Genomic DNA, 576,716 nt, shown 5'->3' on the forward strand with positions numbered 1-576,716 from the left:
TCCCCATTTTACAGGTAATAAACTGAAGTAAAGGAAAGTGAATGACAGTTTATGCTAATGCTGGTTGCCTAAATTGAGACACCTAGGACCTAAGTTACCTTTTTTCAACTGCTATGTGGTACACACACTCTACGATCAAGGAACAGCTTCCATTGCAGCTCATTGGTATTTAGAAATGTTGTACCCAAGGATCTCCACGCAGAAGCTCTGAAACTGTGGAACAAGTTTGATTCAAACGATTTTCCAACTATGAGAAAGTAAAGCAGAGATGGGGATGAAATCCCATTCCACTACGCAATATTCGAGTGTCCTAACATGAGACTGTCTTCTTTTTGCTTGCCTTTCTCTTCCCACTGCCTGCCATTTTGTTTCAGATGTGCTTGTGAACTTCAGCAAAAACATTGGAGCCTTTTTCTCTAAACAAACCAAGCCCAGCATGTATCCATCCTGAGCAATAGGGAGTGTGGAAAAGAATAATATGGAATTACGTAATCTAGGGCCATATGATACTACATAATGTATGGGATGTTTCCCCAAATACTAGTTCTGCTGCCACCTTGCGTACCATCTCCCAAGTTCTTTCCTTTCCCTTCCGCCTGCAACGTCTTATCCTGCCAAATATGTTTTAGTTCTCTTCCCTATTTATCTGCTGTTCTCGTCCATCTAGACAGACTACTGGCATGAATGTTTAAAGTCTGGGAGACATTGTCAACTGAAAGCAGAGTTGCTATGCTAGGCTTTACCTTGGTGGGGCTGCAAGGCCAGGAGGATTTCTGTAGCATAGCAATAGCTTACTGAGCTGCTGCCATGCAATACCCAAGCATGTTTTTGTGAGAGAGGCTTTGTTAGGCTTCATGTGTAATGATTTGTTGACTTTAAGTATAAAGCAAATAATCAGGCTGAGTACCATTCCTAAATGGCATCAGAGTAACCTTGTGTAACCTCTTACTATTTTTTGTGATAAAACCTCTTTAATAGACAGGCTTGCTCTGTGAGATCATACCTTGTTCAAGTGGCTGGCCCTGGAACAAGAACATTTAACTGCTTAAACAGAGGTGCTCTTAGCTTGGAGTGTGGAAGACAAGTTTGATTTTTGTTTCAAGATGTGAAAAATCCAGTCTTCACTGCCAAGTCTGTGTAGTTATATGTTGTTGTACATAGTCTCATACATAAAACACGCTACCATGTTGACCCTGCATATGTGTATAAAATAGGACAGTTTAGCTTAAGCTTTGACTGTACTTACATCCCTCTGTTCAGTGCATAAGAATAACCAGGCATCCTATCATTTCATTATTTAGCAGCAAATTCTCTACCCATTCAGAGGTTTTACTGTAGGTTGTGACTGTCAAAAAAAATATAGTGTATCTGTGGCCACTGTAGAGCATTGATGGAAGAGTTTTAATGAAGCCTTACTCAGTGACACAGAAGAGAGGATTTTTCTATACAAACGTCCTTTGGCAATTATTGTTGACAGATGTAACAACAGAAAATAATGATACTTTAATGGAAGTTAATATTTCAAATGTATTGAGTATATTGTGACACTAGTGACTTTCTGCAGTTGTCCATAGAGCATCCCAAAGGCATATTTAAGGTGCATTAAGCAAGAACTACTTAGTGTCTATTTTAAAACACTTAGGGACGGTAGAGCACAATAGAAAAGAACCTTGTCCATGATCTGTGGTTTTGTTTGCAGTATATTCAATTCAAATCCTGCAATTTGTGGACATTTCTGCTTATGTATATCAGCTGCAAACTAAAACTCAGAGATCCATGCACCCATTTTTGAAGATATATATGCAGTTTTGATGGTATGAACACCTGTACCTTTTAAAGGTAACAGAGTAGAGAGGGATGATTTGAAGTTATTGAAATATGTTATTGGAAATGTTGTAGTGTGTTAATAGCTTTACTTTCCTTCCCCCCATGTGAATTACGTATGTTGTACTAAAAGACCAAGTGTATGTTGGGATGAATGAGTAATTGAATGAACTGTCATATCTCTCTCCCACTCACCAGCTTGTGGAATCCACACTTGGGGACTGTTAGCAGTGATCTCAGCTGCAGGGCAGTAGATGTGAAGTTCACAGCTAATCTAGCACACTCACAGTTAAAAATGTTTGCTTATTGCTTCAAAAGCATCACTGTGAACTCTCACACTGGGGTTCCAGTAGACCTCATAAAAAGTTACTGTTCATGAATGTGCAAACACAAAAGGGAAAAGGTTCAGTAAATAAAATGGCACTTCAGTCTTGCAAGTAACTCTAGAGATATTCAGTGTTTGGTTTATGCAGTCGATATTTTCAGGTGTATTCTTCTCAAGTGTAACTTCCCTCATAGGTCATACCAAAAAAACCTGAAGCTCTTCAGTTCAAGAGTTAAAATAGCTTGATGCAGCAAGGAAGCAAAGTTTTGAGATTTAGAATGACAGTCTAGATGGAGTAAGTAATTTCTTCTAAAAGTAACCTTCCCCGGGTGTGATGTATTTTAAAGTGTGTTTGGTAATGAATGCTATAGTTAAATTTAGACTTGCACAGTAAGCCTGTTTTATAAACTCATTTCTTTTCAGCAGATTTTTTTTCTCATCTTAGAAGATGATTTTGTATGATTTTAGATTTTGAGAAAAACTGCAAAATCCTTATTTTTCTTTCTTCGGCCCAAGGTTCTTATCTACATTCAGACCATATCATAATTTCTGAGTGTTTTCAATATACATCAGGGTCACAAGCCAAAACACATTACTGATCTCTTTGGACATTTTGTTCCCCAAAACTTCACCCCTTTCATTCTTGTGGCCTCCCTCCTTGTCCCTGCTTTCATTGCTTTTTCCCCAAGGAGGCCTCTCTCTGTTTTGGATACATTTCTTCTAAACTGGGAACTGTTTTTACCCTTCTGCAAAAGAAAAAAAACTTTAGAGAGCTTAGAAATTCCTTAGCTATGTAAAAATGCAAGCCAAAATCTAGAATGCCTTCAATGATGTAACTGATGTCATTTGATTCTCCGAAGTTTCCCGACAAGGACAGGGAAATGGGGACTTGATGTGCCTAAAATAAAATAAAATAAAATAAAATGTTTTAGGAAATCTCTGCTTCCCCATATGCTTTTTTTTTCTCCTTAATTTAGAGGCACATCAAATATTGTTGAGAAATGCTAAAGAGCAAAACGAAACATTCTGTATGATTCAACCTAAAAAATTATATGATATTTTAAATTCATAATCCCTGAGAGTAGAAATTGCACTCATTTTTAGTGTTCATGGAATCACCACTAATAATAAGAAAATATGTAGCTTTTGTATATCTCAAATGAACACACAGTTGATATGTTTAGGATAATGTTTTCAGTGTACATGTGTATATATGTTGAAAACACAAAAAGACATTTATCCATTAACATTACCAATATTTCATGAGCAGAAGTTTGATTAATTTAATACTAATATTTTCTGATTTCCTGCTCTTCTGAGAATCACTTTTAAACAGGATATTGATTCTGTTTACAAAAAGAAGAGCCAGTTTATTAATATAAAATTGGAGTTGTGCCCAGATGGAAATATGTACTCCCCTGCAGCTATCTGCCTTATATTGGAGCTCAACGCTGAGGTTCACCCACCATCCACAAATAGTATCTGACTACACAGTAAAGGACTTTTGGGACTTCTTTTTAATTTTTCTTTCTGTATATCTTTGGTAGATTTCCTGCAGAGATTACACTACAGATATCTGCTGAGGGTCTGGGCCAGTGGAAGTGAAAATGTCTATGTTCTCAGTAGAAGGTCCAAGGCTCTAATCCTGACCCATGGAAATTAGCCCATGTTTTGTCACTGGTCTCAGTCCATATACAGTTATGCCCTTTCCAAAGAGAGATTTGTTGACACCAGTCATGCAATATGTATTATTTATTTACACATAGTCTAATATGTGTAATTTCTTAGTCACTTTGTTTTGCATTTACTTAAAGTCAAATTTCCAGCTCCACAGTTATCTCATGTGGATGAATGGTTAGTCTATGTGATACTCTTTATTTTTCAGAGGAACCTTAATATCTCACAAGAGGACGCTTAACACAAGTGTAGAGTGGTGTACTTGTATAGAACAAAAATATGTCTCCATTCCCCTCTGGTATCTGGGCTTTTAAAAAAGCTTATGTTTTTATTGTCTCTCTTTTGACTTGATCAGTTGAGCACAGTTTTGGAGTTTAGCATGATAATTAAGTTGGAAGGGGGAACTGATGGTGGAATAAGGTGCTTCATTGATACAATCTTGTTTGGGGGATTTCAGTGAAAAGTACATAAATATCTTTGCAGATTGAGACTGAAAGCAGTTTGTATGTCACACCATGTGTTTTGCTGGAGCAGAGAATTGAACCTGGATTTTGTATAGCTAAATGTACCACCTTAACCTACCTACTTGTTTTCTCTCTATAAAATGGGTGATTCATTTGAATTCATTTGAACTTCATTTGAAGTACGAACTAATTCATTTGAATGATTTGAATGTACTGATTCATTTAGAAATGCACATATGACCACGAGAAAAGTAAATAGAGGACTGCAACAAACTTATATTGCAAAGAAGGGAGTGCAAATTTGATCTGCTGTGATGTCTCTGAGTTCAGCTGTATTGGCTGGAGCTTAATTTGGGGAAAAAATAAATTTTGCATAAATATGATTAAACAATGCAATAAAGCAACTGATACTTTTCTGGTAAATGACTGGTCACATACGAAAACCTCTCAGTCTTCCACCGTCACAAATCATTTAAATTCTGTAATTCCTTGGGGTTTTAAAATTACTTTCAGTATTTTTAAAAGGGGCCGTTGAGTAGAGATGAGTAAGCAACCCTTTTCTTGAGATAAAATAGACTTTTTGGCTTGCAGTCCCTAATTCATTTGTCTTGCTATTGGTCACAGTGGAAGTATCTTTATATTTTTTGAATCAAATGTTGTTCATAACGATGAACTCTAAAATCAATCATGTGATACCCACTAACTGCTTGTTTGCTTGTTAATGTCATTGTGCACTGAGAACACTCCATTCTCAGTATCCTTACATTTCTGTAGTTATTTTAACAATTGTTGTTTATGGACTTCAAAATATTATTTAAATTAATCAGTGCATTACTGTGTCACTCATGTTTAGACTAGTTCCTACTTCCCTTCAAATCACTAAAAGCTCTCTTATCTATTACCTTTAATTATGTGGGCTGACAACAAATCCATAGATGCATTGAGTAATTCCAAGTTTCAGTTTTGAGAGAAACATTTCATTTCTTCTGATTACCTTTATTAAAAAAATGCATTTGGCCACCCTCTTTTCTTGTAGTAAAGCCCTATTTTCTACTTCTTAATTTTGTTGCTTACCCTGTTAGTTTCTAAGCCCTGTGTTCATGAAGCTGTTTCACAGTTCTCTTGGAGTTGTAAAAATTCGTATCAGCTGCTAACCTGTGCTGCTTTTTATTTGTGTAGTCTCTCGATCCCCAGCCTCAAACCCCATTTTTAAATCTCATACAAACTTATTTTCTTTCTGCTTCATATTGATCCTGAAGACCTCCCTCTAATGTGATGATTGTAATAAATGAGACTGTGCAAAGGCTAGGTAGAGTCTGATGAGCAAAACTGGCATATCTCCCATATCTGGGCTTGATCCTATTTCCATTCAAGTTGGTGAAATATCTCTCATTGATTTTAGTACAGCAAGGTCAATATTAAATTTCCATGTATCTGTATTTATAACTCTGTATTTCTGACGGTGAATTTTCCTCCTTCTGGGACAGGAGCTATGTCTTTGTGTTACCACAGCATCTTGGCAGCTAAGCCAAATCTGGGTTTGGGATCTCATCTCTATTGTAATACCAACAACAAAGACTGGGAAAGAAAAAGAAAAGGGAAAAGGATTTGGGTGTTACTGATCACCTTACTGACACATTGGAACCAGTGAATTTGCTCACTCTGTGTTCAGTTTTACAAATTCTTAAGTGAGAGAAGATAGCTCGGCTGTATTTTATATATATGAGCACTGTGTCTCATCTCAGACTGTGTGTATACATATTATCACCATCCTTTTGCCAGTTTGTAGGGACAATGCAGTATCATAATGCTCCCACTGTTTTGGTTTTGTTTTAATTACATGACTTAGTGTTATTTACTAATCAGTCTGGGAAGGTTCCTTGAATTTAACTGCTGCATGACATGTAACATCCTGCGTTGTAGCTAAGCAGCGGATATATAATGCCACATGAAATAAAGACCTAATTCTCTTAAAATAATAACACAGAATTCTGCAGAAAATTAACTTCTGGATTCTAGGGACCTGTCTTGCAACAATCTCTCAAATCAAAGCTTCCTTCTGTAAAACTTGAAGAACTAAGTCTGTGGACTAATTCTATACGTAGGTGATTTATATATATAACCAAGCAGGAAAATGCAAGAAAAATGTAAGAAGGCCAATGAATAGATACTATCTACTTCTATCCAGTATCATAGCTTTTTTCCAGAATATGGAATGTAAGAGGTGTAGCTGTAATGCCCTCATCTACTTCATGGATTTGAATCTACTTCCTGCAACATCCAAAACTCTATGCCAAATGATGAACAGGATACTTAGAAGTGAAGGAGGGCTTCGCAGTGCCTCCCATTGAGACTGTTCTACTTTGCAAGGAGCAGTTAAATGTTCAGTAGGCCAGTGAGAAAGAGCAATCGTACTGCTGTGATTTACTGGTCAGGACACTTGTCTGGGAGGGTGGGAATGAGGTTCTTGTTCTGTTTCAGCAGTGTGGCTTTGTGGATCAGCACAACATCTGGAAAACAAGCTGCTGTGTATATTGTACAAGCGGAGTCCTGAACAGAGTGTGGTGACTAAGTACAAATGGGTATGAGCAAAAGCAAGGTGCAGAACTGAGCAGCAGCAGATGCAATCTAATCTTCATTTCTTGGCTGGTGCTGCTGCTCAGCGGTCTCCTTGATGACTCAGTTACATGGTGAAATCAGCTTTCTGAATCCAAAGAAAAAAAAGTGGCTTTTATGACAAGGGAAGGTTCTTTCTTGGTAATCTGTTCACAAAGTAGAACATTAACCTGCTGCATATCATGCTCCTATAATATAAATGTCATCTTCCTTAATGTTCAAAGCACAGGTTTTACACAGTGAAAATTGGGAGGTCTTGCAGAATAGAAATGAGAACATTTTAGAGCATTAATTGACTTACAGGGTGAGAACCTCACCCCAAGCATGTGGGTTTGGCTTTTTGTTCGTGGTTGGTTTATAATTCTTTCTGTATCAGTTGAAGATGACCTGTTTTTCTAGTGGTATGATGTGGATCTCTATAAAATGTACTGTTCTTGTCAAATGAACAAGACCTTCCTCCTGTTTTAAAAAGATAGTTATTTTTATGCGTATAACCTGTGGTCAGCTGCTTTAATTAAAAAACCAAAACTGTGATTTAGTGTTTTTGTAGATCACATGCAAGTAATATACAGGCAAAAATAATTCAAGCCTCCGCAAATTCAGCATCTCAGCCCACCTCTGTTTTGTAAGGTGATATGAAGACATATTTTCAAGAAAGAATGTTTTTAAACATATGGCATTTACACATGTTAAGAATATGACTGCCTGAAAGCTTGTTATTGAGCACATGCTCAAAATGCTACCTCAGTGGACATACTGGAGTCAGCCAGTGCTCACAAAAGCAGGCATTTCTGTATTTGAAAGGGATTATTGGCACAATTAAGTGCACAAAGACTTTGCCTAAACACTGAGAGAAAGTTTGCCAGTGAAGACACAAAAGACAGGTTCTCAAAAGCAGCTATGTAAATTTGGTACCTAATTTCCATTGATGCAAATTCCAAAAAAATCCCATGAGGAATTGCCCTGTTTTCTTTGACTTGGAAGGAGTCCCGTTGCTGCCATGGTGCGTAGTACAGTCATTCCACAAGTAGTCTTAATACCAAGTGGAACTATGGCCTTAGGAAATCTGAGGCTTTTAATGGTACAGAGATGTACCGTGTTAGTTTACAAATCATAAAATAATTTTAGATTGGAAGGCCTGCCAGGGTTTAGTTTAACATAGAGTAAAAATAAAATTAAGTTTTAAAATTATTATGTATGTTTATAAATGAATTGTCATCATATTAATTATGTGAATGTTACCTAGATTTAAGAACAAACTGTACCTTTTCTGGAACTGGGGCCCATATTCGCAGTAGCCTATCATTAATTAGTCTAAAAGACACCAACGGCTATTTCTGAGGAATATAAAGATTTATAAAGAATATAAAGATTCTTTGAGCAACTTTGGGACATATTAGACTATCAGCTACTTACTGCATTTATACCACAAGTAGAGAACTACTGTCATCAGTAAGAGGAGCTGTTAGAAAATGAAAATTTCTCTGTACTTGGTGTTACTGGTTGTTATCTTCTAAAGATAATAATATAAATTATATCTAAGTTATAAACATTTTTTCTCCAGTACATTTTATTTAATTTCTGCTATGATGGCAGTTTGTTGGGACTGCATTTCAACTTTATCCTTAAGCCTTTTTCCCCTGAGCCTTTATCTGCATTGAAACATTTTTTTCAGTTTTAAATATTTGCATTTTCTTTTGGTTGAAATTCATCCTGGCTCTACTGAGTTTCTTTTGCCTACTGCACTTTTTGCTTACACACACAGAATTATACTTACCTCACCATACCTAGCCGCAGCAAAACATTTTGGTGCCTCTTCCACCAAGTTCACTTTTGAATTGAATGCCTAACCCTTTGCTATGTAGTGTTGGGGACAGGTTTCTGCTGTGTCACCCGTGGTGTGTTCAGGTTATATTGTGTGCTTCCTGACAGGCTCTTCCTTGGTTTTGTGGTGGCTTTTCATTATGACTGTGCAGAAGAGCTGCTGGCCTTGCTGCTGCTATGTGTTTACTTGTTCCTGTATGTGTGAAGAATATGAATATTAATTTTTTTTCATTTATGATGTAATTTCAGTCCATTTTTGGTGGCATGTCTTTTTGCTTGTGGTGGTCTTTTTCAGTGCTTTGGATATTTCAAATTTTTTTAATTTTTTTTCTTTTAAGTTCTGTAGCTCCTGTTAGAGAAATTTAAAGTGTACTTTTAAATAAAAGCCCCTCCTCTTGACTTAGAGCATAAGTTTCATAGCTTGCCTGTACACTGGCCACTGTACAGTGGACATTGGAATCCTTTCTGTTTTTAAATGAATTTGCACAGCACATGAAAACTGAACGCAGTCTGTTGCAGAATGGTTTTTGCGCTCTTTTTTAGTAATTACATATGATTACAGTGCTATTTAAATGCAACCTGATTAAACATTTTATTAGTACTTTACTACTTAATTAACAACTATTGCTGAAAACAGTCCCCATACTGAGACTTATTTCCACTTAAGCATCCATCCTGGTGAAATTTAACTCCCCATTTGAAGGAGTATATGACATTCTGTGGAATGTTTTTTCTTGGTTGTTTCTTGAAAATGAGCCACTTATTTAGTGCTGAGTATCTGAAATTATTTAAAACATTCTCCGCTTATGCTTTCTGCATAAAAATTGCAGAGACTATATAAATAAAATTCTCAACAATAATTCACAGCCTTATCTGGGTGAAGAGTCTTCATCCAACAAGCCGCTGACTTGCAAAGCATTAAGATTTTTCTGCTGTTAAATCAACAATTGTGTCAGTCTTGTGGTGCCACTGCATGTGGCATTTCATTTGGTCTCTTACTCGCCTGATTTGTTCAATATGTTGCAAGCAGTGTAAACTGGTATAACCTGTAGATGCTAGTATTTCCCTGGTATGTACACATAAAAGACCAAAAAGGCGTTTGGGTATGGGAGTGCAAGAATGGGCAAGTAATTTTGTATTTCTAACTGGATTTTTTTGTTTTAAAAGACAGCTTTTGATGGAGGAGTGTTGGGTATATGAAATAGTGCTCTAGATAGTTCTAGAGCTCTGCAAGATTTCTGGGAATTAGTACTAGGATGGTGGTGGAAGATTACTTAGAGCTTTCCACATATAGGAAAGACATGTCATGATTTCCTTTCATAAACTGCAAGCGTAATACTGCAAGCTGACAATCTTTTACATTCCTCTTTATGAATTTCAGATGGAGGAATTTAGCATCATACATGGGGAATTTGCTTTCAAAACTAAAGTTCTGCAGGACCTGAGTCTGTTCTCACTGTGTAAGCCAAGTGCGAGCCATGACAGGATCATTCACAGTGAGTGACATTGGTTTTTCATCGAAGTTATTCTTTTGTCATATTTCTAATCTGTAAGATCAGGGTGAAGCGGAGTGTGATGTTTGAAGAGTTAACCTCCTTCTTGCTGCTGTGTTCCTCTGTGGGAGGTTGCCATCTTTCAAGTGGCCTAGATTTTTGTCAACCATTTGAGCTCATAGCTCAAATTATCTTCTTTGGTGCAGGTGCGGCTGTCTACTCTGGAGCCTCTGCTACAGTTGCTAATGTCTGGCAGAAGGACAGGGCTGAAGGTTGGGGTGAAAGGCTTTTCAACCGCTCCAGCAGGGTTTGGCAGGGCTTGTCTCTTAATGCCATATATGATGGTTTTGCCTAAACTTTGGGCTCAGGCTTTATGAGGGCTGTTAAATGAGAGAAAAATTCTTTCATAGATCTGTGCAGGGAAACTAACTATGAGTATTTCCACCCTGGTCATATATTAGATGTCTGTACAAACTAATTCTTATCTCTGTAGTTTCACAGCTCAGGCTTAACCCAGGGCAGAACAAACAATACCATTAAGTGGACGTTTCTGGCTGTGAGTTGAGTTCCTGTAGAAGTCAGCTCAGGCTGTGGTGTTCAGTGGGGCAATATGGGAAAAAAATTACTGGTTTGCATAGGCGTTCATAGGATTGAGCAGCGTGAGGTATGGCAGAGGTAGCTGTTCTCAGCCTTTAACTGGACGCTGTATCTATTCGTTAATGGGGGTAAGCTGTAAATTCACAGCTGGTCTGTAATTACCCTTAACTAACACTGTGAAGGTAATAACTGAAGGGGTTTTTTCCCTCTTTCCCCTCCTCCACAGGTGTCCAATGTGGTTATTTACACCTGTGAAGAGCAAGTAAGAAAGTAGGTATAAAATGCTGCCGTTCTGGTTTGGCAGTGTTTAACGACCTTGCAAATGAGCGTTCAAATTTTCAGGTGGAAGATTGGGTCCTCTTTCAAATATTTCTATTTTTTATTCCTCAATCTTTTTATGCTTTTCTGATATCCGGAATAGAATATGTAGGGTGATCATGCAAAGTGATTCTTCAGTGGGGAATTTCTTAGGAGGGATTAATTTAAAAATGATTTAGGAAATCTCATGATTTCATCAAACTCTGCAAGAACACTGTGAAGCAAGGTAGCATGCACAGATACTCCTTTGGGAATATGACAGATCATTTGAACTGTATTTACATTAGGAAAATGTACTCCTTTTTATATCTGTGCAAGTATTTAGCATTATAGATTCTAATGATCTCGTGAAACCCTTCTGCACTCAGCCTTGCCAGGTTTATCAGTGGGATTTTTGTCAGAGTAAGGATCATAGGACTGGACCGATACGTGTTCATGAACCTGTTTCTCATCAGTTTGCTGACTGCTGTTTTCTTAAGCATTTCTCCTAATTTAAAATTTGAGAGCTTCTGTAAGTTCGAAGAGAATTGAGATAGTTGCCTGTACTAATGGAGAAAAAATTCCAGTAATTTTTTTCTTTTTATGGTGTGTTTTCATTCTGTTCATAAGAAAAGTGTTCTCTGGAGTGAGGGTTAAATGCATTCTTGACACTTGATTCCCTACCCTGCCTGCTGACTCACCATTTTGTTGGCACCTAGCCATGGTACAGTTGTGGAGTGTGTTTACCAAGTGCTTGAATCGCAAATGGAGTGCTGTTGGATTTTCTCATACTTGAAACTGTTGGGAAAAGTTTTAGCCTTTCAAATCAGCTATATTGCAGCCTACTTCTTTAAAGCTCAGTTTAATCTTTCAATAGATTTTTAGAGAAAGCGGATTTATTTAAGAAACATCATTTAGAGAGGGACAGTGTCTTTGTATTCTAACTAGTTACAACCATGTATGAAAGATGAATCCTACCAGGTCTAGTGCAGTTTGGGACATTTCTTTCCAACTGGCATCATATTAGCATCCAGGAAAATAAGTCTGTTTTAGCCTGTTACGTGTAAATCCATGAAAAATATAATGTCCTGTTTTTCTGGTCTGATTAGGGTAGGCACAGCGTGGTGCTGGGGATGGTATAGGTATTATGATCCCCTCATCTGTTATTTTTTTTCGGATGGGCCTGGTCACTGGTGCGAGAAGCTTGCAGGTTGCTTTTATAGTTAATAACTTACATCGCTTCAGATGTCATTCCAGGGAGCAGCCCTGTGCAAAGGAGTGATGAAGGGTTATTATGGCAGGAAGACCCACAGAGGGCTGGACCACTGATATTATTAAGGCTTGCTTTCAGACATAAAGGGAGGATCAGGGTCAAGCAATTGTCAACTCCAAACCCCACACTCCAACCAGTGGCCATTGCTGCTGATGATCAGCAAAGCCATGCTCATCTGACCTTTACCCTTGAAACAGCAGGGAATCCCTTGGCAGCTCAGCTGGCAGGAGTTTTGAGTTGTTGCTCATTATGAGCCTAATGGGCAAAAAGTGGACTTGGAGGGAATTGTTTGCCAGAGTCTGAGTCCCTGACAAACAACTCGCTGCAGCTGCATATAAAATAAACAAATGAGAAGCTAAGATAAAGCAGATCTTGAATAATTAGGCATGGGAAGAATTGTATGTGAATGCCTTTATCCATTTAATGAACCTCTTGTAGAAAGTGAATACCCTAGAGCCTGGTAGGCAGCATATGTAATCACTAACCAGAAGGCTGGAAGGACAGCAGTATGAAATCGCTCATCTTTTTGGAGTAATAGAAATTGTAGCACTTATTTACAGAGACATCAGAAACATATTTCTGGATGACTGTGAATAACTTACTTCTAGATGATAGTAATTAATCCTAACAAGATTGCTGCTTAGTGTTTAAATCATTTTGCGTTATAGAAACTCTGATCTTAGATACCGCTTTTTATCTAACTCCTTAGGAGGCAGTGGCAGTTCAATGGCCCCTGTTTCAAACATGACTCTTAGTTGCAAAGAGCATTCTCACTTTTCTCTTTATAGTTGTTCACTAGCATATTTCTGCCTATGACCAATGTATAAAATAAGTTTCACAGGTGTTAGATAGTCATACAGAACCCAAGTTGATAAATGTGACTGAAGAGTTGAGGAAGGTTAAAACACAGCAGAGCATGTCTTTCTACTAACAAGTCAGTGATAAAGTTGAAAATGTTGAATTTTATTCAAAATTTCTTAGATACTGCTGTTAAATTTTGAACTAAAGATATGGAACCCTGCCTCCCATGATAATTATGCCTTTCTGATCAGTGCCACATTATTTTTCAAAGAAGATAACTACAAGACATTCCTTGTACTATTACGGTTTCCTTGTAGAAACTTGGTTCTTAGAGAGACTTACTTACTACTTACTTAGTAGAGACTTTGTATAAAACTCTTCATTGATTCTTGTGCATTTCACGTCTTTGCTTCATCCTCTGTGGAAATTAATTTATTCCCTATTAAATGATAAATTGTTTCCTTTTCCTGAAATGAAAATTCCCTTCTTTCTCCTATAGTACTTTTGACAGTTCCAGGTGAAAATGATTGTGTCAAGCCAGGTGGACTTAATAATTGGAATTCAACAAAGTTCTAAATGGCTCTATTTTTATTATACATCTGTAATGAGCATATTTTGTAAAACCAAGGAAAATGTATAAATTAAAGCAAAGTGGTGCTAGCACAATTCAAATAGTTTGAATTCTAGCGCGGGTTATAATTCAGCCTTTGTTAGTAATTTGAAACCCTTTTCATGCTATGCCTGTAGATTGGTTTTGAGGATAAAAGTCAGACATCAGAGTCATGAACAGATGCATTACATTTTACTAAATTTTATAATCTTCTGAGGGGGTTTCATGAAAAATAAGGCACCAGGGGGAGGTGAATACCTTAATAGGCCCAGAATTTCACCCTCTGACTTTTTCCTCCTCAACCAAACTGCCCTCTAGTCTAACTTTGCTTTGAACTCCCTCACGTGTTTCATTTGTTTTTCTCACGTGCTTTCATTTGCTTTTCATTTGTTTCAAAACCTCTCCTTGTTCTTTCCATATACAATATTGTTTCTGCCTGTTATTAAAAACTCAAAATGAGAAAAGGCATGTCTTAGTTTAAGTAGAGCTTTGACCTGTTTGAGTACTTTTTATATCTTAAGTGGGATTAATACCTGCCAGTTTCTACATGCAATTCATAGACTAGTCTTTTGACTGCTTAAATTTGTAGACCTTCTTTATATATACTTAGTGGGTTCCTCTGCCATATAGTTTGTTGGTATATTAATTTACAGCAGAAGGACTAACATTTATCTTGCTTAAAAAACTTTGACTTATCATATTTGGATGGAATTTTAAATTTTAAATAATTTTTGCTTTCCTTTAAAATTCAAATGCTGGCAATTTATGTTAAGACCGAAATGTATCAATAAAACTGTTAGACAAGAAAGGTGTCATACTCTGTTCATCATGTGCACGTTGCTTAGTCCAGTGCAAGCTATGATAAGTTAATTCCTGACAAGAGTCACCATAATAAATAATTGGATTTGTCGATTGTGAAGCAAGACTAAATTGCTCAATCCTCTGCTCTAAATAGCTGACCACGGTTTTTACTAAGTGTCCATCAGGTTAAAGCTAACCAATATAATTGCTAGAACATAATTGTTGTCCTTTGAATCAAGTGTAGGTATTTTTTTTTCAGACCTTGTTGTATAGGTGGTTTGGGTAACAGTGGCTCCCTGTAAAAATATCCTTCCTTTTCTGCCCCAGGCAGTAGTAATTTACAGTTACTCTTCTAATCATGGGAGATACATGATTATAAACGGCCCTTGTGGATGCTACAGCCAAATGATCACCTTGTTTACAAGAGGCCCCATGGAAGGACTGCAGGCTGTAACCATGTAGGAGGACCACAGGGTGATACAGCTTCACACTGCACCAAGGGGGTTCTTGCTGAATCTTGGCATTCCTGGCAAATACCACTTCAAAATCAAATTCGCTCATGTGGAGCTGAAATACTGTGTGCAGTAGTTGGTTCTGGACATACATGCGTTGTTAGGTGACGTGCACATGTCAAATAGTGGAAGTGATAATGGTGGAGAAGGTGGCCTAGAAGTGTATTTATAAGATGGTTCTTGGTGGTTTTCTTGGGTTCAATCATGAAATTATAAATGAGGTGGATCATGATGAATGATTTCACAGGGTTCTTTTAGTGCTTGGTTTTTGTCATTGGGAAAAAAAAAAAATTTAAGTTTAATTTCTCTTTTAAAAAGCTCGCCGTGTGCCTGCTTTCTTTTAAAAGGCAGGAGTCCATGAATAGCTTTATCATATATAATGCAAAGGTCTAGGACTACTATTTATCACATTCATTCTGATTATGTAAAACTGAAAATCACTGCATTGAAATGAAGTTTCAATGTTTTTATTCAAAGCAGCTTCTCACAATGTATAAATACTGCATATTAACACACATGAAAAATACAACTTCTAAGGCACCCAGAAATGTGTCCATACACTAGTTACAAGACCATCAACAAATAAATTGTGTACAATTTGATCTAGACAGTCAATATTTGATATATCAGAAGATACAAGTCCCTCAGTACTGTACCAGTTTCAGAAAATATTTACAACACTGTGATATAGGGGTGCCTGTACCCTTATAATATTATAATATGTACTCATCATTACAAATATTAGAAACTGTTTTAGTCTGTTCCATGGCGTTCCGACAAAATAACTTAGGGGCCTAATTTGCAAAGTTCTACAATTAATTATTTGTGCAAGTTCTGAAAATAAATTTACATTGACATAATTTGTGAATTTTTGGTTCTTTGCTTCATCTCAGAGGTTTGGTAATAAGCCTTACCAATAGACATACCATCCTAGCTGAATGTCACTCCTTTCCCAATAGGTCAGTGGATACATCTTTTCCCCTTATACTTGACATGGATGAGAATGCAGTGTTTGTAGCAGAAAGAGACTATTTGATCTTCAGTACAAATGTCAAACTAGTTCACTGGCGAAGGAACTAATGCTTTGTTAGAATAATGCAATTCTTTGGTCCTTTGTTTTTATGGAAGGCATAATACTTTTATTCACTAAAAATTGAAATCCTGTCTGTGAGTAAGCAAGCTAGTGAATGACTTTCAGTGTAGTATTTAAAGTAGCAGTAAAGAGATTTAATATGGCTTAAAACATACGGTTAATTGGGCAGACACAGATAACACATCTAGGATACCAAGTACCCAAATGTACTATGATTAAGATTGTCTATAAGTCTCTTATGTAAACTTCTTTAGTGTCTCCTAAAGAGCGCTGGCTTTAGCCAGATTTGACTTTTATAGACCCAGCCACACAAAGCCTGAGATTAAACTACTGTGGTTGGGAGCACAAATGCACAGTTTATATATAACAAAGCCCATGCTGACAAGTCTACCTATGTTGTTCAAAAGAAACAACCCGTATTATCCTTTTCACAAGAAAAACTTAAGGCCCTGTACTCTGATTTGCTAACTTTCTTACAGCAATTATTTGGGGAAGTCCTTAGTACTACATAAGCAATTATGTAGCTTTAAAGATTTCTTGTACCTAATGGTAAGGCTTATTCACAAATGCAATACATTTATAAATTACATTTAAAACTGTAAAGGCTGGCAAAATAATAAAAAAAATTTAACAAAATAAAACAAACCCCAACCAAAATTGTCTGTTTATCCCTAACATTAAAAGAGCATTTTATTCTAATGAAAAACTATTGGCACAAAACCATTATATTATAGATTAAAAGAACAGTTAATAGTAGTGAAAAAGATTGCCTAAAACGCATACCCTAACCTACCACAGAAATATAAAAGTTTATATTCTGAAAATATATACTGTATTAAAGTTTGTAAGCTTATTCATTTTAACAGAAATGTACTGAAATAGTAAACTAAGCAACACTTATCTACAGCAAAAATATACATGCAGGACAACACAAAATAAATTGCTTACCTTTAATATCTACAAATGCAAAACTGTAGATTTTTAAAGATTGTACAAAACAATTTACACAAGAATAAAATAACATACTTAACAACAAATTGCATTTATAATCTTAAATACTGTGAATATTAGTAAAGGTACCCAGACTAATATGTACAGTACATCTAGATATCTGAATACCTAGTAAGGACAGAAACACAAGAGAAAATTGATTCTGATCTTTAAATACTGGAAAAGAAGCTTTTGACATTTTATTACTCTTTTTTTGAAGGGAAAATAGATTCCATGAAAACTAGATTGTATAGATATGAATAATTAAAAATGTTAACTATGGTTAGCGCTTGCTTTAATGGAAAAATAATTCTAGAAAATGTATTTCAACCATTCCTTTGTCATAAAAAATGCTAAGATACAGATATCTGAAAATTCAGATGAAATGATGCAGTTTAAAGGTCTAACAACTTATGATTCTTCTCTGTTTGAAAATCTCATATGGAAAGCATACCTTCACATTGCTGAGCAATTTTTCTATATTTATCTACAAAAAACAAGCATAGTATCGAAATAAACTTCCTAATATCTTATTAACACATGACTAGGGGTTATGGCTCTCTGGACAGTAATAAAGGAAATAAAGGAAATTGAGGAATCATGGTACTTTCCATTGCTTGCTTTTTTTTTTTATTTTATTTTTCTGAAGTCATATGCTGGAGGCCTGATTGTGCAAACACGTATGCATGTGAGTGGTTTTCACTTGAGTAATCCCTCCCATTTGATGGGACTGCCATACAGGGACGCACATGCGCACACTGGTGTAGTAGGGGGTCCTGCGGCCTCGATCCAACCCAGTCTTTGCCCACGTGCTCTGTGGCATTGCTGGCAGGTTGTGGAAATCGGCAAGTATTAGTATAAAACTAGTGGTGCATCTATCACTTCCAATAGTTATTGAAAGAGTTCTGTTTCAGACATTTAAAAATAAGTTGCTTCTTTTGATAACTTTTTTTGAAAGCATTTAAAACAGGCTAAATAGAAGCCAGATTTTGTCTTTTTAATGAAGAATTTCCATGAGAATTTCTGCCTTTAGGGTAATGATTTCCTTAAAATTCAGTGGTACAATTAGGCCATAGAAACAGCACTTTAATTATTTGTGGAAAAAGAAATGTTATATTAATGTATCGAAGGCTACTGTTTACGATAATCACGTTTGTTAACTTTACAAAGGCTTTGTTGAAATTCTTCACGGAAATGCTTGGATGGAGAAAACCTAGCAGCCTCCTTTGTAGAGGTTTAAATCATAAATCAAGTCACTGAGCTGAAGGATGGAGAGCAAGTGCACAAATTACAAAGCAAACAAATGTGCAAAGCTTCTGCTTCAAAAGGTTTTAATTTGGGCATACTAAAATGGCAGGTGAAGTCACAGAGCATGCTTGTGTTATTTTCATATTAATTGCCTTACTAGCAAGAAAGAAACGAGAGAGATCCAGTGTTCACAAGTCAGTCAGTGTCACTGAAAATTACTAGGATCACATTCTAAAATAGCAGATCAGATTTTTGTCGTTTATTGTGGACTGCTTTTATGGATAGCCATAAGTTCTTGTAACAGATGGTGGGGTGGCCAGATGTGGAGAGCTGGGAAAAGCAAAACAAAACCTCTCCCTCCACTTAGTTCAATACCTAGCACCTTGTATAAACTGTTGGCCCACACCCAAAGGCCTCCAGAGCAGAAATTATCTCACACCTGAGGAATCAGGCAACTAGACTAAGGCTCATAAGGATTTGCTTTTAGACTTCAGACCAAAAGAGGATGTTTAGACCTGAAAAACAGTACGATGCCACATAACGGCACCACTCACCCTGTTACTGACATCCGGCTAACAGGAATATAGTAAACTTAAATAAAGCATCTTGTTGGCAAGCCCTTCAATGCTCCTCAAGAAGGCAGAAAGTGAAGAGAGACTTAGGGGGGACTCGCTGTTTCAGAATCCACTCTTTTTTCCCTTAACCCTGGCAAATTAATCTATTATTTCATACATTTTTTGTACAATTTTGCACATAGAAGAGCATGCACGTGGCTGTTTCTTTTACTGCCCACAGCATTCTGTCTGTTTTCTATATATTCTTTATTTTTCTTCACAATTTGCTGCTAAAAATGTGTTTGCATTCTCATGTGATGCCATTAATTCAGTCAAGGGAAGTATGAAAATACGATCTGTGATCAATAAACAGCTGAATATGAACACAAAATAAATAAGTTAAATAAATTCAACAAAGAAAAAAAATCCTAGTAGTTTTTGTATAACTAACTTTACATATTATACATATAAATTATCAGATTTTTCCATTATACTGTTAGAACTTATTAAAAATAATTAAAATATTTCTAAAGTATGGTGTTTGGGTCTACAAAGTATTGTGCTGACCCAGTTTTTAGATTGAGCCCTCTGTGTCAGCCCAGATGTGTTACAAGAATAAGTTAAGAAGGACAGACAAAATAAATCAGTACAGATGGTGTGCCATCCTGGGCCTCAGTGGTGCTTCTCAGCACATGGAATGTATACTTTTATCGGGATGAGCATGTGAAAGATGCAGCCCTCTGTAGAGATTATGTGCACTGAACAAGCCTGCCTACCTCTCGGTTACACAAAATCAAACCAGCTACAAGCAGCTGTGTAGCTCACAAGGAAATCGACACAACCATATGTATTAGGATACACTGTCACAAATTCCTCAAGGATGCATTGCCTCTGCTTTTCAAACACAGGTAATGTTTGACTCTGTTCACAAGTGGAGCATTTTCTCTTTGCGTTAGGCCAAGACATCAGACTTCATAAATTTTGTCTTGCAAGTAGCTGAATAATGAATCCAGTCCTTTGGAAGAACTCCACAGCTGTTTTAACATCTGACACTCTTTCTCATTCACATCTTCAAGTCCGGATTTCAGGAAACTCCGCACAAGACATTTGGACTCTTCCAATACCTAAAGCCAAAATATCGCTGAGTATTTTTTTTTGAATCTGAAAAGATTATTATGGATAATGGCACAGACAGCATTTTTACACTACTGACTCTGTTTTACAATCTAAATAACTCCTTTGGGCACAGAAATTAGATCTGATTTACAGCCATAACTCCACTTGCTGATAGTCAGCATCTTTAAGAATTGAGGACTTCTGAGGTTTATGCCTTAGTGCCAACATTTTTGAAAGGAATGAGGGATTCTGAAGTACCTTAGTTTATTGAAGGTCTGCCATGAAGCACTAGAAGGAGCTGAACTCCCTCCTGTTGAAAATGTGATCCCTCGAAATGAAAATGTGTGAGGCATGATATACTGGCTACCTGTTTTCTGGAAGGTAGTCCTTAAGATTATAGAGGTTGGAAACCCAAATGTGGATGTCCACCATCTTTAACAATTTTCCCTCATGCATCATTTCCTCATCAAAACAAATGAATAGGAAAGGGCCTTTTTTGCAAATACCTTTTTATTTCCTTACATTTTTATAAAATGAATATTTTATAAAAGGAGGCTGTTAAGCAAAGCAAGCACCCTCTGACTGTGTTGTGGAGTTAGATTTCTTAGCATATACAAGCAGTCATAACAAATCGCCTAATGTTTTTACAATGGAAAGCCCAATCTCAAGCCCTTAGTAATCGCTCTAAGTTCTTAAAGGCATGAGCAGCAGGTCCATGGTTGCTCACATAGTTCAGCTCATTTTTCCCAGACCCATTTTTAGACATTTTTAGATTGCCTCCTTTAAAATTCTTTTTGAAATATATAACACCGGTATGTATCCCAACCAAATCCATTAATAATTCATACATTATTGATTTAATGTAAACTAATACAGTGTTTATGGTAAGGGAGACACATACTATCATCTCATCTTTGTCAACACCTACATGTTAAGCCCAGTTCCTATCTGTTTTAGGTTACAACGCTGCTATTCCAAAATAGTACTTCTCTTTAATTCAAGAAAATAGTGTTAATTGCGAATCTCGGGGCCTGTGTATTTCTTTGGTCTGTTTGTGAACAAGTATCCACAGTGAACTTTGATGAGCTCATCATATTAATTGTTTTTGTGATGTCAGCCTGATTTGCATTTAGGATCTCAGACAGTAAATCTAGTCTTTGACAGTTTTAACTCTCATCTTTGTCCACAAGTTAGCACCAGTCTTTCTAACAGGGCTCAAGCGAAAACTTCATTGGCAGCCAATAACAGTGAAGGAAGAATTCACAGTAAGGCCCAGAGTTTTTCCCAACTCATATAATACATGTTATATCAGCACCATCAAATAAGCTTATGCTACATTTCCAGAGACTTTCATTCTGAATGTCTTTTGTGAGATCTAATCTACACTTCATTTAATTAAAAACCTCCTGCGTGTCTACCTTCTCTTTTACAACAGATCTTTTAAATGAAACTGAGGGATGCTAAGACAGTTTCAGGCATAGGAAGTACAGTAAAAAACTGCAACAATTTGCACTTTACTTAGTGGAGTTTTAGTGCAGCCAGTGCCACCTTCTTCACTGCATTTTGTTTTAAGCAGGGATGTGCCCAGAATAGGACTATATCTGCCTGAAGGGAAAAAACCTTAGGAAGTAAAAATAGGAGAGGATTTTCCTTCAACTTCTATGTAAACAAAAGGAAAGTTATAATACGCTTTGACCAGTCTGTGTTCAAATCCCTCTGTGTCTGGATCTCACCCCTCCTTCACAGCAGAGGTTAGCTGGCACTACCCTACCCTTCTGGTGCCCTGTGTAGAACATTTTGCAGCATCAGGAACTATGCAGGTGCAGAAAAGAAGGCAGATTCGGCTGAAACATAGTAGGCCAGGACAAGGTGAAAGGCAAGTATATTTTCTTACTGGCCCTACAGAGATTTCCCAGTACAGTTGTATAGTTTCAGACTGTTCCACCTTCATGAAGGAAACTTATGCTAAAATCCCCTTTCAAAATCTGGGGCAAGGAGGTTCCACTCATACTGAATAATGTGAAAATGGGGAAAGGAAGTAACCCTCCCTGACCCTGAAAAATGAGAAACTCCACGAGCTCACTGATCCCTATCCAAATTTTCTGTTGTTAGCCCTCTTCCACAGGTATGGTTGTGGAAACTGAGGATCCACCTTTCTGATGTGATGAGCCTTGGGAGCACACCTTACCTCTGTGAAATGGAATTTAGTCACAAAGCAGTTTGATTCCTTACCACTGCACTGCAGGATGCCATTTCTTTCACTCGTAGCATCACTTCTTGGCTAAATGTTGTTGGCCAAAATACTTGTGACACTAGTCCTCTGCTGCAGGCTTCCTGTGCTGTCAGCTTTCTCCCACAGAACAACATTTCATTTGCCTGTGAAACCAAAAGATGACTTGTGATCTTGGGTTATAATTCCTTTAAAAATTTTCCATACTTGCCTGCTATTTTCCAGATTAAATTTACAAATGGTCTCCTGTATCTTTCCATGCTGCAAAATACTTTAAAAGGAGTTTCGGTAGCTATTTAAGGATCGTGCAGGTGGCCAGAGCACAGCATGGGTTTCATTTAAGAGAAATGTGCTGGCACGCATGATGAATCTGCATTGCTGATTTTACAGGAGTAACTGTCAGTGATACAGTGATACTGTGCCAAGAGTCATGGAACCTAGCATGAAATACTTTGTGGGGCAAATTCTGCTTTGTTATACTGGCAACAATGTAGCAACCTTACTGGAATTAGTATAGATGGTCTTTAGAGAGCAGAGAGCAGTATCTTCTCTGTTACTGCATAATCCTAACACTACACAGACAAGTACTCTGCAAAATTATTCTGCTAATGCATTTCTTCCCTTTTCTACCATGATCTTGACAACCTTTGCTTTCTCAACCTGTGTTCAATCTTTCTTGCGTACAGCATGTATAATATATTGAATTCTGAGGTCATTTTGTGATAAGAAATTGGTAGGGATTAGAAGAACTTTCCACAGATTTCATTACGATTCATGACAACTAAGAGAAACAGTTGTTTCTGTTTTACTTTTTAAAGAGAGCAAGAAAAACATGAATTTAAGAAAGGTTCTTCAGCAATTTGAGGTAGAAAACCTTACCAGTGCAACACCCAGAATTTGTGGGAATGTGTATGATGAGCAGCCAGCTGGAGTGAGTCGGATTGTTGCATACGGTGTCTGAAACCATGCCTTCTCACTTGCCCAAACGATATCACACAGTGGTAAAATAGAAGCTCCTAACCCAAGAGCAGGGCCGTTGATAGCAACCACAATTGGCTTCTTAAATTGAATAAAAGCTTTTACAAAATCCCTAAAATAAAAAAATAAAAGAAAGATCTTGAATAAAGAAGTAACACTTAGATAAATACCCAAGCTTAATGTACTTAATCTGAAAACAAATTAAAACCACGGATGAACACAATAAATGCCATGGCCCAGTTTTATGAGGTCAGAATTGCAAGACACTTTCTAGTTTGGATATGGAAAATTTTGCTCGCATTTAGTTATTTAATCTTTCTGACTACCTGGGATATTAAATAGTTTTGTATATGTTGAATATGAACTGATTAATTGGAATGCACTGACGCTTGTACTTTTTGCAGAATGGTTTGGTTAGGTTTAGTTTTACTTCTGGACCAGTAACTCATGAGTTTGTACACATAGCGCTTCTCAGTTTGCTCCACAATGGGTAGTATGGATTCTGATGATCTGGTTTGGCTAACTTAATGAACATATTGTAGCGTGAAAGACAGGAAACTCACCAGTGGATTGCTGAATACTTATTTTTTTCAAAAAGTTCTCTTAAGATCGTATGTCAAAGGTTACTGGAAGTCCCATCAATGGATTGGGAAATAGTACACATTTATGACATGCACAGTGGAAAGAACAAGACCCACAAAGAGGAGTCAGAGAGAGAGAGAGAAATGTTTGAACAGGAAAAGAATTAGGCGAGTGAGCTGTTTGGTCTTCATTGCTAACGTCTTCTGCAAAGACATAGCAAAGTAGATGCCCTTGCCTGTCTGCACCAGTAAATGTGAAGCAATGGGAAATAAAGGGGAAGTAAGTGTGATCGGATTCATCTGGATGAATGAACTAGAACATGTTGAATTCTGTGCAATGAGATTATTTTAAATAAGTTACCCACCAGCAACTGTGGAAAGACATCTGTTGAATGGAACAGCCTAGACACCAATTAGGAAAAAGCATGAGTGTAATTGTGGGCAAATTATGGGCTCCAACAGCTCAGTGCACAGCAGGTATATGGAGGCAAACGAGATGCTCAATTACTTTAGAAAAGAGACATGTATAAATCAAATTCAAAATAAAAAAGGAGATTCTGTTCCTGCACTGGGTATTTATTAGATCCAGAGTGCATCTTTGCTGACAGGTTTTAGGAAAGAACATTTTGTCAAATGTGTTCTTTGATGAGTTGCAGCTCTCTCACTGAGGTCAAAAAGACCTAGACTTCTGTATCTGAGAACAGGAGGCATGCCTTGCAGGTTGGAGTGCCAATTTGGCAAAAAATGGAAAACGTACCGAAGATAAATATTTTATTGGACTGAAGTGCAAGGGCATTGGCTGTATTTTAAACAAAAACGAAGAGTCTGAGGTGACCCAGCATTAAATGTTCAATGAATGGCTCTGTTTTTCAGGCTGTCTAGTAAGGAGTTTATTTTTGACCATGGGAAAATAGAGACTTGTGGGAATTGATGCAGCTCTGTTCACACGGTGAGTAATAAAACGGAAGATAAGCAGCAAGACAAAGAGAGTGAAATAAGGAACATCCAATTGTCTGTTCAAGACCATTTCTTTCCAGAGGATAGCAGGTTTAAAGAGAGTTGTGATTCATTTTTGTTTGCAGAAGCAATGCTGTTTCCTTATCTCATTATTTCTTCAGTCGTCTATGGTTGAGTAATGACTGTGGATCACTGCATCTGATTAATTCCAGAATTTTGAGAACCTTAGTAGTTAAGCAAGTAAGCCTTCCAAGCAGGACTACAGATGGGAATAGGGATGTGATGAATGATAGATAAAAAGAACAAACTGTGGATAAATGGTGGCAGCAGATCTGAGGACCATGTGCAGGCAGAAGAAAACAGTGTTGTGGAGAAAAGCAGGAAGCATGTGGCGATAAATGGGACTGGAAGTGAATATGGAAAAGCAATTAGGAATGTGGAGAGGAAATGGTTAGATGGTGGGGAGGAAGAACAAAGCAGAACACATTAATGGAGGGGAAGGGTTGAAGGAAATGTGAAATCTTCACATGCGTGAGCAAGGAAGGGAGGACCTGGAGATGGGGAGAGAGTGGAACAGAACACTGAGAAGACACAATGAGCCTTTGTCATGAGGGAAGGATGGGGAGCACAGAGGATGGTACAATGGATGGGTATGGAACATACCACCTATAGGATGGAGTGCAAGCCTACAATATTGGGAGTTTACAGGGGGAACAAATGCATGCATTTGGTCTACAGAAGCTGCAGTGTCCAGCACTCCACTTATCTGTGTTCCCTGTTTGGTATGTTACTTGTTTCAGTGAGTCGTCTTTGTAGAACCTGGCATGTTTCTAGGTCTCTGAACCGTAAGTTCACACATGGTTTCTGGGCTAGAAGATCCTTGTTTCAATTCAAGGCAGTCTTTGAAAAGGACTTAAAATAGTAACTGTTGTTGCACAGTAAAGCCAGAAGCTCAAAGACAGGAAAAAGTGACACATGCAGAAGGCTTTTGGTTTTGCTAGAGGGTATCTGGGAAGTTGACCATTGAATACACTTTGGGATGCTCAAGATACCTCTGCATTGTTTCAGAGTTCTTGCTGCAGGTTAGGGCTCATAAGTACATCAAAGGCTATAAAGAAATTGAGCAAGTAAAGTTGTCTGTCTTTGTTTTCTTCTGAGCACACCCAGAATTTTATGTATCAGGTCACATAACGATGCCCGACAATGTGACAAGGAGAGATGATGTGACAAGGGAGACTGATGTTGGGAATGCCTTCCCATGAGCCTTTCGATCGCAGGGCTCTGTACGTCACATATGCACAGCTGCAGTACAGTCTGTCTGTCAGCCTTTTCCGTGCTCCAGGAGTGCAATGCCGGACACACGCCTGGGTGATAGCAGCTCAGGCTGATGGATCTGTGCTCTGTGCCTGGAGAGAAGCTACAGTGCCACAAGTCTGTGAGCTGCAAGCCCCAAAGGCAGTGGATGAGGACCAAATGCATAAATCATTCATGTGAGATGAGAGTTGATGGGTATTTAAACTTAAGTTTTAACTTGTGATCTGTATACAAGATCCATAATGTAGAAAGTGGAAACACACGGTAAACAAGATTTTAATTTCATTTTGATACAAGTCTAAATTGATGTAAAGCAAAGGAGGCAGAGATCCGTTAATGGGTTTTAGGACATCCTAACCACTGAAAAAGCGAAGCGTACATTTTTTTCTACTCTTATTACAGTATATTTTCCATGAGTTGAGTCCTTTGTTCACAGAAGGCACAGAGAGTGCTAAATGGAAAGCATAGTGTATTGTTTCCAGAAGTACAATAAAAATCTATTTCCAGTGGGCCTGAAGCCGATGTTCTTGACAAGGAGCAGTACATTGTACCAGTGTTTCAAGAGTGTTCTGTGAATCCAAGGATGGAAAAACTGAGTATCATAGTCTGGCTTATACTCATTTAAATGGTGAATTGATAAGTATACCTGTATATTAAATGTGTGTAGATAAATGTCTACATGTATAACAATACCTATCTACACAACATTTACATGAATAATATTAAATTTGTATCTTCTAATGGAGTGTGAGTGTGCCTGTGTTTTCAAACAAGAATAGTGATTTTCTTTCCTCATGGTTTTTTTTTGGTTTCACATTATTAAAAATCCCTCACATTAAAAACCAAATAAATTAGGATGTGTCCTTCAATGGGTTTTTCTTTTTTTAAATATCACTACATGATATTCAAGCATAGCTAGGGTCTTAAAAACATAACTTATTATATTTAAGAGTGCATTTCGAATTCTTTCAAAATAATTACTACTTTCAGAATTTCAAAAGTATTATACTGAGAATACAAACTGATCTGCAGTAGTTGTAACCAAGATAATTGATGGTTAATACATGTCATGTAATAACTAAACCTGATCTTATGTTATACTAATACATCCAAAATATAGATCTGTCATAAAACAAATTCCTTAATATTCCATTACAGAATTGTTGCATAAAGCTTTAAAGCTCTTAGAAGAATAATATTTATTTGTAGGAAGTCAGGGGGAAAAAAGGGACGAAACCCTCTTCTGGTACAGACTGGTGAAATACCATTGGCTTTAGTAGAGATATGTTGATTTATACTGGAAGATCTGCCAAATATGTATAAAGTATACCTTGTGGATAATGGAAATATTTGGTGATGTACTGTGCAGATTGATTTGTAGACTGCATGTCATAAACCCTGGATTTCTATTAAGGTAATGCAATATATATAAGGAAAGTCACATTTTAGTTATGAAAATAAAACTACATTTACATATATATTAAGTAATTTCAGTTTAAGAAAAAGAGTGGAGACCCTTCTAATAAGGTTCTGAAATACTGTGGCAGACTGCTATTTCAACACAATATGAGTAAGCCATGGATTCCCATTTGTACTGAAATTCATTAAAATGATGAACATTAAAACAAGTAAAATATCTGCCTTTCAGAAACCACTTTAGAACATGAAGCAGTAGCTAATTTGGAAAAAACAACAACAAAGTTGTATTTGAATTTGGAGGAATTATTTGAAATATTAAATACAGAGAATTGGAATAAAATAAATCCCTATGGATATTAGCACTGGAATAAATGTGCTTTCTTTTCTAATAAGGAAAGGTCCAAGATTCTTCTTACTAAACAAATTTGTAGGACTATAATTAGAATGCAATCAACACTTCAATATACAACATTTTTGGACCTGATAAATATCTTTATAATCACACACTGCATTTCATAATTTAGAGATCATAGGTAAGCTTGGGTCACCTTATAGCTTCTGCAATCCTAGTGCTTTCCTTTCTTCTGTCATTGGATAACCTGCCAATTAAATATGAGTAATCTAGGCCACTACAGAATACACTTCCCACTGCGCTGAGAAGTAAGAGTTTACTGTCATCAGCTGATGCATTGCACAATGCTCTCCGAACTTCCTTCATGATCTGTGGATAAAGAAAAGTAAACAATTCGACATGCATGCCGTTGCAATATCATTTCCCTAGTTTTACAAACCTTATTGATTTTGAGAGACTTAAATTTTGGGCACTATTAATAATTACATCCATTATATATATTTCTATAATTTTAATATACTTAGAATGGTAACACTGAGAGTTTACAAAATATTTTATATTTGGAAATGCTTTGTTGATGCTTACTAATTCAAAGAGCTTTTAGGACTTGGCTGTATTTGCTTGTTCTATGGGAAATTCTAGCCAGCTTATGCTTTTTGATTGCGATTTAATGATTTCAAATATCACTTTTTTATCTTCATCATGTATATTCAGTGTACATCACTGTATCCTCAGTAACACAGTTATCACAACAGTAGCCTATTAACCTCAACAGGTTGTAAGCAAAATTTATAAACCCCAGTTTTCAGTTCTTTAACTACTTTTTATATGACTTCAACCAGAGCAAAGCAGGACAAAAGGACATCATATACATCAACATGACAAATATATTATTCATTTTTCTGTGGTTAGCAATATTGTTAAAGTCTACAAAGTGAGAGCAAAAAAGCCACTTGAAAGAGAGACATTTTGACTCTGATTTACAACTGGATCAAGCTATTAATTACACCATAAATCAAACCTAATCAAAATCTGTATAGAATTGAGCTGCTGGTATTGTAAGGAAACGACCTTTCATCTGAGCAGAATTGGTTTTCTAATGATTTTAAAAGGAAATATTAGTTCATAAACTTCTGATGGGTAACTTCTTGTTTAGTCACAGTTCAGCGTAGTTTGTAAGCTGTAATTGATTTCAGCCATTTCAGAGTTCCCTCTTCTCTTTAGTGATTGGCTCCTACTGAAGTAGGGTCATGATTTCATCTAGTGAGATGCTTCCTATGCTTAACCATACCCAGTACATACGTAAGTACTTCTTATACACGGGGTCCTGTTGAGTCAAATTTTTCTCTTCTGCACTCAAAGATTTGCTGTTAGTGTGAGTTTAGGTAAAAAATAGCAAAATGTGGTTGGGGGGATTAAATATGATTTCCATGTGAGAGAAAACCAAGATTTTTAGCTTGTGATTATTTTATTCACTGTTTCCAAAAATTCTTTAGATCTCTGAAGTGCCTTATTTAAGAAATGTCCCTAACCACAGAAGTTTTGTTTATACCATTCTAGGTAGTCTTTTATTAGAAATCCTGTGGCTTGTGAGACCAAGTTTGAACTTGCATATTCAAAACACGCAGCGCCATGCTACCTGCCTACTTTCCATGTATATTTGCATAAAAATGACTGTTACTGTCTGCTGAGACTGGGACATGAGAAAGCAGGTGGTGAACTTTTAGCTGCTTCACTTTTACAAGTGCACTTCAGACCGCCTGTAATACTGAGTATGTGACAGTGGGTGGAAGTGAAGTAATTAAAAGCAGCAGAATTTGAAAGTGTATTTGAAATTCTTGTGCAGGTACAAAAATGTCATCAGCGATTTTACAAGTACTGTTTATTCTCAGCGGCTGTCTCAGCCCTCAGTTCATAAAAACATAGCAAAACCACACATTTTGTGCAGGGGAAGCAAAGGGAAAAAAAAACCCTAAAACTTCTGTTCAAAGTTAAAAAAGAAACTTTAGAAGGTGGTAGATGTTAGAATAAAAAGATACTTATTTTGATTTTCCCAGTTCCATGTGAATGTAAGATTGTCCCCTTAGTTTATTTAAAATGTTCTCAAAATCTGCTCTTTCTTAGGGAAGATGTAGAAATAATATCAGAGAATACCAGTCAAACATTTTTATATACAATGAGGAATGTTGCTTTAAATATAATGCCATGATAGGATACTCCATTCAGCAAGTTTCTTTCTGGGTCCCCTTCCTCCAGTGGTATTTGCCTATGTACCATCTCTTTGATGTTACCACTGCTATCCTTCAAACACATCATTACCACTACAAACCTGTCTCTTTTTTTATCTTACCCCTCAGTGATTTGGATGGCTAAAACCATCTAAAAGTATACCAAACCTCTGAGCAGAGGTTATACTACTTGTAGGAAAAAACGATATTCTGCTATCACTGTTTTTCCAATGTTTTGGAGAGGGTGATATTAAGAGTTTGGTTTTAGGAACTGATTTCTCGGATATGGTTGAAAATGGGAAGGCTTTGGCAGTATTTTGGACAGTATTTCTGAGCAGGAGTGGAAATTTAGTTCCACTGCTCCACTAGTTTCTAGCAAAAGAAACAGTACCAGAAACCAGGAAACTATAATGTATCGGTGTTTTTAGTCTCCAGAAAGTAATTTTACAAAAAAAATATCTGTAGGTTTGTCATTAACTTTATCATCTAAATGTGCTCAGATGCTCATTGGAATTCACCAATGCCAGCAAAGTCAATGCTCACTCCCTTCTTCTATGCCATGATTCCTTTGCTGGTGCACTCCAGAATTCACCTGGCCACCTTGTCACTCAGGCTAGTGACAGCCAGTCTACTGTTGCTTCCAAATGCCTGGGCATCGTGGCTCTTCTCATTGACGACTTGGGTATGGGTATGTCTCTCCAGATGTTTGTATGATTATAGGAAAGCTACTAACAATGAAATAAAGATAAAATGATGGTTTGTCTGTAGGGTTACAGAACTGTCTATTAAACTGCAGGACTGTACAGTAAGTGTAATTTTAGTTCAGAACTGCTGTCTGGTTTTAAGTACAAATTTCCATTTACTGTAGTAGTGGATTCGGTTTGCCAATATAGAGATACTGTGTCTCTTTAGCTACATTTCTTTGTCAGATTCCATATTCTTTTTCTCTCTTCCATGGTCCTTAAACCTTCCCTCATTTTGGTGTAACTATGACATTTGTCCAATTAAATTTTACCTTCTCTAGTGGACCAGTAGGGCTCCATAGCAATATTCTCCCATTCCATGTTTTTTTAATTACTTTTTTTTATGGTCTTTTAGTTAATTTTTGAGCTGTGGAAAATATTTTTACTTGCATTTGACTAAAATTTCTGAGGAAGTATTTATAGTATGGGCCAGTTCTTTTGCTCATGAAAATCTATCAAATTATAAATTTAGACCAGGCCTAATGCTTCATTTACTGTTTTATTGAAACCAAATATATAGTAAAATTATCTCTTTCTCAAAGTTGCTTATTTTTTTTAATCCTGTCAAGAAAATAAGTTGGTTAGTTCTTTAATAGGACACCTTATATTGCAAAATAAACGTGAAATATTTAAAAACTTCATTACACTTCTAAGAACTTATTTTAATTCATTTTACTGGATGTAGGAAATTTTAAAAGGCATTTGGTGTCCTTTGCTTTCAATATTGCTTACATTCTGGGGAAATCAGGAAGCTGGGAATTTATCACTGTAATTATACAAAGTGTCTCAAACAGAAGTCTCTTGTTCATATAAACAGAAATACTAGTTTAAAAGGTTAACTTCTCTGAACCACTAAGGATTCACTGTTGATATTCTTAAAGGTAAATATTCTGAAAATATTACAGTAAACCACAGTTTTAAAGCCATTCAGTTGTTCTTAGAACCTCTTCCACAATCGTACCTTTTTACATAAATACACTTTTTGTTACTAACTCTTTGTGCAAACAGATTCTGAGTCCCTTCTGTTTGATAAATAAAGGACTTCTTAGGAACCTATAAGTCTGGCTTCAGGTAGAGGTACTGGCCAGAAAAACAATTTGTCTTTGTATGAGAGCAAAAATTACAGATAACAGTAAACTGGTACCTGCCTTTTTTTTTTTTTAAGTCAGGAAAAGTTATAATAAGGAAAAGTGAAGGGAAACCAGTACTCCAAAATGCACCTGGTAGAACTTCAAACCTTGTAATTCTCATGGCTAGAAATTTGAAACCTGATTCTTTTGTATGAGAAGTGTATTTGAGGTAGTTATATCAGTCCTCAATGAAAACATTAGCTGTTTAGGGTATGCTTTGCTTTTAATTCAGGGGACTATTAATTCCTAGCTCTATTAATAGTGTAAAATAAATCAGTGGATGAATCAATTTAATCTTCAGTTTGAAACAGAATTTGGATCCTTGAAATGTGCTGAGTTAAAACAGCAACATCATCTTTGGAGAAAGAATTTCAGAAGCAGCAAAAGACTCGTGAGAGAAAATGCCCTAATGGAATTTATAATGATGAAATATTTTACGTATCTATTTTCAAAATGGATTTTAAAAGTAGCAATCCTAAGCCACTAAAATAAAAACAAGCTGTGCTGTTTCATGACACTGGCTTGGAAGTTTTACAAGGTTCTTGTAAAACATAAGAAAGAATTTCTATAGTGCCCTGAACATTTTGTAGAAAAAACTCAATTACTAGAGTGGCGCTGAGCCAACTTCAATCAGTGCAAATGCTGCTGGAAGGAGCATCGGCACATTTCATGCTAAAATCACCTCCACAAACCCACAGGTGTGACGTGGATACCAAAAACATAGGCTGAAGATTCAGGTAGACTTCTCTAAGCTTTTCTTTTTCTTTTTTTTTTTTTTTTGGTATAAATAAGTTCTTCATTATTTTAATTAAATTGGCATAAATAGCAGAGGCCAATGGTTGAACAAAACTATTAAATTTCATCTGAAGATTAAGATAAAGCACAAAGGGAAGCAAGGTTGTTTAGGGGTGAGACTGATTTTGTAGAAGCTTAATTTTATGACGACTGTGGGCAATGCACACCTTTTCTTTTTTTCCTAACATAGATGGCCTAGAATAACCAGAGCACTATTTTAACCACACCATGTAGACCTGCTCTGAGTAAATTAATCATTTACTATTTGGCAAACATAATTTACCGAATGTCTAATAAAGCTTGAAGTTAGCATTTCTTTTGACAAAATGAAACACACTTTCTTCATTTTGTAGGAATTTTGTGTTTGTACTTTCTATTTACTGGTGATAAAAGAGGTCAAAACTGAAAATGTTGTAAACGTCCCTAAAATACTCTGTCAGTTTGTCTCACCTATGGCTACGGGTGACAAACTGCAGGGACAAGGCATTCAACATATTCCTCCTCTCCGCTCCTTGGATTTTTGCAGTAATTGCCAGCAAGGATGTGGAATTGCCAATATTGGAGGTGCTGGATTTTGTGGTGTGAATGATCATGGGCTGCAGCCTGGACTGAGGCCAAAGAAGTCGTTTCATGTTTGCCAGCAAGCAGCCTTCAGAGGGCAAGGCTTTCAATTGCTCTCCGCCTGGATGAGTTTTAAACAGACAATCTCAATGTGGAGAACTCATTACCTTGATTAATTCCTGACCATCCAGATCCTGGTCAGTAATGTAGTTTTCTAAAATGTATTTCCTGGTTTTCAAGTGAGCTTCAATAAAGGTTCTAGAAATAGTCTATGCCGGTGATGCAAGAAGAGGACTATTATATGCTTATCATTTATTCTTCCACAGAGGTGGGCTCCCGGCAGATGATTGAAAATTTTCAAAGAATGAAATGAATTGGTTTGGCAGACCTGAAGAGCCTGAATTAATTTAATGGTTAGAGCATTTGAACCCTGCTGATGTGGAACAGCACAGCCAACAACGTAAAGGTATGTCTGCTCAGCCTGAACATAGTAAGTCCTTGATTTCATACTTTTTCAGGCCCTTGAGCTCTTCGTTTAAATTACCTGCAGTGTCAATTAGTGGTAATTAATACACGGATGGAATGATGGATTTGATGCAATCTAATGCGTCTTAAGGAATTAGTATGAAAAGCAGGTGTTTGGTGTTCTGTGTTAATTACCAAGACAGTCCTTTTAAATATTATATAGTTTAAAAACTCAGAGTGATAAATGTATGTACCAACAGTTTTAACTATTTAGTCTCATTCTGTGTATTAATGTCTATGTGTAGGTGTGCATTTGGGCAGGGGAGTCAAATTTAGGGCCCATCATACCTGCCAGTGGTTTTATCTGAAGCTCATTATAAATAATTAATTTCAAACTTATTCAGTTTCTTATTGAATACAAAAATTCCTCAAAGCTACAATCTACTTTTCCCTCAAATGGTGCTCAAACTGGTATTTGGTATACTCGTATCTTGAAGTGACTCTAAGACAGAGCTGCACTGGCATGTCTGGAGGCAGCAGAGGTAGAGATCTGCCACACCACGGGCAGCTTGAGGAGGAACTCTGCCTGCAGAATGCTCACACAGGCAAAACTGGTGCAGGGAGGCAGCTCCTGTAGTTTCCTCTCTGATCTATGGTAACTCCTTTCCATCAGGCCACTACTGCCCACGTGGAACAGGGCTCAGGCATGTTCTCTGCTCTCCAGGACATACATCCTGATGCAGGCCTTTATTGACACTCCTTTTGTCCTGACATGGGAAAGGTATACCAGGGCATCGTCACCCACTATGCTGGGATCGCAGGGAATGGAAGGAAAAGCTTCTCAGCCCTTCCAGTGACCAATATATGAACTGGAGTACTACAATCTACAAATCCAAGTCTGACTCTAAATGTTTGAAATAAGGGAAATAATTAATATCATTTACATGTTGTATGACTTTATGCAATTCAGCTGAGAATAGAGGCCCTAACTGGTTAACATTTCATACACAGGGACTCATAAAGTGATTTAGAGAAGAAGCAGTTAGGGATCAAGATAATCTTTTAGAATTACTGTCTCAGGATATAGCCTGAAATTCCTCCGTATGCAACAACTGGAGCACTATTTAAATTAATACAATGAGACAGACCAGATTCCTCCTAAGGATAGTAAATATCAGTAACTTCAACATGTGAGCAACTGCTTCTTACAACCCCATGCTGGAAATACTGATTCTGCCATTCCTTTCTTTACTTCTCATTTTTGGTTTCAGACATGTAAATCAAAAAATATTTTCCATTGCATTCTTTTTTTATAGGAATCCCAAGCATGAAAAAGTTAGATATATCTGAACTCCATATTTCTTTTTTTTAAGATAATCAATTAGGATAAAAATACATAAAATCCACTTCAAGTGCAGTTTTTCCAAGATAACCCACACATTAGAATGGCTTTCTTTGGCTTTTATGGCTACATGCTTACCTCTGGGGTCAGTGCATTGTTATCTGAAGTCTGACTCGACAGCAAAATATGTGTGAAACCATCTTCTTTCCGGACTACAATGTCCCTGAATCTGCAGTTACTTTCATTTTGACGTACGCTGTATCTTAGTCTCTTATCGAAGACATAATCTTTCTCCCCATCTAGTTTCCTTTTCACAGTGCTGTGTAGATTCAAGCTTCCATTGGCCAGAGAAGAACCTTTCAGATGGAAAGAATCAAAGCATAATTATGTCTATAGCTTCAAAGAAATGGAGCGATACTTTCTATTAGCTTAAACAGAGCTCTGTATTTACAATAGCCTCTATGTGATAAATCTGATAAATCAAAAATATGCCTGGCTGGTCAAATGTGGCCTCAAGCCATTCTTACTATTCTGTATTCCAGCATGCAGTACTTGTTGTTCTCTGATCAGACAACCTCTAGATCCAAGAACTATGTAGCATGTAGGGCTGGTACTCTTAAAGGGATTCAGTTCTGCTTCGAAGATGAAAGCAATTGTATCATAGTCTTTCATATGAATTTGGGGTGATCCCTGAATTCACAGGAAAATTCTACTTCAGCTTTGGAAGAACTTGACATGACAGGTTTAGTCTAAATCTCATCTTTCAAAGTTATGTTTACTTCCTGTTATGGTGACCAAAAAGTCATTATCAGTTTCAAACGACAACCTGAATACACACTTGTTGCACATCTCTATGTGACAGTAAGTTAAGGAAGTTCTTACTAAGCTGACACAACCAGCATTCTCTTCCGTGAATCCTTCTGGTTAGCATTAGAAGTAACCATTAGCCATCCTCTTTGCTCTCATCCCAAGCTTCTGCTCATTGCATTTTACAGTAACAAATTACTAATAATTACTGCCTTTTGACTAATATTAATATATGCTTTGACTGATATTAATATTGGAATTTGTACATGGCTGATGCCATTTTGGAGGCTATCCAGCAGTAGGGAAAAAAGGAATTATGACAAGAAAGATATAGTTCCTCCTTAAAAACAAATGAGAGTAATAATACGTCAGTTTTAAAAGGCAGATTAATCTGACTTACACTGTGTATGAACGGTATACTATTACTTTGATTATGTTTACCGTTCCTGTGTAATAGGCAATATATTATGATTGGTAACAATGCTGAGTTGCAATGTTGAAAATATCTTTACAAGATTTTTTTGCAAGATTCCTTTTCTAATTACAGATGTTTCACACTATTGCCATTAAAAGTAAAGCAGAGACAGGTTGTTGAGGAAGGGAGATTAAAGTTACCCTGTTCATTAAAATAGTTTCCAAATCTGTTTTTTGTTTAAATAGACATGAGTCCACACTACGCCATATTTTAGAAAGGCCAAGAAAGAGCTGAATGAAAACACCTTTGTTTGTTCTGTTCTTTACTCCTGCCAAAGCTGACCTGTTCCAGCTTCTGGTATCAAATAGCCAGGAATCTTTAAAGGGCAGGTGACATGAATATTAGGACATAGATTTAAATTGTATAGTTTAAATGACCACTATCCAATTAAAAATGCTCTGTTGGAACAGAATTGAATTTTGGATTAGCTATGTTTCAATTTGATGTTTATGTAGGTAATTGAACTGTCTGATACCTCTCAGTTGGCAATGGCCAGTGGAATTGTTCACAGCGTATGAAATGCCTGTACACACACTGCAGTTATGGTATGTGATGTTAAAATATGTTGAGAGTGCTCAATAGTGTTTAACTGGTGCATCATTTGGCCTCACCATGTGATGTGTGCATGTGAGTACACACGTATCTATGCACAGAAATGCATGTTTGTTAAAAAGTCTGCTATTTCAGTTGATCATAAAACTTTCTCATCATTAAATTAAGAGATACCATCTAAAGCATCACCTATATTATATTGACTAGAGGATTTAACTGGTGCAATGCAAACATTTACAAATTACATTAGATCACCAATTTGAAAATAAATCCTTTGAAGCCAGCAGAATTTAAAATTTGTTTTCTTGACAAGAATTCTCTACAAGTGTAGAAACCACCATGTGCTTGAATTTTAAAAATTATGAATAATTTCTTATGGCATGTTTCTTTTTTCTTAAAGTTTTGCTACTGCATATATTTTGATGTGTATTCTTACAAACAAAAATCAACTTGTGAAATTAGTAATGGAAAACTAATCACATTGGGAATAATATACTGAAATAAATTAATTATTTGACTGAGGCAGACTTTTAAATATTGCATTTTTATCTATTCAATCCTTACTATATTGCTTGACCCAGCAATAAGCTGTTAAGATGTGAAGAGTTAAATCTCCCAAAAAATCATAAAGAACTTACAAAATCAGAGGCACAAATGACCATTGAATGGAAGATGCATCAGACTAACCGTACTGATTGTCTACCTAGTGTTGAAGACTATGCCACATATATTTTAAATACGGATGGTAAGAGAATGGTAGAAGATTAATTCACAGAGATAATCCAGATCAACAAGAAGCCTCATGCTAATAATTTTATTTTAATTTTTTGTTGTATTCTTTTTTGAGTAATGCATTCAGTTTGTAAATTATATATATGTGATGTAAGAAACTATAGATCTTATAAAAATATTTTAACTGTCTGCATGCCAGCTGACAGAAATTTAACCAGAGGAAAGAAAGACCTAACTTAAATATGAGAGAAACATAAATGGAAAGCTGTCATTTCCAAGAATGGATGATTAACAGAACAACTAGTGAGTAACTTGTTGTTTCAGTGTATACTGTGCATCCCCGTAATCTTGTTTAATCTGATAAACTGGAGAAAATTATTGGCAAAATCCAAAGACAAGACTCAAGTGAAACCAGGCCAATTTAGCATGTCTGTTGCATGGATGTGATGGAGCTACTGAAGGTTTGCTCTGGAGCCACTAAGGCATCCGGATTGTCTCTGTGTGAGGCTTAATAGTTAGCACCTGCTCAATGCACACAAAGGTAATGGCACCTTAAAATGTCAAGATGAAAAATGACCGTGACAAAGGAAAAAAGAGGCATTCTCAAAGCAATCTATACTGCATGTGAAACAAATTAAAGATGTCACATATTAACTAAGGAAGCTTTAGGTACCTCTAAATGTGGTAGTAGTGAGTATTTCATGCTCAGTCTAAGTACAAAAAGAAACCAGAACAGGATAAAATATTCCTTCCTTTAGTGGGAGTTTAATCCAATTATTACCTTGTTTTTAATCAGCAGTAGAACGTGTCGAATACCTAAAACCTGATATTTAGAAGAAGTTTCAATATTTTTTAAGGGAACTTAAGATATTCCCAGACCACTGGTGTATCTAGTAATCCTCCAAGAATGGCAGTAAAGGATGCTATTTAAGGAGAAAATGCAAGCTTGGCCACTTTCTGCAGTCCTTTCCCCTAGTATCACCCCTAAGTGTTGTATAGAAATATGAGAGGATTCATCCTTCCTGTTTCCTTCAGTATTTGCTCGTGGACCTTTTAATGGATTTCTGTAATCCCCTTTTGAGCCTGTTGATGATGTCTGTCTCCACAGCCTCCTGTGGTATGAGTTGGAGAAGTTGTGTAGCCACTACACAGAGAAGAATTTTGTTTCATCTGTGCTTTTATCTGATGTTCTACCAGTTGCAGTGAGTGGTCCCTAGTTCTGCTATTGAGGGATTTAGTGAACAACAGTTTGGCATTTTCTTTATCTGAGGCCTTGATGATTTTGTAAACTTTGATCATATTCCCCTTCAGCCTCCCCTTCTCCTAACTGAAGCCTCTTCTATTCTTGTAATCCTCTTCATCGTTTTAGTTGCCTGTCCCTGTATCTTCTCTAGTACTCCACTACTGTCAAAGGGAACAACATGTAACGGTGTTACTGCCGCTGCTGTTGGTACTAGAAAGTGCCTAAAGTTTCCAGATTGAGCCTGAGAGTGGGCTTCCATTATACCAGGCATTGAAGAAAACGCATTAGAAATTTATAGTCTAAAAAGATGAGGCAGACAAAGAGTAGGAGAGGAAAGAGAAGAAAGATCACAATGAGCCTCAGATCACTCAACGCTTTAGAGAACTGAGTTCTCCCCATTTCCTTCCACTGCTTCCACCCACTAGAAGAGGACGCCTCAAGCTACTGTTATTTTCAGATATATGTTTTCTTAGAGTTTCATCCCAGTCAGTTTAATGGAGCAGTCTCTGTGCCATCACCCTAGGTAGTGATCCTGGTGCTGGTACTAGTGTGCAGGTAGGCAGTGATACTGTGAACTGACCTGATGAACTGTTCTGGCTGGAAACTCACCCTGCAAAACTGTGGTTAATTTTCAAACAGATCAGGTTCACCTTGTAGCCTCAAGAGTGCTAAACCAGAATTGGTGCAGGAGAAGGGATGGGAATAACGATCAGGATATCACGGGAAGGAGGGCTGGACTTTCCTTTTGTTAGCAGCATGCATTTATGCTGAATGAAAAGGATCATGGAGCTAGGGCTTTAATTTTTCTAGGTGAAATAAACCATGCTCCCTCACTCTCCCTGGTGACAAACAGCTTGGCATTCCTCAGTCTTCCTAACAGCCTTTCTCTTTCTCCTTTCTGTCTTTCTTGTGGGTCATGGTTAATGCTGTACATACTTAAAAGCAGTGTTCTGTTGATAATTTACTAATAATTTCAGACTTCTCCAGCTACGGGAGCATCTGTAAGATATCTAAAAGCAATGAGTTTTTATCCAAACTGGGAAAGCAAGCATATTTGGTTGTCTTTTACTACCAGTATTGCTCCAGAATAAATAAAACAGAACAAGCTAAAAAAACCAAGAGGAAGCAGTGACTAAAAGTTCATAGAGAGTATTTAAATTAAGGGAACCATGAGACTACAAAGATTTTCGTAATGGAGAAAAACAGTGGTTAGTGATACATGACAAGCAAAAATTCTTCAGCAGATGGTACAGAAATAGAGTGATGTAGAAAAGGAAAAGAAAAAATTAAAAGGGGATGTTTTTTGATGCTGTCAAGAAACTTGACAAAACAATCACTCTCAATTACAGTATCTGGAGAGAAACAGAAATGTGGTAACAGAAGACAACAAATATCACGAGAAACAACAGTACTGTTAGCTCCTGGGAGCATCAGTGGATGTTATCCTGCAGACTTTTTCAATATTTTCCAATTTGCAGACCCTTAAATAACTTTCAGTAAAGATGACTCTACTCTCCTTATGACAGGATGTGTAGAATGTTTGGGTAAGAAAGGTCTGTCCCAAGTTCAGCAAGGTTCCAGGCCTACACTAGGGTGCATATATGATTTTGTGCATACATCTGTAGCTATACAGTCATCTCTCTGGGGTAAATAGTGTACTGGTGAGAGTTTTATCTATAGGTTGAGCAGGAAACACTTGTACCCAAGTGGATGTATACACAAAACCAAAGACGGACTGGTGGAAGTCCATTCAAGGAGTCATCAAAAACTAGTTTTCAAATAGCTATTATTTCTTTCAACAGAACTGGCATACCACAGATAAACAAAATAGCTATTTTTTGATTGGTTATAGTTTATAAATTACTAATTATATTGCTTGGTTCAATATACTGGTAGTTAAGCATTATTATAATATGAAAGAATACTGGTTCAAGTTGATGGGCTTTGGACACCTTCAACCATAGGCCAACACTGGTAGCAGAGCTGGGCCTACAGCTGGGTTTTCAAATTGTGGGGAATTTTTGAGTTTGCCAATTCTAGGCTTCATCTCAAGACCAACTTAAAATTTCTATATACATTTTCTGTGCACTCTTACACTTAGCTGTAAAATGAGTCTGACATTCATTTGGGCTTCATATAGGCAATCTCAAAACTGACACAGATGTCTGCTTCATCCGATTCTGCATGGGGCTGCCCGGGAGGCACAGCTTCTGGGAGCCAAACCCAGGTCCTCCAGGCTCCCTCTTTGTTCTCCATATAGTGCCTGGGAGCCCTGCGAGCGTTGGTGGGGCATGCCGGACTTTCAACTGCCAGACTCTGTGGCAGACTGCCTGAAACCTCTGGCATAGCTGGCTGCCTCAAAGCTAAACGTGGGAGTCCTGCCAAGCAGACTGCCACATTGCTCCTGGTCTCAAGGGACAAAGCCTTGAGACCTTGGCTCAGATTTGGAGAAAGTTTTGAAACCCAAGATGTTTGGAACAAAACTTCTGTTATTCAACAAATTGGCATTTTTCTCTGAAACTTTATTCATTTGTAATTTGTAAAATTTCAGACCAGTTTTAGTGGACACCTATCCTGTTTAAAATGAGTTTGTGATACTAACGGGACATGTGGCAGAGTCTCACTGGCATCTTCTGTGCTATTTCCCTGTGAGTGAATACTGAGGGAATTCAGTAAATTGCTGGACTTGTTGAAGAGTAGTGCAAGCTTCTTCCACTTGACATTTCAAATGATGCAAAATGCTGTATCAGAAAATGTGACTTCTCTCAAGCTTGTAGGGCAATGTTAGAAAAAAAGCCAGTATTTTTATTTTGACCCTTTTTCACCAGTTTCTGTCTGCTCTTACTTTGGTAGTCTCATCTCTTCTCTTTGTAGTTTTCTCCACTATGCATGTGCTGGGTATCACAAAGCAAGACTGGAGGGATTTCTGACCTTGGGAGTGCTGCTGAGTATGGGTTTTTCAGACAAGGACCAGGTAGAGATTTAAAGATCTCTTGCTTTTGCCTATAGGGAGGTCAGAATGCAAAGGAGAAAGGAGAGCAAAGTACAGAATAGATTTGGAGAATGCAAAAACCATCATAAAGAAATGTTTTAAAGGAGCTGCATACATCAGCTGTTAGGCCAGGAGCCCTCTGTACATGGCAGAAGACCTGGATGCTTAGGCAAAGCAGCTTTCTACTGAAATAGAGCTCTCTTACAGGGATTATTCAAACAGGGGGTGGTGGATGCCATTTATTAGCTCCTGTGGGGACAAATGGAAGGCTCATTTGACCTTGCAGTTCTTTGTAGCCCTTCAGTTCTTCATTAAAAGAAAAAAAAACACCAACAACAAAACCAAACTCTAAAATATGGGAATTACTGCATTTTAAAGATGCATTTTGTATCAGAACTTCCCCAATGAATAACATAAACCAAATGATTAAAAAAAACTTCATTACGATCAGTAAGAAAGCAAAGAAAAATAACTTTATATACATCTGGAATTTGATATGCAAGTCTTTATAAAGAAGCAGCCTGCACTCTCAATTCTAAGTGTCATTGACATCATCAGGGCTACTTATGCATTTAAAGCTGACCATATATTTTGCTCGTTGGGAGTCTTTAATGAGATATTGGATGCCTGGGTTGAAAGATCCCAGCAGCTATAGGATGTAACAAGTAAGACTAGGCAAGGTCAGTTCCACTTCCCAAATCAAGCAGCATTTGCTACGTTGCCAGTAGGGTGGAAAATGGAAAGTGGGGTGATATAATTTAGGTTGACTTTCGAAAAGTTTTTGGCAGGGCAATTCACAAGAAGCTGTTAAGGAAATGAGTGCTATCATGGGCTACAGAAAGCGGCTAATAAAAATAAATAATTGGAACAAATGGTTACTTTTCATCATGTCAAATGATTAGTAGTTGGCTGCCCCAAGGACCTGCAGAAGGATTTGTTTATTTAATGTACGTATTAATGAACTGGGACGAGAAGTATGAGAGGAAAATTTGAAAGGAATACAAAATAAGTAGAGTAAAAATTAGGAAAGATTTTGAAGAGCTTCACTGAGTCATAAGAAAAAGGTGAACTGGCAACAGTAAAGCAGATTAAATGCATAATGAAAAGAATCATACATATAGCTGTGTTTTAAATTAACTGTAACCAGTAAGGAAAAAAAAATACTAAGAGCAACTCTGTATCACTCAATGAAAACCTTTATGCAGTGTGTAACAGCAGAAAAAATAATTCTCAAAAGGTTGTATCGCCACTATATCAGTAAGCAGTAGGAAATCATTTGGAACAACTCCTGCTGGTTTTAAAAGGTATTAAAAAACCCACCCCACACACCAAAGGCACAAGAGGATACTGAAAACTACCAGGAATCTGGAAAGACTTCCATGTGGTAGGAAGGATTAAAAGGCTGAGGCTGCCTACAGTCTGACAGGACGTCTTCCTCTTTATCCTTTCATGTAAGGACAAGAGCTTATTTAATGAAAGCAAAGGTCAAAAAAAACCCAAACAAGCCCCCAAACCCAAAAACTTGATCAAATAAAATGTGCATCTCATTGTTAGCTCCTGGACATTACTGCCACAAAGCATCATCGTGGCTTTAAGTTCGGTAGGATTAAAAAAAAAAATTGGACACATACATACTTAGTTGCATTAAACTGAATAGTATTTTACAGAGAACATAAACTTCTATGCTTTGAGAACTCAGTTGCTAACTATGGGGATTAGAAAGAAATTTCTCCTGTTTCTTCTTGTTCGCTTCAAGGCAGTTTGTACCTTCCCATAAAGTATGTCTTGCGACTTCTGAGGTACCCAGACAAGGACCTGGCAGTGCTGAGTACTCCTGAATACAACTGGCATCAATACTGAGGAACTCAAATGTTACTCAGACATACCAGGATACTTTAGCAGGAGTGGTATTAATTCTGTTTCTAAAATAATCCTGATTTTTCTAGGCCATTGGGTCTGTGCACACAGAGAACTGAGAAGTGATTTGTTATTTGGTGATACACAAACTCAAAGTTGCAGTACTATACACACCTCCGCTGTCATTCCTACCCCATGCCTTGCCATCATTTCCCCACAAACACTTTATACTGCAAAGGCATGTAACAAAGCCCACACTGCGTCATGGTACTCCATGGGAAATGGAAGGAGAGAAGCCAAACGATAAGAAAATCATATAATATATGGGGAAAGACCGTGAAACTTATGTGCTCCTCACCATATCACTTGTGTAGCATGACAATGATTTTTCCACGAGCGGACTCTCTGCTTGCAGTTGCTGCAATTAACCCCCCCATCCCCAAGACTGTAGATGTTTAAATCACATACCAATTCCATTCACAACAGGTGAATCGTTATTAACTTCCAATACACTGGGCAAATTTTGTTCTCCTTCATGATCGTTTAAATCCATGTTTTGCTGTTGTGAGCCATTCCCAAAATGTCTAGAATCTTTCTCATGACTGCCATCTCCATTCTGCAGACCATTATGTGGCTTTTTCAGTGGCATGATCTGTAAACCGCTGGGAGTAGTTCGGTAAGTCACAGTTTTAGCAGCCCTGTCATTAGCAGATGCTGGCTTTGCTGCGTATCCTCGTTTCTGTTTTTGAAGAGATGGATTAATTCTCTTCCTTTTGTGTGTTGACCCTTTAGACTTCCCAGATTCAGAAGGTCTATGTGATATTTTCTCAACAGATGACCCTCGGCTTTCCCGTAAAAATTTTGGAGCACTGGCCTGTTTCCCATGTCTTGATCGCTTTTCTCTAGTAACATGTAGTCCATTGAACTCATCAATAAATTCCTCACAATGTAGTAGATGATGTTCAGGTTCCCAGGTGTCTTCATTGCTTCCGTAGCCTTTCCACCTGATGAGATATTCCCATTTGCCCTTCTTGTTCTTCCTTTTGTCTACAATCCTCTCTACCTAAAAGAAAAACCAAAAATATCATATTAGAAAGAAAAATAGTTTGGTCATGAAAACAATGTTCTTCATTCACAGCTATGAAGGCCTTCCTGACACTGTAAAGACACCTCAGTATTCATGAAATTCTCCTAAAATATAGTGCCTAACATATGAACTGACTCTGACACTGAAAGCCTACCCAGGCTAGCCAAAATGTAGCAACCTATTTTATAGCTTTAAATGTACCTCAGTTGCATAGGATGCAGTCCAACACTGTGTTCCCATTGGATCCTGTGTAGACCATGCTGACTGGTGATGAGAACCTACTTGGGGTGTGTATAAACTGCTTGACATGACGTTGAGGAGTCAGTGTTATGTGTCTGTTCAACAAAGAATTCCCGTGAACAGACCTGGCAGTACAGGAGAGGAACACAGTAGCCCCAGCAGTATTTTGACAGCAAACCTATTTCCCCTTCTGGAAACATTAAGAAGAGACATAAACACCTGATCAGATCTGGGAACCTGCAGTAGCCACAATGTGAAGAACTGATCATTGCCCTGAATCCACATGTGCATTGTATCCCTATAAACATCCGTATACTTCTTCATGTCTTCAAACTATCTTGAACACAGAACTGATTATAATAAATTACAGTATTTTACACCAAAGAGTATTTGCAGTAGTGTACATCCACTTTGCTACTTCCAACTTATAAAAATTTGTATTTTTTTATGAATGCAATATTTGAGTAAATACACAAAATTTGTGAGTGCACCAATTAAAGAAAAAAAAAAGCAAATGAAAGGCATAAAGGCAGGACTCTTATGCAGAAGTAATGAATTTAATGAACCTATGCTAGAGAATGACAATTTAAGGAATGTTTCTGCACCAAGGCATAAGAGACTACATTGGGACTGCAAGCTGAATGTGAATTAACAGTATCATGCTGTTGTCGAAAATGGACTGTACAACCGAAGAGATCTTTGTGCTATCTCAGCGCTGGCAAGATCTCAGCTAGAGGGAGAGTGCATATGAAAACCCAAGCACAATCAGTGGACAGCAAGTCACCAGTTTAAATTGCATCAAGTGAAATTTAGATCAAGTCATTAAGAAGAATGTAGGAAGAATTAAGCATTAGAATAGGTAACGTGGGAACGGTATGGAAGGTTTTTAGAAGAAATAGTTTTTGTTAGACAAACATCTGCCATGAAAAATCACTGCTGGAAAATCAGATTATGATGAGAAAACGTTTTGAAGTCTCTCCTAAGTTTTATTTTCTGATTCTTTAATCTTTTAATTTTTTTAAAATGTGGCTTATGAGGGATAAAGATGCCACTAATGAAAAAAACAACATTATTGTTAACCGGAAGCACTATTGTTAATGTAGAAAAATAAATAAGTGGCTAGCTAATATAATAGTTCACATTGCTCTTCAAAGAAAAATCATCTCATGTGAGGAACTACAGTGGAGTCTGTATGGAGAATTTAACCTTGAGGAAGGGCAATCACAATGGTGTAAGTAATTGTTCTTTTTAGGTCCCTGGTTAGAGCAAACCAATGGATTAATTCTGTCTGTTCACTGGCTGGAACTGTACATTCATAGAAATCTTGGTGGGTTCCCCAAAGGAGTCTAAATGTAATTAGCAACTAAACATTACACCTCTATCTCAATTCATTGACACGAGGACTCTGCTAAGATATCTGTGTCTGAGTCATAGTGGACAGCTTTCCTCCATCTCCAGGGCACTCAACTGCAGCATCCCAAACAGCTCGTTCTTGTGCTCTGTCTTATCAAATATCTGCATAGAACCACCGCAGAAGCAAAGCAAGGCATCATCTTTACTCTGAATTTAGCACAGTCCCCTTCAGGATTGCTCAATGTGGCAAAATAATTAACTGAAGCTCAGTCTAGGCAAGTTTGAGATCATTTGTCTGAAAAGAGGAAGAGTCCTCATACAAAAAAAATGAACTAGCATTTTTTTTGGTCCTCATTTGGGATGTGTGGCTTTCAATTGTCAAACTAATAGACTTATTATGATCTTGTTGACATTATAGAGAGCAGCTGTCCAAATTATCCCTGGCTTTAAAATACTTCTCATCCTCCTATCTGGGACAGAAGGACTGTACATTGAACCCTGGAACTCTGTAGTGGCCTGTGGTTGTCTGTGGATTTGTTACTTTAATTACTGCAGCTCACTAAAACAAGGAGCAAAAAAAATATATATATATATATGTATGTCCTGGGGAAAAAATTAAATTGCTGCTAAACTCAGTAGACCACAGCTATCATTACTGTAGAGAATTTGGTTTAGAGCTGTTGTGTCTGTACTAACTAATAAACAATACATGCATTCCCCTCCATTTGTAATTCAGGAGTTTGGACCTGGAACACAAATGTGTCAGGCTGATGCTACCTCGGAGTAACTTCTTTCTTTGGAGGGATTACACCAGTTGCATTCCCCCCACTTGATCACTGAAGTAAGCACCTCAGAAAGGAGAGACACATACCTTGCCATTTTCAGAATCACAAACAAGAACCGTCTCTTCAACCTCACCCTTTTTTCACTCATGCACATATCTTTACATTTAACTGTACCGATTTCTCGCTTTCACATTGTTACTCTACTACAAGGAGGAAAAGTGAAGGGAAGAGAAAAAGGAGGAAGAGTGAAGAGAAGGGTTTTGTGGAGAGCATTTTTTTAGTATGGAAAACACTCAAGTATTTTGGTGATGAGGCATTATGCATTTCAATTAAGAGGATAAATGGAGAAAACACGAGTGGTCTTTGTTTCTGAGAAACAAAATACTGGCAATGGAGAATGTGATTAACCAGCTCAACACATCATGAAGAGAGAATAAAAGTATTTATGAAATTGGGTCAAATTTAATAAATGGTTTCAGAAAAAAACATTCAGAAAGCAAATATATTTGGGACAGATTAAGCATGTCATTACTGCATTTTCAGAACAAAACTATCAATGCTTCACTTCCAATTTGACTAACAAAACTAAAATAAAGAGGGACTAAATAAACTAAGGACAAAATGTTTTGTTTCTGGTTAACCCCCTTCTCAGTTTATTGTTCTGCTGGGGAGAAAATGAAAAAAAAGTGAGTCGATCCAAAATTAGTTGTTTTCCTTGAGTTTTTGGTTCAGCCATCATACCCACTGGCTTGACTAATGATGCATAAAAAGACTGAGTAGATATTTGCCTCGTCCTCATTACTGCCTCATTGTTCATTACTGAATGCATTTGAGGGGAGCATCGAACATACTTGACCTCTCAACATGGTCCCTTTTCTTTGTCAGGGCTTTAACTTCTTCATTGATATTTATCCCCTTCAGAGTGGCACTGTGTTCCTTTGCTGCACACAGCGAAGTGTGCTTCAGTGCAGGCATAAATCTCAGGTTTTTACCCACACCTGGTACTGTCTGCCCCATTTTCCTTCTATTCGCAGTCCACAGTAATAACAAACATCACTATTTTGTTTTTTTAATGATGTATATTTGTTTTAACAGGTAGTATATAAAGTAATATATAAAGTATATATATAGTGTATATATATAAAATATATATAAAGTAATAATCTTGCTGCATTTACTTTAGGTTTCACAAATTCATACGAGTTTTCTTAATGAGAAATAATTCTGTGACAGCTAGTGATTAATAGAAATAATACTTTCATTCCTTCCCTAGAATAAGCAATGCACAGTTCTGAGAACATGCAGAAAATATCTATGGCTTCAATGTCTGGTCTTCCATTTCCTCCCTCAGTTCTGTCTTTAATGAAAACTGAGTAACATCTTCCCAAAAGTGACCTTGGTAGTTACAGTTTGCCAAACCCTTGAATTCAATATACTTGGTTTGAAAAACTAAGTAGTTAAATCTAATAAAACTGAAATGACTGCAAACAAAGTTTGCATGGGTATCACAGTTAAGAGAGTGCTAGAATTGACATATACCATTACTTGCCTGGACTCTCTCTCTCTCTCCCTGCCCCAGCTAATTCTGGATAAATTGAGGTACTGATATGTTAGCACAGAAATATGTTTAAAGAGAACAAATAGAATGAGGCCAGGGCATCTGTGCAAATGCATTTGCAACACACTTTTTAGCTTCCAACTAGCCTTAAACCTAGCATTATACACAGCTGTGCAAACTGGGATGAAAGTCATAAATAAAAGCCTTTTAAAAAAATTTTGCATTTTAAGCTTTATGTGAAATAAAAAAATGCTATTCAATTATAGTACAAATACATAGAGCTTCGTAAGCTTAAGTGCCATGACGTGGCGATCAACTGCTTATAGATGCAGAGTACAACACATACATCTTCCGTCACAGAAGATTCGGGGTCAAAATCACTCATTTAACAGTGCAGTTATTGTCCACTTATCAAAATAAATCTAGGCTAAGTTAAAAAAGGGTAATTCCTATTGAATTATTTCTACAGATATAACTGTAAAGTCAGAGCACAGTATACCCATCTCACAGTTCACAGGAGCTCTACAGAGCATAAATAAAATCTTTATGCTCCCAGAAAACACCTTCCAGGAGATAATAAACTTCCAGAAAGGTTTGGAATATTGTGTGTCTACTTAGTGATTTCCAAAATAAGCATGTGTTATCTCCTCTTCTTTGACCATGCATGTCTATGCAAACTATTGAAACTGTAATCTGTGATGCTCAGATGGTCTCTGTTAGTGTACAGTATAGAGCAGCAGAGTGACTTCATGACATACACTAGAAAAACTGTTTTTCATTACTATAAATTATAGGACTTGTACTGTTTTATGTGTTTTTTTCATTGGAGGTCTTTGTCCCATGTTGTGCCTCAGGGTGTTGGAAGGGTATTTGAAGAAAGTGCCAAGGAAAAAAAGGCAGTAAGATTTCTGAGGGAGATAAAGGCCATCTGATTCAACATGTCTGTCTCTTAAAAATTCATTATTGGCCTAAATTCCTCCTTTTTGTTACCATCACTTTAAGAAATAATGTATTTCACTAGTTGTAAATATCTTGCTTGCTTGCATTTCTAACTTATTTGTGTTCCTCTTGTATTTGTATTGGATTTCTCAAAATCTGGTAATTGGAGCATTTGTTCCAGATGTATGAAAAACACGGCACTGTATCTTCTGAAGCAGTCAGTATTCATGTTAGAAAATTATAGTGGAATGGATGCTGGGTCTCTCTTCAGAATCTGACCCACAGTTTAAAACCAGAGTAGATCCAATCAATGTGCCAACTATGACCCCCCTCCAGCAGTAAATTTGTGCAGTTACCTGAAGGTCAAAATGAAAGCGAAAGGGCTAGACAGTCATAAAAATGAAAGGGAAGACATTCCTCATCTGAATTATTCACAGGCAAAACATCAAATGACATCTTCCTGGGAAGTTCAGTGAACACCCTGTTAATGTCAAGAAGACACTGCTTTTTATTCAGTTCCTTTTTCTCTTTTTAAGTATATGGATTTTTAATTGTCTACAGTCTTCTTGGAATCAGAAGAGGGGTTAAGCTTGCTCGGGGAATCCTGAAAGTTCTGCATTTTCACTGGAAAAAACCTATCATCAGCCTCATATTATACATGGTTGCAAACCACTGTGTTAGGTGTATGTGTCCTCCAACACATATACATGAAGATTTATGACAGAACCAATAAATGCTGCAAAACTCCTGCTGCTCTCTGTATGTCAGCCTGCATCTTTGATCCTCCTGTCCTAACAGAAGGTACCACTGTAGAGGCTTCCAGCTATGTGATTTGATGGTCCAGGTTTATATAGAAAACCACAAGTGCACTGCAAGTTACTTTATTTTAAAGTAGTGGTGAGGCAATTGGAAATTACTGCTAAAAGACTTTTCTAGACCCAGCATTTTGCTTGCATCGGTACGCTGGTAGTTACCTGGCATCCAGGTATTTTAAAGAAACTGAAACAAAAGCCTTGCTCTGTGCTTTCCTCTTTGTGTAAGGGTCTTCTGGCAGAAGGAGCTTGCCTTTATTACCAGTTTAGATCAAATGAAGCCCTGGCTGATAGCCAGTGAATCACAGCTTCCATGTAGATTCGTATGTCTAGCAGCCTCATGCCATTTTTCTTGGAAGTCCCAACTTTCTCTGAAATTCAGTCTCACCAGAACTGAAACTCTGGTCTGGTCTCTCAGTTGTTCATTTCATTTGCTTTTGAAAACTGCCCTGATGCCACATCTCCAGCTCCACACCAGGGCTGTGTTCGCCCCCTCGATGCCATCTGTCCCTGTTCCTGACTCTACTAACAGAACCCGTCTTCATGCCCTTGTCTTTTCTCATTTTGGTTATGGCAGGTTTCTCCTGGTCAGAACTTACAGTGCTCAAATCTCCCAGTCTGTTAAAGCCATTTCCCTCTCCCACTCTAAATTTAAGGATGTAATCTAAATCACTTTCTTTTATTAGGATATTTAAGTGTATGTGTGTAAGCAATACCCATGGTGGAAGCGCCAGAAACACTGTGTTTTTTGGACCAAAGAGGAATAATAACATACACAAGAATCTTGCCCTGGAAGAAGGGCAATTTTGTATAGACCGATACTATCCCTTTGGGAAGGACTGGAAAAGGAAAATTGACAGCTGACACAGGGACCAGGATGGGACTTCCTGGTCAACATGTGTAGTCCACGTCATCATAGGCAATTACATCCTGTAAGCCCTTTCATATTGGATATGTTCATGGTACATAACATATTTCTGCCTGAGTTTATGGTTGACAGGTTGCACAGCAAAGACCTCTTCATTCTTAAATGTAACCATTTTGTAAAAAATATTTCAGGTTTTCATTTGGAAAGCAAGACAGTTTTCAAAGCTACAAGAAAAGTGCACTAAGAACTAAAGATATTTTTAGTGGTAGGTTAAGGTAATCTTGACAATGTTCTTTATATGGAGGAAGAGCAGGATTTTTTCCCTTGCAGTCCAAGTGTGCACCTGTGTCATCACAAGAACTGTTAGGCAGTGTGGGGGAGACCTCTTTAGGTCTGTTCCTCCATAAAGGTTTAAATCCCTTTCACTGACAAACATTAATCAACATATACAACATATGTGAAAATCGAAAGAACACGGGGCTTTCTGTTTATTTTAAAGCATAACAATGCATTTAATTTATCAAATACCCATTTTCTTTTGTACAATGAATCAGTTCATTATTGTATTTCAGTGGTCATATTTCTTAAGGAAAGGAAAGCAAGAAGCAGGGCGTACCAAATTCTTGATGTCCTTTATGTTAAATTGTGGTCAGTTCTGAGCACGCTCTCTACAAACCTGCTTGCACAATTTCTTTCAGAATGAATCTGTTAGAATGCTATCTAGAGCATTCGAATTTGATGATAAATGCATACTTTTATTTCAGTACTAAAGTACAGCTGGTAATTTTTACTATACTGCTAAATGTGTTTTGTACATTACAGTACACACTTTACATTTAGAAACAACAGATATTTTCCTGGTTTGTACACCAGCAAAGTAAAGAATAAATGCTGTTTCTATTTACTATCATAAGAGAGATTTAAAAACACAGCGTACGCTGCTAATCTAAGAGAATTGAGACATGGATGAAGTTTGCTTTAAGCAGAACTGTTCTTGTACAGTCTATTCCTGTGACAATCACAGAGGACTAAAAGATGAATGAGAAATCTAAATTCAAGGAGACAAAACATTTTGCTAAGCTCTACAAAGAGCTGGCTGTTTTGGACACATGTACGGCGCTCAGCTTTCTAATACTGTGGATTACTTCCTCAAATGTTTCTCTGTTGAATTCAACGGGATTCTCCAGTTGTACATCATCTGAGAGTACAAGTATGGGAAAGAAGAGTTCAGCACAACCTAGGAAGGGCCTGATTCTGCCTATGCTTCCTTTACAGTACTGCAAGTCAGCAGAGTTATTCCCAATTTACTTAGATGCAAGTAAAATCAAAGTAGGAAGCCCTTGGATCTAAACCATTAGGGCTTTTACTTTTATTTTAAAAGCAGTTTATAGGAACAGGAGCAGGATTTTAAGAGACTTCTAAGCAAACCCGTGTTTATGCGACCGTATTGCAGTTGTTTCAGTAAAACTGCCTGGAATTTTTAAAAAATACTCATGTTTCCAAACAGATGTGGAAATGTATAAGCATTAGGTTAAAAAAAAAAAAAAAAAATTACTCTCACTAAATGTGCTTTTCACCATCATTAAAGAAAGTCCAGAACTGCAGGAAGCAATTATTAATTTACATAAAAGCTGTGCCTGAAATTATTGGAAAAAAATAATGCTATTTTCTTTTATGTTCATTTGCAGTTTGTTCTCCTTTACCTTGTTCAGTTCTAGCTTATTTTAGTGTTCTGTTGTACATTCACTCAGTCTTTTTCTCCACCATATGGACTCCATTCAGATTAGACTCAGGGCCAGGACTTCAGTTCAACACCTTTACATCCACCCCAAAGCTTAACCAGAAGTGAAGATTCCACATAAAAAAATACAAAGGTTCAGCTATATTACAGTAGAAATAAATATGTGAACTACTCTGCTGTCCTACCACTCCGTGACTCATTTCTTTACAACTGCTACTGGTACAACTGTCATAAAATAAACCACATGTTCTTGTGTGGTAGGTAGAAAAATATTTTCTTAGCCCTTTTACAGCTAAGTGGTAAAGTTGAGCAGAAAGAAGTGAAAGCCTTGGTTTTGGGGAGCTGTTCAGCGCTCGGTGGTTTCCATAGGTGCTGAGGACTTGGGATTTCAAGATGAGCATGAGCTTCAGCTGTTCACGGAGGTTTTACCAACTTTGTGTGACAACTGAGGAGACCTGTCTGAGAGCAGCTAGCTGGCTTTGCAAAGTTTATGTGCCAGGGAGAAGACGAGAGACAGCAGGAGGGTACAGCATTTTGGGGGGGTACAACGGGATACCAGTCACTCTAAGCGGCCATTGTACAATATACGATCCTTACCAAAGTTTTTGAAGTTAATTTTACATTAATCTTTGAAAGAGGACAATGAAATAGCTTTGCAAATATTTTCAAGGAACACGTCCTGTATTGAAATGATAGTTTAATAAAAAATTAAGGCTCTGTGTTGGAAAACAGGACAAACGGACAATTAGATCGTGTATTAGGTAGTTACTCCAAGGTAATAGCAATTTTTGGGTATGGTGTGTAAAGAATCTCCAGTGACAGCACGTGTTTTCTAGCTACTGTACACAGGAAGCTGCAAGTATTTTTGCAATGATCAATACATATTTGACAGAGCAGCAAGTCAAAAGAATTCCCAGCTTACAGACCTGAACATGAAGGAGGATGGTAATCCCTCCTCCATCACTGAGACAGGAAGGAGAGGAAAATGAAGAACTCTGTCCATGTTACATGAATGGCTGGACAGAGATAAGGAGATGTCAGAAGGATAAATCAGATATCCATTTTACGCTTTCTATTCAAACTAGAATAAGAGGCAACTGGTTTGGAGCATCCATATAGCAAAGGTAGTAACAATCAAATTTGTGAATAATGCCATGCAGGGATAGGTTTTAGAAGGAAAGGGCTAAAAATAGATAACTTTGTACAATATAGAAGAAGGTTGAGGGGCGATGCTTTGAGTGAAAAGCTGAAGTAGCAGTTTGTAAAGTAATGGGATAAGAGAAGAAAAGTCATTCAACACAAAGGTTTCTTTCAGAATTCAGTAGAATTCTTCATTTTCTTGGTTACACAAATGAAGCTGATGTGATGGCAGAATACAGAAATGAGCCGAAAAGAAAAGTAAAGCCGAAAAAAGGAATAAAGAAACATGCTTTAGGCAACTATAATGGCATGATAGAGCACAGAATTTTACAAGTAAGTATCCAGGATACCACTGCAACATCACAGAAAAATGGCACATAAAATTTCAAAAATTATCTGTGAAAGAGTAATTGTCAAAAAAGGAAGAATAATACATCATTATCCCCTCAGCAATAGCATTCAGATCAGCAGGGTCAGCAGGTCAAATTCTGGACTCAATTAATTGCATGGGTTTTCACTGCAGATTTAACTTGTGTTCGAGACCTGAATTCTGTCCAGTGTAAAACCAGCTTACTACTGGTGCCTGGAAGGAACAAACTATCTTACGGACAGTAGTAAAGGCAGTTATAAAAGCTGTCAGTGCTCATCAGATCGATGCATTTTAAATCGGCTGAGAGTGCAGCTAGTTAGAAATCTGCATGCAAAACTGGGGACAGTGCTCTAAACATGGAGATGCAAAGGCATAGAAGCATATTCATTGATTGAATGTAAGGGTGTGTTTTGGAGCAATTGGATGGAGTCTGTGTGAGGAGGACGTTTGCTTACAGTGTGGATGAAAGGCACGAAAACATCTGTGCTTGTGCAAATGTCTGCAATGAGTCAGACTGACTTCACCACCCTGCGTGGCAGGCTCCAGCCGTGTGCTACCATGCAACTCCTCTGGCAATGGCAGAGCCCCCCGGGAGCTGCTACCAGAGAGCCATGCTGCGGAAGGGACAATCACAGGTTACCCTTCTGCTGTCCTCAGGCCCTAGATCCTCTTGAAAGCTGTTGTTGACAACAGATGGTCACCATTCCTTGACCTCGGAGAGTCCCGTTTCAGCCTCGGTAATTCACACCAGCTAAGGAAGTGTTAATTGATGAGTTCTGACCATCATTATTCCTGATGATAGGGTTTCAGCCAAGTGTTGGCAGAACTTCCAGCTGTAGGGGTTGCTACAGACTGGAACCCATTACTCCTTTCAGGGACGTCCCCAGGAACAACACTGGGGTTTCTCTCGTGGAGAGGTAGAGATCTTGCTGTCCTGCTCAAAATGCCTGCCAGATCACTCCAAGGGTTACTGTGGAGGTGTGTGCCACATCTCCATGCTGACGGCTATCTTCTCCTTCTGTTGACAGATCAAGTGCCAGGGTGAGACTAGAACTCTGATGAAGCTGAGGAACCATTTAGAAATGTCTGTGCTTGAAGCAGTATTGAATATGTAAGTAGTGAATATATTACTGAGGAAATTTTCCATGTATTTGTTAGTCAGATTCCAAACTTGGCGGTTGTGTTAATACCTCAGCTGCTCCTGGATGCATCTACAGCAATGATGTGGCAAAGGGCTTTGTTCCATGTACCGCCGTAGAATGGGGCACTATATTTTTATAAATGTAGGGTTTCTGAGATTGATTCCCTACATTTGTCTCACTGGGATTAGACTAGTGTATGTTCTCTCCATGGCACTATGCCAGTCACAAACTGAAGCTGTGGAAGGCTGCAGCTGTCTGCTTGTTATTAAATGAGGGTTAGTGCAGAGACCAACATACACGGGTGCTCCAACACCCATACTGTTTTCCAGATACTTTATGAACGGAAGCTTAAATTCACGCTTTAGTATAAGAAACCTCTGAGTCACATTTAATACTAAGATCCCACTTGCAAATGGTTTATGAAATTACAAAAAGGAGTTTTAACAAATGGCTAATAAGATATTAGAGACTCTTATGAATATCGCACCTAATTAGTCTTCTGATTCTAATGAGTCCATGATAATCTTCTGATGTCCTTGCCATCTTCCCTAGCAGAAACTATACATGTAGTCAAATGCTGGAACAGATGTCCAGAGAGGCTGTGGAATATCCATCCTTGGAGATACTCAGAACTTGACTGAACAAGACCCTGAGTAACCTAATTAAGTCGGTGCTGCTTTAAGCAAGGGATTGGATCAGATGATCTCCAAAAGCCCCTTCCAACCCACATTATTCTATGATTCTACAATACATAAATTTTGCCTAAAATATTTACTAACAATTTGCTATTCTTTATCAATTCTTTTCCACTTGGAAAAGCAGCTCCATTTAGAAAACTGAGTTCTATGCAATCTGCAGAAGTGGGTGTATGAACTAACTCAGTTAAGCTGAGTTTAGATTTACCAGGCAGCTGGCAGGGAGTTTCCCACAAGCAGCTCTGAACTTCCTTCTTTCCTTGACCTGATACCATCAGGGTTTGTTGACTTTCAGGTCACACAGCAAGAGCAGTCTACTCTCTGAGATGTACAAGGGAGAGATGGGTTGGAGGACCAAGGTCAACTGATCACAAGGTTAAAAAGATTTTATTGGTCATTAAATGGATATTTTTAAATACTGAGGTACATTATGAAGTAATTTTTCACTGTATTTTCAGTGTTTGTATGAACATTCAGTATTTACAGTGTAAGCAGAACAAGGAATGTGCTAAACTGGGGTGTGAACATACAACATGCTCCATGACAGCAGCTATGTATTTGCTCTTCATCCAATGTGAAGGAATTAAAGACAGCCTGAATTCAGGAGGGATAAGTTACCATACATTTACCACAAAGATAACAGGAAACGTGCTAATAAAAATACCTTTCTAGTTGTTTGTACCTATCCTGGAGGTTTGTGCAGAGATAGTAACAGAATGTTCCACAGGACAGGGTGCTTAGATGCACATTAAAAGTCTGAGTTTCTGTTTATAGTCCTCCTCACCACCTCAGCTTTCTCTTCATTTTTATGTGCCTTATCTGAAAAGAACATCCTCTCTGTAAAGTGATTTCAGACCTGGTGTTGAAAATAGGAAAGGTGCATTGAAATAATTTTGATGTACAGCAGTCTACAAAATGAAAATTCTGATGAAGCAAATCTGTTTTGAAGCCTAGTGAGCAATATCAAAATAGGAAAAAAACCCTAGGATGAACCTGTGCTGAATATCTGCATTTACTATTTGTGCTAGCTGCTGCTTCTGTTTAGCAGTTTTGTAGGAGATTATGCGGTATAATGTCCTGACAAGACTAAGAGGTTCCTAGCATACTTGGGAGGAGTAAGAGACTCATAAGATGAATACACATTTCCTTTGGCTGGGAAAAAGAATACACCTGGATTAGATGACTCTGGAATGATGTAAGGAATTTCTGATCACACGTCAACCTTTCTTTTCCTCCAAAGAGCAGTTGTGTACAAAGGCATACATAGAAAAAACAACGTAGAAATAAACAATTTGTGATGGAGAAGTGTTATATTCTTACTACTTCAACAGAAATACTGATAAATATTGGGGAAATAATAACTTTTATTGTGCTTGCCAGCTGTACCCTAATGAAGGAACACAGACCTCATCTTTTTGAATATTTTTAGGGATATTAACTAAACTTGTTAAGGTATCTAGAATGCAACTAAACTTGCCTTCTAGATAAGAAAGAGGAGGTATTTTATATTTTGATGTTTTGAACATTTCAAGATGATATGCACATGGTTAGAGTTTTTAGTTTCTTTCCAAGGAAGCAAGAAACTTCAGGTGGTCATGGAAGAAGGATTTAAACAAACTGATGGTTTGTCTTTAAATAATCAGATAATTTCCCTACAGAGTACGTATTTCCCCAATTACCACTCTGAAATGTTATTTCATAGTTACAAAGCACCATGCGAATCTATCCTACTAAATGGATACTAATGATCATTACTATTAATTAACAGCATAACAGGTGGAGCTTGGAGCAGTGAGCACTCTCCTTTAATATGTAGTATGCCATAATGTTTTACTTGTCCTTAAAATTAAATGGTCAGAATACGTTAATCACAAAATCTAGTATAGAGTGTCTGTCAGAGCAGTGCTAACGATTGCTTAGTGTGCCCCAAAGACATAGATGTTAGTTTTCCAGTATAAAAATTCGGTATTATTCTGGAAAAGACCTTGCCCTTGGCTGTTGAATGTCACATGCAGTATTCAGAATACGCACTGTACAGTACAGGGCAAATACAACACATGCAGTACCGTATGCTACATTCTCTTTGCAATTTCTGCCTTGTTGGCTCCGTTAATGCACACAATTACAAATAGGCAGTGCAGATTTTAAAAGGCAAGTTCGCACCCGTGAATTACTTTTAAAGGGAATCTGAGGTATTTTACAACACGCGTAAGGGTATATGCTGGTTAGATGACAGCCACTGAGGAAAAATGCATGGGGAACGTTCTTCAGTTTCTTTCTAAATGGCTAGAGTCTTCTGAAGGTGACAATAAGGGAGAGCAAAACATATGAATCACCTATACATCTCCTACATTTTGTTGGAAATTTTTCTTACTCAGATGAGCACTCCAAGGTGGTTAGTAACTTCCTCTTATGGCCATATAATAAGTAATTTTTATTCAAGGTAATCAAAATGTTAGAAATCTTTCACTTTCAATTGTTTGGTGATGTACCTTCTTATTTTTTTAAACCCTTCATAATACTATACGAATTAACAATGGAGAGTCCTGTCCAAGTTAATCAATAAGCCACTTCGGTTTTGTGTAAGGAACATAATTGCATTTTTTCTTCAACATAAAAATCTATTTGGCTTCAGGTTTTTTATGGTAGATATTTAGAGAGCAAAGAGATTTTTCAAGCTGTCTTCTACCCCAGAGTTTGTATTTGAGGATGTAGGTTCTTTCCCCTGTTTAATGCCCACCTAGTTACAGGACTTGTAAGTCAGTAATATGAAATCTAATTATGGAAGTAATTGTAGGCATTGTTCAATGAATGGCATCCTGTGATAATCTAAATATGCTGCATGTGCAGTGAGAAAATTTATAATTCTAAAGAATTACATTCTGAAATAGTTTGTTATTTGTAACAGCATAAAGTACTGAAAATTTCTGCTACATGAGAGCGATATGCACTTCCTAGTTTATTCACAGACTAGAACTCATTCTTGAACAGTTGGTCACCATGCCTTTCTTAAAAGCACAGGTTTTTAACCACTGTTTCAAATAAAAGGCTAATAATATCCTGTTCATCAGATGTTCTAATAATAATGGTGAAAGAGACTCTGCATGGATGACCTTGAGCTTTCTAGCATTTTAGGTGTTTATTGTGTAGTATAGTCTAAAAATGAAAAAGACAAAATATTAAAATAATAGTGACCTTCCAGAGTGAATGCCATATGACACTACCACATTTTTTTTTCAGTGTGACCATTCTTTTTTTTTTTTTTTTTTTAACAGATGATTAGTCTATGGTTATAAAATTTTAGGGGATGTAGTATCTTAAACATTTTGAAAAAAAAGCCTAGAATACAGATCTAGAATAAGTTTTATGTACCATGCCACCAAAGAAATACCAATGCCACTTCCATTCAAGAGGAACCTATGTTCCTTTTCAGTATGATGGTCCAGATTTAGTTAATTGTCATGGCATTACTTACAGGCCCTCAGAGTCACAGATTTGATGGCCAGAAGGGACAATTATATCCATCTAGTCTGTCTTGGGTTGCACAGGAATGTTTTTCATTCAGCAGTTCCACTTCAGGTCCCAAATTCTGATTTAGTTAAACAACATCTATTAGAAAATCATCGCATCTTAATTTGAAGTGATTCACAGAAAGTGCACCGTTGCTGTTAGTGAATCTTTCTAAGTGCTATAAATAAAATGCTATAACCTTAATGTTAAAAAGTGCGTCTCATTTCTAATTTACGAAGGGTACACTACCAGCCACTGGCACCTTTTATATCTCTGTTAGCTAATTTCATTTTCCAAACCTTAAATCCTGCAAAGTGGTTTGCAGCTAACTGAACAGATGGTCTTCATATTTCTTTAAGTTTTGTAAAATTTGGGTGCTAATGTGATGGCTCTGTCTAAAATTTTGTAGCTGTTTCAGAAGCCATATTCTAAAGTTTCATCATAAGTGTTAGGGTTCATCACTTGTGTTTAAAGTTCAAATTCATGTTACTTCATATAATTTTGAGGGAGAACATTTTTATGAAGTGCAGGACAATAATAATATAGGCCACTTATTTTCTTTGTTTTATTGCTTTAAAAATTGTGCATCTCTTGAAGAAGGCACAATTTTGACAAAAGAAAAAGGAAAAATTAAACATAAGGAAGATGTGCAGTGTTAGTTCTGTGCCCGTTTTATTCCTGCTATGCAAAAAGTTTACTACTTATTGTCTTAAATCTCTACCCATGTGTTCAGTCATATGGACAAAGAGAACAGTTTTCCCCTGTGCTATACTGGATCACTGCATACAACTATATAATTACCCACATCTGCCTACAAACTGCTTTATATCCGCATAAATCGGTACCCTTGCTGAAACAGGACAGCAATATCCTCATTCGTTTGTGAAAAATTCAAGTGCTAAATATTTATTCAAATTTATTTAGAGTCATAATACTACGTAAGTGCAAAACCTTAAAAAGAAATCACATATGAAAGTTGCACATGCTGTAAAAATTTAATAATCTACTTTTAAAAAAATTAATTTTTTAGTGTTTGGGTTTTTTAAAAACACATGCTATGAATTCAAAAATACTAATAAAACAAATTAAAACAGAACACTAAGAATATTCTGAAAGCAGGCATATAAAGCACTAATCAACGTAAGGAAAGAGTTTAAATACTTTAGAGTTTACTGGTTTGTATATTTTTTTTACCATAGTAAAGTACATTCTAGTCTTTTTATCCCAAGGATTAGTATCCTCTCGATACATGTGCCTGAAAATAAGGAAGGAGTTAGTTTTGCTGACCTGAGAAACTATTTACTAGGCACAAGTGATTCACCATGAAATGTGTGGTGGGAAACGAAGAAGTAACAGCATTTTCTTCTCAACCTCAAACTTATTAAATAGTTTGTTGAGACTGTCGGGGTATGTAGAAAACTGCTGTCACCTTAGAGCAGACAGTGAATCAAAAATTACATGATTTTCTCAAATGAAATTCATGACTAGTGAATCAATTTCTACCGAAATAGCTCAGTTCTGCATTTCAGACATGAGGGAACTCCATGGGGTAAATTCAGTCAGTAGTTTGCATTAGTGGTACATGAGCTCACCAGTCCAGGGCAGCCGAGTATGAACGAGATTTTCATTCACTGATGAAAGTACCTAAGTGACACTTCCCTGTCCTTATAATACTTTTGCAGCCTACATGAAAACTGTAGATATTGAGCTTAACTTTGAAGCCAAGTTTTCTGTGGACTCAGCTGTGGACGACCCGTCTCACCTTCCAGGTTCCCAATGTGTGGAGGCAGCAGAGAGAGGCAGTGGGGCCCTGAGAGCCAGAGATGGGCAGCAGGGGTCACGGAGCTGTCAAATGACTTCCCAAAGACAAGGTCAGCAACATCGTGGGAAACTCCACTAAGCAGCACAAAGGGATGGGATGGGATGGGAAGAGCACAGAGCAAGGCTGAGCACAGAGCAAGTGCCTTAGAGCCTTCAGAGCAGAACAAGTGGTTTGGGATTAGGGATGATCTGGAAATCACTGCACATATCGCCTAAATTAGATGTCCCTGCTGGTGAAGAAAGTGACTGCCGTATCCATATGTCACATGGGAGATTTACTACTTTCTTGAGCTACACACACAAAAATGAGCAGCACAGATCTATCATAAGGAAAGGTACAGCAATCCCGTTGTGTTCTAGGATGCCTTCATTTACCTGAAAGAGAGCCACAATCTTTTGCACCATGAGCATTCTGGAAAGTTGTGAATATCTTCACTTAAGGGCCAGACCCTCAGGTATGTTTTGGTTTTAGATAGCCTTTTCAAAAGGCTTCATAAAAAAGGGAAAGATAGCTTTACCAAATAGTAGGATAGCATTAATTTTTTTAATATACATAAATCATGCTTCTGTAAGTGACAGTAGAACCCAGCATATCAGACATTTCCCTAATCATCTCAGTCAAAAGCTATAGATTATGCCTTAGAAGAAATCACAAAGCATTAAACCACTGGTAGATTCTGATATGTTATTTATACAGTGCTATATTCCTGGCTACGCACAACCAAATCTCTCCAGCATTGTAACAAGCAAGGTCAACTTGGTTAGTTGAAGTTTTGTTTTTTAAATGACTTTTATAAAAATATTTAGCCCTAGGGCTTTTAATTTGCTTGGTATGTCTACCATATTTCTGAGCTTTTGGTATTAAAGCACACTGGAATAATTTTATAAAAGCAATTTTTTAGTTTTTGAGTGTTACAAAGTGGACTGCCCAAGAATATATAATTTACAATACATGTCCATTACTAAAACTGTACTGTAGCCAGAAAATAGGTGTGATAGTACTTTTCTTTTAAAATTATACCAGTTCATCACCCTGAGTCATTTTTAGGTTTCTATGGTGAATGTTTTTTCTGCAGAGGAGGCCTGAGAGTTTGCTGGCTGGCTGACTCTTTCCTCCAGTCCTAACCACTATGGGAGACGGGTGCTAGAAATCCTTTCCAGAAGCAACCTTTAAGTCTTTAGGAGGAGAGGGTGAGAACCCTGCTCATTGTAAGACAGATTCTGATCCAACTATCCATTTCTTTTGATGAGAGTGATTATATGACATGGCCAACTGTGATGTGGAGTTGATAGCCATGACTGTAGAATTAATAACTTAGGAGATCTCCTTCCACCCTGCTTTGCTAAAAGTGAGATAAATGGTGCTGCAATGAATTTTGCCCTTTGAAGGTCAGTGTGAAATGAATCCTTGCCATTCATGTTTTACAAGAACAATATTAACATTCAGGAATGTTTTAGCTTTAACCATGTGATGAGTTTGGTTAACAAAAATGCCGACTCCTGCAGGTACTTATTTCAGAAAGCAAATCAGTTTGTTTCTACATGAGTATGGACCTTCTGGACTTGTGTGAATGTCTGTGAACACAGTGACCTGGGGCAGCGGAAGCCGTATGCAGTACAATGGCATTTAAGCTCCGTTCAGAGAAGCCTGATCAACTTGATGCTGAAAGCAGCTGCTAAAGCAGGTGAGCTGCTTACACTAAGGTTGCTGATGTTGCTGCAATTGGTGCAGCATAGAACTGGTGCAGTTTTTTAGAGCTCTATAGTGTACAAGGCTCAAAGGTCAGACTGAGAGTGCTGCTCTGCAGGGCTGAGAACTCCAAAGAAACTCTCAGTCCTATATAGGATTGATTAAGCTCACTAAAACAACACCCAGTCCTAAATGAGCCACAGCTTTACTTCCTCTCTGTTGTGGCTCTTGAAACTCCGAGAGTGTGATTCCCTCACACAATAGCAGCGAGAAGCCACAGATCGAAAGCAGCTGCCACCATGTTTGCAAAGGGGAACGTGCTCCTAACAGTCTGCAGTTTCTGTCCACTGCACAGAAGTGCTGCAGCTACTGGTTCACTCCATTCAGAGATGTCTCTGTTTGAGTCAGAGCTTCAAGTAACCTTCTCCGAAATGGAGCTAAAGGCTAGTCACCGCAGAAGAAAAAAACCCAAACCCAAAGCTGACTGTAAACCAGCCTTGGTTCATCCTCAGTCTCCCTCAGTTACACCGTATCTGTCACTGCAAAGCCCTATTATGCTACTGAATAATCAGAGGGGGAATGAAAAGGTAGGTCTTGCTATCAGTTATTCCGTGAGATCTAAGGCTTATCACGCAGTTTCTCTGCTAACCCTGAGGCTTACTACTCAAGCACTTTCCAAATCTTGAATACACGATATATCAAATACTAAATATCTGTAGGCAATCCCCAGATATCCCTTCGGTGCCTGTAAAAGTGTATGCATTTAAATACGCATCCAAAACATACCTTTGTTATTCTTAGTGTGTAACCCTGCACTTTGAAAGATCAACTGCCATTAGACTGCAACTTTTGATTACTGGAGATGCTTGTGATCTTGGAATGGCTGCCTTTTGGTGATAATCAGAGCAACAGCAGCTGGACGTGAAGAAAGATGTTTAGGGAAAGTTCTGTTAGAATTGTTCTGAGCTGCACAAAACCCTAGTATTAATAAGAGAATCTAGAAAATTTACAGAAGTGTTATGTTAAGGCAGAAATTATTTCAGTTACCTAAGGAATTCTGCCTTGTGGCTTGGGGATAAAACAGCATTAAAGAATGTTGTCCTTGGTTTGTGAACTGTACTTTGGACACATATCTTGAAATGGACTGTAGGAAATCAAGGAGTGTATGCTCTAAGATATAACAGCAATGCAGATTGCATATCCAAAATAAAAGTTTACACATCTTAATTGATTAGCAAGCAAGACTTTTTTCCCTATACACTAAATAGGCTACAGGAGCAGCAGTTAATATCAGGGGAGGAAAACTGCATCATTCATGGTACACGTAGACAGTCCAGTTCACGTTAAAAGGAGACCTGCCTTTGTCTTCCAAACACAGCAGGTTGTCAGTGGTATTTGATATGAGTAGATGAAGCACAAAAAAAATAACAGCAGCACAGTTGCAGAACAATTCAAATCACAGCCCACAGCAGCCTGTCAATAAGTGGTAACCATGCACACACTGCAATATTTGATACCACTTCTAAGAGTGAGAAATATGGTATCGCTGGCACTCACTAGAAATACTATAAGTAATGTCATGTCAGAAACTCAAAGCGTAGGATGGTCAAACAATGCAGGAAAAGGAGCCGGCATCCTTTGTGGTGCTCATGACACAGCTAAGGGACGTATTATTCAATTGGGAGAAACAGCAGTCTTCATCAATTCTTCTAGCAATTCCTTGAAGCTTTCTGAGGCAGCAAGAACAACAGTCCATACAAGCTTATGAACTACGACAGGCAGTCCGCATGTCAAGCCATGCTGTTCTTCGATGAAAGCGCGTTCTATCAATCAGTGTAACGAAAGATTGATGAGAATAATAATCCAAAGCTTGCGATATGTACAATGGGAAAAAAAATAACGTTGTCTTCCTTGGAGCTTGGAATTTTTGTTATCTTGATCCACTTGATAAATGCCATACAACATAGTGCTTGCATTGGCCTTAGTCAGCAGGGAGAGATGACAAGGCCACCTTGGCACTCCTGCGTTAATCTGTCATCTGATGCAAGTGCATGCCAGTGCATGGGCAAGGCACTGGAAGTCATTTGCTGGTGGTGAGAAGGAGCAGGGAAGACAACGGGAGGGTGGTGGATGAGTCTCCTCCCCATGACCTCCGTACGGTCTTTGCTGACTGTGGACGCGGGAGGGGCAGAGCACTCCGATACTCCTTGGCTGTGTTAGGTCACATAGGCAGCCTGCCTGCCGGGTAGTCTGAGGGTGTATTTATACTTCAGCTTCCATAAAGGTACTAAGACATCGGTATTATGTACAAAACAGCAGGTTCTAAACCAAGGGAAAGTCAGAGGAAGGAGTTGATCCAAATCACCTGGGCTCTGAAGGCATTTGCAATTTTGCTCTGAGACCCATGATTCCTACAGTTAATTGATGATCACTGTTCTTGAACACCAAGAGGCAAATAAAATGAGGCAGTGAGGTTGCCATAAAAGCTGTCCAAGGACTTCACCCTTTTTATTTTATTAAGAAACATGAGTGTTTCTGTGGGTGTAATGTAAAAGAGATGCTATTTCCCTGGTATATGTAAAAATACATTATCAAACGCAGCTTTCTCCAGAGTTTCTGTTGTGTCTTTTGTGGATCATCAGTGCACAGATGATTAGGGCTTCTATTGTACAGAAGACATTATCAGGCCATAAGGGTGAGTAACAGAAACGTTTGGTGTTACTAAGTTTTGCAGCCCAAATTGTCTTTATTTAATTGCCTGTCTCATACTTTGTTTTTATATATAAAGACAGAAAAGCAGTCATTTTGCATTTCCACTGTAAAAACTAAAAAAAAAAAAAAAAAAAAAAAAAGAAGATCCACCCCTGCTGCTGCCAGAGAGCTGAAACTGATGATTATTGCTTCTTTCATTTTCCTGGTTTTATCACTGTTTCCATACTATTGTGTATTTTGCTGACTATACAAATACTGATACTGTTATGTATTAATCTGCATATTAGGTATACAATAGTGACTACTTGGATAAAACATTGTCAAGTTCCTCGTCACCTCTATCGTCTCCTTTTCTGACTGTTACAGTACATCAGTTCTGACATTCCAGCACAGAAGAAAATTATGAACCAGTGGTAATGTTTAATTACACAAGAGCAGAAGCTGCTTTTCAACGTTTCACATTTTGGGATTGTGAAAAGCTTGTGCACCGAGACTCTATTAGAGTCTCACTTCCAGTTACTGCAGTCAAATTGCAAAGTTTTAATTGCCCCATACCAGCCAGTATTTATTCCTTCAAGAACTTCCAGGTTATTTCCCCTGGAGTCATGTGAAGGCACTTTAGTACATAAATGTTGTTTCGCCTATAATTCCTAGCACTTAATTTGGGATCCAGAAAGTTTCCATCCTCCTCCCCATGTGGATTTTGATACTTGAGTCATATTGCTATTTAATTTGAAGCTATACTGTTATGTCGTACTATTGCTGAACCTAAAAGGTTGCTACTTCCTCTGCCGAGGTAGAGATAAGTTCAACCACTTCTCATCAAAGAAGGTCTTCTCATGCTGCATCATCCTAAATTCATGCATTCATTGGAGTCTGCTATTCCTCCCTTACATTAATCACCAAAAAACTTTGTCATCAACATCTTTGCAGTCTAAGAGCCTCAGAATCCATTTATGAGTCCAGTAAATATTACTGTGTGTTTTCTTTCCATCTGAACTGTGTTTAGCAGGGATTCCCCAGCACCTTTCCTGTGCTAAAACATCTGAAACCTATTGCAAAAAGATTTCTGAAAGACGAATTCATCAGGTGTATTAATGTGATAATGTGATTTTATATTTTGCAAAACAGTCCCTTCTCCAAAACGGGAAATGATTTAACGGTTTTAAAAATAATATTAGAGCAAATTTCAACTGCTGAACATTTAAAGGAAAGTCCATTAGCATAGTCAAACAAATTTTACAAAGCAGTCTTTTAAAAAGCTATGTAATGTCACATGTTATTTCCATTTAGCTCACGGTATTACACGTAATACCTCTCTTATTACTGAGACTAGTAAGATACATAAGCAAAGCTCTCTCCTTCACAGTTAGCCTAACAACTGAGAAGAATTTACACCACCACTGCTCATTGCAGTGACTGTGAAGTGGTGTCAAAAAAAAGTTAATTCTTGTAGGTGTGAAAGAATTTGACAATTTGAGCTGGTCAGTTAGAAATGAGACTGTTTATATTTCAGTATATTAGTAATTACCATTTCTGGAAAAAAACCCAACACAATAGCAACTTGATGGGTTTGTTGTAAGTTAGTGGCTTTTCAATGTATGTTCAGGTAAGGCCCTTAAAGATTGATAAACGTGTATTAACAACCCTGTACAGCATTAAGGAAGCCTGCAAAGACCATCCAAAAATGTAAATACAGAAAAACTATGGATAAACCCTTTTAGATGCAGAAATGCTTCTCTCATAGAAGTAGGAGAATCACAGAATCATGGAAAGTAGAGGTTGGAAGGGGCCTCTAGAGATCATATAGTCCAACCCCCCCTGCTAAAGCAGGATCACCTAGAGCAGGTTGCACAGGATCACATCCAGGTGGGTTTTGAATGTCTCCAGAGGAGGAGATCGCTGTTTTTATTTTATTAATATAACTTTCTAATAATACTGACTCGATCATTTGCCTCATTCCATGCATTTACTCAAATGTTGTCTAGTTTGTCTTTATCCCTTTTACCCCTGTTATTAGCCAGAGCTATGGCAATGAGCTAAAACTTCATTTTTATTATGCATGTTTGATTCAATGTTAGTTCATCACCTCCTCCCTTCTACTCTTCCCTTTGCTTCTACCACCTGTTGCATCTTGCTGGAAGTCTAGACGGTGAAGTCTCTCAAACAGAAACTGTCTTTTTCTGCATCGGAAACTGAACCCAATATTCTGACTTGTTGTTTAGTTTGCAAGGATACTAACTGACAATGATTAGCACTTAGAATACCAGAATACAACTTGTAAGGCAAGTATGTTTGTGATCTCTGCAGACCATATGAACATCTTAGTCCATACTTAGGTTTGTTTAATGACTGTAGTAAGTACAAAACTAAGAACTGCCATACAAGGTCAGACTAAAGGTCCATTTAGCTCAACACGCTGTATATTCTAATAGAAATTAGGACTAGGTGCTTAGGAAACTGCATCTGTAAAGTAAGTGCTGCTGCTGCCCTTGCTCTACCCTCCTAGCTTCTGGTGATTAGCAGTTTCAAGACTCTCGTGCTGAAAGGTATAAAGGGATCTACCCTCCAAGAAGCTGTTTTACCATTCTTTGAAACCATTTACAGTTCTGACTTCCACAACATCCATGGCAATGAGTTCCAAGATTTAAATACTGTGAAGAAATATGTCCTTTGCCTCAGTCGTTTGCCCAATCATTTCATTTGCTGCATGCCTTTTTTTGTGCAATGAGAAATAGCACTCATCACTGAATTAACTAATCATCTCCCATTTGTCTTTTCCATACCATTCACATCTTCCTCGATCACTTCATCTACCAGCCAGAAAGTTGTTGTAAGGTGTCTTTTCACTGACAGCCATTTCATATCGTGCAACACCCTGTTGGCCCTTCTCTGTATCATTTCTAGTTCTGTGTTCTTCTTGAAGTGGGTGCAGTACTACAGATGTGGAAGCACAATAGTATTCCCCAGTGACACGATGATGAACATCTGTTTCATTCTCAATTGCTTTTTTTCTTACACTCAAAATTCTGTCTGCCTGAGGTTTGCCTCTGATAAGCAGTAGTCTGGTCCCACGGGCCAGACACCCATTAGGAGCTGGAACACATTTTCTGGTTTAGTTTCATCTGAAAGGAGTGTGGTCGCTGCTCTCCAGGACAGTTCTGTGATGCAAACGGAGGTGTGGTGCATGGGGATCACAGGGAGAGTCACTTCAAAAGCACGCACCTGATCCAAATTAAAATACTAATGTGGACACACCCAAAACCTTTCCACAATCATTCCAAGATCTCTCCTGAACAGTAACGGCTTCTTCAGGGCTCACTGTTATGCATGTATAGTCAGTATATATTTTTCCTTTGATCATTAGCTTGCATTTATAAACACTGAATTTCAGCTGCTGTCATCCAGCTCTTCCCTGTCAACCTTTCTCTTGACAATGCTAAGAATAATCTATAAGTTATCACCAATAAATGTGATTATTTTCAAATAATTGATGGTTCTGTAGTACGACACAGGTGCCAGTACTGATGTTTGGAATGTCTATCACAACCACCCTTCATTGCTTCCTCGCTGTGAGCCAGGTAGTCCAAGAGATGACCAATCCTTCTGGGCCACAGTTTTGTCTCATTAGCAGCTGCTCCTGTGGGATCTTACAAGAAGGTTTTCTGAAAATCCACTTACACCAGGCAGAGCCATTCTTATCCACGTATTGACTAAGAGTTCTGTGAGATGTGCCCTTCCTCTAAAAATTCACGTTAACTCTTCTCCAAACTAAGATGTGCTCACATATATCTGCTGATTCTATTTCTTTTTATAGGTGCTACTAATTTGCATGCAATGGAGCTCAGACTTAGCGGTGCGCAGTCCCTTGTATCCCTTCTTAATCCACTGGTTGCTGAGCACATGTAAGTGATTACATTATTAAAGATGATTTCAAATAAACCCCACAAAACCTAAATAAATGCAGTGAAGTGACTTATAGAAGAAAATATCCTCATTGTTCCTGGTTTGCCCCTCTGAAGGAATGGGCTGCGAGTTTTGTGGGTGGTCTGTGAGAAATCTAGCAAAGCCCAAGTGGGGCAACTGCTATTTTCAAAGAAAAGTGTCTTTCTGACAGATGTTTTCAATGCTGGTTTTGGTTTAGTGTTTTGTTGTAGTCTACTGATCATGCTGCTACCGTTTACAGTTTTGCAAGAGTCAGCCTATTTCCCCTTCTTTGGTAAGCCACAACAAGAATAATTTTTTCCTACACAGGTCAATCATATCAACTTATTGTGAAAATTTTCAGAGACCTAATAGATTTGCAACAATATTTTTATATTATGACTCATAATGAGATAGTATTGAAATAGTATTGGAATCTACATTTTCTCTGTGTAATAGAAAAAAACAGATTGAAGTGTATTTGCCTTCAGCTTTGCAATATTCCCAGTCTAAAGTTTTAATAATAAACACAGAGTGTGACATTGTTATTCAACAGGCCAAAAGGATGATTTTGCTTTTGTCAAAACCAGAATATTCTTATTCGTAAATGTAAAGCAAGCCAGCATTCACATACCCCACTACTAGTTGCCCTACACTGCAAATATTTCACTTTAAATTGTGTGATATATTATATTGTTCTAATAGTTAAAACACAAGGAATAGTTAACTATTTAATTAATCTTTTTTTGCCAGTGTCAGGACACCAGTGTCATAAAACGCACTACAGAAGTTGTCTGAAAAATATATGGGTAAGGAGGAACAACAAAAAGGGATTGCACTGATGAAAATGTACAGAGCCAAGAAACTGTAACACTGCTAAAAGTCAAATGAATGGACAAAGAAATGCTATTTACAGCATAGCTGGCCATCACAATTACTCCATTGATTTTTAAAAAATAATTAGCCAATTTCCTTCAATATTAGACTACATTTAAATTTTGCCATTATTTGGACTGCCTCTCTCTAAATATTTAAACTTTCAGAAGCAATTACTAAACAATGAGTTTGATTCAAAATTAAAATCAAGCAATAAAGAGCAGCCCAACGTAAAGCACTGTATTTGTCATTCAGAAAGCCTTACAAAAATTTATGTCATTTTAATCTTCAGATAGGTATGAACAATGAACCTGGACAACAAAGGGAATCATGTTCAGTTCAGTATCTTTGGTGGTGGGAAAGTCTACACTACGAATGTTTAGGCTTTCGAGAGTGATACAGAGCAGATTTTCACTAGCCCTTCCAAGCAAGAGTATGCTTATGACATGTACCTTGAGATAAACTACACTGGATCCAGATAAAACACTTCATCAAGATTGTAACAAAACTGAAACGTGCATAAGAAATCAATTGGTTTTCAGTATCCCAAAATATGCCAAGCAGTTTACAATGTAATGAGGAAGTTGCAATCGTGGTAACAGAGTGACGTTGTAGGTAAACAAGACAGTCATTATGTGCATTGTAATGTTCCATATGCGGCTCAACACTGGAATTTCTTAGTAAGATAATGAATATTGCCAGAGTTATCCAGTTACGCTTTTGAAACTCACTTGGTATCTTTAGTTTAGAGAACTACAAGAGCGGGGCAGAAGGGACCTCAGGTTAACTCTTTGTTATTGGCTTTATACGTCAGTTTCATCTATTGTCCGGAGGATTGCCCAGTTTAGGATTGAAGAATACTGTCTGCACTGCAAATCACACCTAGTTTGGAATAGAGTCTTTAAAACTTTCATCAGGTAACAAGATTTCTAGATTTCTACTGACTGAGGGTAATATTGCTCACAGGTTACCTTATTTTGAAGACAGTTGTCTTCTAAATACTGACTTTGATGATAGATCAACAACAATGTACAGATACATAACTGATCCTTCAAAACAGTTGTTAGCAAAGCTTTTCCGCTAAAAAAACCAACCAAGTAATCAGGTGTTACTTACAGATGACCAGAGGTTTAGCTGGTGGGAAAAATCCCTGTTACTGAAATGAGCATTGCATCCACAGCTTGCCATTCTACAGAAGGAGTAGGCGCTTAACTCTGTTCTATATTCCCCAAACCCTACCTCAAGTCACTGTTCACTGCTTGTGAAATCAGTCTTGTTCTTTCACCATGGAACTGTTATATCAATAAATAGGTTGATTTAAGTTCAGAAATAATAACATTTACTTAATTATACCATCTTCTTGCAATTCACCTCTGTCTTAGAAGATACATATGTGAAATACTTTAAAAACAGGTTTCTACTTTCCAGGTCAATAAGCAGGTTTAAGTATGCGTCTCTCCCAAAAAGTGACTCCATTGAAAGATATGGAAGATGGAAAGCCACAATGTTCAAAACCTTGTATTTCCTCACTTTGTAAAACAAAGATTATTTTCTAAACTCTGCATCTGCAAACCAAACCTAGCATCCAAAAGTTCAGCCGTGTTCTCTCCTATTTGCATGTCTCCACATGCAGTAAGGATTCAGCAGGCCAAGCAGTGCCATTATTATCTTCAAGTTTTGACTTTGCTGGTACCTGAGTGCAGGTATAAATGGGAGATGTTGTAACTCATCAGGAAATATATTATCTTTCTGGTGGATCACATGAGCTAAAATAAACTGCAGCTCATTCTCACACAGCTGCACAAACAGGCTAAGATTTAAGTGAAACCTTTCACTTTGGTGGACAAGCCTCCTATCCATGGGCATTCTATCATTTCAGTGAGAAGATGCCACTTTTTAAAATGTCACTTTTCCACAAAGAGCAACACTTTAATGCAAAAACTGCTGAATTTTAAAGACTGATTATTATGATCCAGAAATATATGCATGTGAGAGTCCCCTTCAGAGATTTAGCTATAATCTTTAGGTCATTTACCTAAGGTGCTATAATATAATCTGACACAATGTTAAAATAAGACTTTAGATTTCAACATCGTTGTCCCTAATTGTGTTCATTGTATATAAATCCCCAAAATATTAAACTAAAAAAAAAGCCAGCTTCATGAACATCTCTATGAAACTGATAACTGATTCACGTAATCATCAAAAAAGTTGAATTTTATTGCAGTAAACAGAATGCTCTGTGCTAGGAAAAATAAATTAGGTGTGCTGTTCATATTCAATTGTCTTGCCCTCTAAAGCCATCTCATATACTTTTAATACCAGAGCCTTTGTGAGAGAAGTATTTGGGTTCAGATAACGGCAGAACTAAACTGTATGTGGAAAATACAAGACATTACTTCAAATTACTGACAACAACTTTAATGTGAATCAACAAACTTGGTATTTAAGAGTAAATACATTACCCTCTGTTACCAAAATGAATGAGGATTTCCTATCACCACATACAACAGTGTATTTGAACCATAAAGCAAAATGGGGCTGCCTTACTGAAGGACACTGTGAATACCTTTTTGCCAGTCCTTTATTTTCGGTTTGGTATTTCTAAGGAATATGCACCGTATTTCTTTAATATTTAACAGGTCACCTCTTATAAGAAAAAAAAAGAATATTCCATGACACTTTCACCCACTCAGAAAAGCCTGAAGTCATAAGCACATGAAAGTCAAGCAAAGCCAAACTAGTATTTCATATAGCCTGAGAATTACACTAAAATATATACAGCATTCCTTACCGTTAAAGGCAAAATATTTACTTAAAAATAAGACTTCAAACCTAACACCTACCTTCTATCATATAACGGAAATAACTCTCTTTTCATGTAGTGTCTTGGTTCTAATACAGAAATCTAGAACTGACTACCAGTAAACACAGAATTCCCAATGGGTGTTCTTTTGCTTCTAGAACAAATTGGTATCTGTTTCACAGTCCTAAAAGAAACATAACAGGAGGTATTTCAGATGATTGGAAACCATTTCTAACTAGAAAAAGGTACCTGGTTAACCAAACACTGAGGTTATTTTGTCTGTGATCTTATTTTGCTTCATTATAAAGATATTAATTGAATTTATCTTCCAGTTTAAAAGGTTGAAAAGTCTTTTAAAATAACATGACAGTAGAAAATGAGTAAACTGACAGGATAAATACGCACACCTATTTCCAAAACTTAAAATTTTATGCTTCACTTTCTTGAGTGCCACCAAAATATGAGAAGTTAGTATAGGTAATACACACTGTACTTTCTAATGTGCTTTATCACCACTCCTAGATCATGGTTGGCTTTAACAAAAATAATTTTGCAGCCAGTATTAAACACTCCAAATTGCAGAGGTAATTAATGTCTTATTTGCTGAAGTTCAGTAAGAATCCTTGAAGGACTCAGATATTACTAATGGAGTCAAAGGGGAATCAGGAGCATAGTATACCTTCCGAACGTCATCAATAGCTTGCAATTATTTCAAGCTAAAATCCTGGAACTGTTTAATGGTCATCCTGCCATCTACATAATGTTTTATTTATTCAGGAGGACAGAAAAGAATGATGTATCCAAGCAAGAACAGAGGTGTCAGCTCTGAAGGCACAAAGGACTTCATCTCACGTGCTAACTGGTGTGGGACATCACAGCTTTTTTCTAATAAGTCCCTTTGATGCGGTTGGTTTTCTGGGACAGGAAGGAGCAGGGAGGCAAAGCTGAGTTATTTTTTAAATGACGCTACTACCATCTACACACTTGCTAACTGTTAGACATACAAAGTCTTCAGCTTTCTAGACATTTCTTCTGACCTCTGTCATGGAGAGCTTCACAGTGTAGATGCAAAATGTGGATGGATTGATAACCAAAACCCTGCACATACTTTTTCCCACATGTCCAACATGTGGATGAAGATTTTACACCATGACCAGCTGAGAAGGGCATATTCCAAACACCTCACACAAGAAATGAATAGCCATACTTCTTCCACTTACCTGTTCTGGTGGATACAATTCTTCCCTATTATACAATGATAACCAGAAGTAGTTCACATGGAGTAACAAAGAAAGGAAGTGATTCAGAGGCTTTGAACCACAGTACTAACAATTCACATTCATCCATGCAAATGCAACTGGGCCTAAAATTGACTGTGAACTGGGTTATAAGTCTGCTCTCTCACAGAACACCTACATGCCAGGTCACTACTCGAACAATGTCACTCGTATGCGACGCAGTAGTACCCAACACACAGCCCTCATCCAACTGCCAAACACTGTCATCTTATAATAACACAAAGATCACAAAAAAGCAGAATTTTTTAATGATGCGTAAGAGCTAAACTAGCATGGCTACCATTAGCCTAAGAGGTATTAGTTTTATTTCTTTCTAGAACTAGTCCAAACATCTGAGGAAAACTTAGACAAGACCAGGCAAAGATCCTCTACGCGTCCCAGAAATTACTAATACAAAATTGTATCACTAACTTTTTTGGGTCAAAGTTGTTCTTCACAGAACTCCCACTGGCTATTCTGGAGTCACAACAGCAGCACAGCTGACATGCAATAACCTTAAAATTGCACAGTAATATGACAGATATCACAAAATGGTGGGGGAAAGGTCAACAATACTATTCAAATCATCATGTACTTCCGACAATTTAACACCACGTAGGAGAATGTAAGTGCTGTTCACTTCAAAGAAGGTCTGTGTCCCACACAGCAAAATACAGTTCTACAGCAATGTCATCCCTTAACTAGGACCTTTGCTAAACACTTCGAGAAACCACGACAAAGTAAAAACTGTCTATGTGAAACCTGCCAGATCCTCCACTTCTTGCACTTAAGACCCTACAGCTGATCATCACGATCATCAAATGGAGAGTAAGTCCAACCACGTCTAAGCAACCGCAGCAGAAGTTCCACACCCAAGCACACCCTGATGGCTGAGCAGCGCCTAATCGCGGGCACACAGTTCCAACTCGAAGGTGATCATTTCTGTCCTAGCCTAACTGTGCGCTCCAGACAACCGCCACAGAAACAGCCATTTCACCAGGAAACTCAGAGCCTGAGGAGGTGCTCCAGACCAAGAAGCGTAGGACATCCAGTCACATTTGTTTTTTTCAGATGGTAGACTTCCACCCTGGTTCCACTTAGTGGAGCTGGATATTTAAAACACTCGGGTCCGGCCTTTCTTATTTTTAATTTCTGCTTTCTCCTTCTTCTCTGGCAGGGTAAGAGTGGCTAGACTTGTTCTCAGTTTGGGCATTAGAACTGGGTGCCTGAGGTCAAAATTTGGCTGGGTCGTGCCGACTGCCTGCCAGCTCCTTTTTCTCTCCCTCCACCCGACCTGGAAACGGGGCGGCCGTCGCCCGATGCATCGCCGTTCTCCCCGCCGCTGCGGCCGGAGATATGTGTGTGTGTGTGGGGGGGGGGGGGGCGGACACGACACCCCGCATGCCGGGCTGCGGGGGGCCGGGGACTGGCGCGGCGACGCCGCCCGCCCCACCTCGCACCCCGGGCCGCCCGGCCCCGCCGGAGCGGGGCCCCCGCCAAACTTTGCAGCCCGCCATGGTGCCGGGGGCGCAGCGCGGCCCCCCCCGGCCCGGCCGCCGCCCCCGCAGCACCCCGGGCGCGAGGTGAAGCAACCTGGCGCCGGCTCCTGCACTTTGCACAGCGGGCGCAGAGCCGCCTCCATCCCTGCGCCTCCCGGCAGCGCTAAGGCGCATTTTTTCGCACTAATCTGCACATTCAGCACGTCCAGAGCGCCTATGACTTTACCTGGACTTTCTCCACTCTCCGGGCTCATCACACTGCGATCGCCTCCCCATCCTACCGCTAACTCTCGCTCTCCTTCACTCCTTCCTCCTTCTCTCTTGCAAGGCCTGCTAAGATCAAGCCCGATGGAAAGTAGAGAGAGAAAGAGAAAGAGAGAGGCAGAGGGAAGGGAGGGGAGCCGCTCCATCCCTCCCTCCCCCCCCGGCACACACGCCAGCCCTTTTCCCCCCACCCCAGCCCTTCCCTCGGCGATTTCCTCCGCTCTTCGGCAACTAAGAGGGCTCCGCGGAGCGGCTCCCAAACGTGCCACCGCTGCCCTCCACGGCGCCCCGGCCGGCGCCCCCCCCGCCCGCCACCCTCCCACCCCGCGGCCCCCCGCTACCTCGTAAAGGTCCCCTGAAGCCATGCTGGGTTGCGGGACTGGGCTCCTCCGCGCCGTCTCCCTCTCTCCACCTCTCCCGCTCCCCCACTCGCTCTCTCTGTTGAGTAAACTGTGTTTTGCAGAATGACAGGCTTTGGGGCTGGCTGTGCGCAGAATCAGAGGCGAGGAGAGGCAGAGAGGCAGGCGGCGGGGCTGGCGTAACCAGCAGCAGCTCGGGCGCACAGCGCCGGGAGCCGCGTCTCCCCCGCGGCGGCGGGGCCGGCGGCCCCCTCCCCCGACAACCCGCCCGCCCGCCGCCACCCTCCCCGCCCCGGGGGTGGCACAGCGACCGGGACGGGTCCCCCTGCGCCCTCCGGCAGGGAAAGTCCCAGGGCCGCTCGGAGGGCGGCCTCTTCTTCCCCCCCCCGCTCCGGGCCGGGAGCGCTTCAAACTCTTTCCGCGTCCAAAATAAATAAATAAATAAAATTTAAAAAAAATAAAAATAAAGGGGGGGAAGGAGCGGCCGCGCGGCGGGGAGGGCCGCGCCGCCCGCCCAAGGTCACCGCGGGGAGAGGCGGGCGCGGGGCTGGCTCCCCGCCGCCGGCCTCGGGCGGCCCTGCCGGCCACCTTCCCGCCCCCTCGGCGCCGCATGGCCGCCCCACCCACCCCATGGCCATCGCCGAGGAAATAGAGGTGGCGGGATCCCTTCCGCCAGCCCCCCGAGGAGCGGCTGCCTGGGGAGGGCGGCGGGTTTCGGGGCCACCTCTCGCCCACACTGGCACCCACCCTCCGCCAGGCAAGGAGAGGCCTCTCCCACTCCCTTGCAGCCATTTTGCAAATTAGCCAGCCCTCTCCAGGAAATGGAAGCCACCAACCTCCCACCACCTGGTCTTCACATGGAGACGCTCTGCAGCCAGCATTTTGAAGCGGCTGTGGGACATGGGGCGGCACGGAGCCATCGGCCGTTGTCACGTTAGAGCCTTCTGGGCCTTTTCTCTGAAGAAAAAGGCTGCCCTATGCCACTGGCGCCCTTGTGGCCCAGCATGGCAGCTTACCTGAGCGAGGGACCCACATGAAAATGGCGCGAAGCAAGCTGGGCAGTATCTTGACCTCACGCCTGCCTTTATCCGCCATTACTGCTGACCGCCTCTTCCGCAGGGATTCCCAGGTTGAGGAGGTTTTCTCATGCCAACTCAGCCATGAGTGAAGGTGAACTACCTCATCACAAGAGGACGCCCAGCTTGCTACCAGGCGCGATGGAGTCTTGAGGAGGCAGGATCTGGTATGCGGCAGAGGACTGCGAAGCAAAGGGCTGTGCTTCTGTGGAGGCTGCTTGAGCATCAGGTTGTGTTCCTGCAGCTTCACGCTGTGAAGGATTTGTTTCTCCAGGTAAAGTGTTGAGTGTCCTTGCGATATTTTCTTTCTTGATGTGAAAGAGTGCAGTTAGCGTTTGCCCTTCACGCCTTGGCTTCGCAGCCAGCCTGCTGCAGTTGTTACTACCTTTTAGACTCCATGTTCTCACCTCATAGCTGACCTGTGGTAGTCATTCCCCCGCAGCATGGGAGTGATGCTGGGTGCTGCACAGTCTGGCTTTGCCGTGGTCGTGGCTTTTGTTCGTCTTCATTGTGTTGGCATTTTTCATCTCTTGACTTCAGTCCTTTGTGTAACGCTGCACTCCACGTTAATGTGGGACTTGGCACTGCCCAGACTATTATCTGAGCAGCAGATTGGAGCCAGTTATTGAGTATAGTACAGTAAGTCTGGGCATGGTTAATAAATGTCGCTGGTATCGAGCGCTGAATTATTTCTGAAATTTCATTTATGACTGAAAAACATGGCGTGATCCAAGTGGGGTGAAGCTGAAGACTCTTCTGACTGAGAGGATTCCTGTTTGAAATATCGATAGTGGGTATTTTGAACATTGTCACTTTTTATCATAAAAGTAGGAAATAACACATGCACATCCAACTCTTGATTGACCCCATCTCCTGAACTGTGAATATTACCTCTGGTGATTATGAACTTGCCAGCTAACCAGCTTAGTATTGACTTACAGTTCAATAAAAACTATCTTATGGTATTTTGGAGCTCAAAGATGTTTATGCTTTGTGTGGTCTGCTGGGTGGTGTGATAATGTTGAATTCCTAAGGACAAGCTACTCTGCTTATGTAAAACGTAACTGTTTTTTTAATCTTAACTGAAGCAACTGGAGGGTTGTTCTCTGCTTTCCAGTTTGCCAGCGATATTTGGATTGTTGGGATTTGATATTTGAAGAGTAAAATGTTGAAAGGATTAAGAAATACTGTAAACTACCTGTGCCTTTAGCAATTTCAGTAATTAGTGCAGCAAAAACTTAATTCCCAAGAAATGCATTACTTAATAATCACACCCCATGGTTTCTTTTTGATAAATCAATTATTTTGTCTTATTGTAAAGTGACTTTTATTGTTGACAGTAGCGAATCAGCTCTTCGGAGTGCTCATTGAGCAGAATATTCCATTGAGAAGTAGACATCTTAATACATTTCTCTTCAAAGTCTGCTTTATTACACCTACTATTTTGCTGCTTTCCACAGCAGTAAACAAAATGGCAGTCTGATCCAGTGAGTCATTTTTCAGATGCGTTCTAAAATATTCCTTCTCTGAAGCTGTTGGCTTTCTTCATAGTATCAATTCTCTCCAAAGGTGTCTCTAATTAATTAAAAAATGCCCTTTCCCAAGCTATGGAAGAATAGACTTACTTTCTTTTGAGACAGGTCATATAATCTCACTGTTCTTTCTGGTCTTCACTGTTACTCTGCTCTCAGACAGCTTAAATTAGAACAACCCACCCTGCACCGTATTGGAAGAAATCTCTGTGACCTGGTCTGTATCTTAGAAAGTTTCATTTACATTGTACAGTGTTTAGATGACATTAACACTGTCAATATTGTTGCTGTAAGATTTACAACCCAAACAAATATTGGTTTGGAAGTTTTGAAAGGATGAATGCTTTAGTGAATACTTTGAAGAGGGGAAACATCTTTTTCCTGATTACTCATTCCTTGGTTTAGAGTACCCAGTCCCTTGGGATGCAGTGGTGTGTGAGTCAATAGTGAGGAGCAGAAAGAGGACTTCTGCGATTGTCAAACCCAGGAAAAGTTGATTGTGGTTTCAGTGTATTTCCCTGTCATTTAGCAGAAAACAAGGTTTTAAGGTTTAAAAAATCCAAGTGACCTTCATTTGCCCAGCAGGTCTCTATTGTAACTTGTCAAGTCATTCAATATACCTCTGAGTCTTTTGGAAAAAATAGAAATATTTAAACTTATTACCATTTTTTTAAAGTTTCTGATAACAAATTTTCTGGAAATACGTATTTTCCAATTTTAATTGCCTTTAAATGGAAATATCTTTACTCTGAAATGAAATTGCTGCAAAATCCAGATTTTTCTACAAATTACAAACTCAAAACTGAATGTTTTTGCTAAATCTGTGATTATTCATTACTCTTATTGTTTCGTCGCCTTCTCCTATTTCCCATCCCAAGAGAGCAATGCAAGCAAGGGAGGCATTCCAAGTGTGATACGTCACATTTGAACACTTCTTTTGGTTTGGTGGATGCTCTGCTTTCCACTACTTTAATTACAGGAATTATCTCTCAGCCTGAATAAATTTAAACCTGAATCTATTATATTTCAGAAAGCTAAAATACTGTTGTCATAGCTGTGCCATTGATTTGTTATTGATTGTTTAGTCAGTCTGTCCAGTGCTATGGAAATACTGTAGATACTGTACAGTCAATAATACGGTTCCCCCAAGGAGTGTACAACATTTTGGCAGCGAGCTCTATGAAAAGTCACTGTAAAGGGCTGCATTGTCTCTTGAAGAGGAAGCTGAATGATGGGCGAGCATAATTTGGTAAATGGAGAAATGGAGAGAATTCCTGTACTAAGGTATGAAAATTAAATGAGAAAAAGGGTGAAAACAAGGCATGAGTGAGAGGAAGGAGAGGTGGACAAGGAACCAAAGGTGAATGCAAGGAGAAAGCTGTGCAAAGCCTTGGCTGTGTGGACAAAATGGGAGGCAAAAGGGAATATTTTAGCAGCAGCAGCAACTGGAAGGGGAAGCAGGGAACAAGGTAACAAGATGTCTAACTTGAACCCAGGAAGGGAGGAGGACCAGAACATGTAAAAAGTCAGTGAGGGTGAAAATGAAAGAAAGTGTTTTAGTGAGTTCATAAAGGAAGAGTTGACAGGAAATGGTGAGTAGCTACAGCAGGAAGAGGAGAGTCACTTATGACGCCACTGTTCTGGCTGGGTGATAGGCAGGATAATGGATTTCCATTTTGGTACTGTGATGGCTGTAAACTCAGCTATTAGGTTTGAGAGAGAGCTAGAATACTTCAGGAAGCTTGTCAGAAAAAATTATCTAAGATATGAAGTTGAATAGGAGTTACAAAACAAGATGAAGATGTCCTCAGCATACACATAGCATCTAAATATTAGAGAATAGATGAACATGAAAGGAATATAGGAAGGTGCAAATTTTTTTTTTTTTTTTAATAATTGATTTACATTATTTTGTAACAAGAGAAAGTAGACTTGGGAAAAGCCTAATATACTTTACCCTATGCCATGCTGTCTTTGAAAGCAAACAAGTAGTTGTGATCGTTTGATTCTGATGCTAAATTACTGTCTTCCTCCAAACCCTTCTTTAGTTCTTATAACATGCAATTACTTATCATCAAGAGGAAGCATTTGAAATAGATTCTGAAATACCACAGTATAATGAAATAAACAATAACCTATAGAAAACAAAGTAACGTTTATTTGTTGGCGTATAGCATATGCCATGGAATAGAACTTTTCTGGGGTTGAAAGTATATTTTAATGGCAGCTGTTCTGCAAGCTGTCTTTACTTACAACTTTATGGTTCTGTTCTGTTTGTTAAGTATGGCAATATAGTTTTGTCTTATTTTGGGAAGGGGAAAAATGAAACTTTGGCCAAGGATACATGAAAAATGGATGTCAACTAAGATATATGGAAAAGACGTTAATACATTAATATTTCATATGGGAATCCATATGATGCAGTTGTATATACTTGTCACTATTCATCTAGACTTAGAAAATAAGGAAGTCCCATTGCTTAGCAGATATTTGCTTGTCAGTTACTTTCAATGGGAAGTATTTCATATTAAGTATAATGTGTGTGATGGTTCTGTGAGCTGACTCGTGATCTATTGATTTTAACAGATCTCCATGCAAGTATGAGGATCAACTCATTGCAGTCATTTTAACAGACTGAGATCACGTGAGAAAGAGAGATGGAGAAAAAACTGCCTTAAAAATTAAAGCATGGAATGGTGTGTCACAGGAGAAGGGAACAGAGATAGTGTACACCATTGTGAGAAAAAAGGCAAGTACAGAAATTACCGTGCTAGAGGAAACTTCACTGTCAAAACAATGTTTCCCTAAACCAGTACAAGCAGTGTTCCATAACAGCTGTCACTGAAGAAAACCTGGTACTGAGTAAGACTTCGCGTCAGATAGAAGTGGCTCAGAGTTGGTTTCTGGTGTGAGTCAGCAAAGGTATGTTTTCCATGGATTATTATCACAGCCACATAACAGCCGTTGTAGAAGATGCTTTACTAGAACACATACTTGTTCTGGAACATAAATGATTATGTAGAGCCTCATTCAAAAACCATGGGAATGAGTGGAAGTATTCTTTTAACCTCTGTGAATTTAGGTGCCTTCCACGCCCGTTCATCTCTCTTTTTTCTGGTTCCTCTTGCTATACAGTTGTATCATTCAACATCTTATTTTACGAAACTAGAGCCATATCTGGCAACAAGGATTGAAGCTGATCGTTGTTATGTATTTTCTTATGTTGAAAATTGAAATAGCTTTGTCTTTGTCTGAACACATTGATTCTTTTGCTGGTATCTCCCAATGACACCAAAAATAACATCTTTCCATATTTTACTCCCTCTTGTTTGCAAATGCTGTTTTTCCACCTGTCATGTTGTCATAGATAATAGAAAGGTGCCAAAACATTCCTGTTGAAAGATTTGCTAACTTTCCAACTAAGGCAAAAAAAATAATGGGATAGTGTAGATCATGTAGAAGTCAATTTCATATGGGAACTTGTGTGTATACAGAGCTTTCAAAATTGATGACTGAACAGTTGAATTTTCAACAAATTTATTAAATCATTATATACATCAAGCAGGAGCAAATGGCACACATTATTTTCTTATATTCCTGCGTATCCTGAACATCAGGTAAGAGTCCAGTGTTGGAGGCTTTAGTTTATGGCCTCATTTTTACATGGGTAGAATTAGAAGTGTGAAGTGGATAGCTCAAGTGGTTTCTTCTGTTAAGCAACAAATGACGGTGTGTAAACACCTAAGAATGTTATAAGTTGTAATGCAACATGGGGTTTGAAATTTGCACAGTGCCAATTGAAGGAAGTTGGGATAAGTTTTATTAGCACTATCTGGACAAAATGTATTAGAATCATTATAAAGAATCCATAAATTGCAAAATGATAGAAAACACTGTTAGATGTAGCTGACTGAAAGATTCTCTTACGGTAAGACATCTGAGAAATTCAGTATGGTTTACACATAGAGTGTATGTCATATCCAGAGTGATCACAGTGTATTACAGCACATTAGTAAGCTAATGGATTTTTTCCCTGAAACTTTGCTCTATAAAAATTGCACTGAACTAGCGATATTTACTAATATACAAATATGCAGGGTTTTAGAATCTACGTGAATGATTTTATATGTTAAGCGATACTGTGTTTTGTGATTTTTAATCATGGAGTCAGCTTGTATCTCCATATTTGCCACTCACAAAACACCCTCTGTATAGCTAGGCTACTCATGAGGCTTACACGATGAAAAGGAGTATCACTGCATGATTATAACAATAACTCTGAAACTATGCACGGTCATACAACATTTCAGAAAACTGAAAGAATCATTCCTTACTAATGAGAGACAGTATGGAGCCTGATCCATTTATGAAAAGGATTACAATACTTGTGAGGATGGAGAGCCTGAAGCAGAAGATGCCTCCAAGTCCATTTTTCTGGGCTTACAAGCAAAAACCCCATAATACACTGAAAGTGTTTAAAAATACATACAATTATTAGAAAAGCACAGAACAGTGGTGGTTGGAGAAAACCTCTGTAGCTCATCTAGTCCAACTCTTCAGTTCAAAACAGAGTCATCTAGAGCACATTTGCTCATGACCATCTCCAACTGGGTTTTGAGTATCTCCAAAGACGGAGATTCTACAATCTCTCTGAGCAACTTGTTCCCGTGTTCAACCACCCTCACAGTAAACAAGGTTTTTCTTATGTTTAAATGGCTATTTAAATTAGATTTCATAAAGCTAAATTTAATCAGTTTATTTTTGATGAGATTTTCAAAATACTTACTGGAAATGTATTAGTATCTTGAACACAATGATCTGAAAACTGAAATGTATCACGACTTGATGATTCTCATGGTCATGGCAAGTTGCGCAGTCAGGGATGAAATCCACATCCCAACTTTCAGGCTCTTGCTCCACCAGTTGATTGGATTATCTGTGGCATTGTTTCTGATTACATCCTTTAAGGAGAGACTTCTTTTTGCAGTTATGAGGTTCTCAGGCCCTGGGAAATTATGTTAGATTTCACTCAAGAAAATACATATATATTATATTTGAGTACCATAACACAGCTTAAAATATTATTATGAGCTGGTAAAGGATTAGCTACTCTCTGCCTGGAAATTTAAAACAAAGAGCTTTTAGATCTTGACAAAATGGGAAAAGCCTATTGTAGTCCAGGGAGAAGTAGCATTAATTTTGTCTGATGGGCATTCAGAAATTCTTTCTATGCCTAGTTAGCTAGAGTTACTAATGACACACTTTTTTTAAAGATGTGTGTATTTACAGGAGGTTTGTTTAGGAGCATGGAAGCGAAATTTTAAAGGAATAGTTTTTTATTTTGCCAAGATGTTTTATGTTTTGAAATAATATATGCTATATGGTGCCTTATTGTACAGTCTGCACTTTAAAAATATGTAAATATATCATGCATGTTAATTATTTGTTATTATAGATGCCTTTAAATACAAGCTAGTGGAACTCCCTATTTACATACAAGGTCTGTTGCTGGGTTTGGTAATGTCTCTAAGAAGAGAATTATACCCACTGTGAATGAATATACAACAGGCTCTACGTTACAGTACATACTTAACTATGCTAATCCTTAGGACTACTTTTTAGGGTAAGGGCTATAAACTAGGCCTTATGGGACCTCATATTTGCATTGCATTTATTTGTGGGAAAAGTATGCTGCAAAAACATGCTTATGCAGTTTTTGACAAAGAACTTGCAAAAACGGTAATATCTTGTTCATAGGCATTTTCTAATTTTTTTATACCCTCATTTTTATTTTTAGACATTAAACATTCTTAGCTTTAGAATTGTCAAGAATTTAACTCTATTTAGTTTTTGCACCAAAGTTATTTTTAAAAATTTTATATCCATTTGCAATACTGATTTACAAATAACGAACCATTTAACTTTTCTTTAGTGTCTCTAACAGAGTGTATCAGTATAGATGAGATGGCAGACAGCCCACTTGTGGTGGGCATGGACTGGTCTAGAGTCTCCACAGGGCTTGCTTAAACCAAAATGGTCTCACTTAGAGTGAGAGTTAAAAGAAGTAAATGAAAAAGCCTAGTTTTAATTTGAAAGACTAATTCATTTATCATCAGTGTGAATCAAGAGTAATTCTTGAAAAATCAGGGAATGTAAAACGTGAGTAGAGATGAGAATCAGGTCTGTACTTCTATACTCAAACCCAAATTTCCTACACAATCTGGTTGGAACAAAGCAGGTTGGAGCATATTAAAAGCCACAACCTGAAAGCTGGACTTTCAGTGAATTTAAAGTTATGACTTCAGTATAACAACAGCAATTTGCATTCCCTGAAATTCTGGCCTGGAGTCTTTAACTGGAGGTAAGTCACATATTGGTAGGAACCAAAGGACTTGCTCCTAGCTCATCTCTCACCACTGAGTCTTTCTCCATGTTATTTTAGTTCTGTAATAGTGCATTAATTTTACTTCTTCATCTGCTCTCTTGGCAATGTGTTACTTTTGGTTCAGAGTTTCCTGAAAGCAGAAGTTGTGTTTTTGTTTCAGCTTGGCATTCTGGTCAGTTGAACTTGTAATTCTCATTGACTTGTATTACTGTGCTTTCCCTCGATTGTTAAACAGTTAGGCCAAACTAAATAAGCCTAACTAAACTTACTGTATGGAACTAAGAGCTGAGTTTTGTTTATTTGTGAGCTCATGCAACATATTGTTTGTAAGGATATGATACAGATAGTTTTTCATACAAGACATAGTGCAGAATATTGGTGCTGATATCATCGGATAACAATCTTGGTTTGTTTTTTGTTATCTTGGACAGCCTCTCAGTTATACATTTTATTGTGCAAAAGCAGCTCATTCTCATTCTAATTCTGGGTAATGAAACATACAATTTTCTGTTCTAGTTTTAACAACGCAATTTCAGAGCATGTGTCGACTAAGTATCCCTGTGAAAATGGCTACCCAATTCCTTATCACTGTTTTTGTTCATATTTCCTCTCTAATGCAGAAATCTTTGACATGTGTTCTCTACCCTGTTAATCCCTGAACTGAATTTTAATTCTGTTCTGGCAGCAAGGGCAGATGTGTTAGGTGAGCACCTGGCCTCACTGAGGCTACTGCAAATTTTAAATTGACTTTACTTAGAGACTGGGACCTTGCACCTGATGTCACTATGCTATGTAGGGATAATTTTCAACCCTTTCAACCTTGTTGACGCAAAGCAGTATAGTGTGCCTACATGCTAAGGGATATGGTGTGATAGCAGTTGGGCCATTAAGATGGTTGGGGGGACTGAGAACCCCCTGAAAGAAGGGGCTGAGGGACAAAGGTTTGTTCAGTGCAGAGAAGAGAAGCCTAAGGTGGATCTAGTAGTGGTCCTTAGAAGTGGTAATAGGGAGGATGTGCCAGACGTTTCTGAGGTGCGCATGACAAAAGGATGAGGGCCAATGGTCACAAGTTGCAAGAAGGGAAACTTTGACTGGACAGAAGGAAAAAAAAATCACAGTGAGAGAGGTTGAACACTGGAATAGTTGCCCAGAGAGGTTGTGGAATCTCCATCTTCGGAGATTTTCAAGGCTCAACTGGACAAGGCCATGGGCTACCTTATCTAACTTTGAAATTAGCCCTTTGAGAAAGAGGTTGGACTGGATGACCTCTGGAGGTCCTTTTCATGCTCAGCTACTCTGTGATTCTGAGAAACCAGAGAGAAAGATCTAAGGTTTTTCTGCTTGATCTGTAACTGCCGTTCTAAGGATTTTACTCCTTGAAATTGCAACTGTTAACATCATGTCAGTACATAGTTATACGAAATAAAAGTGTTCAAATTACCTTGTGTGGGTGGAGGTAATCTGTGCAGCCTTGAACTGCAAATAGTAATTAAAAAGGGTGGTAGCAGAATGTATCCTGTGCTGGAGCTCCTGTTATCTGCATGGCTGTATGCTCTTTCTTCACTGCCTTGTGTACAAGTACCAGTCCAGCTTCAGCTGAAGGAAGGCAGGAAGCAAGTAAACTTGATAATCATGAACTGCTTGTGGTTGTTGTGATACTGATGTACTACTCAAATGGGATTTTCAGCTAGTAAAACACACCTGCAGTTGGGCATTTGTCATTTCTAAGAGGACAGAGTCTGTTTCCTACATCTTTGTGTTCATTCATATGCCTTTATATTTAGGTTTCAGGCTATTTCAAAGTCTAACCCTTGAACTTTTCCAGAATGTTAGCAATACAAGTCTGTTACAGGGCAGTGTAACCCAAGGACATGATCGTTTGATGGCTACTTGATGATTCTTGTGTGCACCTGCCACCATTTGACATTCAGAAAGTGGTAGAGTTGGCTAATGTGTGTGGACAGTCTTTCTGCCTTAGCAATCTTGGTGCTGTTTGGTTGGCAGCAGCTGCAATCTGAATGAGAGTTTCTTGGAGGGTTCAATACTCGGTAGGCCTGTTACAACGGGTGGTTTCCTTGGTTCATCAAAGCAGCACAGCCAGTGCTTGAACTGAGAGCTGTACTTAGTATCCCACACAACCTGTACCATACTGTGTGCCACCTTCCCATGCATCTGCACAAGGGTTGAGTTGTAGTCAGATGCCAAGAGCCAAGACTGATTCAGCCATACCGATGGCAAAGATGCCATGCTTTGCTTCTGGCTCAGGGCCATAGCTGTGCACAGTGTCCGGCAGCACTGGCCAGAACATGGTTTTCTCTTCATGCACATACCCAAAGCCACCTCCTTCCCCGTCCACAGGTATCATCCTCTTGCTGCCCTGTCTGTAAATCCAGCACTGTCCCACCCATTATATCTCACCATGGCCAGCGTGCATGCCGGGTGTGGTGCTGGCTGTGTGGTGTTACTTCTCAGAGGTCATAGACAAGCTGGGCTGAGGGCTCTGCTTAACTCATGTGACTGCTTTAGTGGTTCTGGTGTCACGTGGTGGTGACAGCAGCAGGCAGCACTGCCCTTGCCTCCTCCTGCTGCAGCCAGTCGTGCTCAGTAGCTGCCTCCTTGCTGACTCTATCCATGCAATCAATCGAAAGACTGAAAAAGCGGTTAACGTGGAGGAAGGCTCATAAAAAAAGTAATCTGCTCTCAACTAGAAAAGGAAAATATGCCTGTGAAATATGTTTGAAGTCTTGGGTTTCAGGTCTAAACGAACTGTTATACGTGTCACAAAACCAGCCACTTTTTCTGGCAGTCTCAAAAGACTAATACTAGTGGATATAAAACCAGAACTTCCCTGTCATCTTAAGTGGTGGTCTGCTTAGCCTGAAGGTTGTGTGTGTCAGCCGTCTACTCTTGAGAAATCCATGAATATGCCTCAGTCCTTATGATTGTTAGCTGTCACCTTTCTTGAATCATAAAATTCCTAACAGGGCGAATCTTGCCCCTTCTTTCGCAGGATTATTAGGATAGAAGTAACTCAGTTCATGAGCTGGCTGTAACAGAACACTGAGAACAAGCTACTGATCTTAACTGTGTTGGAAGGTGACACTCTTATTTCCACTTGCCAATTAGAAAACTTATTTGTGCAAAAATGTCGTGAGGAAGATAAATTTCAGGTGTAGCAGTTATATTGAGCTATGCCACTTCAGGAAGTCCAGGTCAAAGACTATTCTTTTCGCTCAGTAGTGTCTCCTGAGTGAAGGCAGACATGGACATGGAAATTTCATATGGACAGAGAACATGTAAAGTTACAAAAAGAAACTGTGTGTCTTGTCAGAGGACAGAGACTACAGATAGCAGGAGCCACTGAGAAGTTACTGTTGGGACCTAGAGCAAAACTGAGCAATAACAGATAAAACTTGTAACTCAGGAGGACTTCTAGATCAAATGGCTAATCCGCTACATTAGCAATTTCTCCTTTGACCTGTGATTGGTCTCGAAACTATGTAAGATCTGGTGGCTTTAAAGGCTCTTGTTACATACTCTCAGCTCTCTTTTCAGTAGAAATTACTCTTTTTCTATTTTTTTCTTAAGAGGTAGTTCATTGCTGCAGATTTCAGAACTATACCCAAGGAGGGAAGAAAAGCGGGTATATGTTGAAGAGATGTACCAACCTTATCCTTCACATAGGTTAGTCTTTGGCATGTAATATTTAAGCAACAAGTCTCTTGCTAGGTAAAATGTATTGCTGTTGTCCTACTGTGGTGTCTTCAGAATGTATTTTGTAAAGTTAGGCTGAAAGACAGCAGTGACACATTGTACTTGATAAAGCTAGATATAAAGGATTAATTTTCTAGTTTATGTGTCTTTCTTTGTGTGTGTCCATGATAGATGACATGACAAGAGAGTCCCAAGTGCACTCTGAATACTAAATCATTCATAAATGCTGATGATGAGTATTCACCTTTCAGGTTGGCAAATGTACCGATTCCCTTGATCTCACTGTCTTTCTCCAATGCTTCTCAGCAATGGAGTTAGATGAGAAATGGTGGAAAAGCGCTGAGGCTCCTCTCCCTGCTCCAGGGCATCAGATGTGTTCACTATATGAGAAAGAGATGTGGTGCTTTTCTGATCTATCATCTTGAAATTCTTTTACAGAGAGACAATCAGGGTAGAATTTATAAGGAAATTTATTGGGTAGAATACAAAAAAACCACCTGAAACCCTGAGAAATAAAAGATAGAAGAGATATAGAATTAAAATTCCTTCTCTCAGATCAACGCTAGTTTATTCATCCAGTGCTTTGTGCTACTAACTTTCAGGCTGTTTCACTGTTTTGCACTTTCCAGGCTTTAGCAAATAAGGAGCTTTTTATAATACTCAAGCTAATGTTCCTTGTGTGTTTATTTTGCATCAAAATCAACATTGACTCACCAAATGTGATTATATACTCTGTTTTTTTCTTTCCCATCATTGATGCTGTTTTTTCCCCACTTCTTTTTGCAGAAGTATGTTTATTGTATCCATCATGAAATCCATGGGCGATATAATTACACCGATCTTTGTGTAATATGTTGTGTAGACATATGTCCCATTACTTCTGTTGTATAGGCTGTCACTAAACTTTTAAAACCTACTCCCCCATTGGACTTGGTTAAAAAAGCCTTTTTAGAGCTTCTGGAAAATTCAAATTGATTTCAGTGACTTTTTGTTGGAGATTTAAGAACCCTTCTTGATGTTTTCTGGTTTTGTTCTTAGACCAAATACTTCAAGAGTTATCAATTCCAAAAGTACCTGAGAAATCCAAAATCTAAGCTTGCACCAGTGCTGTCCTCCTGCTGTTCCTTGGTGGTGGTGAGCTCCAAAACCAGGTGCATCTGCAGGACTTTTGCTTTGCTCTTTTCTTATCTGAAATTATCAATGAACACGTGACGATTTGGGTTAGGGAAGAGTGATGTGGCAGCTCTAGGTTAGTCATGGATACCCAGGAGATTTCAGGAGTTCCCAGTGTGTCATGTGCCTTTACTTTTGCAGCAATGTAGACCTGGCCCGTCAGGATGCCCATGGACAGTTAATTTTTGCTGTGCTCCTGAAGCTCATTAGGGGAGTGGAGGACCTATTTTAGAATAAGGAACTAAAAATTACTTGGCTTGTTTAGCATATGAGGAGGAAAACTGAGAGACAATATGAATACATCAGGGAATAAATACAAGACATGGAAAAGAGCTATTTAAGCGAAAGAGCAGTATTTGCTTATATAAAAATGGGTCTAAACTGGCCATGAATATATTCTGTCTGGAAATCAGAAGAAGGTTTTTTAATTATATGAGGTTCTGGAACAGCCTACAAATGAGGTAGTAGGTTCAGAAAAAACTCAGCTGCTTTTAAGGTGGAGCTCAATACTTTTATGAAAAGGATTATATAACGTGGTGACTACAGACTGCAGCTGATGACTCAGGAGATCCCTTCCAGTACTATGTTCCTAAATTTTCCTGAGCAATTCAAGTAAAAGAAGAAAATGTCAATTTTCAACAATTTGTAACTTGGCTCAGCCTGAGTACAATTCAGTGGGATAAAGAAAAGGCACTTTTTTAGCTTAAGGGCATTCTGCCTTCTGCATTTCAAAGACGTGTGGCAACCATGGCAGCTTGTCAAAATAGTCGTAAGAATCTTTTAAAATACAAGGTTTTAGACATTACGAACCTGGGACCTGCCAATAACAATAATGTTTAATGTCTTTTTAAAAATTTCTAAAATTTTCTAATCTAGGGGAGGAAGAAGAACAAGCTCCATTTTCATTGTGTGTAGAGGGAAGGACTGTATAATCCATTTAAGGGAAAATTTTTGTGCTAATGTGAATTATCTGTGGCCGAAGACTGGTCTGTAGCAATTACATGTGCAGTACACAAGCATTGTAGAGACACATAACTGCACAAGAAGTTGTAAGAAATGTTCTTCTTCATTAATTTGTTGGTAAAATGCTTCATATGTTTTACAGAGCAATGTTATGTTTACTAGGTCTGGACCATTGGTTCAGTAACAAAATTCTCCATGGCCATTATGCAAACTTCCTTTGTTGACACATACAGCTTGTTACTGATTGGAAATGCTGTAGAACTCTATAGTAAGGCTGCAAAAACTGGGAGATGATAAGATATCTATTAAACCATGTTCTTGTTTGCAAGCTTTTCTTTCAGTATTTGGGATTTTCTCATGCACTAGGCTCACTAGAAACTCTTACTTTGGCCTAGATTAATCCCTACAAGCAGAATACAAATTACCTTATACTTGTGGATTAAGAGTCAGTTAATGAGGACAGTTGGTATTGCCTCTTTGGTTTGGCTGAGTTTCTTATGAGCTAAAAGCCTCTCCAAGATTGCAGTTCTCACCTGCAATCTTAGCAGCAAAACCTATCTGAGAAATAACTAATCAGTGCATTTTCTTCTTGGCCTAATTGCATTTCTCATGAATCAGCTAAACCCACTCTGGGACTTCAGCAGCTATTTCTGTGTCCCTGAAGGGAGGTGGGGATTGCAGGAAGCTTGCAGCATTGCTCTGCTACTGCTAACAAATTTATCAGTGTCAAAGACTTCCAGACTCTTAGTCTGAACATTAAAACTAGTAGTTGCAAGTAGGACATTTTTCATCAAAACTTTTTTTTTGCTGGAAAGAAAATGGCTTTTCAATTAAATAGCACTTTTGGGATGGAAGAAGAACTTTTGTTGGTACATTTATTTCTTAAAATCTGAAAACATACAAATGTTCTCAATTTTGATAATCAAAAACATGTTTTATAGAGACCCCCTTCCTGACTTTAATAAAATATTTTTGTCTTTGATTAAAACTTCCCATGAAAGTAAAAATATGGCTTCCAAAACCCTGTTTGGGTTTTCACAGGTGGAGTTTGTCTGGGATCCCTTACAGCTGCAATAAATAGGGTAAAAAGTGCTTGTGATAATTGGTGAGTGTCTATCCTTGGTCAGTGTTAGCCAACACTTACAAAGTCTCATTTCAAAAAAAGCAATAGAAATTTAATGTTTCTGTTGTTCTGTAGCATAGCACTGGCATTTTCTATAGTGAAAAGGTTACCCTTTTTGTATGTTATGTTTCTATATGAAGAATATTCCAATTTTCAGCTAAAATGTGCTGAAAGAACTCTGGCTTGTCTTTTAACATCCATTACTAAATATTCGAATTCTCCAAAGTGCAGGAGGATACTTTATACTACTAATGACTGACTGACCTTTATATTAACACCACTTCGAAGAGAGTTTAGTGGCTTACCTCTTTAGTGAAATTAATGAATTCAAGGATTCCATTAATAAGTATTTTGATTCATAGTTCTGCTTTAAAACATAATTATATGTTACACATAATGTTGCTTATACTCCACTGTATTCTGTCTCTTCATTCAAAAGCTGGCTTGTGATGTAGTTGCATTTCCATTCTTCCTTTTATCCCTAAAGCCACATCTTGAAATCAGTGGGGCCACATCATTGCAACAGAAAAGTATTTGGCACTGCATTGTCTGAGAGTCTCGTCCCTCCGCACATTGTTCTTATTGTAACTGGAAAACATATGTCCTATTACTTCTGTTGTGGAAATATCAAGTAAGATGTAGAACATCGACTACAGTTGGGGGAGAGTGTAATGGCTGAGGAGGCCTCTGGAATAAATGCTGGAACCTGAAGAACAGCTCTCTACATCACTTGCTCCAGCTTTCCAAATGATGGTAAAATTCTGAGACCAAATACATGGTAGACATTGGCTGTTTTGTGATACAAAACTTAACACTTTCCTTTCTAAAATTGTGAAATTTATCTCACCATTTCTGTTTTAAAAGACTGTTCTTTGGAAAATGCTGATTACCTTTCATTTTTTCTCCCTGTTAGCAAGTGTCATGGTTTAACCCAGCAGGCAGCTAAACCAGCCACACAGCTGTTCACTCACTCCCCTCGCACCCCTCAGTGGGATGGGGGAGAGAATTGAAAAGAAAAAAAAAAAAAGGTAAAACTCATGGGTTGAGATAAAGACAGTTTAATAGGACCAAAAAGGAAGATGATGATGATAACAGTAGTAATAATAATGATGATGATGATTAAAGAATATACAAAACAAGTGATGCACAGCACAATTGCTCACCACCTGGAACTGATGCTCAGCTAGTTCCTGAGCCACACTGCCTCCCAGCCAACTACCCCTGTTATATACTGAGCATGATGTCATGTGGTATGGAATATCCCTTTGGCCAGTTTGGGTCAGCTGTCCTGGCTGTGTCCTATCCCAGCTTCTTGGGCGCCCCCCACCTTCTTGTTGGCAGGTCAGTATGAGAAGCTGAAAAGTCCTTGGCTGCTTGGCAACAACTAAAAACATCAGTGTGTTATCAACATTATTCTCATACTAAATCCAAAACAGCACTAGCCAGCTGCTAGGTAGAAAATTCACTCTAGCCCAGCTAAAACCAGGACAGCAAGTAAATCTCTTATTGAGCGTTCAGGCAGGCAAGAAGGTAGTTATGCACTTAAATATTATCATTATTTTTAAGTGAGTACTACGGGGATAGAAAATTTTAATTCAGCTGCAGGTACTTAACCAAAACAATTTCTATCAGGGCTTTCTTTCATATAACTAAACTGAAACAGTCATGAGTCAGCAGTGCATCCTGAATGACTCAGCAGTTTATCTGATTGGGGTATTTGAGCCTATCTGGTGCAATTAAAGAGAAAAGGCAGCAGAAATGAAAGCATATGACTTCATTATTAGCACCCATTTCCTCAGTGCAGGCAAAATGTCATCCATAAGTTGTTACATCCTCTGCATTCACAAAAGTACTGAGAGGAAACAGTTATTTGGATGTTTCCAGCTCCCATCTCACCACACTGAATCTTTGATTGCAATCTGCAATGTTGTATCTCTAGTGACGCTTCCTGCAGCACAGATTTCTGCCAAACAGCCCAACCTGGTTCACACACAATTTCTCACACACGAATATCAGTCATGTATTTGTGAGCATCATCGTTCGTTTGTCTGCACGGGATGGGAAGATTTGTGCGCCAAATGGATTTCATGCCTGTCAGTTTAATCACTCGTGTGTGGAGGTTCCTGCACTCGTAGCATGAAGTGATTTGGCTATGGGATGTGTGTATATATTTGTATGGAATATATTTGTATGTAGCATATACAGTCTGGGTATGGCCTAGTTGGAAGTTGAAAACTAATTTCATGACTGATACCTGTATTTTAATCATTGGTTCCAACAAAGACATCATTTCTTTTAGATGTATCCTAGTATTTTCTATTTAGGGTTACTTCTCATTACACAGGCTAAACTAATGATTCTGATCCATGGTGCCTCTCTTTCCTTTTGCGCTTTCTGCGGTTATAATACTTGGCATCCAACATCACAGACACTTACTTAAAGCCATAACACTGTCATAAGAAAAGCCAACTGCATGAATCTGTTATGGAATGGAGTTTTTGTTAAAGTCCACACCTTTTCATTTTAAAGGTCACGTGATGACATCAAAAATCAAGAAATGGTTAATGTGTTATATTTCTGTGGTGAGGAAAGGGCAGATTAAGAACTGCTGTAAAAAGCAATTGTACTTTTTAAATGGTTACAGCTTTGCATTTTGACTTTGGTTGTTATTTATGCAATTGCCATATTCCCATGACTCCATCATAAATGAGTTGTGAAATTCAATTGTATATCCTGGCCAGGTAAATAAACGGGGACGAAATATTATAATGGCCTTCACATTTCGTATCCATGTGTTTTATCTCAGATAAATAGACTCAATAAATGTTACGCTATATGCACTTGTGCCACAAATATTACATTTGATTCCTAATGGGTCATAAAGTGCCTTTTGCAAACCTTCAAAGAAATGTCAGTCTGTTCTATCAAAAATGTATTTTAGTACTAAATTTACTTTATACTATTTTACCCTACTGAACTTATTCCTGTCTTACATTTCAAGCTACATAGATAGTAAAATTTATGTCCTGGGTTTGAGCTGCCTCTTGGTTCTTAATTCCATTGAAGTGGTACAAGCTGGATTCTTTGCATCCTGTTGCATTTTAATGTGTTCAATATTATATTAACATAAGAATAATAATATCAAACCCTATTATAAGCTGCATGAATTTTATTATTTGAACATATAACCCAGAAGTAATTTACAATATTGCATCAGAGTAAGTCTAAATTATGTTACAGAGGTCTGTGGATCCTCCATCGTGTTCAACACAGTTTGACCTTAAGTGATGTGACTGATGGTATATACTGAAATGATGATGCTAAAATAGAGGATAGATGCAGCATCAGCTATAGTCTTGTGACTTTTGATCACTTGAATGAGAACTCAATTAAAATTTTGTGTTAATATGAGAGTAATCTTTAGCAAAAGTAGGATTAGATCAATTATCTGACCATAGTCACAGTTGAATGCATTAATACTTAAGTCAACTTGGGAAGATATAGAAAAGCTGAAAATCTAACTTTGTAAAGTAATATTCTGTAACTGATAACTTTGAAATAAGCTTGTTTCATCTAAGACCAGAATTTTATAGATGTGACTCAAGGAAAGAGAAGAGCTATTTATCCTAAGTAGAACAGGGCACATATTGGTATAGCCAAATGTAGAGTTACATCTAGATGATAGTGTTAGTTCCACATTTATTTTAGTATTTAGGATGATGCAGTCGGGGATAATTCCATTTATGTATAATGGGAAGTTCTTGTACGTTGCAGAGACAGGGCCAATATATCATTTCTCTTAGTTGTTCCATACAGGCTAGTACAAGAATAACTAGTTAATGGTTGAAAGATGTCAGTAAATCTTGGCCACAGAATATTAAAATTGTAGGGTCTAAGTTAATTAAGATTAATCTTATTTATATTATTAGATATATGCTACTGAGGATTACATGTGCATTATAGCTATGGTCTTTGAATCATTTCTGATCACCATAAATCTTTGAGCTAAAGAAAATGGATGGCTAAAATGGCAGTGGAAGCTGGAGCTGAAATCTTCGGCTGCACTCCATCCAGACCGCCAGGAAACTGCAAGGAAGTTTTCGTTAACTTGTATTAGTTTGTAGAAAGTTATTTAATGGTCAGGGTTTGTTGACACTGAGGAAGAACATAAAACATGTAGTGGTACTTGGCTAAATATTTGCGAAAAAAGGTGAAATGACAGCCAGTCAGCATTACCGTGGCTGCCCCTTAGACCTGGTGTTAGTTCAGGGAACTGTTAGGAACCCGTCCACCTCCAGCAAGGTCTTTGAAAGACTTCTGAGCAAGTGAGATGGGAGCAAGCCAGATCCTTTGGCTGAAATATTTAAATATATTCTTCAAGCTGTAAATTTCAGTAAGTGACAGGACAATTACATGGAAAAAAGGCATGGGAATGTACTTGGGCAGATAAATGTATTCACCTTCAAATTAAAAAATTTGATCAGAAAACTAGTCTAAATGAGTTAATTATCCTGTTAAAGCAGCTCAGGTATCCAAAAGACTCTCAAACAAAATCTGTTGAGCAATAAAATTAAAACAGTAAAAAAGATCCATAAGCAAACACTGACAACTGAGCCTACCTGGAATCTTTTCTCCCATTTTCTATCCCCTGCGAGCTCTTAAAAGAAGGTTTACAAGGTAGGTGCCATCGCTATTGCTCCTTAGGCAGAATGGTGATTTACTGGACTGGCTGTTGCTAGATGTGATCCGTTCCACCACACAAGAGTAATTTGTTTAAAGCCTGTCAGAAGTTCACCATTTTAATAAGAGGGAGATTCCTGTAATCTGCAGTAATAGTAATTAAAGATTTAAGTGTTACACACTTTTATATGCCTTACACACATATTCTAGCAATAATTTATGTACAAAAAAGTGTCTCAAACTGAGTCCCCTGAGGCCAGTGATGTATTTCCCATTCCCTTAGTGAGGTTAAAACTTGGTAAAAGAGAGTGATTAAAATCAGAATTAAAATGTGAATTGTAGGGAGACCTGTGTGCTCTCCAGAGATAATGTAGTAACCATTGCTCTGTGAAAGGAAGAGTAAAATGATTCTCAGACACATGGATATTTTTCTAAAAAGTGGAAGTAACAATTTTTTTTTCCTTTTTAAAAGTAAAGAACTTTTTTCAGTTGTGAAGTGTTGGAAAGGCTCTGTTGCTTTTTCTTCAGAAAAAACCCCAAGTCTGTCACCTTAGTCTACATGCCTCTGCATGTGATGCTCCACAAACCATCACATACGTATATGTCGAAATGGACACTGTGCCTGGGAAGAAGAGGAGATCTAACAGAGAGCTATTTATGAATAGGCATAAGCCATCTGAATGGAGTGCAGACCTTTCATCACAGCAGCAATCCACTGGGAATGCTTTTATGTTCTTAACGAGTCCTCAAATACTCAGTGACTCAAAATCTTTTGTCTTAATCTCTGACTAAAAGAGTTTATGAGGTGTATAATGTCCCGTGCTCTATACTTCCTAACTACCAGATTGACTTTTGCAGCTCAAATAAAATCTGACATGCTGGGTCTTCTGATACATCAGCAGCTAAACATCTCTCAAGGGCTGAGACCAATAGGTTTCCAAACTCTGCCCCACCTTTGTATTGCTTAAATGCATAATGAACAGGAAGGTCAGGGAACACGAAGTTTTAAAAAGCAAGTTTAGAAGCCTGTTCAGTTTGGTTAATTTGATCGTACTTTCTTCTTCTGTTTTAATAAGCAAAATACAAGCTGTTGCCTTGAATTTTCTGACCTGATAGACAAGCAATTTGTTGGTATTTCCAGGCATTAATAGGAGCTTTATGTGAGGTAATAGAACAATCGCTGCTTTAGTGCTATAAGCATTTGTCACATCTCCCTAGAAAGATTTAGCAACTGTAATTTCTAAGTTGTTAATCACTTTTTCCAAGAGCTGTATTTCTGTGGGTTTGCCTTTCTTTTTCAGTGTAGAGACCTGATCGTTTTGAAGTTTTTCCACATTAAATTGTTCAGAGTTTTATCCAGAGTTGGTGGAAAGCCTATCTCTTACTTGTTGCTATAGCTAATAGTTTCAAACTGCATATATTGTATTTGAGATAGACGTGGATGGAGAAACTTCAAAAGTGTCGTATTCCATTACAGTATGAAATTCCATGAAAGCTAAAGCACATTGAAAAATTGCATTGTCTTCCCCATCATTTAGTTTCAAGAAAGAAAGAGCACAGAAAAATGTCAAAACTCAGTAAACTCCATATTAAATATAATAAGCTTTTGGCTTTAGTACTGACAGATGGAAATGTTGTTTAAAACCTTCATAGAACCTTTCTCCTATTTTCTAGCTTGAATTTTTTCAAGAATGGTTAATACACCTGCACAGTTTGTTGTTAATTCAATGCTGTCATATAGCTTAAATAGACATTCACCGTATTTAGCTCTCTAATGTACTTCAGACATCAATCATAAACCTTTTCAGGCTTCAGTCTGCTAAGCTGAACCTAAGTTCATTTAGTTTTCTTGTGGAAGATAAGCTCTGCCTTTCCCATTCATCTTAGTAATGATTTTCTGTGCTTGATCTAGGTTGTGTTCATTTTTCTTGAATGGGGGTTGCTGAGGCTGTGCATAACACCAGGACAGGAGTGATTCCAGTATCTGGTACAGTGGCAAAATAGAAATATTTCACCTGCTGTCCCCTAAGCTTGAATCACAAATTCACTGAATTGTTGGAATGGGAGGAGATGTCTAGAGAAATTATACTTTAACCCCCCTACTCAAAGCAGGGTCAGAATATCAGTCAGTTGAGTATCAGTCAGCTTGGTATGTCAGCTTAATACTCAGTAGTGGTCCAAAGAGAAAAGAGAATTAGATATTGAGAAAAATCAGGAAAACTATAAACAAAACAGAAAGCATTATAATGTCACTGCATGTTGTGCACTTTAATCCATAACACTGTATATAAAGTTTTTGTTCTATACCCCAAAGGAAATGCAGTAGAACTCCAGAAGTTGGAAAATCATGGAAACAGTACAGCAAATCAAAGGAATGAAACTGCTTCCCCTTGGAGAATGAGTGAGAGTAGGACTTTTTAGCCTGTAAATGAAGGATACGATAGAAATCCATAAAATCAGAACTGGCATGGAAAAAGTGAGGAGAGGGTGGCTCACTCTCTCTTCCAACAAGATCTGGGGCATGAAATGAAAGTAGCAGCAGGCTGGTTCAGAAAAGCAAAATAAGATGCTCCTTTAAACCCATGGGATTCAGGTGTGGAACTCTTTGGCACAGGGTGCTGTGGATAACGGCAGTTTTCCTGAGTTCAAAAGGCAACGGGACAAATTTACGAAAGAAAAATCAATCAACAGCTATTTAAGAAGAGACACAACCCCTGATTTAGGAGTTTGAAAGTGTATTCTGGGGAAATAAAATTCCCTACTAGCCTTGTTCTTTGCACTCTTTGTATAGACATCTGCTGCCAGGCACAGGGAGAGTGCTGGGATACTGGGGTGGGCAGGCACTTAGGGCCTCTGAGCTGATACGGATGATTGTATTTATATTAAAGACTTTTCCCTCACAGGTTTGCTCCTTGCACGGCTTTTAAAAGCTTTTGGGTTTAATTTAGAATGAAGTTAAATTTCAAAATTTTGAAATCCTGTGTAAATATTAGTTCGCCTTAGAGCTCTGATTTCTAGACCAGTCACAGTGAAAAATTCTATTGGAGAATACCATTTTTATGTAATGCAAGAGTATAGTGGGCCTACTACTTGTTTGCTTTTGCCATTATTACTTTATTGCGTTAATAAGGGTACTTCTAATTTACATCAAGGGAGAAGAAAGAGACCACTATTATCTCTTCAGAGAGTGAAATTATAAAGACATCAGTAGGCACAAGAAATGTGTATTTTCACCAAAAGATACATGTTTTCTGAGATGTTTCAATTTGTTCAGATCTGTGTCATCCATAAGAAATGGGAAAAGTGTATGTGCCAGTAGTGTTCTGAGTTGGCCTGAAAAAACAGAATAAAAGCTAATTAAGTTAATGGCTGAGGGCTAAATTCTCCTTCACTTGAGTATGTCTTCATGGGTGTTACAAAGGCTGAATATTGTAACATTTAATGACCACCCAGAATTCAGACTTGCCAAGAGTGAGGACCAAATACTTTTATTAATTGCACAACTGGTCAGACGTACCTTTGGTCACTCAGTCTGTTCAAAGAGAGAGTTCACTTGGCGCATGCTCTGAGACTGGACAGGAGCGCTGGCTTGCTCATTCACATTGCAATAGCTCCTCATCATAGTCCTTCTCCTACCAGTAACTTGATATTTCACCTCACAGAAACGATCTTTTCAGCAAATGTTTGTTGCCTTATATTTCTGTGAATATAGTGGAGTAATGTCTTCGGCTTTAACCTCTTGATAATTTTGTGGGAGAGAATAGCATTTTTTTTTACTAAAACCAGTATAATACAGTTTGATCCTCCTGCTCTTTCTCAAAGAAATGTCCTGCTCAACTGTAATTATCAAGCTAAGTAAATATCTAGTTCTGTTTAAAGACAGCTATTCTAAAAGTTTTCCTTTAAAGCTAATGGGAATACTTTTTGATTTTATTTTGTAAAAAAAACCAACAAACAACCAAACAGTGAAAACCCCAAAATGTTCAGTAAAAAGTTTTTGTTTCAAAACCTCAAGGTTTGCCTTCGGAAATGCTTCCAGGCTACCTTATTTCTGCTATTGCCTTCTTAGAGTTATGCTTCAGTTTTTCTCTCATGGAGGTACAAGACTGTCAAACTACAGCTCTGATCAAGAACAGTAATAAAACTTAAAGCCCTCTGTGTATTTCTCAGTGATAAGTTTGGGGTTGTTTTGTTTTGTTTTTAAATGAATCAGCATTTTTCCAAGGAAAGCCAACACTTTGTGGAAAACTTTTTTTTTTTAAGTAGAAAAAAAAGTACTCCTTTTAAAACCAGATGTTGCCATCTACTCTGTGGAAAGACAGAGGAAAAAAATCTTTTGCTTCCGTTCTAGATATTTTAATGTCACCCTTTGACTTAGGCAGATTCATTCTTACCAAGTTAATTTGTGATTCTTTGGGTGCAGTGTTTCCTGTAGCTTATCGGATCAGACCATTGTAGTATTACATCTCACAATGAACAGAGGTCTGTTCTTTAATTCCTGTTTTCACTGTTTTCTGTTAACCTGCATCATCAATGGAAATTGTCCGGAGCCAGTCCAGCAGCTTCTCCCAAGTCATCTTGCTTGTTTCCTGCTGAGGGTCTTATAATGGCTTTTCACTGTTTGCCTTTTCCAGGAATTATTTCCTGGTTTCTAGCCAAACAGTGATTCACACAGCATATAAAGGTTTTATTCCACTTCTGTTTTCAGTTTCCAACTTTCTGGTGTTTTCCTGCGATTTCACTTCCAGAAGATATACTACCTTTTTTCTTCCCTTATAACCTCCTACTTAATCCAATTTGCCATCATTTGTCTATTTCTCCACCTCTTCCTTTCATTTAATTCTTCTTTGCATTTAATTCTTTTTTTGCTCTTGAACATTTTTCACATTTATCATGGAGTTTTAAGTTTCCCATATTCTCTTCTTTATGAAAAAGAGTTTTTTCTTCCAGCAGAACACATTCAGACATGGGACTGTCTTTTGATGCGTCTTAACTGTGCAGAAGAACATAAAGAATAGCTCAGCTTTGCAAATTCTCTTTTGTGAGGCCTCGTACCCAGCAGTGAAGGTTGGAACTGGTGTTCACAAGTAACAATACTATATACTTTTTTACTTCTTTCCTTTGTTTAAGAAGTAGGACTCACTCATATGCAAATAGCAGCAAGGTGTTTTCAAGTAAAAAGCGATGAATAATGATGCTGTTCTGTTCAGAAAACAAAATTGTTTCTAGAATGGATAATGAATCACAGAAGGTATCTTAATAAACACATCTGCTTTAGTGTAAGGCCAGAGCTTTTAAATGCTATGACCTTGCATTCAGAAGTAACACTTGATTGTTAAACATAATTTGTACCATGAGCTAATTTTGTCACACTTCCTTGATGACTCAAAATGCAATATCAATCTCCCTTCCACAACTTGTGAGAAATACAATATAAGTAAACTGATTAGAAGTGCTTATTTATACCAAACCATCTGACATTAAAATGCACAGTCTATGGTGGAATGGCTGAACTTGACTCATTCTGAGTGTAAAATATTGAAAGAGGTAGGTAGGGAAACAGCATGAAAACTTTAATCTACATTTTATAGCCAGTGCTGGGGAGAAAATACGTTTAAATAAATTAGTAAATGATGGAGAAGCAGTAGATTATATTGCTGTATTAATAGGAAAAAGGGTCTTATTATTCATGATACATGTTGCAATTTTTTGTTTCACCAAACACAATATTTTTGTATTTTGTATTTTTTTTTTACTGTTGAAGGTTTAAATTCCACATACAAATGAAAATGGAAGAGGAAGGAGAGAGGGAAAACTAGAATTTATTTATGAAAAGATTTTTATATTTGTGTATCTGCTGTCCAAATGTGCACTGATCTGTAGACCTAGCACAAGAGCTCAGTTGTAATTGATGTTCTAGACTTCTAGTTGGATTTCCACACTTCCATAAGCATAAGATAATTTTAAGAAGCCAGCTATCTTCCTAGAGACATATATAAAGGAGAATTTATTTACTTTCTAAAAGTTTTTGGGTTACAGTTTTTCAAGTCCTCTTCAAAGGATTTTTATGTAGAATCCCATATCCGTCTGCATGAATGATTGTGCGTAGTTGTTGCATGCATATTAAACTGGAGTCTCTTTGAGTAGTACCCTTAAAGGCTGCATTCCTTTAGCTTTTTTCACCTCCAGCGTAGTTGTAATATACAATAATTTTTCACCCCCTTGTCTAATAAATATACAATATGCATATACAATTATATATCCAGTTGTATATATTATAGTTCATGACTCTTCTTTCCAGTCTTAGAGAGACAGAATTCGTAGCAAAATCCAGATCCCCAGGACCCAGCGGTTAGCCATTGTGTGACTGGACTTCCCTGCTGGTTTGTGTCACTGGGAGAAAGGAAATAACAGAATGTTGCTTTGCCCATCACCATTTCTTGAAAACAGGAATTCTTAAAACCAGAATCCTGTTCTGGAGAAGTACTACATCTCTGTGATTTCACAGACATCTGGAGTGATTTCTTTCCCTCATTTCAGATATTTTGGTAGTGGCACTGGCTTTCGGTGCACCCCACTTCATTGCTGCCCAAGGAACTTTTGAGGGGGGGAAACAGCATCACTAAAAAGTGGGTCCAGATGAACACTGCCTCTTCCGAGTGAGAAGGTCACAACTTTGAGTCTTATCTACCAAAGCTCACAGTATCGAAGCCTTTTCTGGTACTACAGCATAAATTAAAAAAATGACAATCTGCTATTGTCTCAGTGCCCTCGTATGTCCCATCTCACTGTAACGACTCACCTCAGTTCTTATCCTTCTAGTAAGACTGCATCACTGGATGTGCTAGAGTCAGATGTTGCAACACGTGGGCAGATTGATAACAGAAATTAGCCCTATTTTTACTACAGTAGCTAGACAGTCAATAACAAAACTTGTTAGTACCTTTGGTGCTTTTGCAATTACTTATTTCTTTGCAGTAAATATTTTTATTTTCAGCTGAGTTAGAACCTAATAAAACAACTGATGTTGCTGGAAGACACTTTTTAGGCCTTGGTACGCAGTAGCAGTTCATCAGACAAAGCAAGTGATAGTGTGAATTCAGTCCTTCACAGAATGACAGCAAACCAACCACAGGCACGGATCCTTTTGACGCAGGAGTTCTCCTTCCCTCACTGTTAATTCCCTTTATTTTGTGTACAGGAGTCTGGACTGAAAATAATAGTATTTAATGAATTTTTAAACAATGCTTTTCTTTTTGGATTGAAAAGAGTCGTAGTAAAACAACTGACTTGCATATGATGAAAACCATTGGAATTATTTCCTTCCAAGGGGGATAAAAGCAATGCACAAGTACAGCCTGTGAGTTTACAGGCATTAATTATATGGTAGTGATATTTTGTGTGTGACAGAAGAATGAAGTCATGCTTTTATTAGTGGCATTTATATTAGTATTCTTTTTCATGGGAGATACATGGGTGACAAAATGTTGATGTTCCTTAAGCTGTTTTATTATGCCATTGATGTTATTAATATACTGTTGTTATGCTAATGAGTTACTAGGGTTTGTGTCTCAGAGGTTTGTCCACAAAATATACACTGAATGGAGAAAATGTATGAATTACAAAATTGTTATATTCACTTCTGCATCATGTATGTAAGAAGTTGCTTTTATTTTATATTGATATATGTACATACGTAAAAAATGCAGAAAAGTATTTTGAAGTGCCTAGTCAACAGTGAACTGTTTTCGTGATATGGAAAGAAGAATCCATGTGGGATTTTTCAGTAACAGAATTTCCTCGAGGTCACCATTGCTTATTATTTTGCAGTAAATGTGTTTATCTTCAGCTGAGTTAGAAGTTAATGAAAGAAACTCGGAGTCACTAAAAGACTTTCTGTTGATTTCAATGAGAAGTTTCTTGAGGCCCTTTCTCATTTTGTATTGTAAAGGGCCAGTCTTTGCAGGCAAGTTTCCACTGAAATATCTCCTACAAAACACTGCCAGTCCATATTCTGGTAGACTTCTGCAGATGGTCTTATTTGTAGATGGAGATATGGGATATGGCCTGCCTTGAGTGTAGTAACTTCAGTAAAACATTTACTTTGCAGGCCGCTTCTTGTTTTGATTTCTTACCACCTTTAGAAACTGTGATCCTGATATCTGAAGAAGAGTACCGTAAATCAGCAGTCACTTTCATCATATTTTCATTTAAATGCTTATTGGAAATGTTGAATATATATGTTCAGCATCAAAAACCTGTCATTTATACTACATGTGGTGGCATACCTGGGTTATTTTGCTGAAGGTGGCTGCCCTCTGATCACTGCAATGCAGATTACGTATAATGCCTGTAAGTTGGGCACTATCTAGTTCCTTTATTGTTAATATCAGTAATGAATGAATTTTTCCTTCACTTTTCTTGAAGTAGTGAGTTAGTTCAAAATGTGAATCCTGAGCTCACTTTCATAAGCTCTTGCTGCTTGTCACAGTATTTTCACAGTATCTTCCCACCTGCCATTTGCAACTCTTTGGGTCAGTCTTCTTATGATGGTCATATGCCAGGGGACAGAATCCTATAAATGCTCTTGAGACAGAGATGGAGCTGATTAAACAACGATTAACAACCTGATCAAAGAGCTTGGAAAAGATTTTAAATATTCTCATCAAATATACAGCCATCTGCATCAAGGGAAGCAAGCACAAAGGGAATATGACTTTTCTCACCTGCTATCTATTTTTCAAAAGGGTCATTCACAGTCCAACATGGTGAATTGCAATCAGCAGGTACAAGTTTTTCAGTCTTTGAGAAGACGTTCATTGTGAAGTTGCCTGAAATGCAATGCAATGGTGATAGAATAATGCTGTAACGGAAGATCAAACTCCTTTCTGCTACATTAGTCTAATTTTTGTAATGCCCTCCCATGAGCATATAGGATCCTTGATGCATGGAGCAATGCTGGCATAAGTTATTAGCTCACTGCCCCAATTTGTTTGTTCATCCTGGATAGTCATGAAATGTGTTTCTTTCAGACTAAAGTCTCTGCTGCCCAATTAGATAAGAGCAAAGTATTTTCTGTTTGCTTGGTTTTTTCTATAAGAATATTTGAAGGAAGAAGCTAAATTATTTGGACTTTTAAAATTATCTTTTCGAGAATATGGTTTTAGGATCCATTGCAAATATCTAGTTGTCAACATCAGCACAAAATTGTTGAGATTGCTTGTTCGTGATAGCAAAGCAGTTAGTAAAAGACTTGGAGCATAAGCTTTGTGATAGATATTTCCAAAACTATGGTGATCAGTATTTACTGTTAAGTCTGGCAATGTGTTATAAATTAATGATGACTCAATTTTTCCCTTTAAATTCATTCATCAGAATGTCCAAATTAGATTATACCGACTCCAGGCTTTTGCTTTAACAGACTGTGCAAACCCCTGTGGAAAAATGCTGTGAAATTTAATGGGAACAAGAATAGTAGGATTCTACAAGAATTTAATAAAGTCCCATGGAAACTTTTATAATTACCCCTAGAACTGAACAGTAAGTGATACCTTAGATAGACTTTTGAAATAGCTCATAAAATTGTATAGCAGTGATATAACTTTCTAGAAAATTATGTAGGATTTTGGCAGAAAAAACTCTCAAAACATCAAAAGACTATCATTTTTTAATTTCCAAAAGAATGTTTCCATACAGGAATAGTCGAGCCTAACCTATCATTAAGATGTCAGATCTATAATGGAAAAAACCCAGGTAGAATACAGCGTCTTTTAGTCTACGTCAGTTATTTTTACATTCCAAGCATTGCCATCTAGTTTAAAATGGGTGCCACACCTTGTGGCCAGCTTGAAATGTTGAACTAACTTCTGGCTTCAGCTGAGCCCGCAGAAAAAAATGTTGATGCTTATCACTTCTGTTTGAGATATTTCCCTGTATGCAGGAAGATTCCATTACCCAGTACATCTTTTACATACAAGTGGGACAATTAATTTAGAAGCTGTTCATGGACTAAGATTTCAATAGGAAAAGAAAGAAAGAGCCGCATTGTGAGAACATTACTTACCTAGAAAGGGTCAGCTCCAAAGAAAGATGGAAAAATGTTTGTACCTTCCTTTGCTGGGGTAGTTTATAGTGCAGACTACACCAGTAAAATGATGTTTAGTCGTCAGCGTTCCACTCCTCAGCTGAAATCTAGTATAATAAAGAATCACTTCTCTCTAGCTGAGCATATATTGCACATTGTGATACAAGAAGCACTGAAGACATGAATAAGAAAGCAAAACAAAAACCTTTCTATTGCCTGGTGGAGCTGGGATGAATCACACAGCTGGGTGTGGAAAACTGCCTCTGACCTTACACCCAAGCACAATTGCTGATGAACTGAGAAGTTCTGTGAAATTGTTTCTATAAGGGAATTACAGAGTTTGATCATGGAAAACACTTTCAAAACATAAAGAGTCATTTTGAACTTGACTTCTAAAATCTTGCTTTCATTGTTTGATGGGAATGATTGTTAATGTTTTGGGGTTTGATTTAAGGTGTCTTTTTGGCCTTACAGGAATCATAAATGCACTGATTTTTTTTTTAAGCTTCATCTCCTGAGTTTTGCATGCAAACATCGCTCATATGAGATGAACTTTGCCATCATGTTTTTTAGCTTGCAAGATGATTATGCTGTGTTCTAGAACATGAACTTTATTTCCCATTTCGTTCCATATCCCTGCTTTGAAAGGTGTTTGAACAACTGTTGCTGAACTCCTTTTTGTATAACCCTAATCACCTTTTCCTTTCCCTTGGTATGATTTTTGGATTTTTCCACTCTTTCTGTGACTGGTTTGAATTCTGAGGAGGTGTTAGTGCATTTTAATTTGACCATGTTATTTTTATATTGGAGTACTTCAATAGGGCTGTGGTTTTTTGGTATTTAAATAACAGCTACTTCTATTGTTAATATTTGGAGAAGATGGTTTGACCTATAAGCTTGAATTTTGTGATCGTTTCTGGAAACTTGTGAGCCATCTGCCACGTATTTTAAAGAAAAGTAGATGTCCGTAAAACTTAGGGAGGCATCACTGATGCATGCAAATCTGTTCCTTAACTTTTCTACCTTAAAGAACAAATGATTCAATAATTTGTATTTCCTAAAAGAGAAGCTATACCTGCATTTAAAATTTAACTTAAAGCAAATTCACCAAAAATTCATGAGGTTCATTATGAAAACAGAAGGTGTTTTGATAAAATCACTGTGTTGCCAACTGGAATGAGATTGAGTTACTTTAAGAAAGGTCAGCCTTTGGTACAGTTGGTTTTAAAGGGTAGCTCTTACTTTGCAGATTCTGGTAGCAATAAAAGCTATTCTCATCTGTTTTGCCTAATGCTTTTATACTTTGGAGAACATTACACCGTAACCACGGTTTATGCAGTAATTGCCTTCCTTGGGATACTCCCAGTATATGAAGCACATTGCTCACAAATAAGGGTTTTCACATGCTGAGAGGAAATTGGCAAATACTTTGAATACATAATAGGAACTATACTAAGGTTTCCATTAACTACTCCAGTAGAAAAATGTTGCAGTGGTCAAATATTTTGCTATTAACGAACCGGCTAACAACAAGGAATGTGATTCTGGTAGATATGACATCTATTTATAACCGATAAAAAAATGAGATGCCTGCTCAAAACCAAGTGTAGGGGTTGGCATTTGCCAAAAATACTGGTTTTGGTTTAATTTTCCCCATCTAAGTCAATGGTAGAATACACAGTGACTTCAGTATTAGCAGAATGCATCCAAACACGGAATTCCTTTAAAAAAGTTACCAAGATAAAATGTTAACTACCCGAAAATATGCAGTCAGTCTGAAATTACTTTTAATATTAGACTAACTTTATGAGGAAAATTATTCAGCTTAAGAAAAATCACATGCAGATAATCTATTAATTACAAAAGGTGAAAAGAACTTTCAATTATTCAAAATATGACTAACAGGTTAGTGTAAGTAAAACACTCAAGAGAAAAGTGGTGAAATAGTCAAGTTCTCACATACACTGAGAATAATATTATTGGCATTTCTAAAAACTTGGTAGAAATTAATATTTAATTATGCATGACCTACTCTTTTATCTTGACTCTGCTGCAGTCCTGCTGCTTGGAACTAGAAAAGCAACCTCAGTGGAGGAAGTAAAGTAGGCTCTTTCATACTTATTCTCCAGCAAAGCCCAAAGCCTTCATATAAATGCCATCAGCATTTATAAAACATGTAAAAATGAGTCTCCTTGTTAACTGATATCTGGCACAATTCTTGGAATGGATTCTGACATTCTGGTCTGTATGTTCCATTATACAAAGGGCATGGGGTTTGGCCACAGCTGGCTAGCAGAGAAATCCTTCGCTGTAGGAGGATTCCCTGCTGGGGCTTCAAAGCTGGACCTCAGCCCAGGAGCTCTGTCCTTACGAATATCTGCTCTGTCTTCTGCACCAAGTACAGCTCTAATGAAGGAGAGGATGTGTTTCTGTCGAATAGTTTCCTTACTGTGTTTCAAGGTCTCCAATACGATTGCAAATCTATAAAAAGGGAAAAGCAGAGTTCAGAACAGTATGTCTCTTATGACCTCATTTCTTTGTCCAGTTGTGAGTATTAAATATCTTATCCAGAATTCTAATGGCAAGGTTAAAATAATTTCTTCTTGAACTAGTTTGCTGTGATGAAGTAGAATTGTTCAGGAGACAGATTGCTCTGAGAGCGGAAGATTATTAAGTGCAATTCACTTTGTTAAACTGAGCAATATGCATTGCTAAATTGAGCTTTTCTCAGTGCTGGGTGGTCATTCTTCTAGTTGCATGGTGAACTGAGGGGATTGGAACCAAATTCCCTGCTTGGATCTGATCATCATACCAATTCCCGACATCTGAGCTCCTAATTATGATTTATTAAGAACTTGGCATAAAGCCCAGATCTGTTAAGGAACCAGTATTCAGTGTCCCCACTGGAATCATGACAATTCACATGTCAGACCATGTAGCAGTTGTGGATCCCAGGGTGTCAGCACACCGGGTTATGTGACAGCAACGCTTAATCACATCATGACCAACTCTGGCTATGCCAGGCGGGGTGGCAGGGAAGGCCTATACTGACAGCCTGTTGCTGGGACATATGGTACCCTGCTTGGGTGCACTGCCATGGCCACCCTCCGGCTCCAGAATCCCATACACCAGATGCGGCTGATAACTAAAAAAAGATCTAGCCATTGGGGGCTGAATTATGGGATCCCAGAGCAGGGAAGGGGCAGGGACATTGACCTCAAAGTGTATGAAATAGTGAAGTTGCAGCAAAGAAGCATGAGACAAAGCCCCAAAGGTGAACTTTATATTCAGTGCATGTAAACTGATGTCTAGAAATATTGTAACAAGAGTAGTTTCTGCTCTTTGTACTACTGATGGAAATGTTTGTCTAAATATTTCATTTTAGCAGCCTTCTGGGTAAATGAGAGAGATTGCTAAATTGTATTGCATTATCTGGTAATAATATTGATCTCCAGTCAACTTGTCATTCTTCCTCCCAGGAAGCTGAAGCAACACAGTATTTTTTGGAGAAATTTTTGGATTGTAGTTAATTGTAAACAGCAAGGTAGGATGGTTTTCATACTATTCCTCTGATAGATACCTAGCAGCTCATAGAACTAAAGACTGATTGTCTCCATTAGTTATTAAATACTCAGTTACTAAATCTTAAAAAGCAGGTAAAATTTCCTTTCTTCACTGGTATAATGCTGTTCACCTTAGTTTTCTGGAACTCATTTTTGTGGACAGCACCATTAATGTGAATCTTCCAACCTGTATTAAGATATCAGTTTCTCCAGTTAAACATGCTTTAAAATTTCTGATGGCACTATTACCATGTATTTGGAGAGAGAAAGATGCAAAACATACTTTAATATCCTTTATTAGAAAGAAATATCAGAATTCATTTAGGCCTAGTGTTGACAGAATGAGTTGACTGCATTTGAAGGGTGACTCCTTTGGAGTCAGTCTCATCATTTATACCAGCAGAAGATGTATCCCTTTGCATGGCTATTTGCTGTTGTAAATATTATCCTGCAAGAATTTGGCAACACAATGAGACCATTCAGCTGACTGATGCAAGACTGATATCCTGCATTGAACACATGGAGAATCATCATCTATTTGAGGTTTTTGCCGTCACTTAACTTCATCAACCTTTAAAATAATGAAATAATTTTACTTGCCAGAAAATGTCTGTTTGGACAAAGCTTGCTAACATTTCTAAATGCCTGCCTTCTTTTATGTTTATATATTCTTCTGGAAAACTGTCTATTCAAGGACCGGGCCCTTCAGATTTATAAACTTATGGAATAACGTCAGTATAATCATGTACTAAGTATCTAGAAGCTGAGAAAAAATCAGATTAAATGTTAGAGGTATTTTCTTTTCCTACCACAGGGCCAGTTCTGCCCTTTATGTGAAATGCAGGTGACCTCTATGCAGCTGCAGAGGAATTTGACCTTCAAACAGTATTTTCTCAGCAATGGCTAGGCATGTTCTTTTGTTTTTAATACAGTCATATAAAATTATCGCCTTAATTAAAAGGAAAACTGTAAGCACTTGCCCTTCTGCTTAAATTTCAAGACCCTCTTGTTCCATGGTTTGTTGAACAGAGATACTGTGTTTCATATTGCAATATATTCCCTTTAGTAACCCTTCCCGTTCCTTTGGACTGGAATTATTCATCACAGTCAGAATTAGGGCTCACTCATGAGTAAACATGGATTTTATAAATTCATTACACTTCCTTCCTCTAGATATGATTGCATACTTCTTTCTTAAGGAAGAATTGGCTTCACATTCCATTTATAGAAGTTGTTTCAATTGTAATCTGTAACTGACAGCTATACAAAAAGCAACATTTAACATGATTGTAAAAGTCCCGGGGTTGAAATGCCATAAGTCAGGAACAAATAGTCTTGGGAAAGGTTAGTGGTAATGCCTACAGAAAAGATACCAAAACTGCAGGGTACTTTTGCTATCAATAATTACCAGCCTTTTTGTAGAAAATTCATTTAACCAGACCTTTCTCTCTGTTGCCCTTGTGAGAATAAAATGTGGTAAATGGACTGAAGTTAAAAGACTAGCTAAGAGGAGTAGACTAAATTTTTGAAGCTTAGCAAATAAAAACTAGAGGGTGAGTTGTATCGACAGTATTAACAATGACATTTTGGGCATTGGCTGCTAAGAAGCTATAATTTAATATTTCAGTTTCTGCACAAGAAACTTAAGGATTTTCCTGCATTCTTAAATGAAGGTTTCTGTATTAATTTTCAGAGCCATCCCTCCTCTTTTACAAAATGCTCTCCTTCTCCTACACAATTTAGTCGTTTCACAATTGTATTGCACAGCAGACAAATTTTCTGTAAATTGACAAATAATTCAGGTCTTTGGTGTAATTTAGAAAGCACTCTTGAAGTCCGAACTTTTAGCTCCTGTGAAGATTTGACTTTTTGTAGATAAAAATTCTTTGTGGACTTTTCCCTCACTTGGCAATGAGATGATCAAGTAGATGGTGTTAAAAACCCAGCAACCCTAGAAATTGTTTGTTTATTTATTTCACCCATTTAATTGCATTTCTTTAAACATATTTGTGGGGGAAGTCTGCATTTGGGGCTTTGAATAGATAAAGATTAAAATCATGCAGAATGATCATATACTTCCCATACTTTTTTCTTTTTATCTTTTTTCCTTCTCTTCTCTTCTCTTCTCTTCTCTTCTCTTCTCTTCTCTTCTCTTCTCTTCTCTTCTCTTCTCTTCTCTTCTCTCTCCTCTCCTCCTCTTTTCCTTTTCTTTCCTTTTTTTTTTTTTTTTTTTTTTTTGAGCAGAGGTGTATCAGAGATGTCAACACTTGAAATCAGACATGAACGTAGCTCCTTTTCCAACCAGGAGTGGAGTCACGGCCTCTGCCAGGTGGAGAGCCTGTATCAGCGTAGACTTTCCTCCCTCCTCACCGCACTGACTCAGCTGTGCGGGCTGGTGTGCCGGAGGAAGCAGGCAGAGCCAGCGGCATGACCCAGCCTTCTATAATTAGATCCTGATGTAAATGACAGAGTTAAGCCGTAACTACTCAACTTTCATAAAACTGCTTTTGTCATTGCTTGATGTGTGCTGGTCTACTCAGCAAGCAGGTATCAGAGCTAATCCTAAAAAATCATCGTTATTTTTACAGTGACCTTTCTAAAGAACCTGAAAGTGGTGTCATTTGGCTCAAACCAGAGCTGTTGGTAGTTCATTAGGCTCATGTCACTGTGCATTTGCCTCCAAAACATTTAATCAAATATCCCCAGTGCTCATTTAATGCACTTAATCTAACAGGAGACTATCTTCTTTCCCATTTAAAATAAAATCATAATGTGTTTTGGCTTTGGCACGAAAAAAAAGAAAGGAAATGTTTAGCTATTTTGATTTTTTAAGGGTTGAAATGACAAGCTCTGTCTTCATCAGAATGGAAAAATCACTGTTTAGTTGTCACTTAAAGTTTATCCTTTAAACTTTAAATATCCCAGTATTACTTTTTCTGATGCTGTAGTTATTTTCAAATTACTTTTGTGGGAGTTGAAAAGCATGTAGTAAAAAAATGTATTAGTTACAGAAATAACTTAAAACTAATAGTACTCTGAAAAAAACCCAAGCTACTCTGTACTTGAAAGCAGTTTGATAATTAAACTGAACAATTTAAAAAGTAAAAAAAAAAGCAAAGCAACTTGGAAGGGAAGTAATTTGTATAACTAGCAAATATTTAAATAGAACAGGACTATTTCCTGCAGTGTAGGATTCTTTGCAGAGTGTTTCAAACAGTTGAACTCACAACAAGAAGTAATTTGCTGTTGAAAATAAGATCACATGAAAGTCACTGCCTATAGTGATAAAAGGGAAGTACTTCACTTGGTAAAACTGCTAGTTAATGTGAAGGCATCAGAGCGGTTTGATGACACTGTGTTTTTTAAATGAGTTTGGAATGTTAGGAACAGGAGTAGAGAAGACACGACAATCACATGTAACAAGCGTTAAATGAACATAGGTCCCACCAGACATCAGGTTACATGAAACGGCTGTTTGAAAACATCAAAATCTTTATCATAGGTGCCTGGAAGTGTGAAACCAATTAAAAAAGGATGTTTTAGACCTCTGCACTGTCACACACAGAGAAATAATTGATGACAGTGAATAAAATTCTTTCTAAATTCCTATGCAGGCCAAGGTGTAAGTATGGACCTGCAACTCGAAAATTAAGCGCCTTGAAAATGAACATGCATATTTCCTCTAAAGTGACCATGGGAAGGATGACGTTCGATGATACCTGATTATGTACTTGGCAACAGTAAACCATGATACTTTTCATTCTTTCAGGTGGCAATGGGGCAATGTTTTTCAGAGGTTGAGGGAAAAAATCAATTCTTAGTATTAAACAATGCAGAAGGATTAAAAAAATGTCTGGAGTTGATGCACAGAGTCACTCCTGTCAGCTGTATCAGCTACTACCTGTGTCCAATTTACTAATGACTTTGATAAGACAGAGTATTTTTATAGATGTCTTTATATTTGATTTTGTGCCTGTTTTATATTTTTTTTTACTATGTTGTCACCCTTGAAGGACCTCAGAGACTTTGAAGACTGAAGCTGCTGCTTCACCCATCTCTTTTCTTAGGCCCTAATGCCGAAGTTAATAGGAATTGTTCAGTTGACTTCGGTAGCCCTTGCACCTAGTTTTAGAAACATTAGATCTGTTGAGTACATCTTTGTAAGGAATCCTTCTTAGAAAATATTTACCCTTACTCACTCCTTCTCTGATACTGCCAGGCAGCACTCACTATATTTGGATGGTAGCTTGGCCATTCAATAGCAATATGGTCATCTGCTCTATTGTGTACTTAATTCTCAAATGTGATGGTGTGGCATATTTCTGACACATGCTTCTGTGCTAACGTACCCTTTTTAATTTATAACAAAAGACATTTAGTTTTATGCTTCAGTGTTAAATTATTATTATTATAATCTGAATTTTAATTAAATCTTTGCTATATAAACATGGCATTTTAATGCTCTCAGTAATAAAATAGTATTTTATTTTAAGTAAGTCACTAGAAAGATGTTATAATAGTTGAAATCAAATATATTTGCACTTATTCCAGGGGGAAGAAATGATCTTGTTTCTAGGTGTAACACAGTGGCATGGTTTGTCAGTTTTTCTGTACTATGTTCAACTATGTCCATACATATGAAAAAATAATTTGCATTTCTAAATTAGTCACAAGTGCTTTCTCAGTGGAAGTGTTGTTGCTTAGTGTCATGTGTTTCATTTTGCCAGGAGTCACACAGTGTCTTCCTTCTTCTCACCGAGATCAGTTGGACTTTGGTAATGAAGTCAGTTGGAATTACTTGACCCTTGATTAGTTGCTCCCTGTATTTGTGCAGGGTGTTATGACTGGAGGCAGATTCATCTGCTTTCTTGGGATATTGCAGTGTAAATGTCCCGTATAGCCGGTGCAGGGCAGGATTGCACTGCTAGGAACTGTGGCTGCTCTAAAAGACAAGTAGTCTGCAATGTAAGTGGGCTGCAGGTCAGACGTGAATAGTTTGTGCACTTTAAGAAGTTTGGCTCTTTTTCTTGCTTTGCCCCAGAATCACAAAGCAACAGGCTTGGATTCTGCTACTGAAATCAGCTCAAAATAGGCATGATGTAATTATTTTGTTACCAAGTTCCTGTTCAGTTGAGCCTCTCATTAAGGTGAAGACTACCAGTAGAGTGAAACTCCTTGAAGTTTTATATCCCACAACACTTCTTAATTTTGCAGTTTCTACTCAAAATCATAGTTTTCCAAATACTCTCCTTTAATCACAACATCTCATATTGACACAAGTTATTTACTTAATAGGCCTGTTGTATCTCAACATTTATACATATTCATGGAAACACAGAAAAAATTATAGTATAAAGTTGCTTCAGACCCTACGCAATCACATACACACTGATAATGTACATACGTATTACACAACTATTTATTCAGCCTTTAAAAGGGGAAAAATCAGTTACCAAAGCAACTATTATATTGTGTGTTACTAATGCTATTTTTAAGATAAAGAATGTTGGTAAGGCACACATATCAGTATCTCTTAGGAACAAGTACACACTTTGCAAAGGGGGAAGACACAAGAACTGTTATAATCACAGAATTTGTGAAAAAAGTTCAGACCTGTTTGCTAAGTATTTCCTTATAATTGAGTTTATCACCCTTTTTACAGCATTGTAAAGTAATCTTACAAGACTTTTAGGCAATATTCATGAAAAAAACAAAGGAAAATGATAATATGTGACAGCAAGGACCAAGTGAAATACGTTTCAGGATAAGTCTAGTAGATCAAGCATCATTTGCAATCCGGAGTGTGCAGCTGAACATGCAACATTTATATCATTACAGAGGAAGACTATATAAATACAAGCTACTGATGATAGTTTTCTTCCTTTCTTTTCTGCCCAGCCAACAGAATACTACCCTATTGTTGCTCTGAGAATTGAGAACATGATGTGCTCTGTATTCCTTGCCACACAGCAAGTGCTTGGGACAGAAGATGTTTGCATATCACTGTTATGGGCCAAACAACTATGATTCCGTGTCATAGTGGAAAATAATAGCACATGACGTAATCTTCAGTAAATCATTTTTGTCCTAAAAGTGCACTCATAACCAAGTTACAGAGGTTTAAAATGCCTGTTTCTACTCTTTTTTCTGGCAGTCCAAAAGACACAAAAGAATATGGTCAGTTTAGGAAAAGTTGGGTTTTATTAATCATATTTTAACTTTTTCTATTGACAGCCTGTGCACGAATAGAGTGACATTTTCTTGATTCCAGTTGCACTTCAGAATTGTTTACAAGATAGTAGTTTCCAAAAAAATCCTGGTTCATGGCTCTCTATAGTTAATGCATTGTGAGTGCCTAATGTTGATCAAAGTCCTTCAGATAGGATAAGTCAAGCGATACTATTCTGAATATTATGGTATGTTTCAAATGCTTTTTGTAAACCTGTAGAATTAGAATGTAAATATAGCTTTGTGTCAGTATTAGACAAAGATCTGTTTTTAGAAACCCTGGAAAACTTAATTTGAAGAATGCCCGCAACATCACTTGTTCCCTGAAAAACCTTACACCTCTGACCAGCAAAGATAAATCAATAGCCAAACTGCAACTAGTGGAGCTACTCTGATGGTCTAAATGAAAATTAAGATGTTCTGGAACAAGTATTTTGCTTACAGGGAGAAAAGGAGTTATGTATGATTTGCCCAAAGTCAGTCCTACTTCCTACTTGCAGAAAGTGCTGATGCAACCTCTTTGAAAGACCAGACCATTCAGACCCACGATTACTCACTTAAATAAAGTTACCAGTGTGATTTTGTAGCTGAAAAGCAGGGCCTAAAATGAGCAGCCAAGAAATGTTGAAGTGATGCAATGTAAGGAATCTCCCCTCCCCACCCCCCCAAAAAAAAAAAGTTTTCTGGATTTTGTTGTAAAAAGAAGCATTTGCCCAGCACTGGGTCAGGTTTTCAAAGAGGTGTAAATAAGACAACTTGCAGTGAAAGAAGTGCTGGGTTTTCCTACAACTCATCGTGATCTAGTTTGTTCACTTAGAAAAAGAGCTGATTATGTGGTATTATTAATCTATCCAGTAACTTCTTCAGTCACTTATGTTGCTGGCTGAATAAGGCTTCAAATTGTTTGCTGTCCTATTTGATAACTAACAGCAATGTCTGAGTCCATTGCTAATCCAGTATTAGGCATTTCTCTGCTCCGATGCAGTATCAGTGTCTTGGTTACTTGATTCAGGGGTAATCATCTATGGATAGGTATTTTGGGAGAAGCACGAGCCATGGATCAGCATCCTCTTTGTGGCTCAGCCCTGCAGAATACTGCAGGAGAACTTTTGTCTCTGATATCAGGATTGAAGTGCACAGCAGGCAAGTCATCCAAGTCCATGCAGAGCTCTCCATTTTCTCTATGAATTGTATAAATTCTGTTGGCCTCTGATGGGAAGTAAGTCTGAAACATTTAAAGATACTTCATTGCATTTAGAATGCCTCTGCAGTAGTGGAAATGGATAATATATATTGAGAACCCAAGAGTGTGTCACTTTCAACAGAGAGATGAAGATGTGAGAAAAGATGTGAAAGAAGATGCATCTGTTTTAATTTGTCTTTATTCTCTAACTCTGGATACTAAGGGCTTTTCCTGGCTCCCTCTGCTGGCTATGAAGCTGGCTTAGCATTTTTTTTTCCCCACTATGGCACTATTTTTGCTGATTAAAATAGCTGTGGCAGCTTTGTGTCTATCTCAGCCTCCCACCCCCCACTGTCCTGCTCTACACATTCTTCTGTACTTAAATACACAATTGTTTTTATGACTAATTCTTCTCCTTCCTTGTAAGATTACTGTGTGATTCATATTTAAAAATGAATCCATCCTTTTAAAAAGCAATCGTTTACTCCAAGTGCATAAACAAGGGAGCAAAAAAAAAGGAAAAAAATGTAAAGCTCCTAAAATATAAAGCAGTAATTTCCAGTAAGAACTAACTTTTTATCAACACTGAATTTAAATAATGAAAGAAAATAATAACAACAGCGTAGCAGCAGAAGCCCCAACCATGAAATGTTTGTATTATGCTTTTCTAGTCACCTGAGATTTGAAATGCTGCACCTGCTTTATAGTACTTAAGCAATAGTAGTACTTTGGCCTGACATAGAATTTCCATCTCTGGAACATTTAAGTATAAACTGATTAAATCTGACAGTTCTCCTGTAGAGCAGGTAATAACTACCATCGCAGATGTATCCTAGAACATCCCTAGTTCACAGAAGGGGACGTTAATCTGTTAAGATTAAGCAAAATATCAAGTCAAAGCAAAAAACAACCCTTGTTCAGATATTCACTTTTAACTGTGAATTCTACCATCTAGATCTAGTTTTCTACTGCATCTGTGATTGAACACAGTTATTGGTATCTGGCTGGTCATTAGCACACCTAGAGTCATTATATGTATGCATGCTTTTCGTATTTGCACGAACGAAATAACAGACTCATTTTAAAAGGCTGTTGAAAGAGCAGCTACCTTGGCTGATCTTGCCTCCAGGTGTTGAAAAACAATGAGCACTGTGGCCACTGCAGCAAGAACTGCACTAGCCAAGCAGGGCAACACAGCTGAATAGGCCAACTGCCTCTCTGGACCGTTCTTGAGTTGGGCAATAGTATCTATCAGCTAATCTAAGCCCTTCTCTTCTGGGAGTCACCACTTCCTTCCCAAAAGACCTACTCCTGTCTGGGCTGGAACCCAGCTGAAGTCCTTTGTGGGGGAAAAAAGCTCCTGGGCTAAATTTTTTGGTATGCAATTTTTAACACTCCTTTCTGACTCAGCCCAGATCCTATGGGAATTCCTAAACTACTTTGAGGGTTTTGAAAATGTTGCCCTGTACCTGTGGGACTCACTGCATTCCCAGAGTTAATGGGTAAATCTGTTGGTGGTAGGCAGAAAATTCTATTAAGATTCTTGTATTACTCTTGCTGCTGTAATATATGGATGCTGCAGGATCTTGAATGTTTCTATCCTCCCAGCTTCCTGCTGAGATGATATTATTGCTTGGGTTAAAAGCTAAGTGGCTTTGTGTATGTACACACTCCAGTCAAATATATGATTGCTAATAATCTGCGTAGCATGAATGGAAAAGCATTTCAGATGTGGTAACGCAGAACTTCACTTAAGCTAGTAACTCGCATTTGGTTTGAGGCGAGCTGCTGCAATCTGGGTTGAAGATTGCACTTTCTTCTTAAATTTAGGCTGTTGTTCTCCTAGGACTTTTTCAGTTGTTTTTATCCTCATTAACAAGTGAATATAAACTTAACTTTGGAAGTGCTTCCTGAAAATTTTCTATGAAAAACTTTTCTAGATATAAAATTGAATTTTTTACTAAGTGAAAATTTCAAGTTTTTAATACGTAAAATAATTGCAGTCAAAATGATCAAAATACATAAAATTAAGGAAATAACTTGAGAGTTTTGATTTTTTTTGTACAAAAAGTCTATATTTTTAGTGATCAGGGTAGAGAGAGAGAAAATAGCAATTCTGACATGTTCTAACTTACTTCTCTTTTCTTCACACTTAATATTCTGAGCCATAAGTTCTCACGGCATTATCATCAGTCATGTAAACTGATAGATGCAGTTTTGGACCAGTCATAAGATCTGAGATACTGACCTGATCCTGCAGCCCTTGTTTAGAGAGCTGGGATGCAGTCAGTGATGGCCTGGTGGCCAGATTCACCCAGAAGAGTTTTGGAAAAATGCATGGTGATGTTGAGACCTTTACAGATTTTGCTTTCTGAAGAACAACTTGATTTCTAGATTTTCTACCAAGAGGACAGTGCCATCGGAACTTAATAATCACTATCCTCACTAATTGACTGTAAACTTCTCTTATCTGTCCTTTCACAAGAACAGATCACACAGTAGAGGAGGTGAGTTTATACAGTAAGGATTCCTAGGTGTAGAATAAATGTCCCAAATTCAATGTTACCTGCGCACAAGGAATGACTTTAACACCTCATTTGGAATTTAATAATAATCCATATATATCACGCCACAAATCAGTTTTAAAATATGACGTGGTTCAGCCCCAGCCGGTAGCTGGGTGGCACGCACCACTCACTCACCCCTCCCCCGGCGGGCTGGGGAGGAGAACGGAAAAACAACGGCAAAGCCTCGAGGGTTGGGATAAGGGCAGTTTACTGGGACAGCAAGGGAGAGGGAAACAATCAGCAACAGTGCTGATAACAGATATTCACAATGGGTGATAACAAAGAACAATTTACCGATCCGACGACCGACCAGAGCTCAGCCTGTCCCAGAGCCACCCCGAACCCGCCCCTGCCCGACTGGCCCCCTGTAATGGTGAGCGTGACCTCACATGGTATGGAATAGCCCCCGGCCAGCTTGGCTCACCTGTCCTGGCAACTTGTGAAATTAACTCTATCCTTGCCAGAACCAGGACAAATATCAAAACAAACTCAGTGAATAGGTGAGTTACTGCTGTAGAAATACTTCGTAAGATGCCCATCACCCTACCTGGTTGCCTTTGCCTGTTTATTTCAGGCATTTGCTGCAATGACTTTTGCTGGAAGAGCTCCTGTGTTTCTAGAGTCTAGGGTAATAGGATCCTGACTATTTAGGTAATGAAAAGCTGCAACTTGATGACAATTTACATATAGGCCATTCACATCAGTCTGTTTGGAGAAAATATCATAAATGGTGTGACCTTCGTACGATTTCTTTCCTGCAAAGGTGAATAGAGACTTAACATGAAGGCTGTTCATATTTCAAAGAGTGTTTCTAATGCATCTTTCCTCTGACTCTGCTTACAGAATTTCAAACCCTTATCATTCCATTTTCTGTTAAAACCGGTGTAAGGAGAACGGCCTGTCATTTGGTTGAAGATTTGCATCTAATTCCTTGCATTTTTTCGAACTTCTTATCATAGTAGAGTGTTTCTGATGGAAACAAGATGGCTGATAGACATCGAGGGAAAGAACGGGCTGTCTCTTAGTAAACTGACTTTGTCTATATGCATGTGTGTGATTTTGCCTTGTAATTAATTTTCATTTAGAAAGGATTTCTTTTAAATATTAAAATACAGTTCCTCCAGCTGCTGGGCTTTTTCTGCTCTTCATGGTTTTTGTGTGTGATAGAGCTGTCTTTTCACCAAGGCTTCTCATGTGACAGATGATATCTATGTATTGCCCTGCTGTTTAATGTGAAGCAAATGGGATAGCTTATCTAATGTGACAGGTACAGTCGTCTGTTGTCAAAGCTGTGACAGTACTGACCAGGATTATCTGGATGAGCGGTCATCTTGATGTTGCAGCATGGAAGGTGTGGGTCTCATGGATAAACTGCAGCAGTACAATGAGATATACGGCCAATGAAGTGGAAAAGATGAGGCAGACTAGATGCTAATGTGATGTATAAAGACATCAGAAGCCAACGAGTGAAATTAGGATAAAGGTTTTGGGGGTGTAGGTAAGTGTAGTGGAGGATGTATGAAATACATACCTCTTGAAAAATCTGGTAGACATTATTTGCAATAAAACAGAATGTAAGTTCATTTTTATGCAGTTAGGCAGATGTCTACACAGACTGCTATCCAGCATTATTTGTGAATCAGTGGAGGATTCTCCCAGTGCTAAGACTAATAGGCTGTAGAGGCAAGTGACTGAGCAGTCAACAGTATGAGATATTTTCCTAAATATAATTGTGAGCAAATGAACCAAGCATGTAGATAGCTTGAAAGTTGATTTATTATGTGGCTGTAGTGAGTGCAGCGCTGTCCAACTTGAAATGAGAGTGGCATTGCAGTAGCTTTGATAGAACATAAAATTTTGCTGTTACAGCTGTGATTTTCCAAGGGGCCTACAAGTGCCACATTTATGGACATTCACTGGGGAATTAGCTGTCTTAGGAAAGGCAGGGCCTACTGCAGAGAATGAGTAAATAATATCAGAACTTTTAAAATGTCCATATAATGAACCTCAATGTGTAATTTGTAAAAAATGTCTATGTGGGTGGAAGCCAATGGAATTTTTAATACATATGGTGAATGAGCTTTTTAATCACAGAAAAGGCAACTGGTGGTTGCTTAAAAAGACAAGAATGACTTCCTTCCAGGAAGAAGGTCAGAGAGAAACAGAAAAACATGTGATCTATGTTTCAACAAAAGAAATCAGCAGAAAGGAGCTGAACATGCTGATAGATGTACTGCTGCACAGCAGAATACACTCAAGAGCATGCAAGTACGACAACCCAGCAGGCTGCAAAGTTTTATCATGTGTTTTACAGTGTTTTCTTAAATCCTCATTTTCAAAATCATACAGATATTCAAAAAAACAAAGCCTTTGTCTACAGGAAAGTTAGCTAACTTGTTCTATAGAAAAACTTCCAGTGTTCAACCCATCAGATATCTGTCCATGAGACTTAAGCCAGTCCAATGATCTGTCTCATACTTTTTCCAGTGGGTGGGATTGGCAGCACTGCTATAATGATGTGGTTGGAAGAGTACTTTTTAGTTTCTTTCCAAAAACCATCACTATATAACAATGTAGAGACTTTTGTGGTTTGTGAGAATGAAAAGCATGTGTGGCCTATTCAGAGAAATGGTATTTCTGCCTGCCTTTACTGACCTGATAAGAATTTACCTACATCGCATGCCACTCAGCTTTTCTTGGGAAATGAAGACCTAAAGAGTATCACCAGTGGTTCCATCCTAGTGCTTCTCTCCCAGTCTGAATCATTAAGCCTTGTCTTTTGTAGCTGCTATTTCAGTGTAGGCAAGGTCCTGGGCAGTAGGAAGCCACCGGTTGCAGTCAATGCCAGCTTGCTGTTCTGCTAGTTAGCTAATTTTCCAATAAAAACAATGTGATCATAAAATACAACTTCCTTATACCTTAGTGACTAGAGCAACGTCAACGCACTGTGATTATAATATACAGGAGCATCTGTGGGGTCTGAGAAAGAGAGATGAGATGTCTCTCTACTATTTTTGGCACTGATTCTTGGTATTCCTTCCATTTGCAGACCCTCTGTGCCATTTTCTGATGACAAAACTGATCCCTGAGGGCATAATTGATATTAATGAGATGTAAATGACAGATGAGGTGACAGATGACAGTGTCATCAACCAGAGAAATAAAGAACAGTATCATGAATAAGCACAAAACATTCACAGGACAGAAATGAACTGTATATACTATTGTTGAACAGGTTACTTTTTTTTAAAAGGTAATGCATTGGAAAAAAAAGATAATCAGAGCATGAAATATTAGCATGAAATGGCTCTGACTGTTGTAGCTCTTAGCAAACATTTTTTCAGGGTATATATTGTAGGGGATTGAGGAAGAGAAAGATGATTCATTTATTTATTTAAGAGTGACAGTGAAAAAAGACATGCATGGCAATGGAAAGCAGGTATTATGCACTTGCTGTTTACGAAAGAAAGGTTTGATGTTTTCATGGGTCACCACATGAATAAAGGAAGAGAACGAAAGATGATATTTAGCAAAGGTCATGAAAGCTTTAATCTGGAGGCCTATGACATATGTCTTGGTATGTTAAATACTCTTGAAGCCTGGTAGAATATGAGATTTTCACCAGGATTTTTCTTGATGTTTATGGACTGATTCATACATGTCCAGCCACTGACAATCCATCTAATTTTTTAATCACTAAAAGATGTAAAAGCTGCTGTCCAACTTACTAGCGCCTGTAGGAGCCTAGGCTTGAAGAATGGGCTGAGCTTATGAGGATTGGCACATGGGTAATTAATTTTGCCCCTCATTCTGGCCTAGATTTTCCACATATTTCGTCACAGTGTAGTCTTTTTTGTGGCTGATATCCCTTTGGGTTTCTACAGATTACTGGCTTCAACTCTGTCTGGCCGGAGTTGCTGTTAACCCTCCCTCCTCCCCTTGCTGTGGTACTGTTGTCTGCAGAGAGTGTTATTTTGGAAGCACAGCTGCAAAAAGCTAACAGAAATTTAACTTGGCCCCACGCTTTATTTAAAATGTGCTGTTCTGCCTCACTGGGGCACAAGAATCACTTCTCTAGAGTGATGTGGAGTTGGGCTTAGCAGCTCAGCATAACCTCGGCAAGAACTTTGGCTTTGTCATGAAAGCGGGCTTATGTCTGAGCTGTTTAGAGCATAGGTGGTGGTTGCTCATACGTGTCTGTTTGCATCAGCGTAAGCTGCCCTTAACTACAGCTGCCACCAATGATATCAGTGTGTGATGGGACTGTGATTCATCTGACATCATCGGTAAGTTCCCAGTGGCTGTAATGAGATTCCTGTTCCCTTCGTGTTACATGGAAATCTACTCAGTAGCTAAAACTAGAGAGCAAAAATATATTAATAAAAATAAAAACAACCAAAAAAGGAGTTTCCTTTTCCCTTCTCTGTCTTCTCCTCCTCTTGTTCTTTTTCCTCTCATCTTGACTTTGGATGAGAGCACTTTCCATGAGCTATACAGTAGCTTAATGGTCTTGGTTGTACATGATAAAATAGTAAGGCATTATTATTAACAGGAATGATATCAAGCTTAAAATATGTTCTTGTATCCATTGCACAATGTATGGAAATATTACTATGTTTTGCACACATGCTCTCTTAATTATTTTCTTAATTAGTAATGACTGTCTTCAGTGCCTCATTGATGCTTTTATAATAGCTCCTTGGTTTTAGATGCTTAGCATTCTTTAATAAATAATTCTTCAGCTGAAACTTCTCAGTGGTATAACCTAAAATGTGAATTATTTGGGAAGTACTAAGCAACATCTGGTTAATAAGTATTTTTTGTAATGTGTGATACACAATAGTTTTCTGTTGCAAAAATAACTTGTAAAGTTCAAAATGGGGAAAAATTGATACACTTGCTATCATGTAAGTTTATGACTCAGTAGGATTTATTAAGGCCTAGTGAAGTTTGGACATCATTTGTGGCTTGGTAGAATGAGAAGAATCCCTGTTACTGGATTTAGCTGAGGAGTTGTCGTTCTGTTAGTTCTCCAAGAATGCTATCAGCTGGATCCCCCTCCGCTTCAGTCAGCTGGCTTGAATCAGCTGGATCAACTGCTCTTGGTGTAAGTAGGAGTTAGAGTGGGCTGGAGTTGCATAAATTGCTACATGTGTATGACAGTGGAGGATAGAATTTTAATTCTCTTTGTATTTTTTTGTTATGAAAACTAAATAAAAAGATTAAAAAATACTATGCTGTTAAAATTATAATTCAAATATTTTAGTTTCAGGAAAAATGCAAGCCATGTCTCATTAATTCTTGGTCTGATGCTTGTCAGGATTCATTGTTCTTCTTTGGCAATTGAAATTAGAACTGTATTACTTGCACTCATAGGTCACACCAACTGTCTATCTGATTGGAAGACTGAAAACTTTTAGAGACTTGTTTCTGATGTGAATACTTAAATTAAAATTTCATAGTTCACTTTCCTCAGATACTGTGCAACATTCTTTTAAAATTCAGTGTTCCAGTGAGCAATCTTCATTTGATACAATATTCATGGAAAGTAATCACAGAAGGTTGCAATGCAGTCAGAGCAGATTTGTTTGAAAGTTCAGTGGCATTTGTTTGGGAGTCTTTGCTGAGCGTTTGTTCCTCACTCAGCGATGCACTGTGGTGAATTCCCCCATTCTGCTATTCTTTGGCATGTTGAGTTACTCTTAGACTGCTTGTTCTGGTGTTAACATGTGTTACTCAGCATCCTGAAAATCAGTCCTTTAAAACTTGTTAGCTGAAGTAGTTTGGCTTTTCTTATAGTGTGTGTAATAAAACCTGTTTGCTTTCATTTGATAGCACGATGTTTCAGTGGGTAATCTGGTTCCTGATTCAGTCCTTGCATCTGTCACTGCGTGGATAGCAAAATGACTTGATTTAGTTGTTATGGGTTGGATTAATTCAGTGGGCTTTGGTGTTAGTAAGCAATTCAGGTGCAACTATTTATCTAACTTGCAATCTCTTGAAATCTTTTTTGGCACAAGAGAAGAATACAACAAAATACTCTGCTTTTTCAAAACATCCCTTGATCTTATGATTTGACAAAATTAGTTTTGAGAGAGTTTTGTTGCGAGCCTACAGAGTGAAATTGGCAACTCATCCTCAGTTCCCTCAGGGTGATATCTTCAGTGATTTATGTAAAAGTCTGTGTAGCTGAGTATGTGGGGAGATTATTTTTGACATTCCTGGGTTGGAGAAATGACGCATTTTGAATGGCTGGATACACTAGTTTTCAGGTGGCACTGATTTTTCCCATGTAAAAGTAATGATAGTTAATACATGTTTTCACATTTAATTATTTTAATTATATTTCAATTTAGTTTTCTAATCAGAAGTATCATTTTCTTGCTACTTGAATTTAAGTGATTGTGAGGAGTTTCAATCACAGGTGTTTAAAGAACTGAATAAGGCTGAAATAAATGAATAAAATTGAAAGATTTAGTCTGTTTTCCCTTCTGTTCTGTAGGAACTCACCTGCCTCAAGTGCTGGAGTCACAGAGAGATTCAGATGGGAGAGCCTGGCAGGATGTTCAGGTACAGACCTGATAACTGTCTAGAAATCACAGTGTGGTTGCCTAAAACTTCCTAAACCCAGGCTGAACTTGAGGGCATTTTTATCTCTAGATATGCTTTCCTCTCTACAATCAATAGACTTATTTATTTGAAGCCAATGTTTACCCATGGTCTCATTGTAATTTTTAAATTAGTTGTTCCTTTTCTATTTCCTTTTGAAATGAGTAGCATTGGACTCTCACCTTGACCATCACAGGTGATTCAGCATTTCAAAGCACTCGGTGTTTTCATTGATACCACTACATGTGGTACACACACACTCAGCTAGAAACTCTTACCACTCTGCCTGTTCTCTTTTGAATTTGTCCTGGAGCCTTTTTTTACTGGCTTGGAGCTACAGTGCCCTAATGGGGTTGATTTCATGATCCCATTCGCTTAGTGGAATTTCCAATAATGTCATTTAATTTTGGGTCCCAGCACCATGTTCCTTTCTTTCTCACACTCTCATTTAATTTCCTTGTCACCCCTGTGTCATGAACAGGGTCTCATAGCTGAGGAACAGCCAACTCCATTTCCTGTCCTCAGTGTGCGTTCAAGATAGCTCTTTGGTTTTCTTTGACACCCACCTACTACTCCCACTCCTTCACTATGGTTCCCTCATCATGGAAATGTCTGCTCGGATTGAATACGCAACTGTGCTCCAGGAGCTCTGCTCTCACAGAGGAAAATAGCTGTAGCAGGGCCATGAATAAAACAGGCTCTGAGTTGAATGGAGTGGCTGCTTTTAGGAAAAAGCAGCATAGCAGTGCATTGCAGAGCAGCCCAATTTGGATGAGGTATAAATGAGTCATTTAAAGCCATTCCTTGTTTTTTTTCTCTGAACCAAATGTGTTTCTGAGCTGAGAGAATAAATGTGACATAAACCTGGAAAGGAGACTCCAGATCATTGTGGCATTGCATGGTTTCGTTACTGTGGCAGACTGCTTATGATATGGTTGCTTGACAGTTAGGAATAGTTTTTTGGTTTGCCTACACACTTGAAACTGAACCAAGTGACTTTCCTGTTTTCTTAACACATGATCAGCAAACATAACTCTTGTTACACTACATACGTAATACCCATAATATTGTCAGTTGTGCCCTGACATAATGTGTAAAGACACAGAGGATCATTTCTTCAGTAGATGTAAGCTGGTGAGGATGAGAGGTATTCTGACAGCCAGGCACTGGCATACCAGATCTCTCCTCCCCACCCTTGAAACAGAAGAAGCTGAGCTTGTACAAGTGTTCTGGATGGATAGTTTTTAGGTGGAACAGAATACCAGAGGAGCTGCTGTTCTCCAGCTCAAAACAGAGCAAATATGTATGGAGGCAACAGAGAGACTTCCAAGGAAGTGCTTCAGCAGGAGTTGCATAATACCTATTACTGGGGAAAAAAAATTGAGTCATAACATGAGTTTCTTGCTCTTTCTCTTCAGTTGGGATAGTTTTAGCTTTCCAATATCAACTGCACTGACCAGATAGTTATGGATCAGCATTAGCATACCTATCGGAGGAATGCAGGATACCAGCAGTATTTGCTAGAGGGACTGTCACAGTTTGTACAGTTAATAAGATAAGAACGGTTACCAGACTCTCCAGCCATAATTGTGCTAGGCACTGCAGAAATGACCAAGTTGAGGGAAACCGCACCATTTCACACAACATGACAGAGGCAGAACTGAAAAGAGAAGGCAGGCTTTTTGGCTCATCTCTCCCTTGAACCAAGCTATCTTTGCATGTAAACAGTGACTGCGGAAATGAACATCTAAAAAATGCATGGTTCCCATCCTTACATCTTTAAAACTGTTTGCAAAATAAGTATTTTTGCATGTACACACTCAATCTTAAAAAAGAAACAGTTAAGGCTCATTTTGTTGGTAGATTATGTGAGGGGATTATTTTGCTGTGAGTATCGCGGTTAGCAGTGAGGGCTGCAGCAATGCCTCTGAGCTGTGTCGGGATGTGTGTATGTGCTGGCCGGACAGCTTGGTTGGAATTTGTTGGGGTTTTGTGAGTGTGTATAAAGTCCTAAACCACTTACCATGATTGATTTTTTTGTTTGTTTTCTTTTGGTAGGGTCTAAAATAAACAAATCTATTACACCACAGTGATTATTTGCTGATTTTTTTTTTTTAATATTGAGGTCCTGGTATTCCCTTGCTTAGAAAGCTTGAGAAGTCATGATGTGGACTTCTGTCATTGCTTTCTAATTTTTAGAAAAGAGGCTAATGAGAAGGAGTGGTATCTGGTGAGAATAGAAGTATTAGCGTGTTGTTCAAGACAAGTTAAAACAGGGAAAGGCAAATAATAGCAATGAGTCAGCCTTTCAGAGCAAATAACTAGTACAGACCTTTACTCTGGGTGACACTATCACAACGCACTGAACTAGAAAAGTGTTGTACCAGAGACCTTTTCTGAAGATGTTGCAGAGATAAAAATACTAAATGTAGTAGCCTTATGTACTGAGAAGGATCAAGGAAAGATTTAGGAAAAACTAGAGAGCTGAAAATCTAATTTCAGATGTGAGGAAAATGTTGGACCCATAAATAAATTATAGCTATGGAACATTTAGAACTGCAGAATTAATTATAGCCTTAATAGAAGGCTGAGAGCAAGATCCTGCTGTGAAGGCATTACAGGGCTGATTAAGACCAGTCTTGGAAACAGAACACTTAACAAAAAAATGAGGTTTTTGTCTATGACACATGAAAATGCTGGTGCAGAAACCTAGCATGGAGTTATGCAACCACATATAAAAAAGGAAAAGTGTGTGCCGGAGACCAGGTAGATTGCTGACTTGCAGTTGATACTTGAATTTTACTATCTTTTTTAAGATCAATTAATCACACCAGTTTTATACACAACTATCTTAAAAATTTGGCCTATTTCTATGGAAATGTTAAGTTCAGTTTTGTTTTTTCTGATGTTTTCATATTTTTACTATCATCTCCTTTATCAAAATTGTTCTTCAGATTGGTCATTATGAAATTAGTGTGGATTTATGGTATATATGAACAAACTGCATTTTGAATATAACACCAGATAGTTGGGAGATAATTTAAAAGCTGATCTGTTTCAACTCATCTGAAGAAAGGAGTCATAATTTTTTGAGTTAATTATTTTCTATTAGCAGGAGAAGAACTATTAAAATAGAAATTACACTAGGTTTTGTGAACCGGGTAACAAGGAGAGTTTTTCCAAAGTGTGAATTCAATTATGGGCTGTAGTAGCAAGTGTGATGTTACAAATCTAATTGATAGGCAATTTGTTGAGGATATAGTATTCATAGATTTGTTGAATGCTTCTTTCATCCTGCAAGTACAATATGTTCTTGTGTAATTTTACTCAGGTCTTCAATTTAAATTATAAGATTAGGAACAAATAGCCAGTGGATGATATTGGTGTGTCATACTCCCAAACTTGACATCAAGGATGGGATGGTGGTATTGATGGTTAGTATAATTATGATTCAGTTCTTCTTGTTTATTTGTGAGGAGGTTAAATGATCACAGACTGGCTGGAGTCCAGCGAAATGGATGAAGCAAGGATAGGTGTGAGACAGATTAATTGGTAAATTTAAAAATAAATTTAGGATTTAGGTTAGCTTTCTAAAGAAGGCATTAAGGCTGATGTAACTCAGTTGCCCTCTTCCAATCTTCATAAACATCCTGTGTTCATCTGAAACCATTGTTGTGGTGCTATGACTAACTGACGTGCAGCAAATGCTGTAGATTTTCTCTCTGCAGATAACTGGAACTGTGCCATAGTGCTTTTTCCTTTCTTTTTGTCGAAGAGTTTAGAATCTCCATGCCAGGAATACTAGAATATTTGGACAGCAATTGCTGAGATTAGGTGCTGTTGCTCACAGCAAAACCTAAAAATTATTAGAAAACATTTCCAGTTCTTATTACAGGAGAACACCTACTCTGAGATAGAGAGTTGTGTATGCTATCTGGCTCTGTCCGTTTCCCATTTTCTCAGCTAACATCTGTAAATAACTTTCAGCTTGTCCCTATTGATTCCCCAGATGCTCTGTCTCCCTTGTTGCTAATGTCAGAGACAGATGAGTCTCGAGGGGAGTGCGAGAAGGCTGGAGCAGAACTACTGCAAACGCCCACAGAGCAGTCGGGATGTTCCAGTTGGTCACCAGCATCCTTCTGGCACCCAGAGAGTCTAGAAATTCATTGAGGTCATACAGGTTTTCTGAATATCCATCCTGAACATTTACACACAAACAAAGGGAAAACTAAGGGTTTCCTCTGTATTCAATGGTAAATCGTTTTCGTCTTCCTTCTTTTATTCTAGTTTTTATCTTCCACTCATTGAATAGCAAAACTCAAATTGGCTTAAGTGGCACAAGATCAGTTTCCATGCCAGGAGGAATTACTATAATAGGGTAATGATAATCTGACACTTGGTGTTTTATGTAATGATAATATGGTATTTTCAGGATTGTATTTACCTGTGAGTTCTGTCTGAGGTTATGAAGCTACTGTCTGATAATATTTTCCCCTGAGGATGTGTAATCATCAACAGGCTACGCATTTTACAGGCTGGTGATGTTGGAGGGTCAGTAAACATTAGAACCTGTTCCAGTCTGAGCAATGGACAGTGCAATAGCTGATTGTTAAATAAACACAACTGTAAGGTTTGTCCTCAGCTATTTAGAAGGTGGTAATTTCCCTGGAAACTGGATTACAAGGCTGTGTGTTAAGACTTTCGGTCTTCAGTACCACAGATGCCTTCTAGGTAGGAATACAAATAATCTCTGAGAAAGGGAGCAGACATGAGGGCTTTACCTTGTTGATAGGAGGGGTATTTTTAGCTGTAGGACCAGCTGAAAAAGAGGGAAAATGCTTGCCTGGAAAGGACAGCAAAAGAAAGGGATGATTTGTGAATGACATGAAAGTATACAGGGGAGAGGAGAGTCATGTGCTACAGAAAGGCCAAGGTAAAAGCAATGCCAGAGCCCCCTTGGGCCAAGCAAAGCTTAGATATACCTACCAACACTGGCAGGTCCAAAAGCATTAGGTTCAGTGATGGTTGCTGCACAGCTGATGTATCTATGCAGAGTAAATCTGACACATCCCAGCTGGGTCAGACATACTGCACATTTGCACACAGACTCTAACGTATGGGCACTGAAGTTGATGCAGCGGTCTCTCTGCATATGTGATTCAGCATTCTTGTGAAATGGCCATTTGTTCAGGATATCCAGACATGCAGCATTTGGACAAATCTATTCAGTCACTGCTCAAAGCAGCAGAGAGAGAGATTTCCTGCTGTAAGCAACAGACTAGTATCCACACTGGGAGAGCTGGCAGGTCTGCTGAACGTGCCTGGATCCAATGCAGTTGGGACCCAAACACAGCTGTGTGTGAGCTGTACCAGGAAGACAGAACAATTGAACTCCTCCCAAAGTTTTCAACCTGCATAGAATAACAAGATTGGGTTCACAAAGCCCAGCCCTATTAGAGGGGTGTGTGGAGGCGGAAGAAAAAGATGTTTGGATGAAGGTCAAATTGAGTAATAGGCCACTTACTCTTACAGGTGCCTTTTAATCATTCACATTCAATCCCTACCTTCACTCTCAAATTTGTCTATTCATCACTTCCAGTCCACCTACTCCAGCTTGGCTCTTTCTTACTCCTTTCTGGTTTCCCCTTCCTCTGTGTATATGTAGACTCCAGCTTCTCCTTTATACTCCTGTCCCGTAAGGCATCATTTCTGCAAGCTGTATTCCTTACTTAACAGAATTATTTTTTTTTACCACCATACTAGGAAGGTGAGTCCCAGTGCAATTAGAGATACACATGTCAACAACTGGTTCTCATGAAAACTGCAGAGCTGGAAGTTTGCTGCATCTGTGGTTTATTTTATTTTAAGGAGTTTACTATCTTGTACAAGTTCCTGTGAAAAGTCAGGGTGTCAGTTCTTGTCTTTGAGTTTCATAGACACCTGGAGTTGTTTGTGAGACTGAATTCTGACGTTAAAGTTCCTGGGTGAATGAATAATATTGCAGTTCAGTAAAAGGTGAAGCAACACGGATAGTAAACAAAAATAACAGCACAGAGCAGTTTCCTGGCCTTCATGCAGTAGAGTCAATGGGAATTTCTTCATTGGCTTCAGTAGGATTTTCATCAAGCCTATTGAGAATACTGTACAAAACCCCCACTTCATGCAGCAAGCTTTGTAATATGCAGCATGTAACGTGAAGTAATAATCATCAGAAAAGAATATTGAGTTGAAACCAAGGGCCAACGGAAATCACTGTTATGGAAAGTTCAAAGGTTATTTACGTACCATGTAACTGTTTGGTGTGTCTGGTAAAGGTACCTAGTGGTACAATTTACACACAAGACACTACCTGTGTAGCTGGGATGGGTGCATTTCACAGAGTACTCATGGGATTGCAGTATTTCCTCAAGAATGTCTGGATGTGATGAGTTCTCCAAACATGAACTCAAATGGAAGGTACTTTAGGTGACGTAGCACCGCCAGAGGCATTGAAAAGATGCCCTTCTATTCTAGTTTCAATGTTCCTGTTCATTAATGGAGACAAACCAAAAAATCTGCCTGAGTCATTAGCAACAAATTATTTTCCAAAGCATCTGCAAGATGCTAAATATCTTGAGATGTTTGTAGAAGCAGAAGGAAATACTGAAAGCAAAATAATGAAAATTAAACATTTCCTTGCTCATTCAAGATTAATGATGTCAGGGTTAATCACTGCCGTATAAATACCCAAATAAATAAAATAGATTAGGCAAGTATTATCTGAGTATTTGCCTGGCTATCTGGCTTTCTCAGGATCATTAATTATTGACTTTTCAGAACTTGTTTCTAATTGACTTTAAATTCACCGTATCATAAACTAATTTAAGTTGCAAGGAATGTCTAGATTTTTTTGAATCACTTATCAAATTTCTTTCCACCAAATGCATATGTAACACAGAATAATCGCCCTCAGATAAGACATGCAAGAAATATGATGTAAAAATTGAGAAGTTTTGATTAGATCAATTAGTTTAGAAACACTGTCTCTAAATTATTCCCATCTCTTTTCTTGAGAAAAGGTAAGAGTTTAAGGCAGCCAATGAATAAAACATTTAGCCTGAAAAAAAGGGTTAATTACTTTTTGAAAAAAAGAAATAGTGAGTGGTAACCATAATTCTCCTACTGAATATTTTGCATAAAGTTTCTATTTATATGAAGCTGAAAGACTAAATGTGGTACTCTGTCTTCAGAGTGCCTGGAGATGCATACATAACATGATGTTATATTTAACAAAAATGTTACATATATGATTAGTTCTGAATATACCCCATATCCTAGTCACTTCTGTATTTAAACTAATGTTTAAATAACCTTTCTTTTAGCTTAGAATCTGATGATGCTTTTGAAAGGTCAGACTGCTGCTACTGGACAACTTTTCAGTGTATGGAAAAGTGTGCCAAGAAGTTTAAAATATTGCATTCATTGTAAAATGCTGATGCTAGGATCTCAACATGCAAGACATGGTAAAAAACCCTCTTAAGGTGGTAAAAGTGTGCGCATGTGTTTGTGTATACACATGTATATAAAGGAGTTTATTGCTGGTTTGTAATTGCAAAAACTGAAGTAGAGACAAAACTAAATTAATTTTCTATGGTCAGACAGTGAGTCAGTGACAGAACTGATAAAAGAAACCACCAGTCCTGACGAGAGGACTGAGCAAAAGCTGTGGCTCAGGACTTTTACAGGCGTAACACCAAACACAACACAGATGCAGAGTACTGAAATGTGCTAGTCTGGTCACCCCTTCTCCAGCTAACTTCAGCTGGGACTCCTTCATGTAGCAGAAGCTCTTGCTAGCCAAATCATAGAATCATAGAATCACAGAATCATAGAATGGTTTGGGTTGGAAGGGATCTTAAAGATCACCTAGTTCCAACCCCCGTGCCATGGACAGGGACACCCTCCACCAGACCAGGTTGCCCAAAGCCCCATCCAACCTGGTCTTAAACACTTCCAGGGATGGGGCCTCCACAACCTCTCTGGGCAACCTGTTCCAGCGCCTCACCACTCTAACAGTAAAGAATTTCTTTCTAACATCTAATCTAAATTGACCCTCCTTCAGCTTAAACCCCTTGTCCTGTCACTGCACTCCCTGATAAACAGTCCCTCACCATCTTTCCTGTAGGCCCCTTCAGGTACTGGTAAGCCCCAGTTAGATCTCCCTGGAGCCGCCTTTTCTCCAGGCTGAACAATCCCAACTCTCTCAGCCTGTCCTCATAGGAGAGGTGCTCCATCCCTCTGATCAGCTTCATGGCCTCCTCTGGACTCGCTCCAACAGCTCCATGTCTCTCCTGTACTGGGGCCCCCAGAGCTGGACGCAGTACTCCAGGTGGGGTCTCACAAGAGCGGAGTAGAGGGGCAGGATCACCTCCCTCGACCTGCTGGTCACGCCTCTTTTGATGCAGCCCAGGACACGGTTGGCTTTCTGGGCTGCAAGCGCACACTGCCGGCTCATGTTGAGCTTCTCATCAATCAATACCCCCAAGTCCTTCTCCTCGGGGGTGCCTTCAATCCTTTCCTTGCCCAGCCTATAGTCGTGCTTGGGATTGCGCCGACCCACATGCAGGACCTTGCACTTGGCCTTGTTGAACTTCATGCGGTTTGCACGGGCCCACCTCTCCAGCCTGTCAAGGTCCCTCTGGATGGCATCCCTTCCCTCCAGCGTGTCGACTCCACCACACAGCTCGGTGTCGTCGGCAAACTTGCTGAGGGTGCACTCGATCCCATTGTCCATGTTGCTGACAAAGATGTTGAACAGTGCCGGTCCCAGTACTGACCCCTGAGGAACACCACTCGTCACTGTTCTCCACTTGGACATTGAGCCATTGACCACAACTCTTTGAGTGCAACCATCCAGCCAATTCCTTATCCACCGAGTGGTCCATCCATCAAATCCACGTCTCCAATTTAGAGACAAGGATGTCATGTCAAAATCTGATTGCTGCTCCTAGCTGTCAGCCTGTGCGGTGGGTTAGAATTGGTCTCCCCGAGTCAATGAGTCACCTCTCCGCATATTATCTGTCCTGTACTACCCTTTCTGTCTGTGTGTGTAACTGGGTGATGGGAGGAGGGAAGAGATGGTGGAGGGAATGAATGTCAAGGACAAGCCTGTTGCTCTCTGAAGGCGGTTAGAGCCATTTGCAACATACTTAAAAAATATTAAGCTACTATATAATTTCTTTTGTTCTTTTAATTATATAACACTGCAGCGTTCACTGGTCATTACTCATATTTACATTAAAACAGGAAATCTTATTTCAAACTAAAGTGCAGATGTACTTGGCTTTTAGATGACACACTGACAGGTACAATTTTGTAAACAGAGCAGTTCAGATTTTTGCAATGATGAGAAGTAATTCACACAGCACATCTTCTTGTCTTGCAGAGATTTTGCTATAATTTATTTCACAAAATCTGTAAAAAGTCAGTAATAAAGCACTGGGATGGTGAATTAAAATTGGAATTTTGAAGAATGAACTCTGCAACAATTACTACTACCACTGAATTAATTCATATTAATATTTTATTAAAAGAAATTCTTTGCCTCTCTTCTAGCTCCAGGTAACTTGCGTCATGAGGTGCTAAGTGGAACAGCAGATTTTAATCAGCAGATGGAAGTGTTTCTTGTGGCATAATATTAAACTGTTCAGATAACATAGTTAGTGGTAACTTACTAAATTTTATTGTTCTGACAAGTGGACCGTATTTAATAAGAAGCTAAAAAAATTGAACAAGTATCTCTTTTTTTTTCATGAAAAATCAATTTCATTTGCCACTGGGTAGGACCAGGCTATAACTTTACAGTCTGTCCCAGTGTAAGTGCTGCTCCAGGCACAGGCTTGAATCCTGATTCCCTCCCTTCTCCCAGAGAGAAGTAAAATACTTCACCCCTTCTTTATGAAGCAGTGCGTTTTCTTCTGGGCAGCTAGCTTAGATAACGAGTGGAAATTTTGTTTTCCATATTGCAGAGTAAGTTGCAGCGGGACGCTTTTGGGTGCATACCCTGTACTCTTCGTCCACAGCCGTGGTTACCAGCCAAGTAGAGCTAACCAAAACTGGTGACCAGTTTTGTGCTTCTTCTTTGGGGTTGTGTGGCAGCCATGTGAAAACCAGTGTGGATACTCCTGCAGTAAGATAGGCCGAGTCAGGACAGCTGAGTGTTTTTGAAAGATCTATCAAATTACCTCTCCATGGACTTTGTTGTCTGATTGATATAATGCAAAATTATTTGTTAAAAACCTATTTTCTTTCTCTCCCAAACCAAACAAACATACTGAAAATTAGTACATAGTAATAAAGTGGTAGGCTTGCTGCCTCCTTTCATATGCCACTAACCCCTGCGGCAAATTATGCTGTCACCCTCTCGGATGTCTTGTCATGCCTTTCACTCATCTCTTTTGCTTTATCTGCTCGATAACATCTCACCTGTCTTAAGCACTTAGGCTGCAGCCTTTCCTGCCAATTGTGCCTCCTGCTTTTTGTAATTTCCCTCTGCATATAACTTCAGTCTGAATCTCTTCTGTCCTCCAGTAGAGCTGATGTTTTATACATACTATAACTCCTTAAAAAAACCCCACCAATCCCTGATTGTCTTTCACACTTCTTCACCCACTTCCATTGCCCCTTTAATGTTTTATTCTTGCCATATTTTTTAGAAGATGGCATACAGAAGCTCTGGTCCTGCATATATTATTCTGCCCATTCTATTGCTTCTTTATTCCACTGGATTTAATCAAGTATTGCTCCATTATTCATTCATAGTTTTCTCTGGTAAAATATAACTTCCTTTCTAAAAGAAATTATCTCGTTTTTTAAGATGTGTTGTATTATCCTGCTGAAAAACCACCTCTTAATTGGTGGAGAGTTTTCTTGTTTTGTGAACTTTCTGCAGTTTCTTTAACGTTTCACAAAAACAAATCCAGTACATTTCAGTAAAAAGAAACTTCCTTTGTGGAAAACAGCGTGCCTAATTCAGTAACATTATTTTATGGCATCTTGTATAGAATGGTTTCATGTCAATTCAGTAAATAGATGTTGATTAATTGCACATTGTGAAACCATCTCTTTTCCCACAAAGTTTAAATTAAGAGTGGCTGCTTGGATCAGCAAGTTTAATCTCCTACATAACACAGGTCATACAACTGCCTTCTATTTTGCTTCATATCCACTAACTTTGCTTATTGTTGGAATGAGACCATATGCTTTAGAAAAACAGTGCATGTTGGTTTTTAAGTTATCCAATGCTGGGAAATCCACCACAACATGGGTAAGTTTCTCCCATGATTAATTAACCTCACTGTTAATAGCATGTGCCTCATTTCTAATCTGAATTCGTATAGCTTCAAGCTTTAACAATTAGTTCTTTCTTTTCCTCCTCTTTTTAACATAAAGCCCTTGACAAAAGTCTTCCTTGGACAGCTGGAAATGTCTTTGTGACTGTCTGGTGTTCTGCAAGGCAGCCTGAGCAGCCATCCCCAAGAACATTTTGGCATTTTCCTTTTTGTTACTGGATAGCTGGATCTTCCGAGCTGTTGCCTCTCATTGTGCTGAGAGCTGATGTTTCTGGCAGGACGGAACCGCAGCTCCTCCTCTCTGAGCACTCAAACCTGTGCGCTTTTGGTGCCATCCGTCATCTGAGTGCCACCAGGTCCCTTGGCTTGGGTGTCTGCTGCCCACCCACCCTGCTCCCCCCGTCCCTTCTCTGCGGCTCTGGGATACGGCATATTTCTTTCTGTGTTGAATCTGGACTGGCCAAGCTAAAAGAATTACGTTTCAAAAATGCTTTTCAGTGCTTCAAATACAGGTCAGCTCAGAATGGTGGAGAACATTAACAGATCAATCAATGTCTTCTGATGTGGTTTGGGGCCAGCGTCACACCAAAAGCAGTCCTCAGAGAGAGCAAACAATGGACGGTACAGGCAATCCACAAGCCTACCTGTACCTCAGTCTTTGAGCTTCCTTAGAGCTGCTGTGATACATACGTATACATATGCGTGTGGGTTGTATGACTCATTTAAGTGTTCGAGGCCAGGTTGGATGGGGCTTTGGGCAACATGGTCTAGTTGGAGGGTGTCCCTGCCCATGGCAGGGGGGTTGGAACTAGATGGGCTTTGAGGTCTCTTCCAACCCAAAGCAGTCCATGATTCTATGAAATATGGGTTTTATATATATGTATATATTATATACACATGCAAGTATATATGTATGTTAGATATGTACACATTTGCAGGCATATATATGGCAAAATAGCCATTTATGGTAGAAGCAAATGAAAAACCAGTTTGATTTCTTGGAACAGATCATACCTAAAATCTTTGAGGATTCATTATTCAGGGAAAGCAGGTGTGGCGTGTACTACAGGATCATCATGGGCGAAGCTATGAAGGCCTCATTCCTGTAAACTCTGAAGAGTGGAGAGGTGGCTGGTTGGGAAAGCTGTGGATGCTTCTTTGACTTGCCTTTGATATCATGAACATATAGTAATCACAGTTAAAATGGAGAAACAAACCTACAACAAACGTTGTCAAAAGGAAACATACGCAGATACACGTTCCTTATTACTGAATGTAATTTTTTACATTTATTTTTATACTTAACTACATGGCACAATTGGGAGAGTGTGTGTAAAACAGTCGTTTAAGTAGTAGTAATATGTAAACATGCTACTACAAATAGTGTCTTTCTAAATATAAGACAATAAACTCCTGAAAACCACTTTTTCATTAAAAAATACCTCTAGAAATAGAGCTCTAAATTAACAAAAACCCTCATGAAAAGTCTCTTAGGCAAAAAAGGATAAAATAATTTGAAGGCAAGCACAGTGAAAATGGCAGTTTTAAAATGAAGAGTTGTGTAGAGCTGCTGGAGAATTTTAACCAATGTTTCCTATTGAAAAAGTCTCAACTTCATACCTAAGATAATTGAAGGAAAATTAAATTTACCCTTAGGACTGTTTGTAGGAAACTATTCTAATAAGGTTTATATTTAGCAGATAATAGTGCATTTATGGTGGTCACAGCCTGCCTAATAGAGCTGTAATAGATACATTTTGTATTTAGTCAATATCAATGAATAAGAACTTCTCTTTATTAACTGTAATGGTTAATTTTAGCTTGTGCTGTAGGGTTATCTGTATCTTGTTTGACAAAGACTATGATTTTTTTTGAAATAACCTGATATAACTGGTTTTATCAAGGCCCTTTAAAGGTTTCGTGACGTCCTATTATATACCAAGTGTTTACTCTGATTTTGCTTTCAGTGTAAAGCATATTTTCACATGTTGATAGATATTAAAAGATGCTCAACTAAGTAAAATCCATGGGCAGGTAAAATTTGGCAAATACCTCTGTTCTATGGACATTATAAATGATAGCTGTTCTTAAATGTTTTCTAAGTGAAACTGAGTTTGTTTTCTACTGAAAATTTTATTACTGTGAAATATTTTAGATAATCAAATTATTGCATTACCCTCCTTGGTTCTTTTTGCTGACTTCAGCCGCTTCCGCTTTCTTGAAGACAAGCTTGAATCATCACCAGATCTTGTTACTTTTTGTGTGTCAGATTCCATCTTCTCGGTTCTGGCTTCTTGGATGCTGGCTGCTGCTGTCAATGAGAGGCATTCACCTGCTTTGGAGACGCTGGAGTGGCTGAGAAGGAGTAGCCCCAGAAATCCACTTGCCGTACTGCTGCGTGGCTGAGCACGTAGACGGGCAGCAGGCCGGACAGAATTCAAAACCTCCTTCGCTGTCATCAGAGCTGTGTTGAATTTATGGGTCTGAAACATTTCAAGGTGGATGACTTGGCACAGTCCAACCAGACAGTTTTAGAGCAGGTCTGAGCAAACTTGAAAACTGCAGAAAAACTCAGTAAAATTTTAAATAGGGAGAGCCTTACTCTAAAAAATCAGAACAAGACTTCGCACATGCACTCAAGCACACTCTAAAATACTGGCATATTTTTAATACTTTTAAATATACCAATTTATTTTAGCCTGCCAGTGAGATTTTTATCCAAAAGAGTTGGTTTTTTTTCAAACAGTCCTTATTTACACTGACAGCACTGTCTCCAAGAAGTAGTACTTTCTTGCATAAGTACTCACCTGTGGGTATGAGGCATTTGCAGGCTGGCCAGCAGTAGCTGCCTTAGCCTATTGTTCTTGGATTTTATTCCCACAGTTAAATGGGAGGCAAACTTTTGTATTTGTTGCTTTACCATTCCCTCTTTCTAGAGTAGTGAGATATCCCTGTATGATCCCTGTCCCAAGAGCGCTTGCACTGGAGATGGAGTCAGTTGGCAGATCCAGAGATATTAGAGAATATGAGGCTGCTGGAAATCTGCCAGCGTTAGTGTCAGACCCATCCCTCTGTCTGTGTCTCAGCTGATTCTTTGCTGATGGTACAAGAATCAGGACAGCCAAATTTATATTCACAGTCATAAATTACTGCAGTTCCTATGATCTAGCCCTTTGTCTCCAACTTAGCTATAATAATTCATATACATTCTTCTTACAAGAAATTATGCTTAATTTAGTGGAGGATAAAAGAGGCCTTTAAAACAAACTGAGAAAGTCTTTGAGATTTTAGTTTCACAATCAATTTAAGTGATTTTTGCTGGCCTTCTAGTCTGGCCTTACCCAGCTTATGGAAGTCAAGCCTGTGATGTGCTGCTTTTGTGCTTCTTAGATTCATGTTCAAGGCAGTCCTTTGTACGACTGAAATGACAGTTATCTGACTCACCTCTTGAGCTGATATTATGTACCTTTCCTTGCCATCACTGTTAGAAGCTACCACATCAATGGAGGGAGCAGTATTATCTGGATGAAATGTGAATGTCGCAAGAATGGGCTGTATCAGACCATCTTCTAGTTCTGCATTTTTAGTATTCAGACAACATCATCGGCAACAGAAGGCAGGCATCTTCCATAACAGAGCTGTTGCAGTCGAAGCAGAAATGCTGACATGTGTTAGTGACGTTCCAAGGATGTTTAAACTCACATCTCTGTTACATTTGAACTTGGTTTTGCTCTTTGGTTCAAAGGCAAATCAAAGTTGAAGTTTTTTATTATGATATTGCTGAAACTCCACATCATTTCCAGTGCTCAGTTTACTCTATAAATGACATAAACCTCATGGCATCAGTAACTAATAAAATTCCTCTTATTAGATTATTAGAAAACCAGGTAAGTCTGATGTCATTTTATTTAGAACCTGTAGGAAATAACTTTGCTAAACCACTTTTCTTTGAAGACCTGAGATAGTGTAAGTCAATGTGCTATTAACCCATTTGTGTTTAGCTCTGTACTGTACAAGAATGCAGTCTGAGATGAAGTAAGATTGAAGAGCTTTGGGTTTAATTCTTTGTTTCTCAGAGATTTCCCATGTGACTTTGAGCAAATCACTCTTTTGATTCTGTCTGGAAAGTGGAGAGAGCAGGATTTTCACTGTGTAAAGTGAACGTATTTTCTGCCTCCTCGTTACGTTCATTTAAAAAAAATACTTTTTTTTTTTTAATGAACAGTAGCTGTACTGTATCTGTATCTTTATTGGTATGCATTTGGAAAGTGGCTGCAGCTTGAAGGGTAAAGCTATGTGAGGATGTATGAGAGCAAGATTTTGTTTAATTTGAATTCTGACAAAAGTGGACACACCTCACATTCTCCTTCACCTCACTCCCAGTTGTCTCCTGTGGTGGCCTCCTAGCATTGAAATCTATTGATGAGAAACACTGATATAGAGACATATCAAGAGATAAATCAGCAGTCCCAGGGCATCCAAATTGCGCACAGCAGGGAACATAATAACCAAAAATAAAGTCTATTGCTAAGGAAAATAATTCAATGATAGCTAACTCTTAACAGTCAATTTTAACAATCAAGAAAGGGGATAATTTTACACAAAAAATGGGTGGCTTCCACTCTGTGCTGTAGGATATGTAACTAGTTGTTTTACCCAAGCAGCTCACACGACGATTCTGCCTCCCAATCAGGAGATTTCTCACACCATTGCACTCTTAATTTTACAGAGCAGTGGATCACTGCCTCTGTCTCCTTGGGCTACCTTGCACCACTGCTTTGCTGTGATGTGTGAAGCACCATAGTAGAAGTGTTAGTTTTGCAGCATAAGCCACTTGACATTAAGACCATTCTCAGTGAGTGAAAACTGTAATAAAGAGGTGGAACTGTGCATTTATTTGGGATTTAGATGGACATTGTTACAACAAGAAATATGTGGGGAAGGAAAAAATAAGAAAGCGTTCTAAGTCTTGCTAATACCAGCTTAAACTGTTGGTAATGCAATGACCTAAAAAATGTGTGTAGCTTTCCACTTTTTATTCAGTGGCTTGTCAAAAGCATGGCCTTGTGTTCAGCCAAGGTTGTCCTGAAAGGTGTCCTTGTATAGGTCTGGTTCCTACACAATCTTAACACATATGGTGGGAATTTCTTGTATATGCATTTCATGGAGGGAGAACTGAAGCTTGGAGAGATTTAGTGAGTGGTTCAAAAGTGCTGGAAGTCCATGGAAGGATGGCTTTCGATTTGGATTGTGCCCCTAGTGACTTGCCTGCTGCTGTACAGGAAGTTTGAACACGGGATTGACCTTATCTCACCCAGCAGCCTGCTCTTTGAACAAGAACATCCATCCCCTCTCTTTGAAGCCACTCTGAACACAAATTTGGCTATCACATTAATTAGGTGGGGTATTTCATGTTCTTGAAGGGAGTTTTTTGAGCATCTGAAAAAGCCGATATGGTTTAAATGAAATTTGGGCAGACGGTGCTTAACGCGAGTTTTGGTAGCTTGCTTGTATGGATTGCATTAGTATATATACTTGACCTTAGTTTTGATATCTATAGTATCAGTAGAAAATAATAGTATCTATTTTCCATGGTTTGGGTCATATTTTATATAGAAGGAGGTCTTATCAGAAGACTTGTGATTATCTGTTAAACCAACTGATACAGCTGTAAAAAGATCTCAAAATAAGAGTCCTAGCAATTAGAAAAGAAAAAGTACCATGAAAATCTTAATTACTTTTTTCTTCTGAAAATTCCTCAGGCCAAGAAAATGTCTCTCTCTTACATCATGTAAATCATACTTTTCTCACGTAGCCATGGATCATTCCATCTACTCTGTTAACATGTTCATACTTGTTTCATCTCAAGGCTTTTTTTAGTAATCACTATACACATGTGGGATTGCACGGGTTGAGATATGATCAAAACGGTATGTTAAACTGTGGCATCAAAACAAACATGAGTCATAGAAACAAACCTATACAGCAGCTAACAAATGTATATACAGCAATTTTACTTCAAAAAAATCTTCTAGCTATGGAATTTAATTTATGTTGCTTGCTTAATAATGAGCATATTATCCATATATGTTCTGCCAAACATTACAGATCAGTAACTTGTAGATAGCTGAGAAGGTCTTCTTGAGAAGGTAATAGTTTCTTGGTTTGAGGTGTGTGTGCACAATAGTGGTATTTCCAATGAAGTTGCCAGTGCATTAGTCACGTGTGGGACTTCTGTGGTTGAAAAAGGAAAAGGGAAGTGGGAAAAGGTTATTCTTTCCTTATTTTCAAGTTTGAGGGACCTTAAAATGTTTATTTCTTTATTGAGGAAATTGAATCCTAGATCATCCAACCTACAGCTTTTCACATTTTTTTACATTGCAGACCATCTCTTAACAAGATGTCCTGTGAGCTAACTCCTTTTTGTGCTTGCTGTGTAGATTCCTGCTTCTGACACTCCCAGGTGCAGAGATGTTCCCCTGTGCTCTCTGACTGCAGAGGAAAATTCTGGTGCCTTCATCCACCAAGCATCTTTACTTGGCCTTGCTGATGTGGAGAAGATACAGCCATATGCTGTGAGCAGTGAGCTCCTGTAACGGCAGCTAGTGTGAGTTGGGTAGTGGTTAAGGGTACCTAAAAGTTGAATAAAAGGGGCTCAAGAATATGGAGGCAATCACTCAACAATCTGAGCATCTGCTGCAAAGCTTGCTGCCATCTCGTTAAACCTCATCTTACTGCTGTTAAAGCCCAACACTCACCTTCTGTACTGCCTGGGATACTCCCATGTGTGTTGCACTGTGTACCTAAAGGAATGCCAAATATCTCACGAACACTTTCTCGCAGGTACTAGACCTTTCTTCTAGAAGGCTGCCTTGTCTTTTCATCCTTAATATTGGTGTTAAGTTTAGTAATCAGGCTATAGCCTAATGACTAAGCATTCTCTCTCTGCTGTTCTTTTTTCCTCTGATGTTATTAGTAAACATTTATAATCATATTAATGTTTGTACCTATATAAATCCTGGCTTAGCAAACCAGAGGCACGCTGGTGCGTGCTAGACCACACAGACCCAAAGTATGTTGTCTGCATGCGACAGCAGTGAATGCGGTGTCAAGAGTCGCAGATTTCATTTTGGTGAAGTAATGCTAACTTACATTATTTTGTGTGAGATTACAAAGACAGATTGGGATATTTTATTACACTGTCAATCAGCTGGTAGCCTAGCTCTCATCTGAGTACCGAGCCCTCTCCCCTCTTCCTCCTCAAACAAAGCAAACAGAAAGCCACACAGTTTTTGAAGGTGTTTATCATGAAATGTGTGGAGCATGGTGACACCTTCAAATAGAACAGAAAACACATGCCAAATCAGTTCTATTGTGAAGTAAAGAGAGCAGGTGGATTTCATGAATATATATGTGTATTTACTGGGCATGGCAGATTTTCTAAAAATGAAGATGAGAGTAAATCAGTACAAAATAGGTGGCAATTGAATGAATTTCTTTAGAACAGACGTTTTTATTGGAGAAACATAATAATTAGTTTCTGCAACCCATAGCTGCAGACACTGACAGTTCTGCTAATGAAAGATACTGCAGATATTGGCTGGAAAAGAATACAGAAAAATTACAGACCCTGACAAAAGGGTGTATTTTTCATTTACTAACTTTTCTTTCCTGAATATTCCCTTGAGTTACCTTGTTTTGTTTACAAGAGATTCTGGGGGCGGGGGAGGGTGGCGCATGGCATGCATGGGCAATTACTTTACATACTCATTTCAATCATAATCCATTCAGAATGATAAAAATGAAATCAAATGTAATTTATAATCTAGAACATTGCAGCTAGAGCTTTTTAAATATTACAGCTGCAATGTGATTTGACATAATCCCTTACAATCATTCAGGCTCTTTTAAAACCAAAACACATTTATCCATAAGTGACAATTACATCTCCATTTTTTCTTCTGAAAATTTGGTATGTTATTATGGTTTGGGGGGTAATCTTATGTAAGTAATGATTGCTGGTTGCACATAAAACTGTTTATTTTCAGACCCACACCTATCCTGAAACTTTTCCATGGACTGTCATCTGCTTAATGCATCTAATTAATATGAAATAATGTGCCACTGTTAGACGGTTAAAAAGAAAAAACTTCAAATGGAGCTTAGCCAGTTGTAATGCCTGTCTTGTTAATACCATCATGATCATGTGCTCCAAAATGACACTAAACAGTAATTCCACTATGTAAGTATTATGATATGAGTGGCATTTCATTCTCTGTTTAGAAATCCCAAACCAGCATGAGATGATTGTATATCCTTCCTCCACACAGGGAGAGGAAATCCCCTAAACCAGATGTGGAGTGTAATTTCTTAGTTATTGATTTGTTTTATTTCCAAAAAGACAATTGTGACAGAATCCCAGTAGCCCGATGCTGAAGTACATCTGTAGCACGTTTCTGAGCAAGCTACTGCCAATACAGTTTCTGTTTTGTCTACAGAAGCTGATCTCTTCTGTGTGGTTAATTGCCATTATCTTTTCTTTATCTCTTACAATCAGCAATGCCTAGTTGTTTTTTCATGATTTTGTAAACCACTGCAGCATTATTCACTTTGGCAAAGAATGTCTGGGTGTGCTGCGTCCAAAGCTGACGGTTGTTGGAAAGACTGATTTCAGCAGGCTCTGGATCACGCGGGAGTGTCTTTCTTTTCGTGTTTTACATCACGAGCTGAAGGGCCTGTTTGCTTCTGGTTGCAGCTTCCTGTGTCTCCTCTTTAAAGCAGCCTCCCTTCTGGTCTGGTGTGCTTCTTAGAGTTGTGTGATAATGGGAAATTCCCTATTTGAGGTTTTAAATTTGACTTAGTTGCATATTGAGGCAAAATCTCTCTTCCTCCTTCCCCTTTGACTGTGGCTTCTTCAGGAAGAAAAATATTTTGCATTTTCTTTGGGGGGAAGAAAAAAAGGCTTGACCTTCTTCACAGAGTGATCGCTTTCAGGGACATAGCAGAGGATCAGAACTCCTCAGCTGGGCTTGAAAATGCCAATATTGATGCAACGAGGAAAGTCCAGTAGAGAAGAAGGAAAGCAGAAACTACAAAGCTGGGAAACTACCTGGCAGTGGGTGCTTGATACTAGGTAAAAAGGCTATATTCTTGGTATTGCCAGCCTCAAGAGATTAAAAATCTTGAGTTGGATGTTCCAAAACAATCATCTGTTTTTCCAAAAAGAAGCTGAGTTCTTGTTCTTTTCTTTGAAGTTTTGGATTTCTGCTGCTCCTTCTAGTGTATCAGAGACATACCATTAATATTTTCAGATACTTTGAGAGGTGGTCCTGGGGTGCTGCAGCTGGTCTCATCTCTTACATCTGCTGATCTGAAGGATGCTGCTTTCCAGAGCCCAAATCAGATCTGTTCCTGTGGGCTTTATATTACATGTGCACAGGCCCAAGATGCTGGGACAGTTTTCCCCTATTAAGTCTGACCCAGTCCTTCCTCAGCTCGGCCTTTCGGCCTGTTCTAGTGTCATTTTGCTAACCCCCACCTCCTCAAACCGCACTCCACTTTCTCTCTGCAGGTCAGGAAGGCTTTTCCCTAAACCCTTCCTCCCCAGAGCCTACAACCATCCACCAGTTCTGTCCTTCATACTTGTCTCTGCCTGTCTTTGGATTTTGTCTCCAGACTTAGCAAGGTCAGCTACAGAAGGGGTCCTTTTTTCCTGCCTTTTTCTGGCCTGTTCTTAAAAGAGACCTTAGGAATAAAGAGCTTTAGCTACTGCTTTTGGTTGTTGACAAAGAGTGGAGTAGAGCTGATGCACTGCTTGTCCCAGGAGGCATGGAGAAGTGGGGCAGGCAGACAAAAGGAAGGCTTAAGATGACATGAATAGAGCTGCAGAGTAGCTAACCATACAAAGAAAGAATGGGAAAAATCTGGTATGTCTTTTGGATTCAAGTTCACACTGGCCAGCAGAACTCTGTTTACAGGGGCGAAAAATAAGAAAGCCTGACAGGAGATAGTCAAGACAAGAGCCAGGATTTCTATACGTATAAGCCCAACATGGGCCCTGAGTTAGTATTGCTGTGTTGAGCAAGAAAGAAATAAAAAGGCGAAAAGTGTACAGAATTGTGTTACTGTATTCTATAACACGAGACCATTCAAAATGTAGTTGTTACAAAACAAAACATTTGGATAAAATAATAATAAAATCAGTCTAACTTTGCAAGCTGCTTAACTGATGGAACTATATGTTCTGATTAGATCCCTCTGTCTTACTCTATACTCGATTAATTTGATAATATCAACACTGATTTTCTTTCTTTCTTTTATTCAGTTGACCTAATTGCCGCTTCATGCTTCATGTTTGTTGGTTAGTAAGTGTATCTTTTGCAGAATGTAGCTCAGTAGAAAACGGTAAGAATGACTGAGTAGGAAAGGAGACAGAAATAAACTTCACCTGGTAATGTAACCCATGTTTTCTGGCTTCCCACATGGTGTGCTTAACTTTCTAATTTGATCATATTTTTATGTTTTGAATATTGTATGAAGTGGTTTATCTAAAAATAGAAGGAGAGCTAAATTAAGTGGAAGTATCATATCATTTGAACTAGTTCGGTCTGAAGACTCAGTTTTAGCTGATGGCATAGCTGCGTTTTGTTATTTTTAAATTCCTTCTGCATGAGAGAAGGCCAAGAGAGTTGGGCTTAAATGATTTGGTAAAAATCCTAAGGAAGTTAAAAGCAGCAGGTCTCTGTGACTGGATGTAGCTGGTAGAACCACGTCCCTGTAAGTTGTCACTATAAATTTAAGATGTTTGTTCAAATGACCTAGGTCATTTGTGTGAATGATCTGTAGAACTGTTATTGTTTGTACAAATGTGTAGTTTGACTGTTTGTGTCCAGAAAACATTGAAAATGGACTATTTTAAGTGCAAATGTAATAATTTAATGCATTTCTTTATGTGTATACCAATGGATGTCACCTTGAGGACTGTATGCTATATGCCAAGCGTAAGAGGTTAGATGCTGAAACACACAGCCATTGTGAAACCCTTCTGAATGGGATATTGGGAAGTTTAAATGAATCTATACAAATGAACTTTTGCTCTCTTCCGTTAGAAGGTGTAGAGATATGTGTGCCTTTTCTTTCTTGCATTTTTTCTTGTTTCTTCCTATGTTTCAAAATCGATATTTTCTCCACAGTTTCAGTTTTCTTATCTGCTGTATCTTATCTGCTGTCTTTGTGGAGCTGGATAACAAATTCAGTCCTGACCAGTATTTACAATGCAGAATTTTTTAACAGTACAGTTTTGGATGAGTATTCCAAAAAGCCTGTATGTCATTTTAATGAGTGAGTTTCAGGGTTGTGAATTTAGTTCAAGAAAACCTAAAGCATTGTCTTGCTCTATATTTTTTCATAATACCATAGTGACAAATACCTACAAAAAGCCATTTGGAAGGATTTTATTTGTGTTTTGTGTTGCTGGTATCCACTGTAGAGAAGCCCTAACTACTGTACCTGAGACCTGTTACAATACGTGCTATATAGTCTCTCCAAAAAAGGCAACACAGAGAAGACAAAGGAATGTTATTTTCATTTTTTTTATGGATGGAAAGACAAGCACAAAGAGATTGTGGATTCTTCTGGGTCATGCAAGAAGTACGTTGCAGAGTTTGGAAGTAGTCTAAGATGTCCTGAAATATAGCGCAGTGTCTCAAACCAACAATCTTTGGTCATTTGTAACAAAAATAGCAATGTTAATATCAAGTTGAATTCATGTCATCATTTTGCCAAAAATATTTAAGAGGAGAAAATTCAGACAGAGAAGGTATTTTAAAGCAAGAACAGAAGCAGAAAGCAGCAGGGAATAATATTCTCTGTCTTAAAATATGGAGGCCTAATTTTTAGGAAATACTTCTCATTCATCACAGGCACAGAATTCTGCTCTTTGTATATGCAGTATTTGTGTATTAAACAATGAACATAAGGGCCTTTTTTATATGTCTTCAAAAGCAGCATTCTATTGCTTTTCTACCAGTTCCTGTGTTGTATCATCTGGGATGCGAGACACACGTGTGAAGCAGGGTGCATTGGAAGAGGTGCCCACAACAGAGGAGCTCATGCAGACACCACGTATGGAAGTACTTTAGTTGAGTCAGCACAGGACTAACACTAAGCTGATGAGCTCTACTCACAGGCTTATTTATTAGCTTGGGCACAGCATCAAACTGATACGGCTTTTGGGCTTGAATCTCCACAAGACTGTTCAGCAGAGGCTCCTGCCAGTGAGGACATCTCTGCTCTGTGCTTCATTGCGCAGAACGGACACAGTTATTGTTTCTTCTCAGCCCATGCCTCAGGTGGGTGATGGAGAGACCTGTATCTTCTGAGAGGCTAGGTCTAGTTTGGCAGTAAGCTTCTTGGTCTCGAATTATTGTATGTCTCCTAGTTTTGAAGAGGTGCTTCGTACTTACATCTTCAACTGAAGACTATAATGATGCAGGTGCTCAGAGCACCTCAAAACAGTTTATTCATTTAATCAGTTCTTGCCAATTTTTAGCACTCAGCTTCCCAGGACTGCCTCCCTAGCATGTCTAGACTTATTCACAATCCACGCCTTTGAAGATCATTAACACTACTGACTAGACGTGTGGGATTAGAGGTGGGTATTTAATGAGAGTGCTGTTGTTTCTCCATGCCTTTTGGGAGCTGGGATGAAACATGATTTAGAAACTTGTATTTTGGAAGATGATATATGTGAAACCGGTCTCTCTGCATACATCAGGGGGTTTTTTGAAGAACATATGACTTCTGTCTCTATGCCCAAGTATATAACAAATTAAACAGAAAGTGCCACCTTGCTTTAATATGTTTTGGCTCACTAACAGCTGACTAAATGTAGATAAGCAAATACCTTGGGACCTCACTATTTATGTTTTTTTAGAACCAGTTTAAGTCAGTATGCATTAAACTGTTTCTATCTAACAGTTTTCTGTCTGGTTTTGGGATTAAGCCAGCTAAATCTGCCTTAAGACTTATTAAAATTGGTTGGACTAACTCAAAAATGCTAATTTTGAAATGATCTAGAGTTGATAGTTCAGATGTGGCTGAATCATGATTAGAGTGATTTCGTCAAGGACAATGGGGTCTCATGTACCTTATGCTTATGTAAACGCACAAGGAGCAAGAACCAAGCAGTAGGGACAGAGATGCTGAAAGATGGCTCTATCAGAAGACTTCATTTAATGTGTGCCATTCAGGGGAGAAGGCTGAAAACTTTCAGTCCTTCCAGACTGATTTTGTTGTACCTTGCTTTTCAAAAATAGAGATGTTTTTTAAAAAGAGAGTTGTTAGTGAAAAATTCTCTTGAACATTTTCTAGATCGATTTCTTTGAAACTTATTTTCAGAATGTATGTCCTGTCTTACTTGTCATTGGGAGAGTCCATATTGGTGAAATACTACCTTTGCTACTTCAATACAGAAAGACAGAGCTGGCAGCAGTCAGATAAATTTAAAGACTTTTTTCTTCTTTCATAAATGGGACAAATTTTATGGCCTAACTCTCCACCATTTTCGAATACCTGTTCTGGAGGTTCCAGACTGACTGTGTTTGGGTCTCATTTGAGCTTCTACATAGTGAATAAGATATGGAGCAACCTATGATAAAATTTTAATGAGCAGTAGTCATACTATCCACAGGCATAGATCACACGGCCCACGTTAGTGGTTAGAACTACACACATCTAAAACAGATGCCTTTTTCATCATTGTCTCTGCGTTACTCTTCTCCAGGGATATAAAATAGCATTTAAGAATCCTCCCAAGGGTGCATTCGTGGAGCAGATAAGACAATTTCTTCAGCTAGATTGCAGCTGTAATTCTTTTCAATTGTAATTGCCGGCTGGAGAGGTGCCTGCAGGCCAGAGGGATGCTGTTCTTTACATTAGTTTCTTTGAAAAGAAAAGGAAATATAAAACTGGTGATTCTTTCTAAGATTTTTTTTTTTCCAGGTGTCGCCATGTGAACTCAAAAAGACCAAAGCATCTTAGTAAAATAGAAAATAAATAATAATAACACCACCCCGGCTTACTCCTGTGACAGTCTCTTTAGGGTTACATATTTGTGTTGGGCAAGCTGTCCCACATTTGGAAGCCTCTGTTGCAGTCAACTGCTCCACATCACAGTGTGCTCTAGGTGAGAATAGCAGTCTTTCTCCCTTAACTGCTCCTTTATTTCTGTGTTGCTTTGTTTTTATGGCAAAGAATGAAATGTTCTCTCTCCAAACATTCTGACATTTGGCAGGGACTGGGGAAGGAAGTGCCGTGCCAAAGCAAATCCCTGTGCAAAAACTGCAGAGGACGTATTATTTTTACTTTTTTGTCCTGAGAAAATCTGTGAGATGATGGAGTCATGCTGCAAGTGCTGTTCCAAAAGGTGGCCATTTGTGTAATGACAAATGGAATGAAATAAATTAATGTTGTGTAATTTAACAATACTTGACTTAGCAAAACTGCGTTGTGCCAGATCTGCACTGCTGTAAGTTGACTTGATGCAGGTGCAAACACCCATGCCTAAGGCAGAACTGAGACCACTGAGAGTTTAGTAAAAATCTTGCCAAGCATAATATTTATTAATTTTGCACTTGCTAAGGGATGGCTCTGTAGCTTATTGCTGCGTCACGCTGTTTTCAGGCAATCTATACTGGAAGATAATCAGTTGCAAGCTGTAGGACTTGGATTGAAGAGCACTTGGTAATGTTCAGTATTGAAAGGGGAAGGGCAGGATTGGTGTGCAGCCACAGAACAGCTCGTGAGGACCATGTCCTGAAGTGAGGGATTGAAAATCTCCATGGCTTTTCATGTTGTAAATCCGTGTCTGGTTTCTGGGCTGTACTTGAGCAGTTCCATAGACCACTGACACGTTTTTAGGTTAGATGTAGGACTCACTGGGTGAATTTATGTTGACTGAGTTAGGAGCTGATCAAAATTTTCCCCTCTGGTCTTGGAGTCTGAAAGGATATAAGACACTTTCAGAAGTCCAAAGAGAAGCCCAGAATTAGGCTACTTAATACATGGCACATTTTCAAGAAAACCAAGTCTTTCCCATTGCAGTCAGTGAGTACTTCTGGCAATTTGCCCAATTTAAATTCGGTTTTAGAAATATTTATACAGGTTTCTATTTTTAATAATCTTCATCTTTGTTCTTGTAACAACTTTTATATTAACTGCGAAAACCCCAAAGCTTTTGAGATCAGTTTAAAACTGCTGATTTGACAAAAACCGTTTTCCCCATAAAGCTGCATGATGTGAGTGTGGTTAAATCCAGTGGCCTCATCCTGGAATGAGAAACAGTAGATTGCACATGGCATATCCATTTCACTCAAAGCCGGATGCAGCCAGCCTTGGGCTCATTAATCCACAAATACATTTTCCCTGAAAAATGACTCTATGTAAATTTTAGAACTCAAAAGTACAATTCAGCTCTGAAAACAGACTGAGCAGTTTGAGAAATTCACATGAGTAGTTTGAAGAATGAGGTGAGTCGTCATTCCTCAGAGAAGAGGGCTTTTCTATACTAATAAATTGCAGTGGTGTTTTGATTTTTCATGAAAATTAGCAGTCACGTTGTTTCATATACAAGAAACTGCATCAGCAAAGTTGGTGCTGCTAAATGAGTGTGAATTTAGTTTGCATAATGGTTCTTGATATTCCAGAATGAAGATTTTTTACGCCCGACAATATGGAATTGGTTCAGTTGCCTGTTGACTGTAAAAGATGTTTATTTGCAAGACTCACAAGCAGTCGGCTGGTTTGCTGAGTTTAGTCTGGATTCTGAAAGACTTCTGGGTTAAAAAGACTGATGAGAGGAAGGCCTAGAGAATTAAGAACTTTACAATGACCATGAAACTTGCCGCTTTTTCATTGACTTTCCTCTCAAGTAATTTTACGTAATTCAGAATTGGATTGCCTTTAGCTGTCAATATCTTTCACCAAGCCCCCCTGAGAAATGATGCTGTTGTACCCCCTCTTAACTGGTGTTCAGCTGGCTCAACAGTTGTATGGGTGATACTTCTATAAGTGCGGAAAATGTTGGTGATATACACTGAGAAGACTAGATCCAGTCTTATAATGTAGTGGGTGGGACATGGGTTTCTAGAACCGTCTTTAAATATGACATGAAATTGAGGTCCTAATCTCAATTGTATCAATCTGCTGTTGTAAGAAATGTCAAAAAGTTCGAGATGAGGTAGTTGCTTTCTTTAGTTTACACTCTGCATGTATTGCAAAACTGATGAGGAGAGAAGGAAATAAAAAAGGATAACGAATAAAAACATGAAACCACATAAAAACAACTTAACGTGAAATTTGTACACTCTAAATTTTCACAGAAAAGCGTAGCTATAGTCACCAGTCCCTGTTGCTTTCATTGTGGGCTAAAGCAAATGGAACGGATAAATTCCATACTGCTCTTTGGAGAATGTTAAGATTTTTATGTCAGTTGGATGTGAGGGGAAAGCAAAAAACTCTCTACCCGTTTATACCAGCAGACAATGAAAAATGATTCTCCTTCAAATAGATAACAACCTTACCTCATCCCAGCAATACCTAAAATGGTCTGGAATGGCTTTTCATTATCTAGCTTACACATCTGAAAAATGAAAGCCAAGAAGAATAGAAACAGGAAACCAGTTCCTTTTGATGGATGCAGTTTCACTTCTAACGGCACTCTTGAAATTCACATTCTCAGACACATTTGCCCAATAATTTTCAGAGCAAAGTCCTTGGGGGGATTTCCCAAATGACTGCTACATGCATTAAGAGGAACTAGTGCTTTTTTCCCTCTTCTCTTTCCTGAGGTATATATTTGTGTGCAGAATGCTTTGCCCAGATCTTTAGATGCTAGATAGGCAAATACATACCATAGCTGAAATTTGCCCTGCAGTGATGCTCATCTCTGTGCAAACTGCCAGCACAGCACCCTATGTTGTGTAAGGCCAATTTTAGGTCCTTAATGTGGTTCTTCTGTTATACATAAGAATTTATGTAGATCGTTCCGCTGGGGTAGATTTTCTTTATTTGCCAAACAGAAAAGCTTCTAATTCCATTCCCAACGCAATTGCAAGCCATGCTTAAGAAATGCTACATCACATACTCCTTTTATAGCTCATAAAATACTTATGTCATCTTATCTTCACTTTCATTATTTTTGCCTTGAATTGAACGTATGGCTGTGGCTTGGCACTGCCAGTCTCCCAGGTTTTGATGACAGGCAGTCTGATGAAATGGAGATATGAGGTTCTTGGGAGAGGCTTCTTTCTACAATACAGACTCCAGACTAATGCATTATTACTCGGAAAATGTCTAAATAGCCCTGCGGCTTCTCTGACACTGGTCAAAGTCCAGTTGAAGTACATGTCCACTCTGTGGGGGGAGAAAAGGGATATTCTTCAGCTCTGGGTACATCCCAGCAACGTGCTCTCTATTGGATCACAGAGGAGAATGGGAACATAACAAAAGAAAATCTTGCTAATAAATTATGTAAATCTTTTGGTCTACAAGAACGGCGAATGCGTAAGCTTTTAGTTTGTTTTCCCCCATACTTCTCTTCTGCCCATTGCAGAACTGAAAAGTGTAAAGGGCAGAGACCCTGCTGGGCTGTGCCTGCAGATCATTTAGCATAAGTGGACCTTGATCTTGTTTAGGAGCTGGGAGTTCCTTTGAGCATTTAAACTTAGAATTATTGTTAGTTTTATTGACTTAAGACACAAGCCTTTAACATATTCTCTGTTCCTCCATTCAGACTTAATTATTTAAATGCTTAACTTGTTTATAGCTTACAAAACCATTGTTTTGGGAACATTTTATTGAATAATAGGGCAAAACAGAGAAGAAGTTTATTTAAAACTGGAAAGATTTGGACTGCATCCAACTTCTGAGCTTAGCTTGCTTGGAGAGAGGATCAGCAATAATATGCTTCAGGGTAAAATACTGTGACTTAACTGCATCTGTTGTGTGACTGATGATGCTATAAGGTTTGACAAACATTGGCTGATTGTCCTTTATTTCTTTTAATGCCTCATGTATTTTTTAAATAATATTAACAAATGATAATAACTGGAAGTTCATGGACCACTTTTGTGAAGTCTGTAAGATACCAGTGACATATGTGCATATGTTTAAGGAATGGTGTGGAAATCTTGAAACGATCTGAAATGGCGAGGAAAATGCTCTTATCAGGAGTTTGGATTTGATATGTGAAAGATAGAAATACTGACTCAGTGTCCCCACTGTAATTGCAATAACAGAGTTTGTTAGATGTTGCTATGCTAAATATACTTACAAATGATGCATACATAAAAACAAAACCCAAAGCAGAATACATTTGCACTAACCATTCATGCCCAAATTATTGTTCAAACAAATAAAACTGTTGCAGTTAATGTCACTTTTAGTCGGTTTATTTAATCTTAACATTGTATATGTGGATCTGAGGCAACTTCTAGCTTTTGAATCAGTGGTACTATTAGGCATTTTACAGGCATCTAAGGTCTTCTGCATTCTTTTACCAAGCTGTTTTGTGTGCCTGTGCTTCCTGCTTTGCTGCCTGTGTTTGATGTGAGTGATACCATGAGAGAAAAGCATGAGCTGCATACACTGAATACTGGGCTTAATGTTATAGCGGGTGTTATAATAGAGAGCAGGCTGTTAAGAGAGTCTGGACTAGGTATACTGAAGCAGCAGAACAATGAGAAAACGTACAAGAAACAAATGGTGATGTTTCCATGGAATCAGCTGGATTGAAAATTACAGATTTGATCTGCAGAGGTAAAAGGATTCAAATACTTACAAATGTTAAATGTCTCCAATCCTGCAGATACATCTGCCTCCCAAGCCTTCCAGGTCATGGGAAAGTCCTAAAACTTTCAATGACAGCTGGCACCTGCTAACACCTGGAGCAGTTCTGTGGTATTTTGTGGATGCTGTGGAAGATGGCAAGAACATTTCTTTACTCCTACTGGTATGTTGCAAAGCGTTTTATTTTGCTGTCTTTCTGTGCTGGCAGAGAGAGATCATTAGGGACAAATGACATATTTCATTTATCTCAGACAAGCTATTTACAAGCTTCTCCAGGGTTTCCTGTGAATCTGACCCTTCCCCACAAATAAATAACAGTGGAGTTCTGGCACTGATTTCAATTTGAGGAGAATTGGGCTCCAACAGAGGGTGCAATCCATGGGCAGTAGTTAATATAGCAATTTCTATAGGAACATTCAGCTTCTATTACTCTCCATGGGTGCACAAAGTCTCTAATGGCAGAAGCCTAGGGAGACCTGGCTTTGAAGTGTATCTGGAAAGTGACCATAAAAAAGATATATTCCTCAATTTCACCACTTGCAAAACTTCCATTCTTAGACTCCACAAGCACAGTTATTGCCAACATGACAGACATTAGGAGGCAAAACCACAGGCATACTGATCTATAGGAGAGTAATGTAAGGCCCACAAAGAATACTGACCTTGTTTGCAAGTAATGGAAAGGGTCAGTGCCAAAAGAAGCTGGAGTTAGAGTTACAGCTAGAAAAAACAGGCAGAGAATATGCTGACTGTTGTTTTACAATGCTTAGCTAAGAAGCTGGGAATGATTGAGGATCACTTCCCAAAACAATTGCAAGAATAAATGCTGTGGCCACAGGTGATAATATAAATTCCACATCAGTGACAGTAAATTAAGTCTTCTGCCCTGATTGTATACCTGAAAATCATGAGGATCAAGGAGTCAAGGCTCTACAATTCAAAAATAAATGAGCACTGCCATGTTTCCACCTTACGCAGGTTGAAAATCCATCCATTACTGAAAGTCACTGTCAGAAGATTGTTCTGGGTTCACTACAGCAACAGACTTCCCTTTCAGATGGTTGTCCAGCAGTCAACTGACTGAAATTTGGTCACAGTGTTTTTACCTAAAATGGCCTTGTTACATACAGGTGTGATGTGAATGTTCAGTGTTTTTTAAATCTGTAAAAAGCTACGGACCATCACTCCAGTACAGAAGTGTCTTCTAATAGTAGTGACGGAATGTCACATCTCCCATATCGTGTCATCTTCATTGCCAGCATACAGTGAGTAGAAAAGTGTCACAACCGAGTTTCCTCTTGGCAGAATTTATGTCGCCTAATTTTGAATATCTACAGCATAGATGTCAATGTAAGAGCTCATTATCCAAACTCCCCCTGCAATCAGTGGAGAGAAATGGCCACTTTTAAGGCTGAGCTAATCAATAATTCACCAAAGAAGGTGAGGGAAGGTACCTTTTTTCATTTGCAGTCTCAGGGAATCAATATGCTGGGTTGTGAGAGAGTTTCCATTCTTTGTGATATATGCCTCTAGACTCTAATTCTCTTGTTAGGTAGTTGCAAGTGTTTCAATGTCAACATTAAAACCCCTCCCCAAAATTAATAACAATGGTATTTTTCTAGTGTAAGCAATAGTATACATTGTTTATACTTCCATTGCATTTAAAAACAGTGTTTCAAAGTAATGTATATATAACTGTATTATAGAATGAGTTGGTAGTACTGCTTGTAAATATTTCTTAGGGCTGTTATGCTATTTTAGAGGCTTTGAGTAAATATGTACTACTTTCAGAAAGGAGCAGCATGGTTAAACAGTAGAGCAAAAGGAGTCTTTTACAAATAAAAAAGCATCTGGCTCAAAATGGGAGGTGGAAAAAGAGCATAACCTGGGCTGGTTAAATATAAAACCAGACCATATATAAATATAAAACCATGAGGCAAACCTAGGAAGATTTTGAGGAACAACTTGCTGAAGGCATAAAACCGTTGAAGAAAAAACCCTTTTTCTCCAGAGAAGAGATTCTGCCAGAGAAACTGCATAGCCAATAGATGTGTAAAATACATACGCAAGAAGAATGACATGGCAGAAAAGCTGAATGAATTATTTGCATTGGTGTTCACTCTGGAGGAAAGTTTGATTTTTCCTTTATGGTGCCAGGGGTGAAGACCTGTCTTGTGTTCAGGTGCTGGTCGGAGAGATATTAGAATAAATAGAACTGAGAAGCAGATACAACAGAGCTGAAATAAATTTTCTCATTTTTCATTAGAAAGAGAACTAGTGCTGTCCTCCAGACATCTGGGTTGGGAATCTCTGCTGTTTAATATATTCATAGCTGAACTAAAGAAGTGACCAGGAGTAGTGAGTTGATCAGGTTTTCTGGTGATAAATTATTTTTGAAGTTGGTAGTCAAAATTAAAGCTGAGAAAAGTGTTTTGAGAATCGCTTATGAATAGTTCCCTGAAAATGTCACCTCGACACTTTGACCCAGTGAATAGACTAATAAAATATTGGGAATTATTAGGAAGAAAATGGAAAAAGAAATAAAAAATTGCTGTAGGCCAGTGTACTCAGTGGCACATCTACATTTTGAATATGATGTGCAGTTCTCTCAGCCTACTCCTAAAAAGGCAATATGGGATTAGGAAAAGCAGAGAGGCTATCAGGAATGGTCAAGTATGAATGGCCACAAAAGAGACGCTAACAGTCTGAGACTCTTCAGTGGGGAAGGAGGGTGCCCAGAACTCATGGGACAGAGGTTTTGAACGGCAAGGCAAAGGTGGAAATATTCTTCATTTCTCTGAACACAGCACCTACGAGGCGTCAGAATAACGTGGCTGTGCTGCAGATTGAGAGCAAACAAAAGGAAGTACTCACTTTGCACAACACACAATTAAGTCATGGGATCCATTGCTACAGGATGTTTCGTATGCCAAAATATATATAGGTTTAAAAAATGATTAGACAATTCATGAAAGAAAGGTCCATTGAGGGCTACTAAACAGGAAGATGCTGATGTAACCTCCAGCTCAGGAAGTCCCCAGACTACAGATTGCCAGGAACTGTGAAAGTTACTGGGGGAATGCTCTTGGAGTCTTTCTTTTTGCATCTGTTACTGGTCACTACCCTCTGGGGAACAGGGAGCAAGCAGCGGTTATTTTTTGCTTGGTTGTTGCATGCAGCTGGTGACATACCATATTTTGGAATCTGTGTCTTAGGATATTAAAACTGAAAGCAGAACAGAATTTAATTTTCTTTGTTTCTGCAGTTTGTCTATTTCTTGTATTTCACTCAGTTTTGGTGATGAAACTAGACCACTTAATTCCTTTTCAATTACAGTGTGTTCAGTTTTCTAGTTCTCCAGTGCTACCAAAATTATACTCAGTGTGAATGTCTGACATTCCTAGACAGTATTGCCAAATAAGAGCAAAAAACCTACCAAAAATATATGGAACAAAACAAAATAATGAGTATATTTTTATTCATGCTGAGTTCTGGATTGGTCTTCCATGGATGGTTGTATTTGAAATGTCCATAGTAAATTTCAGTTCATTGTTAAAATTTTAACCCAGTGTGTATTTTAAAACAATGTGGATGCCCATTCCCTGGGAATTCAGCACCTTTATGGGAGTTTGGTGCCTATGTCCCTTTCTAGTAGGGATTTTGAATTCTTCAACTGCGGTTCCTCATAACAGGTATGATGGGTATGCCTCCTCCCATGTTGGGAACTGTTCCTTAAAGGCAGACTTAGAACAGGAAAGAGCAATTATAAAAATTCTATTTTAGGGAAAATCAATCTAAATATGAGTTACCCAGAATAAAAAAAGTTCTCTGTGGTGGCAATAGCCAAGTGTAATCTTTCTATCAGATGGAAATGTAATGGGAAATCAATGACTGGACCACTCTTTGTTCTTTATATTTTGCTGCCACACTAACGGAATCCCTGAATTTACTCAGCCTCTCTGCCAACTGCCGTGTCTGTGGAGGAGCAACACAGCCGAGGAAATCTAACCCCAGAAGAGAAATATCAGACAGAGCACACTGATATTTAGACACTCCATAGCATATGACAGAGATCTTAAGAATAAATATGAATAACAAGCAAAATAGCAGAGATATTTAGCAACGATATAGTAAAGACAGACTCTTAATTGATGCAGGAGGTTGATAATTTCTTATTAAATTAAGACTTTACAGATTTCTGTTGATAGAATTGTAGGTTGATATCTTGACAATATTTCATTTTCCTGAAGATGTTCACTTTAAGCCAATATTTAGAATGATAAATAGCAAGTACCGTACTTTCCATGGTAATATATTACTTTTAACATTTGTAAGCCATACAGTGTGCTGTTAAGGAATGATGTGATTATTTGAAAAGATCCCACCAGCTCGGGTTAGCCAGCAAACTGTTCTTTTTAGCAGACACTTCTATACTTAGATAGTTGGGAAAAAAAAAAAAAAAAAGGATGTTATTTGTTAGTACCATTTCAGTTCAAATGTACGTGATGCTGATATTTCAAGCTGAGAGCTTTTGTATTTGAAAGAAATGGAACTGGATAAACATTCACTGTAGGAGTAACTTTTACCCATTTGAGAAAAATAACTATGAAGCTCAAGGGAGGTTGTGTCTTTTGGTAGTGTTCTTTTTTAATTTTCAAATTGCTGCAATTTTTTTACATTTTTCCTGTGTTAAAGTTAACAATACGTCGATGTTCATTTTGACAAATTAGCAACTATTCTTATTTATAAGAATAGTATTTTATTTGTCCACCTCTTCACTGCTAAAGCTGCATTTAAAAGCTATCTAGGTTTTCCTCTTTCCATTACTCCTAGTAGACATTTGTTTCAGAACTTCACTGATTAGTAGAAATGTCCTTCAGATTTCCGCAACATATTTATGATGAATGCTAAAGCTGTCTTTTTGCTTAAGCAGCTCTTCTTACTGTTTCTCATATGTGTATCTGGAAACAGTAGCTGCATCTGCTCAGCCTTTGTTTTGCTTGGGTCAAAGAAATCCTAGTCTTTAAAAATACTTTTAAAAATTCTTAAGACAGATCATTTCCCGCACCATCCATCTGAGCAGTTTTCCATTTTACCAATGTGAAATAATTCTTTTTCTTAAAAACAGATAATAGAATTGTACCATTGCCTAGATAAATTCTATTCTGTACTGTGCATCTACAGATCTGGTGTGCTCATCGGAGTTCTGCGTAATGTTTTTCTTTGCATAGTACTTCATTAGGTTTGCAGAAGGGGATTGAAGTGCCTTCTTTGCATTATTTTCAAAGATGTAGTTGTTTGAGTGCCCAGATAGTTCCTAGTTAACATGTTTCAGCCTTGTAGCAATTATGTAGTGACAATTAGCATTTCAGATATTTTGTATATTCCATTGACAGTCTCTGAAGTTTCTATGGAAAATGATGATTATGAGGCCATCGAAATAGCTTATAATTGCTTTCCTGCGTTTCTTTTTTTATTTTTGAAAGAAAAAATATTATAAGAAGCATGATGATACATTATTCAACTGTACTTTTTCATATTCTAAATACACATTTATGTCTATCCTCTGAACTTACGTTCTTATCATTGCACAGAAAACTGGTTTCTCTCCAGAGAGTATCCAGAGGTTCTTCTTGGTCTGCGTAGTCAAACACTTCACCAATAATCTCCATATTAGCAGCAATGGGATCCTGAGGCCTTTCTGCCACTTCTAGGTCATGCTCAGCCCTTGGCTGCACCACCTCATGTTGCTGTGTGTGGATCAGCCTTTTTTAGAGCAGGGTGTCTGGCAGGGAGCACAGAATTGTGGGGCTTTGCTGCAGCCATGAAAACTTAGAATACTTCTTTGGAAACCAGAGAATATATCAGTGTCAGGCTAGTCTGCAATGGCCTTATTCAGATCTGGGCCCTACGCCAAATTTCATGTCGTTTCATTGCTTCTTACTTGTAATGGATAATAGCACTGCTGTGACCAATTCTGGAGGGTTTTTTATTTTTAAAGTACGGGCTGAAATTCTGCCACAGGATCAGAGACACTTTAGATGGTCAAACTCTATTCTGTTGCGTGAAGCAAGTTACTGATTTATTAACCTCACCATGAATTTTCCTTTACTTGTTATTAGTATGAGACCAGTAATAAGTAATAATGAATTAATTTAATAGGCGATAGATATGTTGTCATATTACTGATTTGCACTGTTACTTAGACAAGGATAGGGTATTTCTTCTTTCTTCAGTGTTTTTATTGTATTTGTCATGCACATAAAAATTTAAAAAAACCCCATGCTTGGATAGATCATAGGTATTTATACACAGATATTTGGAGGTTTCCTAGATCAGAGCACAAACATTTCTTAGAAATAAGGTGGGAATATTCTGTGAGAGGTTCTGCATCAATGGGGATGTAGCCTGGCAAAATTTCCATCAGTTTTGGAGAAACCAAGACGTACAAGATTAATAAATATAGTCAATATTTTGATTTCAGAAGAGCTATAAATATTTATTGATAGATATAATTTAAGGAGAAGAATTATGGATTTTTAAAGAAAAATTGTTGTCTTTATTTAGTATTTATTTATCTTTCTGCTGGAATTTTACCAAACATCTCTCCCAGTTACATTTACTATAAGGTGTTAAAAAACCCAGTAACCCATGAAAAGGAGACAATTTTCTATTAAGTTACCGGATTTTTGGAGTGCTTTCTCTAAGGTGCCTCTGGTAGCCTCTTAGTGTCCCGCCTGTTCATTTCTGTGGGACTTTCTCCATGTGGGAACTGGCTTTTATCTGAGCAATTTGCTTTTTTCTTTGTGCAGCATTCCTTTGCAGTGCTTGTTTCTTGGGTAGTTGTCTCAAACTCAGAGCTCTGGAGGAATGTGTGAACCTTCCCTTCAGCGAGCCCTCATGCTCACTGCATGTGGAAGCTTTCTAGCCCCGAATTAGCAAAGTCTCCTTTCCGTAGCACCATACGAGGTTTCCTGAGCGGGTGAGGGCCCAGCAATCATGTCCCCAGCCAGGTTTCGCAGGTTTATTCTGCGTGCCACCTGAGCCAGCAGCCGGGTGTCATGCCAGGGGCTGCTTTGCTGAATGTAAGGTAATCCCGGCGCAGCCTGGCAGAGGCACAGAGATATTAAGTGAAGTGGTAGGTGGGGTGTTGCTTCACACAACCGAGGAGTTATTCATTGTTAGCATTTGCGGGCAGAGTTTTAGAAAGGTGTGATCTAGGGTGCCTGGACTATGAAATGTGAGTAGCAGAGCTCTGCAGTAAGGGTTAATAGAGCCGTACCAAAATCCTTCCTGACCTCAGGACAGCCGAATAGGGAGAGTCTCCTTGTGCAGTCTGGAGCCACTCTGCTTCCTGAGCCTGCGGGGACGGGAGGGGAGGGGACGGGAAGGGAACATGACTGCTAGTATCTTCTCCTGGGAGGCTGCCAAGAGGAAGTAGCTTAAATTTCTGTGGAAGGCTCGGCAGTTCCCAACCATTCCAGCCATCTTTCTGGGAAGCGCCATGCCGCTTCCAGGCAGTCTCAGGAGGAGAGGCAGTGGGGGTCTTGGTCTGGATTTGCCTCCTAGGGAAACACAGCTAGGAGCTGCATGGAACTGTGTTGGGCCCCAGTAAGAATATCTATATTGGGATGTGTAGGCTTCTATTTTATTTTTGGCTGGTCTTTTGCCCTCGATTAAATTTTTGCCAAATTCTTCAGCTGGTCTGCACAGTCTGTGCATGGGACAGCTGTCCGGGCATCCACAGATGTTGAAAGTGGCTGTGTAGCGACCGGAGTGAGATGGAGGTCTCCATGGCAGCTCCTCCCTTCCCTGCTGGGTGACAGAAGAAATAGATCCTTAGGTCCCCGTAGTCTGAAGCTGTGGTTTATTAAAGTAAATGACTTTTTTTTTTTTCTTTTGAGTTATTTATTATTATGCTTTTGCTCAGTTACCAAATTGGAAGCAAATGGTGGAAGAATTTGCTTTGCATGTAAATGAGAAAGACTGAAACTACTTCTCTGCGCCATGGCACTTTGTATACAGTTTCCTTAAGCCCAAATGGCTAATCTTTCCATAATGAATTTGAGTATGTCTTTTCACACGAGTAGTTTCAGTGAATTTAGTGAGATTTCATGCACTAATAGGCAAGCGAGATTTTACCTTTGAGAGCACCAAATCCTTTTGGAAAAATCCTATAATGTTTAAGTAGAAAAGAAACCAAAGAATTTATAGATTAGTGACTCAAGCCTACAGAACCTAAGGGAGGATTTTCGTAGATTCTTTTAAACATCTGGTAACATTTTGCATTAATGTTATGTTTACATGGGGTTAATAAACTGAGCAGCAGTGCTAGGAATTGTAGGGAAGTAAGCAAAGTATAAGAGAAGAGGCAGTAGAAATCACTCTTATTAGCAGGCTGTTAAGCAGTTGTAACACTTTATTAATGTTTTAATGGACACCTTAATAATTATTCCTCTTTATAAAGTATAGAAAAATAGAATCTCCATATAATGCATGATCATGTTTCCGGTCACATTTGAATGCAGGAATAGGATTTTTGTTCTGTGTTTTAGGGTTTGTCCAAGCATCAGTAAAACAGGTCCTCTTTCCTATTTTATCTGCGAAATGTAATTAACCTAACCGAAAGAATGTGGTCTTTCTTGACCTATAACTATCATAGAATCATAGAACCATAGAATGGTTTGGGTTGGAAGGGATCTTAAAGATCATCTAGTTCCAACCCCCCTGCCATGGGCAGGGACACCCTCCACCAGACCATGTCGCCCAAAGCCCCATCCAACCTGGTCTTAAACACTTCCAGGGATGGGGCCTCCACAACCTCTCTGGGCAACCTGTTCCAGCGCCTCACCACTCTAACAGTAAAGAATTTCTTTCTAAGATCTCATCTAAATTGACCCTCCTTCAGCTTAAACCCATTACCCCTTGTCCTGTCACTACACTCCCTGATAAACAGTCCCTCACCATCTTTCCTGTAGGCCCCTTCAGGTACTGGTAAGCCCCAGTTAGATCTTCCTGGAGCCGCCTTTTCTCCAGGCTGAACAATCCCAACTCTCTCAGCCTGTCCTCATAGGAGAGGTGCTCCATCCCTCTGATCAGCTTCGTGGCCTCCTCTGGACTCGCTCCAACAGCTCCATGTCTCTCCTGTACTGGGGCCCCCAGAGCTGGACGCAGTACTCCAGGTGGGGTCTCACAAGAGCGGAGTAGAGGGGCAGGATCACCTCCCTCGACCTGCTGGTCACGCCTCTTTTGATGCAGCCCAGGACACGGTTGGCTTTCTGGGCTGCAAGCGCACACTGCTGGCTCATGTTGAGCTTCTCATCAATCAATACCCCCAAGTCCTTCTCCTCGGGGGTGCCTTCAATCCTTTCCTTGCCCAGCCTATAGTCGTGCTTGGGATTGCGCCGACCCACATGCAGGACCTTGCACTTGGCCTTGTTGAACTTCATGCGGTTTGCACGGGCCCACCTCTCCAGCCTGTCAAGGTCCCTCTGGATGGCATCCCTTCCCTCCAGCGTGTCGACCCCACCACACAGCTCGGTGTCGTTGGCAAACTTGCTGAGGGTGCACTCGATCCCATTGTCCATGTCGCTGACAAAGATGTTGAACAGTGCTGGTTCCAGTACCGACCTCTGAGGAACATATATATTTAATATATATTAAATATATCTTCTCTAATGCTCTGCAACCATGACTTAGAAACTATAACCTATAACTCTGTTGAGAAGGAGGCAGATTACCTGCTTTCTGTTTCATTACCTTATCAAGATAATATCAAATTCAATGAAAAGCTGCTAATTCACTAACATGGATCTGAAGTTAGATTTAAGAGTTAAGTAGTATTTATTAGGAATAAACCAGCACTGCATGATATGGCCCTCTGTGGTGACACAAATTGTGTATTTCAAAATGGGCAAATGTAACACAGGAGAAGCAGATCATATTTGTGAGGATCGTGCTTATATAAACTTGTTTGTTAGGGGAATTAACTTTCAGTGATTTATTATTCTGCTTGTGCAACATATAGCACAGAAATACACAAGCCTGTTTGCGAAAGCTGCGCAATTGCCGCTGGAAGAGTGGGGCCTTTTTTTCCCCTCTCTGTTACAAGGATGAGCAGATGTTAAGCAATGCTTCACTATTTCATGATTGAGATTTATAAAGGCTAGCAATATGTATTGAAAAGTCTTGAGGTATGTTTTCTGTTAGAGACTGATAAAAGAAATTAATGACATCTGGAATTTTAAAGAAAAGTAAAAATTGCTTCATTTAAAGCAGCAGTCAGAAGAGCAAAATTGACATGCAGAACATTGATGTCTGATTCCTGAAAGAATGTACGTATGGCGTTGTAAATGGTTATCAATGTATGGGAAAAGGAGAACTTGATTTAAAACAGTTGAGTAGGGAAACGTTATATGAATCACTAGGAAAAAGAGGAGAAATTAACTATACTTCTGAAGTGTAGCAATTCAGGCTACAATAACGAGAACTTTTTTTAAAAGAGTGAAAATTCAAATAACTTACCTTCGATATCCTCTCCTTGAGTAATAATTATGCATGATTTCTACAAAAATGCTATTCTCATAAGCAGTCTATGAATATAAGAAACTATATTACTAATTTTTTCACTCTTTGTAATGTTTCTAATCATCATTAATGGCCTTCATTATTATTCAGTTATTCCATTTTAGAAAAGCCTGCCAGTTATGCGAAATTATGTAGGGATATATGAGATTCTATGGATGTTTCTTCGCCAGATACTAGAATGATAAGTGACTATTTGTTCTTACAATATGAGAAAAATGAATTGTTACAGATTCAGAAGACTTTATAACTACCCAGTAACATCCTAGGCTGTACCTGTGAGCAAGAACATTTGAATCACAGAATTATGAAATACAGACAGAAAATGATATGAAACGCTCTTCTTGGGTTTGTAGTTTTTTCCAACTGTTTGGTGTAGTGCCCAAGCAATCTGTGATTAGCTTTGTCATAAAGACTAAATCCGTGGGCTTATATTTTAAATCTCTCTTACCACTTCCTAACCAGCACAGTTGTTGCAATTCCTTTATGACATGAATTTTCATTTTCTCCATTCACAAGCACATACCCTGTCAGAATACCGGGGACCTGATTTAAATGGTTATCAGTGTCACTGTAACACACAGTCATTTTCTGTTGCCTTTTTTGCTCACTGGCTAAGGATATGCTGTCCTTATTTGCTTAATAAATGGGCAGTTAAGGATCTTCATTTTTTATGCTTGCTGCACATTCATGTTTTATTATTATTTTATTCTTTCTATTTATAGATTTTACATTAACATTTGATGAATTTTCCACATAAATGGCAATGCTTGATGTAATTCATATCACTCTTAATATGTACAATTTGCATATATTATCCCAAGCAATGACCTAGTAAATGAATTAAATAAGCCTTGGTAATAAGAATGACATATCTGAGCCCATTTAAACAACAAAAGCCAATGCCTCACCAAAGCAGGGCAGTATTGAGAAAACACAGACACCATCTCAGAATATGCTATATATTGTAATTCATCCCAACCTCTGTTTCAAAGACACAAACACCTTCAAAGAACAAACTAGTGTCTGAAATAAACTAGTCAAGGGTCATTTTCTTCAATTCTTTTAGTGAGCACACATACAATTTTAACATATTCTTGAAGAACAAATCCGTCAATGAGTTGTATGTGGTTTTTATTAATTTTCAACCTAAAAACATTAATTATATCAATCATATGAAAGCAGCAGTGAAAGAATTGTAATTGCTGGCATTGTCAAGCCATGCAGGGCTCCTAGCAATTCTTCCTTGAGGAGCTGCCACAAAACAACCATTTAAAGAAAAGAGACTTGCAAACATTCAGAGTGATGGAGCAGGAGTGTTTAAACAGAGTCTAGGTAGGTTTCTATATGTCTGCTCTACCTGATAACGTTTCTGTTGCCATCCATTATACTAGGTAACTGTTACCCAGCTAGGAAAGATGCATCTTCTGAAAGCTGTAATGGGATCCATTTGGATTGTGTAGCTTCCGTAAGATTTGCTGAGACAAGATAATCATTAAGACTTATACCATTCCTGCAAGAAACTACCATCACGACTTGAATATTATTAGGGAACTATTTATTCCTTTAGTGATCATTCAGTGTTACTATTATTTTAATATATTATTAAATCTCTCTGTTGTGGTCATGCTTCTTTTTTTCCTTGGTGATTCATATTTAGGTTATTGGACTTGATCCTGTTTTCTCACAGATTCTTACATTAGCTTCACAGGAGCTATTTGTGATTTACCTTAATTTCATGCTATTGGAATTATTCCCAGCGATCTCGTGATTTTTTTCCCCTGTCCTTACAATTGTTCTTTGCCTTCCCTTTGGCAACTATGGAAATGTTAGGCTTTGCATACACAAATTAATTATTTCAGGCTAAACTACTTTGTTTTGATGGGAGAGTAAGTTGTGCCTGTACAATGAAGCCATTATATATGAGGAATATTGAGAAAATGTATTTGTACATTTATCCCACTATAGTTTTGTTTGGTGGAATAACTTCACTGTGATGTTCTATGATCTATTTTTTTATTAGACCACTGAACCTTCCAACACTACTCTGCACCTTCACAGTTAGATCAGTGACTGGAAAGACACATTTATTCATTGCAGGTTATATTCGACGGATGTGCCAATCTATTTCCCTGGGTGCTCTTGATCAAACTTAAACCAAAAATACAATCAAGACAAAATGGGTAATAACTCCCTCAGAATTTCAGGGGAACATCACGAACACCCTGTGAAAGCCAGCGTATTTTTTTTTTTAAACTAGTGCTCTATTCCACATGAAGAGCCAGCTCACATTTGAATCCAGTTCTCCTCAACCATCTAGATGAAGAGACAGCCTACTCTGGAAAGGAACAATCCCATCTATTTTATAGCAAAGGCAGAAGCTTTTCTACAGCTGAAAACCCCATATGGAGAACACTCTACTGCCAAATTTCTATCTATTAAGTTGAATAGGATCCAGCATATGTGGCTCCCTTGATTACAGTGCTGACCGAAATGTGCAAAGAGAAATGTATTCGTTTAAACAGACAGCTCCTAAGACAATTTGGGCTTGAAGGCTTATAAAATTCAAATTCCACCTGGATACATGTAATCATCAAGGGACAAAACCCTGAGCTCTACCATTTTATGCTCCTAGTAAGATGCACTGCTTACCAGAGAGTAAAGCGTTTGCTGCATTCTGCACTAGCCAATTTCTCTAGCTCATTTTAAAGTGTAATTTAAACCTCTTTTTTATCCTTCACTATGTCTCTCTGATGACAAAACCAGTTTTCTAACTCCCAACTCCTGGTAGGGTTCATCCACTGTTCGATCCAGGGGTAAGGCTTCCGTTAGACACTTGAAACCAGTCCAGTTGCATGCAGGTAGCCCAAAATTGCCACATTATGGACAGTTCAATGCAGCCTGCAAAACCTACCCAAGAAACAGAGTGGATACTTGTGGGCAGCCGACCTTGACCTACACAGCAGCTATATTTGTACTGAGGGGAGGTAGGTTATAGCTGGGTCTGTACAGTCTCCACGCACACCTTTGGTCATATTAGACTGGGTCACTGGGCTGAACAGCTGTATTCATCAGAGAATCCTGTCTAGTTTTCTCATCTCTGAATCCTCCTTACAAAATCTCTGAGCTGATGGTGAAAGCAACTCAGAAGCAATGTTTAACTAGCATTTAATAGACAGAAGAAATGCAACCGGTTACAACAGCAGCTTAATACAATTAGGAAGCATCTATGGCCAGTGTATTGCTGCCTGGTTTGGGAGGAGTCCTGCTTGTTTGAGTCCGTACATGCTGGCTATGCCAGAGTAGTACAGAGTAATCCAAGACAAATTCAAACAATGTGGTAGCTACAGCAGAGCACCTGGCACATTGTACCTCTGCACCGCATTGATGTCATAGTATGTGTATGTTTTGCTGGTATCCAGCATTCAGTTTAGCAGTTGGTCTCACTCAGTAACAAACCCTGTCTGGAGAGCAGCGCCTTAATGCTTTCAGCTTCCTGTTGACTTTAGGTATTGGTTTCAGACCTGGAAGACATTGAGCCAGATAGGTACCTACTTCAAATCAGTGTGTCAGGCAGGAGCAAATAAGCTGGTTGTGACTAAGGTGTAGTCATTAAAGGAGAATCTGAAAAACTGTTCCAGTGTCCTGGCCAGTATGGAGATGCGGTGACAGCATTCTCCCCTATTGCTACTCCATTTATAGCGTCAGGTTTATGGAAAGTCTTTGAGAGTCAGTGGGATGTAGGCATTTAACCTGCTTAAGTACTTTTGTAAATCCCTTTGGACATCTACCTAAACTGTTAGGCAACAGAGCGCTTTACATTTTCAAAGGCAAAGTAAGGACATTAAGTAATTAATCCCCACAATGTTTCCATGATCTGTTATCATATATATGGAAGAGGAGACTGAAATGAGGGAACTAAGGTTACATGGAGATGTACAGAAACATGGGATCTCTTGATAATCAACCCTATGGTTATTTCCTTCCTGTTATTCTGCCTTACTGTTATTTGTAGATTATTAAAGTTGGATCCATAGACTTCCTGCACAAATGAAGTCTCAACTCTGACTCACCTGCCATCCTATTAAGAAAATATAATAGAAAATGAGGACATATCCCTTGTGTTTTCTCAGGTTTCAATTGTTTCCAGAGGCTCAGGCAGCACGGAAAAGTGGTTAGTAATGCGCTAACACTGGACAAAATTTTTCACAAACCATACGTCTTTGAAAGATTGCTTTTTGATGTGATGTGCAAAAAACTTTTTCTCTTTTCTTTTTTTTTGTCTGCCTGACTCCATTGACTAAATCTCTACAATAAGAATGTAAGTTTGAGGATCCAGGTACAAAGAGAGGAGCCGCAGTTACATGCCAGTTTTTTTTAAGTGGAGAAGTGATTAGACAGATGCCAGCTGGAAACAAGTTTTGAATTTCTCTGTATTTCAGATCTGCAGTGTAGTCCCAGTCTACTGTAGTCTGCTGGTCTTGGAGAAAGACTGGAGATGATAGACAATAACCATGACCGTATCTGAGTACTCTGGGGAGTGGCTGCACTGGCCCGTGGGAGCCCCATACATAGAGATGATAAGGTTGTAAAATGTTGTAAACAAAGATCAGTGAATAACTGCAGAGATAAAGGACTGCATCTTCCATGGTGGATGGTCTTCCTGACACCATCAGTGGAGAAGCTCAGTAGCATGTGGTATTGCTTATCATCCCTGATGTGCCAAGTCACTGGTCGGTGAGTGATGGCTCTTGTCCTTGGTGTGATATGCCAAGTGGCTGGCTAAGTCCTGCAAAATATGGATTGAAGACTGGTAAATCCCATGTGCCTCACAGGCAGACTTCAGTCACCGTAGGCACCTATGTGGATCAAGACAGTGGGAGAAATCCCACTGTGAAATTGTGAAATGTCAACTATAGATGCAAACCGTAACAAGAACGCTGCACAGTGGTATTAAGGGACTGTGGCCATTCCTCAGCTTACAGAAGCAAATGCCAGGTAAGGAAGCATCTCTAGTCATTGTGCAGTCCAGTTTAAGGATATGGTTGGATCTAAACCCAGTGCATTGCCAGCTTTTATATTCAAAAAGATTAAGCCAAAGACTATTCAGCAGGAGGGAAATTCAGTTTTTCTTCCATTTTTGGGATGTGCCATCTAGATACCTAACAGACTGAAATAACCAAATAAAAGACTTTTCCTTAGAGAAGGGACACCAGAGTTTAGTATGTGTCCTGTGTAGCCTTGAGCTCAGCTTTAATACATTAGTCAGAGCTGCATGAGTATTCATTGAGCAGAGATGCGAGGAGCAAAGCTAGACAAAACTTGGGAAACACATTTCATAATTTTCCTCTCTTTTTCATTAGCATTTAATTCTTACGAATACTTTCAGACTAGCTTTAACTCATGGTAACCTTATTCTTGATGTCTTGGCTTAAGGGACACCTTAGAACTTTCGTTATGAATTATTTACTTTTAATACTTTGCTTGCAAAGCCTTTATTTACTGGGCACTATACATCTGGCTAGGAGAGAGTGTCACTGTCTTGAAGGATGCATTGAAGACAGCACTGGTTGTGCAGCCCAGTAATAGCAGAAGCAGAACTAAGTCCCAATCCGTTACTCTAAGCTTGGGACCGTGCTGTGTTTCCAGTCAGAAAGCTCAGACTTATTTTTTTTCTTATTAATTATTCTTGGTATATTGCATATGTGCTACTATTCAGGGTTGAAACCTGGTCTGTTAGATTCAGGAGGTTTATTTTCCAGCTTTGCCAGTCTACTCTTGCTGCTCATTCAGCCTGGAAAGTCATTTCCCCAAGGATCTTTGGACTCATTTCAAGTTCAGAAAGCTTGGATTTCAGATTGCCCCCCCTACCTCTTTCTGCCCAGTTCCCGTGCTTTCCCCTCTTGGACTTGCATTTGCCCAGGAGAACCAGAGAAACAGCTTTTTCCGAGACATCTGTGCAACAGTAGATAATATTGTCACCAAGACACTAGTAGTATTGCATTGCATTTCATCACTTAGGCAGTGTCTGTTCAATGTTCATCCCGTGCTGTGTTGTCAGCTGTAGGCACATGACTTCATTGGACTTTAAACCCTTGCAAAATACAATCAGGAAATAGCTTTGTGGCTTTCTTGATATGGAAGTCCTTTTCATAATGCCTGAAGTGCTCAGCAATTTTTAATGGCACATCCTAAAAAATAATTGTTTAAAAAAGCAGAGGTGCAATGACAGCATATTAGTTTCAATTCTTAATTTTTTTTTTTTTTTAGTGATACACAAATAGTGACTTAGGTGAAATCCCAGCTTCACTGAAGTCAGTGGCAGAACTTCCAGTGACTTTACTGAGGTCCAGATATACCGGTATAGTCCTAACCACCTAAATGGCTGACAGCTAGTAAGAACTAATATCGTACTATTTCTCAAATGTTACTAATTTAAATATAAATAAGTTTTACCATAAAATGTAACATGCAAATATCTCTGATTGAGAAAGATGGCTTACTCCTAGTTGTGAGCTCAAATGATCCTAATATTCCAATATACTGCAGTATTTATAAGCAGTGGAGCAGAACTTTGAGAAAGTTATGGCTGGTATCTGAGAGCTGTAACATTTACAAACATTAAATGAACAAACCCATATATTTTTATGCTTGCCATTCCAGACCCATGAAACTTATCTGAAAGGTTACGAGACAAGGGACTGAAAATGAATCTATTACACAATTGCTGCAGGGAGTTGCTGAGCACAGTAATTAATTGCTGGTGTATTCATTTGCAGCAGGAGGAGCAGCAGAAGGAAAATATCTCATTGAATTTAGAATTGTATTTATTCATGTATGCGCTGTGGTGTTACAGCACAATTATTATCTGACACATTGGAAGCGGACTTGTGCTCCGTTAGTTGCTTGAGCTATGCGCTATTATTGGGTGATCTGCTACAAAAATGCACAAAACATTTATTTTGAGAGATGCATTCTGGATTGTAATTGATGCCTCACAGATCTCAGCCTGGCATTCTCAAAACCCAGCAAGAGAAGTAGGAAGCTCAACTTGGCATTGTGTGTGGTTAGCGTACAGCCCCCTAAAAGGCTGATGTGTCCACAGGGACAGGTAGGAGAAAATCTTGAGTTCCCAGGTCAGCAGTCTCTAACGACGAGCTCTGTTTTTTTTATCTGTGTCTGCAAGGAGACACGGGTGCAAGCCAGTCTGTGCTGCTTTCCAGTTTCCAGTGCAGTGTTGGCACTAATCCACAGGCAGCCGCTCATCCAGCATTCCTGGCTAGAGGATCGTTTCAGCAGCTATATAATATGTCAGCCAAGGGGAAGCAAGAAGGAAAAGGAAAGTGGAGTTATGAAGTTAAAACCAAGAAAATAAAAATTCCAGGCAGCTGTCGTGTGGCAATGGCTGCTGGTGGGGGTAATAGTTTATTTGGTGAATCTGCTGCATAGTTTCTAATAACTCCTCACTAATCCTATTTGGAGATTTTTTTCCCCCTGAATTGTACATTATTGTTTGCATAAATCTTGTGAAAGCTGACATGACAACACTAGATGTAAAGTTTTATACTTTGGACAGGTTTTAAAAGAGTAACTAAATATGGACTAAATAGCAATTGTAGGCCGAACTGTAATGAGGACGTGGTATGCAAGTGTCACCATCCCAGGAATGAGCGAACTACCGTGCTCTTTGCATCTCATTAACCAGTGCTAAACTGTCATCCCAAGCCCACTAAGCTCCGTTGTGGAGATTGCTGTGGAAGAGCAGAGGTGGGGATGTGCACGATCTCTACCCACACGCCAGATGTTGTATCCAGGAAGAAATGGAGTATAGCCCACCCTGCCAGCTCAGGGCAGGGGAAGGGGAGAAGGCAGCGGGGACCGGGCCCTTCCCATGCACGCCTTTCGCTCACAACCTTGTCCCTGCGAGTGACGAAGAGCTTGGTCCTGTCTTCTTGCTGCATTGAGCTGTGCCCTGCCCGGGAGGAGCCTCAGGGGTGCCAGCCTGGTGGCTTATCGAATAAGGTTGTTTTACCCAAAGGGGTAACAGAATCAGGTTTGGAATGATTATTCCTGAAGATTTTAAAAATAAACCAACAGCTTTCTCCAGGCCTTTTAAACAAACAGCCTAAATGAATGCGAAGTTAACCTCTCTTTCATATCAGTCTGATGAAAGAAACAAATGGATGATGACAGGATTATATTACTCTATTAATATGACAGATTCTAATTTGTGAGAAGAAATGAACCTCATTCAGTGCTTTATTACTTTCAGAAATTCTAAAATCAATGCAAGATATGCCATAAACATCATTCTTGGCAGGCACTCATTGAGGTAAACATATAACTTCAAGATAGCTTGAACTGAATTCTGACCAATTTAGCAAGTAATAAGCAAGGCAGTCTGTGATAAGAACATTAAAAAGAAGAGACAGTAACAGAGTTACGAACAGATGGTATCCATAAATAATGTTGAAATAATAATAATATTTTAAATTTATATATGATGCCTTTCAGTCTGGAAAATCCCACAATGCTTTACAAAACCGAATTTAAAACACAAACTTAAACTGGAATGCAGCATTTCTGGTGTGAAATATGACAGTTGTTTGAGAGCCCAAGCAATGCCAAGTCGTTTGGGACAAGAAGAGAATAAGAATTTTAGTTCATTGCTGCTGCAGCAAGAGCTTGAATTTTATTTCTTGCCTCTCTTCTAATCTATTTAATCTATCATCACTGATAGTATCTGGATATTCTCCCATAATACAGCACTATTATCCAGAAAGACCACTCTCCCTATTGTTAATGGTATCAGATGCAATATTGATTTTATTTATTAAAAACTCAAAATGATCGGCAATTTGGCTTTATCCCGTGCAAAAAAAAAAAAAAAAAATTACATTCTCAGCAAAAATATCTCCCAAGGCCAAGTAGTGACAGTAGTTAGTACATCCACGTGTGGGGAATATTAACTCCTGTGTCAGTCTAAAATCTGAAACCTACGTCTTTTGCTGCAGAACATAATTGCTCCTTCCAAACACTTATGTAGCTCAGCCTAACTTGAGGCTGTCTTCTGATCTCAGATAAACCCAGGCAATCCTTCTGGCTTTAGTGGGATTATGCCAACATAAGTGAAACTAAAATTTACCCCATGGTGTATGAGAGTTGATAGGTGCATAAGGCACTGTGTGACGTTTGAAGGCTGCAATGGAAAAGTGCTGGAGGATGACAGGGAAAAATCATATGCTGTGTACACAGAGCAATGGAAACTATTTAAAGCAGCTCCAGCCTCGTATATTCTGTGTAGGAGAAAGATGTTACGTGATAGCCTGGATGCTTGAGAGAATAGACTCTGTATTATAGAAATAATATAAAATAGAAAATGTTTAATTCTTCTGAGCGATAAATGACACAATCTATTTGCAGGAATACTGAAGACAAACCAGGAAGTGATGTTCATTAAAATGAATTCATCTTTAATACTTTCCCATGCAGGTCTGTAGGAATCAGACCAGCGTCTTCCCATTCCAAGCTCACATTTTTGATAATGGCACCTGCGAGGACTATTTATGTCAGATGAGCTTTCTATCAAGCTTGTGGTAACTGTCCTGGAAATAGAAATACTGCAGGGTACGGAAATGCCCTCAAATATCAGAGCATTTCTTGAAAATGGGGGGGTTCCTTGTAAAAACGGAAGACAGCTTGATCTGAAATTAACTTTTTAACTCTTCTGGAAAGCTATGCCAGCTCGCGCTCGTTAAACATTTGTATCTTTCTAAGAGTGAGCTGGACGTTAATATTTGTCCTTCATAGGATCCCTATGCTGGCACTCCATGGTGCCCGTGAAGGTTTCCATGATGGCACGGCACTCGGGTGTGAGCAGATTTACACTATGTGAATGGAGAATGATGACAGCCTTCCCCAGGAGTTAACGCAAGACCGGCACCTGTGTGTTGCCATTTACTGTTGTCACAGCTACTGTTGGCAGAGCATTCAACCTGCATTTTGATGCAGGTAATAATTTAGATAGCAAAATGAGCTAATATGTTGCACAGTAGTACTCAGAGCTCGCCAGCATCCCTTCCTCTAAGAGGAAGCTGAAGGTCGGTGGATTGGATGTTGCTGTATTCTCAGGAGCATTTGTTAAAATACACTGGATAAAATCTTGTCTCCTATAAATTATCAGAACACCTACAGGTTCCACTGGATCCAGGTTGGCTTCTGTCATTTTTCAGTCAAACTGGGTTTTTTTTGGATGAAAAGGAAGGAGAGGGATGCAGAAATTACATTGTAACATACATAGCAAATATTAGCATAGGTATAGCTTCAGGTTACTGGATAGCTATCTTGAACATCATAGAAAATAGACATTTATTGTTTATTATGTATAAGTTACATATTGAAAAGTCCACTTGTAATCTAGCATGACTCTATTTTGCAGGAAATATGAGTCTTTGGTTTAACTATGGCAATTTGTGCAGGAATCCTTGTACTGTCAGTTTATGTGACAAACTGTAACTCATACTTAATTCTTATTTATACCAGCTGGCTGCTTGTATAAGGGTACACATACCTACATGCATGGATTCATTAGTGGTATCTGAGACTGCTGCAATATTTAAAAGGTTTTTTAATTTTAGACCTGCTTTTGTGAGACACTGGGCAGTCTCAGATTCATTTGTTTTCATTTGCATCTTGGGATTTTACAACACAATGGATTTGTTTCCCATTTTATTTTTGCATTTGCGTATCTGCAATGCATCAGACTTTAGTTGCAAGTTTAAATTAAAATTTATTTTTCAAACCTACAGGATTGTGCGGCCAGAGTTAACACTGTTGTCAGGGCTTCGGTGTCACCATTTCATATCCTTGAAGCTGGTGCCTGTAAGTTGTTACCAACAAGAACTCTCCACGTAGGCTCCATACAGTGAGCCTGGTGACCTCAGTCTGCCTTCTGATGGGCACATGTCCATAGCTAAAGAGCCTGTCACCATAACTGACATCCTTATCGGCAGTCTCCACAGAGAGCCTGAGTTTGGAGCGGGCACGGAGATACAGCACATCTCCGCGCCACCAGCACAGAGACAGGGAGCTGGCACTTTGCGATCTGCTCCCAGATCCCTCAGGCTTGGGAAACGTGGTCCAGAAAACAACCTTCCTGTCCTTCTGGGAGCCGGTTTGGGCTCAGAAACTGGGAAGCTGCTTTCACATGGAGCTATGTCTCTGCTAATATAGCTGTGCTGTACTGTGGAGATGTACTATGTCAGCTTGGCCCTATGTGCCAGACTCCACTGTCTGTGCAGACTCCCGTGGGGATACTGACTTCTTGGAAATATTTTCGGTTTGGGTTTTTTTTCCCACCTAATCTGAGGCATGAGGAAGAGAAGCTGGGTTTAGTTTTTCCTTGCTGCTGTCTGTGCTCTTTATTTCTGTTAATACAGGACTTCATTTTGCAGTCCTGTCAGTGTGGTAAGATCCTCGAATTATAAATTTGTATGAAAACACAGACCCCAAACCCTCCCAATTTAAATGCATTTTAGTCCGGCTTATAAGAAATGGGTTATTCTTCTGAGTATTGTGTTAGTTGTATTTTGTCCACGGCGTTATCTTTGCCATACAGACGTCCAGTTTTTAGGAAACAGGTTTGCAGGTCTGTCTACTGGTATTTAAATATTTCTGACTGTTTTAAAACCTCAGTACCAGCTGAAATTAAGAAAAAGGTCTGAACACTAAACATACACTGCTGCTAACTTTACATAAATTCCTTCTGGATGATTTCTTTTCTCTGTCTTCTGGAGGGTGACATTTGTTCTCACAATCTGTGGTGAGACCACAGAGAGCTGGCTGACCACAGTAACTGCTGCACATCGTTCTGCTCACTGCAGATTAGGAGCATGGGAGGTATCTCTTGCTTCTCTTTTTTTTTTTTTTTTCTTTTTTCCTATTTCTCACTTGCAGAACAACTGAAAAAGGACAAGGTTGAGATATTTCCTGAATGTTGCATTGTGCCTTGCCCTACATGGTGCACAGAGGAGGCAGGGAGAGAGGATGAAAAGAGCTGTTGGACTAACTTGACTCTTGTGTCACCCAACTGCTCAGAAAACAGAGGGTTGACAGAGACCGGGGCTTCAAAACAGCGAGGTTGGAGGAGGCAGAGCTGTCAGCCTTACCTGCACGAGCCTGCAGAGTATTTGCTGCTCCATATGATTTCTGTTTCTATCTAGAAAAGTGCTTTTTACAGTAGGAAAAGCATTCTATAAATATTCTGTGTTTATTATTTTTCTAGAGCTTATCGCTATCCTGAACTTAGATCAATGAAATGGGAAAAAGGAGGAAAAATACTGAAAGATAAAAGAAACCCAGAGCGCTGTGCATTCCAGAATAAACACAACACTCCTTGACCTGGTACAGGCACTGTTTGTGCCTGGCTTCCCTACAGGGGTTCTTGCACATCCAGTAACTTTGTTTGTATTTTGTAAATTAGCAGATGGTTCTTTGATACAAAGGAGGAAGTGTTCCCACATCAGATTGAGTATCTCTCTTTCTGTCTTTCCCCCCCTCTGATATTAAACAAATCATAGAGGAAGACGCAACCACAATTGCTAAAAGTAAAGGGGAGATGGAGTAAAGAAAAAAATGTGTAAGAAGTTAACTGTAAAGTTCAATTGACGCTGACTACAGTAAAACAAAGATATAACTGAGCAGGAGACACTCTCATTTCCAACATTTCTGAGCTGTGCTCCAGGAGATGTAAGGTACAGCCAGGTCAGTTTGTGTGACCCTTTTCACTGTTTTCTTCCAGCGGAAGCTGCCTAAATCTCATCAGTTGAGGGAATTACTCAGGTCAGTGTGTCACTGCTGAAGGGGGGAATAATTTTGTACCTGTCATGTAACCATTTCATAGAATCATAGAATCATTTAGGATGGAAAAGACCCTTAAGATCATCAAGTCCAGCCGTTAACCTAGCACTGCCAAGTCCACCACTAAAACATGTCCCCAAGCACCACATCTACATGTCCTTTAAATACCTCCAGGGATGGTGACTCAACCACTTCCCTGGGCAGCCTGTTCCAATGCTTGACAACCCTTTCAGTGAAGAAATTTTTCCTAATATCCAGTCTTCCCTGGCACAACTTGAGGCCATTTCCTCTCGTCCTATTGCTTGTTACTTGGGAGAAGAGACCAACCCCCACCTGGCTACAGCCTCCTTTCAGGTAGTTGTAGAGAGTGATAAGGTCTCCCCTCAGCCTCCTGTTCTCCAGGCTACACAACCCCAGTTCCCTCAGCAGCTCCTCATAAGACTTTTTCTCTAGACCCTTCACCAGCTTCTTGCCCTTCTTTGGATGCGCTCCAGCACCTCGATGTCAGGGTGGAGCCTGTGTCTTACTCGGGGATGTATGTAAGGCATAGTGCCTGTTTACCAGAAGTTAAGCTTGATCTTGGCTGGAGTCTCAAGGCTGTAATTTGAGTAATGTAACAGCAATTGAATAAGATGCTTACAGACTAGATCTGGCTAAAGCATACTCCAAGTTGCTCAAAAAAACGTTTTTTTAATTACTAGTCTGAAATTTCTCTGGAAATATTATTGCTGCAATAGTCAACTCTCCCCTCATTTACTTGAAACCTCATCTGTAGAGATACTATGATGATAAACTATCATGTCTTTCTTTCTACTTGTGTGTGTAAACTATATATATAAGAGAAAGAGTGTTTTTGGGGCAAGCCTTCTCTTTGTGATAGTTGTTTATACAAGACCTGGCATCATTGGGTCCCAGTCCATGACTGCACCATACAAGCAGGACACTACTGTAAATAAATAGCTACCCCGAAGATAAAATTCCATTTACTTGCTCTTCAGCACTTTCCCCTACAGGTCTTTGCGCCAGAAGTCTTGCATGAAAAAGAAGTTCCTCTGCTATTCCCATGTCTTCTATGTTCATGTCTGGTCCCACTGACCTGACTGATAGTGGAAGATTTGTCATTGGCCCTAGTAAAAGTAATGAATCCAATAGCTGTAATGTTTTAGGACAAAAGAGAAAAGGTTTTCATCTTCTGAAGCTTTGCCTGAAATGTAGCTTGTGTCCAAAGGTAGAACAAATTATGGCTACTTTTCCCTCAAACACTGGGTAGCAATTAAGGGGAAAATTTGCTGAAGTACTTATGCAGAGACTCAAAGAGTATGATAAAACGAAGATGGATTTAATGCTCATTAGAACAAGTAATACTCTAAGCAGTGGAAAAAGAAATTAAGAGAAAAATTTGCATTATATATAGGAAAAATATGTACTGTGGAAAAATATATATCCAATACTAAACATGGGCACAAGCCCAATCCTTCTCATTTTACAATCATTGAGAGTGGCTCCATTGACTTCCAGGGGATTTGAATGGGATCCAGCTTCAAATCTGGCTTTCTTAACTCATGAATACTACTCTTGAAATCAATAGTATTTCCTGAATTAGGAATGTGAGACAGATTTTTGGTAGTACAACTCTTGCCCTCAATACATCATATATATGATATGATTTGAGATAGGGGCCTTTCAAGGCAATGCCTGTTATTTTGATGCGTAAATTTATAGTGATTTGTTCTTTGTTCTAAGGGTGGGAGCCTTAGGACATATATAGGGAGATAGCTGGGCTATCTAGAGAAGTTTAAGGAGTCACCAATCTACCCCCTAAAGGTTCCCAGTATAACTGAGAGTGTGCATGAGAGATAAATCATATATTGGATTAATTTGCGCATTTTGACTGTTTGGTGACTAATCCATCCATGGGCACTCCTCACTTCCTTTTTTGTATTTATCACCTGAGCGTAATTGGGTAGTTATTTGTAAAGGGTAAATCAGATTTGAAAAATGAGAGCGCATCTCTGCGCATTGCAGATCCATGTCCATTGAGCAGTGCTGGTAGTTGAGGCAGCTCACATAGATTACATGGTTTTGTTACAGTTTTTTTGTTTGATGAACGTGTAAGACCTTTTCACTGAATACAGTGTGTTCTGAGCTAAAACACAGTTTCTGACTGTTCTTTTGACATAAAACTGTGAAACTCATTTTCTGCGATTCAGAAACATGGACTGTGCAAAAACTTTGCATTTTTCATGAATATTCATTTAATATTTATAATTATTTTAGTCTTGCTTACATACTCCCCTTGTTTTCTAATACTCAAAACAGCTTTTTGGTAATTAATTTGAATTTTAGTACTAACAAGTGGCATCTCCTATGAAGCCTCTTACAAACACGGCACATTGTTCTAAATTGCGTAATAAAATAATCGTCTAGAACTGCAACACGTTCAGCAAAATGGCTGTACTTCTGCTTGACAGGGTGAACGCCTATGTGCTTTTCAAAGCAACTAGTTTAGCACTCTTCATTTACAAAGAGGGAAGGGAGAAGAGAGAGAAACGCCACTCTGAGAACAGCTTGTCTCATGTTGACCTACTTTCTCTACCAATCTGCGTGCAGCCGGAGCTGCTGTTGTGTTGACACTACATATCCAAGCTAAAGCAAACCCAGCAGAATCCGTGGCCTTAGAGATGGGCTCTAGAGAAGACAAAAGGCCTTCTGGGTTTGATACGGCGTTTGGATGTGCAGGCACTGCAGGACTGGGATAGAGTGAGCTGATTTTCAAAACTGAGTCTCATGCTGCCTCTTTCCTGTGAGATCGAAAGTAGATTACGCTCACGTAATGAGGCCACTTTGTCTCTAATCTCTCAGGGACGTTTATGTCTAAAGCAGGTGGTGTTGGTCCAGGGAGCATCTCCTAATCTGCGTGGGGGAACCTGGTCTAAGAGCTGAATTTGCTACTCTTACCTGCATTTTCTCTCTCCTGCGAGGAAAATCAGGAAAACAAGGGAAAAGGGGTGTGCCTATGAGAAATGCAGGGATGTCCGCTTGTCATGCCTATCTTTGACTTTCTTTTAGCCCCAAGAGATTATTTGGTGATGGTGCAAATTAGAGTAGCTGTAGAGCTTCCCTGATCTCATGCAGGGAGAAGTTTTGTACAGAGCCTGCAGACCAGCAAATGGAAACCTTTTTTTATATCTACATACCCATGCAGGGGTAAATACCTCGTTATCTGTGCTGTTTGGAAATTATTGGATCCTGAGGTTCAATTCATGATCTTTGGGTTTTGGTTTTTTACTTGCTATCATTAATTTTTGAAAGGACATCATTTTTTGATGTGCTGCACATCTGTAACTCCTGCTGCCTACAGTGGGAGGAGGTACTGCTACCTCTTGAGAAATGTGAGTAGAAAAATACGTTGTGTTGATATGCATCACCGCATCAGTTTTATCATTTCAACCAATGTATTCACAGAAGCTGATCTGTACTTTACAAAGCAAATACTACTCCTTTGCCCCTGAAAGCCTCTTGTCCTTTAATGGAAATGAATACAGTTTTATTCTTAGCAGCTTGTTGCATAAAACTCCAGTAATGCGGCTCTTCACCAAAACATCCTTTTTATGACTAGTTTTAATTTAAAGCAAGACCCCTGTTGATTCTGAGAAGGAGAAAGACCCTAAAACTTTTGTTTCAAACCCATGACATTTTATTTACACCATTCCAGAGATTTCTTTTTACAAATCCTTTCTTTGCATCTCCTCTAATGAGAGTATTTGTCATTTGGTAAGATGCCTTGAGATCCATTTACTTATTTGGGTCCTAAAGGAATAGAGTTGAGCTCAGTTTAGTAGAACAAGTAAAATAATAAGTCAAATCAGAGCCTTTAAAAAGACCAAATGAGATCTAGTAGAAACTACTTACTGCTAGGTGAAATGTTACTGGGACTTTCTTGTACCCTATTGCTGGAACCCTTGGGGGAAATTATAGCACGGTGCGGTGGCATGTGAACATAAAGTGCACTGACTGCTGTGCCCTGCCTCACTCTGTGGCACTCGCATCCCACATCAAGTCTGCCTTTTTAGGAGCTGGCTTAATCTGCTTTCAAAGTCGATTAAAATGGGCACTCGTAGGGTGGACTAAGAGTCCTTGGATAAAGCCAGCACAAAGCACCAAGTACAGTTATTACACTGGACTTCTTGCCTACAGAGATTTGGATACTTTAAAATTCACTCAATACAGTGGGTTCTACTTCATAGGAACCAGCAAACGGGTGAAAGTTTGAAATCTGCCATTCTGCTGAATCGGTGTTTCTGGGGTAGAGGTTCTCCTCTCCACCCCATTAAGATTTCTCTGCTGTCATTGCCTATTGCTAAATGTTTCTTGGCTACCTGAATTTGCTTTCTGATAAGCCGTGCAGGCCACTGGGGCAGGAAGCTTCGTGGTCTGCTTTCACTGTCATGCTGCTTGGTTTTGAGAGGCTGGGATTCAAGGGTTTGGGTTTGCATTGAGTCTCTTGCTTTGGGGGCAGCGCTTGAACCTCACTGTCTTGTGCTGAACCTCACTGTCTTCTGAAGTGCCTCATGCACACGTGATCCAAAAGTTCCTACGCCTCTGAGCTGTGAAAGCCAATGTAGAGCTCATAGGTGGTAAGAACTGCTATTATTGTAGCACTCAAAAACTTGAGTAGGTTTTATTGAACTGTCTGAACGTGTTGCTTGATAATCATTTGGTGGAATGCTTGTCATACACGATTTCAATTAGGCAACAACAACTTAAGCTACCATTCTTTTTGTGAGATGACTCCCGTTGACGGCTGCTGGGAATCAGCAAAGTCAGAGTTGAGGTACTGGAAGGAAAGCGAGGAAGAAATTGTAGGTGGATTGAGTGAGTTTTACAGTTCAAAGAGAATCACAGCAAAATAGATTGGTTCCCTACACCTGCCCCTTCTTTCATCTGTGCTATTGCTTAATATTTCTCTTTAATTTACATTAATTTCATTTTAAGCTTTTGATATTTAAGGAACTCTTGTAAACTACAGTGCCACGAAGTGAGTGTCATGAGTTCTAGTCCTAGCTTTCGTTCCTCTCCATTTGGTGATGTCTGAGCTCAAGGAGCCACGACCATGTCCAGACTCTCCACATTGAGACAACATCTGGGAGTGCACATCTCTCCCTCTCCTACCTTGACATCTGTGGAAACCCATACCTGAGAAAGAGTTTCAAATCAACGAGGTCTCTGGTCCGAATGATCTGACTGCCAGGACTGTACTGCTCTACAGAGTGCAGATGTAGCCCGCAAAAAACTTAGGGAAGGTGCTTGATCCTCCTGCTTCAGGTTACTGTGCTGTGCAAATAGTCATATTCCTCACTGACTAGCATAAGGATCAATTCCTTAACATCTGGAAAGAGATTTGAAAACCTAAAGCAATAATTTCAGAATTATGCTTAATCAGTACTGTGCATTTAATGTTATTACATGACTGTTCATTGACAAATTAAGGTTACATTTTAAAATTCCCTTAGAAAAGTCAGTAAATATAAAGTCTCTGTTCATCGGTATGTGGTTTATAATCCTGTAACAGCAATCTTCTACCCTGTCTTTTATGGATGTGCACTGGAGAGATGTGATGCTTTAATGACTTCTCAATAAGCAAAGCTTACAGCCCAGTTCTTTCCCAGCATTACAGGTTTGACTTGATTGTGGTGGTTTTACTTCTGCTGAAAGCACAATCAATGCCTTGTATTTTCAATACCATGAAGATAAAGAAGTGCATTACATTTTTCAGCAGGAATATCACTTCCAGCAGGAGTAGAACAAACAGACCTTTCTAGCTGTTTACACGAATAGACTTTCAAGTGTATCCTCTAGTTCCCTTGGGAGGTTAATTTTTAAAACTTACATCAATGGAAAACAAAACTGAGGTAGTCAAGTGCCTTTTTAAAGTCTTGAATGAAATACAGGCTCCCACCCTGCTGGTCAGGTCAGCTGCTGCATGACTCTCTCTGTGTAACCAGCACCAGACTGCTAACCTGTCCTGTTAGAAAACTGAACTGCTCTGCCTAAAATTGTCCATGGCCAGCTTGCGCTATCATGCCTTGGCTCTTGTCTCAAGCAAGGGATATCTGTGCAGTAGGGACTTTGCTTCTGCTCAGAGCCCAGCATCAGGAGGGTCCATTATCAAGGTCTGGTTTTGGGATGTTGAAATGAGCTACCCTGCACTGCCCCTCCACTGTGGTGGAGTTGTGCTGGATGCTCTAACAGCTGGGGCCAGATGCAACCATGTGCAGGCACAGCTAAAACCATACTAGGAACGTGCATGCTGCACCCAAAGTTATTAATTCCCTTAGCTGCACCAGTAAATCTCTTTGTGCCGCAAGCATACACTGAGTTACTTCTGCCCAAATGAGACCTGTGGGAGAGAACTGGTGTCAGAAAGGTTAAGTAACTCAGTCCATAATTGCAGGGACTTGTCCATAATTTCAAATTCTCTATGCAGAAAAGGAAGGCTTTTCTTTCCATTAGACCACGTGGTTAAAGACAGACAGAATCTGGCCATCCTGTGCAAATCTTCTAAGTGTAATAGTTTCCTCGTTTGACATAGATTTTCAAGCCAAGGTGATTAATGAGTCATAAATATAATGCTACAGTGATCCTTAAAATAAACAACATTCCTTGATTTGAAAATCCCAGGAGATGAGTTTTAATTTCTCTTACCAATCTGGGAAGGTAAAAGATTTTCCTGCAGTGCCTTATTGATATAATTTGACCTTGCTCAGCAGTGGAGCTCCCTGATGGAGGTGTGTGGGGGGAGGAGGGGTGTGTGGGCACACATGCAAAGTGCTCTTACTATGCCTGTATTCAAATTCTTATTCCATATTCTTGCAAGAACGATCTCACTGGGAACCAAAAATAGCACAGACGGAAAATATTCTCACAAGATGATTGTCACACAAATAAGAATAGTTTCTCTTTAACCCATTCTCTTATCAGCTAAGCTCTCTGCAGGCTCCTGATCCTCTGCCGGTGCTTTACTTTAGCCATTGGCCAAGAATCTATTAATGAAAAGCAACAATTTAATAGTAATAAAATATCTCTGTGGTTGACAGTATGCCACTAAGCTGGATTAAATGAAGTGTGCTTACCTTGTTTTAACAATATAAAAGTATTGCTTCAGTGATGGTAATTCGCCGTCTTTGTAACAGGGTGTGGTTTTGAGTTTTGGTGACTGTTTTTCTGGGTCCTTTCTAGCTTTAAACATTGCCAGTTACATCTCCTAAGGCTCTGTAGCTTTGAATGAGATAGCACAAAATGCATGTCTGACCCAAATTCTTCCTGCCAATCACAATTTCCTGTATAGAAAGAGAAGGTGAATTAATGATGATGCCTTTATTTATTTTTATTACTGCAGCACCCCCAAGCATCAGTTTTGGAAGAGACTGAGCTGTGCTAGGCAATTATAAAGACAGAACAAAGAGGTTGTCCTTTCAGAAAGCCTGTCCTCTAAGTACCGGATGGGGGTGACAGAGGATACTGGTAGAGGGTGCGAGGAAACCGCAAAACAATATTGTTCAACACATGAAGCAAACAAACAGTTGTTTTTATAGGCACCATGGCAGGGTAGAGGTATCAGAAAGTTGAATGAGAAGTATGAAGCTGTGGATGTTTAGGGAGCTCCTGCAAAGCGAGAGAAAGCCTAAATTTGCTTTTTTGAAGCTCTAGTGAGTGGTGTGATGTAGCAACACCTGCACGTCCAAGGTGGAAGCTGATCAGTGCAGGAAATAGATCCATCAGAGAGGTGCCCACAGGCTTGAGAGGCAGATGGGCGGCGTGTTACAGAAGGGGAGGTGGCAAAGGGATTCAGAGAGAAAGAAGGGGCAGAGAAGAGTTGATCCCATGAATCTCCTGTTTTATCCAGGTTCTGGGGGAAATGCACTCTGCAGAGTGTTAACAGTGGTCTGCAAATGACCTGATCTGTCAAGTTAGTGTTTTACAATGGCGTGTTAATTCCCGAACTTCTATGATAGACACCTATAAATAAAAGCTATCATCCTGTTCTTGTATTTGAATTTGTTTATAGACTATGGAGAAAAGCTGATGGTTGCATATTTACCACACAACAGATGTTCGTAGTTCTCAGGCACATCATCTGCCCAATTGCCCATGGCTTTGTCTATTCCAATTATTTTTTCCCATATGTACACATTGGGTCGCATTCCAGCTCTGAGACGAAGAGGGTTTTATTTTTGTTCGTCTCCAGAACTACTGAGGTCCTTTGGGCTTCTGACAAGGGCTGTCACATCCTGAAGAGGAGCCCTGAAAACATGCCCATGGCAGTAACCTGTAAGGGAGTCATTGCTGGGCTCCCAGTCAGCAGGTCTGGTGATACTTCTGCTACGAAGCCTTCCATTTTGGGCATGATCCTCAGCTTGCCCAAGCTGTTTTACACCAGAAAGGCTGCTATACCTGGGATATTCCTGCAAGACTCCCTTGTACTGACTGTAAGAGAACTTAAAAAAACCTGTTCCATGATGTTGCTGTGTCAGCTACAGCGGGTAGAGTATATGGGAAGAGTCTGAGCACAGGAACAGTGGAGTCCCGAATGCTGCCCAGACAAGCAAAAATGTTTTTACTGTCATAAGAAGCTCCTCCCTTCTTTTCTGGAATGATAACCTTCGATGGATCTGGCTTCTCTGCAAGACAAGGGTTGCCAGTGAACTTCAACGCTGAGAAAGAGTTGGGAGATGCACTTTCCTAAGAAGAGAAGATACTGCTGGGGACCTGCCTGGTGATACCTTGGCTCTGCACGAAGTAGGGTGACCTGCCTTCCTGGGATTTGGAAAGAGGTCCCACGTGTTTTCCTTGCATGCTGAGCTAATGTGCTGCTCAGCTTCCCTTTGTGTTTTTGTGTCCTTGGCAGAAACCTGTACTGAGTAGCACCCGCCTCTGCCATTCTGGTGTGGGCAGGTGAGGCAAAAAATCTCGGACCAGCTACACTTGTTGTAGTTGAGCACTGAATCACAGTGATGCAGTCCTGCAGGGAACTCGACGTCATTTGAATGCAGAGTAGTGCTGCGAAACGTCGCACGGAGCAGAGGGAACACAACTAGCTCGGAGCAGCTGATTTTGACATTGGACAGACTATCAGCCAGGCACAGTGTAGCCAGCCTGGGATAATCAGCCATGCTGAGAGGCAAGGATAATTAGGCAGACACAGAGATACCCTGCAGATATCCTTCTGCAGCTCTTAACTATTCTTAGAAAACTTTTCCTAATATATAGCTTATATATTGCTTGCTCTGAATTAAATGAGTTCTTATGTTATCTGTCACATATTCTTGTTTACTATGTTGGAAGCTCCTATCATATTCTCCTGAGTCTCCTCCTGACCAAACAAATAGAGAAGAAATTCAGCCTTTCCGTGTAGGAGGATGTTTTCCTCTCAAATTTGTCTGCATTTTTGGTAAAATATGGTGTTCCAAGTTGCACCCTAAGCGAAGTTTCACTGATGCTTCATGAAAGGGAATAATTATTTCCGATGTCTGACATGCATCAGTCTTATTAATACATCATTGAATGAACTTTACTTTTTTTATTGAGTGTGTCATGGTGTTGAGTCATATTCCACCTGGGGTCCTCTATAACTCCTGTCACTCATTTTGCAGTACTCTTATTTAACCAGTTATTTCTTGTTTTGTATTTTTTCATTTGATTTCTCCTTCCTTTACTCAGTACTTCACACTTGCCTTTACTGAGTGTCTTTGCTTGGTATAAGACTGTTTCTTCAATTCATTAAGACCGTTCTGGATTCTGAAGGAATCTTTAAACATTCGCAACTTTCCCCAGCATCCGCACCTTCCGCGCTGTGCTTTTTACGAGCCGAGTCATTAGTGAGGATACTGAATCGACCTGGTTTCAGGACAGATCCTTAGGGGACCTCGCTTGATACATCTAGATACGTTCAATACCTGTGGGAGGATGAATTGGTGTTTGAGCATAAGCTTTGGTCTTAATTTGGAAACAGCAAGGCATTAGGGCAGTTCATGTAGCCATTTGAAGTGAAACCTCAGCTTCGTAAAACAGGATGAACAGGAAAATACACACGTGCATCTTTTGCGTAAGCTATTCCATACCTTCGCGCTGCCCAGCATACGAACACCACGTGCTGCCTTTGCGCCATGAATCCGCGTAGTATCTCGAAGGGGGTTATAAATATACATCCTCCTTCAGTTTGAGAAGTAAGAAGAGGATGCAGATGGGTGAGAACTGTTCCAGTGAAGCTCACGCTCGCCCGGCACATAATGAGATCAGAATGCAGGCAGGAATGTGTGGAGGAGTGGAGCTGGCAAGGATTCACCAGCTTGAATTATTCTAAGCCTATTCCATCCCTAATCAAACCTTTTTTCTCTCTTTTTTTTTTTTTTTGTGGTGCGAAGGTGCTTTATGGAGATGTTTCTGAACATAAAATTCAAGTTCTTTTTACTACATGAGCAAATTCTAGTTGACAGGATATTGCTTTTTCGGTGAGTTTTCGGTGCGCTGGGCTTCTTATCATAGCTTCCTTTGCTATGGTTATTTCAGAGCACTTGGCATTTCCCTGCTATGTGGCCAATTTGCTGGATGCTGGAAAGTATGAAATTGGATCTTTAAAAGGATCCCAGATCATTTTTGATGCTAATATACATCTAAAAAAACCCCCTAAACAGAAAAGGGGGTGGGCAGAGCAATATCACATGAGTTATCCAGACTTGTTTACATCCTGATTTGCAAAAGATACAGCTTGACCCCAGCATAACCTTGAAATCTCCACAGGGAGAGGAAATACTATGTAAATTAGAACAGCCAAAACAAAACAGGCAGACAGAAGCTCAGTGTACAGAACAAGTTGGGAAGGCAGGCTTAGCAAATGCTTCACTGTGGAGAAGAAATGTGCACAAATTCTTTTTTTTTTTTTTCCTGGGATGTAAATGGCTGTGAAAAACAACCTCACTACCAAAAAATGGCATCGCTGGTTTTACAAGACCATACCCGTTTTCCATAGCGTCGGAACAGCATGTTTTCCCCCACCAGCGATGCTGCAAACCCTCCCCAGGAAGTCATGCCCTAAGGAGGACAGTTCAGAGCGGCCAGGGAAGCGTACTTGTGCCCAAGCTTTTTGGCTGCGATCTAAATGGGTTTTCAAACATGCAGTGATGTCTTGGGGGCCCTGCCACGGGAGCACGGTAATGCATGCTGCTTATAAAATACTTAATAGCAGTGAATAGATGGTGGTGGTGAGCGAGTCTTGTGTTAGCCTCCTGCGTTGGATAAAGAAGGGGGAGAAGCGTACCAAAGGCTGTGGTTCATCCAGGAGGTTTTCACCGGTGGTGGGGCCACGTGGTTCACTTTCTTGAGTTCTGCACTGGGATGCATGTTTGTGTGGCTGAACCATGAGCTGGACTGAAAAACAGATCTAGAGGAAAAAATAATGTCATTTTTCCAGTGAGTTAAAAGCTTTCCACCCCGCTTAGGTTTTTGTCTGGGCTTCCGAGGCACGGTCACAGACATCTGCGTTGGCGGGGTAGGGGGGGCTGCTGGCGAAAGGAGTCCAGCCCACCTGAGCTGGCAGAAGCACAACCTCCCCTAACACGGTACTTCCACTCCTGAAATTACAGCTGCAGCTCAACCTCTCCTGCACGCTCTCAACATTTCCTGGTATCGTGCTTGCGTGCCCTGCTGGCACCGTGTTTTAGAGAGCTGAACCACCCGAGGACTTCTACAAAGTGATGAATCTTCACTTTCAACTCCCTCGCAGGATCTGGTGACCACAGAAGTAGCACAAAGGAGGCTGCTGGAGCGCGGCGCTGGGAGCGTGGTACCCGGCTGCAGTTTGGCACGGTAGCACCCTGCGGGTGTCTAACCACAGTCACGCCAGGCGTCTCTGTGTCAGCGAATGCAGCTTCGTCAGACACTTAACCATGTTAGGAGAACGTTATTCCTTGCCTTGTTATTTGGAATTGATTTCAGGAGAGGGAAAGTGGTTCCCATGCTGACCCCTCCTGGCCCTTGAACCCACAAACCTGTTAATCTCTGAATTTTAATCTCTGGAAGGAGGGAATGCAGCAGTTCTGAGCAATATTTTAAGCCTGATGGAGTACAGTTACCTAGTCCACTGTAGGCAATGGCAGAGCCCAGCAGAAGTACAGCTTGTAGCCAGAACCATGTTCACAACCAGGAAAGTTTAGGAGGCAGCAATGGGATAAAATGGGGGCAAAAAAAGAGATAACTGCATGCCCCAGAATTGCCAATATCCTTTCTGAAATCCCCATTAAACAGGTTCTCAGCCATACTACCTTACTGAGGTGTCTGGGGAGAGCTCTTACGTAGCACAAGCATTGTACGAATCCAGGAACAGCGGGTTTTCTTTTGCCTGACAACATCTAATTTCTTGCTCTCGAAGAAATGAGAGTTGTCCATGGAGCAGTGTTGACCTGCGCAGTTGTGTTCACACGTTTCATTCCTTGGACCATCCTGGGCTCACCAGGGGCTGTGCTCTTCAAGCCTTTCTTAAGATGATGTGAACGGTCCACTTGGGAGTCAAGTGCTATTCAGAAAGAATAACGGTGCCAGAATTTGTTCATGTTGTTGAGAAATAAGACGTACATTGTGTATAATGACGTCCGCTAAACTTTTCATAGCCCTTGCTTGCCTGCTGTCTCCTGCTGGCTATGCGCTCTCACATGCAATGTACAGTTACTTTTCTTTGTCAGAATACAAACTGTCATGGTTTAAGTGTAAAATGACATTTTGGTTTATATATATATATATTTAAGCAAAACGTGTTTCCTACAAACACTAATTGGCATAAGAGTCTTGCTTTAAATGGATAGATTTTAATCCTAGGAAGCTTCCTCTGCCATTGAAATCTGTGCTTGTAGAGGAGAAATTTGAAAGAAAAAGTGTGGGAAGAGGAATGAATCTTTTAAGCAAAGGCAGGGAGGGAAGTTGAGAAAATACTAAGGCAGTCAGAGTTGTCCTTTGTTCCATTCCACTGCAGGTCTGTCAGTTTTCAGGGGTTTGTGCACAGGAGAAAAATAGTATTCCAGAGGAGGGTTGGTGGCCAAGCCTAGCTCTCACCTTCAGCACTGCGCTCTAATAGCATGAAATGTGGAAGGAAGCTAACTGAAAAGCAAACGTCTCTCTCCAGTGGAGACCACAGGGTTCAGTTAAGTCTGAAATTCTGGCTTTTTAATTCATTCCCTCTTTGGGTTTTGACCATGTGGGAAATCTTTATTCCTACTTGCACAGAAATTTATGAAATAAATGGGAAATGTAGCTTCTTAATATTTAATTTTCTTGGTGATTAAAAGAAATTAGTTTCAACCATTGAGCAGTTTAGCAGACCTCCATTAATTTTTATAAGGAAATATTTGCCTGACTTCTTTCTGTGAATTTATATGAAAAGAATAATTATTAAATCTTCTCCCATCTGTGTGTTTTCGATAAGGACATCTCTAATGTGAATAATCAGAAACTGAATCCTAATCGAATGCTAATGCGTCGAGTGTAATGTAGTCCATACTTTATAAAGAACACGTGCGTTGTGGAGTTAAAGTAGTGGAATGACAATGCCCAGAAGTATTTTGGATAGAAAATTTATTTTCAGATTTTCAAAGCAACCAGGCAGAACCAGGAACTTAATTCAGAATTTACTTAAGCATTCAGGTGTTTAAGCTATGTTGACTTACAATGCCTTTGGAAGTCTGTGCCTTTCTTTTTTAAACCATTAGTGAAGAATAGAACTTGTTGCATTCTCTCGGTTTTGAGACAATGCTGAGATAATTTACAGTGATAACAGTGTCACTGCAGAGCTAAAACGGAAAGACCTTTCTTTTGGTATGTGTGTAATGAAAAGCGTGATGTTTTCAAATACTGAATGACCAATGAATCAATATTTCCCCAATGTTATTCAGACACTGTATGATAAAGTAGTCTTTCAGATTACTGATTTCAGGTTTGTATTAATCTTTTTCATCACACCTTTATAAGTAAGGCTTTTGTTATTGCTTTTTTTTAGTACACTGAACTGGTGATCTGATCTTTCACTTTTTGAAACTTAAGCATCGTTCTATAAACACAGCTTTGGGCTGAAAATTATTTTAATTTTTGACAGTTTCCATATGATTTTCATTGTTTGTGCCCATCACTAAATTATCTCAAAACATTGTACTATGGCTAATGGCTAAATTGTGTCTCTCAGAGAAATGTTTAATTCTTAGGCAACATTTATTTATATATGATTTAATAAGACAGCACAAGAACTACATGAATGCAATTTGAAAAATGAGAGTGGAAGGAGAAAATTATTTGCTTTCCAGCCAGAAGTGAAAGCAGCATTTTTTTGACTGCCACCTTGTTTGCCTTCCCTGTGGCTCTTGCGATACCCCAGCGGAGAAGATGCAATGGTGGTGACTCAGCTATGGACAGTGTTCAAAACAACCACTGCCAGATGAGCATTGTACGAACCGATTGCTTATGAGTGCTGTTTATTGCTCATCATCCGTAGGGCTGTACCGGAAGGAGATTGCAATTGAAATCAGGGCTTTTTGCGGTGCAACCTGCTTAGACCCATGCCAAGAGAGAATCACTGCCGCAAGTGCTAACGGGTGAAATGATATGGTAGCTTATAAGTGGCCATACCTTTTCACCAGATGGGGGAATCTAGAAGACCCTATAAAGAATCAGAAATGGGGAATTCGGATTTTCAAGCTATTGCTGCAGGACTGTCTTTTCCCACTAATAAATCAATGAACTAAGAAGGAGGTAAGTTTTGTCTGAATTTCAGTGGGTAAACAGGATAAGTAAAGACTGTAAAAGATAAGGGCTAAGTCAACACTACCAGACTGACAGGTCCCCCAGAACTGAGCTGCTGTTGAGCCAGGTGATTTGAGTTCTGCCTCTGCTGGAGCTAGAGCAGTGCAAGTCTCAGTGTGGGCTACAAAATCTCTCTGAGATGCTGGTAAGGGCTGTGCTAACAGCCAAGCTCCTACAGTGTGGCACTTCTTGCAGGTGAGACCTACTTACTGGGAAGAAACCTGGAAAAGCCATAAGCAAACTGCTGACAATGTGCAACGAACCTAGTCTGCAGCACAGGGCAGCTTCGTGCTGCGCTGGGTTTGCACTGCACAGGTATTCCTTGTGGGGCATAACTGTCTCTGCCAATATTATTATTGATGCGCTGTATTAGATCACACATCCTATTTGTTTTCTGATTCCTCTGTTCAGAAAGACTTTTAATCTTCCTTCATGTGTCTTGGTTTAGTCCTGCAGTTGCACCTACGCTTCTGCCCCCACGATGGTGTGTGCCCAGGAAGTTGGGGTATGTCCACTGTTTCCCTTCCAGAATAAACTTTGTGTGTGTGTGCATATCTCTAGGGACAGCATGAGCAGGCAAACCCATAAAGAATTTAATTAGGTTAAGGATAAGTTTCAAAGAGGATATAAGCTTCTGAAACGTAGACATAAACAGAGCTTGCCATGGGGCATGTGTGTCCTTATGCTGCTGCTGAGGACACTGCAGAGGCTGCCACTGGCTTCTGTCTTAAAGACCAAGCCGTGGGCCAGTGATCATAGCTTGCGACAAGCTCTAAACTCTGCTCCGCTCCTTCAGGCTCTGTAATTTTTTTTGCTCCTATGAAACAATAAGGTTTCACTTTTACTTCCGATTTCATCTCAAATTTATGTTGACCATTAGCCATACCCTTTAAATGAATCTATAAATAAAAATCAGACTGAAACTGTGCCCCCTCCCGCCTGCCAGTATACTACATGCTGCAATAAAATGCTTCTCCAGCAAACTCTTGCTTCTTGCTAAATAGTCTGACTCATGTTTTCTGGTGAGGGAAAAGGGAGTGGCATCCTGCAAGGGCTGTGAACCCCAGTGCAGCTCCATCCAATGCAGAGAGTGTGCAGTATGGAAAGGAAAATAGAGTCTTTGTTTGCTTAGCTTTACGGTTGAAATGTAATTGATGGCAAATGGGTCAAAAGTATGGATTGTAAAATCACGGTATAAGTGAAATTCATGTGTTAATAAAGAAGTCCTAAAATGTCTTTTTTTTTTTTTAAATCAATCTAGGGCTATTAAAAAACCCTCTAGTCTGATGATTGAAAAAGTGCAGACACATGGAAATATTCTTATAGTTTCCAGAGTATTTTCATTCCAAGGTGTGTAGAGTAGCTCCATTTTTCTTTTCAATTTTTGTTGTAGGAGTTATTCCTGGTTAGTAATAATTTCCAAATTTTCTCATAAGCATGATCAAAATGTTAAGATACTTAAATTCAATTAAACATTTAAGTAACCATCTCAGAAAAAAAAAAGAAAAAGCATAAATTCCATCAATACATTTTAAAAGTAACAAAAGAGCACTTGTGAAATCCTCCCCCCAAATTACAGTAATGACAACTGGGGTGTTTTTCCTTTTTAGATGTTGTTTTATTTCTTTGTTAGATTTTTGATCAAGTCTCTTGCTACAAAAAAAAGATCCCAGAAATATGCAGGTCTTACTTTGTGTATTAATATATAAACCAGATGTAATTTAAAAGTGGAACCAACCTCTTGGACTCAGGTTGCCTAATATTATCCAATATAAAAAGTCTGAACACTTCTTAGAGAAACATTATCATCCCAACAGCATACAGCAATCTTTATATACTTACTAAGGAAAAACAACCCAAGAATAAACCAGAAAACCAAGCCACCAAGGTTACAAACTGGCCTTTACTGGTCCAATGCCATTCCTTTCAAATTTAACCAAGCTGTGAGGTGTTAAAAATCACCATTTCCCTTCTCTGGCAGGAGATCCTCGGGGAAATCCAATCAGTCTGCTAAAATCACTGAACTCTGCAGAGCCCAGCTCATGGTGCCAGACATGCAGGAGCAGACAGGGCCAGCGGTGTCCTTAGGAAGCCTGGGAGGTCTGGGAAAGCAAGGTGGCACCATCCTCCCCATCAGGCATCCCACCTTCAGCTTACTCAGGATCTGGTCTCGTTGTTTCATAACCCTGCTTCTGGAGCACTGGATGAACACAACGCATGGTGCTAAAAATGCAGTGCTATCTTTGGAAGATAATAGCCTTCTCCTGTTTTGAGCTGGTGCATATTTTGCCCTGTTCCCCAGTGATGGGAACCTGTTTTGAGTAGCAAGGAATCAATCCTTCTCCTGGTATTTGTTGACAACAGAGAGCACATTAAAAGTTGTACACACCACAAATGTTTTCTTTAATCTGAATCTTTCAAAATTCAGTCTAGTAATTAGTATATGGGAGATGGTAAAAATCCACTCAGAAGTTAGAAGAATTTCAGAATTACGGTCATTATGCAAGCTCTGTTCATTTCCATGCATGTAGGTATTGTGATCTTGGACTATATGGTCACATTTTGTCTCTGACAGCCTGCCTGCCACAATGCGCAGGCTGGATGCACACGGGAGACAAATTAAGATTGCATGTGCAGCTGTAAATGTGACATTTGGAAAGTCTGAAATAGAACAGAAATAGCATTATTTTAATGTAGCTTTTTGTATGCATACAAATAAGCTGGAGGCTTATGTTCACCTCTCTCAGGTGCTGAGGCTTTGATATTTGTCGTATTTAGTGGCGCTGTACCCGTCACTTCTAGGAACGGGTGTTAAACACCGTGGTGGAATGAAGATGGAGTTCCTTGGATTCTTGCACCTAGATAAGGTGTGTTTCACTGCACCATGAATCGAATTATTGTTAATGTTAAAGATACATTAATTCATCATAAGTCTGGAAAGGCACTCGCTATCGATTCTGTTCTGCCTTAGTAATAATTTTTCCCAGTTTTCTTTTCCCTGTCCTCATCTGTAGTGGTCTGTCTGCTGAATATCACTTTTAGGCAGCATTGCTGTGGGTCCAACTGTTTGTAAAATTTGATAAGTTGCTCAGTGAATACCAGATTTTCTTTTCATAGAAGAAGAAATATTTTTTATAAGCCTTGACTAGTCAAATGACACAAATAAAATTAGTAAAGCTCATACTGTGTGAGTTGACATTGTTGAGCATCTTGAAAGATGACCAGAATGACTTAGACATAGTGGAATCCAGCTACTCTATTTGTCTGTGCACATCTGAGTTACTGAGTATCCCAAACTTGTATGCACAAACCGTGCTCACGCTGAGGGGATACATATACATCACTTATTTTGAAATCTGGGCTTTGAATAATAAAACAATAAACAAATATTAGCCTGTTTGTTGATAATAGAATGCAAATTTGGATTAGACCATAATGTCTCTTTAAAGAACACATTTGTTAATTATTTCTTAGGAAGTTTTTCAGAAAAAGACATTGTGAAAAGTAAAGTCAAAACATTTCCTTGTGTAGAATCTGCTTAGGTAGCTTTAAGTATAGGAAAAGTGGGTGGTGGGGCAGTTGCACAAAGAGGTAGGCTTCTGGGAGTGGAAAAGGACATTTTTTGGCTCTGCTACCTCTGCCTAAATGAATGCCACTGACTAAATGGGAAGAGAAAGTGATAAGGAATGTTGTGGCTGCTGGGAAGCATGAGCTATGATCTGCTTTACTCCAAACCAGTAACCCTCAGGGCGGATTTGCAAGGTCCCAGATGAGCTTGGAAGACATGTCCTGGCATAGTGAAAGGTGAGATGGAGGAGATGCAGGAATGGCACATTTTACAGTGTTGCTGGACCAGCCATAGTCAGACCTCACAGGTCGTCTTGCTTGTTTTCACCTGCACTGCTAATGAAGCTTTTGCATGCTCTAGAGCAGCCATAAATCTGTGCACAATCTGCTACCACTTTCTTCAAAGCCTAATACTTCCCTTTTCGTATCACTTAATACAAGTTCAATCAATACACCACCTTATTCTATGAAATGCGTTACTAAGGTGTGGGCTGAGGCAATTGGTTTATTATTTTGATTGCATTAAAAAGCTGCACCTTGAACATCCAAAAAGATACTGGAAATATTTTGTGTCCTTTGTTAATCATGACCGTTGTTTAATTCTGTAACGAAGATACAAATGGCTTATTCCGCTACGGAAAGGGAAAAGAACATTGTCTGACCATATGGTGTCGTCTCCATACAGGAAGTTTAAAATAGAGTGAAACTGTTTCTCATAGATATGACAAAAAGCAAAAGCATTTTACCACAAAGTGATGACTTTTTTTTTTGAAGAAGGTGCTCTTTATCCCAGAAACAACATAAGCATGACATGATGTGGCAGTTACCATGGCAACTAATTATTTTTTATTGAACAACAAGAATAAACACAATAGCTTCATGAAACCCAGCATATCTTGGCAAGCAAGTTAAAATATCCCGGGGCATCATCAACATGTGCAGTCATCATTTTTAGTTTCCTTTTTTTTCTTTCAGAGGTTTTTTATTTTTTGAATATGAACAAATATATTTGATTATGTGTCAGGAAAGGTACGTTACTTTCTCATCTGACTTCTTCCTTTACCGAAATCTCCTTTCGACATTATTGCACTACTGATGCGTCATGGTCGTTTAAGTTACAATGGGCAATGTCTGCCTCGGTTATGCACTTGAATTGATGAGCCCACATTTTCAGAAGTTGTCCAAGTAAGGAGTGAAAGGTTGACAATTTAGCTGACAGGAGAACATGACAAGGAAAATGGAACAGATGGAGGCTTTGAAAATACCATTCTCTAGAAGTATGTGGAATCAATTTAATCCACAATAATAGTACAATGAAGAATCTTACTCTGTAATTACAGGGCTGAAAGAGAGATGGTTTTGATCCAGATATTATTGATTTAGTAGACTGTGGTTAATAAAGTAATTCAGAAATTGTAGTGTCTGATTCAGGCCTGGCTGAAGTCAACTGCACATTCATTTATTTAGAGTCGCTTTTAATAAATTGGAATGAACTTTAATGAACATCACACTGAATACATGAGTGAAGGGTGATGTATTGATGTTATCAAAGTTGATGGAACTTTTTCTGTGTTTGCACAGTGTTGTCCAGATAGAGAGGCAATGAGAAGGACCGTGACACGTTTGTTCCTTTTAACATCCAGAATCATGTGAGTTTGGATAGATTACTTCAGTTGTACTGATGTTTGCAATACCAAATATCACAGTTAGTGAAGATTCTCATCCTGTGATAGTTTGCATGTATATGATTCAGTTTGTATAACTCACTATGCTAAATTCATACTCCCGTTATTGCAGACCATCTTGAAGGCAACTATAATATTAGCCTCAATAGCAGTATTACTGCTATAGTTTCAATTATGCATGCAGGCTCATCTGAGGACAAATTAGATATTCTGCCAAAGCCAAAACATTTCAGGAATTTTTCCATCTCCATTTGATATATCAGAATGTAAGAAGAAAATCTCCATCTCGGTTCTACCATTTAGGATGACCTTATAACTGAATATCACTGCTTTAATTCTAGCTTCAATTAGGGAAAAAGTATGATCCCTCAACCACATATGTAACCTCAAAGTCAATATTTTGGTTTGATTCAGAGCCGGTTGTGTTAAACCAGTTAAGGTCAGATTTAGTCTGGAGAGACTGCAAAATTACAGGATCGAATGACACATGATGTACTGTGAAACTGAATTGCATTAGAGGTTGCATAAACAGAATTAATATTACTTAACATTGCTCCAACATCTGAGGCGGTAAGAAATCAGAGTGAATGTGATTGAGAATCTCCATCTGTAGTAAAAGTACAGTTGTGTGATGGAGAATTGGACGAGACCTGCCAGGAAGGCTCACGTCTCACAGGAGGTGGTGCTCATGTTCTGGAGGGTCTTTTTCTTTGAGTCATGGCTGAATCAACAGGCCAGCCTGTGGATTAGGGGAAATGGCCACTGAAAGGAACAGGACAAAATATCCCTTGTCATGCTGTCACTGTTGGCTGTCTTTTCACTGAAACACAAAAGAGAGACTTACTTGTTCGCTGCTGTTAAAGATTTAGTGGCTCTGTTTGTAGAGTTGGGAGTGCTGATTTAAGTACCCTGCACCAGTTCGGAATGAGATGAATTAACTTTGCTGACCCAAAGATGCTCCTGAGAAGCTCTGTCCAACTGTAAGAGTGATATAACTAGTCTACCACCAACTTTGGTTAAGACCAGCATAGCAAGTTACTAATTTTGGTAGTTAGTCCCTAGGAGGTCCCTGTTTGGTTCTGCTGACGTGGATACAGAAACAGTAACCTCTGAGGAAGGGGAGAGAGAGAATAGTTTGTGGGGTGTTAGAAATTCTCATATCCCTTTAGGATGAATAGCTGGAGTTTCCCACTAGTTTTGTCAGGCACATGATTCTTCATTTGTAGTGAGTAAATGGAAGTAGGACTCAAATTCTCACTGATGATGGTGAAGAAACTCCCCACATCCTCTGTGTATGAGAAGACTTGGCTGTGTCATCATCCGGGGAGAAAGCAAGACTGAGAAATAGTGCTGGAAAACCAAAATGTTGACACATGCACCCCGTAATGAAAGTAATTTTAAAATTTATGTAAATAGTTGAAGTTTCATTCATAAATACTGGTATTTACGAATTATATCTCAGTGAAACTCTGAACATTAAGATGGCAAAAGTACTTGGTCCCGTTGATCTGATTTACCATAGCAAAGGCTGGAGTGTTAAAAACTGTTTTCAGAAAGATGCCTAGTCCCTTCTAAAAACAGTAAGTGGGATGGTGGCCTGTGCAGAAATACTGGTTTCATTCATGAAATGTAGAGGATTTGGCAAACTGACACAGAAGCCAGGAGACGTATAGTTCTGTAATGACAAACTATAAAGATAAACAAGCCTTTGTGGAATTTGCAGTGAAAAGGAATAATTTATTAGAAGGATACATGCTTTCTCAAGCTTTTTCATTTTCTTTCTGGTGCTCTGTACGAGGTACTCCCAACACCACTAACAGAGCAATGCCTGGAGGAGTCTCGGAGAGCTGAAATTGTGGCACAAAGGGTGGGAGACTGGGCTGAGAGGATCCCTGTAACTATGCGGATATGCACCAGCTGAAAATGTAATTCTGAGTGCAGATTGAGGTGGTCATAGCTCAAAAATAAATTTATTTTTATCATTGAACTAAAACCATGCAGGCAGTAGATGCTGATGAGTTCACATTCCTCAGACATCACAGAGTGATCCCTATTCATGTGTGTAGGCAACAGAAGTCAACTCTCGAGCAAGTACTGGTTGTGGGTCAGACTGTCATTGACTTCTTCACTTGCCTAACACGATTATATTGTATCTTGGAGTGGGATGCTGACAGCATTTTTTCATTGTTGCTGTTGGAGGACAAGGACAATGGGCTGCAAATTAGAAGTTCAGGGCAAATGAGTTATGTTTAAACATTACTTTGAAATGGAATATAACATGACGTAATGTTATAAGGGAACAGATTTGACTGCCCAGTCACCTTTATAGCATGCTGGTGGGGATGGGGCCTTGGAGGAATAGCATATTACGTTATGTTTATGCCCAACTTAATATTCTTTTACAGTATTGTAAGTTTAAAGGTGCTTTTGTAAATGAGAATCAGGAACTGAGAATGTTTTGCTGAATATTTTCTTTGGCATTTTATCCTGTATTGAAGTGCTAGGAATGCATATCCAGTGCTGTATTATCATACAGCTGACTTTATTACAGGTTGGTGCCTGACTTCATATTTACTAGAAAAATACTTGGCTTTATCACACAGGTTTTTGCTGAGAGATTTAGTCCTGTAGCTAAGTGACATGATCTTCATATTGCTTATTATTAGCGTTAAGAAAACGCTAAGGGAAAAATAGAGTCTGCCATTGCCTACAGAACCAACAAGTTTTTCGGTAAAGGTCTATGATATAGTCAGATATTTCTGATGATAAATATCAAGCCATATAGAAAGAGTTATGAAGATCTGTTTCTAAAAGGGTAAAAGGTGTGCAGGGAATTATGGCACTCCTGGTGCAAGGCCAGAAATGTCTTGACTTCGTACTATTCTTTTAACCAGAAATACATCTGAGTATGTTGTAACACAAAAGAAGGAAACTAGACCAGAATCGTGTAAGTCGTAAGTAAAATAATAATACAGTGCTTCTCAATGATACATATTCCCTTCCCCTCCCAACCTGGAAATCTTCATTTACAACAAATTTCTCTCCCTTTCAAAGGATCTTAAATGGGAAGTAGCAATAAAGAATGTAGCTGAAGTGTGGCAAAAGACACAAGTGTAAACTTTGGTGAAGAAAGGTTTACATCTGCTTGGAAACTCTGCAATTATAGCTTCGACCTGCTCTGTTTAAATCACATTGTGGCTATATCTTATACTGCAGTGTAGTGGAAAATACCCAAACTAATGTTAACTAGTTGCTCATATACCAGTAGCAGTCAAGCTATGGAGACACTTAGCACCAGGTACTTAATTAGCTGACACTGAGCTCCATGCTGCTTCAGGCAGAACACTGTGGGTGCACTATGGATGAATTACCTACATCATTTAACATTAATTCAGAAAACTGCATTGTTGCAGGAGTAATGGCAGTTGTAGGCTGTATCTTTGGACAGCCATGTGTTTTCTGAAGCAAACCTCTCTCCTGAATAGGAGTAGAGGATAATGTTGATTATCTGTAGAAGATGCATTTGCTGGCAGGGAAGGAGCTCTTCATGCTGTCAGACTTAAAAGTATCTCCACCAAAGCCTTCAGTTTTCTTTGGAGATCTATAAAGTAGCCCTTCTGGGCCCATATATGATGCGAAACCATACTTCCAGTTGTTTCTGATGAAGGCATTGAGTGCCCTCCAGCAAAAGTTTGAACTGGCGGACAAATCTCTTGTTGTTAGCACTTGCTTTACTTTTCAAGAGCAGTAATTAGGCACTCGGCTTCTGGGGCGATGACTATTCCAATCTGAATAAAGCAGCACAATGAATTGCCTCAGCAGCATGTTTGGGAGGAGTAGTTTTTCCTCCTACTCTTTGCCTCCTACCCTGAAGTTTGTAGAAGATCCTGTGTATATTACAGCAAAAGTATGGTATGCACTGACTGATTGTGCTGAGGGAATTTTCTCACAGGCAGCCAAAGGAGTTTTATTTCCCAAGTGCACTTCTGTGGCAACACATGAGGACTGTAGTGAAAGAAAAAAATATTCCCTATTATCTGAACTTCAGCTGGAGTGAAAGCAGTGAAAGATGCTGAGCAGTCTTGTTTTAGCCTTGCAGAGCACTTCACCACGTGCTTAGGAGGCAAATTAGTGTACAGTCCCGTTGCATCAATGGCACTTGTACGTCCATGCTTTGCAGCATCTAGGCCAGTGCATTTCCACCTAACTGGATCAGGCCTTTGGCATACAACTGCTTGTGCTATTTCATAAATATGATTTAGGAAAACCCACCACAGCTGGTTTATTTGTCACTTGAAGAACCAGCCGATGGATGCAGAAATGAGCTTTTGTCTGCAGTGAGAACCTGTAATACTGAACAGTGTGAGTGGCAGCAGGAACTCAGGTTGTCCTCAGGGGAGATGTGACTAGTGCAACACACCGAGCCACTGTCACACCTTTAGGTCTTATCCTGCAGGGTCTTCCTGTGCTGCACATTATATATGATTATTTTCACAGGGAAAGACATTGCCTTTCCATAAGGCTCCTTAAGAACCAGCCCTAGCAGGCTACACCTGATTAATTTAAAAGGTGATTATCATAATCTGTAACACTGTTCTTGGACTGCAGACATTGCAAGGACAAATGAGAGCAAGAATTTGGCCTGTGAACTGTAGTTTACAGATAATGTAGTATTAAATTGAAATGTCATTTAACAAAGAAGCCCTCAGAAACAGCTTCTGAAATCACCATATTTGGAAGAGCAGCAGCCAGTCAAGAATACACGCTCTGTACTGTGTATGGAGGTGCAAAGCTGACATGCTAGCCACCCTTCTTAGTTGTGCGCTCCCTACTGAGTAGAGACCCACTGCAATAACCGCATCTAAGCATGGCATGAACCCCTCCAGCCTTGTCCTCATCTGGCAGCAAAAGATTGCTCCTCCTGCCCTGTGCCCTGTGTTTGGGACTATCTAATCTGGCAGGTTAAGAGGCATGTTCACCCTTGCAGGTGCTCTCTGGAACTGTCCCATTCTCCGCGAAACACAGTAAACAGCAGGGGGTCCGTAAGGCTGTATTTGATATCTGAGTCCTTAGAATCTCCTCAGTCTCCTACGAGCTGGGCAAGAATGCAGTGAGACTGCATGGACTTGGCTGTGCAGAGCACAGGGTCACACACAGAGGAGTTGCTGATTTAGTGTTAATCCTGTAACTAAAAGTTACAAATTAGAGATTACCCCACAGTTGTGCATTTTTCGAAGAAGTAAGCTATATTCACAAATGTACATATAGACATATAAAAATACATTATTTATTTCATTAAAGACATTCATTGTCATCTTCAAATATTGAACATTTAATGCAAAACAGTAAAGGAAGTTATGAAAAGGAATGTCTAATCCTAGTTGTTGAAGCATTTCTTAGCATCTACTATTTTAAGCATTACAAAGGGTCAAGAGAAGAGCTCAGGATCAGCTGTATGCTTAGAATTTTTTTGGCAGGATGGAGTTGACTGAACACTTTAGCTAAGCAAGGAAGGTAGAGGGGTCAACATGAAAAATTGGAAATGACATATCTGGGCAGCCTTAATGAGACACGTGCAGGCATGGGTCAATTCTCTTGACTAGATATCAAGCTCAGAATCACAAGGATCCAAACCCCAGTGTATATTGGTTGTGAGTGCGGAGCTTTAGATTGAGTTTCATTGCAGTTTAGCAACTTTTGGAACATTAAAGAATAAAGCAGCTATCCATGTTACTCTGTAAACCTGGACTCAATAAAGCAAATGAGTAAGCACATTATACTAGTGTTTTCATTTATATACAATATGAAGGTGGATGTGAATGGGTGTTTTTACATGTACTTGCACACCCCCCCAAGGTTACATAGTCATCTCTCTAGAATATCTGCAAGAGTAATTCAATAACATCGTTTTATTAGATCAGTTCTTCCCTTTCATTAACATATTTTTCTATATGACATGGTACAACAATAACATGTAAAAACAATCTGAGATGCAAAGATCTGTATAAATTAACAGAAAAAGAAGATATAATGCTTTGGTCAATTTACTCACACCTCTTTTCACACTTTGAAGAAAATAGGCAAAGGATAGTGAGAACAGAAATGTAAATTCTTGGAGGCTGCAATTGTAGTTAATACCCACAAAATCCTCACATTTCAGTGCCTACTAAAACATTATAGACTACTATGGTTTTTGTCATTGGTGGGTTTTATAGACCATTTTAGGGATGTGCAAAACTTTTGAAATTAATAAGCAATTATCAGCCTGTTAAGAAAGTTGCATGGTACTGCAGACTTTGTCTGATAGTGTACTCATTTTGTAAACAAATACGTTGTCAGCCATTAGGTATAGGTCCTAGAGAGAGATTCCGTTGGAGATGTCTACAAGTCAGTACTCGGAACAGTGAAATTCACCCCGTTATTGACTGAGATTAAAACCCAAACAAACTCTATCAGTGATCGAAAGGTGCATCTGTTATTTGAAAGGCATAGTTTAGTGCTCCATAAATTCAAACAGCATCACTCATGCAATCTTTGGAATCAATATTTGAAGAAGCAATTGTCACATCTGCCACTGCTGCACTGAGTAATTGAAAGTCATTAGTTTTAAGGGGTTCCACTGGCAACGTAGAGTCAATGTGCATTGATATGTTTTCTCTAATCAATAATGTGGGCAATAGTCAATCTTCTTGGTTGATAAGCACATCTGCAAGTTAAAATCAGATTATTTGCTATTAGTTTTAGTATATATGATATCACCTTTTATGGAAAGTAGGTCCATATCCAAAGAAGGATAATGATAAAAGCATTAGAAAGATAGACAGGTTTAGTTGACATATTTGTTATTTCTTTTGCTAAGGATAAATTTTGCAGGGCACTCGCAGATCTTCCCTGACAGACTATAAGCAATAAAACAATTACTAGAAAGAGTGGCTCTTCTGTAATTCAAAAAGAAAATAACAGCAGATGAAAAAAGCAGCAGGAAACCCCATGTGGGGAAATATGCCTTGTGTTGTTGATACACTGAAGTGTTTCACGCTTTTGCGGAGATACGTGTAATTTGGCAACAGTGTTCCCAAGAATGGCTAAAACCCCTCTATGTGCAATCCCAGATCAGCTCTGCCCAGGGGCAGGAGAGCCAGGCTCTGCCGTGGGCTTCAGCAGGGCTCCTGGGGTGCAGAGCCCAGTGAGCCTTCCCAGCTGAGCAGCAGCTTGTGGGGCTCTTGGTGGTTTGCCCCACCCAGCAGTCAGATGTGGAAATACCTCCAGTTGTTCTTGGCAGTTCGATGTGTCCCTTGGCTGAAGCTGTAAGTCTCTGTTTTGCTTCTGATTCCTCCTCTGACTAGCCTGCCCGGGCTTCACTAGCTGTCTTTGATCCCTTTTGCAAATCCTGCTTGTAGTACACGTGCCCTGGCTTCCTGACCCTTCGCTTGGATTCTCATCATGCTTTCTACTTACCCTTCGGCTCAGTAGTTTTGGGTTTCTTGGCCCAAAGTGTGATCATGCCTTCCTGTTTAAACCCTTGGCTGAGCCAAACTCTTTTTGTCTTCTCTGGTTTTGGGCAGAGATACGTCCCTGTGTGTCTGTGCCTGCTTCCAAACCCAGCTCTAGCCTGGCTCTGACCTGCAGGGCCTGACTGCCCGTGTCCTACCTGCCAGTCTTCAATATTCAGTAAGATCAGTGGGTTTATTGTGGGGACATAAAAGAAAGATGTCCTCCTCTGGAGATCATTTTGAGTTTATTGTGAAGCTGGGCATATGACATGGTACCTCTGCGCAGATGTGGTTATGTCTATGCTGTTGGCTTAAATACTCCCCATGTAAGAAACATGGCTTACAGGTTCCTAACACTGCTAATGCTGTTGCAGTCACTGCTTACAAATGTCTCTTGTTAATAGGGGTCAGATGTACATTAAAGACAGTAACACTTAGAGAAAATATTTCCATCTATCTTTTTAATTGAGAAATGATCCTTCGTATTTCTTTGGGTTCTAAGACTTGATATAACATCCTATAAAACAGAATATCCTGTAACTCCTCCACTGTTGCACGAATATGCCCACATTTTCAGTAGATCATACAATGCCTTGGGCAAGAAAAGCACACAAAAAAGCAGGGGATCAGTTGGTCTCAAACAGTGTTGCACTCACATCCTGCAATGAGCTTCTGAGTGGAAGATTTATCACCCAGCAGAGTGAATGTCTCCTACTGTAATCATAAAACTTGGTCACTATTTCTAGTGAGATACAGGCGATGCGTGGGAGTTGTGCTAGTGCTGATGCACGGGAGTTGTGCTGGTGTTGCCCACAGGTGGCTGTTTGTATCCGTCTCCCCAAGCACGACTGGCAGTGGAGTCAGCTCTCGGGAAGGTTCTCCTGGTGCGGTGGCAGAGCAGGTTGCCTTTGGCTGCCACCAGATGACAAAGACCTTTCAGGAGGGTGCTCTGGCCTTCACGCACACTCAGGACAGGGTGGGTGTTCTTAAAGTGAAGCTTGCTGGCTGCATCCCTTGTGCTAGCAAACTGCCATTGTTTTTGATGCTCAGGGGAGGTGGGTTTCTTACAGCTCTCAAGACGCTGTCTGTGGAAGTGTGTGGGTTTTGTGCTGGAGGCCTCAATCTCTAATATTGACCAAGATAGCAGCAGTCTCAGGGGACTGCAGACAGGGCTGTGTTCAATGCATCATGGAGCAGGAGGGCAGCAGCAATCAGAAGTGGTGACCTGCCAGGTATAATGCCAGATAGATGAAAATAACCAATGGCTGTGTCTGAAATGAATCATCCCTAAGTTGAAGGTTTGATGTGCCAAATTTGAAAGGTATAAGCTAGGGGAAAAACATGTTCCTTATAGACACAAATTAAGCTATTTTACTCTGGCTCTGTGTCATTGTTGTTGTTTTTGTTTTTTACTTGAGCAAGAGATTGTTCTGACTCAGACTTTAATTTGCGAATGTGTTTTCAATATTCCCCTGGTGAACATAGCATAGCGTGTATAAATAGATTCTTACTACGAAGCAGAATGCCAACATGTAACCCAAATCCTTGCATTTAGGCTTTACATCTCATTTTTAGATGTTCACTTTCCCAAGCTGGAATTTTTTTAATGGAATAACTTCATAGTCCAGCCCAATAATTCTGGCATTAAATATATCTAAAAAACTTCACATGTATGCTGAGTACAGTGGTTCTGGGGAATGACATTTAGGCTCAGATGAAGTTTAGTAATGTGAAACAATAACTTAGAGCTAAAAAATCCTGGAAGTAAAGAAAAATGTAGTAGTTTGAAATTTAATTACATTACATAAAAGTAAAATGCCAGTGATAAGTTACATTCATGAATTACATTTATTGGATTTACCAGTATGAACTAGAATCACACAGCCAACTTCAGAGATGGAACAAAGACACAATTTACAGCTCTGGTGGATTAACTGCAGTGGTTTAAAAAACTGTCACTCCAGTTGTCCAACTCACCCCTCTTCAGGTATCCATGAATCATCAGCGGCGGTTTAAAGTAACACCCTGGGCAATAAACTGCGGCATCTCAAGCATAACTACATCCCATTTGGCTGACATTAACCTCTGGCAGAAGGATGAGGTAGAGACCTAGAAACACTAATGTTTTAAACTGCCACTCCTAAATCTCCCAGAGCTTGGCTCGCAAAGCTCTTTCATCTTCCTCTGACCTCAGGAATGCATCTAGGCTCATGTAGGATGAGGACTTGAGCGTAGAGGTGCTTAGGCCTTTGCAGATCAGACTCAGAATGGATAGATGTGTCAAGAGACAAGAATTTTGGGGATGAAATTTGCAGCAGACTTCAGAATCGAATGATATTGATGGATTGTTTTCAACCGATGGCAGTGTTTTTTAAATCTAATATCGTGAATGTGTATTTTTATTCACTATAAAATGCTCCAGAAAGAAAGTAGAGAGTTTTGTGCAAAGCCAGCTGCATACATTTGAAAGTGAGGTCATAATTACCCATACTTTTTCATACCATAAAAAGTAGTTAATGCTTTATCAAGGCAAATATTTGAGCTTATCAGTGTATGAAAATATTTCTTTTATTAGCATAAACTGTGTGGAAAAGTATCGTACTAAGAAAAAAGAAATGTTCTTTCTAGGGATCGGTGATACTATGAATTTTCATGCTCAGGGTGATTCTTCTGTAAACTAACAGATAAGCAACCTTGGAAAACTTGAAGTTAAGAATAAATAAAAAATCAATGGTTTAATGTGAAAACTGTTTTTGCGTGTTAGAATTAGGCCATATTCTTCTATCTTTGGCTTTACAGTACTACCAGCTTTCATACTTCTATCATGAATGATGAAATACTGATGTTTGTAGAAGCTCATCCTTTAAATAAAAATCTTAGCTTTTCCTTCAGAAAACAAACAGATTTATGGCTGGATAAAAAAGCTTTAAATATGACCAATGTTTATACAAAACTAATCTAGAACCACACAACAAAACTAGACCAGTCATATATCTTTTTTGATGATTCACTAATTCATATTAGAATCTTATTATTAGGCAAACAAGACCAAGATATGATCACTCATTCCCGATCGTTATGTCCAAGTGCAGGGATCAAACCATATTTAATAGCTGGAGAAGCCGAGCGTGGTAGTGAGTTGGGAATCTAAATGTAGGCTGTGATTTGTAGCCAAGGTGAAGGAGAGGAAAGTGGAGACGCTAATGTACACGGCAACCAAACCAGGTGAGCATCTGATCAAAGTCCACCTGAACACAAGGAAATGAAGATGCCTGTGAAGTCCCCAACCAATGTGAATGGCAAGAGCAGAAGGAGGGGCAAGGCCAAAGAGAGACACCTCCAAAATTTCTAAGTTCATCTCATGATTTTGAGGGTCTTGGTTTGTGATTCTTATAGTACATGGCAATGCTGTACTTACATGACTAGTTACGTTGTATTCCAAGTAAATATATGTGTAAAATTGCTTAGGGGACCACATTAAGCATTGCTCAATAGATTATTTCTACAATAGCAGGAACAGGTCCCCATACAGAAACTATTCTCTTAGAATAATGTCCCTTTGTTGTATTTTCCTTAGACTGCTTTCGAAATAGCCAGACATTTCTTGTGCCTAAACATTTTTGTCGCTGCTTGTTTTCTGTATGGTATAATAAGTCTGGAAGATTGATGTTTATCTTCTGATTGTCCATTATCAATTTTAAATCTGAATGACACATGCACAGCAATTTGTCCCTGCCTATGGCAGCACATTGTCAAGAAGGATTATAAAGTATTGCACTGTCTTGCATTGTAAAAGCTATTCAACTATTTAGGTGAAATTATTTGATTAGCTCAGGAAACTAATAGTTCATAAATAATTGAAGTCTAAACTCAACCCTTCAATTGCATAAGGTTCAACATCATGAGAGATTGTATATGCTTCCGTTTTGTTGCTGAGGTCTTGAAAATACACTGTGTAGATATCAAAGAGCTGTCATGCAAGATTTCTAACAGGCTGAGTACGTAGAGAAAAGAGTTAGTTAAAGTCTAAATGTGAGTGATAGTGTTTGCATAGTAAAGCAGTGATTATAGCACTGCTGGACTGTAAGGATATGACTAATGTTACACTGAGCTAGTAATGCTTATGAAGCTTGAAAAAATGCACAACACAAATTATTTTTCTCTCCTGAAAATGACATTTGAAATCTACCCAGCGAAACTGAATTGGTTCCCACATGAAGCCCTGCAGGGAAAAAATATATGCCAAAGGCAGACAGGAGGAAAGTAAAGCTGTTCGCAAACATATTACTACTGCTCAGCTTGGCTTTCAGTACATAATGAAGTTATGTGGACAGTCAGCTGCCACAGGTCCTACTTGCAGGGTCTTCAGGGCATCATCCATTTGGCATTTCTGATCTGAACGGCATGAAGAGGTTTGCTGTCGTTTGCCATTGCTCCTCAGCCCTCGAGCACAGGCGTGCTTTTAAAGCGGTGGGTGGCTAGGTGCTGCACATCCAATGTGCCTTGGTGAAAAAGATCTGGACAACTTAAGAGAGTAGCTCCTAATGAAGATGAGTGAAACCGGGGATCCTTATTCTCTTGGAAAGGTGGGGGGAATCTTTCCCATGGACTCGCGGCATTATTGTGCTATCTGCAAGCTAAGGCAGGGCTGGGCAGCGGGCACTGGAGTCCTGACTTTCTGACTAGTCTTGGCACAGATACCTGGCCAGGGAAAGGGAAATTATTAGAAAATATATGAGTAGTTTATAATCTATATAGAGATTAGATAATAATTTGCAGGTGAAAATGATGAGTTAAAGGTGCCTTCCTGGTGAGCCTTCTGTTGAGGAAAGGATTTTTTCCTGTCTCTGTGATTGTTACCGGTAGTGAAAAGTAAATTTCTTTTAAAGAATTGTAAGTCTAAAAATGATAATGATGCTTCAAAAGCATTATGTTTGCATTGCTCTCTTCATCAACAAATTTCAGAACACCAGATGAAAGGTAAACTAAAAGTACAAAATAAAGAGTGATTTATTGTCAATCAATATTTTGGCATCCTTTCATTTGTTATATAGTTTTATAGAAAAGTGGTTGGTTGCTCTGTATTTCTTTCTCCATCTATCCTGATTTTCAAGTGCTGTTTAGGTAACTGGGGTAGTTAGTGAGCACCTGCAACATAAATGCTCTTGTTATTGGGTAGGTATAGGGGAAGCTGAGTCCTATATGAAGCTGATATGCTGGGAAGGAGAAAATAGGGAATCGTAAAGCTACACTGGCAGAGTGGAACAAGGCTTCTCAAGTGTAGTTCATTTAATCTTGTTCCCCTGAAGGTAACGACAGAGGAACTCGTTGCGAGGCTGGCCTAGATCAAAGTTCCTACTCCTGTGAGGAGTGGTGATGTGACCACCATGTGGAGAGGTGGCACACTGGGGCCGCGCTGTTCAGAGCGAGCCCGCGGGTCACTGAACTAGCGGTGGGAAGCAGAGGTTTGCCCAGGTTGCCCGTGGTGCCCCAGTAGCTGGCCCTGCTGTGGGTGAGGAAGCCACAGCTGCTGCTTGTTTGAGACCTGCAGCCTGTAAACCAATTTACCTGGGCACAGAGCAGACTCTGCAGACTGAAAGGGTCTGATTGTGAACCCTCCCAAGAATTTTAAAGTTTACTCAGACTGGAGATTTGGAGTGTGTTGGTAATCAAAATGAAGAGGTTTCCCTTGGAAGTGGAGTTTGTTTTGTTACCTGGTTGAGCTCTTCTGTGGATTCTTTCTCTTTTTGGGAAGGCAGGTCTAGGCATATTGCCTGAAGACTCCAAGGCTATGGGGGGGTAGATATAATGTAGTCTTACTGATTTCAGATGTATTTATTTAATAAATGTTTGAGTTATAGCAGTACCCTGGGATCTAATCAAGCAGAAGCTCCCGGTGCACTTTTCCTGAATGGCATACAAAAACTATGAGATGTGAGGTAGACTATGTCCCAAAGACATTTCTAATCCAGGCATCGTTAGCAAGACTAGAGAAAATGCAAAGCATTTATGGAACTGAATTGCCAACTATATGTGGGCTTCTATCAAGAAACCACCCAGGTGGTGTCAGTAGAGAAAAGTTTTGAAGTGCCTTCCTGGTTTCCTCGGAGGTGCTGGTTTCTTGACTTCAGATGGCTAGTGTATAAGCCATGACTTTGAACCTTAAAATCAGGAGAGAGCGCTTTTGTCTCCTGAATTCTGGTCTTGAAATAAAAGTCTATTTTAGGTCAAGAATACCTCTTTGGGACATCACAATGTCTGACAGTCATAATATCACAGGCAACTTGAGTTGGGTACAGATGTTCTTGGCATGTTGCTAATCTCGGAGCCATCATTTTATCATGGAGCTGCAGAGTCTGTGCAGAAACTCCCCAGCCATCTGTATCAGAAAATTTAGTTCAGATAGAGTTGTAAGTACTCAGTAGGGGTCCAGTTTTAGACAGCCTTAAAACCTGACCTTTAAAAGGTGCTATTTCAAACACCTTCAGTAATTGTACCTCTGGAAAGCTTCATTCCTGCATCTGTACAGTCTTGCAGTCTATGATTATCTAATTTTTTTGGTGGGATTTGAAGTTTATTACCATTTCTTTTTTTTGGGAGGGGGTTTTAGTTGTCTGATTTCTGTGTTTTCTTGGTAAATGCCTGCAATAGTAAACTGCTGTTCCTTACCTCAGAGTGTTTTGCCATATTCTCACAACCTAGTTACCTGCCTTTGAGTAGCAGTTGCTCCTTAACCATTCTGAAAACAAAGATTTATTACTGAGAATTCACATACACACATATTTTTTCCCTCTGCACTTGATTTATCTTTGTATTGTTCTTGTATAATTTGAAAAATCTCCTTGAAGGTATATTTTGGGATTGATTATTTTTTTTTCCTTCAATTTCTTCAACTCTTAATTAAAAGTGCTACATGGTGATAGTAAATAAAAAGGAAAATCAATATCAAGATGAACTATTTTAAGCTCATTAGTACACATTCAATTAGGTATTTTGTATTATGGGTAAAGAATGAAAATATTTATTCAGAGCAAAGGTAGGTCAATTAAAAGAAGCTTTAATTTTTATTTTTTAAAATCTCAAAAGAAATATGCCCCATTTTCACTTTTATTTCCTTCCATGCCAAACATATGTAATATAATCTCTTCTGGAGTTAGAGCAATCCATTCCTACTGCCCTTTATTCACTCCCAGATAAAGCAGCATACAATAGAGTCTTCCCTCCACAGTACACTTAGTGTGCCAAAAATAATGTCTACTTGCAAACACAAGTGTCTTTAGAAGGATTATTTCTGAAGAAAAAATGAAATACTGGTGCCTATTAAAACCCATTAACGGGAATGCAGCTGATGGAATGAGACTTAATTTTGTTTAAAAGTTTTGGCCTGGATCCTCATTCTATCTATTCTGCTCCTAGATTGTACATGTAGAAACAGAAGAATGCAGCAAGGATTTACCCTCACCCTGAGTTTCTTTCAGTCAGAAGTGAAGATAAGACCATGATCATGATGCCAGAGCCTTTGTGTGGCATGGGAAGGCCGAAGTAGGAGATAAAGGGTGTGAAATATCCCATGTCTGGTGCCTGGAGCATCGAGTGGGATTTGGGACATGGGTTTAAGGCTGTAATAGAGGGAGAGGAGCAGCTGCAGAGACGAAGCTGGTGCCTGCAGCATGGCTGAGACCTCCCTTGGGAGAAGCTGTCTCACTCTTACCCACAGCCTTCCCTTGGTGAGATCTCTTCCTCCGCCTCCTCTGGGAAAGGAAGAGACATCTATGGAGGACGCAAAGGGAATGGTGAAAACCAGAATGGCAAAAATAAGACCTTTTTCTTCCCCATATATTGTCCTTGAAACCTTATCTAAACAAACCAACCCTACCCTGAGTCTGTATCAGGAAAATGCGAGTTAGGTAATGCTTTGGAAGGCCTGTAAGGAACTCTGTTTTGGAGCTCTCTGTGGGTATCACAGCGGGATCAGATGCTGTGTCTCCATGTGGTAACATACTGCCGGTGTCCAGAGAGGTATTTTTGCCCAGAACCAAGCTGCCAAGAAGTCTGAAGGAGAATACCCTTCCAAATGGTGCAGCGTTTCATCATTAATTCATACAAATCTGCACAGAAAATGAGCACCGTCCCTGTTCTGAGTGCCTTGCATCAAGAGTTTTTTGACAAGAATCAACTACCTGACTCACAAAAAATAAATACACAAATGCGCATTTGCAAAAGGTGTTGGACAAACATAGTTTAAAATAAACAGTTTTTCAGGAACAGATAGCAGCAATAGGAAAAATTGTTGCCCACTCCCCCAGACATCAAAGTGAATTATTCTACATACTGTAAGTAAGCAGGAGGCTCTATTCTCCTGAACAAATAGAGAATGAATAACTTGATACATAGAGGAATGGACAAGTATTTCAGAAGGTGGCTTTTAATCATCCAGAAACGCTTTATAACCTGCATAATGCAAGGACTATCAGTATGGCCCTTAATAGCTGCACTTGAAAGCATGCACACTTACTGCCGTTGCACAATGCCAAAACCCATCTGCGTGTTACTCACTGATAGTAAAGATGAATGTCAGTTAGTTACCCTCTGCACAATCTGATCTGTGCAGGACTTTAGCCGGCAACTGCCTGCGAAGAATGATCAGCTCATGCCGGGCCAGTCTGCAGGACTAGAGGCTTTTATACCATGCAAACAGTCACTATAAATTAATATAAGTATTACCATATAAGAAATCACTTTGAACTCAAGCTATGGCATTTTAGAAAGGCCAAATTTGAATAGCATGCATAATCAATTTGGCTGATTAATTAGTTAATACTGATATAAAGGAAGAATGTGATCGACCTGTTTTCCATTGATACTAAGATCCTTTTATATCAGTTGTTTGGCAGGGAGTTATTGTTCAAAGTTGTTAAAAATCACTCTGAACATGTCTCTGTGTTTTCATACAGCTGCTATTCATTGGCAAGTTAAGCAAATGTTGTAAAAATATATGCGAATACTGATTCGGGTTTGAAAATTAATTTTATGAGCCGTGTTTATACCTCTTTTGTATTCCCTTTCCATGAGTACAATTGAAACGTACAATCAAGATGCCCATGGGAAGTGCTTGTGGGGATGGAGTTGTAAATTTGCGTGCTCAAATACTGATGGGGAAAGAGTGCTACTTGTGTGCTTAAATGTGTGCACAGGTTTCCTTCTCCTTGCAAATTTGGCTGGGTGAATTTTAAGGGGATGCTTTCAAAAAACACATGGAAATTTTTTCTTTAAATTTTCTTTCTGTGAATATAGTATTTGCATTTGGAAACTGACTCTAAAGCTGAGCAAAGTGTATTACAGAGGTCTCCCGAGCTGCATGGTATAATAACATATTAGTCATTGTAATATTGATAGTTAATGAGGGATTTTTAAAAAAGTTTAAGGAATTACTAAATAACATTTAGATTTGTCAGTCTTTGATTATTTCCAATTGTGAAAATAAATTAATTGCATAGAGTGTGGTAAATGCTGATTTATTTTTGGAATTATAATGTGTTAAAATTCAAGATCAGATTAGGGTCAATTTACACTAAGTCTGCTTTGAAACTATTATATAACTGAGCCAGAGTAGGTCACTGTGTCCTGCTCCGCATACAAAAAGCTCCCAGACTCAGTATCTATAAATAAAGATCAAGCTAAACCAGACAAGCAGCTTGAGTCTAATATAGGGAAGATACCTTCTGCAAATAATTACACTGGAGTCCAAGCGAGAAAGGAGCACACTATCATCTGGTGTACGCCACGCATACAGAGTGAAAAAGATTATCTTTTTGCATTAATGTCAGCACTAATAAATAACCATTCATAGCTCTTCATAACTCCAGGACTAAAATATGAGCCGGAGGAGTGGGCAATGTTTGGTTTTTATTTGCCCGTCCACTTACCTATCATATTTTGTGTTGCAGCATAAGAAGACAAAATAGCATGGCACGGTTTATTTGTGAGATGCTGTTGCCCTAGTTACCAGCCTCATATCAGGGTTAAGGTTGACAGTGTGGGCTCATTCCTTAATCTCAGCTCAGGTTGCTCACAAGGGAAAAGGCTTTAATGTTAACTGAGCCTGTCTTTGGCTTGGGGAGTTAGGCCTTTAACAATGCACCGGGGAATATTTCTTCTTGGCGGCTGTCATAGCTTGTCTGGGGAATGGGAAAGGGAATCGTGCGGTGGGGGAGGGCGAACCTCACTATGGTGAAGCTTATTAAATTATGGAGGAGGGGATTACTGGTGGGAGCAGGGCTGTGGGCTCAGGCAGCCGTCGGAGGAACCTTTTGTGTTCCAGCCTGGCAGAGGACAGGTTTTTGTTACAATCCCCTTCTACGCAGCTTGGATAGGATTGCTTCATGACGTGTGCCGTATGGCCGAGAAGGGTTTCACTGCAGCTGGAGTAACAGAAGAAAGTGCAGAGTTTGGCTGTGGGATGGCAAGTGTATGCAAATATACTTTCCCTCCTGCAAAGTGCTGAAGAAAAGGATGAATTAATGGACCTGGCCCCACCCTCAGCTCTGCCAGTCAGGAATGGTTCAGGCTAAAATGGTCATCCTGGGTAGGCACCTGCTCTGCTGGAATTAACTCTATGTAACTCTTGAATTAACTCCTTTTTCTGTGTGGAGTTCCCTGCAAGGCCCAAAATGTGTCTTGCATGCCACCCAAAATCTTTGATAAGCCAAGACATCAAACTGTGTTGATGAGACTGAGCATCTGGTCCTGATCTGCAATGAGGTGCCGCCCCATCCATGTCACCTAGAGGTCTGGCCTGGGTGACTGTTTAGGGAACGTGTATCACCCTGAATCAATCAGCTTCATCCCAAAATACACTTATGAACGTTGTTTTCTTTAAAGCTTGGCAAGGAGCAACAGGCATCATGGCAATAGCCCCCTTCTCTTACGGTATCTTAGTGACTGAGCCATAGTCAGGCTGTTGGAGCACTGTATTTGGGTACCTCCTTCACCTGTGCAAGTTTGGATTTGTGTCTTGGAGTTTAATTGAGAAGGAAACACTAGGATAAATTTTAGGGAGCAATGGCTTTATCAGGGAAAGGCATTAGAAGAGTTGGGGTTCATTATTGCCCTGCTGGGCTGGGCTGGGCCGGTCTTTCCCCAGGTATAAGGGAGCTTTTGTATTCTCACAGGCGAAGGCATTAGCCCTCATGGAGCAATAACCTCAATCTATAGCTAAACATACGGGAGATACAGGCCTTTAGGTGGGGCATGTGTAACTGAAAGGATCCACAATCATTTCCTCAGCTTGTGAAAGTGCCCTTTCAATTTCTTCTTGAGACATTAATTTTCCTTACCCACTGTTATTTGTCTTCAGTCATCCATTATAAAGAGGGGACAATCTGGGACATTTGCGTGCTATCATGACAGATATTTCATACTTTTTACTGTTCTGTGAAGATAGTGCCATGAACAAATCACCTGAAGATAAGACCCTCTGTGCTTGATAACAGTTAGCTGGAGACCTATAAATCATCAATGCAGTTGCTGTTTGTAGTATCTTTTCCATATGCTAGTTTTAATTGTGGAGTTAAAGCTGTTTGCAGGGAACAGGTTGCAGACTGTGGGCTGCATGTGTAAGAAGGCAGACCCACTGGCTGCGGTTTTTGCGCTCCATGTTTACTTTCCTTCAGCTCTCTTCCTTAACATTGAGTTTACACATCAAGATAAGGTTTCCTCTAACTGCCAGTCAGGCAAACTTAACCCGGAATCTGATAATTAACTTGTGTTCTGCTTCATACATCAGCAACCACCACAATCAATATTGGGGTGAGAACTGGAGTTGTTGCCGGCTGCTTTTGCAAATGATGCTTGAGGCAAAAATGGAGCAGAGTGGCTGTTACACAGCTGTATTCGCTCCAGCTGCCCAGGCCTCTCTTTGACAGCCTGCTTTTGTAGATTAAGGAGCTGATTTGCAGGGGGTATAAATCATCATAGCTCTATTGACTTCAAGAGAGGATCTTTCTCTTTCTTCCCCATATGTTCATATGAGAGTTTGCACCCTTGTGTTTCTCTCCTTTCTCTGCAAGAGACCAAAAGCGTGAGGTCCTGTGCTGGAGTTGTGAGCTGAAGCAGGGTCAGCATGCAAAAACTTTGGATGATGCCATTTGTGCATACAGACTACAGTAGCTACGTATTAGATCTGTTATGCAGTTCATTAGCTGTGTGCATTCACAGCAACTGGGCACATAACAGCACATACATTTCTTAAGATGTACTCCGAAAATCAATACTTAATGCGTCCCTGGCAACGAGAGAGAAGCAGCAGGGTCCGGGTTGGCAGCGCTGAAGGAGCTGAGCAGCCACAGTGGATATGGAGATGAGAGTTGGTGCTTAGGAGCAGACGGGATGCATTTGGCCCAGTCTGATTTACTTTGCATACTCCTAAATGCACTTTCCAGGCTTCTCCTATCAAGATGATTTATAATTGTTGCAGATGGCGTCTAGGCTAATCCCTGATGAGAACTCTCTTAAGCTCCTGACAAATTTGAATCTGCAGCCACGTATCACATCAGGAGTGTTGAGGCATCTCTCTAACATGCTACAGAAATACAAATGACAGTGACTGTGGATGGCCAGAACTGAATTAATGTAAATATGTAACATGCAGGACTTTCTTTTAATAATATAAAAGAATGACATGTTTCCTATTTTAATTATTAAAAGGAAACATAACTATTGACTAATGTTATCTTACCACTAAACACAGTTTTCTTACCTAAGTGGTGCTAATAGACCATCAGATAATGCAGTAGACAACAGAAAGGGATGCTAAAGAGCCAGGAATTGTCAAAATGTAATACGTTAAATGAAGCAGGTAGTAACAGAAGTAGCACCTCTCTAAGACCACATTAAAACTTGGCCATTGAGTAACTCTAATAATGGAAGAATATCTCTATATTTTGACCAATTACAAATTCTTAGCAGGATAACAGACTGTTTACTGCCAAGAAAATCTGTAGTTTTCGTCCGAAAGTAGGTGGTCACAATCCACCAATTGTAAATATTCTCCCTGGACACTCTTAAACAGCAAGAATCAAACAGATGAAATTCTGCCCACTTCAAGCTTTAATGAATGTCTGAGCAATATTAAGTCACTAATTAACTTGTACTGTAGGTCAATGAAGAACTGAAATCTGCAGTTAATGTCTGCTTAACTGTATCTTGCTGGAAGCCTGCATCAGGCCAGGCCGCTCAGTGGAGGCTGCGGTATTGCTCAGCAGCCGGCAAAAATCACAGTTTCATTCATTTTAATATGACTACATTGCTGTGGACACACAAACAACATCTGGCAAATGGTGCACAAGCAGTTACGTGGATGACAGCCCATTTAATATTCTGTACCTAATAAAACATTGAGAAAATATCTGTACAGATCAATATTTTTCCTGGTGGGACCCATTCTAAGTTTAATCTAAGATCTTATGAATATATGTAAAATGGTGGTTTGGATCTTCTGTTACAAAAGGTGTGAGTTCCTGACTTGATGTACAGGGGCTGTTTCTTTCAGCTGTAACACCGCTAGAAATAGTTGTGGCTTATTTCAAGAAGCTTACAACTCCATTTAGTAAAGGACATCGGCTACACTAGTTAACTGGGTGATATGCTGATCCCACCAAGGCCAGTGGTCTATATATGATAAAATAGTCTATGTTCAGAGGCGTGCCAAGATAATTTGGCCTCCTTTTTTTTTTGCCTGGGGAATCTATTTCTGCCACTGCTGCCTTTCCACTGTCCTTTTGCTTTTCATGCTCCTCTTACTACCTCTTTCCCTTCTGTCTTCTTTCTGGGCAGGAGAAATAGAGGACATTAGCAACTTGCTTATATGTGATGCTTGTTCAGTCCTGCACTTATCTGTGGCTCAAATTATACCTCTGGGACCTTGGCTTAAGGGATTTAGAGTAACAAACCCCTTTACTCCTAATGCTGCGCCAAGAACAGGCTTCATACTGACCTAGAGCAGAATGGGTGGTTTGCATTCAAATACATTGGAAAGATTGATCACAGTTTTAATTGTAGTAATTCTGAGGAATATGTGTAAGGAATTCTGGTTTCTTAAAGATCATAAAGTTCTCACTCAGAAACATGCTCGTCTCCCTTGTGCTGTAGTAAATCCAAAGTAATTCCAGTGGCTTCAGTGGTGGAAGACGGGTTTATTCTGGAGCATCTGCTACCAGATTCTGGCTCATCAAATACTTAAAGCTCCTGCAATATTTGGACGTTGCCTGCATAAACAAAGAGTCTTTGAAAGATCCACATCTGGAACACACCTGCTTTTGCCAAGTTGGCTAAATCTCTTTCCTAGGGATTTCATACTGGCATTTCAGCTGACAGTATTTCAGTCACTTAGCTTTCTGCCTCATGCATGAGAAGATGGGATTCAGTCATTACAGTTCACCTCCTTTTTTCATCTCTGAAAATTAGTTCCCAAACCAATCATCCCTGCAGGCAGAGGATCGCGATACTGTTTCCGTATTGTCCTTGTCATCTGTCTCTGCTGTGTGACACTCTTCCAGGCAAGAAGATCTTTGCTCTTTTTGCGTATCTGCGGAGTGGAAGGGTCTCGACTGAAGGAGGAAACACATGGCTTGTGCCTGATGGACACAGTTATTGGTCATTGCTGAAGGTTCGTGGTACTAACTCTTATTAATTCAGGTCTATCTTTACATGAGAATGCCTGAGTGATTTTGTAAGCATGGCAATTACATACACAAGCAAATGACTAGATGTATGTTTTTGACCAAATATCAAGCTGTGAATGCCCAGCATATAAATTTTAAATATTTGCAACTAGCAGCTCCCAAATAACTACAGATCAAGAACTATCTGTAGGAGGTATTTGGCAAATAATTTTAAATAATGAATACAGCTAAGATGATCTTGATCTACTTGCAGACAACTCGTCCAGACAAGTGTAACTGTTATGAATTATTCAGCCAATTCTATTCAGAATTATATATTTTTTTAGAACTATAATTAATGATCCATAAGAGTAAGTATGAGACACACTAACAAAGGTCTATTCTGTGCTACTTCTGAAAGATTAAAATGAAATGCAGACAGTTTGGAAACCACAGACCTTGTTTTAGAATTGTCATCTGCTCTGTTTACTGACAGTGACTTTTGCTGCTTGTTTACTGCAATTTACTTAGTTACAGCATAAGTTACACATGATTATCTTCTCAATATGATGCTAAGCTGACATCTGTCAAGTTTAAAAGTCCTAATAGGTGCTATTAGTCATTGAGATGATCCAAAGGCATAATGATTGGTATGACAACAAAACTGCATAGGTTTTCTTTAAAGGCATAATAATTTCTAAGGAGAATTTTGGGTGGGCTTTACCTGCTCAGAAGTCAGATGATTTTAGTGCCTTAAAGGCTAGCAGAAGCAGAAGCCAGGGAGAAGCGTACAGCTGGTGCTCATGGAAACAGTTATCAGAATAATATCAATTAACCAAGCAAAATACATTTTTTGTGTCCTTTTTGTTTGTTTGCGGCAACAGAGCGGTAAGTTTAAACTATCTGCTATTTGCGTCAGAAACTTAATTTCTCATGGGTTTATAAAGCAGCCGTTTCAAGCCATACCAAGCTGAAATTCATAGGATCATAGGATATCTTGAGTTGGAAGGGACCCACAAGGATCATTGAGTCCAAGTCCTGGCTCCACACAGGACCAGCTGTATCAGAGCATATGACTGAGAGCATTATCCAGATGCTTCTTGAACTCAGTCAAGCAATTGCCTTGCAAGTCCTCAGCTCTAATGCTAATTAATGTTCCTCTAAGTTCCTTTTCATTTTTTAAAAGTAGTTAAAAATTTTTGGAGGTTTGAGATTATTTTTAATTTTAATTTAAGGAAAAAGCACACAGTTAAAAGGCTTTTTTTTCAAGCCGTTAAGGCTTGAGGCAGCTCCTAATGAAGCCAGAGACCCTATTTTCTTTGAGTTTAATGAGAAGATGGTCAGCAAGCCACCGGCTTGCCTTGGGTGGCTTGGGCAAATGCGGGGAAGGAGGAAGTCATAGCAGTTACATTTGAAGCATGGTGTCTTTCCAGTCTTTGAAAGTCTGGTCAGCCAGCCTCATCATGCCTGGCTTTGCATAATGCATGTCCTGTACACAGACTCTGTAATCACCTGGATGATTGTGCTTCCAGGGGTACCTTCACTTTGCTGTGAATCTGCAGATTCAGGAGGCTGTGCAGTGTTTAGGAAGATAACCTGTTATTTATTGTTAGTGCTTGAAGAGTAAAATACTGGTCTATTGGAAAGAAACGGGAAAGAACCAGACACCCAGCCAGAGGCTCCAAGGCATTTCACTTCATTTTCCCCATGCAAATCCCTAGCACGGCACCGAGGATGCTGCCTTGTTGGCTGCGTTGGCACAGCCTGCGGTATTGGTGCTCCGGTCCCGGTTTGCATGTACGGAGATGGGTGGTTTGAACTTGTGTTACACAAGGTAGAACGGATGACAGGCAAGCGAGTGCTGGGATAAGTCCTGCACTGATGCCTCCGTGTTGGTAGAGCTGGGAATGTCCTGCTCGCCAGGCTCCGTCTTCATGGAGCAGAAAGTGGTGTTTGCGTGTAGACTCCCTGGGTCTTTCTCTGCTGGTGTGAGCCATCACAGAAGTTATAGAGTTAATAATAATGGTTTTACTTTGCCGGCCTGTGTTAAAGGAATTTGTTGAAAAGGATTTAGTCGGTGTACTGACAATTACCTGTTCTATTTTTACTGTGTCTTCCCGTGTGGAGACTTTTTTTCTTCATTTTCCATTTTCTCCCATTCTGCTATGTGGCCAAACCTGTAAATAGCCAAAGCCAAATGCTCTAAAAAAAGCCAGAGAGGAAAATCTGAACTAAATGCACCAAAATCATGTAGCAAGAAAAAATGAATGTATTAATGAGAGGAACCAGTCAAGTTATAAGGGTAGAAATGAAGTGGACAACCCACCTGATGTCTGAGAAAAGCATCAAGATAGGAAGGGAAATACATCCACCAGTATGGATGGTGTAAAAGGAGAAGTTGCGAACATTTACCTTAGAACAGTGACAGCTGATCTAATAATTCAGATACATGGATGGAAACAAGCCCTGCAATAGGAGGGTGTATTTTTCTTGGTGGAGCTACAGGCACTCCCCGACTCCATCATCAAAACATTGTTACATCAGTCATGTGTAGTCTAGAACTAAGAAAAATGGCTTTTAAAAGATTTTAACTGAATTTATCCATCATGTGGTCTTTGTGCGTTTGTTCATTGTATGTATAAAACATCAGCCAAAAATAATTTACAGCAATTATTTCCAGTGACAGGCCGATGTAAATTCTCCCAGGCAGAGGATGACTATGTGAAAATAATTATATGTGAATATCCAGCTGAGATCCTTTGAGCCACTAGAAAAGGGTGGTATGTAAGCATTTTTGTAACAGGAGTGATAACACATGCACATGCATACCAATGCTGTAGAAAAGTTTTAAGACATCCAACTGGGCTAAATTGCAGATACAGAATTAAACCAGGAATATTTTTTTGCCCATAAAATTGCAAGTTCGAAATTTGGTCAAGCTTTCCAAAGCTCGGAGAAAAATACCAAAACTGATTCAAATCCTTGGGCTTTAAAGTCACACAGGCATTCTTGCAAACAGTAATTCTGGCTTATATTATGAGTGTTTTCAGGATAGCAGGGGCTGAACTAGCATTAGCGTCTACGATTCAGCAATGTATGCAATGTGTATTTCAACTGAGTTAAAATTCCTAGTGCTGCTAAATAAAGATGTATTAAAAGATAATCTACAGTCCACGGAAGCAAGGGAAGAACTAAGTGTGTAACGAGGTAGTAGTATCATGGTGCACGAGCTAGGTCTGGAAGTCTGGGATACGGAGTCCCAAGGAGGTAAAAGAGACAAGCAAAAAGTGTGATGTCTGTAAATGATCACATCTCCAGTACGTATTGCTCATGTTTAGTCATTCTGCACTGAACAATAACCTGCGTTGTTGAGCTTTTCTGTGGTAATGTAAAGGGTAGCTGGCTATGTTGGGACGTGTTTTTGAACTCATAGTTTATACTATGAGTAAACTGGTTTTATACTGTAGTCATGGGAACTCTTAGTCTTCAAGCACTACGTGTAATGAATAATATATTATAACACGATTCACTAAGATTTCTTGTGTGCTATAAGAGTAACAGTTTCCCACATGTGGGATTCATATTTATCCCTCTGTATACTGAAGGATAGCATAAGTAAGGATGTCTATTGTGCAGCAGACATAGTCTGATGTAGTATTTGTTAAAATTATTTCCAGAGCATGTGGAATACAGGCCATAAAATACCTTCTAATTGCCTAACATTAGTAATGAAGTAAAATAGTGTTATTCATTACCCACAAGGAGAATTTAAAAGTAAGCTCCACATTTAAATGACAGATTCCATAAAGTCTGTATCCAGAGGCTGACAGCAGCGTGTGCGAAGACTGGCCATGGTGGACATTGTGCTCTGTTTGGAGAAGATGGTGCAAAAAGCTTTGAACTGTAGACAGGTCCTGAAATACCATGTAGCACATTACTAGGCACTAGCGGCTGTGTTCCCCATTTCTTGGGCAAATTTTCAAATCTTGGCATGCTGAAGTATTAACTTCTGATCAAGATAATGTGGCACACAGCCCTTGAGTTTAATACGCAAAGTAGTCCTATCTGCGGCAGACGACTGAATCCCCAGCTCATTGATTAAGTGGGCGTGCAAGTGGGCAAGGTTGATTCGATGTGTGGTTCAGTGTTGAGCGAGTGACGGGGTCTTGGCTGGTTAACTTCAAATCCGGGCCCTCATGGTGTTGAATCAAGAGCAGATTCTGTTCCCTCAATATTCAGCTGTGCTCAAGGACCGAGCTGGCATGGGAACCAGGCAGGGTGCATGGGTGAGTGACCCTCGCAAATCAATTGACAGTCCATTGGTGCAGTGGATGGAGGAAGGTGAAATGAGTTTTCCCAGTTCATTGTAGGGCAATATGGTATCTACCCACCTCTTACTTCTTACACTCAGCCCCTTTTCAATTTATTGCCACATACTGGGGCCTCACGAGGAAGACTTGCACTTGCACAGTCTGACCTGAGCCTGGTGAACCAACATACAGCTCTACAGTCCTACACCTTTTCAAATAATAGAATTATGAGAGGTTATAGTGCAGAAGCATAACTGGAGAAAGAGCTTTTTGCAAAATACTATGTTGGGTTTCTCCTCTTACACATGTTTTATGCCTTTTATGTTACTTGAAGCATGTCCCTCCATGCTTCAGGTAACAGCACAGAAAGACACATTTCTTTCTCTGAATTTAGGATGATTGCAAAGTGCCCTGGACTTTTTAAGACAATCTTTTGGAAGGTTATTGTTGGATGGGAGACAGCTTGTGAATGACTAACAGATTATGTTGATGTCTGTTGATATAATTTTTGTAGTTCTGTAAATCACCATGACTTTTATAATGCCCCCTACCTCTGTTGTAAATTTGGTCTAGTAGATACTTTGCCCTGACCGCATTTGCTAAAGCTGGTGTTGCTTTCCGTGCTGATGTATAGGAATATACTACATGGAGTGTGTGCGGGTACATGTGTATTTGCATTATCCCCACTCTAAATTAATCCCACAGATAAAGACTCCCATTAACTTACACTTGGCTGTGCTTCGTACCGACATTATTCAAACACATCATGAAGTTGGACTGCTGAAAAAGCACGCACAAACCTGACCCTCCTTTGTCCTACAGCAGCTTTCATGTATGCGGGACTTCCATTTAGAAACTCTCAGTGAAAGGCTGTGCAAGAACGCAATATGCAAGAAAGGAGGTTTTTTTTGGTTCGATTGGATGCCATTTATATGGGGTGGAGGCCATAGGTAATCAAGATGTATATGCAACGCTATTTCCACAGCTTATATTGGTGAAGGTCGCTCGTGCTGTTGATGCATATGTTCACAGGTCTGTCACCAGTGCGAAAGTCGCACTACCAGTCGCACCTCATTCAAATTACGATAGATGGAAATTTCCTATTGTTGATGTGACGGGGGTGGGGAGCATTTTTGCATTAATCTTTTGGCATTCTTCAAAGATTAACAATGCAATTACACCAAGAAATGGGTTTTCATATGGGTATATCTGAAGAACAGAAATGGATTGCATTTATAAGACATGTTTCCATGCTTATATTTGGTTTTGTGCATTGCAAATGTGCTCCTGATGTCAGCAGGTGTGCGTAGATGTTATCACTGACTTGTGAAAAACAAGGTCTGTTTGGCACCGGTACATAAATACCCTTGCAAATACTGCAGTGCTGATTCAAAAAGGCGGCTACGAGTATGCAGTTATACTCCCTTGCTTAAACAGCTCTTTAGTAGGAGAGCAACGTCAGGCATTTTCTCATACTGTTGAGAAATCCTGCCATGGGGAAATCAGTCATAGTTCAGATGAGACCAATTACTTCATTGCAGAGATTAATCATGAGTGCAGAAATGGTAGGGAATGGAGGCTGGGATGATGCTTTCTACTTAAAGTTGAGTGCAACTGACTGTCAGGGAAAGAGGAAGGAATGGCTGGTTTGTGTTTTTATTACAGGTTTTGGGTTGCTGCAACGTATGGTTTGGGAGTCAAAAGAAGGAAGGGGACTTTGCAGGCCTTTGGGATGCTGTGTACTTTATCATTAGTGGATGTGAAGTGAGCTAATTTAGAGAGCGGCAGCATTTTCCTGCTTATTTCATAAACTCAAGGACACAATGCACAGCAATGGTCGTTCAGTTGTCTGCCATCTAATGGCCAGACAAGAAAGCAAACTAACCTGGCTTCAGCCTGTGGGCTACGAATTACTGGGGATTCTTGAGCTAACTATACATAAAAATAAAAAGAAATGCAAGCTTTTGCTCAAAGGTTTAAGTGTGTTACACAGGGGCTTATACTGCCACTAAAAATTGTGTGAAGCCACAGTAGAAAAATGTTAAAAACTAGAAAAGAATTACCATCTTTGCCTGGCAATATATTGTTTTTAAACATTGCATATCTTAAAGCAAATATTAGTCTGTATATGAATGAAAATGCCTAATTTGAGACATTTCAATTTCTCCGTTATTTACTTCTTGAGCAGGTGAATAACTCTGTTCTTCCTTATTTTCTCCAGTTCCCACCTCCACTGACATCCCCCCTCATTCTTTTATTATAATGTGCAATATATAAGCTCTCTCACTGATGGGGACTGTTAACACACACCTATGCCTTTTCCTCTCGGGCAGACCACAGTGGCATCTGCAATAACTGACACCGGTTCCACCGTACGGAGAAAGTGCTCGAGGTAAATCTCTGCTAGAATAACAAAGAATAGATGGGGAGATGTTGGGCTTTAATATCCGCTCCATCTTTCTTATCTATATTAGAAACGTCTGTCACTAAGGGTGTCTGAGTAGAGCTGAAATTATGAAGCACCTTCTAGATTCCTTTATTTCCTGGAGCAACATTAATACTTCTAAGTAGTAAAGGATGCTGGGTGAAGGAAAGACCATCGCTTGCCTATGGTGGTGCATTTGTTTAGGAAGCATGCCTTTTAATTTCATAATGTTGTTTGAAATGCCTTCCTCTGCTCTAAGAAAATAACCACTTTTGTTATTCTTTGTGAAACAGAAGCTGAAGATAGCAGGCTTGCTCACAAAAGCCCTGATTTGAATATGCTAATGTTAATTTAAGCATTCAGTTGCCAAATTTTCATGTGAGGATTTTTTTTGTAGTGTGCACATTTAATATTTGTATATCTATTATTCCCCATGCTTATCTGATCCACACGCACTGAGTAAATATTGTCTTGGAGTATGATCTACAGCAGAAGTCAAAAAAGACACTGTAAAATGGAAGTCCTCTTCCTAAATATGGATCTTCTTCTTCCTCTACCTTTCCCTGGAAATTCAGGGAACCTACTCCAAATCCAAAGAGCTTATGAATATTTGGGGGGGGTTTGATGCTTTCAATCTAAATACTACAAATTAGAGCAATTTCTAATACGGCATCTGGCTGAAGTAATGGTGTCTTGTCTCTCGTCTTGTAGCTCTGCTTGTTTTGAATGCAAATGGTGCAAGTAGACATTACCTCCTTCAACAGGAAATGGTGATCAATGGAACACTTAAATTTCTGAGTAATAAAACTGTGACAATAGGAAAAATTTCATACCTTATCTTATAGAACATCGGCAGGGGAGGGAGAATGGGTGAAAAGCTTAAGTATGAGTTGCTGAAAACAAGAGCTGATGTCTTTAAAATGTGTTTTCTGATGTTCTAACCCAAAGCAGAAGGTGAAATGCGTTACTTTTAAGTGAGATACTGTGGGTGTGAAATACATGAAAACCCAGTAAAGCATCCCCATTTTGCAAAGAGAAACCTATCAGTTAGCTACCTCCCATAGTGCTGACTTCACTGAGGTTGCAGTGTATGAAATTTTGCAAATCACCAGTGTGTCGGTAGTGCCTAGTCTTTTCAATAGGCTAGTGGCATCATAGCTGCTCTTTCTAAAAACCACAACCTATTTCATACCCTACCTTTACACTGAACCTGCAGCTAAGCAGCCGTGGATTGTACTAGTGCATTAGCACAGGCACCTCTGCAAGAAATTAGGGAAACTAATACTGCTCGTAGTCAAGGGAGAGTTACAGTGGTCTTCTTAATGGATTGCAGTAGGGTAAATAAGTAGAAATTGTCTATGGTTACTCTGTTTCCCTAAAGGAAAGGAATAAAACTGACTAGAAAAAAATGCAGTGATATTGTGCAGGTACTAAATATTCCTGATTGTAACTTCTGGTTTATGGTTTGCTGAACCGTGAGTCTTTCTTTTGTTTCTGAAATTCTTCCAAAGTGGAACACACAAGGGGGAAGTAAGGCTTGTATAAATGCAGAATAATTTCATTTAATTCAGTGAAGTTATTCTGCTGAAACACTGGTAGAAAAAAGAAAAGTGGTCCTGCAGACTGTTAGCTCTTTAGGCCAAGCATGGTTTTGTCATGTGAGATAGACTATGGCAAGTGTATTGTGAATGCCTCTGGGATAATACACCAGGAAAGTTCCCTTACAATATTCTACAATTAACAATAATCTGGAATTGTAAAGATTGTGGATTAGTCAGTCTCTTTTATCTGCATTATGGTTTACCTATAAACTTCCTTTAATAAAATGTCACAGCAAATAAAATCTTTGCTTAACCAGGAATACTTCTCACTTTTCCATCCAGCTCCACTCTTTCACTTGCTTAGAGATTTCATTGCATTTCCAGTTTCTTCTCCACAACCCTGACACACGTGCTGGCAGTCACAGAGTTGGCCGATATTAAGCTCTAGACTTAGAGCCATGACTTTTTTGCAGACGAAAGGGTAATTCTAGAGATGGCTGCTCTTATAAATCACTAATTAGTAAATTAGAAGGAAACTGGCAGCTTTTCACAACTGAAAGTAAGATTTCCTTGCAGAAATGATACAGATTCATTACTAATTTAAGTATCTTATCGTTATTTATTGTTTCTAGTTGACTATACTGTTCTGGGTTTTAGCCTGAACCAGGCATAGTGAGATACCACAAGCCACTCATAACTCAGAAATCTTGTAGAAGGTGTCCATGAGATTTCTAGCTGATTTTAGCAGAAGAATATGTTTAAGTAAGTGCTTAGTTCAGCAGCAATAGTTATATGGTAGGCACTGTGGTTTAGTGGGTAAGAAGCAGACACTGCTCCTGAGACCAGATTCTGAGGTAGCCTTTAGCAAAATGCGCAACAAGTTTGACAAACAGACGGATTCATCTGACAAATGCGTGCTCCCCTTAGGTCAAGGGGCAAGAGGCGGAAGGAATAATTTACTGGATCCTGGAGTTTTCCTTCCATGTTTGAAAAGTCACTTTAAATTGCTTGAATAGTGCTAATGAGTGCATCCCTTGTGTCATACTTTGCAGTCATCTTCATTGATTTAACTGTGGAGTTTATAAATACCAAAGAAAGCTGAATCTCTGCTTTTCCTTCTAGCTTCTGTGATATCTGAAGTACTTCAGCACAACATTCTTCTCTGCATTCCTATGGTGCTTTGAAAGTGCAAAGTGCCATTGAGTGCTATTTTTTTTAATGGTCAGCCACATTATAGCAAACTTTCTTAGCCTGAACCCCTGTTTAGCTATTTTGCTCCTTGCAGTCATGGCCTTTGAACAATACTTTGTAAACCTATTGCCAGCTGGTAACTAACACTGACTTCTGTCCATCATCATGAAAGAATAGTCTGGTGTAGTTGTCGTCTTCCTCAGTACCGTTAGCAGCAAAGCAGTTCAAGCACGTCGAGATTTCTTTCTGACCCAGCTGGCATAGACTCAAGGTGATGGTATCTTTTGTGTATCATTTTAACTGCTTTAGGTGGAAGCAATTTCACTGAAATCAAAGATGCAGAGCCAGGGCAACTAAAAGGGTACTTAGGTCAAAGGCAGACTTACGTATTTTTTGGAAAAGAGGAAGAGCACTTCTTACTACAGCACCACACACAACAATATGCAGGGCTGAGAGCCCCAGCTGTCCAAAGATACAGCTCATGCCCTCTTGTTATGCATGCACTTTGAAGAATTTTGACCTAAATCAGTGTTGCTTTTAAAAATAGTGTACCCTGTTCAACGTAACTATTGAAAATTCTTCAGAAATAAATTCTGAGTGATTTCACTATTAGTTAAGGATAATTTGCAGAGGTGGCCGAAAATTATATGTATTTGGACTAGCTGATTTTCTGCTTGGTTGCATCCTGAAGGAGAATTAACCTTTTCTCTCTCAAATTGTCCACGAAGCTCAAGGAATCAGTTCAGATCTCCCTGTTGCCTTTGCCTTCCTGTTAGTCGCTGTGTATTTTTACAGGGGTCTGTTTCTAGTTCCACTGTGTCCCCAAATGTCAATATCCTGAAATTCAGAGAGATTCAAATGACTGCTGTGATCTGAACAGATATACGATGTACCTCTGCTGTTATGCGTAATTAACTTGGGACATTCCAGGCTTTCTCTCCAATCATTAGTCTTCCTTTCTCCCATGGAAACTGTGAAGTCCCACAGTGAGCCTTGTTGTTATGACCTAATTTTTCTACAAACAGAGAGATTTAATTTGTTCAGGTGCCAGGCAAAGGGAACACAAACTTGGAATTCTCCTGGCTACTCTAATTTAGCTACCTGAGCTTTGAAAAATCAATAGGGGAATTATCTTGCTGTCTCTAGATAGTAACTTAAGAATTAAAACATAATTAAAAGGATGACATCAGTTTATTGAGGAAAACTGTGGCTTTTTCTGCAGGTCCACTCCAGAACTTGTGTCCTACTGAGTTGAAACAGTGGAGCTGGGATTGTTTCCTCTTGCTGAGAAAACCCTCTGTTATTGTAAGTGCTGCTGTCACTGTTAAATTCCAAAACTATCTGCATGACTCTTCAAAATCATATTAATTCCTAATTGCATTTTCAGATATGATTGATATTTTACTAAGCTGCCCTTTTCAGGCTCACTATTATTAACACTTATGATCAGGTATTTTCTTCAGAGAATCCAGTGTGGTCCAACAAACACCTCTCAGGAAGTTAACGGTAATTATATATACATGCTTTATACACATATATACACCTATATATGCCCATCATATATATATAACACTGCTGTACGCAAAATGCTAATTTGTCACCTTGCATCATCAGTAAATCTGAGCAACCTCTCACTGAAACAATGTTGGCAAGCACAATTAATATATGAAAAAGTACAGAGTCTGATAATTCATTCACTGGCAGTAGGAGAATTTCATATTTAACATCTTAGTGCTTGCTAGGTGAACTGTGAACATCCTTAATGAATACCGTCCACTTCAGACCATTTTGCCTCGATATTTAATATTTAATACCACCTTCCTCACCATTACACTCCCTTCCAAGAATCCTGTCACAAGAATGCACTTACCAGACTTGACAAAATACAAGTACATAAATTCCTGCAAGTCTGCACAAGTGACAAATAGTTAGCGGTTCATTATCTCGGAAATGCTTTATCACTTGCACAGTTTGTGAATCACTCTCATTGTATCCCATAGTTCTATTCAATCAAATAACTTACAAACATAAGGCCACAGATCTACTACATCTTGAGTTAAGCTGAAAATATTACTGAAAAAATACACCATTTGATACTTCTTTATGCATCATCTAACGTGAACTAAATGATAACTGTCCAGAAAACCAAGAAACTTCATAGAATGTCAGACTACCGAATGCACTGAATGTGCGTTAAATGAAATATTTAAAAGTATTTAATTGGCAGATGAGGAAAATACAGAATTAACAGCTGCCTTTATTGAATCAGCTGGCTAAAGCTGTTGTCCCATGAGGGACCATGCATTTTGAAAAATTGTATGTTAAGGAAAATCCAAGGTACTTTATTTTTTGAAAGTGGGAGGCTCTCTGAGAACTTTCTATTTGTTTATTTTGAGGACTCTAAATGCATGATATTGACATAATTTATTCCTTGGCTGGTTGCCTAACTAGCATGTTACAATTCAACCCAGCGCTGCCTTTCAATGAACAACAGCCATTCTAGACATTCTCAACATTCCCTTGGCAAAATGATCATCTATGAAATGAATCTCTTTCATGCTACTTTTTTCCTCAACCTCCCTCCCAGTTAATTGTTAACTAGTAAAATCTCTGCTGGTTCACATAAATGAGAGCTTAAATGACTTGGTGTAACACTTTTGTCATGCTCAAATAACTTGAAAATTTATTTCCCTGTGTTTCGTCTGAATGACTCCGTTCCTTCTCAATGGCCCACCTTTGTTCAGATCCATGTGCTGAGGAGGGTTTTCCACCAGGACTGTAAGACACTTAACTATTGTTACTTCCATTTCATACTGAAAGACCTAAGTGAAAAGTTTACACGTGTTCAGCTTGCTTTTGCTAACAGAAAATAGGAACAAATTACCAGGAAATGAAATGGAGTATTTCAATTTATGCTCCCTAGTGAAGATGTTGCCAAAAATTGTATAATACTACAGTGCTTTCAAGGAAACCCGATTAGAGACTGCCCTGGTAAGAGGAGCTGGCAGAAGCTCAGCTCAGCCCATGTGTTTGCATAGCATTTGTTACTATGCACATCATTATAAATGGACCAAACTTTGCCCTCTTATCTGCATCTATGCCTCTCATAGGAACAGGGAAAGAAACTAATTTGTGAGCAGTATTTGACCCTTGGAGAACTGCACGCATCTGCTTAAGGCCATTTTTCCACATAAAAACACTTTTCAGCAAAATGATTTAGCATGTGTTTAATTTTAATGATTTGGCTTAAGTGTCTTTTTGAGTGCTTTATCAAGCTACAGCAATCATCAGCTGCTTAATAAATATTGGATTAAAGTCTGTAAAGGGAACTAACACATGTATCAGAAAGACAAAAATGAAAGAACATTGCCAGACACTAAGCTTTTTTGTTTGCAATGCACTACTGGGTTCTTTGGGCTGAAGGACACTTTTCAGTGATGCTGGAAATTGCAACACCAATATTATTTTTGACAGTAGAAAAGTGTAACAGGGACTGTAATTCTGGCAGTTTTCTGGATTTACACAGTGAAACCTCCTGTGGTGATGTGGCTCCCCTCCCACCTAAAGCCACAACCACCAGTGGGGATCGTGCTGGCTGCATCTAGACTTTGGGGGACGGATGGCAATGTGGTAGCCAAGGGCTGTCTGGAACAGTGACCCAGAGGTCTTGCTGGTATGCAGATATGGCTGTAAGTCAATCATCTTACTCCATAAATAGTGGAGAGCCCAGGGCCCGTTGAGGTCTCCTGCATGGCAGCAGCTGCATGCCAGGATCTCCCCTTTAGCAGGGACACCTCTCAAGGTTACTCCTCGAGGTTTTGAGATTCCTTGCCACAACACATCCTCAGTAAGTGACTAACAGCATGCTAAACTCTGAAATCTAAGTTAAGTGATAGAAGGGATTGATTGTGCATTTATAATCCTTTAGGCATGAACTGTTGATCAAGTCTGGAACTAGGATGGGATCCAGCCGTGCCTAGACTCCTCTCCGAGGAGTTTAGAAAGCCAGGGGGTCCTCTTTGAACCTCATGACTCAACAGGAGGGTCTCTCTGACAGTTTTGTCTGAGCCTGCTCTCTCTGCAGTAATCAAGCGTACCTTGCCATCGAATCTTGTTAAACCACTGTCACATTTACCGTTGAACTTTGTTAATTGACTGTTCTGTATGAATAAAGTATATTGCTGCTTCTCTCTTATGAGTGACATGCATGACTGCGTCCGCGACACCTCCACAGAATTTAATGCTGTTAGAGAAAACTGCGGAAACAAAGCTGTTAGCCCCAAATACACATTAATAGTAGTTGGAATTCAGCAATAGTTTTGGGTATGTGCTGAAGTGAAAAATCTGGGCTTTGAACTGATAGGCGTTTGACATGCCAGGATATTAGTAGAATAAATGGTCATTAATGCATAGCAATAAAGTGGTTGGATTTTTAAAATTATCCCAACAGAAGCAGAGAAGATAACAAATAAAAACTTAGTTTTTTTAAAAGCACTGCCACATGTCAATATCTTGGTTCATTACAAACAACTTAAAATGGTTGTTTTCCAGTGCACAATTAAAAAACCCTCCAGTGGTAAGGAAATTCTTCTGGTACAGCACTGACTACAAAAAGTGGCACCAATAACGTCCCGTTGATTGACATATCCTTAAAATTGTGAGTAGCCCTGCCCAGCTGGATTGCTCTGCTTCATTTCCATCGCACTGGGCCTTTGGGTTTGCTTCCTCTCAATACACAGCGGCACTGAATCTTCCGTGGTCCCCACCGCTTGGGTGTGGGACCTGCCTGCTAGCCTTTGAGATCTGAATGCTCAGATACCTTCTGCTCCCAGGAGCCGGACCAACCATCCAAGATTTTTCAGTGAAATACAGCCTTTCCGAGCCGTTCAGCAAAGTCTGAGCAAATACTCAGATTTGAAAAAATACCACCAGGCTTTGATACTCTGTGTAAGTTGGAGTGATACATAACATAGCCCTAATAGCAAATCGCTGACTCCGTATCCACTGAGACATGTGGTGATTTATCAGTTTCATAACCTCAACCACAATTCATATGATGTACTACAAAGATCTCTGAGCAGTATTCAACAGATTCATTTTTCCTTTTATCCTCACAGCCACCCCACACGTTTGTTTTTTCTTCCGTCTGATATCCAGGAAAAAAACCAACTTGTGACCAACTGAAGACAATCTGAAGTTTTAAATTTTAAATAATTCATAAAATTTATATATAATCTACATAACCTGGGATGATTTGTAGTACAAGTATGACTGGATATTTTTTCAAGCTTGAACTCCCTGCACTTTCACACTGTCTCTGCATATACTCAAGTGCAAAACTTAGCATGACTTTGGGATCGCGAGGGAGGAAAGCTTACCCTCACCCGGGGCACATGGGTGCTGCACCGTTCTGCACTGCCTCCCACATCAGCCAGGAGACTCGCCCGAGGCGCTGACATAGCACGTCTCCCAAACAGGATGGGTTTGCAGGTAGCTTAACCCTACAGCAGCTGTTGGTCAGTGCATCTGCTTTAAAGGCGCTCCACAGTACGTATCCGATTGCCGGTGCTGCTGTATAAACGTGGATCTGATTTGGGAAACGCTGAGCTTTAACCCACCCTTGTCCTGTGTCACTAGGGAGCACGGCTTGTGGATTGGATCTAAAGGCTTAAGTAGTTATCAAATGTTTTGGTTTAATTACGACATTGCTTACCCTTACTAACAAACTAACAGTAGTTCTACGTTAGAATGTAGGCTCAACTGTGTCTGCTTGAAATTCCCAGTACTAAAAATATTAAAAGAAGCTATTGTTTCCATCTGTAGAAATTGGAAAATAATAATAGAGAGTTTTTCTTTCACTTTTCTTCCTTTAGAAAACTTAAATAGCAGGATGGAAAGACAGGGCAATATCCAGTCTGTCATTAGTGACATAAACTACATCTGTATTCTTTGGTTCACCTAACTGTGGTTACTCTAGTTCATAGGGATGCATTTATAGGTGTATACATACATGATCTACAACTCCCCATGAGGTACGATTTCTCCTCCAACATAATGTTAGAAACATAAAGAGAATGATTTAATTGCAAGAATAGCTTGAACATCCATTACAGAGGGTTTTAAGCATTTTGCTTTATTATTGTTCTTCTGAGTATCAAGATGAACATACAATATTTTGATATATGCATTATGATTTGCTCAAACACAAATTGATGCAGCTACAACTGAGAACTTTAAATTGGCAACATTTCAGTCATGACAGTTACACTTTATGTAAAATTACTTAGTGCTATGTTTGATACTAAACATCAACAAGTAATATTAGTTTAACAAGTAGAACTACATCACTGTCTCTAAAAATATTGCCATAGTAGGACTATTCGCATGGGTTCTGAATAACGATCAGGAGATACTCCTTATCTGCAAAAAGATATAAAAATGTTCAGTTAAAATATTTTCTCTTATTTCCTGATAAATACTCTTTATTCATCTGCTCCTCTCCAACTTTTTATTAGTTTATAAAACACAAGCAAAAGCAACAGCATTTTTATTAAAAAAAATTAGAAAATGTAATCAGTTTGCACAAAAATCTGAGATTATAGATAAAAAAAGATCTGTGTCATAAAGCTTAACTATACCATATTAAAATTATTTTAGTAAGCAGCAGATTTGCTTTCAAGAAGCTGTAAAGATATTTAAACAAGATGAAAAAAAGTCACAAGATAAGCACCTGGAAGCTAGCACTTGTTATAATAAAAAATTTTTTGACATCTGCAGCCTCTTCTGCAGGTGCTGGGAACTTCTTTCAGTTCACTAAGTAGTTTATTCAAAACTGAGAACCCCATTTCGACATGAAAAAACGCAGAAAAGATTTGAATAGACTTCTACTCTGAATAAATTCTAAGCATGCCAGACTTCGCCTACTAATTCTAAAAGCCCAGGGAAGTTTTGGAAACAATTCAGTTGGATAGCTATTTAACATTATCTATTTTAAATGAAACATTTCTTGAAAATATCCAGTGAATTTAGTAGGGTCATATCTGCTTTGGAGAGTTAAAAACCTGCACTCCTGCATTGTCTCTTGCATCCAAAAGCAACTTAATATAAATCAAAGGTGGTTCATGTGCCACCTTCCATTACAGTAAAATACAATCAAGCCTTTGAACAACTAATCTCCCTGTTAGCAAAAAAGCTTCACATTTTATACCACTTATTTTCAGGTCAACATGCTTTAATGGTTACTAGTCAAAAAGTCACCTCTAAAAAATAAGTGAAAGGCAAATGCAAAAGAAGAATCAAGTGCATCAGTTCCAATCAATGAGCAAAAACCATGATTTAAAAAATGCATTAGGTTTATACTCCAAAATAGAAACTAAACTGTTATTTTAATCTTAATATCAGCTGATGACTACTGTTAATGACAGTGCCAGATTTCTTTCACACATACAGGTTTCATAGCAGCATTATAAATAATTCCAGTGAGACGAGGTAATGCATATCTAGTGCAGTACCTCTGCTCTACGTTTTCCATGAAATCAGCATCGGAGCACTACCCCAGCAAAGGCTGTCCATCACTACCAGCTCAGAGCCAACGTCCTCCCCAGTGGCTACGCTGAGGAGATCCCTGAAGCTCCCTTTCTGTTCTGCGTGCCTGCACTGCATATTTCTGTCAGAATCCTGCATACCATTAGTCTCTCAATTAGCTAGCACACGCATTAAGATCTCAGCCCCAACCAATCACTTCCGCTTTGCCTGATTCACCTTGTATGGTAACTGACCACAGCTCCACCACAGCTCATCTGGCCTCGTTATCTATTTTAGACACAACTTAACAAATTAACGTATATTTGTATTTAAGAGGAGTGAGAAACAGGTTCCTATATTCCCCCAGTTGTTTTGAGGAAAATAATTATATCACAGTTACTATGTTGGTGATAATACCACACATTTATCTGTGACAGAAATCCCACCTATGGCTAGGAAGTCATGATAACATACCAAGTAAAAAATAATTTTTTTTTAAAAAAAAAAAAAAAAAAAAGATTTTTTGCATCTGTTTGGAGCTAAAATGGATTTGCTGCCTTTAATACACACACACACTACTTGATATATATATTTTTATGTCCAGCTGTCCTTTGTGAAACCAGACCATTAATCAGATCTAGACTTGTTTGGTTGTGTCCAAGCTTGAATAGTATAAACTCTGTACATTAAAATCCTAATAAATCTGGTTACATGGTGAATATATGGTTATATTTTCATATACTTATTTTCAAAATGCATTTTCCATGGTAGCCTTATTCATGAAGAATTAAAAGAAACTTAAAAGGACATACAATTCTATTGTTATTTTAATAGAAGTATTACCTGGAGCTACCATAATTTCATGTTTCTTTGATCTGATCCTAAGAAAGGTTAGATCATTCTGAGGATCAATGTCTCTCACTGTGCTCCTAGCTTTCATGGTGAGCTGATGAAGGAGACCTGCATACTGGACTGTTGTAGAGTTATCAAGGGTTGTTCTTATCGGAATTCCTGCAAACAAATAAATTTCTAATAATCGAGTTGCACATTCTTCATATACAGCAGATCATAAAAGAAAAACCAAGGATGTCATAGCTTTTTCTGTTTTCTAGCAGAAGAGAGTGATGTTGATTTCAGGTATCTATATGCTTTTTAAAGTATAATTTATATTAATCAGTGGCAATTAAACATTGAGTTGCCTTATGAAACTTTTGAAAGAGCCTAATTGCTGCTTAAGGCTCTGAAATACCTATCAAATTCCATTCTGTAGTACTTAACCACTTATGGTGCTTCATCAGCTGAAACACTGTCACTGAGTTTGTATCTTGGCTGCAAGAATCTAACCCACGCTTTAACCGCAGCCTTTGGCATATGCAGTGATAGAAATTACACATTCCCAGTGAAAAACCAAGAGCAATCAAAGGGCAGAAGTGGCATGTTTGCATTTGGCAAGCAAAACCACCCTTGGAACAATCCCTTCCAATTAGCAGCAGAATGTTGACAATTGATAGTACACAGTGTGTGGATCCCAACTATTAAAAATATGACCATATTAATTTTTTATGATTTAATGAATCATTGTTTATCAATGATTTGTCAAATCATGTTTTTTATATTAACAGGCTACCAGGTGAAACTAAAAACAGGATTCACAGTAATCCTGCAAGTGTAAAACTGTTTGGCTTTAATAAGCTTGTTTCACTAATAAAAAATTTATTTGACCTACTAACAAAGAGAATAGATTACAAGCTGGCAAGGCAATTTGCTCTTTGCATACATTTGTATTGTGTCTTCCAGATGGACAGGACAGGAGTGCAAAAAGAGTAGTATGACTTAAGTTGAAGAGTTTTGACTATAAAAGAAGAATTAACATGCAAAAATAGTGAATGCTAGGTAAAGAATTAGAGGAAATGGAGTAAAAGAAGTAACAGAACCACCTCAGATATTAGATTATTCCATAATTTTCCTAGGAAAGTGTTATCTTAAACACTTGAAATCTGTGTCATCACTGGAGAAATAATTGGGCATTGGTAGGATGTGTAGCCTAGGGAAGTGTACAGAATGACCCAGTACATCCTTTGTGTCTAATGTTGATTACACAGAGACTGAAACTGATGTTTTATTGGCAACAGGTGCTCCCAAGCACTGCATTAGCATGAGAATATCTATATAATCACAGCATTAAATAGTAAGTTGCTTAAAAGCAGCAATGAATTAGTGTCAAGTTTATATGACCTTGTATCTGAATGATTGCTTCAACAAATATAGCACTTTTAATGAAAATGGTAAATGTTAAATGATCCTCCAAGGTCTAATAACAACATGAAAATGAGTTGACACTAGTGACATCCGTAGATTAAAGCTGAGCTCTGCTTACTTTAGGACAAATTCTCTTTGCCTCTGCCACCCAAATTAGAGAAAGGCAAATAAATCTTTCATTAGAAATGCTGTAGTGTGATCCTTCTCATCTGGGAAGGATAGCAAGTTTATGAGATTTTCCAAATAAGCAAGGTACGCTTAGCATAGGTTTCAGTGAACAAAGCAACTTTAAGCATTAAAATGACAGGCAAGGTTTGTATCCAGAATCTTTAATTTGCTATTTCACCTGCATGCTATTACACCTAAGTGTGCCTACACTATTACAAAAAACTTAGTAACCAGGACAACTTTTCATGTTAGTAAAGAACAGTGTTTCATGTTTTTAGGGAATCTGAACATCTTAAGAAACCTCACTACTGCACCACTGGTTTGAGTATTTTTACTGTGATTAATTTGAATTGTACACTTGTTTTAAATGTTTCAGGATAGAGAGAAATTAAATTTTCTACAGAAAGATTTGAAGTAATTAGATTGACCAGTGCTAATTATGTGTATTTCAAGATGTTACAAAAACTTGCAACTACACACCTACTTTGAGGTTTAGTTTGTGGAATCTAACTTCTTGGTACCTTGAATACATCCTCATGGAATACACTCTGTTGCATTCACATCCGGTCTGAAAACATTTCTAAATGATAAACTAAATCCAAAATTCCTGTACTAGTCCATCTGCTTCAGTCTGGCCATGTGTTCTACAGGTTTGTGAGGATGAGGAGGTTTGAACAGGACAGGGGAGGACTTTATATTCACTTGCTGTGAATAGTCTAATGTGCAAAAAAGGGAAGTGGAATGTTCTTCCTCCTTTGCAAATCAAAAAATTGAGACAGAAGGAATCCAAACAAGCCTTTTCAAAAGCATGCTATTGTCCTAACTCTGCAGAGCTATATCTGAGCTTTCCCTCAATACCACAGAACTACCACAGGCAAAGATGAACTGCAGTAGTACACCTGAGTGGGAAAGCATACTTGACCAATATTGTGCCAAGTCAACTGTTCCAAGTAACAGAACATAAGAAAACTGGGTTAGTTTTCTATTAGATTACATTGGCAGTTTTGTTTTGAGACATGTATCAGTCTGCAAGCTCAAAAAGGATCATTTGTGTTATCTAAGTGCTTGATTTTGTTCACTTCTCATTTGCAGCTTAGTCTAAGTGCTCATTGGATCAAGTCATATTCTATTTACTGAAACAGAACACAGAAATGGCTGAAACAGTACTTGTTCTAAAACCAGGCTGCGTTTCAGCTTGGTGAACAGCCATATCTAGACATGAGCATATGCAGGCACAAAGCAGCTTTTCAGTTTCTACTTGCCAGGCTATGCACTTCTCTTGACCTGCACTGGCTATCCTGTGAACTAAGGCACATTTTACTTAACATGTCCAGGCACACAAATTAAAATGCCCACATTTTCTAAAGGCTAAATAACATTTAGGCTTCCCTCTTAGTGTGCTTTCCTCCTGTTGCTAAATTTCTGCTAGTTCAATAGATTTTGGGGGGACTTGTAAAAGTGAAAGAGGTCAGCTAAATTATGGGCAAAGTAAATTGAGTGAGCTGTCTTTTGTAAAGGAATGATTAAACCAGATTAACCTGAGAAACCTGGTTTCTGAAAACTGATTTCTGTGACCAGTTTTGCTTTCTTTTGGCTTGCAGTCTTCAGGATCACAGCCAAAGCTGGCCTGACATGAAACTCACTCTTCCTCCTATGACACCACACCATAACACAATTTGAAGAATTTGTGAATATTTAGCAGGGCCAAGGAATGGCTCCCACAGAAGACAACAAACTTTGTTTCATAGATACTTTTCTCCTGATGTTTTTGTCCTATTACAGCTTTTCAGATGAAGAGGGGGAGAGTGAAGTGCTAGTCAGTTTTCTTGCATATATGAAGAAATTTGGACTTAAAAATGCCTGTAAAAGCAACAGCTTAGTGCCACTCTTTCTCCCTTTCTGTAACCCACAAAGAGATGTTCAAGAGCTGGTTCTGAAAAATAAAATATAATTTAGTTAAACAAGGGGGGTAAGTAACAGCATGTAATTCTTTAAGTTAAATGAAAATTGTGATACTTGCACTTATTTCTTCAAAGATGACTTATGTCAAGGGTCTTTACTTTTCTGCTTTCCATTAACTTGAATGAAAAGTTACATCACAGGGAGAGCTTCAAGAAATGGCCACAAACCAAATGTTCATGTGTTAAGATGAAACACACATTCTTGAAAATAAAACATTGCAAGCAGATTGTGTTAACACCTCATAATCTGCAGGTTTGTGTTTAAGAGTTACTACACTCACTGCTACTACCAAGTTTGTCACTTGGAGAAAGCAGAAGACGTTTTACCTTCAGCATTTATAACGATAGTTGCGGCAACCCCTTTGTGGGCTTGAATCCTCTTTAGGGTTTCCTCCACTTCAGCCTGTGAGGAGAGAGGCCACCACAGCACCCCCGCAGCCACCACAGCTCCCACCCGACGGCGGGCACGGGCCCCCATGAGGAGGCCCTGGGGTCGCGGTGCAGAAGGCAGCCCCAGGGTAGAGCCCCCCCCGGCACCCCCCATCACCCCCGGCCGCTCCCCAGCGCCGCCGGCTGCCCCGCTCCCCTCCCGTCGCCATTACCATGGCCTCGCTGCCGCCGTGCCGTCGTTGCTACGGAGCGGCGGAAGTGACGCCGGGGATCAGCGGCGCGAGCTGAGTGCGGCCCCTGAGGAGAGGGTGTCGGTACGGCCTTACTGCGGGCTGCGCCCGGCGCGGGTAGCTACTGTGTAGGTCCGTGCTAAACCCCACAACTCACGCCCCAGGAGCAGCCAAGAGAGGCACCCCAAGAGGGCTAAGACTAACAGTACCTACAGCATGGTCTGTAGAGCAGCAGGGGCCCAGGCCCGGGCTTAAATGCAGCCCAGAGAGCGTGAGGGGAGGCCCCAGGTGGGGCTAGTCAGGGCGGTGAGGGCTTGTTAGGGCTTGTTAGGGCTTCTAACGGTCCTGCGGCCGTTAGGGTGGTGTCTGCCTTGCGCAGTCCTGTGGCTGAGCTCTGTTGCTGGTCTCTGGCAGGTGAGGTGAAATGAATATAAGCTGTCTTGGTTGTTGTAGTAGGGGAGGGTTTTTTGTTAGTTTCTTTTAAAGCTAAGAATAATATTGACCAAATCCCAAAGATAACAGTTTATCTACTGTCATTGGAAAGAAGCACTCTTTTCCTTCCTATCTATAAGCGTTGTCTCACCTGCTCTCTGTTTTTCCACAAGTGTTACATACTGTGTGGGTGTGCAGAGCTTGTTTTCCACTGGTAGAAGCTTTCCAGCCTAGCTGTGCTATGATCACTGTGTATAGATAGATAAATCATCTTCATAAAAAAAAAAGAAAAGTGTGCTGCAGTAGCTTACTAGACTTCTCAAATTGGTGTAGGCTACTCTTACAATGTTGTAGTGTAAATAAGTTACCTACATGTTTCTATTCTCCTTTAAGTTTGTTCTCCTATTATTTTGGTAATGTGCAAGAGCTTTGAAGAGCCACCTTCCTCCATGCACACAGTCAATAGTACTGACATGTTCAAAAGACTCTTACATATCTTTTTAAGGACAGAGCTAGTCTTATTGAGTCTTCTGGCTTGTTTATGAAGCCTCCTGGGGTCTTGTCATTAGAGTGACTTGTAGCTGCTCTGCTCTAAGGATTTGGCAAGTTTACAAAGTTTGGTGTTTTGGGAAGCCGCTAGTGGGCCTCCTCCCCCTTTTTTAAAAACAGAAAGGTTTTAAATTAACAAGCTAGTTATTAATCTACAGCTCTTTAAGGACCCAATTATATTTGAAATGTGCAACAGTGTACCAGCACATAATTTAATGCAGTTTATAGCCCTATGTTGGAGAGAAAATAACTTCAGTGTGTGGGATTGCCCTATCTATTGCAACAATATTATTGTAGGCATTTATTAAGTTTCAGACTGGCAGGGGCCAGCATAAATCAGAAGTATTGAAGTTGCTGTGTATTCAGATAAGTGTGTAACTGAATTGAAAATCTGGTGTATAAGGGAAGGGAGAAATTATCAGAAATATCAGCATACTTATTTCAAAAGCTACTATTTTAGGAGCTAACCCAACATCCTATGACATGCTGTGGAAGGCAATTAAGAACACTATGCCTGCAGGAGATACTGGTGCATGTGAGTGACTGCATCAGCTGTGTGAATTGTTTCACCTGTGAACAGTTTAGGCAGCAATGAAATTTGCATTGCTACACCTGTGCTCTCTTGTTACAGTAAGAAGTATGGTGGTCTGAATTGTTGGAAATGAGATACTTTTTCATTTTTTTGAACAAATGGAAGCACTGGTATGTGATTATTGAATCTGACTGGAACATCTGCTGGGCAATTTTGGTTTAATACAGTCAGTAGATGCTCTTAAATGAAAACTTATAGATTATATAATATAAACCTGGTTCTACTGTTGGTGTTGGTCACAGGAGTGAGCCTTGCTATTACAGTCCAATTAAAGTCAGCACGCTATAGGATAACATACTATAAGGGATAGTGGTAATCCTACCCCCAGTAACTAGACTGGCAATTCCAGGGATCTAGAAAAATGAAAAGGAGGAGTTTTTCCACTTATTCGGCTGCCCTGTTGCTATTTTTTAATTTTCAAGGCTTCTTTCAATACCACTGTTTTCCTTCATGGACACAAGATGCCTATGTGTCTTTAAAACCAATAAAAATACCAGCTCAGCTTTGCAAAAAATACTGAACTGGAGCCAAAATGACAGCTAGCACGATGGAGGATTATTCTTGGAAGCATTATTTATGCTCAGCATGAGAGACTGAAACGTGCAGACTTTTACAGGCACTCAGATAGGATTTGCCTCAGACTTAGACACATAACAACAAATGAAAATATTTTCTTGGTTACTTGAGATTTTACTGAGAATTCAGATTCCAAGCAACATAATTATTCTTTTGATAAACAGTAGTGAATACAGTATTTGGAACAGAGTGATACTGCTTGAGAACCAGAAACTCCTCATAATCTAGGACTGGAATCTTATCTGTGTGAGTTTAAATATTTGCTGGTAAAAGTAGCAAGTGAGAAGCTTAAAGTTCAGGTGCTTGCACTTGTTTAAACTAATTTCTGCATTTATACTTGAGATTGAGGGGAAAAAATCAACTGAAAGATGGAAAATATTTAAAACTGGTTTGTTTTTTTTTTTTTCCCCAAGCTATGACAGAAGATGTAGTTCTCCACGTGGAAACTAGGAGGAGGATTTTGCTGGTAAGTACATGAGATTTTCATTCCTTCCTTGCTGCTTGAACCTGGAGACTCAGAGAGAGGGAGTGAAACTACATGGAAGTGCTGTAAACAATCTTGATTTGTTGCCAGCCATTATGAAACAGCATAAGTCATTTCAATTCAGGAAGAACTTTGCTTTTTATAACCAATAATCTTGATTACAAGTAACTCTAAAGGTCTGCCAGCTATTACAATAGCTTCCCTTGCCCATGCTGTAGGATATCTCTAGAATTTTTCAGTTTTGTTGGCCTATAAAGTGGAACGAACTCATGCATACTGATAGTGATGCTGTTGATGACTGTGCAGTTGGTTCTTTCAGGTTTTTTTCTCTATGCTTTTATTTCTAGCCAAGTAGTCTGCAAGGAAATTTGGTAGAAGTAGATAATGTGGCATAGGAGGTGAAACCACAGAACCCATTCTTAGCACACAGCCTTTAAAATCATCTAAAATAAATGACCTATTATTTGGTATTACTTGATTGTTTTGACACAATATAGAGAGAAAGAGAAATACAAATTATATTTAGGTGTATAAAAGTTTGAATTTTTAATGTGAATGTGTCACTACAAATTATGCTGCTGGTGAGTCACACATCAACCAATGAATGGGAGCTACAGGTGGGATTTATTGCCCACAAATGCTGCAGAGCAATCACATTATGAATATTCTCAATTAATTCTTGGTCTTCCAGTCTCTGAGGAGCTGGCTTCGAGTTTTGTAGAAGTAATGAAAGTATTGAACTTTGCAATCCCCAGAAGGCTTCTGGAGCAAAACTGTTATTTTGTGGCAGTAGCAGAGTTAAGTTATGGGGGAGACTGTGCCATGCTGAAAGTAGTCAAAGTTTGGGGTGTCTGTGGATGGAAAAAAGAATCTGTAGTACTCCAGGGCTGTACCTGTCCATCTCCTTCTCTTTTAATAGCTATACAGTGAGCAAGCAGTTGTTGTGAGCACCTCCTATGTGTGAAAAATAATAAAATACATAATCTCTATTATTTGATTAGAAACCTTTTCCCTTTCCCTGATTGAAATTTGGCTTTGGTTTCATTAAGAAACCTCCCTGGAAAAGGTGAAAATTAAGGAAAACAGAGGGAAGTTACTCATCTTGGCAAGGTTATAAAGGAAACTGCCTTTCTCCACCTGAAAAAGATCTTGTAGCAAGCATGTGACCTAGCATGGACGAGATCAAGCTCCTTCCCAATCTGACTGTCAATAAAGTTTTATTTGTTCTAATTAGTATTTTTTCTGTTACCTCTGTGAATCCAAATACCATAAACTGAGAAAGGATAGAAGAAAAACTGTGTGACACATAGGCATGTATAAAAAAATTTTAAAGTCACTCTGTAGATAAATGAAAATTTGCTCAAAATATTTTTTGTGTAAAGAGTTTTTCACAACTTTTGAGAGCAGTTTCCCAGGCTTTTTTTGCTCATTGTGTGAGGAATTTCTAGCTCAAATCCTCTAGATGGTGCTACAGCTACAGCACATGGAAGCAAACTCACTGTTAAGTTTTGTGTCTTGTAAAAATGATACTTCACTTAAGTCACATATTGTACAAAAGGATCAATGACTTCAGTTACAATACTATTTACAGGTTTATGGAAGGAGGAATCAGCATAGGTGGATTACCTATCTTCAGCTAAGTAAGAATAGAATGCTTTTTATAGATACAGAAGTCTTGCAGGAACTGTTGTATGGTCAAATTATCCCCTTGTCTCTTGAAACCCTACCTTGAGTGCTGTGGCCAGCTGTAACCTGTGGTCCTGATTAAGTGACAACAATAAGCCTCTAAAAACTCCCAGCAGATGTTGCTGCTTTTGTATGCTAATGGGAACTTCATGAACCATTTTCTCTTCTTTCTGAGAGCAGATGTAAGTACATGAAAATTGCTTTCTTATATCAAGAGCAAATTGATAATAATCTTGGTTCAGTTGTAAGGCAGAAGCTGTAGAAGCACTTCATTTGGTAATTGCAGAATGCTTATGCAGAACTTCATCAAAATTAATTTTTTATATTTTGTTAACTTTTCTTGTACTGAAGTAGTTAAGCAAAATCTGAATTGTGAGCACATTGCTACCTTGGCTTTTAAAACATCCACTTGGAGGTTTTCAGACTGGGATGCGAATCTGCTCTGCTACATTTGCCTTATCACCTCTGTTCTTAAGGTCTCCCTGCAACTGGTTATTTCAGTGGGTAAAGTTTAGTCAGAACAGACATGTCAGCCTATCAGTAGTGCTCCTGAGCTTTTGGTGACCTACTATGATGCTTTGTGTGATCTGCTGTGAATATACAGTAAAAAGAGTTGTACATCAGAAGAGGATGCCATATATGCTAATGTTCCACAGTCCTGTCTTGATAGGAAATACCCACTGAAGCAGAGTTTAGAGAATGACTTACTGATGGCTGAATCATATTGAGGTTAGTACTGTTGCTGCCAGCAAGGGCTGTGTTTGTGATTAACTTGTATGGAAACACTGTGCTCCAGAAGTGTGAAAACAGAAGGACATAACCTGGGAAGGGGAGCAACTATCCAGTCTCAGTTATAACTGAGCCTTATGTTAAGCTCAAGGGTATAGACCGTCCTTTGTAAGAATAAGAAAACTTGACCATCTTTGTAAGACATCTATCTGGAAAAGCTGTTTTCAGACAATAATAGAGTAGCCTGAGACATGGAACTGTGTTGAAACTTCATTTTGCTTAGATAATTGCATCCTTTCTGATTAGCAGTATTAGGCTGTCCTGACTGGCTGTTGTTGCCATCCTGGGAGGAAGAATGGATACAGCTGGGCTCCTGGCAATTTGTGTTTTTATACATAATCAACAATAGCCTGGACTACAAGTGCCAATGGGTAGGAAACTAGTAAAGAATTGAGGTGAAACTTACTGACATTTTTTTGGACAAGAGCTATATTTCCCATTACTTGAGTGTTCTGGGTGATCTTTGGAAGTCTCAATTAAACTACTGTCCAAAAATGCAGCCTGTAGTTTGATGTAATATTCTCATTTATTATTTCTTCATCTTGGTTTGGTCCAGAAGTAAGAGTTCCAAATATCATAAAAAGTCAGTGTTTGTAAACCAAAGAAATCTGAAAACACCACAGCAAGTGTACATACCTAATTAGATTATCATGAGACTTCACCATCATTAATGATACCAGCTCATTTACTAGGGTAAAACTGCTTGGAGCAATTTTGCTATTAGGAGTTTCTCCTAAAGGCTTTTTTAAATATAAAGAAAGTTTGCAAAGCTAATTGTGAGAGTTACTGGGACCATTGCTCATAGAGCAATGGTGAGGACAATAATTAGAAAACAGCATGAGGCAGATTTTAATTAGCATTTGCAGCTACTCTGGAAAAATCAGAATTACTGGTTTTAAAGAAAAGCAGATGGAATTGTAGAATTTATTTTACATCACTAATCTGTTTGGAAAACATCTTTCCCTAAACACTGCCTCTTGTATGTGGCAGGAGAATGCTGTGACAAATAACTTGCAGACTAGACTACCTGAAAGCCAAGAGAAGGGGAGTTCTTGGTAGAGACACTTGTTCTGAGATTCACATCCATTGCTTGTCTGACAGAACTCAAGTGCTGTAAACTTTGTTCAGTGTGAAACCTGTGGGGTTTTTGTAATTATAATAGAATTAGCGCCTTGTTCTTCTGATGTTGGTGTTAATCTTGTTTTGTTTTTAACCCTTCTTTGCAGGTATCTCAAGATTATGCATCTGGGTCCAAAACCAGAAATAAATTTGGTAGTAAACCAGAAAGCTTTTAGAGGTGGTGTGTGGCCATTGTAAAACTTTTTGGAATGAGTAAGGGTTTGTGTTAGAGGAGTTTTATAACCCAGCACTGCAGCCTCACCAGTTGCATTTTTCCTGCATGTGTCACTGTAACTTAGTGAGCCTTTAAATGATTTAGTCACCTTCTTTAGTTCCATGTCATCTAACCAGAAAATGTGTTATTTGGTTCAAGCTTTCTACAGCTAGAAAGCTTATAAAAATGCCAACGGAATGATAGTGCTAAAGGTACACTGAAATGGCGTCAAAGCAGCATCCTGTGACGAATTTCTGTAGTGCTCTTGGAACTGGCAGGCTCTCAAGTAAATGTAAATATATGACTTTGACATCATTAGAGTGGAACCAGAAGCCACAGTGAAATACTGTATGCTGTCTTTCACATGGTGGAAATGTTTCTGTCAGGTTTTACATGTAAATTAAAAACTAGCCATTGGCCCATGGTTTCCAAGTAACAATGTATGAACATGGGTACCACTCTCTAAACACAACTTGTGTTACACTGTCAATCATGATTCATGGCATTCTGCGTTCTCTTTCAAGCGGACACTTCAGTGCTTCATGAATAGCAGTGATCTGTGATGTGAAGGCAGGAGCTACTGCCAAGTGCCAAATGTTGAAGGCACTTTTCAGTCTAATTCAGCCCCTTTCCCTCGTCTTTGTGTATCTTAGTAATGTTTTCTCAAAATAGAATACCTCATTTCTTGAATGTAAGTTTTCACAACAGCTTACTGAGTGGGGGATTTATTTTGTTTCCTTTGGGAAAATCTCATGTCTTTTAGAAACTGGCCTTTCAGAAGGTGCCAATTATCAGAGTGCCTGAGTAGATCACAGGCAGAGGTAGTATATCCCAATATCCCCTTGCACTCAGGGGAAAAAGTGAATTGGGAAGCTGTAGCACCAGAAGGTGATGTCCTTCCTCTTATCCTAACATCCTAATATCTTTCCTGGATTTTATGCAATATCCAGGTTCAACTCTATTTGAGGTAGGTTTCACATCTTCTAAACAGTTGTTTTAAACCTATATTGCACCCTATGTTTGGTGTAGCTTTTCCCAATCTCTCCTTTTGTTGCTGTTTTACTTTGACCCATTAAATATGTAAGTATTTCTTTAAGAAAGTTTTCTCATCTCATCCACTGAAATTGCACATGAATGAAAATTCAAAACTCTTGCCAGCTTTCTTATGTACTGCAGCTATTATAAGAAAAGAAGCTCAGTAGCAATTCAGTGTTAAACTGTTACCGCAATTTGTGACAGTGCAGAGTGCTGGTATTTACAGGTTTTCAGGCTGTGATTCTCTTGATCAAAGAAACGATCTCTGCTGTGGTATGAGTCTGTTGTTCGGCAGCATTTGTCATAGTGTTTTCTTCCTTCTCTCTGACAAGTGAATGTGAGCCTTTTTGGCTTGTGCAGCTCAAGGGTTTGTACTGAATAAACTCTGCTTGGAGACTCTCATGCCAATATAATAAACAGCTTTGGTTCTAGACTTAAAATACTTTAAAAAAAAAAAGTGATAGCTGCCAAACACATGTTAAAAGGATACCTGAGAGGATCTTTCTCTCCATCCAAATTCCAATAAAATTTCTGATGCTAGACTAAGCTAACTGGACATAAGTGAAGTTTTGGGTTCAGCATACTCATTGTGCAGGTAGGATGCAATTCAGGCAAGTAGAATGTAGCCATTAGGCACCACTAGCATAGTTTTTTTAAAAAATAGAAATTTAAAAAAATCAAATATAGTTTTGTTCTTAAATTGTATCAGATGGATATCATTTTCTTTAGAAAGTCAGCTTTTAACTCTATGCTGGCAAACTGCTATTCCAATGTTTATTCCAATCTGCTCCTATATCTTAATCCAGGGAACTTTATTGTCTTTTCAGTTGCCAGTCTTATGATGGTTCCACTGTACTGACTTCACAGTAGGAGATGGGAATTGGCTTCAAGGTCTGCCAGGAGAATGCCAGAATACCTTCTCAGGTCCTGGGATGTGCTTAGCTGGCTGCTGCACTGCCAGTTGAAATCTGTGTAGCTCAGGTTATTTAATGAAGTTCGTTGCTGTACATTGAGTGTGTCGTCTTGTGAGGTTTTTCCTCCCTCTGTTTATGGTGATGCAGAAATCATTGTCCATGATGCCATTATCACACTTCTCAGTAATATGCTAAGTCCCTTAACTGCCGAGTGGTGGTATTGATGCATTAGGGATGATGTTTACATAGCACTTATTGGTCAAGCAAGATTGATGTAATGCGTAGCCATGTGGTGAGCCTAAATTCCACGCCTAAAGAAGGTAAGCAAGCAGGTGAGGTTGTAGGTTGGCCTCCAGGTGCTGGGTGTGTGCCAGCAGTCAGTCTGCTCCTTGTTACAATCTCTTCATGTGCTCATGCATGCTCTCCACTCTTCTGATCAAAGTTTTTTTCCCTCTTGTTTCTAAAGCGAGTTTCTGTACCTTACCCTCTCATCCTGGATTACACTTAGTCTTGGTACATTGTCTGACACAGCTACCATCACACCTCTCATGTCTTCAGTGCACTTGACTCCTTGACTGATAACATGATGAAGGTGGAACAGATATGTGGTTCTGAGAAAAATCAATACTTTGAAGAATGTCCTGAACACTTCTTACTGGAAATTTTACAATTTCTGGGAAAAGTCAAGTGGTGGCTCTTGCAGTTGAATGAAGTGCTTTAATGTGGCATTAGAAAAGAAACCTTTTAGGATGCTTGCTACTTCATGAATGATACATCTTTGGTCAAAAGTACCTTTTAGTTTGAATTTAATCAGCCAGTTGTGCCACAGTGATGTAGCTCTATTTCTGGCCTAATTCTGTGCTAGAGTGAACACTGCATTAAGGCATAAATATCTTAACAATTTTAACCACATGCTAGTTTTTCTAGAAAGCAAACTTATGAATAGTTTACAATTTTAGTTCTTAAATGTCTAGTTAGTTGACCACTCTTTAGTAAAGATAGAGCTTTGAAGCAAGCCTAGACTTTTCTGTACAGCCTTTTAAATCCTAGCTGGGACTGAATGGTCTTTAACAAAAAGCCAATGAAGGCTATAGACTGGAGCCAATCTAGTACAGATCCTCCATTGCTCTATCATTTGGAACTTCAAGATCTCTTAGGAAAAGCTGTAATAATTGACTTGGCAGATTAAGTACAACTGCTGCCATTTGCAGGGCTTTTTCCTGCTCAAATTTTTAGAGAACAGCATTTCTGTGGAGCTAGCCGGCATACTTCTACCTTGAAACAAATGTCATGCTTTCTCTGGGGTTTGATGCTGTACTGAGCAAAGGAGGATAGTCATTTGAGGCAGTCAAGTTGTATAGTACCTGAGAGGCTGAAATCCCAGTCCCTTTTCTCTGCACTGTGTCAGTTCTCTTCCCATTCAAATCAATGGCAGCACTATAATTCTAACAGGGACACATCTGTTTTTTGAGAGATGGTGCAAGTTTCCCTTCCAGGAAAATGGCAAATTGGTATTAATAGTTATAATGCCTGAAGAGGACTGGGTATCATGTTGTGAAGATGAACCAATGACAGGCACTGTTTGCTGATGCATGCAGAAGTGCTTTGGTAAGTACCTGATCCTGCAATCTGCCTTCATTTTGAAGGCTAGGTGGAGTATCAGCACTTCTGTAGTGGATCAGAGCTGTGGGGATTGTAGGCCAGTATCTTGTGTCTGACAATATTCAGTGTACTGTGTTTTTACAGGCAGGTGAGGGATGTTTTGCTATATAAACATTAAAAAGAAGGTATCATTTTTCTGTGCTAAGAGTTCACCTCATGTTGGGGATCTTAGTTCCTTAACCTCATGGAGAACCAAAAGGTCTTGGCCTGTTAATGATGTGTTGTGTGATCTTGAGCAAACCACTTCCTTGAGCCTTGTTTCCCCTCCCACTCTCTTCTGTCACTTTTCCCGAGCACAGGCCTTCTGCTATGTGCATGCTCAGTGTGTAGTACAACAGGCCCCTGATATCTGTTGGGGCCTCTAAATACTACCACTGTATAAAATAAAAATAATCCTTCTCACAAATAGGGATGCGGACTGGGAATTTCAAAAGGGCAGAAGAATGAGTCAGTTTTCATGGACTCCTTTAAAAGTCAAAGCTTTATGCTCAGAGGCTTAAGGCTATTTTCTGAGCCCAGTCCTGTTGCTGTTGGCTTCAGTGATGTAGGACAGCAGAACAGACTCCAGAAATCTTCCATTATATCTCTCTACCCTTTTAGATGTCACAAGGGAGATTTTTAGTGCAACAGATTGAACCTCAGATAAGATTACATGCTGTAATTACCAGTGGGATTTATTTGTTCAATTCTTTAGCACTGAGTGGAAAAATGCGCGTATATCCCTTAAGTAAAGGGAAGTGTGTGCATTTTTCCACTCTAAGCTAAGTAAAGGATAACATGTAAGCATTGATGGGCAAAGAGATAAATTATTTATAAAAAATAATTCAGATTTTCCCTGATATAAGTATTTGGAATATAGTTATACAATGGCTGTAAAGTTTGGGGTTTTTCAGTTTTTAGCTGTAAATGTAAACTAAACTGATAGTTTTAATTAAATTTGAATTGACTGTGGTATTGTACCACTTTAAAAGCCACTGGAGACACTGAAGTTGTATTTAAAATCTAGTAATATAATTATGATATCTACATTCATTATTGTGGTAACTGTACTTTAATGAATGTGTTCAGTATTAAACAAAGCTCTTAAGAGCCTGTTGATTTCAGCTACACTTTATTCTCTTGGTCATCCACTTATGTGAACTTGGATACTAAAACTAAACTTTAAAAGCTAATCAGGAGAAAGCGTAAAAATTAAGGCACAACAATTAAATCCTTTCCCTTGAAGTTAAATAACCTTGCAGATGTTGTCTTCTGATCTTGTGCCACCCCCATGTCTATACTTTCCATGCTAACCAGTGCATCTTGTGGAAAAATGCATTAACGTCCGCATGGTGTCCCAGGAACAGAGGAAAGCATAACTGTAGTTAAAATCGGGAGTTCTTAGGTGCAGCACCATCTTTCTATCTGTTGGACTTACTGTCTGACTTTTCAGCCCTGTGGAAACTGAGTATGGGGGATGGTGGTAGGTGTATACTGTCATGTAATCTGAGCTAATACCAGTGCAAAGTAGGGTAAAATTTATTACTAATGTTATTCTTGGTGCCCCAGACACTTTTATTGTGAGGCTTTTGTTCCTAAAGGGAATTTTGTTAGGATGTCCCTGTATTCATGAGGCTCCACCAATGTTGGCTGCACCCCTATGGTTACTTCATTGTGTGGGCCTCACTTGGGATTTTCAGGACATGTTTGTTCATCTGGGAAAGAGAAGGCTTTGTCCTGCTTTCCCTATTACTGGCTTCTCCCTATTTAGCTTCCTATCAAATGAAGGAGGTGTAAGCATAAACAAGTGACAAAAGGCAGTATTCTATAGAATTTAGCCAAGAAAGCCAGCTTTTCTGTGGGAATATTAAGTTGGCTGTGGTCCCCTGGTAAAGATGGAGTTCCCATATTAATTCTATGGGCTACTTCACTGTTCTAGGGAAAGGACACTGTCTCAAATGCTAAGTTGAAAAGTATTTAAGCTTTCCTTGTATTAAGCTACTGGAGAGGTTCTTGGCATAATTTTGTTCCTAGCTAAGCTGCATCAACATCTTTGGGTTGTTCTAAGAACTGCCTTATTCCTCCATTTCATGCTGTCCTCTTCTCCCAGGTGCAAAACAAGCTCTGGTAGGGTCTCAGAAGTGCTTTCCCTGGAGATTTTCCCTGCAGTTGTAATCACTGCTTCAGGATTCTCTTATACTGCTTTGACCGTACTATGCACTGTAAAGGGGCTGAGATTGGGGAGAGGATCTAACTGAAGGTTTTAGAGTAATTTCTGCAGAACCATATTGATTTCATCTCTATTAAATTCACTGAGTTTTCCCAAAAGGGCTTTTTAATTTAACTGTTGCTAAAAAATGCTGCACAAATTACCTGGCAAGAATGCTGCGGAGTTATAAGCCCTTCAGGCAGTCCCTTAAAGGTAAAGCAGTAAAGTTGGGTGAACTATTCACAGCCAGGAGTTTTTATTCAATGAATTTACCGCTTTGTCGGTTCACAGATTACTGACAAACAGCCACTGACTTTTTATGAATTTGTTCATTATTGCAAATTATTCAATGCCTGGTTTATGCAATGCAGTTTTAGCTTCAGGGCTGCTGGCAGACTGATCCACAAGTATTGTTTGAATACCACAGTTTGTAATTCTTACAGAAAAGCCCTATAAAATTCAATAGAGGCCTGGTGTTTTATTTCTGGGCACGTCTATAAAACTTAGCAGAAAATTATATCCTTACCATAAAATTCTACAGCTTGGTTTAAAGTAGTTATAATTTTCTACTGATTCTTGTATGTTTTTAGAAGCATTTATGTAAAAAAAAAAAAGTTTCTTTCATCAATGTTGCTCTCAAATTTTTGTAGTTTCTGAGAGCAGAGAGAGTTGATAACATGGATGTAAATGTTTGGAAATTGACCTCTTATCCTTGAGTTTCGTTACACTGCAATTATACTGGTGCTCATAAGACCATTTTTTGCTATTGGGGTGTAAATGACTATCAGACATGACTTGGTTCTGTCTACCATTAATCTTAAAATGAAAACTGGGGCATGTAGAAAGGGACTACCTAACATTAGATTTCTTAGTCCTTTTGAGTGGAATTAAATGCCCATGTCTGATAGCTCTTCAAGGAGTGAGGGTTTATTAGTGAGCAATAGGCTCCACTCAAATCCCAAGATATCTCTGAAGTTCAGAAGTGTTTTCCTGGGTCCAGAGATGCACCTTTGAAGTGGTATGACTCTGAGAGACTCTAATGCTAGTGCTGTTCCATTAAGATAGCTTTGGCTATTTGCTTACATGAATTGAAGATATAAAATTCTCTTGTTTGTGTTTGTGTTGGCTTTGGTTTGTTAAATTTATGCTGTTTTTAAACGTGTTTACCACTGGCTTATTCTGGTGTAACAAGAAAAGGTACAGGTCCATGGAGAAGGAATTAATCCTCTGATATGTTTGGTGAACAAGACTGTTACAAAGTCTTTGATTTGCAAGTATGCAAAAGGAACCAGTACCTTACATGATGGATTGTGTGGTGTCTCCCTTTCATGTAGTAATAATGTTACCAACCATCTCATTAATGTGTAGTGCTGTGTTACCAATGCAGTTTAAAGAAACTTCCCTACAAGCACTTCCCTGTGTAACAAGCTGGGTATCACACATGGTTTGCAGCCACATCACTGTTGAAGTACAGTATGAGAAGGATGGATTGTAGGTTTTGGTACTTTTGCTTCTGGAACTTGCCAGTGTTTCTATTATCCTGCCTGAAATACTAACTTCCAGTGACCTGTTGAATGAAAGTAGGGTGTTAGTTTACCTGCTAACTCTGCTCTGGAACAGAGATGTCTTTAGCTAGTCAGATATAAAAAAAAATTAAAACATCACTGGATGATATTTCTATAATGCGTTGGTGTTTCTGTAAGACATAATAAAATATTCAGTGCTTGAACAGATGGATATAGCCACAATCCTTCTGAAGATGTTATTTTAAAGATGTGGATTATACTGGATTAATAGGCCAGTAACTTAGCAGAACTCAGCTTTTTGGTGTTTCAACTTGTAGAGCTAGTTATAATTTCCAATGATTTAGCTGTAAGTTACACCATTTACAAAATATGAAAATTAACTTCTAAAATATGGATTATTTTTTTTCCTTTAATGAAAATTCTATTTCTAGATAACTCTAAGAACCTTAATTCTTTCAACTGCCAAACTGTTTCCTCTGGGCTAAACTTTGACAGATACTTAGGATTATCAGTTTGACATGTAATGGATAAAAGATGGTGAGAGGCTATGGAAGAGAAAGCCATTGTTAATGAACATTAGTTTTCAGTAATGGTTGGTTGGGGGTTTTTTATCCATCAGAAGATTTAAAAATCTTGACGCCTGTCAAGAAAGTATTACTGGTCATGAGAAATCATATGGTCTTTAAGTGCAATATTTAGCAGCACTGCTGAAGTAATGGTATCTCCTTCAGCAAGAAGGAATAGAGGTTATACTGTGACCTCCAGAAACCCATACTAGAATAGATCTTAATGGTGTGTATTTCTTGATTTAGATTTGGAAGGTGGTGCATGTTGCAGTGAGTTTTCCAAAATAAACTCAACTTTAGCCTTAGAAAATTCATTAGAAGGACCCAGGATGGTTACAGGAATCTTCTCTTCCATTTTAAGGAAACAAGGTCTATAAAGGAAAACTAGCATCTTTTATTAGGCTGTCATAAAATTGGAAGACATACTGGCTCAGAGCACCAGTGTAAGTCTGTCATAGTAAAATTCTTCAGCAAAACCTTTCGAGAACTTTTTGCTTATTGGGATTCTCTGTGTACAATTGTTTCACTACTGTCCTACCCTGGCACGAGAGGTGAGAGCTGGCTTGAAGGAGGAATTGGTAGCTTTTATAGAGTTTCTTTTAACTTACAGGAAAACAAGTTTAAATAGATCAATTTCTTATTACCCACTGCAGTTAAAAAGAATGTTAGAGAGATTTCATCAGCATTAGTTTGCTACATTATTAATAAAGTTATTAAAATCTCAACAGTTACTATGCAATGCTATTTGAACTATCACAGTTATCTTTTATACTTAGCATGGGAATAACTGCAGCATCTCAAACCACAGTGTATCATGGTGCCTACATTCTTGAAAGCTGGTATAAATCTGGTGTGTCATCCTTGAATCGGTAGTACCTGAGTGTTTCACAGCTACGGTGTGCAGCCATGTTGTTTTTTTGGTAATCTGGTAAATTAGTGTCATAAAAAGATGGTTTTCCTGTCACATGGTTATGAGAACTTTCCTTAATTTAATATTAAAATGTTTTTAGAGATACCAGTTCTGGAAAAAAGTATACATGGTTCATTTACATGGTTGTACATAAAATAAAGTTGTACTCTGTAGTTAATGCTTCTCAAGTTTAATGTATACTACCTTGGGAAGACTCTTCAGACACTTGGAGAAAACCCATAAAAAGACTTAATCTCAAATATTGATCTCTTGAGATCAGAAGATGATACTGCATAGCCAAATTATGGGATAATAAAATGTTGAGGTCATTCATGGAGAAACAATATTTCATCTTGTGAGTTTACAAGGGGTTTCCCAAATCTACCTTTTGTCTTTAGGTCTGAGTAAATAAACATATATTTCTTTTGCTTTTTTCCTTGCAAATTACCTCAGTCCTGTTAAATATTTCAGTTTGTGCCTTTGCTATATTAAGGTCTTGGCCTTGAGCCAGGCTTTGGTGAAATGTCTGGAAATAAACTTGTTAGAGAAACTTAGGTATTGCTGTCAGGAGATGTTGTATCGCTTGTTTTCCACAGTGTATTTTGAACTGCATCTCTACCACACAGTGTTTCAGGTATGCTAGCCTAAAATACCATGGCTTGTTGAAATGGGGGTGGGAAATACACTGAATAATGTCAGATTGTTTTGATGACAGGTCATGGTATACATGTACTTCACTACTCAAGTGTAGCTTAAAGTGTCTGTGATAATGCATTAATCAAAGGATATTTCATGTGTTCTCAGCAAAGAATTCATACACCAATCATATACAGGACTGCTCCAGAACACCAGTTAGTGTTGTTCTTGTGCTTTAAATGTATGAGATGCTGAGTGTTCAGTATTGTTGTTTTTAAGGGATTACCTGAAGTTAAGAACATAGTGGAAAAAGTGCAAGTGCTTTGTTATTATTTTTTTTCAAGTCCTTGGGAAAGATTATTTGCAATGTCCTTGCATGCTGTATGATCTTTTGATCATTTTTGTCAAATTAATATGCCTTTTATTATTGCATTGCAGAGTGTCTTTCAGTGCATAGAGCATGTAAATTTTATGATAATGAGAAGCTCTTAGTGAGACTAGCATACAGCATCTGGAAGCATTAGAAAATGCATTAAAATGGCTGAAGACACCTACTCTCTTTGTCCCACCTCAATGAAAGGCTTGTAAAGCATCGTGTCAGGCCTTGTAAAAGTATTCTTGTGAGTCGTGACCAATACTGCATAGCAGGAATGCCAACGGGGACCACCATCCTGTCAGCTCTGTAATGAGGAACTTTCACAGGCGTATGGCATTAGCACAAAGTCCATCATATTTTAGCAATGCATCTGCAAGACAGCAAGAAAAAATTGCCATCGTTGTCCAATCCTTTTTCCTGTGCTTTCCACATGCAATCTGACAAGCCTTCTTGGTTTAGAATATATTATCTGGAACAGCTTTTACTTAAGAACTTGGCTTGGAGTCTTGCATGAAAACACTACTGCTTCTACCTCTGGGCTCAGCACCAGAAAAATGCAGACTCCAATGCTGGATCTGGTAGAACACTTTTGGGGACTTCTGCCACAGGAAGGAAATAGTGCTCAACAACCATCTAAGTCTGATTTACATCAGTTGAGCCCACAGCACCTCATCGTTTGCTGGGATACCTAATCTGGTTGCCTATGTCTTTGTTCTTTTAACATGTGCCCCACCCAAAGAAACATCCACCAAACCTCATAGGACTAGTTCTTCTCTCTGAACTTCTGTGCTCATTGCTGAATTTATTTCACTGCATTCCCTCCTGCTGTGTGCTGGTATAAACAAGATGATCAGGCCTTGTGTGTGTTCATTTGCTTTTTGATCTGATTTATGCTGCTTACATCTGTTGCTGACTTTGGCCTCTTGTTCTGTGCCAATACAGTTTATGAAATGTAACTGAATTGTTGTATGTTATTGCTCTCCCTGGCTTCAGCTGATGGCTGCTGGTTTTTGAAATAGCAACTGAGAAACAATTCATCTACATCAGTCCATTACTTGCCTTTCCAATCTTCATTGGAAATTGAATCCTCCTTCACTCATCCTTTCTCAAGCTATGGAGGCCAATCCCAGCAAATTTTCACTCACCATCTTATTTTTTCTAAAAACCTGAATTATTTTTGCTGCCCTCTGATGTATCTTTCTGGTTTTACAAATGTTTTCTGTGAACTAAAGAGGAATGGAGTGATGCGTGGTGTTGTGAAATTAAACTTTGTTCCTCACAAAATTCCTAAATAACTGTAACTGATTTATCCTGCACCTCTATTTATACCTTTCAGTCTCTCTTGTCTTTGCCTTTTTGTCGTTTATCCAGATAGTTTTCTCTGGAAATCTCTGCTGAGGAAATAAATTCCTAGTGAGGAATACTGAGCTGATTCTACCATCAGTTTTCCCAACTCCATACCAATGTAATTTCAGTAGTTTAAGCTGAATTATTTCTCTTTGAATTGATTCTAAGATCACATTTGAATCCATTCCATTCTTTTCTGTTTATATACTTAATCTGGGTAATAACACTGGGTTCAGAAACAAAGCTTGACCTTGGTCGTCTGTAGAATGTAGCCTGGTAAATGGGACTCTGTTGTCACAAACTGAGGTGCTGGGACCTTCTACTGCTGGACTACTCTGTCAAACAAAACCAAAACAAAAAACCAAACTGAAACACCCCCACCTCCCCCCCTCCCCCAGCATAAGCACTACTCTGTGCCCTGTGTGTGGGTCTATTAGGAGGATAAACACATTCAGGAAACTGAGCCAGTTGTATACTATGGAATTTCTGACTTAAAATTTCTGAGGCTGTGAAAGTAGTATGATTTCTTGGGCATACCATCATAGTTATTTGCTGGTTTATTTTCCTTTTGGAATATATTTTATGTTCATGATGTGTTCAGATTGAGTGGTACCTCTGAGGACTTTCTAAAGTAAATAGCATAAAGAACCCTAACCCTGGGGCTGATTTCCAAAGGACCCTGCATTCATCATTATAGAAATAATTTGTCAAAAGAGCTTTGTTCCTATTTTGACACTGGAAGGATTAGTTAGCCAGACTTTATCAAGTACTCAAGAGATATCTGAGAATTCAGCTCTTATAACCAGCATTTCTGTATCCGTCATGTGAAAAATCATGCTCCTGTTTCTAACGGACTAGAAGATGTGGACGGGAAAGTATCTGGCAACTAGTAAATGAGTCATCTTATAGAAATAATATGTATCTGTCTAAGTTGACACCAGCTCGCTCAGAATATACTTCTGGTGACGCTTCCTGAAGAGATATGTGCTAAGCTTCTGGAAATGCCTGTTCATAGTGTGTCTTTTGGAGCTATTTAGAGATATCTTCAGAATTAAATTATGTTCTCATGAATTTTGCCCTTTTGCAGTTGCCCTTCCTTCAGAAATCTTAATCATGGAAACGTTTGAAATTTGTGTGTCAAAGTCCATGCAAATTCAATTAATCAATGAAGGGAATGGTCAAGATTTTCAGTAGTTACTTGTATTCTAGTTCTGCTTAAGGTCAGTATGTCAGACGCTGAAGATGCATAACCAAGGAAAGCCAAAGAACTTAGGTTTTAAGTTACACTTATTGATGGTTTTCTTTCTTCGATCTTTCTCTAGTCTTTACTAACAAAGTCTTCTAAGAATCAGTCACATCTTTAAGGGTGTGAATTAAGATTAAAAAGATTTTCCTTAGGGACCAAAATATATTGTTTATATTTTCTGTTTAAAGTCTTAGATTTCTTCAGAAACTGAAATCTATCTGCTTTGACAAAATAGTCTTGAGGTATGAGAAACCTCCTCCTCTTAAATAACCTCTTTGACATGATTTCTGCTTATTTGTTTTTCCTAAATATATTTTTTGAAGAGTCATCATCAAAGACTTGCTATTTTTCAGCTGGTTGCATTTTTCTGTATGTCTTGCATAAAAGGACAAATCTCAGTCCTTCCTTCAGTGGGGCTGAAGGAATGGAGTTCACTCATCAAGGCAATTCAAAATCTGCTCACTGGGTATGTGAGTTCATGCCAGTTAGGAAAACTACTGCTTAGTGTCAGTCAGTATGAAAGATGCTTCATTTTTTTTCATCTCTTGGCCTCTCAGGAAACATCCTGACCTTCTCAGACTGGAGAAAGATGTTCCCTGGAATACTGGAGAGCTCTGAGATGTATTTGAAATGAAGTCCCACTTAAGCAGAATCTACCTAACATGGAGTCATTGTTGAGGTTCGCATTCCTTTAAGGAAGATATTTTGTCATGCGTACTTTTTAAGGAGAGAAAAAACTGCAGTTGCTGATTTTTCTTTCTGTGGAGTTTCTTGTTCTCTTCCTATTTTTTAAATTGATTGTACTCTGTATTTGGAGAAAAAGGTACAGTCTAAAAAAGATCAAACTGAGCCCAAATCCTCTGCTTTAGAGTGTGATTAAAGACTTGCATTTCCCCAAACAGCCATGTCACAAGATGCCAAGTGCAGAAGGCATTAATCATCTGTACCTTATCTCTATGAGAAGCCATCTTCAAAGCAGAAAGGAGGAGAGTTCTACCCTCTAGAGATAAATGGCATATCGTAAATAGTGTGAGGCACTCAGATACTGTGATTATGAGCTCTATAGAAATGCCTATAAATAATACTAGGAGATGCCCAGATACTACAGCTTACTTATGAAAATAAATAAACCACATAAAAATCTGACAAGATGCAAGCTTCTCTCCCATATGAGGACACTTCACTTCGCTTTTCCACTTTCTGTTCTGAGAGCAGGACCTGTTGTGCAGGGACTAGGTCCTCATCCTTAACTTGCAGTCCCTTGAGAAGCAATGAAGTAAGTCACCATGTAAGATAGCGTGAAAGCATCAAGGTTGGAAAACTTAGACATACTTAGCTGTGTATCCTTTCCAAATTTTGAATCTAAAAGGAAAAAAATGTAGCTGAGCAGAAACTTCTAGAATCTGAAATCTGAGAGTATTTGAATGAGAGTGCAAATTCTGGTGCAACAGAAGCAAGAGGCAGATTGTCTGCTGACTTCAGTAGGAGGATTAGATAAAGATTTCAAAGGTGCTTATAGCAATAATGCATGAGCTTCTGGTGACCACTCCACTTCTCTCCTTGAAAGCTGTACCATTCCTTCAGCAAGATCAATATCTAAAGAAAAAAAATGCATCGATTGGAATTGCTCCTTTTTGTATGTAACTTTTTTTCTAGGCAATTTTGAGCTGTTCTCATTCTGGTTAGTTTTACTTTCTCATTGAACGTTTTTCTGTTAATACTGCTTTTCCCTGATAGGCTGCAGGTAATTCTTGATATCATTTACGTGATAAGCAGGTTCAGAAACTCTGATGTGCACAGCTTGTGTTGGTAAGATCGCTGAATTAGCCTGCTCTATCAGCAATGTTAGTGGGCCTCACCAGTGGGGAAATTTGTTTGCGATGTGGATATTTGAGAGCAAAGAAAAAGTACTGCAGTGAACTGAAGAAACTAATTTTTAAATTTGAAATCTTATTTGAACAGAGATTACTATATTTGCCTAGCTCAGTGTGGTATGTTTCTAGGGGAGCACATACAAATCACTGTCTCATGAGTTCTCTCTTGTACAAAAGACAAATGCTTTACAGTAAATTGCCATGGATTTTTTTTCAGGTCTTAGCAAGTGCTTTTATTTCTCTCTTCTGATAATCCACTGTTTCATTTAAAGAAAATATTAATATTTAATGAGAATTTAGAATAGGGGAGGAAAGCTTGCTTTCTTCTATATCATCAATTTTATTTTACATTTGCTCATAAATGAAGAACTAAGGAAATGGCCAGTGCACAAATCCAGTTTTACTAGTATTCTTAGAATCATAGAATTGTTTTGGTTGGAAAAAGACGTTTAAGGTCATCAAGTCTAACCATTAACCTAGCACTGCCAAGTCCACCACTAAAACATGTCCCCAAAAGCACCACATCTACATGTCTTTTAAATACCTCCAGGGATGGTGACTCAACCTCTTCCCTGGGCAGCCTGTTCCAATGCTTGACAACCCTTTCAGTGAAGAAATTTTTCCTAATATCCAATCTAAACCTCCCCTGGCACAACTTGAGACCGTTTCTTTTTGTCGTATTGCTCCTTACTTGGGAGAAAAGGCCAACATCCACCTGGCTTCAGCCTCCTTTCAGGTAGTTGTAGAGAGTGAGAAGGTCTCCCCTCAGCCTCCTGTTCTCCAGGCTAAACAACCCCAGTTCCCTCAGCTGCTCCTCATAGGACTGGCTCTCCAGACCCTTCACCAGCTTTGTTGCCCTTTGAACACACTCCAGCACCTCGATGTCTTGTAGTGAGGGGCCCAAAACTGAACACAGTACTCAAGGTGCGGCCTCACCAGTGCCAAGTACAGGGGGACAATCACTGCCCTACTCCTGCTGGCCACACTACTTCTGATACAAGCCAGGATGCTGTTGGCCACCTTGGCCACCTGTGCACACTGCTGGCTCATATTCAACCAGATGTTCACCAACACCCCTAGGTGCTTTTCTGCTGGGCAGCCTTCCAGCCACTTTTCCCCAAGCCTGTAGCGTTGCCTGGGGTTGTTGTGACCCAAGTGCAGGACCTGGCACTGAGCCTTGTTGAACCTCATACAGTTGGCCTTGGCCCATTGATCCAGCCTGTCCAGATCCCTCTGTGAGGCGTCCTACCTTCAAGAGACAGATTAAGACTCCCGCCCAACATGGTGTTGTCTGCAAACTTACTGAGGGTGCACTCAATCCCCTTGTCCAGATGATTGACAAAGGCATTAGACAGAACTGGGAATAGAACTTGATTCTCTACAGTGCTCTGGAGCATCTTAGGGGGTAGGATTCCCCTTAAATAATGCTTTGGAGCATGCTGAGAACGTGTGTTCTGTGTAGTTATAGCAGTTTTGTTTTAGAACTGCTGACTTTTTTTGCTTTTACTCTTCCAGTTTCAAAGGTGATGAGTCCTCCAGTCAGGTTTTGAAGAAGGCAGACAGTGCTGAGAAAATTAAATTTTTCTTTCTGTTGGACATATACATACTTTCAGGTTGTGCCTAATCTGGGATGTTGTTTGTTCTGTGCCATGCTCACTGCAGGGTTCCTCTTTCAGATGTACTGCTGAATCCATGGTCATGTTCTGTATGCAGTGAAAATGGAAGGAGTTGCATGTGCTATGCAGCATAAAGAAATGGTTGCCTATGCTGTTTGGTTCACCAGTGTAGTCTTGACATCTCCTTGACTTGGGTGAAAATTTAAATGAGCTGAATAAATTTGAGCTCACAAAGATGTTAGAACAGGTTTATTTGTGCAATAAGGTTTTTCTAGAATGATAAAGTATGAGATTTTGAAAAGGTGTGTTTGATTAGATGCTCTTGAGATTTGCTTAATCTGTAACCTTGAGAAGTGGCTTATTTTGCCAACCTTTTTTTTAAAAAGGAAATCTCAAAACTTATTTTGGTTTAAGCATCTGAGTATCAGTGAGGTGCAAAGTTCACTGAATTCCTGCTGAAGATGATATGAGTTGATGGACATCAAAACCTGGACCTTAGAAATGTCTTTTTACTATTACTAGTATTAACAGGAATTGACAGTTCTAATGTGAGCAGTACACTAGAAACTTCCCTGTGCATGGCACACTGAATACGAGGAGCAGTGTGAGGTTACGTGATAAATGGAAAACCTCGCAGAAAGCGGAAAACGAGGTGTGCAAGGGTATTTAGGCTTGGAGCTCTTGTAAGCTTTTTGGTTATGCTGCTGCAAACATGAAATGGTTTGTAACGCTTAAGTCAGGCCAGATTCTCCACTGACTAGTAGTGGTCTCACACAGTAGCTTACTGTGGTGAGGGTGAAATTATGGATCTTGTCAACATCTGAGTAATCCAACATCCAGTAATCTGTGGGTGAAGTACTTCTGCAAAACATTCTTGATCTTTATAACCAGGATACTAGGTGGTAATTCACTAAGAACAGAGTGAGCTTCCAGTTCTACAGATCTGTTCCATCTTTCCAGAGCTGTTTGATTCATGTTGGTGACTGGCACTTGGTGTGATGTACTATTGAACAGAACTCTGACTCAAAATACAACTCCTCCTTGATCCTGTGTCCTCCTCCTTTTTCTATAGAAGATGACTGATGTTTATCGCAGTGCTCTCAAAAACTGTGGATTTTCTATCACCTGGTAGCTTAATGAGTATCTTTCTTTCCCTGTTTCAGCCTGGGTGGTTCCACTGTGTGCATGGAAATTTACTTGGTTAGTTCTTCTCGGAAGTAACAAAATATTACAGGAATTTGGCCCGAGTACTTGAATTCAAGAATATTTTGGTATGCAGTTATTTTGGTAAAGGGCACTCAAAGCTCATTCACAATTTCAAGTGGCCAATATGTGGCTTTTGATAAATAGAAATAAAAAGTGAGGAAGCACTTGCTCACTGAAGTATTAAATATTCTGTTCCTATAAACTATGTCATAAATTAATGAGACTTTCAAAACTATAGTTTGATTTTTATATGGATGGATTGATTATACTTGTTTTAATTATATGTATAAATGTCAAGTAGTCTCCTTAGGTCGTAGTCTAGTGGGCATTTATTATGACCAAATACCTACTTGGAATAGCTTATAGTTTCAGAGCAATCATTCTGTGTCTAATGGGGACTGTCAGGGCCTGTGCCACATACTGCCACAAAGTCTTGCTATCCATGGAGTGGAAGTGTCAGCTGAGCCTTGGGTTCTCTGTAAGGTAACAGTAAATGCTGTTGGGGGAACAACGGCTTCCCAGTGGGCTGGCTCTCTAGAACTGTGGATTTGCAGCTGTGTGCCAAACCTAATAATTATGAACACAGTGTGATATCTTTGCTATTGTTTGCAGGACAGCTCCTGCAGGTGATATTTGCATGTGGTACTGGTAGATGTATATGTGTACCAAACAGCATAGCTTTGTGCTTCAGGTTTGTGCAAATGTGATCTCACCCTAGGAAGCCTGAAAAGTCATCTGTATGTTAGATTTCCTGTTATGTGGATGTGTCCATTTCTTTATTTGTGCTATTATGAAATGAGCTGACAAGTTCATATGTTTAATGACACAGAAAGAAACTTCCTATGTAATATTCTTTCTGAATTGTTTATTGTTAAGAGATGTTGATGTTTAGACATTGATGTTTTCCTGCTCTAGTCCTCAGTTAAGAACAATTCTTAAGTGAGGCTATTGCTGCTATCTTTTTCTGAAGACCTGAAAACCTGCATTGTTAGGAATTGTTCCCATTGTTGGTATCTAAGAGAAAGTAAAGTTGGAAGAAAAAGAAATGTGGAAGCTCTTAATTGTTGATTTAAGATATTTCACTAGCTGGGTCAGACTGTCAAATTGCTTGATGGATCCAAAATAAAGAGCAATGCTGTGAAAACATGTGAAAGACAAAAAAAAGGTTAAAAGATTTTCTGGGGTCTCTGCACATTGAATAGTCATCAATTCTGTTACTAGAATGGCTCCTGGAATATGTCTGAAGAGGCTCGTGAGAACATGGTTTCCCCTCTAATTAAATTCTCATCTTTGCCCAAATAGTTGAAAGGGCAACTGTCTTAAACCTTTGAACTTTATTTGTAATACAAAGCTTCAATTAGATAAAAGACAATAATTAGCAAATCTTTTATCTTTGGGCATAATTAAATCTTTAAGGAAGGACATCTTAATCAATTACTTGTAATGACAAGTTCATAAATAAATTAATTCTTCCAATGAGTGTCTGGCAGAAATCAATGAGTGTTAAAAAAGATTCAGGATGAGGGGACACTACTACAGAAACACTGTAGCTCAATTACACTTGGCTTAAAGATTCTCATCTATAAAGTATTAGCTTGTTCAAAAGATGATGTATTATTTAGAGAGATCATTAAAATATTAGCCTCTAATATGGTAGAGCCTTTTTTGGAACTTCCATCTTTACGTATACGTATTTCATCATGGTTTGATTAGCTCTTTGTATAGATTCTCTACCAAAATATATAGTTTTATTCTGTCCTTGTTGAGTCCTGGGGTCTTGTCTCATTCCTGAAACTAAAACTTTTCTGAGCAGACTCATTCACTTCCTTGGTAAGGATTCCATCCAGGTGATAACTTGTATAATTAAGCTCAACATGCTTAAATGTTCTTGCTCAAGAGATTCCTATATTGCTGTTCATTTAACACTTCATATTATTGCAAAGTACATAACCATTAACTCAAGGGTTTTCTGTTGGTGTAGGAATGGTAAAATGAAGAAATAAAACCAAGTCATGATAGGATGTGGTCCTCCTGTTTCTGAGAGTTCTTCTGAGCAGGTTATTACCTGTGAGGTGTTAAGCCTTGGAAGCTGCCTTTTGCTGGAGAGAATGCAGTGATAGCACACTCGTAGCAGAGGACTTAGTGGAAATTAGACCCTTTTAATATTACATACAACAGTGTTCCCAAATGGCATTAGTAAATACAACATTTTGCCTCCTATCTCCCACTCACTCTGATCTTCTGGTTTTAAGCTGATTAAAAATGGCAGCAGCTTTGCACTATTTTGCTTGTATAATGTCCTTACTAAATCACACTTCTCTCTTTCCTTGTTTAAATATCACATAGGTGTTTGTGGATATTTTTTTGGTGCAACATTGAGTACCTCCCTCCTTCTTTCCTCTATCTTAATAATTTGAAGCTGAGCTTAAAAAAAAAAAGTAGTAAGTATTCCCAGTGAACTCCCCTTTATGAAGTTTTTCTGGTTTTGCAGAAGTTAGAGTATTTATGAAAATAACTTTTTCCATTCTAATTTTGAATGTGTATGTCTGGAATGTTAAGGTTTTGCTTGCTTTGTCTTTCTCTCTTTTCTACATTCTTTTTCCACAGCAGGTAGCAAGAAGTTTGATACACTTACGTGTAAGTGAGAAGTAAGTGCTGTAGCTCCTGATAAGTTATCACCATTGGACAAAGGGACTGACTGCAAACTGACAGAATAGTTGCTAAATTGCTATTCTTGAATTTATTTTGGTTTCTTAAGGAGGCAAGAATTATGAAGGAGCACTCTCTCCTATGTATTTCTTTGCTTCTCTGTATCACCTGGGCCCCCTGTTTAACAAGTACAAATGGTCTTAAGCGTGCTGGGTTTTTCCAGCAAGCCTGGACTGCCAACAGGTTGGGAGCTGTAGTCCCCCTACTCTAGCTGGCAGACCTGCAGTAGCTGAAAGGCTGCTCTTGTGTTTGGTTTGCCTGGCGGCCAAGAGAAAGAGTTGTTTGGCCAATCTGCACATATAGGTCTCATTTAGTCACAGCCCGTGTTGTTCCTCTTCATCTGGAAGATCGAGCAAAACTAGACTAAACATGCGGAGATATTGTGCTCGAGACAAGTCGGGAAAAAGAGGTTAGAGTATTGCAGTGGAGAAAGATCCAGGACATGCCAGAGCTTGAGGGTATGGAGGTAGGGGAGGAAGGCAGTGTAAGTAGAAACTGAGGAGGTTGTGTTTAAACCAGAGGAGACGAGCATGGAAAACTGGGCTATGTTAGACTACTGCTTTGATCTCTTTTCTAATTTAGGGAATGAAGAACTTGTTAGTCTTATACTGCCCAACAGTATTAATTAAATAATTACTGTTTCTCTTACCATATTAATAAGCTGCACTACAAATTTATTTTGGTTTTGAGTGGTGAAAATATACAGCTTCTAGAATGATCAATTCTTTCTGTTGTTGTGTGGGGCACCGAATATCAGATAAAGTTGAAATGTTAGCGATTTCCGATCTGAAACTTGTTAAACAGCACAACAGATGGAAAGTTCTGTTCAGGTTATGAGAGTCCAGATCTGTCACTGATTAAAAGAAGGGTAGCATATGCTGGTGTCTGGTCATGATAGATATCTCTTTAGAATGCTAAGACAGGTTTCCCATCCTTGTAATCCAGTAGCCCTGCCACTGACAGGCAGTATCTGCTGCCCCTCACACACCGTACAGATCAGTTGCTATCCATGTGAGACTGCATTATAGCTCAGAGCATCTTTGGACAGATTTGTTCACAACCTGGAAGTTTGCTGTTCTTCAGAAGGCTGATAGGAATCTAAACGTCTTGCCTCTTCAGATATATTTTCCCTTCAGAGCTGTCATCCAGGTTGTCAAAACTTATTCTTAGCAAGTTTCAGCTTTAAAGGTCCTCTTATCAACACCACAACATTCCTGTCCATCCCATTACAGCCTGTCAATGAGAGCCTTTGCGTATTTTGTTTGAAGCAGCCCAGGAATCTTTTGCTAAATTCCTTCAAAGGAATTTAAATAGTCCTAATGACCATATTACCTTACAGGCTTTTAAATGTTTCACCAGCTGCTTGATTCAATGCTGTATAAATTGTAAGCAGTTCTGCAGTAATCTCAGTATTTGTTTTGGAGTTAAATATTAACAGATTTTTTTTTTTTTCTTTCTCTCAGACAGTAAGCTCTTGCACCTGCTTAATTCCTTGCAGGGTTTGTCAGAAGCAAATGTTGCTTTCCTTTCAAGTGCTCTGGGTTTTGTTCTCTTGTATGTGCTTTACATGAGGTCAGTTTGAAGAAGGCTTAGACTGATGGACCTCTGTACATCTTGCAAACATGTGTTCTGTCCCAGTGGCAGTCTTGGTTGGCGAAGGAGCTCCCACTTGCATAAGTAAACTCTGAGCAGTGGATTTGATACAAACAGATTAATTCAGTGTGATGCCCTTTACTAGACTTCATTCTATGTTACTACTGTCCTGTTTTTGAGCATCTGGCACTTTAGGTCATTCAAGGAGAAAAAAACGAAGAAAAAGTAAAATGAAAGAAACGAGGTAATCACACATGGGCTGAATATTAGAAGCAATGTAAATGGTTAAGCCAATACAACTGATGTATCTTAGGTATTTGTCATTTAAAGATAAAGACGGACTGCCTCCCACACATTTCAAAATGAATCTCAAATGTACTTTTATCACTTACAATGATTTCAGTCAGAGAATAATAAAGAGATTTGATGCCTAGGGTACTTAATGTTCTGTGATGTGTATTGTAATAGCTATTTTAAGTGTAGGAAATACCCTAATAAGAAACAGTTTGCTGGTGTGCTGATCTAGTTGATTCTTATCATAGCACTCTCTGTAAAATAATAATTGGAAGATATGACAATAGAGATGTCTGATTAACCTGTTAAGCATCTGATAAAACTTGGACAGAGTTAGATCACTTCAAGGACTTTGTTTTAGAAAGAGCCCTCAATTTTTAATGCTTCTTTTTATGCTACCTTTTGTTTAAAATATTTTGTGACCTTTGCTAAATATAGTAGTTGATGAATTGAAATGCTCAATCTAAATTAAAAAACCACCTAAACCCAAAACATGTTAAATATCTTGCATTAAAAGAAGCATACAGTGAATTAAGACTGTTCTTTTTAAGGAATGGTGAACTGACTATAGACTTATATTTTTTTTAAGTAGGTATTTAAGTCATTAAGAAAAAAGTTAAGTAATTTTATTTTCCTACACCTCCCAGATTTCCCCTCTAACCTCTTCCTCCCTCACCAAGATGAAAAACTATTTTGTGTCATTCCCTCTCCAGTTTGTTTCTGGCAAGGAAATTGTAGTTGCAGTGGCTCTTTCCTTTCCCCTTCTCATTCAGCACGTACTCTTCTGTCCTTTGTAGTGCTTGACATCTTTTCTGCTGTATCTTCTCATACCTCCCCCCCCCTTACATTTCCTGTATTCACTAGCTTGTTAGATTTGTCTGCTTGCTCGTGTAACTTCATTTGGTGTCTGTCTCACAATATTACCTTTCTTCCTTGTACTTCCACCTTCTTGAAGGATTTGTTTTATTATACTTTTTTACAAGCTCCACTTCAGCAGAATTCTTAAAGAACCCAGTTTCATCCTTAATAAAGCTACTCCCTTTCAGTTTTCTGGGATTCATAAGCATATGACTTCAACAGGAATTGTATTTTACTTTCTAACTGCCTGCCTTTTCTTTAGTAAGATTCCTCTTTGTCAGCCATGTTACTTATCATATTTTTCCCTGCAATATTAATATCTGATAATTTAAAGAATTCTAAAATTCCAAGTCTTCCCACTTCAGCTTCCCAATCCCAAAACTCCCATGGTGGCAGTCCTTACCAGAATAGTCCCTAAAATTCTGATTTGACTGGCAGTATGCTTTGGTTTTTCCCAGCAGGGCAGTAACTAACTGTATCACCCTGCTGTAAAAACTGACCTCAGCATTTCCAAATCTCCCTGTAACATAAGGACCAGGTATGCAATACAGAATACTTGCTGAAGAGATTTAAATTTCCTATGTCAAAAGTAGTATTTATGAAATGTTTTTCATTGATTCCCTTTAAAATTTTTCTCAGATTGTCAGCTGCTTGTATTATGCTGAAGTTTTGGCCTTCACGTTGGAAGGTTAGGTCCTGCTTGAAACTGCTGTTACAGTAAGCTTTGAAGGTGATAGAATCTGATCCAACCAAAAAAGCCAGTTTCCTCTTAAATATTATTCCTTAAATTCTGTTCACTTGGGTTTTCAAAAACTAGAAAAGACCTTTTCAGAATTTATTTGGTCTAAAGTAAGCATTTTAATGAAAATTCTGGTAAATTTTTACTGTGTCTTCATCGGAATAAATTCTCTTGAGAATTGACTTTCTTTTGGTCTTGAGTTCTCAGTCCTTACTTCAGCCTTGTAGTAGGTAAGTCTGAGGACTAACCTCAGTCCTTAATAGCTTCTGATACTTTGGATTTGGGGGAGAGGTGTGTTGTGTGGATTTTAAAAAATTATTTAATACTTTGTGCTGAGCTATCCCAGTGGCTTGACTGCAGAGTGGGAGATCCTTGGTTCTGGAATTAATATGATACAGTCACTGCACCAGTGGCATCAGCTCTGATGATTGTCAGAATTAGTTCCCTGCCAAGTCTTAACTGAGGACTCGGTTTTCATTTGTGAGTGCAGGACTCTGGGGCTTCTCGGGATGTTATGTGCTTTCATTTTCATTTGCCCGCGATGGGAAATCAGCACTGCTTGGAAAGGGTGGCATATTTAACATCCCACCCCCAATAACACTGGTGCCAATCTATGGGAGTCAGCTTAAATATATCCTCCTACTAACTACTGATGGACTAGTGCTAAATGTTTCTTTTGGCTTAAAGGGACACTGAGATGTAATCAGAGGATGATATTGTTTCAAATTTTCCATTCAGTGCATAGTTTTCTAGCTGACTTACTTGGCTGTGTGTTTCAACGGATATGTGTATATACATGGTTATCCAGTGGTCTACATAAAAAATATCAATGTTGACTTTACATGTTATTGATATACATTTACAAATGTATGTGTAACTTACACAGTTCTTTGCAGATGTTATTAAAATGTTCTGAGTTAAAAAAAAGAGAAGATATGTAAAAACTGAACTTCTAGTAATTTATGCCTTTTGCTTGCTTTTTAAGGCTACTTTCTGGCTTTAAGTGCACTTTCTGCTTTTGGCTCTTCTACAGTTGTGCAGTAGAGCTGTATGCTAGCATCTAGGAGGCATGAATACAGCAGAGTGGCTTATTTCTAATGATTACAAAACTGTAGTATATTTTTCTAGTAGAGAAGAACTAGTGTTCAGTTGGATGTGTAGCTTTTTGATGTTCAGTAATGGCCCTTTACATTACAACTCCACCTTCTGGCCTTGTAAAGTAATAAGCTGTTAGGGCTGGGTATATCATTCTTGCCTTTGGAAGAAGAAATTTTTTATGAACATTAACAGCAAGGGCAGAAAAGTTAACTCCTCTAATATTGAGCAGTTGTGCTTCTTGTGAGTTTGTGTGTTCAATCTGAGCATGGCAGTGACATGGACTAATCTGTCAATACATCTGCAATTTTGCATAATGACGTATGGATGAAGATTTGTAAATCACTTAAAACGTTTTGACTTCAATTCTTCATTTTGGATCTAACTTTCTTAACACCCATCCTCTTCATTACTGAGAATTGAGAAAAACCCTTGAGGCTTCCACTCCTCTATCTTTCTACAGAGCACAATCAAATTGATGCAGTCATATTTAAAGAAGTCAGTCTCAGATGACTGGCATACAAAGGGTAGTCACTATGAGCAGTTCAAGATTATGTTAATGTGATATTTGCTACAGTGGGACCCTAGCTTAGTCAAGACTTGAAGCAGCATGAGGATAAATTTATTATCTCTATAACAAAGTATTAACCTGCATAAGGAAACTGGACAGGTTAAAATTGGAGCATGTAGATAAGATGACAATAGTACCCTTGAGACTGGTAAGATGGTTGCTCAAGAAACATCTTATTTCAATTTTTTTTTTTTTTTTTTTTACTTTTTCAAGTGTTGGTTATATTCTTGGTCATCTTGCAGTCCTTCTGCCTGGTTTCTGATAGAAAAAACCTAAGCATGTGGGAGGAAAAGACGAATTGAGAAGTGGAAGACAACTGTCTTGTCTTTTCTTTCACAAAGAATGTATCTGTTCTCACTTAAGTCAACCAGCAACAGAGACACTTTCCCAATTATACTCTTCATGCAAGTGATGCTATGGCTACCACATGGCTGTTCTATAATTGTGAGGTGATGATTGTGTGATGCCAACTGGGAGGCAGAAATGAGGTTAGGCAATACTGAATTGGAGGGGAGTGGCACACTAATGCAATCTGCTTATCACCTTGTAGCTGGTGAAAGGAGGTAGCCTCCTTTCAGAGACCTGGCTTCATGGAAAAAATGCTGCTATTGACTTTCCAAGTAATAAAGATATCAAGCATTAGATTTGGGGCAGGCTGTTGTTAGTTTGCTTTCTTAGCTATAAGTAGTGATGCCCTGATGGAAGTGAAGGGAACTCAAATCATTGGCACTTGCCAAGAAGCAGAGGCAGTGGCTGGCATTGCAAACACTTCCAGCTTGGTGCTTCCCTCAGCACCTGCGAAAAGGGATAGAAACAACTATACTTCAGGACTCGGTTTATTTTTCAGATGTATTTCCACCTTTTTTTGGAATCCTGTGTGTGGCCAAAAATATTTTTGATATATTCTGAGTAAAATTTGGTAGCTTATTTTCCTGCAAAATATTACTCACCTTTGTACTGAAAGACTACAGGCACAGCTATAAGAATATTTAAGGTATCTGCATGTCTAGCAAAGCTGGTAGGAAAGGAGGGGATTTGCTGAATAGTTTTTGGGATTTGGCCCCTAATTTTTTTTTTTCTTCAAAAATCCTCAGAGGGGTAAGATGTAGACAGGAATAGATGCACACTCCCCTACCACAACAGAACTTTGAGGTGCTCATCTCTGAAGGAGGTGCTGATTTAAAAACTTGTATTTGTTAATGGTCCAGTCATGTTGGTATCCTATCTGGAAAGAGCTCATGTATTTAATACTTCCCTGCCACTTTCAAAGATGTACAGGTCAGCTGAGACATCCTGGGTTTGAAGTGGATTTCACTGGTAAACTTCATGAGACTTAATGGCTCTAAACCAACATATTAGTCAAATTTGAATTTAGAAACAATTAAGAGTTGCTAGAATACACAGACTTTCAAGATGTATAAACCTGACCATCTCTGACTTTGTGGGCTCAAGCCAGGCACAGATGCAATTACTGACGTGGGTCCAACAATTCATTACTTGCGTATGAAATATGGGCACAAAGTTTAGGTAGGGGATCATTGATTATAAAATTTAGTTGACACCACTGTACCTCCAAGTCTAAATTTTGGAATTTGGCTCAAATATACACCAACATTAGCAATAGTACATAAATACTTAGGGAAGTGAGTTGATATAGCTGTAGTACTGTAAGCTAAAATCCTGAGAATGGGACTACTGCCATTGACTTCAGCAGAGCCAGAAAGTGTTTCCTCATCCTTTTACATGGCAATTAGGGTTGGCCCTGAAGTCAGTCCTCCATCTATATTAAACCTTGGGGCCTACACTAAAGCCAGCCACGTATATGATGTGGCTCTTGGTACTCCAGAGTGGTTTTAAGATGTATCCCAGGTGCATAGTGAAGGGCTCAGCTGCCTGAGCAATTGGTCAGTAGGCAACTATTCTTTCAATCCTTGTATATATTTTCAGGCAGAAGGAGAAGAGGAAGGAAGGGGTCAGGACAAAGCACTGTTAGGGATGGTTGAACTGCAAGTGGGCCACAGCAGAGGCTGACCTATCTGGAAGTATTTCAGACCTTTCAGGGCCAGACTGGACTGCTAACAGTTTTGGGGTTTATAATTGGTCTCATGAGAGCAATGATGCCTTTGTTGGCCCTTACTATCAGCAGTGTGTGCTGATAGTGCTTGAATGGCTTGCCTAAATTCATGTAACAAGCTGGTGGTGCTGCAAGAACAGCTTTAACTTTGATTGTCTGGGATTTTAGGTTAGTATTATAAACCCCAGACCTCGCTTCCTTACACTTTCTTTCAGGCTGTCTTTATCAGTCACTCCTGCAGCTGGTTGAAAGCAGGATTTGCACAAAGCTGAGCTAATTTTAATATTTGTCACTTATGGAAAACCTCAGAATTGTGACTTTTCCCAACAAAGTAACTAGAGACGTAAAAATCAATGAAGGAAACAGTTAATAGACTTCAGGGCAATCGGAGGGCTTTGGCTCCTACTGCAAAATATTAACAGCTGTAATTTGACCTCTTCACCAATTAATTTTGGCCAGTGTAAAATTCCATACGCTAAATCTGTTTACGATACTTCACTATTCTAGGCATCTGATACTGTGCCAAGACCTTAATATGTCTCTGAGCAGAGGTCAAGTCATGGCCTTAAAATGAAGACTTGAAATATAAGCTGTGTGTGGGTGGGTAGCCTTATGTCCCTAAGGGGCTTATGAGTTCCTTTTCTATTGCTGCATGATCTGAAACTCTGGTCACTGCTCTCTGTATTACCTTCTTGTATTTCTTAATCAAAATAAATCCATTTTGCAGCTCAGAAATGACCTCTCTTTTTCACAGTTTGTCCATACCTTTGTTTTTCACAAATGGCTTTAGTTAAGTATGCTAGCAGTTATCTGTTGTCTGTTGGACATCTGTTCAAAAGCTCATCTTTGCTAGATTTCCATGACAAGTCTTAAGTTATATTATCTTGTACTTTGGGGTAAAACAGTTGTATCCTGGTCATTCAGCCTATGCTACACAGTCACTTAACACTTCATTTTCTTGTCTTTGACTTTTGGGCCCAAATTTCTCTCTGTTAAAATCTATGAACTCCAGTGAAATAGACTGACTTTGATTAAAAACAAAATAAAATTGTTCTTCCTTCCAGTTTGCAGAGTGAATACTATTGGTTGCTGCATGGCAACATAGTAAGAATACCAAGTTGTGTTAGGTTCAAATGAATGCTGGTTACTTCTGCATATGTACTGACTGGATTAAAGCATAATTCAGTTCCTTTCGTTGATACCAAGCTGTACATAACTGGTGTTTGTTTATGAATCAGCTGAACTGGTATGCTTAAGTCCATACGTTGGCAGTACCATATTACCAGTGTGGTGTAACTGTGCACTTCACTATAAGAGGCTTATGGGCAGACAAAGTCTAGATTGCATCAAATTCTGTTAAAGTTGTCTGACCTCTAGGTAGAAGGCTGGACCACTGCTTCGTTCTCAAACTGGTTAACATGTGGTTTATATCATAATGAAAGAGTCATTTTCTGAGAGACTCTATACTTCTCATGTACTTGTTTTATTAAAATCTACTGTTGGCATGTTCTGAACAGTTATTAATGCAGGATTGAAATGTTGTGCATGCTAAGTTAAAGGTGTGCCAAGTAGTCTGAAAATAATGAAAGAATGAAGTGACTATCTGCTGTTTGCAGGCCTGTATGTATTAGCAATCATGTGCCTGCGACCATGAGAGGCTTCTGTAAAAGGAAACAAAGCCTAACAAACCAATATGAGTCAGTGTCCAAAATGTTTGAATCTTTAGATAATGAAATAAAAATGTGTCTTCCTTCTAATATTATTTGCATTGTTTTCTAAAGTTTGTAGAAGTGCTGAAAACAAATGGTAATCCAATTGGAGTCACTTGCTGCAGAATGCAGATTAAGATTAACTCAAGTGCAGGAATGGCAGAGGACTGATAATTACCTGCCAAGGATTACTGTGCCCCAGTTAAATGGCAAAGTCATACATCTATCAGGGACTGACCTATATCTGCCTGCACAACACCTGATACAACTATTGCTTTAACAGCAACTGCTAACAATTACTTGTCTCTTACACTTTTATCTGTTGGCCGCTACAAAAGGTTTTACTGTTTGAAAGATGGGCTTAGAAGGCTTCTGATGAAGAATGGCAGTAATAAAGCATCCTAACCTAGCACTAGGAAGTTAAGAACTTTGGAGGCCAAATTCTTGATTTGCTTAAAACTGATTTATATTGAATTAATTGGTTTGCCAGAAGTCTAGTCCTTGACTGAAAGGACTTTTTTGGGTGGGGATGAGGGGGGTAGAGGATGGTGGTGAGGGGGATGGAGGAGTGAAGGGACTAAAATTAAAAAAGCAGAAGAACAAATTGCTTTAGTCATTTCCATTTTGAATTTACTTAGCCATTAAAACAAATGAGATTGTCTTTGTCTGTGATATATAGTTCCCAGCTGATGTAAAGAGTATGAAAATAGTTAATGGCTTAAAGAAAAGAAACAATAGGGTTTTATATTATCTAAGGAGATTGTCTTTGTAAAGCTGTTCCCTGGGTACTGACAGGTGGTGTTGAATTTTGCATACCTTGTATACTTGAAAGAATAAGATTTTTAAAAGGAAATAAATTACAAAACCTCATGCAGCAAAGGCGACTGCTTGAACTAGAAAAAGTTAGTCAAATCTCCCAGCCCCTAAATGGGGCTATGTAGTGTGAATGGGGCAACAGAACCAAAGCTGGACAAACTGGATCATATATCCTATAGGAAATCACACTTGTATTAAATCTGCTTGTTTCAAGGGTTACTTCCTAACCTGTCATGGTACAGAGCACCAGTGAAGTTCAGGCTGGAGCACGCAGGCTACAGTCTTGTATGTCTGGGAGGGTTTGGGAGGAGCATTCCAGCTCAGCCCTGTCAGAAATCTCTGCCTTGCTGAAGCCTTGCTTGGACACGATGTTGAGGGACAAGAGGGTTTGTCACATCGGGCAAGTTTCTCCCATCTTTCTAACTTGCTGCATTATGGAGTGAGTGCAACATTCAAGTAAAAGTTCTGTTGAATGAAACTGTACAAGGTGTGGGCTATCTGGTATTTTAGGATAGGATTTAATCAAATCTTTTGTATGATGGGGGAGAATAGCATAGAGGATGCATGCACCTCTGATACAAGGTTTCTTCATATATTTGAGGTTTCTTCAGTCTTAGGAAAAAGAAACTGGATTTCTATAAGGTGTTAGGCCAGAAAGAAAAATATTGGGTTTTCTTTTTTAATGGAAAAATCTTTTCAAGCAGACCACCAGATGGTAGTGTTTCCTTTGTAATTAGAGCTGTAAATTCATGGAAGTGGTTACTCTTGTTTGGCATAGGTCACTCAAGGACTGCTCAGTATGTAGCAGAATTAAAGAACTGTAAGTAAGGAGCAATATTAGTTAACTAAGCAAAAAGGAAGGGGGGAAGCCCATCAGTAATCTTCAGCCACATGAGACAATAAAGGACTCAGTGGAGCAGAGGCTCATGTCCCGTGTATTACAGATAAGCTGCTTGCCTGGAATTGCAGAAATATTGCAGGTGATTAAAGCAATAAGCCACAAGACAACTCGAAAATGTTCCATCTTTTGCAATAGCAAAAGTTACTGTTCAACTGCAGTGATCTTCAGAAATGTCAGACATGATTTTGTTGTTTAAATGGGATGCTCAGTATCTCTGCAAAAAAAAATTGTTGGCAAGTAGATCGAGCACAGAGGAGATGGATTTAGGAGGTCAAAATTAGCTGGTGGTGTCTGGTCTTGGGCAAGTGTACCTGTGTACCACGGGTTCCCTTTTTTCAGGTGAGGACAAGATTATCGATAACCATTATCGTATTTGTTAGTGAACTGAAATATTTCTCAAGAATATAATATTTCAGTTACACGTGGCTTTCACTGACTGTCTAGAATAACATATTTTGGTCAGTTTGCCTAAATGTTTTGAAAGGCCTCATTCAGCCTCAGAATTGGAAAAAGAAATTGTGAAATGTTCCCCTGTGTGAACAAGTGATTTTAAAGGCAGTCTGAACAGAGAGCTTCATACCAAGAGGTTTTGATCTGTTTCTGGACAGAAACTGATGGAGAAAGTAGCCTAGATCTATGTGTGGTTATTTCATTTGTTCTTGCTTTGTTGGAATAATCTCACAAATAATACCAGTTTTGGGAAGCTCATGGACACAAGGGATTTTGAAGGGAAGATATTTGACTATTAGTAGATGATATTTCCAATTACTGTTCCTAAAGATTTACAGTGGAAGTCTAAGTCTGTATATGATATGATCATCCACTCAGAACAAGGAAAATGGGTGTCATGCCAACCTGTCTCAACATCTGGGTGTAAAAATTCCAGACAGGTATTTTGAAATGAACTGCTCAACCAGTGAGCTTCAAATTAAAAAACAAAAAACCACAATGCATTTGCAGAATTACAGTGTATGGGCAAGAGGAAGGACTTTATATGCAGAAAAAAGGTTTCAGATGATTTAACTAAAATGAAGGAAAAATGTAAAGGAAAATAAAAGCACCCTTTCTTTGGTTAAAATTACTCCCCTCATTGTCTGTTCAACTGTGCAACTAACAGTTATAGTGGAAGTTTTTTAAAAAAATCATTATCTTCATAAAACAAAATCACTCTATGCATCACAGGTTGTCAAAGTCTTGGTCCTAATTCCCCTGGGGAAAACCCACAGTGTGTCCTTGTTTGTCTCTTGGGCTCAGAGTTCCTCCTTTGCCCCTCTGACCTGCTTTTTCCCTGGTCAGAATTCCCTTACCCCCATTAAACCAGCTGACTTGTGTCATCTTCTGTCTCAGTTCCTAAAAATCCTTCTTTTTTGCCTGAGGGACAGATGCATTTCCACTGGAAATGCTTTCTGCACCTGTGAGGATATAGACCATGTAATTTCTGAGCTCTGGGTCTTCAGTGTGTAGATTTTCCTGTGCAGTGTTATGTAGGTGAATGCAGAATCTGTATCACAACATCAAAATAGTTTGCTTTAAACGTGATGTACGCTTGCAAAGTTGTCTCACAGCCTTTGAAGTGTACTGGTAATTACAGAACACAAAACTTGCTGCTGAGTTTGCTTTAAAATCTGTACTTGGGATGTTTAGTATTGCTTTAAACCAATGTCTGTTACGTGTATGGGGATCTAAAAGGACATGTTTGGATACTTTACATGTACAAGGTTATGTGGCACTGTAAGATGTGAATAAGAAGGCAAAGTCTAGACCTTGGGACTGAAAGCTTAAAGTGTTTTTGAATCCTGGGAAGATTCAAAAGCAAAACAGCAACTGTCCAGCAAATAGAGGTTAAGTGAGCAGGTAAACTCACAGTGAAAATGTATAGTATAGCTGGAACCCACAGTGCTTTTTGTGGCTCCTGTATTATGTTTCATATATTCTGGGTGTGATTACAGCACTTTGTGCATTGTTTTTAAACCACTGAAAAATGAGCTGATTTGTATGGGCAGAAAAGACTTGCAGAACAGAGAGCTGATCCTACTACCAAATGAGAAAAAATAATATTATGAGCATATCTGCTTTTAATAATATTTTATTAGCAATATATTTCAATTGTGTTTAAGAAGTCTGTTTGCAAGCTGCAAATGGCTCCAGTAGAATTTTGTTGAGATAACTAAAGGCCATTTTTTTTATTGCAACATGCCTCATCTTTGATTAATCATTTTGATTTTCTCATGTTGTATGTTTGTCATTCCTCATAGCTTTAAGATTTTGTCAGTATCTATCTTGTAGTTTTTAATCAATCATTTGTTAGTTGCATGTAATAATGTTTCAACCAAGTATTGAAACACTGCATTACTGCTATAGTACTAATTTTGACACTTTTGTTTTTACTCTTAACGCAAATACCAAGACCTTAATGAGAATAGAAGACATCATATGATCTCCAAATTTTTAACTTTATTTGATATTTTATATTTTCTGATGAATATCTATAATAATTTTTTTCAGTTGGGCTACCAATGTGTCTTAGAAGCAGGCAGGTTTAGATGTACAGAAAGAGATTAAGTTAAATTAGATGAGCAGCAAACTCTTGGTTTTATACTCTCTAGTTTTACAGTGTGTGCAGCACTCAAATTTCTTAATTTAAATTGTTTTAAAAGCATTTTATGTGTTGCTGTTCAGGAGGCCCCAATTCTGTGTAGGTCAAGCCGATTACTTTGCTTTACAGTACAGTGTGTATCTTTAAAACAAAGACATGAGTTAGGTTTTGAGAGAAGATTCATAAATAGGATGTGGTAAATAGTGAATACTGGACCTACAATCCATGCTTCAATTAAACACAAATATCCAGCATTGTAGGAATGCCATACCTCTTTTCCTTGGTACTCTAGGACTCCCAGAGAAAAGCTGGGGTTGGTATTTTTTGGGTTTAGTGCTCAAATGCTAAACTATTCCTAAAGATTTCATAGTTTTTTTGCTTTTGTAAGTTTTGTGTGCATAGTGTTAACAAAACATTCACAAGACATCCTTGACCTGTTACCCTGCTGTGCCCACTGACTAAGACCTCAGCAAGTTTTTTTTCATGTGAACTCCAATGAAGGGAATATAGTAGTGCTACCTTCTACCACCTGCCTTGTTTGAATTAGTTTTCTAAAGCTTATGCTTACGTATGGTTCACATGTGTAGTATCCACACAACTCCTCAGGTGAACAAAAGAAAAAAGTTGTGTTAATATTTCGCTAACATTTTTTAAAACAGCAGCAACCTTAGAATCCAGACACAGTGAGGACTGTCATTGGCCAGGTTAAAATGACCCTTGTAGGTAACTTTAAATCCAGAATTCCTTAGCAGTGATAAAACTTCATATTAAATGCTATAAGGTGGCTTAATAAGAAATCTGGAGAAGGAAAGATAGTGTGCTCTAATAGTGGTAATAGCAGTTGAATACACATAATTCTGGAAATCCCTGCTAAACACCCCTATAGGGTAGACATGCATTCCTACTAAAATGTGAGGGCATACTGCAGAGGGAAGTTACCCCAGCATCATCTCTGCTCTGTGCTGTCTTCTCATGGGGAAACAGCAGATGTAGCAAACTGCTACCTCTTACCCTGGGACTTTGTGTATAGTGAGGAACTTGGTTACTCTGCAACCCGATTAACAAGGGCTGCATTTGTGCTTGGGCAAGGCAAGGTGGGTATGTGAAAATAGCCTTTTTTTGCCACATAGTTCTATTTCATTTTTTTCTATAATCTTTGGACATACGGTTACTACCCAGTAGCAAGCAAGTGCTTAGGTTTCCAGAGGAAGGACAGAAAATGGAGGCTTAGCTGTCAGTATTGACAGAAATAGTTTTGGTTTCCTTTCTCTCATAGGCTGAGTTCAAATAAGCAAATCATGGCCATTATACCTCATGACTCAAATTACACGAATCCTTTGCAAGAATGAGCTGCAAGGAGGGACCCCAGGAGGAGCTGTGGTCAGGTCAGCCGGCAGAATTAACTTACGCCCATCTCTGTCACAAAAAAGTAAATGGCATTTGAATTTGGTTCTGTCGTAACCTCTTGAGATTGATCAGTCAGAATTAAAGCAAAACAGGAGCTGGTTTCTAGTCTCTCCTGCTGCCTTCCAACCTGCTGCTGTCAAAATGATTCTCTTTTTTCTTATTTTTTTTTCCTTCAATACAAGATGTCCATCACAGGCCTAAATCTCAGAAATACGGATTTTGATCAGCTAACCCTCCTTTATTTTCAAATAAGTTCCAGTCGCTGTATACATTTGATTGGCGCTTTTCCCCAGCAACCTAGTGCTCAGTTTGGAGTAATGGGAACACAAACCATTAATAAAAGATTAAAGAAAAAGCAAAACACCAGGATTTAAAATTCCAAACATATCTCTGTAGACTGTCTTTATAAAAGGCAGTTTCTTTGGCAGGCGTTGAAATGCAATTCTTCCTACACATTAAATAATAAAATCAGACATGTGAACTTTCAGATTGCTGTGCTGAGCAAAATGGATGTAGTTCTTTTAAGTCCATAAAAGTAAGGAAAATCAGATTTTAAGAACCAAGATCATACTTGAGCATGGTTGGAAAACTACAGCATGTTACCAAAACCTCATTAAGCTGTCATAGGCTTTTTTGTGCATTTCCTTTCCCAGTCTTTTTGATTGCCAAGATATTTGTGTGTAAATACTCTTTTCTAACTTTATTCCCCCTTCTCCTTCTATAATACTGTTTGTGGCAACACAGTGGTTACCATGGGGATTGTGATGTGTGATGTCATATACAGCAGTGTGACCTCAATGAGTCAGTGAGTCTGGTTGAGGATGGAGACGGACAGAATAACTAAGGCAGCAAAAATGGAACAATATGCAGGAAAAATGAATAAAACACTGGTGCATGGGGTTGGTTTTGTTCTTTAAAGTTCACCAGAATGCATATCATGGCTGTCTAAAGCGTTTATTTTTTGGCCTGAAATTCACTGGTTCTGATTTTGGAATATATGCTGTGTGATACGTAGCTAAGGAGAGACCTTTCCTCTACCAAGACGTGCAATATGAGGTAAGCTTAGAATTAAAATTGTAACTCTATCCCAGCTTCCACAAAAGGGAGCATTAAATCAGACACCGCTTAGCACTTCTCTAATGCTTAACATGTGGAAGTGTTATTGAATCTTTGCAACACCCCAGTATGAAAAGTAAGCAAGTGCTAGTATCCTCAGTTAAAAATTGGTGAATGTGTGATAATCTGAACAGTAAGTGAACTCTCATAAAGTGACTCATCAAATCATTGGCAGCAATGGGATAAAGATCTGGAAATTCCTATCTTTATAGTCCCGTGTTTGTTTCAGATTTGTCTTTCATTGAAAACACAATTTTCAAACTTGACCCTTTCAGTTAAATGATGGTCTCACTCATACCAATGTTGTTATAATTTTTAGAGGCAGGTAAGTCTAGTTAGTACAGCATGTTCATATTTATTAGATGTGCAGAAGATGATGCATAGAACTCATGCAAATGCTTTTGCAACAAATGTGTGACCTGAATGGGGCTGAAATGGGCTTACCCCTATATATGTGGATGTCTGCAAATCGAGTATCATGTATGTGAAGCATCCTTTTTTTCTCTCCCCAGAACCTTGAGTCTCTCCCTCTCATGCATGCCATGTGTGCACTAACTTCTAATTTATATTGCTTCAAGTGAGAGGAGAATCAGGCCTTTGACTTGTTAAATCTCACTCAAAACACACTTTTATGGTCAGGGTTATAATGGAAATACTGACAAACTCAGACACTTAACTATAACAGCACGGTGTGTGACACGATAATAAAGATGTTTTACTGCCAAACTGTCTTGTGTAGACATTAGAGAATGATGCTTTTTAGTTTCCTGTTGTAAATATACATACTTTGGCAAGGAAAAGGTGTTTGCCAGGTCAAAGTCATTGCACCGAAAAAGAATGCAATAATGAAATAATATAAATAGTAAATAGTGAAGGACCTAGCACCTCCAGTAAAAGTTATCAACTTTGAAGACCAAACTGCCAAATATTATTTCTTATGTTCACGTATCAAACATAGTATATCTGCACACCATTAATATGGTGTCAACAGTATTGATTCTCTATGCATGTAACTCCCATTGAGATCTGGGTCTGTTTGTGAAAGGACTACAGGCACTCATGTCACTAAAATGTATGAAGTTCATATTTGTAGGGAGTTATTTAACATGTGGAAGTTGAAAAGAAAGACCCTACAGTGTGTGTGTGTGTAAAAAAAAAAAAAAAAAAAAAAAAAGGTATCTCTGATCTTAGTGTAAAAAAGCTGTTGTTTATTTCAGTCTGGATCAGACAAATGAGGCTTTCATTCAGTAACAGATTTGGATTTAGGGGGAACAGGGTGCTTTTACTCCAAATGTCTTTTGCAAATAGGACCCTCCTCTATTAGAGCTGAATTACGATTTTTGAGGTTTTGTTTCTGTCTTCTATAGTGCTAAAATAATGGTTTCTCTGTTTGAAGATCCTTTCAAAATACATTGTTTTGTTATAGCTACAACCCCATCCACCCCAGATCTGAGACTGAGTCAACTGAAATTGGAGCTTAATGATGGGGAGTTTTTTCATCTATTATGTTTTTGCCAAAATGTCCTTTGCTATCCCTCTTTCTCACTTTCTGTTCCTCCCAAGAGCAAAACAGAGGCTTATTTGCTATAGTGACATCTCTGAAAATCTGCATGGCAGCATCACTGTTGCCTATGGAATAGTCATCATGTTCAATTTTGTTGATCCTGTATTTGTTTGCTGGAAAGCAAATCCATCTATTTATCTTCAAAGTCTATTTTCCCAGGTTTCCGTTGCTTAAAGAGCTATACCCAGTTAAAGCAGAGTCCTTGACTGCAAAAGCTTACAATATGAATGTTTTGCTCTGCTGTTCTAATGATCAGTGTGATGTTTTGAAAGTGTTCTGTCTTGTCAGCCCTGTTGTTTTTGCAGTCTGTGTTGATTTGGATGTCAGCTATGTTTCCAATAAACTTCTGAACTCGGAGTACTTTCTAGTGGGGAAGAAAAAAAGATGCTTTGTTTACCATGCTATGAAAATTAAAGACCAAGGTCTTTCAAAAATAGGAGCCTACAGTTAGGATCCTCAGCCTATGTTTAGATTTCTAAAGCAGTGACCTCATTTTCAAAAGGGCTGAGCATCCAGGAGCTCCTGTTTGGGGTCAGTGGTTATACCTGTCAGAGTCTAATACTCTCTGGACAGATTTTTAGATATTTCATGTGAGGAGAGTTTAGTGTTTAATATAAAATTCTTATTTGTAGGTATTTGGTGTTGCATGGGATTTCGGTTTAGTGGACTAGTACAGCAATATTCTGAAACCACAACACAAACACAATATAGTGATTGCACCCGACAGCTGGATCGCAATACAAATGTGATTCCCTTTGGTCTCTATATGCTTGCCATCATGATGCTGGGTGTCCCTGGTCTCTGGGAAGGAACATGTGGGTTGAAGCCAGCTCAAGCCTGTTGCTTTCTTCAAAGTTCACTTTGTTCAATTTTGTACCCTGGGGTGAGACACATATATACTTCCCCATGCTGGTCTGGTTGGTTCAGGAAGATAATACTCTCTATTGGCTATTTTGAGGAAGTCCATTTACCAGTTGATCCACTCATCTGATACAGCCTTTGTCTAAAAGGCCACTGTGTGATCCCCTTTGTGTTAAGTTCAGTTTCCTTTAAGATAGCTGTGATCACTTCTATGTTCTATTCTGAGCTTCATGAGCACATCATTCTTGTCTGTCTTCTCTGAGCCACTGTCCATGGCAGGGGTTCATGGATTGGTCAGAATATCCCACTGGGACCTCTTCAGGGTGAAGTGGACTGTGGTAGCCCCTGCTGGTTCTAAGCCTGCAGTTGGTATTTCAAGGACTCCTCAGTAGCAAAAACTGTAAAAGCTGGTTGCCGTCTCAGTTGGGGTTGTACTGCTGTTTTGCACGTGCTTGTGATTTTTGGGGAACCTGGAAGGTGAAGAATAAAACTTCCTGGGCTAAAACTGGATTTCTATTCTGAAGAAAAAATTTTATTCCAAAAAAAAAAAAAAAAAAGCAAGAGTATCTGCTGTGTTTTCAGGCAAGAACAAAACATATATTAGAAAAAGTTGGAATTAATTCCCTTCATTCTAGTGAGCTTCAACTGTGGAAAGAATTTTGGTATATGAAATTCAGAGTAAAATTTCTCTGGCCATGTTTTCAAGCAGAAACAAGGCAAATCGGCTTTACAAGTAAGTAGTTGGAACGAATTATTTTGCTTTCAAGCCAACAGTGCAAGGGTAAAAGAAAGAAGCTTATGATGTTTCTGACTGAAGATTACATTTTCTTTTATATATGGAAAATAAAGCACTGGCAATTCAACTTCTAAGACAGAGATGAGTCCACATATTATATTCAAGTCCTTCAAAGCCTTGAAGAACTGGGCAGGCATGAGTGAAAGCTCAGACATGTCATCTCAATTTCCAGGCTGCACTAGGATTTGAGATTGGTTAAGGATTACCTGGCTATCTCCTGCTTCTCAGGAGGTGCTGTGTACAGAGGAGAAAGCACTCCTGCATTCTCTTTTCAATATCTTCTGGAGCTGTTGACTAAGCCATTACCAATGCCTTTAGCTAACTGTGCCACTAAAATTCACCATCTGAGGAGACGTGTAGCAGAGAAACCCTTGTTCTGGAGCTGCTGGACTGGAAATGTTATCTCTTCATCTTCTGCTCTGGGGCTGGCCCTGAGGAGCACCAGAGGTTGCAGTGTAGCATGCACAAATCTGCAGAGCATTCCCCAGGATCTAGCTCCTATGATGTATTGGTATGGCAACATCTTAAAAGTATAAAATGAAACGATGATGTCAGAACATAATGAGTATCTTCTGGATGTTTCCATGTCCTTTGTCTTTCTACTAGCAGTGGCAGACCAACTTCACTTTGTTATTTTTAGTGAAGAGGTCATTTTTAGAAATGCATCCTCAAGTGCTCTTTGGCAAGGCAACGCAGCTAGGCTTGCCAAGGGTTAAGCTGGATTTCCTAGAAGTTAGTGAGAGTCTAAACGAGTCACCTATAAGTTGGTACCTCAGATGGGAAAGCAACTGTGGAGCCTGGGCTGCTCTATCTCTTGCCATAACTAGTAGGCAATGTTCCTATTGCTAATGTAAGCAAGAGGTTCAGAAACAAACGGCAAATAATTTTCTCAAGAAACTCTTGAGCATATACCAATTTAATACATTTTTCATTCTTTTTTTAACTATAGCATATGCATCCACCATTTTGAGCATTAATCTTCAGGTCAGAACATGCCTTTTGGGTATTTTCCTATTAATGAAGTAACTTGCTGCAGAGATGCCATAATATCCTAGCAATCTACATGCTCTCTGGCCAAAGTACTTAAAGTTTTAGCTTCTTCTTGAATACGTTGGTTGGAAACATGCTGTTTTTAGAAGCTAGATATTTTTTATTGGATTTGATGGGAAATATAAATTGGGTTTGGAAAAGGGCTAACCCTTCAAGCCCTCGATTCTCCCTATTAAGATTTTCCTTGCAACTTGGCCTCTTTTAAACTCCCATCTCGTGCATACTCTTTTCTAATCTGATACCTCAGCGTACATATCTAAACATGATCAGTGACAGTTTTAGCTGCGGGGTGAGACTTTCTGTGACAAGGGCAGTGAGCTCTGATTTGAGACCATTCATTGCAAGTGACTTCAGCTGTCTCTTCAAGTGACATCCAGCTACTTGAGGAATGGGGGATGACGAAAGTTCTTTGGACAGAAAACTTTCACTGACAAGAAGGTGACAGGTCCTTGCACAGCTGGTCTCTGATATGCCTTGGAAGAGGCCTACATAGTTACTAATTTAAGTTTAGCGGTGGCTGCAAGCATGGAGCAGACAAGTTCTTGTAGATTTGTAACTCATCTGCAGGAATGACAGGAGTTGGAGCTACACTTACAGTGCTTGCATTGTTGTATAACATTTCCAATAGCCCATGTTTATTTAAAGAGCTAAGTAAACTGAACTGCAAGCTATTCTCATTAACGCTTCTTAACATGTAGCTGAACATGGTGTATTCTGTTAATTTGTTCATATATTTAAAGTGGATACTGACCTTTTTAATGGTCTGTCAAGTTATAGTAATGGTATCCTCACTCTTAGGGCTGTCTATTCCTTCCTTTTTTCTTTTTTCTTTTTTTTTCCTGTCCTAATTTCCCCCAATGTCTCCTATCACTTTTTCAGCTCTAGTGGTGCTATCAAGAATGAAAACTCTAATGCATGGGAAGTGGGTGGCTGGTTTTTTAAAGGGACCTCTTCCCTTGCTCAGAACAAACGCATGTGACTCCTAAATCACTGTGCTACATGTCCACCATTGCTCCCATTGGCAATAACACTGGAAGGAAATCAAAAGATCCTTCCAAATGAGGGGAATGATGTGGCAGCCTGAACACACACAAGTGAACTCTTTCCAGAGCACAAGGGCTAAGTGCTGGCCATTGCACAGGCAGCTGTGATACATTTCAGCATGTTTGCTGTCATCTAGTTAGGAACATGGGTGTTTCAATCCCAGGTCTGCCACCAGCTGCTGTTTGGCCACTGTCAAATTGTTATACTGTGGCACATAACTACTAATTACTTATATATCTGTGTATATGCAGTAAAGCTTTAAATGTTGAAAGTGTTCACAGTGGTGAATCCTCACCTGAGAAGGAAGTGTTTACTAAGTATCAGGTAGCTCTTGGAATAAACCATGATGGAAACCTCAAAAATTCAAGGCCCTTGAGGCCCAGCCATAACCCAAAGAAATAAGGTGATTTATTGCTGATGTTTGAATAACGGTGTTGTGGCAGATCTGATTTCAGAGGCTCCTCCTTTCCCATCATTGCTCGTGACTCCTGTTCCCACCGCCTACTCTACCTTTCCTGTTCAGCTTTTTGTGTGGTCAAGCTCTGAGTCCCCAACAATCATTATATATTCTTGAAGAGTATCATTTCACATACCTGATTTAGAGCATGGCCATGGAAATGGCCAGATTGGCACAACGGAGAGGACGGTCGTTTCCAGCATGTGGTGGTGGAGAGGGAACGGCAGTGGAGGGGTGAGTCTGCCAAATGCATCAGAAGTGCTGCTGACAGAAGAGGGATGCTGAAGGCACTATCTGAATGGTCTATTAAAGAGAAGATAGGAGAAGTGAGACTAATTGTTACAAAGGAAGTAACGGAGACCATGCCACCACACTGGGTGGTCCTGAGCTGAGCTCCAGGGGAAGTGTGGCCATTTACACCACTTGAAAACTTGTCCTCTTCTGTATGAGAGTATTTGTCACCCTATCAGTATGTTTCAGCTCTCCTGTAAGATCTTTACTTTTTGTATCTGAAATATTGCCTGGTTTACATTTAAGATTACAGAAATGTAATCTGTTTCTCAGCATTGTTTTAGTCCACAGCTGGTGTAAGTCAGCAGAGCTCAACTGCCTGCACAGGAGTCATACCATTTGCAGCTGCTAAGGCTTTGGCCCTTGGTAAATAAACACCAGTGTATTATTGCACAGATTTGACCTCATTTGTTTTGTTTTGTCCATCTCCTTGACACATCATTGAGCAAATTGTCACTGAAGCAAGGGAGTAGGAGAGGAGATAATTAAATATTACATAAGGATAATAAGGTGTGAGTAAAATTATTTCTATGGTTTAACATGTATGTCTTTTCCAACTAGCAAAGAAATTACTAAAAAAATGAGCTCTATGTAATGCCAAATAACCAGTTTGCTGTAGATATTCAAAAGGACCAAGTGCACCTCTTACAGATACTTTGTTGACAGTTAAAAAATGACATATCTATTATTCATGCTGAGCAGTCTGACAGGAGGAATGTTGCCCTAACTTTCGCATTGTAAACAAGGGAAGTGGAAAGCAGCGTAGCTTGTAAAGGCAATTGGGTTTGTTTAAAGCAACCCTGTCTTTTCGGTAGCCTGATTTGTAATATGACTGAGTTGAAACTTGGTAGACTCAGCGCTACAATGCCAAAACTTCTTTTGATTTCAGCAGGACTGCAATATGGCTTTGTATATGGATATTTATGACTATGGTCACAGGTACAGAAACCTGATACAGACAAGGATTTTATTATTTTTCCAGAAGTCACTATCTGTAAAGGAATGAGTGATGCTTGGCTTTCAGACAACAAACCTTCGATTTTTTAATGACTCACCTGCATGAGCTGATAAAACACTTAACATTGCGAAGCCCTTTCCTGAAGGGTTGGCTTAGCAGAATGTCGTGTGAGAACAAAAGAACAGTGTTTGCAGGTGTCTGGGGTTCTTCTGTTACTGAAGCTGGTATGCTGGTGGTTTTTTAAATTTCATCAAAATTATGTGTATGCATACAATAACAGTATATTGTGAGATGTCTGCTTTACACTTGATGATTGTACATTGCTTACTGTTGAAATGTTATGTGTTCTGTGCACTGAAGGAAACTTGTTTCCTTTTAACAAAGGTTACCTGTAATGTGAAAGATGTAGCAGAGAACACATCTTACCAAGAAAGCTGACCAAAATGAAGGTCTCCATCCTTCAGTCATTAACATCAGTATGATTTTGATTTTTCAGCTGCTCTTCTCTTACTTTCAAGTGTATAGCCCAGGCTTTTTCTGCTTTCATATTTGCCCTGTGTTTTTAAGATTTTTAGTGCAATGTCGTTAGTGCAGAAGTGTATGTCAATGAAAATTGTTCAACTCAGTCTTGCAGTGTGGAGGAGTAAGATGTGGGAGACAACCCTAGAAAGTACTGGTAACAGGGAAAAGATGCTGCATCTGCTGTCAGAGAAGTGGATACTTGTCCTGTCCCACTTGGTGGGTTAGGGTGAGGTTAACTTTTTAATTTTACTCTGCATGGTAATCAGAAGCAATGACAATTACTCTACAGGTTCAAACAAATCACAAATCCACTTAAAACTCAGTGGAACTACAAAAGATAGACTTGGCAACAGTCATAACAATACTTAAAACTTAGCAGAACTATGTAAGGTAATGGTTTAGCAAAACTTGTGATGATATTACCCTAATGTGCCAAAAATGAAGTTAGAGACAAAGAGTGATAGAGAGCAAAAGAAAGAGAGAAAAGATATCACCACCCTTGGATCCAGTGATGTTCTCTGCTTGTAGTTGTAGTCTTCAGGTGGTGGGCGTGCGCCGAAAACTTTCCCCTTTTTATAACCTGATGTGCCCGGCCCATAGGCGGGTGTCTGTCATCACTGAGCAGGTGCAGTATGTGCTCAGGAATGTTCTAGAAATGAGTCAGTGGGTTGTGGGGGTCTTGCTGTCCTGTCGTGTCCCCCCCCGGCCTTTGGGGCTGACCAAGTGAGTGGTGGTCTTTCACAGGCACGTGGCACACAGGACACAGATGGTCTTTGTTTACATGTTTCAGGAATAAAGGAGTGGTGTCACAAGATGTTATCCTGCCTCTGCTGGTTCCGTTCTTGGTCAACACTCCCTTGCCATCAGCTCGTCCCTGCCCATGTCAAGGCAGGTGTATGTGACATTCACTTGTTATCAGGGCCTTACAATACTGCATATAGGTTTGATCTGAAGAAAGCCTGAAGTGCACTCAGTCCCTGGCTGGGTAATACTCATCCTCAGAAATTTTGGGACTCTGATGCAGGAAGCCAGGTAGGAATTCACCTTAAAGTGGGTGCTCATCACAGAGACCATGAGCCAGGGTGTGCCTCGGCAATCAGAGTCTGCCCTTTGTCTTAATGCTCAATAAGCACATTTGAAAATAAAATAAATTGGGAAAAAAAAAAGTACAACCAATGAACTTTTTGCTAACTTCTCTCACACTGATTGCTTTCAAGCACCATTTTGAAACAGCAGTGAAACCTTTGTGTGGTGCTTTGTAGTGAGGCATTGAAAATGTGCTGGTGGCATGTTATGCTGCGTGTTCCTCCCCACGGAGGTGGGCACTCCTCTGCAGGACATTGGAGCTGGTGGTGGCGTCTGTGAGCACATGCACGCAGATAGCCAGCACACCCCTTGCTGTACTCCATGTACCTCACATAAACCCAGGTGTGTTCTGCACCCACAGCATCCCTTAGTGTCTCCAGGGAGATAAAGGCAGGTACAGAGTAAAAGGGAAATACCCTGCTAAAATGCTTATTTTATGTTATGCTCTTTCAGAGGATGGACTCCCTGGGGCCACGGGCAGAATGGGTGTTGCAGTTAGAGGGTCATAGATCTGAATCCCTTAGGTCTGTCCTTGGAGCATAAGGGGTGAGATCATGAACCATAGAATGGTTTGGGTTGGAAGGGACCTTAAAGATCATCTAGTTCCAACCCCCCTGCTGCGGGCAGGGACACCCTCCACTAGACCACATTGCTCAAAGCCTCATGAACAAGGGAGATGTTTGGTTACTTGAGGCCGTCTGGCTTCACATCGTATACCTGTAAAGGTTGATCCAAGACCTGTCTGTGGTCTTCAGGGGGAGGCAGAGATTGCTTTGTGACTGCCTGCACCAAAAAGGGAGTGAGGAGGAGCATGACTGTAGTATTGCCCAGGTCTACATCACTCTGCAGAGCACCATGGCTCTGAAAGGTAGAACACATTGTGTGCGACAAGGGGGATATAGCGTAGTCTGTATATTTAGTCCATCCGGCAGGACTTCTTGGGAAGGGACTGTGTCTTCTTCAGAGCTGGTATTGCATCTGACAAATGGCTAAAAGTCACAAGTTGAGCCAACAATATTTCATCACTGCATGATTTTTGTGGTGTGGAAGTAGAAGTGCCTAAGGCCTTGAATTTATCTGCAGCTGTTTTCTCAAGAAACCTAAGCATAGATTTATCTGTATATGGAAATTAATTTCATTCAAGAGAGAATTTGAAGCAGAATGCAGAAATTATTCTGGAATAAGGCAGGTAAAGTTGTTAGTTAAATCAGCTCCATCTCCTGTGATAAATAGATCAAGAAGCTGGACAATTTATTGAGTAAATTGTCCAGAGATGTCTAAATTATTTGCAGTGTCATTTTCACCTGAGCCTGAGGAATGTGAGGCCAAATTTCAGCTGACTGTATTGCATTCTTCTCTAGAGCCAGAAATAGGCTCTCAGCTGTTATAAATTGATTAATGAAGGTATTGTTATTTAGACCAGACCCTTAGGCTTGTAATGCTTAAGTTTTAGCATAAATGACCAAACTGAGCCATTCTTTAGAAGGCATAGCTTTAAAAGCCATTTGTCTAGTTCAGAAGTAGAAGATATAATGACTTTCATTGTTTTGGGTCTTTTTATTGTCTGCGTTGCCTCCCAAAATGACTGTGCCCGATTTACTTTTTTTTTTTTTTTGCCCCTGAACCTGTGTGGCAACATATTAGCATGGCACATGAAGATCCTGAGGTGAAAATAAATCCACAAAGATAAATATCAAACTTTGAGATGCTGTTCCATGTAACTGAACATTTATCTGAACTTAACACACAGCATCCAGTTAGATAATTTGCCCACAAGGCAAGTTTGTTTCATTTTTCACAATGTTCTGCTACTTGGGATTATTTATTCACTGCAGCAGAGCTATGGACTAGCCTGATTTGTTAAGCAAGCACTGTAAGGATAGATACTGCAGTACTGTCTTTTGTGGAAAACTTCGGAGTGAGAAGCAATGAGCTATCACCCAGTGCATCATGTTCCAGGATGGGCTAGAAAAGCTGGTAAGGGTGCAGCTGCAGAGGTAAGAGGAGAGCCCTCCTTTGTGGAAATGTCTTTTCCCTCTGATCCCTTCTGCCTGCCCTGCATAACCTTACATCGCTATTCCAAAACTCTTGATATATTTTTAAAAAAAAAGAAAAAAAATTCAAAAGGAATTTGAGTGTATCTGTAGTTAGCTTCCTGGATGTATGTTTAATTAGCAAAATAGAGAGGCGAGGTATTTATTGCACCAATAAGCACAAAAACCTTATTTCAGGCTTCTTAACTGAAATTTAATAATTAGTATTACATTAGACATTTCTTTACACTTAAGAATCATTCTTGCATGAATGTGTTTGACAAGGGAAGCCGAGCTCATGTGCTGCATTAATTGCAGTACATCTTGAAAGACATTGTCACGGGAGTTCTCTTGCTTTCCACCTTTGCGTATGTGAAGTTAAACTGCCCACTAAAAATTTAGCAAACTTAAACTGCAGCCAAAGAAAACATCTGCTTTGGACATGACTGACTTTATTTTCTAGCAGGAGGGCTCCATATATCAGTGCCTCGCCTTGTCTAATTTCATTAATGTGATCTTGTGTCCATCCTGTGGCAGTTTAATAGTCGTTATTTGTGGCCTCCATCAAATAAAGCATTGACCATAAATCCAACTTCACGTAAATGAAGATATAAATGTCAATATGCATTACTGTATAATATTTATTATTTTAATTAAATGAAACTGATTGTGACATTTATTAGATCACAAGTTCCTTGTTAATGGCAATGAAGAGCAAAAAAAATTTGCTTATTTTAGAATGGGGAAAAAAGCTGCTTATTTTATATACTTTTTAGAAATTGTCCTAATGTTAGTGTCTTAGGTTATCAGAGCTAGGGATCTGTGTGTGAAACACGACATTTGTGCTTCTTTTTGGACATAAACTAGTTACTGATGCCAAACATCACACATACTGCAGAAATATCAAGGAAGAAATGTATTAGGAAGGTGAACACACGGCTTTTGTTAGTCACTTCATAATACAAGTGTTTACATTTAACTGAGCCAATTTCTTTCTTCTACTCTAAATAGCAGGAATTATCCAATTTGAAGTCAGATATTCTAGGTTTATGCTGGTAGTACTTAAACTTTTTTCAAGATGAGGATAATACAGTCTGTAGCTTAAATGATTTAATTTCCAAAGTATTGTGAAAAATACAGAAAATAGTATTTTAAAATTATAGAAAGTCCAATCTTGTGTAATTTAATCCCAAAGATAGAAATCCATTACAAATTGGAGACTGTTCATATTTGTTTTCCTTTGGTTGTTTTGTTCATTGTGCTTTTAATGTACAAAAAGAACAGTACATGTTATTTGCATTGGATATAGGAAAGGATAATGGATAAAATTCCATGGTCTTGATGCTGGAAAATGCCTTACTCTGGCAAATCTCACATGTCAGTGAGAAGTGTAAGAATGAAGGTTTGATATCTGGTACGTTTCTTCACTTGCAGGGAGTCAGATTTTATCAAAACTGAATTTACAGCAGCCTATTTGGAGTAAGAACAGCCTTTGTGTGTCAAAGAGAGGTCATCAGCTTCTTACCAAACAGGCTGTATTCAAAAAAGCATCTGGATGATGGAGGTGCTAAATTTTATTTAGGAAACAAAAGAACTGAGTTATAGTGTATCATTTTATATCACAAAATATTGATCCTGATCCGGTTGCTAGTGAAGTCAGTGGCAAAACTCCAATTAACTCAGTTCGAAGTCTGGAAATGTAAGAAATCAGGATTAAAAGGAGATTTCATCTTTCTTTATATAAACTTCATTTGTATCTGTGTTTTTCACAATGATTCCTTGAAAATGACTGGAAACATTCACACTGACTGAAAGCAAAATTGATTCAGATCTTCAAACATCTGAGACTGTTTTCTGAGTACTTCCAAAATGTTTTCTACAGATCTCTAGTATCTTTCACAAGGAGCCTAAAAGGTTTTTAAGCAGGAAAACCACTAAATCATCTATATTTCAGATCACTTTGAACTAAAAACGTTTATAGTCTATTTGTAACAAAGCTGGTCATGAGGCTTCTGTCTGTATCAAATCCTATTGCTCAGCTCTAATTTGCTTACATTAAAGAGGAGAAAATACTGCTGTGGAGTTTATCCTTTTGGTCAGTATTAACTATGTATATGCATAGTTTGCAAATATAATATCTAGTAATTACTTAAAGAGCGCTAAGTGCCCAGCATTATATGGCGTAACATAGAAGAAAAAAATTTAGCAAAAGCAAAACTGAGAAGCTGGTACAGAAGAGAGACTGCAATCGGAGTAAAAGACAACACTTTACATTTTTCAGGTGCTACACTCCTGTATTTATTTCAAGGCTTGATTTCTGCAATGAAATTACCAAGAAAATGCTTTTTCCTTTACCAAAATCTGAAAATAAATGAAGTGAAGCCAAGAATAGTTCTGAAGTAGTGCTGCTTTTAAGTTAGCAGTTTTGTTTCAGTATCATTTTTTTCAGCAAATACTTAAAACATCTCTTTCTGTGATTCTGTGTGCAATTGTGTAGATATATAACTATGTAAGACTTCTGTATTCCTCCTGAGTTTACTGTTATGTATCTCTTCTTAATTTCTTCTTTGTTTATAAAAAGTCTATGCTTGTATAGATTTATAGTATTTCCTTTAAGCCTTTCTAGTAGCTAAACAGGATAGATCTTAGACTTGTGTTCATTTCCTCTGTGCAGAACACTTTTTCTGTGTTACACCGAGGAGGTGACAACATTCTTCTTTCTTTTTACTCTTGCAATGAAATGAGAATCCTCAATGTTGAGGTAACCACTGACAGTGTGTTCCACTTACTGCTTCATTCAAACCTGGTCTTGCATTCCCTCTAGCTCAGAAGCCTGTGAGAAAAAAAATTTCATCTCCAAATGCTGGTCCTGACAACGAACTTTCATGTTCAGCATCTGCTGTGATGCCTCTTCTGAATATTGCAGCGCTATGCCAGAGTCCTTCGCTCCAAAGTCTTGCTGGCTGTCAAATGAAGGTCACTTCTAATGTACTAGAATATCAGTACTTTGTAATGTGGTTGGTTGGCCCTGTTCAAACCCTGTAATACAGGCAAAGCACACTCACTTTGAGTCATATTTTTGATATTCAGTCATATTTGCTAGACAAATCTTTCTTTTGTCAGCATGTACAAGACTGAATTCTTAAACATTCTCAGAAGCTGTCTTTGATTACACTTATGTTCATTCTTATATGTCAAGACTGCTGTGATTTCCTGAAATTATCCTACCCATCTTGAGTTTCAAGTCCACTTCAGTGTCAGATTAGGTTGTGTAACTGTCTGATACCAAAATGATTTTGAAGGATTCTGTAAATACTTAGCCTTTTATTCCAGAAGTTGAGAGGAGTCTATTCCATCTGTAAGTCTTACCCAGTCTTCAGTCATTCTGATTTCTTGATTCCTTGTTCTAACATGATTTTAATTTCCTTCTGTGTTTGTTCTTCCCCTGGGAAATTAATCTGAGTCCTGACATGTGTTCTCTATCTTTTTTGAATCTGCGAGGCAAAGAATTGATGTTGTTCTTAGTGGCTATACCTCCTGCCAATAAACTATACTTTTTACTGCTTTAAGGCATTGTCTTCTATGGGTTCTTGCTTGTGTACCTAAAAATAAACAACCCCTGCCACTCCCCAAAAAAAGTGGGGTTTTGCTTTTCTTCTTGTGTTCTCTTCAGTCTTCTCTAAGTGTTCCACTTCTCTGCTGTGACCTGATCCACCCCACTCTTCCCAAAAGCTGATTGACCCTCTCATTCCACATGCATCTTTCCTTTCCAGTGCAAAGTGTGAAGGAGTCTGGCCTCCTAGGCTCATCTCACTGTGGTGCAGTTTATCCACTATAAAATAAGTCTAATAATCCTTGCCTGCTTTGCTGAGCCTTGAATCTTGTTTGCCTTCTTTACGTGTGCAGTCCTAAGGGTATTATAAAGCTTCAATTATTAATGTTTGGAAAGTGCTTTGAGATCTTTGGATGGAAATCCCTGTATAATCATATTTAGCACTTAGCATTTCACAGCACAGTGCAGACACTACGTAATCCTCCGAATACTCCTGTGAGACAGAATTACCTGTCAATACAATTATTATCCTCACTTTACTGGATAGTGAGGTAGAAGGATTAGGACCTAATCCTGCTTCTCTTCAAATAAATGGGAGTTCCTCTCTTGTCTTCGGCAGGAGCTGGAAGAAGTCTTCTGTGACACAAAGTGTTGAGCTCAATCTAGGATGCCAACCCATGCTCAATCTCATGGACCCTCCTTCCTCTTGATCGTAGAATTTGATATTTCTTGGTCATGATCTCTAGACTTGCTTACATGATTTGTTTTTAATCTTCTTTACTATTCTGTTTTGGTTATCTTCTGTGGTTTGGGTGTTTTGTATCTTTCCAGGTCCCAGCATATTTACTTTCTGATGCTGCATGTAACCCTGGGAGATATATAATCCATGAATTTTTCCACATCACCTTTGCAATTTTCTTCCTTCACTGATTTATCCAGTCCAGTTCTTTTGCTCTTTTTAACGACTTTATTTTCTGCTGGACATGTTATTGCAAACTTAACTGCTGTCTACTGTAAGACTGCTACTATATAGTTGACCTTATCAAATTCCTACTCAAGAGAAATTTTAGACCAGTTTTCTTGTTAATATTGTACATAGTACTTTATCATGGTTATAATAATTTCATGGCTGTGGTTATGCTAGCCTACCCTTTATTTTCCCCAGTTATTTTAGTCTGTTCCAATATTAGACAAAGTAGACCTGCCTCACACTGGATGCTCAGGATCCACAGTCTTCCCCTTGAAATGCTAACCAAAGCAGTGCTATAAAAAGACTGCAAGAACAAGTCTTTAAAATCTGAATAAAAATTATTTTAAGAAATCTTATGTGAGGGAGAGTTTGGATGACAGACCACAGTAAGTTCATTCTTCACAGAAATAAGCTGAATTCTAAAAATTGTTTGTCAAAAAAAAAAATCAGTCTTGCTGAGCTGTTGTATAATGCAAACATGTAAGAGAAGAAATTCTTCCTTAACAATAGATACTGACCACGCTGTTGCAGGATCACCAAAATGAGCAGAATTGGTCTTCAAATGATGAGACAAAATAATTTATCTTCTGTCACATTGATGGTGCTTTGCTACACGTTGGCCTGCTTTGTTCAAGGGACCATTTTGGAGTACTCCACTGTTTAATGTAAATAAAGATGTCACTATCCATACTAATTTGTTTCTGAAGACACTGTTACAATTTTGAGTAGAGAGACTTTCAAAGAACCTGATCCTGGTGCCTATGGAAGAGCATTCAAGGCTGGGCCTTGGCCACAGCTGCTCTTGATCACTTGCCTTTTTTCAGCTGAGGAACTTTGGAAGACCTTCTTCCATACCACCTCTGTACAGCACAGGAAAAAGCATTTGGACAGAAGCCAGGTTCTATGCATCCCCAGGGACTCTCGGGGGCCAGTAATACCTCTGGCAAAAGCAGTGTTAAGCTAATTAAAAGCTAGCAGAAGCAGCACCGCATTTCTATCAATTTCTTTGCTTGAAACAGCTATTCTTGAGCATTGAAGGTAGAATCAATTCTATAAATGTAAACAGAGTTTTGTAGTAATGTGACAATCTGACATTAATTTTTAAGGATCATATATTCTCATATGCTGTCATTGTAGAGCAAGTAACATGACTGGAAGTAGGCCTGTGCATTTTGAGAATGCATTTACAGTTTAACATGCTGTTACAAATGTAAGGAGGCTCCCTCTCTCTCCCTCTAATTTTTTTCACCAGCTTGACAGTTTTTCAAACATATTCACTGTCAGCCCTAACAACCTGTCAACAACTGCCATTATGTGAAAATTGCAAAGACTTGCTTGAGCACTGTGAAAACTGACAGACATGCCACAAGGATAAGTTCCTCAGAAACACAGGGCTAAAACTTTTGAAAGGTGCTCCAGCCCTTCCGAGGCAAAATGAACAGTCAGATATCAGGGGGAAAAAAACATTCACTTGTCACATCTGATATCTATTTCTTTTCTCCTCAAATTGAGGTGTATGTGAAAGAATAAAACACAGATTAGTACAAACTGTGCAACTTACTAGTGTTGGTGAAATTTTCCTCACTATCAAGCATATATGCAAGAAGGGCCAAATTTATCCGCTGTGTAAATCTGTCACACGCAGTCTGTGTGGCTAGTACAAATCTTGGGGAGCAAAGATAAAATTCACCCTTGTAGAAAATCTTCCATAAAAGAAATATTCCTTTTTGTGTGGCTTACTGTAATTGGGATTATTTTTGTAATGTTCTCTAGAACATTAAATGCTCAGAAGTGATCTTGCAATGCACTGAGCACCTTTATATGGCTTATTGTCTTATTCTGTATGCAAGTGTTAAACAGCTGCAATTCTGCTGACACCCATGAATTTACTAGCTTCTGAAACTGGCGTATAATGGAGAGCATCTTTGTTTCCCATTGAAATAAGATGGTCCAGTCAGGTTTGTGGGGGAAGAATAAATGAGGATGATCTGTAGTAGTATAGAACAGTGTTAGGGTATGTACACTTGTACGTTGTGTGCAAGTAACAACACATAGCCAGTGAAATCTTTGGGAATTCTGCTCTCTGAAGGCCTTAGAGAACGGTGGCATCTGAACTCTTTAGTAAAGCCAGTTAATGGCACTGAGGGATGTTCAGGACAGCCAAACAGCCAGGAAAATTCTCAAACTGTGAATTTCTTGGCACTCAGTTGTTGTTTCATTGTAGATGGTGTTCCCAAGTCATGAGCAGTAAACGCCCTTTGAAGATGCTGATAGTCAGTGCATGCACCCCTCCTTTGATGGGTGCAACTGATGGGCTCTCAAGTCACATCACTCCCCTCTTGTTTGAAGCCCCATGTGACTTTAGTAGAAGGGCTGTGAACTGAACTTAATTAGAAAATTCATGTACAGTTAATTTTGAAATGTGCCCCATGGTGCTGAGCTGTTGGAATTTTTAAATCCTAAGCAGTCTCCATTTTTGTCATTTACCATTAGTCCCATGGGAAAGTATTTGTCCCTTGATTTATGCATTGATTTTAATGGGATTGCTGAACATAAACCTGTGTACACTAAGAAATTTGAATACACCTATTTGTGTTTTTTTAATTAAAAAAAAAAAAAAACACAAAAAACCCCAGTGACATTGAAGTTTCTTTTTTTGAATCTATATTAAAAGGGGTGCATATGACTAAAGGAAATTATAGGCATGAGTCTTCTATATTGCATACAAAATTGCAGCTAATTATAGTCTTATGGAAAAGTAAGTGGAAATACTTTTTTTGCTTTACTGTATAAAAATGCCAGACAATAATGAATTAAAGAAATGTTTACTGTGTAGTTTATAAGCTATGAATTTGAAGCATTCAAAATCTAGCTGGAAAATGATCACTCTCTCTGAGCCTCAGGAGATGCTCAGCACCTTGCTGATTTACCCAGCAGAAACTATTAGTAATAGTGAAGCATATTCTTGTGGTTCAGCATTCAATTTTCAGCTCTTTTGTAGCCATCATCTGTGACCAAGGGCAATTGATTCAACCCTTCGGTCTACATTTCCCAGCTGTGGGATATCTTCATGATATTCCATTGCTATTTGGAAGCCGTGAGAATAAAGTTGGAGTTGAAGGTGCTGAGATCATCCAGTGATGAAGCTATAGAAATGCCTAGGTAATTAGATAAGACGGTTGCTTTGTTTGGATGCCTGTCAAAAAGGGGGGGCTACAACACATAAAACCCCTACAAACCCACAAGCAAGGGCAACAGAAAGAACCTCTGGCATAAATTGCTTCATTATAATTCCCTGGTAGGATATGGCTGAAGTGTGTTTTGGGGCTTGGGCATGGCTTCTATGTTTATCCATGCTTGTCTTTCAGCTCACAATGGTGGATTTGCAAGGCCCCTTTCTTTGGAGGTGATTAACTTGGGAGGCTGTGTGGCAGGTGGGTGTAGAGCTGAGTATGAGCTCATGTTGGTGTAGGCTATCTTGCTTACAAGGCCAGTAGCGTTTCTTTAGAAATGTCTCATTTTCTTTAAATATTTTGTGACACAAACTTTAGAAAAACCTTCTAAAATATGCTCACTAGTAATTGTCTAGTAGCAATTCATTTTGCCTATTATCAAAGTGAGTAGGAAGAGAAGCCTCTCCTGTATTTTTTTAAAAGTTTTTCGCTGGAAGATACTTAATACTTTTAGGACAAGAGGAAACAGCCTCAAGTTGTGCCAGGGGAGGTTTAGATTGGATATTAGGAAAAATCGCTTCACTGAAAGGGTTGTCAGGTGTTGGAACAGGCTGCCCAGGGAAGAGGCTGAGTCACCTTCCCTGGAGGTATTTGAAGGACATGTAGATGTGGTGCTTGGGGACATGGTTTAGTGGTGGACTTGGCAGTGCTAGGTTAATGGTTAGACTTGATCTTAAAGGTCTTTTTCCAACCTAAACAATTCTATGACTATAATTCCCCATCAACCTTAAGCTCACAGTTATGCTGTATAGTGTATTGTGGTCCTCTAAAACAATGTTCTCTGTAGGGAAAGACACTGTAAGTGGCCTAAAGTAACACAACTCTGAAAGACAAGGATGCTTTATACTTCTGTGTTAATGTCTTTATTATTTCTTTGTTCCCTATGTTCTCTTTCACTTGCAATTTTAAAAATAAGAGTAATATTCATAGCCGTACCCTTTTCAGGTAGATTTTCTTTGGGTTAAAAAAATATTTCAAGCATTTACCAACGCTTACAGTAAATGATGCTTAAGGTAATGTTTGGGTTTTTTTTTTCCTTTTGTAACCCATCATGTTCATTTTCTATATGGACACTTTCCTACTAATTCTTGCTTTTTTTTGGTGGTTGTTATTTGGTTTTATACTTCTGAGGAAGGTATCCTTCGGTTTAATGTGTATCTACTGGTCTAATCTTGGGTCACAGATGAGCTTAAATCAAAGCTTCAGTGATATTTATCTAATTGAGTCTAAGCTGTGGCAGCCTGTTGCAAGATTGTGGTGAGATGTGAAAAAACACTTGAGAATGGTCATGTAATCCTCTGGTTGCAAGGGGTTGCCTTTTGTCTTTTCCCTTGATTTCATTGTTGTTCTTAAGATGGAGATTGTTCAGGTAATACAGTTAGCTGAAATAGGATCTGTTTTTTATTAAACGGGAGACTGCCTGTGTGTTTTGAGTGTCTTTCAGTACATGTGGGAATATGTAAGGTTATAAATCACAGAAAGAAAACACCGTAGCACTTCAATAAAACATCCTGCTCTAGAGTGTCTGGGACAGAGAACATGAGCGTTTCACTACTTCTATGGAACATAAGTCACTCAGAAGACAAAGTGCTTGTAATTTCTTGTTCTAATGTCTAACATTCTTGGGCAGGATTCCCATCCAGGGCTACTACCTAAAGGCAAAGGACCTGACACTTCAGACTAATCTCCCTTCCCTGGAAAGTACTTGGGTTGAAATTCAAGTATTGTCTTGTATCAGGAACATTCTTGGTCTTGCTATGCAGCATCATGGAAAGTGATTGTAAATATGTCAGAATGCTTCCTTGACCATTGTATAATCAATTCAAAGTGCTTTCCTCCTAACCTGCGCTTCTTTCTGACCAGTTTCTGTGGTCTTGTATTCATACTGACTTGTTCAATCCACAAAAAAAAAATCCTACAAAGCTCTTAAAATTCTTGTAAATTAACTACAGAGTACCAAGACCTGGCTAGGACTGGAAAAGGACGAATATGCATTTCCTACAAGGACTTTCATTTGCTGAGGACAGATTTCAGTTGTCCATCTTCACACATCTATGAAAAAATATTGATTGCAAGGATTCTAGAAACATTTGATGGTTTCAGGAAGGAAGGCTCATGTTTTTTTCATCCACCACCCTTCCAGCTCATCTTTTTTAAACCCTGCTGTGACTCTGGAGTTCAGGCACCAAGCGTTACTTGTCTGCCTCAGCCAGTCACTTTTGACATCAAGTGTACTTGATCTGGGGCTGGTAGTTTACTTCAAACATTGTTCATATGAATGGGTCTGGCAGCTGGGGGACTGCAAAAAAAAAAAAGTGCATGAACAGTGATTCTTGTTTTCTGTCTTCAAAATAGATCTATTGTACTGTTTCTGCTGGCTGTTTTGAAGAGTCTTGACTTTGAAGCTGGAGAGAAATCATTATCTAAGTCACATTCATTTAATGTTGAGGCCAGTAGTCTCATAAGTCATCACTCACGTTAGCCTTATGAACCTTCTCCATGGATGGGTGAGAAGAATATTGCCTTATTGTAAGGTAATTTAAATTAAAAAAAAAATCTATGGACTGTGAATGCACACAGTATATTACATGTATTTATACGTTATACATCCCAACTCCTATCATTTGATTATAGATCACAACTGTTTCTTTTCTCTCTTGACCTCCTTTAGCTTGTGACATGCTCTGCTATCATTCTTTCATTCTCCTAATATTTTCACTATTGAAAATACTATAATTTTCTTTTTCTCATTGCCAGGTATTTGGTCATTTTTTGTCCTGTCTGAGAGCTTAAACTTGGAAATTGAACTGTCTTGATTTTTTTAAGAAATGACAACTCATGTTTGATTTTTAAATTTGTGCGGCAGGTCTTTCTCTAACGCTCAGATCTCACCTCAAGTTTTTTCCTAAGGGTCTATAAAAATTCCTTTCAAAAAAGGTAAATCTGGTTGTCTCTAACCCAGGGAAAACTGCAATGCTGATCTGAGTGCTTTGCTTAGAGAAAGCAGATCAGTGGAAGCACAGGCATAGAATGGGTAAGTGTAGTATTATTCAGCTGCATATGAGGACCATTACAGGGGACTTTTCTGTGCTAAAATCATATTGAGACTTGGACTGTAAATTGGTCATTACAGCTTGATAATTCTTCCCTTCTGGGATTTAAATGGAGCAATTCAGTACTAGAGGTCAAAGCGACACTAGATTTGGGTGGACAGTCAGGGCAGAGGGTAGGACCAGAGCAGCAGTGGCAAGGCATGAAGTGGAAGGGATGGTCATGTTAATTCAGTGCAGCTTCACGCACGCAGCACAGGGAGATTTATAGGAGTGTTTTGAAAGGGAAAAGTGGGTATGATAAATGGGGTAAGTCAATGACAATTCGTGAAATTACACCTTTGTGTCATAGTCTATCAGTAATTCCCTCTTGCTATATTTGGATGATTTTCCAGTAGCAGTAAGGGAGATCGAATGGTGATGAACCCACCTTTCTGAATTACTAATTTGGGAAAGTAACAAAAGAATTGGGCTGCAGTGTGTGAATCGTCCCAGATAAAGGTCAGAAATTACTGCTTTGTTCTTTCTTCATATAGCTAAAGGTACTTGAGCTTTTTAGAAACAGTTACCTAAGAATTTTCTTAGCATGTAAGAAGCCTTGATAAAATTATGAAAATGTGAGAAAGCAGAAGAAACAATCTAGCAAATCAAATGTGTGATTGGAGGCAGCTGTAGTTTTGGTAACACTGCTGCTCCAACAGCCGCCAGCAGTGCCTGGAGCCCCATTGTTTTGGGTGCCATCTGTAGCAAGATGCAGACAAAGCATTGCAAGGAGGAACAGAAGAACAGAAACTGGTGCATGCTCCCTAAGACCCCACTGCAGATCAGAACACACCAGGGTCCTGCTCCCAGCACCTCTCAGCACCAGGCCCTGCATCCCCTCCATGGCGCTGGCTCTCAGCCTGCTGTGTATATCGAGGCAGAGCCTCTGAGACTTGGCAGCAGCTCTCATTCAGATCTAGGGGGTATGATTCAGCCTGTGTCGACTGAGGACTGCATGGGGAGTAGCATGAATGCATCTGTCCTCGGGTGCTATGCTGCTCCATCAACCTGTTAAACGTAAGCAGTTTTCCGGTAAAATCAATGAAGATACTGATTCTGGCGAAATAATAAACGCTATCCCTGCTCTGTTTTGTTGATTGCCTATCATACTTCTCATCTGGGAGGAAAACTGCATGGGATTCTAGTTTTGATTTATTTATTTTTATGGGTTATTAGACTGTGTGGAAGTTTAGTTCTTTTTTTAAACAAACAAGTAAAAATTGTATTATAATGGAAAAGACTCTCCCCTGAGGATTTTTATACTCTGTATCAGCCAGATACAAACTACTGGGATCAAAAGCAAGAAGCCCTGGAGGTACTTAATGAAGACTTTCAGAAGAAAAAGTAGGAGATTTTGATTAAAGAGGAGGACAGCTTTTTGGTTCAGAAAAACTTTGCAGGGTATTGGTGGAACATCTCAGAAGTTAGGTGTGCAACCCACTTCTTGCCTGTGCTGTGTGTGGAGATGACTACTAATCTTGTGGAGCAATTGCCTTGGTTTCAGTATCTCCCAGCGATAAGTCTCCAAAGAAGTAGTCTGGGGTTTATGCTGTTGTACTAACAGTTCGAGTCACTATATGAAGTCCATTAAATTATGCATGAGATGTGCATTTTGCCCGTTTTGAACTGTCCACACTAATGGAAGCACTAATGTTAGATGAATGGTATCTTCAAACTAACGTGATTCTTAACTGGCAAGCAATACGCTGTCAGTGTGAAAATGCAGGAAACCTAAATACCTAGCTATGTCATGAAAAAGGGTGGTGGTGTGCACATAGCAGGGGAACTTGTAGTGTGCTGCAAAAAACCAAATAACTACAGGCCACTCCTAGACAAGTAAATAATATGAACAGCCACATCCTAATTTGCTTGATTAATGGATGCATAACTATCAGAGTGTAATATAGGCAGAGGTAAGCTTTGTCTGGCTCAAACTATGGTGTGGTGCCAAGAAATGCAATCTCAGAATCTCCTACCGTGAGATCAAGCAGGAGACAGGGTCTGACCAAGCCCAGGAGACTGCAGTACTCAAAGACACTTATTTATATGCCATACAAAATAGGACTTTTTTTCAGGCTTTGAGGGACTCTGCTGGCTCAGCCCATATGGCAAATGGCAGCCTTTTGTTTATGAACAACAACAACAAAAAAGTATTTCAATGCTCAGAAGCATATTGGGCAGCAAGGCCATAGGAGGAAGCCCAATATGCTGTCAAACAGCTGTCTGGACCCCTGTTTACAGGAGAGTGATGAGATTAAGAGTGGTTTTGCAGTTTGCTCTAGATGAGTGCTGTTTCAGGGTTTCCACAGACAGCTTGAAATCTGCTGTGTGGTTTGACAGGCTCCTCCGTTTCGCTCTGTGCAGTTGTGGATGTTTCAGGGCTGTGTTTATCTTGGCTTTTTTTCCTTGCACAGATGACCTGTGAGGTCCCTGAGCAAGACCAGTTGTGTTTCTTGTGTGGGGCCACTCAGAAAACTGAAAAAGTACATCTGGGAACTCTCAATACTTGCAAAAGCTCGCGTGCCCTCCTTCCCTTCTGTTACTGCAAGGATTTCATGGGGGGAAGGGCATAATCAGAAGAGCAAGAGGTGGCTTAAACTGCTTTCTGACCTCTCTTTGCTGTCCTCTCAAAACAGGTCTGGGTGAACAGGACAGGGCAGAGAGAGGGATTGTTATCAATGTGACTGCTGTGTCCTGGAGGCTGCTCTCACTCTTAATTTGGATAAGTTTATGGATTGAGAAATTGGCGTTTTCCCCCAGTTTTAGGGCTGTTCCCTAAGGCAAGTGTTGATCCCACATAAGTCTGGGGACAATAGACATTTGCTCCCGTTGAAGTGACTGGGAGTGCCATTGTGTACTGATAGAGACAGAATTGTTGTTCTAGTTACTCCATGTATGATTATGGTTGGCCATATAAAATACAATTGCTAATCTTATACAGTAAAAACCTTAGGTCATTCACCAATAACATTATAAATTGGATTTTAAAAAAATCTTTTTGTTATTGTTTAGAGAATTTTAGTATGTTTTTGTATTTATGAGACTTCATCTTGAACCACTCAAGTTAGAAGCATATTTCACTGGTAAAGGAAAACTGAAATTCTCAGCTGAAGCAGGACTCCAGGAGCTACAGCTTTAAGAATTGTCCTGGATGGCATAATCCCCCCAGTAAGTATGAGGATCATTGAGGAGTCCTTTGTGTGTAATTGCTTCATTCCTTTTTTCTTTTTTTCTTTTTTTTTCTTTTTTGGTTAAATCAGTATTGACTTCTGTGCATCGTTGTTAGAAAAGTCTTAATTTGACTGAGTATTTTAGTAAACAGAAACCCTAAAAGTAACAACCTTGTGCACAATGAAGTGTTGTCAGCCCCTGACACTGAGAAGCTTGTGCCTGTATCAGCCAGTGATAAAAGCCCTCTCCCTGGGGGGGTGGTTCTGCAGTTGGACCAGTTTTTCCAAATGGATTATTCTTTTTTTTTTTTTAATATATATTGGGCTTGAATTTGTGACATTCTTCTTGAGGGTTTGGTGTTTTTTTCTCTCTTCTTTCTTCCCCCCCCCTTAATCTCTGCTTTGACCAGGAGAGAAGTAATTCTCAGAAACGTGGTAACTTTGGTTACTTTTCAGAGATTTCCAGCTCCCAGTGTCGCTTAAGTTTCCTATAGAGAAGACTCCATTACTCTATATTTTAGTGGGCTTCAGACATACCTTTGTGTCATGGGAAGGCTGGGAGGGGACAGGTCAGACAAACAAGAAAGAGTTTTTAAAAAAGAACTTACCAAGAAGATTGTCTGGGTGATTTGTAGTTGGATTTTTGAAAGATCTCCTTCATGGTTCAGAAGGGACAGATACTAATGCATGTTTGAGTTTTCACGTTCACTGATTTTCAGCAGCTCTGAGGGAATAGTTTCAAAAAGTGTGAATTCGGGACTGCAGCCCTTGCTGTCCTTCAGTGGAACTTTGTATCGTGATTCCTCAAATTAGTTTGAAAAAAGTGTTTGTAACATAGGGGTATATATTACTTTAAATTAAGCCAGCCTTTATAAATATATAAAGGTGTACGTATCACCTTTTAATGTCATTGTGTAGCTAATCAAGACCTCTAAAGACAATTTCTAAAACAACTTTCTCATTTTAGGGGTAAAAGTTGCAGAGCAAAATAAAATAGTTTCTATTTTCCCAGTATATTTGGGCTGTAAAAACCAGGACTCCAAAGGGAGATTGCAAAGGTCATGGAAACAGTTAAACCACAGTTTAAGACAGCGGTCATGCTCTCCTTATTCTGTTTTTCTAACCTTGTATTTGCACTTATGTTTTCAGCTGCTTTGCTTTAGAATCCTTGAGATAAATAATAACAGGTGTAGTAATGTCCCTGCTGTTAAAACAGTATCAGCAAATAACCTGTGTGAGCCCAGTTCTTTCCTTGTAGAGAATCCTAGGTCCGGAGGAAAGCAAGTTTATACAGCTCTCACTCGTAACAGCAGTTTGTACTTGAATGCACCTAGAAAGATGGAATCTACATCTGAGACAAGATCCTCTTTGGGCCTTAAAAAACCTTTTTTTTTTTTTTTCCCCACTCTTTGGGAATCTCTGCAATTTAAGTAAAGAAAGCAGATGCAAAGTGCTCTGATGACCAACAACTGAAGATGTTTTAAAAAAATATAAAATTAAATACAAGGATACTGTGCTTCTCACAGCAATGATAGAAGTCAGTTTTGGAGGTTGCACTGTGGTTTATAAATATCAGTGGACAGAAATGGGTTTAAATAGTTTTTGGAGCTACTTGTGTTATTGACAGGCTGTCATAGTGTGAAAGGAGAAAATAGAGAACCATTGTAACAGCAGCAAACCTAAGTAAATTGCTGCCATACTGTCGGCCAGTATTACCTATTTAGTGCTTCCAGTAGATCCTTGAAAAAGTGGAGAAGGGAAATAAAATACTGTATGACTTGGCTAAACTTTGGAACCAGGCAGATCCTTTGGGACCAGGGACTTTACTGTAGCCATTTATAGGAAAGAGATTGTTTTACAGCTCTAGGGGGATGTAGGGGATGCTCTGTCAACACCTGTGAGAACCAGGTCCCTGCTACAAGGAACCTGAAGACTCATTACATCATTATGTTTCAGTCAAGACCTTATATGAGAAACAGGATGTGCAGATGAAGTTAACCACATATGAATGGGTAGTTGGGAAGTAAAAGGTGGAAGTAATGGATAGTGAAGTGGCCAGGAAGGCAGAAACGTATTGGATTTCCTGAGCAAAAGCATGGAGCGATCATGAAAAAATAGGTTCTTCTGGTTTTGTTGACTTCTTTCATGCCTCACAGAAGAACTGAACTTTCAGAAGGAATTTAAGTAAAACTTGGAGAGTCTACAGGCAAAGTTCAGGAGTGGTTTTCCATGCACCTGCTCAGTGCAGGGAATATAGGAAGATAGAGTTGGCATTATTTGGCATATGATATACAGGAGCTATGTGAAAAGTAGGAATCAATGAAATTTTGCAAGTATTGCAATGAACAGTTGTGTGTCTACTAGCAGTGTTACTAATATGCCTGGAGAACCTAAAGAACAATTCTGCAGTCAGTGTTCTGTAGCTCTGGTAATCAAGTAATGCCAAAAATTAGAAATGAAAAGTCCTATTAGTTCATCTCCCCCTATAAAGGGATGTTTCCTTTATTATGTATGATAGTAATTAGCTTGCTTGCAAGGGGAGGAAGTATGGAACAGAAGAGACTTAAAATAGTGATGGAGAGCCCAGAGCTGGAAGGATGAGACTGCAACAAAGGATTATCAGGACTGAGAGCAATGGTTTAGTACTTTCTATCTCCAAAACATTGCATAGATATTAAGCAATTAATCTGCACAAATGAGCCATGAAAACAATCAGTGGTTATGTTGAAGTCCAAACACAGTGAAATCATGTTTCAGATTTAGCACTTAATGTTCCCAGTCTTATGGCTTAGACAGGAGGAGTAAGTGAGTTTGAGATTTCAAAGAGCTGCTGACTCTAGGTGAGTATCCAAGACCACCATGACATTGCCCAGGGGTGTATGGCTGGAAGATCCTTTCACAGATTTAAAGGCAGCAAGGACTGCCTACTCTGATGCATAACAAGCTATACAATTTCACTAGTGATTCCTTTTAAAGTTCTGTTATTTGTGATTGAACTGAAGTACACCTTTTCAAAAGAAGGTTTTGGGTTTAGTGTCCTAAACCATAAATAATTTGCCACATAACTTTAAAATGTGTTCCAATAATTAGCTTTCCTCCCCCTCTTTCCTTTTAAGTAGAGAGATACTAAATGAGGGATCTTTAAAGACTGAAATAATTGTTCCTTTCTTCATGGATATAGAGTTGGGTTTTGTTGCTCCTCTGCTGATTGTCTTTTAAGGCCAGAAATATAAATACTGCATTCTTGAACTTCTTCCAAATCTCTTTTAGACAATCCAGAAACATTCTGGGTTCTCCCAGCATTTTTGAAATTATTTTTCAGTTTTTATGCTATGGCTTACGCAGCAAATAACAGGTGTGTGTGTTTTCAATTCTGGGATTTGCTCTTGGAGAAAAAATAATTAACACTGGCAGGAGTTTGATTGCATTAATTCACAAAAAGAAACACCCAAATGATAAATCCATAGTGGGAGAACTGCCCATATGTTACAGATTGGCTTAACATGGATGAGGCATTAAATAAACTAAGTCTGAAAAATAAAAACCTTATCAGCTTTATTAGCGTTGAACTCTGTGGCTTCCACTGGGGCTGACACACTTAATTAAAGATGCTCTGGTCTAATTAGGTTGCACATCAAAAATACAAATACAAGTTGGTTTTTTTAAAGACCTGTCTGAGCTCCAATTCCCAATGTTGTGAATATTTATTTTATTCAGTTAGTCTCCACCTAGACCAGCATTGTTAGGGTAGCTAACAGAAAAATACAGGTATTGTTCTATTTAGATTTCTTATGCTGAATGAGGCTGGCTCAGATCCCGAATGTCTATATATCTGAGGAAGACAAGTGTAGGCTAGGGAGAAAGATGACTTTATTTTGAATTTTAAATCATTATCTGATTCTATTTGACTGGCTTAATTCTATTGGTGACTAGCTCATGAAGAAATCCATTGCCTTCATTTGTTTTACTACCTATGGGATTGATTCCCCTGTGGGTCCAGTCCAACCTCTATTGAGGTCAATGAGAAGACTGCCATCGATTTAATAGAAGATGGTTCGGAATCAATGGGAATGCTGCATGCCAAAATGGAGGAGTGTTCCTTCTTTCTAGCACCTTCTATGCTTTAAAAACTGAATTATTCTTCTATCAAACAGGACATATATACCATACCCTGTGGTGTGTTCCCGGGATTTTCTCCCCATGGGCAAGGCTGAGCATGGAAGACTTTGATTCAGCCCTTCTAGTTCCTGTATACGGTTCTTTTTTCAGATTGATATTTAGTACTAGTTTTTGAAGGTGGTTCTTTTTTTTTTTTTTTTTTTAATTTGTAGCTTTCCTTAATGCAAGTTGCAGCTGCTTCTGACATCAACGGTTTTGTATGTTCTTATGTTCAGGACAGCAGGCCTGAACTTAACCACCCACCTACCAGCAATAATTTTCACTCCTGGTGATAGCATTTGGGCAATTCCAAATCACTGGGAACAAAATGCTTCTATTTCTAATGCCTCTCTAACCAGATAATTATATAGCTCAGCCAAACATATATTAGCTGGGGACAGGTATAAAATGAGAGCATTTCTAAGCCTTTTCATTCACAGAAAATGCAAGCCCATACATAGCTTTTTAGAATCCATCATTGCTTTCTGGTGCTGTTTTGGTAGCTCTAAATCTGAAGTGACACCTAGACCTCCCTCAGCGATAGAAGAAGGTTGAGATCAGCGGCATGAGGCCTGTGGCTCTTGCTGACTTTACTCAGTTTGTGAAACCTGAACCTGTGTGTTGGGAAATGGACTCCTGGAAAGAAATGATTGGCCACAGTTTTAAGTGTGGCCTTGTTTACAGCTGTGAACACAGTAATATTCCCCAAATATTATCCCTGTCACATCCTATTGTGGAGTTGTTTTTTGCTTTTCTGTATTCAGTGTTAACTTTAGTTTCTGTTAGCCTGTGTGCTTTCTAGTCACTATCTGCCTTGTGCAGTTTGCTGTAGCAAGATTAGTTACTGGATTAGGATTTTGGAATCATTTAGAACTATTTCTTGGAGAAAGGAGACAGACAATTCTGATTTATTAAGAGTGACTTAGTGTTAAATGGAGTGCAACTCAAATGGCAGGCTGCCTTGAGCTATTTTGGCTTTGTTTCCTGCTTTGCTCATTGTATGTGTGTATTTGTGTGTGTACATCCATACAAATTCAAATCTCAGCCCAGAGCTGAAGAAAGCAATGCAGTCTCCTTGCTCGACCAGGGATCTACCTAGAGATAGCCAAGTACTATAAGTAGATGTCTTGTCTCAGTGGTATAATTACTCTTTTTAATCATTTCTGCTGAACAAATCTACAGTAATGATACAAATCCACAAGCTGGTCTCATATTCTGTGCCCCATAATTGAGAGCAATTCCAGTGTCCACATTCTCCATGATCTGCTTGAGTGAGGAGATAAATACAGTCGCAATAGGTACTCGAAGGCAGCAGTGAGCAGAGGAGAGATGTGTTGCTGCGAGGACCATTCCTGTAGAGGCACTGGTTAGCTATGTCTGGGTCTGACCCAGACACAGCAACCCTGACAAACAGCAAGGGTTACCTGTGTGGGTAGGTGGTGGGATCTGCCAGTGCGTTAGCCATTGCTGCTGCTAAGACCGTGTTTGCTTGTAGACCAGGCTACTAATTTTATTTTTCTTACACTGGATAGCATTGAATGCCATGCATCTGTAATCTGTGGTGTGATTTGCTGCTTTTCTCATTGCAGTGCTTTCTTCAGGCTCTTGAGGGAGGAAAGGTTTGATGCCTAAATTGTGAGCCATGACAGAAAACGTGGCCTTGTATGTTTTACTATTAGTATCAGCCATCTCAGGATGGAGTGGCAGCTTTATCAGTGAATATCCAGCAATTTTTTTCAGATGAAGTTAGACATTTAGGAATAGATGCACCTCTTTCTACTTTCTGAACGTACATTTTGTTATGACACCTTACGGAGCTCATTTTAAACTCTGCTTCAGGGCAAAAATATTTATGGCACACTTTAAATAAAACATATTATGTGTTTTGTACAAACATATGTATCATTGTCCCCCTAGCTGGAGCTGATATAATTTCTGACACCAAGTGCTATACCTCATGCAAAATTCATGATATGTCATTGCATAAGAATGAATGTGTTTCTTTAAAATACAGGCTTTCCAGCCTGATAACCACTTAGTTTTCAGTTTCAGGAACCAAAATCCTTCCTTGCTGTGACTGAGTGAAACACGGTGTCAGTGACTGGCAGCCTCAGATTCTAGGTGGTAGGTTGATTGTGGTTTTCTCCTGCAGATGGTCTTTACGTCTAAATCAATGGTATTTGTGGGTCTATATTCAACATTAATCATCCCTTAGAGTAGCAACAGGGCTGGTCAGTGAATACGTGTCAGACTCATGGATATATAAGCATCCCCTTGTTAAAAGCTTTCAATACTGAAACTTTTCAGTTTCTAATCCTTATTTATAGAGAGGGGAAAAAAATCGTTCTGTCAACAACATACATGTGGTGGAAAATTATCATAAAGTCATAATGTACTGCTGCATGGGTGTTACAAGCATAGATTAAATCTGCTTCGTGCATAGCACTGTGCAAGCATGATGTAAAAGTGGTTCCCAACCTCATGAATGAACAAAACAAATAAGGGGGCACAAGGATAGTGGGGCAAAAAAATTCTGATTTGAGGGGAAAAAAAATAATCCCCAAACCCAAAAACTTCAGGGGGGTGAATGGAGAAGAGCTGAGCAGTGCCAGGCCTTGCCTTCTGCCTCATACTGGAAAGCACCTGCTCTGACCTGGGCTCCCCTGCTTGTGTCTGAGGGGCGCGAGAGGCAGCAGCCTCAGCTGGGAGGTGGTGCTGTTTATTTGTGTCTTGTATCTACAGAGCCAAGGAGCAATGTTTAGGAAGTTCATCTCTGGTGTCTGTCGGCTCCTTCACAGCTTCATCTCTTTGCTGGGGAAGAAGTGATGGAAAGTCTCCCTTAGAGGTGACTTAAAGGCTGCAGAAGAACATGATTACTTTTTGAACAGCTGAGGGGGTGATGAAAGCATAAATTTAAAAAAGGAAATATTAGTTAAAAATGAAAGATTGGAAAGTCAAGAATAAAAGGGTTTAAAATAAAGGCACTGGTCTTGAATTGTCCTGGATGAGCTGTGCTGTTCAGTGTGCGCAGAACTATGTGGTGGTTCTTGAAGAGTCCTGGCACATGGCTTTCTCTGGGGGAAAGCAGTTTCACTGTGGCTGAGGTGAAGTCTGGCTGGCACCGTAATGCATATGTGACGATTTCTAAGACTGTTTTGTAGCATGTTGAAGGCCTGGTACTGCGACAGCTACTGCCCCTTAAAACCATGCTGGGGTGTTGATGAAACATGGCAAAGCCTGTTGACTCCTATTAGTTACAAAGGTTGGAGAGTGTTGTCTCTTATATTAGCTCTAATATCGTCATTTTGTGCAGAAAATCACTGCTCTGACACACCTGGCTCCATCTCCCTTCCATTAAACCAATTAATACAACAAATGGTATTTTATAATAAATATGTGTCACTTTCATGATTTTAGCTGGTCTTTTGATTTGTTTCCTATTTTATGTTGTTTAGACAGACTGATTTAGACAGTTAAAAATCCACTTAAGCATGATACATTGTGGCTGCCTGACAGACAATAACATTGATATATATGACTAGATGAATCTCTAATTAGATTTTGGCAGCACTGTCACAGTCAGGGAAAGTTTCCCCAAGTACTCCATTGAAATGATATTTTATGCAACCTCATGTAACAAAGGCCATTTTTAATTAAGCAGGTCCCCTCAAAAGGACGTTAAACTTAACGTCCTTTTTTTCAGTGGCCTTTGCCCTTGCAGTATCTGCCTTCTCAAATATACTCTTTGGATAGCATGACTTAAAGTGTATGTTAAAAAAAGTACATAAAGCAAATAAAAAGAGGTTAAAAAATTATAAATTAAGCTTGCCCTGAATGCTATATGCAAAATTAGTTGTAAGCATGGAAGCAACAGTCATTTGATAAATTATTATTGTTACTCATATAGTCAAGGAAAAATGTAGTTCAGAACCAGAGAAAGATAATACGATTGTGTAATAATGTCAATATTCTCTAGGTCTCAGCTTTTATGAACATTTCAAAGTAACTATAGAACAGAAGAGACTATTAAGCAAAATGGAAAACCTATTTCCAGTAACATCTACCTCAAATACTTCAGGTTAGTTTCAGAGTTGGAGAGAGGCCTCTTGGAGGTCTCTGGATACTAGTGCAATATAAATGTGAAATAAGAAGTATGTACAGCTATGCTGCAGTTAATGGACATGTACATCATCTTACTTTCTCTAAAGCTGCAGTGAGCTAGGTGTTAAAATCTGCATCGCTTGACTTACACTTGCCATGGTAGCTGCAGATGAAAGACATAAAAGGGGCAATCAGATTTCCTCTTCTGGATCTGGACTGCTGTTCAGGTTTCATCAAGATTGCAGAGAGCAGATGTGAGCGCAGGATCTGGAGTGCTAACCTGGGAGTATCTAACCAGCCCACTGGCATACAAGTTAAATAAAAGCTTTCCCTGTGGATGTTTACAGCTTAGAGAAAAACAAACAATAAATGCACTATTCCTGTATCCTAGCATTTAATGAGTAAAGATCCATTTATTCCTAAGTACATATTAAGAAGTCTCTAATGATACTAGTTGGAGTTGTGTGTGTATTGCTATACATCAAGGAAAAAAAGGAGTTGAGGAGAGTGGTACTTTGGGAGGGGCCAGAATGTCCAGAGTATGTTGAATGTTTTCCAATCCCATGCATTTCAATTGGAGCACAGCTTTTTTTTATTCTATAGAGATGAATCCTCTAATTAGCAAAACAAGGGCTGTTGGACAATCATTGATGTCTGTAGCAATTTTGCCATTAATTCCAAGAATTGCAGTATTCGACCTAGTCTACTTAGACCATCTATACATATTGCTAAGGAGGTCATTCTCTGGGTTTGCCTATACAAAGAGGTTAGTGTGGTAATTTCAAGTGTGAAGACAGAATATATCACTCTAATGTCCTGTGTGGGCATGTGCGGTGCCCTTTAAAGCAAGAGTTAGACTATGGCTTATTTTCATATGAAAATAATACACTGAGAATCATAGAATGGTTTGAGATGGAAGGGACCTCAAAGCCCATCTAGTTCCAACCCCCCTGCTATGGGCAGGGACACCCTCCACCAGACCAGGCTGCCCAAAGCCCCATCCAACCTGGCCTTGAACACTGCCAGGGATGGGGCAGCCACAGCTTCTCTGGGCACCCTGTTCCAGTGCCTCACCACCCTCACAGGGAAGAATTTCTTCCTAATATCTAACTGAAATCTCCCCTCCTTCAGCTTAAAGCCATTAAGTGGGAATTTACTATTCCCATTCCATCTGTATTAATTCCAAAAGTGAATGGCAACTGCAGTATTTGAGAAGACTTGTTCTTCTATGACAGTTAGCAATTTTGTACAAAACTATCTTTTGCATAGATTTTTGAGGAACCAGTGTGTAGTAAACTGAAAGTCATACTAATTTCTTTGCAGAAACAAATTCTATGAACCTTGTAACATGGTGTGATCAACTGAACTCAAATACTAAACACTCCAGAACTGCAAGAAAATGGGAACTATTTCACTTCATTGTTGGTTTTCTGGGGGATTTTGGGGGGTTTTTTTTATTCCTCACATGCTAGTTTTTCCTAGTTGCAAATTTATTTGGAGGGATTATAGTTTGACACTTCTCATTTTTTGAATGTGTTTTTGGCTTTGTGCTGGTATTTGGTGAGATTTTCTCTGCAACTTTGAATGGAGAAAGGTAACTTTAGTTACGTCTGCTCTACCCTGTGACTTGTGAGGAAGACTTGGTTAAGATCAGCTTATAATACCCAAGCAAATAGAAGCCTTCCATGCATGATCTTTAAGGCAGTACACTTGGCACCTACCAGCTTAGTGCTGTCATGGTAAGCCTTGTCAGGAAAAAATACACCCTCCAGTGTAGTTTCAGGTGACCATTTCTGGGATGTTTAGCTAATGTTCTAGTCATCCCTCTCTGTCTCCTCCTTGAGCTCTAAATCTATTTGCTTAGGCATTTAAGTCTTGTTTTTAGACTGGTCCTTATTTTTCCTCAATAACCACAATTTGCCATAAACAGTAGATCTGATATCTTCTCTACTGATGAAAAAGACAGGAGGCTGTTAGCACTGGTACTAGTTATACTGTGCTAATGGGTTTTAACCCTCTCACTGAGCAGTGCTGATGGTTTAAAATAATGACCAGGTATTAAATTTTTACCAGGACAGGTGTACAAACAGTGTCAAAAAGAGAGCGCTGCTCAGGGTTAGACTATGGCAGGAATGGTGTCCCAGATTATAGTGCAAGATGAAACTGTTTCATTTGCTGGTAAGACCTGATGACACTGGTTTTAGCTTTAGCCACCAAGGCTTATTTGCTATCGTTAACAAGATCCGCACATATCTAATACTTAGACCTGTCTGAGTCATAGTCATCTCAATTTCTCTTTTCAAAACTATTCATCCGAAGAGGGAAGGAGTGTCCCTACCAACTGTTGACTTCAGTAGCAACCAAAGCTGCACCCAGAAAAATCCTGGTCTTGGAGTGATTGGTATAGGACTGGTCGTACAGGACAGCATAGCTAAATTGTGCTGATTGACCGTGATGCCCTACTGTTATACTGAGTATTGAGTTATTTGATAGCAATGTTTGTTTCCAGCAATGGAGACATTTTTTGTAAATATTTTTTCATTAGAAAATTATAAATCAAACCCAAATGTTGTGCTTTCTATTGTTTCTGTTTTCAGCTCCACGCTTTAGTTTTCTTACTACAAAAAGTCAGGTTTTATTTTTATCATTTAAAAAATGTCCACACTTAACCAGCTCTGATATTCACACTGCAACATCTACTTTCCAAGAAATAACACTAAGATATTTTTCAATAAATAGAGCAGAAGTTGAGTTTAAATCAAATGTAAAAAGTCATGTGAAAATCGTGATTTAAAGTATGAACAAAAAGATAGATCCTTTTGACTGCAGTAGTTCATCACTTGCTTAAATCAGTAAGCAAACTTCAGTGAAATTTCTGTACCTGGACAATACTATGCTAGTATTTACTAAGTTTGTGCTACATGATCGTGGAAGAAGAAACGCATTCAGCCGATACACATTTTGAGTTCTGTAGTCAAATGGGAGGTATTACAACCTTGCTAACGATAGCTTTCAGTACGATACAATCAAAATGCAGTATGATTTTGCTGAAGATAGCTGCGTCATTATAAAGGTTGTATGTTTGAATGGTAGTCTTAAATACCTGTATTGCACACACTTTTTTTCCCCTCAGGATGCTAGGCTTGTGAGATAATATATTCAGTACTTCAGAATAAAACACTTGTCAACTGTCAAACGTAGAATTCACCTACCCCATGTTCTGGTGTGGATTTATGCCATCTGATTTAGAGAAGCAATTAAAAATTCTCAAGCCGGCGGTCAAATAGTTTTAGTCTGTATGTACTTAGTTATCATAGTGTCAGAGATAGTCCGCCAATGGAAAAGATGTCAGTTTGGCAAAATATGTAGTTTACCTCTTGGAAGCTGTAGTGCTTGTATATCCTTCCAGATATCTTTTTTTGTTTGCTCTGTTATCGTTGTACAATACTGAACATCACATGACCGGTGTTTGATGTGGTTATAATGTTTTCTTTCTTCTGGTTAAACTGTAGAGATAAGTGATTGTTCAGTCCAAGGTCTTGGATTTTAAATGAACAGCTAGCTGTTCCTTCATTCATCACTTTGCACCTAAATGACAAACCATGAGCATGAAAAAGGAAGGTAACACAAGGGTCTTGGTCAGCAAATAGGGGCATACTTTAAATTGTAGCTTTGCTAAGAGTATGTGGCTGTTATAGAATACCTTCTACTCAATAATTCAAAACACTTTACAAATACTTCTATTTTAAGCTTCTTAGCATTCTTGTGTACCAAGATGTTACTTTCCCATCTTGCAATTGGGTATACAGATGAACAGAATGTGGAAATGGCTGAGTAGCTTTATCACTTCTGGAGGGTATCCCTGTAGCAGGCAGCTGGTACGTAGGACAAGTGCCAGGGTGTTTGCATTTACATTAGAAACCTATGTAAAGACCCTGACTCCTCAGCTGCATTTTGTGGTTTACCTTGAAGCAGGTATGTGAGTGGAAGCATTAGTGATGAGCAACACAGGTCTGTTCTAAGCTACTTGAGGTGGAAAGACGGAGTCAAGAAAATGAGATGCTTGAAATGATCTTACTGCCCTTAATCCTCCCTTACCATTACAGATTGATTTTTTTAATATTTTTTTTTCAGAAGAAAATTATCTTTAGGGGAAATCAGAAGGACGAGAAAGAACAGGCAGGGTACAGCTGTTTTTTTCCATAGGGAACTGTCCTGGGGTAGGTATAGGGGTGAAAAGAAGAAAAAGGCCTATCCTCACGGTTGGCAAGTGTTGCTGCTGCGGTGGTCACTGGATGTTTTCCACATGTGTACATGAGGGCAGCAAAGATCCTATGGCTTGTTTTTCTTCTGTGTGCAGCACAGCACGTTGGCGTAGATTTTATTGCTGTGACCTGAACTCATCTTTGTACCATAGGGGAAATACTTGCAGTGCTTTACAGATCTCGGAGACAGTCTCATTTTCTCAGCACAGAGCTAATATATCAAGCTAATTTACTGCTGTGGTGTGTTGCAAAGCCTATATAATATTGAGTAAACATTGTTGGCTTATACATTAACTGTAACTAAAATCCTGTGCAAACTGTATTCTGGCTTCAGGATTTTCCTTGAAGGAGCAACTAAGAAAAGAAGGGTAGAGGGTGTATTGGTTGTTTTGTTGGTTTTTTTTTCTTTTTCATATTGAAGAAACTTTAGGCTTAAACTTGGCAGGTTTTTTAATTCTATGTCAATTGGCAAGCATGGTTAGGAGCTTTCTGTGTGGATCACTCAACTGACTCCCTTTCTTTGTCAGGATCCTTTAGCAGTGTTTAATCTGGTTTCATTTTCTGAGTGGTGTGCAAATATAACTGAAGAAAATAACAATCTAGATGACTGCTTTGGAAACCTAGTAGATCTGCTATACTTCTGTATGGCTACAGATTATAATGTTTTGAATGATCTTCTAAAAAAGGAAACCAAATATTTAGTTCTTTGAATTTATGTGGGACTCCTTATCTGAGTGTAGTGTGCTTTACCAGCAGTAATTAATTAGAAAATAAAGCATTCATGTAAGGAATATCCTTTAAAAGGGAGGCAGGATACTGCCAAGATATTATTTTATTTGGTGAAAAGAAATACCAGTATTTGTTGGTATATAGGTTAAAACCATTGAAATTTGATTTAAAAAAAAAATTGTGATCGTTTGCTATGGTTCTCAGTGACCCTGTTGTATAGATGAACAGACTGAAGTTGTAGATTTTAAGTAACTAGCCCAGTATCAGACTAAAAGGTAAAGGAGCAATGCAGGAATTAGTAATCCTGATTCTCAGAGCCCAGACTAGCTGAGAGTGCTTTCTGAATGCAAGCTGCAAAAATGATGCTCTTATCCATTAGGGTAGCAGTGCACAACTGCCAAACTCATCAAGCAGCGAGAGAAGGGATCCGCTGAAGGTATTGATTTGATACCATAAAAGTCTGACTATGCCCCGTCCTACCAGTATCTACGCAAAGCACGTGCTTGGATTCTTGTTTGAGGATTGTTCAGGTACTTTGTGACTACTGAAGCGGTAAGGCACTGTTGAGAGAAAACAGTAGTGGCATGAGTATGTGCAGGAAACTCATAAATCTAGTCTATCAGAAGAGGTGGTAGAAACACCATTGCTTTGGAAATTTAAGTGGAGACTGCTTGATCTTGTAGAAAGTGTCCTCGAGGGAACCTGTCCTAGAAAGGTGTGGGCAAAAGCATTTTTCTGTGTGCAATTCCTATGAAACTTTTTTTCCCAGTGTGTACATTTCTATTATTTACAGTAACCATAGGTTCTAGTTTTACTGGGACTTTCCCAGTTTCTCATGTGATACTGTCCCAGTGTCCTGGGGGCATGAAATAACATTAATCAAAAAATGTAAGGGCTTTATTTGTATTCAGGGCACATTGCTCTGCTGAGGAAAATTCTTTCTGGCTTAACTGTGAACAAACTTTCCAGTGGATGAGTATTAATCTTACTGAACAGTGGTAGGAATGAAAAGCAAAACAGCATCAGAGCTGTTGTTTTGCTCAAAGTGAATATTAATGTCACCTATTCTGTGTTTTGTGATAAACTCAGTACATTACTGGAAAAAATTCTCTCCCATGAGAAAGAGCCAAATGTTGTTACTAAGATAGATTCTGACAATAGGGACATCAGCGTTTATTCTTGAAAAACAATCCCGTGTGTCTTCTGCAGGAGTCTGGTGACCCCAAAATGAGCCACTAAAAGGCATCCCATTCTTTTGTTTCTAAAATTGAATCGCTTTTAATCACTTTAGATTTCTACTACATGGGGACAAAATTTTGGTGGAAGGAATACTTACAAACTTTCCCTCTCAACTCACATTCCTTTGTCTTCTTCGTAGGAATTTACTACTGCTGAGGCCTGATTTGAAAGTGTCACAGCCTGTACAATATCGGCTGTGATGCTTTTTGAGTTTGCCGCAAAACAAAAGATCATTTCTCAATGTTTTTCTTGCATTAGTGGGGAGGGAGGGAAGCAGCCTCTGGATTGTTTTCTGTTTGTTCTTCAAAGAAAGCCAATTGAATCATGTTTTTGTGGGTTTTTTTATCAAGTACAGTCAAGAAAAGATTCTTTCATGAAGGATGGGTAAACAGATTACACGGAATCCTATTTTTACTTCTTTTTGAGATGTGAGTTACTCGGACATGAATTTTGATATTTTTTGTACACTACTTAATTTTCTGATTGAGCCTGGAGGTCAGAATTCTACAGTGAATCAAGAGTCTCTTCTGTTCTTGCCTAAATCAGGAACGAATGGACACTATAGGGCTGATCTAAACCCCAGTGAGGGCAATGGAAAGACTGCCATTGACTCGGGGTTTGGCTCAGGCACCTGTTAGAGATTCTGTTTTCATAGATGTGAGCAAAATCCTGGAAGAAAAATACCTGTTAGTTTCGGATTTTATTACAAACTCCAAATTTGTACCAGTCTTTTTAGATCTTGCTTTTGGAAACTCTTATTATAGTGTAAGAAGGCTATATATAATGTTTGAATTGTACAGACAACACTAAAAACATAACTGTACTTATCGGCAAGGAAAGGAAGACAAGGGAGCTCGTTATGTGTAGCTATGAGTCCACTACATTTTCTTCACTGAAATTGCTGAATTTTGGAGATATGCTTTCCCAGTGCTTGGGAATCTAAAATCTGCTGTGATTTTCTAACATTTTGAGTAAGCTCATGATTGATTCAAGTATTAATTATCATTTTCTTGCAGTAGAGAATATTCATGTTTAACAGTTCACCCAAATGTCTCAAAATCCTTCGTGGGTTGAAAAGGGCCTTTGAGAAGCAAAGTCATGCAGTGATGGAACCAGAGCGTAACCCCACGTTCTTTTTCCCTGTCCGTGAGTTCACTCGTTCAGCCACCATTCTTCTCATCATTTTATGATCAGCTAACAACCTTTTTCAATGCCAATTGGATTTTTCAGATAAAGCCACTAATTTCGATTGTACAATAAAAATCAGCTTTCAATGGTATTTCAATTAACCTTGCTATTAAAGAAATTGCTTTTTGCCAATACTCAATGGTTGGTTGACATTCAGAGAACACATGATTCCTTTAATACAATCTGTATTGAAGGAACAACCTGCATTTGTTGTCTTTGAACTAGCTTCTTGTAGTTTGGGTGGTTTTCAATATAGCTTACATAAAGCAGACTGGAAACAAGTGCACAAAGTATTTTGAATTAAAAGCTTTCAAACATTCGCTGCTGTACTCTATTCCATTTGGGCATATATCATGTGTATTGCATGTCTTTCTTTTGTAGATGATGTAAGTTATTTACTTCGCCCACCGCTAAAAATAATACATGTGTCTAAAGGTGCAGGCAAGCATGGTAAGACTTCATTGACGGCTCTAATCCTTTATTGCTGGTGAAAGTCTCAGTAGGCAAACTTGGAAAACTTCCTGTTCCAGCATGTAATTCCGGTCTGGTGTGCAGTACCAGGCTCGATGCCAGTTAGTGTGCTGCCTGTGCTTAGCACAAGGAGGAAATAAACTCTGCTGAAGTCTTGCCAAAGGTTTTCAGGTTCAGGTGGGGTGGTCCCCAATAACCCCTGGAAAGAGGCGCTGTGTTAAGATTTCCTGAAATACCTGTGTAGGTAATCGTGACCCTGTAGTTGTCTGGCAGGAGAGAACTGAGTCCTGTTTTTTCCTAGGGCAATGGGAGTTGACTGTCTTCACCTAAAATGTTGTTCATGGCTGTCTGAAGGCCAGGGGGCTTTGGAGGAAGCTGGGGTCACACAGCCCTTTGAGGAAGCACTATCTGAGGTTGGGACATTTTTACAACAGGGTTTCTGCTATATTTCATTGGTTAGTGCTAACGCATTGCAGAGGAATGAGGAAAGTATAAGAAATCCTACGTATCCTCCTTGATATACACCGCTACACAAGTGACTTATAGGAAGTCAGTGCCACTAGTGCAAATTTGGGAAAATGATTGTATGGATGAAGAGATGAACAAAGCATTTTGGGACAGATACCAAGATTTTTTCCCCAGCTGGAAAAAGTCTTTGAAGGGTACTGGTGCTGGATTTCCTGCCAGAGGATGGCTTTTGTAATCACACTGTAAATTCTAATCATGTCTTACGACGAGAGATACTTGGAATACGGGGTTGCAGACTTGAGATAACAACTTCACTGTGTCCATCTTTGTATTCAGCATAGCATGAATCAGTGTTGTTTTTTAAGTAGGTGTTTTGTTTAACAAAATATTGAATAATTAGGGCTAAACTGCCCAACATGCCCATATTCTGCTGTTTCAATGGCTTTTCCTATAGTTATTTTAAGTACCCATATTTGCTTTTGAACAAAAGTGAGCACACAGGGTCTCATGTTAGACGTTAACACGTGAGCCTGTATTTGTAAGGAACTTGTAACAAGGTTCAGTCTGTGGATGACCCTACAAAGATTGCATGTATGGGAATGGAAAAATGCATATGGAAATCATGCATATTTTGCCTATGAACTTGTTCATGCAGGAATCTGATAATCTGGCTCCAGACACTGTTCAAGGGATTTCTAGCTGGCATCTGGCTAAGTGGAGTTTATCAGTTGTGTTCAAAGCAGCCCAGCCTGCTTTTAAAATGTCATTGTTTGTTTTCAGACAAAAAGTCAAATCCTCCGCTTCCAATTTGCTTTTTCATTCCTGAAGACCCCAAAGGTTAAAAACATCCTGATCAGAAGTGGGCTTTTCTGCTTTTTACGTCTTTAAGTGAAATCTGAGCCAAACGACCCTGCCAGTGTTTGAGAACTTGAATTAACTGAGAAGTAAAGACCAATCTGAAATTACAGCAGATGATAGAGTAGAGCACTAAATAAGAATATAATAAAATAATAAAAAAGAGACAGCCAAGTTGTCAGCAGCATAACAGTATTTTACATAATCCCCTCTGGGCCGTTTTCTTAACAGCAACCAGTTGTGTTTATCTGAAGATTAGTGCAGAGACTTTTGATTTTACAGTGTATGTTCCCCATTTACTTTTTAAAAATATTTATATGCTTTTATATATATCACTTAGTATTCCATGTGAGGCAAATAATACCACATTGCTTTAGGTTTTATTGGCAGTGCATTTTATGTTTGGGATGGGGTCTGTAGTAAAGAGAAAGCAAAATTATTTGGTCCTGTAGGCTGTTTAAATGAGGATTAGATCCAAATGTTTGGGTCCCAGGAAATTGGCCAAGCCTGGATACGCACAATGTCAACTTGCACGTACAGTACATAGTTTAATATTTTATCATGAGTCTTTTTTTAAAGTTCAGCTCTGCTCACAAGACAACAAATCAGCTGACTCAGTTAAAAATAAAAATCTTCCTTTGGCTTAATGTGACAGTAGAGTTTTGCCCAAATAGGAGTACAGATCTACTGTGCTAGAAAAAGGGAGATGGGGAATTGTAAGAATATGGCTTTCACAATGCTGCCCGGTTCTGTTCCAAAAAGGAGGAAAGGATTTGCTAGCAGTTGCAAACAGAGGGTTGGGTTTCTGCTTGAAGAGATTTCTCTCATTTTAATAAATGTTTGAATAAAAATGTTAGAAATGAGCTGTCAAAAAGGATTATTGTTTTTGCATCTAATTTAACCTTGTTTAAACAGGAAAGTTGCATTAAAACAGTGGAAATCCTGAAATAAGAGTGGCTTTATCTGAACTCCTTTACTGGATCAAATCCGTGATCAATTGGAAACAGGTGTAAGTTAAAATGAAGCAGGAGTGTTCACACTGAGATTGGCCCTGGTTTAATTAAATTGATTTCCAGATCAATTTAAATTGAGCTGATGCAATTTGCCCTGTTATTTAAATTAGGCCTGCAGGAGTAGTCTTGGAATGAGGGACTGTACACAATATGAGTAAGAGTATCTGAATCAGGACCATTATTATTATTTACGGGAATCTACTTTTCAATGAATTATTTTTTTCAAATTAGGGGGTAGCAGCCATAATAGGCCACTGGTGTTGGCTCCATTGATAATTATACCATTTTTCTCCTTTTCATAATTGTCCTAGTATGAACTGTGCTATTTTAGCAGAAAGTGTTAATTATTTTATCAACAATTGGCAGACCCTGCTTCAATTTACTGGTTTTCCTTTAACCAAAACAAAGATTACAGGCCCTATTCCGCAGCTCAGCTGCTGAATCTTTACTAAGAAACTTGGGAACCCCTTTCTCATGAAACACTGTGTAAAGCTTTAAGCACTCTTTGAAGCTGAGTTGTATTAAATGATAGACAAAAAAAGCCCTCTGAAGAATTGGTGCTTAATTACAACTTAATTAGCATAATTATGCATGCTAATAGCATCTCAAATGAATAGCAGTTGTCAGGAGGTTGGGACCATCTGTAAGAGTGTCGGATTAATACATCATTTTTTATTTCTAACAACGCTGTAACTCTTTCCCTGAAAGTGATTTTCATTAATCAAGTTCATTTTTATTATATAGAAAATTTGGCATTTTTCATTATGGGCCATTATCCGTTTCCCCATGCAGTCCTAATACAATACTAATGAGACCCCATGTGGCTACTCCACACTGACAATGGTAGTACAGGTGTATTATTATAATTGTTACAAACAGCACATTGTACCTCAGGACTAGTAGAGTTCTAATCTCAAGATATCAGGGTTTCCACTTGGTACCTTCCCTTGGGTCCAGTACAATTTCCACAGCTTTATGAAAAACATACATGTTTGTGGTTATGAGGAAGCAGATTTAAAGAGATAGAAGCGTGTTTGTTTTAGAGCCGGAAAACTTCGAAGTTCTGTAAGCTTCTTTGGAGATTTTTTTCTCTTACTGGCTCTGCTAAGCTTTGAGCTTAAAAGAAATTGCTTGCTCTAAAGAGCTGCTGAGGGGGACAGGGATGATGCAGCTGATACTCTAAAAGCATCGGTATTTACTTAAGAATTTGTGTGGGGGGGATCAAATTCCAGAAGTAGTATTCACTATAAAATTTAGTAAAAAAAGAGTAGTGGAAAACTGGCCCTGGGTATCTGAATGTCTGTGGAAGAAATGTACATAGCCAAGTAGCCAAGTTCTAGTGGTACATGGTATCTACACGTGCACGGAAAGTGGCTTTTGAAAGTTTAGAACATCTTTTGCGTTTAATCAATTGGCCAGCCTCTGCTGTCAGACATGCTACTGGAAATCCAAAGCACAATGATTTAAGTCTATGGACTTAGTTCAGATTTACAGTGCAGCAGCTTAGTGCATAGCTGACCTTAACGCTTGCGTTTTAGCTTTAACTAATTGGTTAATGTTTGCTTTGTAGAGTCAAAAAGCTCTGTGTAAGCTCTAAGGATTATTTTCATTTAGTGGCATGTTGGTATATTCATGCCTAATGTTTGTATTTAATTTTTTTTCTCTGAACATGCTGTGTTTTTTTCAGATGGGATTTTTCCCAAGGGATTTTTTTTCCTCTTACTTTCCCTAAATAGACTTCTGAAAACTAAAGGCCATCCAGTAAATTCTAATTTCCTTTGGTGGCCTGACGATAGAATGAATAGAGCTGTTTTGGAAATGCATTTTTAAGGAGCGGGAGTGAAAGGGAGAGGAGAGGATGACAATCAACAAAGCTGTTGTGCCCGTATTTATCGGGCTGCCAGTGGGAGCTGCACCGTTCAGCCTGCGCTTCTAATCAACCCTAAACAAAAGAACATTGAAAATAGCTCATCTGACACAGTCCTCATCATAACTCAGGACTCAGTGGCAGGCACCGGTAAATCCTGCTCACTTGTTGTTGGTTGTGAATATATATTTGTGCATATAGACCTCTCTTCAACAACTACTGGGGTTAGGCATCTCCATGGAACAACCCCATTGACTTTTCCCCTGCTGGTCAATCAATCTAGACTGGAGACAAATGCCCCATGGCTTAGGAACAGGCGGAGGTTGAGAAAATAGGGCCTGGCCAGGATCGAATGAAGATTGCATGGAAATTAGCAGTATTAATATGTAAAACAAAAGCTCAGCAGAGACTATTTGTCCTGGTGTGCAGCTACTGAAAGCATGGTATGGACCTTGGGTAAAATATCGGCAGCACACCGAGATTAAACCTCCCTCCCAATGTCTAATGTGTCTGAATGTCATTTTACGCTGAAAATCCAATGTAAACAGGCAAGATGGTATTTAAAGAGGAACTGGAAATTGCTAGGACAGCACCACAATTTGTGTCTTCCACTGGTCTGCTCCTCAGCCTCCTCTGCAGAGTCCCCGGCAGGGCAGGGAAAGTGCTCTGTGGTTCAAGCCGACGGTGTGCCATACAATCCTATTATTTCTAAGGTACCAGCACAGTTTGTCTGCTAACTGTCATTATCTGGGGTGTCTGGTTATTAAGTTGGCCTAATTTGTTACTTTAAAAGTGGAGAGAGATTAATCCATGCGTGAACTGAACACCTAGAAAGCCACTGACGGTGCGCACAGTGAGGTCAACTTTAAGCAAGTTAAGATCTGACTCTGCTCAGAACTCCTCCCCACCACCATGTAGGTAAGCGTGGGGATCTGACAGCTTACTCTGTCCTGGGATGTGCCTCAGTACCGGACATCTTTTGTTCAGGGATTTTAGAGTAGGCTTAATTGTATTGCCTTGGATAATGTTTTCTGATGTCATTAAACATCTACTGGAGAACTAAGAATAGAACTTCAAAGTAATGTCACCTGTAACATTTGCATTCAGATTTTCTAAAGAGAAATACTAACAGTTACTGCAGCCCTTGAATTCTGTAAGTTTCATTTAACTCTGAATTCCCTGAGCAAGGCAAAAGGTGAAGCTCCTTAAAAAAAAAAAAACAAACCAACCTTCCCCCAAATACTGAAATGTAAAGAAACTAATAAAAATCAACAAACACGTTTCCTTCTTTTGCTTTGATCTTCCTCAGTGTTGGATTTAATCATGGATTTCTGTGGGAGGAGAGGATGCGTATTAAGTTTTAAAGTATAATTGTTCCAGTTTGACTGCTCTGTGCTCAAAGCCTTCAGCATGAGTTGTGTTGTCTGCAGATTTTAAATACTGTGCCTCTGTGGATCCTTTTGCAGGTCGCTGATCAGATGGCCAGCACCTGACCACGCAACAGAACCAGACAGAGTTAGTGCAACTCAACCTGAAATAGAGTTTATCAAGTGAAACAGCACGCCTGTGGCTTTTCAAATGCAGTTGTTATGTTGTTGTAAAAAAATCAAACTACAGATTCACTATATTGTGGGTAATGTATCCTACAGAGGACTGTAGACATGCTGCAGAGATGGCAAAGCCTGTCTGTGAAGCTACATGTGTGCTGCAGTGCTCGTGAGCAACTCGCACAGCATCTGTCTTTGATCTTGGGTATCAGGCTGAGGGTGGTCTCAGAGGAGCCGTGCACCTCGTGCCGCTTGGCTCGCTGCAGCAGGGGAGTGCGAGATGTTGCCCGTTCTGGCTTGGAGGATCTCAGCGAGGGAAAGGAGAGTGCCAAAGAACTTGGCTGTATCTCAGGGACATATGACTTGTTTTATTTATCAGTTAAAGAGATTATTATTTCCCCCCCTGCCCCAATGTCTCAGTCCTCTAAAAGATCCTGACCCTCAGCTCTAAAAGATAATCCTGGAACAGTTTGTCTCTCCCCTTTTTTTTGTGTTTCCTCCTAACCTTTTGCTCTACTGCTAAATGCAGAGGGATTAATTTTCACTGATAGCACAAAATTTCATGTTGAGGGAAAAGCAATGAGAATGAGAAGCCTGATGCTACTGAAATCTTAGATGGCAAAACACTCCTCTGCCTAAGCCTGGTGCAAGGGAGCAGCTTTCTCTGTTGTCATCTGCTCGTTTTGCTTGAATTGACTTCTATATATGAAATCCAGGGTATGCAATGACTACAGCAGAGAATGGGTGTAATGATCCAACTGCAATAAAGTGCTGGCACATGGGAGCTGGTTATTAGTTTGCATGAAAAGAATCACAGGGTGGAGGTTATAAGTGGAAGCAAAATATGTGCTGCAGATGGCTGTCTGTTGACATTGCTATGGACAGATTATGCTTTCCAGAGATAAAAGAGTAATCATAAACTGGATGTCCTGCCAGAAGAGCATATATACTTGAGTAATAGACTTGGACTATGGGGTTAGTCTCCAAGTTTGTATTAAGTACGTATTTTCAAGAAATTTGTGGATTCTCAGATTCAGTATTTAGTTCATCGTAAGACGAGCTCCAGCCCATGAAGCTTAGGCCAGAATCCAAACTTTTGCCAGATTTAGCAGATTTGGAAACTAGTGTTTCCCTTTTTGAGCTGAAGTCGTGTTGATGGTGATGATTCTTAAGCAAAGCAAGAAATGAAGCCCCAAAGACCCATCTGTTGTGCAAGCTCCCGGGCCTCCGAGTGCACTTCTGTACGCTCCTCTGTGTGGGCACCTTGTAATTAAGTGCTGATACCTACGATGTGTCTGAGCACCAGGCTGGTAGGGCCAGACGAACATACTGAGCAGGATGTGTGTGAGCGTACTGTTCCAAGCTGGTAACATAATTTGCTAGTCATGGGCCCAAGAGGAGATCTTCCCAGGCAAAGGGATCAGTAACAACCTTTCTCTGTTTTGCTCCATTCTGTTTAAGCATCTGTGCTGAGCTTTTCTCATGTTATGATATTGAATAGAAGAGTCTCTAAAATGTGGCTTTTGGACTAAAACCCACTGTACAATGTCCTACACAATATTTGGCAGTAGTGGTGGGATTTTGCCAACAGATCCCTAATATCTTCTTGAAGGTTAGAAACACGTTGCTGGAGTATTTGAGTGCACTTGAAAGGGTTCTCAGCTGGGGAAAAGCGCACTTGTTGGGCTTTAATAAAAGACCAGTTAGTTGTGTGGTTAACAGCATTCTTATTAATGTATAAAACTTCCATTGTTTCTTAATTTACTTGAAAGGGTTGTTTAGACCCTTAATTGCCCTATAACAATATAGTGATAGTAAGTTAGATTTCAATCAACGTACTCATGAATTGCCAGTATTTTAGCAATAAATTGCTAGCTAATAAACTTGTAGCTTCCTTTGTAAATGCCAGCTAAAGGCCTAAACATTCCTCGCAGAGTTAATTGCACATTTAGTGCTCATGTAATTTTGAATTAATTACATGCCAAATGGATTTATGTTTTATGTACTTAATAAACCTTGGTGAGTGCCCTTTTAACAATCAGTTGGTATTTAGGATCCTATTTGTGTAAAAAGAATGACTTATGACACTGGGTCATGATGTTTCAACCACATGCTTACATGCTGACTGTAGCGCATGGTGCTTTGTACAAGATTCAGGACCAGAAGCTGCAGAATTAAATGAGTGCAGGTGTGAATCCAGTGGAGGTTTGTGAAGATTTACTGTGTCCCAGCTTGATCCCATAGTCAGGAGATGGAGTCCGTATAAGCTTCCGAGATCCAGAGCCCACTGGAGTGAGCAGAATAGTTGGTGCTGGTTTTATTTTAGGTTTGAGCTGTATTGCAAATGTGGAACAACTCTGGAAGCAATGCGTGGCACTGCAGCGACAGTAAGAACCAGTGGCAAGAAAGAGCAGCACCCGTCACCCTGCTGAAATGGAAGAGAAAATCTGTGCCAGACTGCTGATTTGACATCCTTCTGTAAAATACTGTTTTGTCAGCCTCAGACTAGTAACCTATGAAGAAATCTGCTTTCCTGCCCAGCTCAGTATTTAATATGTAAAATTTAAAAACCTCCAAATTTTAAATGTGTCAATGCTAGTAGTGCAGACCTACATTATAAACACAAGAAGCGTGGATGTTTAGGTAGGTAGATAGGTAAACTAGCTTTCCATGCAAAAATTGCTCCCAGGAGTTGATCTTTTTTAGGTCCTGTTGCTTTTACAACCTTAGGCATAAAGTTCACTCAAAACCTTGTGTATGTGTTGTCCTGAAGTTCTAGGGGCTTTATTTTGTTTTTGACGTGTCAGGAGCAGTGTGTAATGTGTTTGACCTCATGGCTTTACATATATATGCATTCAGTTTTTTTATCTGAGTAACAATACCTCACTCCTGAAAGATTTTGCAACCTCTAACACACAAATGGTAACCTGTAGGCTGCAGGCTTTTAAAAATTTGATTATTGACCTTTATTCGTTTTCTCTCTCCTCTGCAGATAACGTATAATTCAGTGCATTTTAATATGTAGTGAGTGCTCAGTAATAATATTTCAGGGAGATATTGTTGTCAGGTTGTAGCGATGTTCCAGTGTTCATGTGACAGGAATTCCCCTTCAGAATAGCGCACCGAATAGCAGGCTTTTGCCCTCTTTACGTAGAGATAAAGGCTGAGCAACTTGGGAATACACAGGCAGGTCAGGGTGAAGAGAAGAGGGCAACAATAAAATGAAAAAGCAGTTCCTTAGGGCTTGAAGTGGAGTTCTACATAAAACAGATTTCTATAAGTTCTTCAGCTGCTGTGAAAATGTCTGATTTCCCTTGTTGTCAAGAGGTCGGGAAGGCAGGTTTACAAGCACCAGATAACTGATGCAGCAGTATTACTAAAGATGTTCCTTCTTTTTTTGTCCTGGTGAATGCCATTCAGATAAATTGTTACACTGCCAGACTTAAGGTATCTAAATAACCAAGGCACATGGAAAAGTGTCATCTCTTACTTTGCTGGATACAGGAATAACTTAAGTATAAATTTACTAACATTATACTGGAAAAATAGTTGCTGTGCTTTGAAGTGGATGCACATTAGACCATGAGATATTGGTGACTGTGTGATTAAGCAGCAGTGTGCCACGTAGCAGTCGTCAGTGCAGGATAATAGACCACACCACTGGTTAAGCATCCCGAGTGAAGTAAAGGTAGTTGAAAACTGCTAAAATCAATGATCATTTGTTAATGCCAGTTGCAGAGCAAAGCCAGGATATCAAGTGTTGAATTTTGAGTTGAAAAGCTCTCTTTACGTATAGAACTCCAGCAGATCTGAATGGAAGAAAAGACCACATCTTAATGATCTTGCAGCATATGTTTTTTATGAAATGGGGAAATTTGGCTTAGACTTCCTGTCAGATACAGTCTCCATTATAGCTCCAAGCTCAAACTCACAACCAGGATTGATTTTGCTTGTGCTGTACAACATGGAGAAGCAGATGTATCACATATATTAATGAGCAGTTCTGCCCATCAGGGAAGCAATATCACCATCCCCAAATGCTCAAAGAACAGAAGATTGAATGACAACAGTAATAATAAATGTAGAGTTCTGTTTCACTCTCACATTTCTAAGCGCCTGCCTTAGTTTTTTTTTCCCCTCTGAATCTCTGTACCCAAGTGAGCTAGAAGTTAAGATTCTCTGGAGTTGAGCAGTTGTCTTTAATTAAATGCCACCTCTTCCAAAATGTGTGACAGAGTTGCAAAACTGATGTTCTAGCTTTAGTGCTTTTTAGGCATTTTCCTAGAGGCTTGTTTTATATTCCACCAAAGTAAAGCTCATCAGTTAAAAAACCACTGTGCACTAATCTCCAGGACCTTTTCCTAGCCTGCTTACCAGGGAGGGCAGGAAGTCTTATCTATCTGCTTATCTGTGTGAAATGCCCGGTGGAAGGCCACCCATGAGGCCCTCCTTACAGTTGTTTTCCTCTGGATGTTGCCCTCGGAGATGATCATTAACCAGAGAGTCTTCCTCATCAGAAACCCTTTTTTTGCTGAACTTCCAAAGAGGTGGGGTGGTGGTCGCCCAGCTGGTGGGCGGTGATGTCTGTACGCTACTCAATGTGTATTTTAAACCTAGTGCTACAGAGGCGTGTTTCTGCAATGCTTATTTGCTGCTTTAGCCAGCCTCAGTTTTAGCTTTGCAGTTTACTCTGGTCATACAGGAAGGGTGTCATAACACTTAAGTCATTTAGGTTTGGGACACAGTGATGTCCTTCCTAAAGAATTTTTTTCATCTTTTTTCCAAAAAAGTGTTTTTTTTTTCCAAAGAGAAAAATTTATCTCATACTTTCAGATGGGGGAAAAAAAAAGTTGAAAAACTCTGCCTAGAGATTTTGGTTTACATAAAATGGCTCTTCTATAAATGCTCAAGGTTTTATTTTGACATTTTCAAAGCAAACCCGACTTCCTGAGGTGGCTTTGGTTAGTATAAAACCCAAACTGAACAAAAAACTCACCCCAAACCCCTTGTGCTAAAAGAGAAAGTTACATAAAAGGCCTAAATATTTTCTGTTGTCCCCAAGTAAATTACTTTCTCTTTGTTTCGTTCTGAAAAGTGAATCTCCCCAGAACTAATGCAATGACAAAGGTCAAAGAATAAACTAGTGCAGAGGGAAATTTAGAGAGAGAATAAAAAATGTGGGACAGTCAGTGAGGTGAGGAGATAAACAAAACTGTTCCCTGGATGGCAAAGGTTTTACAAAGGGCCTTGCATTAGTTGTGCTGGGGTTATGCATAGAGATTTAAAGAAAAGCCTGCCAAATAAATAAGAACACACTAGAGTGTGGACACCAGAGGAAGTTGCAAGTTGTATTAATTATGCTCACTCATGTAAAGATGAGAAAATTTGGGCCAGGCCCTAAAATGTAGAAATTTTTGGTTGAACATAAACATACTTAAATACGTTGTCATGTGGAAGAAAATGCAAGTACTGACCTCCTCGCAGAACTGAGGGGTTTGAACTGCACTGAACTCATGAAGCCCTGGCTTACTGCCCTTCTTTACCTGAATCCCAAATACGACAAAACCAGAAGTTTCAGAATCTCCAGTTTAAAGTCATGATGGCTGTTTTCCTCAGTGGTTCTTGTCATTTTTGTTTTGTTACCTGGGCAATGTCTAAAGGACTTGCTCTTTGGCCGGGCACATCTGTCACAAGTATTTTCTTTTCAGAAAGTAAAATTCTGCTGCCTGTGGAGGGTCCCCGCTTCGGTGGAGCTGTGGTAATTAATGGGGTGTCTCCTTGGTAATTAATATAGATGGATTTGCTATAAGAAGGGGAAGGAGACAAATCCCTTTCCAGCAGCAATTCTTTGGGCAGGATCTTGTGTTACAGCAGCATGCACATGACCATCCGATGCCCTGTCCTGTCTGTCCCCATCCCCAGCAGATCTAGGCTGTCTCTCACCATTCTCAGCAACAACCCAGAAGCAGTTTGAGAGAATGTCGGTGTCTCCGAGCCGCTTGGCAAGCAGACAGAGGCAACTTCAGGTGCTGCACTGGAACTTGGGGACCTTGGATGTTTTCTCCGTTTCAAGGCCTAATCCCTGCACCCCATGTATGAGCTAAGTATCTATTCTTTCCTTGAAATCCATGAGAAACCCCTTAGAGCAACAGTCCCAAAGAGCTTGGATTTACCACGTAATTTTCCTTTGCTGAACGGCCTAGAACAGCAACAGCTATCACTTCACAAAAGCATAGTTAGCATTAACAATGCAAGATGTTGCGCAAGAATTGTAAATGCTAGACAGGGACCCAGCTTCCTGTGCTACTCAAGGGATTTCTGTGAGTTAGGTTACATCATTAAGCATTTGCAGGAGCATTCTCTGTACTTAGACATCATCAGCCTTTATAATCTTGTTAGCCCTGACCTCTGGAGCTCTGCTTTGTGTTCAGGTGGCAGGCCGAGTAATTCATCTGATGCAGGCACTTTATGACCCAGTTGTGTGATGTTCCAGCTTTTCCATGCTTAGTACAAGAAGATGCATGCAGCAAAATGGCTGGAAGGTGAAAACAGATGAACTCGTATGTTGGATGCTTTCTGTGTCTTGGAGCCAGAGCAGGCTGAGAGGAGCTGAGGACTCTGGTGGGCAGGCTTCCAGGTGACCTGAGATCTCCAGGTGGTCTTAGAGTCAGGCTTTTCATACTAAAGTGAAAGCTCACTGGTAGGTCAGAGAGGACCAGAGTATTCTTTCCTGTATCATTTTGGAGGATTTTAGAAAAGCTGTTCCCTTTACTGTTTCTAACACACTACATGTGTCTGCTTCTTTTGAGTGTACTTCAGGCCAAACAGTACTGCTATGTATCTTAATTAGAGGATGGAAATAACCAGCAGCTCCATTGTCCATGGAAGTTTCTCATGCAGAACAAAGGCAGATTATAACCTTATGTACTTATTTTTTGTCATTGCAAACTGCATAGCTTTTCTGACTCAAAAATCACCATTTGGAGAAGATCTGAGCAAAACTAGAGTTTCAGATCATTTCCCTTTATTCATGCTTATAAAGTTTAGTGCTATAAAATAAGGCTGGAATTTTTCAGTCAAATAATTATAGCTACTGACATGGAACTTTGCATTTTTATAATTTAGAGTTTTTCTTTCATTCATTTTATCACCTAGACACTTGTATAATTTTTTCTGTTTTCTTTTTATCATGGTTTCCTAAAGGCTTGTTTATCACTCTCTTTAGTGTGCATATATTTGATGCATTTCTTCCCAGTAACTTCTGTTTTGGGGCCTATTTAACAAAATTTGACAGACATCAAGTTTTGTGAAAACAGATGTGTGGGTGCACTCAGCTCTCACTAGACACAGGAGAATCCATTCAGGAACTCACATTTGAGACCAGGGGAGGGTAGAAGGTAACTGCTGTAAGTTCCAGTGCTCACAGGGTGACGTGGATAAAATTTTTGTTTTGATCCTGTAATTTTTCCAAAACTCGTTTTGTGAGAAAGTTATGTGTGGCTTAAGAAAGAAATCAAATTGAAAAATTAACCCCAAACCTTTTGAAACCATCATGCTCCATTGCATGGAGATGGGAGAAAGAAGGAATAAAAAGAACAAAGTAGGAAAAAAAATTTTTGGTAATTCAGAAGTTAAAAGTAGTGGAAAACAAATCTTTGTGGAAAAGTTTGGAAAGGTGAAAATTAGTTCTAGCTATGGAGGGTAGAAAGCACTCCAGAGCATCTGGCACTGTTTTTTGAGTTGTTTTGTTTTCATTTTTAACTGGCTGTCAGTTATTTGCATGTCCCTGCTGTACAGTGTGCAGCCTGTATCGTTACCTATGCTCCCTACTTTCCAACTTATTGAGCAAAGCACATTCATGGACGTGCCCGTATTCTTGATTCCCCAAGCAGCAGTTGGACAAACCCACAAAAACTTACCACGCAGGTAAATTTTGAATCTTTTTTCCCTCCAATACCCTCCCTCACTCTGTCTTCAGCCAGAGCACAGTTTGATCTTGTAATTGCGGGTCTTCCTGGGAGTCCCATTTCTTCAACACAGAAGACAAGGGTGAGCCATGGAATCAAGCCTGAACTCCATCTGGAAGAATTCAGCAGCAGATACAGTCACGAGGCCTGCTCCAATGCCCACAGAAAGGGAGCGTTTCCCTTGTGGTCCTGGCCCTTCATAACTGACATCTATCAGCGTCGCAGGTCTGACAAAACTCCCAGAGACAAACACCCTCGCACCCGGATCCAGAAAGTCAGGGTAAATAAATTTGGCATTTTGAGTCTTTGTCTCGAGGAGTTGCCCATAGTGCCCACTTATTCTTGAACCTGTCAAATCCACTGACAAATTAGGGCAAAGACATCTCCCCTTCTTTTTTAAAAGCCAGCAAAGTCCCCTCATTTACTGTTCCCTCAGCTGCATCATCATAATATAACACAGCCTTGTTGGACCCAAGCCTAGTCAGGGTATGTTTGTTTTGAGAAAAAGCTTTTGAGATGTAGGAATTTGTCCTATTGCTAGAACAGAAAGATTTTTTTTTTTTTTTTTTTTTTTTTTTTATTCCCAGCCCTTGTGTCAGCATGTTCCTATCAGGTAACTGCTTGTTGCCTTGGTTTCCCACGCTAGGAGGTGCAGGTAGTAACATCTGCGCATCTCAGCAGTCCGACTGTGCCCAGTGTAACATGCTATCAGAGGTACCTTTCTTGTGTTCAAACGTTGTGCTTCCCTCTCTGAGTACAGCTGGGGGCTCTTCTGCCAACAGGAGCTTGAGCTCACCGGATAGAGATGCTCCCTTTGTAAGGAGGGGGAAGTATCATTGTTGACTAATATTGTTATTGGCTCTAAACTAGGTAGCTTAACTTGCTAACATATGTTCATAATTATGCAAGATTCCACTATAACGAATGGGATTAATTATGAGAACAGGATACATCATAATTGATTAATATAATTAATAGTGTTTTATTTATGTTGTATGTGGCAAGGCCAGAATGGGAGGGGGATAAATGATGTACTCTTTGAAAGGCAAAATGAGATTTAAAGTGAACACCTTGAAGCAAAGACAGTCCACAAGGTACCACTGGATTTCATTCATAGGTAGTACTGCAGACATAGCAGTGATGCTGTCTGCTACGATGTCTTGAAGCAGACATGAGATATTACAATATAGGGCTACAGAAGTTTCTGCTTTTTCCTGGTGGCAAATGGTTTTTCTGGTTTGCTGAGAAAGAGAATGCTTAGTTCACATTCACTGCAGACAGTTGCTTCCTCTGCTTTTGACATTTAACCCTATGTTAAGGGGCCCAGATCTACAGCCCCCACTGTTAGCGCTAAGATATTCTATCAGAATTCTTGACTTCTGGCAACCAGGGATTGAAGTGAAACAAAAGTTGGAGAGAATGAGTTTCTTGCCATCTCTCTATTATACTCAAGCCACACTTCCTGCATCCGCTATAAATATTTAAAGCAACAGTAGCCAACGTTTAAAGATTGGGACGGAAGCAGAAATCTAACCGTGTCTGCGTCTTCCTTTGCAGCATGCGGCAGCTCCGCACAGCACATTCAGCCAGAGGTCATGTGCATTCTTAATGAGGTCGTCTACCCTCTGCTTACATGGGAAGCAATATGAAACTTCAGTGAGAGTTTTAATTGCTAACCATCGTTTATAGCCTTGGATGAGTTCGAGAAAGCTTTATAATAATGTATGTCCAGGCTTACCAAACAATCGTGGTTATATAAGAGGTTGTAATTAGTAAAAAGGCTGGAAAATGCATCTCTGTTTCTACAGCTTCCATAAAATAAATCCCAATACAGTTTCTCAATCTGAAATTTACTTTTGTGTCTCATTTGAGTGCCTGTTACTTCTAGAGTGACAGCTTTACAAAAAAAAAAAAAAGAAAAGGAGGGGAGGGGAGGAAGACAGGGAATTAAAGTCTAAGGATAAATTCATAACAAATCCAAGTGTTTAAAAACATGGAGTTCCCAACTAATGTTCCTGAACTGATTTATTCCCCCCCATTTTGGAACCAAATGCCTTTCTTCTTCCTTCTTCATGACGTTAGCTACTTTCTGAGAAGTTATTTTGGGCACAAGGATTTTGCTGAGGAATTTAAGAAGTCCGTGACCTCTCTAATTTCTCAACAGCCACTTTAGAGGCAATAGGACTTTTAATTATGTGTACATCGTGGCACTGGTTTAGAATAATCTAACAACCTGTCTTCCATGCACACTGAAGAAGTACTCCCACAGATAAACATGACAGCCCTGTTAAAGTGTTACCTATTTTTGTCTCTACTTGATGTTTTGGGATTCGTTCATTTGAATGTCTTTTACTGAAAAGTGGAAATCCTGCAGTGCTGCCTTTTTTTCCTCATTACTGATCAGTGGTTGGGCAGGGAGGAGAAGAGCGTACGATGGAGAGGAGCGTGTGTGTATTGCAAAAGAATTGTTCTTGTGCATGTCAGACGTAGTAGAGAGAAAACTACTATTTTTAGAAGTTTTCCCCCCCTGTTCATTACTCCACTTAGAATTGAAAGCATTTTGTTTGAGTTCTGGCTCCTTGGTGTTTGAGGCATGAAATGGGACTGTTCCTGCCAAGAGAATGATAACAGCCCAGACTAACTTTCAGGTCTGTGGATTCATAATCCAGATCGTTGGATGAAAGACAGTTGATATCACACTTTTCATCCACACTACATACTTCATAGGTGGTTTATTACTACTTATAAAGTGGGTCTAAGGTTTTCCTTGGGCCTTGGAAAGGCTCACATTTGGACAGTGTGCAATGTTAAGGTCTTAAATACTGATCAACATGAAGTCTTGCTCCTGGAAGACTGTATTGACTTGTAGGGTGAACAAGCTTGTTACTGTGATTTTATTCTGGATAAAGAGGCATCTGTAGTAACTCAATGCAGCCTGAGAGAGGCTCCTTAGGACTTTTGAAGATGACATTTGATTTGCAGCCAGAATAACAGAGTTCTACCTAGACAACACGCAAGCTTTTTTGGCTAAAGCTCTCTTTGGGAAAAGATCATATCATAAATGATTTGAAGCATTTCCTGGGGCATTTAGTAACATCTTTAAGAACGTGATTTAACCCCCAGAGAGGCCAATGGAAATTCTTCCTCTGACTTCAGGGTGCTTAAACAAGGCATTTCTTTTCTGTTCTTTAAAAGCAAAATCTTCCTGACTATTGTTTGTATTATTCTTCCTTCTTTTATTTCTACCACTGAACTCCTCTCTGATATTAGACTTTTAATGTCCATGGTAAAAAAGAAAAAAAAAATTTGCTGATAAGTGGAGATTGGACAGCGGATACATCAGCTCCGTGATTACCTTGCTATATTTGGACATTGAAACTGAGAAGTTGCTGCCAATTGCAGCCAGTCCATAGGGACCGGTGAATTCTGTCAATGAATGTTGTTCGATTGCTTTTTTTACTAGCGGCTGTCGCTATCTTTTTGGACCTACTAACACCCAGGTCGATAACTGAAAGGCTATGTGGATACAGAGATTTCCTCTGCTTCCCAAGTTGGTAGCAGAGGTTATATGGTATAAATCATATGCCATTACGTGATGAATCTGGATCATAATCTAAAGGAGACATACAGCTGGTGTACTTTTCTCAGCTGCCCTACCCGGATTAATTATAGTATATTTCTAATCGATGCTCTTCAAAAAGAAAAGCTGTGAAATAATTCCTCTTAGAAGAATGTTTGACCCTTAGTCCTCAGTTGTCTCTTTACAGGCAAGTGTAAATCAGGTGGCGTAGCTGGTCTGCAGAGAAACCCTCAGATCGGTCAAAGCTGCAGAATCTGTCTCTGATTTTGGAGGATTCACCTGAAGTGTTTCATGTCATCCAGATCTGAGGGTTTGGTTAGGCCACCTATAAAGCCATGTACATTTAATTCAGGTCAGGATTCAGAGCTTTCTTAAAGTTCAGGAATATTTCTGCACACACATACACAAACCTCCACAACAAGCTGCTTGTGCACTTCTGTGGACAAAACTGATTGAATTAAACCTGAGTCCTTTCATACTGTCTGATACCAGGAGTTAATGAACTGTTGCCAGCAATATTTAGTGCTGTGTGTAATCAGTCACTAATTGTAGAAACAACCAATTTCAGGGAGTTCATGGCAATTATGAAACGCTCATAATGGTAGGGGTATACTAAAACAAAATAAGAGACATGCTTTTTTCTTGAGCAAAACCCAGCAACAGAGCCATGAAGTGGGAGAAAATGATAGCCTCTTCTCTGACACTCAGTAGAATCAGAATGTATTAAATACCTGTTTTGAAAAAAAAATCAGTAGCTGTTCCCTTGCAAGTAATGCTAATCTAAAAAGTTCAGAGGCAATATTGCTTGTTTTCAGTTTTGAAGGAATTTATGCTTTCAGCTCACCTGATAGCATGTCAAAGTATTAACCTGGCACTGGGCGTAGGTGTGGGGGAAGCGATGTGTTAATTTCCGTTCCTTTATGAATCAATCGATAAACAAACTGTAATGTCACTATAAATCTTAGAAAAATTGCCTGCTAGGAAAACGCGAACATTTTTATGCAGTTCCTGCTTTCAGAAGCTTAAGTAAAGGACAGCCCTGAAATATGCTAAGTCTGAATGCTAAGGTTAAATCAGCAACGTAATCAGTCAGACTGGCTTTGCCTTCAACATGCAAAATTAATATCACCGTAGGATCTCTCTGTCTTAGCCCCGTTGCATACTGACAGCGCCTCAGAAAAGGTGGCGAGGCATCACACACTACCTGAGCTCTGCCGATGCCCTCTCTGCTTCTGTTTGATGCCGATTTCTCACACTAACAGGCTAAATCTCACTAAGCTACAGAGAGCTTTTAAGACAATTATACTGCAGTGTCCCCTTTCTGCAAGAGTCACAGTCATAATCTCGCTAAGCAGCAGTGGAAGAGCAAGTTGGATAATTAATCTGCAGTCTGCCTTTCATTCAGAATGACTTGCTTAAAAAAATGTAATGCATCTCCTAGGTGGCTTGCCTTCTCAATGTAAATCCTCGATATGTGTATCTTTTATTTGTATATTTTTTCTTATGGTTACAGATAACTACACCTGTACCCACTGAATGTGTGATAGTGCATACTCGGTATTTCCTAACTGATTTATGCAGTCGTGGGTGAGGTGCTCAACAGCCTCCTGAGGTGCTGAAGTTTGCACAGCTCAGAGAGAAGGGGGATATACAGGCACTTGTAGCTCAATGGGAAAAGCTTGGGCAAAAACTTTCTCTCCGTTTCCCTACTCCTCACCAACTCGAGCAAATTAGTGTGTGTTCACCTCCAGCCTGGAGGAGATATTGTCATCTGTAGTTTTAAACATAGTTTTCCTTCAGTGGAGATGTGGGGAAAAGATATATTATGGTGTTAAATTATCACAGTTAACCCCGTGCTGCTGCTTCGTAGTTGGTTGACACGTTGCTAAAGCTTCTCTCTTCCTGACTACCTGGGCCGTAAAACTGTGTGCAACATCCTGCCGGTTAACAGGACTTCATTTTCTAGTGAATGCTTGCCAAGAGAGGAAATACTGCCTGAAATAAAAAGGTATAGAGATGCCCACACAAGATAATGTGCTTCTGTTTCAATCAACTCTATCAAAAGAATTAATTTGTGAATTAATTCATACTGGCTTAACAGGAGATAACAAGCTAAAAACACTTATCTTTTGGTGGATCTCTGTCAACCTGCTGATCCAGGGACTCGTATCCTATCTGTTGTTACAAAAATCAGTAAGAAAAAGGAAAGAGCTCATAGGAACGGAGAGGTACTGTGCCTGTGCTATTTGTATAGGCACGTTCTCCACATGACTGCTGCCCTTCTGTCGGCAGGTCTAGTTCTGTTGTGTTTTTCAGAGGTTTTGGGTAAGAGCTCAGCTGCACTAACTGTTAGTGGAGCTACGGCAGTTTCTAGTAGCTGATGGTCTGGTGCTCCCAGATTTGAGAGTGGACTGTTTTATATTAATTTTAACAATAAGCTGTGTTGAAGAGCTTTTCTTCTGGTAGCACTTACAGAAAGGAAGAAAGAAAAGGGATAAAAGTGTTTATAACCTACAGTTAAGTTTATTTGGCATCCGGACAGCATCAGAAGATGAAACTGGGGCAAGAAATATGTCAGGTATATTCTAATGTAATTTTTAAAAGAAAAAAGAAAACTTATTGGAATTCTCCATTTTATTCCTGTTCTTCTTGAAATTACAGCAGGTCCTGATCTTTTACAATGTTGGCAGCTCCAAGCGTCACTTAATGTTTTCAAGGCTGCATTTATCCAAACCACTGCTAATAATTTTTAGTAGACTTCCTGTGAAAATGCAATCCCTAAAGAAATGCAAAAAAAAAAAAAAAAAAAAAAAAACCAAAAACATGTCGTCTTGGGTCTATACCATATAAGCCACAGCGTTTTTAACACACTAAAACTGTCGGATTAGTTTATGGCTGCTGAAAGCCTGGCTAGCCTGGGTACGGGACCCAGAGCCGTGTGATGTTAGCTGGGAGGGATTGTGTAGGGTGCGGAGGCACATAACCTTGCAGGATAGACAACGGCGGGTGTGGAGATGCACTTGAAAGCCGTTTTTCCCCTTCCTTGGGGCTCACTCATGCCTGGCTAGTGCTGTGGAGCGGGGTTTGCAGGGGTGAAGGGACTGGAGCCATGCCTTTGACGTGTGCGTGCACTTGCAGCTAGGCTGAGGTCAGAGCAGAAGAATGCTGCTGTAATTATGGCTGCAGGCAAGGGCTAAGCATAATGGGAATCAGGGTCTGGCACAGCCAAAGATTTCCTGTATGATCCTGGTCAAGTCACTTAATTACTTTTGCCTCATTTCTCAGTTGTACAGTGTATATCCTAAGGCTTCAGTTACCTGCCTTGTCTATTTAAATCAAGCTCCCTTTGAAGCCAGGACTGTACAATGAGACTATACTGTTAATTGGAGTCTCTGGGTGATAGTGTAATTGTGTGTAGTGTAATAACAACGTTTCCCTGCAATTTGCATCAGCTCTGCCACTGAATCAGACCTCTGCAATGCTCACAGTTTCATACTGCTCCTGTTGAATATCAGTGCATAAAACAACGTGGGCTAATCTCACTCAAGAGACTTATCACTGAGTTCACTGAAGTCAAAGGCAGACCTTTCATTTATTATTTTCTGTAGCTGGGATTTCCCCCTAAATCCTTTCTCGTGCTGGAGAAATGGAGCAGGAGGCCTGCTACCGTGTCCATATGTGGTGTCCCTGAATCCCTGGCTGAAGATGCGGTGCGTGGTCTAGCGTGGGAACTAGTTGTCCAGCTCGGTTCCACGCAGTTCTTTGGGTTTAGGGTTAGTGGACCTGCGCTTACATGGTGGGAACCAGTTCTGCTACGTAAAGCTTTGAGGTGAGAAGTTTAGAAAAAGTTAAACCAACCCTTGGTTTTTCCCCTGAAGAGTTAGTGTTGTTTTCAAAGCCTTCTTGCAAAATAAATAAACAAACAAGTCAAGTTTCATTTGATTTTAAAAGAAACAAGCAGAACACAGAATTAGCAAACTAACCTTTGCCATACAATTTCAGTGACATTTTAAACAGCATTTCATGATTTGGGATGAACTGTCCTGACAGAAATTGCTATTTTGTAACTGTAAATACTGCTGAAATCCAAGCTTATGTAAATATTTTTAAATGGGAGGAACATTGACAACATGTAACGCAAAGTTTAGGCTGATTCTGATGGAGATTGGATCTGCTAGAGTAACTCAGCCGACTGTGATGGAGTCTGTGGTAATTGGGACTGAAGTGAATGGTTAAGAACGGATTGTTTTCATAAGTTTGCGTGGTAGCGTGTGGTAAGGGAGAAATCCAACCCTGTGTAAAGGGCCTGCACAAATGCCATGAATCTCATATATCCCACTTAAACCTCTCAGAATGGGGCTTAAATGGGAAATTAATCAAAGAAATCAATAGAAGGTCAAATGGTGTTTGTTTACCCCCCGAGTAGGCAGGAGTGAAAAATTCATTTGCAGTGTTAAGTCTGTGAAGTTGAGTGGGTTTTGCTGACTTTCAGGATGAATTTGGCTGGGAACCCAAGTGAATAATGGGTAGACACAGATTAAGAAAGCTTACAATTTTTTATGGGTTTTGAGCAAAAGTCTCCATTTTTTCCCGACATTAGAAACACGGAGGAGTATCCAGATTCAAAATTTCCTTTTTATTTTTCAAAATGGGAATATTTACTCCATCAGAGGAGCCACAGAATTCTTCATATTTAAATATATTTGAAGTGTGTATGTGTATCTTTTTCCTCACCTCAAAAGCAGGAGGTGGAACATTTTATTATGGGAGAGGACCTGGAGAATAAGTATTTGTTTGTTGTGAAATGCCCCATCTCAGCCTGGATACACACTACGTAGATTCTTAGCTGTTGCCTAACGTCTCGTTTCTGTACCTATTTAAATCAGCAGAGAAAACTCTGACAGTCTTTCATGGTGGGTAAGCAGTTTAACTCTGAAAATAGTATACTACAGTTTAGTATGGAAAAGGTGGGATCTAAAGCTGCAGATACTCTGCAGTTGCCATTAATCTATGAATTAGTCTACATACATCTTTGCCACCTCACAAGAACATTTATAGTAAAGGTTCTTCCATCTCTGTGTGTGCATGTGTGTGCATGCATAAAATATATGTATAGAAGCAGCTAAGAATTTGCCAGGTGCACCTTCTATTAATAGCAGGAGAGAATATACTCCTCCAGCACAGACTCTCCTCGCTTTAGATAAAAGAGCTGTGAGATACTCCCTGTATAATGGGTTAAATCATGCCAAGGGTATTCATTAACAAAAGTGAAAATTTAAGTGAATGCATAATTCAGTAAAAGAGCTGTGTTGTGCTCTTACATGTTTATATGCACATATACGTGGACGTGTATCTAGACAGTGTCATGAATGTAATTGTAGTGGTGACTTCCTAAGATGAAGCCACATGCAGAGGGAAAGGAGCGGTTGCTAACTCTGAACTTTGGTTTATGAGGTTCCTGTTACAGTCAATGAGGGGAGGTCAGTGCCACCAGAGGATAAACCAAAGTGCCTGAACAAGTTAGGCTATTAACTTTTTTCTAGTAGCTATATTAGGTGGTGAAAATATTCTCTGAATTTCAGACGTGCTAACATTGGTCCTATTTATATCTGCATCATCTGAAAAGGTAGGATCTGTCTGTGTAGGATGAGACAGACACATGGCAGTATTCTCATCCACTAAGTTCACTAAAACCCTGACTTGACTGAACAAAGTGCTTTAATAACTGTGATGGGTTTGGAGTCTGTAGCTTGGAATCATTCCTTCTCTTCTTTTCAGTTACACTAATGTGTCGAATAAATTAACAAGTATAGTGATACCTTAATGCCAAACGAGGAGGCACTGCTTCATGCAGTCTATTGACAGGTGTCGGTGCTTTTGATGTTGTTGTGCATTTTGCTGTTGACTTGAACAGGGCCAGGATTTCTCCTGAGGGGAGAGTGTTCCCACAAACAAGGGCAACTTGCATTAAGTAAGAGCAGGTGGACCAATATATTGCGTGTCTTTAGATTTCCTCTCAGCACCATTTAAGTGTCCCAAGAAGTAAAATAAATGCTACTGATGCATTCATGTCTTTTTCCATTTGTGTAACACAAAACAATAGTTTCCACTTCTATTGTGTGATTTATGTTTCCATAATGCACAACTGGTGCTTTGACATGCTGCAGAAGAGAATTTGTTGGACACAGTAATAGTGATAGAAAAATGTTCTCTCTATTTAGATGTCATGACTATTTTCTTTTTCAAGTGAAAATTCTAGTGTCACATACAAATGTTACCTTTTCCCCTGATTATCTTGTACAAAGCTAATAGTTTTGGAATAGATACAGATTTTTAATGCAATGCTATGGTTCTGGTTTATAGAAAAATGGATCAATTACCAAGGCAGGCTTCAAAGAGGGAGACTGCCCTAAGTTATAAATGGCTCAGTCCCTTAATTCTGTCATAATCCTATTTGATATATAGTTCTCAGTGCTGCTGAATCCTTTTAGGGCTCTTTGATCAAGTGAGTACTTTCAAATGTGATGCCTCCTGTCATCTAACCCCCTAAAAATAACACAACTTGCCATTTAATTTCTGGAAATATTCATTTTCCCTGCTATTTTTTTTTTTTTGAGAGAGAAAACAAAAAGGCTGACTTTCATATTAGCTAATTTAAGGAGAGAAGGGAGGACTACTGGAAACAAGACTTTTTTTTTTTATTTATTTATCAAAGGCCCACTCCAGTATTCCTGCTTAAGCTGATGGCCTGAGCTCTAGTAGAGACAGGACCAGACCACTGGTTACTTACGCATCAGCTATTAGATGCTGGTGTTCTAGCCTTCACCGAGGACTTAACAAATTGAGAATATCAGATGTGTGAGAGATGCCAGAATATGACAGAAAGCTTCTGTTTTCAGAAGTAACGAATGATTTGGCATTTATTTGGGGACACCTTACTGGATGCCTTGAAATTCAACTATAAGGAGCAGATCTCTGTACAGTGCAGTGCCTCAGGTCTGGCTTTTTTCAGCATCCTGATGAGTCTTTTCCAGATCAGGTCATGGGACTCATTAGCTGTGCATGTTTGACATAGATCCTTTCTTCCTCCCCATTTTTAAAAGAACACCAGGAAATTGTACAGTTACTAAGCCTGAGTTAATATTTTTTATGTTATGGTGATGTGGTGCCAGAACTCCTGCTTTTCTGTTGGGCACTATAACTGCTGTGACTGCTAGTCAAAAATCCAGCTCTGTAAGGAGGAAAAGTATTCATGGAAATTAAAGGTTTAATATTTGGCATATGAGAAGGTTTTTGTTTTCCTTCTCCTTTGCAGCCACTGCCACTAAGTTACATTTAGCATGGTATTTTTTCTTTCTGTAACCGATACGCACCCAGGTTAGCAGATCTGTCGACTTAACAAAGACAACTCAAGAGAGTGAGGGATTATAGGATCAAATTGTCCAGCCTTGTGCAAGGTTCTCAGCTCCTCTAGTTGGAAATTGGCAGCTCCTGGAGCTACACGTGGCAGTTTCCTGAAGGAGAAGGTTGGTCTGGGGCACTAGAATCACGGGGGGAAAATGTAACTCACACACAGGAATGGCTAGCTCAGCACCTCCTTTTTTGCCCAGCCAGTCATGTTTTCCAAGAGATCATTTATACCCTGGAAAGGGAAAACACTGGAGGAGTGTGCTTGAGGTGAGTCTTGCAGACCTCTCACCAATGTGAAATGCATTTGAAGTTTGTACTCTTGGAAGCTGTGGAGTTGTAGGCTCTGTGGGGAGCCATGGCTCACTCCGTGCACACCCAGCAGCGGCAGTCTGCAGAATCTGGTTTCTTTTCTATCTTTGCACCTCAGCTCAAAAGCCGGTCTGCTCTTGGCTTTCTTACACGTGACTATGACCTGTCTTCCTGCAGACATCTCCCTTTGAAAGGTGAAGAGGATAGGTTAAAACTTCAATTTCATTGTAAATATTCTTAAAAGGTAGATTAAATGTCTGTATCTGTCCCGTAAAGCAATTAGATTCGCATACAGCCTTTCAAATGAAGTGATGAGGGCACGACAGCCAACTGCCATTAAGATGGAACTGGGCTGGCTTGTAAAAAGGGCTATGTGATGATGCAGTTGTCTGCGACTGTAGAGGACTGGATGCTTTCTCCCATAGAAACACATTATCCCAACCAATCCTACGTTCCTGTTTCAGACCAGCTCTACCCAGCATTTAACAATTAGAACAGACCATCCCAGATACAGTTGCAACCTGTTCAGATGTTATTCTGCTTCTGCCTACAGGTTATTGTATGTTCAGCTGGAAACCTGAGCATTTTGAACTCCTGAACCACCATCTGCTCAATCTATACAGTCTGTTTATCAAAGGGTTTAAGTGCACTGTAAGGTCCAAACCATTTTATGGAGCCCTGCCAGCTGAAATGAAATATTAGTTGCTGTATATTTTGAAAAACTGTCGCTTTGTAGGCCAAAAGAGCTTGGAGATCCCAGCTGGTAATCAAAGAGCAGTGTCACATTTTTCATGGTTAGGGGCTCCATTGGTGTCCACATTCTTTAGAAAGCTAACTGATGAATTAGCCAATCAAATTTAGATCTGAATTAAATCCAAAATGTTATCATTGAAGACCTGTATCACCAACAATAACAACCACTGCAAAAAGTCAGGCTTGTGAAAATAAACACACAAAGCATCTATGCAGGACATTTAGCTTCATGTTCAATAAATCCCTCCTTTGAAAACAAAAGCTAAACACAGGTGTGATTGGGAAAGCACTTCTTCCTAGGTAGAGATGTCCTCACCTGTCACCATTAAGATCAGAAAAGGTTTGCTATTGATTTCTGTGGGTTAAACTCTCATTCCCCCCAGTCCACAGGGCAGATCACTGTAGATAAGAGAGAAAGCAGGCTTTAGGAGGATTCAGTCCTTGGTCTCGTAATGCAATTAGTGACATTTAAGTCTGACTCTGCACCTTACTCAGTGCTCTGGCTAATCCAGTTAAGGCTATGCTCTGAGATGTTGTGTGCTACTGGAATGGATTGCTGAGCCTTAAACCTGATCTAGCGTCAAGCGAGGAACTTAGGAACTCTTTTAGACCTTTTATTGCTCTGGATCTTGTGCTGGCAGCTTGGCGACAGGGGCTTTCGCCAGCTCCAGACTCAGGCGAGCCACGTGCAGCTGGTCTGAGGATGGGTCAGGTATGCATGGTTCAGGAGTGAGAACAAGGCAGAGGTGAACACCATGTAGCTGAGGCAGTGCCTTTGGAAGGAGCTTTCTCCACCATTTTCCTTGTTTCACAGGCCGCATGTCCCAAAGTAGGCATCTCACGGTGGGTCCTGGGAGGTGAGAATTGGAGTAAGTGAGGGAAATTGGAGATCTCTCTTGTTTTCCTGTATGCTGCTTCTCGCAATGAACTTCTGAGCTAGCCAGCAGCGTGTGATGTCTGCTGCTGTGCTTAGCCCTGCTGACCGGAAAGTCACTCCTGGTACTTGGCAGGACCCTCTGCAAGATCAGGCCCTGGGGTTTGGAAAGAGGGGGAAGGGAAAGCAGGATTACTCCTGAGACAAGCTCTGAGCATGCAGCTGTCCTAGCTGAGACACTTGCCAGCCTTCTAAAATAAACCCACTCAAGCCACTCTTTTCTGATCAAAGAATGAAGTGGCTTAAGCTGGATAAAGTCTGTGTTGGTGACAGACTTCACTGCTAGGGCTAGCTTGCACATTTCCTTCATTTAGCAATGGCTTTTAAGGATTTTGGTTTAATTCTTTGGGTCTTTAACATAAGCAGAAAATTCTTATAGCTAATTGTACATCTTTCTTTTAATTATGGAGTTTGGCAGCTTTAAAATAGAATACCATCTCTGCAATGTTTCCTGTAAAATGTCATATTAAAACGTATTGTTCTATCTTGCGTTCCCTTTTTTCCTGCAGCTGAGTTTAACGTGGGGTAGCTAAAGAGACCACAACAGAGAGCAGTTTGCTCGTTACTTTTCAAGGAGAAATTGTTTTGAGTGAATGTATAACCTCCAGAGCACCAGAACACATCTGATTTCCCCTCACCTCTGCTGTGACTTGTCCCATGACATGGGACCATCGATAATATATGTATCTTCTTACTGTACTGCTCAGGACATTCTCCTGTAGGTAGATCTAGTTAGAAAGCACTTGAAGTTTCCTTACACATCTCCACTTCCCCAAGGAATCAATGTCTTGATGGATCACATTCAAACACATTCAACATCTCACGGAGGGTGTGTGAAAGGACAACAGAATCACTTTCACTCTATCCATATCCATTTCCTACTGCACTCCCTGTTTTACAACTATTGGCATGCCCGGAGGGAACAGCACTTCTCAAGGTCACAGGAGGTGGAAAATAGCTGCTGTCAAGGTACAGAAACTTTGGAATCAGGATAGCAAAGGCATGACCTTTTCCTAACTCCGAGGAGGAGTCAGTGGCATTTGGTGGTGGTGGCAGTGTGTGTGTACACTGGGGTTGTGGCGAGTTGAGGATTTTTTAGCCTCAGCAAATAAAGTTAAGTGCTTATTTTTAAAAAAGTGATAGTAATCTTTGCATTTTCAGAGTAAGAGTACTTTTTTAAGTTCCTTGACTTTGCATTATGAGAACAAAGGAGAATATGATTCCAGTGTTACTGCATTTCACCCTCACTTTGCAGTGGGATCTGTACATGTAGCTCATAAAAGTGCCGTGCAATTTGATGCACTGTACACTTGCTGTTTCAACTAAGTAGAGTTGTTTCATCAGTATTAAAAAGGAGATCCTGACAGACCATAGCCTGGGAATGTCCAGCAGTTAACAGTCACTTGTAAGGGGTGGGATTTAAACCTGAATCTTTCACATCCGAGGTAAGAGCCCGAGCCGTTTGGTTTCAGAGAAAGAAGGGAAGAAGTACATTGCTTTCTCGTGGTCTGGAGATGGAACATCAAGTCCTCGTGAACCTATCCTAAAAGAATCTCTCTCAAATCAAAATTATTTAATTTGGAACTGCCAAAAGGAATGTTTGTCAGTGTTAACGCAATGCACTTCAGTCACGTGTGTTTGAGAATGAATACAGACTAGGCAAGTGCATGCAGCATCCCATGAGGCATCCAATTACCGCTGGAACTTTCTATGACAGATTTTTTCTAAATTTTTTTCTTTTTTTATAGAAAACATGATTTATGGAATTTTCTGAGAGGAAATTTCATTATTGTCACAAAAATATTCATCCTCCATTGGGGAAAGCAAATGAAGTATTTTGTTTCCACTTGGACTTCTTGCGTTTGTGGTTTTTAGAACCAAATTGTGTTTTGGGTCCCATTGACATGTAATATGCTTCTACCCTGACTGCCAGGTCGTCTTAGGGGAGTTGTTGTTTTCTAGTGCTGTGTGTACCAGAGCACCAAACTTCATCATCATTAAGCCAACCTTAATCTTCCGCAATCTCTAGCTGAACTAGTGCTTGTATCACAGAAACTCGCTGACTGTCAGCTGAGTAAGGGGGATCTTTAGCTCAAATCTAGTGTCCATATGCCAGAAAGGCCATATTAAACAGGGAACTGCTGATTTTGCTCTGCAAAGACTCGCAGATTTCATGGCCTTGTAAAAGCAGGAACCAGATGTATATTTTAATGAAATTTAATGAATTCAGTATTGGGCTGCCAGCAAGGGAGGGAAGCAGAGATGATAGGAACTGAAGTGAGGTATTTATTCATTTCTTTGCAGAATTTATTGGGTCAAAACCAAGAAGTATTTAAACTGAGTTTTTCAAAGGGATGTAGGTTCCCAGCTCCCACTGACAGTCAGGAGCTGCGGGGCACGCTCTCTCTTGATTTTTCTGGAAAATCTAAATGGCCTCAATGGATTTTATTTCCCTACTCTTTTCTGTCCTTGAAGTGCTGTGAAACGTGTGTGGTGCTTGTACGTGATGAGTAAGTCTTTCTTCCTTGAGAAAGGTGGTTTAGATAATGTATAGCATTGTGCATAACACTCTTAAAGTGCCAGGCCTAGAGCATCTTAGGTGATTCCTTAACTTCAGAAACTTGCCAGATAGGGATGTTTATTTTCCTCATTTTACAAACTGGAAAAACAAGAGGCAGAATAAACTACATGTAATCACACAACTGGATCAGAAAGATACTCTGGATTTTCCAATAGATTTTTTTTTTCATGTGTTCTGTTAGCATTGGCTCAAATTTATTTTATAGCAGTGATAGCATTCCCATTAGCACATGACTTGGATGGTGGTAGGTTCCACACAGATTAATAAAGAAGTGGTGTTTCTGCAAAGGCTTTATAGCCTGAAAAGATCCCTGCATACCGTATGTGAGGAGAGCTGCTTATAATCAGCCTGCCTCTTCTTGTGTGGAAGGTGACATTTCAACACATACGGCTCTGCCCAACCTACACATTTTTTTTTCACTTTGCAAGTGATATTTTGTAAATATTTGTCAATTTGCCAATGTTTTTGCCTCTTGCAGCCTTGAACAAAGCTTGTTACTGTTAGTGAACATATCTGCCTTTCTTGGCATCTTTCCATTTCATTCTTAGCATTCCATATGTTTTTAACATACTAAAAAGAAAATCTTCTTATTGCTGTTAATTCTGCTGACCCTTATATCCTTTTACCTTTCTTATCAATTTTCTACAATTCTTAGTTCCTCATTTTTATCTGTAGTTTTCAATTCTTTCCCTCTTTCCACCCCAATTCATTCTCTATTTTATTTATACATAGTTAGCATTGATAAATAGCTGCTTTTCTTTCTCCCTCCATTTTACCCCCAGCTCCTTCTTTCCTAATTGTGTCCTTCTGAGCTAATCAGTAATGCTCCGTATCAATCACAACTTTCTGTTTACATTCCTGGTACTACTGTAAGTGGCAGGGTTGGTTTAGCCAATAACTGCGCAAAAGCAGCCAGATCCAGGGCAAGTGAAGGGCCAGGACAGAAGGAGACCTAAAGACCCCCCCTTTGCATTTGGCTAGACTCTTACTCCATCTGAATGCCCTGGGATGGTGACTGACAAATTTCCACTTGTCCTTAGGATGACTGAGGTAGGTATAAATAAACCACAACATGTGACCTAGCAAGGAGTGTGAGGGCTTGAAATCCCATCCCAAATAATCAATCCCACTGCAATTTCCTAAGTAAGATTGGAGAAGGGATAAGTCAGCTGTACTGAGCAGCAGTGATTAGCCTCATTTACCCTGAATTGCCTAGGAATGGCAAGGTTGTATAATTGTATAGGTGACCAGCTGAGCAAAAGCATTGGAGGGAGAGGATGGAATGAAGATCTGGGTTTGTTTCTAGGTGATAGAAAGCAGTTGGCCATGAACTGTGCAACTCTAGAGTTTCTGTGCAAATTGCTACTAGTTCATTACTTGCTCAGTGCAGAAATTTTGTGAATGGAAGGAGCAGCTCCTTGCTCAGGAATTTACTACTTTTTTTTTAATTTTCTGCCATATTCTTGCAATAACCATGGTTTTTTGTTCTCAAATGGAGACTTGAGTGTTTCTTGCAAGCCGAATTAAAAGCAGTCTTAGTTTAGACCAAGACTAAGAGAAGCAGTGTAACCCCAGCCTGATCTCCAGGATGCTGCTGGCTCACCCTGTGGAAAAGTAACCTGTGCTTTGGCTTGAGAAACAGAGGGGGGCCTGGCAGCAGAGTAGCAGGTGTGTTGCTGCAAATGAGTTCCCCTGGCAGGGCTACGTGGGGATGCGTGCCTACTGCTGATCAGTACTTTGCCTGGCTCAAGCTCATTCTATCAGGCTTTGCTTTTCTGAGTACTTAAAATCAATATAAATTAATAAAAAGAAACCCAACAGCCCATAAACAACATTAGCTATGGAGCTGTTAAAACGCAAGCAGTCAAACTATATTTAATCCACTTTCGCACATTAATGCTGTGAATGCAAGGGTGAGTATTTAAAATGCTACTATTAGATTGGTAACAGATGTTGCTCAAAGGAAACAATAAATGATTCTTATGGAGAGTTATTTTGGAGGAGGCTTCCTTGGGGCCATCTGAAGAAGTCATCTGGGCCATATGTGTCCAGAGCAACTCTGAACTGTGTGTTCAGACAGGCCTGACTTCTGCAACCATGAGTCTTCCTTTGTTGAGACGCAGCAGGACCAGCTGCTGAGAGCCGGGCAGCTGAGCCATACGGGTGCTCAGGCCAGCGCTGTGCTGGCACCTGGCTGTTTGGGCCACCTTTCAAGTTGTCAGAAAATGGACTGTGGTTCATTATTGGTCTGAGATCCATTTGTTCCCAACTCAGCCCCTGGCTGGCTTCAAGGTAGCATCTTTGTAGTTCTTTGAAGTTCACTGGAGATGCCTGTGCTTCTGATGAAGTAACAGTGTTTAACACTAAATGATAAATCCATGTCCTTTGGGAAGTGTATCCTCTTGCAGGGTTCATTTCAGTACAGCCCCTACTTCCAGTGTTAGAACTTCTTCCTTGCTTTGTGTGTCAGACTTGTCTGGTCTGACATAATTGTCCAGTTTTAATTATTTCGAGTTCTGGCATAATCCAGCACATTGCTGAATTATCTCCTTTCTGCTTCATTTCTGTAGAGATATGGAATGATTCCCTCTCCAGTAATAAGGCTCAGCCCGGTCACTCATGTTCCAGGGAGCTTCTGAAAGCACAAGTCTCTCTATGCCTCAGTTGCAGCACCCAAAAAGTAAGTAAAAACATGTGCTTCCTTTGTGACACACAAAAGACGTGCTACATTTTGGTATAGACACAGAGTGGAGCATCTGCCTTGCATCCTTGGTGTCACAGGGCTGGAGATGGTAAGTGAAGAGGGGAAGGAAGGATCTGGCTATACTTCATATACTTCTGTGGAGAGCTTCTACGGGCACAACCTTGCTACCGCGTCCTGCTTGAACCCTGGTGTCTCAAAGGAATCTGAAACCAGCATCTTGACTGGTTAGGACCTCCCTGCACAGAAGAACTGTGCAGAGAAGAGGGAGAAACTGAGAACATCTATGAGGACAGCAGGTTTGAGGCTTTCTTTTGGTTGAAGCAGAGACCAGAGTTTTCTCTCCACAGCCTACGTTTCAGGAAAACATCCTTCCTTCTGCCTCAAGTAGACAGACATGTGCCTATTTTAGACCTTTCTTTCTTCTCTAATACGTGTGCACGTGGGTTATATACATAAATATATACCTATATACCATAACCACCCACCCCTCTTCCTATTGTAATTTTTTTTAAGCATTTGTGATTATACAGCATCTTGTAAAGAATTAAGAAGTTCATAATTATTTATGAAGTTAATACTTATAATGAAATGGCTGCACTTTGATGTCTGTATATGTTTTCTAAGCTAGGATGACCTATATTGTAGAGGTATTATGTGTACTAGGTGATGCAGGGATTGGCTTGGGAATTACCCATGTTTAATGAACACTAAAATTAGAATTTGACTGAAATCCACATAAATGGCTCGACAGCAAGTTCGACTGCCCCTGGGGAGCTGTGGGCAGCTCAAATTTACCCACAGGCATTTTTGAAAATGTTTTTTTTGAATCAGCATAGTGTGCTTTTTGGAGCAGAGAGTGCAGCTTGCACTTTAAACTCCCTTCTCTTCACCTTGTCCCCCATTTTGGTGTTGAAAAGCCCTCCATGGAGAATAGAACATGAAGTATGTTGCAGGTATAATATATGCTACACTGATGCTTTTTTGCAGTACTTGCTATGAGAAGTCTTCTGCTTTCTGTACTTGGTGGCCTCGTTGCTTGGACTCTTGCTATTTTGAATTTCCAAATATTTGGTCTCTTCTGTTGGTATGTATACTTTGGATAGTGCGAAACCTGGTCTAGCTGGTTTATATCTTGCTGTCCACCACACCGCAACCACAGTGAATCCTAGCTTTCAGAGATGATGGCTTTTTTTCTTTTAATGTTGAAAGCTTGTTATCTAACTTTAGGAAAAGATAAACCTACCTGCTGTGCCTTTCTTTTACCTTAGGAAAGGGCTTAATTATCCTTTAGGAGGCCTGTTTATACCATGACTGTTAGTTCCCAGTCACTGAAGGAAAAAAGATTCCAGAAAGAATAATATACAGTACTTCCCACTTTGCACACACCTGGGAAAAAGGCAAGTCTTACTTGCCTTGCATCAACCCAGAACTGGAGTCAAGAAATACCTTATTTTTATGTGGGAAGGATGAGCAGAAGCATCAGTCCTTTGCTCCTCTTGCCTTGTCCCAGCAGCTAACTGGTGACACCGAGCTGTGCCATGCCCATGTCTGGGTGGTAAGCGACAGGACAACAGACCCCTTGGCTTTTGCTGCAGAGCCAGGCAGAAGGGGTTAGAGCTCCTGGCCTGTTTAATTCACAGTCCAGTTATGCAAGTGGAAAAATACTGCAATTATAATTGTCGCCCACAGTCAGCGTGAGAATTCTTCATAACCTTCAAGGAGAAAATTGCTAATTTAAGAAGCCAGCGTTCTTCCAGAGAAAACCTTCAGGAAAATGAATATCCCAAATCACAAGGGGAATACGTCGTTTTATTGGTGGGTTCATCTGTAGGACTTTGGTTTGTTTTAAGAGGCATGTATCTCCTTTTAGGAAACTCTAGGTAAAATGGAAAATTATAACACTGGTTTTGAGCTGTTTTATTGGAGTTTGTGACATGACATTGCTGTAAAGAAGTCAGTCCACCAGTGCCTTGTTAATTGGCATACTCTGTATTTGGTTTTTTGTAGCTTCATGCTCCTGAGCTGTAGCGCAGCCTTTTAAAGCTTAAGTCTACATTGTTGCTTTTCTTTTTCTTTCCTTTTTTCCCCCCCAATTTTGTCTTGCCTCATAGCTGTGGGATGTTGGCTTGGCTGGAAACAGACAAGCCTTTTTATTTCTTTTGACTGCTTCTGCAAAGCTTGATGGGGAATTTACATAATCAATGAGGTAACCCTGTCACCCCAAACATGGAGTCTTTAAAGAGAATAGTTTTATGCAAATTAGATATTGATGGTGTAATGATTAATTGGCCCCAAGCCTTTGTTAATATGCAATTGTTGTAGTGTAACATGCATTTGTAATTATTTTGGTTTGGTTGTTCACACAAGTGGTGGGCACTTAATTGCTTGCAGCAATTGAAGAGACAGGATATCAGAGAGAAAACCAAAGGGCTGCTTAACGTGTTATCTGATATAACGTTAGATTTCCTTTGTGTATATTGTGTTACAATGGTCAGATTCTTAGGTGATAAAAATCAGTGCAACTCTCTTGGAGGATATAGAACTATTCTGATTTCCAACAGCTGAGGATGTGATTTGAAATGTTCCCAAAGTCAGATTTCAGTGCTGTATTTGGTGTTGGCCATCTGGGAGTTAGGATGGTGAGCTGTGTTGTTTATTGCTGTTGGTTATTATTATTAAAAAGAAACCACTTTTGTTCCAAAGGTTGCGATGAGTTAAAAGCATGCATTAGTGAGAAGCTGCTTGGAAGACTGTTCCAAGCAAACAAATAAGTATCTGTGCTACTTTACATTCTCCCAAGGTGCTTATCTGCTCAGTGCGGCTTTCCAGCTAGTTTGATATCTGTTTTCCATTCCTTTTGCCTCTAGATCTACATTTAGCAGGCAGGGAAAAAATCTTGTGTATTTGGAGGTGAAGAATCCTGTGTCTCCATAAATGTGCTTAAGTTATTGACTCTGTCAATTTTCTGTAGCATATGAATTTACTACGTTTCTGCTTAAAGATTACTTTAAAGATGTGAAGGACAAAGATAATTTGGAGAGGTTAGCAGAGGGTTCCACCTAGGAACAGTGGACAAAAAGGAAGCAGCTGAGTATTATTAAGATCTTCTAAAAATTAACTCTGTTAATAATTATATATATAAATATGAAGTCTGTATATAATAATGTAATTATATAATTATACCTACGTAACAACAGCACATGAGGATAGAAGCTAAAATATGGAATAGAGAAAAGAATGGGAGTGAGTAGTGTGTAACAAATCCTTTTAGGCAGACCCATAGCAAAATGTTGTTTGACTCAGCAGCAGCAGCAGCAAACCGAATTACTTGGAAAAGGTATGTTTTTGTCCTTTATTGCAGCAAATGGGACACTGGAAGTGGGAGGACTGCATCTGTACCGTGGGTGGGACTTGGCTTAGCACTGATATACTGTTAGGAGGCTGAGGGTGCAGGGTTCCTCATTCTTGCTTTGGTCTATCGTTTCCCTGAAGCTTTGTCCCAAATTCCTATGATGTATAGCTTATTCTTGGTCACTCAAGTGGTACAAAATCCAAGGAGATCCTGTAGCCCATTTACGTCTCATTTAACAGGGCATATTGCAATATGTATGCGTTGTCCTGAAGTTGGTGCTGGAGTGTAAAATAAAACCTGGTTTTAAAGTAAGTTTTTTGCATGGTCAAAATGAATATACAATTTTCCCCAAATGATTGTTATAGGGTTGCTGATGAGATCTAGACTTTTTTAAATTAATGGTATTACTACTAGGAGAAGGAAATGTAGAACTTTACTTTCAGTTGCTTATGAATTCTCTTACTTTTGTTTAAACTTGCTTATGATAGTAGGGATTAATTACACAGATCCACTCTGTTTTGGTTAATGTCCTTTGACCTAATGGTCAAGTATAAAATATGTCCTGTCTTATTTTGTATAATATCTGCTCTGTTTCCCAAATATGAAAATACCATTTAATCTCATAACAAATTCATAGTCTTTGTTTTAATGTAGACCTACTAGGCAAGACAACAAATGAATGCTCATATTTATATAGAGTTCAAGTAGATGCCTCTGATCTTGTCATTCACTGAGCGACATTGGTGGCAAATGGTTTTAATTTGAAATTGAGTGTGCTGAAAAGCTGCTCAGAACTCATGAAGCTCAATCGTTACCCTGTGCAGCAACATCATCTTTACCACTCATTTGAACCTCAGGGAAGTAGGGAGTTTTTCTTACATTTGGATGGCATCAGCCACAAATGCTATACTGAAACTTCTAATTCCTCTCAACAGAAGACAAGTAGGTAAGGAAGAAATGCTGCCTTGAGTTGCTAGGGAGGTTGAGTCAAAGGCAAAGTGAAAGAAGACCAGACTATATTTTCACTGGTGGATCCTGAGCTGGGCATATCTTCACTGTAAAGAGAAAGCAGTACCATGGGGCCAAAAATAGTCATCGATTTAAACAGGGAACTTCACAGGCTCCTCTTGAATTCATCGTTGATCATCATGAACATCATGGGCTGTCAGCTAAATTCTCAGGGAGTGGGCAGCTTGTTCAGTAAATCCCTTGTAACCTTTTTCTATACCGGCCAGCGATAAGAAACCAAGAAGCCTCCCCTTATCTAATAGTTAATAATAATATCTACTAGTTGAGAGGCAGCTCAACTAGCAAGCAGAGGAAGTGTGCAACATTGGACAGCATCACAAAAGGAGTTAATAACTGTTAAAAAATAATAAATTAAAAACAGACCCAAAGCTAACAAGAATCCCAGCATCTCTCAGCTCAGACATCATGTAAGAAATTGAAGAAGCAAAAAGATGAATCATTTTATAAATGTCGGAAAAATGCCCAATCTGATGCAAGTTGGGTCAGGGGGCAAGGATGTCCAGGAAGAAATAAAGTCACAAACTGGCACACGTGCAATTGCATTCACCAGTTTAAATGAGATCTGGTAATAAAAAATGTACGTCTTAATAACTTAAAAAACAAATTATGCCTTTTCAGCAAAAAAAATGTTTATCATCTTTATGTGCAAAGGTGAAAGCAGGAGGTCCAGCAGCAGAATAACTAATTCCAGACATCTACAGCAGCAAGCATCACAGGAAATGACTAAATATTGAGTGAAGTGAACAAATGCTAAAGGAGGCTTCCATGCCAAAACCCGAACTTCAGGTAGCATTTCATTGCATTATGTCTCTCCTGTGCTGCTCGGTGCAAACAGGCTGAGGCCGGGCCCTCCCTGGGATCCAAACAAGGAATCTCCTCATCTCAGGAGACATCCCTGTGTGTAAAGTTGTGTTAGGGAGCAGACACTGCTGGAGCTATGGCTCCAGTGGTTTCTGAGGCTAAGGTCTATTAAGAACACCAAGTGTTAATGCAGCATTTTTAGACTCAATGCAATGCATATCCATAAATTGCATCCTAGAAAGGATATAATGAACATGTCCATCTCAGGCTGTAATCTGTAAAGAATCTGCAATCCTATCTTAGAGATACTACTGCACACCTGAAAAAGTGTTATTGGAGTGAATGAAGTCTCTCGGTTTACACTGGCCCAGAAGACCTAATCCACAGTCTTTATTCTTGCTAAGATTGCACATATATTTAATCCGCAGTCTTTATTCTTGCTAACATTGCACATATATTTAAAGTATAATATATAATTTTAAACTGTATATTATTTATCCCTAAGAATGTTTGTATGATAAATAAAAAATTTGCATGATAAAGCAGACCAGCAATTCAGAACTGTTCTGGTCTCCTGGGTAAATTTGAATTTAAGCAGGTATTGTTATGCATTTTACAGAAACGTACATAGAAAGAAGAACTTTCTTTAAGCATTATGCCAATACCCCAGAACAGTTATAAAAATTTAAGCTTCATAAACTGCTTAACTTATGTTTTCTTAATACTGTTGTAGTTTAAAGAAGCTGAAATGTTTTATTATTATTATTCTTTAAAATCATGTTCTCTTCAACTTCTCCACCAAACTTCAAGCAGATGTTTATGAGCAAGTTACAGAATAAACACCAAGAGAAATGTTTCTCAGTGGAAACATTGACAGAGTATTTACTATGGCAATAAGGTACACTCAGCTCCAATGCCACATTTGTAATCAAAATGACAGCACCTCACCTACCTGGATTATAAGACATGAGGATGCCAACTCTGTCATCAATCTTTGGTTATATTTCATCAGCAGACGACTATTCTCTGTGCTTAAAATAGTCTAGGGGACTACAATATTTATTAAAACAAACCCTCATATATTGCTTTTTGCTAAAAGGGTGCTGACAGGTTTTCATGTAAAATCAATCTCAAGATTAAACAAAAAATCATTATAATAAAAGAAGAAAGATAATTTAAATAACTGATGATGTGAAGGTGGTGCAGAAAAAAATATCCTTTCTATTCACTCTTAAGCGTGTCTATAGGAAATACATGCTGTGTGTGGTCAAATTGTTTAAAATGCCAGACTGTCATCTCCCCGAGGCAGGCTGGTTGCGTCTTTGTTTTTGTCACTGTAGCTATTAAAAAACTTAGATAGCCTGGAGAGCTAATGAAGATGAGAGAATTGTGCAGTTAATTATGGAAAAGACCCATGATGGTAATGAAAGGGACAAAACTGGGAGTGGGAAGTAAATTCCAAGTGCAATTTGTTTTTTTTCTTTATTTTCAAAATCACAAAACTAAAGTTGCCAGTTGCATTGTCGCTTTTGTCACATCCTGCTGACCAGTAAATTCTGCAGCATGGAGTCAGGAATGCTGTGATTGCTGAGCACTTTGTGGCTGCCTTAAAGAGCAAGATCCCGCTGGTCTGAGTAGGGGATTGCAAAGCAGTGGCAGCAGGCATGACCTCTGAAATTCTGGGACCTGTGTGTGCTGCTTGGGGCAGCAGGCAACATTTGTAGCCCTTTTAGGTAGCTCATTATCGTTTCCCTGATAGGTAGAAATCCAGAATAATTGATTTCATCCATGTTCCAAGAAGAAATGGGAGGAACAGCAGTTCAGGCAATGGATATGGCAGTATCGGCATATGTAGAGCAGATTATTTAGCTTTTTCCAGCAGAGACATTCTCCTCAGGGCTGCCTTTCTGAAACATAACAGTGTGAAAAGTGTGTGTTCTGTGCTAAGATGTGCTGTAGCCCCATGCATTCTTGTACAACAGAGAAACCCATGCCCCTGTTAGAAAGTTACCTACTGGGCCAAACCCAAAGGTGACATCTTTGGTGTTGCAAATTATATGTTGGTAGGAGTGTCTAAGGGACTCTAAATCAATGGGAGTGAAAGCAGCTATAAACAGAGACCTATTTTGACATAAACTTCTACCCTCTTATTAGCTGCTTTTTGCAATTCCTTCCTACCAGTTTCCTACTGCATAACGTGGAGTTTGAGAGTCCTTCTGGCTTAAGCTGTGTCCGCAGCTGATAATTTACCCAGCCATACACCTCACCTTCAGGGACATTCCTAGGAACTAGTGTCAGTCCATGTCCTTCACCACTCCCAAAGGGCTCGAGGAGTATTTCCTTTGGCAGAAAGCTTTCAGGGCAGGAGTACCTACTTGTTAAACAGCAATGCAAACTCTGCTGGTAGTAAAGAAGGTGGACACATCAATGTAGAGTCTGTAATAATTTGCTCTTGCCGGGGAGAAAAAAATGTTACTGGATCCGTTATGGTGAACACAGAGTAGGAGACTAAGCATTTAGTTTCTGATGGATGACTGTGTAGATGTGATAAATGTTAGAATGGTTGCAGCAATAATGATTCTATGTTGTCCAAGAGGTTGCATTAATTTAATTAGATTTGTACTGGAATTTGAGATGACCTGCCTCTACACAATGTCTTAAGCAGCCAACATGCACTGGAGGTGTACAAGAGAGAAGGAGGTGTGTGTGGGGGGTGTCTGTCTTTTTTTACTTCGTAGACAATAAATTCTAGATCAAAGCAAAAACAAGCAATGATATGTGTAATTTCTTAACAGAAACTCTATAAATATTCAGTGCTGCTGTTTGGCAACATTAAGAAATCACTGAAAAATGCAGTCATTGCTAAATGTGTTCATTTGAGAGGTTTGCTGTTACAAATGTGAATCTTCAAAGGCCGTGAAACTTAACAATAGCTGTTCAGTATTAGACAGAGAGTTAATTATAACATCTATCACGCAAGCAAGGTAACTAAACCAAATCCGTATACCTCTTTAGTTTTCGGTTTGTTGAGTGAATGCTGTCAGGAGGAATTTGCCTCAATGCATGTGCTTGGTGATGTTATCAAAGTGTCTGTCAGGGAGAGCACTTTAATACTGTTCAGAGGCCTGAGTGAGAGCACTGGGATTGGCAGAGACAGTGACAGAGGTGACTACGGTACGTCCTGACAGTTTGAATACAAAATTATATAGTGCAGTGACAAAGTGTTCAGTTTATTTAGAGCAGGGAACAGAATGTGTAGGAGACGAAGGAGAAGCAAAGAAAAGGTTAAGTTACCGAAATTTTAATTGAGCTCCGAGTGACTGTTTTTGAATAATTGGTTGTGTCAAAACGTAATGATTACCGGCTTGGGAAGCTGCAGCCTTTCACCCTTAGGTCACTGGTTCAAACCTGGACTGTGCTGCTTGTAATGACTGATGTTCAATACCGGCTAATGTGAAATGAATTGCTGATCTCTGCCCAGCTTCTACTGGATAAGCATCTGCACCTCCAACAGCATGTGCTGGGAGTCTCGGCAAAGGCAGCATCCAGAAGTAATCTCCTCCTTTCTATGTAAGCTCCCTGCTGAGATTTGGTTGTCTGGTATGTGAGACCTTGCACTATTGCCACAGTAGCTTTATTAATGCAGTGGGAAGATGAGAACTTTGCTTTTCAATGTTTCCTGCCTGGCGACTTTTGTGTGTGTTTGGTGAAACCTTAGCAATCCTTCACTAACTATAAGGAGCCCTTCACAGCACTAGCAGGACTACTGGCAACCAGGGCATCAGTATTAATCACCGAGGATTGTTCTCTAGGGTCTGGGCATAGTCGTTTCACTCCATATTTACGAATATTTTTGAGTCTTCATCTTCTAGAGACAGGGAAATAAAAATAATAGCCATTGCATGGACAACATTAACCCACACTATTGCTCCCCTAGCTGTGTCATGAGCCATTTTTTCTGCCTCTAGTGTGAGATGCATTGCTGGAAGTCTCCTGGAACACATTGAATATTTCTGAATGTACCTGTCTCTGTGTAGGTCTGACCCGGAGCCACTCCTCCCAAAAATATGCCATTCTGCAGGCAATGGAAGCTTGAAATAGGGATTTGCCACGATGCCTCAGTAGATCAAAGCAATGCAGCAGTCACTGGGTTTTACCATCTGAAGTGTATGCTCCTTGGAACAAGCAGCAGATGAAAAGTTTATTTGTGTCCCAGACTAAATTGTAGAAAGGTACCTCTAGGCTGCCAGAGTATTTTCTGTGAATACAAGTTGGCCTTTTAATGGTGCTAAAATGACTAGATTTTGTTGGCACCTATGAAAAATTCCAAATCTTCCAGACAGGCAACCCAGATGAGAAAGACTCATAAACTTTTAAGTTGATGTCGATTGTTTCCAAAGAAACCAGCTTAGCTTTAGCAGCTTAAAGCCATTCCTGGCTTGTATATCTGGGGAGAAATACCCTTCCTGCTGTAGGTCTGTCATTGATTTCAAATGAAGTTTCTCCACTGACTCAGCAGGCCTGTGGAGGACTTTGAAGCAGTATAATTTTCGTTACCTGAGTTATTTGGTGGTGAATCGCTTAATACTCTTCAGTGAGAGTCAAGGAGGGTGTAAGAATGCATGTTCTCCGATTTCCTATTCCATTGTGTTACCCAAACAGCTGGATCTTCACGCAGACTCTTGTGGGAATGGCGAAGGTTATGAACCAAGCTGTTCGATTGGTTTGTGGGCCCTCTCCAGACACATTCCAGCTGAGAGTGCTGGCATTTGAATGAGAGAAGGTCTTGACATCTTAATTCTGGACTAGCAGGTATCACTCCCCATGCAAATATAATTTCTTAGAGCGTGAGCAAGTAACATATGTCCAGCCCCCGCACTGCAGAAGCCCCAGGGAATGGGCAACTGAAGTCCAAAAGCCAAACATATTTCCTGATTAATTGGGCCCTTGAGGCTTTTGGGTGACATTAAAGAATCTGCCAGTCATTTTTCCCCCTCTCACCTCTTCTTTTGGATAGTAAGTGATAAAATAACATAAAATCTGCTTTCAAGACCTCATTACAATAAGGCACTTCATTCCAGATGCTTTGTACCTTCCATGAGACCTCATCCTGTAAGGGGCAGGGTACATATCTTGAATGCCTGCTTCACCGTAGGAAGAATACAAACTCAGATGCTCTCCTTCCAGCCAGGGGTACTGGCTTGCACGGTGCCCACCATGTTCTGAAACTGGTGGAACGAGGAGATAGCTTTTGGGATAAAAGATTGGAACTAGAGAGGGAGCCATTTTCTAAAGACAGAAAATACTCGCAGATTTAAGAGATTAGTGGAGTGTTAAAAAAGTGTGATTCTAACTCTCTGTGGCTCACTTCAGGGGAACAACCTTGAGGTATAAGTGCCTTGACACTCAGAGGTCAGGGAAAGCACTGGAGCAGACATTTTATCTCCTCTGGATCTACAGAGCACAGCATGAATGCAAGGCAGAGTGCTGAGTGTCTTCCACCTTAGGTCAGCATGGTTGTATTGGTGAGGAAGAAGTGGCTCCATCTCCAAGAATGCAAACGACACTGTGTTTTTGTCTTTTTCTTATATAATAGATCATTTTCCCTGTGTGGTCTGGCCCAGGAACGATGACTAAGAAGCAATTCAATATTTTTAGAGTTCTATATTTTTATTTATTTTTAACTAGTAAGGGTGGCATGATTGATTACAAGCATTGTGTGTGATGAATCTTGCCACCTCTAGCTGTATCTGAGAAGTGCTTCTGTGTCATCCTGGTCCTAGAGGAAATCCCTTCTCTTTCATAACTTCCCCAGAGAAATCGCCTGTGTGGGTTCTACTGCCTGTCAGGATTCAGCCCCTGACTACTTGGCCTTTCCTCATCTGGGATGAGAAAGAAAATCCTAGCATGGTATCAGCAAGGACCATGGGTTTTTCTGTTGCCTTTGCCATGGGATGCAGCATGTTTTTACATGATGTGTGTGAGGAGTTCCCCAATAAGGGATAACACTAGCATGCACCAATGAAGTGACAACCTCTTGGTATCCTTGTAAAATTCCACCCAGTTAAAGGGAACTGGAGAGGAGATATATGGCTATTAAAGTAAAACATAACTGCCTGTCAGAGAAAAGTAGTGACAACATGCACCGAAAGCTCCGTCATCTAATGCCTGTCAGCAGGAGCGGGTAGTTTTTAACATCGTTCATATTCCTCAATGAACGTGCTTGAATTGGCAGAGACAAGGATGGAGTTGACACGGGCAGGTTCTGTCAGCTCAAATCCAGAGGTGAACTGTGTGCATCCGAATCCCGGTCCTGACAGCTGCATCCAGGCGCAGGCATGTTTAGGAAGCGGGGAGCAGCGGGAAGGCAGGGGAGGTACCAGCCTGAGCTTCACCTTCTCCCAAAGAGGCGATGTCCGCTTTGAGTAGAAAAAGAAAGGGGGCAGGGAGAGAGAAGGAACAACAAAAAACAATGCCTATTATGTTTCATGTCAATGTTGCTGTCATTAGGTAGTCGGAAAGATTTCAAATGGATAAACTCCCCTTTGGGATGGCAGACCGCCTTGGCAGCCAATTTTAGGCCTTGATTTGATTGATAAACTCTTTGTGACAAGGAAGGATAAAAGAGGCCCCTAGTTTGGTACATATAAATAGGAAATTAGCTGGCAAAGTTGTCAAAGATAATTAACTCTCTGATTCTGTGTGTCTATTCAGGTTGACATACTGAAATTATTTAGAAATGCACATGTCAACGCTCTGACAGAATTTGGTGCTGATCAGATAAACAGTTTTTGAGATGCCTGATTGTAAAATGATGTAAGAGCTTAGCTGGTGGTTTTATCATTATGCATTCTCTTAGCAGCAGCAGGTATCAAACGGCAACACCATCCTTTAATGTGCTAGATTCAGAGATCTGGAGACAAAGTTAGGCACGCTACTTCACAGCACTTAGCTCCCTTGTTTTGTTCCTTGCCCCTAGGTTAAAAAAAATTACTAATAATGTGCTAAATTCCTGGGTGTTCATCTGCTCCTCATCCTTTCCCCAGGCACAATTGGAAGTAAAAAAGATAAGGGTCTATGAGATAAGAGGTCTGAAAGCCATGGCATTTTGTTACTTCTTCAGAAGAGAGAAACTGTTCACTGCTATAATCCCAAACTCAAAGATTGGTAAGGTTAGGAAAGGGCAATGGGAAGAAATCAGCGATACTGAACAACATCTTTATAGTGGCTCCTATTAAAGCAATGACAGAGAGCAACAAATATATTTAGCATTGCAAACTCAGCACCTTACCCACTGTCCCTTGTTTACATCTTGCCTGGAGTGATCAGTGTAGCACTACAGTTGCAATACGTGTCTGGAGTGTACCTTTTGAATGGGATTTGATTTCCAAGTCCCATCAATGTCCTTGGAAAAGTTAAACTCAATGTGTGTGTACATGTTGTACAGCAGATGTGAAGGCACTGTAGTCTTTCAGAGTAACTTGACTTTGATTCCTTCTTGGAGATTTCCTCCATCTGAAAGTGTTTTTCAGCCTCCAAAAACAGATGCTCCTTGGCAGTGTGAAGGTATAGGCACCGTAACATCTGTCTTGAACATGTTATTGATGGAACAGAACTGGCCTTAACTTTCTTTAAAGCAGTAGGAGCTTTGTGGAGGTTGTAGGCTGTAATGTCTAGTGCCAGAAAGCACCATCACCCCAATTCTGTGAGTGAATGCTATGGCAGCATCTAGTCAACTCGCCATGTTGCTCTTAGCAAATTGGGATTTTTAAGCTTCTAGAGTCTAAACTCAGTCTGGACACTGGCTGTCAAGTCTTGCAGCTCTATGTCACATCTTGAAAGTTGGTTATCAGTCCAGGGTTTTACCCTGGGATCTAACCCCTAGATAGCTTTACTTGAATGCTTGCCTTTCAAGAGTCTTGTCCAAGGTATAACTGCTTGATTTGGCAGGAGGGAATGGGTAAGGAAGCAGAAAGAAAATTAATAAAGGGTTGGTATGACACACCATTGCATTTACCTAGGGCATAAAGGAGGCAATGCTACAAACCACTAGAAAAATAACAGGCATCTTACATGCAGAGTTTCTGCCTTGTTTTGGCTGTAGTGCAACTAGCTGCCTCCGTAACCTGCTTGAGCTACTGCTGATCTCTGGAGCACTGACCACTGTCTGCCTCCTGCCCTTTTTGTGCCTTTCCAACCATGGCTTTCCAGGCAATGTGAGCATGTGAAATGTGTCTGCCTCACAAACAGCAAGAGCTGGCGCATTCAAATCAGGACTCCTGTGCCTCTCTGCCAAACCTGCCTCAATATACACAAGCCCTGGCTTTGATCACGCCTTTGATGAGGAACTCCGGGATCTTCTAAAGACCTACCCCAAAAACATACCACTTACGTAACCTCCGTGGCATTCACAAAGAGTAGGCACAGGTTCTCTGCAACTCAATATTGACGAATGTGCTACTGTCCTCTGTGTCAAAATGATAATGGCATATGCATTATTCTTCCTGAGAGCCTTGCAGCTCCTTTTTATCATATTTTGCGCTCATTTGTACAATGAACAATCTCCTGCCTCCCATCACTTACTTACACACCAAGAAGCTTTTTGTCTGTTTATAAATAGGGTCTTACTTGACATAACACAATTCATGATATTGTTTCCTCATCCATAAGCATTTCTGTAGTGCTCATTTCTGCATTTACATTCTGCAACTATTTTGTACAACTAGGCACCCCAGGGACCAGGAATTGGGCTTTAACAGTAAGATCTTACTTTTCCCTTTTTTCCTATTCACCTTAACAAGAGAGTTCAAGAATGATGAAGGTTTGTGGTGGTTAATAAGGGAATGGATGCAGGTACCTATTCTAAGTGCACGGACAGGCAAGTGCTTTATAAAAAAGATACCCTAAACACTGATGTCTTTGCTTTATTGTGTTCGTCATGTCTAATTCATACCTTGCAGCACATGGCAGTTGGTCTGTTCATAAAGAAACTGATACTCTCATGTATAATGCAGCATTATCTAACCTTCCATATAGATCACTGTTGTAGGATGAGTTCTCTTAGAGCTGCACGCCCCTATGTTGTGTAGTATCTATCTTACAATAGGTTTGTAACTTATCACAATTGAAACCAAAGGAATAAACTGGAAGGAAATGCACTTTTTCTCGAGTGGTTCTTGTTAGAGCGTAGTTGAAATGTGGCATCTTACAGAGACTCCGTTTATACACAATTTGATGATGAAGGCTCTGCTGCAGGCAACCTGGAAACATGAAATAGGGCTTTAATCATAACACTTCCACTTTTCTCCATTGGGAGCTGTAGGTGTGCAGTGCCTTGGAATAGCAACCTGCTTTTATTTTGATGCCTGATATGGATTTATGTGCCTGGGCACATAGATATGCAGATTTGAAAATGATGTCCATGTATACCAGAGCTACCCAGAAGCCAGAGGTCTCACAGAAGGACCTGGGGTTCCTGGTGGATGACAAGCAGAATGTGAATCAGCTCTGTGCCTCTGCAGCAAAGACGACCAACAGCATCCTGGGCTGCATTATGAGAAGCGTTGCTAGCAGAGTGAGAGAAGTGATTCTTATCCTCTGCTCAGCACTGGTGAGACACATCCAGGGTCCGTGTCCAGACCCGGGCTCCCAGTACAAGACAGACATGGACGTACTGGAGAGAGCCTAGTGATGGGCTACAGAGATGATTAAGGGAGAGGAGAATCTGGCATATGGGTAGAGGCAAAGAGAGCTGAGACTGTTCAGCCTGAAGAAGAGAGGGATCAAGGGATATCTTGCCAGTTTGTATCAATATCTGATTGTGGAGAGTAAAGGAGACAGAACCTGACTCTTCTCAGTGCTCCACAAGTTGAAATACAGGAAACTCTGTTTAAATATGAGATTTTTTTTTTTTTTTTTAATATGAGGGTGGTCAAACACTGGAGCAGGTTACCCAGACAGTGCGTGGTCTCTCCATCCTTGGAGATAATCAAAACCCCACTGGACATGCTCCAGAGCAACCTGCTGTAGTTGACCTTGCCTGAAAAGCGGGGTTGGACTAGACTATCTCCAAAGATCCCTTCCAAACCCACGATTCTGTGATCCTGTATTTCCCATACAACTGGAAATACAACTCCTAGTATGGAGTTGTCTTTTCCACAAAAGACAAGCATTCTTCTAAGGAGAAGTTCATAGGTTATTGTGTCCTGGAGCAGGAGTAACTTCCTCATAACTTGTTGGCGAATGCTTGACACATCTGTTTGCTTTAGACTTCCACTGGAAAGACATCTCTGTTCCTGCATCGCATGTGTCAAATTCGGCTTCTGGGGAAATGTACAGATGTTCACACACAGAGAAGAAAAAAACATGCCACAGGAGTATGTCATGGTCGTTGATACATCATACAATGTATTAATGAGGAAAATATGTTTCCTTTAATTAAAACGTTTTGCTTGCCTAGGCTTAAGATATGTTTTGACTTCAGTAGGCTTTTATATGTATGTGGTTAAATAAACACATTGGATGTGTGTGCGCACAGTGATGCTCACATGCTACTCTTTCCATTTAGCTGTAAGAATTAGCCCAATGCTGATGGTGAGGTTGTTGCTGGGATTTTTTTAGTAAACTGCATGCTAATACTTTTGTTGCCTTTCATCTGCTATTTCTTCACGTGGTTTTGCTCAGAAAAGCAGTTAGAATACTTATGGAACAGTCTGAGGCTTCCTAAGAGTTAAAAGCGGCAAATATCTGAAAAACAGGGTAAGTGCTACGTGTGCCATGAGGGCTGGGAAGCAGTGGGGAAATAAACAGGCTGAGAAAGAGGTGTCTCGCTCTTCTACAATTCATTGTTCTTGTGGAACTTAAAAACCAGTAGCTATTAGTTTTGATGATCGTATGTTGGCCATATGATTGTGCTGTCTGTACATACCCTTTCTCCATTTCCCTGTATTTGATTTCCAGGCAGAATTCCATATATTTCAAAGGTGCAGTAAATTTTACTTTTAGGGGGTTGGGGAGCTTGAGTCTTTTCTAATAGCGTATCTGATCTTTTTTTTCCCCCACCTAATTCCAGACCTGACAACTTTCCTACCCGTTTTTCTCCTCTCCTGTAATGACAAGTTTTCTTATTCCGTCAAAGAGGGCAAAATGTGTGGCCTTGAATGATGTGAATGGGCAATCTCTGATCATTCTGCTTCTGCAGTCACATTGTCATTTCAGGGTTTTGTAGTCTCCTGCTCTGCATGTGGGGCCCAAAGAGTTCAAGCTGTGAATAATTCAGTCGTCTTCCAGCAGTACTGAGATGCCTGCTACCTAGAAAACTCACGGTACCCTTGTGGTGTCTGACTTTAATCTCATCTGTGCCAGAAGCCTTATACAAAATTCTAGGGAAGCTGATATCCAGATCCAGACTCCAAGGTCAAGATCCAAGCCTGAAACTGCTCTTTGGCATGACTTGCAGCCACCAGCAAGAGCACATCTTGCTATTTGAGATATTATAGCTAAATCCCAGTCCCCCCAAAAGTTAAACATTGAGGCATTTCAGGTATCACACTCTGGTAACTGTTGGCATATACATTTCCCTAAAAATTCCGACTTGCATTACACAGAGGAAACAAAAATCTCGGAGTTCAAGGCCCACATCTGCTCTGCAGCTGCAACAAACATCGAATTTATCATCGGCTTTTGTGATGCAGAGTAAACTATGACAAATCTTGTCTTCCTAGCTAATTAATGAAAGGTCTTGGGAATATCTCAGCTTGAGAAAAGGAATGCAGGAATGGAAATTTTTTTGCAGGACAAGGAAAAAATGAGCCTTAGTAGCAAAGAAAGAATAGAAAATAGATTTTTCAAAGTTCTTTTAGAAAACAGAATTGCAAAATCAATGGATAAAAGGCAATTTGCTGGATCTACTGATGATTTGGATTTTAGTAATGCATCTGATGTGGTTTCTCAAGACATTTCTGCTTGCAAAACAAGTTTACACATTGGTTTGGGTATAAACATTGTGTAGTCACGAGGACTACAAACTGGCTGAAGGATAATTATTAACAGCACTGTATCGTGTTTTGGGGAGGTGTTTAGCAGAGGTTGGCACTAAGATGGGATTTATGTTGATTCCTAGCTACTGGTAATGATTTGAAAGAAGGCTGTACTAATAAAAGCTTTCGATGACAGTCAGTTAGTTTAGTGGACAGTGAAGCTGCCCAGATACGTCCAAATAGACCTATAAAGGATGGGCATATGAACAGAAAAGAGCACAATACCATGCAATATGGAAAATGAGAAGCTAAAACATGAGGAAAACCTCATTCTGAGGGAGAAACCTAGAAGAACGTTTTGCTGACAGAGACCCGAGGTGATAGAGAACAGAAAATGAAATAGAAATTTGTTGTGGAATGACATGGCAACAAGAAAGTCCCAAATGGGATGGGGAATAGAAGCAGGAATTTTTGACCAGAATTATAACGCCTCTCAGGACAGTATGCTCTGTTTTGGGCACCTCAGGACTAGACTGGTGGAAATTCAGAGGAAATCAGCCAGTTTATGTGTACATGTGTGGATGTGTTTATGCGCACCCGAGTGACAGTGGCTCGGTCTCTCTGAGAACTGCTGAAACTGAGGGTGAGGATAAGAACGGGTAGTGACCGTGCGTAGGGATGTGAAAGGTATAAACACCCTGGCGTTAGAAAAAAACGATATGGGGTTTTATTAAGAGATTGCTAAAAATAATACAACTGAAACTATCAACTGGAAAATTGAAGCAGGATATTAACAAAAGCATCCTGAATGCATGAGATCATTTAGGCTTGAACTTTCTCCCTTGGGTCTTTTAAATTCAGTTTGGGGAACACAATCAGCCCAGCACTGTGGGGATGCAGTTCTGCCTTCGTATTGGAGGGTGGGTGAGTTGAACTGAGATTTTCAGATTGTATGAGCTTCTCAAGTCTGCAAGATACTGTGCTTACTGGATTTTCACTATGTGAAGTTTTCCATAGAGTAAACCCCATGTCAACCACAAGTGAAAAGTCAAAATTTTCTTCACCATTTGGCCTGAACAGGCAACCTGAGGCCTCACTGAGCTATATGCTTACGAAATTTCATCATCTACACTTTTGAAGGTCTGTGCAATGGATGAGCGGCACAAAATATACAGGGTGGTGTGGCCCTCTTGCATGTGGCTATGCACACTCAGGGGCCTACACAATTGCTGTGTGTAGAACCATAGGTCTGTGCAGACAAGGCTGAGGGGGTGTGGACAGACAGATTAATGTGAATTTGTGCGGTTCGTTGGTTGTGCAGAGCTTGAACAATCAAATCCCTTCAGTTCACTCTGCTAACTGGATTGCTTATGACAAAATCACAGCTTTTTCTCCAACCCTTTTTAATCTCCATTTTGAAAAAAATTGGAAATGACATGGTAAAGTAAGACCAATTAACATTAACAATTGCAGTTTATTTGCTTCCACTGTTTTACAGCATGCAGTCTGGTAGAGCAACATGCATTGCTATTTTGGAGACATCAAAATAAATAAGTAAATAAATACATAACCCTGTGGGCTTACAGATTGAGTCAAAGAGCAGGAGATTATTCCTGGCACTGCACTCAGAAAAAAATTGTTGCCTTTGAAAACACCAGACATTGACAGTTTTTCATCAGGACAAAATTAGGATGAGGTGAAATCCCTCCATTCACATTGTGCCAATTCAGCAGATGTTTCAGACAATTCTGGAAGGTAAAAAGAAATGAATAGAGACTGGAAACCAAAACCAACCCCAGATCCCTTGAGACAGAGGTTACTCTTTCTCCCCCATCAACTCTCCTTTATATATGTAGTGAGATAGGGTTATCCAAGCTTTTACATTTGTATTTTAGTGTCGTGTAGCATTTTTATACAGAAAAGATGCCAAAGCTTTTAACAAAGAGGGTACATGTCATTATCTCAATTTTACAGGTAAGGAAACAGAAGCACACAAAGGTGCTAAGACTTGCTGGCAAAGCACACAGTAAACCACAGCAGAGCCAAGCACCTGATAGATGATCCTGTGTGTTTGCCTTTGGGCCGTGTCATCTGTCATCTTAATGGTACAAACATTTTGGATTTAGTCACACTGGAAAAGCAAAGGACTTAGGAAAAAACCAAACCACCAACACTCCTGAAATTTGCCAACTAAAATCAAACATCTAATTTAAAAACTTCTAAGAAATAAATGTCGTGTTATTGTTCTCTGCGAGGGAAATGCTCTCCATTAGAGCTTTATAGATGTTGAACTATGCCTACCCTCATTCCACAAATTAAAACCAGCCACACTTGAGAGAAGCTACTAAGAAGAGTTAGTCAGTAAAAATACCAGTGATTATTCTAACATCTCATATTCTTTTACCAAAACAAAATAACATAAGCTTGGAGACTGACTGACTTTATCATAAACATTAACATGCTGTGCTTGGACCTCTTGAGATCTGTCGAAAACCAAAATGTTTTGTCTCCACGTAGGTTTCTGCTAATGGATTTTCCATGCATCCCTTGTTTCAGTTTCTCTTACCATGTGTGAGACTCAGAAACTCATTGCTGCTCTGGGCAGTATCAGTTCCTGCTACTACCTTAAAAACATCAAGAGGCTGTGATTGCACATTACTTTTTTATTATGCACTGTGTATTTTTAGAGGAGAAAGGAGCATTGTTTTCTACCATTTTAACTTAGTGTTCTGAGTGAAAAAAGATATCAGGCAGGGGAAAGAGCAAGTTTATCTTTCAACCTATTACGTGCTATGCTCATGTGTTTTAAGTGTGTTTCTAATAGTGAATTTCATCCTTTATTGACATATTCTGTTTGAATTGTATTAACACTTTGATCCCAAATCTGTGAAGAGTACTCCACCGCACACGTTTCTGTAAAGTCAGTAAGGGAGGGGTAAAAACACACAAAAAAAGAGAAAAAAGGCAATCACTGGCAGGGGAACTTCAAATCTCAATATAAGCATTGTCCTTTCAGGAGAGCTCATGAGCAGAGCAATCCCAACGTGTCTTCTTGCAGCTCCTATGCATTTCATCTGATCAGTTTTCAAATGCTGCCCTTCCCATTCTTAATCCGCTTGTATTTAAGAGTTGCAAAGATTTAGCAGAACACTTGCCTACCCCTATCCCATCTGTAAAGCACAAGAAGGTAGCACAGTCATTGTGAAACACGGGAGAAAATTTCTCTTCCTTTCTTAATAGAAGGATAGGTCTTCTTGCTCCTCCTTGCCTCCTTTTCAGCCCTGCTAATTGTAGTGAAATTGCCCCTGAGGTTCCCCTGAGTGAGACAGCACTTTGCTAGCTTCAACACTCTTCATTTGTGCTTTGTTAAAGTTTCAAAGTTAGGAACCTGTTTTTAAAGATGTCTTTATTTATTGTTCCATTTGAATTTAATATTTGCTTACCTCTCACAAATAAAAATATAACACCAGGTATAAAAAGAATAATGATTATGAGATTTGTTTAAAATTGTCGGCTCTTCTTACATTGTAATGTTCACCTAACATTTTCCGCTTTTTCTTTACAACCACATGGACTAGAAATTCAAACTTAAGAAAAAGCCAACACAAAAGTCACTCAAGCTTAGGTTCTCATGCCGTCTCTTGATTTAAGCAATGCTTTAAAAAACACTAGCTATTGCAAGACTCAATAAAATCACTAGAGGTTGCAACATGGAGTGGGGGGAGTGGCTCACCCGCTATAAATTTGCTTGCCTCCCTGAAGTCAGCAGAGCTAGGACTCTTTGCACCAGCTGACGTGTCTGTCCCAATGTATTTTGACTTGCAATTGTTTTTTTGATTTAAGGGAGATGGTTAAAGTGTGGCCATCTGGCTCACACTGAAACTGAAGAGGGAGAGTCTCTTTGGCTCTGTTTTCCTTACAAATAAGTCAGCCTCTGAAGCTTATTCAAAATATTTAAAAAACGACACACAAATGAATAGAATGAAATAAGGAAAAAATGCAGAATGAGACCCTATAAATGCTGCATGATGAAGTGCTTGTACATAAGATACAGTTATAATTATGTGTATTAGAGCAACATATGTCTAGGACTGAGCCTAGGTGAGAGTTGTCCTTGAGTCCAAGGCGGGGGGGCTCGAGGGCAGTCCTGGAGCTTGGAGAACGGAGCTCATGGTCTGGGAGCCCTGGTGCAGGTAGAAAGTATCTCATATGTAACTGACCCAGTTTCTACACTGACCATGCTGTGGAACATATAGCCACCACGTAAAGGAGAGCTTCCTTGCTGAGGTAGAAGCACAGTCTCCAGATAGTGCTTCACAGACCACCTCTTATGATTAGATCAACCTCTCACTGCCTATGGCTGCTTTTAAATGCACATAAAAAGCCTCAAACTTCACCTAAGCAGTGAAATACACTGCACAGGAAGTTTTTTGGGTAGAAGATTCTGGTGGAAGTGGCGTGAGTTGCCATAGTTACTGTTTGGTAAAGGCATAAACTTCATCTTACTCGCAATCTTTCTTTCGTTTTGGTTTTGACTCTTTAGTATAGTTTTTATTACTTGGTATAGTTTCATGATTACTGTTGCTTCCTCTGAATTTCTATTTTTACCAATATGCGCTGTACTCTGCTTTAGGATATACAAAATATTTGCAATATGCAGAGTGCTGGATAGTCTAGAAAAATTACACAGCCCTTTGTTTTAGAGTGAAGTCTTTAGACTGAGATGTTCACCTACCAAAAAGGGAGAATAATACCAAAATAAGCCAAAGTTAGATAATGCCACGCAAATTTCACAAGTATTTTCATAGTATATGAAGGCTAGATTTTACTACTCTTGTTCCTTTCTGAGTTTTCCTTATGCTCTGAGAAACCTCATTACAATAATTAAAGCTTCTACCGGCATGTGTGCTAACCTATGTAAACAGGAATGCAAGAATTTGACCTTTAATATTACTGATTCTTTCTCATATTTTTACCGGTGTAGAAACATGTCTTATTCCATGAACACAGCACCGGTTCCAAGAGAACTGTAGGATGCTCCTCAGTACGAGTAAGGTCATTTGAATCTGTTCCTAAATATTATTATTTTGATGAAGTGCAAAATATTTCCATTATTTGTTTGTCATCATTGTCAGCAGCTATGCACCTGGCTCGTGGTGCTCCAAGAGGAAAGCTGCTCTACTACTTTGTTTTTTGGGTTTTTTTGCTATTTTTAATGTCTTTTCGCAATACATGAACAATGAGCTTCTCCTCAGACATCCAGGAAGCATAGCACTGTGGCACCCTGCTCACTGCTGCCTTGTGATGTGAAAAGAACAAAAGCCAATAAGCAGTGATGACAACCATGTAATCTAGTGTTTTGCAGCCCTCTATCTCAGGGAAAAAGCTGCGTTCCAATGCCACTCCAGCACAGGTGAATATCTACTCCTGTCTGAGACTCAGCAGGAGGCAGAGATACTTCCAGGATGACTCTTTTACTCTGCTCTTTACCTGCAGTTATGTTGCAGCCTTGCAGTACACTGAGATGCTGAAGACTTAGTATCCAAATCAGAATACTAGTCCTTTCCTGATCCTATTCCTCAGTCAGACGGGAAGAGAAGCACCAAGATCACTGTCTGGAGAGCACATGCAAGGCAGACGTGACACATTGCTACTTAGACTAGTGGGAACCTGGTTCTGCTTAGTTGTTGTGCAGTCATTTACTCTGAGGGCAGAGCACAAGCCTAACACCCCACGTTAGCAGTCATGAACAGCTCAGATGTAGGAAGAACAGATGTAAGAGGGAATCAAGGGAATAGATCAGGGTCTAATGCAGGGCCTTTCTTGTTTATTTGAGATGCATGAATTACTTTGTCATATACTACTTCCTAAAACACTTAGGCTCACAGGACTGTAGACAGTTTAAGTGTTGAGTTTATCAAGGAATGCTGTGGAGAGATGAAGCAGAGGTCAGACACACTCCTGTCCAGCCCGTGCTACCCAAAGGCATTTCACAGAGTCACAGAATGGTAGGGGTTGTTTTCAAAGTGCCCCGATGCAGTACCCTTTTTAGCCAACCAAAAAGTGCTTTTTCTCATGTAGATGAGAAGCCATATGACCCCTGAAAACATCTTAGCTCTACATCACTACAGCAGCAAGGCAATGTACAACTGCATCTGCAGGGTGATACTAAGAGATCTTTGCTTCTTTGTGCAAGCAGCACTGAGGTTGCTCTATTCCCATCATTGATTCAGAACAAGGTGACTATCTTACAAATGATTTTCTTTAGGGTTAGAGGTAGCTCATAATCTGCTGTCACAAAGGTGCTGTCTATGATTATTCCCAAATGTGTTTCTTGCCTTTCCTTAGAACAATAAAGTTGATTCACTTGGAGGAAATAAGGGGAAGGTTTCAGAACCGGTGTGTCTCCACTGTTCCCCTGTCCAGAGACTGAAGTTACAGGTTTGTTCCTGCTGCAGAGAACTGGCAGCAGCAGTTCTGATTTTCTTGGGCGATACTACCACCTCATTTCCACTTATTTCAGTGCCTTCACTACTGGCAAAATGTTTCATTGTATGTGATTCTCCGCAGCCATTCTAGATTGTAGTGCCTTCCTCTCCATTAATCTGTCTTATTGTTTCCAAATTTCTTTTGTTCTCATTATCAGCACAGACCATTGAAGTGCATCCCTCAGCCAACATCTTAAAATGACCTAAATAGCAGTGTAGAGACCTGGTCTTTGAAAGAGCGATGCCATTTTCTCCTATGAGTCTAATTAGAGTTGCTAATGCGTTGATCCATGGGAAAAATGGTCCTGCATAGTAACTGTATGGTCAAAGCTTCTAAAGGAAGTAGTTAAGAGAAAAGTAGGCTGTGTTAGATTGAGGTTTGTAGCACTGCGTAGCTGTGAGAGATCTCAAACTCCTCTCTCTTCTCCGTGTTGCTGAATTACTGTTAGGTCTAACAGTTCTTCTTTGTATCAACCTATAAATACAGCTGTGTCTACTGGATTTTGCCCAAGGGCTCGTACATCATAGTTTGCTAAATTTTAATCATGCTTATGTTTGCATTTGAGTGGAGTTCACATGTCCCATAAAGCCCTTAATCCTCAGTTTGCCATCCCAGGCAAAATGCCCAGTCTCAGCTGAGGCCTTCCTAGCAAACTGCACTGACTCCATTGACTTCTCACCACATTCTCTAATGCATTTATGGATCTGATAAGAGCTCTGCTACAGATCTGCCCTCCTTAGACCAGCAATATAAGCTGCTGTTGATACCCTTCGTTAAGAAATACTATACAAGCATTCTGTCAAGCAAATGAAATTCATCCATCTCTCCTGGTGATTTAAAAAAAAAAAAGTTTCTTCATATCAATGTGCAGGCACACTGACAGCTGGAAAATATTTTAGCACAACTGCATGGAAACACTGAGTTTGTTCTAAGAGGTTTGAAAAGCACGTAATTATTGTTTGACTCCTTTGTATACAGTGTTGCAAGATTACTCCCTTTTTAAAAACCAAATTAGCTGTGCAGTTTGCATCCAATTTCTGCATGCAATTACCATGATTACGTGTGCATTTCCCATGACTGCACGTAGAAACTGTCAGAATTGTCCGTTTGGATATGCGAAGTGGAAAGGCTGTTGTCTTTTGCATGCACTGGTTTGGCTAGCTGATTTGCAAATCTGCCTCTACTTGTGGCCTGCTTTCCAGAGCAAAGTACTTGTTTCAATTTAATTAAATGGCATTTCTCAGTCATTCCTTAAAATTGACAATTATAGACTGAGGTGCAGTGCATTCATTTGACAAGGACAGATCTTCTCTTAGAACAAATTATTCAGAGGAATTTCATTTGTTGTGTTGTTTTTTTTTTTTCCTTTTTCCTTTGATGTATGGTAGTACAAAGGAATCCAGGACATGGCTCTTCAGAAAAGAAAGGCTTCTGAAATATCCTATGGGCAGCATTTTATTCGTGCGTAGTTCTATTCACAAAACATTTCTTGAAACATTTGCAGATGTGCTTGTTAAGATTTGCATGTGCTAAGTGCAGTACCTTGAAACTCCGACCACAATGTGTTTTCAGGTTAAAACATAGCCTCCTTGTGCATAGTGCTCTGATAAAAATACATGCAAAAATTATGATGTGCACAAGCCCAGGATCTGACGCTGGGAACAGAGTAATTATATGAGTACTATCACTTTTGAAGCCATTAGAGAATCAAAACAAACCAGCCAACAATATTTTATAGTTTCCATTCTGTTTTGCCTTTATTTTTATATTATAACTTAACAGCTTCAGGCTGCAGCAGAAATTGAAACCCCTCAAAATACGAAAGATAAGTAAGAAGAGAGAGCTTTCAGCTCGATTGCATCTGAAACGTGTGAAGGGAATCTGTGGCTCAGAGAGACAGTAACTTCACCAACATCATACACCAAGTACATTGTACACCAAGTCAGTGGCAAAGTCATCACTGGAAATTAGGTCTTCTGGCTTTCAGTCTTTTGGTCTTACCACTGGGCCAATACAATAAATTTTTTCCATATGTTGTTATATTTTTTTTTTTATATTCCTCACTCTCTTTTCCCAGGTTCTTGTGAAAACTTTGGAAATTATTGACTTTTTCTTCAATTCCCTAGGAAGCCTTCTTACATCCACTTAAATACCAGCACCTTTTATGCTAACATCCCTTGGCCTACACAAGTCCTCTTTATCTTCATCTAAAGCTCCTGAGGGAAATGCTATTCATCTTTATTTCCTTAATTTGTCTTTCTTTTAGCAGCTGACCAACGTTTTCTGATTTCCTTTATTGTAAGCCAGATTTGGATAGTTCTGAAGCTTCAGAGCTTGGGGATATGGGTAGCATGTTTAGAGCAAGCAGAACTGGAATTCCTCAGTGGAGGTAGTACTGGATGAGGCCCCATCACTGAATATGGTGAAGAAGCTACAAAACTATAGAAATGCTTTATGTCTGCTGATGCTGCTTAAACAGCACTGGTAAAAACAGTGTGTCTATTGACTCCGAGCAAAAATGGAAAGGATTATTTTGGGTCCTTTGAGTCATATACCAAAATTTTCACATGATCACCTCTAATATATCACGTTCCTCAGAGCTGAGGATGTGAGAGGTGTGCATCAGAGATGGTAATTGCTCCTCAGGGATCCCTCTGCTTTGCTGCGGGACCATGCCAATTTGTAAGTCCATCTGGGACTCAAAGGGACCTGGCAATATTTCAATAAATCAGTTTTGTGAGCACCTTTTGACAGTTTCCTCCCAAAGATAGGGATTCAGAGTACACAGAAACCCTTGATCTAACACAGCCTTGCTGGGTCACACAATGAAGCCTGGAAGCTATATTTCAGCTGCTTCAGTTGAACAGTACACAGGTTGTCCACTTGCGAAATGTGTTGTTGAGGAAAGAGAAAAAGGAGCTCTGTGGTAATGCCGTGTCTCAGAAATTACTGTATGACTATTTTCTTGGTTGCTAAAACAAGGCACAAAGCCTCCGAAGAAAAATATTTATTAAGCCACAGATGGCAAAGCTGAGCCTCTGATTTCCCTAAATCCTTAAGAGGATTGTGGCACAGCTTAGAGGAGCATCTTAGTGGTTGGATGCTCAGCTTCTTCTTAGATATGTCATACATACATACACCCACAGTGACTTAGGCAGAGAAAGTGTTTGCATTCCAGCTTAGCTAATTACACACCTTAAATTAGGGTAACAGATAACTATTTTTTCTTTTCTTTTTTTATGTTTGGGAGGCCAGATTTTTGTGTACCAAACCTATTTTGTATGTCTGATTTTAGATACGCTGTATATATATACGATGTATTTATATATGCTGTCAGTCTCACTTCAGTGCCTGGTAAAATTATGGAGAAAATTATGCTGGGAGTTATCGAAAAACACCTGAAGAACAACGCAGTCATTGGTCACAGCCAACACGGGTTCATGAGAGGAAAGGCCTGCTTAACAAACTTAGTTTCCTTTTACGACAAGGTCACCCATCTAGTTGACCAAGGGAAGCCAGTTGATGTCATTTTTTTAGATTTCAGCTTTCGATACTGTCTCTCACAATATCCTTCTGGACAAAATGTCCAGCATACAGTTTGAGAAAAACATAGTGCGATGGGTGAGCAACTGGCTGACGGGTCAGGCCCAAAGAGTTAAACGGGGTTACATCAGGCTGGTGGCCAGTCACTAGTGGGGTTCCCCAGGGCTCAATTTTTAGGGCCAGTTCTTTTTAATGTTTTCATAAATGACTTGGATGTAGGACTAGAAGGTGTTGTGAGCAAGTTTGTGGATGACACCAAATTGGGAGGAGCGGTTGATTCTGTCAAGGGTGGAGAGGCCTTGCAGAGAGATCTGGACAGACTGGAGAACTGGGCAATCACCAGCCACATGAGGTTTAACAAGGGCAAGTGCCGGATTCTGCACCTGGGAAGGGGCAACCCTGGCTGTACATACGGACTGGGCAATGAGATGCTGGAGACCAGCCATGCTGAAAGGGAGTTGGGGTCTTGGTCAACAGCAAGTTGAACATGAGTCAACAGTGTGCCCAGGCTGCCAGGAAGGCCAACCGTATCCTGGGGTGCATCAAGCACGGCATTGCTAGCCGGTCTGGGGAAGTGATTGTCCCACTCTACACTGCGCTGGTGCGGCCTCACCTCAAGTACTGCATGCAGTTTTGGGTGCCCCAGTAAAAAAAGGACGTAAAACTATTGGAGAGTGTCCAAAGGAGGGCAACAAAGATGGTGAAGGGTCTAGAGGGGAAGACGTATGAGGAGAGGCTGAAGTCCCTTGGCTTGTTCGGCCTAGAGAAGAGGAGACTGAGGGAAGACCTCATCGTGGCCTACAGCTTCCTCATGAGGGGGAGCGAAGGGGCAGGTGCTGATCTCCTCCTTCTGGTGACCAGTGATAGAACCCGAGGGAATGGAATGAAGCTGCAACGGGGGAGGTTTAGGTTGGATATCAGGAAAAGGTTCTTCACTGAGAGGGTGGTTGGGCACTGGAACAGGCTCCCCAGGGAAGTGGTCACAACACTGAGCTTGACTGAGTTCAAGAAGTGTCTCGGTAACGCCCTCAGTCATATGCTCTGATTCGGCTGGTCCTGTGTGGAGACAGGAGTTGGACTCGATGATCCTTATGGGTCCCTTCCAACTCAGGATATTTTATGATTCTATTCTATGATTCTATTTTCTTGATTTTAATTACAAAATTGAGAGGAAGCAGTAGTAGAAAGGTGAATGATCAGGATAGTTATACCTTTGTTTTGAACAAAGCATAGAAAAGCAGAGGATCATACCAGATAAGTACAGAAAAATAAAGGAAAGGATGTAATTACTTTTATTGGTGTGTCTTTTTTCCTGAGATACTGTTTTACGTGCACTCCTTTGTTGTTCCCTATGTTCTCTGAAATGCCTGTCTTTTTTCCTCCGGCTTCTATTCATCTTTATTTCTTCATATTTTACAGTTGTAGAGAAATGAGGACTGAAAACATGATTGGAAAAGATCACAGTAGTCCGTGTCCAATCTTGGCACAGACTATATTCAAGTCCTATATCAGTTGTCTTCATCACACTCTCTTACATGCTGCTGAGATTCTCCTCTATTTTTTGCTGGTGCTGGTAACAGTGGCTTTTCAGCCAAATGTGCTCAGTCCAGACAGTTGACAGTAAGCCATAATTTTGTTGAAAGATCCCTCATTCAGACTATGACTTTTCTAGAAAATGCAGATCAACTTTTCTAGTGAAGGATGTGGGGGGATGATGGTAAATGTGATTTTTAAAGGAAAAGCGAGTGCAACAGATTTTTGTGTTTGTCAATTTTTAGATGTGGGTAATTTGCACATTTCCTGAATGAAAGAAAACATGGGGCAATGTAAAAGGGAGCAGGAGAGAAGATGTACTGCAGTCCTGTGATACCACCACACTGAGCAGCAAGAAGTTATCCTCTTCTGTTGCAGCACGTTTCTCAGGTTAGTTCTCAGTGCAGATCTCGTTTGCTGTATATACATTTATAACTGAGAGACAGTTTTTGAACTAAGTGCTGCCTGAAAAAGGGCTTGAAAGTTTGGCCATGTAACTATTTTCTCTTGTTTAATCTGCAGCTTTAGGGAAATGAAACTTTGTATGTGGCTTGACAAAATTAATTGGATTATAGGAAAGTAACACTTGAGTTTACATTAATGTCATATTCACATTGAAACAATAGATTCCAAAGTATTGCTAGCAGCCAGATCCAAGGAAGAGAGTCCCTTTATAAGCAATCGTGCACTAGATTGTGACAAATTGCAGTTAATTTTTGAACTCGAACTTTTGCAGCAGATTCTCAGATGAATTTTGTGATATCCACTGAAAATTATAAACAGCACATTATAGCAGCTGAGCTCTTGTCTCTTCTGTATGCTGGAGAGGTCAAAGAACCAAACCACTGCAGAGATTTAGCACCATCTGGTTGTTCTGCTCCAGAAGAGACCTAGAGACAGTCCAGCATGGATGCAAGATGAATGATCAGGACAACAAGAACTTGAGTTGCAACAGGGAGTGAACAAAATGGACAAAGTACATGTAACTAGAGAATTCAGCAGTGAGAATATTGGTTTTCAATTGCTGTGATACTAAACCCAACAGCAACAATGACTGTGAAATGTAGTTATAAATAGCTGAAATAAGGTCAGCTGGTATAAAAATAAGGCACACTGTAAAGTGTATAGGACCATGATTTTTCCACTCCATGATGAAGACACACCTACCAAATTCATAACTACAAGAGAGGAAATATTAGTTCATAGAATGAATAATATTTTCTCCTTACTGACAAATCAGACTTCCTAGTTCATGCAAAACACAGAAATAGAAAGGGGGTTTTTTGGCTGTTGACTTTAAGAATACATTCAATTTTTTAATTTCTGAAAATCCACTGGAAACGGAGTCTAAGTGCCCTGCCTCAGGTATCAGCTAAAATACATTGGCTGTCTGGAGAGGAAAGAAAGTGCTGCATATTTTTGAATGGCAAAAGAATTTTGTGGTTTCTGGTTAGCTCTGAAAAAGCCATCAAGGATGAGTTGTTCCTTAATAGCATGATTGATTATGTCATGAGAAAATAGACTATGCCAGAGATCATCTGTGATACAAAGCAACCATGCAATTACCACGCTGAACTGTGCTGCGAACGTGGGCCACTTTGCCAGCTGAAGGGGAGAGCTGCTGAAGTTGTCGTGGAATTTAAAGGCTGACTTGCGTAAGGCTGGATTCTGATTGCAGACCCGTCCTGTTGGATAATTGGCACTGTAGAAAAACCTTTGAATATTTATTGGTGGTTGCAGTGCTCTGGAATTAGTAGGAAGATTCCTAGATCAGCTGCTTTTCAGCTTCATGTAAATTTTTGTAGGATAGTTTGGGGCAATTGCGTTCCAGAACAGCTAGGTGAAACTGGAGTGCACACAAGAAAAGTTTTGTCCCTGGCAAAGGTGTCGTTACAGATTTGCTCAAGACTTTCCTCCCTAATTAAATGGGTGTCTTCCTTGACTTTGATCTTATGAGTCATTCATCTAGAAACTACTTATGTTCTGCAAGACATTCCTGAATAAGTCCCTCAATTTATTTATATCTGTAAGATGATTTAATACCAAGTTAATGATTTAGGGACCTATCTGATTCCCAGAAAAGCCAGTCAGAGACTTCTCACTGTCCCCATCTAACCAACTGGGTATAATACCTACTTACATTTAAATACCGTTTACATTTCCACAAAAGAATTTATATTGCTTTCTAATACCATGGATGCAGAGCTTTTTATAGATTACTACCCCATAAATCGTTAATCCTCACTTTTAAAGTTATCTTTTATTAGAAATGGAACAGAAAACAAAACTACAAGTACAGACCTAAACACTTCACATTTTGAGAGGTTCCAGATTCAGGTACCTTGAACATAAACTTCATTCTGTGGCTTTGGACTCAGACTAAACAGAAAATAAGCCCATTTTCAAGTTCCAGTTTGAACATATGGTAAATTCTTATGAGATTATTTGGCCTGATGGGTTTGTGACACTGGAAGAAGGTCGAAATCAGGAAAGGTAATTTCCTTGCTCCCTACTGAAAAGAAGTAAAATTGATTTGTTGCTGATGTTTTAGGGAGATTTGTTTCTAGAGACATCAGAGAAAAGCTAATTCAGCCAGAAAGTCTTCCTGTTTTCCAAGACATGCCTGTCTGTTATTCTGTTACTTTGCCATTGGCTTCAGAGGATGGGGAATTAGTAGCCAAGGAGTACGGGAGTTGCTAAGAAATTCTGTCCTTGACTTTAGCAATCTAATACATGGAAAATTCATGTCTGAGTTGGGAACTGCTGGTTTATACAATCACTGGTGGCACATGCCTGCTTCCTGAGGAAATTGGAAAAGAAACTTTGGGAAATGTAGAAGAGCAGCCTGTGCTGTGGTAAGCATATTTGCTCACTTTGGCTGTTGATGTCACTGAGGCATCCGGTTCCGCGGTATGCTGTACCTGCCTCGCAGGAGTGGGTGCTGAGCTGTGATGATGAAAGCATGGCTTCTTGATGAACATATACGACAGCGAAGATAATAATTAGTGCAAAGGCATGTGGTGGAGCATCTAGCCCACACTAAGGACAGTACGGAGCCATACCACCCACGAGGGATCTCTGGGATGATAGCTTAATTGAAAGGAGTTGCTCAAGCATGTACCACACCTGGCACAGAGTTAGAAACTTCTGCTTCAGGTAATGTTTTAACAAGTTGTTTTATTTTTTCTGTTGTCACCTGAACCAGAAGATTCTGATGCATGCTTATTGCATAGATACACCTCAGGTTATGCACCAAACCTGTTTTGTTTTGTTTTGTTTTTCATTGTTTTTTTTTAAACTGGTAGCATTCATGTGCTCAGGCCTCTTCTGCACTTCAGATCCCAATTCAAACAGTAAATGGGAGGATGCAGAAGAAAGCCACCATGAGTGCACAGGTGAGAGGTGGAGTGTTCTACTTCATTCCAAAGAACAGGAATCATATCTGGTCAGTCAAGCTTTTATCCCAGCTCCAATTTTTATAGAAATTATTTGTAGAAAAAATGAGCATTCAAAGTTAGGTTCCTAAATCTAAATTATATGGACTGATTTATAACAAGAATCAAAAGCCCAGCACTTCCTTATTGATTGTAATTTAAGGTTAAATGCAAAAAGTAGCAGTCATATCAATAATACACACCAAAGTAAAAAGGAAAAATGCCCTATCCTGCCTAACAACTCGTTCTCTTTTGAAGACTCTCCTGCCTCTTTTTCTTTCCTCCAGAGAAGAAAATTGCAGCGTATCTGGAAGAATAACTAGTTTAAGCTATTTTGGGCAAAGAGGAAAGAATCAGTTCCTGTGTCAAGTATCTTCAAATGACACTGAAATTCCTAGTCTTAATATGGAATGGGCTGGAGCTTGAATGTTTTGGGTGATATGCACTGGCACTCTCTGTGGTGATCTGAGAGCTCACAGATAGGCAAAAATTTACCCCACTGCGCGCTGCAGCTGATGAGTTGCTGGTCTGGTGCGGTCTGGCTCCACAAAGGGACCTTTGACTGAGAAGAAAATTGATGCCTTTTGTACCACCTTCAGTTTCTGGATGACTTCAGGATAAGACTCCTGGCAGATCACTGCATGAAACATGGGACATGATGGTCAACAGGGAAGAAAAGTTTTTTATGTCGTTGTTGGTGGAGACAAGTGAATAATGGCTGCGGGAAGCTGGTTGTCCAAAAGAAATTGGGGATCTTATCAGATTCTGAGAGTTGTGAATCTATGTGGTAACCAGCCGCCAATATCTGGAGCAGATCTTAATGCAAGCCCTCTCTGGTTGCTGTTCACAATCTGTACCACTTCTAGACCTGATCTTACCCTGCCAAGTCAAAAAAAGGCATGCTGTTGTCATCCTGACATCACCAGAATCGATGCTATCTCACTCCTAACAGCCTTGTGTGTGCATTTAACGGAAGGAAGCATCAATTTGGAACTTTGTAAAAATGCCACTTAGAGCACAGAAGAGTTCATAGTGGCGTCATATTCATACAAGTGACCTGCTAATGTTTGGATATCAGAGAGAGAACATCTGTCTTAACACCACTCTAAGAAGGGATCATCAACCAACACAATTAGCATAGCCTGTACCATACGCATACTGGTGCACAGATCGACAGAGGTCAAGGTGATCTGAGCCACTGCAATGTTGCTGTGTTTTCCATAAGGGGAAAGACAAGAGAAAGTTTAAAGCAATATGCTATTGTCCCTTATCTACTACTAGTCCAAAATGAAATCACAAACTTGTTTCTTTATGAAAGCACACAATAGCGTTTCATTTCAGTGACCCGTCGGTCTGCTGCCCAGCAAGCTGACTCAAAGGTAGGCTATATTTGGCCTAATCCCCTGAGCCCTCACCACTTTTGGGAAAGTGAAGCACTGCTGAAAGCTTCTGGTGTTGAGCAGGGAGCCTACAGCCATCCAATAAAAACCACTAAGCGCAGAGACTGAGGGGGTCTGGTTGCAGCCCCTTGTGTGTTAAAGCTGCAAAGTCTCCAAGTACAGTCCAGTTGGATGTAAACAGCATTCCTCTGCTGGGGTGGCAAACGATACCTTCCTCCCTGCTGGGCCTCAAGATGCAGCCAAAACTTGTTTACTCTGTAATTTAGAGTTCATTGTAATCTAAATAGGGATTTTTGCAATGCAAATAGGGTTGTACAGAATGTAATACATTTTATGTATCGCTACTGTTTATTATGGCTATATAACTTATCACTCATCACATAGACTGGATTGCAAAACACAATGTTTCAAACACACTTTAACTCTCAGATCATGATCAGTGAAGAGAATATATTATACTTTTAATATGCTCTTTCCCCCACAGTATTTTACAATAGCCTGCATAAACCCCATTTTGCAGAAAAGGATTCCAAGAAATTAAAAATAATCTTGATTCATATGCAAAGGCTTTTTCTGATTGCATAAAGCGGGCAGACATCTAATGGGTCCTTTTGTTTGATTTCCTGAAGCGCCCTGTTGTACAGGCTGGTACACATATATGGGGAAGCCTGCTATGAACTCCAAAATTGAGAGTGTTAGAAGGTAATCTTCCATAATCATCTAATGCTAACATAAATAATTGCAGTTCAGCATAGCTAGATCAGTCTGCTGTATTCAGTGCTCTTTAAAGGTGCAGAAACAAGAAAAGCAGTACAGCGGTTCAGGAACAGCAATGTTCACATGAAGGAAAACAGTCTGCTCTCTCTTTGGCCTGTAGGAGGTGATCTAGGTTTGCTGCTTGTATAATTTACAGCCTGTCATAAACTCATAATCAGGCTCAATAAAAAATGAAATTAAAATAGCGCCCAGTGAAGTGGGATGAAGTGGTTAATGTTTGTTACATACCCTGATGCTGGACCTTGATCTTCTGACAACACCCACCGTTCTCCAGGTGACATTGCAGATAAATGATTCTCTTCAGTGAGGAAAACAAGTGGTAAAGTGATAAAGGCTTCAATCACAGTCGATGGAATACCCTGCCTCTTATGCAGCTCAGAGATTAGAAATCTTTTATTAGCTGATTAGAGTTCTAAGTAAATGTGTTTAGACTACGTCTAAGAAGTCTGGTCCTGTGAGCATTACTAAACTACCCGGCTCCTCCCGTACCTCGCTGCATTTAAGAGGGCAGTGCAGCTGGGAACAGGTAACCCAGAGAGACCTGGAACCTCCATCCAAGGAGGCTTTCAGGACTTGGCCAGACAGAGCCAAGTCTGATCTACAGTTGGCAATAGCCTTGTGCTGGGAAGGAGGTGGAACTAGATGGCAGCTATAGATTTCATCCAGTCTGTCCAGCTCCTTCCAACTGCCTAACTTCAATAATGCTGTGATAAGTGCTGATGTGTTCTGGGTCTTACACAGCACTCATCACCATCGTATCTAAGACTCGGGTCTGTACTGCAAGGGCTGCAAAAGCAGTAGTGTGCCAGGAGATCCTAGTGCCTTGGGCATCTGTCTAAGTTCCCGTCCAGCACATGCACCTGGGTTCCTTCCCACAATAAAAAGAGCAAGAAGATTAAGTTGTGATGTGTTTCTGGATTTTGGCCTGAAATGGAATTGAGGGCATGGCTGAAGAATATGAGTAGATTGAGGAAATGCTACCTCTTTTACAGTTCAGACACAGCCCAAATGCCTGAAGACACTGCTGATTTTAGCTGAATGTTGTCACAATAAGTTGTTTTTCGGCAATAACATTAGTGGTGAGGATGGTCACTGTAAGAGAGGGTAATGCCAGAGGGAGACACTCAGAAATCAATGCAAGTGTTTGGCAAACTGGAATATCTGACAGTGCTGGAATTAGCGAAGCTGTTTTAGCATTTCCCCTGCCAGTATCCACTCTTGTAAATAAGAATTTTGTTTTTGTTGATATAATTGCAATCAGCAAAATGTTTTGTAGAAAGAGAAGTTCTGTGAATTGTGCATTTCTGCAATATTTTCTCTGATGCCAGAAGTTCAGACTGGATGTGACATATTGTTCTGCTTTGACTTTCATTTAATTTGAGCAATGTGATAACACTGAAATAATGTGAAAGTAGTAGCAAGTAGTCTGCATTTGAATATATTATCTTAGGTCTCACCAGCAGCAGAAGTTGCATTTACATAGATAGTAGTATAAGAGCCACCGTTACTGACTATGCCATAACATAAGTAGTTTTTCACTGTCTGTGTATAAGAGGCAGTGCTTATTGGGGTAGGAGTACCAGCAGCAGTCTGTTTTGGTGGTTTTTTTTTTTTCTAAGATAATCAAAACCCCCAACAACTCCAAAAATAATAGTCACCCTCGAGTAGCTGGTGTAAAGATGGTAGCAGTAAAACTGTCGTTTCTGAAAATGCCGGTTGGGACTGTCCGCAATTTATTTGCTGACTGATTAGGGAGGCTGTCAAAACGTAAAAGATTTGGAAGCAAACTGTCCAACGTTCAAAGCTACACGGCTTGTCATAAGAGCAGTCACACTGCAGTTAAATCCTTGGTGATGTAAATACTGTCAGCTGTCAATTTAATCGGGATCACTTCATAACAGTGTGTTGCCCTACCTTTTAGATAGGCAAGCCTTTTTTTTCAGTGCCAGAACAACTACCAGTGTACATAGTGCCGCTCATGGCATATTGCTGGTACCAGTTGTTTTCAGCGCACAAAGTAGTGAATATTAAGAGGACAGAAAATGCCTAACGCTTCTTCCTCTAGCTGCGATGTATTGCTGTACAAGGGTCAGAAAAAATACTCTGGGCTGAAGTGCAAGGAGGGAAGAGCCTAGCTCCCCACGGCCGATGGCCCAAGGGAGGTGTGTCTGGCACTGATGATCCTGTGGCCTCTGTCGCAAGTTTACTGTCGGTCGCGGTAGCGTCTAGTAGCGCTTTCATGATCTTGGTTGAAAAGAGGCAGATTGCCTCTGCTTTTTCCTTGTGAAGTATATCTCACGTAGTCATGAGCATAATTACATAGCTGCAGCCATGTACATGCACACAGGGCAGTCTGGATTAAAACATAAACTGAACAAGCTTTACAGTACTTTCTCCAAGAATCCAATCAAAAAAATGTGCTTTCCATCACAAAGATGCTATCAACCTAAGAATCATACTTTATATTCCCAGGACAGATCATTAATAGTATTTCAATCAAAATTTGATTATAATAATCCTAACCTGTTTAGTACAAGCCCTGCAGAGCCTTTTATTTTTTTTAACTGGGTGAAAATAATAACAATACCATCATCAAAAAAGAAAAAAACAGAAGATACATTTGATACTGAGGTAGTTTAAATTCATTTCAGCAGAGACTGTAAACCAGGGGCAAATGTTTTCTATAAAGCTGCTCTTTCTGAACACCAGCATTTATGAAAGTCACATCCACTAAATCTGTGGGTCTTTCTCATGAATGTTTTATCTAATTCCAGCTTTGCTAGCGCATCAGAGGGTTGTGCTTTTGGTAGGTTTCCAGTTGTCTGGTAGAAATCCAGTTGCTTATTCATGGATGAAATCTGAACAAGATGGAAGATACTGCAATGAGTGGAATTACCTTTTGGCTTTGATGAGCTGGTCTGGAACTGGAGGGAGAAGCAAAATTCTATTATATATAATTTTCCCTCTCCAGTTTTATTTATTTCCTTTCCCTCCACTCCATTCTTGCACTTTTCTCTGGGCAGTTGGCAAATCCACAAGTAATATTAACGTTGCTCCTTGGCTGAACATTAAATGCATATTTTTGAACACGACTGCTGACTCCTCCCTATCTTGCACCTCACTGACATGCCTGGATCCTGTTGGCTCAGCGCCTGGGATTGTACATGTTCTTGGAATATCCCAAGGGAAATCCCATCAAACTTCTTGTGTTCACATGACCTAATGATTGCTTGAAAGTGCCTGGTTTTGCAGCTTCTTTCTTTTAACATCTGGGTTTTGAAGTTCATGTATTATATTGGACTTTGGGGAACTTTTCTTTGACCCAGGTAACTTCTTTTTGCCTGGGCATGAAAAACTTTACTGAAACTATGTGATGTCCATGTAAATACTGAGATATAGTTGGTCACTGGACATTAGCCTTAAAGACAGAATACAGACAATGAAAATATACACCAACCTTTAGCCCACAGTCGTTATGTGTGGTACCTCCGTAACAGATATAATGCCTGGTGCAGAGTTCAAGGGTTGCATATTTAAAGGCTGAGGGATTTTCTTTCCACAGTGTTAAAAAGCAAAATGTTACTGTTGTAGCTGAAGACAAGGTTATTTTTATTAATTTAAAATGTATTGTGAATAATATGAACAAGTACAAAAAAGCCCACATGCAAACTAGTCAATATAGGATATTTTTATCTACCATTGTAGTCTACACGACTTCTATATTAACCATCTGAAGCAAAAATATGCCAGACTATTTGGGCCTTAGTATAATGATGTTGTGATTTATTGCACACTCAGTTTCCATCCTGCAGCAATTACCAGAAGAGCTGATAATGGTCTGCAATTTGTTTTCCAGAACTGGGAGTAGCTGCCAGCAAGAGCTGCTCACGGGGAAAGGCAGTGGCTGTTTACCTGCACTGCTCAGCCGGACCAGGGAGGACAGGTCAGTGACAATCCTCTGAGAATACACAGTGAAGTAGCAACCTGTTGAACTGATAACAGCTGTTTCTTCCAAGATGGTGCAGTGGGACCCAACAATATAAAAACTGACTTGGTATTAAATTTCTATAAAAAAGATGAGACCTGACTAAAACAATGGACAGTGTATCAGTTTTTCTGCCCTCCAGTTCACTCATATTGATTTAAGACATGTCCTTGATTTCAAGAATCAAGCGACGCACCCCCTGTTTTTAAGACCTTATAGCTTTAGCTATTGGTGGCGGTTCCTTATAATGGAATTTACTGTAAGCACTTATTATAGTTATATGGAATCTTTATAATCCATGGGTTTCAAAATGCTTCCTGTTTTGAACTGGTTTCTTGATGACCTTGGAGTCAGTGTATTGAAGCTCAACACACGTTTTTCAGAACTTGATCTTGCCCAGCTGTGACAACTGTTTATCAGCTGCCAAGAGATGAGATCCTGTGAATCTCACTGCAAAGGACAGATATTAGTCTTCAGATAGAAGATGGTTTCATACTTATTGAAAGCTTTTGGGTTTCTCTAACTATCAACAAGGTTAGTTGAGTTCTTTTTTATAGGAAAGGGATTGCAGGCTAGAGAAAAGTAACTTGACACAAGGTATCATAACCTAGATCTTGGTAATTGTGCAGAGTAGGATTTCAGCAGTTAATCAGCTGAGGACATCAGATGATACACAAATATTTTGTAGACTGAGAAAAAGCTTTTTGTCTTCTCTAAGAAAAGGAAAAAGTTGGTCTATATTTTGCCATTGGAGAATGAAACTGATTTTTTAAAAAGCTGCATTTGACTCAGCCTGTATTCTGTCTCCTCTTCTGCTAGTTCTCTTTGTGCGTTTAGACTTTTTGCTCTACCTCTGCTCAGTACCTGGTATTTTGGATGAACAGTCCTATAAGTAACTGTGTGCTACTGGAGTGTAATAAATACTGATTATATTCTTCTACCTTCATTAGGCATAGCATCTGAAATTTTAGAATGGTAAAATGGACTTCTGTGCTTTATTTAAAGGAGAACAGTTAAATGGTTTGCCTTCCTCAAAATGTACCATATTTTTCCTGTAAGATGGCTGGAAAGAGAGGAAGGATTTGTATTGGCGTTCCCATTGGTGAAAGTTGGAACATATGGATCTGGATCACATCCAGTAACAGAACTAAAACCAGTCCTACATCGAGGCAGTGTAACAAGCAGGGGATTGTAGATGCCAAGCACAAGTAAGTAAGGACTCTGCATTATTACTTCTTTCTTCTTTCTGCTTTCTTTCACACATACACTTCTGTTTGTGAGCACTCTTTCCTGCAATCTCCAGTGTCAGTGGGATTCCCACTAAGTTTTCAGCAAGAACAAGAATACCAATGACTGCAGGCACTTTAATGCACTTTCACTTTGGCAAGGAGGCATGTCTTTTCCCACCATCCTTCTCCCCATTAGCAGCAGCAACTCTCTTTTTTTGCAGCTTATTTTGCTCCTAAACACTTCCAATAGGTTATACTGAAGTCACTTTTCAGTGAGTAACCAAAATAATCAGGTATTAATTATGGCTAAGAACAAGGTCCAACATGTGATTCGTTACAGTTCTTCAGTTCATCTAGAGTAAATAGGAGCTTATCTGTGGGGCTGCCTAGGTATTTTACTTCAGTGATATCTGGAAACTATAGCTTAAGATCTTAGAGGAAACTTTGAACCCACTATACTAGTTTAAACAGGTTTGTGGCCTTTGGCTTTTTAATCTTTCCCTTGGTTCACAGTTAGATTTGAGTGATTGCCGAGTAATGTAAAAGCCTGGAAATTGGATATTAATCTTGAAACTCTTCTTTAGAGTCTTTTCCCAAGGAGGATGTTACACATTAAACATTGTCCATCTAGCTGGGCACAGAAGAATGTTTTCCATTTTTATTTCAAATCTTATTCTCAATGAGAATGGAGGAAACTCAGTACTTAGCAAGAATAGACACTGGAGCCACAAAGCAATATGAAGATGTCTTTGTTTAAATGACTGTATGGCTTATTCTCATTAATAATATGGCTTCGGACTCACATTAAACCTTTCCAGTAAAGGTATAAAAATGTTTCGCAGTTTCTAATTTACAAAGAAAACATATATATGTATCTTATTATTATGGCTTCACAGAATAAACTGTGCTTGAGGTGGGAAGAGATCATGATATTTAAATGCCCCAACTGGCCTAACAGAAAATAGTCTAGTCTATTATTTTAGTCACTATTGCATTTCTACCACCCTTTTGAGAAAACAGAGATTTGAATAATGATTCCATATGGGTTTGTAATGTGGAAGAAAGTTTAATTCTGAATAGATATATATTAGTACTTCTATATTTTCTATGGAAGAATATGTTGGACTTAAGTGTACTTTATTAAAAAAAAATAAATTTCATATTGGAAATTCAGCTCGTAAGTCACGTAATGCTTTTGAAAGCTCTACCTTGTATGCCAACCTTTCAGTCTTTTGCCCACATAATACATGTTGGTTTAAGAATTCCAGCCAGTGTTCAGTTGATATGAAACCCAGACAAACAGAACAAATTAGTAATACAAGCGGTTCTTCCCATGTATGTATGCATATATAAATAATATTTAAGATTTAAGCCTGGTAGGCCTTTTTATTTTCAGCTATGGTATATGGAGAAAGTGGGTAGTATAACCAGACCCTGGTTATTCAGCTAAATTTCCTTTTTGCCTGTTTATGTAAGTGACAAAAAGTGGTGCTTCCATTCATCCACAGATGCAGCATCAAGGGTTTCTCGAGGACTCCAAAGGCCTTGAACTTACTCCTCCTTAAGGACAATAACATATTTTTTTCTTTCGGAGAGATTTTAATATCTGCAGAGAGCTGTCACTGATTCCAATACATTGAGTATGGGCCTAAGTCAGACCCTGATCATCACCATGAGTTGGCCACTCAGGAAAGCCTGACATAACTCAGAACTTGGGTGAGCACAACAAAATCAAAGAGTTCAGCATGGAAACCTGTGTACAACTTAAAGGTGGTGTTTTCATCCAGTGCAAATCAGAGCAGTACAGTTAGAGATTCCCACTTGGTTTCTTGAGTCTGTGCTGATTTACTCCCTTTTTGGTCTGACCCTTTGCTCCTGACAGGCTTGCAAAGAGCAAACTGTATTTGCAAGTCTAATAATGTGGCTGAAACTGGTAATTACTATACATACTTCTGGAAGATCTATAATATAATTAGCAGCTGCTGTGAGTTGCAAGATGACAATAAGAGAAGATTTATGTGCTTCCTTTTAACTTAAGCACGGTTTACTTCAATAAATACAGTTCTGAGATAAGAATAAATGCATACTGCATTGGCCAGTCTCCCCTGTGACACCGAGATATGTATTACCTCTTTGCTCCAATTATCCAAAATGATGTTGCTTTCCCTTTTTCTCTGCTTTGATTGCCTTTTTAAGTGTTCTCCACCGCCCTTGCCAAAGGGGTGCAATTATCCATACAGGTTAAATCTCCTGATTTTGGGTGGAGAAGTTGTGTAAACGTGTTGCCAGTGTGGCGGCTTTGTGAATCAAACTTTCTGCCCTTACATAACTTCTTTCATTAAGAGTCCTACCTGATAGTCTGAGGAAGCCTTGGTTGTTTGGGTAGGAAAATGACTGAAGCTGGTGAGCAAGAGAGCTCTTACTGTCCTGGTCAGCCTGGTCCCTCACCATCACTGTGCTGCCAAAGCTTGTTGCTGGTCTGCCTCTTTCTATCTCTGATGTTCTAAGACAGAGAAAGTGTCCACCATATGTAAGTGGCAGCCTTTGGACAATCGTTTACCATCTCTCTAGACTTCATTAAGCAGAAACTGGCTTAAAGTACTAGTGAATGGACTGTGTTCAGGGTCTTCCCAGACCTTGAAACTCAAGGCAGGAGCCTAGCTGACAGCAAGTCCAGCTGTGTTACCATCTCTCAAAAGCCCAGACGATTCTCAGTTTTTAAAGGCCAGGTCCACCACAGGTGGGTGCACTTTCTGACACAACCTTAATAAAAAGGTCTGTGAGAAGTCCCTTGCCAAAATCTCATGCCTTTCAGGCATGGTTTCCCCAGCAGGACCAATAACTTAAGTTCTTCTGCTGAGGTTTAGAATTGCAGAGCTCATTACAGGGGTGTAAATTCTCTATTGAGGGTCTTCCTTGCTTTCTACCCATGTCTAATATAGTGAAGACAGATTTATTCTATTGCCTTTCAAGCCCTCTGTGCTCAGAAGGGATTAAGATTTGCATCTTCTACTGCCCCCTCAAAGAAGGTGGAGTGAATATCAAAACTGCCATGCAACTGAAAGTACAACTGAAGCTAATAAAAACCCGTTCTCTTGAAACACCCTTGTTACTGAGCTCGCCGCACGAGGAATACTTCTGTAACCTGCCAGCCTTTGGCTCAATTGGACTGATGTTGTGCAGTTCACTGATTAGAAACAATATTAGATGCACTTACGATAAACTCTTTGTTGGACCTCTAATCTCTGCGTGGCTATGCTCATTTGAAATGTGAAAACAGACTACGTGCTGTGCTGCACTATACCTCTCGGTTAGGTAATAACTAAAACGCCAAAGAAAAAATCATGACAATAATGATGATGATGATGATAAAAATAAAATGATGTAATTGGAAAATCTCTCGTGTTACCTTTGCTTAGTCTGAGCAATTTAGAGAAAAACTCCTAGTTCCCAAATGTTGGATTGGGAAAGAAACTCCCAGACAGCAAAAGTAGAGGCATAGTTATTTATTTAATAATGAAGCTACTTTTGGGGGGAAAAAGAGGACATGCTTCAGAATTAAAACATTAAAGTTGCCTGAAGCACAGAGTGAGTGAAATGGTGATAATGTGGAACTCTGGGTTTGACTCTTTGGAGGTGCAAGGGGAGTAAACACTTGCTTCTTGTTTCAACCATTTATAAAAAGCATCCCTGCTTTCTTCATGAATGTTTCCCCAAATGCCACAATTTTAATCCCAATTCAGAAAGAATTTAACTGTGTTTCAGAAAGGGATTAGAACTAATGAATGCTTTTCTGCTGATATTGATAGTATTTTGAAAAAAACCCAAAAGATAATAAGCTCTAACCACTATATTTTCTGGTTCACTCTTGTAGTAGTAACACTGCTCTCCCTAAAAATTGCAGGATGATCTGGGACCTCATCCAACTCATGCTGAAGTCTTTCCACTCAAATAGAATCCTTGGTGAAAAAAATCAGAAGTGATTACTCAGTAAATATAACACATTGTCTGTTACAGGTCTTTCAGCTACTCTTGCATTTGTTCCAAAGCCTGGTACAGGATGCTTGGGAGAACAGCACAGTATTACAGGGCTTTGTTTGAATTCTATCCTTTTTATTTTGTAGATTATTTTTTTTAATATAAAAAAAGGAGCAGGAAATTTATGAAAATGCAGGCCATGTCAACATAGTTCAATTTCTCAACTTGTCATCTTGTCTCAGTTCTAACTGGAGGAGCCTGAAGAAGGCCCTATGGCCAACTTGTCAGCTCTAATCTCCCCTTCTACTCTTAGCGGATATTTTATTAACACTTTTAAAGACTGATTTTTATTTATTTTGCAGACTACATGCTGAGGCAGCAGCCAGTTTGTTTCTCTTCATCTTTCTCTCTTCTTGCTCTCTGCTTCATGAGAGAGAGGTTGGCTCTTCTGCCATCAGAGTCCACAAATCACGGCAAAAGGGATTGTTGCAGTTTTCATAAATGTGGTGTTACTTGAAAATTATAGACTGCAACTGCTTATTGCAGTTCTGTGCAATGGCTGTAAATTGGGCCCTGTATCTTTCTGGTGACAGTCATTCCCACAACAGGCCTTTTAGGAAATTGGAAGGGAAATTAAACAAGAGCAAGGGGTAGCTTTCCTTTTATCTTTGACATGCCTTCCTGAAATCCTTATCTATCATATTCAGGCAGAGATGTTACTGAATTGGTGGTGGATTTAGATGTTGTCTGTTTCTGAGACTACAGACTGCTGATCCTGCGTGCTCTTTGAGGCAGATCTGTTGACAGAGTCTAGATAGATGTGAAATTTTATGAATGATGGACCAGGATGACATGGCATCAATAGATCCATATTCACTGTTCATTCATTTATAAATCAGCTTTCTCACACCCATTTAAAAGGATTGAGCTGAATATGCTGTGGCCATAGGTAGGGAATGATTTGCAGAGGATATTGAGTGGTCAGTAAAGGAAGGCTAGATGGTGACTTCCTTTCTCTTGTGCAAGAGATAAATGAACTGAAGGCTCTGTTGTTCCCTTTGTTGGCCATCTGGACTATGGGTCCAGACACGCAGGAGTAAACAAGTCTACCTGCTTGGTTGCCCACTCCTTGCAGGATGGACGTGGAGGCAGGGAGAACCGTGTCTGCTTGTCTTAGTCACTCCCTAATTGCCTGAGCCAGTGCATAGGACTGTAGGTGGTGCACAGAAAGCTAATGGACTATAATCCCACCTTCCTATCCCGTACGAGGAAGAGAACTGCAAATGCAAGGTACATTTCTGAGACTCAATGCCTTCTTGAGGTGATGCATCTTACTCACCACCCTATGTGCTGGGATGTGCCCAGTCCTAATCCAGCCCTGCAGTCCTGGCCTTCCTTCAAGTTTGGTTTGATGGGAAGGGCTCCTCACCTAACCTTACCTTTCTCTTCACCACAGAACTTACCTGAAATGAACTCTGTGTTGACACTCACACAGGCAAAAAGCCTCTGTCTGGAAAGGCCTTTTTATATCTGTTCTACAGAAGAAGAACACATGTTAATTCTGGCTATGGCAGATCCTCTAGGCCCACACCTCTGACACACCCAATATAAAGAGAGTTTAAACAAGCACTTACCCTTAAGGGTGGGAGGGATGCTCAGTTTTATCACCTTACCACACCCCAGATGCAGTCCTGGTTTCCTCCAGGCCTGTTAGAGCAACCAGGTTCTTTCCCTGTGTGCGGTAAGTGGCCTCGGTGCTGTGGTTTGTGTCACTTATCAGTCTCTTCCTCCATAGTACTCTCTACTGCAAGAAAACTGTTGGGTACAAAAGCCCCTTCTTGCACAGGTTGGAAAGAATCAGTCAGCACTACGAATATATCAAATGATGGATTTAACACCCTCACGCATCTTGAACAAACCCAGAAACCTGACCTTGAAACACCTGTGCCTCTCCAGCGTTCCTGGTGTTGGTGCCAGTGGAACGATGCTTTACCTAAAACACAGCATGACAAACCCTCAGACACGCCTGGTGGGAACTGGCACAGATCCGTGGTTATATGAACCGCTCTGCCAGGACAAAGCCTTTCTCACTCGCTATGCCATGTTTAAAGGGGCATGAGCAAATGAAAAGGCACAGTTAAAAGCACTGATTTCCTTATCTTTGCTATTAGTATTGCTTTTGATTATTCTGAATGATAGATCCTAAGAAACCAGATTTGCTTTTGATCTTTAATACTGGCTTTTCACTAAGCCCATACAAGGAAAGCCTATAACTCAATTTCACTTTTGTCTGTCCCCTATTTGTTTTCATGTACGAGCACAGTGCTGCAATGTTCAAGCTGTAGATGATGCCAAGGAAAATTGAAGTCCAAACCGAGAAGCTGCTTTCTGGAATTTAGAAAAACAAATACAGAAAGCTTTCTGTTGCTCATTTTATTTCATTTTTAATAAATCTAAATTTTGGGTCAACTCAACCTGACAGTGTTTATCTAAATAGAAATGCAACAGTTATGGGAATGTGAACTGAACCTTAAATCAGAGGAGGAGGAGCCTTTGATTAGTATTTGGCTAGCAAGAGGGAAAATGTCTAAAGCAAGAGGATTTGAAGGCCTTCCCATGGTCCCACTAAAGTGGGTATAAATTTTGTCAGTGCCTTTGAAGGAAGTAGAATCAGACTCTAAATTAGTGATTCTGCATTACTTTATAACTCTTACTCAAATGTTGTGCTTCTAGCTAACAGTTTTTAGCTGGAGAGCTAACTGGAGGGGTTATTTGGAGTTGCCTTAAACCTATATGCTGCTAAATGATTTACTGGATATCTAGATACCTATAATCCTGGAATTAGACCTACTGGGATATAAATCCCTGAAGCTCACAAGCAGTTAAATAAGGACTAAAAGGAAAAAGAAAAACCCATCTAATCCTTTCCATGCTAAGGTATATAATAGCACAAAATTGGAAAAATCCATCTTCCACACCGAATAAAGAGTGATTACAAATGAAGGCAAGAACATTATCCAAAAATATTAGGAGCTAGAGAAGTACTATGATCAAATAGAGCAACAAACAATTCCTGAAAGAAAGGGAAACTGCATAAATATTCATGTACGCGTTACAACTGCACTGACACTAAGTAGAGCTCCTTTTGTACGCGTTTTTATCAATATTCTTAGTGAACCTAATTCCATACCTTTATTGCAAAGTTTTCCTTTTTCTGTGCCAGGAAAGTATATGCAAAGCTCTCATAAGGAGAGCAAAACCGTGGTCTGGATTTGCTAAGGCCTCTGAAACTTCTGCCTTGTCGTGAGCAAACTTGGACTGAATTACCTGAGATGGAAATTTAGCAATCTGCCTCCAAAACCTACTTTGGGCAGGAGAAAACTACCTAAGGACTTTACTGGCCCAAGAACCAAGCCCTGTTAGTATCCTTGTTGCTCTGTGTTTTCTGCTTCAGGTGGGCTGATAATACAGTTCTCATTTTAGACAGCCAACCTCAGGAATGAGGTCCGCAGTTCTGGTTGCATGGTGCAGGAGGTGAACTCACAGCTTTGCAGGGGTAAATAACACTGCGTGCGGGTAATGGAGCCACAAAATCTGATTTTGAAGGACCTCAGCATGATTCAGTGCTGATACAAAATACTGCACAGCACTGAAGAAACGAGGAAAGAAAGTTTAAGCTTGTGTAATGGTCCTTTGCACAGCTGTTGCTGAAAGGGGGCAAGCGATGTTCATTTGATAGAGTGTGTGAGGCAGCGTGCACGGCAGTATCTCTTAGAACAAGGGTTATTGTATTCACTGCAGTTATCCTGTGGGAAAGGAAGTAATATGCTTCCATCCTAATTCCTGAAGTGTTCCTGGAAGAGCCAACTGATGAACTGACTGTGGTACTTCCAGTACCTCGTCTGGTCATTCTGAAATTGATTTCACAAATATTTCATGTGTGTCAGGTGGGCCGATGAGGAAGAGAAGAAATCTAAGAACAATTGATTCTACCCTTGCTCTGCTATATATCCTTATCACCTTAATATTGCAGAAGTCAGGCTACGTCCTGCAGTCCTGATGCTAAGTAATTAGAAGCAATTCCCTCAATAAAGCGACTTGCTTGTGAATAATGAAAACTACTGCAGGATCTGGCCTTGCACCGCTACTGTATAAATGAGATTTTGTACAAATAGTCATTCGTGTGCAACCAGTGGATATATTACTTTGATCATTTAACAAAACGAGCAGAGGCAGGTAATTAATTGTGGCTAGTAAGTATTTGCCCAGTATTCACAAGTAGGAGCGGATCATGGTTATTCTGCCTCTGGGATTATCTTTGCATAATTTCCTTTGTTTAGTAACATAACGCGCATTCCAGACGCCAGGAAAGAGTCATATAATCCCTTTATGGTGGAACCTGTGTGTTTACTAATACCCACGTACAGTTCGTGTGAATGTTTTTGTGGCCAGTTTCTGCCCGCTTACCTGGGTTGTGCATCCGTGCAGGAGGAGCAGTGGGCACCTGCCCATTTCGGGAGGCAGTCATGAGCCTTGGTCAAAGGCACTATGCTAAAATCATGTGCTTCCCAAACTGTTCCAAATCTCAAGGCAATTTCATGTGTTTTACCCTTCAACAGATGATTTACGTTAGTGAGTTGTGGAGTCAGCATTTCCCTTGATAAATTTTATTCTACAATAGGCATTATTGAAATGGAGAAGTTACTGGGTTCACAGACCAGAGTTTCTCACGTACCACGCTGCAAGGTGCGTGTCCTCCTACACTGGCGCCTTAGCATTATTCACTAGAGACTGGCTATCCTGTGAGCCCAGAGGATACACAGCACAGCCACCACTGACTCCAGCCCTTCTGAAACGTGCTGATAGGTCAAAAGACCTTCCTTAGAGTTTTTTTTTCTTGGAGATGCACATTTTAAGTGTTCCTCCAGCAAATACCAAGGAGAGCAAAGGCAGATAAATGTTAAGCTTCCTTTGCATTCCACAAGAGGTCCCAGCTGGTCTTTCTCTTCCAGCAGCAACCCTGGGGCAGAAGGCAATGCTTTTTATTTCCTCTCACAGTATGCAAAACAAAACCTTAATAAGGCTTGACATAGCCGTTCTTCTCCATGTGTAGTTCAGGGGGGTTTCCCTAAAAATCACACTGGATGCAGAGTGGCCTAAGACTTTCTAAGCACTTTGGCTGAAATTCTATTCAAAGTTTTATCACAGGGCTTTGCACGCGGATGAATTTCAACCATAATTTCTGTTTCACCTATATTACTGATTTTTAAGGCCAGCAGGAGCCATTATAATCATGTTGGCTGACTCCCATAAGCCAGAGGATTTTACTTAGTGATTCCTGCATTGAGCTTGTGCTAGAGCTAGAGCACGTAGTTTAGAAATACATTCAAACTTGATTTAAAACCTCAAGTGATGGGGAGTTTGCCCTGGGTAGTTTACTACCCATCTTGGCTTGTTCTTGTGGACCGATTATCTGACTTACAGAATTCAGGTTGCACAAGAAAAAGAAGGAAAATAGTGACGTGTCCCTCCACAACCCTCGTATTACCTCAGTTAAGACAAAGAATTGCATATATTGAGATTAGGTTTTTTACAAAACAGTGAACAAGTATTTTCAGAATTTCAAAGAAATAACACATTAAAACAAGACACCTTGACAGCTGGAGCTTTTTCTTTAAAATATTTGTAATGAAGTTCCTATATGTTAAGAAAAATATAATTTTTCTGGCAGTTGAAGTGTTTATTTATATATTTGGAGGCTTGATTCTGGGAAATAGTGAAGTTGAAAAAAATTGATGCTGTTTAGCAGGCCAACACAGAAACAAATGTTGACAATTTTTTTTCAAAGAAAAAAATGTATCATGTGTGCTGAAAAAGTATCTTCATCTATGTCGGTCGTGCTGCAGTCACCCTCTGCCTAATTAGACCTGTAGCCTTGTTATCCAGTCAAACCTCTGTGAGCTTCTCCTTCTGAAAGTTTGTTGAGACCATTGCACTCATTTCTGTGTTGATAAATGGGGTTTCAATATTTGGATTTCATGCCTCGCCTTGTGCTTGTTTGCTCGTTACGGGAACACACGGCACGAGCCGTAGAGCAGTGGTCTCAACCTTTGCTGACCCGTTCGACAGTAGTGTTTTGGCAAGCAGCAAGCTGCCGGCAGCAGCATCTTTTGCCTTCCTTGTTAACTTGGAGCATTGTGGAAGCGTTTCCTTTGGTCATGGCACGCTGGCTCTGAGCCGTGAGAGCGAGCCTGTCCTCTCACTAGTGGTCATCTTTCAGCTGCACGAACAGGGGGCAGGGTACCAAAAAGTTATGTAACATTAGACAAGTCCAGGTTAAGGTCCTGTGATAATGAAATAAAGCTTGCCCATAGAAGCAATCATTCTCCTTAGTTGTTTCTTTATTTTTTTTTTCTTTTTTTTCTTTTTACTACTCTGTCAATGTCTTATCAAAGTTCAGAAGGGAAGCCTATACTAACAAGCATGGTGAAGAAAACCTTATCAGCTGGAGCCCAAGTTAATATTTGGCCATTTATTTAAGACTTTGCTTGTGGATGAGAAGAATAATTGCATCAATAGCAATTGATTGGCTATTAATATCTGTAACAGCAGTTAAGCCACTGTGAACTTGTAAATGGGATAACTGGTTTAAAACTGTCTGAATGCTGTTTGAGTTCAAAAACCTTTAGGAACTGTCACCAGGAGGTGGTCAGGAGCATGAGAATATTCTTTTGCAGGTGCTGCTACTGCGTCTGTACGACATGCAGAGCCCTTAAAATGGAAGCCAAGTAGCAAGTGGTTTCCTAAATTTCCCCTGTATCAAATAATAGAAATCATAGAAAATTTGTGATTACAGGAAATGTTCTGAAAAAAATTACTAGCCCCATTTTGACTGGATCAATTGTAATGATTTCTTTGGGAATTTTAAGCCTCTCCTCTGCTTTTTTAATCCAATTTTTACTAAATGAAAATTTCTTTCCTTCTGAGAAATGGAACATATTTGGACTACCCAAACTTGAACTGAATTCAAGTGTCTTGGTGTTTCACTGGCAACAAATAAAAGAAAAAAAAAATCATCGTTTGTAGATTTATCCATCACCTAAACATCCAATATTTCAATATTTAGCTGATATTAGGACTACAATGTTTCTGTGTCTTTAATAAGGAGCATTTTACGTGTTATATAGGGTTCTCGCCTTTAAAATGTTTTCATTTACTAATACAGTTGATCTCTGTGCTTATATTAGAGAATATCTGAGTCACCACATGATACTAATTCATTTTTAATGATAGGTAAATGTCAATATAGTACATACATATGTACGCAAAGAAGTCTCTAGGACAGAAAAGCATATTAACCATAGCTGACTGGTAAAGGTGAGAAAAATAGTCTTCTTGTGGAAGTAAGAAATCAGAGGGAAACTCCCTCTCCTTTGCATTTAATTTCAGGATTGAGGTATGTCTTAGATTATGTAAAGAACAAGGTTTCATTGCCTCTGAAAATGTTCACTGCTAGCAGTAGGTAGCCTTATCCTCAAGTTCCACAACAAAAGCCCCATTGACACTACCGGGACTGTGATTCTACCCAGTGTGTTGGTCTGTGAGCTACACAGTGCAGCTCTTCTGCAGGTGTGATTCTCTCTGACCCATTCAAATGACACTAAGTGAGAACTTTCTCAAGGCTCTAATTATTTCCATCTGGTAAAGGAAGGATGCACTTGACACAGGTGTCTACTGGCCTTTTCAACTCTGAATGGCCAATCTCCAACTGGCTCAATGGTGGGACTATTCACACAGGAAGGGGAAACATCCCTGCGCGCGCACTTCCTTTCACAGCTAATCCTCATGCACGGAGAACCTGTCTGAGATATTTCAACGTGCTTCAGATTCAATTGTTTATCTAGAGAAAAAAGTTTGATACAGATATTTGCTGCCCATTTTATCTTACACAGCCTGGAAGTGCTGGCTGTCTTTTGCACTGAACACTGAAATCGGTAGTCCCAGAGCAATGTCCTCTATTTTTTAATTTTAAGCTGAAAAACTCCCAGCATGCTCTAGCTTTGTTTCTCAGTTTTTGCCCTTTCATTTGTTTTTTTTCCTAACAGGGACAAGCCTTAAGCACAGGTGGCTGCTGTAGTTCTTTATTTCTGCTGATAGCTATTGACCTGCCAACTGGCTATTCTCTTGGTAATAGTAAACAGGTTCCTAATGGTTAAACTTCCTTCCATTTAAATTCTGTAGTCCAAAAATAATCTAGTATTTTATTAGCCAGGGAACATATTATTAAACACATACATCATTCTTACCAGACTGTACCTCTGTAAACCTAAATAGTTTTGAATCAATATTTTAGGGTTTGTTGGGGTTTTTTTCTTTTAAAAATTTTGGGATAGGACTCCAAACAATGGAAATTAAGAAGTTAATTGAGTCATTGGTATGTAAGTAGAAGGCCTGGGAGCTAGAAGCTATACACAATTTTGACAGTGTGTTTGAAACTACATGAAAAAGAGTATCTGACAAGTAGCAGACTCCTTGCTGGTTGTGATAGATTCAGAAGTCAATAGTTGATTTCAAGGGGTATATTTCTCTGGATTATCTTGGTTTATATGAGTTATGACACCCAGATTTTTTATTTTTTGCTATTTACATTACTTGTTTAAATTATAAAAATCCATCATACTTTCCCAACTATTAAAAGAAAGGCAGGATCTTCCTGGCATCAGCTAGATGACCCCTTGAATTAACTGATTATGAAGGTACCAGAGCTTTCATATGTTAATGTGATCTGGGCAAGACCCCTTCTGGTATAGCCAAACCATATGGAATTTATATCTCAGTCGGTACATGGGAAAACGACGTTATTTACTCCAGGATATGGTAATGCTCTCATTGACTTTCTGAATCTTTGTGAATGAGTGTTAATGCTCGTGGAGTTGACAGACTGCTATCACAGGCTCGGCCGAAGTACAATCCAGCAGGCTCTGGTCAAGCTCTTGCACACACTGCTCTGCCAAAGGACTTCAGCCTTCACCTACAACACCCTTGTTTTTCCATTACTAAGACTTTCCTAAACATACAGAGCCAAAGAGACATATTAACGCATGCATGCATGCCAGAAGGCACAGTACGTCTCTGTGACCAGGAAGCACACTCGTTATTTAACAATGGATAGAACTATCTGCGTTTGTTTTTCATCTGAGTTAATCTTAGCCACCTAAGTTAATATCATTTAGGTCACCTAATACATTATTTAAGTGAACTGTAGCTGGCCAGGGTGTCCTAATTTCCTTTTCCCACAGTAATGGGAAAAGACAGCTTTACTTTTCCTCTCGTATCCTCATTTGGATGTCACACGGGTACGATCCTGTCCTATTGTGCTCTTTTAGAAAGGTCTGTGGGTTCAGCATCAGTGGCCCCACTCATCTGGATCCCCTTGCATGGCTGGAAATCCATGTGTTATTACAGTCAGTAACTTTTACCATCAAATGGCTGCTGCGTCTCTTCAGTGAAAGTCTCATTCCCTTTGATTTTCAAAATATGTCCCTACTCTGCCTTGAGGGAGATGTATTTTTCTACCTTTCTACCTAACAAAAAAAACCCCCAAAAAACCCAAAACCCAACCAACAACCACGACGACAACGACAGAAAAAAGCAAAATGGAATTTTCTGGATTGTTCAGTTCTTGAAACAGTTTGTGCCCACAAACGGGTAGTCTCTTGTTTCTCAATGGAGAAGGTGGCTCAGTGGGAGGTAGTGGACTAAATGGCATGAAGAGCGAGTGGCCTAATCTAGAAATGAGGTCTGGCCCAAAATGTAGTTGTGGTGTTGGGTTTTTTTTCCTTTGGTAACTTTTAATGACAAAAGGCTGCTTATTCTAAAATCTTTCTTTTTTTTTTTTCTGAAAAATTGTAACATGTTTGGAAATTTTCTTTGTTCTTTTTCAAGAGGTGTTTTTCAAAATCCAGATTTTGTAGTCATTTATGATATATATATTCCCCCCTGCCCCTCAATCCATATAAAATTTAAAAAGTGTATTTCTATTTTTTTAGTATAAATCCAAACTTTTCAGGCCACATGAGCCCTTCTTGTGAATAATGAAAGCCAAACCCAATGGGGAGAAGCAGAGAAGACATGGCTCTAATTGGTTCAGGGATGGGAGAGCAGTGCCAGAGAAGGGACTACTCCAGAAACCTTACCCCTGCAAGTGTCCCTACAGCAGGGCTCTTCCACCTGAAGCCGTCCATCAGATAGCAGTGTTTTTCACTGCTTCTCTTGCAGAGGTCATGCTGGGAGGGTCCCTCACAGCTGATTTGAGGAAGGTAAACGCAATGTTGAGTTGCATGGCTTCCACCTTAAAACTCTGCCTGGAATTTGGGAGCTCTGTGGGGCACCCAGCACTGCTCGTTAGCCTATCCTTACATCTCAGCAGCAGCCTGGCCAAACCTCTGCTCTTCGTGCTTCTGCTATGCCCCAAACACCACAGGCACAAATAATTTTGGATAAGTCTGTACTGAAGTTTGATTTAATAAATCCCTCTAATAAGTGCAACAAAGGAACAGAAAAGATCCCTTTGGTGGCTGAGCCAGCTTAAATGAGCAGAATGCTTTATAATTAACAATCCAGTGGTTCACTTCACATGCTTGGCTTTATAAAGAGCAAAGTGAAAAATACTTTTAAAGCACTCGGAGAAATCTTTGTTTTAAAGGAGTATCGCAATGCTGTTGTTATATCCAGTGACCACCACCAACGATCATAAGGCCATACAGCTCTAGGTCACTCTCACAAAATGGTTGCCAATATTTTCTCAGCAAACTCTCTATCGATTGCATAAATACAGTACAGTACCCAGGAGGTAGCGTTGACCTGTCACATAGTAAAGATGTGGCAAGCCCCATAATTCATTACCAGTTGGAAATAGAACATCATTGGAGAGATAAGGATAACAATGACTTTCCATCCAATGATAAATTACTAGCAGCTGCATTATTTTCCCTCACTTATATATGGCTCTCTTTATTGAATTTAGCTTGAGATAAATAAATGATCTGCCAGGAGCCTGGTTAATATTACTTCTCTGGGACCCATTTCAGGCCCAACTAGGCTTTTGCTGATAATATCTTTAAGCTTTTCAGTAGGGAGAGACATAACATTTGTTTCTGACAAGAACCCTATGTCGCCTTATCTGTTTCATTTGAGAGGCCGTCGACCTCAGCTTCTTTAGTTAAAATGAGAGCTTTACTGTAGAGGCTAAGTTCTTGAACTTGACTCTCTTCTTACAATGAGATTATATGTCCTGGTTGTAAATTTGAAGCCACACATGATATACAGTTATTCTTAGCATTTCCTGTTGATCACAGGGTGGTATTGATTGCCCCGCTTTTGAATCTTTCTCCTATTGGTTTGAAAAGGAATTCCATCTCTTTTATGTTATTATTTTCCACCTCGCGATAATCTGCGAACTTGTCAATGCACATTTATATTTAACTTCATGCATTTGTTCCATTTCAAAATGACAGTGTTTTTTCATAACCTCTCCCTCCTTCTTCCACCTTAGAAAAGGCAGCTTAACAAACACATATCCACTTGGTTAAAAAATAAAAAGGCCGTCTGAGAACAAAAGATTAACTCTTTCTGTGAATCGACATGCCAAGGAAGGCGCTTCAACTCCTGAAATTCTTTTTATTACCATTAATAATTTATCTGCCGCTTCAGTGATTCTGGCCCTTGCAGATATTGTTGGAAGGGACAAGGCAGGGAGGGGATGGGGCCGAGGTGTGAGGCAGCAGGCGCAATCAGCCTGTGTTGCACTCCTGCAGTAACTGTTTGGATACCTTGAATGTGGTATTTTTGTTATTTCTGGGAAGCCCTATCATCAGGTTATAGATTAAAATCAGACAGTTGCCATTTTTCATACAGTGTGAATTAGAGGAAATTAAACCCAACCACTTCTGATAAATCCTCTCATAAATAAACTAGCTGGTGGTGTTAAATATAAGTCCAGCCACAGTTTGATTCACATTACGGAGAACAAAGAACAAGTTCTGTCTATTTTAACACCCCATCATCATTATTGTTATTTATACCATACTAATGCCTAAAGGCTCCAGCTGAGTTTGGAGCCCCCATCTGCTAAATGCATAATCCGACTTGCCTTGGAGAGTTTGCAATAGGACTAGGACAGAAAGAGCAAGGCAAAGAACTGTTCTACCTTCCTCTCCCTTCTACTTTACAGCTAGGAAACTGAGGCAAAAAGAAGGAAAGCACTTTGCTCAAGGCAGTGAGGAAAATCTTCGGCAAGGTTGGCAACTCCCAAGAGATCACCTGAGTTTCTGCCAAGTGCCTTGATGTAAGATCATTTTCTACAGTTTTTTGGGGGTTCACCTGTCTCCTTTACACTTTCCCACTAGGCAAAAGTTAGAAGATAAAATGGGAATGTAACAATAAATCTCTTTTATCTGATGTTAGAGGAATTCGCGGTTAGGAAAAAAGGCACACCCTAAATAGCATCTTGCATAGATTTGTGTAAGAGAAGATATAATCTGTGTGCATATTAATTTTACTTTGAAAAATGTCTTGTCTGAAATGAAATAAGGAAAATTTGCCTTTTTATATAATAGGAGTAGTTCTGGCATGTACTGGTCATTTCCCATGTCAAATCAGAAGATAAAAAAAATATTGCACAATGGTCCTAAAAGGCAGAAAGATTAATGTTTATTAAATCAGAAAAATAGGATAGTCATGTGACACACAATCTGTGTCAGCCGGAACCATTTCTTGTTTATCTTGAGAGACTGACAGGATCTTCTCACCAATAATTATTAGCTAAACTCTTTCAGAAATTAATTTCACATACAATCACAAACACAGCCAGCAGGGAAAAAAAATAAGGATGGCGGATATCAAATAAATTATTTGCTGCCAATGAATGATAATGCATTTTCCATTTCTGCTGTGCTGCCATTCTAACGTTTCCCCGAATACCTGGAAAGTATCAGGATGAGATTCACACGCTCGCACAAAGCCCAATTAAAAAGGCTTCATGCAGAGCTTTCCACAGAAGACTGCATTAACTCCTGTGCCCTTGTGTACACGTGATGTGTGAGCAAGAGGAGGACTGCAGCAGGACGCTTATGTTGTCGTAGTCCCCAGAGCAAGCTGGGACAATGTTTCCGGGGGTTTCTGACCACAGGTTCCAGAACCTTTGTCAACAGGTTACTTTACTCACCAGACCTTCTATGTGATGTCCTGTTTGGGCCTGGAGGCATATGGATTGCTTTTTGGAGGGGTAAAGTCATCAGACACCCCTCACTTCTAGCCCAGCTGTGTCATTGCAGCAGGAAGTAGTGACGTATCACTGGAAAAGTTGACTCTCTTGTGGATCGTTCTCTCTAAGATCCCTGTGCAGCAATGGTTAAACACAGCCTCTCCAGTTTGGAAGCCAAAATGCTGAAGTTACTTGACCAACATCTAGGGACGCTCAGCTGGGAATAAAACCCCTTTTGGACTTCATTAATAGAACACCCTTCCTTGCTAAGAAGTGACTGCTTTTTCCTGTGGTACAGGCAGTGGCTCTGTATGACCAGCTATGTGGCATTCATCTGTTGTTCTGTACTTTTTTTTTTCCTGCCATGGAGAACTTTTGATCCATACTGCCTTTTCCACAGAATTGTTTTTTCTACACAAACCATATCTGTTACACAAAGTGGTTCCTTCATCTACTCTGAGGCTACCAGAGAATTTAGTGAGCTGCTGAGAGGTTTCGTAGCATTGCTTTCAGTACATCTTTGACAAGGATCTTTTGCAAACTTTGGCAGAGGAAGTATAGCTTCTATATCTACCTCTAAATCTTGTTTGGTTCAGCTGAGCCACAAACTCCTTGTTTTTTGACACTTAGTCATCCTCAACTCTGTCCACCTGTGTGCAGGAGCACTGCAGTAACTTCCCTGCTAGTCACAGATGTCATCTTTGCAGGTAATTAGACCCAGGCTTACACTTGTCTTTGGTGATGATTATTATCCCTTCTGCTAGAGTCACCACCTTTACAGCAGATTTACAGTAAGAGATGACACCAGTGCTCCCCAGTTCACTTCAGCTTAAGGTGTGCAGATTTAACCTGTCTTTTTCAGTGGTGGTTCCAGAAGAGTGGTGTGGTGTTAGTCATTTGGAGTGTTGTTCACAGGGGCCTGGGCCCAGGCCAACAACTCGATTCGCGTTATTGGCTGAACAAGAAAAATGCCTCTGATGTTGACCTTGTCATAAATTTGCAGCCCCTGTCCCTATGCCACCAGCTGTCCAGTCCAGCCTTGTAAAGACTAATTGTATCTGCATTCTGGTTACTAAAATCGTTTGGGGTTTTGTTATTTCAACTCTGTGGTCTCAGAGGAGCGAATTCCTCAATAATTTTGCTCTCTCATCAGCCAAAGGCGCCACTCCATGCTTATGCACTAACAAGGCTGGAGAACAAGGCTGTCTTTAAATGAAAAAGCCCTGCCTTTTCCTCCACGCATTCGTACAAGTTAAACATGACTTCTTGCTTCTGTCATTCATCCTATTAAGAAAACCCCAGACTGCCAAGTGCAACCTCATTTGCCAGTTTGCAGGGGATGGCAAGCTTTTATACCTGAATCATAAACCCTGAAGGAAGGGCATTATCTGATGTGGTACACCAGGCTTAATGGGCTGGTATATGCAGCTGCATCACCTTGGGTAAGAACTTCAACAGAGCCTCTTATAAATAGCATGCCTGATGTTACATGCATTATGCCGAAGGACACAGGTGTTTATATTTACCGATGTAGTACTTAGCTGCTTTAAGTGGTTCTTTGGTGGTAGGATCTAATTGAGCAATATTCTAAACTGGATTCAGTTTGAAATTCCAGCTCTGCAGCAAGATTTTGGATCAAATGCAGTTTGACCAGTTATCATTGTCTCTCAGCCTTACTTGTAGGATGGAGATGCATTAACGTGTTGGTGATGTAAGAGCGAAGGAAGACTTTCTTCACTTGTAGTCATTACTGCTGAACAAGTTGTTCTGATGATTTACCCAGAAAGCCCAAAGTGTCCTTATAAATGTAAAATTTCCTCTTTTTTTCCTTGAGCAGATGGAAGACTTAGATGGAAAGGAATAAAAACATAATTTGCCAGAGCCCTCAATTAATCATAATCAAGTTTGTGCATGTTATACTCTACAAGGGAAACAACAATGAAACACAGGGAGAAAAGGATGCCTTCCTCAGGCAATTCTGAAGATATAAAAGCAATAAAGAAGCATACTTCAAAATAATGTGGAGATATATGACTGCACTAAATAAAAATGCTTCTTTAACGTACTGTAAAAATAAAGATGTTTAGTTAGATTTATCATTCTTGTTACAAACGCAAATTCATCCCCTGGACTATGCCATTGGCTCTGCAAGCATCCAAGGGATGGTTGGGGCCCACTATTTTCTGTAATTACTTAAATATGGTTTCATTTGTTAAAGAGCTAACTAGATTATTCCTTCTTTATAGTCCAAGGTAGTATATAGGACACCTTGATCCTGCAGGTAGAGATTTTTGACTTTTATACTACATTTAAGCCATTCTTTTAATTGGGTATAGCGAGAGGAATGGTTTGCTTATTAGTTTGCACGAGTTGCATCCAAACCTGTGAAAATACATTTTTTAAACTGGTTTTGCAAATAGCAACACATGTTAATTGAAAGCAACCCCACCACTCAAATCCTCACTTGATTGACTTGGGAACATTCAAAACCAGTGAGATTCATTTCTGCAGCCTCATTCAACCATTGCAATGAGCAAATGAAACAATTGTTTTATTTGTAAGAGGAGATTATCCCTTGAAGGCAGATAGAAGGATACTGCCTACAGAACCCCATTTGCAGGCACAAAGAGCGCTTAGTCAATTTTTGGCAGTGATACTGAAGCTATTAGTTTTGGATATGAGTTCACTGATGTTCAGTGCTGTAGATTTCCAGTTAGTTCATGAAGGGCCTTTAAAATTACACACAGAGCTTCATTAATTGCCTCAGAAAAGAAGCAACAAATATCAGGCCCTTAAAGTGTGTGTGCACAGAATGGCCATTGATTTCAATGAATATTCCCCACTGGAGGACTGATCCAATGTCCTGGGAAGGCAATCACAGTTTTTCCAGGAGTTACAGCAGGCACTGCCTCAAAGTGCAAGGGCTTTTGCAGGATCAGGCCCCATTAGCTGATATCTGTCTATCTGTCTATCTGATTATCTATATGCATGTTTTATATACACGTGCACGCATATAATCTCGATCCAGTGTGTTAAAAGTGTAACAGCTATTGTTTTAACTGAAATTGGACACCGACACAAGATGCCAACGACAGGGTCTTTCAAAAGGAAGAAATAGAAACGCAGCTTTGGCATCTTGAAGGGGTTTTTTTGTCCCTTCTCCATTTGATAGAGGAGCGTCTGAACATTTGTTCTGCAACTAACTATCCGTAAAGGAGAATTTCCTATGCCTTCCTTGCAAACGGCACAACCCCATGTGATCCCTGATCACAACAAATTGATTTATTTAAATAAAAATAATGATCTTCTTTCCTTTCTCCAGCCCCAGCAGCAAAATCCCAAGTAACCCTGATCAGCAAATTGATATACTTAGCTTCTTTTGCCCTCCTTTCTCGAACCCAAACAATACCATCCTGATCCCCAAGTAATAAGAAAATGATTTATGCAAACAAAAATAATTATCTTTCTTTGCTCTCCACCCTCTAACTGTATAATCTCAGCAGCTCCTTGTTTAACAAATTGATTTATTTAAATTAAACAAATGGTGATCTCCTTTTGACCTTTATAGAGCACCTCTGTGGCAGACTCCTACCACTGCCACCACCTTAACCCATGTGGTTAGAAGGATGTATTTTAAAATATAACAGTGTTTCTAACTAACCTTGGTACTTTGCGATTACTTTAATCAAAGCTCCTGGAAGCTCTGTTACCGTGCCATGAAATTAGGACACTTCCGCTCTGAAAAATAATAAAAATTAAATGTAACTTCCTCCATATTTTTTTTATGGAAGGGACAGTTATTCATTTAATTCCCCAGAGAGTTCCCCAGGTTTGTGGTTTGTCTACACTCATCTTTCCCACCGTGCTGCCCATAAGTGCCTTTGCAGCCAGAGCTTTAAAGCGTTGGCAAACTCAGTGCACAAATATGTGCTGCGCCACCTCACCTAAAACACTGACAGAGCCACCTAGTGCCAGCCTGCTCCGTGACAAACACCAGCAGCAGCTGACGGATGAGATCATGAACTCCAAGGGTTCATCCATTGCGTTTCAGGGTCCGTCGAACCACAGGTTGTGTTGTAAGGACTCTGGGCCTGTCACGGACAAAATGCTCATAGGCAAGAAGAGAGGCAGAGTCCTGCTTAAGAACTACTGACGTGATCTTTTTGTAAAAACATTCCACGTTAGATAGTCCTGAAGGTATATAAGTAAATATATATGTATACGTATGTGTGTATTTTTTACTGTGCTGGTTTTATTTAAGATTGTATTTTCTGTGCTGTCCAACCAGTATCTCTGTTTTGTGCAGCTGCTACTTAAACAGTCATTTTGGCATTATACAGAATTACATAATTATATGTGCCATAAGCAAAAGTGCAAATAGTCCCACTTAACACCTAATCATATGATATCTGTTGTGAAATGCTGGCGAAGGAGCCAATAGATATGACTATTACTTTGCTATTAGCTCTGGTTCTTTGGAGGCGAGTACGGACTGCAGCTGGAATTTGGCATAGAGGGAAGAGGGATTAAGTGATGGTGGGAGCCTGAGTGTATTGTATATAGAAACATTCTTTCCTCAACCACTTTCTGTGGTGTGTAAAACTGCACAGGACATTGGTGTTAACCTGTCTCTTCCAGATTTTGAAATATTCAGTTTTTTTGCAGTTCATTCACACTATGTGTCTGCTTTGGTTTCAGACCCACTTGTGTTCTCCGACAGAAGACAGTGACGTGACATGAATGGTAGCGCAAGGCTCTTACTGCTACATTCAGTAATCGATTCTCCTGGATGGACTGTGACTGCCCAAAGGTTGCAAAGAGAGGTAAGAATGATTGTACAGCATCAAAAACATTAGTTCCTTCCAAAGCCAGAAAGTTTTCACTCCCTTGAATCCTTCCGCTGCAAGGTCTAGCACTCTTTGTGACTCTCTGGAAATGCATGGGAAAATCATTAAGAGAGATTGTTTTTATTAACAAATAATTTTCTTCTTTCTTTCTCAGTAATTTTAAGTGGGTTTTGTAATGTGAACACTGAATTGGGAATCACCATGTGAAAAACTTGATTGTGTCCATTTATATCATTGCCAGAAACTCTCCATAGGAAAATGCAAATGAAAGGGGTGAACGTTGCAAAAACTGGTCAAGAAGTTGCAAAGTAGAAATATAGATACTTCTGAAGCATCTCAAATCTCACACTTTAAAAAAAAAAAAATATATTTTTTGTTCTTCCAAGAGCTAAACAATTGAGGTTTTTGCATCTGAACATCTTTGGAGATATAGTCTCAATATATACTTGGATATTTGTTTTAGAAAATTCAATTTCATGGAGCTTTGGCCTCTGATCCTCACCTTGCATTACCTTTACTTCTGACTTGCAAAAGTAAAAGTGAGAGGAGACTCAGACTGTAAGATCATGCAAAAATGTTCCCATAAAAAAAAATCTCATTCTGAAATTTTACATGGAAGATTATAGATGCAGCCTTTTAAAAAATTTGGCCCTCTCTATTGACTTGCCAGAGAGGCAAGTATTTCTTCTGCAGGTGGCTTGGAACTAGTAGAACATGAAATAATGTCAGTGGTACTGGTAAGAGGATTAAACAGCAGTTCTGATGTTATTGAGCGGTTTGCAGAGTCCATATTAAACAGCCACATCAGTCCACAGGTCAGCTCTGCAGTTTTACTAAGCAAATACAGATGTAGAGTTCCCTTTCATGGTCATCATTTCATGCCTTTGACATATGGTAGGCTTTTGGGACTCAGTGGCATATTTACAGCCTGAACATTAAAGATTCCTTTCTTTTTTAGCTCATTAGTGGACACCAACATCTAAATCTAGTAAAAGGAAAAAGCAGGAGCTCAGGACACCGGGCATGGACTCCAGTGCAATGCAAACAAATAAGGGAACAATTAAGCTGCTAGAAAGTTCCCTGATGAAACACTGGGGGTGTTTTCAGTTGCTGACAAAAAATCTCCTTAAGAATACAGTCAGTTTAAAAGCTCTTTTTCTTTTGGGTTGATCTTCTCTGTATTTTGCCAAAGCTGCCTATGAAGTCGCAGTGGTTGAATTTCACAAGGCGAGAGGAGTTCAGCTCATGTCAGCACTGCCAGGCCTCTGTGCTTGTTCAAAGTTTGTGCAAATCTGCTGGGACTACAAATTGGCCAGAAGAAATTGAGGGAACAGCCAGTCTTACAATATTCCTGTTCCTTTTCTATTCCAACAGAAACTTTGGCAGTTCTTTAACATTTTCCTCAGTTTTTTGTTTGTCTGAAACCAGGAGTCAGGAATCAAGAAAATAAATAAAGCAACTATGTGATAAGCAGGGTTTTTTTTAATACACACACACAGGTATACTCTTATGTGTGTGTAGTGAGGACACAGTGGGACAGATTCTTCTTGTTTATCTGAATGGTTTTACCTGGTTCAATCCTCCAAACATGTGCAGTTTTCAAATAAAAATATAAATACAGATAAGCTATATGTAAAGGTAGAGTTACTGAATGTAAAGGTTATTGACAAAGAGTTCTTCTAGAAAGGAGAAGATAAATCAGCTGATAAATTACAGAGCCTTTGGTCAATAATTGTTTAATATGATGCAAATTTTAAGTGAAATTTCCAGCATACAACTGCTCCGCGTGTAGCCACTTCTTCCTGCTAGAGGAAATAAACATGCAACTGGAGAGTGTAGCAATGAATTACATTCAACCTCAGAAATGCTTTAGCATGTCTTCAAGAGCGGCTGCCTGCTTCAGTGATGGATTATAACTTAGCATGGGATCCCACAGGCATGGCAAGGTATTTATGTAGTGTTCTGATTGCTCAGACACTTGGAACAAATGTACACTCGGTGCTAACAGAATCAGAGTATCACTATCTCCCACTTTATTTCATTTATTTATATTTAGCAAGTGCTGGAATATTACAAACCACCAAGCTCAACTGGAGCTGGAATATAGTTTCCAAAGCTTATTTACAGTAGCTCTTACTCACGATGGGTAATGCTCTATTGCTCCATAATTTCAGGGGGTCCATTAGAGAGAGGTTCCATTCCTTGTGTAGCTGAGTATATCTTGATTTGGTCCTGTGTTTGAAATGTAGAAAGAGCTCCTTTACTGCTATGTTCTTAAATGCATGAACAGTTTGCAGAAAAGCCCTACCCCTAGCCCTCACCAAAAAGCTGATAATAGTGCAAAATACTGGTGAGGCTGGTGGGATGCTGGTTTTGCAATATTTCATTGCACTGCAGGAAACAGTGCTCTATGCTCTTTAGTTAGTACGTAGGTGGATGTGCATTCCATGTGCTGTTTTCAGCTCTGTACTTAAACCAGTCTGAACTTCCAAAGAGAAAAGAAAAAGCCGAGATTCACATCAGTAGCAAAGAACGTCAGGTGACATTGATTTAAAGAAAACATTAATCAACCCATATTTGCTTGGAACTGGCTCAGGTTCACTCAACAGGTTGGTGAACCTTAGCAAATCTTTCTGTGAATCTCTTCTGTGTTTTGGCTTCGTAACGTGATCTGAAATCATCTGAGTTTCATGTGGTTTTGTTGTGCACGTTTTGGAAAGCTCATGGGGCGAATCCAGGGAAACACAGAGGTGCTATATTTTGCATGATGTGGTAAGGTAAGCAGTATTTCACTCTTACTGACACTCCCTGATACCAAATTGAACAATGGTTGATGCTGTCAGCATAGTTTTGAAAGAGGAGACAACCACTGTCTGTCAGTGTTCTTGTGTCTACAGTAGTCTTTATTTCAGAGCCAAGAGACAGTCTTCAAATTGTATGCTAAATAACGGTATCGTGAGTTTTGGACTGTTATTTTCTTTTCCCTGTTTCGGGTAAATGTCAGAATTTTTACTGTGTAGGCAGGTACTGGAGTTGTGAGGAGCGTGTTAGGTTTCTTGATGTACACTGGTTTGAAGAAGTTACATAGTGCTAGAAAAAAAATAGGATTTTATTTCGAGCCTGTGGATGAACAACTTGTGTTTTAACTACATTTGGTTTGCATCTGAATTCATAAATAGGTGTACCCAGCCTCCATAGCTGAATATAGAGTACTGAAGATCCATCTACCCCAATCAGGTCAAAAATATGATGAGGTGACGTTTTCTATTCATTTTATTTCTAGTCCAAGCTAGAGCCCAGAGCAATAGAGATGTGAGAGACTCAGCGTAAGAAACAAAATCTGATTCATCAGAGGATGCCAAATTTTTCATTCCGTTTCAGAGTGAGCAACAGAATCATTTTGCTGGAGTTGGGATTTTGAAGAGAAAGGCTGGTGGGAGGAGCTATTTATTTTTTTACACTGAGGTACTGCCTCATAATTAAGACACATTTGTAGATCAGTGTTATGACAGGTGGCTTAGAGAAAAGGAAAAGGGTTTGTACAGGATGGGTCAGTGAGTGTAGCTTGATGGCCTGGCATATATACAAGGGCAGATTAGTTAATTTAACTGTCTCTTCTGGCCTTAAACTTGAGAAATCTCTGAAGAAGGAAAAATCAAAGTCTGCAAAGGTAATAAGTAAGAAAAAAATGTAACAGGCTGGAGTGTCCTTTAATGCCCCGGAGGTTCTGCCCCCCCTAACCCATCAAACAGACTGTGGTACAGCCACAAATTGAATGGTCCTGTCAGTCCATTCAGAAGTACAGTAGGAAGGAAGAACAGTTTGCCAATAATATTCAAGCCGAAGCTGACATCTTTATTCCTCTCTAGTAAAGTTGTGTTTGCACCTGCTTGTATCATTGCATTTTTCCACTAAGGTTGTCTCACTTATTTAACTTGACACGTGGAGCACCCCTCAGAGGTCTTTGAGATTCAAACCAGCATTGGAAGTGACAGCCCAGATAACGTAGGTAATCATATCGGACCTTGTGGGACTGCACCGACTACTTTTTAATTGATAATTCCAAGTTTCTGTAATAAATTTATTTCTTAATTATATACGCCATGTCATACATGGTAGCTAATGATTACCACTAGTTTAAGTTTGCAGCCTAGAAGACATCCTCCTCCCTACCATATAATCATGATTTTCCTTCCAAATTAAGATTTTCTGAGAAAGAAAATGAACAAAATCTGCACATTAAATCCAATTCCTTCCAAACAAAGGAAGGTAAATTTAAGGTACTAAATTAGGTAAGTGATTTTAATTAGCTGATCATTTCAGGAAGATCATAAAACATTTAAATAACACTGAAGTTATGTATATTTAAGCAGTTTTATGGAGAATTAAAGTCTTAAATGGTAAATTTAAAATGTAAATACAAAAGTCAATGGAGGAATGTTAATTGCTTTTCCTAAGTTTCTCACATGGCCTGGGATGTTATGAGAGGTATCAAGAATTACATTCATAGTAATAATGTGCCCAATCTAAAGCTTATTAAAGTCCTTGGAATTTTTCCATGGATTTTAGCAGTCTTTGTATGAAAACAACAAATGCTTTTAAATGTCTAACTTCCAGTACTGTGGAAGTCGCTTATATGCCAGAATTATATATGTGATGTCGATATTGTAAAATAACTGTAAATTTCTAGTTTAAGCTTCCTTTTAGAAGTCAAGAAATTTAAGCTGGCCTTAAGAACTTATCTAGGTCCCTTTTAAGCAAATAAAATTACATTTGCAGTAACAGACATTTTACACCGTCAGATTAGTTTGCATCAAAAGAAAAAACTTACATACTAGGAGAAGCTGCTGTGATTGGACAACAGAAAATGTCAATAAATTGGATTCTCATGAATATGAATTCTCACATACCTGTCCATAGCTCACTAATACTCTTACATTATTTTTGATTAAAATAGATAAAGTTAAAATTTACAATTTGATAATAATGTTTGAAACTAATGAAATGAAAATCAGGGGTAGTAAGGCTGAAAAGTCTTGATGCATACATTTGTCTAAATTCCTCATTGTAAACCACTTGGAAATGTATATCCCATTGGAAGAAGGAGCACAGAAAGTGGACCTCAGCAGAGGGTTTCCTTGATTCCCTGAAACTGTTTGGTCTTCTGGGAGACCCTGGAAGAACCATGGCCACATCTCTTCCAGTGTCAGTATCAGGATCCGGATGGAAGTGGTAGCCTTCCATGCAAGCATTTTACTCCATGTAGACGTAGGAATCATGTTTCAGGGGCAACTGTTCCACCGGCAGTCAAAAAGAAGTGGGATTGCCATCTTCTGGGTCTCCTTGTGGCTAAATTGTTGTAACTGGTGCGTGTGAGGAATGGATCCTTTAAGGGACTTGTAGTTCCCAGTGCCCAAGGGAAGAGTCAAGAAGAAACAGTTTTTTCTCCTGGAAAGATTCACCCCCACCCCTGGAATGATTTATTTCAGAATTAAGTAGTAGATTAGAAAGTGCAATGTGTGTTTTTATTTGGTCGGTAGTGAGACAAATTCCATTGCTTTTTATAGTGAAAGGATGTCCTGGTGCAGAGGAAGATGCCTGCTCCACGGGCAGGTAACCTGGGGTGAGGTGAAGCAGTGCCCACGAGTTTCGGTGGCTGGTGGGGGTGATGCCTGACGCCAAAGGCTGTGTAGAGCCACCACAAGGTTTTCTGGGACAGGGACGTGCATGCGTGGTGGTAGTTCAGCCTTACGGAGCAGCCACCCTGCCAGTCCTGGCAGAAGTGCTACGTGAGAGAAGGGGTGAAGCCAATGCAAACCCGGTCTTTTCGTTTTCTTCAAAGCATCTAACGTCCACATTACACACGGTCCGAGGCACGCGATCTAGGACATTGCTATCCTTCTGTTTCTTCAGCTGTTGGATGGGGATATTATTATGCTCTTGTTTTGGATGCTGAGAGGGTTAATTAATTATGTTTGTGAAACCCTTTGAGATGCTCAGATGAAAGGTGGCTTTAGAATTGTTAGGTGTTATTATAAGAAAAAAGAATGATTTTATTGCTTCATGTTAATGGTTAACATCTGCACCGCAAAACCTGCTTGATCACATAAAGATTCTGCTAAGCATTTAATCCTAATTTGCAGGCTGATGCATATTCATTTTATTTAGAAGATTAATTTAGTCATCAAAGGTTAATCTGCCTCGGGTTTGTAATTAGAGAGAGCAGTGACTTGGCGTCTCTGGGCTCACCCAGGTTGCGCTGGGTTTTCTGAGTGGGCAGGGCTGTAACTGTCACCAGTTTTCACTTCCAACTACTGCTCGGAGGAGGCTTAATTTTTGGAGAAGGTGAGCGGTAAAAGCCTTGGCCAGTACGAAGATTAAAAATAAAAAGAGAAGCACAAACGGATGAACAACCACCATAGTGAATCTCGGAATGCTGGTTTAATTCATCCCTGGCAGGTTTACTCAATGAGATGTCAGGGGATTAAGTGAGGGGTTTTTTATATGTATATGTAAAAATGATTAACAGATTTCACAATGCTTTGCTGTATGAATCCTGCCCCTCTTTCAAAATTACTGATTAGCAGTGTGTGGAAAGTTTCTGAAATGAAAAATTGTGAGGCTTTCTGCTGAAAATATCAGATTTTAACTTTTAGCTGATGTTAGGAGACACTGTTAGAAGGTTATACAATGTGACCTGTAGCTGCTTGTCCCCCTGAAAATTAAGCCTTTTGTGCTCAAGGTTGGCTCCTTTAATCAAAAGTCACCAAAGAAAATGTGGTCCTCGTGGAGAATGAAAATAATATTTCCTTTGCAGGTACACCAGAAGGCCTCTTTAATTACTGTTTATAAAGCTTGCTGTTACCTAAGTGTGAAGGATTATTAGTGGCATGGTGTTGTCTTTTGAAGTAAGGAAGAACAGTTGCTGCTGCTTTGTCATGTCCTCACCTTTTCCCTGTTGCAAAGCAGACCGAGGCGGGTGATAGAAGAGGGTGTGTACTGCACGCTGCACTGCTTCAGCGACGTGGTTAGACGACGAGGTGGCCTCCAGCTGCAGACACAAATTGGGTGACGGGAGGCCAGCGTGCCACGGAACGTGCTCATCCGCACTGTACTAGCGCGCCTGTGAAAATGGTGTCAGCGGAGGAGATAGGGTTGTCAAAGGGCAGCGGTGTGACTCGGGGATCCGGCTCACACTGGGTCAGACCTGGGATGTTCAGTGTGATAGATAGGACTGGGAAATTGGAGGTGGAAAACCTTGCAAATTGAAAATTTGTCTTAAAAATAGTGTTTTACCCGATGTGAAATCAATATGTGCTGCAAAATAAGCACTGTAAATGAAAATCCTGATGCTAGAATTTAGGAAGTTGGCCAAACTTTTACATTTCAGTGCAGCTTGGCTTTGGTTGAGTTTAGAATCCAGATTCGGGGTGGGGTGGGGGTGGGGGTGGTTTTTTTTTCCCCCAGCACAGTTCTCACATCTCTATTATGATTTGCCAGTTTTCCCCTCCTCTTTCTGGTGCAGAACCTCAGAAGCATCCAAGAAGGGATTTTGGAGACCATAAACAGTTCTTAATTGAGAACAGCCCCAAATCAAGTTAAGTGCCAGCTTGGCTATCAGAATAAAAATGAAACGCTTTTATTAAACCTTTGCGTTTTAATTATTATGAAGAACAAGTGGCCTAATGTGAGAAAGCTTTTAACATAGCAGTTGCTTGCTTGATAGCTGATAAGTTAATTTTGGATGGATGATTACAGCTATGGCTTCTTGTCTTCTTTGCTTTCACTTTTACTTGATCTAATGACTGTTCACTGATTTTCTTTGGACTTGAGGTAAACTTCTAATTCCATTGCTAATAAACTCAGATTGGTTGAGGCCAGTTGTCAAAAGCAGATTTTCTATTTCCAGTTTAAAAGGCCAGAGAAGTTTTCTTGGTGTTTTGAAGGAAGTTAGAAGTGTTTTGGCCTGATGATTTGCAAAGCTAGGAGCTGTTTGCAGGGTGACCTGTTACTAGTCAGCTGTAAGCACTTGTCACTTTGTTCTTTGCTATGAAGATAACCAGCCATGCAATGAGAGTACGTGATGGCAATTCACTACAACTGGGAAGAAAAAAACTCCACAAAACTGCAAGAATACATGTCACTCTAAGCAGATATTGAAAAACAATGTTAGTTACTGTTATATCGTTCAAGCCCTTCCCTTCTAGCCAAGAGACCGAGGGTGGAATTAAACACACATTTGCTGCAGATTTTAGACTGTTTCTGCTTAGTTGTCTCCTCAACCTGAACCTTTAGTGTCTTCACTTGCATCTTAATCTTGAGCTGATTTGTATGAACGGTGCGTAGGTACCACTAAAATGTGGATCGTGAGCTTCATCTCTCATCCCTGCTGCTCTATCATTGACTTCAGTGAGCTTCCAGAGGAGTGAGTCTGGCCCACAAGAGGATGCGAACTGTCAGGAAGACAAACCTCTTTCTCATCCATTTGAAATGTTTGCGGGAAAGAATGCCCTAAATATTTAGCAGGTTGTGTAATTTGAGAGGCAATGCAGGTTTTTTTTTTTGTTTTATTTTTCTCCTTACCTTTCCATTTTCTTTATTAAATAAAGGAAAACTTTGCCTTAGGCCCAGTGTGCTTATGACAGGGAAAAAATATCTGCCAGAATCTCCATTATTGCTCAGGCCTGTATTATTATTATTATTGCTCCTGTATTTGCAATAGCAAAAGGTGACTACTCCTCTTATGAAAAATTCTGTTTGCAGAAAAATACCCTCTTTCCTGCACCTTTTCCAAACCTAGCACAGTGCATGAAGAATCCACGAGGGTATATGTTAGTTAAGTTAATGCAGCAGGGCTCATAGCAGCATCTGTGTAAGGACTGGACACGTGTGCAATAGCTGGGCATTGCAGTGATACACTGGAGTGATGCAGCGCTTGGAATCCGGAGGAAGCGGAGATGTCTTTAAGCCAGTTAAGCTTCCTCTCCCTCACACTGTTTGGGAGGCAGAGCAGCCACACAGACAGCCCTCCTGGGCTGCCGGTCAAATCTGCCACAGCCCACCCTAGTTTCTGGTGGACAGAAGCCCGAACGTGGCCTAACTTCAGTGCCACTAACTTCAGACATGCCCACAAAGGTCCCCTATTTCAGCACTTCCAAAAGGCAGCCAAACTGATTGCTTGCATCAACCACCAGCAAAGATCTTGCCCCTTCACATTTCGACTGCAGGGAGCTGCAGTGAGTCAGCCCTGGGTGGAGGGGGGAGATCCTCCACCCTGATTGCCAGCTCAAGCTTGCCACAGGTTTATCTTGTGGTCTTAGGCAATGTGTGAAGTTCTGCTTCTGGAAGACCTCAGGGTTAATCTCTTAAAGCAAAAGTGCAGCCCATCACCATTATATATTAATGGCTGACTGCTACCTGTTGAAGTCCTATATTTACTGGGACCCCGGGAGACCCACATCTGTATGTTAACTGCGGTGTTTTACATTTGATACATAAAACGGTGTGGCACAATGCTCATGAATAATGCTGAGTATGGGAATATTGTCGCTGCACCCAGCGGAGCCATGCACATGTGTGTGTAATGGCAAGTTCCCAGTCTAAGTGTGTACGTAAAAGTTTGCGTTTATGCACCATTGAGTTTGCATAGTACTGTCCACAAAAGTCAACATTTTAAGGCTTTTAGAGCATTCTTAGCATTCCTCCCTCGTGCAGGATGATTCTGAAGCAGATTCTTGCTGACTAGGATAATCCAGGCTGTAGCTCCCTGGCAGGGGCATCTTTTCTCTCAAACGAGTGTGCCAGCTCCAAGACTGGTTGCTGGTGCCTTCAACGGACGAGAAGTCGGCACCTCCTTTGGCTTCTGCGGAATCGAGTGCTGCTCTTTCCCAGCAGAAGGGATGGTGCTTTCTGCCTTTGCCCTTGCCTAAGGGTGAGTTGTCTTTATTACAGTTACCCTGTGGGCACAGGAAGTGATATTATATAAGAAATCGTTTTGCAACCCTATTTCTACTAATCATTGCCACTCCTACCATAATAACAGACAGATGCAATATACACGATTCATGTTTCTATTATTTTTCTGCTACAGTTTGCATGTGTTTTCCATTTAATTACAGTATATGAATTTCATATCTCTCATTTTTTCCCTTCTCGCATTCAAAGTTGAATTTGATATCTGTGATACAGAGATAGGCCTGTGGTAAATCGTTTGATGCACTTTACGCTCTTAGGTCTGAGTCTCTGCAAATCTCTTAAGTGCTCTAAATATTTTCAAGTTTTGTTGGCGATGCAATAGTATCTGGGATACTATTGTAGTAGTTTCTGCACAAAACAGAAGACAATCTGAAGCATTTAAAGAAAATTTGCTTAACAACAGTAACAATACCAAAACCAATTGTAACCATTTACAGTTGTTAGAGAACTCTTTGCAGCATTATATCTCAAAACAAATCACAGAGGACTTTGCAGAGGGAGAAAACTGAGGTGTGACGCTACTAACAGAGTAGTGACAGTACTGAAATAGAAAGCAGATTTCTGTGGCTGATCTACTCAATGGGAAGCATGTTTCAAAATAATTTATGCTTGAAGAACTTGTGGTGTGCTACTCGTCGGATTCTCTCTTTACCAACATGTATTACCATGTTTGCATTGAGCACGTTGTAAAACTTGAGAAAGGAGATTTCAGTTCAAGTTTTACATGAAAGAGGCCAGCTAAAAGAGAGAGAAAGAGGATTGTCTGAGAGCCTTTATTAAATGTTTGTTCATACTGTATTTTAAACTGAATTATTGGAAATCTCACTAACAGTAGGCTCTGCCTCCTCTGTAACATTCCATGTGTTTCAGAAAGAGTTGAATCATGCTGCCACTTGCCAAGAAGAAAAAAAAAGCAGCGTAAGAGCATCAGTTTAATGGACGTGCTTTGGATTTACGCTGGCATCCTGAAAGCAGAGTTGTCCCCTGTGGATGTAGAAGTATCGTGGTAACTCTCCCCAGGTAATATTAAGTCTTATTCTTTCTGAGTGCAGTATCTGATTGTAATGTCTTCTACAGATCATTCCACTGCATAAACGACACATGTTTTTAAAAAACTGGGTAAATGCCTACTTAGTTCACACATAGCCGACAAAGGTTTTGAAGGCTTGATGTACTCTATTGAGTAAATAACTATAAATAAAACAGACTATTAAAAAATCTTTATATGTGCATTATGCCATCAAACTATGCTGTTTGGAAAGAGCTGTGGTGTTTGGGAAAAATTATACATGTTTTTAACAACTGTCCACATACATATTTACACATACTTTAAGATGTACACAAAGCTATATCCATGGCAACTCTTGGGCCCCAACAAGCTTTATTAATCATTCTTTGAATGTAATATTTTTAGTAGCTTAAACACTACAAATAGACAGGAGGCAGCTAATCATAGGGAGAAATGCTGATTTCAGAGGAGTGAGAATGTGGAAATGTCTTTGAACTTAAAGGTCAGGACATGTAATGTTGCTTGCAACTTAGTTCTCCCACAACCGTCAGTAGCAAATGGCAAAATACTGATATGGGATGTATGGAATATCTGTGTTGTGAGTGGACAGAGATTTGTAGATCATATAGGTTTTACTACCCGGTTGTTCAGCCAGGTCAATAAAGAGACTATTCTGTTGCTGAGAACTCTCCTAGGTCAGTTCCAGATGGAACTTGCACTAAGGCTTTTATCACTGGGATTTGGTTGTTTTGATTACTTTTATGTCATCTATGACCTGCAGATATTTTGGGATTCTGGATTCCCTAGACTCAGAATATTAGAGGCATTCAGTGTCCTAATTCCTGGTCAGTCCATGAGGACCAGAATCTGTGGGCTTCTTCTGGCTTCATTGTTTAGCATGGCTATAGCATGATACTTAAAAGACAAAATTTCTTTAGATAAGAAACTTCAGAGTAGGGACCTTATTTTTCTGCTTGCCTGTGATGTTATCAGGCAATAATCCCTCTTAAGTAAGGATTAATGTTCAAACATGATCAGGCTGGTGAAATGTCTTTTTGGCTGCAGAGGAGATCTGGCAGTCTCCCTCCGCCTGCCTTTGGATCATTATATAGAACTCATTTACATAAGCCACTTTACCTGTGAGTGGGGTGGGGGGTTGTGTATGGGATCATCAGCTTCTCCTACTACCACTGAGGAACATGAGACACCATCTCAGACTGAGATCTCGCCTGTGTCCAAGACTAATGCCCTACAAAAGCATCTTGTAGTTGTAAAGCACTGGAACCAAGTTCTCTGTATCAGCTGGAAAGGCGTTTTGGATTTCACCAGCTTGTTTTATCACATGCTAGAGATCTCCTGTGTTAAGAAGACTTGTCTTAAGCAATCCTCTTAGTGTTCCTGGGAGAGGTGGTTGTATTTTAAATACAGTAAGTCAATCTGTGGTCTGTCTCTCATGGGCAACTTGATCAGGCCCCATGGGGCAAAGTTAATAGAATCTTGTAATATCTAAAAAGCCCCTTTGCGAGCAGCACCGTTTACTTTTCGGTTGTGCTGCTTATTTGCTAATTCCCATCTCCTTGCAAAACTTTCTAGGTACTCCTCTGGCACTCTGATTTCTTTATCTGACTTGTTAGGAGTGAACATGGCCCTTAAGGACTCCTTTATTTTTGGATAGTTGTCAGTTTTACCAATTAAAAGAACGTCTTTGGATAGTTATCAGAAGCTGGAGCTGAAAACATGTTTGCAATTACTGATGACATAGCTGTTTCTGTTTGCTGCTCTGTCTTTTAATTCCAAAAAGTGATATTTTTTTTGGCAGTAGATATGAGAAAATATGTCACTGTGTATAATTACAAAATGCTGTTCATTTCTGTCTTGTAACTGTGGGGGGTTAGTTGGTACAATACATTTGGTTCATTCTTGGCTCACTCAACTGCATGACACACATTTAAGTGTATTATTAATTACCATGTTAATATTCATTACCATGTTAATTTCCATGGGATGATATAATTCTGTATGCCTCCAAATTGGTGTTCAAGTGTATATGCAAGCATGAAAAAAACCACTGACTGATTTCTTAGGACTTTCTACTAAGCATCAAATAAAATCACGTTCCGTACATTTTCGTCCAGGAGACCTGGGTTTTTTCAACTGACTTTAACCCCGCCATCATATTTGCTACAAAACAAGATTCATCCCTGTGGATGGGCTTTGCACAAAGCTGCTTCAAATGTTCCTTGTGCTTTCAACCAGATTCTAAATACAAATCCGCAGTACTAGCTTTACTTTACTTTCCGAGGTTGCATCTGCCATCTCATCAGAGCAATCTGACTCTACAGTGCACTGAAGAAACTGCATAATTTTTCTAGTGGCTTGGATTTTTCACTTGATATATAACAAATATATGAATAATGGCTCTGTAAGTATCTGCAAATTTTTCAGTAGATGGCAGATTGTTTCGCAAGAGAAAATTCTACTAGAAACAGCAACTTGAAAACAGCAAATTTGTGGGATAAGAGGTGAACTTCGGTTTACATGCCTGTTCCCCAGAGATGTAAAAGAAAAGTCTTGATACATGGGTGATGTAGCATTGCAAATATTTCAGGCTCAACCTCCTATAAGCACAGACCATCCTTACCCCAAGCCTAGTGAAATCAGTGGGAATTTTTGATTGTTTTTTTAATGTGTACCAGACTTCTAATGCATGTGTCCATATGAAAGAGAAAGGGCACAGAATGCCTGAAATGATCTATTTTTTTCCATAAAACAGGCCCACACAACTCAAACTTGTCCATTTCTGAAAACCCCTTTGGTTCTGAGGGACTGCACCTCCTGCAGTTTGCGGATGGTTGGGTTCTTTTCTCTAATCCTGGTGAAGTTTCACAAGGTTTCAGATACATTCATTATCCACCTCTCTTATCTTAGCGAAGACACAGCATTCAGGGAAGAGAGAGGGTGGCTTTAGCTTCTTGCCCTAGCTGGTGGGTTGTCACTCCAGAGCAGGCGTAAGGGCGATGTCATGAAACCAGGGTGGGGGTACAGCATTGAAAATTTTATTGTAGGGTAAGAATAGCTCACTGCCAAAGTCCCTCTAGAGCAATATATTTCAAGGTCATTTGCACTCTACAGTCATCTCAAAACATGCACGTAAATAAATTGTATGGGCTTAGCTCCTGTCATTGACATTTTTCCCCAAGTAAATGCCAGGGCTACTGTAGAGAAAATTCCACTGACTAAGCCCCACAACCTGAACAGACTTAGAGCCTCTTCTCAGCTGGGATTTAGTAGTCTTGGTTCTAGGTGGCAGCATAGCTCTTCTCAAACCCTCTGAGTTATGTGGGGTACAGCCACCCTCTGTAATTAGGAGCAGATACTCGAGTTACTTCTAGATAGGCTGGCTCTGGGAGCAGCGGGGCTGCATGGGCCTCTTCAGAAGGCAGAGCTGGTGAAGCAGGGGCACTGCTGCACCCACGGGTCCCTGCTGCTTCTGGGGTGTGAGCTGGTGTCCGTGCAAGGCTGTGGACACACATCTGCTTGGCCAGGGATAGCTTGTCTATTTGTGCAGAAGTTGCATATTTTTCTGTGCTTCGGCTTCAACTTACAAGGGTAGGAGTCTTCTGCGTTCGGTCTGTCTGCCGATAGTGCAAGCAGTTTCAGGCATAGATGAACTCTTACCTAGCATTTGTCTGTTGTCTACAGCAGTGAGCTCTGCACTTCTTGGAGACACCAATATGCTTCTACATTATTTTATTGTTATTTCTATTATTATTTTTATTATTTGGTCAACAGGTTGTATTCAGAAGTCATAGAGCTTAATTTGCAGTATCATGAGACCCATTTGAACACAGCCATTTAGAAGTGTGACGTCTAAATTAATTAATGTATTGATAATATCATGTTAGGAAAGATATTTTGAACTTCTTTTTAAGCAGAAATTAACATTTTATCTGAAAATAGTAATGGAAAGAAAATTGTGTGGTCCACTAAGGTATATAATTTAGACCTGATGATAGAATAATTGTTTTCCATCAAGCAAACCAAAGAAGAATCCATAATAAAATTTTACAAGTTAGCCGCCACCAAGAATAAACTCAAGAGCACTATATGAAATGAATTGGGTGTTTTAACTGAATCTTCTCTCAGGACAATAACTCTAATGTAGAGCCAAGGTCTAAGGAGGTCACCTGCAGAAAACCCTCCTGGGGCATTTCAGAGGAGAAAGGAAATATTCTTCTCCCTGTCAGGTTCACTTCGTGTCCTAATACGTCTGAGGATGTGCATTGAAAACGTAATACACAGCCACCACTCTGAATCCGGGTTTAGCTAACAAGGGTCATTAAGAAATCTCTGAGGATGACAAACTTAACCCTGTATGAACTTAAGGATCATACCCTGCTACTAATGCAAAGAGTGAGTCTGGTTGATTGTAATTGCGACTGGACTAAAATGTCACTTACCATTAGAATCAATTTGGTTGGTTGGGTTTTTTTTAAATTACAGTATTTCTCTAAAAACGTATGTGAAAGATCATAGCTGGTGTCTATTGAACGTTATCTATAGTGATCTTTTCCAGTGTTATGTGACAGAACATCTGGATTTCCTATTAATGAAATATTTGCCATATCTAAGATTGCGTACGCATGAGTGGGGTGTGGTAATTCAGTGCAGGATCCCAAATTAAAATACGTATTGAGAAATCTCTGTTTGTCATCACAAGTATGTTTCTATCTCCACAGCGTTTGCTAAGGCCCTTCGGGTAAACCAGGGTGTATCGCGACTCTTCCAGAGTACAAAGGATGATGTGTGCTTCCCGAAGAATGCGCAATACTCCTGGTTATGAATAATCACCGACATTGCTTTGTTTTCAGCACTCTGCCTCACAGCTGGATGCACTAGGGTGAGGTTCTCCGAACGTGTTTTCGGGGATTCCCATGTTAGCTGTGTGCAATATCCAGTGGAAAGGGTTTGAAGTTGCACTGCCAGTGACAGTGTGAAAGATTGCTGACTTTTGGCACTATAAAAATCATTCCCTGAGCATTCTCAGACCTCTATCAAAATGGCCCAATTTAAGTCCGCCTGTATGGAGGCCACTTTAACTGCCCTTGCCCAAATCTCCACGCTCCATCCTACAGGCATGCTTTTGAGCCCTGAGCCTCAGCTCATGTAAGTTTTTATAACTCCATTAACTGGGATGTCATCAATTTGAACAATTACAAATTACAATGATATTAAAATACCCAAGCAGCAGTTGCCAGAAGTCAGCAAGGACAGGAATTATCACATTCTTTGCTCTCCAGTCATGCTGGGGCTCTTCGCTTGGTTCCTGTGCCCCATGTCTTGCATCAGGGAGCCGGGTTGTCAAAGATCTGATTTGCGTTTTTGCTTCCTTGAACTCCTAAAAGTTGTTCATGCTGGTGAAGGAGCTTGTCTAAGCTTTGAGTTTTCAGTATATTGTGTTTACTTAAGGGGATTTAGGTACTTACAGAAAACGCTGTGTAGATACAGACTAACTACAAGGATTATGAGTGATTTTTTTTTTTAGCTCTAACTCACTTCAGTTCAATGAGGTTTTTGGCTTGATAAGCCGTGGAAGTCTTTTGTTCATAATAAAAAAAAAAAAAAAAAAAGATAGATCCCTTGGGTATCTTTCATGGACCAAGAATGATAGAAGGAGGCCTCTTTACTTCAGAGCAGATTCAATTCTTTGTGCCCATTTGTCAGTCGTGCCCATCTCTGCATTTCTGAGCTAGTGTCAGGGTGTTGTGTACAACAAAGCCATCTCCTTTCTCCTGGGCTCAGGCAGAATTTTTGTCTCATCAGATTTTTTCCTGAAAAGCCTTTTTTGATTTCTGATGATTGGATGAACTTGCTTTGTGGATTTTTTCTTCTTCTATTTTTCCCTTGATTTGGTCACTGGACACAATTATATTCATCTTTAGTGTGGTCCTAACTGTAGTAGCTAACTGAAGGCACTATGCAGCGTAGCATCTTTGGGATGTTAGTAGACACTTAATCACCAGGGAGAGGGAAAATTGGAGTCCCAAATTGGAGACGGGAAGCCTTGCTTGTGGTCTGGCGATGAAATAGACTCAGCCTAATTCTCCTCCTCTCCGTACGATAAATCAGGAGTGATTTCCTTGGACTAAAAAGGGGTTGCAAAGAGATAAAACTAGTGACAGGAGAATCATTGCCCTTCTCTCTTACGAACAGGCAGTTGGTTAAATTCCTTTGCTCCTCAGCTAGCACTGAACGTCATGCAAGTGATCATTCAGTCTGTGGGGAGTGGGATACAATCAGGATGCTAATGTGCTGTGAGTGCAGCTGTTTCCTCCGCGGCGTCGCTGTGCTTTGACTCACCTTTGCTGCCAAAGTATTTGTTCACCGCTCTTATAACTCAAATCTGTACCTACACACATTTGCAACTGAGATTTGTAAGAGACAATTTTATGCTTGAAAAGGGAGAATTACTTTACAGCTATACCTGTTGTCCGTGCAAACGTATTGATGCTTGACATCCCCACAAGATTTCCTTTCACTCTATGCCTCTGGTTCTCTTTGTCAGTAAGAAACAGAACATGTATAGTCCTAAGTGCTGAAAATCAAATACTGATGTGATATATTAGCTTCTTCCCCCCCCTGCCCAGTGTTCTAAATATGGCTCTACTTTGAAATTAAGTGCACTACAGAATATTCAGTTGCAGCACATTGCTGGCATACAGTTTATAAATTGTTAGTGTTTGGCAGCCCTTGGTTTTTAAATTCCTACTGATCACAAGTAGCTGGCACTAATCAGCTCCAATAGACTTATGGTACTGTGTACCTTCTTAAATGGCTGGAGTGGAGATATACATCTAAAACCCTCATATATAATAGCCACATGCCAGAAACACTTTACTCTGAGCAGGGTTTTTATTTTACTTTTTACTTCTCTCACATTTTACATCTGGTTCAACAGTTCTGAGGGAAACTACATCTGATATGATAGCAGGAGATCTATATCACACATCTCAAAACCTGCCAGAAATGCAATTTAAATATAGTTTTGGACAGAGTAAAAAAGTATTATTGGTATCAGATGTCTGGGCAGTGAGAAGTTGAGCTCTGTCTCTGCTTGATGTTTTTCATACAGAAGGAAATCATAATGTGAAATCCTGGTTCTGCTAAAACCAGTGAGGGCTTTGCCATTGATTTCAGTCATCAGAGTTTCACCTTGCAGCTGCAAAGTAACTGCCAAGTTCAAGCAAAACCGTGTAGCCTGAGCGGCAAAGGCAGACCTGAAGGAGGCCTTTTGCACAGGTAAGCAGTGTTTGGACTGGTTTTTCGGTGTGGATAGCTACCACCTGTACTGTGTCACAGACTTCAGAGAGATCTTCTCCAGTATTTGGATTCACCAAAAGTTTGGGCAGGGAAGGCTGGCTCTGGTGTACATCACTTTATTCCAGTTTATTTTCATGGAGCAAGTGTAGAAATATCTGAAGTTTCAGACAATCTAGTTCAAATCAGTAGGGGTTTTATACCTTGGTCATCTGAGAGTGCATATACCACCTGAACCAAGCTGCTGAAGTTTGTGGGAGTCATTCGTCAGTAATGAATGGAAGAGGGGACCTGCTCACCGCGTCTGTCACAGTTGGCACCTCCTGTGGCTCGAGTCTCAAGGGGCTGCCTACACGTCGTCTGCGCGTGGCAGTGGGCTTAGTGGCTTGGAAATAAGATAGCCTACGCATTCAAGAAGTGTACTTTTAAGACTGTGGGTACTCGGGGTTTGCTGAAAAACAGACCTCACTGATCCAGGTCACTGAAACCTGCTAATAACAGCTGTCAGTCAAAGGCTTGGGAATGTATTTAGCCACTTCTGTGTCAGCGATATGCCAAAGCACCTGTGCAAGAAGCCCAAATGCATTTCCTTCTCCTGCTGGGTATGTAAGATATGTTGCTGTGCAGAGTCTGGGACTGTCTGAACAGACAAACCAAGATTCACTTTGTTATTAGGATCATAATTGTTATTATTTTATCACTCCGGAGCCCTAACGAAGGATGGGAGCCCCAGCGTGATAGGCTCTGTACGAAGACAAGCTTCAGCTCTTGCTTTGAAGCACGCTACATTTTTGTCTCATTACTTCTGATCATAATCCAGCACCAAAAGAAATCAAAAGCTGTCTCTGAATTCAGTGAGAGCTGAGGGCACACGAAAGCTCTCAGGAAATGCTCAGTGTGTTGTCAGGATCAGGCCCGTAATGTGTAACTCCAGCCTAGAAAACTCATTTCCTTTGAAGCTCAGTTGAGTGTTACTACTACACATCAGCATGTTGCACCACACAGAGTATATCAAATTTGATGTCATTTTTTTTTCTTCTTTTTTCCCTAGGAACCTGTAAATATCCTTTGGTAGCAAAACCAGAGAGGAATAAATTCTCCTCGATGTATTTACAAATGTGAGAAGCTTTTCAAGTTGTATTTGCAATTCTCTTTCTTGCAATGACCTCTATTTTCATAATCCTTCATGGAATATCATGGTTTAAAGAGCTTTCTCTCCCTGCTGCTTTTGTTAAAAGGTTTTTGGTGTGATATTTGGAAAGTCAAATTCTGCATTTAAATGTTGTGTTTTCACAGATATAAATGAGAGAGGCCATATTTTTTTCCCTCTTTTCCCCTTTCCTGAGGACATCAAGCAATTCCACTCTTTTGCATGTATTGTTAACTAAACCATGTGAGCATACAGCAGCTTTAATAGTAAAGCAATTGTGATTACATCTTGCTGGTAATTACATTTATTTCCTCACATATGTCCAAAAAGGCAAGCATTAGTTTGGCCCGTATAGGTGTGTGCTAATAGCAGGAAAATCATCTGGCAGCTTGACAGCAAGGAAAATAGCTTACAGTCACTTAAAAGTCTTTCATGTCATGGACACTTGCAAAGACTCTGAGCACTCAGTTTTTGAGAGAGAAGGAATTTGTTATGCGCTGTGGATTTGCATCTAAGTAATCAAAATATGAAGAGATACAAATGGCAAGGTATGGGTGTGTGATCGCAAATATGAAAACCCCAGTAATGGTGCTCTACGGGACTGGTCTACAAATAACCGTGGACGCCGTGCTTCGCCGTGCGTTAGACTGGCAGAAACACCTGCAGCTGTCTATGGAACAAGGATGGACAAATAAAAGAGTCCCTTGCTATGGGACGGACCCTGACACTCACTTGTATCCCACGTACAAGCTCATTGATATAGTTGACTGTGTATGTACAGGACAGTGCAGGTCAGAGTTGGTCCTGTCACAGCAGGGCTTTGCCAGCCACTGGATTTCTGGCACAAGATGGCCACAGTAGTAAGCATTCTTTTTGCTTTTTAACAAAAGCCTGGCTAGAAATTTTACAGACTGATTTATGACAAAGCTGAAATCACATGCATATTCTCAGTGAAAAAAAGTTTCTTATTTGAAATCATACATGTAGTTTTGCTTTTAATTTCAACCAGAAAGCTTGCAAAGATCTTCAAAAGCTGTATATACCATTCAACTGAGCAGTGTCTGTGGTAGATCCTGAATGCTGTCCGGGAAGAGTGAGTATTTTTTACTGTTCATGTAAGCCACAAACTAGGCCAGTTTGCAGCAAGATCTTCTGAAATTAGAGGTCCATTTGTGTCTTCAGTCTGGTCCGCTTGCCTTCCTCTACTGTGGCTATCAGGAATCTCAACCAATTCACTGTTTTCTCCATTGGAACAAGCGCGTGCCCAGCCAGAACAAGAAAGCTCTCAAAAGGCATGCCTTGATCCCATGTTAGATCTTTCCCAGATTTGTGGGCGCACACAAGACATTTGTTTGCCAGTATTCATGGTCACCGAGTACACAAATGCTGGCCACAGCTGTAGAGATCGTTACTGAAAATTTGTTCATGAGTAGGTAAATCCATGAACGACTGTTAATCTGCACACCCAATTCAGCAACTAATTGCACCGTCTTGCAAGTGTGCCCAATTTGATTTTTTTCTTGCTTAGCTAGAGAGGAGACGCTGCATAAATCCCAGAGCCCCGTGCTGGATGATGAGACAGGCAGGCAGACAGACAGACGGAACTCGACTGGTATAAATACACCTAGGTTCGCTGATGGGCTGGCAGTCACTGAGTTACAGTTACCAGATGAGGAATCAGCCCTCCAGTTTTTTGCTGAGTAATTAGGCTGGGCAGCCAGGGTAGCCAAACAAACACTCATACCATCAAAGCTGGTTCTGCCCTCCAGGCAGCACGGACAAAGAAACAGCAAAATAATAATAGAAGTTGTTCACTGGCTATGTTGCTGCCGTCTGCAAGGGTAAGGCATTTTCTAGTTTTCTTGGGGCAATAAAGCTCCTGGCGAACGCTGGGCACACTTCTATGGGCGTAGTTCTGGTCGTCTTTGTAGATGTCCCTCATCCTTTAGCTGCTCAGAATATGAGCAGTCATTAAATCTTTTAAAATGAAATTTATGAGGATAGCCGAGAGCCACTATAGGACTAACCCCTCCTTTTTTTGTTTAGTTTTGGTTTTGGCTATTTTGTAGCTTCATTGTGTTTGTTGTTCCCTGTCTCTCAAACCTCCCATTGAGCTAAAAACTCTCAATAGCAGGAGCACAGAGTAACTATCTTTATAGTTACTATCCTCCCAGAGAAAGAGCCTAAGCTTTCTCCGCCAAGCATTATAAGGAACAGTAGGATTATTATTTGCCATGGCAATGAGAGGAGGAGGCAACAGAGGAGTTAGTATGGATAGAATGAGAAAATAAAGGTGCACAAGCTGTGTCAGGCTACAGAAATGAGGCTTCTCTTCTGGCTGGAATCGAGGTCAAATTACAACATTGAGCACTGGGTGAGGAAAAGCAGAAGGTTGGACGGGAGTTTTGGTCTGTTCCCCGTGACAGAATTTAGGCAGTACTGAGAAATCTGGCTTTAGATCTATTTCTGGATTTGTATGCTGTGTCTCTAAGAGTTATGTTAGCCTTTTCCATTCTGCCATCTGAAAATGTTAATATTTAGGGGATTTTTTTTTTTTTTCATAAAAACAGCAACAACATGGAAAATATTAACAGGAAACATTTTAGATGCTGCAGGAAATTACAGCTGTGAAGAGTGTTTCATATTGTATTAGCAGAAGATTGAATGAGGTTTCTTCTCATCCAAATTTTAAATCCATGAAGGGGAGGAATGTCTCTGACTCCGTGTACCTGCTCCTAAGTGGTATGAAATATATGAAGAACAGGACTTATTTTCTGCTTTGCTTTCACTGGCCAGAGAATCAGCAGATGCACTTACCTTTTAGGACAGCTGAGTTGCATAGGTGTGGGAATCACGAACGTAGTGAATGATATGTACCAGTCACAGCTGACAATCTGCTAGCCCGGTTGGAGCACTACACTGCAAGGGGCGTTGGCAGCGGGACCCAAGTGTCCGGCAGGCGGTGCCTGTTTGCTCCTGCCTGGGATCCTGCTTTCTGAAATGGAGGGTGGTCTCTCCTCTGTCCCTCACATCGGGAAGGACAGTCAGTATTTCAAAACTCTGATGGGACAAGTGGGCTGTAGAACCACCTGAGACCCCAGCTCACTAGCAGCCTAGACCTGGCAGGTTCACAGCGAGCAACAGAGCTACCTGAACAGCCAGGTGAACGAAGCTATGATGAACTTTGTTTTGTTAGCTAGCTAGCGTAAGTCTAGTCTGGTTATTTCAATATTAAGTTTGAAGTTTCATAATTTATATCCCTCAAGCATTATTGTGACTCACATTGGGTGACTGGTTTACTCTCAGATCCTGCCCATATGCAGTTTAGTTTCTGGCTTGGTTGACCTAGAGAGAGCATTGCTGTTGGATTAGTGTTTCTGTGAGAGGACGATGTGGTTGCTTCATCCTAGTCAGTCTCCCTGGACTGAATGCAAAGAAATAGCAATAACAACAAAAAAATGTTCATGTTATCTTGAGAGAAATCCTCTACTTTGGAAAACACATAAAATGAGAGCTAACCTCTGCTGCTGGTGTGCCTGTCCTCACACCTGTGTGGGTGTATCAACAGAAGGGTACCCGGGAGCTCAACAGGTTTGCTCTGTTTGTAGTTTTGGACCAGCCACCACACTGGAGAAGTCTACCCTGGCAGTGTGGGAGCGTGTACCATTCTCATCAGGATCGCCTGTGCTCCCTGTACATCTGCTTTCCACGCCCACAGGATGGCATCAATTCTACATGTACGCATATCCACAGAACTGCCATGCTCTGCAGTCTGCAAGGGGCGGATATACCTGATCTGCCTCAAACTAACAAATCCCCCTGTGCTTGGAAATGAAACAAACCTCAGAAGGGGGGAAAGTTGTTCCTTCTGAGATGATCAGATGCTATAATACAGTCTCTTTTGAGCCATATTCTGTTGGGCAGACAGCTATTGATGTGGTCCCCATTGTCACTTAGGTATTTGGTCTATTCATTATTTTCGTTTATATTGTTTATGTAAAGCACCTAGAGGCCTGTGATAAGCAAATTTCACCGAATAAAATAAGCCAACTTTAGTAGGTCAATTAGCATTCTCCAAAGATCATACATTTTAGCAGGGAGTTTTGCAGTTTACCACTGTTGTCTAAGGAGAAAATGGAAAGTAGACCCCTCCCCTCTTATACAATGTCAAATATCAACTCTAAATTAGAATGTTACTTATTCTCACTGAAACTGGGAATTCATCATATGAGCTGAGTAATCACAATAACCTGCTCTGATTTCATTTCTGGAGATCACCCAATGAAAACAGCCCGTTTTTACCTACTGGGAAGAAATAGGCAAATACAGTCATGTCTCTAATATATGTACACAGTATATCAGCGCTGTCCAGGTTGCTTGCTAAATGCGGCTTAAGAATGTTCTAAGATACAGACGGGGAGATTTGTAATGAGACCTATCCAATGTATTTCTATTGTCCACTGTTTGCTTTATAGTTGTAAAATCAATAAAATTTAGGTGTACCTAAGAATATGGCTCTGTAATACAGCGATGCAGGCTGATGGGAGTTGTTCTGATGGTGAATTTATTTTAGATTTGAATATTATGAGTTTCCTTCTTTCCCTACTTACATAAGTTCTAGCTGTTTTATCCCCCCCTTCCCTTCCCTTCCCTTCCCTTCCCTTCCCTTCCCTTCCCTTCCCTTCCCTTCCCTTCCCTTCCCTTCCCTTCCCTTCCCTTCCCTTCCCTTCCCTTCCCTTCCCTTCCCTTCCCTTCCCTTCCCTTCCCTTCCCTTCCCTTCCCTTCCCTTCCCTTCCCTTCCCTTCCCTTCCCTTCCCTTCCCTTCCCTTCCCTTCCCTTCCCTTCCCTTGGTTGTCCTCTTTAAGGAGTCCTTTGAGATGCTTTTTTCTTCTGCTTAAGTTTTCTTTGGTTCTTTCATCATGCCTCTCTGCTTGAAGCTCTTTCCTAGGTTTATTTTGATTATGATTTTTTCACTACTGAGAGTCCTAACATAAAACCAATACATTAGATAATACTGCCTCAGAGAGACGATACAACATTTATATTTTGTGTGCCATGCTAAGATTGTGTCTTTCATCTCAGTTTACCAAGGTCAACCTGTCTAAAGTTGGGTATTTACCTTAATAACTCCTCATCCGAGCAAGTGGTCTAATTTTTACTCACAATTTCATTGACTTCTGGTTCTTGACTTGAGAGTGCCTGTTGATGTGTTTCTGGTTTGCTACTTTAGGCTTAAACTTCATGTCATTGTCAACCAGACCAAGCCTATGAGCTGTCTGTCTTCGTAGTCTGCCTCATGTCTATTCTTCCTGTAGGTGTGTTTGTGAAGCTGAGCTTCCTAGGTATAAACCTCAGAAACTTGATTTTTTTTTTTTTTTGGCTAAGCTTATTCTGACCAAAGGGCACAGAAGAGGTATATGAGTGGGCAGAACAATTGGGAGAGAAGACCAGGGAATAGTAGGATTGCTGCTCTCTGGACTCCTGTGTTCAAGATTCAAGATCCTGGGTGAATTCCAAATACACACGAAAGTGAAGTGGAGGAGGAACTGTGTTAGGATATGATCAAATTCATGTGCTGGAGTTCAGAGGTTTAGAGTCTACGGTTACTGGAGGTTTGCCTTAGAGGTTTCAAGGTAAATGGTCAGCAGTCTGTGTGTTAAGGAGACCTTTCCCTTAACTCTGGCACTGAGGAGATGGCCAGTGATTCTGGGGCCTTCAGCCCAGGTCCTGAAAGGTATTTAGGTTGCTGACTGCAATTGATTTAGGCATCTTCACTGATGCAAACATGAATTATTAGTGAATCAGTGAAATTAGCTCTTGTTGGTGAGAGTAGAAAAACAAGCTGAAGGAAGGAGAGCCACTCTTTTAAAGATGTCCAGAATGACTATATTCATGCAATAATGTGAAATATTAGTTTTTCCAAGAAATAAGGGACATAAATACTTAAAGCAGTTCTCACCCCAGCAAAACCATTTGATTATTTTCCCTTGGTTGCTGATGTTGTTCATCAGCCTAGTCATACAGTGACTATTTCTCTAAACCAGAACTTTTCCATTACAGTCATGGTTATTTCTGCTTCCTACCTCATTTGTTCACTAGTCATGCAAAAGGCATCATATACTACATTGCAATCCAAGTATTCCGCCTCTAGTGAGAATACATACATTATTTTGATTTGTGATCGCTTTGGACTCCAAAAGCTTGTCCTTTGCCCGTGCCACAGAAATCACCCTTAAAGATGTTACATGCTACATACAGGTTGGAAGGTCAACTTTGGTGGTGGCTTCAGAACTTAATGATTCTCATCAGTGCTCAGAACCAAACCGAGAAAATCAGATACGTAACAACCAACCCCAGCCTAACAACATCAGCTACATCCAACTACTAACACCGTATTGATAGACTTTTAATCCCGGAATGTAAAATACCCAACCGAAGTCAAAACAAAACTAAGAACCAACTACTACCCTAAATCTAGTGAGGTTTTATCTAATTCTTTTTCCTGGGATATAATAAATTAAACATAGTATGAAATGCAAAAAGGTTACATTGAGACATATAATATTTGAAGGTTTAATTCATTTTTGTAGTGTATAAGACACAAGGCTATTAAATTTTTAAAGCAGTGATCTCCTGAAGTCCCTACTTTATGAGGGCTTTCTTCATAAAGATAAATGGTTTCCTTGCCAAATCAAATGCAGATTTGAAACAAATTAAGTTAATGTTCAACGGTACAAGGTAGAATGGATGGGGGAACTGTTTTATTTTGCATTGTAATAACCATATACACCTAAATCAATAGCTGTGGAAAAAAAAGGCAATAATATCACGTAACTGCAGGAAATGAAATATAGTGAGATGAAGGGGGGAGCGGGTTGTGGAATGAAAGGATTTGTATTGGAATAATGACATTTCATTAAAAAGGGAAGGAGTGCTATTGAATATAAGTCCATACCAGTAAATTCTATTTCTTATAATAACACTTGAGATGAGTTAAAGTTGCCCAAGTATTGTGATAAAGCATCTTGCCGGATTCCTTTCTTATATTATGCTGTAATTTTATGTTAAAAGAAAAATTTGAAATGTTAAAGAGGCAGTGCATGTTTTCTAAAGTGCTTTCTATTTCTCCTAATGTTTCATTTAACTTGTTATATTATCCTGTGCTTCTGCAATCTGAGCAGGAGGAAGTTTATCAGTTTCATTCTTCTGTAAGCTCGTATTAAAGAAACAAAACAAAATGTGAATCCGGCAGTGGTGAAAGGTATTGGATTGAGAGTGCTGGGGATTAAAGCCCTCTCTTTATCCGCAGCACGGGCTCAGGCTGGTGAGTAACAATGAGGACTGATAGCGGGATGAATCTCTCCTCCCTGCAGTACAGAGGATCAGATTCTCAGCTGGTGTAAATCAACAGCAGCTGGTGACGACACACCGGTTAACGCTACAGAGCGAGGCTGACTGCAATCTTTTTCAAAGTATTTTAGAAAGAAATCCTGGTTCCCCTGGAGTCAATGGCAAAAATCCCATTGATTTCAAGGAGATAGGGATTTTAACCTTGGTCTTTCTGTGTGTCACCCCTGAGGTGTCCCTGACAGGCTCACCCTTAGAAAGGAAAATATTCCATGTGCTTCACTTCAGTCATTTCCCTCAGTTGCTTCGTTCTTTTGAGATAGCCCACAAAAGGACCAGTCCCACTGACTGGGCAACTGAGACATGCACAGGACTGCTAGAAATTAAAATAATACCGCACCATTTATGTCTCATGTGTCAGATCAAGAGGAGCTCATTAGAAGGACAAATTCATTTTGTTCTTTTGCATGAGGAGAATCCGTTGAAACAGGAACTTGGGTGTCAGCGTGTGGGCATCTCGGTTGAACCTCTGCCAACCAATCATCTGGAAAATCACTTGTAGTATTAAAAGGTGTATAGGATTGTAAAGAAAGTAAGATTGACAGTGTCGTAATACCTTTATATCAGTGATACAAACATTTTGGAACATGGATGTCAGACAGCTGTCTCAAAGCTTCTCTCTACCGTTCCTCATATAGTGTGTGCAGAGTACATGAAACAGTTATTATCCCTTTCAGCAGTTTTTGAACCCTGTCTTCTTTTACAAAATATGTCATAAAAATGCCATGGCAGCAGGGTCTATACGAGATAGCAATAGAGCTAGACCTCTATTTGTATATTAATGAAGAGAGGTTTTGGAACTTACCTGTGGTTTACTGAGTTGCTCACTGTTGGGTACGGGTTAAAGAGGAGCCCATTATCATGAGGACGTGGTACCTCTTGGTGTCATTCTCATGCCATAATATCAAGGCTTCTGTTTCTTGTGGTGTATTTCTGACAATTATAGAAGTCAAGCAATGCTTTACTTAGATTTCCTGGACTAATTATACAAAATTACTATAGTCAGGAATGCATGAAGATTCAGAGGACATTTGGATAAAACTTGGCTTATCATTTCATAGAATGTGATGTTGGAAGGGACCTCAAATCATTGCACCTTGTCTCCTCATCATAGAAGAGGCATTTTTGTGCAGAGCTTGTGACTTAAATTGTTTTGATCAGACATTTGAAAGATCCCCTGTGCACAGTTAAAGGACGAAACTTGTCCGTACGTACACATCATCGTGTCGCCAGTACAATTTGCATTTGTGCTTGTTCCTACTCATACCCTGCAGAACCAATGAGCCATCCCTTTGTGTTGAGCCAGTGGGGGGGCTTGCTTTGAATTATTTTTATAGTCATAATGAGCAATGTGCTTGACTTGTTGGTTCATTTGTTTTAATAAGGATGGGTCAACTTTCTCAAGCAAATTTCAGACCTCATTCAATTTGAAGAGTTTCATCTGTAAGAGCACTCTAAAAACATACGTAACTATGCTTGAGGTCATCTCAATTCCTTAGTCTGCTTCAAAATAAGATCCAAAGAGGAATTCGCTGAAGCAAATCAACTTTTCAGAGCTGTGTATTGTGAAATCAGTGCCCATCTCTATCAGCAGGAATTGATATCATCATATCACTGAACGATCCAGGCTTCATCTGGATTCATAGTGATATGCCTTCCCTGAGCACATCATGGGCTGCACTTTTCATGCAAAAAGTATCTGTTTCAGGAACATTGTTTATAGTCTCTCCTTTTGTAAGTTCATCAGCTAAGATGTCACTAGATTTTTGTCAAGGAGCCTGGGGTGGCTGATAGCATCTAAGGATTTGGCTGTCTCCCACTCAGGAAATGAGTGAAATGGGTGCTTAGCAGAATTAAGTATTTTTGTAAAAAAAAAAAAAAAAAGGCAACCAAATATATCCAGGCTTTCATGCAAAATGCCAGAGGGAGTTTCATTTTAGAATATGTACAACTATTCAACCTCTGATTTGTGCATTGCTATCACATTTTCTGGTCTCTGTTTCTTCTGGATAGGACACTTGGGACGTGATCCTTTCAAATTGCCTTTTAATTTTACTCCCCATGAAATTAATTATTGACAAGTCCTAGAATCTGAGCCACTCTAACCAACTGTTCATGGATTTGTCATGTACGCTTACCAGTAAAATTCACAAGTCACACTGTACTATAAATTATATAAGTCAATAGGAGAACAGAAACAGTACTGCATGGTTTATCTAAATAATAAACACGATTTTAATGGTAAACATTCACTCTGAACTTTCCAAGAACATCTTGTAGCATAAAAAAATTTACTGCAGAAATTCTCAGATAGTGATTTTAGATAATGGTTAAATGTAAGAATTTCACTGTGTTGCAGGAACAGTAAAAAAAAGATGAAATATATTGAATAAAGATTTTATTGTGAGTTATTTGCTCAGCTCTGTAGCACCATCAATTTTTTCTGCCTATATAAAAATAATGAAGTCAATAAATGTGTTTAGGTGACCTCTGAGACTTACAAAAAGGATGTTATGAGATGGGTGAATACTGGATACAGTATTTCATTCAGATGCCGAACAGCTGTTGTGGTAGACAATGCTGGCATCCTATTTTTCACCATTGATGCTAATGTAAATTGAGGTTTGATTGTATATATATTCTATCATATTGCAGGAATGTGAAAAAGACTACTAGCTTGTCAACCCTTTTTTCCCACCTGTTTATGCAACTTTCAAATGTGTAATTACAGATAGTAGATCAGGAAGCTCGGTGACCAGCGTGAAAGCCTGCATACAAATTTGCCCAGCCATTGCTGATGCCCAGCCTGGTGGCAGAATTTGGCTGCAGCCTCTCTCTAAAACCCATTGGGCCATATTGTCCCCATGATTTCAGCAGGCACACGACAGAGGTATAAATAGTTACCTGGGATTTTTTTTTTTTTTTTGAAATGTAGATTTTATTCAAATGCATTTGTGAACATCTGGAATCTATCCTGACCCTGTCACTGTGGGCTGTTAATTGTTCCGTCTCCTTTCCAAATGAATGATCCCAGCTTTCTGCACATCACATCAGATACTAGCAAAGATTTGTTGGGGCACTGAATTGCTTGTGTATGTTACAGAAAGTCTCCCATGAATCACAAAATGCAAGGGGATGATGCTATGTGCTTTCCTTAGATGTGTGGTGCTCCTGAAATTATCTGCCTTGGTACCTCTCTTGACATCAGTGCTAAGTGTTCACAGAAATTGGAAAAATATTTTTTGAGGAAATATACAAATCAGCACTTCAGGACTAATTCTTATGCAGATTTAATATTTATACCAGTTGTGCCTTTTTCCTTTGCAGGATGATGAAAAAAAGAGGAATTATGCGTTAACATTAACAATTAACAATATGATGAGAATTCTGTGTTAGCTTAACCACATTTTCTAGGTATTTTCTCTGAGTTCAGTCTTTATTTTCTTTTCAGTCCGACAGGTATTCAAAAGGAGGTGCACACCTTGTCAATTACTGAATGACCTCCTTTGTAAATTGACTGAGAGCCTGTGATTTGCCCTGGAGCATCTTTTTTAAGTAATTAGTGTAAATCAGTCAATAGATCTGTGTTAGCAACACCTTAAAAATTGCAGTCGTTTGGAAAATGTTGCACTCTATTATATGTTATTTCTTTTAAGTGCCATTGGTTTAAAATGTGAGAAAATTATCCGTTTTTAAAAATAGATCAGTAGTACTTTGATTATGCATCTTTTGATTTAGAGGGCTTTATGCATTTATTCAGTAGACAGTTGACACTGTACCTCCAGTTTTCTGCTTATTTAAAAAGTACTTTCAAGATATTGCTCCATAAACTGCTCACACTGAAAATAAGGATACAGAAGGATCCTTTTGACTTGCATACGTATGACCTCTTCCAAAACAAACTTGCCCACACTCTGGGCTGTACCAGCAGCTCCATATGATATTTTCTCTATACGTTGATCCTCTGCAGTTGCTGAGCTACGGTGGTGGCGACCTCTATTCTTAGCATGGGGAGGGAGGAAAAGCTGCTGGTCGTAGGCAAGAGATTGAGCTGAAGAAGCGGTTGGCTAGAGAGGGAGTTTGCTTGGGATTTGTTAGTCAAAAAAGCGGTTCCAATGGCCATTTTGGCATGTTAGTGAGTCACTCGTGACTCAGTCTCCAGTGGCTTTTAGCTTCTTGGTTGCAGCTCTTTCATCTACAGTGCATAGAAGCTTTTTTCCCCATCTACCTCTTTGCCCCTCACTGAATTCTCACTCATAGAGTCCAGCCTTTTTTTTTTTTTTTTTTTTTTTTTTACGGAGGGTAATATCATTTCTGTCTCTGCCTTTGTCAGATTTTGTGGTTTTGCAACTCTGTGTTTTTGTTTTCTTTTCAAAGTAAGTCTGCCCTTCAAAACTGCAGGGAGACTGACTCCAGTGAGGCTGACTGCCATGAGGAGTGCTCTCAGAAGTACATCTAGGAGCCTTCACTCCTTCATATTCATATACTAGAGTCCTCTCATTTGTTACTTGTATGAATAATTAAAAATGGGTTTTTTGAGTAGTTTGGAAAATTTAATCAAAACTGAAAATAGCCTTAGATCCTGAATAGGTACCAGCTTTGAAAATGCTGACCACTGTAGGTCTGTCATCCCCAAGATGAACCTTGCCTGCCTTTCTAGCCATGCACAGAAAACAAGCTGTTCAGAGGAAAAAAAGCCAGGGGTATATTTTTTTTTTTTCTGAAAGAACTGTAATTAAGCAATCAGAACAGCCCTTTAAATAAATACAGCTTGCATTTACATTTTACCATGCACTTCTGTTGTTGTTTAACTTTATTTCTTTTTCACCCCATTTTAACATAATAGAAAATCTAGAGCAGGCTTTCTGAATGCTTCCACTCCTCCAGCCTGTCACAGCCTGTGTGCTGTTCATCGGAGCCCTCCAGACTCAAGCTGGCAGGATGCCTAACGTTGTCACCCGCCTAGGAGAAGTGGGTTTAAACTGAAAAGCCAACCATTTAGAAAGATGCATTGTTTTGCCCACCCCCAGATCGGAATCTTTTAAAGCAATTAAAACTTAATTGTGATCAGAAATCATGTATGTTCGTCTCAGGCCTCAGCTGTATAAAGTTCAGTGTTCCCTGGAGTCAGAGATCTGGGCTGGTTTTTCAGAAGAGCTCAGCATGCACCAACTCTTGTTGAGAACAACGGGGGTGCTTCTTGAGATTGAATGCCTTTGAAAATCTGATCATGTCACTTTATTTATTTATGTAGATTTGTGTATGCACAAATATATACAACATGCCCAGAAACAAGCACGCACACATACATGACAGCTCTAGGGTCTGGATTTTCAAAGGAGCCTAGGAGAATTCAGTGAGAGATGGGTGCCTAATTAAAATTCATATCCTTCCTGCCTTTGGCATAACTTAAACCTACAGCTAAATTAATACCAAAACATGACTAAAGGGCAGCAGGATAATTCAGTAAAACCCACAAGAAGCAAGCCAGGCAAATTAGCCTTCCTTTCACCAGCCTTACATTTTCCCATTTCTTATTTTCAAAGATGGAAGGAAAATGACAAATGAATGCCAAATCTCTTTAAAATACGGCCCTTAGGTGGGATGCTTGAGATGGTCTGGGACCTGTCTCTGGTTATGTGTTTATACAGACAGCAAAAGGGGTCTGATTTTTGTTGAGACTTCACTGCACTGTTGCACCAGTGTGTGAAAAACATAGCCAGGTAGCAGAGCACTTTTGGGTACTTGTAAAATTGAACTGTCAGCTGTAAAATTATAGCAGAAACAGGGCATCTTCCCCCTTCAATTTACTGCACAACAAACAAACAAACAAAAAACCAAACAAACCAGCAAAGCCTTTGGTTTAGGATTCCCCAGAATCTCGTTCCTTATCTACATGTACGAAAAGAAAATCCTGCATCCTGGAAGATGATTTACCAAAGCAATAGTTTTTATGATAGTGCACAACAGAGCTTACATTCCAGCCTTGGTCCCAGGAGGGAGGAGGGCACCCGAGTTCAGTGCCTAGCATCTCTGCTTTATCTAATGCATATACTCTAGACAGCCCACCAGAGTGGAAAATGGAATACATTCATAAGAAAGGCTTTTACACCACCATGAATCTTTGCTGCCCAGGATATATCCTCAACAGGTAGTTTGGAGAAAGTACAGAAGATGATAATTTGTGTTCTCTGGAGACCACTGTGGGGAGGGAGGGATTTGAATGCCACTCTTTCCTAGCCTGGATGAGAGCTAAGTTAGTTTGTAAACCTAGAAAAGAATTGCTTCTCCAGCTGCTGAATTTTGAAAGAAAGTGGCTGCAAATACATTTTGCAAGAGATGCAATCTCTCTCTTTCTGTTTTGCTTAGAAAAGGCGGAGAGGATTGGGCATCTAAGGAATGTACAAGAAGATCTTTAATTCATGTGTCCTGCTCAGATTTAGTAAGAAATTGGTACCAATTCAGTCCGCCTGAGCTGGCGCTCGGGTATGCACAGAGTCAGGAATCGCGGTAAGGGTAGGTGCAAGTTTGGTACCTCTGACCAGATGTATAGGACCCCCGGAAGGGGATGAGAGCCTGACTCACAGTTTTGCACTTTTCCTTATGGTTTCTGCTTGAGTTGTATTTAACCTAGGGCACTGAGCCCTGACAGAGAGCGGTTCGAAACTGTTAGGGCCAAATGTTTTCTTCCCTGTTTGTCAGCGTCAATCTGTGCTTTTCTCTGTGAGCTACTACTTTATGGAGTTAGAAAGAATGAATGCAAACCACTTTCCTTTCCAGAACTGGTCAGGTTTGCTGCAGTTCTCTCACTTGCGCTCTCGGATGGTACTGACAGTGGAGAATGGATTTTTAATTAAAGGGAAAAAAGGTATTAACAAATACCTTACATCAAAGCAACTGGTCTCTAACCTAACTAGCATAGGATGCTTGCCCCTGCTAGGCTCCTGGACAAACACACTTCACCACTGTGATCTTAAGAGGCTGAAGTATCTTTCAGACAAGCTCATTCCTTAGACTTAATTAAAACCTAGTTCACTCCTTTATTCAATTTATGAGGCCTAGCCAGTAGGATTAAGCGATTACAGGCAAAAAGCCCCATTTGTGAAACACTCATAAGCTCAAGCTGCTAGACTGCTCAGTTGTACTCCATTAAATTAATAAGGAATGAATAGACTGATCCATTATGAATAAAGCTGTGGGGAGCCTCAGCATTGCCTCAGACTCTCTGCACACTCCTTAGAGAACATTTGTGCAAAATGATTATGTTCATATTCATTCAACTGGAATTCTATAAAAGTGGAATGCATAAATTACTCTAAAGATGGGGAGTTTATCTTAAACATTAACTATGTGTGTGAATTAATAAGACTATTATAAAACCATTAGCATTCAGTGTATTTACCTACGTATGCTGCATACCTAAACTAAATTCAACAATTGTTCCTAATTGCTATTCTTGTTGTGTGATCAAGCTGTGGTTCATTTTCCCTTGTAGTCATAATATTTATGAATTACAGTTTTTCTTGTTAAAACTTCTGAATCCCCCCTTTTCCCCCCAGCTTTACATTTGCTCCTGTAGTTTTTCAGAATATAGCAAAATACTGGACCATTAACATATTGGGAAGTGAAAGATCAACAGATGCTTACAGATGTGTTAAAATAAAACATCGAATAGTGCCTACAAGTAAACATGCTGTCAACCAAACCTTTATCTTTTATAGAGTATTACATGAGGAAGGATGGCAGCAACTCCTGGGAGAGTCTTCCCTGAATCTACTGCTGTTCTGCAGGACCCAGCAGAATCCCAGTTTTGAAAAACAGGGGGGCGCAGAATTCATCCACTGGCCTTTGCCATGTTGTGAACTTGCACAGTCTGTTTCTTCTGGAAGAACTCCAAGTGACTTGAAAGGTAAAAAAACCAAACAACAAAACCCAAAACAAATGCAAAAACCAAAATGAGGTGGTGGATTAGGGAGAAAAAAAAAGGCAGTTTGTTGAAGACTTGGCAAACAAGGAGTTAAAATTGACTAACGGGGGTTAGTTGATACGGTTATAAAAGCAAGTGCTCAAGCATTGAGCAGTAGGGGTATGGTGCAGGATGAGCGAAGGACTCAGGGCTCAGCTGCTCGGGCAGACACTTTGAGCAGACAACTTTTCCTCCTTTCTGTCCTTTGACACTTTCTGACAGAGCGACCAGAGTAGCAGACCCTACGGGGTTATTGAGGTGATTTGCCAGGGACTGGGCTGAAGCACAAAGGACTGCGTTATTAGCTCTGATCCGATGTGATCTCAGGGAAATGGCAAGGAGGGGTATCTAGGCATGGTGTTATTTTCAATGCTGTTCCTGAGCAGGGCGAGGAAGTTATGTGTTAACATAGGTTAGCTAGCACGTCTGACCTTCATTGTTCCCAGTGGAAACAGTGACAGTCTATTAGTCCTCCACAAGGGATATCACTGTCTCCCAGCAGCTCTGAAAATCCCCCAGGACACTCCTGGAACAACAATAATTCAGCAAGAGTTCACACAACGTTAGAGCTCTGTGAAATGTTTGCAACAAATCTTGCCTGGATCGAGAGGGGGATGTGGTAGGAAGGGGGAGAGGGATCATTTTGAACTCAGCTGCGTTTCAGAGGATACATTAACCTTTCGGGCAAGTCAGACCAGGTGGGAGTTTTGCAACAGGAAAATCTTGCTAATTCTCTTGAAATGAAATAACCAAATAGATAAAAGAAGATGGAAATTAGTTTTTTAGCTTAATCTTGCTTCTGAAGTAGAATATCAACCTCTAAATCTGAATTTTAAAGTGAAAGACAAAGAATTTAAACTAGGAAACTCATAGGGGCTGAAAGCCAAAGAAACTGATTTTCAGCTGAACCCTTAGGAAATGGAGTGACAGAGTTTTAATACAGCTTATAGAAAGTAGTATTGAATTGAAGTATGGTTGCCTTTGATACAAAAGTAATGCTGTGCATGGGTAAGTAAATCTGTAGATTTTGACACATTGAGTGGCTGCGAAAATCTTTTCATTACTGTACTTTTAGAATAAAAGGGTAGGAGTAAAAAAACTCTTAGGTCAGCCACTGGATTTCTTAGACCTGATCTCATCTTCAGTTACACTGTCCTTTCCAACACATTATACCTTTCAAATATTCCCGTGCCCTTTGGCCTGTAACACGCTTGTGTGGTGTGTCCTGGCCTAAAAGGGAGCACAGCAAAGGGACGAGTGATGCCTGTACATAGACGTCCTGATCCAGGTGCCCCTCCAGAATTCAGTAAAGATACAGCACAGGCTATGTTCGGGGGTAACCTCTGCTTGCTGTTGTGGAGGTCTTTCGACTGGGAGGCGTATCTCAAGACACAGAGTTACTTGATGTCGCTAGGGCCCCTGGATGGCTTAATCCAGGCTTGATCGAAAGGATTAATAAATGAATTCTCGACTGAGCCTACATGTGAAGTCTGTATTGGTGAAAGGCTTATTATTTGGCCCAACTCCAAGAGAAACTAATCATCATGAACTTCATGCAGATTTACGATTATTCTTTCTATAGAAAGGGTTAGGGCAGCACTCTCTGACAGTAATAAAAAGCCTGCAGAAAAGGAGAAAGCCAAACATGCACAGAACAAACATTGTATATAGGTTTGTTTCCTTGAAATCCTTCCTTTGGATTTTCTACATTTTCACGGAAAACTGATGTAAGAGTACTATCGTGTATTAAACCAGATAGAATCGTTATGCTCGTCTCAACTCCCGGAGACGGAAATATCATACAGTCTTATTTTTTCAAGGGAGATGATATTGTGAAATAAAGTGATAAGAAAGAAAGTTACCATGATAGTATGAAATATGTCCACTGGCTGCCTTCAGCACAGTAATCTTTTATGTTCAAACTATTACTCAAAGTACGGATTATTGAAACGTTGTTCTTCTGTGGCTCTCTCTTGGGTGATCTATGGAAGACTGTAGAAGTCAGTGAAAAGCATCCTATCATTTCTGGTTGTTCCTTAAAAAAGTGGTAATAATATATCTATTAAATTTCAATACACATATATACATGTATTGGAAATATATTATGATCGCAGGGGTTTAAAAAAGTGCTGTTTAATAATCAGATTTCTAATAATTTTTTAGAATATGCAGGAAAAAAAGAAAAACCACAAACTGCTTATCCAGGATTTTAGGCTGAAAATGGTTTTGTAATCTATTTCCAACGCTGCATTTGCAGATGTGCTTGAATTTGTTAGGTTATCTCCTACTCATAGGATTTTGTAAAACAAGCTTGTGGAACAGTCATGAAAACCAAAGCTCTGTCCCAGAGTTTTTCCTTGGTCTTGAGATAGCTTTTTGCTTTTTCTTTTTAATGCTAAATATTTTGCATTAAAACATTATTTTCCTGCCTCTTACACAAAAAGGACACAATGCGGGGACAGAGATAATACAGGGGCTGTAGAATTCTTTCATTTTGTAAGGCAACAGACCAGTGGTCTGTAAGATCCAGTATCTATCCCAAAAGAAGATTAAAATCACTTGGCCAGCCAGGCAGTGCAAGATGGCAACAATTCTTCTGCGATCCTTGCACGTGATTAGTGTATTTCTAGAACCATGGGGACTGTTAATCCTTGTGACTTAAGCTAAATAGTCTAACTACAGATGTTACTACTTTGTAGATTCTGCGTTATTTGGATCTCATTAGTGTGTGACATGGTTTATGAGCTACATGATGTGTGATGTGTGAATGGGTATACAAGGACAGGGGAGAGCCTCCCGCTTGTGGGGCTGTGTAAAGGCTGAGTTCATTTTGTGCACGTGCAGTAAGGGTGAGCATAAATCTCTTTAACTCAGGAGAGATAGGAAATTGCTTGCTTCTAGCCTGGCCTTGCCTCAGAGGCAAAATCGGGTGTGTGGTTAAAGCAAAACAGCAGCTGATTTTATGTTACTGCTGTACTGTAAATGGTGCTCCATTTACTGGAAAATGCCTTGGTTCATGCTGGTGTGGCCATTCTGAGGGCACCAGGCAGCCCTTTTCTCCTGCAAAAGCCCTTAGCCTAGTGTTGGTGTCTGATATAGTATTCTGTGCAGTCCAGAATATCTGCAAGAGTGTTGAAAAATAACTGGTGGAGGGGGTGGGCACCTCTCAAGACAGGACTATCAATCAGGACTCTCAACCTAGTGACCAGTGAGATGCTACGGTGATGTGTCTGTTAAGAGCAAGCACCTTTGTACTTGGGTCCCCTCACCCAAGCAGTCATCCCTACACTGACAGCTGTGGCAGGTCTTCAGGTCTCAGATGTGTTTGACTGAAAGGACAAATAGCAATTTAAGCCCAGTTCCTCTGTCATAGACAGCAAATACTTCATGATAGTGTGGGTGATCCCAGCCTAAGTATCATTTCTCCTTGACATGAAATCTAATATCAACTTTTTGAAAGACAGATTTGCTAAATGATAATAGATACCATGGATAATATGCACATGAGTATATATGTTCCAGTTTTCCCATGTTGTACAGATATATATGGATTTTGTATGCTCAGAACCACTGCTTCTACCATGACATGGAAACAGGAGCCACTGTACGTGGAACGGATGAGTCATTTCCTCCTATACTCAGGATAGGTATTTATTTGGCAGCTTGTCACGGAAAATGAAGTAAGGTGATGTTTCTAGTGTTGAGAGGAAGGAGACAGATCTATTTATTCTGTCACCTTCTATAACCTTTTTGGGCAATACAGATCACTTGCATTTCTTAAGATGCTGTGATAATACATTCCTGGTCACCTTCCTCAAAGAGGTTCCTTCCTTGTCTCAGTGAAGCAACAGGTAATGATATGGACAAACTTATTAGATTTGTCTTTAGATGTTTGCATTCCAGTGTTAACATATCATATAGATATCTTCTCCCTTGAAAACAAGCAAAACGCCAAAGAATAGCACCAACCATGCTTTAACATCGCAGCAATCCCAGGGAGGAAACTTCAGTAATGTTTGCTTTCTGGGATGTATGCATTTAACTATATGATCAGCCTGGGAAACTATAAGAGGTATAGCAACTCAAACCTAGTAGAACGAACCTTCATCCTAAGTGACAATCCTCACGAGTGCAGGCTGGAGCTGAGATAGAAGAGGAGGTATTTAATGTGCAAGGAGCCAGTAGGGTTGTTCTAGGAGCTGGCACGCTTTTACTCTGTAATGTCCACTGTACTGCTTGCTGAAATACAAATCAGTGGGAAGAGAGTATTGACTCCTTTCCTTCTAAAGCTTGAATGAGTCTTCTAATAAATAGACTACTCTGTTAAAAAATAATTCTCATGAAAACATAATGCTGCCAAGGTTGAGAGGGCTAAAGGTCAACTTGATAATAAATGATAGCTATATAACAGTCTAGGAAGATGTTCTAAGGTTTTCCAAAGTTCGAATAGGGATAAGTGACCTGTTAGGTAATTTTCCATTTCTTGTAATATCTTGCCCTTTTTGGCCAATTTGCCCTCTCCTTACATGTTGTATTTTGGCCAGTTTTCCTAAAAGCCCGCTAGAAACTCAGCATGTACTAAAGGTCTGCAAACCAGATGACCATATAACAATGACTTTCCAGTTTCCATTGCATCCAGCTGTGACTTCCCGTGATACCAGCAGGATTATACTAGGTACCCAGCATGTCATGCCAGTCCCAGTGTAGTGACGTTCTGTTGTCCTGTGGCTGTATCTTGAATTAAGGGTTGAAGCTACACTGTCTCTTTTGGTCTGCAAGCATGTAATTCCAATGAGCAGTATCCCCCACAGGGTAATAAACTCTTTAATAACAGTAATGTAGCAACCACAATAATGAAAAAAGTGATTACATTCTACATAAAAATATAAAAGCTCATTTGATCCTGAGGTCCCCAGTGGCACATTACCTGGACTTTTATTTAAAATATAACATCTCTTTCTTACATCTTATTCAGATCCTTTGTTAACACTAATATAAAATACCAGTAAAATTGTCATTGGAGGAATTTAATAAGGAGTGGGTATGGCTCAGTGATCCATGCTGCTCGTTCTGAGCCCTTCCATGAATCCAATCTAGAAAAGCAGAAGATGCTCTGCTTGAGTTTTTCATTACTGAACCCCACGTTGCATAGGCAAGGCAGATAAAAAGATTCGTTCTTTAGAAGCAGGGGTCTTTTCTCCCCTAAAATAGGAATGCTTCTACAAGCACATAAGCTTCATGAAACGTGAGAGTCCCTTCTTGTTCTTTTACTTGCTCTTCATTCGTGATGGTTTCCCTACAAATCCAGGCTAACTCCAGGGACCTAGAATGACACCGAGGGATTTTCTTCCATGCGTATGTCAGGGGAACTGAGAGCAGAAGCTAGCCAAACCCTACTCTATAATCTACCTTGCTGTATTTCTGTTATATCTAATACTGGGAGGAAAGCAACTACTAAATATTGCTTGCCTCCCAGTATAGATAGCATAGATGTTACTGAGCCTGTGGGCAGACTTCAAAAGACTTCCAGCAGCAATTTTTTGTGCTGTCCCTTCTTGTAATCTGTACAGTTGAGCAGAAATATATTCAGACGTTTCCATTTCCTTCTTTTTCTGTCATTACCACATTGTTTCCTACCAAAGGCTCTAGCCTTCCCATCATGTCACTGAGGAATTCATCCCTGCGCTGTAAGTAAGAACATATGGCAAGCCATTAGTCATCAGCCAATGCAATGGACACAGCTTTGTTCTAGAAACAGTGCTGGCCAAGATGGTGAATGGAAGGATGGGGTTCTTAATAGGAGCTATGTTCTTAAATCAGAGTCAGATCTGAAGATTTAGAAAGTGCGTTAGCAGTTAAAGTGCATTAGCAAATCCCCCTGTGAGTTTTAGCAAAGGCGTTGCGGTGAACATTGAGGTTGTGATGTAAAATAAGCTTCTACTTCCCTTTGTACAGAAACTTTCTGTGTTCTCAGAAGCCAAGGGCCTACCTTCATCTCTAAGTATGCAAATAGCTTTCTATCAACTGGAAACAAATTAATTTAGGTAAAGAAACACATTGCTTCTTATTTTTCAAGTATATGAATGTATTGACAGTCATCCCAGGAGCTCCCTCAAAAACTTGTGTGACCATTTAACATGATCTATACCTCCCCCTTGCATGACATAGTCCCTCCAGCAGTTGGTGAACACATGGAATACGTCATATCTGTTGTAACCCTCTCTAACCCTGTTCTTACTCCCATTATTTAATCATATCCGCTTCTTGTCTCACTAGATGTATATGGTCAATCACAGCTCTAGGGCAAGGATTGCCTCTTTGTTTTAATATGCATATAGGCGTGTAATGCAACAGGACTGGTGCTTCTCGGTGTTAATGCAAAACAAATACGTAATGGTAATCAAGGCAAGAGACTGCCTGAAATGTATGTGATAAAAGGTGACGCCTTTTCAGAATAGTATCTGCCAAAGATCTTTTTACCTGAACAGAAGGTGAAAAGTCCCTACGAAGAGAGAAGTTGTGTTGCAAAGCTTTCTTGTGTTTTCTTCCATAGAGCTGACTGCAGCATCAACCAAGATTTTAAACCACCTTTGTTTTTGAAGTGATGAGCCTTTAAAAATAATATTGCATGGGTAGCCCTAGTGAATAAGAACTGAGGGAGACATGTGCTACCATGCTTGTTCTCTTACCAGTCATTGACTGGAAATGCTCACAAAAGGAATAAAAAGTACATTTGCCTTGTTAATACAATTTGTATTACATATTCATAAACCATTTTATAAAGCTCCCAAGGAAAAATTCAATTGTACTGAAAGCACATAATGGTAGAGCGGCCATACAGAAAACAGGCAGCATGTTACAGAATTAACTGCACAATGAATGAAATGCTATGTCTATAATAAACCCATTCAGATATAAATTATGGGAGAGTAGATGAAATGTTTGTTAAGCAATAAAGCTTGCAACCGTACATGTGAAATTGAATGGGATTTATCATAAAATATTGTGGAGGATACAGGCTGAATATGTGTTACAAATTGACTGAATTAAAAATAATCCAAGGAAAGCAAGCTTTCGGGAGACTGAAAATTTTAGGAAATGAGTTCATAAGCTGTTTAGCTCTGACCCAAAGTCCCCTGGTGCCAAGAAAAAGAGAGGCAAGAAAATAAGAACAGAATAATTTCTTAGAGGACCGCAGTAATGTTGTCTTAATTTTAACCTCCTAAATTTTGTCAAATAATCAAACTCCCTATTGAACAAACAGCCTCTCACTGGAGTGGAGGGTAGAGAATTTGGCCCAGCAGTGTTTGGTTAGTATGATTTACAGTGGAAGATTTTTTTTTTTCCCCCTGAACTATTTATCTCAGTAAGGCTGTTGTACTGAGGGCAGGATAGATGATATTTTGGTTGGACCTTAAAGAGATATGTGGTATGTTTTCCCAAAAGACCTTACCAGATATCTCAATACAAACAACAGAGTTGCTAAAGAACACATTCTGAGGGATCCCATACCAAGTTTGACTGAAGTCCACTTCTCAAAATTACATAGCCTACGCTTTTGCTCTTGTTACTTCCAAAAATTGAAAATACTTACAGTTTTTACAACATGATCGAAATACCGTACTTACGAACAACAAAAAGTCACCAAAACCTTAGTATTAGATGTAAAATTCAAATAGATGTTTATGGGATAGGGGGATAAAAAGTGGTCAGGATAATTTCCAACCACAAATAACATTTGTAGCTATCGAAATACAGGATAACCGGAGAAAAAGAGAGAAATCAGAGCTGTAGAATCTGTGCCTGAGAGGGTTAAGAGCATTATCCCTTTTCTTAAGCTTACCTAGGTGCTTTTTAGGTCATCTCTCTCCTTTTCAAGCAGTGAATAATGACCATTTCTCAAAGTACTTAAATGTATACAAAGTCGTCTGGAAGCCAGAATACAAAGTGGTGTTTCTGTAGGGGCTTTAAGACGGTTGTCCTGATTTACAGACGCAGGATCGTGCCCGTAGACTGAAGATGAGCGTAGCCAGGTGCCACAGACGTGGTTGACATGGTCTTTATGTGTCTGCTGACCCTAAGATCCCCAGTTCTGTGGGTGTGTTTCACTGTGGTGACATTCTGATAGCGTTTGTCAGACCGAAGGAGTGAATACATAGCTTCCCCCTGATTAACACACCTGACTAACCAGTAGATTTCCTTTAATCTCTTTGACCATGCAGCCTAACAGAATCCTTTTTGGTTTGCCTCTGCTTGCTGTTTAATAAATAAAAGGATTCCCCTCCTCAAAGCCACACGTAAAAAGCACTTTGAGTTGTTATCCAGCAGCGTTTTTAATTTCAAGAGGTAATGCTGAGCCATTTCAATGGAAAGGGAGCTTCTGGACCATTACTGCAGAGCTAAATATAAATAAATGAGGCGAAATTAACTCAAGTAGCCTCCATTTTGCTTCCCTGCTGAATGGATGTAGTTACCCATCTATAAGAGATTCTGTGGATTTTGTTGTTCCCTTTTTTCACTGGAAAAACCACACTGAGTACAAACATACATCGGCATCCCGCAGTGTATCAAGAGGGACTGGTAATCTTTCCCTTTTAAGAAACGTGGCACGTGCCCAGCACTTTTTTGATTGCATTTTATTCATAGGAATACAGGCTATGAAAACCCTCTTTCTCACAGAGGAAGAAAAGCCTGTTAACTTGTCAGCCTGCATCTGAAAGGCCAAGGGTTCAAAGCTGCTCATCAGTGTTGGTTGACATTCCCCCTTAGTGCCTTTGGAAGTATCAAGTTTGCCAGTTATTGACTGCATTGCTGAGTTATCTGTTCTATAAGCACAATTTCCATAAAGGACATAAGGCCGGGGACATGTTCACTATGCGTTTTAAGACATGGTTGATTTGGTTTTCTCATTTCTTTTTTTCTCTCAACATATTTCTCTCAAATAGTAAATTGTAACAATATTATTGATTGTGTTCTGCTCACGGAGCAATAGCATCTATTTGGCTTTTTTTTTTTTCTCTTAATGATTTGCTCAGAGGGTGGAAAGAAGTAGAGGAGGTGAAATACCTTTTTCCCCTAGAGATGAGGGCTTTCCAATCGAGATCAGCCACGTGACAATACGGGATCTGTTAGCACCTTAACAGACCAGGCAGATGCCCCGAATATGAAATCTTTCTCTGCACTTTAGTAAGAGATTCAGGACTTCACATCTAGACCTTAATATTGAAACACCATGTTTTTCTTCGATTAACAACTGAATTCCCACACAATTTGAATAAATCTGGGGGAGAATTCTCTAGGAGCACAAGAATTGTAAAGTCAGTTGAGGGGAAGAACATGCCATATATAATCTGCCCTGGGCAAAGAAAATGCATCAAGTTTTGAAATGCCGAATGCAGGCAATTCAGCAGAAAGTGAATTGTGGACAGAAACGTGGCATTCAGTTAGTAGAACAACAGCAAGGATGTCTCATTCAGTTCTGTCTTTTTACTGTTTATGTTATTGCAAGTGAGGAGGTAATATCACTCAATGAGGCAAATTTCATTCTTAGATACATGCACATAATTATCTGTGACCTTTTATATCTGAGAGAGAATTGATTTTGATGAGAGCTCTACCCCCTGCTCTTCGGGCTTGGTCTTGCCCAATTTGTTTTACATGCTCAACAGTCATTATTTGGATGAACCAATCATGGGGATTGGCTATTATTGATAGATCTTCCAGGAAATATGTTAAAGTTAAGTAAGAATAAATAAAACATGAAATTTACATGAACACATTTTTTTTTCTAATCAGATACATGTTTCAGTAGCTCTTGCTAAAGTGGCAAAATCTACCCAGCAGGGTGCGATTGACATGAAAGGTTTATTAGAAAAGCAATTCAACAAATCCATTATACACAGGGGAGTATTACTCAGGATAAACTAATCTGGAAAAATTTAAATTATCCTCCAACAAATATTTGTCTATCGCAAGATGCACTGACCTGAACCAAACCTTCTTCTAAGATTCATCAAAACGTCACAGTAATTTTTTGCTGTTCTGAGACAGATCTCATCCTGAGGAACTGCCAGGTTTTCTGACACACTGTAATAGGAGGTCGAAGGACTCTTACGACACATGTGTAATGCCCATTTAGCAGGTGGGAGAAACAGGGAGTGCTCAAGCTCATGTGGCCAGTAATTTTAGGTGTCATGATTAAACGCTGAGCCCTGCATCTCTGGAATAATCTCTCTTGCGCACAGGAGGAGCTCTCAGCTTCCTAACTCACATGGAAGAGTGCTCTGTGTCTTCCTAAATGAAGGTCCAGATCATGGTCTGGATGGTTGACAGTGGTGCAGTGTGTGCCAGAATCTCCCTCTGGCTTTATGAAAAGCGGTAGGTGCTCTGCGCCTACATGTCTCTACTTGTTTACGCAAAAAATTTGGCTCCCAAAATTAGCGAATGCTTTTCAAGAATTTTATCCAAACAGTTTGCTGCAGTGAGTCAGTAGCAAAGGTATGAATAGAGCCCAGGGCTCCTCGCTCCTGGCCTCGTGCACTAACCACCAAGACCATTTACTTTTCTAGCCAGGGCCAGCGTGAAGATGTGAAAATACCACAGGCAAAATTTGGTTTTATTTCAAATTTTCCACTCAGTTTTGCAGACTCAGGAGGTTTGGTTAGCTCTCCATGGTGAGCAAGAGGATAACATTGGCTTTGCCGTGGGGTTTTTTCACTTCTAGGTGTGTGAAAGATGAGTCTTTCCTCTCGCTTTCGCCACTGACCTCTGCTTGAAAGTGAGTGGAGATGTGTGTTATTTTTCCTTTGGAGAAACTGGTACAGAAGGAGGGGTGAGCAAGGAGCACTCAGCCCGTCGGGGTACTGGCCTCAACCTCTCATTGGCAAAGAGAGCAAAGAGGCTGGGGAGAACGGGCAGGCCAGGAATAGCAAATGGTCCACAGTCCCGGTCTGTGCTGTTGATTACATCCTCTGGTGATCCAGCCAGGGGATCAACAGGCCAGTTGTGCCCAGTCATTAAAGAAAGGCATGTCTGTAATTAATGGCAAAGGGCCTAATACAATAAAAGGCATGTCTGCCTTCTGCATTGCGAAGCCCGCATAGGGCTGCAAAAGACGCCAAAGAAAATCAATGTTAAGCAGCTTGTATGGATTTGTGCAGACCTATACAGTGCCAAAGTCCAGACATATTTCTCATTGAGCTGAGTCCTCGTATGTTTTATTTATAATTTAATGCTAAAATTTATGAAGGAGATGCATGGCAGAGGGAGAACCCATAGCCTTGTCATTTCTTTTCTTAAAGCAGCGGCTACTAGATCTAGGAAAGAATTACATCGTCCTCCTTCTCTCTGACTCCTCAGCATAAAATGTAACTTGATAGAAATTTTTTTCACTCTGAGTTTGTTTTCACTGAATCGGCTGTACAGCCGAGTCGCCTGTTGCATATCATGCAGCAAGTTTTTATCAAAATCGCTAACTGCCAATCACTTGCTCTAAACTAAATCACCTCAGATGTTATTCATCAAGCATGCCATGTTACATTATAGACTTTCATAACTCAGACACTTAAGGTATGAAAGAAATTAATTGCCTGTATTATTTTCCATAAAAACAAATAAACAGCACTAGGTGCCTTTTTAAAGTCAATTGGAGGATTGATTTTAAATCAAATTGTGTTTCATAATAGTTCAAGCACTCACCACTAGAAGCTGTAATCTTGGGACTTTAAATATGGATACTGTAATTTCAGAATGTCACATGCTTTAAACATTTGTATTGAAATTTAAGCCATTGCCATAAGAAAATAAAAGGACTATACATAAAAATTTATTAAACATGACAGCAACATTAACAGCCCTGTTTGGAGGGAAGAAGGATTTTTGCAGAATACATTATTTACTGGTCTCTTTTGCATTGTTCCACTAGGATGTCAGGACTACATTTTCCCTGAAACTGTGGATCAGGCTTTTCCCCTTCTGACGTCAGCCACATTTGCATTACGAAGCTCAGATGAGACAGCAAGGTGCAGGATTTCTGCTGGCGTGCATTCAACCAGATCAGCACTGCAGAGCTAGCGGAGCTTAATTGAATTGTACTGGAAACCTAAAAGAGAAGAGGCTGCCAGGGAAAGAACACAGGTTCCTGCAATGGAGAAGATATAATGACAGGAGAACCTCAAAATGTTTTGTTCCGTTAAATGGCCAAGAACAGGTAGGAGTCCAAAACTCACACAAGACTCCTGGGTAGGCATCCAAAAGTTGTATATATTTTCCTGTTCATTTGAGTTACCCAAATGGTCTGGTTCAGCAGAATCTGAGCTGGGAGTTTCAGGGAAACGGCTGTCACATGAGATGTCTAGTTAAATTTAGTTAAACAGTTAAATATTACCACTTTTATAAGAAAAAGAAAAGAAACTCCACCTAATCCAAAACATCTCACATTTTCTTTAACAGAAACATTTGTTTCCTCTTTTATCCCCCCCCCCTTTTTTGTGCCATAAATATGTCAATTGTTTAAAAGATGTGACTGCCCTTATAAATGTATCAAAGATAAACTAGGTTGTAAAGGATTCAGGTTCATGAACTGTGTTTATACAGTCTATTGTTTAGTACTCATGAATAATTGATTCTTGTCCTTCCTGCACAAATATTCAATCAGATACCATTCAAATTGATAGCAGGTGTCTGATCTAGGGAAAAATGGCAATGTTCTTTGACTGGAGATGTGATTGTAATACAACTCAACTTCAGCCACGGAGTACAGAGGAGTGTCACACATTTCAAACAGGACCTGTTGAGAGAGAGGCTTTCTAATTAAAACAGCATACCGTGTAATTGTCTGGTATGTTTTGGGTAAGAAACCATCCCAGAGCACATTTATTGCATTTAATTTTATGTGTATATATGTGAAATGGAGAATGGATTATAATTTTTAAAAATTGCTCCTTCTGATGGGGGTTTAGATTATGCAGAGAGAAGAATACAGTTCTATGTTAGTCTAAAATTCCGTAGGATCCTTACATTCCCAATATTAAAAAACTATGATTTCCCCAGACCATGTGATGACCAGGAGACATAGAATAATTGCATTATGTGATGTATTATTTAAGATCCAGTAAGAAGGTGCCTGTTCCTTAAAGCACAAATTCTTTTCAGATGAGTTACAACTTTCCACTACTGAAAGCTTCCTGTAAGTCACTTTATATACTGCAGGAAAACAAAATGCGCATAGAAAGAGAGCAGGGAGCAGGACCTGCTAGTGTATCCTTGAACCTTGGAGCAGTGCTGATTTCTTGCTCAGGGAGGTTTGTTGACGTGAGCAAAGTTATGCCTGATATGGAAAGAGTAGTTGCAGAGTGAATATAGATATATAACTGGAATTTTGCTCCCAGGCACATGAAAATAAGTCTGAGGAGACAGAGGTCCAATATGTTCCAAGTAAAGTGAATACAAGTTTGGTTATTGAATCAACCAAGCAAAAATAAATTCTTAGTTGCTATTAGGAAATACAGAGTATATTCCATATATAATGAACAGATATTAATAGAAACTCTTTGGAAAAGCCGTTGAGCAAATATGTAAATAGGTTTTATTTTTTTATGTCATTGTCATGCTGAAGATGCTCCTGTGGGAGGCCTCAGCCTTCTGAGACATCAGCACTCACGTGCTTTGCATCAAGGACCCAAAGCTACGAATAAGCAGAGGGCTTCAACTCATCCTTATCGCTACCCAATGCGTGGGTTTCCTTGCTGCATGCTGCATGGGTATTTTTAGAATTACCATTTTCACTTTGTTGTGCCTCTTCCTTTGCGTTCTCTCACCCCCTGAGTTTAATGTTTAAAGATAGCAAATTGGGAGCTCTGAAAATTATTTTCTTCCGGTTGCCAGTGAAGACAGTTTTCCATATTTCATTATTTACAGCACTTTATATTTTCATCCTCTTTCCTATCAAATTGGCTCTGTAGGTGTAGAAAAGAGGTTCTATTGTATATCATTCACATCGATTCAGTCTTTGACCATACACATTTGACTACCAACATGGAATGATAATGTTGTTTATAGGTGGGATATGCTCAGACCAAAATCATTAGAAGAATGAACAGTTGGTCGTTTGAGGTGAAGAGTTTTTTTATAATCCCATTGGATTTATGCATTTGAACTAGGCAGCTGTTCACCCTGAATAGCTCTTCCACATCCTTCAGCTCACTAGCTCTCATGTCTTTAAAAAATTAATTCATCCATGGAGTTTTAACTCTCATTGTTTATTTGCATCTTAATTACATCTGACAATTCTTGAACAACATCAAGCACCCTCCTCCACGTCTTTCTCAGACCTTCAGATCCTTCTTACAACCCTCCATACACCTGAGCCATCCTTCAGCTCCATCTTGCAACCCTCCATACACTGGATCCATCCTTCAGGTCCTTCTTACAACCCTCCGTGCACTTCATCCATCCTTCAGCTCCGTCTTACAACCCTCCGTGCACTTGATCCATCTAGTCCCCCAAAACACAAACGTTTCAGAAAGTTGCAGCTTTCTGCTTGAAGTGGGGAGAGGGGGTGAGGTACTGCATCTGCTACACTAGCTTCTAAAACCAAGGTGTATTTTAGAGAGCTTTGCTCCTGTCAGTTGAAAAGCCCTTTTTGGGTTGCTTATTTGGGTAAAGTGTTGCTGCTCTAGAGTGGCATAAAATGTAAAAGTTCTCTTTCTTTTCTTTTTTTAATACTAAGCAACTGCCTGTTTGTGAAGGTTCAAAGAAATGCTTTAGTTATACTCTGTCTGCTCAGCACTCCAGTGCACAAAACCTGGTATTTTTAGGGAGTGCAGACCCTGAAGCCAGTAGCACACTAAAATGCTCAATCTTCCATAAATACTACCCTTCCCCTGACCTTCCTTCATTTTCCATGCTGGATTCCACTTCTGAATCTATTCATTTTGAATAGGCAGCAAAATCCTTCCCTGGAATAGACAACACAGATACACCTTGCCAGCTGTAGCAGTTCGTAATGTATATATTATTGAAATATTGGCAGTGGTCTCTGAAACCACAAACAGAATTAGTTGTACCCAGAGAAACATACTTTCTTTCAGTGGCTTGAGTAGCCAACAATTACTAAAAATATCCTCCTCCTTTCTATAATTTCAGAAGATAACATAGTATTTAGTGCACAAGTGACATAACACATGAATCAGCTCTTCATAAAGACTTCTTTTTCCCATGGTATGTTAAAAATATTCAGATGGGGCAGCACACAAAGACAGCAATTTCTTTCTGTTCTTTATTAAGAGCATTTAATGCTTGCTAAAGGTTTCAAGTTGCCTGCCTTCCACTATTAAAGTTTCTCTTCAGCTAAGCACAAACCTGAAACTCATCCTGCAACCACTTCACTCATGTGAGTAACCTTAAGCACAGGAGTAGCTGCGGTGCCCACTGCTAGAAACACAGCGGGGAAGTGGTGGCAAGGCTGGGACTAGGTCCCTGGCTCTGGTTCTCAGTACTCTCTCCTATTCCTTGGGCCACCGCGGGAGGGACAGCCATGGTGGCTGAGGTGTGTCCTTAGTGTCCTTACCATGGTGCCCATGGGGGGCTGCCAGCCAGGTGACGCTGTGGGAGGAGTGCAGAGAAGGGTAATTCCATCGCAACTCAGACAATGGCATTTGCATTACTTTTTCTTCCAGTCTCTGCACTCCACCTCAGGAGTGGTTCATAGCTTGTAAATTGTTGCTTGGATCAGTGTGCTTAAAACTTTGAGGACTCTGAAGAGTTGTCATACATATCAGTTTTTGAGTGTTTATGAAGTTATTTATAAGTGATATGTATTCACAATAATCAAATGATAGTATGAATGATATGCTGTGCACTCTAGGAGCAGCCAGGCTGTGAAACCAGTGGAAGAGACCTCTTGGGTAGAAGAAGGCCTCTTGGATCAACTGCAGTAATGACCCTAAAACCCAAAAGTCAGAGCTTTTGGAGATCTGGACTCTGCTGGTATTCCTTGGCTTGGAATTCTTTTTTTTTTTTTTTTTTTTTTTTTGTGGCTAACAAGCCAGGATTTGGTGGTGTATTGCTTGCACTGGTGAGATATCGCTTTATAGCAAAACCAATCTAATAACCGGCAGCTGCTGGAAGTAGTGGCTCTGCTTCTCCATCCCTTGGTATCACTGACCTCTCCTATCCCTGGAAGCTACATGCTCTGGCATCTGTAGAAAATGCTTTTTTTCGCCTCCCATATAATGGGAAACTTCATCTATGGATTTGCTTAGGGTTGGAAGTCAGGCTGCTCCTGTATATCCAAATTTAATTTTTAAGAATGTCCAGCTGTTCAGTTCTCCAGGAAGGTCTTAGAATGAGTCCATCAATTTATTAGAAATGAAATAGCAGCACACATTTCTATTCAGCAAATGCTAAATGATAATTTCTGAGAATTTTAAAGGATGAGGGAAGCCCCAAAGCATGGGAGAAGAGTAAAGGTTGTACCTACCTTTTTAAAAGGAGAAAAAGAAGGGAGAAGGAATTCATAAACCAGTCAGCCCAGTAGCTATTCCTGGAAATACACTGGAAAAAATCTTAAAATTTCCTTTCTAACTATTCAGATGTTAAGAAGATTGTAAAGGATAGCATAAGATCGAAGTGATTTGTTCTCAGCAAATCCATCTGACTTCTTTCTCTGGAAGAATAACTAGTCTTAGTAAAGGGAGAAGATGTTGCTGAATTATCCTGATTTCAGCTTTTGTTTTTGTCTCACATAATGTCCTTGTGAAAAAGTAGGAAAAAAATTTCCAGTAGACAGTGCACAGCTGAAGAACTGCATTGGGGCACCACATTTTACATATCAAGAAGGCATATTAAATTGAGTGGAGTGTGACAGGAAAATCTGAGATTTATAGAACACGACCTATGAAGAAAAGTTGTGGGAACTGATAAATCTACAGAGAAATCATCATGATAGTTTTTCCAATATGAGAAAGTTACGCAAAGGCTGGTGCTTGTTGTTCTCTCTCCACTTGAGGGAATTAAAAAGAAACCAATTTAATTTTCAGCCAAGATACATTAGGATGACTGGGAGGAAAACTTTCTAACCACAAGGGGAATTGAGTAATGATGCAGGCTTCATCAGAGGGTTTCCAGAACAGGGTAGCCAGATGTTAAGGGGGGGTCTGGCACTATTAACGATTCAGAGCCTGGGGAGGTCCTATCCAGGCCTATGTTATTACCTGTGAGGAGCAACCCAAGAGGAAAGAGTAAAAGCTACTGCCAAGAGACTATGGATGGTGGGTTTATCAGATTGTGATAAACAGCTCTTTCTTAGAGATGGGGATGATATTACTTTCTAAAAAAATTAAGTTCTTTCATCATGAATTGATGGTGATATATACATTTTAATATATATATATGAAAACACAACGTACGATGTTATAAAGACATAGCATGCTAGTGACAGTCTATTACAGACTCTGTTTATATATTGTGATAATAGCCCTAACTTCTTTTTTTAAACATCAGTTACACTGTGATCTAATAAAAGATTAGGGTTTTTTAGAGTAACTTTTACTAGACTCACATACAGTTTTAGTTCACATACAAATTTTTGTAGGCCTCCTGAGAACTTATAATAATAGGACAGGAGAGAATGATGCAGAATTCATTTTAATTTGCTTGTCTTGGAATGCCCTTTGCTGTTTATATTACAAATTTCAATATACATCTCAGAGGATCAGAGCAAGTATAAATATCTATACCAATTTAAAAATGTACCATTTTTAGAATCTGTCATATATTTTCTGGTAAGGCATGCTATTCATCATCTTCTGGGGACCATTTTTCTTAGAAATATGTAAAAATATATATACAGCTAATGTACAGGATCCCAAAAGCTGTAGTTGGGAACATAAATTAAGCCCAAAGTGCTCAATTTTAAATGTACCTTGCTTTTCTACAGCACTTGTCTGTCTGGATCTCAGAGTGCTTTCAAATTTGAATGAGATAGGTTTCACAAAGTTCCAAAGAAGGTGATAGTTATTATTTGGTTTATACCTATTATTTCATAACATCATCCTCCAGAGAAAATGCTGGTATTAAGATTGTTTCCCACCTTGATTCTGAAGCCCCAACTGAAAATCTGGTTATGTATCTAAGGCCACTTAGAAGTTTATTATCTTTCCTCCCCTGCCTCCTTACCTTCTATCACGTTTAGTACTGATAAAGAGAAATACGAAAGCAACGGTGGCTGGTCTCTGAGCTCAGAGTTCATTGAAAGCCAACGGGCATTAGCTAATTCCTTTTTGTCATGCCTCTGCTATACACAATCCACATTTTCAGAAGTGGGCATACTTGACCCACGTTTGTGTAAAGTAAATGCATATACTGTGTCAATGCTTGTGGAGAAAGTACCATTTCAAATGCCTGTTTAGATGTCCAGTAATCTTAGCACATGAAATTATATATCTACTCAGAATTAGAACAGTGGAGCTGTAAAGCACGCTTTGTCTTTCAGACACACACAACCCTGCCGCTCTCACCCTCGCCTCCCCACTACCAACAGCAGAACGACTTTAGTATCATGATTTTTGGTGCACAGAAATTTTAACAGTTCTTGATTACTCTCGATGACTCTTTAGGTATTCTCAGAATCATATCCAGACAATGCGTACTGAGGAGTTACTCAGTTGTAGGATATTACTTTGGTGTGCTGTCACTTGGCTGTTCTCCTTTCCACTTGCTCATCGGCAGTGACCTGTCTGCAGTCTCAGCTGAGTTGACTTCAGAAGTTCTATCGATAGCAATAAGCAGAAGCACATGAAAGGAGGTATAAATTATTCGTAACGGTGGAACTCAGAAGTGCTGAACTTTTAGCCCATTTACTTAAACAGTTAAATATTCTCACTTTTGTAAGCTAAAAAAAAAAAAAAGGGAAACCTCACCTAATCCAAAACATCTCACATATTCTTTAATTAAAAGCATTTGTTTCCTCTTTCATCCCCTCTTTTTGTGTGCCATAAAGCTCATCCTTGGTGTGTCTGTTGAGATCCTCAGCAGCCAAAATGTATTAGAGCTGCCACTAAGTAAATTAAATTGACTTAAAATGTGTCTAAAATGGCTGGCAGACCACTCCTGTTGGGTTCTTTGATGCTATGCCACAGATTTTAAACAGTTAAGAAAACCAATTAGCATCAAGCAAGCATACAATACCATTTTGTTCTGTAATTCTACCTGTCACTTTTTTATTTCCAATTTCATTCTCATCTTTCTTCATAATTGGATACAAAAATACTAAGCTGTAACTACTTGTGCGAAGAAAGATGAGAGACAGACCCTGAACAGATCAGCATGTGCATTAGAAGCCGTGCATTGTGAAAATCCAAAATCAGTTGGAAAGTGATGATTCAACCACTAATATACAGTATGATATATGTAACGAACTGGTAAGCTAGAAAGAGCTGAGTTGTGTGGCTTAACTGCTGTAATAGGCACTGCATTTTACAGACCAATGCTTGAACATCTGTATTGGGTAGTTTCTATTGAGGAAATAGCAGTAGCCATAAAATACTCAGCAATATCCTATATATAACAATGAAGGTTTGAAGACAAGGACACCAGGTTATGTATTTCATTCTTTTGCTTTACTGAGAACTTGAACAACAACAAAAAGCAGGCGGACGAGCGACTGATGTAATGTCTCCTTTGACACAGATTGCATTCCAGCATTTTTAATAACTCATTTTCCCGAGGGTGGGGTCATGGGGATGCTTTAAATATTCCCTGGTTTATTTTTTTTGTTTTAAGATATGCTTCCAAATTTCTGATAGTCTCAGGCACTTCTTACGAACAGTCCCTGAACCCCGGTGGAATTCAGCTTGTGAGTAGGTGCTGGGTAGCTGAAGGGCAGAGATTGTCAACGTTACTTGTCTTTTGGTGATGATCTGGAAATGAGCAGATGCTGCGGATTGCACAGGGATGACGGAGTGGTGGAAAAGGGGTGGAGGAGCACCCACATTCCCTGCTTACAGCTTTTCCAGCACACTGTAGACATCATAATTAGAGTGCATAGAGGCCTGTCTTTTGCACAACTGATTCCTTGGTATTGAATCTTTGGCTGATTTCTCACTGGCTTGAAGGTTAAAAACCTTGGATGATTTCAGTAGCCACTGCCACTCCAATAACATATTTTTCACTTTTTAGATAAGTTGTCTTCAGAGCATGGGGAAAGAGCAGGAAGGAAGAAGATCTGATTTGCTTGTCTGATGCACTTTGAAATCCTCAAGGCACATGGCGGAAGACACTTGTTTACGGGCATCATTTTCCAAATACACTTTGCTGTAAGTAGTGCTTTCCTAGGAAGTGAAGTATTTTTGTATGAAGTTTTATTGTTGTGGCTCATCCCTGCAGTATGTAACTGATGGACTTCTGATTTTTCAAGGAAGGGAAAGTCCTTCCTTATTTCTAAAAGAAAGTTAGTTATCCAGCGTTCTGTTTACAAATATTGAAGATTAAAAGGAGTGTTTTGTACCTTGGCCAAACATAGTAGGAACATTTGATAAATTCTTATTATGCCCTTGTACTTCTTCTTTAATCAAATACTTCAACTATTTTTGGCTCTCATTTCTGCAATTTTACTTCTGCTTCAGTAACTTGCACTGCACTGTAAGGAGAAGAACCTTGTCTTTTCCCTGTCTTTCTTAATATCAGAGTTATTAAATCTGCACAACCTACACAGCTCTACAATCAAAATTATATATATAATCATTAACAAGAACAACAACAAAAAATTCATAGTTGCAGGTATACTGGGTGCCTTGTGGGAGAGTGGGAACTTGAAAACTAAACAACTCCCGCAGCCTTCTGTACAGCAAAGTTGCTTTCTGCTGCTCCCAAAGAAACAAAAACCACATGCAACTCTCCTGTTAGAGATTCCTCAAATGGCAAAACACACATTTCTTCATACAGTGGTACCAACAGCTGCATCTAGATTATGGGGTGGGTATGCTGCATCCTGCATGCCACAGACCTGGTCTTCTCCTTGCCCAGACCAGGAGTTCAACCCATTTGTCATCCCACCCGGGTGTGTGGGTTTCTTTCTGAGAGGCCAGGCAGCAGAGGGATGGGCGCAGCACGGACGTGTGCCGGTCGGGACGGTGGTAGGGTGAGCACATGGACAGCAGAGCAGGGTGTTGCTCCTGCCCGCCCCTCCCCTGGGTTCACTGAGATGTCACTGTTAACCAGTACTGTTCAGGAATGGAAGTCAACAGGGAAGTTGCTATTGCATACAGATAATTCTTTGTGTTCTATTACACAAATTAAGAGTCTTAAGTTCCACCATGTTCCTTCAGTTACTGCTTGGCAAATAGGTATTAGTTTGGTTTTACAAACTGTATTGGTTTTGGTGAAATAGCTGCTCAGAAAGATTTAGCTGAATTAGAAGTATTTGAGTTGAATCGATGAGATTTTGCACACACCCCCCTTATGTTGTATGGCACTTGGGGGTGTCTTTCTGCATGTTCCATACATCAGCCTTGATGTGGCTCATGCTTCCTGGCTTGTGAGTATCTCTGGATCATTTCTGCTTTATTTAGAGCACTGAGTTAGTTCCTTCCCGTCCATCCTTAAACTTCAGCTCTGCCAGGGAGCTCCATGATATACCTTCCCACTATCAGTGTGGAAACTGGTTTATCCCAAATCCATCTTTGGCGTTTCACAAACCTCTCTTCTAGGGTCGAAAGGAACATCCAAATGATAAGTCTGCTCTTTGGATTATAAGATTTCCTTCTTTGTCTTTTCTTGCATTTTGAAATGTCTAAGTAAATTAAAATGTATTAAAGATAATAAAAATAGACAATAACTTATGACCCACATCCAGATAGCCTGACTCTGCAATTGCTCATATATTTTTGGAGGTGTTTTGCTGCTTCTAGGATTTCTTAGCCAGTAGTGTAATAAAGGGAGGGACAGACTGACATAGTCGTAGCCACGACTCAAAGTCAGTGTAATTAATGCTATTTCATATGCAGCTTTTAATTTGAAAAACTTGAAGGGCAGAGTCCCAATTTAACCAAAGTACATAAATATGGCCCTAACTCAAGTGTACGAAGTCAGGAGGCAGCTAGCAGAGTTAAGGTTAAGAATGTTCTTCAGCGTTTTTCTGAACTGGGGAGCACTCGTTTTCCCTCATAATGTAATATTTTGCACAACCCAAACATGTAGGTCAAGAGGCCAGAAAATTAGCACAAGCTGTAACACTCTTGTAAAGGGGGGAGCGGGTGAAAACAAAACCTAAAACCATTCATACGTTTTAAACGGTTTCCCTTCCCTCCATTCATGCAATGATACAGAACAGCTGGTCATGAAACCTGGCTGCATATTTGTTAAATGGGAACAGATTACTAAATCAAATTTGTTGACCAATTTTCAAGTATGTGGCCTTAAGATATTAAAAAAAAAAAAGAAAGAAAGAAAAAGGTTTGCATTGCCTAAAGAGGAGAGGGTAACAGGCCAGTGGTACGAACATTTCATGCTGGTGGGATTTGGCAGGGGGGGAGGGAATCTAATCGCTAACTTTCGTGTGAGTACCCAGCTAAAACCTCAGGGAATTTTATATAGTGCATGTTGTCAGTATTTTAATCATCCACAGCTGTCAAAACTCTTGTAACCCGCCTCTTCTATTTAAAATGTGTCTTCTAGGCATAAAATAATTAAAGGTGCAGGACCATAAGGTAGGCTCAGAGCCGCTGCAATGTGACAAAACTCCACATATGAAAGGCATTATTTCAGGAAGTTTTAAATATAAATTTTGTTTTGTCAGAAGGCTGCAGGGCACACATTTTCTATACTGTCAAGCTTGATAGTAACAATATTTATATTTCAAATAAAAAGATTAAATTGCAGTCTTATGTGTTTCTGGTTTTCACATAGTTTTTACCAGTGTATCATAGTGTTCCATATCAGTGTGTCATCGAAACTTTTTTTTTTGCTGACACCAGTTTTGCTTTATTGTAATATTAAGTCTTGTACTGTCAGTCCCTGAATTGAAATAATGAGGGCAGACAGTAGTTTAGTTGACTAGTCTATATCTTCCCTTCCCCCCACTCCCCCCAAAACCTGAAAACAACACAAAATAAAAATGAATTTGTTCAAGAAGGCAATTGTAAAGACGGAGATTTGGAGGCTGTTAATATAAAATGTCTTTGCGTGTCTGTGCGCACGCGTGCACTTGTGCGTGCTTGTGCAATCTCTGATTTTGCTGTGTGTCATCCTACAGTTCAAGACCCCACCTTGCAAACCCTTGTTCATGTGCCTACAAAAATGCATGTGTACTTTGCAAAAGCATTAATGCTTCGTGCAAGAACACAGATGGAAGAGGAGGAGAGGGCAGCGTAATTTATGAATATTTTGATCTTCTCTGTTTGTTTGTTTTTAATATTAAAAGAGCTAAATGAAAGAACGAGTGTCTTGGTTGATTTGAGCTGTCTGGTTGTAAGCCTTTTGTGCCACTGCTTGTTAGCTGTTATTTGTGAACTTTCTGCTAATGCCCATAGGCCCTTCGTTCTTCATTGTTCGGAGCTTTGCAGTCCCGAGAGCTTGAGTCCTGGGTTTGGGTTGGTGTCATCTGTGCAGCATCAGGGCTTGACAGAACAATGGGGAGAAATGTGAAGAGGTTCTCAGGCTTGTGTTGGAACTGCCGGTTGGAGTCGCTTACCCTGCCAGCTGAGGCTGGGTTTGTTCCTTTTAGGTTGAAATGAGAACATTTCATCAAAACCCCTTTTTGGCAGTTTGGAACTGGCAAAGACTTTCCATGCAAATTCCCCTGGTTTTGCATGATGGTGAGGATATTCCCCCCAGAGTTGGACGGTGCTGGCTGATGTCTAACAACCTCTCTGACCGTGATGCGTTTGATGAACTGGGTTAATCAGAAAAGCAATTCAAAATTTGGGTGTTACAGAAACTACTCCAGAATTGCTATCAGCTTAGCTGTGATATGGGCATGATTCTTTTCTCTTTGTTGCTGCTCAACAGTGCTCCTTTCTGTGACTTTAAGCCTTTGGTCTATCATTTGGTCAGTCATGATTTTACAATAATGAAAATAAAAGTAAACAGCACTAACGATAATGTCTGTGATAGAAAATGAGGAGGCTGTGTTGCTAAGACAGCTTGTGAGGAACCGAATGCAAAAAGTAGATTTCCATGAAATTTGTCATGCAGGGAGTGTTTACTTCTTAAAACAGTGGCCAGCTTAATCTAATTTATTGGTTTTTATAACAGGAAATGTAAACTGCATGCCCCAAATCTGTGAGCTAATAAGTGCCAGATCTGACCATGTAATTCTCATGAACATCCTTGTGACTACTCAGTTCTCTCCCTAATTTATGCCATAATATCAACTGTCTAGAGAATAACTTCCTGCTAGGTTCCCTGTAGCAACCTGTGAATATTCAAAAGCTATTCAAAGTTATTTGAAAACAAAAGTTTTGGGTTTTGGAGTTTTTTTAATTGCTACTGATATACCTCAATAAATATGTTTTGTTTCATTCCCTAACCAGCCAAGAACTTTCTAGTCCATAGTAGAAACTGGGTAGATTCAGATTGTATAAGTACGCGAGGATAAAATGTCAATAAAAAGATTGTGCTCATTGAAGAACAGCCTCACCTTTTCCATGTATAAGTCCATGCCTCTGTACCTCAAGCTCCTAAATGCTTTGCAAAAGAGGCCAGCCTGCTGGATTAATCAAAATAGGATCAATAGGGGAAGGTATTTAAAAGCAAAGTTATGTACAAATGGAAGACTTTTGTATGTAACAGGAGACAACAGGTGGCACTACCCATTCTGTACTGAAAATCTGATCTTGTTTAACACCCCCAACCACTTTTTTTTTTTTTTTTTTTCCAGTTTGAGCTGATGGATATACAAATCAGGCTATGGCAGCACACACATCTCAAATGAGGGAGGCCTATTCCGATCGAAACATCTGGTTTCATTACACCAGGTAACACCTGCATGAAATTACATCTGTGCCGAAAGTCCTTTAACAGAATTTAGTAATTAAACTGAAGCAATCTAATCAAAGAAAGGCATGGAGAAGGTAATACATGAAGTTTCATTCTCTGCCATGTAAATAAACTGCATTAGTATATTGGGTCTTTCAAGAAATGGTTAACATCAACAGCTTGCAATTGAACAGATTTCATGTTAAAAACAGCCTTCCATACTATATCCACAATATATATTCTGATCTTCCAAAGAAATCTCCAGGGTGCTGTTTGGATTTATTGCACTTAATAGCATATTGTTTGGAGTGTACAATGTGTGGGTCCGACCGAGTTTTACTAGGATATTCTGTGGCTCAATTTCCTTTCAATATGTAACTGTGTCCTTTTCAAATTTTGCTTTAAAGCCTTGTGCAGTCAACTGCTTGGGTGGAAAACCTTTGCTCTGTGCCTTATCAACTGGTTTCTAAAATGTCAAGGCTGACCTTGACCTGAGCACCAGCAAGGAGCCCCCTCAGCGCAGGGACACGCCTGGGGTCTCTGCAATAGTTGGGGATTTCTCTGTGTGTTGTCACTGTGAACTGCACTGTGTCTGAGGCTGGAACTGGCTCAAAGTGGAGTTTCTGGCATCGATTCTTGGTTGTCTTGTGATTCTCATGAAAGGAGATGGTTTCCCCATCTTGGAGTACGTTCTGTGTTAGCCCTACGTAGTGTACAGGCACTTCTGGCTTTGTTTGCATGAGATTTTACCATCTGGCAGTGCCACCTGGAAGGCATAAATAAAGCCATTGTTTCACAGATTTTATCAGGGCTGCATATATTTTCCTTGTCAGAAAGTATAGAATAACAGATCTAGTAGGAATCACAAAAAAATTGCTACTACTGTTAGAAACTGATAAAGGACAGCGAGGTTAACACTCCTAGCTTTAGGATGAGTTCCAGCTATTCTTTATGGAGCTGACTGACATTTTTTCACATACTTTTTTCCTCTGAAAGCTGACTTTTTGGCCACAGTAAAAAATTTACATGCCAAATTTTCATCTTGGTAATAAATGCCCTTGCCAAGATTAATAAGTTTTCCAGACCTTCCCTGGAGAAAGAATGGTCCTTGGAGCATAGCTGGAAGTCAAGGACTCATCTTGGAAACCAGCTTTTTGGTAGACTGTTTCCCTGTCTGCTTTCGAAGCAGCGTATTGCTAATCACCTGACCTTTGAACAAATGTAACTTATTTGTTTGGGGCACTTTCATCCATGCTAATCCAGATGTGCCTTTTGAAACCATATTTCTCCTGTCGATCGATTGATGTTCTCAGAATCCCTTTCCATGTACATGCCCTCAAGGGTGGGCCACAGAGCAGTGTGGGATTTGGGTGAGCCATATGGGAGAAGTAAGCTCCAGAGCTGAAAGGTCATCTTGTCAGAAGTAGTCTCCTGTTTGAAAGAGGAATGTTTTAAACTGGTTGCCTCTGCTGATTGCTGCTGCTCTATCCTGCTACAAGTCGAGGACCAAACAGATCTTTTCTCGTAAGCTGTGTTTAGAAGTAGAGACTAGAACCAGGAGCAAGCTGTAAGCGTCCCACTTGCCCTTGGGAACTCACTCACATCAAACTTGCTGTGCTTGTCCATCGTGAGTCCAACACTTACGTTGTCTCTCTTTAGCAAGTGCTTTCAACACGAGGCCATTTGAAGCTTCAGTCTGAGAGCCAAGTGAGCGCGTGGAATTGTGGTTTGCACAATACCCTGCAAAACTCTTTCCCTCCTTCTCTAGTACCTGTAAATACAGTTGAGATAGTGTTCCCTTGCTGTTTACAAAGGAAAAAAAAAAGAAAAAAGTAAGGGGAAAAAAAGAAGGCACTAGCAGTAAACTTTCAGCAAAGCTTTAGTCTACCAAAGATTTAAAGGATTGACATTTGCATTACATTTTTTCCCCACCCAGTCCTCCTCATTAGCTGGATATCTTTATTCTCTAAATATTTACCACCTAAACCAAATTTACAGTTTAATTTGCTGCATAAAATCATTTATTGACTGATAAAGCTCATTACTAAGGCCTAGCCCAAGCTGTAGCCTGCCACGACAGTTTTAATTCTTGTAGCAGCAGGCTACTGCAAGAGAAAAACAATCCTGTCACGTTAACGGCGGGGGTCTAAATTATTCAAATACACTAAATCCTCCCAGAACAGTTCCCCTGCTCATAATTTGTCTTTTCTCGTCGACAATTAACTAGCAATATTCTAAGTTAACAATGCCAACTCTTTTGAAATCTCAAGGAAAATGGAAATATATATATACAACAAATGTTTTAGAAGAGGAATATATTAGAAGTCCAATGCTGGGAGACTTCTAGGGAATCTAATCAGTTAAATGGACCCACTGCTTTCTCTAGTTCAGAAAGAATTTGTTGGATATTTGCATGTGTGTACAGATGGGTTTGATATTGAGTTTTGGAGTCAGGCGGCATCGCTTCCTGGCACTCCTAATGGCTGATGTTTGTCAGGTCTATGGAACTCATAGAAGGAGTGTCCTCTTCCATCTCCTCACTTCTGTCAGAGCTTTTGCTGTCTTCATGATTATGAGTAATTGTAAATTACTGCAATACTAAGTGTAACATACTGGGACAAAACCATGTAATGCACTCTGAAAACAGTGAAGACTGAGATACGTGTGGAGGTTGCTGATACGGGTCATCTTGCAGAAGCTGAAGGTCTGAATCTGTCCCAGCTACAAATGTCTAATTAGAACAGTTTACAAAGTCAAGAAAAACTGAGGCTGTCTCATCTGCTTAATTGTTGGCCCACTGCTCAGTTTGGTTTCAGTTCTCTGCCCACTGCAGAATACGAACTTCGATGTTTTCATAATTCATGCTTTATTACCAGCTCTATTAGGGGGTGGACCCTGTCCTGCATCCATGAATAGCCTCACATATACGCAGGAACACTGAGCAAAGAGGAGTTTGAAATCACTCCAGTGATAATGAGGAGGAGCTGTAAGGGGCAAACAGTTTCATTCTGCAGAGGACAATCAAATTCAGGTTTGTCCTTCTGTATATATGACAACCGCAGCCCATATATCACAGTCAGTGATGGGCAATAGTGAAGTCTTTAGCATTCTGGTGTCTTATATAAATATTGCTTCTACATAGCACTTTACACTGTTTCAGAACCGTAAGTCCCTATTTCCCTTGTCCCATTCATTTTCTCCCTTCAATTTTTGTGGCAGTTCCAGTGCAGAATAGCTTCTTGTGCAAGCCTTCAAAGTGAAAATGATGGCTCCAATTTGTGACCAAATAGCTTTGACATTGTCTGTACGTTTGCTTGAGTTTATAAAAGACTTTGGTTTTCTTATTTAATCTTTTGATGTTAGAGCAGTCAGAAAAATCGGTAATTCTTTCTGGTGTGCCCTTAGTGGCAATTTTAACTCTCCCATGAAATTCTCAGTTTTTAAACTTATAATGTGTCTTTTCATCCCTTCCTGTAGCACACAGAGTACCTTAATGCTGGGAAATCTTAGATCTCTGAAAAAGTGCTTAAAGATAGGATGAGGTTAAAATATATTAAAAGAATATACAAGACTGTGCATTGTTTGCTACTTGTCTATATAGCATTTCACAAGATGTGGGCCATAGTTCCTCTGAGGATGATCTGCAAAATGATTGAAATTCCCCCTCATTTCCATTTACATCTAAAAGTATCTGTGTTTTTAGTCCACTCCCTGGGTGGTGGTTGCGTGGGCAGTAGTACCTGCTGGAATTCATATTTATTTGATCTAGTATCTATAGTAAGGAATGTATGTGCTACAGGAACAGCAGGGTGCTATAGAAGATTATGTATATGCTTTCTAAGTAGCCATAATGTTTCCTATTCATATGCCCATAAAAGTGGAACTGGACTTTGGCGTTCATGCTCTAAAAGCATGTGCTCAGTTGCTGAAGATAAAAGGGACTTATCAGTCGGAGTGAGGCTCCTACCCAGTTTGCATTGGCTACGTCAGGACTGATCCCCGTGACACATATGCATGTGCGTGCTCTCCCTTGTGCTGTATGTGGTGAGATTTGGCCTGGGTATCTGAGAGCAGTAAATGTGACTGTTCCTTGGGCTGATTTGACCCAGAAGCTATGGGCAATCTTAGATGTCCATTTTTATTACGCACTTCACGGTTGTGGTGTCTTCCCGTGTTCTGCTGACATGCTGCCGTTGCAGCAAAAGCCATCCTTTGCGTTTTAAACACAGCTGTGATGGATAATCCACTGTAAACTGTTTTTCTCAAGTGAAGGTAATTTTAAAGCATCACCTTTCTCTTATAGGAGTTATCCATGTTTATGAAAGTTTACTTATCGTCTTCATCTGTTTACATATGTGCTGTATATTTGATGGGTTTCTCATTTCACCTTTCTGGAATACATGTGGTGGCATATTTTTCTCCTGTAACAGCTTTATGGTAAAGACTGAGTAGACCTCAGACACATAAAGCACGTACCTTGTTCAACCATCTTAGATTTAATTAGAAGACATTGTATGCAGAATTCCTGATGTAGCCTTCTGGCTGAAAGTGCGCTGGGGTAGTTTGCCTGTAGATCCTAGCTTCAAACTTCCTATCTATCTCCTTAATTTCTCTTTCTATAGCATCTCAGTCATTTTCTTGTATTTATTTCTGCTTCTACTATCTCAGACCTCAGGGCAGTCACCAGACTCTTTAGTTTGTCCCTGGATGAAGAGAAGTATTTGTATCATATGCATCTGAACGCTTCACCTGTGCAGCGTCACTGAACTCCACTGCGTTTGGAATTGATGGATCAGATGCTCGCTGGTAGGAATCAATGAGACCGCGGCGAGTTCAGTAGAGCTATGCTGATTTACACCGCCTTGAAGACCTGGTGATGCAATTCCAGATCGGTCATTTCGAGTTCCCTTTGACCGTCTGCCCCTAGTTGTTGTAGGCTGGCATGAAGCTGTGGGGAGCTTGACCTGTGCTTGTTTATTCCAAATGTGCCCACAACTGCAATAAAACCTTGCTGCTCCGAACGCACTGTTCCAGCTCCTCTGTGTGTATGAGGCTTGGAGACTGAAGCTGGTTAATTGTGGCAAATGTGGTTTTCTGGGACATCTAAGGGTTATGTCACTTTTCTAAAAATCTCTTTGATCTTGAATCAAAAGAAGGGGGTGGGTTTTTAACGTCGTCTTAACTGTGTGGCTTTTACAAATTAAAAACCTACTTGAAATTGGTTATACAATATGCGCTTGTGTTTCTCTAAGACCGATGAGACCACCTTTGACTCTAAGCTGCTTTTTCTAGCAGATCATCAGGAAAATTCTGGTAACAAACAGTTAGGAAAAGCTAGAGGGAGCTTTTGAAATAAGAACTGCTTTTCTCTGTACTTTGCGAGCCAAGGCTTTAATTTACAATAAGCACAATAAGAGCAGAAATGAAGCAGCTAGTGTGCTGTCTCATGTCAGTAAGCAAAGTAGTAGAAAGAAACACATTTTTATTCTGTCCTTGTCACTAAAATAATCCCAGTCTTAAGTAGTTAGTATCTAGGTTCTGAATCATATCCCACTGATTTAGCCAGAATCTTGGAAATTACTGAACTTTTGATTAAACTGCCTGTGCCTTATTATCTTGTAGCTCTATATGCGTTTATATAATCTCGGGACTTTTTTCTCAATTGTTTGCACCTTATACACTCATTTATGTGTGCTCTGAGCTGGGACCATGTGGTCAAGAAGGTTTTTAAATTAGTGGAGACTTTCTTTTAGATCTGATAGACTTAAATACAGCAAATGTAAGCCTATTGAGCACTACTCTTGCCAGATTTCTGTGTTGATTCCTTTGGAGTAACCTGTGGACTTCAAAATTTCTCTGAAATAGAAGCTGAAAACTACTTGTCTAATTTATGCAATGGATTTTGCATTTTGAAAGCAAATGGGTGAAATGTCTAAAATGTGTTTGTCTCTATCTTGTTTGAAAATTGGCTTTTGTAGCTCTAGTATCTGATAAAACAGACATGAAATAGAGCCTATGTTGCCCAAATTCTGCTTTTTCTGTCATAATTTTATGGTAGCGAGAGTAAAGACATTGATGAATTCCTGTTTTCTGGAAAAATGTGTTGGATGTCAAGTAGTTTGACAAATTTATCAGAGTTTTGAAAAAAGGAAAAAAAAGAAAAGTAAGCTTTCTTTGAACAATAATACTTATCACTGCCCCTATTGTCTGGATGAAACTAAAAAAAAAGGAGTTGGTACCCAGCTTTATTTAATTCTTTTTTGTGAAAGAAACGAGATTTCTTATTGTGTATATTCATATGATAATATGCTGGTCTGTTCTAAGCATAACTGATCATCGCTGTTTGTGGGTAAGTCACTTGCCAAAATACCTGCATACAGGAAAGACATTCAAATACTTTATTTTATTTGGTTTCCTTGTGGGTACTGAATTCACAACCACTGTATATATTTAATTTTTCTTATGTACATATACATGAGAGAAAGATTACATTTTTCCAAAGCAACCGTTCTTTGGTACAGTCAATTTTTAGAGGGATAACTAAAATAAATTTTAAGGGACCATATTTTCAGGGAGATAACCCCCAAAACTTCTGAAAAAATTGCTCTTTTCATCAATCTGTGGTTTAGCCGCCCAGAATCACAAGTTCGTAATGGAAAATTAAAGCAGCTGGATTAAAAAAAAAAGAGTTCAGAAACCAATGGCAACTAGTATTCTTCTGAGCTCTTTTGAAAATGTGACTGTTTATTTTAATAGCTAAGCAGGAACCGTTTTGAAAACCTGCCTGGTACTTTGCTCCATTTGCTAATGTGGGAAAGTAGACGACCTGGCTCTGCACCACTCCTCATGCCAAAAACCTCCTGGTCTTCCACTGCTTGGGATCTGTAGGCACAAAGTAGTGTTGAGATAAATGCCCAGGAGCAATTGCCATGATCTCATTTTGTCTCCATTCGTATGACATACGCTTGTTGGCTCCTGAAAGCCTATTTGACTCAAGGCTACTGTATACATCTCATTTCTTTCATGTGAGCTTTTAAAGGCTCATCTGATAAGGTCTGAGCAGCTTATGTGCACATCTACTTTACTACACCTGATGCTTAATTCTCTCTGTCCTAAATGGAACTTTTCTGCCGTTTAGTTTGAATGATACTTTGCGAGGAAGTCGGTCTTCTGTTCCTATTATTAAATACGCGTGATTCTTTGGGGGCACATCACAGAGATTTGAGTTTTTCTCGGGTAGAATTCTGCCTTGGATACAAAAGTACAATTCCCAGAGTGATCTGCAGAGAATTAATCTGTCATTAGCAATATTGGGTGTAGTGCGTCTAATTCCCATGCACCACCCTGAAAATTTCCACCACCCCCACAAATGGAAAAGAAAAAGAGGACTATTCCATTTATTCTTTTTTATATGTAAATGAGACTTAAAATAATTGTTTGATAATGACATGGGGTTTTTGTTGTTGTTTGGAAATATCTCTTGACAATAATTTATCCTGCAATTATTGTTGCTTAGTCCTACCCTTATAATTAAGGCCAAGAAAGTGTTGTTCATCACCTCATTAAATGTTTTCTTTTTCAGGATGCCTGACTCTCTTTAACACAGCCAAGAGCTGATAAAGCCACTTGTATGCAGAGCTGGCTGCCTGCAGATCTTTGATCTTTTTTTCCCCTTCTTTAAGAATATGACTTTGTGAAGTAGTTGGTGCTGCAGTTTCAGTTTGTTGTTTTAAACAGTTCAGTTGCTATAAATACTCATTCACTTTGATTTTCAATTGCCCTTGTAAGACAATTGTTTTTTTGTTGGATTCTCACTGAATAGATAGCCCGCCTGCCTTTTTCTTTTTTTTTAAGTGTGATTAAAATATAACCTTCTTTTTAAGCTTTTCCATAGCTCACTTCTTCCTGAAAAGGAAAAAATTCAGACCTAACGCTAAGGACTAAAGAAATCTTTGCACTTGTGTTATGCCTTTCCCTTGGTTTTAATGATGGGAAATGGGGTGAGTGAAGTGCCCTGACTGAGGCCATGCAGGAAGTCAGAAACATCTATTGGACCTTTGTTAGAGTTATTTGACAGAAATCTCACTTCATTCTGTTGTACTTTTCCTCCCTTATGCTTTTTTTTTTTTTTTTTGCATTGAAAATAGACTGGTTCCAAAAAATCTATTTCCAGAACCTTTTCTGTTGTCTCAGATATGAGTGGCCATGCTCCTGCAGAGATTCATCCTCCTGCGAATACCTTTGTGCACCTTGAATCCTCTGTCATCGCTGAGGCTAGTGGTTGTGGAAACCTTAGCTGAGGGTTGAGGAAGGGAAATTTTAGATATTTTTAAAACTCAAGTACCTTAAAGGTCCTCATGACCTTCCATCCCCAAAAGCAGCCCTCCAGTGTGTATCTCATATTGTAATTCCCATCTTCGCAAGCTCTAGCAATTATATTTTCAATAGTGTTATGTCTTAGGATGAATGAGTTCTTTGCCCTTTCAGGGCTAAAGATGAGGGACAAAATAAAAACCTTCCTGAAACTCCCGACAGAAGGAGAGAAGGGCGCATCCTCTTGCTGTTTCATGCCATGCCTCGCTATTCCTGGCGTGTTCACCTTTCTTTTGTTTCACCCCTTACCTGGTGGCTTTCATTCTGGAGCTCCTTTTTGTCCCTTTCACCACAACTTCTCCCAGATGAAGCAAAGACCTTTACAAGTTTGAGGGACATACAAATAAAATGACCTGAATTTGGAAGATGCCAATTCTTCGCAGTTATGCGAACATCCCATTTGTGAACAGAGACGGAGAAGCCTTGAACACGCGCCACATAAGGGGGGGGCGTGTATAGAGATGTGTGTGGGGAATGAAGTGCCCTCTTCTGGGGCATTTCCACTTCTAGACAGTTTAATAACAGAAGCTGAGATTACTCCTTACACCTCTGCTCCAGCTTATCCCAGGGTAAGAGAAAGTAGCAGCCAGTGAATTAGTAAACCCATGGTGCTTCAAATACATTTGTTCTAGGTTTTTTTATAAGGGAAGTGCCAGTATAATACATCAGCAATCGTTTATTGAGTATTATTCAATGCTTTGAATAACTTTCATCCGCCTCATTAAAATGGCCTATCAATGACCAAGGATACAACCCAGCAGCACAGGTTTAAGACCATGAGTCATCCTTCAGTTTTAGAGGGGCTTCTCACCCACTGAAAGCTCACTTTCTGGTTCAGGGATTTTGATGAATTAGGGCCTAATAGCTGGGTGGAGCGGAGGGATTATTTTGGTAGCGATGAGTGCAGGTAGGGAAGCTCCTGAAACCAAAAGGAACGGCAGGCATTCCTGTGCTAAGCCACTTAACTGATTAAAATGACCCAGTGATTCATTTAAATAAGAGATTACTTGCTGAGGCTTGAAGCACCTAGTAGTAGTTGATCTTGACTATTTGTTTAATCTAATATAAGTGAATTTCAGTGTTAGCACAGACAGCTGTGCTTATACCTGAAAGACTGTTGTTTAAAATAAGAGTTAAAATAAAACCCCGTAGCTTTCCTTCTTATGTGGAGTAGTCCTCAGGTAGAGAAGGCTTAGATGTTTCTTCTCCTGCTTTAATAAAATGCAGACTTGGTGGCACGGAATAAAATGAGGTTGTGGTCAATAAAAAGAGAGGTCACTTGTTTTGTGCTGAAGGAAGGGAGTGCCCTTACACCAGCTGCTTGTGATCCCACGAGAGGTTTGGGTTCACACACTCTTGTGATGGTCCCAGTGTGTGCTCCGCTGTACGATTAAGAGCAACATCTTCGGCATGGAAGGCTCTGTGGAGGTATCAGCAGCTGCCTTCCCTGGGCTCCTTCTGCGTGCCACGGGGGCCGCTGCTGCACCTGGGGTACAGTGTCACAGGCACCTTTGGTCTTCTGTGGCCATTCGTATGCCCCTGTGACTTCCAATCTAACATTAGCTCGTGTGGCTGTGCTGCTCTGGAACATAAAATAGTGAAAATACAGCTCAGGATAGAGTCCCCAAGGGGGAAAATAGTCCCCAGAGACTGTTGAGAGTGAGGCAGACCTTTACCATCCCAGCTGCCTGGTGTGGTGTACCAACCTGGAGGGAAGCAAACAGAAGTCAAATGCTCTTCCAGACACTGGAGTACAAGCGACAGGGCAAACAGCAGGACCCTAATTGGTGAGATGGAGAGAAGAGGCAGGAAACACCGTCGTTGTCTCTTGCCATGACACTGCTCAAGGCAAATGGAGCTGTGCTGTGAAGGGGTGGTGTCAGCGAGGAATTTGGCTGTGTCAGCAGGAATTCGGGCATAAGAAGCTGCATCACGGTGGATGGGGGAAAAGCAAGGGCTGCACAAAGGTAACAGCCTGGGAAACAGAAGTAAGCTGAAGGCTGTAACTGTAAGAAGCCGGAAAGTTTTTTCCTCGGAGAGAAATTGTTGATTAGTTGACCTAAAAGCTGTGTGTATAACTCCTTGTGGAGTGAAGGAAACACCCATTGTAATGAAATAAAAATTAAATATCTCTTTTGTATATTCCAGGACCTCAACTGGTGAAATGCTTTAGCCTCCTGACAAAAATTCAGCAAGTCATGTTTATTCACATGTCTGACCCAGTTTTGCACTGGGTGATGCAGAAACCAGTGGCCCACTTGAAAGCAGGCGTTTGCTGCTTTGCTCCAAACCTCATGCCTAATTTCATGGTGTCAACAAGTGAAGAAATTGGATGCTCCCACTTCAGGAAACAGCCTCTAATAGCTGAGGCCGAGGGTGGCTTAGGCAGTATGCAGTGTTGATGCAGTCCCATAGCCGTCAGTGATCCACATGCTGCCACTCAGCTCGTTACAGTATGCTCTGTCCCAGATACTCCCTGAACTATACAAATGAAAGGATCTTCCAAATCATTGACTGGAGATCCTGTCTAATTATGTACCTCTTATAATGTCCAGCTGGCCAACCTTGCTTTTATCACTAAAGCCTCTTAAATGAGTCGCTGGCGCTGCACGCCCGTGCATTTCAGTGGTGTACAAATCCTCTAGAACTCACGAGAGCAGTTTTAGTGGTAGCTACCTGGCAGCATGAATCTCTCAGACATTAGTTAAAAACCACTCCAGAACACAGTGGTGAATTCCAGATGCTCAAGTGCACCTTGGCATGGATGTTTTGTGCACATAGAAATGGGACTGTGCTCCTAAGAATCCTGGTTTTGTCAGCTCATATGGTCTACACCTGGACTTTGTTGGCAACGCAGCCGGCTGCAGCTTCAGCTATGAAGATTCACAGGAACAAATCTCAGCTGTCACATTGCTGTTTGCTCGTGTGAAAGTGTGAGGGGTACTTTTGTTTCTTATGTTGGGAAACCTAAATGTTCCCTGATGAATTCATCTATTACATGAACAATCAGTTATTTGAGTCTTTTTAAAATTTCTTTTTACATATTTAAATTAATAGGTATGGGATAGGAAAAAGCGGAACCTTTTTCAAGATTTGATTTTACTGGCTGAAACCAAGCTAAATATTGAAAATAGAGTAAAACTTGAAGCATTGCCTTAGTAACTTCAAATTGAAATTTAGGGACTTGAGATCCTCAAGACCTTATTCAGGTACTTCCTTATTCAGATCACTGGGCAAGGGACTATTCAACACCATCACTTGTGGCCTGTTTGTTCAAAAATAAAAGTAACCCTCATTTTTGCTATTTTTTCATCCTGCATTTGTTGGCTTTCTGGTCTGCACTCTCTGATGTAAGAACTGATAGAATGGTCTGACTTTTTTTCATGATCATTTTTACTCAGGTGATGGCATTAAAAATCAGTTCTGGTTTGGCCTGTGTCTGTTGTGCACCGTGATTAATAGGTTAGCTTGGGAAGCATGACTCGAAAAGCCATTTCTAGGTGTTGAGCAACAGGACACTTCCATATCCCATATCCATGAGGTTAAGCCTCTGCGATCTGTCCTAACGGGAATAGTGTGTACTGAATGTGATGCTGGACACCGGAATGGCACATGTGCTTCTGTAATAAAATCAGGTAGTGTCTTCATCTAACCTCCAGGAAGCCATGAAAGCAAAAGGGAAATGTTTAGCATTTTAATTCCTTTTGATACTGAGATCTTGGTTTTAATACTGATCAAATACATACCTTGTATTTAAATTATGGTTTGTACTTGTCTAAACCGGTAATTTCTCCTAGAAGTAAAAATTGCTATCCATCAGTCACTTAAACAGTTGCCTTTTGGCCACCAGTTAAGCAAATCTTTTGTGGGCCTGATTGTGATCTTGCCTAAATCAGTTGTACATAACCTTTGCTTCAGTTATGTTACTCTTGACCTATCCCAGTAGAAATGAGAAGAGGATGTGTCCTGCTTCTATGGTGACCAAGACCTACCTGAGAGATGAGCGTGAGGCGTTTTATAGGAATTTTTCACTATGGTAAACGCTGGCTTAAATTTATTTTTCTGAAGCATGTTGGGATTGGGATGAAGCTTTATGCATTTCTCTCTCTGAGATATACCTTCCCATACTGATCTTTAGTTTCATGTATGACATTTTAGACTTTTGAGTGATTTTGGTTTCAGTAAAATGGAGTGTTGCCAAATGGGCCTTTATCAGGCTAAGTTTTATTTATTAACTGCTTGATCCTACATTCATAGAAGACTTTCATGGTGTGAGGTCAAGGCCTTATATATGGCTGGAGTAATCAGATTTTATTTTCTTTTCAGGTACATATATGAATTTAATTCCCAGGTTATCAGTCATGAGAATTTTCAAAATCTTCTCTCTTAATCGGGATTAGTACAGCTGAGAACGTATTTGCCAAGGGTCTGTTTTGAAGTGAGTTTGCTAGTATGGGTAAAGGCAATAATGCCAGTCTGTGACTTCCATGGAAAATGCATAACTCAAATTATGCAAATGTGTATTGGTTGTAGGGATGCTGATCTCTTATGAATCACTGGTGTCCCACCAACTAATTTTATTTAAACCATTGAAGATTAATAAAAGAGTTGAGGCTTTTAGTTGCGATCACTGTGGACTGCATTGGAGCCAAAATTCTGGTGGCAAAATTCCTGAGCTAACTGGTTTCCACTTTCAAGTTAAATTTTAAAAACCATTATGATGATTAATCCTGGCTAATTATTGTTGTCATGAACACTAAACCAAGTGTGGGGCCTCCAGACTGTCTCATGTCATGCTGCCTCATTGATTATTTTGTTCCCTCCTTGAAATTTGTTGTTCTGGGAACAGTAGCAGACTATAGCCTTCATGACATGTCCTCAAGTGCTCCTGGAGTTAAACATCAATTTCTATTTAGATTCAGTGAAAAAAATAAAAACAAAAGGTCCAGAAAGAGAATAAACATAATCATCTAGGATTCCAAAGTCTGGATCCCACGGTGCTTGCAGTTTACTTAGTTTATGGCTTGAAGCGGGGGGCGAAAAGAGGTCAAATATTTCTTTGACCTCTCAATGCTCAACCAGTGTAACCCATGTTAATCCTGCTGCTCTCAGGGCCATGTACCTTAATTATACTTCTTTTATGTAAAGAGTGCTGGATAAGGCTGAAGCTGAAGTCAGAGTTTGCTGTTCCTGCCTTGGCCAAAGGAGATGCTGCAGTGGAGGACGAGCCATTCCTTCAGCTGCAGACATGTTCTCCAAGAGCCTCAGAAAGAACAAATGAGCTCAGCTTTCCCATAACGCACAGCCGTTATCCTAATGGACTAATTCTCTGTAATGACTTTGTGTTGAGACAGTATACTTTTCTCATTTCTCTCTTATTTTTTCCCCTCCTCCTCCTCTTTGTACTTTTCTGGATTTCTTCTGACCCTCCCTCTGTAATTATCAGGTATTAGCACTTGGCGTCAGACATTGCTTCTGCTCGTACTCAGGTGCCCTTCCATTTTCCTTGTGTCACCAATGCTGTGTGCAGTTGACTCTGGAGCGTGATCCTCCACAGCTTCACAGCACTGCTGGCACACCTGCCTGAGAGTTCTGCTGTGATTAAAATGGATTTAAAAAAATGAGGAGGGAAGGAGGTGATGCACCATTCCCCCAGCTGTGTGTGGAGCAGGTAGTTCATTGTTGAGAGCGCCTTATGGCGTCAGGAGAGCTGTATCTCCTGGGGGTGTTGGTGCAATCAGAAGGGCTAAAATTGTGTATTAGGTGGTGGAATTTGATCTTCAACATGTAGGGGCAGATTTTATATGTGGCACACTAAGGAGTATGCCTGTCAGATTTGCATGACAATATTCCATTGCCTGGGAAATGTGTAGGACATGGATTGAAATACAGCCTTGGGGAAACAGCAGTTTTGTCCAAAGAAATGAGGAGATATTAATTTCATATAATTGCACAGATCTTTAGTAGGTGCAACTCTGGAACAGGAGCCAGTGTTTTCTTTGTTAGGTCCTGTCAGTGACGGCAAATCAATCACAGTGCACAAACTTGAATTTCAGCTAGTAGATCCAGTCTCCATTGCACCTGTGCTGTTCCTTCATCGCTCCAAATAGAACATGGCACGTTAGGTTTCTGTTTTTTAAAGGCAAGCATAAAAGATGATACACTCAAGTAAAAAAAATGAAATTTAAGTAAGTATGAAACTGCAGTTTATAATAATAACTTAGGTGCATATGCTTTCCAAATTAAACATTTGTATGTCCTCTGGGATACCTGTAAAGTAGGTAAACAGCAGAGGTATATGCCTGCTAGTTTTCCCCTGGAAGAAATGGGTGGAAATTCAACCCTGTTACTTAACAGGGTGGCTGGTGCTGCAGGGCATCTTTATTAGTCTGCTACTAATGGGAGCAGTGATGGGAACCGGGGTGGGAAAATGCATTTCTCTGACTAAGTGAAAGATGTAACCTCAGCTTTCATGTATGGATTATTATAGTGAAGCTGTTAGCTATTTGTCATTAACCAAATAGGTATTTAGCTGATCAGGCAAAAATAATTAAATCATCGTGGTGTAAAAACATCTGAAAAAATTATGGCTAAAACAAAAAATGTTTTTCTCTAGACAGCAGATACTAGTCAGGTACCATTGAGGAAAAGTAAAATTTCTTCTCCATGGTTTTCATGAGAAAGTTGTTGTTACCAACTCTTCTTGCTACTCGGCTCTCTTGCCATTAGGACACCTTCCTACAGACTGAGCAACATATCCTTTGAGCAGAGTCTGTGGCCAAACGCCTGACGTTTCCCCTTCAGCACTCGGCTACAATGCTGATGGCGACTCGCAGAGGTTTGGATCTTACCGTGATCATCCTCCGTGGGCGCAGGGCCTAAGCTAGTCAGTGTTCAACCAGATTATTTCACCGAACGGTAGTACCAGGTAGCCTAAGGGGCTCTGCAGAGAGAGAACCTGCATTGCTCTGAAGAGATGCCTGCCTTATTTCTGCCAGCAGCACAGCCCATATACCGTGAGGTATAGGCCGTGCTCCTCAGAGCTAATTTGTGTGAAGCACAAGGCATGTGGCTTTAAGAAATCAGTCTGCTTTGCCTCGAAGGCTGTTACCTGTTGCTGCTTAGTGTTTGTTTCTTTTCAACACTAATCTCTCACAAAATATTTAACTTAAAAACCTTGGAGGCTGACAGAGCAGATAGGAACTGGCGGAGCCAGCTCAGGGCAGGCTCCGCAGCTGCAGCTGCCCTTTCCTCGGGGAAAGGGGGCATGAGAAAAGGCTACTTTTGGGAAGACACACAATAGCGTATTGCTTCATTTCTCTCTGGAACAACTCCTGAATTCGGAGTCTATTCCAGCTGTGTATGCTATTGTCTAAAGGGAAGGAAGAAGCCCTGTAAGTTATTCTTTAACTTTCTTTGCAGTAGCTTTCTTTGCTCACCCAGGGTTACGTGGTGTTGCTTTGGATTCCCAGTCGGGTAGGTACAGTCAAACCCAAAGTGAAAGCAGGAACAGAGGAGCTGCCCGGCTCCCAGACTAACCCTGCCCACACCTCGTGTCAGCTTTTGTTGCCCAACAGTGATGGTTGAAGCCATTTGGCTCCCGTCCCCATTCCTTTGCACTCCAGCGTTCCCCAAACTGCTGACCCCCCGCAAAAGCTTACATCCTTTCTGCTGCTGCTTCTGCACAGTCCCACCTCCTCCACCACCAACTGCGTCTTCTCTCCTGTTGCCCTCCTACATCTCCTCCTTGTGACAACTTCAGAACCCTCCTCATGTCTGATTTCTGCCTCTGACTGTCTTCTCACCGCCGCCTCTGTCTCCACGTCTTCACACATGATTCAACTATATTTCAGTCCCATGATCTAGCAAAACGGACAGATGGGGGTACAGAAGAGCTTGTGACGTGGCTCTCCTCTAATCGTAGGTTTTCCCTGTCTTTGCTCCTTTGTTCATGGTTACCCCTTACTGTGCTCCTGCGATTTCTAACACAGATGATAAATTAGGACAGTGGGGACTGTAAAAGATAAGGTAATAATAGAAATGAAATACCAGGCCAGGTCTTTAGCTGGAGTAAATCAGCTGCTGATCTAAACCAGCTGGGGATTTGGCCCACTCTAAAATGAAACTGTAGGATAGGAAGAATCCATATAATTATTCCCCAAAGAGCACTTTTGTCATGATGCCAGACTGATGTTTCTATTCTTGTTTTTAAAATGATGTATTTTAGAAAGTGATTGTCTCACTATTGCCCACCTGTGGTCACAATATTGGTTCTTTCAAAAGTGAACATGCCAAGTCCTTCAGGCACTCAGCGGTGGCTCTTAAAATGGCTCCCTTCAGCACCTGGAGTTGCTCTTAAAAACTGCTAATCCGAAAAGAAACAAGACCCACATTAGTTTCACTGCCTAGGTCTAAGCGGCGGCAGAACGCCGTACCTCAGAGTCTCACAATCAGATTCTGCCTTAAATTCCACTTTGTGGTTTTGAGTTATTTGCCTAGCTGCAAACTCACTTCAGTTTTAGTTTTGAACTGTTACACCCAGCCCCCTGCTAGAAAGGGCTTATTGCGGAGATTAGCAAAGGTTTTACGTTATGGGGCCAGAGCAGTGTATCTCAAAGCCAGTATGAAAGTATCATCTGTTACATGCTGGCTTCAAGGCTGTGGAACTCTAGTGGGAAGACATACGGATTTTGTTCATGCGATGCGTGTATGTGCACCCAGCACATAACATTTAAGAAGAGACTCCGCTATTTTTTTTTTTTTTTAATTTGGTGGAAGGCATCAGGTCATCCGCTTCCTTTTTCAGGAAAGATGGCATTTGCAATTATACTCAATATCACCCAATTCTTGTTCAGCCTCAGAATATTTCTGTGTTTACCACCTTGCATAACCAGACAAGGAATGAACATGAAAGCTTGTCTCCAGAAAGCTATGATAGCTGTTTTCTGAAGTCTTCTACTGCTTGTGATCTCTATCAAAATGTAAACCAAGGAGATGGTCTTTACCAATCATTAACAACAAGGCTGGCACAAAGGGCTAAGTCTAGTAATTGTACTTAAAAAAAAATTAAATTAACAACTCTCACTGTAGGCTTGGTTCAGCCTCACCAGCCATGACATGTCCTTTCTTGCACACAGCAACGAAAATAGACCCAAGTACTGAAGAAGGGAAAAAAAAAAAAAAGAAATAAAAGAAAACCCAATTTGTTCCCTATTAAGCTGCTGAAAAGCTTAAACCCATTTCTATTCCAGTTAGTAGCTAAGTGAAAATGTAACTGCTTTATATATTTCACTAGAATTAAACTTAAACCTACAGAATTAGGTTTATTAATTTCTGTCAGTGCTCAATGGGGAAATAAGAGTGCCCATTCATTAAGGATACACAATTACTGCAGACAAAAATGAAGCACAGTGCTATTAACCATAATAAAAATGTTGAACACTGTGGAAATTTTCATTAAATAGAATCTATTCCTTATATGACTCTACTTAATCCTTTCTGTCTTTTTTTTTTTTCCCCTTTGTGTTCTCCAACTAATTTTATTTTGTTACTTAGCTTTTATGTATGTTTCTTAATGTAATTATGATTAAATATTTTTTGGTAGTAAACAGTATTATTTCATTAAAAAAATCTGTCCCCACACTTGCTTCAGTGAAAAGTAGTCTTTGGAAAACAATACAAGCATTACGTAGAGTTTCATTATTATTTTAGCTCATGAACATAAAAGAGAAACCTACAGCAAATAAGAAAGAAAACTGTATCAGCCTATCCACTAAAATGTAATTGACTTCATGGAGCAGATCCATAGGTGAAGTACGCTGGTGCACCAGAGTAAATCCAGTGAAATCAACTGAAAACCAGCTGACATAACTGGTGGTTATGTCAGAAAACAAACAAATATTCTAGAAACAGTGAGTGTGTTTAGGCTTTGCTAAAAGCATTTAAGTCAAAATAATTATTTATGAATAAAGTATTATCAGATTTTCAGTATCTTCACATAACACTTTGGGAAGTCACTGATCCCCCATCTAGACTCTGAATTCTTTATAACCAACTATATGTCATCTGAGGGACACAGCTTTAATTGCTTGAGAAGGATCATCAGTTAGTAACTATGATATGGATTAGCTGATGACTTCAGCTCATGAAACCCTATTGAAGCCAATGGGATTATGATCATTTCCAATAAATAAAGGCTTATCTCCAGATGAGTTAAAAATGAATGTGACAGTGCCTGGTTCAGTGGATGACCTGTATTTCTTGCATAGAAGTAAATGAATAATAAATAACTATGCCCTGTTGATCAAAGATATTTATTTAACCTGAGGGCTACATTATTAAAGACCTCCTTAGGAATGTCAAAGAGGATTTTGCTCATGTTTGTGTACTCCAGGGTCCTGGGCAGTTTTCAGATTGTCAGTGCTGGACCCACAACTCCAGGGTATTGATAAGCAAAGCTCGAGGAGTATAACCAGAGGCTTGGTCCGGTGGGGCCTGGAGAAGAAGGGATGAGGTGAACCTCAGTGTTCATATTAGGCAAAGGAGATGCTGAATTTGAGAAGTCTAGGTTGAATTTTTACTTTGGATGGCAGGAATCATTACAAGAAATCACTAAAACCACACACAGCATTGTCATTATTTTGGATTATCACTGTGCTTCAGAGCTGCGCTCCAGAAGTTGAGAGGCTGCTCTGTAGAGCAGTTGGGTCTTTGTTTTGTCTGGGATCATTTAAATTATATGTCCTGATATAGAAATTTAAGGGGATGGACGGGAAAGTGTGTGCCTCTAGTGTGTTTGAGCAATGTGGGGCAAGTTACCTCAGTCCAGCCAGAAGCTTGGACCTTCTGGGGTAAGACTTCTGCTCCTCCTTTGGTGCTCACAGGTCTCAGGGAGGGATTGCAGCTGGCTCACTGTAATTTGTTGTTTGTACCGTTATGTGGATGCAATCAAATGCGAGCATGAAAGATTTTTGACCAACTAGCTGATTTATAGGGACAAATGACTCTTGTGCTCCCAAATAAGGTGGTCTGAATGCTACCATTTGCACTTATGAAGGATTGTATCAAAAGCCTTTTTCAGAGTTGGTCAGATAGGGTATTTATAGATCTTTTTCTTGGATGACCTGATTGATGATATGCAGATGGTCAAGAGGGCATTAGCTTATTCTAAAGCCTTATTGTGTCCAGAGCTGTTTGAAGTCTAGTTGCTTATTTCTCTCTATTAATAGCACCTTTCAGTTTGGGCCTTGGTTGCAGGCTTGGATGTTCTGATAGCTTCTGTTTCTTTATCCCATCTCACCAGGGAGCTGAATGGGACACTTGTTTGACTTTCTGGCATTTAAATATTGGGAAAAAAAAGGCACCCTGAGATAGAAGAGATGGGAAACCACCATATCTGTCCACCTCCACATCCACTAATAGCAGAACACAAAACTCTGTTTCCATTATCTGGTCCTATATTGCTGCTGTAGGACTCGTTTCCAAGTTGGGATGTCCTCTGTGGTTGCGGCTCTGAATCAGAGAGAAATCGCTATGACCTTTCTAGTTCTTGGATTTAATAATGGAATAAGTGAGGTGTGGAAACATATAGATGGATTACAGCCAAAACAGACTGTTTTCTGAATAGGCCTGGACTACTTAGCATTCGGTAAACAGCTTTAATACAGGACAGTAAAAACTGCCTATGCACTTATTACCTTGATATGGTTAACTAGTCAGAGTATAACCACAGAAATAGGAGTGCATTTCAATAAACACACAAAATGGCTTCATTTTCAAAGTACAGTAGTTCCCCTAGGTATTCTAAAATCTATTCTTCTGTAGACAAATATTCATTTTCTTTCAGCATTAATTGTAGCATTGTTGCTGATAATGTTTCCTGCATTATACTCAGCTGCCTCATACTGTGGATAAGAGAAATCAGATTGAGAGCAAGAACAGAAAATACTAAGATTGCAGCTGCATCTCCTGGGGAAATTATTGCCATTTCAAATGTCAGTCAGCCTGATTCATTATTAAGGGGGAGCACAAGACACCTCCTGCTTGAAAATTGGTCTGCACAGAAATGGCAAACTGGTTTTATTGTTACTATCCTGATGATGTAACCTTATCAAAATATGCGCATGTTCTATTTTGTCTCCACTATAAGCATAACCTTTGGTATCCTGGGTAGTGGCTAAATTAATCCACTCCTTCAGAACAATGCGATTTCAAACACGACAAAACCCTCCTGTTGTTAAAGAACATTCATCTGCTTTACTTTCATTTGCATTTTCCATAAATTGAGTAGCAGGAAGTGTGAAACACCTGAAGTTCAAAGTCTCTGGAATGCACAGATGTTGATTTTCATTACAGACTCCAAAGACTGGCTCCTAAGCAACGCTGCAGAGATTTTTGTGTAACTTAACCACCTTCCATTGGTGTGCTGGGACTCTGAAAACTCTCCAAAGAGCAATACAGTAGATTCCTGGAGGACTGGGAATGACTAGTGTGCCAGAGTGAGAACTGAAGTTATTGTCAGGTAACCTTTTGATTATCTGATGGGATGTTGCCATAGTTTGATTGGGTTTCTTTTTAAAGATAAAGTTGCAAAATATCATAATGCTTTTATTCTTCCAATACACTTGGAATATACTTCTGCCCAAAGATGTGTAAGTGTATTGGCATCTCAGACTGTTGGTTGACCTTCTCTTACTTTGGTATCTGTAATGCACAGCAACATGTGTACTCCGTGCTCCCACATGCCTTTGCTTATGCTGCCTGCTCAGATTATCTCCTGAAAAAAACCAACAGAATGAAAATGCCTTAATGCACATTCACTGCAATGAATGCTGGGGTTGTTTCCCTGGGGTTTTCATGAGTATTGCCCTACTAAACATGTTCAAACAGCATTTTGTGGCATCTCTGACTACAAATCTATTTGGGAAGCAGACCTGTGCCCGGGTGCACGTGAGTGAGGTATTTCGTACTTAGTATTATGTAGGGCAGACTTGATCGTGTAGCTTTTCTTTTTTACCCAATGGGGAAAAGTGCCTGTTCAACCTGTCACTTCATGTCCAAATAGTCATGCATGATGCTTCCTGTGAATGTCATCCAACACAGTATTGGCACAAGATTTGCTTCCCTTCAGCAAAGTGAAGTCCATGGATTAAATTTCCAGCCCTCCATTTGCCATCTACACCAAAGCAATCAGTAAACCCCATCTCATCTGAAGGCATATAAAAGTGTATATTATTGTTTATTGCTTCCTAAGTGGAAAGGTTGTCTTGTCATCCTGCAGTTTTGCCTCTTCCATTTTCCCCTGTGGAAGGAGACATTTAAATTGAAACTTTTGGGTTGGAGGTACAGAGGAAATAAAGCAAGTCACCAGCGACACATTTCTGAGCATCTCCATGTGAAGCTTAAACTGCTTCTGATTGTCCGGCACCTTGCATGTAGATATAATGCAAATACTGTAATTGAATTGACTAATGAATTTGTAGCAGGAGGAGAAGACGACAGAACTAAAATCCACTCCCCCTGTGGTACCATTAATCAGTATTTCCCAATTTTCCATTCTTCTTTTTATCAGAGAATTCCAAAGGCCAATTTCAAGCAAGATAGATACAGAGCTGCCTTGTCACTAATGGCAGTGGAAAATTGTCGTCTTCACTTGTCTCATCAAACTCATGGCTTCACATGGAAAAATCCCTGCAAATGGTTCTGAAGGATTAAAGAGGTGTGAAATCTCAGTTTGCATAAGAAATACATTTTGCTCACTTTGTCACTTCTGTGTGATTTCATGATTGTGAGTATTGACTTTTCCTGTCAGACATTTAGGCAGTATATGCTGACAGATGTCTGTATCAATCATGGGAGCAATCTTGAGGATATGACCCATGCACTAAGAGGAGATATAGTCTTGTATTGAATTATAGCCAAGAAGCACTCAACACAATTGTGGCCAGGTCAACTTTGCACTTCACTGATCCTCAGCGGGTCGTTCAGGCCAATTTAAGTCTACCTGGACGGCGGGCAGTCCCTGGAAACCATTATAGCACATGAGAATTAGTTTATTCTTTAACTCACAAAGCAAGGACAGTATTTCCTTTATTTAGTGTAGCCAGAGTGGAGCTCTATTAAAATTGATAAAGATTGGTAGATACATTTCTTTAGCTTGAAAAGATGATAAAAATGGTAAATGCAAGCAAGGTTGCATACTCGTCCTTCTCTTTCAAAACCTTGTCTTGATGATCTGGGTTACCTTGCAATGCTGCGCTGTTAAATCATCCGACAGGGAGTGATGCAACAGCAGACATGTGCAGAACCTGCTTGAGTGGCACACAAAATTGCTGCGCTAGTTCGTGGGGATGAGTCAGAGAAGGAAATCACTGGAAGAGTATTGCACAAAGCATAAAGAATCTGAGGTAAAAAATGTGAAGAAGAGTCTTAGGGGTGAGGATGCTAGATCTTTATATACAGATAAAATAGTGCTGAAATGCTGATGAAGTGAACATCATTTCAGAGCACACGAAACCTACAATTTACATCAACTAATGTGAAGAGGGAAAAGAACAAACACAAACCATTATGGAAACAAGTTCAGCCATATTTGTAAAGAAGCAAATCTTGTGATGGCGCGTGCACATATTTTACTGCATGCTCTGCAGTATGAGAACATTTACTTCTACTCACAAGTCTGTAATTTGCATATTTGTTCCAAATAATAATCGAAAAAGTGCTAGCTTATGAAGTATTTGGCCATCTAGTTTTCTTTGTTGGTGATGGTCCGGAATTGAAGGGGCTTCCTGCAGTAAATGTGTAAATATGGAGAGTCTCTAAGGTCAACTATTGCTACAGCGGAATCTCTCAGTTTGGGGCATTTTGGTAAATAGTGTTCTGAAAGGATTCAACTTGTGCCGAGGAAACTGTTTCGATCAACTGATGGAGCAGTGTGCACAGGGCCGGCTGCTAGGGATCCAGTTCAAGCGCGCTCTTGCCCGTTGCATGTTCCTGTCGTTTCTTGTCTCCTTCACGTATCAGTTGATTTTGCACTGACCTCTAGAGACTGTGCTGACCTGAGCAAAAATATTATTTGTTTCTCTGCTATCATTTTCTGCAGGGCAAAATCACCTCCTCTTTGATTTTTGTGTTGAGAGGGGTGTTACTGCGAAAGACTTGCGTTCACCCAGCGGTGGTTTCAGCGTGGGGACCGGACCCAGACCAACATGGACACGGTGGTGAGGAGACCACTGGCAAGATTTACTTCAGAAGAGCCGGGAGACATCTCTGTAGGAATCAGGGGGCTTTGACACTTTTACAAATATTTTTAAAATGCATGAAATGGTTGATTTTTCCTTTTTCTGAAACAGTGCAAAGCAGTCACAAAGGGCAGGGGTCAGTCTTTCCCCTCATGCAAGAAAAGAGCAGCAGTATTGTTAACAAAACATTTACGAATCCTGCTTTTTCTGATTGAAGGAAACTGAAGAGCAGTGTCTTCCAAGTGACATCAAGTAGAAAGTTATGTCTTTATGGTGTTGGAGAGAAATATTGAAATGATCAGGATTATAAAAATCTCCTGAGAAGTTTCTTTGTAAAACAAGTCTATTTTATCAATGCAGAACAGTGTAGCAGTTTCTGCAAGACAGGATATTTAAGAGAGTCCTACAAAATGTTAATGCAGTTTTTAATGTGACTGGTAGAAAACTGAGGCTGGCTTTAATTTCTGCCTGAGGAGGAGGAGATCACAAAGCGAAGAGATTGCTGCATTTCTGGAAAAATAAGCAGCAATCGTTTTCAGAACCTACTACCAGGTGTTACGAGAACTATCTGTGTCTGAAATATATGTGAATATTGGGCAAATACTTGGTTTGCTTTGAAAAGGTGAGGACAGAAGACAAATCCATTTTTTTACAAGCACCTCAGACAGCTGGATGTGCTTTACTCCTACAAAGACATTACCAGCAACCAGAGCAATTGCAAGAGTAACGATTCTCACAGTGACAGAAAGGGTCTTTAGCTGATTGTTTTCACATCAGGCAAGATTAGGCAAATAGCAAACAATTAACAAAATGTTGGCAGAAAACTGAAAGAAAAATAATAAAAACTTCCCTGCTTTAGCTTGGTTTTCTAGACAAGTAGGAGAATACAATGACAATTTTTTGCTTGCTGGCTCAAAAATCAGAAGTGGAAACAAGAAGTTAGGTAATATTCATGGAATAAAAAATACGAGTGTTTCTTTCAAAGTTTAAAATATCATTTCAGTGTGATACACCTGAAAATAATCTGCTTTGGGGAACTAGGGTGTTTGTAGTATATCAAATAAAATAACTCTCTTGGATTCTTTTTCTGCGGTCACATTGTTAAAAAGCTTTTAAATTTATGTTGTTGTTTTGGCAAAAAATATGAAATTGATGAAAAATTATGGCTGACAATGCAAGTTGGAATGAATAACTACAGATATATGTTGATTTTAGCCGTTGATTTTGAATAGCAATAAATCTTGAATTCTACCAGCTCAACTTATGGGAGGCTTTCAGCACAGTCAACCACAAAATGCAGTTAAACCACTCACATAGCATAATTAGAGCAGATGCTGGTATAACATGCAACTGCTGTTCACGCGTTATTGTGTGAAATCCTGCCTTTCCTGTTTATTTGGGGTTTTTTTCTTCCTTCCCTAATACTTACCAAGGCAGCTTTCAGAAATGCTCCACTAAAAGCCCGAAAGGACCATGCTATTTCATCCCAGGAGCAGCCCAGAACAGTTTTGTGAGCACGTGTACGTGTGTGATCTATTCTGTACGCTGTATTTTAAAAAGGAAAGCAAAATTTTTGCTAGTGAAGAGGGATGTATAACTGGGCAGCGTCAGGAACGCTGAGAAGCATCATGATTGAATACAGATTGCACTGAGAAATACAGGTTTTATTCCCAGCTTCTAACCCGCGAATGGACCTGCCGTATCGCTGCTTTTCTACTTCTCCCCTTCCTTTAGGCTGTAAACTAAGCTGTGCAGGGGGATGGAGACTCCTTTTCCAGTATCTTGTGAAGCAGAATGGGGCCCCAGTCCTGGTTGAGACATCAAGTCAGTACTGTGATATAAATAAAAAATAAACAGAATGAACATAAGTCGGGGGGGGGGGTGGTGGTGTCATAAATTCATCTCACTGAATACGGAGTGGGGTGGTTTTTCCTTTTTTTCTTTTTCTTCTGGATTTGTTGCAAATGGTTTGAAATGAAGCTCTCCAGCTGACAGAAGATCATTCAGCGTTAGCTATTTAAAAACTTTCACTGAAATGGAGTGAAATAAGTTTGTAATTTATGAAGTTCATCTCACAAGTTCCCAATTTGGTGAACACAGTTTTATTTTGCTTCACATTTAAAACCTGCAAATAGCTGAATTAATTTAACTAAAATGAGCGTTCTCAAGATGACCCAATAAGGGGAAAAAAACCCCAACCCAACTGTACTTTAATCTAGAAACCATCAAAGCCTTCTTGACACATGTATTATTGTAGGGCTCAGAAAAAATAAACAGTTTATGTAGAAGATTAAGAGACAGTTTGGATTTTGCGTTTGACATATCTTGTCTCCAAATCTTAGCTGAGGATTTATTAGAACACTATCATGTCAAAGCTACCTCATTTATATGATAACACATCTGTAATGTTTTACAAGTGCAGCAGTCCTCATTCAGAATGTTGCTTTTTAAGTCCTAAATTACAGTACCTGGAGAGGTATGCATAATTATAGTGCATGTTAGCAAATGATAGGATGCATTTTCCCCTAGGCTCTCTGCATTAATCATCAGCAGAGTGGGTGCAATAAAATCATAATTGCTTCTTCAAAAGTTATAATCTAACTTATACAACTTTAAGTTAGTTGTATGGCAATATGATATCGACTGTCATGTAGCAAGCCCGTTTCCTTCATTTCCTTAAAATTAAGGCAGTGTTGCTCGGTGGTGAACTGTAATTAGCATCATTTTCATTTACAGATTTAGGTTTTAGATCCTGAGTGAGTGCATGATGGTGTAAGCTCCAAGCTTGATGAAACGATGCTGATTTACATGCGCTGAGGGCCTCTGGGCTGATCTCTGCTTATTTGTTAGGCTGCTTGCAGTCAGTTTGGTGGATGATTAACCTCTTCTATCTCCTTAAGTAGCAATTGTATCTGAAAAAAAGACCGTGTGAAGGAAAGGAGTTATTTTACATAAGAATCCTGTTTAGTATTCTTTTGCTTAAATATTTGTTTCAAGAGAGGAAGATTAGCCGGAAGATTTTTGCTGCAGAGGGACGACCCGGTCCGGCGGCTGCAGCCGTGCCAGGGCACAGTTTGACACTTCCAGCGGCAGCGGGGATGGCGGGAGGTCTGGCACCCTTCCCTTGCTCCCCATCTGCTGCCGGCTCAGGTGCCTTCCCTGGTGTCAGCACTGAAGATGGTTTGACCTCACGGTGATTCAATTCAGAGATTTAAACTGGCAGGAAACTGAATCCCGCCTCCTCTCCTTGGTTGAATAGTTTTGTGCTCGTTTTGCTTCCTGAATTCACTCATTTTCTTGGCAGATGAACGCCAATGACCCTGTGTGAGGCTGTATAATAGGTAAGTGTAGGATGGAATCATTTCAAGATACTTACATTAACTGTCATAAACCCAAACCTACAATCAAAGATCAAAGCAAACTTTTAATTATTTAGGAAACATCACTGGTGTAATCAATACGCCTTACAAAAACAAATGTTTAACTCTAATTCATTGCCTCTTAAGCTGATACATATGCACGCACACATGCATGCATGACATGCATGTGTACACACTCACACACGTGTGCGTATGTATATATATATACACACATGCATATATATACACACACACACACACACACACACACACAAAATCAAGTTTCTGTCCTTTGAAGTTTGGCCAGCTTTTCAGTGTGGTTGCAACAACCGTGTATAAAGGCATGTCCACAGGGCCTATTGCAGGGTATGTGTTCCCAAAGGACTCAGAAGGGTAATGGATGTGATAATAAAGCAAGTTTTTTCAGTTTTGCACAATCTTATTCCTTAAGATCAGGTCTGTAAATTAAGATCTAAACCTACATATTGACGGCTGGATCCTGCGAGTGAGGCATTCTGGCTGCAATCCAGTAAAGCACTTAAATATGTGTTTTAACATTAGGTGCATGTCTTGTTATGGTATGACATCAAAGGGAATTCTTCTGCTTAAAATTAAGCACATGCTTAAACACTAGGTTCTATATTTGAATGAGCTGTATACAAATGGCTGAGGCACTGCTGGAGAGCTCAGCACCCTGTTTCTTCACTAAGCAAATATAATCATAAAGAAAAGAGAAAAAGAAAAAAAAAACCAGCAAAAGCCTCCATCTTTTCTAGTGTTTCCATTGTTGTTTTGTACCTAATTTGCACAGAAACTCAGAAGCTCGCACTTCTTTCCAGACCTTTAAACACATGGAGGAACGTGCTTAATGTGATAGGAGTTGTAACGCCGAGGCCAACGGAGGGGCTCCCTTCTCCTTGCTGCTCTCAGCCATCGGGGCTGCGGCAACGCTTCCCAATCTCCGGCGAGGCAGTTGATGTGTAAAGGTACGTCCCCAAGCTGCAAGGCACGAGCAAGTTATGCTCAACCACTGCTCACATCCAGTCGTGCCCTTCTGTCATTCTGGTTTGTTTAGCATGGCAATTACATACCGTAATACTTGATTTGTGTGAGATGAAGCTGCACACTTGTAAAATGCGTACTGTTGCTAAACAACATCATACCTTAAAAGGGTTTAGAAGAATCCAAAAATAATGTGTTTCATGCCAATTGAAATATTTACTGAAATGCAGAAAATTGGAAAAGTTTCTCTCTGCAGTTCACTGTCTTGTTCAGTTTTTGAAGGAAACTGTCCTTAAAACTACAAGGCTTTCCACCTTTTGTGCCAGAAATACAAAATACGATAAATAGAAAGCACGGTAATATCCTACTAATCGAGGTATCTTCACTTAATTTTCTAAGGCTTTTAAGTCTCTTGGAGATCTGAATCTTGTTTCACTCTTTGACTTGATGGTGTTAATAACCAGTGTTGGTAAGGGACCAAATTTCTGAAAGTTAAAAATAGTCTTTAGTTAGCTAAAATGTACCATGCAGTTGTGCATGTAAGCACCATGTGCAGTTTGGGGGAAACTAATCTTAAAAAAAATGTTGACATCATCTTTGTAGACTGTAAAATTAGTGTTAAATTATTTTAAAATGCACCCCAAGTCACAGCAAGCTGCTCTGTATCAGGGCACACTGCCTCCTCCAAAATCATGCTTATCTTTATATTTTCCTTTCATAAACAGTTGGCAAATATGACATCAATTTCGGCTATAATGACCACATTTAATTTTCATTTAAAATTTATTCTGTTACTATATATTGGTATCCTGGTTGATGCCAAGTCAGCCAGCCACAGGTCTGTTTTTCATTTAAGCATTGAACTTCTTTAGGTTAGACATGCTCATGAGTCCTGGTTTAATGCATAACCCTAATTATAACTTAGAATTAAGCTACTGCTGACTGCAGCATTTTAGGCAGGGGAATCAAAGAATGTATCTAATGAAAAAAAACACAACTCCACCCCTCACTAGTGCCTTATCTTTATACATTTTTTTATGTTACTTTTTTTTTTTTTAGATTGAGTGCATAATACGGCTATAAAACAGCAGTTTAGATAATATAGTCAGCCTGTCAGTTTATATATGTCTACTCTGAGCTTAAGGGTTTTCTCTTTACTTTGAATTGGGCCTCACTTCTTATTAAAATGCTACAAGCTTTTAAGAGATTGTAGTATCGCAGACCAGTGATAGCTCAGCACACTAATATATCATTATGTTGGACCTATATCTGTGCACTATAAAATTGCATTACTGTTTAAGCTGGTTGAAATAGTTTTGCAAAATGTTTAGTTTTGGATGAGAAATACCTTTTCAACCGTGTAGAGCTGTGATGAGGAAATTCCTAGAATGTTCTGATAAAAATGGCTTTGGGTTTTTTATTGCAAAACTTTAAAAATCCAATTCAGAACACTGTTCAATGAAGATAAAAATATTGGGGTTTCCCCACATTTTGACAGAAAGTGAAATATTTTTAAGGACAAGCTCTTGTGATCATTTCAAACGTGCCTGAATCTCATATATTGGATTGAATTGTTGGTAACTCAGTGGATGGGAAAGGTAGGGTGGTAACATCTGGGTCTTTACTCCCAGGACAAATCTGTTCTTATTAATAGAAGCAGGTTTTCAGAGGGGGAGATGATTAATTCAGAGCTGATGAACCACGCTGCATGGGTCAGAAGGAAATGTGGCCTTGGGAGATGCCACAGTCATGAATAGTAAGATCAAGAAGACAACTGATGAGCTGGGAGGAGCATCATGCTCCAGTGGGACTCCAGGACAGTGTTAGTAAAGCTTGAGTGAATAGCTGAGATCAGAGCAGCCCCACGCAGGGACACCCTGTATTCATTTGCACAAAGCCAAAACTTTCAGTGTGAGATGGGGAGCGAGTGAAAGTCGTTACAAGGTACCTTTGTGCACCAGCTTCTCTGCTTGCCCTTTTCTTATGGTGCCTGTGTGCTGCCTGCTCTCCTGCTCTCCAGGAACACTGGCAGACACTGCACCTAATTCTGCTCGTTTTCACTGGCTTCACACGAGGGTAACACCTCCGTTTCCTTAGAATTAGTCCAGATATATGCCGGGCTGTGTGGTTGGAGATGACGATCCTTTGCCACTGAAATATGAGACTATGTGTTTTCATTCCTATAATGGTTCTTATGCTTGACTGCCATCCGTAGGAGGCTAGTCAGTAAGAGTTACACGCTGCATGATAAAATACTAATGTTTTTCTTCTTTGGGAACAGAAAAATGGAAAAATTCTGGGTTTGTACTAACATTCCACTTGTTCTGCGTGGGCATTCAGCTGCACTGCCAGGAGCTGGTAACGTTTACAGTCCCGGTGTAAATGAAAGCAGACAGAAGCAATGGAGAAACAGGCTGTGCAAGCCTGGGGGCTTGTCCACGCACAATAGTAGCATCAGTTCAGCTGCAAAAGCCATTTAGCTAAACCAATGTATGTCTCTGATTGGACACACTTAAATTGGTTTATAACCAGCTTACATCAAATTAGTTTAAATCAGGAAGTTACCATAATAGCTGCATCAACCAGTAATTGTCAAATTTTTGTATAAGGTGGTTGCAAACCAGTAGCCTTTCTTCCACACAGGCTTTTGCACTGCTTTAGATCAATTTAAAACCTGTTAAACTGGGGTAACTTTTGTATGTAGGCCAGCCCTAAAGCCCAAAGCTTTAGGGACAGGGAACGCGCGGGGGATCTGTGATGGCTGTGTGCTGCAGCACGTTTCCGTGAAGCTAGTGGAAAAGAAGATGACGGATGCTTTAAAGCAAGAATGGGACACAAGGCACTAATTTTCCAAAACAGTTTATTGCTCTATATGAGGGAAAAATATGAGGTAAAGAAATTTTGAACTCCTAGTTGTGACCCGGGGGTTTTAACGAGCTGCGCTCACAAGCATGGCGAGGTCAAAGACGAGCTGTCCGAGAGCTGCCCTGAGCCAGTGGTTCGTGTTTCAGTGCGTGCGCTGGAGCAGCCTTGAGCCTTCTCTAGGCTTAATCAAAGGATAACGACAGCCAGCAGGCAGTGGGGCCGGTGAGACATGTTCCATCTCTCGAGCTGCTCAGGACGGAGCTGGAACAGGAAATGTTGCTTTTAATATACGTTCATGGCGGTTCGGAGGTGTTTTGGAAAGGCGAGACCCTCTGGACAACAAAGGCAGGCGGCTTGCAAGCGTGACATTGTGGAAACGACGGCAAGAGGAGAATGACACCGCAAGCGGGGTTATCTCAACATTTCTGCAACTAAAAATGGACTAAATTGTTTTCCAAAATGAGCTTTTGCAGAGCAGAGAGAAAGCCTCTGATTTCAAGGGTTCCTAAAATACTTTTGGAATGAAACTCTCTGAAATGTTCTGTGGGTGTTGATCGCTGGAGTGCTCAGTAGTACTCGAGCTCTGAGTTCACACCATTAAAGCTTTGTCGACAGTACTGAAAGCAGTCCTCTAACACACTGAAGCAAGCTCAAGAGGCTGTATTTATGTTCTCAGGCTGACTTTAGGGCTGTTGCTGGCAAGCTGTCAATAAAAGAACTTATTAGGCAGGGAGACAGCTTGGAATGGAGAGTTGTTTAAGCAGCTCACTTATGAATGGGACACAAAGGTGAACAGAATGAACTTTCTGCTTGTTTAGCAAACGGCAATACAATGGAGCATTTTCACCAAGGTAACTCTGTTCTGGATGCCCAGCAGTAAATGTGTCAGATAGCTTTTTCCTGGGAAATACTCCTTCTCCAGTTCTGCAAGCATATCTGGTAGAAACTATTTTATCCTTTAAGAAATAGAAGGGAAAATTGGTTTTCTGTTCCTCCCTCTTAGTTTTTTTGAATGTGTGGAAGAGCAAGGCAGTACTGTTTTCGCAGCATTAGACAATGTAATGATGCATTTCCCCTGAGTGAGGCTTCTGAATATTTTCATACTTCATAAAAGTGAGTTGAGATGCCGTGGTGAGGAGTGTTGTACCCACCAGATAATCCTACTGGACTTGAGGGCAATGCAGTTTGGAATAATACTTCTGTTAAAGGGTGACTTGCAGAGGAATAAAAATAGCTGTGAGAAACAGTACAAATCTAATGTCCAAAGGAAGAGCAGTGCTTGAAGAGAGGAGCAGTCTACTTTTGTAAGAAATACATTTCTGACAGTATCCAAATGATCCTTAAAGACTGAAGTGGTCCAAGTGAAAACCATGTGAAAGAGAAAATGAGTAGAAAACAAATAGACTCCTAAGGAGCCTGACTGAAAAGTAAATCACAATTTGTGGGAATCTTTCCTTCACTCTATGTCGTTCTGTGTTGGGCTAAGAGGAACTTGTAATAAAACAAAGATGAGGAACTCGCTCATCAGTTTTCACATTGTGGCTCAAACCCAAGGTATAGCTACAGCACCTGATGTATAGGTGGTGCCCCGTTCTTAAGAGATGGATGGCTTTCCAAAAGCCCACTTAATTTAAATTTTAGTCAGCCCACAGCTCCGAGGACAGCAGATCTGAATATAGACATACAGTTTCTGGATCACGGTTGTGGTGATTTGATTTTGCTAACACCAGTGGGGAGTCAACCCTCCTCGGTTCATACTAGGAATGGTCTTGGCCCTTTGTGTTTGCAGCGGGAGGGCTGGTTGCCGACGTGCAGTTCTCAGGTCGCATTTTCACTTGCATTCCGGGCAATACCTCCCACATTTTGGACTCTGCAGTACTCAGTGTAAATGGTTCCTTAGAGCTACTTTGGCAGCCAAAAAGAGCAATATTGTATTTAATTTCTGGCACTGCCACTTGCTGAATTGTCGACACAGCTGTAGCAGACCTCCAGGTCTGGATATATCTGGCTAAAGCAGAAGATCGCTACGTTTCCTGATTGGACTCCATGTAATCCATGTCACTCAAGATGTGATCTGAGGCAGCCAAGCAGAAATGTAACTCCTTTCTGCCAAAGGCATTTCGGCAATGAATTCAACGTTTTTCTGGAGGAAAAGGGGGAAGAGGTGAATTCCTGTAGAAATGATCCTCTGTAAGGCACGATGCCTTCTCCCAGTAGGGTCTACCAGAAAGGTCTGCTGTGTGCAAGCCAAAGCTTTATTTTTGTACAACACCATCTGCAACTTCTGAGGAACAAAATCATCCCCAGCAACACATTTCTGCTTTCCCCTTGGGGCAGATGCTAGTGTTCATGTGGCTGGGTAGTGTGATATATCAGGGGACTGATGTGAGTGAGATCTAATTGTGGATTTTTTAATTATTTTTTTTTCTGCTGTGCAAAAATGTAGTGGTGTGAACATGTTGGATGCCTGGGAACCACTTGTTTCAGCAGCAGTAACCCTTACTCACCTTGACTTGGATCCTATCCCTACCACAGCGTTAATAACCTAGAACACTCAAAGAAAGAAAGTAATATGAAAAAGTACAGGGCATGTTTGCTATCAACCTTCAACTTTTCCTTTCCCAGTGGTGCCACCATGATAGTAGGTCTGATTTGTGTCCAAAATGAGCACTGGATAATTCATTTCTAGGTAAAAAGAGCCACAGCTTTCAAGAGCATTTTCTGTCCCCAGAAGCCATTCAGGATAATTTACTGGTCCTCAGTAAATTCAACCAGACATGAGAAATCCCTTGAACACAGGAGTCTCCAGGAAGAATGTCTCCCTTGGCTTAGCTTGACATGGGTGGTGGCAGGGCCTGTAATATATTGATGCTGACACTGTCAAAAGTTCCTTAGAAGCCAGCTTTAAACTACAATGCAGCACATGCAAGAAAATTGTTGCTTGTTTAAAAAGTGCTGCACTCTTGGCAGTGGAAAAAAAATGAGTCCAAGTGAGTTAAGTGCCATCATATTGCTGTAGTAAAGAAAGAACACGGAGCTCCATGCCATGCTCCGTTTCATACAAGATCCAATTGCCTCTAGTTTCCCAGAGTGAACTGTCTCACAGGGTATAGTATCCTTGAAGATCAAGCCAAGCTTTCACATGAAGATATTGGTGGGTTTGCAAATACGTGGTCACCACAGCGTGGTGATTTGGGGCAGCAAAGCTGTTGGAGCTGAAGAATGCTGGAAGCGTAGCAGTGATCTACATGGAGCCACCTATCTGACATCTAAGAGGAACAAGCAGGCTGAGAGAGTCCAGCAAGCCAGCTTGCTGTATGGGAGATTATTTTTTCCTTCGGACCAACCTATGGCGTATTAAAGTCTCTCTTTCCTGTGTTGAGAAGTGACACCGACACTGGCTGTAAATTGCACTGCAGAGCACCCTCGGCCTCATGAATCATCTGCTGTAATGCTTCAGGAATGGACAAGCAGGAGAGGTACTGCAAGAAACGGGCATTTCTTGTGTTGTTCCCATACTTCCCGGCATACTCTGCCATGTGAATCTGCCCTCCCGAAATCCATAAAACCCACAAGCAGGCTCTCAAACATTTAATTTGGAAGATCTCTGTTTAAATCATTTTTGACTTGTGCCAGGGCAAGCCTGTCCTCCAGTTAATTATGTTCTAAGCACACAAAGAGAGCTAGTGAAAACAGTCGCTGCATAACCATTTTCTTTTTGTAAACTCAGAGTACTTAGATCTGCATCATTTAATCATAATAGAGCCATATGCATGCAGTTTAACTTTTCTGGAAACCAAAATTAGCTAGAAGACATTTTGGCCTATTTCTGAAATGCTTGTGTATGGGGAAAAGTGCTTTGAGCACTCCAAGTGGGTATGAGACCTTGTAGGAGTGGAGAAAAGTTCATGGCAGGAATGCTCCCCACCTCTGCAGTGGCCGCACTGCAACAAATACATCCTCGATGCAATTTTAAAGCAAAGTGTACGGTGTGGTGGGGTTGTTAACTAGCCTTAAAGAAGCTAAAAGAGGGACTAAGCTGCTGGATTTAGGGCAAAGATCAGTCTCATTTTTGGGCGGTTTTTAAGGTGTGAATACCTGGTCCGCAGAAAGTTGTTTTAGCTGTTTCAACATGACTCTGAAATAGAGCAAAGGAACATTTTTTTTATTAGATATTTACATGTTTTGCAGGTATTTGAAAAAATATAATAGCCCTAATGAAATTCGAACCTATTTGTCTAACCGGGCAGTGCTTTAATTTGCATGTTGGTTTAAATATATCTCTGGGTACCTTGAAAGCTTGGGATAACGCACGTGCTCGAGTCATTGTCTTAAAAATGATTAGTGAACAGCCACAGAAATTCTTACATCCAGAGGAGATGGCTGTAGCACACTCACCAGAAGCTTGGCGCTGAGCTCGCAGTTGCATTTTGCCAGCAGGACTTGCAGCAGTCACAGCAGCTTTATTCCGGTGGGAGTAGTGTCTGAGTCAATCCAGCATCTTCTGGTGCTCTTTGATACCCATCAGTGTTTCTCTGCCAAAATCCCAACTGATGGAGAGGATGGTGAAACCACAGGGCATTCCAAAAAGTTCCTCAAAAGCTTTGGATAAGCTTAAGGAACCAGTGTCATAATCTCTTGATAGATACCTTGCTACCACCCCACTTTCCTGAATTAAAGCTGTCAAAACTTGCTGAGAAAACTTTTAAGAGAATTTACCGATACGGCTTTAGTTTCCAAAATACTAGTTACTAACAGGGCAGATACTCTGAGTGTTACATGGATGAAACTATTAATTAAAGGTCACTTACAGAACTCTGTGTGGGTACAGAATTGCAACACAAACTTGCAGAGGAAATAAACATTTAAGGCTGCAGCCCATCTTGCAGCCAGCTGTTGGCCACCAGCTGAATACTCCCTCGCAGGGATAATGTGGAACATACCTTGGTAAGATTAAAAGGCATATTTTCGGGATCCCCTCAATTGAGTGGGCTTCTGCTAATTTTTACAGTAATTCTTTGTCCAGCGCTCGGTTCGAGAGACTTAATAAATTTTCCTCTGGCCACTGTGGCTTTTTGTCATCCAGCCTCCAGCCTGCGAGGCTGAGCTGGTCCTGCCAGCTCACAGGGATTCCTGTACGGTGCCGGTCGCACACAGCTCTGACACAGGGGATCGGTGACAACCGAGGCTCCTTTAAATGAAGAAGAGAAAAGGAACAAGTGGAGGACAGAAGGGTGATGAGGGAGAGGAAGGCGGTAAGAGAGGAAAGGAGAGTAAAGCCAAGGACGGGAAGCTGATTGCAAATGCATTTATCCCTTCTCAGGAAGTTCATTCTAGGAGCAGCCCCAGAAGGTAGTGCTGGTAACTGATGCTACCTGGTCTAGGTCTAACTTGCTGTCATACTGACATGTATCAGGAAATTAAACCCTCTGTCTCTTGCCAGTGCTCCTGAGTATTGATTCCTAATTCCACAACCTGGCCATTATTTGAAACTAAAGCTTGCCTCAAAGGAGAGTGTTAAAACACAGGTCAAGGACAAGCTTGCCCCTCCATGCCTACAGCAACTTACCGAGTGCTCTTTGAAAGCCATTTTGCCATGAATGGATGGGAGGGGGGAAATAAAGCATATTCAGCATGAATAAAACATGACAGTGATGTGCTAGCAAACTGTGATCTATATTGACTGTAATAACAGTGTAAACCTCAATGGGTGAGGACAAGATCACAGTGCACTGAAACCATGAAGTCAGCTTAACGTGACCACGGTCCACTTGAACTTCTCTGTCACTCCTGCCAGTTCCCTGCGATGTGCTGTGACTGTGATGTGCATCCAGTGAGAGCGAAGTGACACATGAGCGTGGCGTGACAGCAATGCCAGAAAAGATTTGGTGCTTGCTGTTTGTGGCCAGTTAGCCACGTGAATGCAAAATGCATGGGGCAGTTTGTAAAGAGCTGGTAGTAATCCTTTGTATGAATGATTTTGACTGAAGAGCACTTGGGTTTGAATATACGACACCAATTACTCCTGTAGCAAACCTTGATAAACATGCAGTTACCATAGCTGTTGGCTGGAAGATTCACCTTATTTAAAGTGCTTTCTGATATCTGACGCTGTCCTTTTTTTGTCTTCGCTTAATACCATGCATCAGTGACAGATTATTAACTGAGATATGTATGAAGATCGATATAATATAAAGATCGACATGTCCTTGAGTTTAGTGCACATAATTTTATAGGGAAGTGTTTTTTCCCCTCTCCATTTGGCTTGATTATTCAAGAGTTCTTTAACCACTACAACAGAATCCTTTTCAGAAGAAGAGCATTTTTTTTTCACCCTAGTTGCTATGAGAACATGAATCATCTCTTTAGCACAATAGCAACAACTGTAGTGCTTAAGTGCCTCCACTGATTTTTTACTGTTTGTTCTTTGCTCTCAACAAGATAAGCTGTTGTTATTTCTTTCTTCTTGAACAAGCATAACATGATTGCTGAAGTAGTAGGAATAATTGGACCAAATAGTGAGGCGGTTAATGTAAACAGAAAGAATTTATCTCTTTCAAGTACAGTAAATTGTCCTCCAAAAATATGGAAATCTTGTCTATTTCTTGTTGTGCCCTAGAGCAAATTTTGTTGAGTTTGTTGTCACATCATTATTTTCGGACTCTGTGAAATTGCTAATGAGGAACAGGCTGCTTTCATTCGAGTAGTTGTGTGTGTTTAAGGCTGTGATGAGATGTATATAGACTGGGGCTAAATCACTGGCACAGGAAAGGTTAATGTTCTCCTTGAACTAAACATCTACCACAGGTGTGAGTTATCACCAAAATTGTTGCCGGGGAGCTGGGTTGTGGGAGGATGGTGCTGGCTTCAGCTGGTGTGAATTAGCTTCTGCAGAGAGGGTATAAACCACCTGATCTGTTGTGCAAGGCTCTTTTGGTAGCTGCAATGGGAGAGAATCCTGTGGCGGAGGAAGGTGATATCAAGAACTCTTTTGCTTGATCCTTAAGACCTCAAGCTGTTGCTTTAGATGACCTGCTTTTGGGACTTGTAAGCATGTTTTTAAATTTCTTAAATAGCCAGTAAAATTAGCTATCCTCTCTGAGAGAGGAAGGATTTGGGGTGTATTTTGTGTATTTGTTTTCAAGCTACTCTCTTGTTTGCTCTGTACCCACTGTTAGAGGCAGTATTTTCACAATATTGAGTCTGCTTGAGTAAAATGGCTTCACTGGAGAAGGATCCTTGAAAAACAAAGGCTGGTGGACTTGTTTTGATAGTCTCTTGGTGTTTGCTAATCATTGCCTACATTTCTAAAGCCTTCCTTCCAACTTCCTAATTTGTAACTCCAAAGATGTTTGTGAAAATTGATGTTGTTTGTAGATGAGAAAGATGGGTATCTGTGTCAAGTGGAAATGAAATGTGTTCTAGATGGGATGAGACAAGCGGTTGTGAGAAGTTTGTGAAAGCACTTAAATGATTTGAGGCTAGTGGCTCTTGCTAGGACTTATGTGCCTGACTTAAGAAAGAAGCTTCTGTTCCATCCTCCTTTGGCACCTGTGGTTCATATAATCTATGGCCCCTTTTAAAGATGGGAATAAATGCTATGCAAATATGTCTAGACAGGTGAGATACGGCTAATGATAAGTTGAGACACTGTTCCTAACAGCCCTCTTAGATTTTAATTATTTATAGATCTATAAGTACATACTATGCACTCCTGTAGCACAGGTGAATTAGACTGGAAAAAAATGAAAGCTTATATTCAACCAGTGTTTTCAATAGTATCAAATTATTATGCCAATAAAACATGTAAAATCTCTTCAAGATCAAACAAGCATTTGATATGCTGATTCTGATTTGGAAAAAAACCCAACTGAGTGATTGTTATCTGGTACTTGTAGCTTTGAATAGATAAAAGCAATGGCCCAGACCTTGGCTAAAGTAAATTAATACAACCCAATTGACTTCAGGGAAACAATGTGGATTTATACTAAGTGATGAATCTGTTCTTACTGCTTGATAAAAATCTAGAGATTAGGCTTCTTCATCAATTTTTGTCGAAGAACTAAAGAAGGAAAAGATAATGGGGCTACAAGTAGGGATATGATTCAGTATTATTCTGATCTTAAACTTCTAACCTCAGGGGAAAGAAGTCTGAATACTTGGAATGGATCTTCCTGAAGTTTCATGAACTGTTTTACCATTGTATTTAATTGTTTGTAGCTAGTATTATACTGAACTAAACTAAGATTATATGCAATTAAGCAAAAGAAGAGTATTACATTGTTGTTTAGAGTGCCTCATTAATTTGTATTATGTTGTTAACATAGGGTAATCCAGCAACATTATTTAAACATTAAAATACCTAGGTAATCTGGTAGACCACACTAAGCTTCTAATCACTCTTTTTGGATACTGCTTGAAAATAATGAGGAACTGATTAAGCTGGTTTTATATGTCATGTTCTCCTACTGGGGGGGAAAAATCTTGAGGCTCCTATTGCCTCGACAGCAAGAAGACAGCCAAAGCTCTAATGCAGAGGCAAGCAGTGATATTAATAGAAATAAAACCTTAAAGATATATATTAAGAAATAATTCATATGTGGTAGTAAAACCAATTTCTTGGCACTAACTAGATTTCGATGGCTTAATCATAATTTGTGAAAGTTGATCTCAAATAAGTATGGAATCATAATGAAATTTGTAGATAATCTAGTGAAATCTGACACTGTTACTCTTGACTGATTATGAATCACAATTTACTGTCAGATATATGTGTATTTTGTTCTTGGATTTAGTGAGAACTAGGTTTTTGGGACCTAAGTGTATTGCTTTGAGTATGGGCCTTGTTATGTCTTATCAAAATGAACAGTAAAACTCCAACTAGTTTACAAGGAAGTCAGACTGATCTTGATTGTCGTCTTTGCAGATGAATTCCTTGACAGTCCTTAGTGTCCCTTGTGTGAATCGATGGGAAATTCCCCATTGACACAACCGGTACCTAAGATAACAGGGCTGTTGGAGCCTTCAGGATGTAGGTTCAAGCTCAAAGATAAGTGGTTTGAACCTGCTGTCCCCTGGGAGGCTTGCTTGGTTTTTGTAAATACTTTGTGTGATAGCAAAAAGTGGAGAGTGGTCTCTCTTTACCTCCTGACTTTGCAGTGCTTTTGCCAGGAGGTGCAACCACTCGACTCCCAGAGCACAAGCACTCCAACCATGTGAGACTGCAGAAGCATCTTCTCCGGTCCTTCAGATGCCTACGCACATTGAGTTCATTGCACGTGGCTCTCGTGATACCACTGAGCAGGAGAGAGAAAATGTCTTAAAGGCTCCAACTGTTACAAAAATAAATCATGCTGATTCTGATTCAAGTGAAACATAAAAATTAACATAAACTCGCTAGCAGCAGGATCTTAATTTGATTCTTCTTTATTTTTTGCCTTCAAACTTTTTAAAGAGGTGTTCATCTTTAAAATCTCCACATAATAATAGAGAACTGGTTTTCCCACCCCTTGTACACAGCATCGTCAAGGCATAAAATATGTTTCTGGCCATCTGAGTATAATAATGAGGCAGCTGTACAGCTCACTTTGGTTGTTTATACCTATTTGGGCTCAGACCTGTTGCAGTGTCCTCTGGATGAACCTTTCTCATCTCAGACCCTGCAATTTGATGTCTGCTCCAAGCATTGGTTAAAGACCAAGTTTCAGCGGTTCATTTACTGTGTGTGAAATTTAGTGGATTTAAATCCTCACCTTTCTGGTGAAACATGCCAGTTTGAGGCTTGGAGATCTTGTGGCTTTGTTTTAAATAATGTCTGGGGCTGGGCTTCAGCCTTTGGCTTTGAAACTTGTCAGTATGTTGCATAGACTTGCAAAGTAAATCAGTACAATTTATGTTATCGTAAACCATTGCATGTGGGATTTTTCGAAAGAACTAAGAATTCCAGAGAGATATATATAGGGTGTGTATGTATATACTTACAAGAACAATGAGGTGAAGTCTTTCTAATTGTTTGAATTGGTGCTAGCTTATTTAAATGGCTTTCATGTACACATCAGCTAGCTTTTCATTATAGTTTAGCTGTCAGTCCTTCCAGTTCCAGAACTGGGAAGGGGATTTTGTCCTACTCTAGACCTCATGCTGATGTTTCTGATGAGTGGGCATCCTGTGCAATACCTTCAACTGTAATTAATTAATGGATGTTCGTGTAGCAATTCTTTTTGCTGTGAAACTGATTCCTGCCAAACTGTCTTTAAATCTTTCTGAGGCTCCTTTTCCTCTTCAAACTGAAAGTCACCTTCATCCAGTGTGGAAACTGGTCTAGGTACTCAGCCCTTTTTTCTTTTTTCTTTTCTAGTGTTTCTGTTTTGAGAGGGTCAGAATTGCCCCTCACTAGGATTGCTGTCAGCCAGCGTGACAAGTGGGGAGGTCTGCTGGAGAAATATTTTGAGGTATGTGAAACTGCTGTCAGAGGTTTGCCACTGACCGTGTCACTTTGTATGCAGCATATCCATCAAAAACAATCATACACTGAAAAAACTGTGAACTTACAGGACGTTAGCCTGGGATAACTATAGCTTTACTATGATACAATCCGGCTTGTAAATTTTATCCTGCGTACAAGCCCCCATATACGTGCGTAACACATCACTCAAACCGTGTTATCACTACTACACAAGCTAGTGCTGTAAAAATGCAACTAAAGCTAAATTTAAATTTACATGTGTAAGTGCAAAGCACTCAGCATCTGTAACAAAGGTAAAATTGGGCTCCTGTGATAAAGATATATGTCCTTAATTTAGCCTGAGAAATCGCTAAGCTCATTGTGTTGATGGTATGACCTAAACTAATCTTCCATCCAGATTTTCAAAGATGAAAAAAATTCAGAAAACTAATCTAGTGCAATGCTGATAGCGTATGATGGTTGAGAGGTTGTAACATTATTTTAAAATATTATAATGTAGCTGATGTGGGATTTTCTATAATGTTACATCAGTTGTCTGTTATTTGCTTCAGACTATATTTACATGGGAGAATAAGACTAAAAAAACTCAGCAGGTCTGTTAATACTCAAGGTACAGGTTATCATAAATACCAGTAATGTTTTTCTATTCCTAGTTTTTTCCTACTGTTACTACAGAGTTTTATGAAATATATAAGATATGTGGCAACATGAAACATAATGTAACCTGGTATTTTCCTTGTTTGCTGCTGCTTTTCATTTCTCTAAATCAAATGGGAGTGCTCCAAGGTGCCCAGGCCCTTTAATATTCTGTTATACACAGTACTCCACATAAACAGAGCAAACTGTAGAGCACACCATATAGAGAGAGCACCTTCCATCTACACCAGTAAGTGATTTTATTCATAAAGCAAATTAAACACACATTAAAACAAATAATTCTGGGTGAAGAGTAGGGGACAGGAAGCTTGGTCTGTTGGTGAAGAAGCTGTACTCAGTTTAAATTGGTTAAAATCTCAGTTTCCTGGCTCTAAACAGAGGTCTGAAGCCTCTTCTATGCTCAAGAGTTGCCTCTGGCTGCTCCTGTGGCAGAGGAGGGGATTTGTTACTGAGGAACAGTCTGAGAAACTACTGGCTGGAGGGGCTGAAACCACCCTGCTTTGAAGCAGGAAAAACCTTGAGGTGTTGACAGTATGGACAAGAGTTTGTTTTGTGTAATTTTCCTTGCTTTGAGAACCTGGGCTACAACTTCTATTTTCAAAAGATTTTAAAGGCTGTTTTTCATTTTTGTATAAAGGACTACTTTTTTTTTGGTGTTATCTACCTACTAACTCTGGCCAAGTATTTACATCTCCCCATGAATGTGCTATATAGAGAAGTTGTGGAGAAAGTTGTTCCAGCCCTGGGAATCTTATGATACAGATATGAAATATAACAAGCTAGATAAGTGTGGTGGTGGGAGAATGAAAGAATGAAATGGCAGTAGGAGTGATAGAGTATCAGAGTGGAAATACAAGTTTCATTCTCAGTCCCTGCCTATAGGATATCTTGGACAAGTTTCCAGTACTGAAATCTCTTTACTATCATCCAAAACTTGGCCACAATTGATTGCTGTAGTTTCCAAACTCATCCTGCATGCATCATAAGAAACCAAACTACTAAGTTATTTTAAAATAATAGTATAGCATTTGCAAGATTCTTGATTTTCCCAAATAGCATCTTCGGTGAACCACAAGAGATGCATCTTGCAGGACCGCAGTCTGCTCCAGTGAACCTGGAGAAACTCCACTGACTCGAATGGAAAATTCAAAGGATCCAGAAACTTTGAGTCTCTTTTTTAATTTTTTAAACTTTTGGACTGTTCTATTAAAATGCTAAAGAATTAGAAAAATATATTTCTAGTTAATGTGTAGATTGAGAGTATGTTAAGAAGATGGAAGACTGAAAACCAAATCATAGCCTGTTTTGCAGGCAGGGTATTTTGTACAGCTTAAGTATCTGCCACTAAAAAGTTGTCATTCAGCAATGGTTACCACAGTATCAACAACTGAAATACCGCAGCTGGTGTAGGAAATATAATAACTAGTTGTCACAGGAGATTCAGGGTAGGAAATAAGTGTGCTATCTCCAAGGATAGTCTTTTTAATGCATATTTTTATAGGCATGGTTCATCTTTGTACTGTTACGAACTCCAGATGTTGCTTCCAGCAGGGCATGGCAAAGCAGAGTCCAATGGGGAAAGTAGGCAAATGAATTACGGTATAAAGCACTTTTGTTCAAACAGACTTATTCTGGAATGAGATAGGCATATGATGGAGTCTCGTTATTGCAGTCTTTAAGTCAAGCTTGGATACCTTTAAAAAAAGTTGTGTTCCCATGTTTTTAGGCTTTAGTTATCCTAATTCGATATTCATAGTGATCCTTCTGACCTTGGGTGGTTATCCCCTTCTTGGTGATGTGTTTTTTGTTAGTGACTGTGCTAAGGAACAAGAGTTCCTTAAACTGGTAAGTAGGAGCTTGATCTAGGCATGTTTCTAATGACTCGACATGCTCAGTGAATTAAATCTCAGTCCACCAGGACAGTGAAGTTATCTGAAAATGTTTCATCTTTGTGTCAAATTAACACACTCCTTGTAACAAATACTTGCTTGTCTTTTTACAGATCAAATTAGTAGGATACTTATTCAAGTATTACTTTGAACAGAAGAAAGTTCATTTAACCCAGCCTTTACTTCTAGGAACAAAAACCCCCACACCACTAGTTTGAGACATTCAACATTTCAAACCTTGAAAGCAGATAGAATAAGGATATGCTTACACACAGAGCTATGACAGTGGAGTAGAAAGGCAGTGTTTTAGAAAAGTCTGCCCAATTGAGAAGGAAAATTTTCTGTTCTGTACTGAATTTCAAGGCTCTTTTTTTACTTGGATCTTTGTAGTTTTACTTCCTTCTCAGAAGGCAGAAGTTCAATTGCTGGGTCCCTCAATTTTGTTCCAAGATATTGGCAGTCTGAAAGACTTTAATATAAACCAACAAATGGACCACTGCAGCTAGGATTTAACCAGCTATGTTACACTGTACCAAAATCTAATACAAACCAATTGTGGTCTAGTCTCTAATTTCCACAGCTGTAAGGATAAAGATTCAAAGGAGTGATTCCTGGATTGCACCAGAGAGGTCAAAATCCCATTCTTAGGATTACTACAATAATTAGTTCCAGGTTCTTTTTCCTGTGGCTGAAAGGAGACTTCAGGCTATCTAAGTTTATGTTCTATTGTAAAGCTTCTAACACAATGTTTTACTCTAAAAGTATGTTAGATGTTAAAATTCCCAACAATACTCACAAAATATGGCTCCTATGCTGAGCTTAATTGAATCTGGTTATTTATTATGCAACATAAAACATTTATTATATGGGATGTGTTCAAGAACGTCTCCATTTACCATATGTTTTCAAAAGTACTTTACACAGTGCAAATTGAAAAGATAAATCTGAGGAGTGAAACCACCAAGGGTCAGGTAGTCCAACCTGAGTCTTCAGAGCCAGCCATGGCCTTAATCCCTCTTGAGATGCCTTGGATGCCTACTGCTTACATTGGGCTGTCCTTTTTCTTTCTCCAAAATTGTCTGTGTCCGTTCTGCAGTTTTTGTTTATCTCTTTTTACAGCGTTTGTCAAGTATAACCACCCAGATTTTGTTCACACAGTTGCACATGATTTTCCATTTCTTCTCTCTCCTCTTTTCTTAGTTGTTTGTTATGAAATGTTATGGTCAGTGCTGTCCTGGCATAGTCCAGCTGTGTAAAAGGCACTTTCCAATCACTGTGCATTTGTTTTGTTGACAGCATGTGAATGGTAGGAAAACTCGTGTGTGGCGTAGCATTGGCTGAAACCAGGGTCTAGAAAGCACAGAAGAATGGTTTTAATGTTATTTCAGATTCTGCAAAACTATTTACTGTTCTGTGCAATTTTGCAATTCCTGGCAAGTCACCATAAATGTATGGCCTTGCTCTGTTATGAATCCAAGACCATAAGTATTAACATTTCTTTAAATACTTTTTCTGCTTTTCCTTTATCTATCTTAACACTAGTTAAGATGGATTTTTGAGTGAAGGGGAGGGAGGTGGTAACTGTATTTTGCTATTTTGCAATAAACTGTGTGTATAAAATAATACCAATTAGATCCTAGGGCTTCTTTTAAATCTATCTGGCCTTTTATGTCATCTTGTAATGGGTAACAGAATTCAAACTTCTCTGAGGCATTCTCTTTTAAGGACACTGTAAACTTTTTCCAATGTATTTACACTTAGATGTAAAAGAGTGACTCTTCCATAATTATTTATAAAATTCTTTCTTGTAAACACAAATAATTTGTCTTGTTAATTATATCTGATCTCACATAAGTGCACACATGACCTGCTTATTTCAACAATGCTTGAAAGGAGACTGTCTGGATACGGGGGGAAAATCATATGCAAGGTTTGTCTTCTGTCTCGGATTAAGGCCAGTCAGTTCCTAGTGAAGTAAATAAGAATGGGAAGACGTATGTCCCTGAGCAAAATGTGACACAACAGATGATAGAATCCTTCCCAGACATTGGCACATCTTATGTTTAGATTAGCGTAGTTAAATTTGAGGACTAAAATTGCTGAAAGTTTTCCATTAAGTTTTTATTTATGCTTGTACTAAACCAGTGCCTTTTGGGTCAAAAGCTGTTTGCTATATAATTAAAAGAATCTTTGAATATTTGAGATGAATCCAGATGAGAATAAATTCAAGTGATCTCTGTAACTGAAAATGACCCATTTCTCTGACCTGAAGAATCTTTTAGCTGTAATAGCTACTTCTGGTAAGTTTAATAATGGCTGTTGAATCATGGTGAGCTTGTGCTTCTTAAACCAAAGACCAAACTGTTGATGCCTGAAGTTTGATCCTTAAGTTTCCTACTGTAATATTTAATGAAACAACTGGTTGGTACAACTTCAGTTGAGCTGCTGACCTTGTACAGTTGTATCAGATGAACTTCAGATGGTGAAATCCATGTTTAATTTGTTTTATTTCCCAGCCGCACTGCAAGAGTTCATTGACATGGTGATAGTTGTAGACTCACAGCTACTGTACTTTTGAGCAGTGGGGTTCTGGCCTCTGCATATGATGAGCCTCTTCCAGTCAGTGCTTGGAAAATAATTGTGTATCAAGGCAAAAAGGTCAATTTTGGCTCTGACCCACGTGGGAAAGGCATATGGCTTAATGCCATGCTCTGCTACCAAGCAGACATTTAGTCAACTTTGCCTTGGGGTTCCTAATAGCGGAGGAGTAACTTGCTGTAGAGAATACTCACACATTCAATTTATAGAAAATTTATTGGAAACTTAAAAACTGTATTCAGTAATGTACTTGTTCCCATAAAACTTGCATTGGATCAAGCCAAAACTGAAATATACTGCTGTTTAAACAGAAACAGGAGTAAGTATCCCACACTAGGTTAAATTAATATTACATTCAGATGTTCTGGAATGGAGTGATGGAGCAGATGGGACAGTGATGACCAATTCCTAATAAAATAAAAAGACAGCTGATATTTTTTAGCTTATTTATTAAGACCCATCAAGAATGGCTATGGATAATATGAATAGCTCATTTTTGTTCTGATTATTCTAAGTGTTAGGATTATACTTGTTCATATATCAACCCCTCCCTCCCTGTAATAATGTCTCTGCTTACAGTACTCAAGTATCCATGTTAAACTTCCTGCTAATAAAAGTAATACTCCTTCATTTCTGATAGGGTTGGAGTAGTGTAGCTCTAGTTTACGGTAAAATTCTGTGGACTGTGCTTTTCCACGTACATAGATAAACCTGTGTGGCAAGAGGGAAAGGCGCATATATATATATAGGCTGCATTAGCTATTAGGAAAGCTTGGTGTATATTCTCCACTATTTATTGATCACATTTATACAAATAAGTTGTAACTTAAAATGGTTGTACATTTTTTCTTGAAGATGGAGTTAGCCATACCTCAGATGTTCCTCACCTCTTCTCAGTTTTCTTTCTGTGTAGCCTGTAGATGACCAAACATGCTCTTTATGCTTCTCAAATTTCCCAGACTGACTAACTGAATATCCTGAGGCAGCCACGTCTGCAGTCCTATCTAATCATGGAATTGAGGGTGAGAATAACAGAACCGAATTAACAAAGAGCCATCATTAGGAAAGCCACTGGTGGTCAACCATGATTGAAGAAGGCCCAGTTTTTAGGCATATGCTGGTGTTTCAGGATCACCATACTCATGACTAGTTCTCTTGCTGGAAGGCTGGCTTTAAATTTAAAAGCATGGAGATGCTTTATAATACAAACCGGAATATGATAAATAGTGACAATGCCAATTAAGTGAAACTTTGAACAAAGATGATTAACAGAAGACAAAACAGCACCCAGAAAGTTGGACTGGGGGAGGGGCGGAAGCAGAAGCTTTTCCATATCAAGTGACAATGGACAATAAAGATCAGAAAGTAAAGATAAATTTGTTTTACTGTTCCTTTGGGGAAAGGATGAAGAACAAGCAAAATGCTGTTGACATGAATAATGCCTTAAACATTGGAGTAGCTGGTAAATGTTCAAGTTCTGTGAACTCACAGAATGAAATTAAGTATGTTTCTCTTCTAACCTAAACCCAGGATGTCAAAGAAAGAATAGATGTTCATAGTGGGAGCATTGGTTTGGGAACTTTAAAGATGGTCTTATTAGAGACCGAACCATTTATTTCTTGCTGATTCTTGGTAAAGAGCTGCAGCTAGGGACCAACTGTGGCAGGTGCAGAAGCCTTTGGTGTGTTCCCACCAGGGAAGGTTGGTGACCAGATTGCTAGTTTTGCACTGTGCTCTTAGTTCACTAATGGACTAATTTCCAGTGGACTTGTAGGGCCAGGAGCAACTTTATCTGAACACTGCTGACAGACTGCAAAAACATAAGTGTTATGCCATTTTGTGTCCACTGACTGCTTGGTTAGAGACCGTCAGCAAAGAAATCTGAACTGAGAAATAGTGTTACACGGATTGCATCTAGCTGATGGACTGAAGTACCACTGATTGCCGAGCAGTCAGAAGAATACTTGTGTTGCTAATATAATGACAGTAAAGTAAAGGTTAAACTATCAGAGCATATTTCTGAAAGACTGACACTTCAAGGAGGTTAGTTTTGGGCATCTAAATATAGATGTGTACATTATGGTTGACTTTTTCTATGCCAGAGGTGCCTCTCTGCCTAGGTAGAGACCCTGAGCTCTAACCAGACGTTTAGATTAAACACTTAGAATTAGGCAGTGCAAATACACGCTTGGAACATGGTTTTGTGTTTGAATGTCTGTGCAGTAGAATGGGGTGACCATCTATGATGATTTTACTTCAGTTTTCACTTATGCTGAGTATAGACCAGCTGAAGCTGAAAAGAGCTGAGATACTCAGACACTGGATGGCCTGGGAAGGTTTTCAGCCATATGGATAAGACTTGTCTGCAATCCATGGTTACCTTGAACTATAACTTCAGTTTTGCCATTAGTCCAGCTCCCATCCATATATTGTATCTGTATGAAAATTGTTCAGAGAAAGGATGAACCAACAGGGAGGAGCAGAGGAGGAGAGCTGCAAGAGGTGGTGGGAAGTAAATCCTTGTGGTGGAAGGGTTGCTACTTTGGAGGCATCTCTGTTAACAGCTCTCTTCAAAGGCAGTCTGTTAGCTATGGAGACACAATATTGTCTTGTGTTATTACCCTGCAGAGAGGCAACAGAATTGTATTTCAGTCTTTATTTTGAAGGATATATGTGTATTCTGCTTGAAACAATTCCTAATTTGAAAGAAATGAAGGTTATGTAGTCCTTCCTAATCCAAATTCTCTTTAAAGAAATAGCTTCCCTGTTGCTTTTTGCTTCTATCCTCATAACTAAATGGAAGAAGTTAAGTCATTAGTACACTCTGCTGGTCTTCAATATTCTTTGTACAAAGTTATGGGGAAAGTAATCAATAAACATTTTTGTTTCTTTTAGTCTCTTGGTTGTAGTGTGATTGCAGTGGAACTGAGAGCAGAGATCCATCTTTAATGCTGCTTTTTTCCCAATAGAGCTTATGAGCCAATACACATTGTTTACTCAAGGGGCCATATGCAGCTAATCTTTATGGAAATAAAGGATGAAAATATTCATATCTAGTAACATTTAGCTAACTTGTTTTTTCCCCATCTAAGTAGGGCAGGTAAACACATCCCTGATACACAGTAAATCACTTGTTTGAAGAATTTTATTATTTTCTCTATTCTTTTCTGCATGTCTTGAACTAAGAAAAATAAATCCATAAAAAGAATACATTAACCTAATATAGGTGCATTGAATATCTGCTGCTACTTTCTGTATGGTATAATTCTCATCTGATTTACTTCAAAACATTGTGATCCCAGCTGTAGAATAGCAACAAATGCAAACTAAAAATACTTAGAATTACTGAGTAAAAAAAAAAAGCTGTCTCTTTACCAGCATAAAATTGGCTGGGACCAGATGGTATAGCAAAATCTCCATCCACGCCCCTCAGCAGGGGAACAATTGATGGTTTTTAAATTCACCTTTTCAAAAGTGAGCTCCTTAAAAGCCAGGTAAAGGCCAGAGCTATAGGTAAGATTCAGGAGTTCAGGCAGGGACCAGAAAAGCTCAGTGACTCACCAGATAGAGCAGTAAACAATGTGTGACTTTGGGGTGTGGAATCCTATATGGTGCCTCTCAGCACCAGCACCATCCCAAAAGGAAAAGGTGAATTTACTTTTGTAATACTGGGGGACTTCCTGCATGTGAGCTGAAAAACAAGTGCTATTTCTGGAAGGAATGACCAAATATTTACTGAGTCGATAGGAGGTGACACTTTCAGTCTTGGTGTCAATAAACAGTGAGGATGTTCTGAAGGAGCTACTTGCTTAAAAACAAAGTTTGGACTGAATGATCAGAAAGGGGATTTACTTTAATTTAAAAGGAAAGGGAAGTAAGGGGAAGTCTAATGTACTAGATTTCCAAAGCACAGGCACTGATAAATTAATGAAACCAATGAAGTCTGCTGGACTGAAGAGCTGTTGGAGCTGGAAGTGGAGGAGGTAGGGAATTTGTCACAAAATCTGTCTGGAACTTGTGTCCAAAAACCGTGTGGGATGGGCTGCAGCTCTCCCTGGAATTATGAGCATTGCCTTGTGGGCTTCCCTGCTTAATTACTTTCCCTGTTCCCTTCACTTTAAGGTCATGTGCTTTTTGTAGGTAAGGCAAAAGCTTTTTAAAAGCCTTATTAGAGCAAGCCAAATGCCTGCAAGGAAAATTCAAAAATCAAACAGGAAAAACAAAGCCCCAAAACAAATGGCTGAAAAGACAACTATGTCTTAGAGGTAAAGTTATAAATAAGCTGGGAACAGGTGAACTTCAGCCTCCTCAGAGGACCTCTAGACAAGCCCTTCCTTGCCCAACTCTGACTGCTGCTCCACCATCACTTTTAGACACGCAGCTGCCCGGCGGGATGGCTTTCCTTCTCTCCTGCGGTGCCTGGCTGCATGCTCCTGTCACCTCTCCCAGGCCAGCACTAACATTCATTGATCTGGTTAGCCCAGCAGTAATAGCAAAAGATTAGCCTGCAGCTGAATTCCTTCTCTGCCATCACTCACCCTGCAGCCATCCAATGCTAACGCCCATGGGGGTGCAGAGAAGAAACCTGGCCCAGAGTGAAGGGGTGTCTCTTCCAAAGGGGGCATGTGCTGGTGGAAGGTGTTCATAGACCCATCCCTGAGGGTGAGCAGAGGAGTAGTTCAACTGCTCTGTAGGTGTGTGCTCCAAAAGGGTGCTGAGAAAATAACCTGTCTGCCAAGCCAGCTGGGGAGATAGCAAGTATGAGAAGATGTACAGCTCCATTTGTTCTAGCCTGGCACAATTACTCCGCATCTGATCCAGCCTCTTCAGAGTGAAGTTATTCACTTGCAAATGACTGTACGAACAGAAAATAATGAACGAAGTCTGGTTTAGCTGAGTAATGAGAAGAGTGGAGAGAATCCTGCCTGTAATACCATGGAAGACAGTCTTGCTTTTTTGCGTGTATCAGATGGATGACTATGAAATCCATACTAATCCATCAGAAGGGTAAGAAATAGGTAAATGGTTTTAAGACCTCATTTGGTTAATGAATTAAAATGCAGAAGAAAAAGAATCGGTGTTGTTATACCCACTTGGTCATTTATCATTGCAAGCACTCCTAACAACCATGCCAAATTCAGGCTTCAGGTTATTCACTAATAGCCATAGGCAAATGAAATTAGCATATTGGTAAATAAATCCTACTCCAGAAGAAAACTTCTGTATCCATGTGAAGCACTGAAGTACAGTGCAAAAGTGTTATTTTGAGTTTTTTCCCCACAGTGTGGATAATACACAGGGATAAACTGGCCATGTGGAATGAGCAGAATACCATCCAGGTGATACCTGTAGGCAGAGAAATGGGAACCTGGTAGGAGAGTATTGGGTTGGAAAGGACGAGGAAGATGCCCAACAGCATTCCTTTGAAGTGCTGGGCAACTGTTTGGATCTAACACAAAGTGCATTATCATACAAAAAAACCCTTCGAAAGCCAACTGTAAAAAAATCATTTTGCCTTAGAGTGAAGAAACCAGGGAAATAAGGAGAGGATTCCATAAGCTGCCTGGTTCTTTATGTCTTTCCTGTTGGTAGCATTTGAGACCTGTTTTTCAGTTGCAGATAAAAAGTGACTCCCAATGTTTAGGGGGTATATGTGGGCAAGGAAGGATTCTCATTAATGCTGTTTTTTTTTACTTGGATTTCTGAGAAGCAGTCCCTAAAAGAACAGGCTGTGTAGTATTGCTATAGTTTCCCATCATAATGCCCAAATTGTAGTGAGGATAAAGACAGTAACACGCCTTCCTGAAAGTTCTGATGTAGCACTGCCTAATGGGTTAAAGATGAGGAAGAGAGAAAAGAGGGGAAGGAGAGGGATAAAGCAATGAGATGATGCAATGAGATGATTGCAAATACCTCTTAAAGACAGTACTATTCAGAAATTATTTTCTGTTATGAATCTTTGTTGACTTAAGTATTTTTAAAAAATAAGAGAGATGACCATATCCTTTCTGTTGGGAAACTTGTTAGATGTTTGCTAACAAACAAGTGAGGTAAAACAAAATAACATGTTTGACGGCTGTTTCTTCAAATAGTCACAGTGGTGTTACTCTCTGCCCGTGCGTGGTATTCCCTTGACCTCCTTTACTCATTGGCACTGGTCCCTGCTGGCACATTTGCTGTAGGGTGAAAGACTAAAATAAAGGAATAACGTGAGGGATAGCTGTTGTCCTTTTACTAGATACTGGTCCAAGAGGAATGAAGCCTCTCTGATGGGCTTCCTGTTTGTTCCTTACTTGCCAGAACTATGCATTTGGTTGTTAATGTTTGGGGTTTTTAGTACTTAGAGCAGAAGAGTGCCAGTCAAAGACTGCTAGACTGGATGATTATGGTACAATCTCATACATAACAGAGTTTGTCTAGTGTCTCTGACATCTGTTTGAGCTGCTAGATATCGAGAAAGATACTGCTAGAATCACTTAATGTACCATGAAAAATAGCTTTGCTATTATATTGAAGAGCTGGGTACAAAGGGACTGGTGTAGCACTCATGGTGTGGGGGAGATTGAATTGTATGGAGCCATGAGAAAATTTGTTCTAGCATGTTTATGTGAGGACTGAGACTATAGGACACTGGAGTTTTCTTTATTTTTGTCCCATAGTGTATTTTTATTGGTGTCGTCCCCCCCCGCCCCCCCCCCCCCCCCCCCCCCCCCCCATTAAAATCACTTCTAATTGGGGATATCTTGAATTTTCTTTTTGCTGGGTATGTGGTGACAGCTCTGCTGCAAAAACAAACATTCCCTGTGCAGCGTAGTCCATCACTGTAAGCCACTCAGCACTGTTGTTGCAGTGATATAAATGGATCTCCATGCAATGAGATAGTGATTAATAGCAGGTAGAGCACAGTGTGCAAAGAGGTGGTACTGTATTCTTCACCCCCCCAGCAGTTGTCATTTAATGCACTCTATCAGGAGCAGTTTTATATAATAGACATGGGAAGATCCATAAAAGTAACATCTGAGACTGCAGTAGGGCAAGTATTGATTTATTTGTTACAATAAAATTTTTGTCATTACTATGCAATTGCTCTATCTCTGGAAGAATTGATATATGTTGTTGGAAGCTACAACCCACTGTGCAAAACTTTTCTTTTTTTTCTGTCTTCCATAATTTCCTGTAACTCTTCTAAAGAATCATTATTCCTTATTACATAGGCCTGGCATGCCACCTATTTAGATAAATGCCTGAACAAGTGTGCAGTAAATATTCACAGCAGCTCATGTTTCAACTATATATGCCACTAATTAGATAATTTAGTGGCTCAAATACATAAACACAAAAATAGAAGCAGACCTGAGAAAACAGTGGAGTAAAATGTACTGTTGCTGTCATTTTGTGGACCAAGATACCAACTTTTAGTCTGTATTAAGTGGGGTCTAATATACTATAGATGTGAAAAATAAAGGAAAAAGAGAGCAGAAAGAAAACCCTAGCTTACACTCAATTCCCCAGGTAGAATAACAAATGATCACAGAATAGTCAAAATATTGATTGTCCCCCATCGCATTTATTTATCTGTATGTTTTGGCACCTTTCTTGCCAAAAGCTCAGGGAACATGCCAAGTTGAGTGTAGCCAGGATTTGAGTATCTGGAGTCCTTTGTTTGCAGATCTCAAAGCGCTTTCAAAGGGGAGAAGCATCATTGTTTCTCATTTGCCAGAGGAAAAATAGCATGTGGCTCACCCAAGGTCGTGGCAGAAAGCTCCCAGGCAAATGAGCTGCTGGGGTTTTCTGCCTGTGTTTGCCCCTTAAGGTAGATAATGCAGCGCTTAAAGTGCTGGCAGGATTGTGGCCTCGCTGCGCTGGGGACTCCCACGTGCTAACTCAAATGATGCGCAGTTGATGCAAGATAGGCAGCAAATGCTTTATCCATATCGGAGACCTTTCATTGCAGAACTTTGACCTGATGACAGGTTTACAGTTTTCCTTATGATTTCCTCACAACTTCACTTATCAGCCCTGTGGAATCTTTAAATTAGATTCTCCTTAGATTAAACCCATAGATCCTGAAACTGTTAAGCAATTGAAGTAAGCAGGATGCGGACAATAGATGGAAGTTTTATTTGGAATATCAGCATGAGCCATTGTGATCACCTATGTGAAGGCACCTTAGATCCTCAGGTTGGCACAATTCAGTCTTGTTTGTTATTTGAACACTGTGTCTGATATGGCACATGTATTATTAGTCATATAGTGGCTGTTGCTTTCATTGCTGTTCCTGATCCTAGTAAGATCTGCTTTTGCTTTTGCAAATTTTCAGAATCGAGTGTCAGGCAGGAAGGAATTGTAGGTTTTCAAACTGGTTTATTTTTAATCTCCTTTACCTCAGTAATTGGCAGTGAGCATCCTAATTTGCTGTTTCCTTCTTGATTGTAGTTTTTGATAAAAACAGCTAGTGATTCTGTTGGTCCTAGCATGCTCTCTGGCTAGACTGTGGATTTCCTTGTTTTTTCTCCTCAAAACTTACCCAGCACTTTAGAAAGAACGTATGATGCTTTTTCCTAAGACCTTGCTTCAAAAGTTGGGTACGTGACTGGCATTTGCATGTCAGCAACCGCAATGTTCAGTGAGACAGATGTATCACCTGTTTAACGGTGGTGCAGTTCACGCCTTTTTATCAGTTAGAGCAGATTTTTGAACACCGTTTTTGTCCTAACGTATTTCACAAGGCTCCAAGCTTCCCTTTCAGGTAACCTCTCTGTTACTTGAGAGATGCAGAAGCAGTTGTGGTGCTGTGTGAGCAGATCTTGCCATGTGTTTTGTGTGCTAAGTCAGAGAGAAGCTGCTCTTGGAAGATCCTTGCATTGAGCTCGTAAAAATGAGGTAGTTTAAGGACAGTGTTCCAGGCTTGACTCTGTCTTTTATCATCTTAAGGGTTTTAAGGTGGTTTCAACATTGATTTTCATGTCTGAATTTTTCCATGCTGGATTTTCATTATTGCCCAGATAACACAAACTACAAATATTTGTGGTTACCAATCAGCTGATGGAAATATGAGGATTGCGTGACTTGGTAGTCTGTTCCATCCGAGGATATTCAGTATCAGCTAAGGTTAGCATCCAACAACAACCAAATGAACACTCAAGAGAGGTCAATAAACTGTAAGTAACATCTCTTCTAGATTATTCTTTTTCTGGCATCAAGCTGTTTGAAATGAACTTTTCTTCACATTTTACATAAAGAGGCTTGCTAGCACTTTGTTGGCACTTGCAAACTGATCAAAACTGAATCATTTACCAGTCTATAATATTCATGCCTGTGCTGCTTGATAGAAAAACATAAAAATATGTAATAAATAAATAAAAGATACCATTTTGGCTTTAATTCTCAGCATCCAAGGAATATACTGCTTTTGAGTAGTGAGATAATTTCCAGCTATTCAGAGCTAAGCAGAAATATCATACCACATCACTAAACATCCGTGGTTTATATAAAAATATAGATTTCCTTTAAGTGCTTTACTTAAGTCTTTGGTAAGTCATATTTACGTTATTATTGTTTATGTTCCGAGAAGTCAGTAGAAGGACAGCATTGTTGCAGTTTATGCGGTTTCATGATTCACACTTGATGAGGTCGCTATCAAATGAGGGAAAAGGAACCACTGACAAGTTTATAGCCGTGCTGTACTGTAGGACACATGGCAAGAACACAATAGCGCTGGCAGGTCACTGTGGTTTTGGAATTAGCATTTTATTTTTCCGAAACATGTTTTTGTTTTGATCTGCTAAAATCAGCCAACCCAGAAAGACATAATTTTTAACTGAAGTTTGACTTTGCTGCGGCTTGAATATATTAATCTGGTTAAATATCTATACCTCTCAGCCAATAATGCTTGGGAATTCAAGGTTCAGTGTTTTGCAGAGACTTCGGTTGAATCCTCAATAGATTGCAACCAATCTTAAAGTAAAATGTAAGCAGAAGAAAAGGGGACCATAAAAACTAACGATGGTGAATAGTGCAAGAGGCAAGTGTCTGGTTCTTGTGATGATGTAATTGGGCAGATCCAGATTACCAAGGCTTTGACTTTGACCCTCTTGATGCAGATTTTTTCCCTGCGATGTCAGCAGTTTATTGCGTTGTCACATTCTCTCTCCTTTGTCCAAATTTCAGGAAAGTACTTAGGAATCTCGGGGGGGGGAAAAACAGAACTGATGCAGTGGATGTGGTCAGAACAGACAGATGACACTGGCACAGCAACAATCCTTATGTGCAATAACTTTTTTGGGTCACAGTTTTCTGCTGATTGGAATTATTTTTATTTATGCTACTTATATGTTACAGGGAACTTTGACTAGAGAAAAGGGCTGTTTTCTTGCTTAAGGCACCAGTTTGGATATCTGGATGCTCTTTTGGGGTTTGTGTTGATCTGCGTGTCAATGTGAAGTGATGTGTTTCTGTTTCTCCACCTGCCCAGGGTAGGTAGGAACCAACTGTGCTGGTGGGTGAAAGATGTAGTAGAGGAGGATGATTGTTTTGTGGAGATGGCTGCGGTGAAGCTCTCATTTAGCTGCGGATTGTTAAGCATGATCTGATGTTTCTCAGCCTCTTTTGCTGTTTTGATCAGTGCTGGACTACAGAGGAAGAAACTTGTAGCATGTCCAGCTGTACTGCTCTACAAAATATTTTTGTATATTATTATTGTTATTTTTGTGTATTTTAAAAACTCACTCATTAGGTTTTTAAGCCTTTGCAGGGGTCTCTGAAGCTCAAGTCTTATGCTGGAAAACTTCCTTCAGAGTATGCTCTAAATTCCTCTTCAGATATAATTGCTGTTTTGAGCACCTCTAGGGAGGATGTGGATAGTTTCTTATAACGTCTCTTTCTAAAAATGCATGTAAGTGTATTTGTGATATTTCACAAATCTGATAAAGCAAAGCAAATATGCCAGGAAATTAATTTTAATCAGGTGACACCCAAAGCGCTCTGAAGTTCATTTCTATCAGCTTTACTGAGTTTCGGATCAAACTACGTTAGAAATCTTAAGCGTTTCAGAGTAGAGCGTGTAAAACTGCTGATAGATGGAGCTGGGACTTGTTTCTGAACTGATCAACTGTCAAAAGTCTGTTGCAGGAGGAATGTCCCTTGATCCCTGTTTCCATGAGCAAGAAAGGAAAAGACAAAAAATTAGTATCAGCATAACTTAAGAAAAGCCAGGCTCAACCATGCAGTGTTCCACCCCTCAGTCTGCCCAGCTGTAGGCTTTTAGGTAACACACACCAACAGGAAAGGCAGAGTGGTTATTAAGTGCTGCCCAGCGGTTAGGCTTAGCCTGAGCTGTGGGAAGGGAAAGAAGAGCATTTGCTTGTCTGGCTTTTGTTGTAACATCTGAGAGACAGGCAGGGTCATTTAGCCCTCCTTTGCTAGACCAAAAACTGAAGGGATGTGAAAGCAAGCCAGTTCTTGAAAATATCTTCCCCTTGGCTCTTTCCAACAAGATTCTTCAATATGTTTATTATCATTTGGATGCGTAGGGGTCGTGGAGTAGGGAGCTTTATCCTAGATGGAGTTTGCAGGGCTTGGACTTTGCTCTTCAAAGCTGGTGTCAGAAGCACTGTGCAGAGCTGAGGCGAACCATGATCATTTCAATGTTTTTCAGCTTTCCCATTTGCTGTCTCCTTCTTGTCTTTGAGATTTTTTTCTACACTCCATATAGAGAAAAACTTAAATACATATTTTTCTAAGAGATTGCTGTCTAAATTTTTCCTTAAGTTAAACCATGTGTTTTGTTGGAAACTAGATGTTTATCTGTTTCTGAGGTTTTTTTTTTTCTCTCCCTTTTATACTTTTACCCTCTCCTTAGGGAGCAACAAAGCAAAACACCAATGTCTCATCCAGACAATGTTAGAAGGACAAGAGATAAAGCAGGGCTGTATTTGCTCTCAGAAAAGTTTGACTCCTGCCTGCAGAGCTCCGTATCTGTGTGGATGAAGAGCAGTGAACGCAGAGCTGTGCATGCCAGCTCCATGGGGACCACTGCAGTGAAGCTCCTAGGGAAGGTAGACAGTAGCAGAAGTAATTGCCATCTGTAATGTGATTAGAGCTCTCAAAATCTCCTTTAGCAAATGCTTGCCTTCCTACCACTTGAAATAAAGGGCCCTATTCATGTTCTTGGTGGCTGGGAATTTGGCACCTTCCAAAAGCACTATATAATTTCTGTTCTTAATAACCAAGTGCATTATTAGAACAAGGAGGACTATATAGTATGCAACAGATCAAGAGCAGAGCAACAGATGATACTTTCAGATTGAATTGTCACGAGCATCATCTCCACAGCCATTCAGGGAGTCTCCCCAGGAGGAAAGTCTCTGATAGTGGAGAGTATCTGCTCCCCCCGAAGGGTATTTATCAATCAGAAATGAAATCCGCTCTCACTAGTGTGTGTCAGGAGGAAGTCAGCAATTGTAAACTAGTCCTAGCTTGGGCTGTTCCCCTTCATCTGAAGTTTCTTATGCTCTAAAAGCAACACTGCAGTTCTATCCATTTTTTAGCCTAAGTCTTATCCAGGAATCCTAAACCATGGTAGGTGATAAATTTTAAAAATGTCTGTATAATTGAGTGACTGTTTCATCTTTCTTCTTGGGTTTCAAGATTAAACAACCCTTCTTCCCCACCAACACAAACACTGTATTCTTGGCTTTTAAGAAAATTGTTATTTCAGGAAGACTTTTTCAGCTGTATATCCACCTAGCCAGTAAGCTGTCTGTGTAGCTTTTAAAAGCAGGTACACATGGATTTCCAGACCAAAACAACCATAAACCACAGTGACACTGGTGACAACATAGAACAAGACCTAAACTTAGACCGTGGGTAAATGGGTGACGCTCAGCTCAATAGCGTGGTTTGCATTGGGTTGGAATATTAGAAGCTGATGTATGAGAAATATGTAGCTTGCTAGTGGTGTAGCTTTGGGGATTATTAGGGAGGATATTAATTTAAGTAGCTCAGGACTTAATCCAGGGAGGTAACTTAAAAGGATTTGGGAACAGAGCAAGCAGGAACCTAGCACTGCTGGAGAAAATGAAGAAACAGCTGGAGAACAGGGCAAGCCTCGTATTTATTGTGCGTGGCAGTGAGCAGCATGCACCAAGAGTAAATTGGGCAATAGTCTCCTATTCAGCCTGTGGGATGTATTTCCTACTCCCAAAACCTGTGTTGTGATCGCCACCAAAATGATAGTTCTTATACAACAGATAATCCTGTGGTTTGGGTGGCAGAAACTTTGCTTTGGAAGATAGAAATAGGAGAGTAAAACTGAGCTTCACTGCAAAAAAAGAAAAGGTTTGGGGGGAGGAGGGATAAATTAGTCTCACTTCACTGAAGCAAGGCATGCTACAGAGCTTTATACTATCTGAGGAATGGGCTTGTGTAGGGATAAAATGATGGGAGTATTATCATTCTGTCTTAAACTGCTGTAAAAGGAAGATTTTGTTTGTTGGAAATTTATGGTGGTGTATAGGAGTGTTTATGTGAATAGCAGAAAGAAAAAATGTGTTCTGTAATATCCTGACCATGCGTGCTTGCTAGGCTTAGCTTAATTTTCCCGTGACTGAATTTTGATTTCCGTCTATTTCTCCTCCAAATATGTTTCTCTCCCTCACTTCTGCCTGTTACTGTGTTAAGTGTTGTGATGCATTGCAAGAAATGTCTTTTTAACTAGTCTGTGAAGGACTATGTCTAAAAACAGTGCAAAAGTGAAGCAGAGCAAAAAGTTTTGAACTTTGGTCAGTTGTGAGAACTGATTCTGACATGCTTTTTGAAGCTCTCTGCATCTGTATCTTTGATTTCGCTGTAATGAGTAACGTACTTATAAGGGATTATTTCATCTCCCAGGGGACAGTCTGACCCTTCTCACCTCTCCTTATCGTAGGCGTAAGCAGCCACAGGGGAGGCAAACTGTGTTTTGCCCTTCTCCAAAGGGTGTGTGCAGAGGAGGAGCCCAGCAGGCTGCAAAAAGCCCTGCAAAAATTAATTTGCTGGCCCTCTGCGTGCCCATCAAGGATTCCATCTCGGCTGCGTGGCTGTGGATGCTGCACCTTGCGTGTAGCCTGGGCTGGGAAGAGCGGCACGGCTGGAGGCTGAGCTCAGTCCCTGCGGGGTGAAGCAAGGCAACGTTACCTATAGCACTTCTAATGTGCTGGATTAAACTTGACCCATAGGTAATTCCTTGAAATGTGTACACATTTATTACTAAATCCTTATGTATATTTTATACCTCTTTTCCCCTTGATTTAAATGTCCTGATGAATATTTATTACATCCAATTAAATTTCAGTAGCATATTTGGTTGTCTGAAATAAAATCTTTATTATTATTTACATATTCTTTTTTATTTACATATCCTTGTTTACATATGCAGCTTTATTCTTAATGAACACATATAACTTCTAAAGTAAAGACAAAACCTTTAACTAGAAGGGTGCTTAAATGCAAGTGTTTACACTGCTAATATCTGCCAGATAAAGTATAGAACAGAAGCTAATGTCTATGAACTGGCACATTCAGGAAAAGACATTTCTAATATCCTATAGCTATTCTCTTTTTTCCTCATGATGAATTTAAAATATAGAAGGTTAACATGTGGAAAAAAATGTGAATTTCTGCATCTGATCTAGATCTATGCAATGAATATCTGAGAAGCAAGCAATTTGTCAGGAGCTTTCAGAATAAAGTTCCTATAGCACATGGCTTGTAGGGAACAGTGATTTACAATTCCCTGTGAAAGCTTTTCTGGGCTGAAAAGCTAATAGATGATGTTGCTATTTAAGTGCTAAGAGAATGTTTTCAGCCCTCAAAGGTTAAGATCAAATAAAAAGTTGTGTTCCCTGAAACACACAAGAGAGGTTATATCCTGAACTGATGTGTCCCTGTTATTTATCTGTTTGAATTCATTGAAAAATAAATGTTTTCACCAGGGAAATATTTTATTTTGGTATGAAGAACACATATGTCTGCCTTGGAACAAAATTAGCTGTGATATTAAACTCATGTTCAAAGGTGTATTGGCAAACATTCACGTGGAGTCTAAAAACACTCATTACTCTTCTTTGATTCTGCGAAGCTGACATAGGTTTTCTGTGTTAATACCCACACAGCTACCTGGTGAATGAAAGATGGATTTAATGCCTTAGAGATGTGACAATTCCTTGAGGACTTTTGGAGCCTGTCTTGATATGGGGGTCTTAAGTACAATTTATGAATTCTGGTTGAAGTTACAAAGTTGCTGTTATGAGAAATGGTAGCATCTTGGATTGCCGCAGATAGTGAATCCATCATTTTCTCACCAGGTCTGTCATGTATTCCAGTATAATGACCATGGAGAGTCACTCATCTTAATGCCTGGGTTCTGAATGATGAGTAAGGAGAACAGATTTTCTCCCATAATGTCGGGAGAGGGAAATAAGGACTTTGGTAACTTCTTGGACAGAAGCAAGGGGATGAAACATTTCTTGAAAAAGAAGTCACGGAGGAACAAGAAACACAGATGTAGCTCTGAGGAAGGAAAACATGATTTCTTAAGAGAAATAGCCAACATAATGGCAGGACCCAGAGTAGGCCAGGGAAAGTTGGCAAGTTGGACTGAAACGATTTCTGAAAAGAAGCCATGAGACAGCAGAAAAATCCTCATCAGCTAATGAGCTCAGATTCCTGTCCAAGGAATTCTCCAAAGTGCTGAGGAACTAGAGAGAAGGAAGTAAATATAGGCATTGTTATTTTTGTTTATGTATCTTCTGACTGCACGATCAGTAACAGGGATATTTTTTACTTGGACACACATGCAGATATGTAAAGGATCCTTGTGTTCAGAGTTTGCAATTTCTAGTATTAAAATCCTCTGGTTGGAGTGCATCCACCTGATTAATAACCACCCACCGATGACACTTTGCTTTCTCTCCCAGCAGTGAGTTTGTTCATTCTTCAGTTCTAGTGTAACGATGACCACTTTTTGACTGTGTGTCTAGTTTTCTGTCAACATTGAGGAGCTCCTAACCAGAGGACAGAGCAATGGAGCACAGTTGGGGTTTGCTTTGCTAAGAGCACCTTGGTGCGAATTCTTTTTGACAATTGTAAGTCCGGTCTGAACCATGCCTTTTGCATCTGGAATAGAAGAGCTTCCTCACTCTTCAGAGGTCTTTGGGCTTTGTTTCCCATGTCTGTCCATTTAACTCAGGCTGTGTAGATTTGCGTTGTTTGGATGTGAGCTTCCCCAAATTCAAAACTTCTGGAGAAGTGGGAGCAGTGGGATGGGGTGAGAGGAGGCAGATGTTTGTGTGTTTGTTCTATCTTGGGTCCCGTCCCAGCTCTTCTTCCATGACACCATGGTATCTTGTCCAAATATTTTAAATGAAGAAGCTACCATTTTCCTGGGGTAAAGAGTGTGCAGACTCTGCTGTGTCCCTCCTAGCTTTTGCTCAGCCAGATCCCGCTTTGCTCTTTAGCATTACGGTCCAGATGGCAATTTTCAGACTGAATCTATATTTTTATAAAGTAATAAAGGGTCAGGCCCTTTGTTCCTGCTTATCCATGCATTTGAGGATGGGAAAGGATTCATAAGGACAGGCTTTGCTGCCTTTCCAGCCCTTGCCCCATGCAGAGGGGTGAAAAAGCAGCGTTGTTCAGAGCAGCATACCCTGAGACTGCTGAGATGGGGAAAGCCTTTGTTACACACATAGCTTCATTTTGTCACATCAGAGCTGCTGTTCCTTTTCTTTGCAAGTTGAACCACGTTGAGCCCCAGCGAGAGGACTTGCAGTGTGTTTTTGAACTTGAGAAATGACAGGGACCTCCAGCGTAGGGTGTAAAACATAATTCCTGTCACTTCATTTCTCAGTGACAGTAGAGCGGAAAGCAGAGCTGAACGCACAGCACAGAGTACATTCTTGGTCACTTTTCCTGTCTCTGCAAGATATCCCTTTAAAATTAGGTGAGATGCAGTGATTTGAGAAAGCTGGGAGCGGGGGCCAGAGGAGGTGGAAGAAGAGATGCTACTTGCTCTCTTACAGAGCTATGTACTGACCAGCTATTATTTTTGTCTTTTGTATTACTGAGAAATTCATAGATTGTATTTGCCTTTTGTATACAGCTCTCAACAAGTATCTCTTTGTCAGCCTTACAAAGGGCAATAAACTCTGGGTTGCAAATAAGCCTCAGTAACTGCTGGACATTATGACTAATTGTAATGCAGCATATATCCTTGAGGACTATAAACCTATATTAAAAGACAATGGTTGAGAGAAAAGCTATTGAATTGAGATAGTACTCATGTAACCCCATGGGGGCTCAACAGACAACAAGGAGGCCATTGATACAAGCTCTAATACAAAAAGCCACATAGACAGAGAGTCATCCAAACCAGTATGGTGTGTGGATGACCACATAGTTCAGTTTAATGCTGCTTTTGTTTTGTTCTCACTTAGAGGCAGACAACACACACTGGAACATCAGAATTAGTTCTGTTTAGATTGTCGCAGAGGGAACAAAGGGGCAAACCAGAAAATTAATGGAGCAGTGCCCCCCTCACCTTCTCTTGCTTCTGAAATCTGTCCCAGGGTAAATTCTGTAATGCAAGTGAAAGAAAGCAGACTACTGTCTTTAAAAGTCTGAGCAATGTTGAAGTTTCTTTTGTGATTTCTCTCTGTCTCTTTTTTTTTTCCTCTTGCATGTCCTAAATAAGTTTGGGTCTGATACTATAACTGATCTTCTGAAACTGCCGGCTGAGTTTTCAATTAGGACATGAAAATGTAAGCAATGTTTAAAAAGCATTGCCGCTGAGGGCAGAATTGAATTGGAAGTTGGAGTGACTTCAGGTTAAAGAATCCTGGTCTTGGCTCTCATCTCCTGGAGTGGTTGTATCTTGGGTTTGGGTGCATCTTTGTACCCCAATATTGTGTTAGTCACTGAATGAGCTGCACAAAAAATTGCTTCCATCTCTGGAGTGGTACTTTGTCTCCTTTGTATGACTCTAGTTACTTGGATTGTAACCTGTGTGTCTGTGTGCACAAAGCCAGTTTTTTACTGAGACTGCTCTGAGATACAGCTGATCGTTAAAGGTATGTGTTCACCTCTGCCTTTGGTTGCTACAAGGAACAAGAGCACCCCTGTAACTTAAAGACGACCAAACCTGTAGCTAGAATCTACTTGATATACTAATTAATGATAAACTCCACCTAGAATTATTCCAGTCTATGGCTTTGCTAGTTTTTTCAGGAAAGCCAAGGAAGGATTCATGAACATTTGATCCTTAAGCAGGAGAAGAGCAAGGAACTATCTTCAATTTGTCCTTTTATTGTTTTAATTACAGTTAACATTCTCTGCTAAATATTTAGTTTATTTTCCTAGGTCTCCCCTGAATCACTCAGAAATCCTTTCAAATTCCATGTAAACTTCCTGCTTCTGAGAATGCCACCTCAGTCTGTCCCTGGGAAGTACATTTTCCCTTTTCTCCATGTGCTGTACATGCTTTTCCCCACCCCAATGGTTGATGAAGTTTTGTCCATTTGATTGTGTTGCGCCCTGCTGTTGGAGACCTATGTTTTGTTCAAATATTTTCCACTTCTGCAGTAAGTGTCCCATAACCATGCGCTGGTGGCATCTTCATGGCTTCATTAAAAAAGCAATATTAGCTGCACTGAGAATGGAAACTCTTCATGATTACCTTTTCTGCTAAATGGGACCTGTCTTCACTCAAAGCCAGTAAGGCTGTGTCTGCAGCAGTACGCGAAGCAGGACTGAGACGCTGGTTGTACCTGTTTTTGCAAACAGCATCCTGCGTGCAGAACCCACTGCACTGAAAACAGCTTTCGAAAATTTGAGATTTATTTTTATTTAATTTCAGACATGGGATGGGGATTGTTCTCATTATTGGTGACCTATAACTAACCCCATCTGTTAATGTATTTCAAGCAGGTGAGATGCAGATGTGCTCCTTACCCTGGCAGTACTGCTATTGGGTTTTGCTCCCAAAAGGGAGCTCACCATGAGAAGCTAACTGTGGTAGCAATGAAACTATGCAAGTGTCATTTACAAATACACCACGAACTTTGATTTTCAACATGTTACACACTCATGCTTCAGAGCATTTGGTGAAACGGTCGGGAGTTCAGCAGCTTGTAGTGTCTATTCAGGAACACGTTTCCTCCCATGGCCTGCATGTGAAAGAAAACAACCACCTTTTTGTGCTTTCTTTTTTCAAGACACTTTTGTACAAAGCCTGAGGATGGGATTTGAGAGTTTTAGGCATGGTGCCTGGCTGGGCTGTCTGTATGCTTGCTCTGTCCCCTGGGCAGATGATTCCCACCCGGCTGTTTCCATAATGCTCCTCGATAACGGGTCAGACAGAGCCGCAGCCCCATGGCATGGGCTGTCGCCTGCCTGCCTGTCTCCCCTCCAGCTTTCCTCCTCCTCCTCTCCTCCTTGGCTGTTCGTGGTGACGGTGGGGTGCAGGGCCAGCTGGCACCCACCCAAACCTCGGCACAACGTGAGTGTGATGGAGAGCAGCGAGCTCAGTGCTTGAGCCAGTTTCCTGGCCCGGGGCTGGAGGTGGCTGTGTCCTTCCTCAATTTGTGATGTGGGGAAGGTCATGGTTCTTTTTCCTCCATTTTTGATGTCTCATCTATTTAGATTTAAATTTTTCAGGGCCTTTGTAAATACAGTTGCTATTACAATGGGTGTCTACCCACTTCTTCAAGTAGGCTTGGTCAAGCCCCACGTAGGACCTTGTTTTTCTTGCTCTTTGCTAGCACCTTTTTGTGATTGCCAGATGCCTCTCTTGGACTTTTCTGCAGGCCGTTCTTTTTAACTTCCCCCAAATCTGATTTTATTCCTTCTTTCATATGATCCCAGTTTCTCAGTGATGTCTGCTTGGCACTTCCATCTGCTTTTGTCCTGTGAAGGAATCTGCTCTAAAGAAACACCCTAAGTGGGAGTGAGACTTGTATTGGAGCCAATACTTTACCCAGTGAATTAGTCCCAGTGGAATGAATGGGATGATTTGCATGCATAATATTAGGCACACTGAAGTCCTTCACTAAATCAGGTCTAATGTGCACATTAAACTGCCCCTGACTTAGTAGGAATTCTGCAGTCTGAAAAAACTGCAATTTAAAGTCACCATGTGAAAAACCTGGGTTTGTTGTGGCCAGTGCCAAAGCTGTCTGCGAGATCATGGAACTGGGATGTCGCCTCAGCTTTAACAGACAAATAGCCCAAGACCACAAAACCTGCAGTCAGAAGTCTTCCAGCAAATGAACCCTGCCTTGTATTGAAGGATTAGGTATTATAAGAGTTAACCTAAAAAATTAAACAGAGTAATTCCATATGAATCTCACTGCCTTCTTTTTCCTGTTTAAATAAATTTATTTCTTTAACTGACTTAGAATAAGAGAAAAAATAAAATCCTCCTATTGGTTAAATTAGCCTAAAGCAAACAAACTAAAACTTCTTGATGTTGTCCACCGTAATTCTTTATTCTGGTGCAGTACTCTTTTTTCTTTTTTTTTCTCTTTCCATTGCCTGAATAATGTTCTTTGAAGACTACATCATCAATAAACCACTCTGGTGAGGTTTAGAGGGCCTAGAATAATGAATAACAATTAGGGGCATTTAAAAGGTAATATTTTTTCCTGCAATTTGGGAATTGATTTATGAAGTTGGGGATCCTCCAATTTCATCAAATAAATGGTTTCTTAAACCCATTCTTCTTACCGTCATGGTAACACCTTTAGATCTGGCATGGCTAGCAAGCTTTCTTGCCAACTTATTGTTTTTGATGCAAATGAAGCATCTCTCAACTTGCACAATTAACAGAATTCTTCTCAAAAAACATTATAAATTTTCTACAGCCCAGTTAAACTAGTGCAATATCAGTTTTACATAGGGAACCATCCTGTTGAGCTTCATTTGTGTGATGTTATGTTTATGTCTAAAACTAAAACCATGGATATTTTTCCTCATGTCGTTTCATGAAAATGTGTTGGAATTTAAAGGTCTGATGAGCACACCTCACAAATGGAGCTGTGTCATTATCTTAGATAAGTGAGTAAATGGTCAAAGTCCTGCTTAGCAGCTTGGAGGAACAGATCATAATGGCAAAATCAGTCAGTGAAATCAATAAGTGGATGTGTAAAACACATGGAGAGAAAAAAAAACTAGAAAAACTTGGAGTGAGGGGTAGGATTTTCATAATCACCCAGGTGATAAAGAAGTGTCGACATCCTTAAAAATGGCTATTGAAAAGCCCAACCTGTACAGTCACCGAATCTCGTGATGTCTAACTGACCCTCATCCCCAGGTCAGTGCCAGCGAGCTTTCTGATTCACCTTTAAACAACCAGCCCCTGGGATGCTTCCAGATTCTTGCTGGTGGGTCTCCTAATGGAATTAAACTCTAAAACCTTGCACTCTGCTAGGGATGAACGTATGGATAAAAAAATGCTGAGGCAATAGTCTTTTTCACAGATCCTTAACCCTTTTTGGAAGTACAAGCCAGAATAATAATGTTCTGGAGGCTCTAGGTAGAGCAAAACCTCGAGGCAGTGTGTGTTAAACTTTGAAAAGTATGAGTTTTCTCATCAACTTCAAAAGGAGTGAACAATGCAACTTGTAGTAAGCAAATATTTAATGCAGCCAAAAGTATTGCTAATAGTACATTGCAAATAATATTTGAAAAATGGAAATTAACTTGCAAATAAATTCTATTTCTTCTACAGACTTCCCCCCCCGCCCCTTGTGTTGGATGGTGTATTGAACGGTAACGCTTATGCTTAACACCTCTGATGTTCTTCCAGAGGGGATTTCTCAGCCTAGGAGTATATCTGTAATGCAGATGAGGGAGGAGGAGGAAAGATGATAGTGGAATTTCCCAGATTCGAAGAGCAAGGGCAGTGTCTCCCAAAATCCTTTCAGCACACACGTGCTCAGGAATCGCCTTGTACGGCATTGTTCCCAGCCTTGGGCTAATGGCTGACCGCTCCTTTGTGTCCAGTAGAGAAGAGCCTGAAAAGCATCGCTTCTAAATGTCTGTAGGACTCACTGTGGATGTCCATGTGTTTTCTCCATAAAGCTGACTCACACAAGGATTTACAAGACTTCAACTTCCTTTCCTGGTTGCTGTTTGGTTTTGGTCTGTTGTTTCGTTTGGTTTTTTGGGGTTTTTTTTCAGTTGGGAGAAAACATCAACTTAAAGTTAGGGTATTCAGAGCTAAATATGTAACTTTTATTTTCTTGTTATGTCCTAATCCTACCCCGCTCTTTAGGTTTGTGAAAACATGGGCAAGTAAGTTCTGTGTCTTTGAGCATTTCTGGAGCCTTTGGAGTGTTTCAGTTCCTGTGTGTTTCAGCTGGCTTTGAGATAGCGAGTGTGGTATGCAGGGGGTTAGGGAAGCCAGCGCTAATTCATTCTGCAGGCTGTGTTTGGTGGCAATTTGATAGCAACCGCAAGAATCCTTTGAATTGTCCTGGTGGTGGGTGTAGAGTAGATGGCTGCTCAGACACAGGGGGGGTTCTGCCTTGCCTTTTTTGAGGATTTAGGTACACCTTGACCAGGCTGAACTGAAGAGGGTGGCTCCCAGCTTTCTGCTCAGTAGGATACAATGAGCCACTCCCAGAAATTTGATGATAGGCATAGAAGCAATAGAAAATAGAGACATTTTTTTACCCAATCAGGAGTGTTGGTGTGTCTTGGAGAAAGCCAGACAACAGTTTGGAGCCATCCTGTGTGAGAGGTGTGCAGAATTGTAAAATCAGATTTTTTCAGTGTGGCACTATTTAGGTAGTCTGGAGAATAACTAACTTTGTGCAGGCTCGGATTGTTGGCACACATTCAAGTGTGTGTTTTCAGAAAGAGGAAAAAAATTAGTTTAAAACACTTAATTCTTTTAATTTAGGACATCTTTCCAAATGTTGTCACATAGAGAAATGGATATCACGGTATTTATGAACCAACAACTTTTATGGAGCTTAAATATGAAAAACAATTTCTTATTGCTACTTCTAAAGTATACAATTTGAAAAGCAAAAGGTTTATGTTTTCCCGATTTGTAATTCTATAGACTGAATATCTGTCACTCCTTTTCATGAGATCAGCCTGGAGCTTCTAAACCCTAATTCCCTCAACAGACAACAGCCACAGTGCCAGGGAGGGATTGCCTGGGCTGTAGCTTCCAGAAACATGTGAATCACCCCAGCACTGTGCAGCTTTTTGTGCTTCTCTCTTGCAATTTCAGCAGGAAAATAAGAGTAATTAGAAAGCTCCATTTGGCACCAAAGCTGCTAGTTTGAAAGTGACCTGCTAAGCTGCAAACCGTTTCCACCCCCCCTTTCTTCTCTGCCCCACTCACAATCTAGATCTAAAATCTGGTCATCAGTAACGTGGTGCTGTTTGGGGCTGAGCTGCTGCAGTTCATGCACATTCCTGTTATGTTTAGAAACTGTTGATAAAAGATCTCGAAATATTTATGTTGGACATGTCTATGTATGTCAATACTGCCATGTCCGTGCTGTTGCCAAATTCTGTCTCTTTTTATTATTTTGATATATGGTGGGTTATTGTAGAGCACTTGCTTCTGTACTCTTTCAAATGCTTGAGTTATTCCATAGTTCCTCTCTAAGAGCCATTTGCTGCAGCTGTGACATTACTCATGGTTATCCCTTAACCTAATTAGTGGGGTTTATTTACTCTGGGAGAAGGGAAGTGCAGGATAGAGAGTTTATTGTGATATGGCCCATACCACAAACTCTGCAGCAGAGGTGGGCTAGGAGAGTTCTCATGAATCTGATTTTTAGAGATCTTTGCTGCTGGAAGGTGGGGTGGGTGGTATTTTAGTTGCTGCTCTTTAGAGGATTGTCCAACATCTAGTTGATATAAATAGAGCCACTGGGAGAGACAGAAAAAGATGAACTAGCTGACTCAATATTTGACTGATTGGCCAACATAATGAAAGTTTTGCAATCCTTTGTAAGCAGGAGTAATATGATAGCAAAGCAACACTAGGGGATCCATTAGATTTGCATACTAATAATCCATCACAGTGATGAAATTAATTCAGTTGCATCTTATTGCATACTCCATATGATGCTGGAGTGGTAAAAATGCATCTAAAATATGGGTTCCTCAACATTTCAAGGAAATGATATGTAGTAGGTATGCAAAGCAGTTGAATATAGAAGTGATTGTTTAAACAGTAAAAAATAGACATCTTTCCTAAAAAAAAAGTAATATTTTGATTTCATGCTTTCTGTTCGACATAATAGTTTCTAAATTTAAAGATTGGAAGTCATCAAAATACCCATGTTCAGGACCTACATATTGATTTAGATGTCCGAATGTACCCAGCTCCCCCAGTCAAACTTTTGTTGATGAGAATGACGTAAATTTTTTCTAGCTATAATTACAATATTTGTTTATTTTGAGGTAGACTTAATGTGCCATATAATTAACTGGTGCAGAGAATTAAGCTATAAAGTGTACTATTATCTCTCAGGCTTTTTTCAGGGCTATATGAGATTGTCACATATGGCACTGGTTGTTGATAACTAACCTAATGAAATGATACCATCACACAGAGGCTGTTTCTCAGTATCCGTTCCTGCTGATAAGAAGTTATCTGTCTTGATATTGATTTGACATCTATCTGCTCCATATGTGACTTTGGAAACTAATGACTGAGGTTGTACTGAATATTCAGAGATAAATTTTCAGATGAGCAGAGGGCCAGCCTTCCTATTTCTCTGAAGCTTTTTTTCCTGCCTGCTAATGAACCGTGGGTGCAGGCATTAGCTCTGAGACAGCTTTTTATGATTGAAGATCAGATCAGCTGAGGGCTAATATTTGTGCTTGCAATGCATTGTACAGGAGGAAACCAGGAGCGTAAGTATTGGTGGTACTTTGGCAAAACGAAGGGCAGCTTTCTTAAAGTGTCAGACTTGAGATACTACTCCTTTCCTTAAATTACAACTTGATTTCAGCTGAGCAACTCAATGAGCTGAAAACTGAGAGAAATGCATTGCTGTCGTTGACCACCCCACAAGGGAGCTGGAGCATCTGGAAAGGAAAGAACTGGTCTGAGTTTGCAGGACTAGCAGGCCACTTACATGAGTACATGCCACAACAGCGGCGAAGGGAAAACAGAACATCTAGGTCCATGATCAGGTGTGAACGGGACTGGGATAGGGGAAAATGTCACTTGGTGGTCTTGATGTCCTTGCCAGTTTTATGGGCATGACGGTACCTGCTGCAGCAGTAGGGAGGGGAGAGGTGTGCGAGGGCACAGCCAGGCTGCCTGGCCTGCCTCTGCTCCGGCCAAGGGACGACGGTGTGGGGATTTGTGTTGTGAACGCAGTGCACAGAGAAGAATTCACTTTTTATGATAGCCCTGTGGGCTGGGTAGGAATTTGGTTGCATTGCTTCCCCTGAATTTGCCCAAAGTGACTTTGGAGTGCATCAGAGGGTGACAGCTGGTACTTTCACTCCTCACATGCAGTTGTATCTGTCAAACAATCCAGGACATCTTTGATTCTGCTCTGGCATGTGTCAGGAGTCCAGGGTCTCCCATAAGGCAGAGCTTTAAGAAAAACACAAGTAATGTGAAACCCTCGAAGTCAGTCAACATGATTTTATCACACATACTTATGCTGCCTAACAGCCGGCCCTGAAAGAGAACGAGAGTGAAAAAATCTTATTGAGGGCAGTACAGAGGGAGCAGCATCCTTGTCTAGGTGAACTGTCGTCTGGAGAAGACTACGTGAAAGCCCTGGAAGAGCAGCCTCCAGCCTGGGGTATGTATGGGAGGTATGTGCTGAGTACCCCGTGTCCGCAGGGCTCGTTAGTGAGGGGTTTAGTTTGCGTTGCAGCTAGTCTGATCCTGTGGCCCAAGCAGCCCGTAGTGATGGTGACACTTCAGGTGCATCCCTGGAGCATGTCCTCTGGTTTTATTTAGCCCGAAGGGGTCTGTATGCTCTGGGACCGCCCGTGCTGTGAGCCAAAGCACGCTAGGTGAGGACAGTTGGGAGGTGGACTTCAAAAGTGTTCTCCTGGTGCAGCCTAAGCTACTAATGGGGGCATGTTGTTCAGTGCTGGACGAAAGGGATAGGAATACTTTCCTCTGGGTTCACGTGCAGTGTCAACAAAGTCCCGAGGGGTGAATAGGTGACAGATGTTTGCATCAGCTTCCACGGAGCTGGTGCCACATTAGAAATCTCTGTTCTTCAGTGGTCTTGTTAGCTATTTAACCTTTCTGAACTGCCTTTGCCCAGCCTGCTGCATGCTGCATTCTTTTCTCAGTCCATTGCATTTTGTTTCTGTATTACACCATTTTTTAGTGTTTCCATATTTATGAATTCATCCATCTACAATAACAAGTACAGTTGGAATGTTTACTTTGCCTGATAACATTTACAGTTCATCTACTGGGCAAATACTTGTTGTTCTTTGCTTATTTTTTTAATATATATTATTAGAAGAGCTTTTGTAAAATTTAATTCATTCCTCCCAGATATGTTCCATTTCACACAATTGGCAGGAACAAAAAACAAATCAGAACAAAACAAAGCAGCCCCATCTCCCCCAAAGAAAACCTATAAAAAGGGAGTTGAGAAAGGTACAGTATTGACAAAGATAATAAACCCAAGGTCTAGCATTTAATTTTAGGGTTTTTTTCTGGTGGTTTTACAACATGGGGTGCAATTATAGGTTACTTAAGACCCCATTTTATTTTATGTGAAAAAACACAGTGCTGGCATTCCCCCATGTGCTGGATCAACTGCTTTGCCCACGGGTTGTTCAGCAGCGGTGTTCATTACAGGGAGTTCCTGGTTCCTGATGTGAATTACAGCAACCTGAGAGGCTTTTTTATACTGACATATAGGTGTTTGGACAGCTAGGCTCAGTGCAGCCAACAGCGGTCCCACGCCGGGAGAGGAGAGGGGTGGGCACGGCTGCTGGCACCCATGGAGGCGTCCCACCTTCAGCCACTGAGTAAATGCCACCGAGATTCCTCGGCGCTGTGCAACAGCTTCTGTGCCAGCCCTGGCAGCCCGCTCGCCCGGCTGGGGTTAACCCCGACCCACGCAGCGCTGTCTCCCAAAGCGCCGGGCAAAGACCACGCCGTTGTAAAGGCGAGTGCAGACATTTCGGTGCCTGTGGAGGGGCAGGACTTCTCCAGCTGCGGACCAGCTCTGCGGAGCAGAGCGTGCCCTGCCCTGTCCACCCCGGTGCATTAAAGTGGTTAATGCTCTGTGCAGTGCATGGGAGTTAATTTAGTGCGGATAGCCGAGAGACTCGGGTTTAATGTGCGCTGGAAGGATGTTGGCACACATTTTTGGACTGCTCATTGCTCTCTGCCTTGATGAACTAAGCAGATACTGTACCATGAAAGGGAAGAGGAAGCTCAAACTTGGAATAATGTGCCTGTTTGTTTCACAGCGTGCTGCTGCTCATGATGTTGAGTTGGCGACAGTCCTGCTCTGCTTGGAGAATGCAGCCGTAGGCTCTGGTTGCGGGAGGATGAGCCCGTTGTTATCTGGCAGGGTTGGTGAGAAAGGAAAGGAAGGTTGATTCTGGCCAGATGGGAGATACTTTCTCAGTGTGAGAAAAGCGTGCGTGGAAGCAGATTATGTTCTGACAAAAGCAGCAAGTGAGAGCCCTACAGTAGGTGTCATGGAGTGAGGAGCCGCCAGCCAGACAGGACAATAGGTATTGTCAGGAAACACCTGGCTCTGCGAGGAAGCGAAGGGGACCTCTCGGTGAATGAATATGCTTGTCGTATAACATGCGTATTGACAGGTTCTGCGAATGTATCGGGCAAAGAGAATCCAACCCTTTGTGAGGAGGCAGGAAAGTTCTTCAGCTGAACTGTGTTTTAATTTCAAATAGTTTCATATATGTATTCTCTGGGGTCAGATCAGTCAAGATACTTTCCATGTGCTAAGACTGAATATTTGGGGGAACAAGCTCACAGGGAGGAGCCCTGCACATTCAGATGCTGGAAGGAGTCTGCTTGATACCTTGGAAGTGGGGTTTGAGCAGTAGGAGAGAACAAGACCTGTGTGTTCATTTTCCCTGAAATGTTACTGCTCTTATGAGCAGACAGGTAGTAACACATGAGTACCTTAGTTAACACAGGCTCAGAAGTTCTGTATTAAACTTGTACAGAGTACAAGTAGTGAAGAAAACCTTGTTAAATAAAAAGATGTGAAAGAATGCAGATAAGAGAGTGTAAAAATAAGATAAGGAAAGTAGAAGCGGAGACCAAAAGGGGGCATTGCCCAAGAGGTTAAAATAATAGTAAAGCCTCCCAAGTACACACAGAACCGAAGGGTCAGCAGAGAAGCCATCAGTGCTCTGACTGCTACTGAGCAAGCACCATTTGCTGATTGGGACAGATGGGTGTCACTGTGGGTGCCATGTGGATGTAGACCCTCAACAGCATGTTAGTGGTGGAATCCATCCAAAACTTCTATTTTTTCTATTTTGCTAAAATCTCTCCATGCTATTGTAAATGGAGGAAATTAGCTCAAATGCCTGAAAGAAGGTATCTGAAAATATTATAGATGTCATAAATCACATGATCAATTATGGACATGGATTAGCTCAAGGCAGCATCGCTGGCGTGAGAGCAAACCCAAATCAGACACATCAGTTGTTCCACGCTTGGGACCACCTAAATTCACTCCCGCTGTTTGCAGATCTGCAGTCCCATCTCTGCACTGTCCGTCACTGGGCTGGTGGAGACATGACCTGGAGAGGACAGTATTGGGTCAGCAAAAGTCAACTTAACCACATTTTTATTGTGTTCTGGTGGGTTTAATGAGGAAGAAGTAAACTGTATGGAGAAAAAAGCAAAGAAAAAGAAAATACGAAACAGGAGAAGGGTGAGGGGGTGTCACAGAACAGACTGCGAGTGTTAAGCACAGACTGGATATGAAGCAAGGAGAAGGTGAGGGGACTGGGAAAAGGGGGTTAGTGCAACCACCGAGTGACACGGGCAGAGAAAGTGCGGGGCTCACTGTACAAGCGTCTGCAAGTCCAAAGTGACTGGAGTCGGCTTTAAGGTGGGAACATCACATACCAGAGTTGTCTGTGAACCCTTTTTTTTTTCCTCTTTTGAGTCACGGATTGAAGCTTTCATTTTTCACATTGTTACCTTTCCCTGCCTCCCTATTGCCATGATAATTTCTGGTGGTTTATATTTGCAGTTTTTGTGTGAAAATGAGTAAGGAAACAAAGGGAGACAATTTCCATTTCCCATTGTATTTTGACAGAACAGTGAGGTAGATGTGGAATGGGCTACCTCCTCATCTCTATCATGAGTTTTCTTTCAAACTGAAAGGACTCTTCCTACATCTCTACTTAGAAGCATAATCCAGAATCAATTAATCTGAAGATCATAGGCAATGCAGATCATCTCCATCCTATCCTGGATTAATCAAGTCAGTTTTCCAGCTCTGCCCGCCGTGTCAGATCTATATTAGTGGGCATTGCCACAATCCACACAGTTTTCATCACTGCTGAGAAGTTAAATCCACCATGTCTTTACCATGCCAAATAATAACAAGGAATCGTGCTTTAAGTATGCACCTGTGTAAGCTATTTTTATGAGACAAAAAGGCTTCCTGGTCTCTTGTGGGATCATTTATATGATGGAAATAAGAAATATGGTATTGTTTGGCTGGGGAGGGTGGAGGGGGTATAATTCCTTAATTACCTGAGGCATGTCTGAGTTATTTTGGAAAGGCTGTTATGAACAGCATGGTATCAGCTCTGCGACTGTAAAGAACAAGAACCAATAATGTAAGACCCAATTTGTTCTGGCAAATAACCTGGGTCAAAGAGGCTGGGGGGGGCAGTAAATTGAAGAATTTACCCAATGGCAAAGTACTCAGGATTGGGTTGGTTTTTTTTTCCGAAAATACAATTTCAGCAGTGTTGATGTGGAGGTGCTAGAGGTAATAAACTGGGGGATAGAACAATGGAGGTGAATGAAGTGGTTGTGCAGATGGTGGTGCTGCTGGCAGCAGGCAGAGGACGGTGCCTCTCCTGCCTCTCTCCCAGCAGCACGGCTGGGCAGCTGGAGAAGGGCTAGTTAGAAAAGACTTTTTCCTTCTGCTTTTGGGCATCTTTTGCTTAGCTGGCTTTTTTGTTCTTTGGAATTTTTTTTGAAGGTTGTTTTTTTTTTGCTACCCAAATGTCTTTGTTCATTGATAAATCACACCTACTGGAGGGTGGGTGTGTGTGAGACTTTACCTTCTTCTGGAGCTTCTGATAGTGCTACAGAGCCTCTGTAGAAATTGGCTTAATCCATGGGCTTTGCACCTTCTATGCTTGCTGGTGGTTGAGTTCTTGACAAAGGTGGGTTAGGGAGAGCTTGGCCATGCAGTCTCTTTCTGGTACTGGGGCAACGTTCCTGCTGGGTTTGCCTAAACAGCTTTGCCCTTCATACCTCTCATTATTTTATATTTCTCTCCATCAGCTGCTTCTAAGATCAACTTTACTTGTCTGTGCAGCAGTAATGTCACCATCACATTTTGTGCAGAAAAACTGAAAAATAAAATCACCTTTGGTCAAAATATGATTATTTTCTAATGGACCTTCAAAATGAGGTTTCAAAATCATGGTAGAGGACTGCAGACAGAAGAGTTTGTTTCAAGTGTTTCCAGTGATAGTATGACTGAATATATATGATTTATTTCATTTTTTTAAAGAATTACAAAACTATGAATTTGTGATGAAAGGCTTGATGGCTTTATGAATAAGTGCTAGTTGATGCTATTTAAGTAGGATTCAATTAAATCTTCATAAAATGAACAGAGTGAAAAAGCTTGACATGAACTGAGGCCCAGGAAGGCAAATTGCCATGTATGAACTATTCCATGGAAATCAGATTACTTTTCATAGCTGCAAAAATGTGCTTAGCTTAAACATATTGGGCCAAATTCTGTTCTCATTTATGCATGTGTAATATGGAACTAAGTGCAATATTTGGGTAAATCTATTTCAAATAATTAGTTGATAGTCTTGGAGGGAAAAGAAACCATTGCTAATTTAAATATTGGCATATTCTATTTTTCAAACAGATGTTCAGACTCTTATATTTTGGCATCCCAAGATGAAAGATAGTGGAGTTGCACAAGAGGGTTTTTATGGAGACTGTCAAAGGAAATGAGAAAACTCTTGGGCCAAAATTCAAACAAGTTCTATACATAGTTTCCCACAAATTTCTGATCCTGAGAGCTGTGGGGAATCCCACTGACTTTAGAAATTCCCTTCTCCATCACACAGTTTGCAGGATTGGGGCCCTACAAAACACAACACAGTTGTCCTGGCTCTGAGGAGGTAGATGGCAAAATGCCCTTGGCATAGGCAAAGTCAGGCTTTTCACTATTATCTTCTTCAGAGACTGAATTAAACCTGCCCCCCCTCTTCTTCCCCACCCCCCCCAGCTAGTTCAATCTCTTGTTATTTACTAAGGTTTTAATTTGAAATCTGAAGTAATTTTTTACTTTGATATGCTTCTATAGCTTTCCAATGTACAATAGAGTAGATGTGTTATTGCCAGAATATAGATCCATGGTAACTGATTTGCTTAAAAACAAAGCTAAAATCTTCCTTTTCTTTTTTAAACCAGTGGGTATCTTTGTTCTGCATTTACTCCCAAAAGTTTTTAATACAATAATAAAAAAACCCCCAACCCTAAAAGTAGCATTAAAATTATCTCACTCTTCTGAATTTGCTTGTAAAACTGCATTGGCATTTACTAGAAAAACAATTTCCCTGGTTGCTTTTAGAGTTTATAACTTTATTTTTTTTTCCCCTTTACAAAAATCCTTAGTGTTAGGAAAACATTAAGCCAGCTTCATGGGATGCTGAGATACAATAATGCTAAATGATTTGCCCAAATTATAGTGCCAAAAGTCTGTGGCAGAATGGGGAGTAGAGGTGCTATCTTGTACTCTCAGTCCAGTCCTGTAGACCATCTTCTTTTCATCTGTGCTTCAGATGAGAATATATACTGAACCAGAACCGCTCCTGCTTAAAATAGTAGCTGTAATTCTCTTTTCACCCCAGTTATAAGGTGATACAACACCACTGACATCAGCAAAGTGACTTTTGATTTACTGCAGAGTAAGAGAGAAGACAGACCCATAGATTAAAAAAAAAATATCCATTTGTGTCAATTAAAGATATTTACACTATCAAGCACATTACCAGCATGTAGTAATAATGGAAAATGAAATCTCACCACTCTTCTCTCTACCTGTGGAAATTCATATTCAAATCTCTATTTATACAATGTCTTGCCTTAAGATATCACCAGCCTTTGCTTTCTCTGCGGCCTGCCAGTGAACACATGTTTTTCTCGAAGTATGGTGTAATCATAAATGAATATAATAAGGTAGGGGATGCACAGGATTAAATTGCATGAATTCAGTTTGCCTGATGTGACTTCCATTTGCTTCAGCCTTTGCTCAGAACTGTTTTACCCTCAGGGAAAAAATGGCTTGAAAATAGACCCAAGTGGTTCAGAAAGTCTGGGGGCTCAAAATATTTTCAACCAATTTCTGTCACTCTAACTCTTATCCACCTGCATGTATAGATTAGAAGCTGTTCTTCTCTGCCTTTAGTCTTTCTCTGTATGCTTTGGTCTTAGATACCTAAATTGCCTCCTTTTTAATGCTACAATATTTGATGCTTCTCCTTCAAATAGAGTGAGAATATGCTTTCCTACCTTTTCCTAACTGCTGTATTTCTGAGTATTTTATAGATAGTGGTAAGGTTTAGGGACATATAAAATGTCTAGTTAGTTCACTTCTAATCAAGGTAGTTACGATAAAGTCGAGGCGTGCAGATCCCAGTCATCCGTTGCCTTTTTGCAGTATATAGTCTTTCTGGTACCAGATTTTCAGAGGACTCTGCATTTCAAAGTTCTCTATTTGGGCTGAATTTTTTATGAGTTCCCACATACAAAGTCATGCAGAGGTCTTCTTCAGGAGATCTAAAACCTGATGTTGAAAACTTCACTCGACCTGCTGAGGTGAATTATAACAAGGTTTGGATACTAATCCTGCCAAGTTTACTCTGCTTTATCTGGGGTGGTGAACAACACAGAAGAGTGGACAACTGATGATTAATAGAAATTTGAGGATGGGTTTATCTCCTATAAGAAAAGCTGGTCCCTGCTGAGTGGCCAAATCCATTTTTAGAACTAGTAATAATAAAAATAATGCCAGTTTGGCAGCCCAGCATTGCACCAATTAATTCATGTTGACTTCCCTGAATTACTTGTGTCCAATCAAAATTTAAAAGCTAAAAAAGTCAATATTTAATTTCAGCATTCTCAGCTGAAAGGACTTTTTTCTGCCATTTTTACATGAAATGTAATCCAAAAATCTTTTGTTCAGATTGAGTGAATATTTTTTTCCCTTGGCCAAGCAAAAAAAAAAAAGCCACACCAAACAAGAAACCCAAAACAAAACCCTCAGCTACTTTTGCCTATTCACAACTGGATAATGCTCTTGGATTTGCAAGCTCCATAGTACTGGCCCCAACAGCAGTTAGAGTAGATCAGGTGCTGGGTGCCAGCCACGAAGTGGTTTAGCAAAGCTCTCTGATGTGCTTGATGTCCTTCCTCTGCAATCGAAGTGTAAGAACAGATTCCAGTGATTCAAAGCAGTGGGAGACTTCCCCATAGTTGGGGGAATTCTCAAACAGGCAGCTGTGGCCATCTTCCATCCCCTTCACATGACTCAGCCAGTGTAAAAGGGCAGCTAACTGGGAAAAGAAAAAAAAAAAACTCTGGCTCGGGTTTGGTTTGGAGAAGAACTCTTGAGAGGAGATGCTTTTATGAAGTTAATCTGAACCATCCTCATTTCTTGGACCTATAAATCTCGGCAGTAAGTTGTTCAAGAACAGGTTTCCTTAAGATATCCAGGACTTATTAATTCTCAGTGGGATGGAAATTGTGTGAAAAACCCTGCTTTGTTTAGGTATTTTGGCACTCCTCCATCTTGTTTTAGAAAATATAATGGGTAGAATTTAATGGAATTTTTCTGATCTGCAGTGTGTTCTGAATTCCTTTTATGCTTTCTGCAGTGGCTTGGAGAAGTAGTGTTTGCTTCTGAACAATTTCCACACCCCCATGCTGCTTTTCTGTCTGCAAAGGTTGTGAGTGTGGGGCACACATTCATAGGTGGGCATTTGATAGGCACAGTGACTAAATGTACAATTCTGGCACGTCAGAATGCTGCTGTTATTCAGCAAGAGAGAAGTCTGTACTGATTAGGATCAGACTGGTCCATGACAAAGTTCATGAGTGGCCTCTCACAGGGATTCATTAGCCAGTATAATGCTAAAGACCTCAGCCCAGATAGTGGAGAAACTATATCAAGGCAAGAAGAAAGTGTTAAGTTTTTCGCTCCTCTGTAGACTAGATCATATTCCACTCTTTTCTATAGACTACTTGGCTACTGTGGTCCATGTAGCTCTGCACGGTTGCCAGATCTCTGCTTCCCTATCTGCAGTGAGTGACAAGTCAGTGATTTGCTGTCTCTGCAGTTTTAGGACCCCATGAATTCTTGGGTGCACATTGCCTAATACTCAGAACTAAGTAACTTACTGGCACAATGGCATCTCTTGTGCTGTTCCTTCACCTGCCAACTTTTCCCTAGCACAGGCAAATTCTCTCTCTCCATCCACTAATGCACAAAACGAGACTTTTAGAAGCTGCCAAGAGTCCCCTATAGGACTTGAAGGACTTGGATGTCACACAGCATCTTCTCTGGCTGCCTGAGATCAACAGTAACTGTACTGTATTTACCCACCTTGATGAAAGGCAGCTCGCAAGATTAAAATAACAGGCAGCAAAAGCAAAGGCAGTATTATACCACATTAATCCTCTGCCACAGCATTCACCTAAATGCCACCATGGCTGTGATACTCCTGTACAGGCATGTGATTCATTCACCATTATTTGCCATAATTATCTTGCTCAGAATTAGAAAGGATTAAATGAAACTCGGTGGTCCATGCACTTAAGAGAAGCAATGGAAAAGAATTTTAAAATATGTGGTCCTAATCACCTTTGTTAAGCATTTTCCCATAATCTCTGCTTTTAACAACAATTTATTGCAGTAAATGTTTGTTAGTAGCCATTTGTCATCAAACATTAAATATGCCTTTGATTTTCTTGTGATTTATCTTGATGTTTTGAAAGAATGGCCATGTGGTTAGTTGTGTACTACAAATTATGATGGTTATAAAAAACTGTAAATTACCTCCCTCTGATGCAAGTTGCTGTTCAATGGAACTAGTGGAGCTTGCTCATAATGAAGACGTTTGGACTAAATTCTGATTACCATTGGTTTTGATGTAATCCCGGAGTGGTCTCACTAAGCTAGTGCACTTTTGGTTTAGCTAAAAAAAAAAAAAAAAAAAAAATTTGTGCTGTGCCTCTTCCTCAGAACTTGCGCTCTTTCTTTTCTGATTCACTTTTAAAAGATATTTTTTTTCTACCTGAAATGGCATTTAGAAAGCAAGAGAATTTGAGGTGAATATAGTATATTTGGTTAAGAACTGGGTAAATCAGAGGATTTGAAGAAAAAGTCTATGTACACAGTGATTAAGACAAAAGTGAATTAAATGTTCAAATGTGGAGGTTAAAAGTATGTTAGGACCTAATTTCTCATTTCACTTCTCAATTTTGCATTAGAGATACAATTTTCTGAAGTACAGTTCTGAGGAGGTTTGGGGACCAATTCTAAACCTGTAAGAATCTGATCTATTTCCCATCTTTGCTCTGGTGAGAAGAGGTGACAACTGTAGTATCAGAGGTCCCTCTCTGTGGTTTCTCTTGAACTGTAATGGTCACTGCAGTGAAAGGCAGGAACAGTCTCATTCTCCACTGTTATTTCTAAAAAGTCATTTGCATCTACGCAAAATGGTTAAAAAATGCTCCCTGGGACAGCGGTGACTCAGGTCCAGGCTGCTGAGAACAGAAACCATGTGTTTCACTTATTACCTTGAGAATAATTATTCAGGGCAGGGGATAGGTTTGCAGAAGTCTGCACACAATAGTTTCAGAAATCACACCAAAAATGCCTGTGGTGCAATCTGAAGAGAGGAAAGATTGAACCTTACTTAATAAAGGCATAAGATGACAACTTGCCCTAAAGGTGGTCACCTGCAAAAGGTGAAATAGCATCATCATAAAAAAAAGTTGCATATTCTTTTCCATAAGAACAATAATAAATTCTGTCCTAAAAAGGTGCAAAACTTGCAAAGGGTCAAATAAATCAAAACAGTTTTTCAGTGGGGCCGTATTATCCCAAACTTTTGCTTCTTAATAAAATAGTTCATGTATCTTTGTGATCAAAGAGTCACCAGCATCATTAAGTTTTAAGTCTTGCCTTGTAGTGACCTTAATAAAAAATGTTAAGATCATATAGTATCATAGTTATTCAGTCTTCCACATGGCAACACCTCAGTCTCAGGAATAAGTTTATGACAGTAATATGTCTTAGGAAGAGATGTAAGGATGTCCTCTTACAGAGTATTAGCAAAATTGCACAGTCATGACTATTGTAGAGCACCAAATTTATTGTTGACAACTAAATATTTGTCTCCCTCTGTACTGTTATGTACCTACATGAAATTAAGAAAAAATGATAAACTGAGCATGAATGAGCATTGCAAATCTTCTGCATTACGGACTTCTAAAACTGCTCACTACAGATTTGGTTATGTAGTTTATAAACTTATTTTAAGTTACACATGGTGATTTTGCCAGGCTTCTGGGTGAACGCTACTCCAGAAGTAATCTTGCCTGTCTTAAGGATACTAAGTGAAGCAAGGCATGAGAATCTGGTCCTAAATTAGCTATATTAGGGAACCGATTCAATATTTTTGAATGCAGACAAGGAGAATCTAGGCTGCTCTAAACTGCTAGCTTGCAAAGAGCATAGTACTGGTGCTGGTTCTGCAGAAGTACTGCTCAGAGGAACCTGTGGGGATTAGAGGTTTGTGAATTTACTCTTTCTGCAGAAAGCTGGCAAAGCTGCACTGTCTCAAGAAAGTGGTGTTACAGTCTTGTGTGGAGACACTGAAGTTTTTTTTAAAAATAATTCTGTTTCTGAATTAATTAAAATACTGTTAGGATTGACTGTGCTGCCTGCATTAGGATAATAAGCAAAGATGAACTTGGATATTGTTGGGATCGCTCAGGTGAATAAATACTTCAGCAATGTGCATAGCTGTTGCACAGTTTATATAATAAATAATATGCCTTTTATTTCTCAATTCTGGCATCTCTGTACTGTTTTATGAATCAGACCTTATTGATTAAGAAAATGAAGTCTTAGAAGAGGAGCAAAGAAGCCCTGTAAAGTCAGAAGCCAGGCCTAATTAGTTTGCACAGGTTTTGTTGTTAGTTTCAGGTATCGAATCAATAGAGTAACATTAATAATTAAGGACTTGGATAAATATACCAAGTCCTAGATTAGAGCTTCGAGCTTTAAAATGCTCGCATAAAAGGTTTTCCTTAGGCTCTAAATGTTCTAAAGTGCTGTAATGTGACTTCTCGGCTACAGATACTGTTAAGAAATACCAGGCTACTGTACCAGGGAGAGATTTGGATATCTCCAGGTTGGGCACTGCCTACTGAATGTGCAGGGAAAGAGCTGGCATCACTCTTGCATGGTTTGTCTCTCTCTTTGGCTGCAACTGGGGGAAAAAAAGTTGGAAATATAAATTAAATAATAGCAGACAACAGAAATGTTAGGAATGTTCTTAAGTCAAAGTGGAGAATGTTGCCTTTTTTGGGGGTATTGTTTTCTTGTGAAAATACCGTGGGCATGGCAGGACATCAGAAAGCCCCATGGATTCGAAGGGATCCACACAGGGCAAAGATTAGCCCGGTACATCCGGCACCCTCCAGCATTGCAGTCCCTCTGCAACTGTCCCTATGGCGTGTGCGGAACAGGGCAGGGCGAGCTCCTCCTTTCTCCTAATTCAGTGTGAAAGCAAGCGGAGTCCTTCGAGTTTCCTCTTTGTATATCATATAAAGATACAAAAATAATAATAATAATTAAAAAAAATATTAGTTTTCTGTTGTGATAGTCTGTAAGTCAGGAATAATGTTAATACTTCCTCTCCAAGTGGTTTACTTCTCACCATGCTATTTTTTAGCAGATAATCTAAACCAGATGTTTCAGTTTTGGTGTAATTAAGTGGCTTTTTGGGTAAGCTGGCTCACTTCAGATTATCAAAACATATGAATCTCTTACTCCTTTTGAATCCCTTCTGTTAAGACTTCCATTTGGAAGCACATCTAAACCACTTTTGAGTAACTTTAATTATTATTTAATTTAGCATACTGACATAAACTACCCAAAAAGCCGTGCCGTAGAAAGCCTTATAACACACTGACAGACATCACTGGAACATTTTCCATTGGCATCGCTCGTATGAAGAGCGCAGAGGATTTTCTGTAGGACTTGCCTGGGAGGAATGCAATATTTCTAATTTCTTTAATACTTGCGAAGTAAGTAGGAAGAATGAGCAAGGGGAACACAAAGTACACGTGACAATGTGATGACCTGCACAGCTATATTGACATGGCAATTTGTGTGGATAAGAAAGAAAACATGGAATATTTTCCTTTTGGAGACACACAGGATGAAATCAGGCTAGACTGCAAAGTCTGCTGGAGGGAACTGAAGGTCTGTATGGCTGCTGCCCTGTCCGTATTGGTGCAAAGTCAATCAAATCGCTTCAAATCATGACCCTCAGCATTTTTTGCGAAGCTGTCTGGCTTTCCGTGGAAGTTGCCAGTAAAGACTTATGTGATTCTGTGTGCAGGCTGGTAACCTCTGCCTGAGGAGCAGTCTTCCAGCTTCTGCAGCTGGATCTGGAAAAGATCACTTGTTTGTACCTGGAGTTAGACATGTGCTGCTTCTGACTGGAAGCATGGAGCAAAGTTACAACCGGTGCCTCAAACTGCTATTTTTTCTGCTAAATACCTGATAACTGACTGAAAAACATAGTAAGGCTAACGTAGCAATGCATTTAACAACTTTACAGAGGTGTGCCTGGAAATACTTCTAATTCGGAACTAAAAGATTGGCGTACCTTTGCTGCGTAAGGATGGAGTGAATTTTTTAAACCTGTTGCTTAATATTTTGCATTAGTTTGGATAGTTTCTCATTTCCCAGCAGAAATGGTCTTTAATTTGTACAAAATAATTGTGCTTTCTTTGAAAGAGTAAGAGAGGTCAAATTACTGAAGTTGTTATTCTGGAGTGATTCAGTCTGGTTTTGTTTATTATGAAAATTACAAGGAATTTATTTGTTTCTCCCTGCCTGCCTGTTTGAAAGTCATCTGTTGCAGGCATAGACTTATCGGTGGAGGCTTTTGGAGGGTCGCGCCAGTCCCAGTAGCTCTCGTTTCCCATTCCTGCGCAGGCAGTGGCACTGGCTTCTCCATATCGTGTCGTAGGGAGCCCCAAAAGCACAGCAGAGCTGTGCAGCAGCTGCCAACGTGGCCGAGGTACGTTCCCAACTCAAGGCTGGGAAAGGTGTTTCAGAAGCTGTTTTCCACTGGGCTGTGGCCTCGTGTGAGTGGTATGAGTGAACTAATTAGCCATGTGGTTCCACCAGATTCTTGAGGAGACCTTACTAATTACTTGTGATTACAGATGGCAAATATATTTCAATAGAGTTTTGCGTGATTGTAATCTCTTAAAAAGTTGATCAGAAACCAAGAGAGATGTCTGCAGGACAGCCTCCTTATTAGAATTGTGTAACTGCACAACGTGCATAAGACTCTGAGGATTTAACTGGCAGCAACTTTTCATTCTGTCATCACAAAAAAACTTCACAACCCCCAAATTAGGCTAGGAATCCCCTACCCAGGCTGGTGAGCAAATACTCTTTCTTCAATATCAGTGGCTCATGGCCATCCATCGTATGAAAAATAGTAGGAAGGCATTTCTTTAAACGGATAAACTGAAATTAGAGGGAACCAAAATTGGGGCTTTAGGTAGGGTTTCACCTTCTTGGCTTTTGTACATACATACACATATTTGTATGTACATGCATCCTTTTGCTTCTGCAATGTAATATGTAGATATCACTGTACAATATGCATATATTCCACTTAGACGTGGATGAACTATGCGGAGAGTGAGTAGGGAGGTAGGTGGAAGTGCCAATTCCTACTGGTTTTGTGGGGATCTCCCCTAGGAAGTGCAGCACGAAACCAGGAGGTCAGAGGCTGTGAAGAGGGTAGGCATTGTCTTATCCCGTTCTCTCCGTATTTTCAGTGGCACTTTTCAAACAAAAGTACTTCATGCAAAAAAAAAAAGTCTTTTCATCATCTTAGTAGCAGAATCCGAATATCCTTCCCTTCCCCAAGGCCACCCAAGCATACGGTTTTGAGCAAAGCAAAACAAATACTTAGGAAAGGCTCTGCCCAGACTGCGAATGGATCACAAAAAACCCCTTGCAGACTTCCAGGCTACATGACAAGTCCAGCAAAACAGTAGCTGTTATCTGCAGAGCTGGGGCGGCGCAAGATAGCAGCTGTGAATACTTGTGCGGGAATGGATTTCTGCATGTCAAAGTCTGGGGTTTATGTGCATCTTTATTTCTCATCTGAATGTGGTAAAGTTGGAACTAATAAAACATAATGGGTAGTTTAATTAAAACAACTTAGCAGAGACTCCTAGATGCCTTCTGATATAAAAGATACAATTTAAACAAAACATGAGAAGCTGGTCAGATTACTGTTCCAGCTTAAATTTAGAAGAGTCTGTGGATATTCAGTGGATCTAGGCTCAGCCAGTACACACTGGAAATTTCCATTCCAAGCCTTTATTAATTACATTTATACAATTTACTTTCATTATCCATATTTTTGACATCAGATTCTTTCACTTATTTGTACTGTGTATTTTTATTGTGGATTGTTGGCACGGTAATTCCATATATTATCCGAGTCTATAATTTTGGCTTGAATTAGTGTTTTATATACTGTATTTTAATGGCAGAACTTAATCACAAATCCACAGTGGACAGAACTGGCACTCTCAGCCTGCTTCTATCTTCAGCTCTGTACTTTACATTAAGGAGAGCGAGCCAAACGCTCAATGGCACACGATTGCAGCCTGCGTGCGAGGTTGCGGTGGGATCAAGCGACCTGGTTATTAGTGCCTGATGCTGGCCCGTAGGTCTGGCATCTGCCAAACCCAACAGCGTAAGCGATGGTCGGCGAGGAGGCAGGGACGCAGCATCCTCTGGCCGTGCCTACCACCCCTAACTCGCTCCCGCAAGGCGAGAGGGGAAGAGGAGCGCTGGAGTTCGGTGTATTGGCTCTGTGCTGGCTGGAGACTCCTCCGTACAGCGAAACGGGCAAAGATAAGAAGGGGGGAAAAAAAAGAAATAGCCTTTTGGTTTTTCTTGGGGTGAATAAACACTCAGTCCTGTACAAAATTGTTTTTCACCCCACCCCCCCTTTGGTTTCATGCTGTTATAATGCCCTTGGCTTCTGTGGAGTGATTGCTGATTCACATTAGTGTAAAGGGAGGATTAGGGCTATGGTGTATTAACCTTTAGGGTTGGAAGCACCCGTAAATCACGCTTGTGATGTCGTTTGTCCAGAGAAGAGTTACTGAAGGGCAGCAGCAGTGTGGGCAGTCCCTGACCTACCCCGTACTTCGCCACGTCGGTTCAGGCTGGGAAAGAAACTGCTGTATGTACCCACCCTTTGACCTCTTGGAGGAGCCTTAATGCCTTCCGACTTCTTAATCTGCAATGATTAAGTTATTTCACATATCTTTGGCCAAATCCTCCTTGACAAACATAACTATTTAGGAAAAACTGTTCAGATTTTTCTCATAGTGTTGGGCTAATGGAGTTCAGTACCACTGTTTGAGTAAGGAAAGGAACTTTGGAAGCTTTGTACTCCCTAAAGTGTTTGAATAAGCAATATATTCTTGCTGAAAAAATGTGTGGCTACCTGTTTAAAATTATATATTTGCAATTAACCCCCAGTTGAGAGCTGCTGATGCAAAGCAACCTCTTTTTAACAGTGCTCTGTATAGTTACTTTATGGTAGCAAAAGATTATTTTCTTGAGAAAGCACAGTTGATGGAATATTGGAAATGAACTGCTCATCCCTTATAACCAACTAACACTCAGAATCTTACCAAAATAGTCAGAAATAACTTTGTCTGGATGATGGCTTTTGCTGTATGCAGAATCCTCCCTGGAGCTTGTTGCTGCAGTATCAATGTATCAGATGAATCGATGCTGTCGGTGCAATAATTTTAGGCAGAAGACAAAACCACTTCAAAGAGTATAATGACTTGAGAGTTTGTCAATAAGATGTCTTAATGTTTTTGACAACACCCATTTTGTTGACACAGTGGGTGAGGAAGCCTGACATCATTTATTGTGTCAAGTGAACAGATTTAGCTGCTGGTGAACCACATGGTAAATTACACTTTTCCCCCTTCCTGTTTGTTTGAGCTATCAATCCTGTTTTCCTGTTGGAAGCTGATGATTACTTTTTTTTCTCCCCATCAACTAAAAGACAATTTCATTATTTCTCAGGAAAGAAAGAGAGTATAATTTCTGAATCCCTCTGGAAGGAGTCTCTGAAGTGTCATTAATTCATATTTAGCAAACTAGTTGAATAAGATATCCCATCCCATTACTAAAAGAAAAAGTGAGATAGCTTTATTTATAGGCATGGATCTTTTATAAGCTAAAATCTGTTTCACAATGCATGGTAAGTTCCCAGCTAATTTAAAACATTTAAAGTTATGCAAAACCACTTAGAGAGTTGAAAAATATGTAAAGATATGTAAAGACACTAAGTATCTTGTTCACTACTATAATAACAGAAAAATCAAGACCCTGTTTTGACTTGGGATTTTATCTTTAGAGCTCTTTTCAGAGAGGCTTTTTTCTATACCTGTATGTGGGTTTAGTTTCTTCTTCAAATGTTTTCCCTTCTTGTCTACTTAATACTGATAAACTTTGATAGTGTTTCATAGTGATTAATATTATTCATACAGGGAAGTCCATAAAGATTGTTGTTCATCAGTATTTCCCTTCAAACTTTGAAGTGTCCTAATTGCAGGAAGATGGATACATTAAACAATTACCTAAATGCTCAAAAGAGAAAGAACAAAGGAAATAAGGAGTGATGTAATCCCTGAGGGAATCACGTTTCTCTCTCTCCAGGAGGAAGCTGTTCTCTTAAAGTTGGCACAACTGTTGGGATGCTCAGCTGTCACTTTCTTCTCACATTTATTCTGAATGAACACAATCCATCCATCAGTGCTTAAGGAGTTTTCTAACAGTACATTGACCTTGAATGTGGCACATTGATTTTCAGTAACGCGTCGCAAATAGGGTCGTTACTGAGTCATCCAGCAGTGGATGTGATTGGGAACAGATTTCTGAAATTCCAATACTGTGCCACCTGCCTCAGATGATGGATCGTTCTACTGCTCCCCATCAATCCTCACCTCCTGCTAAAAAATGTGACACCTGTATGAAATTTATCATTATATACAACACAAGGCAAAACCAAACTGTTACAGTGGGGGCTTTTCAACAGCCTCCGCTCCTCTTGTAAGGATGGTTCACGGTGGCATTTATTTAGAGGTGCTCCTTGTAAAAGGGCTGGGTGGCAATGGTGACAGAGATGTAAGCGCTATAGGGAATTAATGCTGCAACTGGGACTGAGTGATAGATAAAACCAGTCTGGATCTTAAGCTGTTAGAGGTTAACACGAGATCAATTAGGGTGATCGTTCTGTAGATTGTAATGGACAAATATACGTATACAAAAAGGGCATTAGTGAAATTGGGGAGGAAGAACAAATAGAAATTAACTGATGTTAAGGTAAAAATCAAACTGGGAAAGATTTTATGTTCTTCTAAAATGCCTGACAGCCTCACTGAGGCTAGGAAAGGGATCTTTCAAAATGATTCTCTAAAAGTACAATGGAAAGGTGCTTGCATTTCTTCTGGAGTTTGGAAGGGTCAAGTAAATTAATGACTCCCCCCCATTATGCATATAAATTAAAGGGTAAGAACAAAGGCTTGGATCCTCAGAAGTTTTTGGGTCCCTGGTGTCCGCTGAGATCAAGAAGGATTTGGACACCCTTTAGATTGCAGGTTTATGGCTTCTGAAGCAGTAAAGGAGGAGTAATTCTTCCTTTTCTTGAAAATGGCATTTGTTTTGCGTACAGTGGTTCTGTAACCCAGCTGATGCATTGCTGTTTGTTTTTTTCATTTAAAATGGTTAAGAATTAACTATTGCATTGAGCAGGCTGGGAGAATAAATGGCCTGGTGGCTTGTAAAGTGACAAATTTTACATTCTTCCTTATTTCAGTCTGTTGCAGCTGATGCTAAGAATCTTGAAAAGAACTCAATTAAGTAGCCTGTTAATTTATTCTCTCTCTGCCTGTGGGTAATTTTGCAATGATTTTATTAAAAATATGCATAATATGTACTCCACAAGCAGAATAAAACCTGCTACCAGAACAGGAAGTAACCATCTGAAAATGAAGTTGATAATACTTCCTTACTAGGTGCTATTGCTCCTGTCCAACATCTAATTCCTAGTTAAATCAAGAGGGCCTTATTGGCCAAAGTACGATACAGTCAGGCTATTATTGACCACTACGGAAAGAGTTAGTATCTATTTTGTAACTGCTTTATAGCAAAACACATCTCTTGCTCCTCTTCAGTACCAGCTTCAGCCTATCTGCTGGTCACTGCAGCGGCACTGGATGTTTGAGCAACTTCTCTGCATCTTTTGGGCTTTATTTCAGACTTGGTCCAACCTCCTTTGAGTGCATGGGGTCAGCTCATGGTGGTCAGTCATCACTGGGCAAAAGAAGCCCTGAGCATGCACCCAGAGACTGCCAGTCTCAGCAAGTGTGGACCCTGGAGTACTGGAGTCATATGTTGCTCGTGAGACACATGTCTTGCCAGGAATGACATCCTGTTTGATGCTGATGGATTGTTTCAGGAAGGGACCCTAAACATTATCATCAAAATGGGGATGGTAACAGAGAGATCCTCCTTTTTCAAAGGATAGTAGCTTTTGGGCCAGATATGAACAAGTTTTTCTTGACAGTGCTACAAGTTCTGATGATGTTGAAGGGCTATATGTATATCTAAAATCTTTCTAAGGTCGTCTTTGCTTCTTCCAGCCTACTGATGTTACCCTATTCCCCCAGGGTTTTTGTGTGAAAAAAATTGTTACAGTTATTTGACAGACAACTACAGACTCCAATTAAGTATCAGGCAAGCCATCCAGCATCTTTAGGTATCACGTGGTATATAGCTCCAAGATATGCATCTTCTGGAAACACTGTAGCCTCTAGGTAAACAGGTAAATTTTCCTGTGCTCCTTGCTAAATCTCTCAATAAGCCACGATATTTTAAGCATGAGAGAAGACAGGAAAATAAAATCCTGCTGGTAGGGAGAGAAAAGAGAAGTCTGTGACTCTGCCTACTCCCAGCTCTGTTATAAATGTCATGTACAGCCTTGGACATCTCACTTAGTCTCATTGTGTCTCAGATTTCTCAGTGGTGGAACCGGCACCATAAAATGTGCTATTGTCAAATAGGTCGATTGAGGTTTAACACAGAGCAGTGAATCAAAGATAAAGCACAGCAGGGAAAGCAGACATCATCTGAGCGGAGCCCAAGACACAGAAATCTGCTCTGGATTTTAGAAATTATTTGGGGGGAAGAGGGAAGGTTCAGAAGTGGGGATTCAGTTCTGGGTTTTGGACCTACCAAACCTTTCATGTAAACAGCCATTTTCTGTGGGATGGCTGCTGGAACCTCACCTACTTGGGGAGAGGTCATCAGCAAGATTCAGATCCATACTTTTTTTTCCCCCGAGTATGAGGGTTCTGGATGCTCACTTCTGGGTTTGGGCCCACCTCTGGTTCAATATAGGTTAGTATGTATGCACTTCACTGTAGCAATTACCTTTGAATTCTACTAAAGATATTATTACCTTAGTCTAATTATAAGTTAATTGCCTGAGGGAACTTACTTTGACTGATCCGAGTATTAAAATTTATGGCTTATTGAAATAAAACTCCAAAGTATGTGCTGACGTCAGGCTCAGCCACCTGTAGACTATGCTGGAAGATAACTTGGTGAGAATTAAAGAACTACCTATACCATAGCAGTGATGTAATATTTCAGGTCTGCTCTAATTAGAAAGCCAACCTGAAGCAAGTGCCTTTAAGCCCTAAAAGCACCTCAGACCTTCTCTTATTTTTAGCAAAACAAACTCACGTGTTAAAAAAGGGAAGAATGTTTTTGGTGGTGGTATTCACTGCGTGCACTTGGTTTACTCCCTTGGGTTGGGTCCTATGCAGAGATGGCGGGAGCACGGTACGCGCAGGTCGGGCAGTCGGTGAGCACAAGCCCTGCTGCCCTGCGAGCTGGGGTGGCTGAGGGATGCCCATACGACCCCTTCTGCTGCCTCTGCTTCAGGGCAAATATTTTGGGGAAAGAGGCAGCAAGGGAGCCAGCGTCCATCCTTAACTGTTGTCGCTAAAGCCACCGAGGTCTTCTCTCTGATCAGCAGAGGCAAGGGAAAAAAGCCACAAACAGGGAGAGAAGCTAGAGGGAGGTTGCATGGGTTTATTTTGAGCTAAGTATTTAACCTCTCTGTGTCTGACTACTGTAAAACCATATTTAGAATTGTAAAATAGATTATAATCATGCTTACTATTCATCTGAGATGGTGCGAGTTTCAATTTTTTTATGTTAGAGTACTTTGACCTCCTCAGATAAGTGTTGCTATAAATCTAAAAGATACAGATCGTCAGAACAGCTAGTGGAAGATGTTTTATGTGAGATAGTCTGAATATACTTCTATGTGTATTTTATAAAGACATACATTTGTTTTAACTCTGGATATCAGAATTATGTGAAAACAAATACAGTTGATGTACTAATAAAAACCTGGTTTAGTTTTTCAGAAAGCAATTCATTGTCTGTGTATCTTTCCCAGGCACATTTAGCATATATCTCTGGTCACTCTAAGCGAACAGCAGAATTTTCTCCCAGCAAAAGTGAAAGTCATTAATACTAGAAGAATTGAGTTGATATTTGAATAATAAGTCTCATTTTTCAGGGCTATGTAAGTCAAGCAGTTGAATTCCCTCAAGTCTGAAAGACTATGTCAATACAAGAAAATGCAAAAGTTTTAAGGTTAAATTTTATTTGATTTTTATATTTGGTTCTACAAGTTATACTGTTAGTTACCCCAGTGATGTCAAAGAGTGCTCACAGTTTACTTCGTGTCTGCACATGACTGTTTCTTGTGTTGTGAATATGTCTTAATATCCTAATACACTTTAATACATCTTAATACCCCAAATATTACAATGCAATTTTCTTCCTTTCCTTGGGACCTTCTTCCTTGAATTCAGTGGGACTCCAGCAGTGAGCATGTGGCCCTGAACGTTTGTAGTGCTGCAGCTTGGCGGGTGCTGTTTCATGGCCAGCTCTTGATGGGAGAGCAGCACTGCAGTGACAGTCCCTTCATGTCCCCCTTCTGCACAAACCTTCTGTTTGCAGCAGAGCAGAAGCAACACTGGAAGGTGTTACCAGACCTCTCTGCATTACCCATCTTTAGCCGTACAGAAGGAACATGTCTGGGAACAGAAAATCATGCTGGATGTCAGAGGGGTGTGAGGTGAGAAGGGGATAAATGACTTAAGAAGCCTGACCACCAGCTCTCCTTACTGGGGCAAGAAAGACAAACTACTGTCCATGTCCGTACATGTGTCACTGCTACTACAGGAGCAAAGCTGTTGT

The 576,716-nt window shown here is 39.6% G+C and overlaps 2 protein-coding genes and 2 long non-coding RNA genes across 5 annotated transcripts; 2 read left to right on the plus strand and 2 right to left on the minus strand.

The window, feature by feature from the left end:
* Positions 1-15,573: 15,573 nt before the first annotated feature.
* On the minus strand, positions 15,574-77,741 carry CDYL2 (chromodomain Y like 2). 2 transcript variants are annotated; one of them, XM_054840777.1, is made up of 7 exons: positions 77,319-77,741; positions 44,337-44,931; positions 35,349-35,566; positions 28,143-28,315; positions 23,225-23,435; positions 22,348-22,491; positions 15,574-20,123 (listed from the first exon to the last, which is right to left on the minus strand). In XM_054840777.1, the coding sequence occupies exons 1-7, from the start codon at positions 77,340-77,342 to the stop codon at positions 19,965-19,967; spliced, it is 1,524 nt and encodes a 507-aa protein (XP_054696752.1). In that variant the 5' UTR covers positions 77,343-77,741; the 3' UTR covers positions 15,574-19,964. The 2 variants fall into 2 exon arrangements, with proteins under 2 accessions (XP_054696752.1, XP_054696751.1); XM_054840776.1 differs by lacking the exon at positions 77,319-77,741 and adding an exon at positions 45,157-45,294.
* Positions 77,742-158,472: 80,731 nt separating this feature from the next.
* LOC129212437 (uncharacterized) lies at positions 158,473-457,319 on the plus strand. Its single transcript, XR_008579167.1, has 8 exons — positions 158,473-158,555; positions 234,770-234,852; positions 248,642-248,694; positions 360,786-360,895; positions 399,112-399,198; positions 422,410-422,534; positions 433,404-433,553; positions 457,138-457,319. It is a non-coding gene; the product is annotated as an uncharacterized LOC129212437 (long non-coding RNA).
* DYNLRB2 (dynein light chain roadblock-type 2) lies at positions 239,666-246,118 on the minus strand. Its single transcript, XM_054841014.1, has 4 exons — positions 246,062-246,118; positions 245,787-245,862; positions 241,915-242,082; positions 239,666-239,967 (listed from the first exon to the last, which is right to left on the minus strand). Exons 1-4 carry the CDS (start codon positions 246,062-246,064, stop codon positions 239,924-239,926), a joined length of 291 nt encoding a protein of 96 aa, XP_054696989.1. The 5' UTR covers positions 246,065-246,118; the 3' UTR covers positions 239,666-239,923.
* Positions 457,320-477,575: 20,256 nt separating the features above from the next.
* LOC129212438 (uncharacterized) lies at positions 477,576-504,417 on the plus strand. The gene is made up of 4 exons (XR_008579168.1): positions 477,576-477,697; positions 482,260-482,356; positions 503,085-503,250; positions 504,301-504,417. It is a non-coding gene; the product is annotated as an uncharacterized LOC129212438 (long non-coding RNA).
* The last annotated feature ends 72,299 nt before the right edge of the window (positions 504,418-576,716 follow it).

This window comes from Grus americana, chromosome 13, assembly GCF_028858705.1.
Source record: "Grus americana isolate bGruAme1 chromosome 13, bGruAme1.mat, whole genome shotgun sequence".
In the NCBI taxonomy this organism is placed as follows: domain Eukaryota; kingdom Metazoa; phylum Chordata; class Aves; order Gruiformes; family Gruidae; genus Grus; species Grus americana.

What these genes read in the sequence shown, in the direction of transcription:
- CDYL2 (XM_054840776.1), bottom strand. Translation starts at nt 45,264, where the DNA reads ATGTCAAGCAGTTTATACACACCCCAAGTAGGTTCTCATCACCAGTCA. An exon ending in ACCTGTTGTGAATGGAATTG is followed by an intron (nt 35,567 to 44,336) that starts GTATGTGATTTA and finishes TCCATCTGAAAG; the next exon opens with GTTCTTCTCTGGCCAATGGA. An exon ending in ACAATGCACTGACCCCAGAG is followed by an intron (nt 28,316 to 35,348) that starts GTAAGCATGTAG and finishes CTTTATCCACAG; the next exon opens with ATCATGAAGGAAGTTCGGAG.
- DYNLRB2 (XM_054841014.1), bottom strand. An exon ending in TATCGTTATAAATGCTGAAG is followed by an intron (nt 242,083 to 245,786) that starts GTAAAACGTCTT and finishes ATTTGTTTGCAG; the next exon opens with GAATTCCGATAAGAACAACC. An exon ending in TGAAATTATGGTAGCTCCAG is followed by an intron (nt 239,968 to 241,914) that starts GTAATACTTCTA and finishes ATCTTTTTGCAG; the next exon opens with ATAAGGAGTATCTCCTGATC.